Source organism: Anarhichas minor, unplaced genomic scaffold (assembly GCF_050575085.1).
Source record: "Anarhichas minor isolate MPS153535 unplaced genomic scaffold, ASM5057508v1 ptg000087l, whole genome shotgun sequence".
In the NCBI taxonomy this organism is placed as follows: domain Eukaryota; kingdom Metazoa; phylum Chordata; class Actinopteri; order Perciformes; family Anarhichadidae; genus Anarhichas; species Anarhichas minor.
Genome location: NW_027466533.1, coordinates 3424233 through 3952500, shown reverse-complemented (window position 1 = coordinate 3952500; position 528268 = coordinate 3424233). Strand labels below are relative to the sequence as shown.

Genomic DNA, 528268 nt, shown 5'->3' with positions numbered 1-528268 from the left:
TAGCTCCTGCAAACAGCCCATAGAGGATCAAAGACATGCTTGTTTGACATTTGGATGCATTCGGCTGATTTGTAATTCATCATCATGCTTCACACAAAGTAACCTTTCCATTCACAATTTATCTGCTTATTCATTGAATGCTTTCTAATTCAATAATCAGTGAAAAGTGGTTTAGGAAAATCATAATGCCAGTAATCACTTGTTGGGCCTTGAAATATAATAGCAACACAAGTGGATCTTTTTTTCTTTCTCATTAAATGAAAATAAACTGCGTGAAAGTGGTGACATAAAAAAAACAAAGCAACGCTGTCCATTTGCAGTTGACCACAGCATTCAACATTTCTGCAGGATTTGGAGATAAATTGATGGTTGGAAAGGAATTTGTGGTGACTCATACTAATGTACCACAGTAATTCAGCTGCAGAAACAATACTAGCTTTCTGGTGCATATTCAGGCTATGATGATGGGACTGTAATTATATTAACTTGCTCTTGGTGAGAGGGTCAACGACAGAAAGCTGTGACTGTACTCACACCCAGCCACTTCCTGTGTGCTTTTGAATGACAGTTGTCATACAAGTATTATTTATCTCAGTGGTGGTGAACTCTAAAGTGTGTTAACCCCTATTTGCCTTGTCATTCAATGTCATTTTTTAATTCACCAAAGGCAATGAACGATCACAAATTACATCAGATTGTCTTGACTAGAGCGTCCAGTGTTCAGAATGCGTCAGTAGAACATTGTGTTTTTTGTAAGAGACGGGCTCACATTGTTCACAAACAGAGAGGTGAGTGTGCTTTATGAGTTGGGTCCTTTCCCTTGGTTCAGAGTGAACCTTGACTGAACATGTCATGGTCATGATTGAGGCCTTATACTTCCCACATCCATGAATCTTATATAGTAATAATATATTCTATAATGTGGTGTCTGCTGCAGTGTCAGTACTTTTCTGTTAAAGCTACAATACTGAAACTCACACTCATCACACTCAAGTTTGATTATTAAACAGACTAACTTATGCCTAAAGGTACGGAAGAAGTTCACTTCCATCCTCATAGATAACGTGATTCTTGGCAATGACTAAAAATGAAATAAAGGACACAAACGGAAATAACTTACTGCATCATCAAATCTCATTCTGCCAATGATAACAGGGTTTCCCCTGGGTTTTCAGAGGGTGCTGTGCAACAACTGGGGTTAAAAGTTTTTGTCTTAAAACACATCATTACGCAGACTTTTCCGCAGAAAAACGCAAACCAAAAGGAATCCGGGAGAAAATGTGCTTCCCTCGGTACGTAATTGACAAGGTAGTTTAGTTGTCTAGGAGACCAGGATGGATAGACACTAGAGGCGGAAATCAAGAATCACTTGATGATTCAAATCACTTTGTTCAGTTGAGATAAGCGCTCACATCGCTGTTAAAATGCACTTCAGTACAAACAGTCCGTGAATTCATCTTTTACCAAGGAAGTAACGTACCTACATACTTAGCTGAGCTGAGAGCTCCACTGCTAAAAGCTGCTGAATGTGATTAAATGGTGATTCACTCTAGTCAGTTTGCTTTGAATGTTTGTTCAGAACACGTCTAGGGGACGCTCAATATAATGAACCTGCCATCAGCTTGAGGCACATAAGCTCCTGTAGACATCACACCCAACGTAGGACCAGTGTACCATGTTGACAGCTAGAAAATACAGAAATACATGGTGCCATGTCTTTAAGACCAACACTAGCAATTGCAATATTATCGTGTTCAGTATGGGATCTTTTAGTTGTATTTTTGGGATTTAAATTTCAGCTAACTAACATATAACTAACATATCACATAATATAAATTATTTTAGTGTTGTAAGCAAAATGCCTTTGTCATTAATGTCTGCCTGTTAGCTAAACTGCTCTTTACGGAAATTTCATCATCTATCTAGTCCTTGGTAATTGAAAAAAAGAGCGAGCTATCATGAGTTGAACCACTTGAATGCCAAATTAGCCTCCGGACATTGGAAACACAAGCATATACTGTCCAATTGCAATCTGTGTGATTTAATATGATGTGATTTTGTTTTTATAAAATATACACAAGAACAATGCAGTTTATATAGTTTAACAGGTGTAGCCCAGAGTAGCTAAATCAGCAGTTAAAAATAAATATCAGTATTGATATAGAGAGAATCATACAATTCCATTTGAAATTAATCAACTCGTATTACACGTTCATGTTCTAGATAGTTTAATGTATGGAAAGAGAACGTTTATATATAGAAGATTTGTTGGGCACCAAACCAAGGCTAAATATATTTGACTTTTGTGAAGGAATGGAAGACTTACTTTGGAGTAATCACACTTATTGGCCCTCACTGTTTGGTATGACTTAAAAGCTAGGGTTTGTAATCTTGAGAAACGCTAGATTTAAAAAATATTATTCCAGCTGAAAAAAAACAGTTTAGGGTCGGCAACTCTTCCAGTGAAAGTAGCAAGTAGCGCTAGCTCCAAAAGTTGCTACATTTAGCTAGAAAATTGCCAAATCGCCAACACTGACAGCCCGCCCCTTCAGTGCCTCCAACGTCACTCCCCCAAAAATGATCATTATGAACATAAACGTATAGATGGCAGTCGTTTGTACTCGCAGTTTGTGGAAGTAAATGATCGGACCCGTTTATTCCAGTCCTGCGACAGCCACAGATATCAAATTCAATTTTCAGAGCATTTGATTAATAGATATGTCAGGATTTACTGAAAAGTTCAACAAAAATATCAGGAATGTTTTTGATGCAGATTACCAACCCTGTCTTTGAATTTGGTGGTAATTTTAGGGGGGCTGAAGCCCCCCTAAAATGTTCTTCTGCCCCCCCAAATAATGTGGCATTATTGGATAAAAAAGAAGTTATTTATAACTCTAACATGCTACATATGTGCGTGCGTTCTGGTTTGTATGTTTTCTCCCCCTTCAAATTACAATCCAACAGCCTATCATCATACTTAACGATATAAAGTTGACACTGTCAGGTCCATTCTCCATCCATTGTGTGCGGTCCCTTTAAGAATTGGGATTTGGGAGTGACGCGGATATGAAAGCTAGTTTATCTGTCTTTCCTTTACAAGCAGGAAAATTATTTCTCTCTTTATTTGAGAAAAGTTCATATTTGTGTTGTCAAATTTCACTATGACCCTGAAATTCTGTCTCTTGTGTTATATACTGAATGCAAGCAAAACTACAGAGCAAAATCACACTCTTTCTGATTGAACCACTGCCACTCCCCTTGGGGCTAAGCCCCCCCTTTATTTGAATCCTAGAAACGCCCCTGGGTGCATCCGTCATCATACACTGACGGAAGTGCATATCTTGGCGAGCCAGCCCGGAGAAAGGGGTCTTCAAGCAGAATCTCCAGCCGTGAGAGGAAGATCTTTCTCCCAAAACGAACCTAGAACAACAGTTAGAGAACTGCAGTTTCATCATGGAACTTGAGGCGCTTCTGGACAGAGCCAGCTCAATTCTGACCAAACTACACTGGGATCAGGTAGTACAAGTCTGCACACACCTAAACTGTATCGAGGAAGATGACGAGACCATAAATGATAGGAGTCGACGAACACTTTTCAAACTAGTGGAGAAGAAACTGGATCCTATTGAACAGGATGAGGATGGGGATGAAGCATGTCAGATTATCCAAGATATCAAAGTTCAAAGTTCAAAGTTTGCTTTATTGTCAATTCCACAATGTACTGGACATACAGGGGAGTTGAAAAGACGTTTCTCTCTAGTCCAACATATAAACATATAAAGTGAATACAGTGCAATAGATTAAAAAAACATTTAGACAATATATATATAATAAGAGAAAAAAAACAAAAAAACTATCAATCTGTATTTAGCAGCAGTTGGACATGGGGATTTAGCAGCAGTTGGACATGGGGAGTCTTAAAAAAGAGGAGGGAGAGAGTTCAGATATTTTAGCCTTCATGGGAGCAATAGTTGACGGGAGTGGTGAGGAAACAGAGCAGGAACTTCTCCGATTACGAGAGATAAAGGGGAAGTACGTAGAGCTGCAGAGGTCCCAAGAACTGTCCCGTTAGCTCCTAGAGGAAGAAATAAGAGCTCTCAGTAATAAATTGCATATAACCGTCGCCACTGTGAATGAGTTTATCCAGTCCCCTCAACAATCCAAAATTCCTGAAGTAACCATTCGAAGAGAGATCCGTATCAGTGGGCAAATTGGCGAGGGAGGACAGCGCGAGAAATTGTCATATACCAACCTCGTACACCAAATAGACGGAGGACTTCGGAGAGATCATGGTGAATCAGATATCATTGAAGCAGTCATAAAAGCCATTAGCCCAGGGCTGAAACTGCGGGACATGCTTGAAATAAAAACTGACCTGACTCTCTCAAAGCTTAAGACTATTCTAAAGGGGCACCATAAGGAGGAAGATACATCAGACCTGTACCAGAGACTCATTAGCATAGTTCAGGAACCGAAGGAATCGGCTCAAAACCTCCTGTTCAGGGCGATAGAACTCAAAGACAGGCTGCTGTTTGCATCAAAAGAAAATGAGTAAGGGGAGCAATATAGCCCTGATTTGATAAGTAAGAAATTCTTGGTCCATGGGCACAGGGCTGTTGAGTGATAACATTAAATTCCAGATAAAGCCTTTCCTGGATGACCCAGCAGTCAGTGATGAGATGCTCATTGAAAGAGTAAATGAGGCAGCAAGTCTTGAGACAGAGAGACTCAACAAACTCAAGAAAGCCACTGTCAAGTCAGCCCGTGTAAATTACCTACATGCTAGTGTTTCAGGTGAGGCAGCGAGCAGCCAACATAGCTCTTCTCTAGACCCACCTGCACAGGCTGGGAGGAACAGTCGAGACCAGAAAGAAAAGCCTCCGACAACCAACCATGTTACGTCCCTTCTCTGTTGTCCAGGGGAAGGATTTAGGGACTAACACAAAATAACACAAATGAAAACCAACTAGCTCGTATACCATAAACAACATTTATTGTGCTCACTGACAGTGAAAGATGAGCGAGTCTCAACACAAGATTTGGGAGAGGATGGGACAGGCGTGGTCGTGCCAAACAATTGAAACAAAGATAACAGAACTTGGCTTAACTAACTAACCTCTGAAATCAACAAACAAAATGGCTTACTAACTCATCTAAATGTGCTTGACCAAAACCCAAATACAGATGAGGCACCGACCAATAAACCTAGTGTATCTAGACACAGAAAATCCTACGTGTGTGCCAATGTACAGGGTACCCCAGACTCACCTACTGTCCGCAACCTCTCACCACAAATACTAACACGTTCATTTCTCAGGATTGACATAAACAGTGTGAAATGAAGTCCCCCTGAACGCCGAGGCTTCCTGCCTTTTATCTGTGGCTCTCCCTCCACCGATTGGCCAGCCTGCCGCTGGTGCCAATCACCAATCAGGACAACTGGCCCCCACAGGTGGAATCCAATCACCCAATTGATCTGTTAGGAGAACTGAGAGAGAGAGAAAAAAAGGAGGGGCAGGAGGGGAGAAAACACAACACGTAACACCCCCACCCATATAAGCTCAAACATAATGTTTGATTCTACAGCGCACGCGACAAAGCATCCGCAAGAACATTTTCAGACCCCCTTTTATGAATGATTTCCAGATTGTAGTTTTGAATGATTATAGACCAACGCATAAGACGCTGGTTGTGGTTATACATTCTGGAGATGAACACAAGTGGGTTATGATCGGTGAAAACTTTAATAGGTTTAACACTTGACCCAATGTAAACCTCAAAATGTTGTAGGGCGAACAACATTGCTAGAGCTTCCTTCTCTATTGTGGAATATCTAAGTTGATGTGTGTTGAACTTCCGGGAGAAGTAACTCACAGGATGATTGATGCCCTGGTCATCTTCTTGCAGAAGAACTGCCCCAGCTCCAACTGCACTGGCATCAACTTCCAGTTTGAAAGGCGAGGAGAAATCTGGGGCGGCCAGGACAGGAGTGCAACACATTATACTCTTAAGACTTTCAAAAGACTGATTGCACTCACTAGACCACACAAAGGGCTTTGCGGGACTGGTTAAATCAGTCAGTGGAGCTGCTACAGAGGAGAAGTTTTTGCAGAACCGTCTATAATATCCTGCCATCCCAAGGAAACGGCGCAGCTCTCTCCTGGTGGTTGGTGCAGGAAATGTCGCAATGGCTGCGATCTTGGCCTCCGCAGGACGAACCTGTCCTTGACCAACCTGCTGACCAAGATAGAGAACAGTTCCTTTTCCAAACTCACATTTGGCAAGATTGAGTGTTAGGGATGCAGTAGAAAGACGCTTGAAAACCTCCCTCAATGTATCCATGTGACCAACCCAGTCATCAGAATAGACTACAATGTCGTCAAGATATGCTCGGCAGCGTGGAACGTCTCCCAGTACTGCATTTACTAGCCTTTGGAAAGTAGCAGGAGCATTACACATACCAAATGGCATGACGGTATACTGTAAGAAATGATCAGGTGTCACAAAAGCTGAAACTTCAGAAGCATGTGGGGTTAAAGGAACTTGCCAATACCCTTTCAACATGTCAAGTTTGCTCACATAGGTTGCAGGACCAATCTCATCAATGCAGTCATCAATTAGAGGTAATGGATGTGCATCAGGAACAGTTACAGCATTTACTTTGCGAAAGTCAGTACAAAATCTTGGACTACCATCAGACTTGGTATCCAGGAGACAGGGAGAACTCCATGGACTGGAACTGGGTACTGCAAATCCATTCTGTATTAGATAGTCAACCTCCCTCTTCATGACTTCCCTCTTAACCGGATTTACCCGATAGGCATGCTGCTTGATCGGCATAGGGCTAGTCAAGACAACGTCGTGAGTTATGACAGAAGTTTGGGAGGGAATGTCATTAAACAGACACGGAAAGTCATTAATAAGTTCCATGACATCTGCTCTCTGGTCATCAGGGAGATGAGACAAGTAGTGGGGCAAGTTGGACAATACCTCAGTATTACTTAGCCTTGCCCCCTGTGGTGTAGCATTACGCATCACCAACCCATCTTCATCACCATTATCAGGAGTGCTCACCTTTGAAATGGATGCCATAGGTGAGACTTCAGTCTTTAACTCATGGACTTTGGATGACCCTTGTTGACCTTCTCGGAGGTGGTACTGCTTCATCATATTCACGTGACACACTCTGGTGCGTCGCCTGCGGTCCGGAGTTTGGATTACGTAGTTTGTTTCACTTAGCTTCTTTTCTACAACATAAGGACCGGAAAACTTGGCAGAAAGTGCAGAACCAGGTACAGGCAAAAGAATCAATACTCTGTCACCTGGCTGAAACAAATGTGCGACTGCTCGCTGGTCATATCGCTTCTTCATCCCTGCCTGGGAAGAGGTCAGGGCATCTCTAGCCAATGAGCAGGCTAGTTGGAGGCGATCTTTGAGCTTGCTGACGTACTCTGGGATACTTCTGACCCTCTTCTCTGGTATGACCAGTTGCTCTTTAAGAACCTTCAAAGGACCCCTAACTTCATGTCCAAAGACCAGTTCAGCAGGACTGAAACCTAGGGACTCCTGTACAGCCTCACGGGCAGCAAACATAACTAGTGGGACACTGTCATCCCAATCCCGCTCTGACTCATGACAATGTTTGCGTAACATTGATTTCATGGTCTGGTGAAATCTCTCCAGCGCCCCCTGGCTTTCTGGATGGTAAGGACTAGATGTTACATGTTTAACATCCAATGTTCTAAGTGCTTGGGTAAAGACTCTTGACTTGAAATTGGTACCTTGATCTGTTTGAACCACTTTTGGCAGACCAAACAATGTAAAGAACTTTACCAGAGCCTTGGTGATAACTGGAGCTGTGATCCTTCGTAGCGGAATGGCTTCTGGGAACCTAGTGGAAGCACACATGACAGTTAGTAGGAACTGATTCCCAGATCTGGTCTTTGGCAATGGCCCAACACAATCGACAATCACCCTCTCAAATGGTTCACCCATTACTGGAATGGGACAGAGAGGAGCTGGAGGAATCACTTGATTCGTTTTTCCAACAACTTGACACACATGACAAGTACGACAATGACTAACAACATCAGTCTTGAGTCCTGGCCAAAAGAAATGCCGGAGGACTCTTTCATAAGTTTTAGTGATCCCCATGTGTCCTGACCATGGGTGGTCATGAGCTAATGACAGTACCTGAGAACGATAGACTGTAGGTACAACAACCTGGTAAATCTCACCCCAATCCATATCCTCTGAGATACCACTAGTCCAGCGACGCATTAACAGGCCATCATCAAGAAAGTAGGCCATTTTCTTTTTCTTGGCTTCTTCTGGGCTAAGAACGGATGAATGACATTTTTCAATAGTGAGGTCTGCTTTTTGTGCCGCTATGAACTCTTCCCTGGTGGCTGGCAGTTTTACCCTTTCTTGACTGGTGTGAGAAGACCCAGTGTCAGCATGTTGGACCTCAGGCTGATGTTTGGCCTTAGTCATAACTACCTCGGGTAACTGTTCTGTGACCAGAAAAGTGTCAGACAAGTCTAAGCCATATTTCTTTGTCTGGGCCCGTGTAGTCACACAAGCAGGAAAGACGTCAGGAAGCACTTGTGCCATCTTGTCAGAGTCAGAGCTTAAATCAGGGCTGTCTAGCACCACAGGGACTGGCATAACTTGGCCCCCTGCTAGGTCATTTCCTAGAATGAAATCGATACCTTTAATGGGCAAGGCAGGTAGAACTGCAACTTCATAGATTCCACTGACTAAGGGAGACTGAACATTAATATTGTGCAAAGGCACAGGTATGAAACTCATTCCAACACCTTGAACAACTGCACTTGAGTTACACGACGATTTAGACGACAGAGGTAAGATGCCTTCTCGAACAATAGATTGGGAGCCTCCTGTGTCTCTCAATATCTTTACTGGCTGCTGATCTTTAGGATCCCCACTAAACGAAACAAATCCCTCTGATATGAAGGGTTTGAAACAGTCATCAGGTTCATTCTCTTAAAACTGACAGTTCCAACTTTGGTAGTGTCACTCTTTTAATCAGTCCCATGCCTTTTGGATGTTGTAAGGTTGGCGGAAACTGTTGCTTACGCTTCAGAGAAAGGCAATCAGCAACGATGTGACCCTTCTTATGACAATAAAAGCATTCACGATCCCCTCGAGGTGGTGACGGTGGTCCCCTAGCCTTGTTAAAAGGAGGGTGGCCAAAACCAGGTCGCATGGGGTGTGGTACTGAAACTCTGTCTGGGCGGAAGGAAGACCCAAACACATTTTTATGAGTGAGGACAAACTCATCAGCCAAGACAGCTGCTTTCGACAGTGAAGTCACCTTTTGTTCATTCAAATATCTCACCAGTCTCTCTGGTAAAGCACCCTTGAAATCTTCCAACAGCATTAACTGACGAAGAGACTCAAAACTATTCTTTACCTCATTGGCGGCACACCACTTATCAAAGAGAACTCCCTTTTCCCTTGCAAACTCAACAAAAGTTTGTTCACCAGATTTTTTATGGTTTCTAAACTTCTGTCGATAGGCCTCTGGCACAAGCTCATAGGCACGCAATATTGATTCTTTGAGTAAATCATATTGCAAGCTTTCTTCTAAGGATAGAGAGGACACTACCTCCTGTGCTTTACCTACCAGCTTACATTGAAGTAGAATTGGCCACATGTCCTTAGGCCAAACTAGTGCAGTAGCAATTTTTTCGAATGCATTAAAGTAGGAGTCAACCTCTGACTCCCGAAAAGTTGGCACTAAGGCAATGTTCTTGCTAACATCAAACCCTGGTTTGTGAAGGACTGTCTGGGAAGGTGCAGAAGTTGCTGTTAATTTTTGTCCAGCAGAGATTCTCATGGCCTCTATGTCAAGCTTCCGTAACTTGACTTCTTTTTCAGCCTCTATTTCGAGCCTGCGTACCTGAAGATCATGGTCGGCCTTACGCACCATCTCCTTCTCCTGTGCCTCTAGCTGAAGGCGGGCTAGGCGTACCCTCAACTTGGCATTCTCGCTGGATCCACAGAATTCTGGGGAAAAAGGATCAAACCGAGGCAAAGTTGCAGGAGGAGCCTTAGGTTCAACCGTTTCCCCCGGAGGTGTAGCAGGTGCTACTTTATCTGGAACAGAAAATTCATCCTGTCCAGAAACACTACTTGTAGGACCCACTAGTACTTTTGACTCCATTAGTCCTTCCAATACCTTATTTCTGATTTCTCTCTTAACATGGTATTTTTTTACTGAAATTTCATAGTGGGCTGCGATACACAATAAATCATCCTTGCGGCATGATTTAATCTTTTCAAAGTTTGGACTTAATATAAAGTCCTGTAAATCAAAACTCATGGTTATTCTATTCTCTAACTACCATGACATCACTTCCAACTTAATTTAATAATTTTCCACGGAAAGATCCCGGACGAGCCCCCAATTATGTTACGTCCCTTCTCTGTTGTCCAGGGGAAGGATTTAGGGACTAACACAAAATAACACAAATGAAAACCAACTAGCTCGTATACCATAAACAACATTTATTGTGCTCACTGACAGTGAAAGATGAGCGAGTCTCAACACAAGATTTGGGAGAGGATGGGACAGGCGTGGTCGTGCCAAACAATTGAAACAAAGATAACAGAACTTGGCTTAACTAACTAACCTCTGAAATCAACAAACAAAATGGCTTACTAACTCATCTAAATGTGCTTGACCAAAACCCAAATACAGATGAGGCACCGACCAATAAACCTAGTGTATCTAGACACAGAAAATCCTACGTGTGTGCCAATGTACAGGGTACCCCAGACTCACCTACTGTCCGCAACCTCTCACCACAAATACTAACACGTTCATTTCTCAGGATTGACATAAACAGTGTGAAATGAAGTCCCCCTGAACGCCGAGGCTTCCTGCCTTTTATCTGTGGCTCTCCCTCCACCGATTGGCCAGCCTGCCGCTGGTGCTAATCACCAATCAGGACAACTGGCCCCCACAGGTGGAATCCAATCACCCAATTGATCTGTTAGGAGAACTGAGAGAGAGAGAAAAAAAGGAGGGGCAGGAGGGGAGAAAACACAACACGTAACAAGCCACATATCAGAGACTTATATCCATTCAATCGTGAGGGAACTGAAAACGGAAATGGCAGAGTCAAAAACCATTGAACAAACACAAGGGATCAGCACGAGAGACACGAAGAGCACAAGGGGATGAAGAATGACGATCTGACAACCAGAGGCTTAACCTTGGAGACATGGAAGGTAGGATGGACCTTCATTAACCCCGCCGCGGGGTTAATCACCTTGGAGATGAGGAAGGGGCCGATGAATCTAGGGGCCAGCTTGCGAGACTCCACACGGAGGGGACAGTCCTTGGTGGACAGCCAGACCCTCTGTCCCACCCGGTAGCGGGGGGCTGGGGTGCGGTGTTTGTCGGCTGTCCTCTTGTAACAGCCGGATGTCCGAAGTAGTGCCGCTCGCGCCCTTCTCCAGGTCAGGTGACATCGAAGCACCAGCGCCCGTGCAGATGGGACCGCAACCTCTCTCTCGAGGTCTGGAAACAGGGGGGGTAGGTACCCGTAGACACACTGGAAGGGGGAGAGACCTGTGGCAGAGATAGGAAGTGAATTATGGGAGCCCTGACGGCCCACCACTGTTATCAAGCAACATTAAACTGAACATAACCTGCCTTTCTCAATACCCAAGTTCACAAGTATGGACTTGTGAACTTTTGGAGTATGGACTTGAAGTCTCGACTCCAAGTCCAGACTTCAAGTACAATTACAATTATATAGATTCAGCCGATTTTTAACAAACCGACCACAGATTTGATGCTACAACTAACTTCTCGCCTAAAAACATCCTAAAATTACTTTCACAAGTCCACAAGTACAGAGAAGTACGCATATTGAGAAAGGCCCAATGTCTTGTTAATGTCACACTTGGCCCAGGCAGCCAATCAATTCAAGCAAGAGGCGGGCTTTACTACTTTACCACTGACTTCCTGTTTTGATGTGGGGTATCAGTGGCAGGGCTAGCTAGCTAATTGCTAGTTAGCCGTTGGAATGTGAGAGAGAGCTACGGAGTATGTGAGGGAACGGGGAATTCATATCACATCTTGTAATAGTTTCATGTAGGCTACAGTTAGCGAGGGAGCAAGCGAGCACAATATCCATTTTCATTAATCAGATATTATTGGTTGTGCGCGCAGACCTGCTCCACGGGCGCACCATGCTGTTTTGTCTGACCTGCTTTGCCAAGGCGTTTTTGTAGCGTCGTGTCTCGGTGTGGTCAGCAGCTTTGTGTAACTCCTTAACCACAAACACAGCAGAACTGCTGAGTGTGGAAAGTAATTATTGTGTTGCTTATTATTTAAACCGAGGCCCTGAAAGTCCATGTCAGAGTGAGAAGAGCAGTAGGCGAGCGGACTGTCAATCATAACTGCTGTTGATAGATAAAGAAAGCTTTCTATATGCCTTAAGTCTTATTATCGATACCAATAATTTCCAAAATGACCACCAGCACAGTTATTTGCCAATACCATTAACGCACATTACTGACTTTGCTTCTTCACCAGAGTCTCTGTGCTTTCTCGCCTCGCAGGTTTCCGTGGATCCTGGTGATACCTGGACCCTGGTCTTGCCTCCTGCCGTGGTTCTGTCATATGCATTGAATGTGTTGTAACTCTGTTATGTAGTTCAATCTGTACACATGACATCTATCACACTTCTGTCCATCCTTGGAGAGGGATCCCTCCTCTGTTGCTCTCCCACAGGTCTCTCCCTCTTTTCTCCCCGTTAAAGGGTTTTTTGGGGGAGTTTTTCCTGTTCCGATGTGAGGGTTCCGGGACAAGAGCATGTCGCTTGTGTACAGATAGTAAAGCCCTCTGAGGCAAATTTGTAATTTGTGATTTTGGGCTATACAAAAATAAAATGAATTATTAGAAGGCCTAAATTTAAGAATCGAAAACCATAATGTCTCAGTTGACACTTTTTGAATGAGAGACAATTGGAGCCAGGGATGCTTTGTAGCGTCTAGTTACCGTCAGTGACATTGCACTTCCTCAATGGCATCAGCCTTCAGTGGTAGCTGCTGCTTGTCTGTAACAGAAAATTGTGAAAACACAGGACCAAATGTCTTTCCACACAAACATTAGCATCTCTGTTTAAAGAGCATACAAGAGAAAGATGAATATAATACAAAACTGGATGATTAAAGAGCGTATGGGGTGTACATATGAATGCCCTAGCATGGATGGCTGCTACAAATTACAAGCCGACACAAATAAATCACACCTCGGTCACACACACCCACTTGTACAGAAAGGCGCTAACTCTTTAATTTCTACTTCACCCGTGCTGTTCTATTTTACCTGAGTGAGTAGGCTGATGCAGAAGAGATCTCACGTTCCTAATAATAACAGTTATACAGTGTATGTGTGAGAGGGAGGGATACCGTAGCAAGGAGAGATAAACAGGAACAGTATGTGTGTGTGTGTGTGTGTGTGAGAGTGAGAGACCCAGGGAGAGAAGGGGCATACCCTCTCTTAACTGACGTAACACTTGCCTCAGGGTAGAATGGGAGAAATACTTGGCCTCTACCATTTGTCAGATCGCCCATTCGCCTCCCATTAAAACGATTTCCCTCTCGGGCTCCTCGCATCCCCCCCACACACACATACATTCGCACTGCATATTATACGTGCATTCTCCAACAATGGCGCACATGCTTCAACGCCTTGAGTTGTCTCAAACGAAGGAGCCCTTAATGGGCTGAGGAGGAATCTCTAATAATTCTGAATATTAATGTATAAAGCTGATGCACATTTTCTATCCCGCTAATATCCACTTGGTAGATATTTGTTGTGGAAAGAAGCCTTGCTTAGAAAGGGATATTTCATAATTTACAGTATCATAGTTGGCCATAGAAATGAGTCTCTGCTGATATTCCACCACAGGAACCATCTTTTCCAGTGCCTCCATACTGGGAAGTAATTTGGACTTCAGGGTATACTTGTAGAGTTAGTTTACCTTTCTGCACTCTGCAAATAGATTTCTGTGATTCTGAAATAATATGTTGTGAAGGAAACTTCGCCCTGGGCAACAAAGTACATGTCCATACATGCTGTATGTGAAATATATAGCATCTATAATACTGACTCTCTTGAGTCTTCAAGGATGGTGTGATTATAAATCCTCGAATGTCTCTTGAGTGTGGCTCCTTGATCATTACTCTTGTACATTTTACTGCGTGACTTTACCATAATTCAATGCACAGCCACTTCTCATTGAATCACCATTATTGATCTGGCAACACAGAAGCATCAGTGATCCTCACCACACCCAGTGTCAGTACCTAGGATACAACTTCACCGACCTTTATTGAGCTCAATATGTCATGTCTGTCACAATACCACTGGCTTTATAGATGGTCAAAACATCGAAAACAGGTTTTAAGCACAAAGCAGCAATAACTCATGCCATAAAACAGCCAGCTCCATACTTCTGCTCTGACCTTTGCCAGATAATATTAAAGAGAGGTTAAATTATCTGGAAATTCTTATCAGTTAAAGCTAGGGTTGGAAATCTTGAGAAACCAACAAGAGTACGCTACAATTTAAAAATGATATGAAAGTAGCTAGCAGCACTAGCTCCAAAAGTCGCTAAATCTAATCAGAAAGGTGCCAAGTCGGCAAAACTAACAGTCCGTCCCTTCAGCCCTCCCTCCAAAGCCACTCCCCCAAAAACTCCATATCATCATTATGAACAAAAACATCGAACATGGCTATTGTTAGTACTCACAACTGTCAAGTTTGCGGCTTGTTGAATAATCTGGTGACGAGCAATGAGTACACAGGCAGAGTGCCATCAGGGAGGTAGCCCGTCTGATCATTTGGTTCTGACCCAAATGAAATGATCGGACGGGCTTATTACAGTCCTGTGACAGCCACAGATACTGGATTATCTTTCTGTCAGAGCATTTGATTTTTTGATTGCTGCTGGATGTTGTGACAATTTCAACAAATATAGCAAACACATTTTTTGAAGACGACATGAAAGTCGACATATACATTCCCTAAAAATGTACCTCAATGAGAAAACTGGTGGTCATACTTGCTTAGAAAATAGTTCTCAATGATGTGTTCACAGTGAAATCTGTCGATTATGCTGAGTAGATGAGACATTCATTTCTGGAATGTGATATTTGTCAGCAACACTTGAAGCCTTATAGCATTTATAAGCAGTATATAAACATGCAATACATGGTTAATAACACACTATAATGCTGTTGTAAGCAGATATGTTTTATCGTATCAACAGATAATGGCAATAGAGGAAATAAACTTTTTGTAATAATATAACAATTTGTTGACAAATAGATTGCTGTACATGGATTCACTTAAAACACTCAAAATGTCCTCGTGAATGTGTACATCTACATTACAGTGTCCATTTATTAAATGTGTATAAGGCTTGTAAATACTAAATTGGGGGACTTAAAGGATTCAAATGGCATCTTTCAATGTTTGGAGCAACATAGACTTGAATGGCTTCAATTTAATTAATTTACTTTATTATTCCTCTGTTCTTGGGGGTAACAGATTTTCAGAAAATAAAATAAAACGGATAAGCAACAATTCAAGACAAATTAAGGCAATTTATATGAAGCTACAGCTCCTTATGCACACAACCCAACAATGAAACTTGTCATTAAGTCCTTTGATGGCTGATGGGATTCACAAGTGTTTGTATCAGTTGAACCCCATCTTGGACAGGCAGCAGGAAGAGGGAGCAATTATTCATGGGTAGACGGTCACAGCACAAAATATGCTAAACCTTGTGCAGAGCCTGTCCGTCAGTATGCTCTGTCCATCAGTATGCCCTTATGGTCTCACTGACCTGGTCGCTCATAAGCAAGTACGTTTCTGTGTACTAAAACCAAGAAACCATGAAAAGACATCAAATTGACTGAGCAAGTAATTATTAACATCAAGACTTAATATTCATCAGCATTTTGGCAAGAAAAATTGTAATCATTACAAACAACTAGTAAACGTAGCATATTAAGCCTAAAACAATCCCCCCACGTTGGTTATAACTTTTGATGTCCTTGATGATATTAGCAAAAGCATAAAGCAGTGTTTAGTTGCTGGCCATGGATTCGTGAATAGAGCTAGATATGACGCTGCCACTCAGCTTTACCGCCATAATGTCCCCGTGGCCACTCGAGGTACTCCAAAAAAACAAAAAAAGCTTTTTCACAAATGCTGAAAATGATGATGTATTATTATAAACTACCCCAAAGTATATAAAGTAATTCACACAAGTAAACACATTAATGCATCAATGATTACAATCAAATATATTATATAAGTTATTCTACACATGCAGTACTTTTACTTTAATAATATATTGAATGCAGGATTTTTACTTATCGAGTATTTCACACCGTAGTATTACTACTTCGTAGAGATCTGAGCTTTTCTTCCACCTCTGTATGTTGACATTATTACTGAAATGTTCACTACACCTCGTGTAGTTTAATGTGTGCATCGCTGCTTGTTGATCTTCACAAGCTTACATTTAAACTTAAATTTGGGTCTAAACTGCCTAAACTCAGGGTTTAAGCCTCGGTGAAACGACCTGGCGCTGACGCTGCTGTCGAGGTGTCCTATATTTCCTCGCCCCTGCAATTTTTATGATAAGGCTTTGATCTGAGTTGGAGTTTGTCCATTAACTGCACTGTCTGTCTAGGCCTTAAATTATGACCGCGGCTGCATACCACACATTGTGTTTACTGACCGAGCTGAGGAGAAATAAGTGATTGTAGTAAGTGCAGCAGGCTGTAGCTCACCACAGATGGTGACAGGGAGCGCAGCACTGACACAAGATGTGGCCTTGAGGAAAGCAGAAGACTGCTCGGTGACTCATTGTTCAAGATCTGGACAAAGAGTGCAGTATTCTAGTCTCAGCTGATTTATCATGTTTGCTAGGAACCATTGACTTTTAACAATAAAATCAACCCTGTAACAAATCAGTCATGAAGTCGGCCTCATACAATCGATTTGTGGTGTTGTCATGAAAACATAACATTTGTATGGCTTTAATTAAGCTCTGTAATGGCTTCATTCTTTACTGGTAATTGTTTTTTGCTTTTATTAAACCTCACCAACTCACATGGTATTGTACTATGATGAAAACAACTGAAAAAGAAGGTGATGAAAAAAGACATGAATCCATTTCAGGGGATGCACCACTTTGTCTGGGCTCTTAAGAGTTACTGTAAGATTTTTTTCTCATCCAAAATTCAATTCAGGGCTGAGCCATCCAGGACAAAATCTAAATCAAGGAACACCAAAGGACTCAGTTTCACATGCCCGTCTCTGTGACGGCGCACGGCAGCGTGACGACGTGTCAGAGGCACTCGGGGAGGATATGAGAGCAGTACAGTGAGGGACGTTCAGGGAATGGTGACTAAGAACTGGAGCTCTGATCCTAGTAGGGCTTTTGAAATACCCACATTGATCCTGAAAGCTTTGGCGCTCTGTAGCTTAACAAAACACATGTAAATAGACAGAACACAAGCAAATGAAGAAGACACATTCATCAATTTGACAACACGAGCAGCATTTAGATACGCACTGCAAAGTGTGTTTCATCTTGAAAACTTCCATTCGTATCGCATTATGCATTTCAAAAGCACACACACTAAGCATTAAACTACAAATGGGGTCCAATGTGAGCAGTTTAAAGTATACCTATCGTTTTAAATGGCCAAAAGGCATTAAGAGACGCCCTTATTTCGACCATGTCTATATTTTAGAGCATTAAATGCCGTCCCAGTGACCAAAAAGGAGGAGTGACGTAGAGACAACGTATATTGCTCTGGCAGCGACCTGTCAATCACAGTAGCCCCGCCCAAAAGCATACTCCTCTTTATGGTCTATTTGACTCTAAATGGACCATAATTTACAAAATGAACATCATGCTGTATTGAAGCTAGAGATTGAGACCATAAACTCATGTTTACAATGTTTACTGAGGTAATAAATAGAGTGAGAAGTAGAGTCATTTTCTCATAGACTTCTATACAATCAGACTTCTTTTTGTGACCGCAGGGGTAGCCCCCTGCTGGCCAGTAGAGAGAATACAAGTTTTAAGACACTTCCGCATTGCCTTCACTTGGCAGTCTGTAATCAGCCAAAGATAGTTTATGAGGTAAGAGAAGCTTCACTCTGTAACACCATTCTGCAACTACAGGTGGACTGAGTGTATTTGTAGTCCCAACAACTCCAACAGAGATCGTATAGCGTCAATTTTACATTATCTGGTTAAACTTTAGTCTATTTCATTACAATAATTTATTCTTATCCACTTCATAGTTTTGGACTAGGACCTCCATGATGTAGATCAAGTTAAAACATTGAGGGATACCTGTTCCACACAAAAATATTTCCTAAATATGACCTCTTCATAAAATACTGTTTGTTCTGTGATGTTGGCACATCTGATGCCTGCAGTGCACTATAGTAACATCAATTGACGCTGGTCAAATGAGGCGAATCAAATATTGTTTGGGTCTTTAGAGCAGGAACATTACCTCATGGCTACTTCTTTCAAACAAGACACACACCTACACTTCTTAAACAGATACAAACTTTTTTCCATAATTTTTTATTTTATATATTTGCAACCCTTTTTATAAATATATCTCCAGACGATGAAAACAAATGAATTAACAATAGCGTCATTATAGTGGACATGTGTATGAAGAAGTTGTGATCTGCAATTCATACGAGCTACAGTTTGATCCCTATGCAGAGACGGCAAAGATAAATCAGAATCAGAAACCGTTTATTGCCAATGTATGTTGCACATACAAGGAATTTGTTATGGCGGGTGGTGCATAACATTAAACAATAACATTAAATAATCAACAACAATTAAGACTATTAAATTTACAATAGAATTTAAAAGAATATAAAATAAAGTGCACAACAAACAGATAACAGCACTATAAACAAGTATGATGAATTGTAATGTTAAAAGTGTCAAGTGTGTTTAAATAAAGAAACAGAGAAGGGATGTACAGGGGAGTCACCGGTAGGAAATTGTCCTGGGGATGACAGAGTCAGTGGGGGTCCCGGGCTTTGTTGATGAGCCTGACTGCCGATGGGAAAAAACTGTTCATGTGGCGTGAGGTCTTGGTCCTGACGCCACATGACCAAGATGTCGTGCCAGATGGAAGGGGCACGAACAGTTTATGTCCAGTGTGAGAGGGGTCAGCTACAATCTTTCTTGCTCGCTTCAGGGTCCTTGAAGCGAACAAGTCCTGGAGGGATGGCAGATTGCAGCCAATCACCCTCTCAGCAGAGCGAATGATGCGCTGCAGTCTGCCCTTGTCCTTGGCAGTGGCTGCAGCGTACCAGACCGTGATGGAGGAGCAGAGGATGGACTCAATGATGGCTGTGTAGAAGTGCGCCATCATTGTCTTTTCGCTGGGATCGGTGGTACAGAGGCATGAGCCCCTGCTGAGCTGGGGGATGGGGGCCTGGTGGTCTGGGGCTGGTTGATGGAGCCGTGGGGGGTGGGGTCAGGACTGTCATTGTCTTTCAAATCTACAGTAGAACTCGTTCAGCTTGTCTGCCAGGCATTGGTCATTCATGGAGTGGGGGAGGTTTTAGGTTTGTAGTTTGTTATCTGTCTGAGTCCTCTCCAGACAGAAGCAGAGTCACTTGCTGAGAGCTGGTGTTGCAGTTTCTCAGAGTACAGTCGTTTAGCGTCTCTCACCGCCTGACTAAACCTGTATTTTGACTCTTTATACAAGTCCTTGTACCCACTCCTAAATGCCTGTTCCTTGTGCAGCCTTAGCTGTCTGAGTTCCGCTGTAAACCAGGGTTTGTCGTTGTTATAACTCACCCTGGTGTTTGTTGGAACACAGCTGTCCTCATAGAAGCTGATGTACGACGTCACAGCCTCTGTGTACTCATCCAGATTGTTGGTAGCAGTCCTGAAAACATCCCAGTTTCTATAGTCTAAACACGCCTGAAGATCGTCCATGGCTTCACTGGTCCACTGCTTGAATTACCTCACCACAGGTTTGTCGAGCTTTAATTTCTGCCTGTATGGAGGAATCAGATGGACAATGACATGGTCAGAGAGTCCCAGTGCAACACGAGGGACGGCGTGATAGGCCCCGCTTATTGTGGTGTAACAGTGATCTAAAAGGTTCTCCTCTCTGGTTGAGCATCTAATAAACTGTCTGTATTTGGGGAGTTCATCGCTGAGGTTTTCTTTGTTAAAGTCATCAAGGACTATAACTAAAGAGTCCGGGTTGGTCCGTTCCACACACAGTATCTGTTCGGCGAGTGTCCGCTGTGCTTCCTGCACGTTGCCCTGCGGCGGCATGTAAACACCGACCAGTATGAATGAAGCGAACTCGCAGGGGGAGTAAAAGGGTTTACAGTTAATAATGAAAGATTCCAGATCAGGAGAACAGTGCTGTAGAATCACTGTCACATCTGTAGCCGGCAATGAAATGTTCCTCCTGGGCTACTGTAGGACTGGGTAGGCCTCAGCCCCTCCTACTTCCTGGTTCCCAATTTGTTTGTTCTAGCATAAATAGCCATACCATGTAAATCATTCGCTGCCACATGTACCCTTAAAGATAATCTGTGGGCTTTTTAGTGGTTTGAGCCGGTATTAAAGGTGCAGTGCACTGTAAATTCGAAACCCAATCCGGGCCTTGCCGTGGCCCGTGGTTACACACCGTTGCACCAGCTACTGTTGGAGTACAAACAGACTCCTCCACCCTTCGATTTGCCAGATAGCTCCGAGTCACGGTCAGCTCTGAACAGCTGGAAGCCATCCAGCTGGAACGCGGAGTCTGGTATTGATCCACAGAGCCAGGTCTCAGTGAAGCAGAAAACGGAGGATGAAGAAAAGTCTCTGTCTTTCCCCACTAGTAGCTGAAGTTCATCCAGTTTGTTGCACAGTGAGCGAACGTGGGAGAAAATTTGCTCGCCAGCGTTGTGTGAAATCGACGTGTGCGGAAACGCACAAGCGCACCGGAACGTTTCCCTCACCTACGGCGTCTCACTGCATGCGTTAAGGTGAGAGCACCTTTGGCTACAATGTCCAGTAATTCCACAGAAGTTAACAGAGAAGTTGGAAGTAAGTCCGCTGGAGTTGTTCCCCTGATGTTTATGAGCTCATCTCTGGTGAAAGAGCTCCGGGTATCGCAGCAGAAAACAGTATTTACAACACAAAACAGTGAGCACGAACACACCGTGGCGCCATCTTGAGTATCTCGGGGGGCATTGGGGTCTCCCATAGAGAATTGCAGAGGAATGGGCTACAGTGGGGGCTCACCTTGTGTCTTGATGGAAAACTGGATACGGTCTATTTATCAGCCAGGCTCAGTTAGAGATAGCCCTGCCAGCATTCGCACTGCTCACGGCGGGCTACCTTGAATAAATAATGGCAGATCTGTGTAATAGTGAGAGGGCACGCCTGCCGTTGACCACAGCTGAAATAGGATCCTCTGAGTCTGGACTGGAGTGTCAGCTGAATGATGAGTCGTTTTACTGGGCGTCTGCAGAGTTGACACAAGAGGGACAAAGATTTCCTGAGTAGCTTTCAGGTGTATTCTCTTCCATTTCCAAGTGAACTGTGTGAATTTGAAACAAACATTAGTTGACGTGTCTTACTCTCTGACTGATTCGCTGACAGCAAATTCTACACTTAATCATTTGACACGTTACACCTCCTAAATATGTACTTACTATTGCTCTTATAGCTCACACGAAAACCCATTTTCTGGACAAGTTTTCAGGAACCAGGTCCCTCTGTGTTTCCAGGGATTTGGATCTGTAAAAAAGCAACAGATGGAAAGACACCTGTGAAAGTTTTTACACTCTGCATTGAAGTTCAATGAGAATAACACATCAAAGTTAAGGAAACTGCTGGCTCAAATCAAATGCTGAAACAAAATGTGCAAAACAAGACAGATATCATCTCAGAGGACGCAGTGTTGGATTTAAAGCTTTTGAAAAAAGATGGAACCTGCTTTTTTATAAAATAAATCATGGATCTGGACATATGTCCAAATACTGCTCGTAGCAGATCCAATAAAATGAAAGAAATAAGAAAAAATTGCCCAGACTCTTAAAGTATTAGAGCTATTTATATCCCTTTGTCAGCAGTGTGTGCACATCTGTAAAATAACTACCACTAGCTAAATTAAATATCTAATCAAAAAATCTAACTGCTGCTAAAAATCGGTTCCCTCAAAACAAAAGGCCAGTTTATACAGAAGAAGTCTGAAGAAGAGAGAACCTGTGATCAAACTCTCTCCCCCTTGAGTTTTACCCATAGACTGTACATAAGAAGTGGACGTAGTCATCGTGACGTCACTCATTGGTTTGCGGACTGACGTTATTCAACCTGGATTTTGGCTGTCCCCAACTTGGCTTTTTGCAACCTGGGAGCAAAAGTGACCATATTTGGATTGCGGAGGATTGACATAGAGATGCCGTATACGGCTCTGGTGCTCTGTCAATCACAAGGTAGCCCCGTCCTAAAGCATACCCTGCTTTATGGTCTATTTTACGGTATATGGGACCATAATGTACTAAATAAACCAATGAACAGAAGTTACCATATTTGGACTCAAGTGAGAAGTAGATTCATTTTCCCATAGACGCAAATCCTTGCCGTCAAGAACAACACAAATGTTGCGCAAGTGTTTCTTAATCTGACGTCATGTTTCTTCCAGCTCAAGATAATTTCTAAAATTTTCTGTCATTTTTATCAATCGCTGCCCCACAGAAAGCTGTAACGCTGCTGTTCGTCTCATTGCTGTGACAAAGAGGCGTTATCACATCACCTCTGTGTTTGCCTCCCTACACTGTTTACCGGTTAGTTTTTCAAATCGATTCTAAGATTTTATTGCTCACTTTTAAGGCCTTAAAATCTCAGATTTATTGACCTGGTATGTGCCCTCTCAACTATGGAACACCTCCTGAACTCAGACTGAGTCTCTAGCTTGTTTTAAATCTCTTCTTAAAACGTTTCTACTTGTGAAAGCTTTTGCAAAGGTTTGATATATATACTTTTATTTATACTATTTTATTTCTAATGATCTGATCTTTTCTCATTTCCTTTGACCTTACGCTCATTTTATCTGCCTAGTTTGGAGTTATTTTCTTCTGTAAAGCCCTTTGTAACATTGTTAAGAAAAAGTTATGTTTGGAGGAATAGAGTAGTGCAGCAATGAGTCCTAAAACCAGGAAATGGTTCGGCATGTTTGCACTTCTGGTTCCCTCGTCTTAAGGTCGATGGGTTTTCAGGGCCCGAGCAACCGACAACGTCGGGCCTGCGAAGGCCCTATTTAGGGCCCGAGCAACCGACAATGTCGGGCCTGCAAAGGCCCTATTGAAACTGTAGGGGTTATTATTAGGGCCCGAGCAACCGACAACATCGGGCCAGCGAAGGCCCTATTGAAACTCTAGGCATCCGTTATTAGGGCCCGCGGTACCGACAACATTGGGCCGCGAAGGCCCTATTGATATTGTAAGGGGTATTATTAGGGCCTGAGCAACCGACAATGTCGGGCCTGCGAAGGCCCTATTGAAACTGTAAGGATTATTAGGGCCCGAGCAACCGACGTCGGGCCAGCGAAGGCCCTATTGATATTGTAAGGGGAATTTTTCATTATTTTTATTTTTGTGGGGATGGAGCTTGTAGGGGTACTTGCCATGCATGAAAACTCACCAATTTTGCACCCCTGTCAGGTCTGGTGTAGAAACTCTGCTGCCAAAATGTGCATATTTGTGTGTAAAAAAATGGCTCTCTAGCGCCCCTTACAAGTCAGACCGGCGACGCCCCTCGGACAGTATGTCCGATTTACTTGAAATTCTACACACATGTCCAAATCTGCTAGATCTAAAAAAAAGCCTCTCAGACCCCTAAGCTCCGCCTACTTAGATTTTCCGCCATATTGAATTTCGTGAAAAACACATTTCTGCAATCTCCTCCTACATGATGGGTCCGATTGCTACCAAATTTGATGTGGATCATTATTGGATCTACCTCATCAAAAGTTATCAAAAGCTTTTTGATACCTCTTAGCGTTTACAAGATATGGACCAATAAACTTCTTAGGTGCGTGGCTTATTATCAATACACATAACTTCTCAACCGTTTGTCCTAAAATTACAATATTTGCAGCATATACCACTAGGGGGCCCTACAGTAAACCCACAAAGTTGTGCTTTTTGTCACTTTTTGCAGATTTCAGCCTTCGTATTTTAACGAACTCCTCCTAGAGAATTAATGCGATCAACTTCTCCTTTGGTCAGGATGCTCTTAAGACCTTTGTGATTAAAAGTTATCAAAATCGAGAGTTTTCATCGAAGAACCTTGACGTGGCGTGGCGGCCATTTTGCCTCATTGTTTATCAAAAAATAAGTTCTTATAAGTTGTTATAACTCCAAGGTACATTATCCAATCCGCACAAAACTTCTTATGCACGATGCTACTTCAAGCCTAAACATATTTCAATTGAAAAAAATTCAATAACTCATAGCGCCGCCTACTGGCTAAAGGAAATGTCATATTCTATACTTTTATTTATACCTCCTAGCCAGATGACTTGATGAGTCTCAAATTTGGTAAGGATAGTCTTAAGACATTGATGATGCATCATCATGAATATTGTGAGTTTTCGTTGAACGCTGTTGCCGTGGCGACGCATCGTATCCATGAAAAAGGAAGCTGATGCTTTAGTGGGTTGGGATGCTCAAAAACTCATGGAACTTTGTACATGTGTCATAGGTCATAGGAAGACATAGTGTATATGGGGTTTTGGCTTGGCCGTTTTAAATTGCCTCTATAGCGCCCCCTACAATAATTCAAAAGAGCAGCCCCAGCGCTACGTTTCAGCTACATGTATGAAACTTAGTAGGCACATGTATCCTATGGCGACTTAAAAATAAGTCTCCTTGGACCATGCTCTAAACCCTACCGGAAGTCAGCAAATTTCATTTTTGTGTAATTTTTCCATAGAATTTGGCCTATTTCTAGTCGCCATACTTTAACGAACTCCTCCTAGGGAATTTGTCTGATCCTCTTCAAATTTGGTCAGTACAATCTCAAGACCATTGTGATTAAAAGCTATCAAAAGCTTTACGTTTGACGGAATGGCTTAGCCGTAGCGGGTGGCTACTTTATATGATTCCCCATGAAAAAAGCTGATGTAACTCAGCTGGACTTGTTCGAAACAGTCCCAAACTTCACATGCTTGATAACACTCATGGCCTGAGGATGTCTACAAGCTAATTTTCACTAGTACTCACAGCGCCACCTGCTGGCGAAAGGAAATCTGCGTTTTTTTGACAAACACCATCCGATTTATATGACTTTTACACCATGTGGTTTACATTTGACACAGAGCTACATGATGCATGTATGCACGCGTTCTGTAGCGCCAGGCAGCGGATACAGGGAGCATCTGACTATTTGCAAAGCATCATTTCCAGCATCAGGCGGTCCACGCAGGATTAAAAACGTCTCGACGCGCTGCAGATTGCGAGGGCCCGTTTATCGCTGCTCGCAGCTTTAATTTGAATGTGTTTTTGGTTAGATGCCTGAAATAAGGCCTGTGGTTAACACAATAACACTAGTCCTCCTTTTAGCTTAGTGGTGGTGATGTGAAGTCATGTGACTGTAGTGGAGTTCCTTTATAGCCAAATGTTAGATGTTAGTTATTTACTTCTGGTGATTGCATTCAGTCTTCAAAAATCATAAAAGTGGTGAACAAAATCTGCAAGTTTTATATACGTTTGTTTTGCAGCAGAATTTATTATCTGAAATAATCCCAAATCAAATGGAAATAACCCATCAGCATTTAGTGGAGGGAACCAGTGTGATGGGACTGTGGCTCAACGTTCCTTAAATCAGAAGATCAACAATTTGACCTCTGACTCCGCTAGTCCATCTCCATGTGTCCTTGGGCAAGACCCTTGCTCTCGGTGTATGAATGACTGAATGGTTGGTCAGGGTGCTAATGGACAGGTGGACCCTTGCATGGTAGCCCCTGCCATCAGTGTGTTGGGAATAACATAGCCTCAAAAAGGGGGGCACCAATATGTTGGGAACGTAAAGGAGCGTGTTTGGGTTATCAGCATCTAAGAAACTAAATTCTTGACATCAATAGAATTATTAATGTCAGTAACAATTATTAATGATTATTAATAATAACGGGGCACCACCCTGCGGACAGGGACCAATAACCAAACGATAAACTAAGTCTCATAATTAGTGTTCACTCACAATGTCAACAGTCTGAGTACTATTACACATTCAGAGTGAAAGTGAAGGTTTAAGTTCGAGCACAGACCACATATACAGCTATTATCACAATACACATGCACAAAGTAATCACAGACAGCTGCTCTTTAAAATATAACAGAGTTTATTACGTTCTAATACTAATGATCTAGTCAACTAATATCTAAACTAACAACAACTATACATTCATGAGCACGCTATCTAAAATCAACAGACTATTGAAAAGAGGAGGGGGGAGTGTGTGTGTGTGTGTGTGTGTGTGCGTAAGGGGGAGGAGCGAGGGAACAGCTCAGCGACGTATGACGTGGTTGGGACGTGGTGACGTCTCTCATGCGCGAGACTCAAAATGGTGGATAGCCAACAGGAGACCCGGCGTCTAGTGCCGGTAGCCGTTTAGCACGTAGCTACATTAGCTCAAAGATATATGTGTGTGTGTGTGGATTAGTAAAAGAGAAGGGAAAGGAACAAAACAAAATGAAATAAAACAAAAGATTAAGATCCTCTGCGCCGCGCGGGAGTACGGAATATTGCTCTCTCAGCCAGGGGAGCAAGAACCGCGACTCTTTGTCTCAGCCGGCGGTTCTGACCTCCTGAACTGATGAGAAGCAACTTCGACCTCACTAGGCGGCTAGCTCAACACAGATCACGGTAGCATGAAATACACTAGCTCAGTGGTTCTCAACCTAGGTTCGATCGAACCCCAGGGGTTCGATCGAACCCAGGTTGAGAACCCAGGTTGAGAACCGGCAGACACACACTGCGAGGTAGTTTACATGTAAAGTCAATGCACAGACGCGAATGGTTGCGAATGACGCGAATTTCCACCGGGCTGCGCGAATGACGCTGGAAGCGGCCTCATTCAGACGCAGTTGTGCGACTACGGAAAATATCGCTCTCAACGTTTTGGTGTCACCAAATCGTACCATACCCTCGTATTGCCAAGAAAGCCCTTGAGATACTCACACCGTTTGTTACAACGTATCTTTGTGAGCAATCCTTTTCGAGGATGGTGGACATGAAAACTAAGAAAAGGAACAGACTTTGCTGCGAAAATTATATGAGAGTGGCACTTGCCAAGGTGAAGCCGCGCATTTCTGAACTTGTATCTGAAAGGCAACAGCAAAAGTCACATTGATTTGCAGTAAATATTCACTGAGTTATGTTTTTGTGTGAAATTCATGTTTTGTTTGTCGACAAACCGATCCTCACAGCATCGTACGAAGTTGCGTACCTGATCGCAAATCATTCATTGAGTTATGTTTTTGTGTGAAATTCATGTTTTGTTGGTTTTGTTCTTTGCACACAGTGATTTTGTGTGCAACTGATGCATGGTTCATTTTGTGCACTAATAAAATATATACCTATGTTTTGAAGAAATCATATTTTATTTTTCCAATTACGAAGGGTTCGGTGAATGCACTGATGAAGCTCGCAGGGTTCAGTACCTCCAATAAGGTTAAGAACCACTGCACTAGCTTCTCCACCACCCCAACGATCTCAGCGACTGTTAGTGTCGGCGATTATTAAGCATACACCACGTTATAAAAATGAACAGTACTTTAAGCACACAAACAAGATAAAATAAACACAAATGAACTCTCTCTAACTCTGCCCAGACTCTATTTCGCCTTACGGTACGATGCAATCGTGGTGATTGAGGGGGGTTCTTCTGAGGGGTTCTTCTGAGCTTCGTTGGGCCCAGGCAGCGCGGCTGCGGGCCGCGGGAGGTGTTCTCTCGGTAGGAGAGAATCGCTGTCGTCTGGATAAGGGATTTTCGCGTCCTTATGGCCGGAGCAAATGAGGCGCTTGGTGGAGAGTGGAAGTTCTCTCTCTCTCTCTCTCTGAAGAAGTCTTGCTTCTTCACTTCTGCAGGACTAAAAAGGGGTTCGCTTCGTGGATACGAACAAAGATAAAATAGACAGTTTGGTGAATTCGGCCAACGAATACAAACTGTTAGACCCAGGAATTGGTTGAAAAGGGAAACAACGTTGGTGTGCTCCCTAGCTCGACGGAGGTCGAAGGGAAAAAGCATTGAGGTGGGGGTTGCAGGTAGTTTTGTAGAAAGGGTGGCTGAACCACAGGGGTCCTGGGTTGTCTTGGCTCTCGGCCAATTAGATTGCAGCGCTGCTTTCAGGTAACTTCAGGAACACAGTTTTTTGGGGGGAGGAAACTCACACCCTAATGTGAATTTCTTCAGAGCTGGGGGTTTGGTGCTCAAACTACAATCAGGATGAAACCTTTGCTTGCAAAAGGGAAGGCCTGACTCTCTTTGTTCCACAGCAGATGTCGAAGCCATATAGTCAGATCCCAACAAGTGTATGAATGGGTGTGAATGATGACGATGTTGAAGCACTTTGAGTCGTCAGAAGACTAGAAAAGCGCTATATAAGTACAAGTCCATTTACCATTTCCCATGATGCAAACTTCTGCGGTGGCATACACAAATACGTCTTTCCTGCAGCCCTCTATGCTGCTGTCTTGGTTTCTGTTTCTGTTTCTGATCACATTATTTTATCAGACCAGGGTGTAAGGGAATGTTGCTTGGTCTCCATTTCAAATCTAAAAAAAATTCGCAAAATGACTTATCCAGTCTGAAAGAACAAACTAATTGAGTTAGTGTGACTGCAACAGACCAAATCAATCCAGGATAAAGATGGACCCGTAGCTACCCATTGACTCTCTCTGAATGCTCAGCCAGCAGCCACTTTTTAATCCCTGCTCTAGCTTTCCTGTGGTTTGGACTGCACGTTGATTAATAATGCAGGGGCCTCCATATAAAGTGGCCAAATGATAGGAGGCAGCCTTTTTACATGAATACTGCTGAAAATGCATTAACACCACAGCGATGTGGGAGACGTGATCAGGTTGCCACAGGCTATCACAGGACAAATTCGGTTGTTAACACACAGCATGTGTGATCACGCTGCACTGAGCAGCAGATGCAGATAAAAACATGCCTCCATCCCCCAAGGAAGGAATATGTGAAAAAAAACAAGCTCGCCACCTGTTGTCGGTAAACCTGACCAAGACTTATTTATTTATCCGCCTAGAGTGATGCTGTTTTGAAGCCAGGCAGTAATCTTAGCCTCAAAAGTAAGGACACACTTAAAAGACTCCTCCAAATCAGAATCAGAATCAGAATCAGAATCAGAATCGGCTTTATTGGCCATGTATGCGTGCGCATACATGGAATTTGACTCCGGTTATACATTACTCTCATCGTACATAGACACATATGAAATATATACAATAAACAAGAGAAATATAAGAAAAACAAGGACATTTAACAGCTATATACAATATAAGTATAAATATATAATAATAATAATACATTTTATTTATATAGCGCTTTAAAAGGCACTCAAAGACACTTTACATGTTAAAAACAGAAACAATAGAAGCATTTATAATAAGAACAAAATATACGACATAACAGTAAGAAAAAAATAAATAAAATAAAATAAACATGAAAAGAAAGAAAGAAAACATACATGACTGACTTTAGAGGTTAAAAGCAGATTTGAATAGGTGAGTTTTAAGTGCAGTTTTGAAAGTGGCAAGTGACGAAGAATGTCTGAGGTGTTGGGGCAGGGAGTTCCAGAGGGAGGGGGCAGCAACGGAGAAGGCCCTGTCCCCCCAGGTCCGATGCTTGGACAGAGTAGGGGGGGTAAGGAGGTTGGCGTCAGCAGATCTGAGGTTGCGGTTGGGAATGTGATGGTACAGGAGGTCCGAAAGGTATGAAGGGGCAAGGTTGTGGAGGGCTTTGTAGGTGATGAGGAGGAGCTTGAACTGGATTCTTTGCTGTATGGGGAGCCAGTGGAGGTTTTGAAGGACTGGGGTGATGTGGTCTCTGGTGAGACCACATCATGGAGTGGGTGAGCAGACGGGCAGCTGAGTTCTGGATGTATTGTAGTTTATTGATGATTTTGGTGGGTGAGCCGTACAGGATGCTGTTGCAGTAGTCCAGTCGAGAGGTGATGAAGGCGTGGATGAGTGTTTCAGCGGCTGCAGAGGAGAGGGAGGGACGGAGACGGGCGATGTTTTTGAGATGAAAGAAGGCGGTTTTTGTGATGTGATTGACGTGGCGTTCATATGAGAGAGTTTGATCGAAGATGACCCCGAGGTTACGGACATGTGTGGAGGCAGGAACAGTGATGCCATCGATGCAGAGGGAGAAGTCGTGGTGGGAATTGTTTAATGATTTGGGGCCGATGATGAGGACTTCAGATTTGTCGGTGTTGAGTTTGAGGAAGTTTGCTTGCATCCAGGTTTTTATATCTGTGAGGCAGTTGGTGATGGTGGAGTGGATGGTGGGGGTGATGGATTTGGTGGAGATGTAGAGCTGGGTGTCGTCAGCATAGCAGTGGTACTGGAGACCATGGTGGCGTATGATGTCACCAAGGGGGAGCAGGTAGAGGATGAAGAGGAGGGGACCGAGTACTGAACCTTGGGGGACACCTTGAGAGACTGGGGCTGTGTCAGACTTGAATTTGTTGATGCTGATGAACTGTTCACGGTCGGAGAGGTATGATTTAAACCAGGAGAGGGCTGTGCCAGTGATGTGGAGGGAGGACTCGAGACGTGAAAGGAGGATGGAGTGGTTGATGGTGTCGAAGGCTGCGCTGAGGTCGAGCAGTATCAGGATGTTGAGGGAGTGTTCATCAGAGGAGAGGAGGAGATCGTTGGTGACTTTGATGAGGGCAGTTTCTGTGCTGTGATGAGATCTGAATCCGGATTGAAATGGTTCATATAGTTGGTTTGAGTCCAGGTGAGTTTTCAGTTGATGGGCAACAATGCGTTCCAGTATTTTAGACAGAAAAGGGAGATTGGAGATGGGTCTGTAATTGTTGTGAATGTCGGGGTCAAGGCCAGGTTTTTTGAGGATGGGTGTGACTGAGGCGAGTTTGAGGGCGGGAGGGACGGAGCCAGTAGACAGGGAGGAGTTGATGACAGAGAGGAGGTGCGGGCGGAGGGCCGGGAGACAGGCCATAACTAAAGTGGAAGGGATAGGGTCGAGGTCACAGGTCGGAGTCTTCATGCCAGAGAGTGATTTATTGAGATCCGAGGGGGAGATGAGAGAGAATCGGAAGAGTGACCGGTCAGTTAGTGGAGGATTTGCAGATACAGGGTTGGACAAAGCAGGGCTCGAAGTGGCCAGTTGGTTGTAGATGGTGTCGATTTTAGCTTTGTAGAACGTCAGAAAGGAGTTGCATTTCTCTGCTGTGGAGGAGTGGGAGAGATTGTCCATAGGTTTGAGGAGTTTGTTTATTGTGGAGAAGAGGACCTTGGGGTTGGTGGAACCAGAGCGGATGATGCCAGAGTAGTAGGTGGAGCGAGCAGAGTTTAAAGCCAGTTTGTATTGCTGTATGTGTTCCTTGTACGCCAGGGTGTGAACTGTGAGGCCGGTTTTTTTGGAGAGTCGCTCTAGTCTGCGTTTCCGGGATTTCATGAGGCGGAGTTCAGGGGTGAACCAGGGAGCAGTGTGGGTGAATGAGACAGTTCTGGTTTTGAGAGGGGCAAGCTGATCAAGGCAGGAGGATAGTGTGTTATTGTAGAGGTTGACCAGGTCTGAGGGGGAAGGGCTAAGGGAGGGGGAGAGTGTGGAGAATTTTTCAGTGAGACAGGCTGACAGTGATGAAGGGCAGACAGACTTGATATTTCGGAGAGTGATGGTGCGCGTGAGTTTGGGTTCTGGGATGGGGATGTCGATCTCCATGATGATGGCTAGATGGTCGGAGATGGTGAGGTCATAGCCGGAGAGGTGGTTGATGGTGATTTCAGTGGAGCAGACCAGGTCCAGGATGTGCCCGCGGTTGTGGGTGGGGAAGTCTATGTGTTGAGTGAAGTTGAAGCATTTAAGCAGGTCCAGAAATTCGGTGGCAGTTTTACAGTCTGAGGAGTCGATGTGGATGTTGAAATCACCAAGCAACAGGATGGAAGGTGAGACGGAGCAGAGCTGGGTGAGGAATTCTGATAGGTCAGAGAGGAAGGCAGGGTTGGCTTTGGGGGGGCGGTAGATAATTGCAATGACCAGGGGTTTAGGACCAGAGAGTTTGAATGTGAGCTGTTCAAAGGAGGGTGGACTGTCGATGTTAGTCAGTCTGGTCTTGATATGTTGGCGGTGAAGAGCGGCAATTCCTCCACCGCGGCCATCAGGGCGTGGTTTATCCAGGTAATGATATCCAGTTGGGGTGGTTTGATTGAGTGCGTAGTAATCCAGGTGTTTTTGCCAAGTTTCAGTGAGACAGAGGATATCAAGGTTGTTGTCGGTGATGAATTCATTGATGATTGGGCCTTTGTTGCTTAGTGACCGAGTGTTGAACAGAGCAAGCTTCATGGAGTGTTTTGTGGTTGGTTGTGAGGTTTTGGGGAGGGTTCTGAGGTTGGCTGCATTCACGTGCTGTTTGTTATGATGACGTAATGAGGGAGTGGTGGTACGCCAATGATGAGTCCACAGAGACGGGATGGAATTGACAGAAGTGGGGTTGTAGATGATGAACTTGTGCTGGGAGCCGATATAAACATCACTGGGAGGGATATAGCTGAGGTTGTTTTTGTTTATGGCTTTGTGAATGCGGTGTGGACGGGGCAGCCTCTCAGTCACAATAGTCTGAATGGGGAGAGCTGCAGCTGAAGGAGTTGATGACAGGGAAGGCCAGGAGGGGGAGCAGTCACGGGAAACTGTGCTCAGAGGTGGCAGCGTAGAAGAAGAAGGGGCGTGTGTGTGGAAAGTAAATAGTCAGTCATGTGGACATGTATCCCAAACAAAAGTGTGTATGTGTATATATATATAAAATACAATAGTGCAAACAGAGGTAGTGCAATATGACTTATTTATTGTTCATGAGAGTGATGGCCAGTGGAAAGAAGCTGTTCCTGTGTCTGGTGGTCTTGGCGTACAGAGCCCTGTAGCGCCTACCAGAGGGGAGGAGTTGAACAGCTTGTGTCCAGGGTGTGAAGGGTCTGCAGTGATCTTTCCTGCCCGTTTCCTGACTCTGGAGGTGAACAAGTCCAGGATGGAGGGCAGGCTGGAACCAATGATCCTCTCTGCAGACCTGACAATCCGTTGTAGTCTGTTTCTGTCCTGTTTGGTGGCTGATCCAAACCACACAGTGATAGAGGAGCAGAGAACAGACTGGATGATGGCTGAGTAGAACAGGATCAGCAGCTCCTGAGGTAGGTTGAACTTCCTGAACTGGCGCAGGAAGTACAACCTCTGCTGTGCCTTTTTCCGGATGGTGTCGATGTTGGGAGCCCACTTCAGGTCCCGGGAGATTGTGGATCCCAGAAACCTGAAGGTCTCCACAGCGGATACAGTGTTGTTGTGTATGGTGAGGGTGGGCAGTGTTGGGGGGCTCCTCCTGAAGTCCACTGTCATCTCCACAGTTTTGAGCTTGTTTAGCTCCAGGTTGTTCAGACCACACCAGAGGACGAGCTGTTCAACCTCCCGCCTGTACGCAGACTCATCATCCTCCCTGATGAGGCCGATGACCGTTGTGTCGTCTGCGAACTTGAGGAGCTTGACCGTTGGGTCCTCTGAGGTGCAGTTGTTGGTGTAGAGGGAGATGAGCAGTGGGGAGAGCACACATCCCTGGGGGGCGCCAGTGCTGATAGTCCGGGTGCTGGATGTGATTTGTCCCAGCCTCACCTGCTGCGTCCTGTCAGTCAGGAAGTTTGTGATCCACTGATGGGTGGAGGCTGGCACAGTGAGCTGGGAGAGTTTGGGTTGGAGTATCTCCGGGATGATGGTGTTGAACGCGGAGCTGAAGTCCACAAACAGAACCCTTGCATATGACCCTGGGGAGTCGAGGTGTTGCAGCATGTAATGCAGTCCCATGTTGACTGCATCATCCACCGACCTGTTTGCACGGTAGGCAAACTGCAGGGGGTCCAGCAGGGGTCCTGTGATGTTCTTCAGATGGGTCAACACCAGTCTTTCAAAGGATTTCATGACCACAGACGTCAGGGCGACGGGCCTGTAGTTATTTAATCCTGTGATGGAGGATTTCTTGGGGACCGGGATGATCGTGGAGCGTTTGAAGCATGAGGGGACTTCACATAGCTCCAGTGATCGGTTGAAGATCTGTGTGAAGATGGGGGCCAGCTGGTCAGCACAGACTTTCAGGCAGGAGGGTGACACACTGTCTGGGCCTGGTGCCTTCCTGATCTTCTTTCTGAGAAAGAGCCGACTCACATCCTCTTCGCAGATCCTCAGTGCCGGTGGGGGGTCGGTTGGGAGAGATGAGGAGGAGGCAGGGGGTGTAGATGGTTGTTTGATGGGGCAGGTGGGGGGTGTGAGGGTAGGCTTATCAAACCTGCAGTAGAAGGCATTCAGGTCGTCAGCCAGTTGGTGATTGGCCTCAGTGGGGGGGGGGGGGGATGATCTCCTGTAGTTCGTGAGTACTTGCAGGCGTTGGGGTCGTTGGCTGAGAACTTTTCCTCCAGCTTTTCAGTGTAGCTCCTCTTAGCTACCCTGATCTCCCTCGTCAGTGTGTTTCTGGCCTGGTTGTACAGGATCCTGTCCCCACTTCTGTAGGCCTCCTCCTTGGCCCGACGAAGCTGCCTGAGTTTCTCAGTAAACCAGGGTTTATTGTTATTGAATGTGCAGACGGTTTTATTCGGCACACACATGTCCTCACAAAAACTGATGTACGATGTCAGTGTCAGTGAGCCCATCCAGGTGTGTAGCAGCAGCCTCGAAAACACTCTAGTCAGTGCAGGCAAAGCAGGACTGTAGCTCCAGCTTTGCCACGTTGGTCCATCTCTTCACAGTCTTCACCACAGGCTTTGCAGATTTTAGTTTCTGCCTGTAGGTTGGGAGAAGATGAACCACACAATGATCAGAGAGTCCCAGAGCTGCACGGGGGAGTGAGCGGTATGCATCCTTTATGACAGTGTAGCAGTGGTCCAGTGTGTTTTTGTCCCTGGTGCTACACTTAATATGCTGTCTGTATTTAGGCAGTTCTTTGCTGAGGTTTGCTCTGTTGAAGTCCCCAAGAACAATGAGCAGGGAGTCTGGGTGTTTATGCTCCATGTTGTTGATCTGCTCAGCCAGGTGTTGGAGAGCCTCACTCACACAGGCCTGGGGTGGGATGTAGACACCGACCAGAATGAATGAGGAAAACTCCCGCGGTGAATAAAAAGGTTTGCAGTCTATGAAAAGTGTTTCTAGGTGAGGGCTGCATGATTCCTTTAACACTGTGACATCCGTACACCAACCTTCATTAATGTAGAAGCAGATTCCGCCTCCCCTCGTTTTCCCCGACAGCGCCGTTACGCGGTCCGCTCGGAGGAGTTGGAAGCCCGGCAGATGTAGTGCGCTGTCCGGGATGTGCTCACCGAGCCAGGTTTCAGTGAAGCACAGGGCGGCGGATCTGCTAAAGTCCGTGTTTGCTTTGTTGAGGAGCAGCAGTTCATCCATCTTGTTAGCCAGAGAGCGGACGTTCGCCAGGTGAATTGACGGGAGCGCAGTTCTGAGTCCCCGTCGGCACAGATTAACGAGCGCTCCTGCACGCTTCCCTCGTCGGCGTCTCCGATAAATTCCGAGTAGAGCAGCTGCTCCTCCAACTAAAATCTCTGAAAAACTCTCTGGTTCGATGAGATGCGGCGAAAAAGTTTGGCCAGAGAATAGACGGATGTTTAAGAGTTCCTCTCTGCTGAATGTGATCAGAGAGGGAGAGCTGGAAACAAGACAAACAGACAAAAACAGAAAAAGTACGAGAGAGAGCACTACCGAGGCTGCCATCTGCGGCGCCATCTTGATGTCTGTCTAACTTGATACATGTGGTAATTTACATATTCATGAAAGTAATTCATATTGACTAACTGAGATCAAGCTTCTAACCTTTATCAAACAGCTGCATTATGAAAAGAGTGCCACCAACTGGAGTTTGTGCACTTGTGCAGAACAGAAACAAACAATACTTATACTGTCTTCTTAGCTGCGACTTTGATGCCCCTGCGCTTGCAGCCCTGGCCGGAGGTATTATGTCTTCGGATAGTCCGTCTGTCCGTCCTTATGTTTGTCGGTCTGTTGGTCCAGTCCGTTCTTGTGCACAAATTTCTTCAAATTTGGCACAAACGTCCACCTGGACCCAAAGATGAAGTGATCAGATTTCGTTGGTCTAAGGTCACTGTGACCTCACGTCCGTCCCATTCATGTGAAAGCGATCTCAGGAATGCCTGGAAGACATTTGCGTTACATCTGGCACAAACATCCACCTAGACTCAAGGATGAAATTATTAGAATTTGGTGGTCAAAGGTCACTGTGACCTCACAAAAGACATTTCTGGCCATAACTCAAGAAATCGTGTGCTAATTGTGACAATTTCACTTAAATGTCTAATAGCTAAAATGATGAAGTGATGACATTGACAATTTGGAAGGACATGGATGTAAACTGCAACTGCAACTGCTCTGAAACAGTTATGCCAAGTGAGTGCACCTTCCTCTTCACCGATTCTTACACTAAAAATATTTAATAATAAATCTGTTGTTCTGTCTGTGGCCTCCCACGTTTTTGAAATCAGTTAAAATTTGCAAGTGTGGATCGGGCATTGTGTTAACAACTCATTTGTGACAAAGAAGTCAGATAGAACCATATAATTCTAAGGTCAAGATATGTGTAGCACTTATTTACAACTCAGGAATGTGGAATTATGACACAAATTGCATCTTCTTCTTGAAAATAAATTAGAACCCATATATGTATTATGTAAATTGTGGTTTTAAGATGAGGATACATCCCCACCTACGACAAAAATATTGACCTTGCCTCAAACAAACATCAGCACAGGTGCAAGGTCCTGGTTCATAGTTGTCCACTCTTTCTTCAAATAACCTGGGGTTGTCTGTAAATTATACCGTTCTCTTGCTTCCTTTACTACAGACAATAAAGCTGCCACAATGAGTGCTTAGTGCTTAGAATAAAGGCGAGGACTGCTCATGAAAAACACATTTCAAGTGGCTCCGTGGCTACGAAGGTGAAGCGAGTTGACGAGGCAATAAAGTTTCTTTCTGTGGGATGCTGACTAACAAGATGAAAACCAGATCAGCGCATGACGGCTCATCTTTCATTCTGTGACAATTAGAAGTTGGTGTTTAACCGTATGCAGGCCAAAGCAAAGACGTTACATGTTCCTCTCCCGCTCTCCAGGACGTGAATAAACAGGCCCAGTGAGATGTCCCTACTGTGAAAGACCAGGGTGAAGCAGGCAGCAACCTGCAGATCAATTTCCCAGCATTCACAGTGGCAGAGCCAAAACCCAGAGGCTCGACCAGCCCATCACCCCCATCCATCTTTAGATTAATAATCTATAACCTAATCCATCCTCTTACACAGATTAGATCTGGCTCAGAAGGAATCCCTGAAGAAATAAACACTCCAGTGCTCTAAGATGTGTGTGCTGCATTTACCATTCGTTACTTCAAAAATGAAACACAGAAATGGTTTTGAGCGGCAGTATAATGGAGCTATTAAGTTAAATTAAATATTTTTGCAATAATATTTTCTATTTTACTTCAAATACAAAAGAATGCCGACAGGAAAATGCTGTAAACTTGTCTTCAGGGCAGCAACAGCAGGAATGTAAATAAGAAATCAATACTTTTTAAAGGACTATTGTCATGATTTATGTTATCGTCTCAATATAAGGAAACAATAAATGCAAATGTTACTATTATCGTATGAAAAAAGCTGAGCTTTATAAAATAAATGGTAGTACATTGCCTCTAAAATAAATAGTTGGTGTTCCCATATACTGTTCAAGGCAGGTTCTGGACCAATAGTTGAAAACAATGAAAACATTAACACAGGTCCACACACGGTTGCTCCCTTGAGTGTAATTTATTGTCACATCCACAAGTGACCTTTCAAGCTAATGCTCGTCTTCAGAGTTTTGTACACAGAGACACCATCTTTAAATACACACAGTCACAAAACCCACAGATAACAACAAGTTATGTTGCATACAAATGCGTATTAAGTAAAGTATATCCAACTATAAAAGAAGGAATGTCTGTATGTTTGTGTCTGTGTTTCCTCATATCATCTCAAGAACCGTCCATCTAATCTACTTAACACTTGTATTGCTCGGGCCCCAAGGACATGCAGTTTCGAAGCAGGTGCAATTAGGCATGCGTCGCTGTAAATATGAATACACTTGATTAAACAAGTGATTGCGCAACGTGCAGCAGTGGGGGCGGGGCTTCGAAGCTCCGCGTACTGGGTCAAACATGATGTCCACAGCTGGCCTTTATAGGCTGCGGCTCAATGACTGCAGTTCACTTTTGCTGCTGGATGCTGGATTTACTAACGTACTCTCAATAAGCGATGGGTGGTTCTCCACAACGCTGCAATCTGCTCACTAATCTGCCCGCTCAGGCACATGCTCGTACACGGCACTTGTTCCAAATGACCACAAGCTCCGAATGGCCACGCCCCTTGACAACGCTGCAAGCAGTAATACCGGGAGCCAAGCAATCGGTCGATTCCAAACGGGCATGCCCCATAGGCCATGCCCCGAAAGAACCTCACAGCACAAAAGAAAATCATCAATCCAGCAGCTGTCATACCTTCTATATGGCTAGATCCAGATAGAGACACATCTATATTTCTTATAGGATGTCCCTAAATGCAGGATAACCACCGCTTCACCCGGCTTTATCTTAAAATGTGCTGGAAGTATCAAAAAAGTAGAATAGATAGATATCCGTACACTTAAATCTATTTTAACACTTTAGGTGTTAAAGCATTCTCTGCATCGATTTAAGTGTGCGGATATCTATTCTACCAGGTATAGGATGTCCCTAACACATATAGGAACAGAAATCTACAATAACCAGAGGGGAAGGAGTCCAACATCATCTCAATGATTTGATCAAATACATCGACTCCAACATCATCCTAATGATCTGATCAAGTCCATGAAGTCTCTTAAGTTGAAAATGTTTGACATTAAGGGCATCATATGTTGAAAAAAACAATATATATACTAAAATGTTCCTGTGGTCCCAGATACATTGGAAAAACAAGAATGACTGAACCCCAGGGTACTATTTGTTACTACAATGCATCAAGGCCAGTAGCTGTCCACTTTACTAAAGCCTAACACTCTCAGATACATCGAAATTGAGGCTATTAAATATCCTGGAAGATGGGGTGACATTGACTCTCTGCTCCTGATTTTGGGCACTCTCACACCAAGAGTCTGAATGAGGATTTTAGTGTCACACCGTTCCTGTGATGTGAACTGTAAAGGGCAACATAAGAGACTTCATGGACTTGATCCGATCATTAGGGTGATGTTAGACTACATGTACTTGACCAGATCCTGAGGATGATGTTGGACTCTGTACTTGATCAGTTCATTAGGGTGATGTTGGACTCTGTACTTGATCAGTTCATTAGGATGATGTTGGACTCTGTACTTGATCAGTTCATTAGGATGATGTTGGACTCTGTACTTGATCAGTTCATTCGGATGATGTTGGACTCTATGTACTTGATCAGTTCATTAGGGTGATGTTGGACTCTATACTTGATCAGTTCATTAGGATGATGTTGGACTCTGTACTTGATCAGTTCATTAGGGTGATGTTGGACTCTATACTTGATCAGTTCATTAGGATGATGTTGGACTCTGTACTTGATCAGTTCATTAGAATGATGTTGGACTCTGTACTTGATCAGTTCATTAAGATGATGTTGGACTCTACTTGATCAGTTCATTAGGGTGATGTTGGACTCTGTACTTGATCAGTTCATTAGGATGATGTTGGACTCTGTACTTGATCAGTTCATTAGGGTGATGTTAGACTCCATGTACTTGACCAGATCCTGAGGATGATGTTGGACTCTGTACTTGATCAGTTGATTAGGATGATGTTGGACTCTGTACTTGATCAGTTCATTCGGATGATGTTGGACTCTGTACTTGATCAGTTCATTAGGGTGATGTTAGACTCCATGCACTTGACCAGATCCTGAGGATGATGTTTGACTCTATGTACTTGATCAGTTCATTCGGATGATGTTGGACTCTGTACTTGATCAGTTCATTAGGATGATGTTGGACTCTGTACTTGATCAGTTCATTAGAATGATGTTGGACTCTGTACTTGATCAGTTCATTAGGATGATGTTGGACTCTGTACTTGATCAGTTCATTAGGATGATGTTGGACTCTGTACTTGATCAGTTCATTAGAATGATGTTGGACTCTGTACTTGATCAGTTCATTAGGATGATGTTGGACTCTGTACTTGATCAGTTAATTCGGATGATGTTGGACTCTGTACTTGATCAGTTCATTAGAATGATGTTGGACTCTGTACTTGATCAGTTCATTAGGATGATTTTGGACTCTACTTGATCAGTTCATTAGGATGATGTTGGACTCTACTTGATCAGTTCATTAGGATGATGTTGGACTCTACTTGATCAGTTCATTAGGATGATGTTGGACTCTGTACTTGATCAGTTCATTCGGATGATGTTGGACTCTGTACTTGATCAGTTCATTAGGGTGATGTTAGACTCCATGCACTTGACCAGATCCTGAGGATGATGTTTGACTCTATGTACTTGATCAGTTCATTAGGATGATGTTGGACTCTGTACTTGATCAGTTCATTAGGATGATGTTGGACTCTGTACTTGATCAGTTCATTAGGATGATGTTGGACTCTGTACTTGATCAGTTCATTCGGATGATGTTGGACTCTGTACTTGATCAGTTCATTAGGATGATTTTGGACTCTACTTGATCAGTTCATTAGGATGATGTTGGACTCTACTTGATCAGTTCATTAGGATGATGTTGGACTCTACTTGATCAGTTCATTAGGATGATGTTGGACTCTGTACTTGATCAGTTCATTAGGATGATGTTTGACTCTATGTACTTGATCAGATCCTTAAGTTGCTGTTGGACTCTAGTGTATATACCTAATGAGATCGTAATGTTATTAAGTTATGTTACATACAAATGATATGTACTTGACCATATCGTTAAGGTGATGTTGATGCTATCCTGGGGGTGTCTGGCCTACTCACTGTGATCCTTATTGTGGTCTTTTTCTCAACATGAAATTATTAGCATTCACTATGATTTGTGTACTTCGTTGACTCTAGATTTTTCAGTTCCAATCTTTTATGAACATCCATAGGATGGTTATTGTAGATTTTTGTTCCTATACGTTTTCACGACATCTAGCCATTTAGAAGGTATGACGGCTACTGGATTCCGATAAATCAAACTTAGCAGTGGCTTCGAAGGGAGGCCTCAAGGGGTGATGTCGGTGTTTCTCTATAGAGTTAGCAAGTTTAGGAGCTAGTCATGCTAGCTACTTTCATTGGAAAAACGTTGACAACAATGAGCTGGGTTTTTAGTTGGATTATTTTTTAAATCCAAGGCACCCTTGCTGGTTTCTCAAGATGACCAACCCTAGCTTCATTGGTTTACAGTGTGCAGACCTTTGTGTATGTTTTTATCTCAAACTATGTTCAGCCATAAGAATGTGTGCAGTCTGATACCATCTGCAGAAAACAGTTCTGACATGAATCAATCTTTTTCTTGAAATAAAATGGCCATTTTGTTTTTCCCCTACAAACCACATGCATCTAACACCAGGATAACATCTGTTCCATTTTGGAAAGCTTCTTTGAATTTGATTTGAGATAACTATTTGAAAATAATTAACCTTCATGTGTTGAACTATCACATTAAGGATTTATGAGCTCATCAAAGTGAAAAGTTGAAATGTTCAGACAGCAGTTGCTGGCGAACATCCCAACATTTACCAAATGAGTCTGAGTCAAGGTGATTCTTTCTTGAGTCACTGATATTTACGCCCACTGTGATTGCAGCACATGCATGAACAAACACTACAGCTAACACTGGCCACACTCTGCTCTCTGATTCGGGTTGACTTGATGCGTAAATATCAAAATCTGATACGACAAATACAGAGATCTGTTACTTTCACATTCCTAATTGGACCAGTACCTGTTGAGGGGAATACATTATACAATACATTATATTTAGATTCAATGTTTTCTGTTTTCAATGACTACTGACTTGCTACTTCTTACACAGCCCAACAAATTCTCTGTAAGAGATTAAAGACACACTAAATGAGTAAATCACTAAAACACTTCAAAAAAGATCATGTATTTTTGATGAAGTGGCCCTTTAAAGTTTAATTTCTGCCACCCTTAGAGACATGAGGCAGTTGATCAAAAGCACTGAATAATAAAATACCTTTCATGGAGATCATAAAGATTAGCCTAATCTGACTGCTCTGAAATAATTATATTTTTAAAAAAAAGACCAAATGCAGCCGAGTGCATATAAGCTGATCCCAGGGATACTGTCTGTTTCCTTCACGTCAAGATGACTTCAGTTTTGAACACTTCACAAAGACTTTGCTTTATTAAATTACACATCGGAATCTATGTTGGGAAGCAAAAGGTCGATTATATTCTTGTCTTCATCAAAGGTGAAGATTCATTCTCGCTGAACTACTTTTGATAATTTTACCCACAACTTCAGGTTCTATTTATATTGATACAGTCTTTGCACACATACAAAACAAATGAAAACATCTATTAATCCAACCAACATTACTCATCAACCTTGCCCACCAACATACAATTAGCTAATTGGTTAATTATTTAGGAAAGAAAAAACACTTTATATGTATATGTTTGTTTTCAATATCCTAAACATATAAATTGGTGCAAAGACCTGTTTCCATGAGGGAACGTTGTTATTAATTAAGATGCATAACATAGAAGAACTACTGACACATCAGTATATACCATGATTATGGAGGATACTCCAGTGGTTGTGAGTTATTTATTCAATACGTTAAAGATATAAACGGGTGCAAAATGTATCTGTATATTAAAGCTCATTGTGTACTATGGCCATGGAGAATACTCTTTTGTAATTGGCCAAAGTCAATGCATTATTTATAGAAAAACTGCACGGTTCTGACATAGCTTTATTAATGTTATTATCAGTAATAAATATTAGCCATTAAAGTTGCGTAATGTCCATTCCAGTGTTAACCCTAACCCAAAGATGGTGGGTTTCAATTTTCAAATACATTTTTGGGTTTCTTTCACATTTAATATTTGTACATAACTGCATGGTTTGTTGTGAATAATCCAACAAGCTCTCAAATACAAAGGCATTGGTTAGTGCTATATATGACTCATAGTATAAGCAATGTGATCTGCTACACCTCAAGTCTTTTGGGTCAGTGCTAGTTAGCATCGGAGATCGACACACGGCGGCCCCCTTTAATGACTTTAACCCCCCCCAGACAATAAGAGCACGTGGCAAAGTATAAAGTTCATGAGAGTCTGCTTTGGTTGGATGGGTCAAACAAACTCAGGACTTTGGTCCATGAGACTGCGGTTTGTGTCCTGTGCAAAACTTTTGTGTCGTTAGTCACGTGACTCGCAGGAGTCGCTAGTCATGGGAGTGAGAATGCGTTTAAACAGCTCATGCTAACGTTTGTTTGTTAATCAGGGATGTAAAGAGTACAGGTTGAGGACACTGAACCAACACAAGCACAAGACGAACGTAAAAATGACATGCGATGACGAGTCCAACACTGTAAATTGATGTATACATTGGCAATGTGTTCATTGTTTGGAAATTATAAACCAGCTCATGTGGAGTTTTTATAACTCTCTCAATGGCCTCCTCTGTGTTACCGCAGTGTGGGCAACTTCCTTGTGGGGCAAGCAGCTGGAGCTCTCTTCCCATCCGCCAGCAAAAGTCTGCCTGATGGCCCGACTTAATCATTGACAAATGAGCGGCTGGCTCCAGCTGATAGCGACACCCAGGGAGGGGGCGGGGCATAGTTCATCTGCCCACATTGCGATGACACAGAGCTGGTTGAAAATCAACAAAGTATCCCTACTAGTAGCCGTGTTAAATTAGTTAGTAGTAAAATTAGGGAACTCCATCTCTCAAATGCATCTCCGATATTTACCCGTATTTTACCACTACTCCGGTCAGGTAGCTGTATAGAAAGATACTGAGCCATTTTAGGTTGGGTAAAATCAAACGCTATCTCTGTCGATCCAGTTTGTTAGCTTGTTTTAATGGCTGCAGCTGTGCCAGTTTGTTTCATATGTGCTGTTCAAACGGGCAGTGGCGACAGGCCAAAACAAAAAACTGGTGTTCTGCTTTGAAATTTCAGGAGAAACTTACTGGAATGAAGCATTATTATTAGAGACGCCCATATTTCAATTTAACAAGTGTCCTTAATCTCTGGTGACATATAATGTTAATTTTACGATTTAATAGAAAAAATATAGAAGATATTGTTCCTGTAAATGTACTCTGAGTAAACATTACTGCAGCAGCTTCTTTCTTCTGTTCCATGGCAGTGTATCATGACTTTCTATGTGATTGTTTTCACTCTGTAACGGATGCAACTTAAAATGTAAAATTACACCCAACTTAAACATGTACACAAAATAGACTTGGTAGTGAAAGTAATTCAGTGCTTCCATCCCTGGCTTTAATCTTGCTAGTTTTTTCTTTTGCTAGTAGTTTTATGTGCTAACTGTACCATGAGTTTGTGTCCATTTATAACCTGTGTACTGCAGCAGACACAATGACAGTGACTCCACTCTGAGCTCTGACAGTCACGACCAGGCTGACGGCTTGTGCTCGTAAGAAAAGAAGACTTGGAAGTTAATTTGGGAGCAGAAAAGAGAGGGACAGTAACAGACTGTGCTCATTTCTCTGACCAATAGGAGCGAACTTTGCTGCGCAGCGGTTTTGCTATCCTGGATGTAAAACTCTCAAAACCACCAGAATTATTATCCAAGGTATAAGTGCAATATGTGATACATTTATCCAAATATGAAATCCTAGTTTATGCCAGAATATATTAGCATTATATTCTAATATTATGTATGGGCCGCTTGCTACTACTCAGAAGATTTTACTGGTCGGAATTTAGCAAATTTCAGCACCGTTGAATATCTGATCTCGTACTCAAGGCATGCTGAGCTAATGCTGCAGACCTACAGTGAGGGATTGCTGAGAGGATTAGTGCCAAATACAAACAAAATAACCACAAGCCTCCAACACAACACAGGTATTTGGTTCTCTGGCTTTCATCTTCTGCTGTATATTTGAAAGGATTTTATTCTCCAGTCTCTAACACTCGGGGAGAGAGTGTGCAGCTGTGCTTCATGATTGTCTTTATGGGTGTCTGGAATCCTCCAGTAATTATTCCCGCCTCTTCCCAAACATTGCTACACAAGTTTATAAGCTGACAGAGAGATAGAAGTATAATGAATGTGAGTTATTTTCCATTCATCTTTTATTGGGTAAGTTTATCATCATGTAGTTGTTGCTGTTTTGCACCTCAGCTTGTGTCTTATTTTCATACCAAACACTTATTGTTTGGTTTGTGTCTGTCCTCGCAGAAGATACCTAAAGCTTCATATTATGTGTTTATTTGTATAGTCTGCATGACCTACAGCAGTTGTGCATCTCATCAAAATCATTTCACTTCCCTTTATTATTTCATATCCACTCATACTAATTTTGTGTAATGATGTTTCTCTGATTGTGTTAATGTCAAGAGAGTTCTGTTGGCTCTTGGGCTAATTGCCAAACCTGATTGCTCATCTCTCCCATCAACCCTCATAGGCCCTACACCACATGGATTCATCATCAACTGCAAATATCTTATTTTGGAGAGACTGTCAGACCTTTGCAGCAAATGATGGGCTTTGTGAAATGACAGCACTGTGGGGTATTATTTTAATTTGGAGAATGAGGAGTGGGTCTCCATGTACTCGTTTACTGTCTTGTTTGAGTCACAGTGTTGATGACCTGCTGGATGAGCTGAAAAGGCAATTTATCTGTCAAAAATGGCATGGCTACAAGCGAGCTGCGAAGGGCCCAGACGCTATGGAGAGATGCAGTGTTGTGGGGTGATACAAAAGGTTGTGTCCGGATCTCCAAAAAATTACAAACAGCAATCACACGTGATAAATGTGCTTTGTCTGAGAGAAACGACTGTTTGCTTAGTTATTGTTGCTACACCTCAAAAGTAAAATGAAAAGCTTGACAGGCCTGTTGTTTGACTAGATACAGTTACTAAGCTACTGTTGAGCAATTGCAATTCCAGGGAGGGGTTTGTTCTGCAAAAGTTCTATACTCTGGCCTCAGCTGCCAAAGGTCCTTATAGATGCTACATCCGAAAGTCAGAGCATTTCTTTTGGCGGTCAACGGCTCTCAACATGGCGACAACCGAGCTGGCAGCTAGAAGCTAACGGTGCTAACAGTGCAAACGACAGCAACAGTGTTTACCTGAGGTGGAACCGGAGGGTGGGCGCTACGCAGAGCAGCAACTGGGAGCTAATGACGCTCACATGCACTAAAAGGCACATGCGGCCAGCCCGGCTAAGTCAACAAAGAACGGAAAACCCCGAATTACAGCAGACACAGAGGGAGAGTGACTTCATTTTGTAGCCTCCTCAGGCAGACATTACTCCACCATATCTTTACATATAGTTGTTTGCTGCTGTAGATGGATTATAGAGAACCTTTAACATTGTATTTCTTACATTGGCACATTTTGGCAAACAATGCTTTGATGAAGGCTTGTTTGCCTTCAATTCAATTCAATTTATTTTAGTATCGCCCAAAATCACAAATCACAAATTTGCCTCAGTGGGCTTCAGTGTGACAAATAAAATTGTAAACAGTAATGATGATAAAGTGCATTAAAAATTGTGTTATTATTACAATTGGTCATATTTTTATATATATATTTAAATATATTTTGACACAATACTTGTGCCTCTGGTCTTTGGAATTTCAAATGTTTGGAAGTTGCATTGGATTTTCAATCGACATGCCTTAAATGCTAAATGTTAGTGAAACGATCCATCAGAGCTGAAGGGATGGTGAATTAGTTCAGTTAGTAATTAGATAAAGGGTCGTGTTATGTTGGCTTATAAGTATTTTTGGAGACAGACCCAGGTTTTACTGTCAAGAATTGAAGCCCATATCTGTCATTCGTTTATTATGGACTAATGGTCACCTGTAGCAGTGAAAGCCATCAAGTCTGAAGAATGATGGTAATATAGCATGATAATAGTAATTCAGTTCTCTGCATGAGCTCTATTAATCTTGTGTGGGTGAGAGTCACTTCAAAGCCATTGGTGTGATTAAAACACACGACACTGACTAAATCATGATGAAAGCTAGTGGAGTCTGGTGCATTAGCACACAACAGGGGGGTTCTATAAGCGCAATTTATAGAACCCCAAAGTCTTCAATATTTGATTTTATTATTATATCAAATTATTCCTAATAGAGTGCTGCAGGAATGAGTCCTAAAACCAGGACATGAGTCCGCATTTTTGCACTATAGCGGTTCCCTGGAAGTCAATGGCCCAATCCCAATGTCCCCCCTAAGGCCTAAAACCCTGAACCCTCAGGGACCGACGTCACCTGGTGAGTGGTTGAGTGTGAGAGACTGTGAGGGCTTCAAATGATGTGAATACGAATGGGACAGCACTTTGCTGCAACATATCACGTTACCACGACAACGTCAAAAGATAGCATGTATAATTGTGGGTATTTATTTTAAACTTTTTACTCCCTGATATGAACGTCTTCCAGGAGATGAGAGGTAACTTCAAATAATCAATTTACTCGTTTTTGTCAAAACCGCTTCAATAAGAAACTGAAATGTTTGATGAATAAATCTGTTTAATATAATCTCTGCTTTCATTGCTCTGATTTCATGTGTTTCTATGTTCCATCTTTAATGTTTCTGAGTAAATGTAATTCTCCAGGCTGAACACACATGAGCCGTCCTCTTTGTTTACCTTGTTTACGTCTCCGTGCTTCCACTCGTAACCCCTAACGGCACATTGCTATGAATTGTGGGTAATTCCCTTCGGCAAAGTCTGCAGAAATATGGACTTACAGAAAGTGTTCATAAAGGGCTCAGAATGTGTGTGAGAGAGCCCTCAAACACTCGATGATTTGACAATGAGACAGAACTAAACCCTCACGGACTTTACAGGAGCACACCTCAAAGTCCTAGTCCGTAAGGGTGGAGATTGGGATTGGGGCTGTCGTATCTTGCATGCGACAGTTCTGTTGAAGTGATGAGGAAGGATGCTCCGTGGACACTGTTCTTGCTGGTATAATAAAGTTTATTACAAACAAGCAACACATGCCATTACGGACGTCTAGATCGTCCGGAGGTCTCAAGTCGAATCCGAAAAGTCCCTCCCTCTAGGGCTCTCGCTTCATCTTTATATAGGGTACATGTCATGCGGAACGTAAGAGAATGTATGTGGCCTCCTCATTCTACACATCCACCCTTCTGCCCCTGGTCTCCTGCACATCTGGTTTTCATCTAAGACAAATACACTTGGGGTCTTCGCTGTACTGTGTAAGACCTGAAAATATACCACAGGGCCCAGACGTTTTAAAGCACAAATCAACACACCCACATCTCTGCATTGTGAGTGTGTCTCACCCCCGCTCTGGATCAAACAGACACACAGACCTGCATCTCTTTATACATCCACGATACAGACACAGAACAGAGAGATGGAGCTGCTACCATTTTACAAAGTCGCGACCTCACCTGAGCGCTGTTATTGTTTTGGGGCTACAGATAAAAACAACGCCACACATTGTTTTGTTTTTTGAGAAAATTATGCAAAGTACAATTTTGATAAGTTAGCCTACTTCAACGAGAAACCACTTCTGAATGAAGGCTTGCCATTCCATAAAGTCGTATATTTTACAAATAAAGGCTAAATTAAATTGGGGAAAACAGCATTTTTACTTGACTATATTTGCCATTTATCCCTTTGTTACAATTAGTCCATTAGATATGTAATTTGCCTGCATCGACCGGATTGAGCTGTCATGTGTCATGAGAGCAGCAAACAGCTGTTTCAATCGTCCCCACCCAGCTGAATGATTTCAGTGAGTGCAGCCTTAAGTTGTTGTTATTAAGCCTTTCTGACGCTATGGTATATTCATCTCGGGGCCGGGCCTGCAGGCTAGTTGTCACGACTATGCGCCATGGGAGAACTATCTAGGGATCCATCCAGCACCTTGGAGAGCTGACCTGACAGAAGTGACGCTGTCAGAAAGCAGTGAGGATACATCCTCTGCATGAAGTGGAATTCATTTGCAGTTCCAGTGAGTGATGGGAATTCACTGAAATGGTTACCAGTTGGTTTTAAAGCCATTCCACACCAAGCACTGATCAGACATTTGCACGGTCGCCATGCAGATTGGGACAGGACGTCCAGTTTCCCCACCGCGCATTATATGCAGGCAACCCAACTGAGTGCCGGCAATGAAAGGATGAGAAGACCAAAACCTCATTTGGAATCCGTCGCACAGGCAAGGTGAGCAAACCTCAGAAACAATGACCCATGAAATCAGGGTGCGGACAACCGCCTGCACCGGGCGCCATCCTCATTGAGGTTGTCAGGGTCACGGAGGCTCCGAGGAGAACGGAAATGCAACCTTGACAATGTATCCTAGGACATGCAGGAAATGCACAACCTGGACAAGGTCAGGGGCTATCACCAATGCCAGTAATCACAGTGTGAAGTTAGATGAAAAGGGTTTCTGTGAACTTTTTTTTTCATTTAGTCTGTGCACGCACAAAAAAAGCCAGGTAATCAGACACAGAGCCGGCTTAAAAAATGCAAATTGCCAGCTTTTGGTTTCACAACAAAGAGTAAATAGGGACAAGTCTTTGTGTCCCGTTGAGCTGCAATGGACTCCGCGAGATGAGGATGCAATTTCCCCTTCAAAGCAAATTGAACAGAATTGATTCCGTCCCGTCCTCTGCGAGAGCGCAGCTTCAAAGAGAATGTTTCTCCAAGGCCTCAGAACCGGTATCATCCCACTGAAGCAAAGCAAATCCCCCCGTGTTGTGTGTGTAATCCAATGAACGTGTAGTTCACTCGCTCCTCTAAAAAGACAATTAGTCTGTTCAATCAAATCCTTTGGGCATGTTTGGATAAGTCCAATTTCCCGCTAAAGCTAATGATTAATCACATTGATTACCCCGTGTTCATAAATAGCATTTTTCATCCTTCTCCTTTATCCCACACTTCATCCCCATCCACAAACTGCATTTTGCTTTATTAATACGACTGACTCATTATGTAGGCTTACTGAACTTGAATGCCGATGCACAATGCATATGTATGACTTCACTCGCTGAAATATGACCATTTTAGCATTTTTATTTACATGTTAAATGGTCCATATCTGCACTGCAGGAGTGCTCATGTCAGGACAGACAAGCGTCCTCGCAAAGATCGACTTAAAGTTCAAGACATCTGACAAAAAGAAGAATACATATACTTACCTTTAGGCCGTTATGTATTCAGGGGTCTTTATGAGTCTTTATGCTACATACATTCATAGCCATGCAAACAAAAATTCATACTGGATATTTTCAAATAGAAAGATACAAAAAGCTAAGATATAAAAAGCCGGAGAATGAAAAGAATGGGACAAAAGCAAGTTCTTCAGGGACAACGGTTCCGTTTCCAGGAGCTAGGAAGATTGAGTTTTTCTTTATTTGTGTTACAGATCTAAGAAATCACTTCCAACTTATTAAAATCATTATCAAAGTATTATCATTGAATGAATTAAAATGTTCTCAAAATTGAATGCAATTACTTTTCTTTCATTTGAGATGAATAAAATTCACTTTCAATGCACACTGGAATAAAAGCTTAACATTGGCTCCAAAGTAGTGCAGTTTAATGGAATCAGTGGGTATGCTTTATGGATTTCTGATGTCAATAGCTTGAAGGACTTCAAAGGATAGAAGGAGAACTATCTTTGCTGAAAAATACGGGAAACTTTGCGTTCTAAAAGTTCTATAGGTCCATTAGCCGAAGCTTTTGCATGTTTCTTATTCATTTATTGAGAAGCTCTCAGGAATTGCTGTGATGCTCAGCTCTGTCAGCGTGAAGAGATGGCAGCCATTCATTTAGTTGGTTGGATCCAGTTTTGCCTGCAGGTACTAAGAATCCATTAGCCCCCTCCACCAGCCGCTGTGCGTCGAGTACTATGCATACAATGGTGCTTTGTGGTGATGGAACAAAACCTGCAGGTCATTGAAAGAACCTATTATACCGAGCATGCATGCTCAGTGAAGCGCATCACCTGTAGCGCTCCGCTTATGGCCCTCTGAGGGAGGCAATATTAGTTATTGACGAGTTAACAATGTATCTCAGTGTTGCATGTTTGATTTTATGCACAACTAACAACAACGGGAGCTTTTTATTGTTAAAATGTGCACATGTACACAATTCTGCACATCGAGTTGGATGCAAAACACTCTGCATCTTAAATTATGCATGTGTTAAAATATGAATGTAGTTGTTATTGGGCAAAACTTTTTAAAGGCACTAAGGAATAAAACTCTTGTTTTCAGCCTGATTGCAGCACATAGCTCAGGATATCCAATGTGTTCTCATGCGGCTTCAACGAGCACTGAAAATGTATCGAAACCTTTGAAAAGCACTACAAATCCTGGAGTTAAAATGTGACAATCACCAAAATAAAAGCATGGCAATCACTTCTTAAGGTTTTATATGCAGATACAAAGACAGAAAGTCTGATGGGACCACACCAGCTGTGACGCCAAATCGGGGTCGCCAGGAGCTTAAATGTGTGTGTGTGTGTGGGGGGCAACGGCCTTCCCCTCTTCCTAACTCGGCTGCATCTTGCACAGTTGAGGTATCGAGTTGACAAGACCTGTCCCCTGGCAAAGTACTCAAAGGTAGTTCCTGCTACAGTAGGTGTCTCCAGGACAACATTTTGCCACAATGACACACACACATACACACAGACACACACACACACACACACACATACACACACACACACGGTGAAAACAATACCAGCCTTGCTGTCTCGGCTGGTAGCAGGATACACACACATTTATGCTCCTGCATGCAGCTGTATACAAATTCACACACACTCTCATCACCTATTCAGGCATGAAGTAGTGAACCTGAAGCTGTTGACTCAGTCCCAGTACACGCACACGCACACGCACACGCACACGCGCACACACACACACACACACACACACACACACACACACACACACACAGAGCCTTTGCATGAAATCAACACATTTACACTGAGCCCACTGCAATTCATCTGTCAATACACATCTGCACGCGGGAAGTAATTACCAGAAAGTCTGAACGTGTACAAGCGACCACCTCCAGTAATTTGCACCTGCCTCTACACGATCACTTCTTTTAGCTGCATATCATTTGCTGACTTAAATTAGCAGTGTAGCCTGCTTCCAGGATTAGCAGCAACCCTTTTTTTAGTTTAAATCAAAGCTAAAAGGCTTAGATAGACTTGAATATCCGTTTGTTCAGAGATACCTGCATTATTACACTGCTGAGTGACACCACAGCACGCAACAAATGAACACGAACAAATAGCATTATCTTCCTCATACAGAGACATTGACATGCAGCCTCAGGCACGAGGCGAAAAAGCCAGTCAAGATGCAACGGGCAGGTTTGGTGTACAACATCCCTCTAATGAACCCCCCAGATAACAAGATAACAAAGCATGATGGGAAACAGATCAGCTGACAATTGTTCAATTAAGCACCTGTCCTTTGATATGGAGGGACCCTGAATATTTCCAACATGCTCAGCCATAACTATCTGCAGAGCAGGACCCAAGGAGACATGTGTACAACAGGACAAAAGGGGAAAACAAAAAAAGGATGAAATACAAAGAAGTAGAGCTGAAACGCTGTGACACCAGAGGGCTGCGCCGGTGTAATTTATCAGCGTCTGAAGGCCGCCGCAGACACATTTACTCACTGTGTCACGGAGAAACATAATTCTCCCCGGCCCGTGGAATCAGCTCATATCAGCGGCTTTCCGCTGTAACGGAGAGTTTCCCTCGGCAGCGTATTAAGATTGTGTCCCTGTATGCCAAACCATCCATGATTAGGGAATTTTGCAATGTTACATTCCATTTTTGATGCACGTAGTGTCGAGGATAGTGAATTTGGTGGGCTGGACGTGGGTAGACTGCTGTTGGATCATGCTATTCTAATGGGCTTTATGAAACAGGTGTACGTTTTTTACTATTTCTCAAGTCATACACATAAAGACCACATCACAGCTCTGAGATACAGAGATACACGAAAATGTTTAATGGGTAACTTACTGCTGGACATTGGAGATCTGGCAACAAGTACACTAATAAAGATTAATTTGACTTAAATTTGGCAATTTTAAAGAGATGAAAGAATGAAGATAACAGTTGGCAACATTATAGTCCTGCATAGCCAGACATATCTCAACAGCATTGTGTCAGAGCAAAAGAAAGGTCTGCCTCCACGCATTTATCATTCTGGTATAGAGGGAAAACTGCTCTGGCTTGTTTGACTTTCTTTAAACTAATCTCAATCGTCTTGGGCAGCGCTTAGCACAGGATGCAGCCACGGTGCCCTTGAGTGGAAGAGGAGGAGAATGCCGGCTGAAATCTTTGAATGTATGAAATATGGACGTAGTCTCCACAAAGTCACCCATAGGTTTCATCGTGGCAGTGACGACACAGCCTAAAGGTGCGTTCACACCAACCGCAGTGCGAATAATCGCGTCATTCGCGATTATTGAATTTGGCTGGTTTACTAGAGCTGTATGAACACAAAATAAAGATTTTGCTGTGATTTAATTGCGATAAATGGACAAAATAACTACATACTGATGCCGATTTGTAAAAAGTTTGAATTCATGTTTTGTTAATTCTCTCCGCAAGACGACAAGCAAATTACTTTTAAAATACTTGTTTTCTCAATGGAGCTCGGATCGATCGGTGCTATTCTAAGCTAACATTGTAGCAGCTCCACCAACACTCAAAAATAACGTCATCTCGGCGTAAATAAGGCAGCGTCTTTTTCAGTATTTGTACCATATGATTTATACACATACATTTATACATATAGTTTCGTCTGGTCTCTATTGATATGAGGTATCGTAGAGCTCTGGGTGAACACAGACGACTACAGTATTTGTTTCCTGACGGCAGGACGTCAGTGATGCCAGGAGGAGCATCTCAGCGCTGACAGGCTATCGCGCTGCAGCGGCACGCGTTTTTTTTGCTCGAGTTGAAAAATGTAAACTTGCGCAAATGGTGCGATTGACGCAAATTCTCCGCGCCCCAGCAAATACGCGGCACTCCAGTCTCATCGCGTCTGTGCATAGACTTTGTATGTAATCTACTCGCACGAATAATTCGCGTCGCGTTTGGTGTGAACACGGCATTACTTATTGGCAAGGAGGCGTACCGTCGGTGGAGCTGAGACGGGCTCCAATGACCCAGCAGGGCAGCAGGCTAGCAGCTAGAGACCTTAGACTACACCCACTTGTCACTTAGAGCAGCCGCGCCCTTAATTCTACTGTGTAATCCTTAAATGTATATATTCCCCCCTCCTTGCAGTCGTCATGAACAAGGGAAATAGTTATAGAGCCAAACAACTTTCTTGTACCAGGCTGTATACATGCTGCTGTAAAGTTGGGTCCATAGACTTTGACTTGCTTTTGGAGGCAGCCTCAAGTGGCCGTTTGAGGAACTCCTGCCTGTTTAAAACTCCTGCAGAACATTTGTACGGGAAAAATAAATATTCAGACGGATCCTGATTTCAGCGTATTTCCGCATGTGGAAATATATGTTTGACATATGAAATCCTTTGTTCAAGCTGATGCCATTAAACAAATCACTGTCATTCTGCAAACATCGTTGTGTTTGTTGAGCGTGTCTTTTCAGAACAATGGGCCTTGGAAACAATGAACAGTCCCCTAACAGTGTTAGGGGACTGTTCATTGTTGGGTGTTAGTTAACACCCAACAATGAACAACAAGCATCACGACAACTATCTCAACAACCAAATACAGGACAATATTTGGCTTGAGATCGACCAGCAGCTGAGATACGATGAAGATGGTAATGTACTTGATATGCAATTGCTAACATTAGGCTATATGTTGGTCACAGAACAGGACTAGCCACAACAGCTAACATTAGCGTTAGCATCACATTTGGGGTCTGATTAGTTTATGTATTGTAGTTCACTTTATCCCCTTAAACATTGTCTGTCTGGATATATTTTTGTTGTGTGGAGTGGACACAGGCTCAATTTAGGAGCCTCATTGATGAAAATGGAGCATGAATAATTCACCATGCTCATGGTGAGCATGGTTCCTCATCATATGCTGCCTAATTACTGCGGGCCCTCTGGTCAACATCTGGCGTGCGACGGGCTTCTCTGTCATGTCTGCCGTGATGATTATGAATATGAGCACATTGTCAAGATAATATCCATTTGTTTCCATTACCTGGCAACACAACATGTAGAAATGTAGAAAGCAAAATTTACAAGCAGAACTAACATTGCTCCTAAGGCTTGTAATTACTGTCCATTTTCAAGCACCACTATAACATTCTAGCCCTCTTAAGTGCCTCATTATTCATACTCTGTGTGTGTTATTGCACTTGTTGTGGAATCACTTCAAATTCACAAATGTACGTGGCCTTGCACTTGACTGCTGTTGTGACAGAAATTCTTAATCTACACCAAAGAATAGTAGGTTCTGGTGCAACAGATTCAAACATGCAGGAAGCAAGCTACGAATTCAAATAACGCTCTCCTATGATTCACAGGGGAAAGTGCTCCATAAACACAGGTATGTTTGCTGGTGTCACTGAATTAAAGAGATTGAACTGCATAAATTGTAGTTAGACACCCCAATATATAGATGGGGTGACTATATACTGATGTCTGTCTAACCATAGAATATCTATTTATTACACCAGGGGCCCGGAAGGTCCCAGGTTCAGTGTGTATCAATTTGTGTTTAGGGATTTGTTTAAAAATGGGTTTGGTAATCTGTGCCACTTAAGCTCCGTGTAAACTAAAATGATAAGAGCCTTAGGTGGCTCCTGCATTAATCCTGAGGCCCCATGTAGTCATATAATCTGATTTTATTATCTTAATTTTCCCCCTGATAGTACGCTCACATGGTGTATATACTGTACCTGATCAAATGAATTGCACAGCAAACTTGGTCATGTAGTAGGAGAACGAGCTGGTTTATATGACTGTGGGCAGAATATAATAATAAAGCTGCTAACTGCTAACTGGTAATGGAATTCTGAAATGTGATCACCATATCAGACTGGCATATATATTTGTTTCACCTCCCGTACCAGGGCTCGAGACTAACGGCGTCCCATCGTCCTGGGGGCAGGAGAACATTTCCCTGATAATGCTACATGGTGAACAGCAAATCTGTGTTGAGATCAACAGGAGGAGTGCTAGTAAACGTTAGCTGTTAGCACCCGGTGGGCAGCAACAACTTGCATTCAGTTACATTATGATTTAAGCTCAATTTAGTTAGCATGAGTAGTGGAGGAAGGTAAATTATAACTTTATGATGTGTTCAAATGTAATCTTTTTTTTAATGTAGTCTTGGACGAGAAACCTGAGGCAGATCATCAGTGACTAATAATCCCTTTTCAAAAACCAGTATGCAAACGGTAATGAAGGAATGTATGTTCAAGTACATGGGATTTATTGATTTGTTTAATTTTTTACTGTGGTATCAAACTGGGTATCAAGAATCGTTGAATTTCACTCGTATTGGTGGTATCGACTTCTAAATTTCTGGTATCGCGACATCCCTGTTCTATTTCAGCATGCAGACACGGAGCAACATCAGCATTCAAAAAGTCTTGAAGTCTTGTATGCAGGGACTTGACAAATGTAAGTCCAACAGACACTCTTTTCTTTCATTCTGTTCTGGTGTGGGCTGGAAAACCAAAACAATGAGCTTAAAGACGCTAAAAAGATCCGTACATGTGAGGAAAACTTCCATGTTCACAGGAAACGTACAGTTTCCGCATGTTACATGCATACAATGTCTTTTGAAGACAAACTACCAGTGGGTTTAAAGAAAACAAAAGTACATGGTTGGGCTTAGTAAAAGATCATGGTTCAGGTGGAAATGGTGTGCTTGAAGTATGCGCCGTTAGTTAAGTAGGTGAGTCAAGAAACAAAAGTACGGTTGAATAAGTCAATGTTGACTTGGTTTCACACAGGAAAGTCCTGTGAAATAGTCACAAAAAAATATCTACTGCTTTTGTGTACGAGAGAAAAGCGTTGTGTCGCTCAGAACAACTTCTTTTTTGTGACAACATTCAATTACAAAACAAAAGTTAGGTCAACGCCACTTTTTTAGCTTCAGGAAAAACAACAGTTCAGGTTTAGGCAACAAAACCACAACAACACTTTGGGACACATGGTATCGAACACTTGTTTGATTGAAAGTCCTGTGTTTGTTGAAAAAAAGAAAGAAAAATGAGGTGTCAGTCAGTGCTCATTTGTTGCATTACGTGTTTGTTTGGGACAATGTCACAGCAGGGGATTTCACTATCACGTGGGAAATGTCTGCGGTCGTCCCTGGTTACCAATCATCACCGGTCATTTAGTGCACACACACACACCTACCGCGCTGCGCTGCGCGAGGCACACACACGGCAGCTGTCAGACGCGGTCGCAGGCTTCTTCAGACGCGCACCGAGCAAAGAGCGAGAGCACCGATCCTCCGTCCCTCGCTGCAGAGTTGTAGAGGGGGCTCTCTTGGCGTCTCTCTCTCCGGCTGGTTTGTCTCACTTGGATAAGGAGGACTGTCTGTGTCTGCGTCTCAAGATGAACCAAACCGCCACCGTATCGCATCAAGTCAAATGCCAGTCCACGAAGACCATCAAGGTAAGCTGTACGAATGTTTATTCCGCGCTGGAGGGAACTTATCTGTGTTTCCATGTGACTCCGCATCAGCAGCGGCTCTGCTCTAAACTTGTGCGGGTCTGGTGAGCGGGTAATGCGCATTGAAGCGCAGCACTTTGGAGATGGTTTTGGGGGTATGCGTGTCATTGTCCCCCATTATAAACCCCTACGAGGTTTCAATTTGAAACTCTTTATTTATTTAGTTTGTAACCTGCGTCCTCTGGCCGTGGTTGGATGAGCGGGCTCAGTTCCTGGCGTCCAGCTTGAACGTGTTGGATGAGGAGCCACACACTTGGCGCAGTGGCGGGATTTCATTCACATCACGTCGCGCTCCTTATTATTATATTATCTGTAGGAGCTGAGAAGAGAGTAAAGAGGCTCTCCTCTGCACTGGCCGCTCTCTGGCTGCGGTTAAGACGAGGACACTCTGGAGACAATTGTGCTTCGATGGCGCATCAGTTGCTCAACTTTGCTATTCTCGGGAGATCACCCTGTGATTTCCGACCTGCTTTTAGAAATGAACAAATCTTGTTAAAGTGGCTGCAAGGAGGTGCGTGTTTTATTTGTATTTGTATTTACAGATGATGTGAGATAACAATGAGAGGACATCTTTTTGCTCCGAGTCACGATCGACGCAGCATCCGCATTGTCTCCACTTCATCTCGTGCACCCAAAGCTGGGACTGAAGGAGTGTGGAATTTGTGTCGGTGGCTTCGGATGCAGCGTGTGCGCGTGTGCCCGTGACTCAACAATCAGTCTCAGCAATTTTGGAACACAAGGCTGAATGTTTAGAATGTTCAACTAAGGATGAAAGATGTAAATGTTCAGTTGTTTAATAGGATCGTGTTGCCTTATTTATTTATTTTGATTGATTGATTTTTTTGGTGCTCTTTCACTATTCCGGGCAGTCAGAATCTGGAAAACGTGAGTGAGCAGGGCGCATGTGGTGTTCTCTGTGCTGAGCTGTGAGACATCATCAGCAGCCATCACTTGCTGCTGCACAGCCTTCTGTGCTGTGATGCCAGGTGCTCCTCCGTGACCCCCTGTGCTGAAGCCAACTCTTCATCCGTCACCTGTCTTTGTCGGGCTGATGTTCACCATCAGGACCAACAATGGGACAAAGCCACAAAGCAGGAGGCTCAGAAAATGAGGCCGCAGCTGTCACACTGCACGGGTTTTGGATGCAGGGCGTTATTGGGGGATGCCTGTTTCATAAATCACACCTTTTCTCCATGTTTTAAGATCAAACAAGCAAATTGATTCATTATGTATTGCCCTTTTAGATTCATATTCTGGTTTGTGAAATAATACAATCTATTGGTTTTGTGTTCAGGGACAAAAATTGCTCTTTTTTTTTTCGTGTCCCTCTGCACGACTTTCTTATCCGACGTTAAAATAAAACTCAGACTCAGGCAAGAAAACCACTTTGTCAAGTTAAGGAAAAACATCATGGTTGGGCTTAAAATAAGGCAAGAAAACCACAAACGGTTATATAAGGTTCAGGCAACAAATCCACTACCATTTGGTTGACAGTCCTGCTTGTTAGATCAAACAGAGTAAAGGCTGAACCTTACATGTCCTGTTAGTACCGAATTGTGTTGTGGAAAACAAGGCTTGTCTGTAATGACGTTATTTTTTCAGATGACAGAGAGAAGTGAGCCAAAGCGGTTTATCAGGAGAAATATTGACACATGGACAAATCAAAGAACAATTTATTCTGCACATAAACATTCTCAAAGATACATTTGCAGTTTCTGAGCACTGAAAAACAATATTCAACCGGAGCCGGCTTACGGAGACAAATTTGTCTTACAGTGACAATAAACACTCATATTCTGCTGCCTTGAGAGTTACTTTGTGCAAAAAGACATTTTCTGGATCCATGTGTGCTGCCCTTTTCTCTTTCACGGCCTGTCTTTGCACTTTTAAGGAAAAACAAACTGGCAGCTCGCTGCATTTGAAATCGGCATTGTGTAAGAACTCCCCAAATTTATAACAACGGCGAGCTGACACCGTGGCGTCTGCTGCAGCTCGGCCCGGTGCACTTTGCCTTCAGCTCACAGCGAACCTGTGTGGAAAATCAGTGAATCAAGCAGGGATCTTAGTCAGGATTAAGTACTTCAAAAGTCCTCTGTGTCAAATAAAAGCTCTAATCTCTCCATGTCTGACCCCCCCATCGTCTGGCGCTGCGGTCTTATACGGCTCACTGTTATCCTCCTAAATGCCCCCCCCCCCCTCTTCATATCATAGCTGTGTCCTTGTGCCACGAGTCAAGATAAGAAATCCAATTAGGACGTGGCAGCAGATTTTCTGTGGGCCTGAGCTCCGGGGGTCTCGCCTGAGTTTAACAAGGCCTGCGTGGACGCAGCCCGGAGTTCATGTCGTCGTCGGTCCTTGGACGTGTCAGGTCCACCCACATGCAGATCACAGCTATGGACTGGAAGAAGCTGTGTCAGTGTTATGGATGTCTTTATACTAGAAATGTAGTCGTTGGTACCAATATCAGAGAAATTTCAAGATTCTTGATACCCGGTCCAAACCGGGGTAAAAACGTTAAATAATAAATCCCATGTACTTCAACATAAACTGCTTTGTTACCTTTTTGCTTACTGGTATTTGTCAGGATGTTATATGAAAACAACTCCTTCAAACACTTGTATTTATTCAAGTTTCTCGCCAATAACTGCATTTTACAAGATCGCGTTACACCGATCGTACACAGCACAGATCTCGACAGGAAGTTTTTCTGAAGTGTGACTTGTGTGTGATTCATGTAAGTGCAAAGGACTGAACCTCTTTCTTATTTTATTTTTTGAAATACCAATTTTAGGATCCTGTTTCAAGATGACAAGAGAAAGTACATCTGCGCGTGCGGCTGTGTCTGACACCCGCTACCTTCAAGACATTTATAGTCACATCATTGCTTTTAAGGTTCTTGAGTGACAAAAAGCCTGCGGCTGAAAATTACAGTGACATGAAGTCTTTAAGCAGCGGGCACAACAGTGTCTATCATGAAGCCAGATGTTATGCTTGATCAAATCTCTACCCCAGCAGGGGAAAAAAGTACAGTTTCTGCACCGGGGGCGACAAACATACAACTCTGTGTCTAACAAACTGTGTGTGCATATTTCTGACTTTGTGCGTACAGAGGTACAGCCCTGTCCCACACTGCAACTAGATTGCAGACAGTTAGGTTGCTGTGTATTGATAATGATAATAACTTCATTTATGAAGCACAAAAAAGTGTTTTACAAAGATATGAAAGCAGAAAATATTCAATAAGATTAGAAATGATACAGTTAGGAATGTGGGTAAAACATGATTGCACTGATACATCGAATAAAAACACAAACAACAGTTCAAGAGAATGCATATCTGAAATAATGGTCATTTTTAAAGGAAGAATCCGAGCTGGCCTGCCTGATCTCTTCTGGTAGATTGTTTCGGAGTCGAGGGCGCCCTGTCCCGCTCTGGCCTGGTCCCCTCTAGCCTTGACTTAGGAACTACCAAGTACTAGACCGTGACCGGAGGATCTCAGGTGGCACTCAGCCTTGTATCGGGTTAGGATGTCAGATGTACACAAAATTCCCCTTGTGCAGACTTGAAGAATTATGGATTTGGACAACCTTAACTGACTCAGGGATTCCCCTGGAACATGCCGATTAATTCATACTTACAATTTATAATACTTATTCATAATATTTACCATTTATACTCTCATACATACATGTATGTTTATGGATGTTGACACACAACATATCTCCTCCTGCAAAGTTACAATGAGTTCATGATTCTGTGTATTCCATTCATGATTCAATTTACTTCTCACTATTGCGTGTCAGTTACACAGGAAGTAGTGAAGGAGGGAGGGATTTTGGACAGCCATTGGATCCGCATGTCCACTTCTAAAGAATGGAATCACACAGACCCTTAATCAGCTGTTTGCACATCAATACTTCCTGCTCCACCAGTTTTTACACCTTTCAGTGAATAAAATGACAAAGAGGAAACGATTACATTGATTGTCTAGTGACATCAACGAGGCTCTCCGACAAGGCCAGAGCACAGGTCATTACGCACGCCAGTGACTATTTATAACATTGTTATTATCCTTCATTCATGATTCATTCATGTACCTGCGTCATCGTTATTATCATTATCAAACTTCTGAGAAGTGATCAGTGATTTAGTTTATATCAATCAGCAGTCTTTAAAGGTTCTCTACTCAATATTCAGGTTACAGCTGAGGACTCTGGTAACCACTGTTAGCTCTGTCAGCACTCTTACTGTTGGTGGCACTGTTAGCTCTGTTAGCACCGCTAGCTGTTGAGAGCCGTGTGGAGGCGATAGATATGTTCTGAATCTCGAATTTAGCACCTTTAAATAGGGCTTAAAAATAAAGAATCACATTAAAGAGGCTTTTAATGTAGCCTACTTAAAAATAAATATGAAAATGAGCTCTCTAATTTGACAGACATGTTACAGATCGCTGTGTAATCTGTGAAATTAGCCATCAACCTAAATGAATGAGGTGAAAGATGGGAAGATGTGATAAATAATTATTCATCATTCCTACATACATGTAATTCATACTTCAAAGACGAGGACCTCATCAGTGGATTAGTTTCACGTCGTGCCATTTAGCTCTACGCCTTTTCTTGGCTAATCATCATTTTGAAGAGCAAATCCGGTTTGATAACTTGTGTGAGAGCTAATTGAATCCCGGTTGATCAATATTTGTAGGTTGATTAAATGGTGACTCTTATCTGAAAAATCGTATCTATAGAAAAAACTATAAATGACTACAAATGACTTACTCTGCATTGCATGGGCTTGTCTGTCATGTAGTCAGTCCATGAAAACCGCCTGTTCTCAAAATAGAGCTTTATTTATTTTTTTGGTCGCTGGAGATATATTCGGAGTCGGAACACTGACGTGCTTTGATCCAGCTCACAGTGAGAATACTTCAGATGGAGTACTTTGACAAGTTCTTATGTCGCGGTTGAAGTGGAAGCCACTCAGATTTTCAAAGACAAGTAATGAGGACGACGCAGATCTACAATCAAACTGTCCTGAGCCAGGGGGGGGAGACGAAAACCCCAAACAAGTCTTGGATTTAAATTTCTACTGTCACGTCTGCCTCTGAAGCATCAGTGAGGTTGCTAAACGGTTTAATGTGACACTTGTCCAGCTTTAAAAGTGTTCGTCTTCAATCTGGAAAATGCCAAATCCCAGTAGAAATGCCACGTACTCAACAGATCCAGCGACGTGGGCTAGATTACTGCTAGTTGCTCAGTATTGCGTGATGAGTGTGTGTGAAAGAAGACAGAGAAGTATTAAAAGATGAAGAATATTCATAAAGACAAACAGCGATAGAATATCTTGTCTGGATAAAGACAAATATTGAATTCCAAAACATCTCGACATTCATTTATGTTTCACATTGTATGTTCGTACACAACAGCTTGCTCAGAGGTTTTCTTTCTTCCTATCGCTGGCAGGGAGACCAGGATTGTTTGCAATCACTCTGCCAGCACGCAGCAGCGATTGCTCTCATCCCCGTAACTCAGCGCCCTAGATGCTGGACAACTCAGCCCCGGCAGGTTATTGAACCTGCGAGGCGTTCCCCTGCTCCCAAGATCTATCACATAAACAGTCTTTAAAAACTGCTCGGGACGGGTTGGCACTGCGAGTGATAGATTGGGGGAATCAGCCTCATAAGAATGATTGCATTGGCTCTCCGGTTGCTGAGTCTATAAATTATATGGCTATGCCAGCTGATCTCAATGCATCCGAGTACGTCGCTCGTTCCCGGGCCTCGCCAAGGAATATGTGATAGATGCTTCGCTAATTTGTTTTGTGCTTGAGACGTGTCTGCCACTCATTTGCATGAGCGCGCTTCCTCTGGAAAAGGCTTATTTGTCCCCTGTAAAGAACAATGCAATGCGATGTGACCTGTCATTTTCCAAGCCATGCATGTTAGACTTGCACTCTTGGGTCCTTTTAGACTTCCCACTTTTAAGATATAAAGACGAGACAAGACAAATTGGTGTTGGTGAGAGAAAAAGAAGCAATTAGACACTCACAAGGTAGAAGATAGTACATTTCTGCATTTTACCAATGGAGCTCAAAACACTTCACGATTAATGGTTAAAAAAAAAACTCTCTTTTGAAAACACAATCAGGGAGATTGATGAGTTCGTTCACATGCTGCTGAGTTCGTCTCGTCTTGTTTTTACTCTGACAGTGTGGTGGCGTCTGAGAGAGCCACGCAGGAGAAAACGCCATTTAGCTGCAATTTAGAAAGTTCATTAAAACACAATGGAGGAAAGTAAAGTCTTCATTCATCGCTGTTACAAACATTTTGTAAGAAGTCTGATGAAGTACAGCACGTGAAAGTCATGAGAGATTATGCGAGAACCAAATGGGCTTCAGAGCCCGCTGTTCAGTGAAGTGAATATGGGTGAATGGATCACGGAGTGCTGGTAGAATGCACTGAATCCTGAGGTGCAGAATAAGATAGGTAGTAGAGTCCTCACTGTGCTACAGATGATGAAAGGTCAGTAATCAGACTGACAGGAGGGATGTCATTCAACAGTTCAGCAATCAGGGTGCACTCAGTGTTTCAATTGACAAATCTGGGCATATCTAAACAAGAGTTCAATTCTTGTTTGATGCTTTATAAAATCCTTTTTGTCTTTCATGGTGTTTCCATATGGATATGCCATATGTCTTGTCTTATCCGGTTCTCTTGATTGTAGAACAAACGCTTAGAAATGCCTTGTCCTTAAAGGGATAGTTTGGGTGTTCTGAAGTGGGATTGTTTGAGGTACTTCTCCATAGTCAGTGTAGCAGCTACAGTAGACGGCGGTCAGCACGGACCCAGTTTGTAGAAACAGACAGGAGTACCAGCTGTAGAGCAGTAATGTACTGCTGTTAGACACCTAAAAAAAATTATATTACGTTTTTGCTATATTTACAATAATTTATCTGCTTTACCTTGCTGTCAAACTGACCTTTCCAATAGGGAACCAAAGCCGCTATCTACAGTATGCTCCCTTCAGACTCCATTGACAAAAAGCAGAGATTTTACCTCACAGAACACCGGAGTTACTGTTCTACTGCTCGATCAGGTTAGTTAGTATTATTGTGTGAGTTTTAAAGGGTTAGTTTGGTTTTTACCAAAGTCACACAATAACAGAAACAAACTAACTGATGGAGGCAGCGGTAGACCAGCAACTCCCGTGTTCTAACAGTTAAAAAAACATTTTTTTCTCTGACGGCAAGGTAGAGCTTAGAAAATATTCTAAATGTAGTGTACAAGTAGGTGAGCTTATTTTTTAGGTGTCTAAAATAGGTTTAGCTGCTGCCCCCGTCCACAGCAGTACATTGCTTTTCTCCAGTGCTGGTACTCCAGTCTGTTTCTCCAAACCGGGATCGTGCAGCAAAAGGTTTTTGTACAGGGATACATTGGGCAATTCATTCATGACAACGTCGTTGTCTGCTGTGAAAAAGGGCGTATTAGTTAATATTGAGTAGAAGTATTGTGTTAACTACCAGACAAACTCTCGGAGGAGGTAGAAGATGAGGACAGCTTGGATAATGTCTGCTCCATAGCAGCTGAGGAAGACTTTGCGTCAGCTCCTGGTCAGTTTAGCTCGACGTCACTGATGTTAGAGTTTTACTGTTTTGTTATCTTTGTGGAACAGCTGGCAGACTGGATTGGAGGAGAACTTGGTGAAGTGAGGGCATGGCCCTGTGAAGCCTCATGCAGAGAGGAAGGAGCGCAACCTGCAGCCTCAGCTCCACATATTTCATGTTGACACAAAGGATTTCAGTGAGATTTGACACTTTAGAGAATGTGCTGCTGCAACGCTGCCATCACTATTTTCCACAGCTAGAAATCTGTTATTTCAGTTCTGCATACAATCCTTTCTCAAGATAAACGTCAATATAGTGAGTAATATCAAGGGGTCTTTGTAGTAGATGTTAGGCATGCTAAAGAGCCATTCTTTGTTTCACTGTTTTGATGGAATTATATTAGAGGGAGAACATGGAAATAACCTGCATTATTATGAACACATTAGCTTGCCAGCCCTGCCTCGGTTTCCATAACAAAAACAGTGAACCCCCTGATGAGTGAGAACAGAATTTCAATGTTTTATTCTAATCAGCATCAGCAGACTAAAAACTAAGTGCATTTGGGCCGAACTATAACTACTGCAGGGCTCCACAGTAATGGTTGCCAGGTTTGAGATAACGGCAACCAATTCTTGGCCTTCAGTTGCCATCAGTGGCAAGCACTTTTTGACATGTTAAAGATAGGGAAGGCAAACAGCAAAACATGCAGGGGAGGGGAATCAGCTATCTAATGGGCCCCTTGGGGCCAATGGGTCTGTGGTGGGAATCAGCACAATGGGGGGCTGTGGCTCAGAGGCTCAGCAGGTCGTCCTTCAATCAGACGTTCGGCTGTTCGGTACCTGGCTCCTCCAGTCCATGTCGATGGGCAAGACACTTAACCACAAATTGCTCTACGATGTGTGTGAATGTTCTGTGATGGGCAGTTGGCACCTTGCATGGTCTGCAAGACTAGACTATAAAGGCGCTATACAAGTACAAGTTCATCCATCCACTACATGTACTTGTACATGCACTACTTGTAGTTTGTATAGCAGAAACTAAGGGTGGACACGTGAACTAATAACACTTACGATTCAAATTCTGTAAAGTATAGCAGATAAAACACAGTTACTGTAATTAAGCTGTTGTTCTATTATGTTTCATTTTCATTATTAAGCTGATTTATAACTGCATAGTATCTTAATTGCTCAAAATATAAAGTGACTGAAAATTGCAACCAGTTTCGGGAAGCAAAAACTGATGCCTGGTTGCCAGTGTGGCAGCCACTTTTAAAAGTTAGAGTGCAGCTCTGTACTGGGACCTCTTTTTGTATAAAAGTGGATGTCAAATGTCACATAAAGACAATGTCAGTGGAAACTGCACCAGCAGTAATTAACACAGGTGTCGATATGATTCCAGGTTTAGACAGGGTGGGGAGGGCTCAATTGTCTTTCCTTCTAAGGACGTCCAGTCACATGTTAGCTAGCTTATCTTAGCTCTGTGGAGTGTTTTAGCATCTTTTAGCTCGTTCTTTTGGTTTTAAGCACTCAACTTTTCTGTTTTGGTTCATTATTACCGCTCTTATCAGCCTTGTTTACAGCCACAGCAGGCAGCTGTTTTTAGTGAAAAAGCCACGATAAGTGCGCTGTATGCTACCACTACAGACAAAGTTAGCGACTAGCTAGTGAATGAACATTTAGCAATTAAAAGTGTAGATATTTTCCTCAGGACCAGCTAGAAGAAGAGTGAATATTGGACTCAAAAATGCATAAATTAAAATGAGTGAACATTTACTTTCAAGCACATTGATCTCCTGTGTAAAAGTCCTGTGTTTGTTTGACCTATCCACCACACCAACGTACTTTGTCTACTGACATTTTCAGAATATCATTAGATACGTATTTGGGATACGTCAAAAACAAACGAAATCTGCAACAAAATTTGTTTCCCTCAATACAGTTTTGTTGTATGGGAATGTCACTTTAGGGAGATACCTGAATGATGCACTACTTGTGCGCTGTGATAATGTTTTTATTACGGCTGAATCAACTGTTATGTACTTATGTAGGTGAGTTCATAGTGAAACAAACAAGTGAAATGTGGCCATTAGTGTTGTCTTTACACTAAAACTTTCCATCAGTGAACAGACCTCGGGACACTTTGGGACTTATAGCAGTAATATCATATATCATAATACAGCTAACACAATGCCACAGCAGCTTTAGACACTCTTTCCAGCTTTCATAGCCTGTATATGTCTATATTGGTGGCCTGGTTGTAGCCAAACCACAACTATAAAGCAGGAAACCATCTCTTCCACAGCCTGCCAGCAGTCCGTCCAGCGGCTCCCTGCCTCAACTGTGCCAAATGTTTTGAAGTTTAAAGCTTCGGCGGACATTTGCACAGTGAATACATAAACCATTATGCCCCTATTTGCCCCAAAGGTTTTTTTTAAAGAAAGAGAAGTGGAGTAATACTATAGCAAGTGTCCTCCGTCTCCCTCTCCTTTATCCAGTTGTCACAGTTTATCATCCGCGGCCCTTTAACCTTTTGTAAGTACTCCACTTTGAATGCTCATTAATATTCCAACAGGAGGTAGTAACCCTAAATATTCAGTTTGAGCGGCGGCATTATGTAAATATCACATCCTATTCACAATAGCCGGGTAAGCTCTCGCCTTCAAACACAGATGAAACACTTCACCGTACACCAACCTTCTATATCTTTCTCTTGTATGTCTCCTCCAGTACAGTACGCGCAAAGCTCCGCTTTAATCATAACATAAAATGTATACAATACACTCTTAGTATTCATGCGGGGACAAGATCCAGACTTCCATCACTATTAGCTAATAGCCGGAATACTGTTAGCATGTATATGGACTCTCTAAAGGGAGGCAGTGGAGAATGAGTTGAACCAGAGGAGAGAAACAGCCCTTAGCATGTGTTGAAATATCAGAGTTACTGCAGGTAACATGCCAGCGAAGCCACCGGGCCACCTTGGCTTTCAAATGACTGTCTCCTGGCGTTAAAAGACATTTGTGTTTAATTGAGAATGCTACTGTGGGCCTAAAAGGCATGCTTTGACATTTCAATTTGCCTTTGTACTTTACTGAGCTACGTGGGGTGGAACATGTTCTTTCTATCTTTTTTTCAATCCCTCTATCTAAAAACAGAAATGGGTTAAAATCCAATAGAAAGTGATTAAAAAAAGATAACACTGAGACCAATCTTAAATGTCAAGTTAGCCCTTTAGGATGCAGCCCCCTCACATTGATCACATCTGCCCCGCAGCTTGCTGCAGACGTTGTAGATCAGTAATTGCCTGGGACCATTTCAAACTTTTTATTGTTTTCTCTTTTCGTTCCGTTTCATTTTAGCAAATGTCTCCCTCTTTACAAGAACACACCGGGCTCTGTTTCCCTGAAAGTGGGCACATATGGGAGCACAGGCCCCTGGTGCGATGTCACATGGGTGTAACAAGCTAATATCTGCAGTTTGGTTGACCAGTGATGGTACTGCATTCCCTGCCCTACGTACAAACATACACACCAAACATACATCGCTGTTGTGTTGCTGCTGGCAGATTACATCTTTTTTTAGTCGTCTCAAGCTTCTTCATGTGTCAAGCCAAGTTTCTATCCGAATTCTTAACACTTTCAGAAAATTGGCAAAGGTGGACTTCCATCAACTACTTAAGAGCTGGTTCATCAAAATCAACCGCTGGTGGCGCCAATGCTACAGTAGGGGGACATTACAGCAATGCATTGCAGAAGACAAGTAAGCAAGGAGATGACATAATCAAAAAGAGAGGCAGTCAAACTTGAAGCAGCGTAACAAAGTGATGGACGTTTCTGTTTCATGTATTAATGTGAGGAACGTCTGAGTCTTCTTATCGCTGCACACACATCTGATGTCTTCGTCTGCCGTTATCTCTAGTCTGTCCAGTGGAGCGGGAGATTGAGTGGACGCCACATGCTTCTTCTCCGTCATCATTTATTCACTTAGTCTGTTTCCATTGCACTTTCGCTTTGATCGAAACGCCAATGTTTCCACCTCGGCCAGGTGTAAAACACTTTTTTATTTCTGTATTAAAAAAACATGGGTGGAAATTTGAAATGCAAAATCTGTGGATGGTATTGTATCTTCAGCAAATACTGAAACTCTTGTCCATGCTTACAATACAGGCCATCTTTCCTTTGAGCAAATATTACAGTAAGTTAACAAGCAAACCTCAACATAGTGTTTTGTGACTTTGGAGCGGTCTGGATCAGGGGTGGGCGATGTGTGCCTCCTCCAATGAAACGATGAAAACCCACACTCACAGAGGAGCTGACACACAAGTCCCAAACCTCAACAAGGCAAGCAAGCTGGTCGGAAGACTAGAAATGTGCTGTACAAGTACAGAGCATTTACCATTTAAGTAGAAGACACAGTAGTCAGTAGTAGCGAGTTTATCCTCTCATTGATCCTCCTGTCCTGTTTAAGGATGCATGATGCTGATATTTATTCTACAATCTTTCAACTGATTATTTTTAAGCTCCTTTCAAGCACATTACCAATATTTAATTATTCCATTGCATGGATCTGTTTTCCACCATTGACGACTACCCATCATCCTCTACTTTTAATGCTTGGTGCAGATTGAGGACATCTCAGTGATGTATTGATAACTGATTTCTGCAATCACCCATTGTGGCTATCCCCAACACCACGTGACTCACGTGAAGTGGGAAAAAAGAGCGTACAAAATGGCACAGACTATACCTGGCTCCTACATATATGTTCATTTTGTTTAAAAAAGTTATTAAAGCAATGTTTAAGTCAAGCCTGATTGCTTTACACATAAAAGATTGATCCCACCCACTTCCACACGGTGAGGCTTACAGCTTATTGATGTAACACTGGTACCTGATCGGTACTCGCCGATACACAAAGCTCAGGTGTTAGTTCTATCCCTAGTGAAAGCCCTGTGTGTTTCCATCCATCCACCTGTGCAGACCCATTTGAAACTTATTTTTGATACGTAAAAAAGCAAACAAAATCCACAACAAAATACGTTTCCCTTGAAATGTAATTCACAATGCAGTTTATCTGTATGGGAAGAGGAGGCTGGTTCATTACAATGTTCTATCTTTGTGTAACATTAATCAGATTTCATCCAAGCTTGTATGATGAAGTGAATCTGCAAAGTAAAATTTGTAAATGAGTAAATTATTAATTAATCTGTGTGTTTCCACTGCTGGTTAGAGATCATAGACTCCTGACCTCCCACAGTTTGACAGACCGAGAGCTGCTGGTCAAAGCAGAGCAGACGACCTGCAGCTGAAGCTGGTGTGATGCTCTCCTGCCTCTCTGAGGAGCTGTGTGGGAGGCTGTCTCGCTCCGCTCCGCTCTCCACTTCAAAACGACAGACCTGATCTGTCGACAATACCCAGCGTCTACTGGAAGGATGCTCTCTAAACAGAATAAAAAATGAATGCTGTCCCAAGCGGTTGTTGAAACAATGAGGCTTCCAGACATAGAAATCGTTCAGTACCAAGGACTGTTCCTCCTGCAAAGACATTCTGGCACATTCTCTGTATCGTGATGTTTATTATGATGTTTGAGAGAGAGAGAGAGAGGTGTTGATTGGTACTGCACCTTGAAATTAATGTGTGAAAACCTCGCCAATTAACAGTGGGTTTGAAATCTACTGCACTGCCTCAAGAGCCAAGTGAAACGGGTTTTTGATCAGTAGCACATAAAACCATGGCTAATATATAAACAGGTTTTTAAATGACTGTTTCAAATGTCATTTCTTTAAAAAAAACAATACTTTATTTATAGATTTTTTATCCATTTGAATTGAATTCCAAATTACAGAACCGGGACTCATTCAGAGGTTGTGTGATGGAATTAATATTAACACTTTTCAATCATTTGGCAAGAGTTTAATGGAAGCCTTTTGCCAACAGTTTTACCTTTTCTCATTTTTACAACCTGATAAGAGAGCTGGACTTCCAGTGCTCCGAGGCACCTGAATGTAGAATACATTTAGAGCATCTTGCAGGGCCCCCGACTGGATATTCACTGAACAGAATATAGCCTGGACTGTGAAATGAGCGTATTTCTCATTGCCTCCACTGTGGCCTGAAGCTTCCAAAAGAACTCTGGGGGAGAGAGAGGAGTTATTGCCTGAGTGTGCTATGTGCGTGTGCTCCTTGTATTTGTATGTGTAAAGGGTTGTGCCGATGTGCCTGAGGAGGAAGCCGAAGCTCATCCCGGTACCACGGCGGAGAGGGGAGGGGCAGAGGTGTCAAAACATTAATGAACGGTTGTGTGTTGCTCTCCTCGACGCTCCAATGTGGCGACAGAGCTGCAATAATGGGAGAGACGCACATAATGAGTCGCTGCAAGAGGAGAAGTACACACACAACCACACACACTGCAGAAAAGCTGCTGGAAAATAGAGTTAGGAAAGATGGCCACTGGCCGCTGGCCTCTGTTGGTTAGCAGAGGAAGTGACCGCGCTCTGGACTCCTTCAGTTGGACTAGATTTTGTTCCTCGGCTTTGAACCCTCAGTGTTTCCCTCCCTGTGTTGACAGACGTTTGGCTCAGTCACTATCTCTTCACTAGACATGCTATATGTTATTTTCAGTGGAAGTCAATGGGGCCACTGCCATCTATTTTCATGTAAGTGGTGCTTAAAGACTAGGTAACTTAAAATCTGTTTCACATTATATATGTTGGAAAAGATTTGCTGAAAAGATAAAAAAGGCTGAAATATGGTACTGAATTGTGAATTCAGACTGTTAAAACAGTTTTTCTCCTTTCTTGTGCTCAGGATTATTTGAAAATCACGGCTCAAAAGTGCACTGGAGCCACTTTATTACAACCCCTCTCCTAACATTAAACAATAACTAGAGCGCGTAGCGTCAGTGGTTCTGCTGCTCAATCACCACAGTTTAGACAGCTCGGCAGGTGGATGCCCCGCCCACAGTGCATGCTTGTTAACGTTCTGCAAATGTAGCTGGCAGCAGTGAGATGTGCCAACATGTTATGTATACTGTAATTGTAATGTACTGAGAATACTGCCTATTTTTACAAGATCTTGAAACCTAAATTTATGTACTTGTCAATATGTTGATCATTTAAATGATGGATGGTGTAACACACATTTTCTCGTGACTGTTCGCTTAACCTGGACTTGAACGTGTTTAGGTCAGTTTTATGCAGTTTAAAATGAACAAATATAATACTTTTGGCAGATCTTTGTCAACCACAGTTGGATTTATCATACAGATTTAATACAAATTAAAAAGATAAGTTTGTTGCATGTATTTCCACGTTTGGAACAATACCTGTGTATCACTGAACAGAGGAGAGCGTCAGTGTTGATTATACGAATCATGTTCAGAGGACATTCTGAGCCTTTGTAATATGAAAACAACATATTTCTCGGGCCACATGAAAAGAGGAATTTTTCTCTCCTAATATGTTTCTTGTTCTAATTCTATCTGGGATGAACATGTTCTGATTTTCGGCACTACAGTTCCCATGTTGCTTTGTTTGAAGCAAACAACAAGTATAATGTTGTTGAAAGCGCCATGATGCAACGGTGGGTGTTATTTGTGCCCGTATGGTGCGTAGCTTTAAGTGTTGCTGCCACAAGGAATTGTGGGACGGCATTATCTCCTTTTCGGCCATGTTTTTTTACACTGTGTTGAATCTGTATCTTAAAAGTCATGCTAAGTTAATGCTCGCAGTTCCTGTTTGCTCTGTAACCACTGACATACACACAACAATCAACTTGATCAATGTTTGGTGTACCGATCTGAATTAGTTATGGATCTGAGAGATGTTTATGATAACTCCCTTGATCAGGTTCAAAGGATTGACTCATATAATCTTCAAATATTTAATCAATTGAAGCTGTGCTATTTCCTGCTATTTTGGTGTCCTAAGCTAAACTTCCACTGGTGCCTCTGAGGAGGTTCATCTTTTCATTGCCAATTGATTTCATATTTTAATTACATTTTTTCCAAAACAAAACAGATTTCAAGAATTTGGCTGATCTTTGTGTTCAAGTGCAATTTACAGCAGACGTGAGGCAACATGGGGAGCTGATCGGTTGGCTTTGAAGTCAACTTGGTGTCTGAGGCGTCTAAAAATAGCAACACCTTCAGGGTGGTGTTTGTTCAGTCGGACACTTTGGTCTTGTCGTCACAAACAGCGGCCTGATTGGATGTTCACTGAGCTTTAGACCTCTCGGTTGACATTCTACTGTCTTCTCTATTTTTCTCTCTGTGGCTCTTTATATGTTTTCTCTATAAAACTGTTGTTTATCATCACTTGATACTGACATGACAAAGCCATTGAAACAGAGGAACTCACTCGCGTCCATCCCACACTAGATAATGTCCCTGCCACGTGCTCAAACAAGAAGATTCCTCTGAAAACGAGCCAGTTCACGGTGCAATAGGCTTTAATGGCGGTAATAATCTGTAGCAGCTCAAACCCGACAGGTGATGCAATTTCCTGGTTTTTTTTGCTTTTCTTCTAATCTGGTTTAATAGGATGTGAAGCTTCGGTTGTGTTAATCCCAGTGAACAGGCCACAATCCTGTAGCATGCTCAAAGCCCAACTTGATACGACAGGGTGCTCGGCAAATGATTTACTTGGAAAGAGATCATTCTGCGCGCTGAAAGGTGATGTAAGTTTAGCCGAGGATTGTTTTTGCTGGCGCTCTGCTCCGGGATGCTTTGGGGGTTTGACAGGGACACAACACCGGCTGTTCATTGGTATGCTGGAGCCGCTCTGCCTGTCTTGCTATACTATAGAATGCATAGACTTTGTGACAAAGTTGATGAAGCATGCATTTTCATCACAGTGCCGGGGCACAGCTCTGACAGTGTGCGATGGAGGCTTTGAGCAGGAGTGGGAAGAAAAGAGGTCTGAGTGAAAACATAAGTATTGCACACACACAAGTTTTTCAAACCGTGGGGAGCAGGAGAGGTGTATTTTGGGGGCGGAGGGAGAGAGATGAATCAAAGGGACGGTAATTGTTGTGATTTGGCCTGCTGATCAGGGTCCCGCTTACGCTAAACAGTTGCAGCAGTGGCTGTGACAAGCTGCTCGTGGAGACGATTAAGCTACTTTAAACCAATTAGCTCCAAATTGCCATAATGTGGGTAAAAAAATCCTACTCCTGACTAAATCGGAACACAGAAATGATACAAGTATTCGGATTCAGTATACGTCACCATCTCCAATGCCTGTTGTGGGAAAATCCATAAAATTCCATAATCCTGCTCAGAAATGACGCTCCTTATAAATAAAGAACTTGCCTTGAATCATCACGTTTTGAAGTTTTCTTCAGTGATAGCTGTCTGTACATCCATGGGCACATGTCAAATGGGAACTGCTAATAGATCATTCGGCGTGCTTTTAATGGTGCCACTTTGCCAAAATGTTTAAAAAAAAAATAGACTAAAAAAGAAATGTGTCTCCAGTTGGAGCCCACAGCGTAACTCACTGACCCACGGCATCCTGAATCCTCCTGTTTTACATCCGCCAAAGCATTACGGGGGGGGGGGGGGCATTGTGGGGCCACTGTTATCTGGATTTCCTTTGACGGTCCTCTAATAGTCTAATAATCTGTCATTTAGTCTTTAATCTGGAAGAATAATAAAGCAGCCTGGGACCTGTGCATATACACCACTCTGCGTGTGAAAATGACGGTTTTTTTATGACCTTTTATGTCCTCACGCTGTGTTTCAGTTGTCGCGGTTCAGAAGGATAGGATGCGTCTTTTGTGTTGTAAGCTCCTCAAGTGACCCTCTCCTCTAGCGTGGAGCTGCTACACATTTAACTCCGGCAGAGACACAGTGGGACTACTTAGGTGGAGGAATGATACTGTAATGATTAAACAGCTGACTGCTGAGTGGGGCTCAGTAGTGGTGACAAGCTGTGCCCCGTCTCCCACAACCAATAATTAAAGCATCTGAAGATAAGCAAAGGATAGTGATTATTCATGGCGGGTTTATGACGCTCTCTGCGAATGCTTTCTTTATCTCGTCATGTTTGCTTGTCTTCAAACCGTAAATTATCGGCTGTTAGCTACGTGAGTGTTTCACCTTGCAAGGAACCCGCTCGCACTGGAAAATGTTAACAGCGTTACAGTATTTTTCACTCCTTTTGGTACTGGCCTTAACAAGGACACAGAGCAGCTGGGAAGCACTGCTCAAATATAGAGGAAAATAAAAAGAACATCTGAGCATAGACCTTGGTTTATGAATTTAACTCTTGTCCATTGCAACATTCGTTCCTAGTCGGGGAGTATAAAGTGTAGAAAAGTGGGAAGCTATCATCGTCCCTTTCCTGCCTTTTGCAGTCGCAGGGCAGAACTGTTCATGCAGCAAACTCACATCAGTTTGAACGAGAGTGCAGAAATCAGGCTGTTGAATGGCAGGATACCAAAACGTTCAGAGAAAAGGCAGTTTGCTCCCTCCTCGGCAAGATCGGAGCCGAGCCTTTATAAAGCTTTATAGACGAAAAATAAGATTGCACACTGTTAGAATGATGTGATGATCAATCATCAGGGCATAATCATGGCTAAGCTTCATAGAAAATGAAAGGGCCACTGAAGATTATTATGTTGCTTACCTTATTGCAGTTTAGCCTAAGAGATCATTCGTTTATAATGTTGGGAACCAAATTTAGTTACAGACATCAAAGCTGCATTCCATGGATTTTACATATACATTTCAGCTAGTAATACTATGCATGTTGTGTGTGTTGTATGGCTCTCAGAGAGCTTTGCTTGGGTTGGTAATGTTTAAAATCTAGCAAGAGTGCACTAGATTTAGAAAATGATCCAATGTTTAAACCCAGCCCAGCGTTGCCAACTCTTTCCCAGTTAAAGCAGCATTAGATCCTAAAGTGGCTAAATCTAGTGAGGATCCCGTCCCTTCAGGCCTCCCTCCAAAGTCACTGTCAGGATGTAAAGATAATTACAATGAATTCAACAAAAAATATTTCTGAAGATTACCTACCCTAGTTTTAAGTCTTAGGAAATGGTGATATCGTCAGAGATTGGAGACTTCAAATTATAACATAAAGCCTGTGCGATAAAATAAAGATGTAGGCATTTCCTGTTGCAAGACAAAAGGGTCTAAAGCAGTGGTGGCTGGTGGAACATGGATCTATATCTATAGATATATATATATATATCTATAGATATATATATAGATATATATATATATATCTATAGATATATATATAGATATCTATAGATATATATATAGATATATATATATATATATATATCTATATATATATCTATATATCTATATATATATATATCTATATATATATATATATATATCTATATATATATATATATATATATATATATATCTATATATATATATATCTATATATATATATATATATATATATATATATCTATATATATATATATATATATATATATATATATATATATATCTATATTCATACTATTCATACTATTATGAATACTATTATGAATACTGGTGTTAAATTAAGCTATGATGAGTTTTCACTGTTAATTTAACATCTCAATTAAATGTTGATGCCTCCATGACCAAGTTAAGCAGATGAGACTGAGGACAACTATGTAGAAGAAGATGTTCACTTTGCCTAATATGTAGCTTGACAGAGTTCTCCATGTGTGCCCTGGTGTTCTCATGTCTCCTTACCTCCTCATCCCTCACTCCCTAACTGTCCGTGCTGGATCTGTCCCCGTTGTTTTAAAAAGCTAACTAAGTAATTAGCATGACTGCATCCAGCTAGCCAAACCTACAGCTACTAGAGAAGCTTCACATGTACTGCTTCCCTTTCCCGCTAGTCTGCTGTCTGATTGTGGGGTCAGGCTGATCTGGGATCGGCTCTTTGGCCTGCAGAATCTCTGCCAAAGTTCTCCTCTCAAACGGGTCTTGGAGGAGTAGAGCTCGCGCTGGCGCTCGCCTGTAGAGAATCCTCCTGACGAGAACGCGCAGCTTGGGGACTTTGGCCCCACGCTGAATCTATTTGAGGACGCTGATTGGCTAAATTGTATGTCACTCATTTATGTCTTTAATCAGCAATTGGCTAAACTGCTTCATAGACCCGCCTCTTGTGGGCCACTTCTCGATGGCCCCAGCGCTGCTGAGACATGCAGACAGGCGGAGAGGACGTGCAGCAAAAGCATATATTTTGCGCAGATATCATAATTTACAAATATTACTGGGTACATTCCATATTTCAAAAACACAAATATTGACAATTTGTAAAATGTATTATTATAATTTTTTTTTTTTGTGGCTCAAGGAGGGGCACCCAAGGTGGGGCCACGCCCCATGGCCCTCTATTGGCCAGCCGCCACTGGTCTAGAGGCTGTCTAACATGGACAGATGAAGTAAGGCGCACCATGTGGACCCTTGGAGCTAAGCTAACGAGAAAGGTATAACGTACAGTAAATGAAAAAGTTGAGGTTGCGTTATGGGAAGTGTACAATCAAGTGTCTTTGGAGCTTGACCCATATTAGGGACTAAAAAGTAGAATATTTCGGTATCCAATATCTGTCCCCAGGATCTTAATCATTGGAGCACCCCTTTAATATGAACAGCATGGGTTACTGTAGGTAAATGGAATTACCAGAGCGTGTCCTATGATAGCCCTGTGACTGGATGGTAACCTGCTGGTGTACGCTGCCTCTCTTCCACCGATTGCTCGACTGGGCTCCAGACCCCCTGCGCTCTGAACAGGATAAACTGGAGAATAGATTAATATTTCATATAGTCATTGCTGCGTCTGAATCCCGTTAGCTGAATCCCCGAATCCCTGAAACTTGAACATCTTATTTTATGTCTCCGGAGACCATATGTCCTACACGGAACTGCAAGGCAAGATAATGATATTTCTTCCCCTAAAGCAATGAAAATAAAGGTGGGTAGATGGAGAATCATGCAGTGTACTAAAAGATAAGTCACAATGTCAGGGAAGCATACAGAATATTGCATGTTTTAACTAAAACTTGTAAAAATGAAAATATATTTTACAGTTGTTGTTTTGTATGTCAACGTGATGGTAAACAGAAAGGGAAGCAACACCAATATTCATTTCCAGTCACTTTGAGCAGATTTGAAGTAAAGTTGAGCAGACTGGTCACTGTGGTTCAGTCTCATAACATCAACAATACAAACGTTTCCTCCCACGTCTCACACTCATTCACACTCACACTTTGTAACTTGAGCTAAAAGTCAAAGAGAAGCCTTCTGTCACCCCCCTGCAACTTTGTGATTTATAGTTGCCATGGCTTTGACTTATTTATTTATTCTCCGAGCTGCTGGTAAACCTGAAAGGTGACGGGGGAGGGAGGGACGGAGAAGCAGTTTGACAAATGGTCCGTGGGGAAAAAACAGACACCTGATAGGCAATTCCAACGGGTGAGAGACGGATATTGGCCAGAAAATAAAAACGCCTAACTCAGCTCAGATAACACCTCAATCTGTCTCTTAAAGGAGTGAGAAGAATGGAGCGATAGTTCCATTAAGGGGCACAACCGATTCTTTTCAATACCTCTCCAGAATAAGTAGGCCTCCGTGTCCCCTTTTCTGAAAGTCGGTTGTGTCTGTTGTCTCTGCCGCTTGGTTCAACAGTCAATACGGGGGACTGGGCAGAGACGGATTGGGCGCCAATAATCGCTTTCCTCCAGGATGTGCTGATTACCAAGCGCAGCAAATATAATGCAGAGATCACACAGAGGTGCTAATATGTGTTTCCAATGGCTCTACGGCTGCAGTGAGACAGAAAGCAGATACATGGTTGGGACCGTATACCTGCGTGTCCCCCGCTGTTCACATAAACAGAACTGCTGCTGACTGATATCATCTGTATCAAATGCAAACATTCCTCTCCTGAGTTGTGTGCTCAGAATAACGTACCACATCGTTCTTTCATTAATGGGCCCCTGTGCAATTTCCTCTTTGTGTTAGGACCTATTTATGTGAAAAGGTGAGATTCACACGCATAATGAGCAAGCCCTCGGTGACGGGGTTTCCTTTCAGAAAGGGTAAATGCAGTATGCGTTGGTAGGTGAGAACACCCTGCCGCACGTGTACAGTACCGTGTCACTTCACTCATCACCGGGTGCCAGAGGAGCTTTTGTTGCTTGTTCTGTTTGCGAGGAAGTCGTGCAGGGGGGGATTCTGCAGGCTCCTCAGTAAAAGCGATGGTGTTGTGTGTGCAAAGCACCCGGCTCATGCATTACCTTCTGCTGGCCAGCAGAAGTCAGCATCGTTCTACATAAAAGACCAGCGTGCAGGATCGACCTGCGCAGGCAGAGAGCAGTAACTACAGACTGACAGAATGTTACAGATGGAAAGACTGTATTCATTTCAAATCTTTGATTGTACTACCCATCATTATATATGCAGTCCCTTTTGTAAGTTGTCTGTTTAACTACCATTAATATTTTGCCTTCATTGAAATGTGTAAATTAAAATAATTATCAATTGAATGCATTTCAATGTGTGATTTAAAGCTAGCCTAGCCTCAACAAATGCACATCGTCAGATGCTAAAATAGCAGTTTGGCTAACTACTCCGCTGAAGAATGCTTTTGAAACTTATTCTTCCTTTCCTGACCAGTTCATGGCAGCTAATGTTAGCTAATGCATTCAAACCTTAAGATAAATATTGCTGTGTGACTAACATGATTGAGTCAGTTACGCAGCAATAGCAAGGCAGTTTGCTGACTTCTCTGCTTTTGTACTGGTAGCATTTAGCATTATCCCGCCGTTTTCGTCTAGCTAACAGTCCTGGCTCGTTTAGTTCTTCTTTTTCCCCCACGATGATTGATTCTATTTAGCTGTTGCCTCATTTATATGGAATCACAAATTAATAACAATTAATTGCTCATTCTCTTAGCCCTACAATTTCCCAACAATTAGCTATAAATTGAAATGTCCATAAAAATACAACTTGTTGTATGATTAAGATGGTCTTTGACAGGTTTTATTAATGAGCCCACCAACAATGTCTCAATGTGCCACTGATTGTAAAATGCTAAAATGTGACCAGTAGCGAAAGCTTTGTTTGTTGCTTACAGCTGTTTGGAGTCGTTCCTATAAGTTTATTAAATATGATATGATAGCTCCCTGTAGCTATCATACAGCAGCAGGAGCAATATATGTGTATTGGTGAGAGAAGTGGGCTACTGTGGGTATAAGCAGCACAGCAGTTCTCTTTTGTCTCAAGTCTTGCTGGAGTAAAAGATATCTAATTAAAAAAAAGCCGACATTATCAGCTACAGGGTGAAAAGGACACAATCCAACAGTTGGCATCAATGATGAGCAAGTTTAGTTTGAAATCACATTCACATAAAAAATTGGTTCGTTATCAAGCAGCAAACTACTTCATGATGTAATAATATGACCCTGTTATGACTTCACATGCTTTCACCTCACCAGAACGACCTTCATTAACACATTTATGCTCCATAACAACTTGTCCAAATATGTAATTATCACTCAATTTCTAAGATACCCTATAAATATTAAAGTCTGGGAGAAAAAAAAGCGTTGATTTGATAGTTTGTGTGCATAGATTGGTGCCTTTGCGAGAAAAAAAGAATCATGGCCAGAATGCACCAATGTAGCATACATGTAAGCTATTTGTTTGTCTATTGTTATAGAGCAGAGCATCTGTAAAGACTTCTACTCTTGACTGCCTTCCTGCCATGTCACTTACCTGGTTGTTCATTTTACATTTCAACAAAACACATTCTGAAGACACATGTATATACAGAGGATATAACATCCTTACAGGTGAATTGCAGACACAAGCTGAATATAAAATTCTGAAGACGTCTGAATGAAGGGCAATGTCACAGTTTTCTAAAATTGAGAAGAGGAAGGTGAAGGATGAGGTGTGATACTGCAGTTATGGAATCTGAGGGGATTCAGCTCTATACAGCAGGAGAGAATCAACTCCAGAACCAAACAGTGTCACATTGCACAATGAAAGTCAATAGGAAACCTCTCACGCAGTCATGGGATCACACTGCGGGGGTCACACCTTGAGTTCGGTGTTGCTTCCAGGCCTAGCTGGAGTCCACACACACACGCACACATACACGCACACACAAGTGTTTCTGCCGGTGTAACACTGTCAGCGTGCGGAGGATTCATCATCAGTGGGCAGGGCTAATGAGAGGCCACGCAGAGACCCCTCCTCCTGGCTTCATCATTAGTCCCACCACTCACTGCCGCAAAATCAATACCCGATGCTGTAACGCAACAAGATGGAGGACTTCCTCCCAGAATGTTTTCCCTCGACTTTTACACAATATAGGACACAGCAAGTGATCCGGCCTTTCAGTATCACCGAGGATGTTTGGAGTCGAGATGCAGGGCGGTGTGATGAATGGAAATAGTTTCACTCCCCTCTGGCGATCAAAGTGCAGGCATCGCTGCTTGTATATTCACACGGCCCCTCAGATTGCATCTCAAAGACGGGATGAAAAGGATCCATCTTCATTTACGGCTCCTCGTATCTGACTGGGTGGTTGTGTGCGTTCAATTGACCTGTTCATAATGTTATGAATTTATATAAGGCTATCTCTCAGAATGAATACCCATCTGCAGTCCCCCATGCTCAGGTCCGCCTCTCATCTTTCACATATCAGTGTAATCAGCGAGTACACCGCTGACATTCAGAGCCTTGACAGTGAGACAGCAGGGACTCCTTGGCATACTAAATTTCAGAGAATATGAATACAAAACAATGCTCCAAGGCTTGTGATGCATGGTTGTGCATAATTACACAACACATGGTTTTTCTCTCTGAGGCGCTCCTTATGTCTGGAAAATGTCCTTCCTTTTGACGTAGTTGTTTTATCCAGGGGGCTTTAGTAAGATGTCTCCACATATCTGTTTATTCAATGCAAAAAGCCTAAAGAATATGAATAAGGTCGGGGGTATTGTAACTTTTCTTATTGTCATCAGATCCCATGAAAAGACCCAAACCGAACATAAACAAGATTTATTTGTGTATCCAAAGTCTAATATATCTTCTTCCTTTGTGCCATAGAGCGCCATTGTTGTTCAAAAACTATTGAAAACACACCAATGAGCCACACTGTTGCCCTGGGTGACATGTTTCTTCATCACCATGAACATACACACTGTAGTTTATGTTGACTCAATCCCACATACACCCTCCTGCTGCCCAAAATACAAAATCATTGGCGTACCAAATGTGGATTAATCCGCCGCTTAAAATAGTCCCGAACAAATGCCCTATTTGCTTCTTTTTGAGTAAAGTTGAAGTGCTAAAAACTATAGTGTCCAGCCTTTAAAAAAATCTTTATATTTGTATCTCTCTTTCCAATATATACGTCTTCAGTAAGAACAAATTAAAAAAATCCAGAATTATTTATCTTTGAAAGGTACTTAGTATAGTTTTTCAACCATGCACCTACTGCGCTATGTACCTTTTCTTTAAGAATCGGTCCCTATTTTATTTGTATCTCACTCACATGTATGAGGATGCTCATGCGTGCGCCCGATACAAAACACATTCCTGCCGATGGTTTCACGCTGCTGCGCTGGTCGACGGGTGTCGGTAAAGACACTGCAGGGAAGAAGAAAACGACTGCTAGCTACTAAACATGGATGTAAACAATGCTAACTCCAATGTCTAAAAAATGAATCAGCTTTTCAAACGTTTTATGAGGAAGAAATGCGTTTGACCTCAAGGATAGGATACAGATAATGTTGCCGAGAAACATTGAATGTAAATGTAACGTTGTTGTTTCCAAGAAAACTCCATTGGGAACCTTTACTGCTGAGCGAATTCTGCCATCCAAACAATTTTTTTTATAAAGATGAAGTCACCTCACCAGTTTGGTATTCAATCAGGTATTAGTCTCTTACTCTTGTCTTTACGTTGTCTTGGTCTTGAACATTTTTCTATCTGTGGTTGCCATAGACCTACTAACATTTCCGCTATCATCACAACTGATGTGATAGCACCTGTAAACCACCAGTAAAGCCATTAGTTCCTGTGTCACGGTGCCTTTCACACATTGAGCAAACTGAAGTCTTTGTGTTGCTGTGATGAAACCTTGAGGCATCCAATGGGATGAAAAAGAAAATAGAGTGCAAAAAGTCAGATTTAAAAAGAAATCCAAAAACGTATTGACTTTCATCATTACAGTGATGTTGTGTGGGAGATTGGTGACATTATCCCCAGCATTGGATGTCACAAAGATAGGTATGTCGCTGTGCTGCTGGTATGCCTGTAGCTACCGATAACACTTCTGTTCAAGGCCAAATCTGCTCTCTGCCTATGTGTGGACCCAAGCTCAGTGCAATACATTTATTTAGGGAATTTCTATTCCATTCTCAGAATAGCTAATGGAGATTTAGAAAAAATCTCAAAATAAGATGATGGCACCATAAATTCCATTTGTTCCTTTCCCCAAAGACTTCTACACTAGCCTATATGAAAACAGTCTATTGATTGGTGCATGGTCAGAGCGAGCCAGCAGTGGTCAGAAGGGATATACTTTAAATAAAGTAGATACTGTATATGAGAATGACCAGCCAGTGTAAGGAGAGAGCCTTATTGATTTATTCATCAAAGAGCAGTTTTACTGATGTCTGGAGCTTGGCAGGGTTCAGATCAGACACCAGTGCCAAAGTTAGCTTGAAGCAGAGTGTTGATATGCCAGTGGGATGTTTATGTGTGTGTTGGACAGAAAGTCAGACTGCCCTGGGGATACAGTTTTATTCATGGTGCCTACAGGAAAAGCTGATCCACTGGTACAGTTCTTTTTATGGTGGGGATGGAGAGATGACGTATGTGTGGACAGCATTGGATGTCTTTGATTGCGTGCACGTGAGTGTAGTTTGAGTCTAAGTGAGAAGGTGTTACTACAGCGGTTTCCAGGACTCTCAACGGGAAGACTACAAGGGGCCATCTGGTGGATTTTGTGTAGTCTCCCATTGGCTGTAGCTGGTCTTCAGATGATGCAAAAAAGAGAGATGAAAGGCCAAGCTGTTGTCAGCTTGTATTGTTGACTGGAAGAAGAAGATGAAGCACAGATGCTGTCCTTCTTAAATGATCCTTGCTTTGTACATTTCCACTGTGTTCCACTGATTTTAGCTTGAAGTTCTCTGTTTTGGAAAGAAACAGTTTGACATATTGAGAAATACAGTTTCTCTTTCCCTCTGAGAGTTAGACAAGAAGATTGATACCACTCCCAGGTCTGTGTGGTAAATGTAGTGCTGCAGCCAGTTAGCTTAGCTTAGCAAAAAGACTCAAAACACAGGGAAATGCCTATTCTGGTGCGGTTATGCTGCATCGAATTGGGCAGCTGGTAAACATATATCACGTTAGTGAATGAGAGCAGGACGGTACAATTAAGCAAGGCTGGCAGAGAATACCGGTAACGGCAGACAGCATTGCTATCCAAATTTAAAATAATTTAACTTTGTGCCGTCCTCCGTGGCGGAATTTACTACCGGATATTGCTCCCTTACATGGGGAGAAAGTTCTTTACGTTTTCAATAACTTATCAAGCTGCCTTTCATAGCTACATAATTACATACAAAAGTAGACGCAAAATAAATTGACTTAATATAGTTTATTCCATCATATATCTGCATGTGTGTTTCGTTTTGACGTCCAGAAGGTGTTTTCCGTCCGTCTACCCTCTGTCTGTTTCCATGTGAATGCAGCATTAGACAATCAAATGTTACTCAGCGGGCTGGTAGGTTATTCTTTTTGTTTACATTCTTCATGCTATGCTAAGCTAACCGACTTTAGTTTAAGTATAATATAATACAGAAATAGGGGTAGTGCCAAGCCTATCTGTACAAGAAAGCCAATAATCAATTGTCTTGGAAATTAGAGACATACATAAGGAGTATGTTGTTTGTCTGTAAAGATTCATATTTTTGTTCCCTGTTATAGATCCAACCCAAAGAAGTATACAATGATGTATACATGCTTCATATACTGTAGTTGCTTCTCTCATTGCATCGGTTTGAAATTCTCTTCTTGTATTATAGTAACCATCATAGGACAGGCAGCTGAATTATTGCAGAAATGGTTACTCGTGCACAACAGAGTGAACCAGTCAGGGTTGATCCGTCCAGCATCTCTATCTGACCTGTGCAGCACACTGCCTCGACAGATGTGGACATTGTTATACGTTTCATTGATAGCCTGGTCAAAGAAACCGATAATTAAATCCACTTCCAGAAGGGGAAAAACAGAAGACCGTTGAGATAGGTCGTAATTCTTCTGGCTGTTCAAAGAAACAAAATTCCCCATAAAAGTTTTGATAGGTAAGAAGAATTGCTTTGAACTATCTCCACCGGCTTGCAGTAATGTGTTTCTTCTCATGGTCGGGGTGGCTGTAATCCACCATGTTGTTATTAGACGTGCATTGCAGCTTTTAGGGATAATTCCATCTTTTCATGATAAGATAGAGATGCTGCTTCTTTTGCATGAGAATACATTAGTTTGTTCCCATGGTACATAAATGCATCCGTTGGTTCTGCAGTGACCAACACAGAAACCTTGCAGTAGCCATTTGAGCTGCAGCTCATTTAATTGACAGTTCAATCATACGTACACGGAGTAGTCCTCATTGAATTCATGAAGAATAACCTTCTATGCTCAACTTAGAATTTTATTTAATCCTTGACGTGTATTGTATATACACATATATACTATTTGTAAATGTTATTGAGAGTTTTACAATGTGCTCAATTCGAAATTCAGAGCAGATCTATTGTCTCCACAAGGCTCTCAACATGGCGACGACTGAGCCGGCTGGCACCAGCTAATGGTGCAAGCAATGGCAACATTGCTGATAGAGCTAATGTAGCAGTTGTGTACTCTCTCTTTTGCCGTTTATTCACTGGACCGCATATAGTAAACACATCTGGTAAGAAACAGAAGCACATTAGGGTGTCTCACAGCCCACCTCGCGGTCACAAAGTCCGGGAACACGGAGACAGCGTGCAGCAGACTGGTCACGGAAAGCGGGGCACACCACTCAAGTCTGCAGGGGCACCAGCAGAGGGCGCTCATGTGACACAACACACTCTGTGGGAAACTAATGATAATAAGTTGTAAATGATATTTACAGAAATAGAGGAGGAAATAATATGAAAATGATATGGATTAGTAATAACTTAAATTCACAGTAAAATGAGCAAATAATGACCAGTGATGGCAGTGGAATCATTAACTCTGTTACACTAACAGTGTTTACCTAAAGGGGAACCAGAGGGTGGGTGCTACGACACTGTCAGTTAGGATGGTGTGTAACATCAGCGCATGAAAGCAGACGTGAGCTAACCAGCTCATAGAGAACCTTGAAACAATTGTATTAATCAATGTCATAATTATCTCATACTGCGATTCCGTTAGAAGCATAGTCAGGGAAATAATGCCACACGAAAAGTAAGCAGACATACTGTAACTACACGCACAGGAAAATAGAATTATGTATAATATGGGACGGTAGGTGACAAAAAAATTGCATCCCTTCACCAAACAACATTCCAGCCTCCATCGCATCACAACAGCAGTTAGACTAAACGCCTAAACCATGGAGAACCTTTTGAAACCAGCACTCTCTTCATTTAATCTTCCTGCTCTCTAACCTGATTCCCCTTCATCCTCTTTGCGGTCGGAGGCCGGGGGAATCTAATTCACGAGAGGTCGATGACAGAATGGGGCCCGAGGTCCTGTTAAAAGGCTCCCGTGCTTTTGCCAGTGTGGAGAGATTACTGTGTAGTTAAAGCTGAACATCAAAGGAAGAGTGTAACGGGATTTATTAGAGTGGAGTTACTGGAGTTGATGTGAGCTTAACAGAAAGCTATGAGTGAAGTCCGACAGCTTTTTGTCTGACCACTGATGAAATAAGAACTCATCAGAAAACAGGATTTTAACAAAACTAAAGGACTATTGCAAATATTGCAACATAGGTGATACATACAAAGTTACAAGCTTGCATGCCAATTGATCATTTACATTTTTTTCAACCCCAAATAGTCGACTATTCAACAAATTGATGGAAGGAGTCTGATTTGACTGTCAATCTCACAGTGGAATTGTCACAGCGACATTCACATTCTCTAAAATCAGTTGGAGGAGATGTCTACAAACAGCTGTTTACGACTTGCGTTGACTGTCATTGATATTACAAGGAAAATGGAATTTGGGCCTAAAGTTAAATTTACAACTAGGAAAATACAATTATTCTGAAACAACAGCTAAACCATAGTTACATGTATCTTGGCTAATAATGTTTGCTATTTTTCTATAAATACATAAAGTTTAAACAGAGGAAGATCAATGTGCAAGAAAGAAAACTACACGATTTGACGATCAGCCGAAGATGGGCAAGACTTGACCAATCAGATTTGACTATATCATTTCTTAGGGACATCCCTACTGTAAAACATATCCCTAATGTTAGATTTAGCTTGTGACCAATGTCAGGATTTTGGAGACTGTCCCCATTCATTAGAGGACATGCATGATTAGTTGCATCACGTTGCATTGAACACTGACATATAAAAGAGCAAAATGACAGACCCACTTTTGCAGCAAATTTGCATTTGAGCCAACCACTTTTGTAAAATGATTAATCAATTATTGATCATTTAAAAGGTCAGTTTACCCACATTAATTACATGAAAAACATATTCCTTATGCCCTAATCACACGGGACCGGTAATACCATTTGATTTAGAACCACGGGAAGATTAATTCATCATCACAAACTCAATATGATGGCAAGGCTCTGCGTAACATCCGCTTGTATTAATTAAAACCATTTTACTATGTGATATTTATATTTAATATCAAAAATGTTATTCCATTATATAGAGCTATGTTAATATAATATTCACAAAGACCTCTTGCTCCAGTGCGAATGGGTCTCCATGCTGTGTAGAGAGATAAGCCTCCTGAATATTGGGGGGGGGGGGGGGGGGGGGGGGGGGTATAACACTGGTGCAAACAGGCTAAAATTTGGAGAGAAAACACATTTCTTTGTCATTTTAGTAAACAGACCCGTTAAATTCCTAAAAAAAAAAAGCCTACCAGCTATTTAATATTGCGCTTTGATTGAAATCAAAGCAACAGAGGCAGGGACTTGTAGTCAAACACAGTTGATCCTACATTTCCCACAATGCAACCCAATAGCATCCTTTTGTTAGACCCCACCAGTGTGGTAAATGCCTGAATCTTTCAAACTTCACATGTCCAGGTTGTAATGCAGGCATGACATTTGCTGTAAATCTGTAGCCTCGGAGTCGAAGGTAAACCAAAACCGAATGAACCCAGATCTAATAATCAGGGTCTATTCAGATTTAAGAAAGCTCCCTTCGGAGCCACAAAATACATTGTGCAACTGTTTTCACAGTCTGAATAGTACTCTGAATAGTACTCCGAATAGTACTCTGAATAGAACTCTGAATAGAACTCTGAATAGAACTCTGAATAGTGCTCCCCGGCATCAGTAAACTGACCTTCATGTGTAAAATTGTTGGAGTGCCTCTGTAATCCAGGCTTTTGTCTACCTCCTGTATAAACACATGAAATGCCTCACAGGAAATGCGAGCTAATTTTGGTTACCATTGTAAGCGTGACACTGCAGCGTACAGCACAACAGAGCAGAACAGCCTCAGCAGCATCACTGTGCTGCACTATTTACTTTGTTCAATTTATGGTTCATATTTTCTTGCTATTGACCCGCTTCCAGAGAGAGGAGCGGCTGGGCTGCCCACAACAGCAACCCCCCCCCCCCCCCCACCCCCGCTGCCAGCATGAGCACCCCTTGCCCAGGCATGAAATTGACCTTGGCCTGCAGGCCCGGTGCTGAGATAAGCCCAAACAGGCGCGATAAAAACCTGATTCCCCTGAGCACCCGTGGACTGAGCGGTGAGAGAGCAACCTCAGGGCCATGACGTCAGAGAGGTGTTATTATCCCCTCGCTGCGGGGAAAGACACGCGGGGAGCGTGAACGCTGCTCGCCCGCCCCCACCTGCTTGCCCATGCTCTTGTGTGGCGTATTAAAATTCATGAGCGACGTTGGTTTGAATGCCAATGTTTATGGCAGCGTTTCCTCCCTCAGCAGAGGTCCTCAGGGATGAACACCGGGAGAGATTAGAGAAAGGCGGTGGAGAGAGATACGGGATCAAGAGGGGAAGAGAGTGAGAGACAGAGATATGGAGGATAGGAGGAGATAAGGGAAAGGAAAGGGGAAAAGGGGGGTTAAAGATAGTGGGGGGAAGCAGAAATATCATCCTTGTTGCGAGACAGAATGTTGATTTGGGACATTTCATCAAAAAACCCTGCATTCAATGTTTGTAAAATAGATTTTTCTTCTTAGGTGACTGAGCATAGTGAATATGGTATGTCTGAGGGAAAGATTGTGGTCATGGTTTGAAACAAGACTGATCGGCCTTTTCCATTGGCACTGCTGGCCATGTCAAGTCAAACCATTCTGCGCTGATTTGTGTTGGCATTGCCAGATTTAGCGAGTCGAGTTGTGCCGAGTTCTATCTCGGGAGTCAGGCCAAAGTGTGACAGATGTCTCCCAGACGTTCATCCACCTTTTTACAGCCGCTCCTTTGACCACCAGCCACAGCCATGGTTACACACACACACACACACACACACACACGCACCTTCAAGCTGGTAGCGCTGTTGTAATGGAGATGCAAATCCCTGCCATGCTGGGCTGACACCAAGCCAGCACATGTGCATGGGAAATGGGCTTCAAGCCAAGAGTCTACAGCCATGCTGGTGGAGACACAGCAGTGTTTTGAGCTCATTTCTAACATCAGCATACTAACAAGCTCACAATGTTAACCATCTTAGTTTGAATCCATCACCCTGACCTCCACGCTCTTACTGAAACATGAATGCTGAATCAGTCAATACAGCAGTAATTGTGAGAAATATTCCGAGCACGGAGCATGGGAAGCATTGAGACGGATAAAAGGAAAGGTGGCATTTAGCAAAGACGCAGTAGTGACGAGTTGGAGGAACTAAATGAAATGCTCAAGGCCGAGGAGAATAAAACCCAGAATAGGCCTGAAGTACAAGCAGCTCAGCCAAGGCTCTGCTGAACAAAAAAAAAAAAAACACGAGGGGCTTTCAGAGAATAAAACATTTCCCCGGCAGAGAAAGAGAGGCTGACCAAAGCCGGCTGCTGACAGTCGAAAAACCCTGCAACTAAGACGTGTACTGTGATGGATTGGGAGAAAGTGCAGGTGAGTGAGTGAGCAGGAAGTGAGGTGCGCAAATAAGGAGAGAGGGATGGAGAGACTGAGTGAGCAGGAGACTGACAGACTGAGGAGGCGAGGCACTGACTGAATAAGGGAATGGGACACGGCTGACTGACAGACAGAGAGACAAAGTGGACGAGAGAGAGATTGGGTGACAGTCTTACTTAGTGAGACGCTGGATGGAATAAGAATCGCAGGAATGTGGTGGAGCAACAGCAGAGCCTTGGAGAGACACAAGGGGGCAGTGTTGCATTGAGCACATGCTGTACTTAGCTCTGCAATGGTTTGTGTTTAAGGCATGGCAGGTCTTTATTGTTTACATGGTAACAGTTTGTTTCAACCCCCTCTTCTCCCTCCCCATTTATAAATAACACATACATAACACACTGTAGGCGTAAGCCAATATAAGACTATTTTAAAGTGTTATTTATCATCATTTAAAGCTTTTTCAGTGCAGTCTTCACGGCATATAAACTGTTTGTTTTGGCACAAGCACACGCGGCAGGTGGCGTTCGCATGGGATTCACGGGGTCATTTACCTCCAGAACTTCAGAGGTTACTGAGCAGTGGTTCATTGTGTTGGCTAGTAGGGGTGACTGTGGCTAAGTGGAGAGCAGGGTCGTCCTTCAATCAGAGAATCCCCGGCTCTGCTAGTCGCATGTCAATGTGTCCATGAGCAAGACACTTAACCCCAAAATTGCTCCCGTAGTTGTGCCTACGGTGTAGAAATGTGATAGAATCTGAATTGTAAGTCGCTTTGGATAAAAGCGTCTCCTAAATGACTGTAATGTAATGTAGTGTATTTTTCTCAGAAGGTTGATGCTCCTTTCTGACTAAATCTATGCACGTTGGTGAAAATAGTCTTTATGTAATCATAGACTTTACATATCAAGTGGCTGTAGTCACCATGACATCACCTATTGGTTTGTGGACTACGGTTTTGAAGCCTCAAGTTTGGTATTTTGGCCGTCGCCATCTTAGTTTCTTTGGAACCAGCAGTGACACGAGATGGTGGAGCTAAGTACAACCAAATGCTGAATAAGACCTTTTTAGTCGTCCCAGAATGTTACAATTACCTTTCATGAACTGAAAACAGAAGGTTAAAGTAAGACAAAAACAAGGACAACTCCCAGACCGGACAACGGATTGGTAGAGACCTGCCAATCACTGTGTAGCTCCGCCCTAAAGCATCCCCTGCTTTATGGTCTGTTTGACTCTAAATGTACCATCATTTACCAAATGAACATCATGCTGTATTGAAGAAGACTTGAAACTAGAGATTGAGACCATAAACTCATGTTTACAATGTTTACTGAGGTAATAAATCAAGAGAGAAGTAGAGTCATTTTCTCATAGACTTCTATACAACCAGAGGAGTCGCCCCCTGGTGGACAGTAGAGAGAATGCAAGTTCAAGGAACTTCCAAACTGACTCAACTTTTCAGACCTGTAGGCTAGAGCCTGAGCTTAATTTATAAAGTAATGTCACTCCCATCAGCCTCAGCTGTATTTCGTTAATTTGTGCTAATTTGCATATGATAAACTAAGTTTATAAAGATGGACATCAAACATTGAGCTGAAATCACCACAGTACAGCCTCACAATGCAGCTAGAATGGCTGTAGACCATTATTATACACCAGTAAAGCACATTTCATTTGACAATTATAATTGACGAAGACAATATCAAACACCTACAATGTCCTTATATTTGCTTCCAAAACATTGTGTTATAAACAGTTTATTAAGTGTTTACTTACTGCTTATGAATACTATATTGGTAGGGTTAAGGTTAATTGTTGATACATTAAAATTTTCCCTTCAATAGACTTCACCCTACTGCTACAGGAGAAAAACTTGGAAAGAGACGAGTACATTTTTCTCTCAGGAACCTCTCAAAAACATCCGAAGAGATTGCTTATCAACTCGAGCCTCCTTAACCACACCTGAGGAAGTGTAACATCTCATTTTAGCATGAAGAAAACAACCAGCTTTGGTGATACTCAACGTAATTTACCTTGAAAGACGACACCATTTGAAAGGGATTGAATAGAGTTACTGGAAGCTAAAGGGCTTTGTGGTGATTGTAACGCTGGTGGAGTTAGCAGAGTCTCTGTTCTGTTGACCAGCTGACGATGCTCTAAGTTGAATCCCTGAAGACAGTCATGTGTTTAGAATAGCTGTGCAGTATGTTAATGCCACAGACTTCATTTGTAAATGGTCTGTCACTTAAAATAAGTGAGAACGATAACAAAGATAGACGTCTAAATATAATTCAAGATCCCCAAACCCTAATTTTAAATGGCACTTCTATTTTTTGTGTGTGACATTTCCTGCAGTCCCAGTCATCTAAGAGTGAATTGTGGCTCAGGTGACAGGACCACTTAAATGAGCTTCATAGACTGCAGTGTCTGTCTCACTGAACTACACAGTGGTGGCCCTTAAAAGTGTCCCATCCCAATGTATAAAAGCCCCACCTGTGCCGCGGTTTCAGCGCACTTGTGCCGCAGCATAGCATGTGTTACGACATGACGTCTGTAGGGGGCGCTAGCCTTACACACAGCTTTGCTCAGGTAAACCCAGTACAGCACTGTGGCATATTGTGAGATCGTACAGTGCTTGTCTATGTCTGCTGACAGCCTGACACTGTGATTGTGTGTGTTGCAGTATTGGACTGTGCTCTCTCTGCACTCTGACAGCCACTGTTGCTGTTCTCTGATTGGTGCTCATGCTGACTGTGATTGACTGACACAATGTCCCTGAAATCTGATGCTTTTGCGTTTTCACAGTGGGGATCCAGCTTCCCTCTGATAAGTGCTGGTGATGCACACTAATAACTGCCCTGTGAACCTCTCTGCCACCACACAGCACACCGTCGTTGTCTGTCGGTGCGTCATCATGAACTATTGTAGCTAGTTTATTTGAACTGTTTTATGTGGAAAGCAGGCATCCACACATTTTATTCATAAAACAAATGACTGAGAATTAATCCCATTTTGAGTATAATATTGCCTGGAAAGAATTTATAAAGAAACTCCTGACAGAGCATTTTTGTGTTTTCACCTGTGTGTCCTCCTGCTCTGACCCGCCCGCTGGTAGAGGATCAGATCTCACCAAAATCCAGCGCAAGTTACACACACCAGCAGCGTGGATAGCTTCATTCATGAAGCAAATAACTCCACAGATACATGGATTTAGCTGTTACTGAACTTGTGTGTGTCTCCAAACCCCATTTGATATTAGTTTAAAGGTGCTCAATAGGAAAATTCATGGAATATCCAGTGCCTCCACACGGCTCTCAACATGGCAACGGCTGTGTTCTAGACTAGAAGCCAACTCTACTAACAGCGCAACGTGAAATATCAAAACACTTTCATTATGTTGGTATATGGTTAACCAACATTTTTAACATTGTAAACTGTACCCAATAGAAATGGTTTGCTTCTTGACTTCCCTGCCACACAGCTAGATCATTGGTTCTGTGTTTTAATGCTGGTGCTTTTAATTGCTAGAAATAGATAGTCATTGCAAGCTGCTGGCTGCTCAAATTTTAGATTTTTTTACGACTTCGCTTTACAGGGTTTCCACCCCAAAGGAAAATATCTGGTGCTCATTCTGATCTCTTGAGAAATGGAGCTTCTCATTTCTCATTTGATACAGTAAAGTTGTATTGAGATAATCAGCTTAGCAATATTTGGAAAAACAAAGGTGATCTCATCATCTCATCCTGATCTTTTGAAATACGATCCCTGTAAGACATTTATATTTAGTTAAGAAAGAGGAAGCAAAAATAATGAATTCTACCCTGAATGCGACTGTAGTCCTTCACCTAGAGAGGGAAAGTTGTACTAAAAAGACAGTAATTTTAAAAGATATCCATTTCATTGTCCTGATGTCCATTCTACACTGTGGGATTTTGGGCAGACCCTAAAGAAATTGACTGAAAGAAACGTTGGTCATCAAACAGAAACAGATTATACTTTACCCATCACTGACCAACATGCAGCGTCTGACATTAGGGACCAAAATCCCAGCATTCCACTGCAGCGCTATGATAAACAAAGATCTTATAGGATGAACTTGTTAGACTGCTGTAATTGCACAGTAAATGCGCCTCATGTTAGCCTCGGCTGAACTTTGCTTTTTATAGTACAGTGATGCAAGGAAGGGATCACATCATGGCCGGTATGGACGGGAGGAATGAAACTCTGTTCATCTGGCATATAAATGCATTGGATTGAGATGCATTAAAAACAAACAAACCCTAACTTTCAGACGTGTTCTTGTACTCAGGGTCAAAGCCAGCTCTGGTGCTGTACTGTTGGAGTAATTCAAGTTGTAGCACATAATATCTGGGTCATAAGTCACATATTGAGAAACTTTATGATGGTGGATGGTTCGGTGGCTGCGATTCTTCGCCACAGATTAGATGTCCTGTTTTACAGTAGTGATAATAGAAAAGGCTGACTTGGCACTTCTCCTCAGAACGTGGCTCTCGAGGCTGTTAAACACACAATTAATTGCCCTGATGACTGTTTGCTCCTCTCTCCTCTCTCCTGTACTTAACCTCGGTTTCTCCCCTACTCTCGTACGGCCTTCCCTCACTCTCTTGCTGTGCGATGAGGAAAAGAGTCTATTTTAAGACGGCTCACACCAGACTCAAACACCCCTGGGTGTCTTTTTTCTAAATCGGTTTCACTGTCGTCACCTCTGCGATTCCTGTGTTGATTATATGGCCTCATCACAAACTTTATGCAACACTGGGAAATGCTTATTCAGAACTTAACACTCAAATATGCGTTTTTTGGGGGTATTCACCAAATCCAAAGATTTCATATCGTGAAATATGGTCTACTGGTCGTGGGGAGGACGGCACGGATTTCTTGTTTCTGCCAAATCTGATCAATCCAATAAACGAACCATCGAATTGTACACAGACCGTACAGCCCCGGTTAGTGTCACAGTAACCAAAAAGATGGCTAACGCAAAATATGGGCTATCACTACACGTGAAGATTATAAGATAGCAGTGTTATTTTGACTGTCTCTCAGAGTTTCAGCAGCTTGGTTGCATTTTGCGTAATCATGCCCTGCTGTAAGCCAGTAGTTGGATTTTTTTGACCACAGTGAATTCAGAATGTATGGACCCAGTAGTAGAGGTGAAATGCTGACCCCTATTTGTTTGGAACAGGTGGCTGTTGACTTAATGTTTCAGACATCTGACATGTGGTAGTTTTCTCTGGAAATAGACGGCCGATGTAATGTGACAGCTCGTACCAACAGTTATGAGACCTGAGTTTCCCCACTGCACTGTAGGTCTGAGCCGATCAGGTGATGGAACGTTTCCGAAATCTGCTCCCCCAATGACAGACATGAATAAAAGAGAGGAGCACCCCAAAGGTGATGAGATTTAAATAACTCCTTTTAATAGGCAGCGGCTCGGAGGGGTACGCTGGCAATTATCACTTGTGACCCACAGCAATTATTACCTGCTCCCAGCAGACAAAAGGCAATTTTCAACTAATTGAGTGCTAAGCCACAAGAATTGTGAGAGCTTGACCTTTCGGTGGTGGTTTGGAGGAGGCACGGGGACATATTTGAGGACAAAACGTTGCTTTGAAACGGCAACAATCAGCCTTACCTCCCTGACCTTAACCTTAATGCTGTCCTGAAAGCCTGGGGACGGAGGTTCACTCATCATAGTACAGTGTATCACATCATTTGTTAAGCCAGTCAAATCTAATGGAAATTTAAATTGCCTATTGTTTTCATCGGCATTAGGTTGAGTGTTTGAATGTTGACTCAATCAATAGTTGACTCTCTCTGTCACTGGAGGCTCGTAATCACGACTCCCCCCAGAGAATAAAAACAATATGTTGCATTCATTTATCCTAGGGAGAGAACACATATTATGCATAAGAGTATTCTCTCCCATTAGGGATGCAGCGGATGCTATTGGAACCATCTGCTACAACAAAGGGTAATTAATATGTAGCCCTGATCCAGCCTCTAGTGCTAGCTGAGTCAATCAATGCGTTTCAGGCAGTCTGAGATCATCAATGTTTTTAAATGGAGAAATGTTAAGAAAAACAGAGATCAGAACAGTGTGCAGCTGTCAGTCTTTTCAATGACCTTTTCCAAAAACCTTGCACTTACATGTACTATGCATATCAGTTATGCTCCTTCGGTTGACAAAGACACAAAAACAACAAGTGTGTTCCAATACCTGGTGCTGCTTGGTGCTGTGTGGGCCTAGTTTTGATTTGGGACACAAAATGGCACACGCTGACCTTAATCTATTGATGGTCAAACAACCGTAGACCAATAAGCTTTCTTTTCACATCCGAATCCAAGTAGAAAAACTTGCTAGAATTTTTTAAAAGATTAAAATAATATATATTTTGCCTTTCCTGTTTACCAGTATCTAGTTTTACGTCAGTACGACTCAACTAATCTTAACTATAATGGAAGGAGTCTCTGATTCTCTCCACAACTGTTCATTCGATGGACTTCACACTTGACGTTGGTGTTGCTGAGAACCCAAAGAAGTGCAGTGTCAAGTGTGAGCTCTTGAGACAAAGGGGACTTTTTATTAGTAGTGTATATTGTACACACTGTGTAGAGTATAGAGGACCCCTATTAACAGTTACACAACCAAACTGAACGTTGGAGGCGGGCACCCGTTCATTCCAGCCCATGAGAGTTGTTCATGAAGCCAAAATGGTTCGACTGCCGAGTGATAAAATGACCCTGATCTTCCGGCGATCTTCTGAGTCCATTTGCCCACAGAGCAAGCGCGCTAGCATTTCATCTGCTGAGTTACAGACATCTCTTTCCCAATGTAAGTCTATGGGGAACTATATTTTTGGGCCCAATGGCATCACGTGACAGACCAGGAAGTTGTAATTCCACGGTTTGGCCACTACAACAATTGGCTTCCAAGCCCGGTGGTCCTTGGGGCTTGGGTACAGCTGGCTCTCCGTCGCTCACAGTGCATTCAAGAACAGCAGACGAAGATCGAGAGAGAGAACCAGAGATCTATAGGACATATTTATTAGTCATTTTCTTGACAGCCACTCAATCGACTTGACACTTGGCGGACCCAAGGAAATGTGGTGTTGAGTATAAGTTGTTTGGATGAAAGGTTCTGGAGCAACGATATCGGAGACCAAGCAATCGGCCCGTTCTGAACAGGGAGCACTACTCAACAATAAGTCTTACCTGCTATTTGATTAGCGCCGACAGGGCCTCTGCATCATACCCACTGCTTCATATGCTGCCTGCACATTCAAATGTTTGTTTTTTTTACAATGGAGACTGGCCACAACTTAACCACTGACCCTGTGAGTGCTGCTCAGTCACTGGAAGCATATTGCAACAGCACTGATATAGAATTATGGTTGATGCAAATAAAGTCTAAGTCCTAAGATTTGTTTACCCCTTCTCCCATATAGAAATTAGACCAGATCAAGTTTTCAATGTCTTTATTGTATTTTTCACATCCGCAATAAAGGAAGCCACCACAGACACGGTTTACATTACTTAAAAACACATAATGGAACAACACACTGTACACATTGTACTCCAATGTTCTTATCTAAAATAACAAACTAAGACTAATTAATCTATTGATGTCCTCCAAGCAGGCTTTCTTTAAACCCGCTGGCTCATATTGTATGATGGGCATGTCTGCCATCAGGTCAACCAGAACATAATACTCAAATAGAGTACATCTGGAGATTTCTCAAATGGAGTACTGTTCATTGTAAATGGCATATGACGTAATTTATTCTCCTTGCTAATGCGCTTCATGTTCCTCCATCTCCACTGTCCGCATGTCATTGTCTATTAATGCAACCTCAGGTGGTGGTTCAAGCCTCTCCATCATCCAAGTAACCTCCCCACACTAGGTTGCCTCCCCCCCTTTTTTACATTGCCTCTGACATCATTTGTTTTCATTAGATTGGACATTAACCTACTAATTGTATTCGTTTGTTCCATCCATCCATTATCTGTAACAGCTTATCCTACTCAGGAGCTGCTCCCGGCTGACATAGGGCAGAGACATTGTACACCATGGCCGGGTCGAGTGGCTATCACAGGGCTGACACATGGAGACAGAAAACCATTCACAATACGGGCAATTTAGAATCATCAATTAACCTAAGATGCATGTTTTTGGACTGTGCGAATCCGGAGAGAACCCATGCTGACACGGGGGGAACATGCAACACTACACAGAAAATGCCGCCCATTAGTTTGTTCCTTTTGGGAAAAATATTTCCTTAATGTATAAACGTTCCAAATAAACTCAGTCCTGAAACAAGGTTCCTCCTCATCCCGCAAATTCAAGTACTCTCTAGATGTTCTTCATGTAGGAAAGGCTCAAATACGTCAGCAGCTGTTTACTGTGGAAAATTACATAATTTTATAACCTGAATATTAATTTGATATAATCAAAAAATTATGAATCAAAAAGTATAATGCTTTGTAAGTCACTGAGTGTATGGTGTGCAGATGTCACATGTGGGACCATGCAGGACCATGACAAGTCCTGGATCTAGGCAAATTCATGTAGTATCCCACAGTAGACTTTGCTGTGATGAGAGGTACAGCTGCTCTATGCTCAGGAGCACCAAACGGTTATTAGGGTTAGTACGGATATACACTTTAAACACCGGCTACCAGTGCATGTACCAACAGGAAACTCATACATACTGTGTATGAAATAATCCGAGCCCTTCTGAAACGTCTCATGGTATGTAATTGAAAAGGGCATTCTCTGCTAGCCATGTCTTTCATTTGGCCCTCACTGAAGCCAGATGAAGGAGCTATTTTGGGCGAGCTGAGCGTGCTGAAGGTCAGCGGAGACCGTGTGCTTTGATCTTGGAAAGGGTTACGGCGTGGTTTATGAATGAGCTGGTGTGGGCTGCTTGAATCAAAGCCCCTGAAGAAAGCAGATTAAATGCAAACACGTCTGAAGCTGTCGTTCCTTACTCGTGATTATTCCTGAAACCTTGTCATACCATTAGACTGGTAGAATAAAATAAACACACCAATGCGTCTGTAAATTCTTTCAGTTATTTTTTTATTAATATTGTATTGTATGTATTAGGGCTGGACGATACGGAGTTGACATAGCATCACACGTCTACAGCTATTCACTGAGGAAATCAAATATGCATTTTAAATGTATTAAATTAAAATATATATTAATTATAAGTATTCTCCTTAGGACCCAACCCTAAAGAAACCAGAGTGTTAATTATGGTTTATGGTATATAATTAAATCTTATCAGAATGTGTCGAGTTGTTGAGGGTTGATCACATACAGTATACACAACATTTGTTGGACGTATCACTGCTGCGTGCTACTTCTGCTGCTTATCTTCCAGTTAGCCCGATGCTAACATGAAGGGTAAAATTGTTCAAACGTGCGCCTCCTCTAATGCTAATTGCAAGGATTACAGATACTAGAACCCAAAAGCACAACTCAGAGACAAGATTCAGGTATAGATTTCTTTACTTGGTAAAGGCAGGGTCAACACCGGGAGGTCAGTCCAAAAGGCAAACAAATCCAACAAGGGGCAGGCAAAAATCCAAGGTCTAGAAAACAGGCAGACAGGGTCGGAACAGGCAGATCAGAATAGTACGATATATACAGTATATATAACACTGGAGAGCTTGGCAGAGACACACAAGACAATCTGGCAGGGAACAAGTGCAAGTGAGGGGACCTAAATAGTGAGGGCTAATGAGGGAATGGGCTGCAGGTGAGATGGGTGTGGAGGACCAGGTGAGGGGAATGAGAGATGATCGGGTGTGAATGGTAGGATCTGAAATGACAGGAGAGTTAGTCAAATAAGCAGACAGGATGAAAACAAACTAATATGAAGGGGAATTCGTGACACTGATAGTGAAATTAATCATTTTGTGGTGGCTGTGATGGATCGAACTATTCATCCACTGTTTTATAGCTGCAACAGTAGCAATGGAGTAGACGACAGCGGAACCTACGACGTATTGGCTGTTTGACTAGTGGTTATGTAAAAAACATCAATCAAAAATGAATGTCATTGAAATTTCTTTTTTTGTAAGCATTTTGTGGTCTTTTACCCTGTTTAATAAATCTATTATCACATTCAGCCACCAGTCCAGTGTATGTGGAGATTGTTTGCCCTTAAATCTTAATCTGCGACAAAAAACAAAAAAATATATTACAGGGTAGAAACTGTCATGTATGGTTGTTGACTTTATTTTGATAATCTTTTATGCTCATTGTGCAAAGCAACTCCCTTAGGGGCAATACAGGTTTTATTCCTTCATTCATTTATCCACTTGCGTCTTTAGACGGGGGTGACAGTCCAACATGGGTCAACTTTGAGGGCCCAAGACAAAAAAATCTATCAAATAAAAATTGGTGAGGTCAGAAAGTGATTACTTTCTAACAGAATTCCCCTTTTGTTTTTTTGTCTGCTGGGGCTTTTGAGCTATCTGGTTGTTAGCAATTGTTACTCCAAGGGTCATGTTAGTGCTGGGCGGTATGGCCCAACATTTATACCACCCCATCATTTTGAAGCACGGACGGTATGACTGTATGTATCACAATTTATTTTCTTCCTAAAATGGTATATATATGCTTCTGAAGGGGCAGAGCACTGGTATGGCATCTGCATGACATCATTTCAACCATCCCTGCTGAGAGGACAATTAACAACAGCAAAATTATTAGAACACATTTAGAACAGGATAGATACATGATTGTTCAATATAATCTAAACATGCATTGTTGATTGAATAGAAGCATTTATTTTCAGTTACAATAGAAAGCTGTTTTTTTACTTACAGCTGATATCTTGGTTCTTGCCAAAAAAACAACCTTTCAAAACACACACATGCGAAGCGATGGTCATTCAGGTCAGAGCGCAGACGATTCTGGTCCATTGCTCACAGAGACAGCCAGCCCAATCATCTCGAGCTCGGCTCGTGTGGTCTGGCTCGACTGATCGGTGATTAGGTTGTCGATTGCTGACAGGACAGCGGTGCTCAGAAATATCAGACCATTTCACTGTAACGCCGGGTTTATTGTTGTGGATGAAAACAGAACCCCAACGCAATGGAGTATGTCGGCTTTCTAGGTTGGAATCTAATCTCGCAATACATGAAACGGCCTTCGCTGTGTTAGGATTGGAAAGGATGCAGCAAATTATTCCATTCCACCCATGTTTGACCTTTGCTTTCCACTCTGAGATCCACTAATTTGGTGAAGGCCATAGACGCAGCTGAAGTTGTCCTCCATAGACAACTTCTGTGAAGTGTGCGCCACACTTTCCTGCAGTAATCCTCGTCTTTTCATACATCTATCTACCTTCCACTTCACTTTTTCACACATAGATGGAAAAGTTTAATCAAATTCAACATGGAAAATGTGTGCTTTATTGGTGAGAATGTACGGCATTGTATGTATTGACAATACAACAGGCTGGAGGTGTATTTGGAGGCAGCACGTTGATCTGTTATTTGTCGGCTCTGCACCATCTCACTCTATGTATCTATTAGTCATAAGCTCCACTAAGCTTCTCAAGGTTATTGGGAATTTCCTGCATGGATGCTTTCCTGACATGGGCTTAATAATGGTGGCTCCAAATGAAATATTTAACCTCTCGGGTGCACTTGTTTCAGAATCCGTGAGCTACAAGGTTGCAAACCTGGAGTGGAGCTCTGCCTCCGGTATCACAGGCATCTCATTGATGTCAATCAGGGGCAGCTGACGGACAGTGCTGTATTTATTTCATTGATTAAAATCAGCGACCCCGTCTCAATACTGCCAGTGAGACAGGTGGAGGTAGGTAGAGATGCTGGTTTAGATCCTGCGTGTCTTGTGAGCAATACAGATGTCCTAATTTCATCACTGTAATGCAACTTTTATCGTTGTACTAAATTCTGTTTTTTTCTGACAATGCCTTGATTTCACCTGTGTTGCAGATAACAGTGAACTGTTTATCTTTTCCCTGTTGCCAACACATCCTCATACCTGAAGGACGGAACCTGTCGTTCAGCAATGACTCCTGAAACTACAGATGGACATTATGAAACGTAACAGTTTTAAACATGTGGTGAGCTACTTGTTTAGGTTTAGGGAAAGATTGTGATTGGAGTTTAAATAGGTACGTACGCCAGCCATCAGTCCTGATAGCGATACCTGAGCTTTGGGTATCGGCCGATCCAGAGTAGTGATCTGATACCAGTGTTGGATGAATAAACTGTCTGCCTCACTGTGTGGAAGTGACAGCGAACATTCTTTGTATGTGTGCAGCAGCAACAGGCTCGTCTTGAACATTGCTTTTCTAACTGAATAAAACTAAATGTAACAAATAAATAGGTATGAATTTACTGAATTGTTATCTATTATCAAAATAATTAAATTGCCGATCTCTGATAATGTTACATTGTAAACTACTAATCCGTGTTTAAATTGACCGGAGGAGAGCTAGTAACGTTAGCAGCACCGCTAACGGCCAACGAACAAAGGTTACATTCAGTTACATTTTGATGCGTTCAGGTCTATTCGGTGACAATTATAATTGGGCGAATTACAACATTATCATGTTGTGTTCACATGTAATCTTGTACAATGTAGTGTTGGTAAGTAACTTAAATAAATCCAGTTGTACCAGCAACATAAAATGATATTAGAGGGAATTCTGACCTGTTGACACAAGCTATAAACAGCTCATAATACATTATTAAATAAAAATACAATCTTTGTATATCTTATCATTTGAATTGTTTGTTTTAATGAAGATAAAAAACACTATAGATGACTATAACAAAGTTAAAGGTTTACTGACTTCAGAGTGGTTGAAATGATTTTTGGGGCTTTTGAGCTGATCCGATCTGTGATCCGATCCAAACAGTGAGTGTTATGATCCGTTGCAGCACGAGTAGTAATTAACTCTGTTTCTGGTCCACAACAGCTCTCTTATAAATGCAAAGTTTTTGCAGATGCAAAAGGTTGCCAATATGATCTTCTCCTCCAGGGAATTATTCTAAGGAGAGAAACCAAATAAATGCAAATTAGAGGTCAAAAGCTAGCGACTCAGTAATTAGGTAAATGTGGTTAATATGTTGACCATTAGCACTTAAAGCCAATTAGGTGTTTAAAACTCAACCATAATTGAAAATATGTGTCAAACATAATAAGTAAATACATTAGATAAAACATGAAATGAATTAAACAATAAATTAATAAAACGAAATCTTTTACCGCTCAATTGTTTTATACTACACGTACACACTTACGTATGCTCATTAAACAGGGGATAGATTTACAGAATGTATTATATACATCTATTTCTTTTACTACCATGTGTACCATGACAAATAACATATCCTGTAACGAATAAAACAAGCCCAGATTTCCCATGACACAGTGTGAATGTATTTACTGCTGTTTCTTTAGGACTGTATCACACAATCATTTCATCCAAGTCTCGCAGCAGGGAAATCATGCTTTGCTGTGAGTGTGTGTGTGTGTGTGTGTGTGTATATAGGAGGCGGGGTGGGGGTTACATTACATGTTAGTGTGGATAACATGAAATGGCTTATTGATTACACTGTTGTGAGGGTGATTCAAATTCATCGGAGAGGAAAGAGGCACGGAGGTTAAAACACTCGACCCGAACTTTCAGACGGCACACAAACTGTACATTGCAATCAATTGTCGTCCAGTGCTGCTCATCTGTCAGCCGCAACACGATGACATGTATAGAGCCTGACAATGACAAGGATCACTGCCGAGTATGTGTGTGTACTGTATATCCACTCCTGTGTGTGTGTGTGTGTGTCCTGCCATGCAGCGATAAGACCACTCCGCCTCAGCTCTGATAATGTCTAACTGATACCGATCTATTACTGCAGTCTATCACCAATGACTTTCCATCTTTATTCAGGTGTCAGACCCTGCCTGTGTGAATAGCGGATTCAATTGTAATATACTGTGGGCTGAGAAAGATGTTTTTAACAACCTTTTGTCTCTTATCATCTGTTTGTCCAACAAACGATTCTTCAAATTTGCCCAGGAATATTTTGAGTTTTCACTCACACTAGTGCACTGATTGATATTTGGTGATGTGGAGGGTGCCATGAAATATGAACACGAGTGGAGAAGGAGAGGACTGCTAGCTAGCGAACCTGAACATAAAATAACGCAGGTTACGAGAATAACAATAAAAAAATTGAAATAATAATAATAAATAGGCTCTGTTTTGACTATTTGGGGTCTTATGTGTGTGTATGGTAGCCTTGAACATCAACTAACTCCAATGGAAACCCATTCGCTCCATTATTATATGGTCAGATAAACTGAATTAGCATATAGAGTGTGAAAGTCCGCTTATGGAGGAGGTCGGGGTGGATGGTTGTGGCCAACAATCAGAGGACTTTCAGGGGACTCCTGTTTGTGTCCCATATGAAACCGAGTTGACTTATTTTACCTTACTTTATTTACTTAATGTGCGTACTTACCTAACGGCACTTACGTAAGTTAGGTGACAAGCATACTTATTTTACGTAACGAACCACACTCTTTCCTAAGCCGAACAAAATACTTGGTGTTAGTACTTGCTGATGTTTTGAGTTTTTTTTTAAAAGACAGGGTATGCCCTTAACGTGCGGAAAGTGTATGTTTCCTGTGAACATGGAAGTTCATTTTGAAAGGACACTATGCACGTAAGGACCGGAAACTGGCACGCCATCTCTGAAGACTGCTGCTTGAGGGCAACCTAGAGCATCATGGTTTAAAGTTTAGGGTCGCTGAACAAGTGTCAGCATTTAACAAGTCGGGAGTCAGATCGTGTTGTGGCAGACAGCTGCCGATTTACACCTTCAGCAGACACAGAGCAACATTAGCATTTTCATTTGTTCTGGTTTCTGGCTACATGACAATCGCTGAGAAAATAAACATGAACCACCTTGTTCTCCAGCTAACTCTAAAACAGCTGCCTCTGAAAATAACGGTCAAAATGAACCAAAGCAGTGATGTTGTGGGTAAAACCAAAACAATGAGCTGAAAGATGTACCTGCTGCAGAGTCAGGTAAATGGACTCAAAGCACTTTAAACCTACATGTCATTCATCCAATCATGGAGTGACGGTAGTGGCTAGCATGCAAGGTGCCATCTGCCCATGGACTCTAACTAACCATTCACACCCATTCATACACTATTTGCAAAGATACTATTTGGGGTTAAGTATCTTGCCCAAGGACACATCGCCATGGACTAGTGGAGACGGGGATCGAACCGCCGATCCTCTGATTGATGGACAACCCTGCTCTACCACTGAGCTTCAGTCGCCCTAGTGATAGCTCTCCATTGGTCTCGCTATGAGTAGCCCCTCTGGTGAGAATTCCTGCACACTGTCCTTTTACTTGCAAACAACTTTATTGAGAAACACATTGTTCGGGTCCTTAGACCTTCATCAGGAGCTGTGAGTCCAACAGACAGTGTAAGGCACCTCCCACCATCAAGGGTGGACATTTTACAATCTCTACATCAATTTAAATACACACATTGAATAATATCATCAAAGTGAAAATAATATCCAAAAATCATCTCTTCCATAATGACCACAATAATAGGTGGCTAATGGTAAATCTCAGGATAACATTATCATAATATCACAGTTTAGGCTACATACACCTCTAAATAGGCAATATGTAACCACAATTCAAAAATCAAACAACCATATTCAGTCCTACGAAATAGGAAAGATATGACTGAAGAAAAACACATTGAATCTTCATAATAAGTAGCAACTCATGAAGAGGTGTCATGCTTTGCTTTGCAACAGGGTAATCACAGTCATCTCTGTGTATTGCACTCTTGTGTTCACTGACGTGTGGCTACAATTTTCTGGTGGTTACACCGACATATGATAAACCACGGGGACACTGCAACATGTAAACCACAAGAGTGGAGGAGCAGGTTTCATAGGAGTGTGGATGACTGAAAGTGTCAACAAGTGTCTGAATGGGTTCTGTCTTTCAAGTCGCGGTCACGTTTCTTACTCCACATGCTGTCAAGTACTGCTTCTAAATATGTGCTTTTAAAAGAAGAATATTTTGTGATGCATGTGACTGAGAACTTTTTTATCTTGTTTATTGCTGGTACTCAAAGGTTCAGCGTGAGGTTTGTGGAGTGCTATTCTCATTGAACAAACCTTGATTTCATTTCACTAGCTTTTTCCATAAAAGTGTCAAAGTAGTGACACTTCCTTTTTAGTCTATAAAATCAGCTTTATGGGAGCTGGTGGCCCAATAAAAGAGTGTTTTCACCTGTCTCCCTATACAAGCTTGTGGATAACACACCAGCACTTCTCATAACCACGTCTAAAAATTATACCTTTTCTTTACTAGTCCAGTGTAAGAAAATCATTCAATTCAACAACATCATTAATATAACGGTACTATTCCTATATTTTATCCAAGTGGCTATTGTTGTCTGGATAGGACAAAGGCCTTCTCAGAGAAACGTATATATTTGAACAATTTCAGGGCAAAGATCCAACCTCTGCTGAAGATAGAAGTCTCGCTTAAAACAAAAGTAATTGTATTTCATTACAAAACCTTTAGCAATAGACGTATATTTGCTATGAATGTGATGTTAGTTCAGTAAGTTATCTAACGTTACATAATCTGCGTAAGTCAACGCTGCGTACGTTAACATGTGTACATGGCATAAAATAAATCAATGTTGACTTTTTCTTCCACGCAGGACATAAACACTGGTCTCCTGGCTGAAAGTCCTGTGTTTGTCCTTATACTACTACACCACCTGGCTTGTTTCTTTGCTCCAGCTAAAACTGCGCCCACGTAGAGGTTCAGAGTCTGACGCTTAGGGTCACTGACCAGCTGTCGTATGTGACGACTTAGGAGGGAGAACGGGCTGTAATAGAAGCATTAGAAACAAGGTTCAAAAGGGGAAGGAGGAGTTCTAAGTGCAGCCTCTATGTTATGGGAAAAGAAGCTTTAGCTGTCGAAAACATTTCAATAAGTCTACTTTTAAATGAAAAGCATCAAGAAAAAAGGTTGATTTAGTCTGTTCTGTAGAGGAAACGTGAATTACTGTGTCGCTGACATCCATTGTTTGTATGAAAATATCTATTAGCAGCTTTAAAGGAATACATCATCTGCAAAATGATCATTTGTGCATCAATTACTAACCTAGTTAGCTTGTATTCTTCAAGAAAACATTTTTCTCGCATGCCTCCACGGTGACAAAGAATCCCAAAAAGGAGAAAAGTCTTGATGAACTGAAGTAAAGGGTTGGGGTTAGGGTTAAAATATGTATTTCATTTCTGTCCTTGCTGAAGTAACTTTGGGCAAGTGAGGAAATCTGTGGGCCAGATGTTCTTTGGGCAGCTCTCTTCTGCATGTGCATACGTTTATTTATCATGCCCTCTGCAACTCCATCCCAGAAATATGATAAGCGCATTGATAACTAAGGGGTATCACACCCACACATATATAGACAAACAACACCCAATAGCAAGAACGCCATACATACATAATGCTATTACCAGATGAGACTTATGATAGCACTCATCTCTGTGCATCATGCTGCACGATGCACAGTTTTCCACAGCAGTAGGCGATGAAGTGATTCATCATTCAGCCCGCCCGTCTTTAATAAACAATGCCTGTGCTCACACGAAGCGAGACATATTCCATGTTCTTCTCTGCGGCTGCAGCTGTCCGCTCTGATTCCTCCCCAGTCAAACCCAAACACAGCCACTCAAGAGCAGCAGGGATTGATCAGTCTCCATTCAGTGTATTTACTGTGCTGCAATTTGATTGTCACAGATCAATCCGTCTGCACCTCAAGCCGAGGTCGCAGCATTTGGGCATGCGACTGTATTGTGGCCAAATGGATCTGAAATTGATATTGATCTCCTGGTTTGCTCAGGAGTAGACATTATTCATTCAATAAGAAAGTGGAAAATACAGCGAGGAGTGAGCAGAGGTGTGCTATGCTAGTTCAGTGTGTTTGCTTGATTGATGTTTTTTGTTTTCTATGCAAAGGGATATCTGACTGAAGTTTAATGATCAGTCAAAACGGTAGAGACACAGGAGGACAATGCACTGACTTCCAATCCATTCGTTGGAGACTGGAGCTTGATTTGTATTTGACACAAGGGGTTAATGTCTTAGGCACCAATAATGTAACTTTTCATTTATAGTTCAGTGTGGAATTTCCCCCTTTGATAACACTACTGTAATGCTCGATGGATGGGTGTAGATGGATGTAACTGTGGTCAGCAGAAGTGTGTTACTAAAGAGGAGACGATGAAGCGTCTTTCTTCAGCTTCCTTAATGCCACTAACTGTCCAATCCAATCCTTACCACATCCGTAACCATCACACACTGCTTTACACTTTGTTGTAATAGCTGCAACAGATCAGATTACCTTTACATGTGGCCACTTTTTACCATGACGCCAACTTTTATTGTCATGATCTCAAAAATGATTTCCCGATACAACGATACTGCCTTGTCAATAGCGTTTCCTGGGAATCACTGATTACGTTTGATTTTCATGCATGACGAATATGTTTCCAATCAAAGTCTGCATAGGGAGGAGGTCATGGTGGATGGATGGGTCAAAGAAACACAGACACACTTTCACCCAGGAGACCACGGTGTGTGTCCCATTTGAAACCAAACGTCAAGTAATTAACATACTTAGCTTTCGTACATAGAATCTGAACTCAAACCACGGTCCTTTACAGAACCTAACCAAGTCATTTTGTTTTAGTTCAGAACATTTTAATTGTGTTTAACCGTTTAAATTTTAACCGTAATCCCGGAGAAAATACGGTTCCTTCGAAATGTAATTGAAAATGTTTCGTTGCCTGGGAGCATCATTGTTTTAGGAGGTTGGAAGCAGTACTTGATTTGGTTTCGGAAACATCAGCTGTCTCCCGTGTCAGTTGACACATTTATTTCCCCGTCTTCGTCCTGACAGGACTTTGAGGCTCTACAGACAGACAGACAGAAGTCATCATTTACATGGCTGCTAGAGGTCTTAATCCGGTTAGGTCTCATTTTGTCCTCCAAATGACACTTGACAGGTTTTTGTGCCCAAAACATAAGTAATTAACATAATAAAAAGCGCCAGAGTAGACTTTGGTGTTTGGAAAGGTAGGCAACAAATAGATTACTATTTCTGTTGATATGCAGTAAAATATGTCATGTGGTCAACGTGTAGTGGAGTTTAAGTGAAGCAAGAACATCAAAACGGTACTCTTTTCAACATGAAATAATTCAGCAGCTCATGTCAGAGAAGCAGAAGAAAAACCAGGTGAGTGAACACCTCTGGCGTTCAGTAAACTCTGTAATACCAACAGCATTCTAAGTCGGAGAAAAGGTGAGGATCAGGCATGAGAGAGACAAATCCCGGGCCCCCAAATCAATACCTTCACCACTGCCAAGTTCCCCTTCTCCTCGCACACAGCCAAACAATCTCTCTCAAATTCATACAGAACACACACAAGTACAAGCTGGACACATGAGCCAGAGGTTCACATAAGATGCCAAAGACCCACAAACACTCCAAAACACACCCAAACACAGTTACACAGGTTGTCCCTTCAGGTGAAAGCTAAAAGCCACCTTGCAGTGTAAACATCGTGAGTTATGTCTTCTGTTGTGTCCATTGCGCAGAGTGCAAAAATATCTTTTACACTCCCACGGCAGGGTGCAGTGGTTTAGTGTACAGTGTACAGTAGTGTACAGTTCATGCAGTGCTTTAAGCTTTGGCCTTGTGGAAAGCAGCAGTCCTTAACCCGGTCTTTAGAAGCTGGAGTCAGACAGAGGTTGTAATTAAGGGATCCATTTTTAACACAAGTGCTCCACTGTGCAGCAAGAGGAGGCCATTGTCCCCTCAGCCTCATGCATTAACACTGAGAGCCATCTCACTGATAGGGGAGGAATGGGTGACATTGTGAGGAGGGAAATATCCGACCTATTTCTGTCGTAGTGAAGGTTTCCCTCTGTTCTTACAGACCGGCCAAAAAAACACCATACGATGTAAATGCAGCTTTTTAGGAGTGTGTTCTAGAGCTACCCGATTCTCACCATTAACTCACCATCAAACATTGATGATGTGGAACGTGTTTGTAACTCACACGATGTGCTGCATTGTTTCCTTTGTTTATGCGTTCCAGCATACCGATCCCCTGAACTGGGGAGCTGTCTGACTTCAAGCTGACTGCAGGTCCATCAGGCCGCCCGCTCTCCTCCCAAACGAGTTTCCTAGAAGCGGGTTAGGGTGCTAGCTAGCGAGCTAATTCTTGTTTCATTGGTGGTCTGATAAATCAGTAAATTCATCAAATTCAGTGCCCCATATTGCTACTACTGCCTGTCTTAATGAAAAAGTTTAGAGAAAGTTTTTTGGGGGGGAACACAAAGTATTCATCTTTTTTTCTACCCATCTTGTTTTTTCTTCTCCCTCATGTGCCCATCAGGGCTCTGTATTCTTCTGTATTCTTCTGTATTCTTTCAGGATTGTCATACTTATTTCTGAAACTTTATTGAAACAAATACTATTGGAAACAGTTGAAATCTCACTAGTCCAACTGTAATCTAACTGGCAGATTCAGGAATTCAAACTTACACGTGATCCATTCAATTTAATTCCAACACTTCGCATATAACATAATACTTGAGTCTGAGATACAGGGAGTGATTTCCATCTGTTGGTTGTCATGGAGAGTGTGCTACCCTTCAGTAGACAGGAGTATAGTTTCCCCTTTGGTGTCACTGCACTGTGTATACAGTATATTGTACATTTGTTACTGGTCAATGCACTTTAAATATGACATTTTTTGATGCATAGTGACAAACCCCATCCAGTACAAAGAAGCTAATTTATACTTATAATATACTTAATAAGATTGAGATTGTGTTGTTGCTCTAAATCCCACTATAAAGTAGTTATAGTAGAAGCTCCACCTTCACCAGCTAACATTAAAAGGCCACCTACATGTGAATTATTTGGTGATGATAATTCAATAATATGCTACTCTGCTTAATGAGTACTTTTACTTTTGATACTTTCATGGAACAATATACGGGATTAGTGAAGGATCTGGATACCTCTCCCACCAAACAAATGTTGCAAGAAAATTGACTTCTACTCTTCTCATTTCTTAGAGTCAGATTTTCAATTAACTTCCATCTGCTTTCCAATTATCTATTTAGTCATAATATTTGATGACATCACATTCTTAGGAAAATTGTATCCAATTAGTCTGTTTGTGAAGCACATGCATGAAACCTAAAGGAACAGTCGACTCATTACCGTGGTTGCAGCGTGCTGGTGTTTCTCCCGTCGCTCGGTAATTACACCGTGAGGAATAGTGTCTCCTTGGCACAATATGGAACATGTCCTTTGCTCTAATAGGGAGGTCTCCAGCCGTGAATGCCACCGGTGATGATGGACTGTCTCTGCTCCAAACCACTTGCCATCCGTCCGCATCCTGTAATGTGGTTCTGGCTAAGTGTCTCTCTGCATAGCTGTTATGCTGCCAAGTTACCGTGCAGCATAGACGATGAAGCAGATTAGTTATCTTTGTGTCTTCTAAATATGATACTGTAAAGAAAAGATGCTACGCACATGCTATAGGCATATTGGACAAATATATAGAGGACATGCAGCACAGAATCCCATCATAACGTTCACCCAGGCAGCATGATGCTCAATAACACTGTAGTTAGGGCATTGGGAGGTTCCGGCAGTGCAACGAACTAGAGCACCAATACTGCATCCACACAGCACAGCACATCCACTGACTGGATGCAATGACCAAAAACAGCCACAGGTGACCAATGGCGGTCCTACGGGGCTAATAATGGCTCTGGCCCTGCACCCCTCGGCTTAAAAATATAATGTCTGTGTCTGCGGGTGATGCCAGGGCTTGTATCGGCCAAACACCGGTGTGCCATTATCACTGCTTCCAGAGTGGCAGCGAGGCGGGGACATTTAGCAGGGTGTCAAACTCACTAGAGTCCTCCATCAAACAGCGGCGACCAGAATAAAGGCTCTGTCAGAAATACTGACAGCTGTAATATTTCAACTGGCCCTGGAAGCCATTCCATCAGCCAAACACAGACACAGAGAAATATTCCTTCTCTTCAGCACCCCCCCCTTGCCCTTCGTATGAATATATATGAATACTTTGGGGGGTTATTTCCTACACAGTTGTTGTCATTGTTATTGGGTAATGAGGAGAAAGTTAGGAGAGCAATCTTCTTTTATGCTGCCTTTGAGGACATTTGGAGCGGGGTCGATTTAGCAGCAGAATAGATATCCATTCTTATTCATCATAGCCGCTCTAATAAAGTATTTTCACATTTGTCCGTTCGTCTCGGTAGTGAAGTTTTGCAATTTGAGAAGCATCAACTTTCACATAATTTATATAGCATCTGCACAGAAGTACAAGGGCACACCTAAAGCTTTTAATCAGTGGAAGTAAATCATACGTTCACATCAGGCGGCAACCTCCGGTTCTGCCAAGTGAAGCCGATGTCCAGCAAAGAGTCTGATTGCATGGAAGTCTATGGGAAAATGACTCTACTTCTCACTTGATTTATTCCCTCAGTAAACATTATAAACATGAGTTTATGGTCTCAATCTCTAGTTTTACGTCTTCGTCAATACAGCATGATGTTCATTTAGTAAATGATGGTCCATTTAGAGTCAACTAGACCATAAAACAGGGTATGCTTTAGGGCGGGGCTATACAGTGATTGACAGGTCGCTACCAGAACCGTATACGGCATCTCTATGTCGCTCCTCCGCATTCCAAATACGGTAACTTCCGTTCATTTGTTGAGAAAAAAACAACATGGTGACGGCCGTAATCGAAGCTTCATAACAGCAGTCCACGAACCAATAGATGACATCACGATGACTACGTCCACTTCTCATATACTGTCTATGGTTCACATTAATATCACGTTTTTCAAATGAATACATGTACGGCTCAGCTGCAGTTAGTCTTTAGAGGACAGTTGCACCTAGGCATCACTTACTGTAATTTCTGGTGTGAATATCACCTTTCAACAGCCTTTAATTGTGCCGTTGCTGGTCTCCTTCCTGAGGAGCAGACAGAGGCAGAACGATGTCGTGGCAGGGGGCCGACGTCACCGTTAAGGTCACAGATCATTTTTAATTGAGCTCGCTCCTCTAGCCCCACCGCCTCAGATTGTAGCCAGAAGTTTTTCTGAATATCTATGGAATTGTTAATTTCTCATGTTTATATAGTTGCAGCACATCGATGACACCGGCTAAAAGCTGAAGACGCAAGTGCACATTATTGACTCTGTGTAAATCAATACTAATGCATGGAACATGCATGCTACCAATCTGTCAGTGTTCTGTCAGTAGAGCTTCATGGATCCATCCGCCATCAAAGTGCAATGAAGACTGAAACCACAATCTATCATTTAACACTGTCATTGTGAAGGCAGACTATTGAAGACCTGACACTGATTGAGGCGACCAGGGGAATACTGTAACTTATTCATATGCCACTTCTCTTTTGCATTTGTTTAGAGCAGGGGTCACCAACCTTTTTTAAACTGAGAGCTACTTCAAGGGTAGCCTACCGAGTAGCACGAAGGGCTACTTATTTGATACAAACTTCCTGAATAACAAAGTTGCACAGATCACCTTAATAATAATAATATATGTGAAGAGACTGTTTGATCACATGTCAGTTAATTATTCCTCACAATAATTATTAATAATGACTTCCACAACTATGATGGTATAGCTACACATACATATTTAAACATGCAACTTTTATTTCTGTTAATCTGTTTCAACATTTGAAAGTCAGAGGTATCACATCTCTGATATTTTTGTATCATCACGTGATTAAAGCCGGTTACTTTTGCACACAGCGCCTGCTGGTGAATGATCCAGTGGTAATGTAGACATTTTGCGAAGTCTGGGTCACCTTTGCATTGCGCAATGAAGCCTGCATGCCGGCCCGTCATCGCGGAAGCCCCGTCTGTTATCACCGACACCAGCTTTTCCAACGGTACCTTTGTCTCCACGAAGAAACTAGTAAAAAGTCTCGTCTATATCCGAGCGGGGGATCCAACCCTCCGAGGCGCGCGAGCGTCTTCGGGCGCCCGCGTTCAAACCTCTAGTCTGGGCCTTTTCGGTCGGATTGCCCCGCGGCCTGTTCCGAGGATTTACGGACCTGACAACGGGAAGCGCCCGCCATTCGGAACCTGAAAACCTAGTGCTGTGCGGCGGCCTCGTCCTGGCTGTCCGTCGTGCGCCTCCGGGTACCCAACTCTCTTATGACAAGAAATATTGTCATTTTAAAATCTACACTAATGCAAGCGTTTTTGATTAAAAAAGAACAGCAACTACAATTTTAGACGGACCTCCATGGTGACTAGTGCTATTTTTAGAACATGCGTTGCGGGCGACTCACGTGGTCCCTGCGGGCGACAGGGTGCCCGCGGGCACCGTGTTGGCTACCTCTGGTTTAGAGCCTATCAACAACAAGGCGATTCAAAAAGCATTGAAAAGATCATATTCATCAAGCTGAATGAAAAGCAACATTTAAAGGAAGCCTGTGGATTTATTTTGACTACCTGTAGTGCTATGAAGCAATGATTTAACAGGTTGGGCTCTCTCCGCCCACACAGGAACACATTCTCTTGCCCTCTGGTTTCACTATATTCTACTTAGTGACAGTTGGTGATGGTAAGGTGAAAAGAAAAGGCAGCGAAGAAGAAGAATGCTAGCAAGAAAAATAGATAGTAATCAATGCAGAATACAAATATTCAGTTAAATTGGCTTTACAAATGTCTCACAAGGAAGGAAATGCACTTTATGTATATTAGACCTCATGGATAGGAAAAATGTGTAAAGACTCAAGAACAACAGGTTGTTTAAGCTGAGGTTTAAGACAACAGGGGAGATGAGGGAAACTTATCCAACAGAGGATCAGGCCAGAGAGCAGGAGTCCAAAACTCAGGCAGGCAGAGAAAATGGCTGGAAAATGCTACGGCTGTAGACGTATTTCACAATGATTTCTTTTCCGAGCGTGTTCATGATCTTGACATTCCAAACTGCACTTGAGGGCAGTTTAGTTCTTTTCACAGCAGCGAAACAAGAACAGATGGAGAGACTGTGCCTTGTGTTGAAGCTTGTTTTAAAGCTTGTATTTGCTGCTTGTTTCCAGGAAACAAGCAGCAAATACCCAAAAGAGTTGCTCCAACCAGCATCTATGTACTCAGCTGTTACACCTGGACAGTTGGGGTACGTGTTTTCTGGCTATTTTCTCAGCGACTCGGTGGTCACGTGATCGGCAAGCGTGACGTCGAGCAACATTTCTCCAACAGTCAATTCTGTTTCACGCAGACCGTTTACGCCGCATTGCCAGATCTGGTTTTGAATGCAGCCTGAAGCACAATAGACGATCCGGTGGCAAATGAATGGAAGTGGGCCGGCATGCTACTGGGCTGATGGGGAGGTGGGATCAGGTTGGTGGGTATAGGGCAGGGGATGGGGAATGGTGGGAACACAGAGGTAACTGCAGGGCAGGAGGGAGTAGCAGGATAATGACAGGAGAGTTTGTACACGGCACAGGAGGAAAACCTGTGACCATGGATCGGCTGACATTGGTACAAAATGCAATTTGGCGATTAATGCTGAATGTAAACATCAGCTAAAGCCTTACGTTGCTTTGATGCATTTCTGCATCAAACATGGACTGTGAGTTTTTGTCCTCCTATGGAGTAGGTTCTCTGCAGATAGAGGACTTACAGCAACACATATTAACTCTTTAAACGTACATGTGGCCCAGCTGAAGATTACAAGCAATAGATTGCGCCTGTAGGAAATGTCTGCCATAGTAACATTGTGCAATGATCATGAACAGAGGAGTGGACTTGTCACTGTCATGACTTTTAACTGGGAGCTACACCTGTCCATTCCAATTTTTTCTTCCAATTCTTCCCACTGTTTTTTTGAGCACACAGAGTTTTATTTATTCATTCATTCATAATGCATCAGCTTGCATCACCCCGTCCATCAACAACCACATCTTTAGATGCATCCATTTTTAATATGCAATGAAAAGAGATACTGGTAGACGGTACAAAGACGGGCCAGGCTCAAATATGTGCTATGGTTGGTTGCATTTGTCTGCTGCAATGGTTTAAGTAACGTGTGATGATTCGATCCATCACCTGAGCACGTGTGCATGTGGTAGGTGTGTGTGTTTTGAATACCAGTGTTCGAACAGCCTTGCTGTACTAAAGCCAAACCTGCATAGATAAACAGATTAATAGTGGGAAGAAAATAATGTGAACTGTATTAATATCATCACATACAATCATACATAGCACAGTTTAGTGAAATTGAACCTCTGCATTTAAGGAGACAAGGACACAGCTGGGAATCAAACCATCAACCTTGAGATTAAAGGGCAACCTGCAAAGAACTAGACAATAAATCCCATGTACTCTAACATACACTCTATATCACCTTTTGAATTATGCTACCTGCTGTAGAAAAAACAGTTCATCACGTTTTCAGAATCTTTGGCATCGACTTGGTACCAAAGTATCGGTTCGAGGGACATTTACTTCTTCAGATTAAGATTTTCCAGACAAAACACATGATCACTTCATAAACTATGATGCATTGTTATAGATTATTAATATGATATAGAATATTTAAAACCAGGTACCAAAGCTACCAAGTACTGCTTTCATGTATTGCGTCAACAGCAATGATCCAATGATATAATAATATAACAGTGGCAGAGGCCTTTGTGTATATCGGGTACTTTAAGTAAATGAGCTGAAAACTTCTTCCACCTCTGTGGATCTGATGTGGTGATGAAACACTTGTTGTTTGGATTCGTGTTTGGACATTCTTCAGGGGAAAACATACTTGAAAGACGGTGAACGTATCCTTTAAAAGACACTCAGTGTAACACTCACGATGGACAGTTTAAAACATGGTGCAGTAGGACGAGAGATATCGCCCTGGTTATTCCACAGCTTCTCCTTCCTTTTCGAAACCTCGTGCCTGTATTACCCACAATGCAACTCAGCCGCTGACACTTTGGTCGCAGATTGTCACTTGAGGACATTAATCAGACTTTGCACAGCTCCCACCGGAGACACGGAACAGCCTACTTTTTACTGCTTCTTCCACCTATGCGGCAGTTGGCGCTCCCCTTTAAGATATCGAGCATTAGTGCGTACACTGGTCCTCGCCTGTTCCTACACACACTTTAGTGAATGTAATATTTCCCAGGGATACAAGGTGGTTGTATTGAACAAGGATGTTTATTTAAATAGTATCCAGGTAATTATGAGTCATAACTGACTTTATTTTAATCCTTATTAGAGGCTTTTTATCTCCCTCCCACCAACCCACAACCACACACACACATATTTAGGACTGCTGTTAATCAGCACCTTTCATCCATCAGACCAGAAGCCTGGCAGAGTATTACCGCTCTACCTCCGGCTGCCTGTACTAATTAAAGAGCCTCAGTAATTGAAGTTTCTATTTTCACCTGAGCTCTTCATACGTTGGCGCTGGCGTGAGTTAAAGGGTAAAGTAAGATGACACGGTTGTCACAGCTGCTACGCCGTTGTTTTAAAGAGTGTGTGACACAGTAATGAGGTCGGGAGGACTTCTGTGTACTGTTGGCTGATACACGAGGAGAAGCCGCGCTTATTAGCAGCTGTTGTCCTATTTCTCCGACACAATGAGAGAGGCGGAGTGGAGTGGCGTGCTGTGAATGTCCGTGTCTTACCTTGTCTGTAGACATCATGGAATGACATCTGCGGTTGTTTACTCACATTGGGCCTCATTTGGGCATACGCACAAAGATGTGCTGAAACCGTTGGCGCAAACGTTTCACGCACAAATCGGGGATTCATTCATATTTTTTTACCTGAAATTGTTCTAACACCTAAAAATACTTTATTACTGCCTCAGACCATGCATACGCACACATGATGACGGCCAGCTGTCTCAATGTTAACACACAACTTTTAAGTTATTCAAATTCATATTAAAAGCGCATTCATTAAAAAAGGCTATATTATAACTGTTACTTTAGCTATACAATATATAAAACCGTTTGTTTAATAATACTATATAATATATGATATTGATGCCCTTTTTATCCTCATCAATTATTGTCACAATAAAAACATATTATATATTCCAAGCTTCTATTTAGGTTTTTTGAATAAACAAAAACATGATTTGAAGTTATTGTGGTTATACTGTATAAATGCAATTCATGGTGCTTAGACTGCCTTTTGATCGCAGTGAAAATGATGTTTTTGAAAGGCTAAATGCCAACAAATATGAATTGAAGTCGAATATTTAGTTCGATAACAAACACATGTTGTGACCATTTCGGTCACATCTATCTTTTTTCAATACATTTTGACTTAACAACACTCTAGAGTTGTAGGAATATTTTTGGTCACACGATTCATAAACGACAACACTAGCTAGCTAGAGATATTAGCATAGTAGTGTTATTTTAGCGATGTTTTTAATACGCTTGTTTCAAAGAACAAGGATTGGGCCTTTGTCTGAGAAACGGCATGTTGTTCACCAGCAGAAGACGAACTCATCAACAAAATACACGGTTCATTAAATGTGTACAATCCTGCTTTTGACAAAAGCAACAATCCCACACTCTGCATGCCCAGTGTGGTAGCGTGTGGTCAGTGCGTGGGTGGGTGCTCATGTGTGAGAGAGCACATAACTGAGTCGCCCTTGTTTGTCTTTGTCTTTCCGTAAAGCCTCATTGGTTAAAATGTCAAGAGCATCAGTCTCCTGAGATAGCAAAGCCATGCTGCGATGTGTTGAGGGCAAGGGCACCTTTATCGGGATTTGTATTCTACATTCGAAGAGATTGACCCTGATCAAATGACATCATTGAGACATTCTTGTCCTCTCCTGGTTTTCTCTCAACATGGTCTCAGGCATGTCTGCAGCAGACCACCAGACAACAGTGCTGCACAGCTGCAGAGGAAATGCCACGACTGACAATGAAAACAAATCTGGTTTCAATCAGCCATTCAAATTCAGCTAATTGAGTCTTCACAAGACTTTTTGGTAAAGTGTAAGTTTAAAATTCAAAAAAGTTCAGTAAAAAATGTATGGAGGCTTATTCTGTAGTAGAGGGTTGGAAAAGTTTTCTCTCATATCAAATGAAAATGAACTGGAACGTTGCATTTTGCATGTTAATAATACCAGGGGGTGGTTTAATTAAGGCTTATTTTCTAAAATGAGTCAAAATGATCAATCTAATCCAGACACAGGTTTCTTTCATTTGATTCCGTCTGTATACAAATATTAACCTTAAAATCTAGCAGCTCTGAGACTTAACACCTCTAATGCGTGCATCTTGACCTTTAACATCAGCATCTTTACCATATTTTACTGTCTTTTCTAACTCTTTTTCTTTTGTACCTGTTTCTTTACTATGCACACCATAATGTAGCGCTGAAGGGACACAATCGACCTTCGAACTAGTACTGAATGTCCGCAGCTTAAGAGTGTCTCCGGTTGTGAATATCATTTTAAACTGCATCATAAACTCCACCTGTCAGATGCTGCACCGCTGTTCATAAGGTTGTAGGATATATAGCCCTGGTGGCTGGTTCAGGAGGCCTGGGAGATTAATTATTGTCATTTTCTGCTGAGAGATAGAGCAGCAAACGGTATTTTTACCATTAATAATGCCACGTTTCAATAGATAAACAAATAAAGCTGGCAATATAGCCTCAGCTAAATGATATTCAGAAATGAAATATGATGCTGGTAATGGGAACGGTCTCAACCTCGGCCTTCAGAGCATCGCACATATACAGATAAGAAAGGTGTTCTGTATTTCTTTACAGAACAACTGAATATGCAAGGAATAGAAGGAATCCCATGTAGCCAAAATTGTTTGGCAGAATAGAACAAATCCAGCTCCCCTCCTCTGCTCATCACAAATCAGCTGAAGCATAATATGACTTCTACACACAGTACATTGTCATAGCAACACTGTTTATCTACATGGGCAAAGTTTTAGCGCTGCTCTAGGGATGAATTTTAACCGCTGGTGCTTGCAGGTTAAAATCTGGTTTTATCTTGACAATTTGTACAATAAGTGGTGCTACATAATACAAATAGTAAAAGTCACTGACTGGGGAATTGAATATTTTATTGAATCAAAGTTAGATGATAAAAAAACAGCCACAGGTAAAATTGCCTGTTCTAGTGTTAGTTGATATTTCAAATATAAATTAATTCCAAGCCAAAACTCACCATGATTATTTCCAAATGTATCCAGCCCTGTGCTGTAGGGCCACTGGACTAAATCCCAAACACAGCATATGATGTGCATGAAGGCAGAGCCCTATTATTTTCTATATAAACCTGCATTCAGTGTTGGCAAAGTGAACAGAACATGCCAACTTCCTATTTTCCAGCGTTGATGGCCCCGGCGAGAATCACTGGCCCTCCCTTGTTTGGCACGTACCAACTATCACTTCCATGGCTTGTCATAGTACTCCTCTGTGGTCTCTGTGGTCCATTCTAAAAAGAGAAACCTGATGGTAAGGGAGACAAACACGTTGGCCTCTATGACCGCCAGTCTTGGCAGTCTAATGGAGTTGAGGTTGAATTTGTTAATGTGGGGAATTGAGTGAAATTACACACAAAGCAATTCTAAATCATTACTGGGATGAGTAATATGTCATTCGGGTAAAGTTTGTTTTGTCCTCGGTGTGTTTTTGTACATTGTATCACTCTTTATGTGGAGTAAGAGAAGTAATTGACTTCATTGAGCTAACGCTTTCAAAGCTAATACTTACAATACGAAGGCTGGTCAGCACCCCACGGTGTCTGATAAAGACGCACCGAGGCATATGAGACGCACCACGCTTCCAACTGACTCCAACCCATCCACATCATTATGAGATGGAAACCAAAACGATGCTAGAGGGGTACCTAGAGCGTCATCGTTTGATGTTCACGCATAGTTTGGAGTGAGAATGTGATGTCTGTCTCTACTCATCCTTCTCCCTTTAACCTCTGTTTGATGAAGGTCGAGCAGCTCGCTGTGTCACAGAGATGAATAATGGGTTATCACTAAACACTGTTACTGTGTTTCCCATTAATCCTCCTCTAACCCGGCTAATTTTATAATGCAATCATATATTGTCCTCTGCCTCTATGCGTGTGCCTTTACACACACACACACACGGTTTAAACACAGAGTCTGATCATAGTAGATAACCTTAATCAATAACACAGTGTAGCAGGTAAACACATAGCTGTGTCTCTTGTTCCTGTTCTGCACACAGTCGGTGTGAAGTGAGGACAGAGGAGCAGAGGGACAAACAGAGGTGGTTGAGTATTTCTAAGGTTTACCGAGGCACCACAGCTCTGACAGTCCATGCATGATGCCGTAACTCCGCTCAGTAACTGTGTGTCGTCTGACAGGCCGAACAGACAGAAGACACCGGCGATCACGCCAACGTGTACACTTTTCCTACCGAAGCTCTGCAATGATCAAGCATCTAACTAAACCAACACAAACAGAGGTATTGTGAACCTCAGCAGCACACTTTAACACAGCTTTAACTCTGCATTCTCAGTTCACCGCTGAGATGCATCAGACTGTAGACAAGCAAAGCAAATATTTACCTGCAGCCGCTGACAGACACCTGAGGACGACACTCGGTGGAATGTGTGTTCACTTAGCAAATAATTGTAAGCTGCTGTATATTTATTTAAATTATTTGCCAATGTAAATATATCTGGTAAGGTTTAGAGTCTTAACAATAACTGTGAGGGCAAAGAAAAGTATTTTGTCATGATTGATTAAAACAAGAAATGAGCTTAAAGGAAAAATACACTCTGCTGTAGGCTGCAGGAGGACATTTGCCCTTTCAGACCTGTTTTCTCTTGCGATTTTTCTGAATAGGGTTGAATGTCACCACAGACCACCAAACACAATATCGTTAGCGAGATGACTTGAGTTTCTGTAGCTGCTGCAGTATTTCATACATCTACTCACAGTTTCATTGTGCGCTGCGCCTCTCCACTCTGTGACTGCTGCTTGGCTGAAGTATTCAGTTGACTCGGATTAAAACATGCCAGGATGTCTTTTTGAGCCAGCAGTGTTGTCAGATTTCGTCTCAGGAGATGCAACAACAAGCAGCCATTATTGGTTGGTGATATACCAACCTGCCAAAACACACATTTATAAGTCACTGTAAATGTGAAATGTAATCCATCCTCAGTCTAATTTCCATGGTGGAGCAGCCCCATCTCCTAGAACCACGTTCTCATACAACGAAACTGCATTATGAATGATGTTTCGAGGGAAACACAAAATAAGAAAACCCACAGAAACCCACAGAAACATGAAACATGACTGAGGGGGAACCTCTGGTTACCTAAGGGGGGTTTGTACTGTTAGCGCTGTTAGCACCGTTAGCTGTGAGCTGCCGGCTCAGCCGTCACCATGTTGAGAGGCAATCGAAATACTCCCAATCTCGTATCTTGCACCTTTAAAGGCTGCAGAACTCTAGTCTGTCTCCTACAGTGCGTGATATGTCACAAAATCACTGTAATGGATTGTTGATTGTCACGAAACATGTTGCACATCTTGCTCCCCAGAGCATTACCTGCTGACTTCATGTACAGGTGAGGTCAGAGAGCAGATGATACATTCTGCGCTATTGCTTTGTCTTCACAGGTCATTCGATTCCAACACACACACACACACACACACGGCAGCCATTCGTTTCCCAGCCATGAATGAGGAATGAGCATTGAGCTTGAATGCATCCAAGCCTGACCCCACAAACCCAACCCCTCCAATTCTTTTCTTTACTGCCTCCAAAGTATTTATCAAATGTCATGCAGCCAAAATCGCTCTTTTCCTGCTGTAGAGAGCTCTCAGAACGAGACGTTGGGGTTGCAACGGTGGAGCAGGCAGCTCTAACCTGGATGGACGAGCAGCCACGACACGGCTAGCAATTTAGATCTCATTGCGATAGTGGCACAACTACAGCAGAAGAGGCAAGAGAGGCAGTTTGGTGAGGAGTAAGATGGTGGGGAGGCGTGATGGATCACCAAGGAAGGTGCTGCACGGTTGTGAGGTGGAGGGCTAGGAGGAGGAGATGGTTGTAGCAGATAATAATTGACAGGACAGGAATAAAAACGGTGTGAAAAAGAATACAGGTGAAAGGGTTCGTGGTATGTTTAAAGTAATGTCCGCTGAGTGCCAGAATGAAAAGTTAGAGGGTATCAATGGATGAAGGCTGATACAAATGGATGTGGAGGAGAGGGCGGGAGAGGATCCTGAAATGGGGTACTGGTGAAGATGACCAGTAGGGAGGAGACTGTGTGTATGTCCTTGTAAAACAAGAATTACATCCTCTTCTTTTTGTTATCTATGGCCTGTGAAGGAGCTTAAAAGCATTGCAGTGGGGTAAGAACATCATTTCCTTCATATAAAGCTGAAAACTGGTGAAAGCATGTTAATATTCCAAAATGGGTATTTCTTAAGATATGCAAAATAAGCCAAGCGAACAGTGAGCAGCATACATTGCAATCCTATTTAAAGTTTGCCACCTCTTAGCGCTCTCCTCTGATCTGTCAAGCTGCAAACCCTAAGCCTACTCCCCGATGCCTTTTCTCTCTTCAGATGCTAAAGGTCTGGATGTCATCTCCTGCAGCCAGCTGTTAATTAGATGTTTTTAAGCTGTCCACTCTTCTGCAGCCTTATCAGCTAATTAATGAGATTCAACTTTCTATATGATTTAGTCTTGACATTTCTAGGCCTTTTTCATGTTTTTTTTTCTGGAACTGTGGTGGGTTTCCAATCATGAATTTAGTTGCTTTTTGAAGAGCGCAGTGTGATAGAACAGCAATATTTTCCACAACAAGTTAAACTTAAATTCACTTAATTCCGGTTGGATTGTTTCAGGCAATAACTGAAGATTAAAATGAACTTTGGCTTTTGGAAATAGCTGACAACATTTTCTATCTCCAAAAACTTGATCAACATGCTTTTTGAATGTTTTAAAACTTTAGGTTTTAGGATACAATAAAAAAAAGAGACAAAATAAGCCTAAATATTGTTGCCTGTACTGTGATTGCTGGCTAAGTGAAAATGATTTGCAAGCAATTTTAATGTGCAATAAAAACATAAATATTTAAAGTTATAATCCCCAGGCCAGTTTTAATTTTGCTCTTAGATTAGTGTAATGAAAGTGAAAGAGTTGTCATAGTGTGGCGCTTTGCAGAGGACGAAACCTATACAAGATATAGAGGGTACGTATTGGATCTCCAGATTCTATGAATATAGCCCTGTAAACTGTAGACCACAGGTGTCAAACTCAAGGCCCGCGGGCCGAATCCGGCCCGCCACGTCATTTTATGTGGCCCGCGAATCCGCCAGCAAAAAATAAAAAGTTACAAATTATTATTTTTAATTTTTTATTTTTAATTTTGGAAAATAAATTTAAAGTTAGACTTGGAAATAAAAGTATCCCCATGGTCGAAATTCTGAGATAGAAAGTTGAAATTCTGAGATAGCATGTTGTCTGTGTACCGACATTAAAACTATCACAACAGGTGGACAGGAGAGGGAACAGCCCGTAAAGAGGTTTTCCAACAAGTGATTGAGTTGAAAAAGATCGACAAATAATCCCAAAATGTCCACGAAGAGAAAAATTGATGCAGAGGGAAGAAAATGTAATTTAAGATGGGAAAGAGAATACATGTTTGTGCTTGAAGGAGAAAAACGGTCTGTCTTCTGTGTTATGATGCGTGTCGGTGATGAAGGATACAATTCACGTCGGCATTTTGACACCAAACACGGAGCTAAATTTAGCCTCCAAGAAAAACATCAAATTGTCCAAGAATTAAAAGGCAGAGTGCAATCACAGCAGAATATATTTACAGAAGCTACAGCCCAGTGCTGCTAAAGGTATGTGAGCAGGTGAGCTCCGACCAGATACAGACTTTTACAAATGTCAGTTTGTGAAGAAACACCATCGCAGACCGAGTTCAGGAACTAGCAGCAATCTAACAACACAGCTAGCTAAGAGACGAGCAGGTACTCGTCTTCTTCATTAGCTGTTGATGAAAGCACAGACAACACGGACACAGAGCATCTATCCGTGTTCATAAGACCTGATCTCAGTGAGGAGCTCTTGGATGTAGCTGCCATGCCATGACGACGGGGACATTAGTGATGCAGAGAGGTGACAAAAATAGCTTTGAACAAAGTTAATGTAATAACTTGTGTTTGATGATATTTGTCTTTGTTATTTTCTTTAAAAGTTTGATCTTTGATAAAGTAATGTGGGTTTCTTAACCCTAAATTAAAATGATTTATGTTATAATAACAGAAATGTGCTTAAATATCATTTTACATTTATATAACTGCATGTACAATATTTTTACACTTGAATAAACAATAATCAAATGCAGAGAGAGTTATTTAACAATATGTTAGGGAGTAGTTACAGTTATACAGTCTTACAGTTACAACCGGCCCTTTGAGGGAAACCATGATGCTGATGTGGCCCGGAGTGAAAATGAGTTTGACACCCCTGCTGTAGACCCTCCGGCTCCACCTAGTCCATCTGAAGAAATGCTAGTGCTAATGTTACAATTGGAAGCAGAACTATGGTCACGCAAGTGCGGACGTAAGAGAGAGCCGTGCAGGGCACAAAGGTGAGAAAAACATCTTCACGACCATGCATTCGTGCACGGGATTAACAGAATAGCGACAGCTCTTAGAGGGCTTAGCCTTTACTTATAGAATCTGGCGTGACAATACATAACTAACACCTGCTGACCAGTGGCACCAAATGACAAAAAGAGAGACCCTGCTCATAATGGTTGGTGTGCTGACAATGTTGTTGAGTGTGGGATTTTGCAAGGAGAAGGAAAGAGTATCCAGAGAGTGTTCTGCTTGAAATATACAGAAGTGAGGAGCTGTGTGTGGATGTTGTATGAATGTTAGTTAGTCCTGATGCGCAGGTGGCACCTTGCATGGTAGCCCCTGCCATCAGTGTATAAATGTGTGTGAATGGGTGAATGATGACATGTAGTTTTAAAGGGCTTTCAGTGGTCAGAAGACTAGAAAAGTGCTGCATTTACCATTTGTTCAAGTAAACCTATCGAGAGCCTGACATGACATGTTAAGAAGCAGCAGCAGCTCAGCTCTGCTACATGTCTACACTGCACTGAAATGACATGCCACTGGCAGTTTTCTGTATAGTTTGTATTGATACACTCTTTTGTAAAAAGGTGTTGTTTACCTCCATGAAATGTTGGAAGTGTAGCCTGCTGCTACACCTCCTGCGATGTCCCTGACTCGCTGTCCCTGACTCGCTGTCCCTGACTCGCTGTCCCTGACTCACTCGCTGTCCCTGACTCGCTGTCCCTGACTCGTTGTCCCTGACTCGTTGTCTCTGACTCGCTGTCCCTGACTCACTCGTTGTCCCTGACTTGCTGTCCCTGACTCATTGTCCCTGACTCGCTGTCCCTGACTGGCTGTCCCTGACTCGTTGTCCCTGAGTCGCTGTCCCTGACTCGTTGTCCCTGAGTCGCTGTCCCTGACTCGTTATCCCTGAGTCGCTGTCCCTGACTAGTTGTAGTTGTCCCTGACTCGTTGTCCCTGACTCGCTGTCCCTGAGTCGCTGTCCCTGAGTCGCTGTCCCTGACTAGTTGTCCCCGAGTTGCTGTCCCTGACTCGTTGTCCCTGAGTTGCTGTCCCTGACTCGTTGTCCCTGAGTCGCTGTCCCTGACTAGTTGTACTTGTCCCTGACTCGTTGTCCCTGACTCGTTGTCCCTGACTCGTTGTCCCTGACTCGCTGTCCCTGAGTCGCTGTCCCTGAGTCGCTGTCCCTGACTAGTTGTCCCTGAGTTGCTGTCCCTGACTCGTTGTCCCTGACTCGTTGTCCCTGACTCGTTGTCCCTGAGTCGCTGTCCCTGACTCGTTGTCCCTGACTCGTTGTCCCTGACTCGCTGTCCCTGAGTCGCTGTCCCTGACTCGCTGTCCCTGACTCGCTGTCCCTGAGTCGCTGTCCCTGACTAGTTGTCCCTGAGTTGCTGTCCCTGACTCGTTGTCCCTGAGTTGCTGTCCCTGACTCGCTGTCCCTGACTCGCTGTCCCTGAGTCGCTGTCCCTGACTAGTTGTCCCTGAGTTGCTGTCCCTGACTCGTTGTCCCTGAGTTGCTGTCCCTGACTCGTTGTCCCTGAGTCGCTGTCCCTGACTAGTTGTCCCTGAGTTGCTGTCCCTGACTCGTTGTCCCTGACTCGCTGTCCCTGACTCGATGTCTCTGACTCACTGTCCCGTTTGAAAACAACAAAAACAAAATCACAGACATGCACTGAACCAACACACACACACACACTGTCCTGCGCTTTCTTCACCTGCTGCCTTCATCTTCAGCGAGGCACATCGGCCATGCAACCCCCAAACAAAACCAGAGAATGTAAAACTCTCAACTGAGGCTGAAATGCAACTGCAATGCACTCTTTCACATTTTTCCTCGACAATCTGGCAGTGTTATGACAATAAAAATGCTCCAAACGCTGAATCTCGCAGGCAAAACACGAGGCTTGGGAGGAACGATGCTTTCCTGTGAACTGAATTTGCGTGATTTGATGTAGTTTCCTCTCAAGCGGCAATTTGGCATTGGCGCTCTGATTGCCCAAACTTGCCAGTTTTGTGGGCTGGATGCCGTCAGGCTGTGTGCAAACAGCAACACTTTGCTACTGTAATTGTGAACCATAGAGTAGAGTGGTGATTTAGAAGTCATTTGTCACTTCAGGAGAGCAGTTACAATATGCCAATCACTTGGTTTAAGCTCTCAGGTATTTCACAAGCAAATATAAAAGCTCTTCTATCAGAAATGGCTGCCTGATTCACTGACTGGATCCCAACTTAAATTGTAATGTTTGACCTGAACATTAGTCAACATTTATTTCATACTTCTGCAGCGATGCTCAAAACGCAACAGCTGTCAGAATTTCAGATGCGTGCCAAAGTCTGCAGACCCTGCATGCATCCTTTCCTTCGGCGAGAGCCCTCATTGCTCTCGCCTGAGAACAACCTGATTGAAGGCGAATGGATCAATAGAAGAATCTTTCAGCACCTCCTCTGTGCATCCTGATAGACCTTTGTGAGGGGGAGGTGATAGCATCTTACATGTGGCTAACAATCCTGACTCTGGGAGAGACTGCAGCTCTGGCCAGCGGTCAACTGAATGGCCATCCATCAGGATGGGTTATTTTCTTCACATCAGCTCTGTTGTTTTCCTCCCACACAGCGCAGAGAGAGCGATTCGGCCGTGTAGCCTGCAGTCGCTCTGTCTTTTTCCCTCCCAGCTCATCATTTGTTCTTTCCGTCTCCCCTCCTGTCCCTTTGCTCTCCTTTTCCTGTCAAATCACTAAAAAGCTTGAAAGTGATTCCCCTCAGTTTAATCCTGTCATTTGCTGCATTTTATTTTTTGACATAAATTCCTGAATGCAGTGGCGTACAATGTGGATTTCACACTACAAATCTCTCTCCTCCTGCCAAAGCGATTTGAATATTTATTCAAAGACATATTTTATTGTATTTATTAGCAGATACACATCCCACCATGCTCTCAGGTGTCTCTGCAAAAAGGCATAAATAAATGGTCCCAAAGAGACCATTTATTAAGTTGCATGACGTTTACACACAAGTAGTATTCAACATGTGACCAAGAAGGTTCACTAGCCTTCATCTGATTTAACCCCAATGTGAATCCCAGTTCATCATGTTCATCAATATATATCAAGTTATTTACAGTAAAAAGCTAACAGATATTAACAGCTAACAGCTATCAAATGCTCAAAGGTGCAACGTGTAATGCTTGAATCAGATTGACTTTTGGATACTTTCAGGAAGTCATTTATTTTGACCTTTTACATGATTTATGCAGAAGTCGATGCATTTTAGAGCTTAGTCTTGTTTACAGTTCTTGTCGTTCTGTTGAGGCATACACGTGTGATTTGTATTTGTGTAGTATGTATTTTCCCCACACACACAGTCCTTTCCTTTTGCATTCAAGGTCTTTGAAATATATTTCTATCTGCAAATAAAATGAACAAAAATACATGTTCAACATTTTTGGAACAACATATATCTTTTACGTGCAAACTAATCAATAATGGGCTGAACGGTGAGCCACGAGGAACCCTACAAGTTACCTTGTTATTGATATTATTGATCTTAGCATATTTATACCTACTTTACAGTTAGAGGATGAACCTCTAGTGACAGATTCCTCTTATCTTTTAATCATCAAGCCATGGTCATTAGAATAAAATGCTTTTTGGGGGACAAATGGAAATACAGTAAATACCACCGTTTTAAATCCATCATGTCATATTGCAGTTTATTCCTCCACAAGCTTCATTGATGCCAGTAAAGCAACCTATCAGCTGATTCACCTTCAGTCTCATAGACTGCTCCTGACTCATTCAACTGGCTCAGGCTGAAATGCCAACTGAATTAGAGTCATTTTACCTGTAAGCTTTGTGACTGGGAGGGAGTGAGAAAAAATATGGAATTGAAGAAAGAGATGTGGTTTAAATTCATTGGAAAGAACCCTGTGACCTTGAATAAATGAGCTCATACTAGATTTCACATCACTGGGTGGACTGATATTCCCTCTGAAGGGTCTGGTGGAGGGCTGCTGCTCCTGCTGCTCCTGCTGCTCCTGCTGCTGCTGCTGCAGCAGTCTCTGGCCCACTTAAGGGCCACTGGTGATTTTCTATCTGGGCTATCATTGATCCCAAGGCAGTTGCAGACTAATGTTTGAGCTAGCTTGGGATAGTTTAAAGTTAGCTGTGTCTGGCAACTCAGACCCTCACTGATCTCATCTGCAGTTTCTCTCTCCAGTAATCCCCAAGTGGGAAAAGTTTTCTTTTTAATGCCTTCCATTGTGAGAAGAACATGCACACTATACTGTTAGCTCAAACTTCTACCTCCTCAGAGGATTGTGGAGTGTGTGGAGGATTGTCCCTATGACTGCGGTTGTAAAAGAGTAGACTTTTCTTGTGTGTTGAATGTTGTGTCAGCTGTGTGCACGTTTGTTTTTGCCCTTTGATTTCTATTCACATTGACTTACATTTAATCTTTACTGAAATTGTGGCTTTCCGAGCTTTTTTCTCATATTTTATGTCTGGTAGTGTATTAATGTCAAACCAGGTGATGGCACATCATTCGAATCATGACTCCACATTCCAACAAAATCATATCAGTGTTACTGTTGGCCAACTGTTTGACCTGTGAGCCTGATGGAGTCAACCAGGGGAAAACAGAAAATACCACGTTGGTATTCATCAGTTCTATGGGCTTCAATTGAAGTGCTTAGAAGATGGAGAGAATATTTGCAGGACGGGAGCATAACTTGACCCTACCTTATGATTTACATTTGGTATCACCCTGCAACCTGTCTAGGTATCTTTAAATGGGAAAATGCAAAGGAATGCAAGATGTAATTGCAGAATCAGCCAGACCACAACCTGTGATAGGATCTCAGCCAGGTGCAAATGCAACCTGTGCAGTCGACAGAAAGGTCACATAACTCTGTCTCTTCCTGTTATCTCAAAATGCAAAAAGCTAGAAAGACACATATGACATGTATAACAATAAAGTATGATTATCAGATAAAAATGCAAAGACATGTGACCAGATGTGATTATCTGGAAAATGGTACAGGGTGTAGGAGGTCTTCGCTATAAGTCAGGACTGCTCAGCTCCAGTTCCATGTGTTCTCACTGTTTTACAGCGAGGTTTGGGCTAAAGAGCTGGAGCCAGCAAAGTTAAGATGTTATCCACAGTTACCTGTCAATTATCCACCCAACAGTGGACCATCCACACCCCATGATTATTTCACATTTGAAAATCGACATCTTCCCACATTCACATCAACTTTTTATTTCTATGCTAAGTGGGTAAATATAAGAGGCTAGTTTAAAACTAATAATAATGTACTTCTATGCTGATGATGGGTGTATCTATAACCATACCAGACAAAACTCAAGGTCCACCAATGAACTGTTCATTTAAATCGATATTTTACTTTACTTACATCTTAATAAATGACCCATCAAGCTGCACCGTATTATTCAAAAGAAATATCTAATCAACCCAACCTAAGTGGTAACCGTGGGTGCCGACAAATGTATACCAAGAGTGAGAGTGTAATACAATGCAAGTGCTCAAAAACACTGATTGGACGTTGTCTGGAGCACAACCATTTCTATAGCCAGTTAAGTACAAGACTCACATTCTGCATGCAGTTTAATAAAGCTGTGTCATTTGACTGGGATAGGAAGTCAAATCAGGCCAATCTGCACACGTGTAAGTATTTTTATTACACTCTAGTTTGTTTTGCACTCAGAATGAACTCAGGAAGGGTAGTAGCCTCTGAAATATTCATATAATTCCTGTTTATACTTTGCTTCCATAGACAATATGCACCAAGTCACAAATGAGGGAAATTTCCATTGGTTTTCTATTTTGAAGTCACAGGAGTTATTTTCACCGTCAATGTTAAGATCCAAAAGGTGTCCCATCATGCCATGGCATTCAAATGAATCAGGTGGTACCTAATCAACTCGTAGCCGGCCGGAATGGCTTTAATGGAACATCCTTATGTTCTGCAGAGCTCGTGTCCGTGATTAGGATGGCTTCACACGGAGCATGACACGCTGCACCCAATGTCAGAGAAGGCCTGAAGGCTTTCACAGCCCTTTACTCTGCAGCCAAACTCCGCCTGCCTCTGTTAATCCACGATGCACAGAATGCAGAAACTAGCTTTTGAGACGCGAGAATACTGAGCTTCAGCCCTGCCTTTGATCAGAGAGGGAGGCCCCCCCACCCTCCCTGTGCAAAGACCCAGAGGCTGTATTGATTTTGAATAATGCTCTGTGTCTCCTCTAGCTGCATACATGCATAATTTGTCTTCATTATGTGTTGGGCAGAGGCACGTCTGCGTGATATTGCTTACATTCTGATGCAGGTTTGTTTTTAGTGGAGAAGGTTGGGAAGAAAGAGAGCAAATAGGGAAATGTACACCGTGAATGTCGTTCCATAATCTTTGTTTTGACTTCTTGTTTCGATTATCATTGCTGGCCTATGTGTTTAGATTGTTCAAGTAATATATTTCACAATCGGGAGGATGCATGTGAAATGATTTATTGAAAAACAGTCAGAAATGTAACGTGCTCCTGCTGGGTTCATATGGTTGCCTCACATTGAGAGCAATATATAGTTTATAGGTTTTATGTAACGTTTTATTGTTGACTGCATCATGCTGTACTTTCCTTCCTGTGCTGCTGTTCTTCAGCTCTACCCTGTGTGTGGCACTCAGCTCACAGCTCACTGGCTCCAAGTCTCTACAAATGCTCTATATGTTTTACGCATGTTTTTTAAAGCCCCTTAATGCTTTTAAGGCTCAGTCATTTCCTAAAACAGCCGGGCACTGTAGCTTTTACCAAAAGTTACTCAAACAGGAGGAACTGGTGTATTTGTCAGGGACTATTTTCAGCTCTGGGACCTCATTACGGAAACGTCGTGAGTCTGATCTTATCTCAGGAAAGGAATTGAACTATTTCAGGACAGTCCTCACTTTTTTTCCCCAGGTAGGAATCATAAATTAGGACGGCATACACCCTGTCCTGAATTCAAAATAACTACCAAATAACTGCCAAATATGGCAACAGCACTGTTGTAAGGTCTCTATGGTGACGATTTAAATTGTACTGTATATTAAGGCATATAAATCGACTGCCGAGACGGATCTTTTTGAATTTGACGGAAGTGCTATTATTGCCGCCGCCTCCTCATAGCTACATTTTAAAGCCTCTCTTTTTTGTCCATGATAGCGAGCTAGCTAGCCAGTTACAAGTGAGAGCCATACATATTATGGCTTGTCCATTTTGAGTAGTTTCAAATCAAAGACATAGGCAGTCTAGTGTACATTCTAAACACAGATACAGGCATGACCGGACGAGTGCCGATTGAAGAATCAAATTAAAGTTATGGGAGGAAACTCCTCCATTAGTTCAGGAATTTCTTCTGTAATGGAAAGATTTGTCCTATCTTTGAAACCTAAGTTCAGATGTAAGCGATTACGATGTCTTTCTGTAATGAGGCCCCTGGTGAGTAGTACAATGTATATGGGATTGAATGAGAATAAATGCAGTATGTGTGTTCATGGTAATGAGGGAACATGTAGTCCAGTGCAACAGTGTGGCTCATTGAAGTGTTCCGGACATCATGACACAGAGGAAGAAGATACATCAGGCATTGATTCACACATAGTACTCGTTAGTTGGATGCATCCGTAGATGCATTGTCATTGGATCGGTGACAAAAAGAAACAGACAACTTGTCTAAAATGTACTACAGCAGCTGAGAATGTGAGAGGAGGCTGAGCCTTCCTCCTCCTCAGCAACTCACGTTCTACTGAAGCGCTACAATTTGGTGCAACAGTGTATTGTTCTAATACTTTATTATTGTTCTAATAATGTTCCCTTATTGACTCTGTCGGCACTTCTATCTTTCCTGTTATGATTCTGATAGCACACAACAACTTTTGAATCTCAACTATCAGTTTGTGGACGATTTAGCTTCCTGTTTCGGGGGTTCCGGTGCCAGCCGGCGCGTAACAGATGGCGGACATCCGGGCCAAGACTTCCTCTTCATTTGTGCCCGTCATTCTTCACAGTCCGATTAGCTACTTGTGATGCGAGAGTGGAGTTGGAGTCGACCGGATTGATTCACAAGTAGCCAGTTTCCACTCAGTTAACCGTTTATTATTTAGCGAATAAAAAGCTAAATCGTTGTCAGATGATAGCTGATGGGTTGTGTGTTCAATCATATGAGAGTAGGGGCTCTTTGACCAGTGTCTGTCCTGTTTCTATGTATAATGTTGCTTGGAGATAATATGATTGCTGATAAATTAATAAATAAGCTCAATTTGCATAGCACCTTTCATACAAGAAATGGAGCACATAAGAGCTTTACAATGAAGGAGAATAGACAGAATGAAAGCAAAAAACTTTCATTTGAAACTTAAAAACTCAGAGATTGACAGTGACAGTAGAAGTACAGATGTTTAGTTCTCTATTCTGTCAAAACACTTGTTTGAAACTTAGTCCGGCTTTGAGAAAAACAACAGCTCTTGCTTTACTTCGACAGTGTGGAGGCGAAAGTGCTGTGGAAGAATTAAACCCCGAGCCTTAAATCATCACACTTTATCTGAAAGTGTAGCTTGAAAGCCTGGTGTGTGTCCGTCTGTAATGATGCACGTCAATACGAAAAAATACACAGTGAATTGGGGAAAACTCTGCTGTAAGTTACCCTCACATTTCTCTATAAAAACAGTATTTGAACTTGAAACTCGTCGTCTGTCACCTGTAGAGAACCAGCCTGTGCACATCAGCAGGCGTCTGACTGAACTGCACCCGTCACTCTCCTTCCTCTCACTCCCTCATTAGGACGTCACTCAGCTCGTCCCATACACTCCTCCGTGGTATCAACAAGCACAGTGGGACGACGCAACAGTATTAAATGAACTACAATGACTGCAAAATGAATGACGTTGCAATGTCAGGGGCAGGGCGCCTCACTGCTGTGCCATCTGAACACCTCTGCATCAGACTGAATCAGTGAATGGCTGTTTGCAGGAGGGAGCCGTCACGTTTCCCTGCAAAGCTTTAAGCTCGGGGCAGCTCTTTGTGATGCATTTAGCCCCCACCACGCATTTATCCTGTCTAGTGATATAATTACAGCTATTACTCTGATGCACAGGCAACGATTGGAACACATATTAGACAATTAAAGATATTAAAGATATTACAGGTTGTTGTACTTTGAGCTTATTACATTTCTCCTTTTCTCACAGCTCTAAATAACCCTGGAATATATTTTGCTTTTAGAATGCTAATGTCTATAATATATTACAAACATACTTAAAATGTGTTATTATCTGCTTATAGCACTGAGTAATTATAGTTATAAGCACTCATACGTATTTATAATGCGTTATAACAAAATAACACATTATCATTATAATATTATAATTCATAATTGTTGACTTTTTTGCAAGGGTCATTGCGTATTATAATTCCCATAGTTGTAATACATTATAATCCTTTTAAAATCATTATAATCAATGCCATAATGCGTTATAATCAGTGCTTTAATGCATTATAATGTGATAAGTTACTCTATGCCAGTGGTTCCCAAAGTGGGGGTCGCGACCCCTAGGGGGGGCGCGGTGGTACTACAGGGGGGTCGCGGCTTCATCACCAACCCACACACACAGACGCACACATACACCGGTAAAACAATATAAAATAACCGACGTGACATGCACTGTGTTCCAACCACGCCACCAGAGCGGCTCATGTCACAGACCGACTGTGGCAAAACCAGCGAGAGCGAGAGCGAGCGCGCGCCCGAGCGAGAGAGCGCGAACGAGCGAGGGAGAGAGAGAGTGAGGGAGCGCGAACGAGAGAGAGACACACAGCGACACAGAGCGAGAAAGATACGGAGCGACAGAGAAAGATAAAGATAAGAGAAGGAAGTATGTACAAAGATGGACAGATTTGTGACTGGTCTAAAGCGCAAAAATATTTTATACAGTTCATGCATTATAATGCAATTCATTAAAAACCAAGACAAATTTGGGGTCGGGTTGCGGGGGGGGGGGGGTCGTCCAATGTTCCTATATCATCAAAGGGGGTCTTGACAGAAAAAGTTTGGGAACCACTGCTCTATGCAGTCATTGTTTGCTTTAAGTAAAGTTAAAATACATTTTACAACATTGTGTGTGTTGGTGAATAGATTTGCAGATTTTTTTTCACTTTACTTAAAGCAAACAATGACCACTTAGAGTCCCTTATAATAACCTAACCATACATCATAGAAGCATTATACTGTATAACAATGATGGGAACTATAATACACTATGATCGTTGCAATAAAACAAAAATGTCAGTTATCAGCGTTTGTGAAGTATTATAATACTTGACCTTCTAAGTCACTATAAAATGCTTTATAATGCCTAAAGATTATTATAAGTGCTATAAGCCGATTACAATGCATTATATGGATGTTTATAATGCATTATAGACATGCATTGTACAAAGTGCTGCTCAAAGGGTAAATGTGCTGTTTTCTCCCATTGAGCAATATTTCACTTGCGAATGTGAGATATTTTGCAGAATTATCCCACTTTTTTTTATTACCGTCGCTCCCAGTCAGAAGTCACAATGCGATATGCTGAGTGTGGAGTAGCTCCGGCTAAGCCACATGATGTTGTGGTCATGAAACTTTCATGGCTGGCCCGGCGGAGTGGAGTTCCTGGATGTCTGCACTAAATTGCCCCAGGGTCATAAATACTTCATCAACAGCAGACACCTCAGCAGAACACCTCCCCGGGGCTCTCTCACTCCCACCCTGTCTCCCCAGCTCTCTCCTACCATCGTCCCCGTCTCTCCCCTGCCCTCCCATGTCTCCACCCACACATGCTCTGTCTCCACCACTGCGTTTTAAAGTGAAGTATTTCACCCTTGCAACTACTCACTGTCTCTACCTTATATTTCACACCTCACCTTAGCAATTATATTATATCACGCTCTCATGTAGAGTCAGTGCACAGCCAGAGGTGCAGCATGTTCATGTTCAGCTATTAACAATAAAAAGAGCCAGTGAAGATTCTTACTTGACTATTTATTGAAAATAAAAAAACACATCAAATGCACCAAAGCAAATCTCCAGTCCTCTATCTTTTAAAGCACTGTCTTTGATCTTGCCTGCTTAAATTTAATGCCGCCGTCTTTATTCTCACAGCGTCAGGCATGGCTTGTGTTTGAAGCGGGACACCGAGAGCGCTATTCGCTCAAAGATCCTCAGCAGACCTTAAACAAGCTGGAGAACGAGCACATCTCGAGGAGAGCCAGATATTTTCTCTGAGAAATAACAGATCCCGCAGCAATCCTCCTGCAATCACTGTGGCTGTAACTCAGCTGTATAAGTCGACATGGATCCAGCTGTGAATGTGCAGTAAGTCATCAGTGGGGAATCGTCTGAAAATACAGATTGTCCCAACTGACCTTCATGTCCTCTGCTATGAAAAGAAAACTATTCTTTTCTGTCTCGTTTTTTATCTTTTGTGCATTCTTAAGGTTGAAAACGCTTCAGATTACAGACCACAAGTTACTGTGCAACTAGGTGTAGACAGGGTGACAAGAACATACTTAATGTGTAGAATGAGTAAGAGCAAGGGAAGAAGAAAAGGTTCATCAACAGTGTTGATATTGAAGTGAAATGATTTCGGCTGCCACGACAACGCCCTTTCGGTTTATTCGATTTTCAAGAAACAAACGATAAATAATTACATTTGTATACAATCATATACAAGATATATATATTAAAATTAAATAAATAAAAACACAAAATAAATAAATATTGATGATACAAATACACCGTTTTTTTTACAAACTAACAAACAGACGAGGTCAACCTCAAGGTAAAGGAAAAGTGTGGGGTTCTTTCCATTGTCGAACACCTGTAATAACAATCAGAGTCAATCGGTGGCAACAACAAGCCCTTTCAGTGGACGGTGAGGAGTTGCCCCGAGCAATTACATAGCATCTCGTTTAGCAATGGCCGCCTGCAGCGTTCTCCATCAATACTGGACCAGTTTCAAATATTGTTGTCCCCATGAGTCACTTAGACACAATCACATGGGAAAATGGGAAAAATGGGAAATGGACTGTACTTGTATAGCGCTTTTCTAGTCTTCTGACCACTCAAAGCGCTTTAACACTAGATGTCACCATTCACCCATTCATACACTGATGACAGGGCTACCATGGAAGGAGCCACCTGCCCATCATATAAACAACATTCACACACCTTCGGCACAGCTACGGGACTCACTTGTGGTTAAGTGTCTTGCTCAAGGACACATCGACATGGACTAGTGGAGCCGGTGATCGAAACGCCGATCCTCTGACTGCAGGACGACCCTGCTCTACCACTGAACCACAGTCGCCCCAAAATAGGGTCCAGGTTGAAAAATACCAAATGTACCCTTTAATGTCATGACTCAATATCACCTGTAGAACACTTTGTCTTTATAGAACAGCTCCTCAAAACGAAATGATACCTTTATTTACAGCAGACACAACGAGCAACATGACACACAATGACATACTGTATCTCAATAGGTCCATACCAGTCCAACCATAACAGTGCATCGGCAGATAGAGCTCACCATTCTGAAGGTGCTTATGGAGGACTAACCAATGTAGAAACAACCTTTACCTCTATGAACACAATCCACTAAAGGTTATCAGATGGATTCATCATCCGAGCAGATCCAATGTGTGCAACACTCCCTCTTCCAAATAGGCCAACACCATTAGTCTCTCCGAAAGTGGTGCACACGAGCAAAGGTGAAGAGGAATTTATGCTAATGTCAGCTCTGCTAATGCACTCGACACACCCACAAAGAGTCAAACGGATTTTTTTTCTTTTCACCTCAACTTCAAACACTTTCTTTGACCTTCAAGGACAACCGCTGCGTGCTCTTTGCACATCTGTTACACACTATGTTTACTTTATAATAATTTCACGTCTTTGACATTCTGAAGGTACAGCAGGTCAAACACAACATGTCAATATTTGAGCGTCGGTGTTTTGGGAGAGAGGGATGTTCCGTGTGCCCTCAGTGCCAGGATGAAGGTCTTTCACTGGCAGTTCTCCCAATTCCTTGACATATTTGACGGGAGGTTTACTCTGTATTGTCACTCTGTGGTGGATCCAAGCTCTGCTTTCTGAAAAGCTAATGCCCACTTTCATGTTTTAAAATGGTTATCGACATAACGACCGGGCTACCGAGAAAGCAACTGCCCCAAGTTTTAGGTGATCGATTTTTACTCCACTAAAACCCAATATCGACTAAGGTAACTACTGCATCATCGGGTCAGTTTGAATCCCTGTTTTGCAGCTGTACCCAGTGTAAACATAGTTACTAGAATGAATCATTAAAGATTGAATGAATGATGAATTGAAACTACCAGCCTGGTGTCTTTCAAAGGGTGTCAAATAGTGACGTTTTGTCTTGGCCCTCTGCGTTTGGTTCCGACACACAAGGCATCTTTTAGCGTCTGTATGATACTTTTTCAAGTAACTGCAGTGTTAACCCGTCCGCCCATTATTATTAGGAGCTCAGAGCAACTGTGCCGGAACTTAATTAAGTCACTGTCAGCTCGTTGTGGGCCGTTTGAATGCATTTACCATCGGCTGATTTGACCCAAACATTGTAAGTAATGAGAGAAAAGGACCTTTTGCTTTCTCTTGATAACAAACTTTGTTTTCTTCAGTTAACAAAATAATTAACGGCATCAATTTATTTTTAAATCTTGTCCGTTTAGGGCTTCTGTATTCTTTCCAATGAGCCCACTGAGTGACCATGAATGTTTACAAGTTCACATTCATTCTTAAAACTCGGGATAACATAAATAAACTTTGTTAAACTCAACAGTATAGTTGGCAATATTGACCAGACATCAAATTGTCTCCCATGCCCGGTTGCAAGTTCATCCGGCCATGACCAACATTAAAACAAAAGTAACAATAGAATCTATACTATATATATATATATATATATATATATAGCCCATACCTAGCAACACAAGTAGAACAAAAACCTCTTCTAACAGAAATACTTGGACCGACTAACATCTCAAAGTGGGATTGATCACCCTTGTCTACAAAATGGAGCACACGGATCGATTTGTGTCTTTATTATAATACAAGCGGACTGGTTTTTTAACACCACTATGTTCTCCTCCGATGGTGCGATCTCATCTCTATAACTGAGCACGAGGGGAGGAACGGTGTTCATCTCATCTCTCCAGTAGAGTTTCAGACTTTATGTTGGTAGATGCAGTTTCATTTACACTGTCTACATTTCCAGGAGGATTAGAAAGACCACCACGACAGAGAAAACAAGTTATATATATTTGGTTTGTTTATTTATTCATCGGTCATGGTTTGTCATATAGGCTATGGTTTGAAGTGTCATCAGTCAAATTATTTCTACAGGTCTGAGTGGAAAGCTTAAAGTCACTTTTAACCAGTTTGGAGTTGTGTTCACCCTGAAAGTGCCGAAGTAAAGACAATCAAAAATCTGTTTGCTTACTGGTTGTTTTGAGTGCACTGTTGATAGGCACTGGTTTTCCCACAATGCAATGCACAAAGGAGAAAGGAGAGCTGCTCACAGCCAACTGTGTATGTTGGTGTTAAAGCTCAACGTATCCTTGTACAGCGGTCCTTACGATATCTTAGGTTGTCATTTTTCGTGCGTTCTCCTACAAATGTAAAGCAAAACTTCCACTCATTACATGCAATCAGTCTTTTCAAAATAAACATCCATCTTCACAGGAAACAGCTTGGTTAGGTTAAGGCAACACAATTCTTGGTTAAAATAAAAGCGGAAGTGACATCATAGAAGTTACCTGATGAATGCATCTTGGGCTGCCCCCTCTTGGTCTACTGAGACCAAAGCAACTGATTGTTCACTAATCGACTCAGGTTTAGTGGATTGGTCATTTATTTATTTAATGCTTTTTTCATACTGAATGACTTATTTCCAAGAAGCTCATCAACACATCTCTGGTAAACAAAAAAAGATTTGCAGTGGTACTTTGTGGAGAAACTCAGTTTTACAGATCTGTAGAATGAATCAACTAATCGATTAGTCATCAAAATCATATGAATGTCAATCGACTTCGAAGACTGGTCTTGTTTCTGGCCAACTGGTGAATGAAAGTCCAATATTCAGTTGAATGGAAGTATGAGGTAGCATACAAATAGGTATAGTTAAGTACAAGTACCTTTACAATTGTAATTGAGTAAATGTACTTTATTTTCCTCCACTGTGTTGTCATTTACGGCAACAGTCAGAGCGCGTGCGTGAGATATTATGCCTCACAATCCCTAATAAGCTTAGTGGTTCAGAGTCAAATGCAGATATAAGATATCGATCCTTGTCTGGCAGAGAGATGAAAGACACCAGACTTCAGATCGCAGCCTCCCGTTCTGTTGGTGAGTTGATAAAGCGGCTTCAAGCAGACAATAATGCCGTATCATAAGCCCGGTGGTGCGCTTGATACAGCGGGTTCACAGGTGTCACTTCACCGCTAAGTACTCCAAAGGCCCGACGCAATTGCGTATCTGGCCCGCACGTATTTAACAACCCAGTGAGCCGAGTCTCCTCTCATTTACCGTTTAAGCGCCCCGCTTTAGGCCAAGTAATGGATCCTGTATGATAAAACAACAGGATCTCCAGTTGGAGAAAACAGCAGCAGGCTTACTGAGAACACGGCCGGTCTTTATAGTGCGTGGTTGAAAAAGCAGAGGCGGCACGGCGTTGTGTGTTCGCGCGCCCACGCGAGGAATGAAGATGACTGTTTAGCGGGCTTTCAGCACCGCGGACAGCTCCGGGCTCCATGCTCCCGGGCTCCCGGCTCCCGGCTCCGGGCACGATGTCAGCATACATTAACAAAACTGTCACGCCGCGTCAGTAGGACAGTCTGCAAACACACGGCGACAACGGTGCACACTGCACTCTGCTCGTGAACGTTTTGTTTTATCCACCAACCCCCCCCCCCCAAACCACAAGACCACTCGAGTACCCCTCCTCCTCCTCTTCTTCTCTGTGTTATCCCCCCCATCCTCAAAAATCCTAGCATCACTAAGACTAAGACTTCCTCACCCAGCCGTGCAAAAGAAGTGGCGGGGGGGGGGGGGGGGGGCTTTCTCGGTTCCGTGGCGAGCGTGTCCGAAACTCTCCTCCCATTCCCCCCCCCCCCCCCCCCCCCCCCCCCTGCGCCGGGGGCTGATGTGAACGCACGGGCTGCGTTGGCTTCTCTCGTCAGACGCTCGCGTCCAAGACCTCGCAGATATTTAATCGTGACGGATCCGTCCTCCTCACTCGGTCACACTCCTGTTTAAGATTCCGCAGTTGACAAGACGGCGCTCTGCTCTCCGCCGCAGCATCCTCCCCTCTCCTGACTTTTAGTTTTTTTTGCGGTAAACCGGAAATCTGGAGGATTTTCTTCTGTCGGATTCAGCCAAGTTTTGAATCACACCAGGAGTTTACAATGACAGCCACCAAGGAGCAGCCGAATCAGAGGCAGAATCAGCCGCAGCAGGATGAGGTGGGCTATTGGCTTTTATCTGGACTCGGTTTGCAGGTTTTCCTCCACTTTGTCCATAACGCTAAACTCTGTAGCCTCTGCTCCGCAAGGTCAGTCCGTTCACCGACACGGAGCCTCGTCTGATGCACTCAAACGGCAGCTGACAGGCGGTTCCGGACACATGCATGAAGTGATACACAGCATCAGTTGCTCGGCTCTTTTTGCTTTCTTGTCTCCGGCGGCATCGGCTCTCTCTGTACGAGGGGGGTGGGGGTGGGGGGGGGGGGGGGGGGGGGGCGACGATAACAACGAGGCTGTGACTGAGGCTGATTCAAGTTGGGCTGCAAGTGCCGACGTTGAAACGATCAACCGTGCGCTGAGCTCATTGTCAGCTGTCAGCACCGGGGTCACAGACATGTTGAACGCCGCGGGCACTGTACTGCCAGTGAAGGGGGGGGGGGGGGGCGCAACTATCGACACCTTGAACGAGAACAGTGGATGAAAAATCACTTTATATCCAAAGAGGGGAATAGAAGGGCAATGTTTTTGCGCATTTCCCTCCCAGATAACACTCACCGGACTTCATAAATCTGTCCCCGATCCAGGCACCTTCAAACGCTCCCTGTAGGCTGTATGGTTACATATTCATGTTTTAAGCACCTTTACACAAATGTGCCGCAAGTTGCGCACTGCAATGCCCCCCCAGGTTTAAGGGGAATGAGATCAGAGTATTTGCCAGATCCGGCGGGCGCAACTTGACAATCGTGCGCTTGTCTTTTGCGCCAAACCGCTGAGCCATCATCACCATGACCATCAATTATTGATTTCCCTTCTCCAAATGTTGACCTATACTCGGTCACAATGCCTTTCTTTTTACACCTAATATTGATTCTGTGAATGTGTTTCTTTGGGACTCCCTTCTGACAGACTGCCAAATATATCCTTGGCGCTAATTGAATTCAGAACCTGTAGCCCGATTACTCCAAGAAATCAAAAAAAATCTTGGTCTCTTAATTGAGTTTCAGCATATCAGAGGGGCCTCGTGAGATGTGGGTTGAAATACGATAGCTCACGCAACTTTCAATAGTCCACCGCTCAGTGGCCCCGGGCCCTTTACAAGTCATGTTGATTCTTTGTGTGAGCAGAGTGAGCCCACTTAATTAGCATTGATACTGTGTATTGATACAGTGTAGAGGAGCTGTTAATGGAGCCTGCTGTTGCTGCACATCCTGATTGTTTTGATGCTGCTCTTCTTTGTGTGACTTTGGATTCAATAATCTAATGTGTTGAGTGCAAAACAGCTGCAGGACGCCAAGAAGACATCGTTTTTAATGTCTAAAGGGTCAATTTCATATATTTAAAGATGACAAAGAGGGACTAAAAATGGCTGCAGTAAATTGTTCGATCACTCCATGCTGGGCGGTCAGTCAAAGTTATTGCGTAAGCTTCGTGCAGCAGGCCGGCGTCAGGCCTGTGAGCATCAGGGGGTGAGAGCAGCTATACTGTCCCGGGGCTGTGTCAACCCACAGCCAGTATACAGCCTCTTGCTCTGAGGATTATGCTGAGGGGAATTACGAAAGAGGGAAACACTGAGGGATCTTTAAATAATAGGTGGAGGGGGAAACTGAGCCTTTAGTGTCTGCATGGACAGTTTGTTGTTGAAAGCTTTATTTTTTAGTTTGTGGTTCAGTCAGTGTAGCAAGAAAAAGGGATCTTGCTGAACATATAACATTGATGGTGAACTGCAAGGAACAGAATCCGTAACTCTGCTGCTCCACGGTTTCTAGTATTTCTGTCTGTTAGATATCTGACTTGTTCTTGGTTTTGTACAGACACCGGTGTTCATTGGAGCTACCAGTAAAACACAGGATGGGTCAACATGTTTTTAGAACCCTCTCAACATGACAACATTTAACAGATTATTGTGTTTGTGCTGCATTAATCTGGACATCCATTTTTACAGGGATCTTTAAATGGATTTATTAGATTTTTCTTTTTCAGGATAACCAATTTGAAAACTGGAGGATATTTTATGTTTGCATTCAAGATCTATGACTTGATTAGGTTAGCCAAGAAAGATTCTGTGACAAAATTCATCTTAATTCTGAGGGTGTCAAATATGACAGCTCATAAAAAAAGCGGTGGTCTGACATATTGGAGAAATGTGTGAGGTTTGTGGTAGAACTGGCAGCTATGCTCTTACTTCAGGGCCCGAGCTTCAGCTCCTTACTTGCGTAGTGTCTTTTTGAAATAAACTTGAAACGTAGGTTTACTTAATTTTTAGGTTGACTAACACAACAAATCTACAGGGTTAGTTTCGGATAACTAGAGTACTTGGGTAGGTTTAGATCCTGGTTTGGGTTAAGATAAGTACGTCTGTTAGGTGAAATAACTACACTTGTGCAACTGGTGTTAGTAAAGTTTGGAAGTTACGTAACAAAATAAGGTAAAATAAGTCAACATTGATTTGGTTTCACACAGGACATGAACAGCAGTCTCCTGGTGAGAGTTAGTGTTTGTTTGACCGTCCATCCTATTTGAAAATACATCACCTTCTCTGCTGGTCTAATAATGACGCGGATGGTTTACACTGGAGTCAGCTGAAAGCCGCGTCTCATACAGACAACTGGCATTTGACGAGTTGGGAATGAGAACGAGTTGGTTTGCAGGTGCTCGAGTAGTGCTACTGTGGGAAAGTGGTATTAAGACCAAACTGTTGGTGTTTGAGTTGCAATGTGGGTAATGGGTTGCCTCAACCACCTGTTGGACGGGGTCACAATCAAGCAGAAGAGCTCATAAGAACCAGAGCCATTGATATGTTGGCTGTTGGCTCGTGATACACCAAAGCACTGTAACGACTAAATCGTATGCAATTCATTAGGACTAATAGCATCTCGGTGGCGCAGCGGTTAGTAGCGCTGTCGGCTCACAGTCTGAAGGTTCTGAGTTTGAGTTCACCAAATGGAGCCTGACTGTGTTCAAAATGTCTCCTCATCTCTGCGTGGGTTGTCAGGTGTCCTCCCACGGTCCCAAGGCAAGGCCTGTCAGGTGGATTGGAAAGTCTAAATGGTTTTCTCTCTAGTGTTTATGTGTCAGTCCCGTGATAGACCTCTCCAGGCACACAGCATAAAGTGATGCTAGAAAATGAATGGAAGGCCTTTTTTATAGCGAACCCTGATAGTGATAAAAAGCCTTAGAAATAGGTGGAAGATTATTGTTGATGTGACACCACAGACCAGACTTTCCCTGTTCCCTTGTGATATACTTTAAGAGGCAACTCTGAGCCCCGGAGCACTCTTGACAGTGAAACTATACAGCGTGGCCGATCCCTCTTTACTTCCACTGGAAGAAAAACCTGAGAACAAACAGACTCGTTTGACATTGGCTGGTTTGAAGCTGTGTCCCCGCCCCCTGTAACGGCAGACATAATGCCAGCTGAGCCAGGGGTCGACCTCTCTGCGTGACCCCGTGGACCGGCCCCGGCTCCACGCAGTCAGCGAGGGTGGATACACTCACCGCCCGGTCAGCCGGAGTGTCCTGCCTCACTTTGGTAATGGAGCTGTTGTGTTGCCTGTGTGCTCGGGGACAAAAGGGAAAGCGTTAGGAGAAATGGATGCCTACCTTATTGTGAGTAAGAGGAGCGCTTTCACACGCTGTGATCCTCTGGCCCGCAAAGCTGTAATTCACCCTAATGGAGGAAATGTCCAGGACATTGCTGCTGCTCTTTTACAGTGGCATCAGAGATAGAGGGGGAGAAAGGGAGAAGCATGGGGATAGACAGAGAAGGAGTTGTGAATGATTAGAGATGGAGAAAGATGAGAAGAGAAACAGGAGGAGGAGAATTAACAGAAAGAAATACAGAGGAGAGAAGCTAAAGAGAGGACAGGTGGGAAAGCAGCAATGTACAAAGGTGTTAATGATCAGGTGGAAGGGGATGATGATGTGGAGGACAAAGTAAAGTGAGAAGAAGAGGTGCTACGGTGAAGATCGGTTAGAGTCGTACCGCTTTGAATGTTATCAGCCCTTTAAAATGGCCATTTTCAGTTGTTATCACTAACTTTATAATGCTTCAGACGGGGCAAAATGAGCAAACAGCAGCTACGTTCATGTTTAGAAACCTTATAGACGTTTCCTGAGTAAAGGTCCTGTGTTGGTGTTACCCATCCGTCCACCCTGACCTCACCCCTTCGCAGACTTTGTCAGTCTTTATCCTAGGCCACATGACTTCCTTTGCTTCCGTCATAGTCAGTGTGGCCCCTAGAGGCCACCGCATGACAATTGTTAACCTCCCTGTGTAACCCAGTCTCCCACACATTTACGTTATCTAACAACTTATCCATTATGTTTTAAACAGTTTTAAACCATGTCAATTGAAACAAAACAAAACTACTTGGTTAGTTTTAGTGAAACATCATGGTTTGGCTACGGACGTAAATATAAATCAGTGAATGTTGACTTTTAGTTTTATACGGGACACTAACAGTACTGTTGTTTTACCGATCCTCCACCCTGATCACCTTCCTGTGCACCATCATTATAAACGTATTTATGGTACGTCAAAAAACAAGGTAATCCGACACAAAATATGTTTCCCTTGAAATGTAATTCACAATGCAGTTTCATAGAAAGGGTACGTATATTTCAGGAGACAGGGCCAACTAGGAGGCAGAGTATAGGGCCATACCACCTCAAAGCTGTGCTCCGCATGACAACTTATAACTGACATTTAATCAGCTGGTCATATGGAGATGGGAGTGTGAAGCACTGAAAGACTTAGATACACACATATTCTTGTAGCTATATCAACACAAAGTTAATAATGTACCAAAAACAACTCATATGAACATTTTCTTAACTACTCTGCTATGCTTAAACTTGCAAAATAAAATGAGGGCAGCAGAAACACAATGTGAAAACTAAACGCATTGGTCTTGATGTACATAAATACATTGATTGACGCTTTAAGGTATTTTTAGTTAACAGTACAAAAATATGAGTTTGCACCTTGTCACAAACCTACTTTGTTTTTTTTTAACCATAATTACAATCTTTACCTTAACTAAGTTGTTTAGTTGCCGAACTGTAACCGTAGTTTATTTGCCGTTCCCATAATCTGTATCTCGCCAGATTATTTGTTTCTACAAAAATGTTACCTAGATATATTTCAAAAGAACATCTACAGTAGTCCTTGTCTACCATTGAACAATCCAGAATTCATGATTAAGAAAATACCTACTTCACAAAAAAAGGAAATCCATTCTCAGTGTACAGCATAAGCGTTGCAGGCTTGACGTTTCCACATCTCACGTGTATTAAACCACGATAGACTTCGAAGTCGGTTGTGATGTCACACACTGAGATCTAAGTTGAGTACGGAGAAACGTTCCTCCCTCAGCAGATCGATGTGGAAACAGCCTTCTTCAGTCAACGTCTGCACCGCGAAGGTCAAAACATGTAAGAGAAGCACAAGAGCAGTAACATCAAGCAAAACACATTTCTTTCAGGTAGAGGGAGACTGGTTGTGAGAAAGTAGTCAAAAATGAACATGTTGATGTTCTCCTGGTGAGGACAGCTTTCCATAACGGCATGTTAAATGCTGATAATAGTGTGTTTATTTTCTTTCTTTGTGTTCAGTTCTGTGCCACTTTGCAGGAAATTCCTTCAGGGAAGGGAAAGAAAGAGAGAAAGGGAAAAAGCTGCTGTAAATACTGTAGCAGTCGATTAGAATATTTAGTGTGAATGTGGTAAAAGGTCATCCAAATGAATGTTCAGCCCACGTCCGCGCTCACCTCTCTCTGAGGTATAGTTCACAGAGAAGCACATTTAGAAAATATCACAAATGTGCTTACACAATTCAGAGGTACAGGAAACATTTATTCCTGCTTACTAGACATATGAAATGAGTTTTGTGTTGACATTTCTCATCTGTGGTTTGGATTTAGATTGGCGTTCATTTCATTTTGGTTGACTTTCATACTTGCTTTTTCACTCTCAGATTTAATCCAGCGGTTAGAGCTCCTCCTGCCCCCTGATTAGGCTTTGTTTAGAGGCACCTGGCACACAGTTATTGGAGCAGGGGACAGTGCGCCTCTTACACATTGACGTTTCTGTCCAAAATGTCCCAGCCAGAGTGGCGATCCACACTTGTGACCTTCATGTCATAAGCTCTCTGTATCCTGAGGCGAGTGGTGCACCGAATTAACCGACGCTGACACGTGTTCTTTCCTCAAAAGGATTAAAAGGCAATTACAAAGTTTGAGTCACCAGCTGTGGCACAGACAGGGGACAGACTGCAGTCAAACCTGGGATAGCAGGAATTAGGAAGAAGGAACAGTCACAGTGTGTGTGTGTGTGTGTGTGTGTGTGTGTGTGTGTGTGTGGAACACACATGGGTACCTTATTAATCCACTCAGATGGGTTCAGGAGTAACCAACGTAGACTGTATAAGAAGTGGATGTAGTCACCGTGGGGTCAGCCATTGGTTTGTGGTCTGCGGTTTGGAGCCTCGGGTTTGACATTTTGTCAGTTGCCATCTTGTTTTTTGCAAAAAGAAGTTGTTAATTGTTGACTCTAAGGTGTGCATGGGAGCGTGAACTAGTCTGGCGACCTGTCCAGGGTTTACCCTTACCTTGCACTATGTCAGCTCGGATCGGCTGCCGTTAAAGTTCTAAGATGAAAACGTGTACAACACCCGGACTGGACAACGCTGTAGTAGTAACATGTCACCGTGTAGCCCCGCCCTAAAGCATCCCCTGCTTTATGGTCTATTTGACTCTAAATGGACCATAATTTACGAAATGATCATCATGCTGTATTGAAGAAGACTTGAAACTAGAGATTGAGATCATAAACTCATGTTTACAATGTTTACTGAGGTAATAAATCAAGAGAGAAGTAGTCATTTTCTCATAGACTTCTATACAATCTGACTTATTTTTGCAACCAGAGGGGTCGCCCCCTGATGGCCATTAGAAAGAATGCAAGCTTAAGGCACTTCCGCATTGGTTTCACTTTTCAGACCTGTAGGTTGCAGCCTGGTAACCACCTTTTTCTGTGGACATTTCTTTTGATATTTGGAGTGAACTAGTGGTGTCTGTTTGAGATATGCCGATTGCTTGGTCTCCGGTATTGCTGCTTGCAGCTTTCTCAAGAACCGCTCATCCAAATAACTCCACCCTCTATCCTACGTGTCCTTGAGTCCTGAGCGACACACCTGACTGGTGTGAAGTTGTTCGGCTAAACGGTTGTTGAGAAAATGAATGAAAAATATGTCCATAGATCTCTGGTCTCATGCACTACTAATACATACATCCTCTATGTCTCAAAAGCGCCCACTCAACATTGCACTTGCTTAGGTCCCCAGAAATACACCTACTCAGTGTAAAGACGTATGGATTAACAGTTCTCAAGAAAATGACTAATATTGAAAGACAACATGGACACAGAGAATCCTTCCACTCCAACTAGTTGTTGTCTCTGTGTTAATGTTCCCTCAGAATGTTCTTCCCAAACTGGCTTTAAAAATGTTTTTTGTTCATGTTGCTTCAGGCAACTTTCTACAGCAACATCATCAGCTCTTTGTAGGATTCCATACATTTGCCCTGGCTGCTCCATCTAAATTCTAATGCTGGGTATATGGACCATTCTCGGCTCACAGTAAACCACACAATTGTCTCTTGAACAACAATAGGAATGAAAAGAAGAATTACAACAACAAATGTTCAGAGACACACGCTCTGACGCAACATGTTCCTTCCTTGTTTATTCTGTGCTACAAAGCACACACAGCTTGGTAAACACGAGCTTTCTCTGTGCAGTTTCCCGTCCTTGTTGAGCTTTTCAAACATTTGCCTCATGATGCAATCTAGAGCCAGCGATATATGTTTCCTTTGGCAGATGTTTGTACAGTCGGACTAGGACTTTGGTGACCCTAAACAAGATTTCTATTGTTGCCCTCTCTTTTGTGCATTGACATGTGGTAACCATAAAGCTTATATGCATATTTATTGTCTCCATTGTCAGGTTTGATTCCAGAATAAATGCCTAAAATAAATGAACAAAGTAAAGTTAAGATTTCTATCCTCGCCTTCTGGATAATCTCAATTTGAAATGCGAGGTCATATTTTAACCAAGATATATGGATATGGATGCAACTGTGAGTGTTTTCTCCTCCCCTTCACTACAACTGGGACTGTTAACGTGATGAAAATGCTGTGATATACAACATTTATTCATTTGTAAAGTATACTAAGGCGGTCCTCATGTTTCATGACTGGTCACATGTTCAAAACCTTATATCCATATAGCATGTTACAAATAACATAAACCTCCCTAAAACATAGTAATACATAGTAATACAAATAATGAATATTGATCAATATTCATATGACTGAAGAGCTCCATATTATGGAGGAAGATGAATGGACACTGCCTCGGCTCACAGTGCTATATGAGGTATTCCCTGAATCGTCTCAGCAAGTTGAATAGAATTATAAAAGGATTGTTGGTGTTAGTGCTTCGATACAGTGACCAGGGGGCCACGAACAGTCAGAGCTCCCATCAATGCAAGTCAATCAGACTTGACTGAGATAGCTGTTGACTCCTCCCCTGAGGCTCACTGTGACCTCCCATTGGCCCAAAATTCACTGATGAATCATATGTAACTTAAATCTGCCAGTTTTGGTGAAAATAACATATGCCTCAGAGAAATATATATATTTTGGATATCTTTCAATTTTCTCCCCATTGTAAACAGAAGTTTCTAATATTGTTTCAATTTTTTTTAAACATTAATATGTATATGTTCAAACATGGCATCTATTTATATATACACATACATATACATACATATCACATACACACACATGTACATATAGAATTTGTCATTACACGAGCAGCACAGAAAGCCACACTATTGTTATTCATTTTACCTTCTGATCATGTTATTTCTTTCTTTCTTTGTAATTGAAATAATATGACTGATTGTTTGTACATTTCTATATCAAAAAACAAACAAGCAAACACAAAGTCATTCTGATCTGGTGACCCCATCATAGAGTGGAAAACAGCATGGACTATTTATGCCAGCGTGTACAGATGCACATTAAGTAAATCTGATCAACTTGTCAGTAAGATAGTTACATATTTAATACTACTTACTATATGCCATTGGCACAGTTTCTCCCCAATATTACAGAGATATATATTTTCAGTTCATTCCATTAATATTGCTCTCGTTAATATTGACATGGCGGCCCCTGCCAGGCCTTTACTCATCACTAGTTCATCAGCTCAGCTCAGATGAAGTGCAGGAGTGTTTCTGGCAAACACGGTTTTCTGCACTAGGACTTATAGTAAGCACTCAGAGCAGGCGGATCGATTCCTCTCCCCGGGGTAGATAATCAAAGGCTCATCGGGAAGGGCAGTGATATTGATAGCACTCTATAGATAGATAGACCACCACATTTATTTAGACTGGGGAAAAAAAGACGGTAAAAACACTGGCAGCAAAGTTTCCCGACAAATACCTTCAAGATTACAGCAAATAACCATTCCATAAACAGAGCAGGTTTACAGTTTAAATAATTCAAATGTGAATATAGTATGGTTAATAAATGTTCATTAAAGTATGGGGGAACTAAATGTACTAAAAATAATCAGCGAGATCTGGGATCATCAAAAAACAAGTAAGACAGGCTACAACCAAGTTTAGCTAGTCTAGGTTAGCCAAATGTATTTGGTAGAGAATGTAGCAAAATATAAAATTAAAGATGAACTGCATGGTTCAGCTTTGATAACTTACTTGCCCTAGTTGTGTGCACAAGTAGATAACTAATGGCACAATGAGAAGGACGACATAGAAGTCTGTATCGGCAGAGACCCTGCCCTCTGCCTGTATTTTGTTATTGTGTTTGGGACCTTTCTGGGCGTCACATTCAAGTGGAAGCTACAAAAATGCCGGAAACAGCCCGAAAAAAGGCAAATATAGTGAGGCAAAACATAAAGCAGAGAAAGCTTATTAACATTTCCAAAGAAAAATGAATCTGGGGTTGGCTTTCACTCGCTGGCAAACAGCCGAACCCTCATCGTGCCGAGGGAGGAGGGGCCAATTTTGTGGTTACAAACAGCAACAGACAAATCATACTCATTTTGCCTTTATACCCGTCTGATAGTCTGACTGCTGACGTTCTTTTTGCCAAATCAAGCTTTGTCGTTGCATCGTTGCTACATCTCAGCAGTTTCTGAGCAGGTAAGTATGCTGTCATAACCAACAAAAAAGATACAAACGAAGGGCCCTTCTACTTCATAAAAAATGGAATGTTAAGTTGATTAAAACTAATCGGGGCTATTAACCATCGGCACAATTTCTTACGACCCCTTCTCCCACAAAATTGTGTTCCCTTACGACTAATCTATACTTGAGCCATGATACATACAGTGTATAACTGTGTTTGCTTTAATTATAACGCATGACGCACTACATCTCAACCGTCAATCGCATGCATCACACAATTTCTATCACGTGCAAAGCTATATCTATGTCAGCAACTTAGTTAGATAAGAAATAGTTTGCAGTGTTCTAAATGTCCATTTTTATGCGTCAGATTTCCCTCCACAAAGTTGTGCTTCTGGCCCAGCTGTGTGTGTGTGTGTGTGTGTGTGTGTGTGTGTGTGTGTGTGTGTGGTATACTGCTGGACTTCGACTCTCACCATGGTACCAGCACAATTACTAAGTACAGGAATAATTCCATGTGAAAGTATTTAACTTGTTCTCTCTTGTCGGTCTCCTGTTAATATCTCACCTTGAGAGTCACATTCTGCTGCTGCTGGGCTGTCATTGTGTCAATACACTGTACCATGAATTCAAACAAGAAAGGCCCAAAGCACTCTTCCTTCACTACTAAAGAGCACCTTCAACACACTAGTCTTAACTTCCTAGCACTCTGGAGCTTTGCTTTTACAAAGAAACTGTACAATGAATTTGGTTTATTTCTACAGACCTTAGGACATATTATGTGTTATATAAAGTAAAATGCTGTCATATTTCGCTACCTTGACACGAGGCATTCTGCCTGTTGGTGTTTGTGCCGACTAACGGAGTGTTTTTACACTTCAAGTCTATTTCCTATTTTTTGATACAAATTACTGTGATTGTGTATTGGCTCTGAGTGCTGCCAAAAGGCCCTTGGAACTACATTCAATACAGTGCCTGAACACATCCTTTGTAGACACTGATGGAGGGCTGCAGCTGCTTGTGCAATGCAGACTATGTAGACAATCTGTAGTCGCCGTTACTGAACCAGACCTTAACCAAAGGCATGACAAATAACAAACTGCTGAAGAGGTCAAAACTCATCACAGTGAGACCGATGCCTTTCGGCTTGCACAGACTTATTTCCTTCTACTAGGATTTTGGCTTACAACGATTACGAAAACAAGATAATCAACATAAAATGATTATTCTGCCACAGTCCATTCAGCAATGACGCTCATTTGTCTTGTGCTATAAATCCAGTCCTTTACAGCGGTGTACGGTTGCCTAGCTCTGCGGGTCAGAGACGGCTGCTGTGGGAGGATCCTTTCATAGGAAGTCTCTATGTCACTGCTTGGCCATTGTGGTGCACAACGATCGGCTCTAGATCTGCTTGGAAAGGCCCGGGGTGAAGGTGGCGCTTTATATCTGATTTATACCCCTGCAGCTGTTTCGCCTATGCATTCTATACGAGCTGGTGCGGGCACCTCTTGTGCAGGCATCCATAGTACTGTGGAGAATTGCAAGCAGTAAGACATTTCTTTTTGATTTGGACCCGCGGTTTTCAAATCCTTTGTCAGGTGGTCTTTGAGTTGTTTGATTGATGTGATTCAAAAGTCCCATATATTGTCCCAACACAATTAGAATTGGATGAGTTGGATGATGATGAGGAACTCCTGTGCCTGGAGTTAATAAGGTGGTTGCATCTCTGCAGCTCTGTGCGAGCTCTGCAAACCACATCTGGGGCTCTGTGGGAAGAACTGCACAAGTTTTTACAGCAGAAGTATCCAAAACAGTGTATAGAGCACACATTTGTTTTCAAGAACACAATGTTCTTCATAAATCTCTTAATTTTGCTTTCAAAGTGCACTTGATTAATACATTTAACTTGAAAATGTTGCGACATCCTTTTATTTTTTAGGTGATGATGTTTTCAAAGTCAATGAGTCATCTTGTTAAATAATCTTGACCTCAATATTGACCAAAACAATCGTGATTATGATTTTTGCTATGATCTAGCAGCCCTGGTGGAAGCCAGAAATCCCAATATCTAAATCATAAACTGCTCACGAGTCATTTTAGGAAAGGCTATGATACTGATAAACACTGACATCTTGGCCATCAGATGAGAAAACGCTCAAATGGGTCTCTTTGGAAAGCAATGAAGAACAATCTATCTTGTTATTTAGTATATAGAATGTGTTGTCAAAACTCTACCCGGGTCGGGTCCACTCAAGAGTTCCCCCGTTAACCAGCCTCCTTCCCTCTCCACCTCTCCACCCCCACTAATGCCCTCTCAACTAGCAATTTTATAGCTCAGTGCCCGCCGAATCCTCCAATGTCACTCTATAGGTGTAAAAAAAAAAAACAGAGCTCCACTTTTCAACCACACACAGAGAGACAATTTCCTGTCTTCACACAGACACATTCAGCCCCATGTCGATGAGCCTCTGTTCCTAATGCTGTGCTGATGTCAGGTTCTCCTTTCAGTTTTTATTTCTCGAGATAAATGAGATTTGTTTTTGAATTGGGAGGAAATGGCTACAATCTTATCCAACGCCTGGAGTCTAATTTGCCAAGGAATGTAGTCAACTGTGTCTAATTGCGTTCAAATCAGAGATTCGACTGCAGGGGACGGACAAAGGCTATGGCGCCCACCATGTAAATGATATAATAAATAATAATAAAATAATAAATAATAATAAAAATTTAAATGTGCAGAGAAAATTCAAAGTAAAGGCTGATTAATGGAATTTCTTTTATTGCCCTATGCCCCTCACATGGTTTGAGCTTAAATGCATCCACTATAATGATCTAAAACACATGAATACATCTCATTAAACCCTCTTCGGGCCTTTGTTTGTCTTATAAAAGCAGGCATTACTCACTTTGTGAGCATCAGTGACTTCAATGAGGCTAGCATTAGAATTAGCAAACCTTAATACAAGAAAAAATATTAAAATGTCTTTAGGCGAAATTCAGAGGATGTAAAAATGTAATATAAATCTCAGAGCCTGTGCCCAATTCTGGACTAATCCTGTATTTAAAATACCACATTCAGAGTATATCTATGATGGAGGGATTGCCTCCACACAGCTCTCAAAATGGCGACGTCAGAGCTGGTGGCTTACAGCTAACGGTGCTTTGTTCAACTGTTCAAATAAACATGTCAAACTGATTACAGAATGACCTCTTTCATTTGCGTTACGTTTGCATCATTTCTGCCACATAATTATCCCAAACAGAATACATAATAGAAGTCAGCTCCCATCATGTAAACTGCTACGACAGACACTTCAACAACTGACATTTACATTAAGGCTCCACTGTGTCTTGTGTTGAACATGTAAAGTACCGACGGTCCTGTCACCTATCATGTAAATATCTACAGCATGGGGAAATGAAATGGAATATCCCTAACGTTTTTATTGGCATACACTACAGAGGTATTTTAATTATAAAGTAAAAGGCACAGCTGTACCTTATATTGTATACAGTATCGTCTACCTTATTGCTAAGTTATGAATCATCTTTCCACTAGAAAGCCACCAGATTTAATTATAATTTACATAATAATCTCAACAAGGTATAGTAAGTGAAAGTGTGAGCTAGTTAATTACACAGGCTATAAAGACAACTGTCACAGGTTCATTTACTCAGCTGTCGATTATCAACCTTAGTATGAGTTGGCCAAACAAATAAAAAGAAGAATCTGGCTCCGGTGACCTTAAAAAGAGCACTACATGTGTTAAAATGATGTGCCGCCACCGCAGGAAACAAATTAATGCAAAAAACCAACTTGGTTAAGTTTAGGCAACAAACGCTGTGCGAAACTATAAGTAAAGATGAAACGTTGTCACGTGAGTTGTTATTGTTGCCAGTCACATGAACCGTTTTGAGGATATGTTATTGATGTTAGAGGGCTACGTAGCTTTGTGCCACTGAACGAGCTGTACTACGTATTTGTACGCATTGATGTGAGAGACTGTTCTCTGTCACCGGTTCACACATTTCCTGTGAGTACAGGCTGCGAATTCTGGTCTACGCAGTCTCTCCAAGAGGCTAAAGCTAACGTTAGCATAAGCAGCTTTGGCAAACTAACAGGGTCAGAGGGTAGTCAGTGCCACTGACCAAGCTGTATTATTTGTACGCATTGGTGTGAGACTGCGTTGTGTCACGAGTTTGCATATTTCTGGGAGATCAGGTCAGTGAAAATACCGTTTAAAATCACAGCATGCTAGCTGTTATCAATTTAAATATGACACCTCTAAATGCCATGGTTATTTGAGTATTATTGAATAATGTCAAGTACACCAGTAATAACTAAATTTGACTATTCTCTGACTGACTGGTTTAAATAAAAAGGACCTCAACATCAAGCAACTGTAAATACAGATAAACCCAATTTAGGTTTACATCATTGGTAAAGAAAACACAACTAGGCACTTACCCGTATGAATGTTAGTTAGTCCTGATAGGCAGGTGGCAACTTGCATGGTAGCCCCTGCCATCAGTGTATGAATGTGTATGAATGGGTGAATGATGAGGGATTGTTGGCCTCGCACACTGAATGCTTGGCATCTCTTTTTCTGCCACAGCCCCGATAATCAGCACACCTTTCCAGACTATTGACGAGAATCAAATATCTAGACTTTTTTAAAGCTTTAGAAAAAAAACAATGGCGAGTTTGAATTGCCTGAGCTGAATAGGCTTAACTCTGCCTCGACCATTTCGCCCTCTGTATTTTTAACTCTGTTTGTTTGAAGGTCAGTTCTATTTCCACTGCTTCTCTCTCTTATTTCCCCGGCATCGGCTTAACACGGGCGAAGGCTGAGTCTGCTCGGGGTCACACTGACTGATGGTTCGGGAGCAATTGTTTAAAATGCAGAGACACCTCTTTGCATCACTTTTTAATATGACTGTTACATGCATGTCCCAGAGGAAGGCGTGCTGGGCTACAGTGTATCTAATAGAGCAAAGTGTATCTTTTCATCCTCTAATAACTTTACTGCATAAACAGTGATGCAGAGGTGTTTTTGTGCTGCACACAGAAATAGAATAAGAGTGCAACCAGAGACTGTATACAAGAAGTGGACTTGGTCATCGTGACGTCACCCATTTGGTTTGGGGACTGTGTCATGAAGCCTTGAGTTTGATACCACTTCACCTCTCCATTGAGAGTTCAATAATGTGCAGCAAAATACCTTTTCGGAGCACAGTCCCTGGTTTCCCAATGCTGTGTTTCCGTTGCTAATTCTAATGTCAGTGTTCATATTAATATACGGTGATACCATTGCCACGCTGTGTGAGTCAACAACCTAGTGTATCTGAAACCAATATGGCTGGGACAGTGACTAATTGAGAATTATCCCACATGGACCAAAGGCCAATGGCTGTGTCCTTCAGGGCAAGGCTGATAATGCTAAATACAATTCGCTGACAACATGTAGCTAAGCCTGCCGTTTCCTATTAGCCAGTGGATCAATTTCAGATGTTAAGCCTCACGACCCCAGCGTGGCTTTGGCTGTTGCTGTCAATGATTCACGAGGCATTGAGAAATGGTATTTCATGGGTAAACAAAAATAAGCCAGTACAGATGGCATTATTTATTTGTTTTCCCTCGGCGACCCACTGCCATTGTTTAAACGGCTTTGGCTTCTGCCGAAATGCTGCTTGTCATTTGTCACACTCTCTCCAAGGTCAGAGTCCAGGCGACGACTCTATAAATAGCCCGACACTTTCGACAGCGGGCCCGTTGCATGTACGTCTGCGCACTAAACACACACGCACAGAAAGCCAGTGGGGAATAAGCTTATTAGCTGGAGTTTGATGAAGATGGCAGGGGTCTTAATCAAACATCTGAAAGGCAGCATTAGCATTCTAATTTTACAAAAAGTCATCATTCTCAGTCTCTCCCTCTGAGGAAGCAATGAGCACAATAAGTACAGGGGAGTGTAGGGGATGAGTAGGCGCTGAGAGATATTAGAAATATGACGTATTTTTTACATTAAAATGACAAACGTCTACGTCTGCACATGCCTAATTGACTGTGTTCTAACAACCACCATTAATACATGGTTAATTGGTAGTTAATTCAACTTTAGTTAATAGCCATTTTACCGTTAACAAACAATGAAATGATAATGAATCATGTTTCATAATTAGTAGCATTATGTTATTAAATAGATTATGTTGCTCAACGACACATTGACTTGGACTGGAGGAGTCGGGGATCGAACCACCGATCTTGTGAGCCACAGTCGGCTCTAGTGAAATATTAACTATCAGTTTATCGTATGCGTTAATGATACACATTTGGAAACCTTAAGAAATGTAAACATAAACATGACAGATTGATGAACCAGAAACCAATTGATAACCAGTGACAACATAACTATCCATCTAATAATGTTTAAAGATGCTTTATTAACTATCTATCAACCATTCAACAAAGTATTACAATCAGCAGCTGCAACTTTATAACAGTCATCCTAATATTTAGTTTGCAAACAAAGTCAAGAACAAATACTTAATATATTTGATAAAGTGTCATGTGTGCAACAATAAACTGGTTAAACAACAATGCTTATGATTGCTAAAAACTTATTATTTATTGTTTAATTGGTTGTTGATAATAAAACTTTAGTGAATGGTTATTTTACTAACTATCAATTTACTATTAATAATGATTGTTATTATAAAGCGTTACCTTCATGGCTTTCAAATGGAAGAGAAGTCATGCAACAAAGATTCGATTTCACAAAAAGGCACCGTGAGACCTGTGATTTGTGACAAAGACCCTCTCCATTGCAGGCATTTGTGGACTGTTTGAGACAATAAGAGACTCACACAGAGTTGAATGTTTATTATACAGTTCTGATCTGGTCTCAGGAGTAATTATTGAAGGTCGGGCCTGTAGACACAAACATATTAGTGGTTTAGTTATCTTTAACTAAAATAGATTGAATATATTAATAGTGCTGTCAAAATAACCTGCATGTTCAAAGCACTTACCTCTGCTGTGTCTCCTCTCCAGGGTGTTCGTCCTAAAAGAGTCCCCAGGGTACAAGAGCACCATTTTATAGTTCCGGGAAGGTACCATGTGGTAATTACTAGAGGGGTTGTAGGCAAATTGAATCCTCTATTCGGGCCGGATATGATCTCTATGGTGATGTCTTACCACCATAGAGATCATATAGATAATTGACCTTAGAATGTTAGGCCTGTATTTTATTGTATTTGTTGTAGATTAGGGGACTGTGTTGTAGAGTAAGGGGCAGAGTCACCTATTTTACAGTGATGTGGAGGTCCTCGTTAGTGGCAGACTATATAAGGCTGCCATAATTACATCTAGTGCTGTCGCTGCCAGGACCACATGCTGCCTGTGGTCCCTGAAAGCGGTATGCCATGTATATGTTTGTGTTTGTCGGTGAAATAAACACCTGGTTGGTTTATACGTACTCTCTGTGTCCGTCCTCCTGCTTCCGAAGTCCGGCCGCTGCGTGCCAGCCTAACAAGACCCTAACCCCACCGAGAAGCGTCACTCGAAACATATCGTCAGATTTCATTTCAATCACTTTTGTAACCGTACACGGCTCCACTATTCCGTTTCACTGAAGAATACTCGCAGTACAGAAGATAAAGATGCTTTGAACCAGTTTCACTGGGCCTTTAAACACGCACTGTCTGACTAAGTCAAAAAAACACCTCTAACAAGTATCACAGTGCAATGCCAAATGCAGACTGATCATACAATGAATACAACACAGCATAGGTTCTATAAATATACTGTAAGGTACATTTTCAGTCAGTGTAATCAAGCAGGAATCAGCCTGTCTTTGGTGCTGCTTCCGCTCTGCTCTCGTTGTAGGCTTCCTGTGATAATGTGTTTTTTGGTATGGAGTTGTTTTCTCTCGGTTTTGAAGGCAATCCTTGCCATTTTAAAGACAGATGATGTGATTATAGAAAATGGCCTCCGATATCACAACTAAGCCATATGATTGCCGAGGGACTGCTTTGTGGCAATCTGGGGAGGTTTTCCTCAATCGCTTGCCTCATTTAAATGCCTTCCAGACATTGATTATTGAACAGAAACGGAAATTGTGGGAAAAAATTGCATGATTTGAATCATGCATATGATACTTACAGAAGAAGATTGTTTTACTAGTCATTGCAACTACCACTCACAGTGTGAAGACAGTTATAGCATGTCCTCTGACTAACCCTGATGGCACTATCATCACTGTTCACTCAGCTATGCCCCAAACAACAAATGTATCCCATTATTTTCTGCGGTCTATTTGACCTGATGAATAATAGATTGTATTGATTGAGTGTGATGGCATGTGTTCCAGAGAGTCAGGTAGAATTACAGTTTAATTAAATGAGGCTTCTAATTGTTGTCTGTGGTTGAACAATTAAATGCTGTATCATAGTGTTTTTTTTTATGCATACGATTTATGTTCATATGACGAGAGCCTTTTTACTAAATCATTTCGGTGGCATTAGTCATTACTTTCCGTTCATTCATTGTGTGTATCTGTAAACGTTTGAGCTCCAATCCCTGTAAATATGTCGCTTGTGTGTGTCGGTTGTCGCTGTATATTTCCCAAGGTTTGTGTGGGTGGGGCATTCGAATGTTTTGATCACCCACCTGCAGAAACATAAGTCTGAGCCTATGCCTCGGTGTGGTGAGAGTCAGTGCAGAGACCATAGGCAGGGACGGGGAAAAAAGTTCTACTGGGAATTCACATCCGAAGTGAGACCGTCAGTGGTGTAGAAGCGCTTCTCAAACTTCGACTTCCATAAAGTCAAAGCTGTCCTCTCAGCAGCACAGCTCCTGAGGAGCTTATAGCAGCCTGTTCACCAGGTGGACTAATATCAGAAATTCAATAGATAAAAAAGAAAAGTTTTTTTATTTATTGCTATATTTATTTTATTTGCCCAGACCACTGTAGCTCTACTCTATACACTTTGTGCGGAACCAGAAAGCTCATAAGTGAAACTGATCTTGATCAATAGGATGAAAACATATAGAAGGCTTGTTTTGCGCGATGTCTGCCTTTGGAGATTAACTTCATGAGAGGGCGAAAAATGACATTGACTCTGAGCATAAAAGCCACAGAAGTAGGTGTTTTGAAGACCACTTAGAGCAACAGTTGGAATACTTTTAGCCAATGGCAAATGGTCTGTACTTGTATAGCGCTTTTCTAGTTTTCCGACCACTCAAAGCGCTTTAACACTACATGTCATCATTCACCCATTCACACATTCACACCCATTCATACACTGATAGCAGGGGCTACCATGCAAGGTGCCACCTGCCCATCAGGACTAACTAACATTCATACCCATTCACACATTCACTCAGCCTACGGGAGCAATTTTGGGGTCAAGTATCTTGTCCAAGGGCACATCCACATGCACTAGCGGCGCCAGAGATCGAACCTCCAATCCTCTGATTGAAGGACGACCCTGCTCTACCACTGAGCCACAGTCTTCTGCCCTACTAACAAATCCCTCTGCTCTTCAAAGTGCCAACCAACTGTTGCAACCAAAGTGCAGCCTCCTGATTGTTTTATACCAACATGATAAAAAGCTAAAAAGGTGTTCTTTTAAATTGAGAAGTGATTGAATACTATACAATTAGAAATATACGCTACAGGCTTGTTTGCTGTCTTGAAGGAAGTTAGGTGAAGGCTGAAACCAATTTGTATCCCTGTCTTGACACTTTGATTCAGGGCCTGATTAGCGTAGCTTAGCACAAATAACATGCCATTGAACAACTCCTAAATTGTCACTATTGCATAAAAAGCTACTCGCTTCAAGGTACTGTGTTGACACGAGTCAGCTGGGTTTTGTTAAGAATTACAAAAAGTGGCCTAGCTGGACCAAGACAGTAAATAAACATAGCACAAAAAGTAATGAAATTTGTGTTTGGTAGATTATTTCTTTGTTGCAACAATGCTTCTTGGCAATACATCTTATACCGTTGGAAAGCCTGTTTATTTCCCTTTTAAATGGTGCCACATGTTGTTGTGTGCTATCGTGTACATTTAGAGTATGTCCGTTGATTGGTTGATGCCTTTATTCGCTGTATGAAAGCTGTCAAATCGTCCTTCTGAAAGAAATAGTTACTTTTCTCTACTCATGACAATAAACAACAGTTCTAAATATATATTGATGTGTGAATTGTACAGCAAACATTAGCTATGCACAGTTTTGGCTGACAGTTGATCATTCCTGCACACATGGTCATGGCATTTATAGATGGCTAAGCACGTAACCAGTCCAATAACTGTGAGACTCCTTGTATGGTATTAAATATGGTTACGAGTGGTAGAGGAGCGTTGGTGGATAAAGGAAAATGCCTTTGTCTACTTTTGCTTTCAGCCAAATAAAAAGGAAGGCACATGCTTTCTCGTCCTTACTGGCCAGACTTCGAGTGTCCCTCTGTAGCACATACTTGTGTAAATTAACACATTTAGAAAGCAAATGACATGCTGATAGATAATCAAATGGAAAAATGGCTAGAGGAGAAATGAAATGCTCTTAGATTTGAGTTATAGCGCATGACTCAGTTGTTTGCATTAGGTTGGGTATTGCCAAATGTGTAGTAGAGATGAAACCTATTGTGTTTTTCTTTCTTAAGAAATAACGATGTGCTTAATTAGAGCATGTGGAAGGTCTAGTGTGTAAAACTGCGGGGCATTTATTTGCAGAAATAGAATATCATTTTCATTATCATGTAGTATAATTACGCAAAACCGAGAATTTGTCTTTTCCTTATTGTAGAATGAGCAGTTAGATCTTCACACGGAGCGGGTCCTCTTCAAGGAGTCCACAGTGTTGCACCACCACGTCTCTACAGTAGCCCAGAACGGACAAACCGAACACTGGCTCTAGTGAGAGCTTTTCGCGGGTTGTTTTTTTTCGTTACCTGAAGGCCACCGTAGTATTATGGCCTAGGATGGCCTCTGAGCAAGGCGAATGGCTTTACCTTGGCGCTATCTTGGAAAAAAGAGGTGAACGGAAGGGGTATCCAGTTGGCTGCAACCTGCAACCACACCTCTGGATGCCACTAAATGTCACACACTTTATATAAGAGAGCAAAGGTCCTGGAAATACTCTGTAGCTATTTTAGTTTTGTTTGTTTGTCATGAGGATTTTGTCTGAAACTATGTCTGCAATGCTTACCAGTTCAATCATGTAGCGAGCTTCTTGGTAGCAGAATGATTACAGCACATGGCATATAACTGCGATGTTACGGGAACCTTTGCTGCATCTCTCTCCCTCTCCCGCCCCCTCTCCCCCTCTCTCCCTCCCTCTCTCCAAGAAATAATCTTTCCAAAAAAAATATAGCTCATCAAGGCCTCGCCTCGTCCTCTATAGTCTACATAGATTGAGGAAATTTAGACATGTATTTACTTATGATGAGGGTCCAATGATTTTGATAAAGGATTGCTGTCCCATTTCTTCGAATAGGTTTGTAAGATTTATAATAATGGTAATGGAGAGACTCAGCGGGTCAAAATTCTCTTAGTGGTTCTATCGTTGCTCATAATTGAGTTAATAAACTGAGGCTGATGATTCAAATGTGGCTAGATAGAAAATTTGGGGAGGAAAAATGAGAGAAAGTGAAAAAGAGAGGGAGTAAGAATCTCATGCATGGAGGCACAAAGGCAATTTAGAGTTGCTGTCAGTTTTCAAGGACACGTCAGTTGTTTGTGGTATTAATGAAATGAGCAGCGGCCCAAGACCTGATAATAGAGCGGTCTCATGAGTCCGGCGGGGGCTGTGAATAACGTAACACTGCATCCATGCACTGTGTGATTATGGTGACCGTACAAATGAAATGTACTCTAATGCTTCATGTCCCACTGTTAGCCAGTACAAGAAAGTTAGTAGAAAATTGTCACTAAACAGCCAAAGTTTTGTTACTATATGGTCTGTGAGAAAAACAACTGGATGTACTTCATTCATAATTGACTCATCAGTTGATGAAAAAGTGAGCTTCAATGTTTTTAAACCACCAAGTATTTAGAAAAAGGATTTCAGAGAAAGTGCGAGACGGATGCTGAACCCAACTCTAATTGGCAATCATTTTGTTCCGCCTCCCCTCCAGCCAATCAAGATGCAGTAGTGGGTTGGTGGTCAGTGATCACTGTATTTCACCGGCAGGGTTTTGTGAGTAATTGAGGGCAGGTGAAGCTGCGGTGAGGAGAAATGTATAGGCGGGAGGCTTAATGCATCTTATCAGAGGCAGCAGATGTGGTGGAAGACCCCGTTTAAGACTCTCCAATACCAGGACTCAGAGATGGAGTTGCAGGCGAAAGCTTTCACAAACTCTCCTGGATAGCTATTCCACTGTCGATAATATCACACTCAGTGTACTTTGCGGTCACTCAGATTGCTGGAGCCAAATCTTTCTGCAGCCAGTTTAGACAGATGGAGCCCTTGAATGCAAATGGCTGCTGTATTCCTAACCTGCCAAACATAATCCGTCTGAGGGTCACAACAGCATCAGTTCTATCAGAACTAGAGACTTTTTCTTCATTGAAAGAAGAGCAAAGAACAGCATGGAAGGCTTTTCTCCATGGAAAAGACGTTTTTCGCTCTCCTCCTGACCCGCTTTCGCAAGAGTTTGATTGACGGATGGTTCATCCAATCAACTGCCATGTATTTTTTGAAATCAGGTTAGTTGTTCTTCACATAGTCCGCAATGTTGCATCGCCGTGTTTCTACAGTAGCCCAGAACGGACAAACCAAACATGGGCTCTAGAGAACCTTTTCTCACTTTTACATAACTTGAAGACCACCATAATTCTCCAAGGCGTTTATGAAACTGCGGTTACGTTAGCCAGCCGCCGTCTTGACTTCCATTGCTCCTAAAGTTGCACCAACCAAGTCTTTTGACAGTCACTTTGACAGACTGAGCCCTTGAATGCAAATGGCTGCTGTGTTCCTTACCTGCCAAACTCGGAAAGTGTGACTCTTGGCCTCAGCAGAAAGTATGTGTGTTCCACAGGTCAGGATGTGTGACTCAAAGGATAGGTTGGCCGAGCAATGATAGAAACATGCAAATACTAAGCACTTCAGCACCGATACAGCGAGTTTCACATTTCCGGCTTACAGTGTGGCTCATGCAAAGCCCTTCATAGCAAATCCTTCACCGTGCAGGGGATGGAATTGAAAATACAAAGCCTCAATGTGACCCTTGTTAATAGGTATTGTGAGCAGCACCGCTGTGTGCTGCAGTTGTGTGCAATATGTGATCATCGGGATGGACCTGCGTTGCCAAGCCTCTCAGTGATTTAGCTTTCATATTGGCCTCTGAACAAATATCTAGCTTTTTACATTTCATTTTTGTGTCGACAAATCAAATTGGTAAACGTCAAAACTGTTAAACTTAAGCAATGTGAAAAAGACTCATTTGTATTCAAAGCCTAGTCAGCAGGGGAAGTCTTTGTCTTTGCTGTTCCACTCTCACCTCCATTTCTCCCGTTCTGCAGGACCTGGGTGGGGGGAGTCCTCCTCAAAGGAACTGGAAAGGGATTGCCATTGCTCTGCTGGTCATCTTGGTGGTCTGCTCCCTAATCACCATGTCTGTCATCCTCCTCACACCAGGTAACATCAGCTGTGATTGTGCCCTGCTGTCTCAGAGGTCCTGTGATTAGCTCTTGTCAAGAGTCCCTGTTTTACAGTGTTTTTACGTGCTCCAGTGGCCATTGTTGCTGCACCTTCAAAGACTTTCAAACCCTAAAAGTTCACAAGACATTACATGCAACGTTGTACCATGCAAAAATAACTAAACTGCTCTTTTCAAGATTTCTTAAGAGGTGCACTGTGTAATCCCTAGCCACATGCTTCAGAGAAATAGGAGGCAGCATTTCACTAAAGCATTTTTATAAATAAAAAAGCCAACTAATAACTAACAGCAGGGCAAGAATATGCGAAATTCAAGTAAACTGCTGAAACTCTGAGAATAATCTCTGGTTATGATCTCCATGTATGTCGTCGGCTTAAAGTTTACATGAGTTTTGATAGTTTATTTAATGGATTAAATCCAAAGCGGTAGAAACGAGAAACATGCCTTCGTCTCATGCTCCCCACTGGCAGGGGACTTCTCTGCTGGAAGGGCAGCGAGCCGCGACTCCGGGGAATGGAGCTTCAGTTGGTGGCTGTGGTGGCTCGGAAAACCCCAGCACAGCCGGCTGGTGGCGCACTGGGTCTAACCTGTGCGACGGTAACATCTGATCTGCTGGGGAGTCGGGGCAGTCCTCCAGGATCAGACCCAAGGTGCTGGGGTTTGCACTGGTTGAATTCAAGCTAACTGCTAACGGAAGGTCCGTCCATCTCCCGTACCTTCGGCTCGCTTTACTCTTGGCAATGTAGCCTACCGCCGACGGGGAGGACGAGGCATTTTCTCGTCCTCGGGGCAGCTCTACTTCTTTGTCCTCTCCCGTTGGACTCAGGACGGATGCAACAGTGACTCAGTGTCTCCTCTCTAGGTACAAGCGGTATTACAAGACAGGACGGGCCGGGGCTAGCTGGTTAGCATGCTCATTTCAGTAGATATCTCTGCAACCCAATACATAGATGTCTTTGACATAACATCCAACACTGTAAACTCCTCACATTCTGTTGACAATGTTAGTTATTTTCTGAGTGTTTCAAAATTAAATTCTGACCAGATCTAATAACTGAGATGCGAAAGCTGTTGCTGCACAGAAAATGATCACAAAACTCTTCTGTTCACTTCAGCTCTACCAAGCGTTTTTGCTTCCTTCAGTTTATTATTTGGTTTTAGGGTCAAAGTCTGTTCTCATCAACTTGTTCAGCTGCTATTTGACCCAAAAACATCTATGCAGATTTAAATATTTCATTATGCTCTAAAAGTCATGTTTCAAATTCTTGGTTGTTAAATGCGGATGGATCAACAGATTATCCTTCACCCGAAGAGAGTCAGTATGGTTCAGTCCTCCAAAAGGCTGCAGAGGACGACTTTGGTAGAATATCAGAAGATGACAGACTTGCTCAACACAGTAAAAGAAGAGTAGTGGATTTTCCACACCACCTCTCTGTCTGTCTGGTTTTATATGAACAATGGATCATTTGATCCATTGAACGCACAGATAATCATCATCTGTTCAAACATTTAACTTCTTTCAGCTCGTTGTTCGGGTTGTATGGACTCAGTTTTAATCTTGGGTACAGTCGCACTGCCCCATCAATGCTGTTTGTAGCTGTTTTGAGTGAAAAACCTTTGATCATCCCACTCTACCCGACCAGCACCACACGACACAAAGGAGAGTGAACATTGGACCTACATTTGTCAGGTTGCTGGAAACACAACTCCAAATGAATGCTAATGTTGCTCTGCGTCTGTGGGAAGTGTACAGTTTTCTAACATGTTAGCCATGTCGACTTGAAAAAGCAATAATATGTCAAATGTAAGTCATATGTTCTGCCACCAAAAAGCAAAAAAAGCCGAAAATAAAACAAAGCAACCCCCTCACAAAAAAAACCAACAACTGATTGATGCATCTTGAAATACATGTCGATGATGAATATTGATGAAAATATTATGTGTGCACTACTGAGGATGTTTGAACACCAGTGCCCACTGTTATGCCCATAGACTGTATGAAAGCAACTGAACGTCACAGTGACATCATCCCTGGGTTTGTGGATTACGGGTTTGAAGCCTCAAGTTCAGCATTTTGGCTGTTGCCATCTTGATTTCAAGTCGTCGCCATATTGTTTTTTGCAACTAGAAGTAACATGAGAGGATGAAGCCACTGCGAAAGATTCTTAAACAAGCATTCTTTCAAATGGCCATCAGGAGGTGACTCCTCTGGTTGCGATAGTATAATATAATAGTAAGTAAACATTGTGAACATGAGTTATTGATGTCAATCTCTAGTTTCAAGTCTTCTTCAATACAGCATGATGTTCATTTAGTAAATGATGGTCCATTTAGAGTCAAACAGACCATAAAGCAGGGGATGCTTTAGGGCGGGGCTACCTTGTGATTGACAGGTCTCTACCATTACCAGCGTTGTATACTGCGTCTCTACGTCACTCCTCCGCAGCCCAAATATGATCACTTCCCTTCACTGGTTGCTAAAAAAAATGCTATACTTTAAGCTTCAAAATGGCAGCCCACAAACCAATGGGTGACACCACGATGTCTACGTCCACTTCCTATACAGTCTATGAGTACAACTGAACTCTGACAAGACATTTTAAGGTGACCAAAATGTTACAATTAACTTTCATGAACTGGAAACACACTGTGAAAGGGTTAAAGTCGTAAGACCAAAACACGGACAACTCTCAACCAGAGGAGTCGCCCCCTGATGGCCGTTAGAAAGAATGCAAGTTCAATGCACTTCTGCATTGGCTTCACTTTTCAGACACGGAGGTTGCCGCCTGGTTGTGCTAGATGTCCTCCCACCACTCATAACTCACTGTGTTGTGACATGTGAGACCCCCTCAGACCTTGAACCTCTCTGTATCATTTATAGAGATGTGAGGGTCCTGGGACAGATTGTAAAGCCCTCTGAGGCAAATTTGTGATTTGTGATTTTGGGCTAGACAAAATAAACTGAATATCACACAGCGGCATAATCCTTATTATTCTTTGACTACTTTAATACTATTAATCACTGCTATGAAAGAAAAAGCTGAATGTTCCACAGATGAAAAACCATCACAATCCACTGCCCACGCAGTGCACTCTTCCCTGGTGTATTCCACGGTTGGTTAGACTTGCATTGCCTCCATAAACAAACATGCTGTGTGGAGTTATCAAGGAAAGCCAATGTGGCTGACATTCAAAATGACTTGGCCCTACTAGTCTGCTCACAATCGGCAGCTGTCCTATTCAGGAGGAGCTTTCAATTGGCACGTTCTCTTCCTGCTAAAGGAATAACATTTCATAATTAAAAATCAAACATTTCCAGGGGCAACATTTGAATAACTTAAGGAGTTTCTAGCCCAGTAATGGTCATATTAATGAACATGTGAAAAGCCATTCTGTGAAAACAACGTTTTTCTGTGTGCATCTTTTTCATTTAAATGGATTTCTGTGTGTGTGTGTGTGTGTGTGTGTGTGTGTACGTACCTTTATGTAAATCTGGATTAAAAGGACACTCAACACATCTGTCTGCCAAACAAATGTTTACAAATGTATGTTTATTAAGCATGAAAACCGTGTATCCACTGAGAATAGTTTATTTATATTTGTATCCATTTATCTGTCTGCTTGATTAAAAAACTGAACTGTATACATGCAGGAAGTCAAACCAAAACAAAAAGCTAAAAAGAAGTCAGTTGCTGTGTAGAAGTGCAGCGTTGGGGGATGTTTCTCTGTGGGTTTGTCACTGTAAGGGATCCCTGTCACAATATTTGATTCATTGTCGCTATAGAAATATTGATTAATGGAGCTTTAAGTGCCAAGCTGGTGAGCAAGGCAACAAGGGAAATTACCCGAATGCCGACGAACGGAGCACACGGGAACAGTTCAGTGATTTCTTGTAGAAGTGAAGATGCATGAGTTAACAAGCAAAGGCAGAAGGTCTGAACAGAGGTGGTTGATGATATACAGGTAAACAGGATGAAGGTGCAGTCAAGCAGGCAGCTATTGAAAAAGGTTCCAGGTCGTCTCTAACGACAAAGAAACAGGATGTCGCTGTTTGACTTGATTAGGGGGCCAGACTGTTGAGTTTTAAAAGTGTTTAAGTGTAATCTCAATTCCAAATTCAGTAAAACGAATACAACCATTGTTGACAGGGAGAAGAAAACCGGCTTTTTAAGGGTAAACACTTCCCTTGTTAGGGTCGTTTAACGTAAACAAGGCTCACATGATCTTCATGCCCGAGAGTTTGTGCCAGTGTTCTGATACATCGACTGATATTAGTTTTAAAATGTATGAATGATGTCAACAAACCTTTTTGATTACGATTGATTACAATTTGGCTATAAAATATGATATGAACTTAGTATATTTTAGAGTTGGTAATGCTCTCTCTAAACTACCTCAAACATGTCTTTGACATTTTGCATCCAACATACATGTATACATTAATACCAAATCTTAATTAGCCAAAGAATCAAACAATTATATATTGGACTGTTATTGATATTTCAAGGTAAAATATATTTTATATTTTTGCAGGATCAATGTCAAAATGTGTTTTACTTCGTCATTTTCTGCATCACTTGTCTCAGTAACTGCACCTGCACTACCTGTGTTTTAAAAGCTAAGTCTCTGACATAGAGTTGTGTTTCCCCAGGATGCTTTCTAACACCAGTGTTGTATGTTTTAAGATTTGACTTTATTTTTCGATGCCGGGAGAGCATAGAAATGATAGTGGTGGAAGTGAATCCCAAGGTCAGCTAATGCTGAAGACTGATTTCAAACTGTGTGCATGCTAGAAAAACAAAGTGACTTGCCAGATAGAACCGATGTTTGATAACTGGAGAGAACATCGCGTCTATGTGGCACCCACATCGTACATAAAATGTAAGGCAACTTAATAATTAATGGCTTGTTTTTGCAGCTGACAGCCAAGCTGGAAGCAACACCAAACTGGCCGTGGAGGATCTGTTTAAGCCCGAGTTCAAGGTCCATGACCCGGAGGCCAAATGGATCAATGGTGAGTAATCCACGACATTCACTGTAACCGGCTGGAATCCAGAGCTTTCCTGTTGATTGCTTCGGATGCCACAGATGGAAACGAGTGGGGCACTGGGACGGATGAAAACACACAATGTATTTTTATACATCGGTCTTTGGCCTGGAGGAGGTATGAAGGCATTTGGATTTGGCTCTAATGAGGCTTCATTGTTTTCTCGTGGCAGACAAAGCTGCCATCGGCATGTTCCATGGAGTGACAAGATCGGCACACATGTGGCATAGTCGTTATTACGGTTGAGTTACACAACGACTTGAGTGACAGTCTGATAAATTGACTACATCACCCGTCCCATTCTTCATATTGCTCTTCATACAAAACACACCTTGACATGTAGTTGACATGAACGAGATCTCGGGGAGTTCTGAGTGTTCTGTGCAAAGCAAACAACAGCAGAGGGATGACATGTCTCCCTCGCTACAACAGCAAGCCGACAGTTCAGCCTTAAACAAGGCTGGCATGTTTCATCCTGGCCTTACGTTGCATGTGGTTATGCAATTTCAGACGTTTGGATTCATTTCCCCTTGCCTTATTTACATTGCATTGATTCCCTTATTTGCCAGAAGGGGATCATATGTTAAGCCTGGAAGGCTTTGGGCTGAAAATAAACTGCATCAAGTGAAGTACAAGAGAATCTGATTATGGTTGGCTGAGGGGGAGGGAGAAGATAACGATACCTCTGAGGGAAAAGGCTGGACAGGATTGTGGCGTTCCCGCATCGCTCTCCGTCTGGCTCCTTTCCTCAGGATTAGTGTGTTTGTTTTGGCTTTCCTCTCTGTTGCCCATCGACTGCGTGCCTCTACCTCCACACCCGCGGGCAAGGGCAAGAGGCGAGGCCTTTCCGTCCGTCAATATTTCATTCCCGGGTGACATTTCTCCACTATCTTTTGCAGCTCCATCTCATTCCCCGAGCTGACCTCAGGCTAGACAGAGGGAGCGCCGATGTTGTGCGATGAGGCGGCCAGAAAAGTCAGCTTTATAGGGTGGTTTGTGGATGGATGGGGCAAAATAGACCCCAGACAAATGGGAGAAGATAACGGACAGACGGGCGAGAGAGGAAAGATTGATCACAAGGATTTGGAGCAAAAATGAGATTTTGTTTTTTTCTAAGTCAGAAGCTTTGGAGGTTTGAGCTTGAAAGTCTTTCATCTCTGTCTCCATTAGAGATAATCTGAATGGGTATATTGTGTGATCTAATGAGTAATCAAGTGCAAACAGGGTGCAGTAGCAGTGACTTAGTGAGCTACACAGAAACATTTTAACAAATCATACATAAGGTGAGTAAAATCAGACATGCAGCACTTCCATATAGATTGGCAATCGAATCCGGCTCCTAAGATCAAGTACCTATTATTTGTTTCCTTGGTCCACACCAAATGAACCAACTACTGGTATGAAAGCGACCACAGAACAGGTTTGAATATCTGGGACTAATTCATACCTCAGCTAAATGAGCGCCCATATAAAGTTTCAGATGGATGGGTCGCCACAATCTGACATCAGTCCAATGGGCTGCATCATTACATTTACTGCTAAGTGCACTGTGATCCATCAGGTACATTTCAATCTCTTTGGTAATTGCGCCACTTTTTCACAGAACATTGTCTCTTGGAAATGCTTCACTTCTTGAACACGGTGATGATGATGATGACTATAACCCCCCAATTACCTGTAGTTTGGACTGGTTAATTAGCATCTGCTGACTGGACCATGCACCATTAAATCAATCGCACCACAGATGCTGTTACATTATGAGAAGTACTGTGTTTCACGCAAATGTGCATGTTTACTATCATTCTGAAATGCATGCATTTACAGAGTGTCACTGCAGTGTTGTCTGACAGTTCTGCAGTGTTACATGAAGTTCATTGTCATTCTGATGTGGGTATGGCTTTTATTGATGAAGATCTGAGCGTAGATTATAGTGAGACATCTGGTTAGTGTCGGGAACATGTGCAAGAAATGACATGCAGTGTCTTCTCCAGCTGTTGTGAGTGCATATCTGTGTGTGTGTGTGTGTGTGTGTGTGTGTGTGTGTGTGTTTTGCACACCGATGCACGTGTTTGAGAAAGTGACATTTAGCCGCCGCCGCACGTGATTCAGTGAGCGTCACTTTCCATCAGTCATTGACAATCTGCAGGGAGAAGGGCATCATATTGTGTCCACATTGGCCCAGACAGCAGAAAATAACACACCAGTTGGCTCACTTAAGCTCTCTCGATAGACGGTTTTAATAGCCAATGAACCTAGTTGGAGCCTAGAGAAGTGAGTGTTATATGTTAGAACATGTGACATACCGACCCGTTCTCACTCCCAATGCTTCAAATACAGACTAGACTAGACTCTTGGTCAGTGGCACCGGGGGATTATAACTATCAATGTAAACCCATTCACATTGTTATCACACTCTCAGGGCAACTGCCGTGGTGTCAGACAAACACATGACTTTCACTCAGTAGGCCGCTTTCATGAAACTAAAAGTCAACGTTGACTTATTTTATTATTCACATGATTCGTTAGCCATGTGACTCGTTGATATTGTTATTCACGTCAACCACTGTCTTTTCCTACCCCTAACTAAGTAGTTTTGTTACCTAAACCTAACTTCCTTTGAGGATTGAAGTTTATTTTAAAATGAAACTCTGCATGCAATGAGTGGAGTCTGACACAACGTCCCAAACCTGAAAATGAAAGTGAAAATGAGTTGGACATACAACATTTCCTCCAACATACCTACTGTTGAAGCCTGGAGGTGCATTCACACTGAGCATGAATTGAATTTCAGAGGCAGTGCTTATAAAGTCCATGCAAAGGTGAGCGAATACAAATTCCATCGCGGAAAAGCAAAATATTTCAACTTGAGCTAAAGAAATGTTTTAATCCTCCTGTGGCTGCATGACTCAGCTTCATAAATGTATGGAGCGGAGATGAAAAAAATGAGAGAAACTTGGAGCACGAAAATGGTCAGAGGTGGAGTTCTAAGATCAGTCAGAGGTGAGCTGTTGAACAGGAACACTCCACACACACACAGTCAGTGCTGACATTGCTAGCTTGCTACAGCTAGCTGATGTACGGCTCCAGCAAACTGTAAAAGCACATATTCATGAACACTGTCAAGAACACAGTTCCACCCTCACAATGTCTCGCAAGAATAGAAACAATTGTCCAGACAAAACTGGACTCTATATGGAGGAATCCTCCGTTTGCTCTGGAGCAGTACACCTGTTCACTTTCTCCAAAGAGTGATTTCCAAGCTATATGCTTGTGAGTGCAGAAAGTCTTCTGGAAATATTGTAATATTTGAATGTGGACTTTAAACGAACTTTATATCTATCTCAAACCAGATATGGGGACTTGGGACTTGAACTCAAGTTGAACTAACAGCGCAGAAACAGTGACTTTTCATTGTGTGTTTGTTTTTTCATATCATATTACAATAGCTTGTGTAAAGTGATCGTAACACTAATAGCTTACCGATGCTGCTTCTTATGCTAATAGATAATGGAGTAATGATACAGTACATGCTTTGAATTATTCAGATACAACTATGCAGTGATCTACGCAGACCGCATGACATGCAACAGATCATAGAATTACAAAGACTTGAGATGTGATGTGGACTGTAGCTCAAAGACTTGAGACTTGATGTGGACTCTAGCTCAAAGACTTGAGACTTGATGTGGACTCTAGCTCAAAGACTTGAGACGTGATGTGGACTCTAGCTCAAAGATTTGAGACGTGATGTGGACTCTAGCTCAAAGACTTGAAACTTGATGTGGTCTCTAGCTCAAAGACTTGAGACTTGATGTGGTCTCTAGCTCAAAGACTTGAAACTTGATGTGGACTCTAGCTCAAAGACTTGAGACTTGACGTGGACTCTAGCTCAAAGACATGAGACTTGACGTGGACTCTAGCTCAAAGACTTGAGACTTGACGTGGACTCTAGCTCAAAGACTTGAGACTTGACGTGGACTCTAGCTCAAAGACATGAGACTTGACGTGGACTCTAGCTCAAAGACTTGAGACTTGACGTGGACTCTAGCTCAAAGACTTGAGACTTGACGTGGACTCTAGCTCAAAGACTTGAGACTTGACGTGGACTCTAGCTCAAAGACATGAGACTTGACGTGGACTCTAGCTCAAAGACTTGAGACTTGACGTGGACTCTAGCTCAAAGACTTGAGACTTGACGTGGACTCTAGCTCAAAGACATGAGACTTGACGTGGACTCTAGCTCAAAGACTTGAGACTTGACGTGGACTCTAGCTCAAAGACTTGAGACTTGACGTGGACTCTAGCTCAAAGACTTGAGACTTGACGTGGACTCTAGCTCAAAGACTTGAGACTTGACGTGGACTCTAGCTCGAAGACTTGAGACTTGACTTGGGAAATGACGTGTGAGCGTCTCTGTCTCAACAGACTGACTGGCCCATACATTACAGCTGAATGATTTTTTTCTCCAAAATGACTAACATTGTGCATTTCAACATGTGGACAAGAGAAGCTGCCGATCAAGCTACCAATCCCATAGTTATTGGGCAATCTGCCCAACCAGCTGAGCTTTGTCCACCTAAACTTTTCAATTTGATTTAAGGAGAATTTGTGATTGGTGAGTTGGACTTAGGATAAAGTCTGCCCTCCAAGACATTTGCGATTTGAATCCCATTTCCTAAATTTTTACATTGCCTTATTTGCCTTTTCTTTTACTGGGTTTTGAACAGTGGTGTAATGTAAATAAGTACATTTACTAGACCACTGTACTTACACATCCGAGGTACTACTTGTTCTTTACTCAAGTATTTCAATTTTAAACAACTTTTTATTTCTACTCTACATCTCAGAAGCAAATATTGTACATTTTACTCCAATGCGTTAGTCAGATGGCTTCAATTACCTTTCAGATTAGCCTGCATCTTTTCTTCCCCTTCTTGGTCGGTGAAAACCACGTGTCTTCAGATGTGTTGATTTTGAATGTTTGTGATAAATTGAAGTGTGAAGTGTTCCTTTATGTGTCCAGAAAATTCTCCAACTTCTCAAGCTGAATAAACTATTTTAAAAAGCTAAAATACACTTGCATTTATTAACGCCTTTCTAGTCTTCTGACTCAACACAAAGCGCTTTACTAGATGTCAACATTCACACAGTCTTAGGCTGGCAGAGGCCTCCATACGAGGTGCCACCTGCTCATCACATTCTAATCCATTCATTCACACACACACTCACACACTGATGGCTCAGTCTTCAGGAGTAATTTGGGGTTCAGTGTCTTGCCCAAGGACACTTTGACATGCAGACATGCAGGGATCGAACTGCCGCGCTTGCAATTAGTGGACGAACCGCTCTACCCCCCCCGCAGTCTCCCTCTTTTAATCAGCCAACTCCACCGTTTCATCCCCTCTCCAAAGAAAGTAAGAAACTTTAACTGCAGCTGTTGGCGTTTCATTTTTCTTAACTGCTTGGTCATTTCAAGGGTGCATGCGTAGAGCGTGTATGCGTCCACAGCTGGTCCACAGAACCAGACAGGTTTTCTGTTTCTCATCCATGGCAGTTCTTTGGAGTATATCACAGGGAAATCAGCAGCTCAATTCACATTCTCAGTCACAATCCGCCGGCTGGACAAACTGGGGTTAAGAGAAAGCCGCAGCCTCCCTCCGCTGCAAATTGTGTTTTGCTTATTCTTTCTTTGCATAGATTTTCAACCATCACCGTGCAGTGGCGTGTTTGACAGTAAATTCCTGTTTTCACATTCATCTGCTGCAGAGAGAAAGTTTCACCGTGCTCACATTAAATCTCAGTGTGACATCATGTAAGGACAAGCGTTATTTTGTGTAGTCACTGGACATTTGGAAGCCAATCACGGCCCAATATGCAGCTAACTAAAATGTGATGTGTAAAATGGAGACAGTTCTAAGAATGAATTACTTAGTGAAGCAGGAGAATATTTTCATATTTTCAGTTGTTTTGGTTGAAAATAAAAAACATATGAGACAAATTATTATTTAAAACAGTATTTTAATGCATCTGAAATCTCAATTGTAAATGGCGAATGGTAAATGGTCTGTCAAAGAGCTTGAGGACTACATGTCGTCATTCACCCATTCACACCCATTCATACACTGATAGCAGGCGCTACGATGCAAGATGCCACCTGCTCAGGACTCTATCTACTCATTCATACCCATTGATACACTGCAGGAACAGCCTGCGGGAGCAATTTTTGTGGTTAAGTGTCTTGCCCAAGGACACATCGGCATGGACTAGCCGATCCTCTGATTGAAGGACGACCTGCTCTACCACTGAGCCACAGTCGCCCTGTCCGTCCAGTTCACGTTGATCCTTATCTACCAGATCAATTTCTCAAATATTACTGACTTTAAGTTTGGTTTATGTTTTAGGATTTAATAATTAATATATGGCAGGAATCATCTGAAAGGAGATTCCAAAATGACTGGATGACGTCTTTAACCCTTGTCCTACTGTAGGCACAAATACAAGACAAAATGATGAAGAAAAAGAAAAAGATCTTATTTTAGAGGGTATATATACCTGTGCATATAAATGCCATTTCAGGACCAGGTTGAAACAAACCGTTTTAAGATATGAGGTCAGACTATACACATGAGTATTTAGCTGCACTTGTACCTCCCATCACTGCTCACCTCAATAATTAGTCCGTACGACAGTAATCTCTTTAAATCCATTATTGAGCTGTCAATACCGCTTCACCCAGTTATTGGTCAGCTGCACGGCCTGTCAGTTCTCTTTGTTCACTGCAGTCAAATTAGGTTTGTTTATGACCTGAAAAGCAGGCTTGTTGCTGACGGATTGATAAATCCCTGCTGAACTGTTTGGCTGTATAATTTAACTGAGCACTGAGCAGCTCCTGGAAATAAACACATGTAATTATGAGAAAATTTAACGAGGTGCTGCTGAAAAGCTCTGCTACGTAAATGAAGTGTTTGAGAGAATGCAGTGCATCAGTGTGGCAGATTACATTTTCTGTAGTTGATGGAATAAATACAGTATCTCCCTCGCACATTATCAGTCTCAATAACTCTTAATGAAATGTGCTCTGCATTGCTAATAATTGTAAAGTTATATACAGTTGAATATTTGTTTTGTACCAGTCTGCAAGTGCCTTAAACCTGCATTTTCTCTAGTGTCCACCAGGGGGCGACTCCTCTGGTTGTATAGAAGTCTATGAGAAAATGACTCTACTTCTCTCTTGATTTATTACCTCAGTAAACATTGTAAACATGAGTTTATGGTCTCAATCTCTAGTTTCAAGTCTTCTTCAATACAGCATGATGTTCATTTAGTAAATGATGGTCCATTTAGAGTCAAATAAACCATAAAGAGGAGTATGTTTTAGGACAGGGCTACCTTGTGATTGACAGGTCGCTACCACGGTGATGTCTGAAAGTTGTTCGTGTCTGAAAGTTGTTCGTGTTTTAAGTACATGAAGGACAATTGTTGGTCTCCTAAAAATGTGTTATTCAGGGTTATATTGTACTTGGCTGCACTGTATGGCGTCATTTCTGGCTGCAAAAAAACAAGATGGCGACGGCCAAAATGCAGAACTCAAGGCTTCAAAACGTAGTCCACAAACCAATGGATGATGTCACGGTGATAAAGACTTTTTTTTACTAATACTCTTTTCAAGCTAAGCTGTTGGCTAACCATGGGTACTTGCTTATTCTTCCCCCAGATATTACATTCATACATGTGAGTGGACACCACTCACATGTATAAATGTAATATCTGTCTGACAATACCTCAGAACAATTCAAGACACATTCATATATTTACATGTCAAGCTGAGCCGCAGTTCTCCTAATACGTGATGGCTTTACAAGCTACATTGTTAACAGGTGAAGTGTCAGAGTGGATAATGATGCTTGGAGGTGTATATGCAGTAATGGGAGGTGACACCTGCTGAAGGAGACTCATATCTTCGGTCAAGTGCCTTGTGTCCTTGCCGATGATGAATGCTTTCCTGCTCTGGCCTAATTAAAGACATAAGCCAACTAATGCTGGTTGAGCTAATAAAAAATACAGATTTTCATCCAACACATCATCTGCCTCACTCCCCAACTCATTGCATCATCCCTGCTCATATTCTATGTCATATCTGAATACACGGTACACGTTGTGAGAGAAAATGTCTTTTACAAAGACTGTGCCATGGAAACTGTTTTAATATGTGTGTATATCAACCAGTATGGGACTTTGATAATATCAATAAGAGTTAAAGAAGGCGTTTGGTTCCAGAAGTAGGAGTTCAGGGCCCGTTGTGGGCTGTGGGCTTTGGGCTTCAGCAAATTGTGATGGAAATTCATCAGTCTTTTAAACCAAAATGATAATTGGATTAATTTAGAAAACAATTGGCAGATGAATTAAAAACAATATGTCAATGGCAGCCTTAAAACCTGTGTAGGTTTTCCACAAAAACATGCAAAGAGTCCCAACCAGCCCCACCAGTCACAGGTGAAGGCAGCCTTCATTTGGCCTGACAGGCAAAACCCAGGGCACTCAGTCCAACAGCAACTGTACAGTTCAAAAAGCTTTTGCAGTGAAAACATGGTGATAACCAACTTGATGTCGCAGAAATACCGAAAATAACCACAGTCTCTTGGCAGTGCATTACATGGTGGTGGCACGTTTTTTAATTTACGTGTCTCTACCACGGATACAATTTATCATAACATCTAGGTAACAAAACTTCAGATCAAGGTTTGAGTGAAAAGTACTACATTTTTTACGGAACTTAGGTAACCTATTCAACATAATGTCTTGTTGTTTCACACGGGACCGGAACACTGGTCTCCTGAAAGTCCCGTGTTTGACCGATGCGTCCATCCCAAACTCCTCCATGGACTTTGATTTAAACCTATTTCTGTTGAACCTGGGAATTAAAAAAAATGCTCCTTTGGCATTGTTTCTATGGTGCCGGCACTGTTAGATAAGGCTGTAATAACTGAAGGCAATGTAGATACATATATCAACATTTTCATCAACCCAAACATTTTGTTATTAGGATTGTGGCAGCTGGACAGTAAGATCTTACAGGGTATATCAAACTGAAACTATGTGAAACTCTATGGGGTGCCAAAAATAGTATTTTGAGGGCGTTGTGAGGGAGACGTGTGTTCTCAACCCTTAGTGGAAAGTACACCCTTGAACTTGCCGGTGCAGGTCTGCTGCAGCACAGGAAATGAGAACCGTTCTCTCTGAAGCTCATCTGTATCGCAACGAGAGACGCAGCATATGACATCGTCATGATCTTTGCCACCGATGTTCCCCTCGGGTGAGCCACTTACCTTGGCACTGACACATCCCATTACTCTCACTGTGGGGCAGTATTCGGTGAGTCATTGTTTCTCTTCCACACCTTTTATTCTGAATCAAGGATTTGGCATGCGGTGTGAAGCTCTCGGCCGGATTGCCAATGAACGGGCTGTGACCCAAGCTGCAGTTCGATGGGGTGTGGATGCGCTGAAGCCGATATGTGAAGTGAAATATACAAAATGACCACAACCATTTAAACTAACTTAGCATCCACTTTTTTTAACAGAAACTGTGCTGATCGTTCATCTAAGTGGGCAAAACCTCACCCATACTATTGTTCATAGGCTCAATAAATTAATTGAATACATGATAGCCTTTCCACAGGAGCAGCATTTCATATTTATTGGACATTTCATTCTATTAGCACAAACATCCAACAGTGATGCAGTCTTGAATCAAAGGCAACTAAAACATAAAATATCAAATGTATTCATTGCAAGAAAGCAATGTGTTTGCAGATTCAAACTCATTGCTTTTTTGCAATGAACACATTGTTGTGAAATGTTGAGTTATTGTGAAGTTACATTTGCGAAGTGTTTACGTATTTTTATTAGTTTAGGTACCTATTTGTAGGCCAACCATGATGTTTACCAAAACCTAAAGGGGCTGATTTCACCACGGACAAAAGCGCCTTGGCAAAGCAGGTCAGGTAAAGCGGCGGTGTGCGCCCACGTGGACGGGTGCTGTGTGCGCACCTGATCGTATGTGATTAAAGGAAAAAGGAATAATGCACTCGCTCTGTCACTGTAGCCTACATGAAACTCTCACAACATGAGCTATGAGTTCCCACTTTCTTTCTTTTCACATACTCTGTAGCTCTCTCACAGCCCAACACATCTACCAGGCGTCCAAACAGGAAGTCAGTGGTAAAGTAGTAAAGCGTGCCTCTTGCTTGATTTTAATGGTTGCTTGGGGCAAGTGTGAAGAAAATTTAGAAGAGAATATTTAATCTTTTATGCGGTCGAAAACATAGGATACCATTGGACAAACAGTTTTTGGAGCGACGCGTTTCTAGTGACGCGTCTCGGATTAATTTGAACACATTACGTGCCACCACCTAGTAACGCGTTGTTATCGTTAAGAGGTTGTGGGTATTTCATGTATTTATGTGGGATCACGTCGTGCCAGATCAGGGTCTGGTTTTTAAACAGACTTGTTTTCTTCACCGGATGACCGATCACTCTGCCGTTCAGCTCGGTTGGTCTTCTCGTGTTGAGCCATCAACCCACCTTGATTTTCTTTCATTTTCTCTAATTGGCTACATGATTACGTCAATTAATCTCTATTCCCCTGCCACTTAATGTTAGTTGAACGAAAAGATCAGCCACGTTGCTGTCAGCTGCCAACGATCTGCAGAGCGCTTTGCTACATATGGATCGCTAGCAAGCAAAAGGGGTCTTGAAAAAAAGCAAATTGCATTCTTTTTTAGACTGCTTTTCCACTTGCATGCCTTTGCACCATCATTGTCAGGGGTTAATTAGGAATTGCATGCTCTGGTGCCTCCTATTAATTAGCATTAGAGACTTCCCAAGCTGTGCTGGGAACTGCCGCTAAAGCATCAGTGCAGGGAAGACTGCATTCAGATAATTTTAAGCACGTACACAGGACTGTTGGAGCGTGAAGGTTGTTAATGGCTGCATGCTACAGCTCCTGAGCTGAAAGCAGCCGGACAGCTGTGAGTACACAGACGGATAAACAGCTAACTGTACCTCCTCTGTCTGGTCGTCCTCTCATGGACAAAATATTCTGGTTGGGGGAAAACATCCTCATTTGTTGATAGGCCCTCCATTAAGCCTTCCGTTTCTCACACTCTTCTCCATCTTCCATTAAGCTCCTGTTAGCGCATCCTATTTGTGAGGCTCCTGACATGTCCATTAGCGTCGGTCAGAGCAGTGAGGGACGCTGATTAAGAGGGAGAGATTGTTCTTTCTGTGCCCTTGCTCATCGTGTGGGAATTTGAACAGAAACTGTGCTGATGGTCCATCTGAGTGGGCAAAACCTCACCCATACTATTGTTCATAGGGTCAATAAAATACATGATAGCCTTTCCACAGGAGTAGCACAGGAGTAGCATTTTATATTTATTGGACATTTTATTCCATTGATTTCCAAAAAGCACACAAACAGCCAATATCGTACCAACAGTGATGTAGTCTTCTAAGGCAAACTCAAATTTACTATAAAATGTAAAATTTGTTCATTGCAAAAAAGCAATGAAAGCATTGAATCTGCATACACATGTTGTTAAGATATGATAATAGCAAAAGTAAAATCTAATTAATACAGTTTGAAGTTACTTTGGCAACACAGAAACAATGGCAATGGAAAGTCAATTGGGCGAACAAATTAGCGCTTAGAGCTAGTGACGTGGTATAAACAGTGAGAAGGACTATGGTAGGTGGATGGGTCAAACAAGCACAGGAGTTGCATCTAGCTTTCTAACTAGCACTAGGTAGCTAGCCCGACCACATCTACTGGCGTCAAAACAGGAAGTCAGTGGTATAGTAGCAAAGCCCGCCTCTTGCTTGATTTGATTGACTGCCTGGGCCAAGTGTGACATGGACGAGCCTTCATGCCTGGTGCTGAAAAGTTGAGAAGATCTTGTAAACACATTCATAAGTTATTTCTTTTTTTACATTTCATCATGTATTTCTTAGGCTTTCTAAAACTCTGTAAATGTTCATAATCATGAAAACATATAATAACAAGGTCTATAAAGTATTATAAGTGCTGGACATAATGCATTATAAATTCCGGCTTTCATAATGCTTTCTACCTCCGTGCCAAAGTGACACAGTGTGTGAAAGCAGAATGTGGAGCCTGGGGTAGACAGCACATTATAACTACCATAACTTCAGCCAGTTATAAAGACACATAGAGAACTGCTCTAACGATCAGATTATACATTTTGAAAGTTTCTCAAATGGAATCATGTCTCATATTCCTCTATACTAGATAGTAGTTACTTCAAACTCTAGTTTGGATCTTAGACAAGTATCAGTGGGAGGCCAGTAGTGCAGACACTCCACAGGGAGAGGATATGATGAAAGAAAAGATGATTTCCAGGGAAGGTATTTCCCGTTCTTTTGAACAACAGCAGTTCATTACTTTAAGAAGTGACAACTAACAAGCTGCCAGTCAGCGAGGTCTCTCCTATAAAAACAATACCAATGGATGGACTATGAGGTCAGGCATGAACACAGCCATTATAGTGCATCCTATAAGCCTCATCATCTGCATCATAAGATATCATAAACCAACCATGAAAAAAAGTGGACAAATAGCTTCCAAAATAGAAAATTATAGGTAGACATAGTGTCGCAATGCATGACCTTAATGCTGGCAGAAAAGAGAGAGTGTAAAACACTGGTGCAATAAATGGTCTCTGGAGAGAGATCTTCTTGTCCTCTGTGTTTGTGCGTATGTGTGAGAAACAGTGAGAGCATGACAGCTAAAAAAGTAGTTCTCGTCCATTGATTTCCAACCAACAGAAAACGGTGGCATCAGTGTCAGTCAGCGACACCAATCCTAACGTCTCCCTTTAAAATATGTTGTTTTCTGTACTCTGTTGATCAGTGGCGGGCCGTGCATTTTATAGCTGGGCCTTCAGTGCTGTCCTACTACAGTTGAACCACCTCCCAATAACCTCATTACCACAGCTACGGTTATTATTTGTTAGGGGTGTAACAATACACGTATTCGTATTAAACCGTTTGGTACGAGGTTAATACGAGGTAATATGTTTGAATAATACTAGCGCATTTGGAAAATATATAATATAATAAAATATATAGTACAATATAATTATTTATTGTCCTAGTAATAGAACATTTCTGGACGGGTATTTCCTCTTGTAATTTTGGTATTTTCTTTCTCATATTTTCCATCAATTATGTTGATTTCTCTCTTTGATTTTTTAAAATCTTCAAATATATTGATGCAGCATCTTATTTCACTGTCTTATATTTATATTAAAGGCCCATATTGTCACTTGTGTCTCAGACCTCTGCTCATGTTGAAGGTGGGTGGTGGAATGATGTGACGTCCAATCAGCTAGGATCATAAGAGTAAGCTGTGTGGGTGTTCTCCGGGTGTGAAAGGCCTTTACTATTGAATCATTGTAAAGATACATATTTACAATAGGACATAGTTCTGACCCAAATACAATACGTTGCTGTCATAATAAGATAAGGTGTGTCTGCCCTGATGACGAGCCGTTGTAGTTGTTAAAGGCCATTCGGTGGGATTCTATCAAAGGAGGGTATTGATTGGCTCGCGCCTGCCTGCGGAGGGAAGACAGCGATATATTGGATGAAGAAGAAGAGCTGGCAGATCTCAGCAGCAGGCCTGCAGAGGGTTAAAAACATACATTTTATATGAAGAAAAGGGGTATTTATTGTACTGTTCTGCCTCACCGAGTCCATACCGTTCAAAATTAGTCATTTTAAGGTTGAATGGCTTTAAATTCCTCAGATTTTCTCAAAAGGCTATTTTTTTCATCTGACTGTGAAATGGCGTTGTCCCTCCAGTTATGCTATCTCGCAGGCTAGTTGAGGCTGAAAGCTTTTCATAGCATTTTGTTTGAGGGTGGAGACACATACTGGGCTTCTTTTTCCCTTTATTCTGAATCCCATCCCCCCCCCCAAAAAGGCAGAATGAGGCTTTAAAATTGCAGGTGCATCACAAATGAAAGTGAAATACAGTTTGCATTCTAAATGATTTAGACGGGAATAAATTACACTCGGATGAAGAAAACTGTCTCAAAAACACACGTACTCTTTTCCTTTCCAGGCACATTTAAAAAAAATACGACTGTCTGCTGAATAGATGATGAAGATCCAGGTAAAATAAAACAGTGAGCAGTGTTTGGTGAGGAAGACAGACGTTCCACAATTAAATTGAAATTCATCCAGTTATTAATGTAGAAATGTACTCAAATACATGTCAGAGCCATTAGTAGTAATGGCTCTGACATGTATTAGAGTATTAGTATACTACAGTACAATCGGGCATAATTCAGCATTTTGTGGTACATTCTCCAGTATAACACATGTATATCTTGTAAAGTATTATATGATGTTGGGAAGTACAGTTTACAGTAACATAGTACAGAGCTGAAATGATTAGCTTATTGTTAATGGGTTGTTACTAATACAACAAGATCAGTTTGTGTTGATTTTGGCGGTCCCTGTGGACAAAAGCAGTAGTGTCTCTGAGCGCCAGACTCTCTTTAGAAAACCTCTCTTTAACGCAGCAGGGTCTGACAATCTGCCCCGCTCAGTCCTGGTTCTGGTTCTCCTGTGCCTCCCTACCCTCCAGCGGGCCCAGCAATCACAGACTGTAAGTTACATAAGAAGTAGACGTAGTCATCGTGACATCACCCATTGGCGTGTGGACTGCCGTTTTGATTTCACCGTCTCCATCTTGGAATATGGCCGTCGCCATGTTGTTTTTTCGCAACCAATGAACGGAAGTTTCCATATTTGGAATTCGAAGTAGTGACGTAGAGATGGCGTATATGTCTCTGGTAGCGACAGCGACCTGTCAATCGCAGTAAGCCCGCCCTAAAGCATACGGAGTTTATATCCTGAGTTTCTCGTGAACCTGCGTGCTCTCCATCATTTAGTCAGATTTTGCAGGTAATCTCACATGACGACAGGCATTGAGAATACCTAGAAACAGCCAATCTCACGCATGGTGTCATTTACTGATGTTGTCGAGCCGAGGGGCAGATCCGGGACTCAATCGCAGACACAAGATACGATGTGAAGTTTAAACTTAGGGATCTTTACTGGAAAAAATGTCAAAAACAAACTTAAAGCGACTCCAACAGAGCGGGCAAAAATATCCAAAATAACAAAAGAAAGGCAAAGGTACAAATCAGGAGTAAACTCTGGAGCACTGAGCAAACACGAGGGAGACACAATAGAGGAACAGACAAGGAACGAACAAGGACGATCTGACAACCAGAACAGGGAAAGCAGGGGAGTATATGTGTGTGGGGTGATGAGGAGATTGAAGGCAGCTGGGTGGACTGGGCAGGTGAGTAGGATGAGTGTAATCAGGGGAAACACACACACACACACACACACACACACACACACACACACACACACACACACACAGACAGACAGACAGACAGACAGACAGACAGACAGACAGACAGACACAGGAACACACACACAGAGACACGAGGAAGCTAACGGGACGTTACAGATGTAGGTCGTATAGAGGCATCATTCGTTTATTGAAACTGTTTCAGAACTAGTTAAGAGTTTCTTGTAGTCATTTTAAGAACAAGCATTTTTTGATCAGTAAATAATAAAAAAATGAATGTAAGATAACATAATTTATAGTCTTTTAATAAACCAAAAATTACTTAAAGCTCTTATATTGTATCTTAGAAACAAGCAATTTGAAGACTTTAGTAATATTTGATGGACACTGATATTTTATAGACTAAACATATAATAAACAAGTATAAAGATCAATACGGAAATGTATTCTCTCTTGCAGCCCTTAATATTGTACAGTACAGGATATAAGAAAAGAGTTATTTCATGATATTTGACATACTTTTGCCTTTCATAGCCTTGAGCTGTATTGTTCTTGCAATTTATTGAAATGTTTATGATATTCACACAGCTTTTGTTACCATTCCTATTAGTAATAAAAACACAGCACTCAATGAGTCACCTGTTGAGATCTTGGAACGTGCTTTGCTAAAAACAATTTGGATAGAGGGGGTAAGAAGCACGAGCAGTCACATGCTCAGACAGGTTGTAAAGAAACCCCCGGTCTAGCTTCAGGCTAGTAAACCCCTGTTGGCTTGTTTACGCCCCATCTGATCATCCCATTGAATTTCCTGTCCCCTTCGGACTCTGTATGGGGATGTCTCTACATGTCTCTACATGTCTCTACTATGTCTGAAAAGTCCTGGTAAACCGATAAAAAGTGTCATTGAAAGACCTCAGAGAGGCCGGGTTAGAGTCCCGAGGCGGGGTTGGAGTCCCACGCTAAATAAGACCTCAGGGAGGCCGGGTTAGAGTGTTTCAATGTATGTTCTTAATTGTTTTTTAAAATCTCTTTTGCCTTATGTTTTGATGCTTTTAATGGTTTTATGTGAAGCACTTTGAATTACCTTGTTGTTGAAATGTGCTATACAAATAAACTTGCCTTGCCTTACATTCCCAGACCTCAGCAATTAACTCTCTGAGTGCAAGAAATGACGGCCAAAGCTACATGAACAAGAGCCAAGTTGAAGCAGTGCAGAACAATCCTTTAAAGCTTGTCAGAATAAACCTCAGAGCTGCAGGTGCTGTTCTGTCGCTGACATTCTGTGTCTGCTGTGGACTCGCTCTCTCATTCTGCGGTTGACAACCCGAGGTGGGAATAGTCCATAATGGCCGTCATCACAATGACAACAGCTCTTTAAACCTCTCAACCCACACTCGTTTTACACAAACTTGAGGTGTCTGTAAATGTACTTTTTTTATTTCTTCCTGCCCTAGCGTGTGAGCTGTGTGATGCACGACCATGGAGACTATTAATGTAACCTTTTGAGCTGTCACTTTTGATAAAGAGGAATATGTTTGTAAAAGGCAACCTTCGGCTTTGTTTTTGTTGGATTGTTTTTTTTGCCAGCAAGGACATAAACATGAAACATTGTAATTTTCCTGAGGGAGAAGCCGATGCCGGCTCATTCAGCAAATGATCTTCCTCCATTCAAAATGACAGTCCGAATGCAGCACTCACACGCTCCCAATGTAGTGCACGTATAGCTAAACATTCAAAGAGAGTATTTCATCTCCAAAACTAGGCAACTCACACCAAAACAATGTAGTTTGATAAATAGCAATGCAAGTAAGTAGAAGGATATGTGTTTTTGATTTTGGGGTGAACTGTCCCTTTAAGTAGCATAAACTATAATTCTTAACCTTGATAGAAGCACATCAGAACACGGCAAAATAGGAGTTGTTTTGGATTAGTCATCGGTCATCTAGGAAAGCAAACAGATTGAATTGAAATTTCCACCTGTACCATCTAACAAAAGTGTGATAAAGAAAGCAAAATTAAAGAAAGAAAAAAAATGGGGGTGTGTCAAAGTGAGCCAATATCATGTAATCCTCAGAGACTGAAGAGCAATGCGACATCCTACAGTGTGTTCATACAGTGGCATGCATGATCTGTGCTCTTGCTCATCCTCCGTGAAATCTTCCCAAAAACAAATCAAAAATCTGTGTACGGTATGTGTTGACTCAACTCAGTCACAGTAGAATGAATATAAGACAGAAGAACTTTGGCAACACCCAATTAAGGTTACATATTCATTCTTGAATATGAAAAGGTTTCATATTCATTTGTGAAACCATAATGAATTCATTATCCAGCTCGGGCAATTGTTTCAAATCTGCAGAAGTTCATTTAAAAACACAAACAGCTTATGCTTTGGTCTGAAGGAAAAAGGTGTTAAATGCGCAGCAAGCAGGATGTCCTCAACATTATTGCTGTGATTCAAATTGAAAAACAAGCAATGCCCTAAAACATGTCATTGGACAGGACAAAGTACCACTAAGCACGGCTGAAGCAGTTGTGTCTGCTTGCAGTGGGATCCTAGTCGAAATCCACTTTGCACACAAGTCTCGGTGCTGCTGTCCCCCCCCCCCCCCCGGGTCATAAGGGCCAATGCATTATGGAGTGACATTCATATCCCATCTATAACCTGCGGCACCCTGCCATAGGGCTGTGACATTTCACTTCATTAAGTCCTCTGTTCATTTGATGTTCTGGTCTCGGATACAGGGCCGGTGTGAAAGAACGACACTTGACGATGAATTAAACATGGTGGGTTTAAATATAGACTTTTTGGGACAAAAGAGGCAGTATAGTTTCTCATTCCCCAACCCTCTCACATCCTCTCACATCCTCGCGTGGCTGATGGCAACGCATTTGAAAAGGTATTCTCTTCGCTTATTGGCAACAAATCCCATGAAAAAGACCAAATCCGATAATATATTGATGCAACTAACAACTGTTGTGTGATGTGTGTACCTGCAATTTCAGCTGCTGTATCTCCATTGTATCTCCAGAAACACATCAGTGAGTCACACTGCTGCACCGGCTGACGTGTTCTTTCATTGCCATGAGCATTCGTACTGCAGTTTATTTTGACTCAATCCCACACATGCTGCTGTAAATACCACTGCACCCAACATGTGAATCCACAACTGAGAATAGTCCGCAACAAATGCACATATTACTCCTGATTTAGTACTGTTTGCCAATGTATGTCTGATGTATGTCTGCATAAGGAATCATTAGGAGCGGGGGTGATACTGAGTGCAACAGTCAGAATGACATATTATTGTTTTTGGTCTCTTCATGGGATTTGTTGACAATAACTACAGTTATAACCTAGCATCAGCCTTATTCTTTACACTGGTAATAACTGACTTTTTGGCCACTCAGCAGAAATACAACAAGCTTTAAAGACAATACTATCACCTTATAAAGCTGATATGGTCAAACAGTTGCCTCTTTAAACATGTGGCTGACAGGAAGCACCTTCACCATTCATTCATTCATTTGGAGTTGTTTCCCCCTACATGATGAATGCGAGCCCAGTACTGACTCTTATTTCTGCTCCACTATGTTCTCAAACTAGATGCTGATTGTATCTGTAGCTAGTTTGCTGCTGAGCATGTAGTGTACAGTGGGAGTTTATCTACGCTTGTTTGTTAATAACAGCGGCCTGCTGCCAATGGAAAAGATTGATGAGGCTGGCGAGACTGAGCCACAATAAGGTGTCTGGCTGTCGGAGCAAAACAAAGACCTGAGAGACACTAATACACTCTATAAGGGTTGTTAATGATTCTCTGTGAGTTCATCACTTTGAGCGAGCCCTTTCAGATTACACAGTTCCACCTGATTCATGTCCATTTTTAATATGGAAATATAGATCAGTGCAGCTATAACAATGTGAGTTATGAGACTTTTTTTCAAATGGGGGATTGAGTATTTGAGAATAGCAGCACCTTAAACAGCTGCAGTGATTCATCTTAGCATGGTGACATGAAGTGTAGATTTAGCGTTTAGCAACAGTTTGTGTCGTCAATCTTCCGGTGGTAACTATAGGGTTAACTGGCATATTGGACTGCAAAATAATGTGCGTCCGATATTACTAATGAAATGACTGGGGGACTCCTGCCCTTGATTAACACATTCAATAATGTGCACCGTGTCAGCGACACTTGCTTAGCAATACAAATCACATGTGGATGGTATCGGGCTTGCGTGTAGTGCAGTCGAGGAAGATAAATGAATAAGAGGAATCAATGAACAGCAGTTACTCAGCTCCATATTTCAGAAAGCATTAAAACACATTCTGAAGCCCCTTTCCCACTGGACAAAAAAACACCCACTAACATCAGAATTCTGTGTTCAGTGGCAAAGGTTACAACTGGCATTTATTCCTGGGACTAATGACTTCAGTAGAAAACATGACACCTGGGTGGACACGCCAAATTTCTCCCCTTTTCCAGCGTTTTCTTTGCCATCTCGGCCACAAATTCTGTCCGGGAAAAACAAAACAGGAAGGCTGGAAAAAGGGTACAAGTCATTATTTACCGTACGGCTCGTCTCAGAAACCTTTAAGCGCCTCTCAGCCACTTACGCAAAGAAAAGGTAGTGCTTGCTACAAGATACAGCGGATACCAATTAAAGGGAGTCTGTGAAGCGTGCCGGTGCCACCTGTCCATCTCCAGAAAGCAGTTGTTGCATTCCTTGGGTACAATTTAAGTAGAAAACACACATAACCAGCGCTCACACTGCCTCCAGTCATCCACTTTGCAGAACCTTGTTTTTTCCCTAATGCACTGAAATAGAAAAGTAGCTGCAGAGCTATGTGCAGGAAAGATGTGTGAGGTTACACACAGTACGTAGAGCCTTTCATATTTGTAGTACGGCTCAGTGAGAATTATTTTGATCTCAAGAAGGATGACTGGGTATCACGAAAATGAAAGAAATACCACATGTTGACATGATGTTAACAAAGAATACAGTAGAGAGACAGCTGGTTCTGAATTTAACTTAATCTGCGTCTGTCATTTGAAACAGACACGAGGCGCACTGAAGAGCAGTGCTGCTGTGCATTTAACAGTCTACAATGATTATTTTCATTTTTTTGCACTAAGATTGTTAATTGTTGAGTGTTGCACATTATTTGAATGGAATTAAGTTGGTAGCAGAGGATACGTATTAAACATTATCATTGGAATGAGTTTAAAATTAGTAGTTTTGAGTGAGTTTCTATGTAGGCGTGAAGTGAAACATCACAGGTTTCCAGGGTGGAAGACTCATGGACATACTTCTCATTGTATGCGTGGCCTTGCTTTGTTACTGGTATAATAATGTTTTGCATTGTGTTCTCCAACGATTTTCCAGTTTACACTATTCCAATGTCACACCGTTAGTAGTGAAAGCAAGAGGAGTGAAGCTCATGTGTCTTGTAGAGACGATGCCTACACATTTTCATCATCTGGTTAGAATGCGGCAATCCAATCCCATTCCAGTGACACTGTTGCTTATTTGGGAACAAGCCGCGTGAAGTGACGACTCATCCCTAACCTCTTTGGTTTGGTTAAAACCAACACTAGTGCAGTTTGTGAAAGCTGTCAAGTGGACCCTGGTAGGAACCAAACAGCTGGACTGAGACGGTGCTTGAGAAGCACCATCTCAGTCCTCTTCAAATATTTGTGCGTTTTTTTGTGGCGTGAGAGCTTCTACAGCATTTCTGCATAGTTGTTTAGTTTTAGCATGATTTCCAAAAACAAAACTACGTTCAGAACAGTTCAGAAAGTGGTTATATTCAGTCAGTATGATTGATGTTTATAGTTTTGTAATGATGTATTGTAAGCAGCTTAGAGAATTCATCTCTAATATCTATGTTATATGAATGTCAAAACATCTCCTTTAAACAACTGGATTTATTCAAGTTTCTTGTCAAAAACTACATTTTACATGATATCATTATATTATATAGACATATATTATATATTATTATAATTTACCTTCGCCAAATACAAAGTTGAACTGAACAGAGCTTGAACGCATTATAATGTAACTGAATGGAACCTCCGTACAATAGCACTCAGCTGCTATGCTACTAGCTCTCCTCCTGCTGATTTACAACACAGATGTGTTGTTCACAATATAACATTATCAAGGACCGGGGACTACAAAGCATTAATGCTCACGTCCCAATAGTATATTTCATTGTCCGATAACAATCAACAGTTAAACTTTATTTCCCACTATGACAATCATAGTGGGAAATAAAGACATTTATCTGCTTTTCCCCTACTTCTGCTAACATTGTTTCTGCAGCCCGTTATGTTGATTCAACCTGGAAATATTTTGTGTGACTCGTTACATAAAAGTGTAGTTTTAAATGTCATTACATTGAAATACTTTGTTGTTGTTATTTAGCACAAATCGCTTTTTCCGTACACATAATGTAACTGCATTTGGAGAGTTCCAGTGAGGTGACCTAGCTATGAAAGACCTTGAGGTAATGGAAATGTCCCCGTTGGAGCCACAGGGGAAAGTGCAGGTTCGAGGCAGAACTGCTGACTGCATGGAACAATGCAGGATCCAGGTGCAGGCCCCTCTGCTGCTTCCCTGAGGTGGAACAGTTACATTATTTTCAAGAGAAGTGTGTGTCATGTTCACCTGCTTTTGTTGCTGACAATGTTTTAGAGGATGGTGACAATGAGGAAGAGGAGAACAATGTGATCGGGAGGACAAAGCGCAAAGCACAAGGAGAGCTGATGATAGGGACGCTGCAGATATTGCAGTCGGGGGATTCTCCCTTTCTCACACAAAATAATTTCATATTTCATAAGCCTATACACACAGCAGTAGTGTGACCATTGCTAAATGGAAAGCGATTCCCACACTGCATCTCGTTCTCAGCTTGCATGTCCAGTGGCGTCACAAATGTGGTGGGACTGGAGTGCTCAGCACACAGAAGAGGAGGCCCTTGAAACCAGCGGTCCGCCTTCTTTGCACACACCCATAAATAATCTGTAGTCCTGATGAAGATGAAGCATGTCATCATTAGCGGCGCTGCGCGGGGTGGAGGAATTAAAACGAGCCAAGATGAAATGTATTAGCATATTAGCCATGATGGACAAGGCTAATGAATCCCTGCATACGGCGTCGTCATTTTCCCTGTTTATTTTTATTTTTCACGTGCACTGTAGGTGTTAATACTGGGGAATTTAAACCCACTGGCACATGGTGCACACAACCCCAACATGTCAATTAGAATGATTCAGGATAGCTTGTTTTAAATAAGGCTCAGTAATTAATTAAATCTCTTTATTGATGATGTCTAAAAGGTTCGTGTTGCAGAGTAGGTGTGGCGCTCATCTATCTCTTAATCTTCTAATCTAATCAGAGAATGTTACTCGTTTATCTCTCTGGTGGGGGAAAACATAGAGTCAGAGGCTAGAGGGTGTGCTCTAATGTTAGACACTTGTCTGCTCAGCGGGCGATGGGTAGAAGGTTATTGGACACAGCTTGTGCTGAGCCACTGTCGTGGATCCCTGCTGATACACACATGAGAGGTGTAAAAACTCAAAGGGTGGCATTGTACTGTGATGTAGTAGTACACACTTTATTGACGGATCAATCATAAAACAACGAAGCAGCAACTTAAATTGAACCTCTGAAGTTAACCACTGAGAATAGACTTTTTCAAGCAAATAGTTACACAAAGATACGAAGCAGTTTGTGTTGCCATTGCATCTGAGGACTCATGACGGTTGTCATAGAATTCTAAATGTTCAAATATTCACTCCTCTGAGCACGGTGTGCTAAAAATGAGATGGAGACGATTTCCGTTGCCTCTCAACGGCTCTCAAGATGGCTCCGGCCGAGCAAACAGTGCTGACGGCTGTCATGTGCCCACTGAAGAGCTCCCCCAAGAACTACATACCCTATACCAGGGGTATTCAATTAAAATTCCAAAAGGTCCAGATTGAGAAAATCTCCTCGGGCAAAGGTCCGGAACATTACAATAATATCTAACTTGCGCTATTTAGTGCCATATATATATATATATTCAAGAAGTCTAGTAGTAGTAACGTGTCTGTGTAGTCAACAACTGTCAAATCAAATAAAGAACGTGCACATCAATTATATTTTAACAAATATTATTCTCAGTTTTCAAATTTAACTGGATGGATTATATATAATACATAGAAATACAAACGCTCACGTGGGCAATGACGGAGAAACCTGGCGGGGGGTGATTGGGAGGAACGGCTTGCCCGATCTGAACCCGAATGGTGTTTTGTTATTGGACTTCTGTGCGTGCCACGGTTTGGCCATAACGAACACCATGTTCGAACATAAGGTGGCTCATAAGTGTACCTGGTACCAGAACACCTTAGGCCGGAGATCAATGATCGACTTTGTAATCGCATCATTTGATTTGCGGCCGTATGTCTTGGACACTCGGGTGAAGAGAGGAGCAGAGCTGTCAACTGATCACCACCTGGTGGTGAGTTGGATCAGATGGCAGGGGAACCGGTTGGAAAGACCCGGCAAGCCCAAACGTGTAGTGAGGGTGAACTGGGAACGTCTGGCGGAGGACCCTGTCCGGGAGGTCTTTAACTCCCACCTCCGGAAGAACTTCTCACACATCCTGAGGGAGGTTGGGGACATGGAATCCGAATGGACCATGTTCAAAGCCTCTATTGTGGACGCGGCCGCTAGGAGCTGTGGCCGGAAGGTCATCGGTGCCTGTCGTGGCGGCAACCCGAGAACCCGGTGGTGGACACCGGAGGTGAGGGAAGCCGTCAAGCTGAAGAAGGAGACCTTCAAGGCCTGGTTGGCCCAGGGGTCTCCCGAAGCAGCTGACAGGTACCGGCAGGCCAGAAGGGCTGCAGCTGCGGTGGTCGCGAATGCTAAAACTCGGGCATGGGAGGAGTTCGGGGAGGCCATGGAGAAGGACTTTCGGTTGGCCTCAAGGAGGTTCTGGCAAACCATCCGACGACTCAGGAAGGGAAAGCAAGGCTGTTCTCAGCAGGGGGGGGGGCTGCTGACCCGGACAGGGGACATTGTCGGGCGGTGGAAAGAGCACTTTGAGGAACTCCTAAACCCGACCAACATGTCCTCTGCAGAGGAGGCAGCGCCTGAAGATCTAGGGGGAGGCTCACCCATATCCCTGGCAGAGGCCGCTGAGGTAGTCAAAAAGCTCCTCGGTGGCAAGGCGCCGGGGGTGGATGAGATCTGCCCTGAGATGCTGAAAGCGCTGGACATAGTCGAGCTGTCCTGGCTGACACGCCTCTTCAATGTCGCATGGGGGTCGGGATCAGTGCCCATGGACTGGCAGACCGGGGTGGTGGTTCCCATTTTCAAAAAGGGGGACCGGAGAGTGTGCTCCAATTACCGGGGTATCACACTACTCAGCCTCCCGGGGAAGGCTTATGCCAGGGTGCTGGAAAGGAGGCTCCGACCATTTGTCGAACCTCAGATTCAAGAGGAGCAATGCGGATTCCGTCCCGGCCGTGGAACAGTGGACCAGCTATTTACCCTCGCAAGACTACTGGAGGGGTTCTGGGAGTTTGCCCAACCAGTCTACATGTGCTTTGTGGACTTGGAGAAGGCTTTCAACCGGGTCCCTCGGGGGTTCTTGTGGGGGGTGCTGCGGGAGTATGGGGTGCCGGACCCATTACAACAGGCGATCCGGTCTCTGTACGACTGCAGTAGGAGCTGTGTCCGCATTCTCGGCAATAAGTCAGACACGTTCCCGGTGGGTGTTGGCCTCTGCCAGGGCTGCCCTTTGTCTCCGGTCCTGTTCGTGACTTTCATGGACAGGATATCTAGGCGCAGCCGGGGGGTGGAGAACGTCAGGTTCGGGGGTCTCGGGATCGCCTCTCTGCTGTTTGCAGATGATGTGGTCCTGTTAGCCTCCTCGGATCGTGACCTCCAGCATTCACTGGGGCGGTTTGCAGCCAAGTGTGAAGCGGCGGGGATGAGAGTTAGCACCTCCAAATCTGAGGCCATGGTGCTCTGCCAGAAACCGGTGGATTGCTCCCTCCAGGTGGGGACGGAGTGCCTACCTCAAGCGAAGGAGTTCAAGTATCTCGGGGTCTTGTTCACGAGTGAGGGTAAGATGGAGCGGGAGATCGACAGACGGATCGGTGCAGCTGCAGCAGTAAAGCAGGCGCTGCACCGGACCGTCTTGGTGAAGAGGGAGCTGAGCCGGAAGGCAAAGCTCTCAATTTACCACTCGGTCTACATTCCTACCCTCACCTATGGTCACGAACTCTGGGTCGTGACCGAAAGGACAAGGTCGCGGCTACAAGCGGCCGAAATAAGCTTCCTCCGTGTTATAAGCTGTTGTTGGTGTTGTCTGTTGTTGTCTGTTGCTAACAGAGTTTTAAAAATGGCGGTTGCCGGAGCTACATCTGCTCATGTGTACGACCAATCACCGTACACTCACATCAGTCATGGTTCCTCTTGTGTGGAGAGAGTGCCTACTCTGAAAAAGGAGCTAAAAGAGTCCCTGAAAACGACGCTCTGGGGACAACGACCGTTGACGTTATGAGCTGTAACCGCTGTATAAGCGCCGTTCAGAGCAGTGGCCCTGAGCTGACAGTGGGGCCCACGTTTTTGTTGATCTTGTTGTTGATGTTGAAATAAGCTTAATATTCACCTGTGACGTTGAAAATCTTTAAGATAACACTGAGCTACACTTTCTGTACTCCAACACAGCAACATCTGGCAACAACAGCCCTCCTCTCTCCAACTCTCACTCACGTTTCCGCCGTTGTCTTCCGGTAACAAGTCACCTCACAAGATTTCAGAACGAGACTTCTCCTTGAGTGAGACACACATTAAAAAACAGACAGGATCAAGCAGAGGGTCAAGAACATTTTATTTCTCTGTAGAGTTCTTTCCATAATGTTGTCATTAACTTATATAATAATAATCTTAGCCTGTCAGTGACAACAACACGTTTAGTGGACGTACATTAATGGGGAGGAGTTGCCCCGAGCAATTGCATTGCAGCTCGTTAAGCATCTGCAGTCTGAAGCGTTCTCGCTCAATATTGGACCAATTAAAGAAATGATCGTCGCCTTTAGTCAAATACCAAAGAAATCTTTAAAGACTTCTCGCCCATGTTGTCTAAAAAATTGAGATGAAAAGTTAGAATTCTTGGTCTTGGAAACAGCAGGCGGCAAAACAATCTCACCAATTAGTAGTTGATCTGGAGCTTTCAAACATATCACACAAAATATATATGATTGAATGCTCCAGAACAGCTGCACGGACCACATGCTCATTACACACGCACGCTCTCTTTTCAACATTTTTTTGCTAAAGTCAATAAGTCATCCCTCATACCAATATAGATTCTAGAGCCAGCCAGTGCTTGCTTTCTATGTGTGTGAATACATGTTGCAGTCAAGTTGTAGCAGGTTTAAGCAGTGTCTCCACCCTGATAGTTCCTAGGCCTACTGGAAGTACTGGTCCAGAGCAGGGACTTTTTTAAGGTCAGGAACTAAATTTAGACACGGTTTTGTGCAGTGGAAACGCATGTTAAGTTTCTGAGCTCCTAAAGGGACCCTGGGCTCCTGGAAGAGTCCCTGTGGTAGAAATGGGCTATTTGAGAATCTTCAAACCAGGACAGTGAATATCAAGTACAATATTTTCTCTGGCCATTATCATCACGGAAATGCTCACCAGAGAACACTTTAAAGATGTACACATATAAATGTTTTACATTAATTATTCCCTTTCTCCCTCCGTCTACAAAATCGAAGGTAAAACATAAACTAGAAATTGAAGATATCCATGAAGGTACCTCAGTAGGGTTCTTGTTGGGCAGCCTGGTCTCACTCCATGGGCATCACATACCGATGGTTGGGCTCTGTATGTGACGCGCCAGGCTTTCAACTAGCTCCACTATAAACCCTCCTGTGACATTTGTTGATGGTAAGAGCAGCTGACTTATTATAAAGTGTGTGAGAGTATACTTAGAGCTGGGGGGAGGGGTGGTGGAACAAACACAGGACTTTCAACCAGGAGACCACTGTTTGTACAGTCATTTATTTTGTTACGTTTATGTTTGTCATGTTCGTCACCTCACCTGGCCCAGGTATAAAATGCACGGCCCGCCACTGGTATATTGACACGTCGGCCCGACACATTGAAAACAAATGCTAGATGGGCAGTGCGTTGATCTCTGGTGCAAACGGGCATCAGCGATTTGGGAGTGAGAATGTGTTGGTTACAACCGCAACTGTTTTCACGATGTTCACAACCTGTTCAAATGTTCACCACAGCCGCGACACGCCCCTTCATCAAATGTGAGGGTTGTCTCCACTCATTGGACCTCATTAACAGCTATTGCACTGAGTGGTTGTTGTATTTATAATGTTCGTGTCATGCAGCTCTGAATGTGTCATTAATCCGTTTTTGAGTCTTTCACCCAAAGGGTTTATTTATTCCACCAGTATTAGTACAAAAATCTCTCAAGATTATGAGTTATACTCCTACCAAGTGATGTGATAAGATTCATGTCGTTTGGAATTCATCTTTATTCCCCATGGTCTAATCCAGAGTAAATCTCTGGCTTTGATAATTGCTGTTCTTGATTGTATGATGTTTGTGTAAATGAATTATGAAGAAATAAATGAAGAATTCAATGTTTTCATGCTATAGTTAGACGTCTAATTGTGCTGATGGTTGAATGTCTGGTTTATGGTACAGCATGTGCCCAACAAAGGGTCAATATATCACTGTACATGTGCTGCAAGTGCTGACAAAAGTGTTTCTGCTTTTTTTTTTTTACCATCAACAACAAAACGAAAGTGTCCAAGCAGTAAACCACAGATGGCGTTTTTAATGAATCCCTTTAGCACCATCAGTGGCTGCCACTGAGTCCTTACACCCCAGCACATGCTACCATATTTTACTGTCAGCCTCTGCACAACCAAGCACTCGTGTTCTATCTTTAACAAGTTGGCTTTGAGCTTGACCAGCTGTGACATTTGGTGGAACTGTAGGGACTGCCGACACAGCATTCAAGCATTACGCAACCTTCTCTAAATAATTCAGCGTGTGCTATGCATATTACATTGTGCCCAGAGTTCCCACTTGTCCTCAGACTCTGCACTCCATTGGCTGTGAATCCTCATCTACCAGTGGAAGGGCTTTCAGTTAAGCTAAAATGCACTCCTCACTGTTTTTCAAACCCCCACTACCTCCCTCTAGACTGCAGCCAGTAGCTGTAGCTGTGTAGCAAAGTCTCTTTGTAATGAGTGTACATGCAAGGCATGCCATATTATGTTGAATGAAAACATGTGGTTTGAGTTGCAGCTGTCTCGTTTGGTATCAAATGGGAAGTGTATACGTTTATGTTATTTTCATGTGTCTAGGTCTAAGTGGACAAAGCAGGAGTAATAGTACAAAAGCAAATGTGCGCCACTATTAGGAAAGTAATATAAACAGGACTTTGTATAGAACTTTTTCCTGGGGCAAGGTTCAAAGGTTCAAGATAGACCTTGACCAAGGCTTAGGTCTTGTGCTGCACCAAATGTAATTTTTTGCACATTGGAAGCTTCCATTGTTATTTGTTATCATGGTTATATAAATGTAATGTATGATTCTGTTAGATTGCTGCTAAACCCTGCTATGTTACGGGCCCGTGCCTCCCTTTGTGTGCGAAAAGCGGGAGAACAAACGGTTTTCTGACCACAGTAAAAATGTTGTTTTTGAAATACTAAATGTAAAAAAATTACAGATTGAAGCAGAACATTCTATCAGATAAAAACAGGTTGTGATGCCAATCGAGGATGTAGCACGTCTGTTTGTGATGCAGGAGATCACAGTCTGTGTCTTGTCCCAGAGCTCTTTTTGTATGAACCAGAATCTGTAACCAAGTGCAATAGTTGTCTTACCTTCATCATACCTTAATTCAATTCAACCACACCATTGTTGCCATGCACAGATATTTTAAAAGGGGGGTATTTGATCACTGAACACTGAACGTAATATACTTTTCTTTTTATTGCAGCATCAATTTTTCAAAGTAATCACACAAAAAAACACCTCCTTTGTCTCAAGGCCTTGAGACAAGTGTATCACTCCGTGTACATTTGATATCCACTGTGCCATTATCATTTCCTCACATGATCATAAATAGGCCCATCATTAAGAAATGTGACACATAATTACCGACTGCTATAGTTAGTACTGAATGCTGTTTCTCCTTACTGCTGCCTCCAGTCAGTGGGCAGAATTCATCTTTTATTTCTTGACAGTTATGTCTGCAGAGTCTGGAGCTGGACAGTTAGAACCCAAATAAATCTCAAAGCTTTTCAAAGGAAAATGACAATGTGTGTTGTGAATGACTGAGTACAAATCCTGGAAGGGGGACATCATTACCCCAGCCTCATTTATATCTTCAAGGAGTCCTGTCTATTGCTATTTACCAATTGTACGGGAATATATACTCGCCTGCCAGAGAATTTCAAGGATTTTTAGTATGTGCGGTGGACAATCTGTGCGAAATGGCGTTTTATTTCTCAGACACACACATGCTTTTCTTGCCTTTTAGTATTCTGATACCATGCGGTGCGCTGCTGTGTTAGTAGAACTCATGCTGTGGAACTTCTGGGTGGAAAGCTTAGCAACCCTTTTTCTGGATGTGATAGCCGGCTGGACTTGGTGACATTTCTCCCTGATCTTCCATGAACACAGGGGCTGTCACTGTGCTCCGTGTGGTCGGCAGGGGGGATTGTGTTGGCGGCTGCATCTTCTAAGGTCGAGCAACTAAACTGTTCCCGCAGCTTTCTGCTGGCTCACTCACGGTGTGTTCAGACTGAAAGCGAAAGGATTTGTCACCTTGTTTCATACGTGCAAATTTTACAGCTGCAGCATTTGTGTTTAACTGCACAAACGTATTGTAAATTGCTCGTTTCAGCCTGATGAATACCACCTTTATGAGGAGGTGCAGGATCGTGAGATTATGCCTCTACAATTGCCATATCATGTAGAAAGAAAACTTTCACTCCAAAAAGCTTCTGTTAGCATGTGAGATATCAGCAGAGCATGCAACCAGCAGACCCTTAATGCATCATTACTCTTAACCCTCTAAACCTCCAGCAGTCTCAGGGCCTGTTTTGCTCTTGTGTTTCACTGCAATATAATAAGTTCTGCACCTCTCTTTTAAGACGCTGTGATGCTAAGCTATGGTTGAACTTGTGAAATTTTACAAAAAATTCAAAAATAATCCATACATATATATTAGTGCTGGGCAAGTTAACGCGTTAATTTCGCGTTACCGCATTCATTAATAATTTTTTTTTATTGAAAGACAAGAGACAATACATATACATAACAACAAGAGGATGACAAGAACAGTGGGATAAAAGCCAGCAAACATCCTATAGTCAGTCATGTTAGTGCACCTATATGCTGAAATTCACGGTAAACGCATTTAAACGGCACAGATCGGGAGCGAGCGAAGACTTTGAAAGTTAGCGGAAAGATTAACGTGAGACAACATCCGGTTTCTTCAGACGAACATCCGGTTTTCAGAATAAGATGCCAACAAAGTATGAATTATATTCACATTAAGTATAAAACATGCTACCTGCATCTCGTGAACCAAATGTAATTGCCCTTTTGTTCATATAGCAGTACTTTTAAAATAAAAGTGCGCAATACACTACTTTTGAATTCATTATTGAACTTTGCCATAACAATGCGATTAATCGCAAAAAATCCATGCGATTAATCGCGATTAAATATTTGAATCGTTGCCCAGCACTAATGTATGTAAACATGTATGTGTATGTGTGTGTATATATATATATATATATATATATACACATACACATACATGTTTGTCCACTTAACAACAAGTGTTACCAATATTGCAATTGCAATATATTGCAATATTGATTTATTACCTCAGTAAACGTTGTAAACATGAGTTTATGGTCTCAATCTCTAGTTTCAAGTCTTCTTCAATACAGCATGATGTTCATTTAGTAAATTGCAGAACGCGAGGATATAAAACCGTCGTCCACAAACCAATGTGTGACATCACCATGACTACATCCACCTCAGTCTATGGTTTCAGCTGACTCATTCATGGCTTCACAATTGCGTTGAGGAGAGCAGAAATGAATGTATTTTATTTGATCTGGTTACTGCAAACGATTTATTTTTTAAATAACTTGATGAGTTAACACTATTTTTAGCTTGGATTTAGTGGTTTTCCTGATGGTTGGTCACATATGTTGCTTTCAAGGACCATCAGAAATTTGAAAATATGACAATAAGTTCTGTTTTTAGAATGTCTGTTTATGATAACCGGTGTAATTGGGTGAATGCCAGAGACTTTCTGAAGTCATTCCTACTGGAAACTGTTTGTGTGAGTGTTTCCTGCACGGGGCCCAATGGCTAAATGGTGCTGCATATTAAATGGTTGTACACCACCTTCCCTTTTGCGGCTCACTGTTCTTTTCAACAGTAAAGCTGTCAGAGTATTGATACATGATGATTTCAATGGGCATGACTAAAGTTAGCCTCTACCACAAACACTTCATTGCTAAAGTTATTTCAAATGTAATCCTGTTTCAAGCTGAAACACAGAGACACTTAAAGTCAGAGAAGGACCCTTCAACGGATGAATTTCATCAAATACCGTCGAAGGACTATTCCAATTTCGAGGATCCTTGAAATTCTCAATGAAGTCTGTCAGCATAACGGCATCTACCTCGGTGAATGAAGGCTTTACTTCGACTGAACCATAGTGACTGATCGTCAGTGGAAACAACTAACCAGGATGCTTTTTGATGAGTTTCGTCTCGTTTCTGTCGAGTTTGAATGAAGTTTTCCTGCCATAAAATTAACACCGACAAAAGCAGCAATGGTAGCAAGTGACCGTTATTCCACCGAAGTTGCAGAGTTAGGCACGTCAGGAGAAAAAGCCGAGGCATTTCATTATTCATCAGGTTACAGACGTCAGACATTACTTATACATTAGAGTCTTAGCTTGTTCTTTTTCAGCTACACACATTTCATTATTTAGGGAGACAAGCGCAGAGCAGTGCAGAGACCTATGGTGATGTTTTAAAGATCACAGGAATGAGTTCCTTTTTATCAGTTCTAAATATTCATTTCTCTCTCATGCACTGATTTAAGTTTATCGCCACTGGGCATCAAAAGAAAATGATTTTGATGCTTTAAAAATCACTTTAACGGAGACTCATATATTTGGACACATATATTTGGACACTGTGGTAGTTTTCTATGTGATCTATTTATTTTATTTTATAAGTGGGCTGTGTCAAGCAATTGCAACACTGCACATAAGAGATTTGCTAAAAGCTCTATAGTACGTGAAATTCTGTTGGAATCCGGCCATTCAAAACAGCCAGTACAGTCCAGACTGCAGTTCAGACCGGTCTTAAAGGACGATATTGTTCCGTCTTCTGTTTTCTTATTTCATTGGTTTATTTTTTTGTGTGAAAATGAAAATGATAATTCAGCTGCCACATGTAATAATAGCAGGAGGAGGAACTTTGTGGACCATTGTGGAGGAGCGGGAAGCCTTTTCCTCTGGGTGCAGAGTGCCATCCAAACACAACGTCGGCAGCTGTTTGGGATTAACCAGAGGTTTTCAGTAAAGACAGCTGTGCTTACTTGTAAAGCTGTTCTTTACTATCTGAATCCCGGTGGCATTGGATAACCCCAAAGACCCAGACATGACCCTCACACAGACACACATACAGACATTCCTAGATTACCACCAGTGGTCCACCATTTTACTCCTTCTGGTTAATTTAGACATGATTTAAAGCATGACCCACAGGGACCTCCACAATGTCCCCTGTGGGTCAATGCGTAACGACACACACTGTTGGATTGGAATATAACTGCACACACACACACACACACACACTGCATTGTCTGTGTACATTGCCAGCCAGACCAGTAGACATTAACAGAGAGAAACAGTACATTTCTGTACAACTGCTTTCATGGACATTTTCAGAACATGTGATGAAGGCTGGTAGAAACAGATTTGTAAAGCACTCCTTGAGGTCGGGTTACCTGCATCTGTTTCTACCATATGGACAGAATATTCATGTATGGATTGGCTGCCACTGTTTGTAAATGCCTCGACTCCACCAGCAAGCCCAGAAGAAATATTAGAAACCAGGTGTTGGCCTCTATGTGGCCTCAGTTCCCCATCACGGCTGATAAATACACAACAGGGTACAGGGTAATAACAAAATGATTGTGATTCATGATATTATCCCAATAAATATCAAAATATTCTTAAGACTATGAAGTGAAAAACAAGTAAACAATTGTAAATGGATCAATCATAAATCATAATGTCCCCTGTACAAACAAAGGATGAATACATAACAAATGGCAACATTTTGAGTCTTCTCTTTTTTGATGATAATTCCTGTATTTTAAAAACAAGGCTCAGTTTTTCCCTTCTCTTCCATGATAGAGACAACTTCTTCTCGTCACTTGACACAAAGCTTTATTTGGTCATGAACTAAGATAGAAGACAAAGTAGGATTGTGACCATAAGGAGTCTGGGAACCAGTCATATCTGGAAGCAGATGTTTATAAGCCATGCTTATTTGTTTCTTGTTTAACTTGTGTACACGTGTATGTGTACGTCTGCATGCATACATTTCAGATGTTAGGTATTTGTGACTGCTATTTGCTTTGTTTTTCCTCAGTACTTTGTATTCATATTTGCCTCATTTTGCTCCCTCAGTTTTTGTTATCTGCCAGCTTTGTTGTTATTAAAGCTTCCTGTTTGGTCATTTTGTTCCCCTTACTGCCTGGTCACTTGCATTTGGGTCCACCGTCTGAACTGAAACCAGAACACAATTGTGTTGACATAAAGGTATTATCGTGATAATCCCTCAAACCATGACATTCGAGGCGGGCTGCGTGTCTGAACGTTTGGCTCAGACACAAAACCAACAATGCTGTCTTGTCCAAGCAGTGCAGCTCTGTAGGGAAGATGTTTCCCTGGCAGTGCCACACTGAGCTCTTTCCGTCAACTGATGAACAATGTAGGCCTTCCCTTTGTGTTCGCCTGGCAGTGACATCTCACTTTTGATTCTCAGAGTTAATCACGTCACATTACAGTTGCACAAACGTGAGCCTGTTGGGCTGTCTGCTGCATTCTTACTGTTCATTTCATTTGAGGTGAGGATGAGGCTTAGAAAGCATTTGTTTTCGGTGGCATCTTTGCAGTTCCGAATAGAGTCAGGACGGCTGCTGGTTTTCACTTTGACGTTTTTCTCTGTAATGTCTTTTTCGGGACAGCTTTCCAAATTAAATTTCCTTCATACAGATGTTTTTTTCTTCTTTGTTTCTATTCACAGACTCTGAAGTCATCTACAGGAACAGTGACGGCCACGTCATCAAGTTCAACATCCTTAAAAACGAAACAGAGATTGTCCTGACAAACACAACATTTGTAAGTAGATAAGTTTGTCATACTGTTTATTAAATTATGATGATGTGTCAAGATATAAATGATATGACGATGGTTGACATTGCAAACAGTAAAGCTATGTCTGTCTTTAATTCTAGATAAATTTCAACGTGGCCAAGTATTCCGTCTCCCCTGATCTGAAATATGTGCTCTTCGCTTACGATGTGAAACAGGTACGTTTCTTCAGCTTCATCTCTGTCATAGTGAGACTTTCCACTCATTCCTGCTCATCGTATATGGAATATGGAACAGATAGTGTACTCACTCAGGTGACGATGATACAGTGTAACCAGACGATTCACAAGGAATTTCTTCAGCAGTTGTTTTTGTCACGTAGTTTCTTTCTCATTCTGGGTTTGTGAACAGCATCACCATTGAGATGCACGAGGTTGGAGAAACAAACCAGAATGACAGCTTATGATGACATCACCATGATGAGGTTTCTCTTTTGAGTCTTAAACTGCAAATCACAAAAGTAATAATTATGAAAAATTCAATATGCTAGTCCAGTTAAATATTCCAAGATGGAAATGGTATCTGTTTGTTACCTGGTTTCACTCACCCTAACATGCACATTGTGTGATATGAAATGTGTATATGAAACTTATTTGTCATTAAGAAACATCCATGGGTTGCAGAAACATACAATGCCAAAATTCTTTTGAAACAGTTAATGTGTACAATTTCGCCTGTTGAACTGCCGTCGTCTCTAATATGATCTAATATAGTTTTTGCACTTACGTAACACATCTGGCATACATGCAGTATATGGAAACAGAAGGATTTTCACACAAGCTAACATTGATAGAAGGTAGAAGGTTTCTGTCCTTCTAACTTATGCGGTTTTTAGAATTACAGTTTCTTTCCATGAACTCAGTCTTTGATTTTCGTCAATGAACTGGATTCAATGCATTCAAGTATGCTCTTATTTTGAAAATGCCATTCTAAATTTTGGTACCAGCTGGAGTCTAAAGGGTTTCTAATGACCTATTATTAAAACATCGTGTCCATCAAAGTATTTACAAGTACATCATGTGTCAGCCCTCTACTCATCCAGGTTCTACTGTTCTAAAAAAGGAATTTAAAGCCACTTTTTGGACAAGCAGGGTGGATATTTGAGACCAAATGGACCATTTGTTTTTGAGGAGGTATACTGTACGGTCTTGACATGTCGAGATGTGGTATCAAAAGCAGCCCAGCTGACCTATCTCTCTTGTCACTCATTTATTTGACTCGGTTGTAAGAAATGACATCCCAGGGTTATAAAGACAAACCCATGCTGAACTAAATTGTCAGAGTTGAATAAATATCTGCACCTTAGTCCTGTAGTGCTTGATACATTTTGACGAGGGCGCAGCAGGACACGCTTGAACTATAATTACCAGCTTTCCAAAAGAGTGAATGCTAAATGAGATATGGAAATTGGACCCTCCACTCTGGAAAGGCTTAACTGTGAGGATTATTGACAAGGTGATTCATCAGGAGATATTTGCATAGTTGGCATGAAGGGTTAGACTTACAATTTGGAACACTGTGGCCACATTATAGCCACAAGCCCAATTTATTTTTAGCACAAGGTAATGTTGAAGGAAGAATATACATTGGTATATTTCCAATCTAGTTTCAAATCAGTTTAACTAAAAGATGAAAGGAGTGAGCGTCAACCAGAGAAGGAGATTTAAGACTCGACAGGTGAGACTTTCTTGTCGATTTGGTCTTAAATATGTGGACGTTAAGTTTTATTTATTTGAGACCTGTTTGCTTAAAGACTTGACTTGGTAATTCATAAATATAGGAACAAGACTCGGAGAGTCTACAGTCACGCATGGGGCTTAGTAAAGCCGTACGACCAACCCGTTCTCATCAACTTTTTAAGTGCTTGGTCAGTGCTCCTTAGGCTCTGAGAACGAGTCCCAGAGGCACCCTTTAGTGTCTGTATGAGACCTCGCGAGCTGTCAACTAATTCATATGTAAACCAATCTACGTCTTTATTAGATAGTCATACACCCGAACTCCAATATTTAAACCCCAATAATACAAGTTTATTTTGAAAAGAGGCTCTATGCATGTAACGAGTGGAAACTGACACGCCGTCCCTGACTCGTCCACAACCGACGCTACAGGGGTACCTAGAGCGTCATAGTTTACAGTGTTGGGCCACTGACCAAGTGTCGCTATTTGACAAGTTTGGAGTAAGAAAGTGTTTGTAGAGCAGTGTTTAGAGCTACACGTTAACATCGGCATCGAAACATGCTCACAATGACAATGTTAACATGCTGATGTCAAGCAGGGATAATTGTTCAACATGTTCACCAACTTAGTTTGACATTTTAGCATGCGAACAGTTGCTAATTAGCACAGCTTAGTATGGCTGAGGCGGGCTTTTGGACAAACATTTAGACCTGATGATGGTGCTGGAGAAAAAGTCAGGGATCACCAAAGTGATCATTCATCTATGTGTGTAGTACCAACTTCCATGTCAGTCCATCCAATTATTGTTGGCACATTGACCTCAAAACCATAAATGTCAACCTCATGGTGGCACCAAAGTCTTCAGGATTCATCCTCAGGTAACCATGAGTGTTGTTACCAAATGTTGAGCCAATTCATCCAGTAAATGTTAAGAGACTGGTCAGGGTACTAAACATGTGCCTGCTAGTGGAGTTAGAGGAAAAGTCAGGGGATCACCAAAGTCATCAGGGTGCATCCTCTTGGCAACACGAATATCTGAACAGAAATGTATGGAAAACCATCCAGCAGTGAAAACTCATTTCCTGTGTAGGGTGGACTTACTAACCAACAGACCGGCATGGCCATCCTTAGAGCCATGCCGCTAGCACGGCTAAATAGATGTAGAGTCAAACTGCCGCGAATATTTGATCTAATAAAGGGGATGCCAAATACACACTACTATATACGGCTGCTGGTGCCAGAATAACATGGAGAAAACAAGAATTGTGAGTGATTTAATAGTTTACTACTTTCATATCCAGCATAGACTATTTTCTAAATGATTCTAACACATGGATCCTTATTTATTACAAATGTCTGATTTTAGTTATTTGAGAGATTTCTTGTTATTGTAAAATATATAATAATAATACATTTTATTGTATAGCGTTTTTAGAGGTACTCAAAGGCACTTTACATAGTAAAGAAAGAAACAATAAAAGCAATAACGATACAAACAAGGCAGAGAGATGACATTATAACAGATATAAACAAAAACAAAACATAGCAGATTTAAATTTGACACTTCAAAAATATGTGGTGACATGCTGTCTGCCATAAAGTCTGATATAAATGTATCCTTCTATATAATGTATCATTCTGACATTTAAAACTGAAGCAATGTTTTTGAGTAATTGGTTTAGTTCAGTGTCTTCAGAACCACTGGTATCATGCACAGCTGTGCTGTAAAGCGTGAAGGTTTCTACATACGGAATGAGGCGGAGTGTGTAGTGTGCTTAGTTTAGTCATTAGTTGTGTTGATGTAAAACAAAGAGATGGAACTACATCAAACTCAATTTAATTAACCACACTGTTACGTTATTTCAGTTGTATAAGAGATTTTATTTGAAAGATGATTTTTCCACTTATAAACCATTTCATGTATAATGCATAATACAGTTATCAGGCACATTTAAAACAGGATCAGTGCGACAGTGATAAATAAGAAGTAGGAGAGTCGGGTCGGCTGGGAAAACTAACAACCCAAACTAAACAAAATGCCTTCCATCACTCACAGCCTACTGAACAGTCATGACAACAATCAGGTGTTTGCATTTTCCAAAAACGGCTGGGACAGTAGGGTCGGTCGAGAAAACCATTCAAATTAAATGAATGAAGTCTGAGTTGGAAGACCTTATTTTTTACAAAGTCAATTCTTTGATAAAAAACATTCTAAAATTATTATATTTTCATAAGTTACTGAAATATTAAATGTGTCTGTCTTCCTAATCTTCATTTCAGTGGCACCTATCAGCTCAAAGCGATTTGTTTAATTTAGCAAAAAAAAAAAAGTTGTCAATTACAACAACTTGTGCTGAAAATATTTTTTTTTCCATGTCTGCTTTTTGTTGATTTGTAACAAGCTATAAACAAGACTGTCCCGAATGTCCCAGGAAGACCAGACATGCTTTGGACCTCGTGTGCTAGTTACCAACAAAAAATCTGACAGCTAACATAAGCATCAACGAATGGGCCAGGATATAAACTTGTTAAGCTAATTTGTATTTTGTATTTAGCAAAACTAAAAGCAGTTTGTTCGACGAAAATGAACAAAAGCGCCACAAATTGACTTGGACGGCACGCTGCAGATTTCAAACTGAATAGAATGTGAGGAATTGTTGAGATTAAAACTCATGAAAGTAGGGGTTGTAAAGAAAAATGGCAGTTTAAACAGACAAACACCCATCATTGGGCTTTAATTCACCTCGTATGTTTCCATTATTGTATTATGATTTATTTTGGCCTTGTGCTATCATAATTTGCATGCCAATTGATAGCCGTGTCAAAGCCCTGACACCTGAGTTGATCCCAAAGACGTAAAACAACCTCCACTGTTCTTCCTGTATCTGTGACTATCTTTGTTTCCCACCTGGCAGCAAGCGGGTGTGAAACAAACCAACAACCCTGACTTCGACACCTGTGTGATGATAATAACAGCAGTTCTTCTCGGAAAAATAAATGACTTTTCTAATAGCTTCATCTACGGTGCACTGAATGAAATAAAACATTCATTAACATTTTAGCGCCTCGGTAGAGATGTCACAGCGTGTGAGTTTGATTCTTGTTTTTGTCCGCGGTTCTTACATTTAATTGTTTGTTCTGGATCAGACATCGCAGTATGTTTTATTATGAGGAAAGAACAGTGCATAATGTTCTGGATGCGTTGCCACAAAATGATCTGTTATCAGCAGAAATAATAGCATTGCCTTGTTCTTTACCTTTTTAAAGGTATAGCTTAATTGCTCTGATTCAAAGCCAAATTCTCACTCTATGTATGGCATTGCAATACAGTGTAGACAATGCTGTACAAGATGGAGAGACAAGCTCGGCTGATGGAGAGGTGAAGTTAGAATCTTCCGGAGCCATGATGAGTCTCAGGCCTCGGGTAGCGGGAACCACAGGCATTAGTTAGCAGGAGACGGAGACAGAAAGCAGATCATCGCCTCTTCTGTGGCTGCATCTTGATGTTACATCTGTTTTTGTCTACCATAATACATAAATATAGACGCAGGAAAACAATGTTTGTCAGTTGTTCTTCTGTTCATAGCATGCCTAATGACATTTCAAAGGAAAGCACATCAGATGTAAGAGAGAGAATAAAGCAGGTGTTATTTTATATCCTCAGTATTGTTAAGACATCATATAAAAATACCAACAACAACGTTTTGACAATACCCAACATGGCATTCAGGCCCAACCCTGTCAGTGTCTAGTGAAGACGTGGATCTTTAAAAACAAATACATAGTCTTATTTTTAGAAGTTTGGCCAGCAGTTTGTAGAAAACTTTACTCAAATGGGAGTAAATTGAATGCATTTATTGGGGACTATTTTCAGACACAGATTAATACACATTCGGAGCTCTACTAACAGCAGCAGGATGGTGTATCTGGGATAGGCCCGGTCCATAAGCAAATGTAATGTGTACAACGGAGGCTTCGTTTACTCAAACATTAATGATCAGGATACCAGCAGATGCATTTTCATATCCCCACTAATAGGCGGAATGTCCATTTATTTTATGAGCGGCAGCATCTTTTTTCTATTGTTCCCAAAGAGGTGAGGGAGTATGTGACCCTCCCAGAGTCTTTCTTTTAAAGGTCTTTGACTTTGTTATGCGGCCACTCTGAGCACTTCTGCCTGAAAATCCCTGAACTTTTTCAGAAAGGCGCTGGTGTCATCGCCATAGATGAAGCTGCCAGCGCTTTTCTGACAAAAAATGTATATTTACAGTGAGTAATGGAATATTGCCATATTACCATAGAAACTGAACTCATGCGGACTGCAAAACCCGACAGTAAACCAGATCCAAATCCCCATTGCCATTTCTCCAGAGCTTTGCAGGCTTGTTGATAGACCTACTATCACTAGCATGCTACAATGCATTGTGGGTTTTCCACTGGAGCAAAGACTGCAAGGTTGTGTTCTTAGAAAGAAATATCTAGAAGGGACTCAAAAAGTCAATCGGTCAAACACTTGCTCATAATGGGACAGCCCCATGGATGTATTAATGGAGGTGAATATGGTGCCGGCACCCAGCCTGGCCCAGCCATTAGAAGAGATAAAAACTGCTGATGGGACACATCGACCTGCAAACAAGGTCAGTTATTGCTCTCTGTTCTACGAATTAAGATCCATGAAGGTTTTATTTTTGTGTGATGTCCTGTTGTAAAGTTTATGGGCAGAGCAGGAACGGGGCCAGACAGGAAGACACTGGCTTATGTGCTTAGTGAGCTATTTTTATTGAAGTGAACGGCAGCTCTCTTTGAGTCCGGTATCCAGTTCCATGATGCTTCCATGGACAGCCCCGAGGCCCCGCTGACCCAACGGGTGCGTGTCAAAGTCTGTCAAAGTAATGGACCTGGAATGGTATTGGTGGGGGCACCAGGGGGGCCAATCATAGGTTTACCAGGCTTTCGGATACAAAGACATTCCTACTTTCTTAGGATACATCTACACTACTACATTTCCATTTTAAAACGCGTATCTGTTGCTACATCTACACTGAACGTCCACACTAGACGGGAGTTTTGGAGCACCAAAAACGAAGGAGTTTTCAAACGCATGTTTGAAAACTCCGGGGTTACCTCTTAGTGTGGACAAGCGGAAATGGAGAAGTTTGAAAATGATGACCAAGACACCAGCGTTCGCTGCTTGATTGGGTCTTAGCAGTAACGACGTGTCCCTCCCTGATTTGTCACGCCCCTATCACATGACCCTTTTCCGGAGGAAACAAACAGCCAGGTCTACCAGTGATTCATTTCAACATTGATAACGGATTACAGGCGTTGCTGGCCTTGTTGTCTATGCTAGCAGCTGTTGTGCAGTTAAATTCTGCATTTTATAATGCTACTACCGACATGCAGAGGAAGCAAGCTGTCATGGGAGCGATTAGCGTGCGGCGTGTCCAGTGGTGTTATCAGACCTGACAGCCCGGACGTCTGACATCCTGGTTTGCGATTTTGAGGAGGGCAAAGGCATTAACGCTCTCCAGTAAGACGAGGACTTCAGCCACCCGGCAGAGCGAACTCTGACAGACAGCAACGAGTAAGACACGTGTGTTGACCAAATGTATTGACCCATAATCTTTTTTGTAAGTGTTCATTTTAAAGTAGATGTGATGTGTGCGTGCGAGAGATAGAGTAAGACGTACAGCGTTGTAACTAAGTTTGAAAAATAAAACCCACTAACTTTTCTCACTAAACTTGTCTGAGTATTCAGAGGAAGATCCTAAGTATCAAGCACAACATTTTATTATTAACGAGTACTATAATATTCTGTCGAATTTTCTGTAACTAAGCAACCAATCTACTTCCTGTTTACACCGGCACCCACATGCCCAGTGTACGTGAAGAGTCACGTGAAATCTGCTTTGAGCTGTGTTATTATTGACGGAAGTAATTTTTGAAACAATGCTGAACCGCCGGGGTGGACAAACATCGTTTTCGTTTTAAAACCCTGGTTTTAAATGGAAACGTATTAGTGTCGATGTAAACTTAGTATTATTAATTAATTGTATGTTTTGCTCTATTTATAGAATGAATTTAAAAGAAGACAAATACAAAATACCGCCAGTCTAAGCCTTTACACAGCCATAACATTCTGGGAAACATCCTGATGACACCGGTGAGTAGCGAGATGTTCATGCTGTCTGTCTAATTGATGGAGCTTCAGTACAGCTTGTGTGGACGCTGCTGACAGTGTGTATCTCATTTATGACAAAGGATTAAGCCTTAGAGATACAAATGAAGGCAAAATGTGCTGAACATTTAATCCGTCCGGAGCCAAACAAGAGACTGACAAAAGCCGCCTGGCTGTCAACCATTTGGTGAAAACTGGCAGATGCAAAGACAGCGCACTCACAGCCTCGATGCTGTAATTTAATTAGTTCTGTTCATATAAAAACATAATTCAGCAGTAAATACGAATGTTCATCGCCTATATATTTCATCTCTTTCAAAACTGCCACCTTGATCAATGAGAAAAGACGTTTTCCTTGAAACGTATCTGAGAATATGCTTTAGTTGTGTGGGAACGTCATTTTGTAGGAGACATGGTTAGATGCAGGACCTGGACCCAGGTCTCTGTGCTTTGTCCATGCAACTTGTCCGCTTCCCTAAGACCTCTGTCATATGGATCTCACACTTTCTGGACTGGTGAAGATGTTACCATTGACAGTATCGTAGAGTGGTGTCGCTTTATACTGTAATGTTCTATAGCTATTCTTTAAAGCCGTTACTGCCTCTAATTGCTGTGCAAGTATGCAAATAAAATGTATTAAATCATCTATAACAGAGGTCCATATGCACCAGCCCTTGAGTATCACAACACACAACATTTAAAGAGCCTCTGCTTTACACCACACTCATGTAGTTTGATTAGAAATCTGCACATCATCTTTGCTATCGTGTATTGTGCTCGTAATGTGCATGAGGTCAGCTAAACGTTCAACATATTAATGTGAGTCCTTCTGCAAAGCCTGTTCCCACACCGTGTTTTCACAGTTGCAAAAGCATACTATGTGCATTTTTTTTGCCAAGAATGCTTTTTAGTGATTTGCCTTTTTTTCAGAGCTGAAACAGGGCTTTCATTTGGGTTCATTGTAACTCTAGGCTTTGATCTATGAATTCTACCACAGAGTCTGTGCTCGCAGTTAATGGCAACCTGTAATGAATGATGAAAGGAATAACAGAGGGACCTGGCTCTGCTCTCAAATAGGTAAACGAGTCTCCTGCTAATCACACACTCTGATCCCGTGAAGGCTTTGAACCGGTACGTTGCTCTTTATACCACAGTCTTTTAGAAGCGACTGTTCACTACCTGGTTATATTGATCTGCTCAGACGTAAGTGAAGGAGTCTCTTGTTACAAGTTGGAAGGAGAAAGCTCTTTTTTGCATCACCTATCTGTCAGATTACATACCGTTATCTGACCACATCTGCATCTGGGAAGTGATTAAGCTTGATACAAGCTCATAATCTCTGACAACAGGCCTGCGCTTTTTTTTTTTGCCTTGCCATCTTGTAATTGTTTTCTTGTCAGCGCAAATCCCGGCAGCCTCATGACTTTTTCAGTCGTTATCTGTCATCTTATTATGTGGACCAGTCGTTTCAGTCATATGTAACTGCATTGGAATCTGGTGGGAGACATTTGTTACATGTTCTCTCTCTCTCTCTCTCTCTCTCTCTTAATATGCATACGTTCTATTCCTTTTTCCACTGAAGCTAAAATGGGGGGGGTAGCTTATTAGCTTCAAGCTATGAAGGCACAGATGTGTGTGGGTTTGACGCTGACTGACTTCTTGCTGATTCAGAGTGACAGCTGCCATTGTTTTCATGTCAAGGGCGTAACTGGATTGTGTGTTTTGCATATTTTACAAGTTACAAGCATATTATAAGGTTTCTGCATTTTTTTTCTGGTTGTCAGTACGCAAGTTAAAAAGCCATTTCCCTGCAACTTTGTCTCGGGAGTCTTTGGAATAATGCCAATGGAGTCGTCTTTGAAATCATTCATTCTGCATTCGTAAGAGATGAGTTCATATTCCAGTACCCCACATCCAGCCTAAATTGCTGATGAAACAACAAATGGGCTAAATGGTGAATGCGAGTGGGGAGATGAATGGCAGAAAACAAAGGGAAAAGAGGAGGCAGAAGCTGTCTCGGCTGAGCCTGCCTGCTGTATTAGAGAAAGGAACAAATGTCCCACTGATGTATCATTTTATGGTGGAAGAACAGCACCTGCGTCTCTGCTTGTCTTCTGTTTGCCTGTAAGTACATGTGAAATTAGTCTGTTGAATGGTGGCCGCTGCAGTGATTGGTGACACCGACTATTATACATCAACATTTCTCCAATCATCGCAACACAAACCAAACACTACGCCTTTGTGATTTTGTTGTTAAAGCACAACAGCTGTGTACCGTTTCTAAAAGCCCCTGGATGCTGAAGGACATGTATAATGTACTCTGACTATAAATGCATGCAGAATTTTATGAAACATTGACTACAAAGCAAGGAATCTCTGTCGTCCTCTGTGTGTGTCCTCGCATATCTTGAGAACCGCTTATTCAATCTACTTCGCACTTGGTGGGTGTATTGCTGGGGACGCAAGGACATGCATTGTCGAAGTTGGTGCAATGTGGACATGTGACACTTTCAATATCAAGAAACTTTGAATCAACAAGTGATAGCGCTCTGTGCAGAAGTGGGGGTGGGGCATAAGGGCTCTGTGGTCTACAGCATGTCTTCAGTAGCTGGCCTTTACAGGCAGCGGCTCATTGACTGCACTTCACTTTTGCTGCTGGATGCTGGATACACTAACATCACAACTGAACTCTTCTTCACTTCCTTGGAGTCAATGAAAGATGTGCTGTTCTCCATCCCATTGTCAATAGCTGCATTGTCAATTAAGTTTAATAGGAAACCTATTTTCTCCCAGATTACGTCTGTTTTTGAAGAATCACAAATACGTCTCTAATCATAGTCCAAGAGACCGTTGTCTGTGTCCAAACAAAAAGTCGGGTTGGATACAGGACATAAACCCAAGTGCTTTGTCCATGCCACTGGACCACTTCCTTAGTACCTTTGGTATACGGATCTTACACTTCTGGACTGGTGAAGATGTTGCCATTGACAGTATGGTCAAGTGATCCATTTAGGCTGTGGTGTTGCATTATACTGTTGTGTCTTATAGACATTCTCCAAAGCCACTACTGCCTCTAATTGATTTCCAAGCTTGCAAATTAAGTTAAATCAATAATTTACAACACAGGTACAACATCCGGCAACAAGCACTTATGGGGGCCAAGCGATTGGACCGCTTCAAACGGGCACACCCTCTGAATGGTCTCTCGCTATTTGGCTATACACGCGTTTAGGCGGCAACATCTACTGGGCAACCTGGTTATGTAGGAAGCAAAGAAGGAGGATTTCAGGTGACGTAGTATATAGAGCAACAAAGTCTGAGAGGAGGCCTTTGGTGGATTGACCAAAAGGCCAGACGTTGAGTTATTTTAAGTGGTGGACACCTACTCTGTCATTTAGGTAAGAGGAGGTGGTAGAGACTGAAAGTGAGTCCACCGGTAAATTCAGTAATAGCCCCTCACTGCACATAAATACTACATTAAGTGCATTAGGTAAAGGTTAAACCAGGAAGTTGGTCTGTAGGGACTCTGAGGGATGTTTACAGCACACAGTTTGATTAATCATTGTATAGCTCGTCTTTGTTGCCTCTTCTTAACTGAACTTACAAGGTGTGTAAACGATGTGTCTGATGGTCTGAATGCTTGTGTTTCTTGTACTTTTGGACCTAATTGTATTGATGTCGCTGCATTCTGAGATCTCAGCAGTTATTCTATTGAGTACAGTTTTACCATAACCATCAGAACCGTAGACCAGAGCACAACTTAAAAGTAGTAATAATCTATAGTTTTCCATTCAGATCGCTGTAACCAATTGGTCAAATCTTTTGTGAAAACACAAGTGTATTTTATATATATATAAGTGTCTCAAATATCTTGTTTAATTAGACTCCATAGACCATGTTTGTTTTTGTTTGTCCCTTTGTTTAAGTCTTGACCAAATCAGAGCAGAGAGTGAAGCAGGTTCAGCATATTGAAGTGTGACATGTTGATCTTGGAGTGCAACTCTGGACGACGGAGTGAAGATGAAATAGTTCCTCAAGTTATGTCAGCAGCAGGCTAATGGTGTGTTTTCTGCAAAGTCTCTAAAGGGGCCGGTTACAGTGGGAAGCTAGTGCAGTGTCACAAATATAAAGATGCAAAAGTTCAAAGCCCAAAGCTTCATACCTGTAAATTTACCTGGAGGCAACATTGCCATGGCAACCTGATGGTTTCAGTGGGCTACCCAGTGTCAGCTGCACATATAGTCCACAGCTTCGTTATTCTCTGGTAGCCATTTGGCCCGACATGTCTCCCACTCTCCCATCCAGGGAGCTACTTCCACTAGGCTATTGATTTTCTCTTTCCTCATAAGTGGGCTGATGCCAAGCAGGGGAGGGGGGGCTCAGTTACGCTTCCTCCCAAGACACCCTTTAAGTGTCCGTGCTATTTTTTTCTTTGTGTTACTCAGATGTTGTAGTTTCATGTCATACAATGACATCTCTTGGGAGACTACGTACTGACAAGCTCTCGTCTGCAGTGAGCTGAAGTGAAACTAGAGATTGGGGTTCTTCTGAACTCGTCTTTTTAAACACAATCCCAAAGGAGAGAAAGAGGCAAATATGAAGATAGATGAAGAAGAAGTTGCAGTTATGTATGATGAACCTCATGGGATCGGTATGAATGCTAACTAACACATTAATCCATTTTTTTCTTTGTTAAAATCAACAATTGTTGAATGTATAATAGCAAGTATGGTACTGGTTCATCACAGAATATGGATTTTAAATCCCAGGAACATTGTTAACCTTTGGGAAAAGACCCTTAAAATTGAGACGAAATTTTAAAAAATGCACCTATTCAAATATATATATATAAAAAAAGGTCTTCTTCTGACATGTGCTTATATAAGCTGGTGCTAACCAATCTCAACCGATAATATCAATCAATCTGCAACTTTTAGCGACAAAGGTGGATGTGTGCGCTTCACGCCTATCATGTTACATTCATAAGCCCACCCACTTTTTAGTGGACCAATCAAATGCAAAGGATTTGATTTCACTCCACTCAAATGTTCCGTTTCACTGAGGAATATGTCACAGTAGATGCTCTACATTTCATCTCACTGGGACTTTAACGAGATACTAAGTCAGAGACTGAGCCTCGTTGTCATATTATGGTGGTCAATATGTGCTTGCAAAGATCAACTTTGTAATATCAATTTAAATAAACGATATCGGCGCCCATGCCTTTTGGTTTCGGGACATTATATCCATCCTCACAGCCACTGTTGTATTTGAGTGTTGAAAATGTCACAACCTTTTTTGTTTTATCCTCAAGGCCGGTGACAAAAGGTCACAGTGCCCAAGTGAGCCCTGCACCTCATATAATGGTGTATTGCCCAAAAGTTCATTTGAGGGCTCATTTGTGGCCCGTGGAGGGTTTTTTCCAATTTCATGGCGGAAAATTAGGAAGTTTCAACATGTCAAGGTTTGAGAAATGTGTGTGAGCACCTCGGGGAATCCCTTTTTACTCCCAGGCACAGTTCCCCACAACACAGAGAGATATTTGTAATAACAAGCACACTCAACCCCTGTGTCTACTGCAGTACGTTCAGTATGTGCTGAGATGTTACACTCTGCATAAAGTCAATATGAGTCACTTGGTGCTCAGTGAATCCTCTTCTCTCCAAACAATAATTTACTTTCACTATGCAAGAGTCTGTAATATTGATGTTCCAGCTTATTGTTATGGGCCGTTCATGGGTGCTTAGGCTGGAATCCACAGCCTCATTGTAGTCTTTGTTTAATGTCTTTATAACTGCCATAAGCCTCATTAACATCTCTTTGGTTTCTTAATCTAGTCATTTGGAGTAAAACATAATAATATACTCTGTTCTCTGTAGGGGGTAGATCACATTTACACCGCAGCATAAATGTTACGTAATATTTCACATGTAATGGGAGTGCAGCACACTGTACTTACTTTTATAACTCCTGACAAAAATATCAGTTTCATTAGCTTCTAAATGCTATACGATGTGTATGTTAGCTAGTCGCTAACTTCATCTGTTAGCAGCTTGGAGCTGCTTACCGGTAGCAAGCGGAAGTTCATCACTACGAACAAAACCTTTCGCATCACACAAAGGCATTTGCTCTATTGTTGTCAATAAAAAAATACTGTTCATAGCAGATTTAAATCATTTCTACATGCTGACGTTGCCAAACAAATGGCAAATTGAAGGGCGGGAGCAGTGCACCGACCCGTTACTGTTTACTGTGAATGGTGCCAGTTTCAGTCCTCTGACCCAACATGTCCTCATATCGGAACGATAGCATACAACGTTTGCCAATGATTCCCCAAAGGGGAAATTTAAAATTGCAAAGTACTTTGTAAGGTTTAGGAAAAAAGGACATGAACAGTGGTTTCCTGGGTGACAATCCTGTGTTTGTATTGCTCAAAATAACACGTGACCTGGCTTCTTCCTTTTCTCCCGTCATAATTACTATGGCCACGATTGGTTAAGGCCTAACAACAAGCGTAAATATGGGTCGTAATAAGCTCTTTGCAAAGATGACCTGTACAGCTTGTCAAATAAAGGGCTAATTCATTTGACTAAAGTGATTGCCTTGAATGAAATCATAAATATGAGGAGCCACTAATGATGTGTCTGCCTCTCAACGATATGAGTTCAGGTTCATCCCACACAGTGAGGGCCATCTGTTTCTTTATTAGCTTATGTGATGAACAATTAGCCTGCTGCAGGCTTCAGATGAGCATAAGATGGCTTAAGTGACAAAGACACCAGTCAAACGCACTCATATATGAACTATGATAGTAACTTCAGCAGTTGCCCGATATAAAAAATGTAAATGCAGCTACTCAAACATCATTATCATCATTAACACTACAAAGCCTTGTGAACTGACAAGTTTAACCACAACAATGGTCCTTCCTTTGCTGTTGTTATCTCCACCATGGTGCGTTTAATTACAGGTATCCATAACTCTCAGTGATGTATATTAAAATATAATATGCTGGAATTCTTGCCTTTGGGTTTGAACCTGCACATTTATCTGGCATTGTGGAAAATAAACACCACAAGGCATGTGATAAGCTCTGTCTGTAAGACGGCTGTCAGTAACCAAGTCTTACAAGTTATTGAGGAAGTCGAGTCATGTTCTTGCAGGTGTGTTCTGGGGAGGCAGCAGTGAGCTGCCAGCAGGCATAATACACAAAGAAAGAAATAAAAAGGCGTAGCTTCTGTTCGGCTGGAAAAGCCTGAGGGATTGGTCCTAAATGAACTCCACACCTTCCAAGATGATGCAGAACTCTTGTAGCCTGTGGCTGACCCCCCTCAAGGTGTACCGGGGAGCACTTAAAGCTCTCATTTGTGCCATTGGGGTGCGCAATACTTCTTGGCTTAACAGTCTCAGTAAACTGAAAAGGTGCTGATAGCTGTTTCCCCCAGACTGATCTCTGTTCCTGTTTGGTAGGCTACACATTTCTCACTGGGGCAGTTGAGTCTGAGAACGTGCTCGGAGGATGTGCGACCTCTTTCCTTCAATGGCTCCAAAGTTATCAGCTGTCAACGATTGTCATGGATAGTTTCAACCAAAACTTTCACACTAAAATGCAAGAAATCCCCAGGGCAAACGTCCTGCTCTGGAATAAATGTGCCTGCCTGCATTCATACCCAGTTGGTATACTCACTGTATGGAGAACAAGCATTTGCCAAATGCAGATCAACTGAGTCAGACCAACTTCTGCCTCAGCTCGCCTCATGTTTGCCTGTCATCGCTGTTTTAAGAAGGTCATTCATCAATCTGTGGCCCTATCATTGTTTATGTCTATGACTATTCCACAGATGTAATGTGTGCCCTAGTTGATTGAAAAGGGCAGCAGCAACACATATTTGAGACACCTTTTTCTTGTACTGTGGGTTTCTGGAAGCTTTATTGGTCGGATTGACAAAAAAACAAGTCAGATGTAAAAGAGAGTACTGTCATTGAATGTACACGTTGTACCCAAGGTACATCTTCAGCTACTTTGATGATAGACATATAATTGTGCAACAGCTTACGCCCATTGTCCGTCAAGTGTATCTCGGAGTTTTTACATTAGCGGTACAAAATCTTCTCGTGTAATATATTCCCCTGCTTTGTGTCAGGGCTGAACACATGAGTGTCATCCTCGTGATGAAATACAAAAATATGGCCTGTTTCTGTGTCCGATCACCAGCCCTGGTCAGAGGTCTATTATCATGTCAGCCACAGCTTCTCGGGGGGGGGGGGGGGGGCAGCTTTACATGCACCACGCTGTCAATCTGAATGCCCCTCTCTCTCTCGCTCTCTCTCCATCTCCATCTCTCTCTCTCCCCCGTCTCTCCCGGGTTTTCAGCACAGAGGCACTAGCCGATGATGGGTTTCTCAGATGGAATTAAAATGTCTCGTCCCACAGCTGTCACCCATGCAAATTGCATTGTCTACAGATTCTATCGCTGAGAAAAGCCAGCAGTCTGTTTTTGTCTGATGCCTTCTTCCTTCTCATTTCTTTTTTTTGTCATGATGTCATTATCAGTGACACCGCTGCTTCTCTCGTTAATGTTTTCAGACAGTCGTCTTTAAATCTCTCTCTGTGTCTTCGTTTTGCTGCAGGTTTACCGCCACTCCTACATGGCCTCCTACAGTATCTACAATATTCACACACGGTAAGTGTTGCTGTGAGGTAAAATAAAAACACTGTCATCAGCGAGATGACCAGGGTTGCAAACACAGATACAATCAGTAAAGGCTAAGTGCAATGGAAGTATATGCTGTTCACATGTGCATGAGAAAACGGTGTTTTCTTTTCACGTGGTCCACGCATTGGCTCGATTTTAAAAACATACAGTTGTGGGATAAATGTGTTTCTGAAGGGCACAGTATTGTCACATATCTATGCTCTATCGCAGGGTTTTAAAGTCTGACACCGTAGGTCCATCCTCAGACAAAATTGAGACGACTGTGACCTCCCCACCATATAATTTAGTAAATTGCCACCATTCTGTAACTCATGCTGAGTTAGCTATTTGCAGTTTCTGTTTGTAATGATAATGGATGTATGGACAACTTTACTGGATTGCTTGATTACTGAGCTACTGAAGAAAGCATGATGATTCTCAGTCAAGTGTTTTACTTACTATGATTTCTGAAGTGGATGTATGGACATTTATTTGCCATGTTTTCACAGTTTGAAAACCTCTTCTATTGGGAAGGACCCTCAGCTGTAAACCTTTTTTTTCACATAATGTGACTATAGTGTATGTGACTGCAGGGCTTTGGATCACACGGCTTGTGAACTTCAGCAATGTTAAATAAATGCATGCACAGTTATGACTACCAGTAGATGAGCCCACAGTCCGTAGCGTCCTGCTGATCCCAGACAAGCTGGCATTCAGACATCCTGTCGGTCCCGTCAATCACAGTGACGGGCAGGATTCCCACTACTAATCGGAGATTAGTTTGCCTTTACAAACACGAGTGTTATTTTACAAAGCTTTGTGATAGATTCATCAGATATTGTGCCATTCCCGGGCATCACTCTATCGTGTTCATTTTATCTTAGTCATCTGGCTGCTGGTATCAGACTCTGGGTCTGTTGCCAACTCGTTGCAGATTTGAATTTGCGCCTCGTTGTTTTTTTGGACAAAGAGAAACTGACACAGCGTGTGCAAAATCACAGGGAAAACTGGCCCAAAAAAAGATTTGAACTCTTTTTTTCCCCAATTTGTCCCTTAATATACTTAGTAGCTGCACCCAACTTTATTTTAATACAAGGTCTTAGCTATAGTATTAAAAGGCCTTGCTGTGTTTCTATTACAGGCCATAGTTTTATGTGTATTTCATGGCTGCAACTAACTATTTTCATTATTTATTAATCTGCCAATTATTAATTGATTAATCGTTTGGTCTATGAAACATGTGAAAACTGTTAAATATCAAATGTTGAGTTTTTTTCTGTCCAACAGTCAAAAACGTAAACATAACTTGGAACCATCAATGTTTTACCATGTTTACTTGGAAAAACCACTCGATGTTTGTGATGACATTGCTTGTTGTCTTTTCCTTTAGAGAGGTTTGGGAGCTGGACCCTCCTGAGGTGGTGAACTCGGTCCTGCAGTACGCCGCCTGGGGAGTGCAAGGCCAACAGCTGGTGAGAACACACAGAACAACATTCCCCAGCCTCACCCTGCCTTACTTTACCTGCATTAGCTGTATTGCATTTCAGGATTAGTCTCATACTTTTTTATAAATATACTTATTTGTGTCTCTTATTCACTGAAGCTTGCAGTAAGTAATTCATTGAAAAAGCACATTTATTTTTAAGTAGACAAGTTTAACAACCCTTCTGAACCGAAAATATTTGTCAGTAATACGTTTCATATAGGCTCCGTATCTCGCTTGCATAATAGCACAATGACACTGAAATGAAAGGAGGTCAATAGGAAAATCACGGCTCTCAGCACGGCTACGTGAAGAAAGCACAGAAAAGTTTTGAATACAAGACACAGAGAAAGACTTCATTCTCTGCTCGGGTAGACATTACTCCACTATATCTTTACATAGATAATGGTTGTTTGCTGCGATATTAATGCTCTGAATGTCATATAGAGGACCTTTAAGGTTAGAAAAAAAATCATGACATAATGATTCTTATTTAACATATCGGTTGTTTGCAGAAATGTATGAGGCCAACATTTATTCCTGGCCACTGGGCTGGCAATTACCAACCATATAATGACAACACATTGAATCAGCAGTAAGCACACATGCAGTTGCTTTCCTTTCATTATGTAATTAAATGGCCCAGCACAGAAAATCATTAGTTCATAATGTAGCCTTCAGCTTCAGCATATTTAATGCTGGCCTGATCTGACGTTAGAATTTCTACTGAAAAATACAAATAAAACCCACAATTTGAGGGCCATGTAACAGTGTCTGCTTTTAATGCATGTGCCATGCGCTTCTAATTCAGAGTTCCTCGCTATACTCGTAATATATGTAATTTACCTCAATTTTTGTAGGAACCTAATTACATGCAAATTTTCTCCCATCATACCTTTTTTTTTTTGTATTTATCTACACCGGACAGATCGGGAGGTTATTTCCTTGCCAGCTAAAAAAAAAGCGAAAGCACAGTAGAGCAGCTTTGTCCATATTTGCAAATTTCAGCATGTAATATTTGGGCATAAATCAAACACGACTCCATTAGGAAGTCATTATGGTGATAAGGAGGTGGAAGCTGTTAGACAGATGTGAAGGCTCAGCTCTCGAGTAGCATGCGCAGCATCATTAGCCAGAAGACTGTCTTTGGAAATAATGACATAACATGGGAGTTTTGCGAAAAATCTGCAAGTGAGCCTCCGAGCAATTCTTTGGTAATTTTGTTCATCCTCATTAGAATGGTGGAAAGTTTACGTTTTGGAATATGAATCAGGGGTGTCCATTCATCACGTCTTCAGCAATGCAATGGACACACGTTTTGTAATTAGGAGTTGTTTGAATGTCTTTGATCATTTGTGAATGCGAAAGGGGGGGTCTGAAACTGTGGAGACAAATACGCCGCCCAATCCAGCCAGGAGGTATAACGTTGGCATGGAGTCAGTGAGTAGCATTGTGTGCTATAGCTGAGCCCCCTTCTTTAGCCCATATTTACATTGGCAAATGAATTATCACTGAATGACTTTAACAATGATGAAAACAAGATGATTCTCAGGCAAGTTCTGGAGTTATAAGTTTTTCTACGATTTTAGAAGCAGATATATGGATATGGTTTAGTTGTTATGAGGTCACTAGTATCAGATATATCAGAGTGTAAGTCCCACTTAACCTAAAAGTATATGTTTCATGTATATATGTTCAAACTTGAATGAGTTATGACTCTGAGAAGGAGTGCCATTGTTTTACGGGTAAAGTGGCAATCATGTCCGGGCTGAATGTTTTAGGTAAGGGTTGACTGAACTGCCTTTCCTGGGGAAAGTGTGCGTCACTGTTTCAAAATCCTCTGATGTAAATTATAATTCTGGTCATGAAAAATGATCTGGCCATTTGCCAGAGTTAACTCCACCTTTACAGTAACCGCTTCCCAAAGATACGGCCGTTTAAGTGCCTACGAAGGTCTTTCTGTGGTTTACTGAGAGCCACAGGGGACATTGTTGGTATTTTCATATCACTCTCACTGTGCCAGCTCTATTTCTGTAGGTAAAGGTGCATGGTCAGAGCTATGAGGTGTATATGTTTAGGAGTGATGAGGGCTTCCCTCATGTTAACACAAATTCAAAAATCTTCAAATATATACTGGGAAACTGTATATTCACAAAACTTTTTTTTTCCAAAGCTACTAGATTTTATAACTGTTTTGACTTAAAGCAATGCCATCATTAATGTCACTGTCTTTGTGTGTCGGGATATAAAAACCAACAATAACTACATTTCTATCCCGGGCCCACTTCTATGATTTGATCAGACAACCTCAAATGGCTGATCATACTCGCTCCCCACTTGGAGTAATGATAGTAGTAATGAGCCCTTCCCATTTTACAATAGAACTCTACTGTTAGATAATCATCTCTCTGAACCTTTCAGCACATGCATAGACCGCCTTCTGGACTGATGGCTAATGCCATCCAGCAGGAGGCCCTGCTGTCTGTGAGGTTGTGTCAGTGCAGAGAGAGGCCCTGTGCTGATGAAATAATATGTAAGATCACATGTTGAGGCCACAGACTTCTGGCTCGTTGGAAAGCACCAACAACTATTTCCTGTCTCTTAGACGGACTGTGGTCCGTGTAACGCTGACAAATGTTTGTCTGACGAGTTGATCCACGGTGTCAGGCTTTTTAAAACCCCTCAGGTTGTGGGGTTTGGGATTTTAATTGACTTCTGAGGCCTCTGGAGGAGTATCAGGTTCACTTCCACAAATACAGCTTACTGACACTGCTGTGCATCTTTAATCCTAAAAGAATCGTCTGGATGCTTGAGCAGATACTGTGTGTGTTTAATACAATGAATGTTAATCCAGTGTTAAAGTTGTGAAGCCTGAAATCTGGCACCTATACTACAGGCTTTGGAAGCCATGCAACAGTGCTCCTGTTCCTCACCGGCTCGCCGTGTGTGCTTCCTTTCCACAGATCTACATATTTGAAAATAACATCTACTACCAATCAGATGTCAAGAGCAACTCCCTCCGGCTGACATCCTCAGGGAAGGAAGGGATCGTCTTCAATGGGATCGCTGACTGGCTCTATGAAGGTACATGTCACCTTTTCTTACAGTCTAAGGACAAAACTTGCCATAAAGTGCGGCTTAGACCTTTTTCCAGTTTGATGAAACTGACAGAATCTCAACGACAAACGTAAACGTGATGTCAGATAATGACGTGTTGAGAAACAGTGCACCTCTGATGATAATATCTGACTTCATTTTCAAAGTGTTAGCAGACTGTCTCATTAAACGTAAATGCCTGTGTTCAGAAACATTACCTTATAAAAGGCAGTGATTAAATATTCATAATGTTTGTTCTGGTGCAGATATCTTCCCACCTGGTGTAAAGGAGTCTCTTTATGTGCTTTAAGTAAAGACATGCTGCATGACCTCAGCCAGTCTCTCCGGAGAAAAGAATATTATGTAAATCAAATCTAACGGCAAGTGGCCGCAGTGAATGCACCGTTGTTTTCTTCTTCTTGTTTCCCTTTTATTGTTAAGTATATTTTTGAAGTATAATAATGATGATTGACACCGAAATATACCATTTTATTTTTCGTTTCCACATCATTGTGTCCGGTTTGAGTGTGTTTGTGCATCCCCATCAAGGGCTTTATAAGGATTTTCTGTCAAATGACAATTAGAATACATTTAAACATTTATGTTTACTTCAAATCAATGGGATATACAAACAGTAACCTACTTTGTACTTTACAGTGACAGATCATTCACACAAATAGTCAGTGTAATCACAACATTCAGAGTGTAAACACAGATGATGAATTATTAAATGAGGTATAATGCTTTTCATGCAATTCGTCGACTTTATTGTATAACATTTAACCTGACCTCATTTACATTTCAACCTCAGTGCTAAGGTTAGTTAATAATTAATTACAAATGTTTTGTTGGTTACAGATATATAAATGTCCACACAGAATAAAGTATTTGGTCCAAACTTCAACATCCAGTGTACACAGCTGAATCATGCTGTGATTTAAAGCTGCCAGAAGTAGAGGTTCCAACTTTGGCGCCCCCCCCCCCAGTGGTGTGGTCAAACAATGATAAAATCGTTTCAAAATTCTACACAGAGTTAAGCCAGTTTAATGGACCAGCAGAAATGGAAATATTCAGAACTACTGAAACTAAGAATCATTGTGTTTCCGTTAGCTCAGAATAAGCCCTTATATTCCAAATGTCCTCTTTATGGAGTCGGCCATCTTGCACCACCATGTTTCTACAGGAGCCCAGAAAGGACAAACCAAACACTGGCTCCAGAGAAAGCCTTTTATTACGTTTTTATGTTGATGTGGCAGCTTAAATTTGGTGGCGCGAAAGCACCCGAAGGCCACCGTAGGTTCTTCTAAACACTTGAGTTAAAGTTAAGGGTGAGGTATTCAATTAGTTGCAACCTCACGGCTGGATGCCACAAACATCCTAACACTGGTCCTTTGTTGACAGATCATATGTTGAGCCGTTTTGTGTTTTATGTCGATAATACTCTTTCTGAATCCTTCAATTTTAAGATTGATAAAACAATGCAGCTCATCCTGTGTCTCTTTACGAAACAGAGGAGATCCTTGAGACCCACGTGGCCCACTGGTGGTCACCTGACGGAGAGAGGTTGGCCTTCCTGGTCCTTAATGACAGCCTGGTGCCCAACATGGCTTTGCCTCGCTTCACTGGCATGACATACCCCAAAGGAAAGCAATACCCATACCCCAAGGTAAACATTATTCAGAGGACACACATGTCATAATGTCACTGCACAGTTACACGACCGTTAGCCATGCTTCCAGAAAAATGTCAATAACATATCTCTTGCTACCATTTTGGGACAGACTCTTGTTTGCTACATTTTGAATGTGATAAGAAGATGGAAATCATTCTACTTTAGACATACTTGGCACTCTAAAGGGTTTTCTCTGTTGGTTACCCCATCTTTGCACTGCCGGTCCAATAAGGAGGTAGCGACCACACACTAAATAGCACCAGCTTTTTCAAATATCGCACAAAACATGCACTTGGACTGAAGGATGAACTGATTAGAATTTGATGGTCAAAGCTCAAATGTCACTGTGACCTCACAAAACACATTTTTGACCATAAATCAAGAATATATGTGCAAATTATGACAATTTAACACAAGTGGTGCCATTTTGGACAGACATGCACGTATGGGTGTGAATGGGTGGCGGCAGGCGTCAACCTCGGCGTCTAAAAATTGAAGCCAATGTGGAAGTCCCTTAAACCTGCATTCCCTCTCATGGCCATCCGGGGGCGACTCCTCTGGTTGTAAAAATGACTCTACTTCTCTCTTGATTTATTACCTCAGTAAACATTGTAAACATGAGTTTATGGTCTCAATCTCTAGTTTCAAGTCTTCTTCAATACAGCATGATGTTCATTTACTGTGATTCAGATTTCAGTGATTGACAGGTCTCTACCACAATGTTGTCCAGTCTGGGAGTTTTCATGAGTGTTTTCATCTTAGAACTATAACCCTTTCAGGGTGTTTTATTTTGTAACCTTTGGTTGCTTTCTCGTCAAGGAAGTATTTCCCAAAATGTTGAGTTTAGTTTATTACATCTATTTGTCAGGAACCATGTACAAAAATGACTAATATCATACAAAAAAAGAGATGTTTAGCTCCTATTTCCATTTGCAGACCGGCCAGGTGAACAAACGCTAAGTTATTTTAAAGAAATTGTGCTGTTAATCCTCTCTAAGTTCACTATACAGGCTGGTTAAGTTTTTCTGTCCTCAGTTGTCTTCCTATAAAACATGTTCATAGAATAATTCAAAGGCAAATACCCCTGAACAAGGCGAGTTTGAAATATTATTTATGGAAACACAGGCTGTCGCACCAACTGCAATATTTGTGATTCAAGTGGATTCACTTTCTTATTCCCTCTATTGTGACACTTTCATATCAAAGCTTTACATTTTCAACGCAGTTTGAAATCAGCGAGCCAAAAGACAAACAGGTTGTGTGTCTTCGAGTCTGTGCTTCTATCCACCAGTGATCAGTCGTACGTGGAGACTGTCCACTGTCAAAGAGAAGGGGAACAATCTTCACCCACTGAGAGCAGCCTCGCTCGAACTGAAGCAACGCACCGCAGTGATCACACACAGATAATACACAAAGTAGTTGGCTAGCTACTATAGCTTTGCCCATCTTTGAAAGCCACACCGGTTGTTCTCTGAAGATCTTTCCATCGGGCTCTGTCTGTGCAAGTCTTCTTGGAAACACAGGAAATCAAAAGTGTGATTTGTTGCAGGTGGAGTGAAAAAGAATAATGCAAAAGCCCGTTCTTTACGATTGTAGCTTACTATTGCTCAGTGAAGCGTTTCTTCAATGCAATCATGTTTTATGTCTGCTATTAAGTTCGTCACACAAAACTAGTTCCTGCAACACTACACATGCATGGTTGTCTAACTGGATGTGCAATTAATAGAGTTTAAAGGGGCTCTTAAAGGTATGTTCTCATTGAATTATTCATTCCAAATCACTTCATCACGCAGCACTTTATAAGCCACGCTTGCCATGTTGGATGGTGCATGCATGGAGCGTTTGATGATGTGGGGCTTCTGTCTAAAGTCTGGACTGTTGGTTCTGCGTGCAGGCTGGCCAACCCAACCCGGCGGTGAAGCTCTACGTTGTCAACCTCTACGGGCCGACGCACACGCTGGAGCTCATGCCTCCAGAGACGCTCAAGCTACGGTGAGGGGAGCTGCTTTCTGTTTGTTGAAACCTCTGCATCGGCCGGAGGAGACATTAGACATTATTCAACTTCACGTGATCATTTTTGCTTACTAGACACTCGGCACCTTTAATAAGGGGGAACCGTGCGCACTGCAGCTTGCTGTGCCCCTGCATTGCAGTTACAGTAGTTGTAACTTATACTTTCAGTGGGGAAACAAAGTAAAGGACAAACTAAATGTATTGTTTCACAATGCATGCAGCTGCATTTGTCATTTCAACGTATTTTAAAAACCTCAGATTAACCATAAGGTTTTATGAGACCGCATCACTGAATGCCAAAACCTCCTTATGACTTCATGTCAACAGGACGTCTTGTTACTCCGTCTCCTTGCATCATATGTATCAATGTGTTTCATTGTGCCGGACTGAGTCCTGGACCGCCCTGCCTCAAAACAGACTCATCTTTTTGTGTCGTAGGGTTTTAAGGACCAGTGTGCTGGGAAATTAACCTGCACCCTTTGTTCAATTCACCCACCTCCAAAACTAACACTAGAGGGTCATAGTTTGAAATTGTGCTCATAAAATACAAAACAATAACCTTAAAATAAATGTACATGATGATAACCAGCGTTGTTTTCATGTTTTTCTTAGGGAACATTATGTTACCATGGTGAAGTGGATCAGCAAGACCAAGACATCGGTCAGGTGGTTGAACCGGGCCCAGAACATCTCCATCCTGACTGTGTGTGACACCACCACTGGAGCCTGCGTCACGGTGTGTATGTGTGTGTGTGTGTGTGTGTGTGTAAGAGAGAGAGAGAAATAGAAGTGTGTCCTTGGGTGGAAAAGGAGACTTTGTGTTCACGTTGGCAAAGTAATCATCTAATCAGGGAATGTATTACCTTAAAAAGGTTTAGAATGCAACGTCATGCTCTACATTTACTTCATAGCGCTCTGTGAAGGGTTGACACTTGTTAAAGCCTACTAACAGCTCTTGACTCATTATATCCGTGATCCATGATTTCCAAGGTAACGCTCTCGTTGTCGTGAGCAGAGAAGCAGAAATGTTTGTAAATCGGAGGAATGAGTCTAAGCTGGTGTAAATTAAATGTACATATACTTTGTGGTGCTTCTGCCTCCAATGAATAAAAATAAAAAAAGAACGATGCGCTGCTTTCTGATAGGACCAGAGCCATATGACCCCGCTCCCTTCAAGGACTCCACTGTTCGTTCCCCGGCACTTCTTTTAGTTTTTTAGTTTGACCTTTTGAGCGCTTGTCATTTCAAATCATTTTCCTCACTGAGTGGTTGCCATCTGCTGTGTTGCCATGAGTTCTAAGGAAGAGGAGCAGCATCTGTTACTCGTGTTGGACAGAAAGTACAAGTGTACCAGATACAAAGTCTTGTTTTGAGTATCGACGCTAGCATCAATAGTGTCCATCGCATCCTGGGAACATCAACACTCTCGTTAGTGCTGTAATATTTGCATCAACGCTGCTGGTATGATCGCCTCTTTTGGTTTGGACAAGTCACAACCACTGGTTACCACTGAAACTGTCTCGTGTTTAAACATGCAGATTAAGTAAATAACAGAGGAATTCAAAAGGAATGTCTTGTGCTTGAGAAAATGAGTTGGTGGTGATTAAAAAGTATTCAGAGGTAGACGAAGACAAATGCATTCACCTATCATGGCATGTTTCTCTGACCTTATAAAACGTTAGGTGCTGGTAACATTACAGGTGAAGTCAGTGATTCTAAAATTCAGCTCATATCTCCTCTTGGTCCTCTAAGCTGTCCATTATGCATTGGTTGGAAAAAAACCATATCCGGTGTTAATGCACAGCCCTGTCTCCGTAGAGGTCCGGAACATGATAATAACCGACTTCGTTATGATCCAGTGCCACATATATATTGAATTAACGGCTAAGATTGTTTCTTTTCTGTGCCCTTAGTTATTTCAGCGGCTGTGATGATCAAAAGATTTGTTTTGCGTTTTGTCTTTGTAGTGGCACTTCAAGTCGCTGCTTTTGGTAATCGCCACGGTCTCGGAACACATGAGTCATACTGGTTTTCGAACGTCCATTCTTGAATAAAAAGCTGTTTTTGTTGTCACCTTTTCTCTTGTCGGGAGCGTCGGGAATGTCTTTTCTCTGAGTCACTCGTTGCCTCTCGTCTTGCCGATGTTTGTGTCTATGTCACTCACTGACTCGAGTCACAATGCTTATCAGGATACTCAGATTTGGTTGGCCGAGTAGCATCGCGTGACACGATTTACAATGCATGCAACCAGCGACAAAATCTGCGCTCGTTAAAACAGAAATGCTGCGACAAAATGTAATAATTCTGAATGATTGATCAGTTATAGTGACCTCTGTTGTAGCCTGTGTAAATAAATCCCCGACACGCCTGCTGAACCTAGTTATGGTTGCTAAGCTATGATATGAATGGCGTTTGAGGGCAGGGTTTAGAGAACGGTCTGTGGTGTCCAGTCCTACAACACAATGCCAGGGAGGAGTAAACAGAACATTAGAGACAATAGAAACGACTTGAGAGTTATTGACATGTTCCCAAGCTCCAGTCGATCATCTATTAACCTCGCGAGTCGTCCCAAGTCACTAAATCTCTTGGTTACAAGGACATGTGGATGAACTCCTATGGTGCCACTTTGTGGAAAAACCTTAACTGATGATTATTTGAAGAAAACATCCGCTGCTGTAAACTCCTTCCACGTTCTCTCCACACTTAACCCGGCAGTTGAACTGTGGGACCCGCTCTCCAGTTCAGTTTTTTCCTGATTTGTTGTGATTTAACCAACAAACGTGCCTCCCAGCCAAGAGGCAGCTTAGCTCAGGCTTGGACCAAATGCCCCGGCCTCCTCTGCCAAAACTCTGGCTCTGGCTCATGCAGCATTAGTTTGAAAGGATGGCTCAGCCTGGGAATGGCGTCCCTGGTGGCGTGTTGAAATAAACCACGAAAAACATGAGGTCCATTATGTGACGGATGATTCTGTCTAGAAAATATGCCACTGAAGTGTTATTCCAAAAGAGAACACATTATCAAACATAAAACAAATGTCATTTTGTGATGAGGAATTTGATTAAACTGCATCTATTATCCGCTATTTGAAAACCTGTAACTCGGTGTACTCAAGTGTAACTTAGGACCCAGAGAGAAAGGCTGTAAAGACGGAGGGATTTTGATGATCTGTGTATTAAGTGCAGACTGACATTTTGCTCTTCCATCTTTTTTTCAGAGACATGAAGAAAGCTCCGAGCTGTGGCTTTCCAAGCAGGTAAAGTGCTCTCCGCTCCGTGTGTCACAGTCTGTACTCAATCATTTATGAAAGGATGCGCTCCACTGCTATAATTTCACTTCATGTCATTAATTTCCATTCTAGTATCTTTCAAATAATGCCACATAAAGGACAACTTTGCCAATTACCCACTTCATGTCTGGGTATTTCTATGCACACTAGTCATCCTCCAAAATCCCTCACCTGATGACGCAAACACAGGATGAGTGGTGGCAATGAAGCACTCAATGTCGACCCGCTCGAATTATTCTCTTCAGCAGGTAGAGACTCTGGAAGCAGGGACCTGCCACTTCATTATCACCTGTAGGATTTAGGAGCAAAGAATAGAGCCTTCCTTGGAGCTAATGAAGAGGCGACTGTGGCTAAGTGGAGAGCAGGGCCGTCCTTCAGTCAGAGGGTCGGCGGTACGATCCCCGGCTCCGGCTCTGCTAGTCGCATGTTGATGTGTCCTTGACAATGACTGTAATGCTTTGGGGGAATTAGGACAAGTTGAAAATCAAAGCAGCTGCAATTGAAATCAGTATTTCCATTCGGTCGGTATAGTTCATCCATGAAATGTGAAAAGTTGCAGCACACAGTGATTTCACTGTAAGAAAAAACAAACATTTGAATAACCTTTTCTAGTCAAAATAGACTTCTGGAAAGCATGGCTTCACTGTAGATGTAATGAATCATCAACGGAGCCACGGATATTCAATAACCTGGCGTCAAATAGAATCCAGCAAGGTTAAAACATGACACTGTACCATCAGGTCCATTTAGATATGGTTCTATGTATGTGAGAGTGCGGTCTACTGTCAGCTTTAGTTGTAGCTCTTTTCTTTAGACTTGCTCGGGAGGCAGAGAGACGGAGGCAGAGGAGAGAACATTCCCGGCAGGATGTGGATCACAGCCCTTCAGCCGTACATGTTTGGCTGTAGCGCTGGGTAATTTAACCGCTTGTCAATCTTGGCACGCAGAGCTGCTTGTCTTTGTTAAGGTGGTTAATCGGCGAGATGCTCATCTACTGACTGTGATGTTGTGTCAGTGCAGAGGGAGGGCCTTTGCCCAACAGATTTTTTCACGTCAGATTGTCTCAAATGCCAAATTCTCATTCTGGGTAAACTCTCTCCATCTGAGACAGAAGGTGTTTGTGTCTCTGAGTGAGATATTTATTCAGTGTGGGCGTCACAAATGTAAACTTGATGAACTTGATTGCCTCAGTGCACAGTATGGATATGTACTTATTCAAGTATTTAATAAGTTGAGCTAAAAATTTCCAGAACTATGATTTTCTGTTGGCCAGGACCACTATTGTTTTAAGTATTCATACGTTTACTTGAGGAAAGGTAGTAATACCACAAAGTATATACAAATCCTCAAGTAAAATCCTACATTCAAAATGTTACTGAAGTAAAAGTATGTGTCTTATCAATGGAACATAAAAAAAGCAAAAATACTGATTATGGCTGCAGGTTGACCCCTGTCATGTTATATATTAGTAGATTATTGTTATTGATGTATTATTGTGTAACCAGCTCGTATGTGCTTGAGGTGGAGCTGATCTAATTGTTTTGTTTGCTTTGAGATGTTCATTTAAAGCAGTGTATCATTTATATGCTCATTATAAGTTGTCGGTGGCTCTAACAGCACTAAAAGCTCAAAGTACGGGCAGCAGAGCTAACAGTGTACCTGAGAGTGCAGTGATATCAGCTGTAAGGGCCCAATGAGAGCAGTGCAGAGTGGCGGCGGTGAGCTAACCAGTGGAGCATGCTCACATGCTTGGCCGGCCCGACTGTGTTAACAAAGGGAAGAGAACTTGTAGCACAATCCTTCTGTTATAAACTGCAACTCCCCCAAACCCAATCCCCTGATGACATCACTATGACATCATTAGACAGTTGTTTCACAGGTAGAAGGCTCAATGGGTGTTTATGTGTAAAATCAGTGCAGAGTTTCAGGTAGTGGTAAATGGTGCACCTTTCTCTCTGCTGATCATGCTAACTACCTATTTCCCTTCCCGGAAAACTGTTCACCCTTTGTTAGAGCAATCTGGACAAAAGCAAAATAGACATTTATGCATATAATAATGTTGCAAATTACTACTTTCTGGCTGAAAAGGTGGTTTGACTGCAGAGCCCATTTGCACATCATGTCCTCATCATTTGAACTCACTTGCTTGTGCTGTTGATGTCAGTGGTATAGAAAGCAAGCCTCTGAAAACAGGATACTCATCACGATTCAAACCTTTTTAAAACAAAAATAGAAATCACACGTTTGGAAAATCTGGTTCCTGTCTAATGTTTACAGCCGGCCTTAAACAGGAATGTGTTGCTTTGTCGATCAAGGTGATCGATGCTGTGGAGTTTATCTACCTTTGCTTTACTGCAGAACCAAGAACCGGTGTTCTCCAAAGATGGCGGCAGATTCTTCCTGACTGTCCCGGTCAAACAGGGAGGACGTGGAGAGTTCCATCACATCGCCATGTTCACCACACAGGTGAAGGCCCAGTTTACAGTCACGTACCCTGAAGTTGATGCAGCGTATAGGCCACAGGTTTTACGACCACAGGATCTGGCTAAATCCTTTATTGTGACAGGATGGATGTTGTGTGTTTCCGCAGCTTTAATAGAGTTCTTTAATGTTACGTGCAGCCGAGTGTGTGCTTTCAAATAGTTTAACCAAAAAGTGAGGAAATGACTCACAGCAGCCTTTATTGGACATGCTGTTGTTGAGCTGTTAATTGAACTGTTGCCGTACTTGAGATACTTCTTGCAAGTGATTGATGATCCTCTCCTCTCCAACAGTATAGGCCCACTCATCAACACAGACACTAAAACCTCCCCATCCGTATCATAAGAAGAGTTGCATGTCGAATGTTAGTAGAGGTGAACAGAGGTATTTAAAAGAGTGTTCAGACCCGCCACCTCGATGGTCAAGGTTTGGGTTGAGTTTATGGTTTGGTAATGGTTAAAGGTTAAAGGTTAAGGTTAGATCATGGTCATGGTAAGACGTAGTGTCCAAAGTCACACCCAAAGTTTATCCATCCATTCAGTAAAGATTTTACAATAGCTCCATTGTGTATAACTTTGTTTAACCAGAAGAAGTACCTCACTTAGATTACGAATCAATACGAGGTACGTAGCATTCGCACATAGAACACAAAACATAGACCACGACCAATATTTACATTTTTGTTATTCTTAGTAGGTTGTACTTGAAGAAGTGTCTCGTTAGAACAGTTTTGCATGCCCTACCACCCACCAGCCTCTTTCCTGAAGGTGTGTGCAGACTGAACACAAACCAATTTTGGTTTGTTTGTCCGGTCTTTGGTGTGGAGTGTGTTTTGTAATCTTTTCTTGCTGCACATCTATTGAGTCACAAGGCTTTAAAATGTGTCTTGTATCCAGATTGTATCCTGGTCTGATTTTACCTGCTTACATTTACACCTGCTATTAATATGCGTCTCCAGTGAGATCAGATGCGATGATACATCCTGATCCCCGTTAACCGTGGTCGTTCTCCTCCACTTGCTCAGCCATTGCTAAATAGCTCAGCTACGATATGAATTGTTACAATTTGCTTGTAAACATTCGTCGGACCAAATTGCAGGTCACTTGGTCTCATATTGACTCCATCCACGAGTGTCTTGAACATTCATTTTGACGAGCATTCTTGCTGCTTTCTTGCGAGTAGCTTAGCTCACTCACTCGCTAATGGCCGCTTCCTTCATGTTTTGCTGCATTGGCGGCCTTTTTGCGTAGTATCGTGACACTGAAGGTTCTCGTGTGGTTATCCTTGTGAAACGGTCGTGGTTAACATTGGGACATATAGTTAATCTTGTGTAGTGTTGCAGATTAGGTTCAGGCAACTAAACCACTTAGGTTTAGGAAAAACATCATGATTTGGTTTGATATAAGTACAATTAGAACATATTATAAGCTAGGGACGCAATGTTAGGTCACTAAGTGACATAGCACCCCGTGACAGAACGACCCATGACATAACAAAAATCACTCAGGACATGAGTAAAAGTCCAGTGTTTGTTTGTCCCATTCACCATCCCTCCCACCTGACCTTAGGAGACTCTTAATACTATGTCCGTTGCTCTGAGCGTCTAATAATGACTCTGATGGGTTTTGAACACCCGGTGCATCTAAAGATATTATCATACAGGCGCTAAAGGCCTGTAAATGCCTTGGTGCATCAGTATCACAACAGTGAGGGCTTCCGCGCGAGCATCGGTATTTGAAACCCTTGCTCACTCCCAGTGTCAAATACCGGCGCCAGACCTTAAACACGTTGTTGTTGAATGTGGATTGAAAACGCATTTGCATTTAAACTTGCGTTCGATGTGGTCCCTGAACACCTCCGGAGGTGTTTTCGTCCGATCCGATCACCGTCTGTCCTCAATGCGTTTTGGGTGCATTTACACCTTTACGTACATGTGGTCGGGCACTATCCGATTGCAATCCCATTTCCCAAAACACATTCTAATACAAGGTGTGGAAGCGGTATATTGCTTGCTTCGCTTTCAGAATTCACTTTCTGAGCACACCTTGAGGATTCGTGCAGCGTTATAACACAGTAATGCTAATACCACCTCCGCCTGGGCCGGACAAATGGCATTATCCACACGACTACAAGAGGACGCTGACTGACACTGCTGTTTGTCTGCACAGTTTCAAATATACAGCACACAAATATTAGATGTTCATACAAATGACGTGTACTCATCTTCTTTTGCTTCTCTCAGTTCAGAGCAGATCAAAATGAAGTCCGACATCTAACATCAGGGAACTGGGAGGTGACCAAGATCATCGCCTACGATGAGAACACTGACAACCTGTAAGTCTGCATTCATTTCTGAAAAGAAAAACACCCCACACTTAATTAGCTAGGTTCTCTTATTATTCACCATCTGTCCACTGATGAGTCACATTTGAGACACTGAAAACTAAATTGCATTATTTTCTCTTTGATTCACCATGGATACCTCGCTCATGTTGTACACAGAAGAGTGGTTTGCTAATCACATACATTCTACTTAAAGAAAGAGATAATGAAGTTCCATGTTTCATTATTTATGTTTATGCTTCTTGTTTGTGTTTTCTATTTACAGTTATTTTCTCAGCACAGAGGGTTCACCACAAAGACGGCAACTCTTCAGGTTGGTTTGCACCGAGTGATTACACGGCACTTTCTTTCTGTTACAGCGGCACGACATTTGTCATAACAAGATCTTTGCAAGACTCCAACAAGACACTCGTATGAACCTGATATCACTAAGAGAGAACTCACTTTATGTCTCCTCTCTTTTTTCTGTTCTTGCTGGTAACAACCATTTTATTATTAATGAATAAACGCATATTAAAGTATAAGGCCGGTCTTATTTCATCTTTATAATTGCCTGCAATGAATGTGCGACCTGCTCTCATGAACACAATATCTCAGGAGCGCCTGGAGGGAATCTCTTCACATCTAGCACAAACGTCCACTTGGACCGAAGGATGAATTGATTTGAATTTGGAGGTCAAAGGTCACTGTGACCTCACAAAGCACTTCCTTTTTAACTTAGTGATTCATATGGTGATTATGAAAATTCAACACAAGTATGTAAAAGGATAAAATGATGAAGTGATGTCGTTTTGGACAGACATGGATGTAAACTGCAACATGACTGGTTGGCGGAGGCAGACCACTGCCAGGTGCCATTTGTAGTCTTTCACATTTCACTCATTTGAATAGTTATTGGACAACTCTGATAATGAAGTTATTTGCCATAGAGCAGTAATCTGCATCAGGCTGTGACTACACCGATAACACATTTAGCTGGATGTGTTTTATTGCTGGTTTTGGTCTCTTCGGGCCATTGTTTGACCACGATAAGAAGATAAAGTAATGTCAGCATTACCCTCTGTCTTTTACTCAAAATGTATTTGTGCCTCTTTGTCTTACTTTCTCCCCAGTGTTAAAACGGTGGGTCTGTTCCCACGACGGTGTCTGACATGCGAGCTGAATAAAGCTCACTGTCTGTACTTCGATGCCGACATCAGCCCAGCAAACCAGCACATTATCCTCCGCTGCAAAGGTAGGCCATCACGCACCCTGACATGGCTGCCCTCGAACCAGAGCATCTTCAGCTTCCACAACAACGGTTGTGGAAATGATTACCAGAATGATTTTTGTAAAATTGTTCAGGGACGTGATTGCACAAAAGGGGGACACGACAAAAAAAGCACAGCAGAATGGAGGAGGGCTACCAACCGCTATGCAACTGTGGAGGACTTCCCACATCACACACTGTGCAGCTGGATAAATATGCCTCTGAGTTTTACAGAAGGACTAATTCTCCTCAAGGCTCTGCTTGAAGTGACCTGTCTGAAGGCAGCCCACTGCATTATCTTTAAATCTCTCCCAAAACTCTTTTTGTCAACTCATTTTTAATCAATCATCTCTTTTGGCTTGTTTTTGGATCAAAGTAACCACAGTTAGACAACACAACTACAGATGGTTGCAGTTTAAATCTTTGAAATTTGGGGTTCTTTCTTCTTTTACGCTTCTAATTTAATCATCCATTTTAAGTCTGAGATCATCGAGCAGATGTCAGGCTTTGCTCGTTGCAAACTGTCATCCTCCAACTACTCGCTCTTAAATTAATCTCTCATCAGTTCCAAATGAGAGGCATAAAATGAAACAGCCGCTCTATTGTGTATAATTACTTTTAGGTAGCGTAATCGAGCCGCAGCTAGCTGGTTTAATAGAGGGTAACTCTTTATATTGTTTGTGGTTTCAATTTATTTTTCAGCAGATGAAAGTGCTTCGTGCTCAGAAGCATTTGGGTTTTGGCGTGGTGATTTATTGGATAATAATGGCGTTCCCTTTCCCCAAAAGCATTAAAAAAAATAATAGAGGAAGCTTGTTCTCTTCTGGGGGGGGGGGGGGCAAGTTCACATAACCCTGACAAATCTGTCCTGACACCTGTTTGCACCAGGAAACACAGCACAAGCCTTTTAATTCCCCTCCAAAAGAATGTGTCTGATTGGTTTAGTGTTGAAAGCAGGTACGTTCACATAATGAAACTATTTCTCTGCGTGACACAAGCGAGTGGTGGAAGGAATGCGAAGGTCAAAGCTGATGCAGCCTTCCGACGGTAAGTCCATGAGAGGAGATACAGGGAGAGCTGCGGTTTGTGTTTCAGGACTAAGAGAGCGCAGCAGGTGGAATGTGGTTGTTGTGTGTGCTTTGCAGCTGCCGAGGCAGTTTGCCTTTCAGAGAAACCTGCCATGCTATTAACCTCCGACTAAGTATTTCACAAAGGGACATTGAAGAGAACTCACAGAATTTGACAGTCTGAGGCTATTATGGAGGCGATGCGAGTCACCTTTAACCTCTAATTGATGCGGGTAAAGTATGGAGGGTTACCAGACAAATCGAGAAAAACAAAACGGCTGCCTGCATTTGACTTTTGCGTGGCTGCTTTACAGGACCAACCTTGTGACGCAGAACATATAAATACCATCCACAATGTTTGAAGAGTTTTCTTTTTAAATTGTTGTTCACTATCTGCATAGCACACGTAATCCTTCAGTGAGGATTAGAGTAACAGGATAATGATTGAATGACACTCACAGGCTTTTTTACTTCTCCTTTCAGGTCCTGGAGAACCTATTGTCATCCTACACAGCCTCAATAATTCAAGTAAGGAATCCATTTAGTCTGGTGAGAAATGACGGGCACATGACGACCATTACAAAGGATGAATACAGTTCATTTCAAAATGCTGTATTTCCCATAAATGTGGCTACTGTAGCTTTGTGGGGTCAACATCTCAGCTGTAGAGATTCAGGGAAATTAATTTGTGGTCCCGCGCAAAGCAACATATTAATCCGGGGGAAGCTGCATGAGCTCCTCCATTTTTTATATGATTGTATATGAATCTTTTCAAATGCTTGTCTCTCAGTCTGGCTGGAAGTAAACAGAACGAAGCTGATATGGCATCTCACAAACAGTAAAGGCCTGTGTCCACATAGCCTCTTTTTCTGGCAGAGGAGCCAGAATGTTTCTATGACAATAATCTCTTGACAGTGTCCGCCCGGCCGATCTGCTCCCGTAAATGGGCGTCATGATAGTGTCTGTCTGACATAAAAAAGTTCAGGACAAGCAGACACGGCAAAAACAAGCTTCTCCTCCATTTGCTACAGTGACGTCACCGGTGCTTTTCTGAGAAGTTCAGAGATTTTCAACTTGAAGCGCTCTGAGCGGCCGCACAAAAGAAGGCGGAGCGCTCAGCTGCATGCAGTCGCATACGCTCTCTCCTCATTGGGAACAACTGAATAAAGACGCTGGCACTCAGAAGAGGTCCCTATGTGGGTGCGATTTCCTACAAAAGTACAGCAAAAAGCGTCAATTTCTGCTCATTACATGCATACAGTCTTTTCAAAATCAACTTCTGGGGTCTCATTCATGATAACAATGAGAAACATTGATTTTGCTCGATATCTACGAATGGCGGCGCATTATTTTTCCTAGGTATAGCTACGAACGCTGGATGAGTGCAGCCTGTTATGGTCGCTGCTTCTTAGCGCTGCAGGTCAAGCAGCTAAAACAACTTCTGAAGAAGAGATGTTGTTGGGTAGGGCTCACTGTTCTTCATGCTGTTGAAAAAGGTTTTGAAACTAAGGTAAACTACATGTCGCCTTTGCTGCAAGTAAAACCTCTCATTTAGAGTAAACAGAGAGGATTTTGTGATTGCGTTGATGATGTTGAGTCTGAGTCGATTGAAATGTAGTCAAGGCACAACTTGAATGGCGGTTGATTGGTTTTAAACAGTGGCCTTGTTTCAGAGCCATCAACAGCGTTACATTGTGATCATCTCTTTTTGGGTCTGTTCTGGTCTCACATCTGGATTCCTTCCTCTCCCACAGGCATGAATTCATACATGCTGTACACATCCACACACGCTGTTGCGGTCAATCTCAGCACACACAGACACGTACAGTACACAAATGCTCCTTCATGTCTGTCAGTGGATTTTTTACCCCCCTCAAAAGTTAACAGCTGTGCCGCAGAAAAGCAAGCAATTTGCCCAGGGTTATTTGGATAGGCTCTCCATCCACAGCTGGGAACTCAGGGCCCCCAGCGGGTTTCATAATGAGGCGTCTATTGATTCTGGGTTTTCCATTAGACGTGCTGGATGAATTCCATTTCATTTAGGCTGCTCCTCAGATGGCTTGACTGGAAAAAATGGCCGAAACCATAGAGTCATTGTTTATTTACATGTGGAGAAGATATGGGCTCCCCTGTTGTCGAGGCCAGAGTGAGCAAGCTGCTGTGCGCCTTTTAGAAATGGAACTTTTTGACCGTATGTCATGACCATTATTGTCTAGGTTTGAATTAAAGTGGAACTATGCCCATTTTCAAAATGCATACAGGTCAGCTGCAAATGATTTTGTTTACAAACCATATCCATTTTTTTTGGGTCTTTTTTTGGTGAAAGAAAAGGCTGAAAGCACACGTTTTTGTTAAAAGAATGTGGTTTGCCATAGCCTTTGATTGCATATTTCATATGATAATCGTATAACTCGTTACAATTTGGAACCGTCTCTTTTATTTGCAACAGCTAAACCAAAAGGAGATTAAATCCAGGAATGTATTCAGCTTCCCGAACCTTTTATATTGACGACGAAATGAAACAATGTCAGGAACTATAAACGAGCCTGAGATCTCAGCCGTCTCCTCTACACCTTCCATCTCATCTCATTATATCACCGGCTCCAAAGACAAAGCCTCATCGTGTCATTATGGGTCATTCGAATGCAGCGACACTTTGATTATTGGAAGCAATTTTTGCACTCTTATCATCCTTAAAACCCATTCCCCTCATCTTTTTCAGATTACTACATCCTCGAGAACAACTCTTTGCTGAAGGCGGCTTTGATGCTCAAAAGGATCCAGCTGACTGACTTCAGAACTGTTCAGATGGAACATTTTGGTGAGAGTTGATTGGTTTCCATACTGTTACTGTGAATCACGATGAATTGGTGATACAATTGTTTATCTGTCGTTCTCCTAACAGATTTACCTTTGAAGATCTCGTATCCACCGGACTTCTCAGAGTCTCGTCAGTATGGACTACTGTTGCTGATGTACGTACCATTTGTAATGACACATACCGTGCAATATGCCAGAAATGCATACTAATAAACTATTTTTTATTTCCTAATACATTTTCGTTCTGACATAAAATGATATCTTGAACAATCCTTGGTCAGAACATTTATCCATGTAGCAATTCAGAAGGTAAAATGTATGTGTAGCATGTAGTCAAAGCCCGATATGTCTTCTTCTTCTGTACCATAGAGCTCCAACGTTGTCCAAAAACCAGTAGAACACATCAGTGAGCCAAACTGTTACCCTGGGTGACATGTTCCCTCATTACCATGATGAACACACTATAGTTCGTTTAGACTCAATCCCACATGCACCGCCGTGCTGCAGTGAAAACTCACTGTAGCCATAACAATGTATTAACACGAGTTACGTTATTTACAAAGACCAACTGTTAGCAGGCTAGCAAACAAATCTTCAAAAAATCGAACATAATCCTTCTCTGCACTTCTATAAATTCACTAAAATCCTATCGATTGATTGCTCTCTGCTCCAGCAGTTTGATTTCACTGGTTGGGATTCTCTGAGTTTGTCTTTATTCATCATGTCCTGTGTTCTGTTCAGTGACAGCGCCCCCGGTGGTCAGGCTGTGACGGACCGCTTCTCTCTCAGCTGGGACTCGGTGCTGGTCAGCTCAGACAGCGTCCTCGTGGCTCGTCTGGACGGCCGGGGCAGCGGCTTCCAGGGTCAGAGGGTCCTGCACGAGGTTCACCAGAGACTGGGAACTGTGGATGTTCAGGACCAGATCGCAGCAGTAGAGTACGTTATCAGATTCACTAGATTCTACTTTAAACTAAGGATGTCAGGGTGTCTGAAACTCAGTTGTCGATACCCAAATGACACAATAAAACAAAACTATGAACCCAATGTACTTCAGCATACACTCCATTATTAGTGTTACAAACATACTGTTTTGTGTGAATCTATTATTAATCCCTGATGATCCGCCTCTAGTTTCTCGTCCAAAACTACATTTTACAAGATTATATTTGAACGCATCACAATAACCGTATCATTGACAACAGTCATTTATGCTGAATCTATCTTGAACGCATCATAATGTAACAAACTGCAGGGTTGTGTTTGGCAAGCAGAACGACGCTGCCCTCCGGTTGCTAACAGCTGACGTTAGCTAGCTCTCCTCTTGCGGATTTCATCACAGATTTGTTGTTCACGATGTGGAGTTATCAGGGAAATGTTCTCTGGTACCCGGACGAGGGGCCTTGCGCCCTGATCCCTGGTACCTGCTCCACTATAAAAAAAACGAGTATCGTCAAGTTTTCTGAAATTTGGCATTGACCAGTTACAGAAGTATCGGTTCTCATGACGTCCCTATTTTAAAACCATGCTGTACTTTCAAAACACAAATGAAATGACATCCTCTTTAAAACAACATGCAAATCCCTTGAAGAGCAGCTTAGTAATTGTCACATATGATGAACTTTGAACGTGATTACACTGGTGGATAAATAACATGTTATGGGAAACATATAATTGAAAACATGGTGATTGTTAAGGCTTACCAGTTGCAGCTGCTGCTTTCTTCTCCAAACACACTTTTATTTGAAATATACACAGATTGTAATTTGTTTCATCCCTTGGAGGTGCAATAAAGCATGCATTGCTTTTGTAATCTCTTTTCATGCATCTTAATTGTCAGCACTTGTCAATGCAGTATTATATTCCACTTTGCGTGTTTTTTTCTCTGCTCTATTGTCCCTCGTCTACCAACAGGAAATGTTTCTCCGTGCTCCAGCTGAGCTTTTTTTTTAAATTTCCAGTCAATTTCCTTTTGTTTCAAAGACGTGTTAATTCAATTTGTTAATTGCTTCTATAGAGAAATTCAACATTTCACACAAATACAATGCTTAAAAGATATTACAATCATACCTGCTTTTGCAGAATACTGTATTACTGAGATGTGAGGAACTGTGGGGCCGATGTGAGTTAAACCTGGCGTGTGATTGGTTCACACACCATCCATGTGATCAATCACATGATCACTTGAGAGACGCTCTTAAAGCTTATTCAACACTGAAGTGTAAGTAGGAGTGAGCTATTTGATAAATGTGTCTTGTTTTTCACTTTTAGCAATGAGCTTTTCTTTGCCACAGAGGTTACAGCCTTATTTCAAAAAGCAAATCTCATCAAACTATATTTGCTCATTACTTTGCATAACTTCTCGAATTTAAGTGCAAATAAACAGTAAACTGTAAAAAATGATTTAACAAGTAATATAATGAAATAAAAGTAAACCAGGCCTTTACAGAGTTTCGTATGATATGAACATGTTGGAAACTGTAGCTGATATGGTTTGTGCTTTTTTCTTCCAGATTCATGATGAAGTTTCCATATATTGATCAGACACGGATAGCAGTGTTTGGAAAGGTGAGCCTGTGCTCTCAGCTACAGTTAGATGTCAAATGAATTCAATATCCAGTCTGTTTTTGCAAATAGCACGCTGCTGCTGAGCAAAAATCCATGTGCAGTATATACTGTAAATCAATGTTTTTCACAAAATATAAAATGATTGGTTGTGTAATGTTTTTTTTTTGAATGATTTAGCCATCAAAGTTCCATGTGTTTATGTGTTTATGTCCGTCTGCTCAGGGTTATGGAGCGTACATAACATTAATGATGCTCAAGTCCACTGATGGCCTCTTCAAATGTGCGTGTGCGATGTCACCAGTGACGGACTGGAAGCTCTATGGTGAGTTCAGAATCCCTCCAAGAGTCCTTCACCAAGTTGAATTTACTCTCCATTTATTCAACCCAGCTGTCAGAAGAAATGTTGGCTTTTCACGTTTCCGCAAACCTCGTGACTCGTTGAACGTCAACATTTCTGAACCAAAAACACGTTTCATATCAGCCTCGAAGGCAGAAATGCACAATACCACGTAGTTAAGATTCAATGATTGGTTAGGTTTAGGCAACAAAACTGTTTGGTTAAGGTGAGAAAAAAAACATGGTTTGCATTCGCATAGTAACAATATGTATCAAGCGTAACAATGTTACGTAACAAGTGTGAAGTCAACGTTTACTTTTGCTTTCAGACGGGACACAAACAGTGGTCTCCTGGGTGAAAGTCCTATTTGTTTGAAGTTCCCACCACTGTAACACTCATCCATGTGGACATTCTCTCTCTTTATACTCGTCATTAAACCACGTCACTTAAGTACCACTAACTTACAATAACGGTTGCTCCATACTGTATCACTTGCTCCTCCCGAAGGTAAAAAAACATCCACATTTAAATATAAATACAACGTCATATTCAACATACAGTATCTGTGGTTTGCAAAAAACGTAAAGCTTTTTTTTCCTGGGGACCAAGCAGAAATAGTTTTTTCATATTCGCCATCTGGCACGTCAAGTCTGAGTAAAACATTCAAGTATAAAGAATACCATGTTTGTGTGGAGAGTAAAAACTAAAGATGTGCTCGTTAAGAGTCTGTTTACCTCCGATACAACAGTGAGGTGAATCTCAGCTTTTAGCAGTACAGCTACAGTACACATCTATAGACCAGAGTAAAGAGCATTCTTGTTAGACCCTTACACCTACACTAAGGTGTTATTTCCTCCTCACCGGAAGCATTTCAGGATGACATGTCTATAGGTGCTTAGCTGCAGCTGAAGCACTGTCTACCTTAAGAATGTCTTACTTCTCATTTACACAGCATCGGCGTTCTCCGAGAGATACCTTGGCTTACCATTACGGGATGACAGCAGATATCAGGTGTGTGTTCACCACATCCTCCCCCCCCCCCCCCCCCACCCCACACACACACACGTGTTTGCTGTTGATCTTGGAAAGTGTCTTCCCGAGACATCGCTGACACACCCACACTTAATCTTCCACAGTTCCTGAATGCTGCTATCAAAGTCAGAGGCAGCAATGCTTCACATTTCCCTGTGTTTTTTATGCTCCATAGGATTTTGTCACTCATCTCTCTTTGGTAACTGTGTGCACCGGCGTGTCACATCACATGTTCTTTATAAGCTGCTGCAAAAGGGTTACCTGGCTCTCTCAGGACTCCCGCACAGACGAGATGTTTGGCTATCAGAGGTGTTTTCCACAGCGATAGGAACGAGCGCAGTGAGGGAGAACAAAAGGGGTTGTTTTTTCCGACCACATTGTAAACAACTACCCAACAAATCTGTCCGGAACAAGTAATTCACTGCTTTCAGTATGTTTTCCTGTCTGCAGACTTGATTTGACATCTTTTTCCTCACAATTTGTGCAAACAGTGATATTCCAAGCATAGAAAAGATATTGTCAATGGGAGATTCTTTCTCACTTGAAGATCTCTAATTGGATTAAATGGCCGTGTCTGTGTGTGCCATGCAATCAGGGTATGATGCAATTTACCACAATGTCTCTCATGTCATCATATTTCTGTATTTTTATTGTTTTCTTCAATGTAAGTTAGCATGTCTATCAATCAATTATCGCCCCTCCATTTCTGATTTCCTCGCAGGTTTCCAGTGTGCTGCAGAACGTTCAGGCGCTCCGGGAGCAGAAGCTGATGCTGGTGCACGGCACAGCAGATGGTGAGAGAAAATAGATTGCGATTGAATGAAAACACTATCTGTTGTGCATCGCTGCTGAGCACAAAGAAGCATGCAACCCTGGCACGCAATGAGGCAAATGGTTTTTAATCAAAAGATAAAAAGGGGAAGTGGGTTATCTTAATTGATGCTGGGATTTCCAGAGGAAAACATCCGCGGGTGAGCCATGCGTGTTGAATGCATGTTTGTTGAAGTATTTCCATCCTGCTGGAATCTGATTGTGTTGTCTTTTTTCCCAGCTAGGATTCAGTCTGAATCTTGCTGACATGTTTCATTTTTTTGTGTTCCCAGCCAATATCCACTTCCAGCATACTGCTGAGCTCGTCAAGAACCTTGTGAAAGTTGGAGCAAACTACTCCATGCAGGTGTGTATCGAGAAAACGCCACCAAGGCACAATCTTTATACTGCATTTGTTCAAACAGGGATAGACATGCATGTATTGTATAATCTCACATGTACAAGTTAATGTAAATAATACTTTTAGAAAGTGTCAAAATGTATTGAATCAGCTCAAACAACTGAATTATATGTGTTAACACTGCTGCTGGGGTGTCCGACAGGTGTCATTATCCTCACAGACAATCACTGTCAACTGTTTTTCTATAACAGGTTGAGTAATCACAGACTGTACAGAAACATAAGAGTTTGTAAGTTTTTAAGAGGATGGAATGGGGCTTATCATCATCAACAGTAGTTTGGACTTGATTATTTAAAATTGGGCAATGTGGTGGAGGAGAGATCCACTTTATAGCCTATATTAAAGGATCGTTCTGATTTATTCCAACCTGTCGTAATCTCCATAAATGTGACAGTTTGAAATGATTTCTATAGAAATGTGGTTTATTTGTGAAAGCTGTTGGAGGTTTGCACAGCTTACACCAACGCAATCAAACAGCAGAGAACTACAATGATTCACACTGAAAATTGAAATATTCTGGGACCGGACAGTAAAACCTTCCTTTGTACTCGGCAGATCTACCCAGATGAGGGCCACTTCCTATCTCAGCAGAGTCGCCAGCATCTCTACGCCACACTGATCAGCTTCTACAGGGATTGTCTTAAGGAGGAACTGCTACCGCTGCCGGACGAGGAAGAGGAGGAGGAGGAGTAGGTGGGAGGCTTTGAGGGTCAAACCTTTGGCAGAGCTTGAAGAATTTAACTAAAAATCCGTCAAGGCCTTTCACGTTTGGACCAAGTGTTTAGCTGGACATGGACACTGGGTTAGAGCTGCTAATGCTCTTAAAGTGTGTGTGTGTGTGTGTGTGTGTGTGTGTGTGTGTGTGTGTGTGTGTGTGTGTGTGTGTGTGTGTGTGTGTGTGTTTGTGTGTGTGAGTGAGAGAGAGAGAGAGAGAGCAATGTGTGTGACTGTGTATAAAAATGTGTTGAAAAGATAACTGAAGGACACAAACAGTGACACTTCATAGCCCGGGACTCAAGGCGGGAACTGCCCTCTGGCATAAAGTCATTTCAGTTTTGGGACGCTCCGTTTCCTGGCAAAGCGTACGGAAGACCGCCTCCATCTCTTGAAGGCTCTCTGGGCTGCAGTCATCCACAAGTGCATGGTTATTTCTTTCCCCTCGCAGCTTCACTCATTTTTGCCATGTTAGTCCCGTTTGTGGTCGCACTCGGGAAGCAAAAAAACAACACAGATGTACACTTTTGATCTCACCTCTCCTTTGGTTGTCGTATTGTCGCACAAGGAAATGCTAGTTCACTGCAAAAGCAGAGCCGATTCCTGAATAAGTGCTACTTCCTGCTGAAACACTCCGCCATCGCCCGCCCTGAATGAACAACAGTCTTTATAGGTCACACTTTATTGTACAGGGGTCTCGTGTAGACATGTACAATGCCTTATGGGGTTCAACATACTGTAATCTTACTAGCTGGCAGTGGTAGTCATACATTAGCAGTGTCATGTTAACCTATGTCAACTCAGGTCCTCGAGACGCAGCATTGGAGTCAGTATAGTATCAGTTACGACACATCATAAGCTGTATCATGACTAAGTTATTAATTCTATATGACGATAATGGATATTGGCCATAGAGTAATTTTAGTTTCAGGCCACACTTTTTCTTAAAATCTCTCATAGACTCATCTAAAATACAAGAGCTTTCTTGAAGTCGAGAGACGTTTTCCTTATTTCTGGATATTCTCTTATTTCAAGAAGATAATAAATAACTGCAGTGGTTATTAATGACGATGGGTGTACTAAGACAGACAATTTGACAGTGTCAGTAAGGTGTTTGCATGTCTACAGGGAACGTGTCAAGTGTTGTCACATTTTGTACAGTACAATACAGCAGAGTGTGTACATAAATATATTTTTGAGATGTCAGATCTCATAGATAGTTTAGTCTATGGGGATGGACTCATTTAACCCGGATGTCTTCATGTCTTTCAGCTGTTGATTTTTCTTCTTAGGATGGATTTTGTAATGCTTGTTCTTGTTCTTTTTGCTGTTTTAAAAAGGGAAAGGGCAGGGTTTGAGCTTTTGGGGGTTATTGTGATTGTCCTCTAGTGATGATTATAAATAAAAAAAGACTGAAAAACAATGAGTTGTGCTGATAAAGAGTAGAGAATTCAGATACCGTTTTTTGCAATATTAGTTGTTCTAAATGTCGATTTACTGTTACCATGAGTAACTTTCAATCAGTGTTGATATTGGAGCCCCGTCTGGTAGGTGTTTTCGAGCACCAGAGTCTCTTTAGAAAACCTCTCATTTTACTGCAGCATGGTCTAACAGTGTGCTCGGCGCAGTCCTGGTTCTGGTTCTGGTTCTCCCGTGTCTCCCTTCCCTCTAGCGGGCCCAGTAATGTTGCCTGGGCCTTCAGTAGCGTGGTGTCTCTGTTGACGGAGCAGGAAGGTGCGGAGCTCTCCTCCTGGCCGGAGGAGGAGCTATTACTGCCAACCGCCGAGCTCTGCTCCTCCCGCTGGAGCTCCGACTGCAGGTCGAAGGCGTCAGTAAAGCTGGATCTGGGTCTGTCCACGGTAGTGTGGTCGCTTGTGGAGGCCCCGCTGGAGTCTGAGCTGAAGGATTTTCTGGTGAACCTGCATTATTTCATCTGATTTCACCAGAATCCGACCCGGTATCACCTTTTCGCTGATGGTCTCGTTTACTCATCCAGGTCATATCAGATCATAATCAGTATTATATTGAGACTGTTTCATAACCAGTTAAAAGTTCCTCGCAGTAACTTTTATTGGTTTCTTCACCTTGGGAGGGTAGAGGCAGTCTGTCATGGCCTTGGGACTCATTTATGATCTGGCGGGAATGATCTACTTGTTCAGAGAGATCATGGCTGCTTCAACACTGCATGTGTGCGTGCATTAACCAGTGCACTCACTGGCCTCCATGTTTTATGTTTTATCCTTCATACATCTGTCGAATACGACCTGTATTAAAAAGCTCTTCAGTGTACTCCACTTATTACTATGCAAATAAATGCAACACACAACTTCTAGGCAAGAATTCGAGATAAGAATAGAAGTAGAATAAAATGTAAAGGAGCAAACTGAACAGACAATAAATACAGTAAGTAACATAATGGGCTTAGGTATTTACAATATTATCATAAAGATCAAGACAAGTGAGTGCTAATAATATCAAGTAGCCCAAAGGACCTTTGTAATGTAGATATGCAGGAAGCATCACTCCCATCACTTTCTGTCCCCGCTTCCAAATCAATCAGCTGACTGAGGGCGTTCACTCTTTCACATTTTTCTACGACCTCTGTGAGCCGATAATCTCGCTGCTGTCCAAGTTTAAAACTATTCTTTAATCTCCTGCTGTCAGCTGCCGTGTCAGAGCGATGCAACCCTCCCTTCACCCATTCGTTTTCTGGACTACGGTTTTGAAGCCTTGAGTTTGGCAATTTGGCCGTCGCCATCTTGTTTCTTGGAACCAGAAGTGATACGAGAGGATTAAGCTAAGTACAACCTAAAACTGAATGAGACGTTTTTAGGCGACCAAAATGTTACAATTAACTTTAATGAACTGAAAACACTGATGAAAGTGTGAAAGTTCTAAGATAAATGCACAGACAACTCCCAGAGCCGGACAACGCTGTGGTAGCAACCTGCTAATCACAAGGTAGCCCCGCCCTAAAGCATCCCCTGCTTTATGCTTTATGTTTGACTCTAAATGGAGCATAATTTACTAAATGAACATCATGCTGTATTGAGTTGAAGCTATAGATTGAGACCATAAACTAATGTTTACAATGTTTACTGAGGTAATAAATCAAGAGAGAAGTAGAGTCATTTTCTCATAGACTTCTATACAACCAGACTTATTTTTACAACCAGGAGTCGCCCCCTGATGGCCGTTAGAGAGAATGCAAGTTCATGGCACTTCCCGATTGTCTTCACTTTTCAGAACCAGCTGCTCCACATCTCATCCATACAGATCTTCAGCCATTGCTGACCACCATCAAACCAACAGTGTCTAGACTTCATTGGTTTGATATTCCTGCAAAACTAATGACATCACTACTTCAACACAATATGACTTCACGATATAATAGCCAAAGACACTTTATTTTTATTCAGCTTTCCTATTATGTCAATATTATTTTTATTATCCTTCAGGCATCTCTTTAATTAAGGCTATCCTGATTAAATTACTTTCAATAAACAACAGCCAGGTACTGTATATAGCTTTCTTAAGTCTTGTTTTCAGGGTTTGCTTTCACAGCTCCGAACCTGGACGTAAAGCTCTGGGGGCAATTTCCTTTTCTTTTTAATAGCCATACAATGCTCAGAGCAGACACTGTCATTAGAAGAAAAAGACGGCTTTGATTGTGGCTTTGACTTGAAAGCAATTGGAAGATAACGTCTGTCACTGCTGCTACCTCCAAACATTGCATGTCATCGGTGCACCATCAGCACCTTTAAATCAAGATTGGGCGCGTTGTTTCGGCTCTGAATTAACTTCTCATTTTATTGCTTCGTCCTCTGAGCACAAGAGCAAACAATGGAAGGCACAGATGCAACGCAGTCTTGTTTAACAATTTATTTCAGCATATACATTTTTCCCCAAGTATACAAATGTCAGTATATATGACAGAATTAGTTGCAGTTTGACAGAATCAAGCAAGTGCAGAAGTGTAAGCATCACAGGATCATGGTCAGAAAATCTTCTGGTTTGCTACAACCTACTCGAAGAAGGATATGATGATCTGGTCATACACACAGCACGCTGTACAGAATACACCAGTATTATTAAAACTTACGTGACTTGGTTTTCTGCCCATTTGTAACACTTCACATTCTGGGATGTTAGACGCTGCATATAACAGTGAAGAATCCAGTCGGTCATGAACATTCAAAAGAACATAGTGGGATTGAGAAAAAAGTATCCAGCTTTGATTGGACTTATTCATGAAAGGGCTACCAATCAGAGTTACTCCAGTGTAGTTTCTGATTTGATGCAAATATAAAAGAGTCATAACTTGGTGTCGGTTGGGAATAAACGTCCAGAAATCCGAGAAAAAAGCTGATTCAGAACAGTTTGTTAAACTTTTCCTCAGCATCAAAGTAATCCAGTGACAGCTGACTGTACATCTATGGGTACAGTCAGCTATCACTGTACATCCATGGGTACTTTGCAAAAGGGAAGTGGGAATCGCTAACGTGACTTAACTCTTTATAATAACCATCATTAAGAAATGGTAAATTGGTAGTCAACAACATTTTAGTTAATGGTTATTTGACTCACAATGAAAATTAACGATTTATTATCAATAATTGGTTTATAAACCATCTTTAAAAATGAATCCATAGTGGCTGTTACGATGTTGCAATTGATGATTATGAAATAATGTGAAATGGTCAATAAATACTTTAAAAATCATATATAATTTAGATAGCTAGTTAATACTTTAATGATGATTAATTAAGTGTATTAATATCATCAGAATGTAATTGTTATCGTCACTGACCAGCTATGATACAATATATTATTTATTAACTTATTCTTTCATTTTGCACAAACTTTTTTGAATACAACCCACGACTGGCGTCAAAAACAAGCGGTGATGAATACTGGCAATCGGCTCAAAGTCGTCATATAAGACACGTTATACAATCTTACCAAAAACAATATTAAACTCACCAAGCTGACTCCCCGCATTACAACGGCTGAGTGGTGGCGATGTACTCAGCAGTGTGCCTACTAGTAACTTAGCCAGTTAGCCAAACACACCGTCCCAAACAATTAAAGTGAGCAACTTGTACGTCTGGACACAGAGTAAGGGCTCGGAGTTGGAGATGTGCTCAGCTGTGTTATCACTAGCGGCCCCTGCTGTAAACTACTGATAGCGTAAAATAGCAGGCTCAAAAGAGGATAGCGGTAGGCTGCCTGTAGACGACCTTTACAGGGTCTTGCCCTCCTGATGGCTTCCAATCTTTGTGTCGTCATATTAGTTCCCAAATAGTCCTACAAATTGGTGTTAGCATGCGTCCATTTATCAGATGAGCTAAAACCTTTCTTTTCACACAAAAGTCAAATTTCACTCTGAGTTGATCAAACAATACATAAAGTAGAATTTGAAACAGCACATCCCATGGGAAATAAATGAGATGGTGGATTTGAAATACAGAAGGACCATTGAGTTCCCTGAAAAACTGCAGGTTAATGTGACTATAAAGCTCAGGTGTTGTTGGCTATAAGGTTGAGTAATAGTGACGACTGCAATGAGGTAAAGGCACCTGCAGAAGTTATTTTGTGATGTGATCTCCCAGGTTAAGTTATATAGTCTCCTTTGCAGTAAATATAAATATTCACAGCAGTCAGCAAAAACTATACTGTAAAATGAAAAAATACAAGTTTCTTTGATTCCCTGACATTTGTACTCCGTACATGATACAAAGAAGAAGTCTAATCTGAAGCATTGGAATACAGCGATAATACAACCATCTTTTCAATTCAACAATTAATAATCACAACCCTGGGATCCCCACGCTGGTCATAGCACATGTAATGCTACTTATCTTACATAGTGATGAGTACTTTTAGAGAGAGAGACGCCCTTCAGGAGAACACAACCTCTTTGTCGGCTCATGACAACAATTGCTACACTCTTCACTCTTCATTGTAGGAGCTTCTATGGGTTAGTCGTGGTCTTTAGATTTCTCCACGACGACAACCTGCTCCTCCTCAAAGCAGAGCTTGAAGAAGGTGAGCACTGAGCTTAGCATGTAGTGTTGGCTCTTGGTGGAGGCCATGTTGTGTCCTTCATCTGGGAAAATCTAGGCAGCAGGAAATAGAAAAGAAAGTGTCATTTATTTAAAGTTTTTTATTACCTAAATTATCTTTATACTGCAGTGTCAAAATCACTCAAAGTGTTCATTTTGGGGAATATGCTTGTTGACTTTCTTGCAGAGAGTTATGGTGTGATCACACCAAACGCAAAGTGAAGCTAATACGCGTAACGCTAAAATATTTTAGCTTTAGCGAGAAATGCACGCTGTGTCTCAAAAGCCTATCAGTGTTGAGATTCTCCTACTGTAGTCACTGATGTCCAAACGTTGAATCAGAAATGGGGGAGAAATACATTGTAGCTGTCTGTGGTCAGCGAGAGCTCTACAGTAGCAGACACAACTCTATGAATGAATGTGTGTATGGACCATAGACTAATTTCGCAAAATGTTATTTTGAATGTTGATGGAGCAGCTATAATGTTAACATCGCCTCGCATTGATGGATCCAAACCCGTCAGAAAACAAAGATTTTAAAAGTTCTTTGTTTGGTGTCTTGCATACAGACCCGACGAAGCATTCAGACTTTTATCAAATCAGCGTCATTACCTACTTATTTCGGCATCTTTTTTTATCTGTTTATTGCAATCAAATCACAGGAAAATGTTTTCATATAGTTAACCAGCGGACGTGTTGACAGATGCAGTGAATACAGCTTTTAACACAAATATTAACTTGTTCACGCATTATTTTAAGGAGCCACATATCTCATATGGTAAGTGCTGATTTAAATCAGAAACCATATAATCTAACAGTCAGATAAGTGCTCAGTTACAGAGTGATCAGAGTTCATGAGCTTCACCAGCAGTGATTGACAGCTGCCTTAGAGACTCCTCGGCTTTCCTTGTTTTTTTTCCTTTGGTGAGGTGGAATCGTGCGTTTGACATTAGCAGAGGAAGCATATTTTCTCATGGATTGACTCATGTACTAATGTCAGGATCAACACACTCCAAACTCCTCAAGTACCGCAGCTTGGTGAGTGACCTTATGCCTCAAACTATGACGCTCTAGGTTCCCCTTTATAGCGTCAGTCAGGGACAGCGTGTCAATATACACTTCTTACATGCAACAATGTATTTTCAAAGTACACTTCCATCTTGACAGGAAGTTAGGTTTACGTAACAAATTCTACTAAGTAAGGGTTAGGAAAAGATTGTGGTTAACTTTTATTATGCGAGTATCGACTGAGGTGACAAAATATGTCAACAGCTACTCTGACTCTCACGGGGGATGGGTTTACTCTGGAGCTGGTTTGAAACCCTGGTGCGTCTCATATAGACACCAAAGAGTACCTGTGTGTATCGGCTGTATGTTGAGGGACACTGACCACACTGCTCTTGGCGAGCTGGGAGTGAAAACGTTTAGTCAGGATATGAGCAAATATGACGAAGTCATTTTTTTTGAAGCTATCAGCTGTGTCTTTAAACCTTAAGAGAGAGAGGGTGGCTCGTTTGACAGATGAACACAACATCAAGGTCTCCTCTGGTCAGTAACATAACATAAACTCAGAGAAGAAACGGCAGTAGTCACCTGGAGAGTGTAGTTAACATTCGACGCAGACAGCAGTTTGACCAGCTCAGCAGACTGCTGGAAATGAACAGTGGCTGAAAAAAGAGCAGATAACTCGAATGAAAATTCATCCCAGCCGCAGTGTTCAGTCCATTACACTTCCACAGTCGGGTGTTTAATGAAAACTCAATTGTAGAGCCAAAACACGTGCTCAGCTAATCATATTATGCAGCAAGTCGATTCGTCACGAGGCCAGGTAGCATCAAGTCAAGAATGAGATTGAACCAATCAATGCACACAAAGAATATTACTGCACATCAACATGTTTCTGCATGTAAAATCCCTGAGCACACATTCTTAGCAGTGATACAAATGGAAGAGCAGCAAAAATAACTTTCACAACAAAATAGCACGTAGTATGTACGGTATACTTTTAAATTTGTTGCAAACAGTCAAGACAATTTCCAATACAGTGGCTAAGGTCAAGAAGAATCTCATTTTAAAACGGTGCCAGCCTGCCAATAAACCCTATAACATGTCCACACATCTGCTTTATTCTCCGTACCTGTACCCATACTCACCATCTGCTGTGCCATGGATAATACGGAAGTTCAGAGGACTCGGTGCTGTGATGTTTCTGAGCAGACTGGAAATCTGCCAGAGACAGTGAACAGTAAGGTGAGCCTCCACAGAAGGAAATAGCAAGAGGTGTAACATCAATTAAACAACATATTCAAAGTTAATCAACAATGGCCCAATCCCAATCTCCACCCTCACGGACTAGGACTTTGAGGTGTGCTCCTGTAAAGTCCATGAGGGTTTAGTTCTGTCTCAATTTCAAATCATCGAGTGTTTGAGGGCTCTCTCACACACATTCTGAGCCCTTTATGAACACTTTCTGTAAGTCCATATTTCTGCAGACTTTGCCGAAGGGAATTACCCACAATTCATAGCAATGTGCCGTTAGGGGTTACGAGTGGAAGCACGGAGACGTAAACAAGGTAAACAAAGAGGACGGCTCATGTGTGTTCAGCCTGGAGAATTACATTTACTCAGAAACATTAAAGATGGAACATAGAAACACATGAAATCAGAGCAATGAAAGCAAAGATTATATTAAACAGATTTATTCATCAAACATTTCAGTTTCTTTTTGAAGCGGTTTTGACAAAACTGAGTAAATAGATTATTTGAAGTTACCTCTCATCTCCTGGAAGACGTTCATATCAGGGAGTAAAACGTTTTAAATAAATACCCACAATTGGACATGATATTTTTTGACGTTGTCGTGGTAACGTGATATGTTGAAGCAAAGTGCTGTCCCATTCGTATTCACATCATTTGAAGCCCTCACAGTCTCTCACACTCAACCATTTAACAGGTGACGTCAGTAAGTCCCTGAGGGTTCAGGGTTCAGGGCCTTAGGGGGGACGTTGGGATTGGGCCAATCAGCAATGTTAACATCAGGAATTTGTGCTCTTATGTTTATAGGAATGAATAAAGTATATCAAGGTAGTGAAAAAGAGGGAAATCACATCTTTGAACAGGATCAGTATCCATAAGTGAAAGTAATGTGTACAGGAACCACCAGAGCAGGAAGATGACAGTTGACAGCTTTTCGAGACAAAAATACCATTAAAGTTTAGAAACGGCTTCAAGCACGTTTCTGGTGCTTGGACTTGTATTTTGATAATTACTGGTAATTACAATTATTGAAAAAAATATGGTAGCACACGCTATGAAGCATTAATTAAGTATGAGTAATGAGTAACTTAATTCATCATTTATATAGCATTGTTCCTACATTAACACTCATTAGTATGCAGTTCATAACAACAGTTATAACATGTTTTATTCTTGATTAATAATCTCATCTATTATATGTTTTCGTGATACATTTTATATCTATATATCTATTGTGTTTTCATACTATTATATATATGTGTATATATATATAAAATAGTATGAAAACGTATATATATATATATATATATATATATATATATATAATTGATGGATTCCCCATTTGTTCCCCAATGTCTTTGTTTGTTTCTTGTTTGTATTTAACAGTATATTGTTTGCATCTTGCAATAAATATTGACATGTTCTTGATAACTTGGTGTTGTGTCTATTTGCCTTTTCTGTTGAAAAACGATGTTATGAGGCACTGATGGCCTTTCAATGTAATTTATAAATGCTTTATAAGGCATAAATAGACCTCACTTTAGATGAGGTCACAACACACTTTACTAATGAGTAGTAACTACCTTAATAAATCATGAATTAATCATGAATTGCATTATTGATACGCATTTATATAGCATATATTAACATAGTCCCTAACCATTAGTGCATATTTAAATCATTATATATAAATGCATGAATAATGTACATCTAAATAAGTTATTAATCATTTACTAACACTTTATAAATGATGTTATTTAACAGGGGTCTTCAACATTTTTCAGGCCAAGGACCCCCAAACTGATAGAGAGATGGAGCAGGGACCCCCGACTATATATATTGTATACAATTGTGTTTTATATTAAACTGGGCCTAGTGCCATGTATAAACATACCTCTTTATTGTGCATTCAATACTAAGCTATTCAAATAATACACAGGTTCATATATTCATGTTTTTATTTTAAACATGTGCAAGGTACAGTGAGTAGGGTGGCCATGCCACTGCCATTTATAAACATACCTTGTCAGCTGATACCAATGCCAATATCAACATTGTCTGTCAATTGCATGATAATCATGCATACAAGCTATTCAAACTGATGTTTTCATTTTAAACATAAATGTGGAAACGAAAAATGAGTGATGGCCTATTAGTGCCACTGCCATGCATAAAGATACCTGTTATCTTGCATACAATACTGAACTATTAAAATAATGGACACATTCATGTTTAGAGAGAAAAAATATATAATTTATTATTATTATTTTTTTATTTTTATTTTGCGGACCCCCTGCAGTACCTCAGCGGACCCCCTAGGGGCCGCGGACCCCCTGTTGAAGACCTCTGATCTACAACTCCTTAATGAGTTTGTAATACATATAATACTTCATTTACAAATGGGGAATCCATCATTTATAAAGTATGAAAACACAATAATGAAACACATAATAGACGAGCTTATTAATCAAGAATAAAACATTTATAACTGTTATGAATTGCATACTAATGAGTGTTAATGTAGGAACAATGCTTTACAAATGATGAATTAAGTGTTTACTCATACTTAAGTAATGCTTCATACTGTGTAGTTTTTATAAAGTGTTAGCAAAAATAATTTTATAAATTCCCTTTTCCTGTTTATTTAATGATACATTCATATATGCTGTTTAATGATACATCCATATATGCTGTTTAATGATACATCCATATATGTTGTTTAATGATACATCCATATATGTTTTTTAATGATACATCCATATATGCTGTTTAATGATACATCCATATATGCTGTTTAATGATACATCCATATATGTTGTTTAATGATACATCCATATATGCTGTTTAATGATACATCCATATATGCTTTTTAATGATACATCCATATATGCTGTTTAATGATACATCCATATATGCTGTTTAATGATACATCCATATATGCTGTTTAATGATACATCCATATATGCTGTTTAATGATACATCCATATATGCTGTTTAATGATACATCCATATATGCTGTTTAATGATACATCCATATATGCTGTTTAATGATACATCCATATATGCTGTTTAATGATACATCCATATATGCTGTTTAATGATACATCCATATATGCTGTTTAATGATACATCCATATATGCTGTTTAATGATACATCCATATATGCTGTTTAATGATACATCCATATATGTTGTTTAATGATACATCCATATATGCTGTTTAATGATACATCCATATATGCTGTTTAATGATACATCCATATATGCTGTTTAATGATACATCCATATATGTTGTTTAATGATACATCCATATATGTTGTTTAATGATACATCCATATATGCTGTTTAATGATACATCCATATATGCTGTTTAATGATACATCCATATATGCTGTTTAATGATACATCCATATATGCTGTTTAATGATACATCCATATATGCTGTTTAATGATACATCCATATATGCTGTTTAATGATACATCCATATATGCTGTTTAATGATACATCCATATATGCTGTTTAATGATACATCCATATATGCTGTTTAGGGTCCAGGAGTATCTGGGATAATGTAATAATTCTATAGGTTTATGTTATGGCCATTAATTTCAACACCGTCTCTGAGAGATCATCTCTTTTCTTCCGGTTTCGGACAGCAGATGTCTCCGAATACTACAGTACCCATGAGCCTCAGCCGCTGTTGCTATGGAGATGAACGTAGTCAACGGTGCAAATCTGTGGAATCTGTGGAATTCAGCAGCCATTGTAGTAGACCTGTCTCACAGCAGACATATTGACTTGTGAAAGCAGAAAGAGCACAGGTGTAATGAATCACATCAACAGTGTCTCAGGTTCATTAAGCCGAGCCAGTGAGTCAGCGTGGGCTCAACCTGGGCCCCGAGGCCGGCAGGCAGCCATGATTAATGTCATCAGTTACACCTGCTTCTCCTGCTATGATGTGCAAATGTGAAAAAGGTCTGCTCGGGACGAAGCCAAACACCATACAAGTTTCCAAATTCATCTGTTGAGTCAGAAGCTGAAAGTGAACTGAGAGTTTTAAACTACGTCAATTAAAATATGCTATGACAGACAACGGGTCGGATTGATGCAGTTATATAATACGATTTAACCAACTATTGCTGCTTCTGTTACTCTTTTCAATCTTGTGATTTTTGTGATGCGTTTTCGCGATACAGTTAGCAACGTTGTGCAAACATTATAACGTCTTCAGATCACGTCCCGCGTCGTCCTGGATTTTCACGTAATGCGCAAACGTTTGTGTTGGTCTCAGAACGACATCAAACATGGCCAATAATAGCTGACATAAAAGAACTATTACAACTTGCCAAATTGAATCTAATTCCTGAAGACGTCGCTCAATCTTTCTTCTCGTAGACGGGCTTGATAGTCAAGCCGACTTTCTTATTTTTCTACTTTGTTTTTATTGTAGCCATGCAGAGCCTCTTGTTCCAACTTCTGATCAGTTCATTCACTACGAGCCAGTTGATGGAAACGTGCCTTTTCTGAGTTTCTTGTTATGTGACATTTCTAAAGTTTGCTTAACATTTGCGTGACAATGGAATGTCTGGAGGGACCTTCTCTCTCGTTGACACGTTTAACCTGTTTCAGAGGTATGAGACAACAAATGTGACGGGCTGAGAGGACAATGATCGCCACACACTCCAATTTTTTTGGGATTCCTCTTCACCCAGCCTCTCTACACAATACCCCTCATATGAATGAAAATGACAGGTGTGCTTGGAAAGCTCCCACTTTGTGCTGGTTGCAGAAGTAAAATCGACTCCTGCGTCTCTTTTTTTCACGTTGAATGCCAGAATAAAAGAGTGTAGTTTGCATTCAGGTGTGGGACAGCATTGTCTTTAATACTGTCAGTGAGATCTGAACACTTTCCTGTCAAACAGAGAGAAGAATGAGCATGCGTTCGAGCTGTATACTCTCTACATGAACAGCTACTGCCGTTGTGAAAATAAAAGCACGTTCCTACTTGGTATTTGTGATCCTCTTTTGCCGGGAAGCCAAAGTATTTCTCGGTGTAGGCCGACCCTTTAAAAGGATGACAAAGGGAAACAGAGACATTGTGACTGTTTTAATTCACTCACTATTCATTCACAACAACACTTCCAATGCCTTTCAGTTTTACTTCTTCACTAAACATTGGACACTGTGTTGCTCCGCTCGATTTATTAGCCTTATTAGGTTGGTTTGACATTCAGAATCGGTGGTCCAGTTGTTTAGTGTTGCTTTGTAAATCAAATGCCATCACCATGGAGTAGAGCTTAAATCTGATAATGTATACATGTCAACATTGATGACCAACTATGGAATAATTGGTTTTACTGGCTGTTTGAATGTCTTTGTCACGCTTTGGATTTATAGGCCACACATTCAGATCATTGTGCTACTGTAAGTATGTATGATATTCCATCGCTCTATGATACCATGGAGTCTCCAGTTTGTTATGGGGGCGACAGCGATGCCACACCGGAACATGGCGCTGTGGGACAGGAGCAGGAGAGCAGAAAGAAATCCTCCATACGCCTGGAACAAACAGAACATGGCTGCTTTAAGAGAATGTTGGACAAGAAACAGAAGTCATTTTCAGTGGTTATTGATTTATTAGATAGAGATGCTATGTTACCTTTCCATAAACTCCAACTCTGTTGCCATCGATGTAGGGTAGTCTGACCAGGTGCCTGGAAATGTAAAGAGTTAACTACACAGCAAAAATGAAGTGATGCCTTCCTAATGAGACTACACCGTAAAAGAGTATCCTTGGTTTACTAATTTAGCTTTAGCAGTCTGAGTTAGCCAGATGCAACCCAAAGCATCAAATACCACAGCTTGGTCTTATACCGAGGCATCCCTCGGCATCTGTATGAGACACACCGGGCTTTCAATTAACTCCAATGTAAACCCATCAGCATCAATTTGATATGGTCAGAGCAACTGACGTAGTATTACGAGTGAGAAAGTCTAGAGCAGTAGGGGAACCTTCACCCAGGAGACCAGCGCTCGTGTCCCGTGTAAAACCAAGTCACAGTAACAGTTGGTACAGTTTGGATGTGACCCATATGTCAGTCTACTTAAACATTATACGCAGTATTTATACAGTATTAGCCATCTTTTAAAATATTTAATCCCAACTGTTTTACCATTTATATGATATGATTATGAATATTCATCTTTCCACTATCAATTTACCTCGTCATTTTTAGTTTATTTTATACCTCTTGTTCTTTCTTTTCTACTTGCCCTATTTATCTTTTCTTCTTTATTTACTTGTGCTGCTGCAACAACAAACTTTTCTCTCCTGTGATTAATAAAGGCTTGTCCTATTTTAAATGAGCACAGCTACGGGGAAACAGCAGGAAGAAGTGTATTAAAATACATATCAACACATAAAGCACCTTCAATACAAAAACACAAACACCAATGTCAGCCATATTTGGAGAACCTACTGTATACAATCAACTGACTCATTTTCAGAAACAAAAGAGAAGCTTACTCCAGAGCTGTGATCTGGTCCTGAACATCCACAGTTCCCAGTCTCTGGTGAACCTCGTGCAGGACCCTCTGACCCTGGAAGCCGCTGCCCCGGCCGTCCAGACGAGCCACGAGGACGCTGTCTGAGCTGACCAGCACCGAGTCCCAGCTGAGAGAGAAGCGGTCTATGACAGCCTGACCACCGGGGGCGCTGTCCCTGTGAGAGGACGGTATGAGTTTCGTCCACAAAAATTCTTCAACACATCAAAATAAAGCCAGAATAAATAAACATGTTGGTTCATGTGTAAAACATGATTCAGATCGGTAGTTCCCAATATTTTAGGCTCGTGACCACTTCAAACAAAACCTTGTCTACTTGCAGCGCCTTCTCATTGGTTGCATGTATCTACCTAACAATGAGGTATGATGTACATCATCATCATCACACGACCCTTCAAATTTGATCTTTGTTGGAAGTTGTGAACTTGTGATTTAGGGCACACATTTCCAGCTTGTTTACTAAGCATTTGATTCTCAGCTTCTTTATTTAATACTTTATAGAATGAAAAATTTCTGCATTGTTTTTCAATATAATGGAAAATAAAATGACATACAGAATCAGTAACAGCGGGTGCTCCTTTGTTTCATCCAAACCTATTGGGATAATCAACTCCAGACGAAGTGCTGCAAAAAAACAACACAATTTCAAGATTTTAATTTATTGTCATATACATACAATATACAATTTCTGCTACATAACATAACATTCATTTGAACATTCAGGCCAGAGATTTTAAGGTAAATGCATAGTCAGCACGATGGAAGTCCATACTAGTCAGTCACAGTAAAAAAAAAATCAACGCGAGAACTTTAGCAAAAAATAGTTTTTCCTGAGTTAGTTGCTTCAACCCGTTCAACTATTCAAATACCGACGTTTGGTCAGTGCCCCTCGGCATACTAGTGTTTGTGTCCCGTTTGTCACTTGTCTATCACGTGATTTGTTTAGTCACAGGCGAGACGCTAGTAAGTCAAGTTATATTCAACCATGAGTTTTTCCTATACCTAAATTAGTGGTTTTGTTGCGTAAAACCAAACTTCTTGTGAAGATGGAAGTTTATTAAAAGTTTAATCTGAAAGGACACTATGCATGTAACAAGTGTATATTTAGGGACCTAGTGCGTCGATCTCCGATGCCAAAGGGCACTGACCAAGCATTGACGAGTCGTTGCGGTGGAGTTGAGAATGTTGTGGTATTTTGAACGATTTAGCTTGACTTAAGGTTTGACACAGTCTTTAAAGCGTAGCCGCTTGGAGTGCGTGTCCACTTGGATCGGGCCAATTGATTGGTTTCCGGAAGTGTTGCTTGCAGCGTTGTTGGTAGCTGCTGCACAGAGCACTGCTTGCTTGCATATTAAAAAGTGAATTAATATAGCACATGACGTGTCCAAATTGCAACAACTTTGACAAGGCAAGGCAAGTTTATTTGTATAGCACATTTCAACAACAAGGCAATTCAAAGTGCTTCACATAAAACCATTAAAAACATCAGAACATAAGGCAAAAGAAAAGGAGAGAAAGCCCTCCCTTGGGCCGCCAGCAATACAGCCAGCAAGCGTGAAGAAAATCGGATGTTTCTCGAGATATGCGAAGGACACACAGAGACAGACGGATGGAGGTTCCTTGCTTCATAGTCAGACTAGAAAGTCAAACTCAAAGATGTGTTCATGTTTCATGCCAGAAAACCTTAGAACCTTTATGTTCACACAGTGATGTGATGTGAGAGTGGTTGAAATGAAGAGGAATTGTTGTCAGAGATGTTAACTGGTGTGAACGAGCCGGGCAAAGATGGGAGGACGGCACTGTCACTGGAGGAAAAGTGAGAATATCGCTTATCAGACCTGTTAAAGGACCTGAGGACTGAAGATGAAGCGTATTAAATGAACGTTTTGTCTTTGGGGCTAAACTGCCTGAACTTACCTGAATGAATCAAAGGGTTCTATGAAAATCCTCAAACTCCCTAAATAAAGCTGAAACAAACGCGGTGGTTCATGTGAAAAACAAGTCTTTGTGCATGCAGCGTTTGAAGTCAGTGCTCCCATCTGACTTTGTTTTGTCTCGAAAGGCCTTTAATATGTTTCACATTGTCTCTAATGGTAAACACAGACTAGAAAAAGGCAGCCATATGGTGAGCCGTCGCCTCCAATTGAAACGATACAGGGCTTCGTTTCATAATCAGCTCAGAAAGCTGTGCACCTGTTTGCTCAAGTTGTGTTTATCCTGAATGTGCACGTGTGACATGCAGATGTGAGTGAGCCTGCCTGTCCAGCTGATGGGTACGTATTGGGCTGGAAACCATCACTACTGTCACCATTGAAGATGATTGTTACAGTATGTCCTACCAAAGTTGTTGATTTGTACGGTTCTTCTTTCCCACTTGGGTATCCCCCTGTTTATCAGCGCATGTCTTAACGCTGCGTTCCTTTCCACAGTCTTGTGCTCTGTGACAGGGCAAGAAAAAGAATGACTTTAGTTAGAAGGAAACTCATACCTGCAATAACTAAACAAAACCCTCCATAACTCCTTCACTTCAATGTCCTGCTGTTCTATAAAGTGTGCCGAGATGATCAAAACTCTGTTCACGTTCATTATCAAACAAACAACCAGTGGCAGCTGGCCAATAGGGCTGATCCCAGATCAGCCTGACCTCACAATCAGACAGCAGACTAGCGGGAAAGGGAAGCAGTAGCCTACATGCGAAGCTTCTCTAGTAGCTGTAGGCCTACACCAGACAGGTTTGGCTAGCTGGATGACGTCATGCTAATAACTGATTTAGCTTTTTAAAGCAACGGGGACAGATCCAGCACGGACAGTTTGTGAGTGAGGGACATGAAGCACCTGTCATGTGTATGTTTATATTATAGTGATTATTATTATGTGATATATATATATTATTATATAATACAGAATATCATTATATGATATATATATATTATTATATAATACAGAATATTATTATATGATATATATATATTATTATATAATACAGAATATTATTATATGATATATATATATTATTATATAATACAGAATACTATTATATGATATATATATTATTATATTATACTGAATTCCCTGTGAGGGAGACAAATATAAGATGTCCTGACGTGTTTGTCAAAGTGTTATTTACTGCTTTTTTTCATGTTGGAATACATGTTAAATATTTAACTGCAAAGTAGTAATACGTGTTTGATACCTACATTTTTTTTTGCATTAAATCATACTGGGAAGTTTGCTGAAATTGATTGGATGTGGCACAGCCCTAGAACATGTTCCATCAGCCGCCACAGCAAACAACTGTGACTTATAAAGTCCCACGAGTCAGGAAACTGACTAACTAACAAGGAATCAAGGTCAAACAGCATGGTAACTTAGTGTGATACAATAGGACTGGAATCATCAACACCCCTCAATCTGTGAGCCTGCAGGAGAGGACGAAGATGACCGATTTATTGATCTCAGTGACTTCATTTACATAAATGAGTTTGAGTAAATTCGATTGATTAATGCAGAAAATCGGCTTCCACCCAAACATAGTGAATAAATATACATGATGCAATTGATTGAAGAAGTGGTTGAGTCTGTTAGTGCCTACTTACTGTTCATATCACTCAGTCTGTGAAGAGTAGTTTGGGGTATTCCAGGACCTGTGGGGGGGGGGGGGGGGGGGGGGTCTATAGTTTAGATCGGGGAATGCAACTTTATCACACATTTTATCAGAACTGTAACACATTTGACCATAAAGTGACTGTCCACCCAAAAAAAATCAAAAATACATATCTTTCCTCTTACCTGTAGCGCTATGTATCAAACTAGATCAATCTGCTTTGAGTTCAACGTGACATTTTCTGCCACTTTGAGCACCACAAGCTCCATCAATACATGTCATCATTCACCCCCACATCAGGACTCTTAACTATCTAACATTCATACACATTCACACGCTGAAGGAGCAGCCTTCAGAAGCAATTTAGAGTTAAGTGTCTAGAGAAAGGGGGGGCAATTATTTTTCCCATGAGAAACAGGGACCGTTGTGGAGGGACGGACCAATAGACTGAACTCAATCCTGCTCTATATCATTCCACCTCTTTATAACAAGTACATTGTATGGTTTTCATAAGCTGTGAGTGGTAAGAGTAAATATTATGATCAGTGGTGGAACATAACTAAGTATATTTGCTATAAGTACTGTACTTATGTACAAATTCAAGGTACTTTACTGGAGTATATCTATTTTATTCAACTTTGTACTTCCACTCCACTACATCTCAGAGGGAAGTGTTGTACTTTTTACTCCACTACATTTGTCTGGCAGCTTTAGTTACTTTGCACATTATAACTTTTCAAACCTTTCCTAACTCCCCAAACTGAACAACAGAGTACAAAATAGTTAAAATAAGCTCCACCTAAAACATCTGCAGCAGGAAGAATGATCCAAACATTTGTAATATCCATATATAATAGTAAAACACTGACAGGGATCATGTTTCTGATGAATTGGTACTTTTCTTACTATTGTTTGTAGTCCAATGACCTAATTTTCTGTTTGTCAGTTCAGTGAAGGAGTGACTGAAGTCAGGTTGAATGTGTGAGGTGAGATGTGAAGGACAGCTGACAGGTGATGGTCAGTGAGAGAGGATCTGGATCTGGATTAATTAAACTTCATCACAGAGAATGTTTGTTCACATATGGAGGTCGATCCAAAGAGAACCAACATCTTCTGAGCATGTTGCTTTTGCAGCTTAGCTAGCAAAGCCTCAGCTGTCCGTGTCCGCTCTGCATCACCAACACATCTCAGGCAGCCAACATGACCCGGCCCAGCTCCGGCTTAAGCTCGGCATGCCGGAAGAAACACTTCGGGAGACTCGGAATGTTTCCATGTCATGATCCATTGAGTTACATACAGTAGTCTCTCTCGCATTTATTGTTAAGATAAATAGTGTGTAGCCGGCTTTGTTTTTCACTTTTTAGCTGTCATTAATGAACTAATGTGATACACTGACTCAATTTAGCGGAAATGGAAGATTACGATTGAGAGCTCTCAAAATGAACATAATCAAGATACAAAGTTTATTCAATGATTAATTAACTCTCTGAGAATAGTTTAGAGCCAAGTGAATATGTGATATGACGGTGAACCAGGTGCTAAACATTGCTGTGAATTCATTTCACACTCAGCTATGATGTCTCTGCTTTGGTCATAATGAGGCGTTACCTCTGCAGTGGAGGAGAACATGTTGATAGTCTGGGCTGAGGGTGGTGTCATAGTAGGTGCACTTTGGTTTGAAGAGGGAGCAGGTGAGGCATTCTTTATGAAATGGATCCAGTGTGGAGACTCTGTTAGAGGTGTGTGAGGACAAAAGAAGTTCAAAAGATTTACAACTTCTGAGATATAAGCAGCATGTTTCTTCAGGCAAAAGACAAATCAATGAAACATGTGCCATAATACGATGCAGTCATTTATACGTATTACACTGTAGTTTAACGCATAAAATGGGTTTCCATCTCCTTCTTTTTATAGATATATATTGTGCTTGAAAAAAAAGTTGAGATGTAAAAGTTTGTGTATCGTTTGAAAACATGCCTTAGTGCATGAAAAGAATCCACTGAAGCCGTAGATTAGCTGGAGTGATGAAAACTGTTGGTAACGTTGAGCAGACTAATATTCCTCTGACTAATACATGAAACAAACAGGAATGTCATATTTCCATCAGCTTTTCCACATATTTTTCGAACGTTTGAGATTTGGCTTCTGCTGATTTCTTGATGTAAACTCTCTTCTTCTGTAATGCTTTAATGGCAGAATGACTCACTTGAATGGACATGGCTATTAAATGTGATTATAGCCATTAATACATAATTAAAGTGTTTTTTAATAATAAAATAATTAAAGAGTGGTTTCTAACTCTCTTTGCAAGAAAGAAAATATCCGTATTTCCCAAAATGTCAAACTGTTCCTTAAAGCTACTATGAGGAACTTTCAGTTTATGTTGCTTTTGATACCCCTTGTGGACAAAAGCGGTAGAATTTCCAAGCACCAGAGTTCCTTTGGAGAACCTCTCATTTTACTGCAGCACGGTTTAAGAGTCTGCCCCACTCAGGTCTGGTTCTGTCTCCCTTCCCTCCAGATTCAGCTGAATCTGATCCATCTGATTTTGCACCAAATGCGCCTTGGTGGCACCGATGAAAAGCATTAACGATATAGAAATAGCCAATCTTCTCTCTGATGGTCTCGTTCACTTTTCTAGGTCATATAGAGGCATCAGTACTAAATTGAGACTGTTTCATAACCAGTTAAAAGTTCCTCACAGTAACTATAATGAACAAAGGTGCTCTCTCTACTTCTATAATAAAGACAAATCAACATGGTACCTGTAGAACTGCCGTTGTGTTGAGCCTTCCTCCGTACTTAGGAAATAACTGAAAAACACATTACCTGTTATTGGAGAGTTCATATTGTATTGTATGTCATGTCACATATTGTATGGTGTTAATATTGCATGCTTACAGTGAGTTTGTGCTCTCATCATAGGCCAGAATTCTAGAGACCTCCCAGCTTCCTGAGGTCAGGTGGCGGAGGTTGACCTCTTCACCCTCAGACTGAGAAGCACGAGAAAGAATACCGCAACACCAGAGCAGACAAAGCATGTCAGCATGACCTCACATAACCTACATGGTGTTAAAGGGATGCACTTGTGAGTTGTTTGTTTTTACCAGATCAACAATTGGATTTACGAGAATTTTCTTCAATTAAACAAAGACAAAACTGAGGTAGCTGTTTTTGGAGCCAAGCAGGTACGGATAAAAGTCAGCGCCCTGCTATCGGTAATGTTAACAACTACAGACCAAGCCAGTAATCTCAGTGGAGTCATGGACTCAGACATGAATTTCAACAGCCATATTAAGACAATTACAAAGTTGGCCTTATATCACCTTAATCTTGTCTCAGCAACATTTGGAAAACGTTGTCCATGCATTTATCTTCAGTAGACTCGACTACTGTAGCGGTGTCTTCAAAGGTCTACCTAAAAAATGTATTCAGCAGCCGCAGCTAATTCAGAACGCTGCTGCTCGAGCCCTCACAGAGTACAACAAAGTGGATCACGTAAGTCCAGTTCTGAGGTTTTTACACAAAGTTCCTCTCAAGGATTTGAATGGTTTAGTTCTGAGCTACATTATGAACCATCCAGATGTCTCAGGTGGTCTGGGACGGGTCTGCCCCCCTGAGTCAAAACTAAAAATGGAGAAGCAGCGTTCAGTTTCTATGCTCCATATATCTGGAACAAACTCCCAGAAAGCTAACTCTCACTTCTTTTAGATCTATGCCGTAGACTGTTCGGTTTGCCGTTGCCTTTTATTAAATCATTTCTTACGCAGCAGAGTAACTTTACTTCTTGAATTTTATACCGGTCTGTTCTATTTTAGCTTGTTTTTAGTTTCTATTCTTTTGGATTTTGAATGACTGTTTTAAATTGTATTGTATAATGTGTTTTATGTACAGCGCTTTGAATCGACTTGTTGCAGAACCGTGCCATATAAATAAACTTGCCTTGCCATTCAATCTTCTCAGAAATTATCTCCAGAAACTGACTTCATCTGGCACAGAACCAAGTGCCCCCGGTGCATCTACTGTACTCTCCTTAATTTATTCAACTGAATGTATTCTTAATTCTCTAGTGTTTAAGGAAATTTTGTTTTATAGTTTAAAATGATGAGACTTCAAAATGGAAACCGCATGAGCAGTGTGAATAATTGGAATAGCCTTAGGACAGATAATATGACTGCAAAAATAAATAGACCCAAGAAGTTTCATATTATACACAGTAAATTCACCTAACTCAATGTTGTTTATTTTATTAAAACGTAATAGTTTTACTTGGTTAGAGATCATGGTGATGTGGTTGAATGTCCCGCGACCACCGTGTCTTAAGGGCATAGTGATGAAGAACGTTGTGCAATCCTTGGAAAACACTGGCTCTTCATTCTGGGAAAACAGAAGAACAGCAGACATACACCCTCCCAGTATTAGGTAGTAGTGGTTAGTGGAAGAACCAGGTGCCTGGAACAGGACAAAAGCTGATAAAGTTATGTGCAATAACGGTATAGGTTAAATAAATCATGGCTTTTCTCATGAAACACTCAGACAGGTTTGTTCTTTAGCATTGGTGGTCTGCAAGAATTACCTTCCTGTCATTGTCAACGCATTTGAGATTGACTACTATATTTTACCATCATAGAAAAATGAACAGTGTTCCCTAAATAATGTATATATCGGGGCGGCAACATCCTCGTCTGAAAAGTGAAGCCGATGTGGATGCATTCTCTCTAGTGTCCACCAGGGGGCGACTCCTCTGGTTGTATAGAAGTCTATGAGAAAATGACTCTACTTCTCTCTTGATTTATTACCTCAGTAAACATTGTAAACATGAGTTTATGGTCTCAATCTCTAGTTTCAAGTCTTCTTCAATACAGCATGATGTTCATTTAGTACATTATGGTCCATTTAGATTATAATAGACCATAATGATTTAGGGCGGGGCAACATTGTGATTGACAGGTCTCTACCACAACATTCTCCGGTCTGGGAGTTGTCTTATGTCTCACAACTTAGTCTGTTTCACAGTGTGTTTTCAGTTCATGAACGTTTTTAACATTTTCATCCACTAAAAATGTCTTATTCAGCTTTGGGTGATACTTAGCTTCACCCTCTCATGTCACTTCTGGTTCCAAAAAAACATGATGGCGACGACCAAAACCCACGTTGATTACGTTCACATCTAACATACAGTCTATAATATTGATAGGCTTATAAATGATGATGGACTGACACACTCACCTGACGATCAAGCCACTTTTCTGACGTCTCCACATGCTTCTGAGTTGGAAAGATGAAGTCAGTACATAACACTTCTATAAATAAATTGTAGAAGACTAAAGAAGTCTCACCGATAATGTCCCTACCTTGGTGCAGTCACTTGTTGTGACATCGCACAGTGAAAGTATTGACATGTTTTGAGCTCGAGTCACCCAACGCACACTCAGCCTATCCTGTGTCACCCATTTCACCATGGTGATGTAGTACTCACTAAGTAAAAACGTACAAATGGTAATGGTTAGTAGTCAGCAAAAAATAACACACATTATTTTTTATTTAAAATGTGTTTTTATCATACCTCTTTTCAAAACTGTCAGGAGGTCTCAGCTCAGTTGTGAGGGAGCTGCCGTCCAGACTGACAACATAGAGTCTGGCGGTGGGATTGATTTGTCCCATCTGGGGTGAAAACAGTACAAATGTACAATTACATTCACAGGCGTAATCTAATTGGACGTAATATCCGTGATGCACACTGCATGCAGTCTAGCGATAAAAATAGGCACTGAGCAACACGCCGCACTTGCTTTCTATTTTTACATGCTGCCATACATTGCTAGTAGGACTTTAACAGAGAATATGATGAGAATATGAAAGAAGTTGGAAACAAACTGTGTTGCTGTATGCTGCACAGGCCCTGGGGCGAGTCAGTCATTTTCCTCATCTTAAACCTCACTCAGAAATGATGCTCATTAGTCTACATGACAAGGGAAATCTAGGATGACAGTATTTATTCCACATTCATGCCCGCTTATCTGTACTGTTTGTTATTCCTGTCTTCTCCAACCCTTCACTTTCTGCTCTTTTGGAGGCACAATAGCTTCTTGGAATGGATCCATTCTGTTCTACTGGTGTTATTAGCCACATATTACATGACAGGTAAGCAATCTGATGGATCAAACACATACTAAATGCAAAATACCAGGGCTTTGACCCACCTAAATGGAACGGGGCCGTAATTAATGTTATTTATTACACCTGTGTTTAATCTGCAATGGCATGTAAAAACGGCTGCTGTAAAAAGGGCTTATATATCAGTTAGTCAGTTGTTTGGTTGGTCGGTTGGTGGTCAGCTGACGTCAAAGGTTTGATGGATTGCTATGAAATCTGCTACAGACCTTGTGCCTTGTGAAAATAGATTGCAATAACTTTTGTTCTCTGAACCTCTTATCTGGCATCATCTTCAGGTCAAAATCTTTTGCATTTAACGCAAAGCTTTGTCTAAGTATAACCTCACTGCACTGCTGGCATGATATATAGTACTTAAACAAAGCAGAGCTTTGAGCTAAATGCTAACGGCAACATGCTTACATGCTGCTGTTCAAGAAGTCATGTCTACCATGTTTACCATCTTGGTTTAGGTGATAGCATGCTTAGATTAGCCCATTAGCGCTAAACCCAAAGTACAGCTGAGGCTGTTGGAAATGTCATTAGTTTTGCAGGTATTTGGCCATAAACCAGTTTATGGAGTTTTTGCAGGGCTCTAGAATGTGGATACTACAGTCATTCTAACAGTAATGAGGTATTTCTTTAAGTTCAGACACATTATACCCATGAAGAATACTCCCCCGGGTACTTTTACTTTTTATTGACTCACTGAGAGATACCCACACAAATGTATCCCCCAGTGACTGAAGCAGAAGTATGACCGTCAGACTGCTACACACCATCCGTGTTCTCATAGATAAAAGGAAGCAGAAGGCAATTAAATCTCTGCTTCATTTAATCCCATGATGTCATAACATTGACCCCACTCAAGGATTCAAGCAAAAGACTCACTGTGTGTGTGTGTGTGTGTGTGCACATACAAATTTTCACACTGCGTTGGGGAGGTGAACATTAAGTGCAGTGCTTCATTAATTAGATGACTTCCTATTCTAAGCCCCTCCTCCCATCAATTAATCCTAACCAACAGCTGAGGCTGTCCTTCCCCTTATGACTCTCATTCCACCCGTTTTCCACAACCTTCTACCGTCTGAGAGGCATTTGGTACGCTGAACGTGCGCTTCAAAGGAAGGTGTGTTAGCGTGCCTCACTGAAGTATATCACATTCCTATCCCTCCCAGTGCCACAGATCCCTGCAGACATCTCTCTTCAAAGGAAGCAAAGCCACTGTAACATGAATTAAACAAGAAGAGGATTCACTAACCTTTATGGGTAAGCTAAAGCGGCGATCCTGCAGCTGTATTATTCATAGAGCTGCTTTGTTACAATTGAGTTTCAGGTTATAGTGGACTCAAGTGTGCAGTATAAAGCATGGGTGGCCATATACAGAACACAATAGTGACTCTGTAGTTTTCCACAAGTTACTCTGTAAGAAGATCAGTATTTCTACACCAGAAAACTCCATGTGCCACAGAAAATGTATTTTCGATCAAAATAACTATGCAACACTATGAAACAGTATTATTGGTGTGCCCACAAATAACAAAAGAAAATGATATGTACTGCTTTTAAATTAAGTTAAATTAATTCAATACATTATTACTCTAATACAGTGCATATGATGTTATGTGTAAATATGTGCAAAAGTAAAGTTAAAACAGGCATAAAATTGCCAAAAAGAAATTCTGTTCATGGCCTCAGAGTCCACTTGAGGATTACGATGCAAATGTGAATGTGTGATGTATATATATATATATATATATATGTATATCTGTAGATCTAGTGTTGAGGTTAACAAACAGAAAAAGGAGAATGGTAAAATATTGGTTTCTGTGGCAAGAAGTTAAAATGATTTTACTTAATGAAGTCGAAATCTAGTTTTCAAACTAGGACATGCAATGTGTAATTTATTAGAAATATGCTCATGCCATATTCAAATTTACTTTTAAACATTCATGGCGGGCCATTGAAAAACGTGCACCAAAGGTATTAAGTGAGCTAAAGGATGTTCTGGTGCTGCTCTCCTGATACAGTGAACCTTTAACTGGAATAATCCGCATCAATTCTGTACTGACAACAAGTCAATACCCGAAATCAATGCAGCAATGTTATAACCCACTTAAATTGAAAGTTAATTTAAACTCTGGAAATAGATTAGACTTCTAGTACTCTAAGTGTTACCTTTGGATAAGGGTACTCCTTCCCCCTGGGGTACAGAGAGCCTGTCAGCCGGGGCAGGAGCATGTTGGGAACCAGGGAATCGTTGATGGTGAGATAGGCCAGTCTGGAGCTGTCAGGTGACCACCAGTGGGCCACTTGCGTGTGCAAGACCTCCTCTGGAACACCAAGAGAAGACAGATCAGACCCTATGAGCCAGGAGACAGGGGCTCGGTCCTCCTGCTTATTGATCGCAAAAGTTAGTCTGTGCTCCTCTTTTTAATCTCAAGTTATTCTGTATCAGTGTTTTTCAACCTTTTCTGACCCGCGGTACATTTTTTACATTAAAAAGATCCCGCGGCACACCAACAACCAAAAAAGATACAAAATGACACATTTTAGCATAATACAGCATATACTGACAATTGAATAACTCTAAATTTGTTGATCCTTACTAGGCTTTTCATCTGGGTTATTCTGTCCAGGGCCCAGTTCAGAGTAAAAAAGAAAACAGCTGAGTTACCGCACGTGTGTTCTGGGAAGCTACGCTAAACTAGCTTAACGGGAAAACAACAGCAGCAAACAAACTACGCAGAATTTAGCTGTTCCTACTGATTCAAACAGGGCTAAAGCAATCGCCACATAATCCACATTTCTCCAGACCATCATTCTTGCTTTGTAAAAGAAAACAAAACCCCAAGCAGATTCAATTGTCCGGATAATAACTCCACACATGACGGGATGCTTCGTAATTAACGGACAATGCATATAGTCCAAATCAATATAATTAACACAAAGACAAGAACAAACTCACAAGAACCAGTCACATATATTCATATGACAACAGAGCAACAAATCAATCCAGCAGACCTGCAGCAACATGCATTCTGCTACACACTCGAGGGCCATTCAGATATTAGATGTAAAAAAACAAACGCAGTTGACTTACCAAATGCTGTTCAATTAAAGACAAACTCCATCCTCCTTTCTTTGTTGACAAAGAGTTTAATCCCACTGGTTGGTGCATGTTTGGTTGTCAGAATCAATATTCCAACAGCCAACTTAAGTTCTACAGAGTCCAGACAGGATCACAACCGTTTCAGATCAACAGGTGTTTCAGTTTAGCGAGTGAGCGAGTTAACTGGTAACTTTCAGCCGAGTGCGCCTCGAGTTGCTCGTAGAAACCTACATAAATAGTTGGCATGGATAATAAACACAGATAAGTATGTATTTAAAACTGATACCTGCATGTTCTGTCATGGTTTTTTTAACAGCTGCCGTCACCACGAGTGACCACAGACACATTGGTCTGAGAGTCACCAGTGAACCTGCGGTGTCTATGGCTGCAAGCTATTCAACGTGTTGACTACCTCTGGACTGTTTGGAGCGTCCAGAAGTCTTGAAAGTCACTTTATTTAGGTTGCATTTGCATTATTTGCTAGTTAATGGCCTCACTTAGCTTGACAAGCTATTACACTCCGTCGTACTTCCGTTGCCAAACGGCGTGCACACACTTACATACATCATCATTGTTCTTTTCCTATTCTGAGTCCAAAGTGCCAGATTCTGGAGGTAGCATCGGAATTCTTCTATCTGTCCTTCAAGTTAGTTATTTCGGCAGGCTTTTATGACTCAGACCCCGAGATACTTAAACTCCTGCTCCAGCTGCAGCAGTAAAGCAGGCGCTGCACCGGACCGTCTTGGTGAAGAGGGAGCTGAGCCGGAAGGCAAAGCTCTCAATTTACCACTCGGTCTACGTTCCTACCCTCACCTATGGTCACGAACTCTGGGTCGTGACCGAAAGGACAAGGTCGCGGCTACAAGCGGCCGAAATGAGCTTCCTCCGTAGGGTGGCCGGGCTCAGCCTTAGAGATAGGGTAAGGAGCTCGGTCATCAGGAGGGAGCTTGGAGTCGAGCCGCTACTCCTTCGCGTCGAAAGGAGTCAGCTGAGGTGGCTCAGCATCTAATTAGGATGCCTCCTGGACGCCTCCCACTGGAGGTTTTCCAGGCACGTCCAACTGGGAAGAGACCCCGGGGAAGACCCAGAACACGCTGGAGAGATTACATCTCCCAGCTGGCCTGGGAACGCCTCGGGATCCCCCAGAATGAGCTGGAACATGTTGCCGGTGAGAGGGAGGTCTGGGTCAGCCTGCTTGGCCTGCTGCCACCACGACCCGACCCCGGATAAGCGGAGGAAAATGGATGGATGGATGGATTTATGACTCAGTGCTCTCTCTCTTACCCTCATACAGCCAGTCCGTGATGCCGTTGAAGATGACTCCCTCCTGTCCAGAAGACGTGAGCCTCCACGAGCTGCTCTGAACATCCGTTTGGTAGTAAATGTTGTTTTCAAATATATATATCTGTGGGACAAGGAGACAATTTATATATATTTTGAATTTGAAAACACAAGCTGTGATAAGTACTGCATTATAGTGTATGAAACTTATCCATGCGCCTTATCGTACATAATTGTATGGAAAAATGCTAAGCAGATGAAACTGCCGCTTTTAGGACCGAGGAGACAGAGCATCTCTGCAGAACGAAAATACAACCAAGTGAACCGATCCCACATTCGCTGAGCGTATCATCTCCAGTGATAACACAGACAAATATGCAGGAGAGCTGCTGAGTAATGAAACTTTGTCGTTAGCGGTGTGACGCACCGCTGCAGGGCTTCAGGTTCCAACCGAGGGCAGGTAGAAACACTGAGGAAACCAGATAAATATGCTATCAAATGGTTAATTACTTTCCCTGTCTGCTCTGGAGAGAATAATGGAGTGATTATTCTGTGCATAATGCCCTGCACGGTGGAGGCGTTTGGAGCTTTGGTGGCAAAACAAGATGTCTTCCAGCAATAGCTCGATTAGCCTAACTGTTACTGGTTGGGTTTTGAGGGCGTTTGTGTTTCCTCTCGAGTCAAAAATAGAATTTGACGAGTCTTTACCTCAGAGCAGGTAGGATTCTATGAGTGCAATGAATTATATGTCACACGGTATTAAATAAGACATCCTTTTCACCTTTATGCATGCAGCAAGGTTTTTTCAATCAGCTTATTATTTTCTCAATAATTGGATTCACTGGCTGGTCAATAAAACAACAAATTACACACACCTATTTAGATATTTGCTTGTTTGTCCAACAAACAGTCCAAAACACAAAGATATAAAATATAGAATATTGTAGGAGCGTGGACACAAACGATGAGGCGAGTATTCCCTTTGGCTGCACCTTGTGGCCGTTTATTTCCATCCATACACACATCACACTCATTCATTTCCTGCCACCCTTTAACCCCCCCTGTCACCAGGGTTACGCCCCTTGAGGGGCCCCGTGAATTCGGTCTTTTCTGTCCCCTACATGCGCCCCCCCAGAATTCACCAATTCCAGAGGTTAGTCCCAAAACCATTAATGTCTCGGGGCCCGAATCAACCGACCAGCCCGACTCCGTGTCTCTGGGGTGGGAGGCAGGACCGCCGTTGAAGGAACCTTCCGGGTCCTGTCGTGTTGCAGTGGGAGGGCCCGAGGCCGCCCCCGCCGTGGGGGTTCAGCCAACCTTACCGGTTGGTCCAGGTCCAGATGTGCTGGTTTATTTATTTATTTATTTAACCTTTATTTAACCAGGTAAAATCAATTGAGAACCAATTCTCATTTTCAATGATGACCTGGCCAAGAGGCAGTAGCACAGTCCACAGTTTAAGGCGGTCAACCGACACGTATTCCAGCCTGCCGCCCATGTCGACCTTGCAGGTTTTGTCTCCGGTCTCCAGCACCCGAAACCGCCCAACGTAGGGGGGTTGAAAGGGTCCACGGTGGCCGTCCTGGCGAACGAACACATACTTTGCTGACTTGAGGCTGGACGAGACTTATGACTGTGGGAGGCCGTGCTGCGACGTGGGCACCGGTTTGAACAGCCTGGCTTTTTCCAGGAGCGTTTCCCGCTGCTGGGTTGCAGACCAAGGGTCTGTGACTTTGGGGAAAAACTCCCCCGGGACCCGCAGTGGCTGTCCATAAACCAGCTCAGCCGATGAAGCCTGCAGATCGTCCCTGGGGGCTGTCCTAAGCCCCAACATGACCCACGGAAGTCTGTCCACCCAATTGCTGTCTTTGAGGCTGGCCCGGAGAGCAGCTTTCATCGACCGGTGGAACCGCACGCATGAACCATTAACCTGCGGGTGGTAGGTGGTAGTGCGATGGAGCTTCACCCCTAGGCTTCCTGCAACTGCATCCCACAGCTCTGATGTAAACTGTGGGCCTCGGTCTGAGGAAACGTCAGCTGGGGCTCCGAACCTGGCGACCCAAGCCTGAATAAATGCCTGAGCCACCTCATCCGACGTTGTCGATGACAACGGGACAGCTTCTGGCCAACGAGTGGTTCGGTCTACCATGGTGAGGAGATGTGTGAAACCACGAAATGGGGGCAACGGTCCTACCAAGTCCACATTCACGTGATCGAACCTCCTTTCTGGAACCGAGAACTGTGCTAAAGGGGTCTTTATGTGACGTGCACCTTGGAGCGCTGGCACACCACACAAGTCCCGGCCCACCTCCGTATATCCTTTTTCAGCCGGTGCCAGACGAACTTTGCTGACACCAACTTCTGAGAAGCCCTCTTGCCAGGGTGTGACAGTCCATGAATAGCATTGAAAACCTGTTGTCTCCATACGTCGGGAACAACCGGCCGTGGCTGGCCTGTGGAGATGTCACACAGGAGCGGGTCATCCAGGTAGACAAACAGGAAAGGCAGGTCCCTCAGCACCGTGTCCATTAGCCGCTGGAATGTCTGCGCTGCATTTTTTAGGCCAAACGACATCCTCAAGAACTCAAACAGGCCGAATGGAGTGATCAGCGCAGTCTTGGGAATGTCCAGCGGGTGAACGGGCACTTGATGGTAACCTCGTACCAGGTCCACTTTCGAAAACACCACGCTATCCGACAAGTGGGCAGAAAAGTCTTGAATATGTGGAACCGGATAGCGGTCCGGGATTGTTGCCTCGTTGAGCCGGCGATAATCTCCACACGGGCGCCACCCGCCCCCAGGCTTCGGGGCCATGTGCAGGGGTGAAGCCCACGGACTGTAGGAGCGGCGAATGATGCCTAGGTGCTCCATGTTTTCAAACTGTCTTGGCAATGGTGAGCTTTGCCGGATCTAGGCGCCGGGCCCGGGCATGTACCGGTGGACCGGTGGTAGAGATGTGATGCTCCACCCGATGCTTGACTGTGGAGGAGGAGAAGGTGGGCTGCGAGAGGTCTGGGAACTCGGCCAGCAGACGCAGAAACTCATCAGCCGCTGCAAGCATGCTAGTCAACCTGGTAGAGCCCGCTTCACTTAGTGTACATGGGTAAGAACAAAAAGTCACAGCATTTATCAGGCGGCGGCCCTTGACGTCCACCAATAGTCCATAAGCGCATAGGAAATCCGCGCCAAGCAGGAGAATGGCAATTTTGGCAGTAACAAAGTCCCAGCTGAAACGCTGCCCCATAAAACACAGCTCCAGGCACCGTGTCCCAAAAGTGCGTTCGCGGCTTCCAGAGGGGGGCCCTGCCCGTTTGTCAGCATGTCCATCCGCGTTGCAGGCACAACGCTCCTCTGCGCCCCCGTGTCGCAGAGAAAGCGCCGCCCGGAAACGTCGTCCCGGATGAACAGCAGCCTGCCTTCCCAACCGACGCTCATGGTAGTCACTGAGCGCCGGCCCTGGCATTTCCCGTTCTGCCGAAACTGCATGGTGAACGGCACCTTGTAGCCCGCGGCCCAAACCTTGCGTGGTAATAGCACAGGCCCGTAGATCCCTGCCGTTGGCCCGCTGCTGCTGCGGTGACGACCGTTGTCTCCCCCGGCCACACTGTGGCTTGGGCCGGCCTCAATGCGGCCGTGTAGCTTTGTTGGCCAGCCAGAAAGAACTTATCGGCCTCCTTGGCCAACTCCCGACAATCGGTAATCGTGGTGTTGGCCAAAGTGGCCCGCACCTGCAGCGGGAGCTGCTGCAGAAAAAGTTCCGTAAACATAAACTCCGGCTCGTGTTTTCTAGCAGAGCTAACATTTTGTCCATTAGCTCCGACGGCTTGCTGTCGCCGAGGCCGTTCAGAGAAAGCAACCGGCGAGCCCGCTCAGAGTCCGAAAGCCTGAAAATGTTCAACAGCCGGTCTTTCAATGTATCGTACTTGTCCCTCTCTGGAGGATTTTCAAGGATGCTTACCACTCTGCCTGCTGTCGAACTGCCGAGAGCTGCCACGACATAATAATATTTTGTCGCGTCCGCTGTAATGTCTCTGAGGGCGAACTGTGCCTCAGTTTGAGCAAACTACACCGCCGCTTGCGTCTCCCAAAACTCCGGCAGTTTCAGCGAAACTGCGTGCATCGTCATCTTCTCTTCTGGAAACGTCCAGGAGAGTCAGGGTCACCAATGTAGGAGTGTGGAAACAAACGATGAGGCGAGTATTCCCTTTGGCTGCACCTTTATTTCCATCCATACACACATCACACTCATTCATTTCCTGCCACCCTTTAACCCCCCCTGTCACCAGGGTTACGCCCCTTTCCTTAAAGGGGCCCGTGAATTTGGTCTTTTCTGTCCCCTACAATATTGACATTTTTGCTTGAAAATGACAAATGACATGAATCAAAATAGTTGCTGATTACATTTCTGCCCATCGTCTAATCAACGAGTCAGCTAATCGTTTCAGCTCCACAATGGTGCTGAGACTAAACACCCAAGTTCTCAAATGAATAATGGGGCTAAATATCCCTAAAGATCCTTAAACGCTTCAGCTATTAGTTCACATTTCATATTAGTCAAGCATTTTCCTGGATAATTTATGCATTCCCATTTAGACTGCAGCTGTATAATGCATGCTTACTGATATTTATCGCTGAGTGAGTTCTTATATGAATATGTCACACATTATACTTGTTGAGACAAGGAGGATTGTGGGTCAGTATGAACTGTACTTGCATCTGTTTGGGAAGAGACGCAGATCTGCACTTTGGATTTCCTTGTTGGAAATAAATTAGAACTCAGTAGGTGTTGAGATGCATTGAGGTTATTATGTTGTTGTTTGTGGACTTGCTTGGGTAATCAAGTGAAAATGTTTTATTACAAATATCCAATTGCTTTGAACTATCTTTGCTCCAGTATTAAATGTGTGATTAAGTGAATGATGGGAGCGTCATTGCTTTTAGACTGAGTTGCCGTTGTTCGGCCCGTAAACTCACCAGCTGCTGGCCGTGAACGCCCCATGAGGCAAACTGGAGGACTGAATCGGACACCTCCGGAGGGTTCAGCTCCCGCACCTCTCTGATGAAAGAACGGATCAAATGACACACGGAGTATTACACAGCAGACCAGCACAGATCCACATACGTTCTTAAAGTTCAGATACAAACACTGCAAATTTACAGATTCCAAAGGCTCAAATAATGTTGAGGCGAATGATGTGTGTCATCTTAAGTGATTAAAAACATGAACTGAAGTCTACACAGACTCATCAAAAGGGATTTATTTTTCTCGACTGTTATTGATCTCGTCAGAACACTTTGTCGTTATGTGATTTCAAATAAAAGATAATACGAAGACATGTTAACTGTAGCTTGTGTGTCACTGATGTATGACCGAGAAATGAAAAGGAAGTAATATTACCATGCCAGCTGTGTGTTGATAAGCTGTAACTCTCTGTTTGCTCACCTTGTATACAGGTTGTAGATCAGGTACGAGGCCAAGAAAGAGTGCTGGAAGATCTAAAACCCAATGACAAGAAAAACATGTTCAACATTCCCATGATCTGACCTTTGTACATCCTCATTAATAATGAGAGGAAATACTTTGGATAATGATGACTAATAAAGTAGATTAGTCACCAGAATAGATATTCTCTCAAAATAATACAAAAAAACATTCTGAGAGCATTTTGTGATCATGTTCTTTGTGATGATGTATTTTGGCACATCAGCTTTTCCTCAACCAGCTTTGTGTTCTTTTCACTTCTTTTTCCCACATCGCCACTCTGTTCTTGTGCAGAATGAGGCTCTCTGTATTTAATTGGACAGTTATAACAATAACACAGCACGGATTTTGATTTTAGAGGAAGTAAGAGTGAAGGGGGAACAATGCTCTACTGTGCCCTGGTGTTAAAATGACATAAAAGCTAAGAGTGAGAGTGCTGCATTTCACACAGTGATTGGATCTCATTATGGTTGACCTCTGCCCCTTGCATCTGCCACTAAAACCTGACATTTTGCCATACAATAATTGTCTATCATGGCTTTGAGTCACATATTGCTCATGTTTGTCCAATGATCTGAAGAAAATAGAAAAAATATTTGATCATGTTGACACTTTATTCCTTTTTCTTATATACTTCACACCTATGGGCAGTAATGATGAAAGAATGAAAATTCATGTTGAAAGAAAAACCAAACGTGACAAAATAAATGATGTGGAAAAAAATATATTCATATATATATTTCTGCAGTAAGTTCCATTTCAATATATTTTATATTTTAAAACAACTGACATTAGTTTGCATGATTTCTCACTGGTAAAATATACATTTTGAAGTGTGAGATGACAATGTTGCTGAGGCATAGCTACATTTTCCTCTTGTTACTTTGACAACATTGCCAGTTTTAGCGTGTGTTTGCAATGTGTCTGAGAGATGACAGTAAGGAGCACAATGTAAAGAAAGAGAATATATTTTGTTTGTTCATTCATTGGCCAGAGCTCACAGCAGTTTGGTATCGTGGGAGAGAGGAAGAGGAGAGCCATCCGCACTACCACTGAAGCGGCAGAGAGGGCCTCAAGATGGCCGTGGCTCAAAAGAGGAGAGCCAAGGAGCCAGAGTAGCTAGCCATCTGGACACAAGCTGGGGTCTAATCAGCCTCGGCTGGGTCACCTGGAGGAGGGTGTATGATGTTGAAACACCCGAAACACTCGATGATTCCAGGAACATCACTGAGGATGTGTCCAAATGCATCAGCAAATGTATGTGTGTATGTTCACAACTAGCTAATAAACGTCTGTGTGGTCTATATGGAAATGCAGAGCTATTTCCCGCGCAACCGTCAAGTTGCTGTCTTTTCTTAAGTAGACCGTCTAATGAGAAAGTCCCCTCATCAATCTTTAACTCTGCAGGATGCATCCTCTCAGACACGTTGACATGGAGCATGTGGTATGGACAGACGGACACGTGCAGACACGTTGACATGGAGCATGTGCTACGGACAGACGGACACGTGTCTCTATCATCATGCTCACATTGTTTTGAAACTAAGTATGGTTGTAAAATCTACAAAAATAGCAAATCGCAACCTGTTAATCAAAACAATTTAATTAGAATGAAAAATATCATGAAGTAGCCAGCTGGACTCAGGTAGTGCTGGGCGGTATACCGGTTTTAATTTCACGTATGATATAAAATTTTCACACACCGTCATACCGGTGCAGAGCCAAAACAAATGCTGTAACTCTTCAACAGGCAGCTAAATATATTGTTCGCCGCTAAGAGCGCTACGGTCGGAGCTAGTTGTGTTGAGTGTATTGAGAGGGCGCCCTAATCATGGTTATAACTTTATAACACAACAAATAATAACCCACAACTAACGCTCTGAAACAGGGCAAAACACCACGACACAACAGTTTGTGACACAAACAATTTGTAACACTAATAATTGTACATTTATAAAATTGTGAGACAGCGAACAAGCGTGAAAAGCATGTAGGGTATGACTGCTGTAACTCTAACTACATGTATTTATTTATTTCTCAGAAAATACATCTAATACCAAGAATACATACTGTAAATTATGAGGAGTCCAAATTGTGCCTTAAGCAAGTTCATTGAATAATTCATAGTTGAAGCAACAAAGCCCCAAGTGACCTCTCCCTATATTTATCACCATTAATTTACTAAAACTTGTCTGAAAAGTGAAGCTGGAATGAACCGGATAGCAACTTCATTTTGATTTGTTTAAAGTAAATAATTTCACATTATGGTTAATCCTAGATGATTCTATTGCAACGACCTGTAAATTCACATATTACTTGCTAAATTCCATCCTGCAGGGCTACATACATACACAATCATCTTCTCTCTTATACTATATACTTTCCCCTGCGTGTGCGATGAAATGACCAGAGAATATCCACCCAAAGCTGTTGTTTCAGAATTCATTCATTCATTCATTCATTCATTGTCCCTGACGGAGAATGGAATCTGCCTTGGACGATCAACCAGCCACCCGGCCTTCACTCCTAATTTGGTCTTCCAAATTAACAAAAATAATCCTCCCGGAAGGAAAATTGATATTTTATATTGTTACTTGACTGCTCTTCTTCTCCCTTCTCAAAAAAAAAAAAAGACGTCAACATCACTCAGCAGCCAGCCCTCGTAGGTGACAGCTCTGTGATGACTTCTCGATAAAGCTGTCAGCGACGGGTGACAAGCTAAGAGGCGCGGATGTTTGGAGACATCGGAGAGCGTAACAGGCAGCAGGCAGTTTGACTGTAGCGTGTGTCTGTGTTCTCGGACCACCGGAGTTATGCGGCACTTTTAAATATTTCCTACATGGGTGGTGCTTGCCACATTTCAATTAAGATACCACAGGCTGACCCGTACTTTGTGCTTTCCTCACATCTGAGTCATCCTCACGCTGGTGACGTTGTCTGACTGTTGAAACAAATGCTGAGAATCTGTGATGGAATCACAAAGCTTAGCGGTGTTGGAAAGTTGAAACTGTGGACTGGAGTGAAATGTTCACATATACAAGTGAGTGCATGGACATTTGTTTTAGATGGCAGTCTGTGCAGACTTTGGAGGGGTGCAGTGACATTTGGAACAAGCGCAATAAATGCAGACAGAAGAGCAGTGTGTTGTGTTTGACAAAAGCGGCAGCCCATTTTACACTGAAGATAATAACCACACAGCAACTCCCTGCTGTGGTATCAGGGAGGCAAGAGTATACATTTAAAATTATTTTATATTTTTTCAAGTTAAAGAAACAAAAGCTGCACTTCTAAACCATATTTTAAAATAAGTTCCCTGCTCTGTGTTGTAGTGTCAGTAATACCGTTTGAACAGCAGTAATAAAACCGACAGCAACCTCCAGGTCTGAAAAGTGAAGCCGATGCTGAAGTGCCTTGAACCAGCATTCTCTCTAATGGCCTGAAAGGGGCAACTCCTCTGGTTGCTAAAAAGAAGTCAGACTGTATAGAAGTCTGCGAGAAAATGATCCTCTTTCTCACTTTTTTTATCAAGGAATCTTAGCTAGCATCCTCTTTTATGCTGCGCTCTGCTGGGGAGGCTGCATCACTTCGGATGATAAAAACAGGATCAATAAGATGATCAGAAAGGCTGGCACAGTGATTGGCCTTACCCCAGACTGGAGGTCACTGTAGAAAAAGAGAACAAGGGCCGAGATTATAACGGTTGTGTATTTTGAAGGTCATTCATTACACTGTGATTTGAATGGACTCAGAGGCTCATTCAGTGAGCGACTAAGGATGCCTCAGTGTTCTACTAAACGACTCAGGTCTTTATTTCCAGCAGCGGTCCGGTTTCTGAATGAACACTTGTGGTTTTTAGATGTAGCATCTTTCTGCTGTTAATCAAAGGGCTTTTTATGGTGTTGTGTATTCATTGTACTGTGTTTTCTGTTTGTTGGGTGCTGTGAAAACTATGTCTGTTGTTTTTTTGTTTTCTGTATGAGTTGATTTGGTAGCAAATGAGTTTCCCCACTGGGGATTAATAAATCTTTCTAACCTGTGCTGAATTATGGTCTTATTTAGGCCATGTCCACACTACTACGTTTCCATTTGAAAACGCATACGTTTTGCTATGTTTACACTGAGCGTACACACTACGGCGGAGTTTTCGGTCACCGAAAACGGAGGAGTTTGAAAGCTCCGGGGTTGCGTCTTCGTGTGGACGACGTAAACGCATAAGTTTGGAAACAATGACGTAGACCCCCGCGTTCGCTACTTGATTGGTTCTTAGCAGTCACGACGTGTCCTTCCCTGATTTGTCACACTCCTATCACGTGACCCTTCCCGGAAATTCACAAACAACAGCCTTGATTACTGATCAACTACCAGGTCAATTCAACATGGACACCTGATTACAGGTGTTGCTGACCTTGTTGTCTTTACTAGCAGCTGTTCAGTTAAAGTCTGCATTTTTGCTGAGGAAGCAGCTGTTATTGGAGCGATTAGTGAGCGGCATTATCAGACCTATGGAGCGGCCGTCTGAAGTCACGGTTAGCGGCTTTGAGGAGGACGGACACAAAACGGAGGACTTTCCTTTTGTTATTAATGCTTATTTTATTCAGCACAACTATTGTGAAGTCCACATACACAAACTATAAAGGAACAAAACATGAATTTCTCTCCAGTATGCCAGAAACTTCAGCCACCAGCAGAGCTACGAGTGAGAACAGACAACAATGAAACCGAGAGGAAATGAGTAAGAGACATGTTGACCACATTTATAGACCCATATTCTAGTAAACCTTTATGTGTAAGTGTTGATTTTAAAGTAAATTTAATGTGTGAAAGAGAGAAATAGAGCAAGAGCTGCAGCATTGTAACTAAGTCTGAAAAATAAAACTTCTAACACTTTCCACGAAATTTGTCTGTTTGAGTTCATAGAGGAAGATTTTATAGTAAGATCTTAAGTATCAAACACGATCCAAGCAACCAATCTACTTCCTGTTTACAAAGGCACCCACCCGAATGCCCAGGGTACGTGAATAGTTAGGTGATATTCGTTTTCAGGCTTGCGAGTATGGACGTAGATCATTTAGAAAATGATACTGAAACTCCCGTGTGGTTTTTGTTTTAAAACGAAAACGTATTAGTGTGGATGTAGCCTTAGAGTCAAATACACCAAAAAGCAGGCCACGCTTTAGGGCGGGGCTACCTCATGATTTCACTACCAACTACCACGGCGTTGAAATGATTACAACTTTTAATAATTTCACTGTGTGTTTTCACTTCATTAAAGTTAAATGTAACATATTCGTTGCTTGTAAATGTCTTATTCAGAGTTTGGTAGTACTTAGCTCCACCCTCTCGTGTCGCATCTGGTTGCAAAAAAACAAGCTGGCGACGACCAGAATGCCAAACTCGAGGCTTCAAAACGGCGGTCCACAGACCAATGAGTGATGTCGCAGACTACGTCCACTTCTTATATACCTGGTCAACCTATCCTGCCCGTTTGCTCACTTCCCCTCCCCCTCATCGTGCGTCTCACCACCTGTGATCGGATCCCACATTCATATCTCTATATGCAAATAGACGCATACGTCATATCTGTATGCAAAGACCCAAACCTTGCTGTTTTTAACCTTTTTATGTTTTGAGTAAATGGATTCACTGTGGCGCTCAAAGGCTACCGGCAGCTACGGCAACTTTTAAGGTGTACGAGTGTACGAGCTGTGACACCTTAAATGTCACGATGACAACTTTGATTGTTTTTATTGGCTCTCTTGCATGACATATGCTTTAGTGATGATTGGATTGAGATGAATTTGATATACATATGCAAACTGGAAATATTCTTTTCTATTCTACTCTATTCTATTTGTCTTGGGTGCATTTACACCAGTGGTGGGCAGTCAGGGCCTGCAAGGCCTTCTCTGCTGGCCTAAACAGAATCACAAAGCTATATCTATTTTATCATTTTATCATTTTTCTTAAATACATTACATGTATTATAATTTCTAAAAATATGTTTCCCATTATCTTATTTTCTCATTGCACAGCTCCTGTCTTCCTCAGTTGCTCTGCTTCCAGTGCAGCTTGTTTTAAGTAGAGCTTTTATCCAATCAGATCTCACCTCTGTGTCTCTAGGTAAGAACAGAGGTCGAGGCCTGCAGACTCACAAGTGAATCCAGTGCAGTTTAAGTGAATGGGGACAATATTGTTGATTGTCATAGTGTGCAACCAATCCGATCTTTAGTTTGACATGTTGGGCGTATTCTTTGACGTGCCAGAGCCTTCTAGCTGGCCTACAAGTACGTGATTGGTCAGTGGGCTAGCGTGACATGTTGGGCGGTGACAATCCCAATATCTGCTGCCTCTGTCGAGCAGACATTTTCAGCCCTCAAACGCATTAAAACCTATTCAAGAAATACAACTGGGGAGGCTCGACTGTCTTCACTGGCGTCCATGAATCGAGAAGGACTTCTTACTGGAACAAAAATGCACGAATGTACTGAACAACCGTGAGATTAAACCTTTTATTAATAAAGAAAGGAGGATGGACTTTGTCTTTAAATAGTGAACAGCAGCTCTGGTAAGTTAACTGCGTTTGTTTTTATATCTGCAATAGCTTTAATATGCTTGTATATTATTATTTGTATAACTTGTTTTTATGAAGATGGATTTTTGTTTGGTTTTATATGTGATAGGAACTATTGTTACGTCCAATGTTACTCTGGGGACATATTTAGCTGGTGCCAGTGTTGCCAACTTTCTCGCTAAATCTGGCGACTTTCCAAACCCTCATGGCGACTTTTTTTGTCAAAAGCTACTAGCGACAAATCTAGCGACTTTTTCTGGTGTCGTTGGAGACTTTTCTGGTGTTCTGACTCTGACGTTAAAGCACGTACGTTCTGCACGGTGGTGAACAAGCAGCGGGTGCTGCCGTGAGCCCCTCCGCCGCCAAAAAGCACACACAGGCAGGTACTCTCACAGCAGTCCCAGCTGCAGTCAGAGCAAAGAGGAGACGCACTCTCGGCAGATAGTGTATCTATAGGTGTTGGCTTCATTTTTACACGAAACAAATAATAACCGTAGCTGTGTTTCAGCTGCAGGACAGCAGTGAAGGCCCAGGTATAAAATGCACGGCCCGCCACTGATTTACACCTTTACTTAGATCTGTCCACTTGTGATCAGATTACCAGCGTTGATGCCAGGTCTGAACGGAGTCCCTTCCTCCGTGGCCTTCATACATCAGGACTGGCCTGAATGAACGACTCCCTCGCCCTCCATGATCATCTGCTTCCTGACATCCATCCTCAACATTCTGTGGTACACTCCTCATTTTATTAAACTGTTGTGGCATGGTCCTTGCTGGTGAAGTCACTTATCAACACTACTCAGGTTTATTGCAGAGTGCTTTACAGACTAGCAAAGTACACAGATACAACACAATGCAGCTTTTAAACTGAGATCGGTCTGTAGGTAGTTCTGAGACGTGTTGTGACATCTTTAATTGGCAAAGCATGTGGTTCATTCTCGACTCTCCTGAATGCTTAATTAATATTGGTCTTTGCTTATTTACAAACCACAACTGCATTAACATGCTTTTCCAAATTAATAAAAAAGGAGACTTGTGTGCTCTTTATATTCTGCACGGAAGGCTGCTGAGCAGAAAAAAATAAAGCAGAATAAGTTGTATGGAAAGCTTTGACGCAGCAGTACAGTGCAGCGGAGATCTTTGCTTGATTATGATGAATTCATAAGACAACTGGAGACAGTGGTGCAGCAGCAGGCCATCACTCTCCATAGATTCAGTCTGTCACTATGATGATGAACACACCTGCTACGTCCATCTCAGGAGGAGACGGCACCTCAAAAGAGAGAGAGAGCTCATTATCAAGCCTGAATAGTTCGCCGACACCGAGATTGTTCCCGCGGCCAATCGAATTACACGTGCACGAAAGAGTGGAGGTAGAACAAGCAATTTCACCGGTATTAGACACGGGGACAACAATGCGTTTGTGGTGCGATAAATGACACGTTTCTGCAGCATAACAGCTGCCGGTCTCTTTACTAACAGAAACCAAGGGGAGGTATGAAGAAAAGGGCTTGTAGGGTGCAGTTAAACCCTGTGACCAACACTGAACTCTTTCTTAATCACACAATGTCCCCTTTTTCCCCCTCATTTGCTGTATTATGCACTTGTTTCTACCAGTCTGCAGTCAGCATGGAACATAGTCCTACAGAGGGGCAGAAGGAAGTGAGGGAACTTCAGCAGAGTGAATTCATGGATTGATACGAGTTGTATCAAGATAATAGACGGAAGCAAATTAAATGAAGTAGAAATGTTCCATTTCAATGTTGATTTCAAACTCTGCTAATCCCCTTTGTCAGCACATCAATGCATTCATCTGCATTAGTTTGAGGATCAATGAAGAGGATTATCACAGAATGTACTTCTGTTTATCATTATTACCATAAATCACTGCAATATGATCGCCACACTGCTCTAATGTATACATAAGTACTGTATGTAAACTCATTTTTCTGTATCTTCTACAGACATCGGTACAGTCAGAAGGGAGCCGGAGAGCCGTAATTACATTCAAATAAATCAATGATTAATTCGATTTACAGTACATGTCGTCACCGTGGGACTGTGCAGAATACAGAATTCAGAGTTGATTCAGAACTCTACTGATGCAAGAAGTTCTTCAATTATCAAGGTGCCGCCGGCTGAGTTTACAAGACTATCGTTAACCTCATTATTCAATAATTAGATGTGGGTTTTTAGTAGCCTGATGCAACAGTGGCAGTCATTCTCTTCATTCTACAGCGGGTCCTGGTTGGGTCTGTACTGTACGACTTAAATCTTTATGTACTGTGGTTTCGCACATTTCTGCAAGCCTGTCTCCTAGATGTTATCTTCATATACTACGAATTTGTTTTTGAATACATGTTTTCTGAGAAACAGCCTTACTGCCGGGACGACATGAGCTCACAGAACAAAAGTGAAATGCACGACCATGAACACAATGTGGTTTAGTTATCTAAACCACAATGTTTGGGTAAACATTATTAATTATAATTCCAGTGTTTGTTACCAGTAAAAACATAAAGTTGAATTAACTATCAATTTACCATCTATAAATAAGTCGAAGTGTTTTTTTCATTGTTTCACTTACATTAGTTGATCCGAGGAAGAGGCGATTCTGTTGATCACACTTCTTCACCATCAAGCCTCAAGATACCCAACAGAACCTGAGGCAGAATTTTGTCGCACTATATATACAGTAGGTGCAATGATATTTATGATAATCACGCAGAGCTGCAGCACCTCATCACATCTGATGATGCATTCCCACTCAGCTTGAGGGTCCATTTTATCTGATTTTAATGCTGAAACGAACAGTATCATAAGTATGTTTCTCTGTAATCACAACAAATCCCTTTGTGATCTTTTTATATAATTCCTCTTTCCTTCATAGGTGGTACCCTGGCTCTCCACACTGCAATGTTAATGAGTTTCCCAGGATTGTGTAGACAGACTTTCTATCTTTAGACCCACACCTTAGAGGCCAGAATCCCTTATCTCCCCTGCAGGATTGAATCACATATCTCAGCTCTATGAGATGAACACAAAGGACACAAAGAGTAACTGATGAATGGTGATTATTTTGTATGATATGTTGGAATACAACCGCAGTGCTGCAGTAAGCAATGTAAATATCCTAAAAAAAGGAAACAGCTGAAAGGAAAATATTGCAAAATTCCACAACAAAAATGCACATGTATCTTTTGTTGCCACACTTTTGAAGTAGCCATGAGCGACGACTTTTGAGTATCAGGAAGAAGAAGGAGATCACTGCACATCTTGCTCAGTCTGTGTCACATGAAACTCAACAGGAAGATGCTCATGTCAAGGAGATGCATGATTTCAAGAGCAAGCTCTATTGTGGTTATCTTTCATTGGGAGAGATCAGAGAAGCTGAAATACAAATAATCCGATTCTGTCAGAGGAGAAGGTTCTCAGAAGAGATCTCTTGCCTCAAAATGGGAGAAGGTGTAAAAAGAAACAGCCACACATATAAACTCAATCCAATACTGGAAGATGGTGTGTTGAGAGTTGGAGGACGACTTGGTATGGCAGCCATGCCCGAAGAGTCCAAACATCCTGCAATAATAGCTAAGGATCTTCACATCTCATCCTACATCATATTCATGAAGAGATTGGCCACGGTGGTAGGAATCATAAGTTGTCCAGACTATGCCAGATATACTGGATCCCTGGTGTAAGCGGTTCCATTAGGCGGATCTTGTCTAAATGTGTTGTGTGTCGGCGGCTACATGGAGCTGCAGGTCAACAGCAAATGGCAGATTTGCCTGAAGACAGAGTTTCTTCTGTACTCTCTCAATTTTGCTTGCCAGAGCCTTTTCAGTTAGAGATCTTGTCCGTTTCGCCATTTCCGATGTGCCAACCATCGAATCAGTCCTTGATGCACTCATTTCAAACAAACAAGGGAATGACCCTCGCAGTAGAAGCTAAATTTAAAGCCAGCAACCTCAACAGCTGTAACACTGGAATGAAGGCGCCATATTAACGTCAAACACGTCGAGTCCACACCACACCACAGTCTGTTTGAAGGCTCCACACACAACGTACGTAAACCCACGCAGCGGCAAAACCATGCCGAAAGGACAACACACCACTTCGACGCGCGGCAGTAACCAATTCAAAATGCATTCCAACCAAAAAATAAGGCTCCCTCTCTCACCCCCCCTTCCTTCCATTCATCGAACTAAACTACTGAACAGCTGATATCCCCATTGCTATCCCCAACACCACGTGACTCAATTACCGGAAGTGACAAAAAAGGGTGTACAAAATGGCACAGGCCATACCTAGCTCCTACAGTCACCACAGTAACTGCACAGTTACAACCCATTCCCACACCCAACTCATCAACTACTGCTGCTTGGTCAGTGCCCCTCTGCGTCTTGATACCAATGCACCAAAGCACCCTTCAGCGTCTGTATGAGATGCACCACACTTTTGACTTACTCCAATCAAAACCAACTTGGGTCAGTATAAGACGTTTAGAGCAACTGATGTAGTACAAAGTGCACTAGGCAGGGGTGGGAGGGGTGGCAGGTTGATCAAACAAACACAGGACTCTCACCAAGGCCTCTGTTTGTGTACCTTGTGAAACTAAAAGTCAACGTAGACTTATTTTGTCATTGAGATGTTAGTCAATCAAGTTAACGTCAACCACAATCTTTTTTTTAAAACTACTTAGTTATGTAGTTTTGTTGCCTGAATCTAACTTCCTGTGAAGAGAGAAGTTGATTTTGAAAAAACGATATGCAAGTAACAAGCGTATTTTGAAATGCCGTCCCAGACATGTCTAAAACTGGCACTGGAGGGGTACGTAGTTTAGTTTAAACATATATAGTTTAAAGCGTAGGGCCACTGACCATGCCTCTGTATTTGACGAGTTGACAATGAGAATATGTTGGTGGTAAATAACGCCGACGTGGTTTGGAGAATAAGTAACTGAGAATATTTCTTGAAATATATCCCCCGAAATGCTTTTACACTGTACCTTGAAGTAAAATATCCACCATTGTCCTTTGTAGACAAACATTGTTACATTCACAGAAACAAAAACATGTACTTGAATGTTTTCACATTAGCTTATGTAAATGTTAACTTTTCAACATAATAAATGAGTAGTTATAAGGCAAAGCAGTTTGTTCCCATTAGTAAATTACAAAATGTGCCATGTGTATGAATAATTGCTTCATAAGTATCTGGAATATTCCAATTTGTCTTCCAGCCAGGAAACACTAAGCTAATTCAATGTCAGATATGTGATATATGACGCAGCTAAGTAGTATCTATCCAAATACTGTCTCTATAAATACAGCGAAATAGCATTCTATGGCCTCTTGGAGATGGTTGTTTACATTTCAACAGGTTAAAGATTGAAACATTTACTAATTGTATTTGAGGAAGATGTCCAGATGTAAAATGTCTTTCTCTACTCCAGTCCACTCCACAAAAGTTGATTTATCATAGTATTAATTGGTTAGCAATGGCAAAGTCGATCTGTGCGTCAACCACTTTGGTCCAAACTGAAATATCCCAACATTGTATACAGGTATTCATGGTCCTTTAGTGCCACCAACAGGTTAACTTTTGTGGTTTTGAGTGAAATGTCTCAACAACTTTTAGACAGATTGTCATGAAATGTAGGCTGATTACTGATTAGTAATAACTTTTACACTTATTGCAAGAGAGCTGTTTTGTGCTTTTCTTAATTTGAAGCTCAAGAGCTCACAACTAATTTATGGTGCGATTGTAAGGGCCATCCTCTCAACATGATACGACATTGGAGGTATGGCAGAAACTACCTTTAATTTGACATCTAGACAGATGAAAAGAACCTCTACTCTGAATAAATGTATAAGGGGCCATCCTGTGTGTTGATAGTACAGGGTTTTTTTCTTTCAGTGAAATGGTTCAACTTTAAAACGAACACAAGGCAAGAGGCACACAATTTGGAAATTATAGGTAGGTGTATCATTTGTGCAGAGTAACATGATCTTTTAATACTACTGTTATTATTGTAATCATTTGCTACCTGTGCAGGGCCAGCTGGGAACAGGCCGATTGCTTGGCCTCCGGTGTTGCTGCTAAACATCTCCACACCCGACACTGCGCTCCCTTGGGTCCTGAGCACACCCGCCATCCAACCCAGTACAGCCAAAGCCTGGACTGGGGGGGTCTATTACACGCTTTGGCACAATACCGGGTTGACCATTGTTGCATCCCAGCAGTCCAGCAACACGTTTCAATTTCCACTTCTTAGTTAGGTTTAGGCAACAAAACTCAATCAAACTGTTTGAATACCTGCAGAAGTGCTGTTACTAAAGAACGAAATTTACATGACAAATAAATCAACGTGGCTTCTCGTTTCACATGGGGATCAAACACCAGTCTCCTGACTGAAAGATTGCTGGATGTTGGACCCATCCACCTCCTCTCTCATCCGTCTTGTGTGGGCTTTTGTGGTCTTTATACCTCCTGGTTCATGACTACGTGGATAATAAATAAATTACGTGGGATATATACAAATTTTTCATTTTAAATTTTACTATGAATAAATATATCCTCGCACTCTACTATGCACTTCCTTGGGTCCTGAGCAATTAATCTGCCAAGTGTGAAGTTGACCGAATAAACGGGTGTTGAGAAAATCAAAGGACAGACATATGGAACGAGACTCCTTCCATTACAGTTAGATAGGAGCTTGTATTGTACATTGAAAATTTTGAAATTGGCTCCCTCTCTTCAAAATGCTGCCTCATATTATTCATTGCAGTCATTTGAATTATATCTGCCTGAGTAACAGATAAAAAAACTATTCCACCTCTGTACCAGAATCTGCTAACAATAGAAAATGCTGAAATAGTGAAATGAAAAGTGCTGTGGATCAGCAGTTGAGCACCAGCCTATACAAAGCTGATCGGCCTGATTATCGTGTCTGAGCGCATTCCTTCAACACGCACAAACAATCCTCCATCCCATCGTCTACACTCTGTAAACATCATGTTAAATGGTGAAGCAAACCTGCAGTGGCTGGGCCACAAAGCTCAGTGTTTGTTTTGTGGTATTGCCATTTTAGAGGAAGACATGCTGGGACTGATGGGGGCTCAGAGTGCTGATCCTCAATGACGCCACCATTGAGGTGGGATTTATTTATTTTTTGCCAACCAATGAATCCCAATAAAGGGTATACATTAACTTTAATTGGTTTACTTTTTTTTATCACTGAGGGACGTATCAAACTTGTTATGGCTGATAAGAATGGGAAAACAAGTCTGCTGAATCAACAATGATTTGTACTGTATTCTAAAAGTCAGTAAAAGAAATGTAGCAGGAAATCTCTTGCCTTATTCTCTTCTCTGAACTGCGTTCGTCCAATCACGGTTTAGCAACCATAACTCAGTTGCTAAATCGTGATTGGCAGCAGTCCTCTTTACATTACATTACATTACATTACAGTCATTAAGCAGATGCTTTTATCCAAAGCGACTTATAATAAGTGTATTCAACAATTCAAATCTTAAGTTTGGGATTTATCCATACATCAAAGTGGGATACATGGGGCTACTCTGCTTCTCAGGGGTTTTGAAGGTTGGTGTCATTTTTATCCCCTTTGCAAACCAAAAACATAAGAGCAGTGTGTTCACACAAAACATGATGCAAATCTTTTGTGCGACTAGATTACATACAAAGTTGTTGCAAAGACGCGAACAGACGCAAGTAAACACAAAATCGGCGGTATTCAAACAAGTTTAAATTTTTCAATTCGGGCGAGAGATTTGCAGGCTTACTGTGATTGACAGGTCACTACCGCTACCAGCGCCGTAAACGGCGTGTCTACGTCACTCCTCTGCATTCCAAATATGGAAACTTCCATTGGCTACAAAAAGTCAAGATGGTAACGACCATAATCGACAATGGCGACGGCCAAAAGGCCGAACTCAAGGCTTCATAAAGGCAGTCCACAAACCAATGGGTGACGTCACGATGACTATGTCCACTTCTTATATAAAGTCTATGGTTCAGAGCTGTGTGAAGACAGGCCATCCCGGCTGTATGGGCTGTTGTGGGCCAATCGCACGTTGCATTAAATGGAAGAACCCTTGTGGTAATTGGCTGCGAGCAAAACAATTTAATTAGCACGTTTTTCTAGATCAGGGCACTAAAATGATCTATTGCAGGTATCCCTTGACTGGAGAAGTCTCGATATAACTTGGTACTGGGTTATTATCGCTATAGTCTACCAATAACCAGCCCTAGTAATGACCCTGCCAATGCACAGATTCTGATAGTAAATCTGGGATGACTAAATTGAATGTCTGTTGTCTAGTGGGCACTTGGCCTTACCGGCTGGGAGCCAAGAGTGGCCGCCAACCCCATCCAAGACACTCTGATGCAGTGATGCAGTTATTTTGTTTCTGTTGCCAGCTTGTCTCATAAGCCAGCTGAGCCTCACCCACGAGACTTGGCTAGGCTTGAGGGGCTAGTTTAAGAGTTGAGCAGCCTGGGAGTGCAGCTGTGTGTGACAGCAGGGGGAGAAAAGGTTTCTGCGAGGAGAAGCTGGAAGAAATAGCCACTGGTTTTTTTACACTGGTTTTTTTACACCTGAGCCTGGTTTGGTCCCAGCTATAAAGGCGGCCCCTCTTCTTTGGCTGGGTGCGCCTCTCCTCCCTGCCTCCTGTTTGGAGGACACGGCTGCTGCTTTGTTTTATTTGTTTAGTTTAGTTTAGTTAGTGGTACTTTAAATAAATATCTGTCTATTACTTTATACTCGTCTTGTCTCCCTCATGTTACGGCCTTTTGAGCCGGGTCGTGACATTAGTAAAACACCACAAATACACCAGAGCAATTGTACTTCATAAAACCCCTTGTAATTGGGTTCAGGAAAAACTTGAGGTGTGGGTCAAAGTAACAACATAAGTGGCTCTATTGAGCACAGAAGTTGAATCAACATTGACTTCTTGTTTCACACTGGGACAGCTGTCTCATGGGACGGATTGTTTTTTGTTTGACCCGTCCACCTCTCCTCCCACGAGCGTGGGTTTTTCAAGTCTTTATACTTCCCTGGTTCATGATTAGGCGGATTACATACACATAGTTTTCGTCGGATATCTGCAAAATTACAGAGCACATATTTTCGTAGGCCGCTACGAACACTGCTTGAGAAAAGACTGTAATGAGCCAACTGGTTCGAATGATATCTTATGACAAGTATTTTGTTACTTTTTGTGCACTCTAATTCAACAACTTCCGTGCATGTTGCCACATGTCCATTTCACTTCAGGAACTGTAAACCTCCAGCATAGCCCCAAGCCAAACACCAGTGCCAGAATATATGCAAGCAGAATATTAAGAGGTTCTTACCTGCTTGACATCATATCCCAGAAGAACATAGTTCAGATCTGGAGAAACTGCAAACTTTGACGCCTTAAAAGTTGCCTGTGTGATGAATAAGAGATGGATGAGACTTCTTATAATAAACTACGTTAAAACTTACAACAAGATACACACAAAATGACCATTGTCTCAATGCAACCCAAAAATCCCTCTCACAAACTGAGATGAGTGTAAAACATTTCAGTGAAAGGTGAGTTGACCTTAGCAGGGTCAATACCCGCCATAGTAACTATGAGACATGATGCTCAGAGTAGAAAGCAGAAAATACAACGTTTCATACTATAAAAAAAAGTCAGATAATTGTCATGTAATATTCTTTAAATTGTTTTTTTTAAACCTGGTGTCCTATTGTTGATGTTGGCTTTTACTCTATGCTTCATGAACCCCAGTGGGAATGAGTGAAACATTGTAAATGCACTGGAAACATTTCTCACCTTTTAAGAAACAAAGACAGAGTCAACACTTACAAATGTTGTGTTTTTCAGTAGGAGCTCTGTCTCGTTGCTGTTCGTGCTGACTTTCATAATGTCTCCATCCCAGCTCCGAAAGATGACCTCCTCATCTGAGAGGAAAAAAACAGCCATGCTGAAATTGTATTGCCTTCTTTCAATGTTTCTAAATTGTTTGCGTATTTACATCAGCTATGTTTGTGACAGAACGGCCCTGAACTAAGAAACAATTGATTTGTGGTTGACGAATCCTAAATGTGAGATATCACTATTATGTGATGATTGTTTTGTTAGAAAACTCAGAGAAAAGTTAAAGCTGATTTCAAATCCCAGAGTACATGAGGGGAATGTCATCTTGTTTGGATGTCGAGGCATGTTGGAATTAATAAATGGTCCTTCTCTTTTGAAATAATTCAGTTTGCCGGAAAAGCGGAGATTTCTTGACAAGAGAGGTCACAGTGAGGCCGTCTCCACAAACGATAAGCAGTCTTGCCGCATTCACCTCCATTAACTTTAAGCGATGCACAACAGTACATGTGTTGCTATGGCAACCTTAGCCACATGGATTTGCTGTCATGCGGTGCTCAAAAGTTTGCATTATTTACGAGGCCACTTGATGTGATTTGCATAAAATCTAAAAGCCCCATCCATTGCTAGCATCTGGACCTCTATGTGAAACCAAATAATTAACAATGATGTGTTTCAACTTAACAGCTCATGTTTTGAGTCAATTCAATGCATCGCATGTTTACTTAAGTATAGATTTTTAGAGCACGCTTTAGGCTGATTGTGGTTTGAAAGTTCAGCAGTGAGCAGAGCTCAAATTCAAATGAGAAATTTAACCTCCAAACACTGCACACTTGCCAGTTTTAGCCCTGGCTTCATGCGGCCCCATCACCAGACACAATGCTTTAAGATGTTTCTCCAAAACTGTGGATTGTGTTAAATGACATCATAATTCAATGGTTATAAACCCTCTGAACCCTAAAGCAGTTTCGGGTCGTTGTTTGCTCTTTTGTCACAACAAATTTTTGTCACGTAACTGTTAGTCTCAGTTGAGTCAATCATGGCGTACTAGTCGCGTGCTGAAGAGCTCCGAATTTAATGTTTTTTACAGCATCTGGTTAAAGCAAAAGGTTTATTTGGTGTGATTTTAAATAAGATATGTAGAATAAAATGTTTTTAATTAATTATCACAATTTAAAGCGTAGTTTTGGTTGGGTTTTCTGGTGGAAAGTACGTCACACATGGTGTGTTTAAGGACCGTCGGAAAGATCAAAATCTGACGATAATAATTTCTGCAGCTTCTGGCTATTATAAACGAGTAGTTTTGGTGATTGTTTAAAAAAAAACATGCTTTTCCATTCCGCCGGCAGGTTTTGTTGTTCAGAGGGTTAACAATGTTTCACAGCATGTTGTACATTCATGGTGGCTAGATGATGATCCTCTGTGACTTTGACGACCCCCTGACTTCCCTTGGCACCTCCAGCACGTTGACATTTGTATTTGTAAGTGACTCAACAGATATTGGATGGATTGACATCTGGTGCATACATTCAGGCCTCCCTCAGGATAGAGGGTAATCCTTTTCTTCATCCCTTGACTTTACATTGAGCGCCCTCATCGGGTCAAATGTTAACACACTAACACACTGCTAAACATCAATACGTTAATGTTGGTATTGTTAGCATACTGAGACTAGCATTTAGCTCAAAGCACTGTTTTACCTAAAATCCGCCTCATGGAACCGCCGGCATGGCTGTAGACTAGCCTAGTTCTGTAAATCTTTTCATAATATATTCTGTATTATTTCTGCATGGCAACTTTAGTATGGTTGAGTCTGGGATGGTAAAGATTGTTGTCATGGCAAACTATGGATAAGGGTAAAAGACTTAGCAGTTAAGAATAGCGAAATAGTTTATTAGTGTGATACCGTAGGAAAACGGTGGGACTCAAGTGGACAAAATGGAATTCCTTTGTTGATCATATCAACAGCCTACATCTAATATACTGTTCTTGGGAGGGGTTCAAATGGTCCAAATGACTCTGAAAACAACACGCAAGAAAATGATTAGAGTGATAGATGCCAGTGATGCCCCTGAGAGAAGAGTGTTAGACAAGAGAGAAGAAAACAACAATAATACAGACTCATTTAGGAGGATCTGTCTCAGACAGCTGGGCTCAGTGAGATTACACTTCAAGTTCCAACAGTGGAAACAATGACAGAACTGCCTGCAATAACTCCAGTGTAATCCCTAACCAACCCTACAGAGGCCAGAATTCCATTAATGCATTTGACAGGTCTGAATCATTTCAGGGTCCCTATCTCATGTAAATGTCAATGAATAAGCTCTGCGGCATCAATCTCAGACAAGAGGGCTATGGACTAGCCAACACTCAAAACACTTGAGTATAATGACAGGAAAATGAATACGATACACAGATGGATTGCTTGTTTTCAAAAAGGAAGGGGATCTTCAAAAGGGTTCTTGTCATTTAGAAACTGTACCTGCAGTGAAACAAACCCCAGTCCTCTCTGCATCTTGTATGCAGTTCATGTATCAAATCGATGGTTGTATAAAACATCTCACAGCAAATGTAATTGGAAAATGGGGCTACTGTCCTCCTAAGTTGACAACAGTTCCATCTATAAAGCCTCCGAGGATAAAGGTGACACGCAATCTCAGCTGTGATTAAAAGTGTCCCAGCTATCAGATGACTCGCCCCTGTTTTGTAATGCCAAGAATGAAAGGAAGATCGCCCGTTATAGCACTGGTGGTGCTCTTACCCAACTGATGGCGGGTGGTATGAAGAAAATAGTTTTAGACTACTGCTTTGAAGCCTCAAGTCAGCATTTTGGCTTGGCCATCGTCATTTCTTTTTTAGCAACCAGAAATAACAAAAAAAGTACAAAAATGTGACAAAAATGTTGCAATGTACTTTTATGAACGGAAAACACACCGTGAAAAGGTTAAAGGACAACTCCCAGACCGGACAACGCCATGGCAGCGACCTGTCAATCAAAGTAAGCCCGCCCTAAGGCATACTCTGCTTTATGGTCTGTTTGACTCTAAATGGACCATAATTTACTAAATGAACATCATGCTGTATTGAAGAAGACTTGAAAGAGATTGAGACCATAAACTCATGTTTACAATGTTTACTGAGGTAATAAATCAAGAGAGAAGTAGAGTCATTTTCTCATAGACTTCTATATAATCTCACTTCATTTTCCAACCAGAGGAGATGTCCCCTGATGGACATTAGAAAAAAATGCAAGTTCAAGGCCCTTCAATATTGGCTTCACTATTCAAAACCGGACGCTGCTGCCTCTATAGTAACAGCATTGTTGAATTGACATTATTGATTCAGGACGTATCAGGAATTTTAAGGTTAAAAGGCATTTAAGAAATGGGCATTTCACCTTCATGTTGGACATGAATATTTTACCCATGAGGATCATATTATTTACCAAAGAGAACATTACTCAGCATGTGAAATGTCTGCTGTGGCTCTGCAGGGCCATAACCTCTAATGATGTCATCTCAGTTTGGGTTTGATGACAACACATCTTAAAGGGAAAGCCTTTGTTACACACTGGGGCCATCAAGTTTGAAAGAAATGGGCATTTACTTGACAAGGAGAAGCTAACAAAAAGACGCTACCAAGTTGCATCGTGGGACTTGTAAGATCCAGTGTTTTTGGAGTTTATCCAACATGGACTATTTTTCTTGCGAGTCTCTATTGACATGTAATGTTTAAGAGTAGCTGTGGCCTACGTTTCTGTGATTCTTGTAGCTGATAGTGCCAGTCATTCCCTAACATCACTGTCCTCCATAGGTACGCTGTCAAATAAATATCAGTTGGCTTCAAAAACTGACTGCTGTGAGGTTTGGAGGCCAAGAATCTCTCAGCACCGACTGGAGGGTGCGTTCTGCTTCGGTTGGGACGATGTTATCAGCTATGAATGCTGTATCAGCACATAAAATGATTGACCAGACGTGTTACACTCCTGCAACAGCCACATATACCAATTTTTTCTTTTTTTGTCAAAACATTTGATTCATTGATTGCTGTCAGGATGTCATTTTTCAACAAAAATACACCAAATGTTTTTGAAGAAGATAACCAACCCTTCCTTTGAAGGAGCACGCCACCTGTTACCTTGAATTCTTAAATAAAACTCTCTCACTAGCCTCCACAATGAACGAAGAATCCCGAAAAAAAAGAACAGCAAAGCTATGTCAAAACATCTGTTTCCAAACTATCAACCAGCCGCCGGAAAAAATGTTGGCATTGTACGTTTCTACAAACCACGGGATAAATTAGATGTTGAGGTGATTACGTTTCACAATAGCCTCAAATCACGCCTGCATGAATGTACAATGTCCCGTGGTTAACGTTGTGAAATGATTGGTTAGATTAAGACAACAAAACGACTTTATTAAGATTTTAAAAAAAAGATGGTTTGGGTTCAAATAATAACGTAACAACCGTAATTGGCATAAATAAATAAATATCAAGCATCTTTAGCAAACTTTCTTACGTAATGTTACGTAACAAGCGTCACAACGTTTACATTTGGGACACGAACAGCGGTCTCCTGGGGGAAGCTTGATCCATCCACCTCTGCCCTCCGCAAAAACATCCACATTCAACAAAAAGAAAGTACATTCAATGTATCCGTGGTTTTCACAAATGTAAATGGTAAATGGTCTGTATGGTCTAGTCTTCCAACCACTCAAAGCACTTTAACACTACATGTCATCATTCGCCCATTCACACCCATTCATACACTGATGACAGCGGCTACCATGCATACTATACCCTACCTGCCATTCAGGACGAACTAACATTCATACCCATTCATTCACACACAGCGGGAACAATTTGGGGCTAAGTGTCTTTCCCAATCACATCGACATGGACTAGCGGAGTCTGGGGTCTGCTTGTGTTAGGGTAGTAGGGAGCATACGACTGGATGGCGAGGCATGCATTGTACTGCACAAGTGTTCAAGTTTGTAAACAGATATTTTGATGTAATTTGGTGTTGTGAAACGTGACCCCCATTTATTTCGATTCATCAAGACCTTTTTCCTTTTTTCCAGTTCTTGGTTCATTGTGGAGGCATGCGAGAAATACAGGGTGAGCAACTAATACACAGATGGACAATTTGTAGGTGAAGTATTCCTTTAGGGCGGGAACATAAAGAAGAATGGTGCAAAATAATGATAAGATATAATACTTTATTCTGGTGATTACATAGGTTTATACAAGTCAGTACATTACATTTTCTGATCTTAAAGTTGCATGAATCAATATTTCTAAATTAACAATGGAAAAAATGAATATGTGTTATAGATTACTCAATTCTGCAGCTCTATGAAGCATTTTAGCTTTTGGTCTGCCTGCTCTGGAACTCTGCTCTCTTCAAACAATGATTCCAGTCACAGCAGGAAGCTTTTGTTTAGCCGCTAGAGACGACTAAACAGGACTTAAATTCATCAGGTGTCAAACTGAATACATCTTCACTGCCAAGAATTGACAACCATTTGCCCACCCATTACTATGATGACAGAATCACAGCAAACTGCCAACCAGATGGGGACTGTAGTCTCTGTTGGGCTGAATGAATCACTGAGAGATTTCATTGCCACTCATTCCTTTCAAGAACTGCACAACAAAGGAGATGTATGTTTTGTTGTTGCCAACCTTTTTTCGGAGACTCGTGCAAAAACATGAAGAAAGCCTTTGTAAGGTTTCTCGAGGACTTGTGTTCTGGTCCTTGAGAGACATGCAAGACGTGTGAGAGCATTCGAGGGGAGTACATTTGCAACGTCGGGCATTTAGAAGTGGAACGCTGAGCGTGACTGAGCGGAGCCAGCCTCGGCACTCCTGTCAGTCCTGACAGCACCAATATTAAGAGCTGAACAAAGAAGAAGAGGAACATTCCATCTGGTGCCTTTGATTCATGGTGTCTGAAGGAAAAGAGTCTTGTGGATGAGTATTCTTATGAGAATCAGAGACAACAGACTCACACTGGGTTTAAATGCAGTCGTTGACTGTGACCCCAGCATGGAAACACGCTGATGATACGGCTCTCTGCACTCAGTGTTAAGATGGTCCATTGTGTTATAGAGGCAAATAAATGATATTGTTTTATTGGTTACATCCTGCAGAGTTCACTTTGATTTTTCTTCTCTAAATTAAATCTCTAACATTTGTGATTCACATCATGAACTTCATATCACATATTGTTGCATACAGTATCTCATGTGATGTTTGAGTGATCACATGAGATACTGAGCTTTGGCGTCGGAGGAAAGACAAGACGACCATTAAGTAATATATTAAAGAATCCACACAAAAGCCTATTTTGTTGTTTGACACAGTTGACTCAGCAGTTTGAAAAAAAAAGTACAATAAAAGACTAAAGCAACGTCTGAAGAGAGAGTTAAGCAGCACGTTTCATTTGTTTTCTTCCAAAATATTGGATCTCGCAATCGCAGCACTTGGTTAAGGTCAGAGAAACAATGTGGTCTCTATTCAACACTGAAACAGTCTGCAGTGACCTCGAGCATTAGACAAGACGTGATAACATTTGATCCAAACCGTGATCTTTCCCTAACCTTAGCTAAAGTGTTGTTGCCTAAGACTAACAGACAGACCTCAGGATGTGAAACCTGGTCTCTGGGATTAGGGTTTGTCAGAGTTTGTACAACACTCCAAACATATTCCCGGGACTCTGTTGCACATGACCCAAATCCTGAGACATTCAATTTGAAAGCTTTTGATGTTCATGAAATGATTTGTAAGTGCATCAGATGGGCTGTGTTTGTATGTTTGGACTCTTTGAAGGTTACTCATGTGCAACAGTGTTTTACTCCCTGGGCCTCTGGCTCAGGCCCCTGCTTAAGAATGACTACCGAAAATGAATAGTGAATATCTTGGTATCAGGAGAATATCATATGCATTCATATAATACAGCTATTAAATCCATCTTTTGGCAAAATCAATCAGACCTCTATACCTGTTCCCATTCAAAGAAACCACAAACCAAAGCTCTATGTTGACAACTCCTGACTGTATTCACGCATAATGCCTGTTGAATTAGTGTAGTAACACAATTTATCCACCAGATGGAGACATAAACTGTATTTCTACATGCAAAGCTGAGGACAGGTTTTTTGATGCTGGAGGAGTGCAGTGTGCAAATGTTCCTCCACGCCATGTAAATGAATAGAGAGCCATTAGCAGCATTGATAGGTCCTCCAACACAACTTTTGATCTCAAAACAGCAACGGTAAGACATGATTTATGATTATGGCTGTTTTATTCTCCTCTTCGGCTGCTAGTTTAGTGAGTTTTTGTCGTCGAGTGAAAAGGCTTACACATTTGTAATCTGCATCGTAGGCTTTGAAAGTGACTTTTTGTTTGTTTGGGTAGCATGAAGTAGCAAAACCGCTGACATTGATTTGTGCACATGCACCTTGCGCGTTTTTGCTTTGTCTCACTAGGAGAGACAAATGAGAGAGAAAACACAGTGACCACATGAAATCATTGTAGTATACAGTAAAGAATTAAATACCTTCTACCTATGACCAAACCTTAACAACCCAGTTGTCATGTAATAAGCCACATATGAAAACTTTTCATATAACGTCAGAATTATTTGCAGTGTCTGCGGCGATTCAAATTCAGCTTTGTGACAGACTTACCACTGATCCACTCTGCATCAGGATCATGTATCTGGAAGTTTCTTTGAAAGAGGTCATCCAGTGTCAACTGTGAACCGAAGGGTTTCCCACCATCTTCTACAGAAGGAAAAAAAAAAATCACATTTCTTTTACTGTCAATAATTATCCAACAATCATATAACAAAAAATAATAAAATGTATTTGAATGTGTTTTCTTTTCATTTGAAGTCTTAAAATAAAGCTACAAAGGTTTGAGACAAATTCCAGGGTGAATCAAATCAACCTTTTCAACAAACAAACAAAAGGAAACTGTAATGTAATGAACAAACAGGTCAACGATAAGGTGGTATTACACAATATAAGTGGCTCTACTGCCTCTGGACAAAGGTTCATGTCTCATAAATGACTGGAATATCAAGTTGAAGCACCGCTTAAATACGATCCTCCGTGACCCTGACAGTCTATCGGATCCCTAGGGAGCCTCACCTTTAGACAGCAGAACGATGGACAGACCAATGAGAGAGAGCACTGCCACAATAACCAGCAGGGAGATGCCGATGCCCTTCCAGTTTCTGTCTGGTCCAATAGGTCCTATGTCCTACACAGCAAGAGAGACAGATCGTATCAATCATATAAATAATGCCAAAATAGCAACACAAAGGAAATAGATTCCCCCAGTAACCTACTGCAACCTGCTGACGTGTCCTTGGTCAAGACACATTACGCCAATCGGTGCATTGGTTGACTGAGCCTGTGCATGAATCCGAGGGGACACAAAGGGCACAACTTCAACCTTTGGGCATCGATAAAGTACGTAAGACTAAAAGCACCCACTGCTAAAGCAAAAGAGTGTTTGTCCCTGGTGTCCCTAAACTCACAGTTCTGATACTATGGAAAAAAGGGCTTATACACAAGTATGTGAAGTATAAGTACCAAAATATTCAAGTCGACCTATAGCTATATCAAAAGAAAAACAACATATTGGTACTTCATACTATTCAGGTTGTGAGGTGATTATTGTTTGATGGCATCACACTGTGTGGAAACTGAGCAGCAACTGAAGAAACGTTACGTCAATCCTTTGAATAGTAATCCACTGCTCTCTAAATAAAAGCATTCAATGGCAGTGGTTTAAACACTTAAAGGTCTTTCTCTTCTACCTTCTATTGTCAAAATATTCAGCCTGGTATTGTTGAACATGATGAGGACGTAAGCAAAGTGCTGCATGGAAAATGAAAAGGAACCCCAAGGTTCTCTTTTCGACACCCTGTGAACTCGGTTGTTAAGTTGGTTGTCACAAATTAGCAGCTGCAAGGATAGCTTCAGGGATCAATACACATATTTACTGCTCCTTGGTCTCTCAAAGCTTATTTATGTCGATATACAGTAATCTATACGTTATTTCACCATTATTAACATTTCTAAAGTCTCCAAAACTCTCAAAAACCACACTTTGCATTTTACACACGAACGCAGGCAGCAGACTCGCGGTTACACAGTGACTTCCGGGTTCTGCCTCTAAATCTAACCCCTGAAGCTGTATATCGTTATTTTCGAAATGTCATTGGCTATACGAAGCGTCAGTCATCAGAACGATCGGTTGCAATTGGCTCGAGCGTTACACGAAAGAAGAGGGGCAGGCACTTTCCTTCAATGCGGACTGTCGTTGGCTATTGTAGGCTGTGGACAGGACATGGAAGCTCCTATTGGGTCAAGTGAGGTGTCAATCGAAAGGTCAGAGTGCAGCCGCCATTTTGAGACCGACAATATTTACATGCGAACCGGAGTCACGTCAAAAAATACATAAATAATTAGGCAGATTTGAAATGATGCAACAGCAGTCCGTGGGTATTTATGGACGTAATAATGTATTTTGGACTAAATATTTTACTGGATTGGATCGTCTGGACATTTGCCAATGTAACAAGACCATTTTTATTGGAATATTATCGAGGGGTGGAATACTATGAAGCTTTATCGGTGAGTTGCCTTGATTTAGTAATTGTTTGTTTGTGGGTTGGTGGTCTGACAGAGGCGTTGATTGTACCTGCTGTTGTGATTGTATCTTGAAATGGTTTACATAAATCGAATCACAAGAATCTTAGCTTTCCAAAGATACGTCGCATCAGTACCTACCTATACATAGCAGTTGTGTACATGACACAGATGTACAGTTAACACTCCAAAAGCCGTGGGCGGGCCGTCGGAGTGTTAACAGACTATTTGCTAATTAAAGTGGTCGCATGTTATCTTTGAGTAACTTGAACCGACTTGGATCTAATTAAATTGAATCGAACTGAGTTGATTTGTTTTTTATTTGTGTAGGAGCTGGATATTCAGAATGTGCTCACATTGTAGATAGAACTGCTTAATGGTTTTCTTTAGTGGCAATTTCAATTTTTTATTTAACAACCCTTCATGGCACATTTTCCCAGCAGGGGCTGACAATACTCACTGGATTACAGCACGCGGAAATGTACACCATCAGGAACATAACAGCCCGTCAGCTCAGTGTATCATTGGAGGCCTATGAATAATGATCTGATGAAGAAATCACAATGGCAAATAATGTTTCCTGAGGGTTGCCCTAGTTACTGAGGCTAAACGAGACAGAGAAAACAAAGACAACACAAACAACATGATGTTGAATCTGGACTGGAAGAAAAGTCTTCAGTGTGAAAAATGACTTTTCTCTTGTGAGCGATCCCGAGTGTTAATATGGAGAAGCTGCAAGGACTAGGTGTAAGCTGACTAGAGATGTAGAGTAGAACTAGGGGGGATATCCTGGAGTTGGCAAGGCTCCAGGATATTTATCTTCAAATCACACCCCCCAATGAAAAGACTTGGAAAGCAAATAGATCCATAAATACACAGACAGGTTTTCAGTAGCTTGGGGCTATGTAAGCGAGATGGATTTATTTATAACACTGCTCTGTCACTGCAAATGAAATAAGGCTGCATAATTGATGTCAGGAAGATAAAGAGCTTGAGATGCGTCCAGAAATGGGCCTGGTCTTCAGAGAGTTGTTCTGTCCCGTTCACACTGTGAAAGCTTTCATCAAGTTCTGCAGAGTGAGAACAGCAACGATTCTACAAGCCTCTGGGTTTGTTCCAAGTAGCAGGTTTACTGAGTTTCATGGAAAAAGAAGAAAAACGTTTCCTGTACTGTCTGTTAATAATGCTGTATGCTATTTTCCATATAATATTATCTTTATCAAATGTGCCAACCTCCCACCCAGCTCTACATCTCCACCAAATCCATCACCCACTCCACCAACTGCCTCACAGATATAAAAACCTGGATGCAAGCCAACTTTCTCAAACTCGACAAATCTGAAATGCTCATCATCGGCCCCAAATCACGAAACAAATCCCACCACAACTTCTCCCTCTGCATTGATGGCACCACTGTCCCTGCTTCCATACATGTCCGTAATCTTGGAATCATTGTTGATCAAACCCTCTCCTTTGAACGTCAATTACATCACAAAAAATTCCTTCTTTCATCTAAAAACATCGCCCGTCTCCGCCCCTCCCTCTCCTCCTCAGCCGCTGAAACACTCATCCACGCCTTCATCACCTCTCGACTGGACTACTGCAACAGCATCCTGTACGGCTCATCCACCAAATCTATCAACAAACTACAATACATCCAGATCTCAGCTGCCCGTCTGCTCGCCCACTCCCGCACCAGAGACCACATCACCCCAGTCCTTCAGAACCTCCACTGGCTCTCCATACACAAAGAATCCAGTTCAGAATTCTTCTCATCACACACAAAGCCCTTCAGAACCTCGCACCTTCATACCTTTGGACCTCCTGCATCGACACGCTCCCAACCGCAACCTCAGATCCGCCGATGCCAACCTCCTTACCCCCCCTACTCTGTCCAAGCTTCGGACCTGGGGGGAGAGGGCCTTCTCCATTGCTGCCCCCTCCCTCTAGAACTCCCTCCCCCAATACCTCAGACTTAAAACTCATCGATTAAAATCTGCTTTTAACCTGTGAAGTTAGTTAAGTATGTTTTTGTACTGTTATGTCATCTATTTTGTTTATATTATAATTACTTCCATTGTTTCTGCTTTTACCATGTAAAGCGTCTTTGAGTACCTTTTAAAGCGCTGTATTATTATTAATAACCTATTTGGGGTTATACTCTAGATAATGGAAATACTTTATTTAAATTACAAAAATTGCGAATTTTGCAATTACTGCCATTGATTTTACACACAGAGCATCAGGGTCTGCGGGACGTCAAACGATGAGGAAGTAAAGCCGATGTCAACAAAACACATCTGTCTAATGTCAGCCTACCTCGAGTGGGGCTTTAGGGATTTTCTATTGCTTACTCTAGAGGAGCTGGATGATCTGGCATCCAGCTCTCTTAGAGCTGGTTTGGACTGACCCAGGGTCTGTTGCCACCAGGGGCAGCCCCCAGTTCTGTGAAGACAATGCAGAAGTGCATTAAACTTGCATTCTTTTTAAAGAAGTGCACCATTTTGACCACAGAATATCATGACATTAATGTATTTGTAATGACATAACTTCTACTGACTTGACCAATTGTTAGTGAATAAAATGAAACTGTCCCACCCACGTTATTTTCAGTTGAGACAGTCTGCTGTAAGGAGCATTTCAAAACTCAATAAATTCATTTTTGACAACTTGGAACAAGCTGTAAACAAAATTGACACATAATCAATCTAATAAAATCAATGAGTTGAACTTGCTTTGGTTTGTTTTGCTTTCCACTAATTCATATTTCTCCTGCTCTTTAGCTGCTAAATGCTCCACTAGCTCGTCGCTTTCGTCTCAGTGCAGGCTTCAGCTGTCAGCAGTGAGACCGAGCCGAACAGTAAAGTTGTGGACTGCAAGACTGAAAACAAGGAGCTCAAAGACGGTACAGGGCGTGGGTTTCGCACAGTCGAGTGAAAACATTGAGCTCTAAAATGAACAATCTTGCTTGAAGAAATATGTCGCTCAAATAGTTATTTCTTTAAGTCGACTTACAACATTGTGTACACCAAAGTCTGTGGTGATGATGTCATGATTGCATTTGAGACATGGAAGAGGTCAACTTTATCAAGCTTGTCCACACCTGGTAAGCCAGTTTTCTCTCACCTTTGAACAGTCAAAAAAGTTTGCTTTTTTAAACAATCCCAAAGTCAATGTCTAACTGTTTGTCAGCAGCATGCTAGAAAGCTTCTTGGTTACGCAGCAACACGATGCAACAGATAGCAAATACAATGCTGCTGTATCCCGCCGGCTCACCTGTCAAGAGAGGCAAAGCATCTCCCTCTACACCTTCCAACAAACTGAAGTGCACATGCGATTCCTCACTCCGTCTTTGTGACGGCGAAATGTGATTTGACTTCTAGTGAAATGTTCTCAGCTATCTGTAGCACTGTGCCAGGTGCTGGATGGAAGATACACAGCTGCAGAAAAGGAACTGCACAGCAAACGGGCCATGAAGTGCACCGTGCTATAGAGTAGCTAATCTCAGTCATAATCTCTGTCTGAAATGAAGCCTCCATCTTTTTTTCTTCTACCAGAGATATCGTTCACTGTGTTTTGAGACCAGATAGCTTCGGAATCTGAAACAGGACGCTGGCACAATCAGAGCATATGCGATTCACAAAGTAAGATTTATCTCCATATAAAAATAAAAATTAAAAATGAAAAATAAAACTGACGTATGGATGGATTCATTATTATTTAAATATTATTCATATTCATTGGATTTTATGATGGTATTTTGAGTGGAACAACAATATTAAAAGCTATCTGCCGTATATTTGAGATGTAAAAAAAACATGACAACCACACAGAATTGTCATGTATATATCATATCCCTGCTATTATCCGCTATGTGGAGACAGTCCCAGATGGTGGCAAAGAGAAGCTTAGGGAAACAGCTGTGCACTGCTCTGTAATGAAGGTGGGGAAGTTCAGAAGGCATACATTTGCTGAAACAACGAGTAGTCTTTAAGTGAAAGTCTGTGAATGTTGTCTCGATATATCCGAGTTAGGAATCTCGTTTAAGATGTTCTGGCAGATGTTCTCTGTGTCTCCAGGGAGCAGCTGCAAAATCTGTTGTTCTTCCTGCATCCAGTGACGTGAAAGTGACGTAGGTAAGGAAGAACTACGGAGTGCTACTCTGGAGACAGGTCCTTGTTTTTTCTTTTGCTTGAATTGTAAGTAAGTTATGTTCCCAACAGTGAAAATATTAGTGCAGATGAAGTTATGGAAGAGGTTCTTTTTCAGTGGAGATTGTACCGTGTTTTGTCTGGCCCCATACAGCCAGACACTCCGGGCTGCAGGTGAATTGTCCTCCGATACCAACAGAAATGGAACCATTCTGATGACAACCCAAAAACAGTGAGTCGTGTCTGCGTTGTGCGACTGTCATTTTAGTGAGTTTTATTATTGTTTCTCTTTATTACGAGGCGTTAACATTAGTTCAATATAAAAGACAAACTGGAATAGGTGTACGGCTGTTTTTTTTTATGTTTAGGTGTAAGAATGTTTTCTTTCATCGACACTTTGTGAGTCTATTTTTTTTCATTATCAGACTAAAAAAAAGCTCAGACAGCTTGTGTAGCATAAACCTGGGGATTTGTTTTCTACAGTGGACTACATTTACCATCAGCTCTGATTGGACGTCCACAAAAAAGGTGGCAAATTGCCCTTTCTATGACGTACATTTGTCTAACAGGGCTACTGCTCAGAAAATCCTTCTCTAGTAGTAGCGGTACCAGAATGGATCCCTGTTTTGTTTGTATTAGTAGTAATAATATTAAAGATAATAATACATTTGTATAGTGCTTTAAAAGGTACTCAAAGGCACTTTACATGGTAAAAACACGACATGTATCGTGCAACATGATACACATTCCTGACCACACACACACACACACACACACACACTTCCTGGAAACCGGCGCAGATTTTGGCAAGAATCCCTTTGACATACCAGGATCCTAAATCCCAGCATTATAACAAGCTTAAACTCTTTCTTCTTATTGGCTTGGCAGTTGACCATCGTAATATGTCCGTTGGTAAGTTGCTAAATTTCAGACATCATACTGTGCGTCCAGTTGTCGCCATGTTTTTTCTAAATTCAACCAGTGGTACTTTTCTTTTTTGGTTGCAATTTCTTGCAACTTTCAGCTTCAACAAAGGTAAGTAACTGCATGATGCATTTTAAGTCATACTGCACTTGTGTTGTATTCCTCCTGCACACTTTGTGTTTTCAGTCACGGTTATCCTCAGATCTCTTTGCTAGTGTTAGTGGATAGTGCTCAGCCATGTTAGTGTTTACGAGTATTTATCCCCGTCATACTCCATCACCTAGAACACCAGTAAGAACCCTCTCTGCTTCAGCTCTTTATTCACCACATCTCAGGTGGAGAAATTGCTGAATTGCTTAATTTGATGTTCTGAGTTGATGATGAAAAGGGCAGTCAGAAAAAGCTCCACCTATTAGCAGCAGGAATAAAATGTATTTTTAGTGGTGGTGGGCAACTTAGAGATGAATGTAATTGTGGATTAATACATGGCATTGGTTGCTGCTGTCATTTGCTGACTGGATAGAACACTTTAGATTGGTGTTGTAGACGTGCTCGGCCTGTTGCCATTTGGTGGGATAGCCCCACATCCACAATGCCAAGTGTCTTGAGCCAAGCTTTCGGCGATGAAAGCGGATGGCACAACTATTATGCCGTGTGGGGCTGATTGGCTGTTGCCACTTTGCAAGTGCATTGGCTATTTGCCAAGTATTGTTGTCGCCATTTGCTTGTATTTGGCAGAAGTCTGTATTTCTCTCTAAAGCAGATAATAAATGTGATCACCGTGACCGACAAGCAATCCGAGGGATATTGCTGTGAACCAAAACAGCTGGTAAAAATAATGTGATTCAACGTGGAGTGGTTCATCTGGGAAAAAAATGGCAAACTGCTAGCCTGTCAGAGAAGTGATGTGACATGGCCCCCACCTGTCATGCAAAGCAGCCATGCCCTTAATTGTGCATCATTTTTTGTCTTAATATAATTTAAACAGTTGAGTTGTATACAAATGTACCCCCTGAACAGTTCAATCAGGAGAGACAAGTCGGATGAAGAAAAGATAATTGTTTATTATTAACAGATGACATGTGACAGAGTCTTTGGCGCTTGGACTCTACAGGGAGATTAGTAAAGGAGGAGCGACTGCCCTGAGCAGCAACAAGATAAATCCCCCCATGGAGTCCAGGCACTGGTGGTGGCTGATGAGGCTGATGAGATGATGAAGACTGGGCGGTGATGGGGAGGTGGAGGGGTCCGTAACAGCAGCATGAACGTACTGAAGGTAGAGAGACAATCATATTTAAAAGTCTTCGAATTTAAAAGTCTTTCGAAGTCTGACACTGTGGGACCCCCTCAGACTAAATGGAGACCACTGCGTCCCCACATCATCTTCGGTCACCCCTGATCCTGCTCTGTGATTTGGAACTACAGTTCCCAAATTGTTGTGGCTTTGAGGGACGTAAAAGAAGTATAATGTTGTCATGGAGTCGGTAGCTGTGGGCTAGAAATTGAGCCCCATTTTTAAGCCTATATGTGTTTACATTTTTGCAAAGTAGCACCATTAAAAGTATGCCGAATTAGCTATTAGCAGTTCCAGTTTGAAAAGTAACCATGAATGGGCAGACGAGTAATCACTTGATTACTTTGATACTGAAAAAAAACTTAAAAATGGAATGAATGTCAGGCCGGTTCAGGAGTTATAAGAGTTCAGGAGTTATGTATATAACGACATTCTCAGAAAGCGTAAGTCACACTGAATCTCAATTATTTGTGTTCATACTGGAATAAGAACGTTTTCAGAGCACTGAAGTGCAACTGTGTCTTTCACCCCTCGCAGTATCTTTGCCCCCCAGTGAAACGCATGTAATGTTTCCTGCCCGTTCTCTGACTCTGGAGGTGAATAAGTCCTGGATGGAGAGCAGGCTGGCTTCAATGATTTTCTCTTCGGCCCTGACTGTTGTAGTCTGTTCCTGCCCTGTTTGGTAGCTGATCCAACCACACAGCGATGGCTGAGCAGAGAACAGACTGGCTCATTGCAGTGCAAATACAAGTGGATCAGCAGCTCCGGAGGCATGTTGAACTTCGGCGCAGGATGTACATCCTTTGCTGGGCCTCTTTCTGATGGTGTGTATGTTCAAAATCGACTTGAGGTCTTGGGACATCGTGGATCCCAAAAAGCTGAAGGCTTCCAAAAAACAGGGTTACTCAGAATGGTGATGGACCATTGTCACCTCCACAGTTTTGAGCGAGTTCAGCTCCAGGTTGTTCTGACCACACCAACCTGAGGCTGACCACGTTCAAAACTATCTTGCAAAAAGACTACTTATTCATGAATCCTGCTCCTGGCGATGCAAACAGCATTGTCAGTGGTTGTAGTAGTGGAGTGGTGAATAGAGAATACAGACTGAGAAGTAAGTAGACGAGCTTATCACTCTGTGAAGTGCATACAATACAATTTATATCCCCCGACTTACTAATTATTCAATAATGTAAATTAAGGCAAATCTGATGTATCCTGCCAAAATCTGATCTGGTACCAACTCGGCTTGATTTCCAGCCTCATCTGGTCTTGAATGCTCTTTGTAGAGTGTTTTGGCCTCATGGATATGAAACGTTAGTATGCTTATCTGTCGACAACGGCAAGCTAAAGAAATGGAGCGCACGCTGCGCCTCCATTCAACATTTTACCGAGCTCTTTGGCGGACGGGAACAGTATTTACATTATGAATTAGCAGAGCGAAATATTCTAATAAATATCCCAAAGGCTGAATATGAGAGATAATATATCACCTTGCTTGGATTGTGGAGCTGGGACCACTTGACATTTTTGTCGCATAAAAGCAGGGAGGAATGCTCTGCTTCAGCGGTTATTCGGGACACTGAATATTAAGAGAAAGCAGGCGTGGGAGATGTCCTTTGGTTGCATAAAAAGGCTTGCGAGGTGAACTCTGTAATCTTTGCAAACAAACCGAGGGAGATAAAGCAGTCTGGTGCTGACGGAGCAACAACGCATTCATTACTCATCTTAGACAGAAACAGGGTCACCATATGCATACAGGTAGGGGACCGAGATGAAGTTGTAAATGGGAAGGTGCTGTATAATTGCACAGATGTAAATACACTGTATGATGTGCTGTGTGATGGGTCTTTTGGGAGGCTCATGGTTTGCCTGTTACTCCCTGCTGAGTTCAACCTTCTTGCACACACTAGCCCACCACATTTGAATCACAATTCTCCAGGTCGGCCGATGTTAGCCAATATGGCTACTGATTGCTACCCGCTAACTCATCATAGGCAGCAAGTATTTTTGTTTGGGTTCGAATAAAGTGTTGTTACGAAACTTTGTACGTGGCGATAAGTACCTCAGTTACTAATCAAAAGTGAGTAAAACTAAGCCAACTAGACTTCTGGATTCACACGGGACACAAACAGCGGTCTCCTGGGTGAAAGACCTGTGTTTGTTTGACCTATACATCCCCTGACCTCCTTAAGTTTGATTTATGCCATCTGTGTTATTCACATGGTATGACATCATTTCAGAGCCAGATGCCGTCCATAGCGGCCTAAAACCTAAAAGAGTGTGGCTCAGGACGAGCTTGAGTGGCAGATGCATGATAAGCAGTCACGAATAACACAAAACTTGTATGTATGTAGTTATCTATAGGAAATATATGAAAAAAACATGGTACAATGCTGATGCTGGGCCACTATGACACAATTAATTGATAAAAGAAAACCTTTAAGATGTTTCCACCTTTTTTTAATGATCGAAAATATTGTGTTCCAGTGTAAATAAATATTAAAGTAATGGAGGGATCCCTTTCTGTTCTTTTTTTTTCTTGTTTAGATAACAAGTACAAAGTCCCAGGGGTGTTTTTCAGTTTATGGTATATCTGAAACATTTCAGCACACAGTGGAGCCACAGAAGAAGGAGATACAAGAGGAATGCATAACATTAGCACTGGAGGCTCTGAGCGTGGTTGAAGTGCTGCTTGCTCTCCGTGTTTCTGAGTGCGTTATCGAGCAGGCGCAGCTTGCCTGTTTGGTAAAGTGGGTAGTGTGTGTGTGTGTGTGTGTGTGTGTACGTGGAGGACCATATGGGAAGTAGGGCAAGGAGTTAGTGCATGACCGTAATACAACTTTTAATGGTATTTGTCCACTCCTCATTGTACTGCTTCTTCCCTGTGATAGTGAGGAATGTTCTTAAATTTCAGTGAATCTAAATTTATGCGAGCTTAAAATAAAAATGCTGCAGAGATATAACATGGACTCAAGTCATTAAAGGGGAAATTTACCACCTTTGACATACGATTGTCCAATCAGTGTTGATGGTAACTGTAGTCGATTGAAGCAATAAATTCCTCAGTACATACTATTAGCCAGAAAGCTAAGATCTCCTGATTGCAGAGTCGTGCCGGCAGTGCCTACATGTACCAGGATGCATTGCGCTGGAGCTGCTGACGCCCAGCCAAAAACACTCTTACTCTTCTTGGTCTTTTCTGGTTTATCTTGGGGAGCCTGAGGAGGATCTCCAGCACACCTCTGACCAAGTGAGGAGTAAAACCTCCATGCATCGTAACACACAGTTCATGTGTGTCTGGGGGGTGGCACGGGCGACAGCATCCAACAAAAACTGCCCACACTGACATTCATAGCAGCAGAGTGATTGGTGGCATTGAAGGTTATTTGAGCAAAAGGCACCACAAGTTAGAGTATGCTCTCTGCAGCTCAGGTTGAGGAGGGTCCCCGCCGGCCCCCTCCGTTGCATTTATTAGGCCGTATACTCTGGCTCAAATAGTTATGGCTGAATGTCAGTACATATTCAGTATATCAATATCAGTCATTAAAAACACTGTAAAAATATATACTTGTCCATTACATCCTCTGCAATAACTGAGTCACTTCAAATGAAGGTGCTGGATGCAGAAAGAACAACAGCTGTGAACTCAGCTTTCTGGGTCAATATAGAAGCACTGAGGAATCTATTTGCTTCAAATTTACCTTCAAGACTGTTTGGACATCCACTTAAAAGTTGTCCCTTAAATGTGATGACTTTAGACTCAATATGACATAATCCAGAAATACTTCAACATCAATGACTTGGGTCCTGTCCTTGACTTAAGACTTGGAATGACTTGCTATCCTCCTCAAGCCATTTAGCACCTTTAATAGCCAAGATTTGAGTCTCATTTGTGGCCTATGATGGAATGTAACGAAGTACATTTACTTAAGCACTGTTTTTGAGTACAAAGTTGAGCTACTTGTCCTTTACATGAGAAGCCTATTCTAGGCTAATTTATACTTCTACTCCATTATGATTCACAGGGAACTATTACTTTTTTTCTGCACTCCATTCATTCAACAACTGTACTCGTCACATTTATAAGATTTTTTATACAAATAGTGAGAATACAATGTACTGTTACTTTGATGTAACGGCTTCACTTTTCCGTCGGAAAGGTCTGTCCGATTTTGTCCCACCTTTGCCATGCAGTAATCTGTTAATACTAATTAAACTGTCATGGGCCGTGTCTGATAGTCCACACTGACGGTGGACTCGCGGCTCCACTGTGAACAATCCAGAACATTAAGGAAAGAAAACTCTTGGCCAGATTTAATGAATAATCTGACGGGTTATAACAAAGTGAGTTTTCATGCGCAGACAGGTTCTCCAGACTCATTTGCAGAGGCGAGCAGAGCCAAATTGAGGTCAGAGAAAAGGTAGTGACGTTATCAGCCAATTCATCTCCTTCCAATGAGCTTTTTAATTAAAAGAAAGGAAAGTCAGTTAAAGGTAGTCTTCCCATCCTGGATACTTGCTGAAACCATCATTTCAGTGAAAAGCAATCAATTGATTTATCTGCAGAATTACAATTACTACAATTTGCCTTATGAAAATAAGGTCAGCCAGACATTTTATCAGACGGGCTGTTGGATTAATATATATTGCTTGCCGTTTAGTTTTCCTGCATCTGTATAGCCTTGTTACAGTCTGGTAGAATAGTGTAGGAAATATTCAGCCTGCAGCATAAATGTCTAAAATAAATCCAAAATATTTCGGTTGTTTCATTCAAAACTTTTCCAAAATTAGAAGTTCCCTGTAAGTTATGTTTACATTTGTGATTATTACCAAAACAGATTATATGAATTCCTTTGGCCTGACAAATATTTTTAAGGCATTTTCTTCTACATAAACCACTTTTGATATTTCTGTTGTTTACATGAATGTTCTCTAGCTCGCACTCTTCTTCTTCTTCTTAGCCTTTTGCTGGCAGATTGCTTAGTTTCTTGGTGTCACCGCCACCAAGAACAGTTTCCGCCAGTTATTCATTAGACTTATTTCACCTAAATTGTGTTATGTAATGTAAGTATGCAACGCTTCTACCCAAGTTCAAAACCAGTGTACTTATTTTAAACCAAACCACGATCTTTTACTAAACCTTCAGTACTTTTGTAAACCTACTGCGTTAGTTTATTTTTAAAAGACACTGTATGCATGTCGTGAGCGTAAACTCTACATTTCCTGTGAACACAGGCTTTTATTTTGAAAAGACACATTGCATGTAACTAGTGGAAACTGAAATGCTCCAAACTGACGCTAGAGGAGAACCTAAAGCATCTTAGTTTGAACCTTAGGGCCACTGACCAAGCTGTATTTGACGAGTTAAGAGTGAAGATGTGTTAATCCATCTCATTTTTACTGAAAAATAACGAACAAAAGTGTATACGGTAATTAAATACAAACAGAGCTGAATCAAATCAGTTGTAAATGTGTGGTCAAAACTTTACAAGTGCATAATAACTGATTATAGAACATTTTAAACTCTCTACTAAGCTACTCGCATGTCCCCCAACTGTTCAGACAACCTTCCTGTGGCGCTTGCTCACTATGAGGACATACTCTAGCTTTGGAATAATGTGTTAGGTTAATCTCCCTGCTCCAGATGTTAGAGGATCATTATTACATTACAGTCATTTAGCAGACGCTTTTATCCAAAGCGACTTGCATTAAGTGTATTCAACATCAGTTTTCAAGAGAACTACAAGTCACCAGAAGTCATGAGTGCATCTCCTTTCTTCAAACAAGCATCTAAGAGCATAAACCAGAGCCAACGTACAGTGCAGAAACAAACGAATGCAATAAGTGCCACAAACTAATATGAATACAATAAGTGCAATAAGCTAGTATGAATACAATAGATGCTAAGTAAGTGCTAAGTGGAAGGCTCAGGGTAGGCCTTCTTGAAGAGGTGAGTTTTCAGCCTGCGCCGAAAGATGGGCAGCGACTCTGCTGTCCTGACGTCAGTGGGGAGTTCATTCCACCACTGTGGGGCCAGGACAGAAAACAGCCGCGACCGGGTCGATCGGCCGCAGGGACCTCTGAGCGACGGGGCAACCAATCGCCCCGAGACAGCAGAGCGAAGTGGTCGGGCGGGGGTGTAGGGCTTGACCATGACCTGGAGATAGGAAGGAGCTGTTCCTTTCACTGCCCTGTAGGCTAGCACCAGAGTCTTAAACTGGATGCGAGCTCTTACAGGTAGCCAGTGTAGAGAACGGAGAAGGGAAGTTGTGTGGCAACCCCAGAAACATGTAGGTCTTAACTTTGAAAATATAACAGAGACGGACAATTTATCAAGCTTACCATCAACATCATAACCAGATAAACCAGCATGCAACCTTGTAGTCCTTGATATCACGTTGCAATCATATTTTGGGGTTTTTACCAATCAGATGAAAGCCTTAACAGTGTGATGAAGTAACCACATATCGCTGCCCTCAAACATATATCTTCTCTCAGCCAAAGGATTACGGAACAGTGACTCAGCTCATTTTGGAGGACCCATCAAGGGTTCCAAGAACACCGAGTCAAAAAGTCATTATGGGTCACGTTGGAAGGCAATGACAAACTGCATACTTTGTTGTACAAAAACCACGAGTTAAGATTGTGCTGTTAACTGCTCTTTGTTTTAAGGTGAAGAATAAACGGCCTGTAATGGCTACCTTCTTGAAGTCCATTAAGCCATATTTCTATTGTCAAGACGCGTGCAGAGCAAGGTGTGTGTTAAAGTTACATCCATTCAGGAGGTTATTCATGGTTTGGTGTCCAGTGTTAGTCCAGTAAATGAATAAATTATAAATTATAAATGAAGGGCAACATGCGTTTGTGTGCGTTAAACTACACTACAACAGGCAAAATAGGATATGCTGCAGAAACCCAAAGTAAAGACGGAAGATAACTTAAACTTTCACTTTGTTAAATGACCTATTTAAAACCCTTTGAAAAACCATTTCACCCTCAACAGTTGTTAATGTATCAGCAATGAATAGACATGAGGCACAGATACCAACCAGTCTGACAGCATACTTTATCATAATAAGGAATCTAACTTTCTGGCTCCTACACTGACATTTTTGCAAAACTAACATTGATGAAGTAATTGGGGAAATGGGCAAATATAATGCTGAAGTCAAGAACCCACTGTAATACAACGAGTCAATATCACATAAGCCATGGACTCCAATGAACACCACATTTTCTCAACTACTCCAATGTCTCCTCTCTTATCCAATGCAAGAAGGAGGTGGGAAACCTCTTCTTTGGTTGACGTTGTAGCGTAGGTTTCTCTCACAACTCTTCAAAATAGACGTTGGGCTCCAGACGGGAGAATAATACAATTCCACCCTATCAATTTAATAAAAGATTATGACTGCGAACAGTTGGAGAGATAATTAACCCGACTAGCCTGCTAACCCGGCTACAAAATGTAAAGTAAGCAAAAATCAACCAATTTCATTTAAGTCAATTATATTTTACTCAACAATCATAAATCAAATCAAAACAGATGATTTCTTTCTAAACACAGAATTATACACACAAAGGTTCATTAAATCAAATACACCACATGACCGAGTCCAGATATAGAAATCAAAATGTCCATTTAATAACAAAAATGTATGAGGACTCCAGGTAAATGTCAATAGTTTATGGGTAAGTGATGAGGTGTGAGTGGCATGCGTGTGAGTGTGTGTGTGTGTGTGGGTGTGTTCAGTTTAGTCCAGGGTGTGTAAGGGTGCTAGGAGAATAAGCAGGAGAAGCCTGGAGAGTTTCATGTAAAGGGACTTATCTTGATGAGGCCCCAAACTGGTCCAAGCTGTAGCAGAACACGATTCCTAGTTCCACCACCTGCTCCCGGGATCAGCACACCTCCAGTAAGGCCTGGTCCTCCAAGAAAGCTCCGTTTATTCAGTCGGTTCATGGATCCTTGCTGCTCCGGTTTAGTTTAGTCTTTGTCAACATTTTCTTAGTTTAAGCTTTCAGGTCCAGAAACTGAATCACTTTCAGTAACACCATTAAAATCTCACTCCTCTCTTTTTGCTCCTCCATGCAGTTGTGGTGAGTTGATTGGTTTTTCCCTTCCCCCAGCTCACAGGTGTCTCTCATTTATAGCCTCTCTTGCCCCACCTTCTTTTCCTGTCAGGTTGGAAAAGGGCGATTCTGTGCATTTCTGTTCTGCTACAACGTTGAGTTCGTTTATTAAGTTACCAGACGAATATATAAAAGGAATGGAAGTTAGATATGTAGGGTTTTCCCGATGGAAAGTTGAACTGCTACTTTAAAGGGAGACAATTTAGTTTATTTTATGATACCTGACAACCAGTCTCATCACATCTACTGAGTGAAATATTGGACTAAAGCAATTATCCAGTGATGTCCCACAATACAAAACTAAATAAAATGAAGAAGAAGAAGAATAAACTTGCAATTTCCACATTTACAACATGTCTATATTCATCACTGACCACAAAAGCATATTCTGTGCTATAAAAGGGTTTTTAAGAGCATTTTTTTTATAAAAGGAGGAAATGAGCAGTAAAACTGAATATAGCAAATAACCAAAAGAATAATACCACTATTACAGTAATGGTGGCAGCCGACAAATGTTCCGGGCTTCATTAAAGCGGATTTAGTATTAAAAAGGTTTTGCTATATTTTATGAGTCAGAGAAACATTAATAGGGTTCTCTTTCATCTCCTCACCAAATAACACTGAACTAACGAGCAAACACCTTCTTTTTACAGCCTTGATAATACCTTTCAACTGCGTGATGGCACTGAAACCCTGTCACAACCAAACCAGCGTTCCACATACATTATGATGAGGTTGTTACAATGTTGTCCGATGGTGTGTGCTTGCCGGCATATATCCTGTCTCTCCTCCCCATCTGCTGTCATGAGAGGCATTATGCGAGGGCGGACGTTTTGCAGAGCGGCATGGAGATAAGATAGGACATTGTATTTGACAGGGAGGAAAACGATGCACCGCCAACTCGCCATGCGGCACATCTCATTACCGCCGCCACCCTGTCAGCCACGGGATCATAATTAATCTTCATTGAGCCACTGGGCTGTCTGGCTGACAGGCTAAATGATTGGGGCGGCAGAGAGGGTGGATAACAATGTCCTCCAACGTGGTGTTAAAGTGGGATCCAATGGAGTTAATATAAGGTTAAAGAACTCGTGACTTTTGACACTTAAAGGAGATAACGAGCAAAGCAACAACAAGGGGCTTAGTGATTTGGGTCCCGAGGGCATTACAGAAGTATGAAAGTACTAACCATGCTGCAATGACAGGCAGTACATCAACATCATGGTAGAGCAATTTAATTCAAGTTTGAATCCACCTCCAGTGACTCGCCACTGTTGAGGTTCAATCTCAAGAGGAAAAGTGTAGCAACCCACTCATTTGATTTGAATATCAAATAACACTGGGATCGGTCTCCCCAGACTAAAAAGATTCAGGGATTTGTCTCCGCCCTGGCAGTAGCCAGAGGGCGATCAATTCGCCGAATCGATTGTAACTCCCTTTGAGCTCATCAGTTTATTGCATTGCAAAACAGCCGGGAGAAAACAACATTTGTTTTCCACCAGTAATGGCATGCATGCATGCATATAATGTGATTTCTGCACAACTCATATCCGCTGATGCTTTCATCCTGATTGACGGATAATCAAAAAGAGCTGCTGGATGAAATGTATGAACTACAATGTCCTTTAGCGTGCCAGATGCATGAAAGTCTGTCTAGACTGTGAAGTCAACAAACAGAAATAGTCTTTACCTCGAATGTAAACACTGTATGTGATGTTAACACATTGCTCCATTTCGTGTCATTGTTCACTCCCACTTTCAGCCATAAATGGATGCCATTGAATGCTATTTAACCTGGTTTTAATGTAATTGTCATGGGCCCAGAAAGTCAAAATTGTTACATGTTAACATCAAATATCTTTGATTTTGAGTTTTCTTGAGAGCCTTTCCATTCGCAATACTAACAATATGTGCAACCAAAATGATTTAGGATCAAAGGTCCACTTTTTGTTATTCAAGTGCATCTAAATTTGAACTGGAACCACAACTAAAACAGGAGATCAAGAACAGTGGTCATCTATCAGTGATGAGGAAGATAGAAACCTTCTGTGGGCCAATGGGTGGATGATAGGAATTATTTTGCTCAAACCTATTTTGTAACATATCTAGGTTCAAACCGAATCCGAATTTTGGACTCTCAGTTGAATCTGGTTCATCCCTTTTCCAGTGCCTCTTCCGTATTTTGATTTATCACGTGCCTGTGGTTCCTAAGATAAACATAGATAAGTCCGTTTTAATAAACACTCCTTTTCTTCAATTCACCTTACTTACAATTATGAGAAATATCACTCCTCCACCCAATGCCTTTGTTCATCATTTATGATGTGAAAATACAGTCACAATAAAGAAAGTGTGCGTCCTGGTCATAGTTGAGTTATAACATTGTAACGCACCAATCAGCTGCCTGATTGGCTGCGGACAACTGTCAGCCCACGAGTCAGACAGAGAGTTGTCAGATGCGAAATGTTAAGCTATAGTACCAGAGGCACAAAAGAATAGTATTTTGGGGTGAAATTATTGTATGCGCATAAGGGGGTATGTGTCCATAAGTCCATCCGTCTCATGTTTTTTGTAATAGCCTATCATTACAAAATTAAATATCTCGATGGCACGACTGGAAGTGTGTTCATATTCTGCATGAAAACAGACCATAAGCTACTTAAATATTTGTACAAACTCTCTTAAAATGAACGTAGAGCTATTGTGCTCATGAGTAACGTTTATCAACATCATAGCAGACACCAAGCATTGGCTGGAGAAGTCACGTGAGGAGAGATGTGTAAACATCCATAAATGAATTAAAATGAGATTGCACAGGTTGAGTAATGCTGGTCTTATTATTTGTCACTCGACTCTGCTTATCATAAGAGTGTGTCATGCCACAGAGTAAAGCATGCATTGAGCTCTACAATATGCACATCTTTGTCCTTTTTTCCTTTTCTCTTTCTTGTCATGTCAAAAAATATATATATATATACCGTATTTTCCGCACTATAAAGCGCACCGGATTATAAGGCGCACCTTCAATGAATGGCCTATTTTAGAACTGTTTTTATATATAGGGCGCACCGGATTATAAGGCGCATAGAATAGAATAGCGTCGTAAGCGTGTCTCTTGAAAGGTGCCATTTTGGGGTCTTTATACACACAAGTGGTGTTGGACTAGGAGTAAGCACAGTACCGGTGTTTACCGCGGTGCGGCTTTGTAGTTTACCAGTCGTACTGAAACATTTTGACAGAGCGCCGTGTACAACCAGTATGGATCAACCAATTAACCAATTGATCCATATATAAGGCGCTCCGGATTACAAGGCGCACTGTCGTTTTTTGAGAAAATTAAAGGCTTTTAAGTGCGCCTTATAGTGCGGAAAATACGGTATGTACTGTATATACATATTTAAATATACTGTATATATATATACAGTATATAGTGTCTAATGTGATGTGTGCAATCCTGATTTTTAATGAACAGCAATGGTTTGTTTCAGTCTGATCTCACAAAAATAATGTATGTGAAATGACCACAACCTCTTCACAGCACATTACATGGAGGTGACGCATAATCTGTTCAAATGATGTGCCGGCACCACAGAAACAATTCCAATGGAAAGGCAATACGTTCCTCTGTCATGGTGGCCACATGAATTCTCAGGTTCAACAGAAATACATATGAATTAAAGTCTGCAAAGGGAGGAGGCCGGGGTGGACTGATGGATCAAATGTAAGACTTTCACCCAGGTGGCCGGTGTCCGTGTCACATGTGAAACCAACATTGACATTATTTTAAATAACGTAGGCTATGTAAGTTAAGTTATGCAACGGAAGTATTCATTTCAACTCAAACGCTGATCTTTTCTTTCATTAACCAAACAAAGTAGTCTTGTTGCGTAACCCTAAATGACGGCGTGTAAATTGCCAAAATTGCGTGCCGCTGTGCTGTTAAGAGGTCGTGGTTGTTTCACGTATTTCATTGAGATCCTGTTGGTTTGTTTGCTCCTTGAAGAACTCATGGTAACCTTGTCTGTGTAACAAAAGGTAATTCACAGACTGACTGGGTCATGTTCATCAGGTTGCATTTGATGCATGATGATTACATTTCCTTTCATTTTAGTAACGCTTGAACAAACTGCTGTTGTTTAGAAGCCTTTGACAAGATGCAGCTTTGCAATCTGGTAATCTAGTTTGACTCAACTTGAAAAGTAAAAAAATGCCTGCTTCTTCAAACAGCAGCCAATGGAGTGGACACAATAAGAATTCTGCTGGTCACTGTGCCGTGCATCTAAATGAGTAATGAGAAAGCTTAAAAGGCTGTATGAGAATCCTTTTAAAAAGAACTGCATTCATAAACTGTCCATGGCTCAGACAACCAGTAACAAAGGTGATCTTGTTCAGGGTCCTTAACATGCAGAATACACAGATATTCCAGCCCGATCTCTTCTGTGTTCAGCAAGCATGTGGACAAACGGTTATAAGTCATTTCAATAACCCAAAGAGCTTTCCAAGAGAATTCAGCGATAATACCCAAAATAGTCATTCAATACAGAAGGTTTGTTTAAATACTGTGAACACCTGCGTATCTGCAATCAGTCTCACAGGGCGAGCTATGTATTGAAGTCGAATTAAGCTCAATGCCTATGTTAATTTATCCGTCACTTCTCCATGAATGCAGTGAGACATCATGAAGCTCAGACATAAACATTTCTCTCCTGAAATGACTCAACCTGTCAATCCATCACTCCAACACAATGGCTCTGCCTCTTTGCCTTCCCCGAGACCAAACGTCATGAATTAGCTGCATGCTTCTCATTTTGAATACTGTCAGCTGAATGGTGACAAGTGATCCTCTACCAATGCTTTCTATCAGGAACATATTGCATTTCTTTGAAAGAAAAGCTTGAGTTAATCACTGTAGTGGTGACTGACATAATCAAAGGTTAGGCTGATTCATCTTGTTAGTGTCAGTCATAAAGTAACTTTACAACATGTCCTCACATACCCAAGTGACGAAATAGGTCCCCTGTCATTGGATTCCAGAACAACTAACCTAACAATTCAAGGAACTTGGATTGACTGATGGCAGGAGATCGAATTCTTCATTTTTTGTTTTTTGATATTTTATGTCTTTATTATTTAGCTGACGGTAGAGAGATGACGGGAAATGATGTGAGAAAGAGATGTGGAATGACAATCAACAAAGGTTGTCTGGCTGGACTTGAACCAAGGACATTGCCTGGTCTGCACCTTGGCGGGAGAAGTACTCAGAGGATTTAAATTTTACAAGTAAAAAGTAACAATACCACAGTGTAGAAAATAATTACGTCTTGTCCTCTATGATGGCAGGCTGTCCGCCCGCTGTATAGGGTGGCCATCGGGAACAGATATAAACACTTTGTCTTCAGACTTGTTGGACGCCACTTTCTATGGATGCGTTGTTTCAAGCATTCAGATGAGTTTAAGACAAACCACAACCACTCCGGTTCCTGAAACAGGACAGTCATTGTTGCATGATTGCGCGTCAGGAACACCTTAACATCTGAACAAAGGAACCAGTGCTGTTTTCTGGTGTGGACAGTTACAAACCTCATCCACTTTGTAGCTACACAAAGAGACTCTAGCGTTCTGCTCTCTAGCTTGACGATTCCTAATAAGAGCAGTCACCTCTACTGTCTGTCAGTCACAACTGGTGCCTTTCCTGTGGCTCCTTTAGCTGTCTATTCCCTTACAGCAGTGCTGGCATATGGTACAGTACTCCCCAATTACTATTCCAAGAATCTCCATTAACACAATTGCTCGTGGAGCCACTGGGACCAGCTCTATTTCTTTCAAGGACATGAATGTTTTCACCTTTTATATGAACCATTTCCATGCATGTGCTGCAATTCATTTTGTGGCCATTGGCTCTAGGGCTAGTTATACAAAGGCTTTTTTTTTCTTGACCATATCCATCGTTTCTGCTGTGATTTACTGTGATTGATAAATTCCTCATCATATACCATTTCATTTCTTCAGTGTGACGCGAGCCTGCAAAGATAATGTACATTAATATGAACAAAAAAAACAATAATTAAGAACAATCATGTGACCTACATCCCATGAGTATATTAATGTTCTTTGGAGTCACAAAGAGTTCAACAGGGCTTAACGTTACGAATCCCGCAGGACCCTCAGCTAAGTACAAGAGAGGAGTCAAGAGGGGAGTCAAGAGGCCGGGGCTGGGACAAACCTTGCAGCAGACCATCAGCTCGATCCCAAGATCCAACTATGAGCTTTTAAACTGCTAAACCAATTATAACATCACTTCCTGAACAGAGTTCCCCATCAGCAGATGGGTAGTTTAGCTTATACAATCATGCTGAAATCATATCTGCTATCATAAAATCCTGTGGTTGGTTCGTTTCACACAACCAACAAACCACAACAGTCATTGGAAGTAGACCAAGACCCATAAGGCGGTCTTGGTTTTGTTTGATTTGTTCCCAGGTTAAATTGACAGCTTGGGTGCGAAAGCACACTGTCTTACCACTCTCATCACCCCTGTTTCCAGCAGCAATAGGCAGTTGTATGAAGCTAAAAAGCTCTGATAAACCCACTCTAAGCTTCTTATCCAACATCAAATAGTAGAAAGACAAAGTTAGTGTCGTTAGCAACTAATTAGCAAGTGACAAGTGCATGTAGAAATTAAAGAGCCAGATATGTTTATCAAGAGTTCTTGGAGAACAGGACGGAAAGAAGGTCTGAGGGAAGATTATTGGATTTACATTCATCACAAGTCTAAATGAATACTTATGTTGCTCCGTGTCTGCTGCCGACCCTGTGTCTACAAATGAGATTCATATTCTACTAATTTGCAACAACAGATGTGTTTTGAAAGTGAAATGTAAGTAAACATTCTTAATTACAATTGTTAGTCTGCTTTTATAGTCTATCTGTCTATCATATTTAATTTGCTCACAACACTCCCCCCCCCCCCCCCCCAAGCAACAAAAACATAATTAACATTTTTATGGTTCGGTTTAGGCAAGTGAAAGCATTCAGTTTCAGGCTCGTAACCAAGACATGGAAACATTCCTCCACCTACAAAGACTTGTTTTCAAGTCACAAGAAAACAGAAAAAAATTGGGCCGATAAGAAATATGTGTGTCCACTGCTATGTGTGGTCATGTCTGGTCCTGAGGAGATGGCACATCCAAACATAAACCCTGAGGGTGCTGCAGCAACCCCCACCCACAGGTGACTGAGGTGTATCTTTAGGCTGTTTTTTTATGTTGCACCCCATGTCTAGAGGTTTTACAGCGACATTTTAGTGACATTTTAACAGCCCATTCCATAACTTGGGATGTCTCGCTCTCTGAATATTCATCAATATGCATCAATCAGGTTAGCAAAATCCTCCTATGTCTTCAGTTGTCTAATGAAATTCAATAATGAGAAACGCAGCTCTGTCTGGTCAAAATCACAAATGAGCCTTTAAAATGCAAAGCTTCTCTCTGAGAACATTAAACTATGGAGGGACTAGCAAAAATCCACTGACCATGTAATATTTAATTAATTTGATGTCCCCGAGAGAAATAAATCACATCCAAATGGGGCTGTAGAGTGGTATAAAACAGCAAAGAATCACAGGCAAAATGGAAAAATACTTATATTACTAGACTTTTGCTTTAAATAGCCAGTTGATGATTAAGCATAATCATCTTTCATTTTTCACCGCTGTGTATAACATGTAACTCTTGGTTTTCCGGTGTATTCAAGCCAGTCAACAGCCTCTAATCCAAATTTTAAGGCTATGGAATTTGTGCCAGCTGTTGAAAGCTCTGAGCTGAACTGCAACTCAATATTCCATCAGCTGTACGTGTGATTTTAAAGAATTGCATCCTCAAAGTGGCGGAGGTGAGGAGAAATACTTCCACAGTGCAGCTGACTGTATTTCAAAATACTAAATCACAAAGAGGTTGACCTGACCTGTGAAAATCCGCTAGTGTCCTGTTACATGCTTGGTTATTTATGTGTAGACAGATTGAAAAAAACGTTAATCTTTGAGTGAAACGCGTTAAAAATCCCCTTTGATTTGCCTCAACAGAAGCACTTGTGATATGCAGCATGTCTGACTCTGTGAGCTGTAAAATGCATGATTTATAATTTATATACCTCTCTTTACTCAAAAGAAGCACTTTTATGGTGGCGAAAGATGATTGGAAACTATTTGTTTCTATAAAGATATTTATTCTGTGTGCGGCAATGACTCTTTGAAACTTTTCTCATCATTAACATCCACGCTAGTGGTGTCGCTCTACGGATGGCAATGCCATTTAAAAGCACCCAGATATTCACGGCCCCCAGAGGACGAATCCTACTTCCATACTTCGATGAACAAGAGCCACCATCAGGTCAACATTGTGATGTCCAATTTCTTGGTTTAAGATCAAAAACCTGAAAGACATTCATTCCCATAATCCTCGGTTATATTTTGTGTTTAGTGCTGTTCGGCAAATGTTAGCATGCTAAACTATGAGGGTGAAAATGGTTCACATTCCACCTGCATTGTCATTGTGAGCGTGTTAGCACGCTGGCATTAGTATTTAGCTTAAAGTACTGCCCAGTGTTGTGTTCATGTCTGGGATCATTTTCTCTTCAGTCAAATGTATCAAAGCATTTACACCAACAAGCATATATATATATTTATATTCAGCAGGCTGATAACTCATTAAGGACTGTGGGCCCTGGCATTGTCCATCCGTCTCATAATAAAAAGGCATTAAGGTGAAAAAATAGGGAGGGTGGCCACAAGCAAAATCATATTTAGGGCCTCCAAAATCCTAGTGCCGGCCCTGGTCCTGCCTAGCTACAGCCTCACTGCCTCTTTCGCACTTCATATATTTAAAGTCAGGGAGTAGATTTACAGTAATTACAGAAATCTGCATATTATCCTCGTGCCTTTCACTCATTCCAGAAAACATGTATCTCTGTGAATAATTACGTGATGTGGAAACGTCTGCTTCACTCTGTATTACTTTTATCAATTTTGCCACAGAATTCATCATTTTTTTCTCCTTTGTTGTTTAAATAGTGTCTCATGATTAACCTCTCTACAGGAACTATTCTATTAGAACAGATGAGGCTGCTGAGCAACACTACAGTGCTCCATGGAAACATTCTCATTTGCTTTGTTTTGCCTCAGAGTTTGAGATGGATTTAAATTAGTTTGGAGCGGCAGTTTACACAATATACCGTCACTTGCAAAATGCAGAACGTGTTTGATGATTTGAATGAGAAAATGTAATTTGACTGTTCGCACACCATTTGCACAACTGCATACTGGTTTGCACTGATAAAGCAGGAAGCTGTTCAAACCCTTTGGAGGTTTAGTGACGAGGCTATAAAATCCAATGAATATTGGACACGGTTGTATCAACAGCCGCACAAGGTATTTTTGATGCCTTAATAGCATGAACAATCTAGTTATGTTCCTGAGCGTTATACTTCGCTGTGTAATTCTGGTAAAATAGCATGGGGGCAATTTACGAGGTGCTTAGGACTGCATTACATTTCATGCCTTGATTTATCTCTGGGGATAGCACTCGGGTCTCTCTCAGGCTGGGTGATACAATTAAGTGTGTGGGAGGTAGTGTTTGGAGCACAGATTAGTGCCGAGACCTCCTTGTTATTCTTTCGAGACATTATTATACCCCAGAATTATCAGGAGAGTGTCTAGGAAAACTTAAAAGGAGGCAAGGCAGGGGGTAATAGCTGGTAATCAATCTGTGAATAGGGCCAAATGCATGAAGCAAAACAAACAAAAGCGTGTTTATAATGCTTAAAGCTAGAAACTTTTTGTATGCTATTGGGCTGGTGAACTGTGTGTCTAGATGGTAACCCTCAAACAGCGGAAACTTGCTAAAACTATCGCAAGACTCGCTGCCAGATGACCTATCCTAAACTTAACCATCCAAGGTCAATGCCTAAGCTTAACCATCTCGCCAGTGCCCGAAAAACACCAAAACAAGCTGAGAATTGTTTGGCCCTGATGGGATGTGACAATCCAATATTCATTCTCTTTTCGGCCTCCACCAACTTGGGCTGAACAATTCATAGTTTTTATATCGAAATTGTGATTTGAAAAAGCGTCATTTTGGGGTTTTATTGGACAGTTTATTAATTTTACCTAACCAAGTAGTTTTGTCACGTTTTTGTTTAGTTTTGTTTCAATTTACAATTTTAATCATGCGTTTCAAACCGTAACTGTAATGGTAAATGGAGAACGTCATTTTGTAGCAGACAGGGTTGGGAACATCTCTTCTATTTTAATGTGGCTTGGATAATGTCAAAGTGAAAAACGATTCATTCAGTTATTAAAGACAAAAAATGAAATAAATGTCATTAAACATGTTTCATCATGACACATTAAATACAGACAGAGAAGGGAGTATATATAACAAAGTGTATTGTATTCTTTCATTAGTGTGATTTCTTTCATTTAGACATTTAAAACCTTCCATATACCCTCTGTATACGTGTGTACCCTCTGTATACGTGTGTCTGTTTATTTGCACCCCACCAAAGATAGTTGCGTCGAAGAAGACACACCACCATGGATCATTTTTTTCAGTTTTCAAAACAAATGACTAAACTGCATTTCATTACAGACCAACAGAGTGGGAAGTCTTAAATAACTCATTTAGGTGATGTTTGACATTGCTTCATGTGAATGATAGTAGCTGGCAGGTAGCTTGGTAACAGGCGGTAAATGATCCGTTATTATCACCATTAAAAGCTTTCAGTGCGGACCTCCAGGATTCAGAGCTGTGAAGCAGGTTGTCCTGTCAGTCTGTGAAGCTAACGGCAGCTAGCCGCAGCAGCTGTCTCATAATTAGGGGTCATCTGCCATGTTCATAATCTGGTAGGGGGAGAGACAAGGGGTCAACTAGCACCGTTTTGTAATGTTTTTTTTTTTTGGCAATGTGGCTGTTACCATAGGAACAAACAATTCAAATTCACAAAGCACTCTTGCAGAAACAGCAGCACAGCCAGGCCGTGCAGTCTCTGCCACAAATGGTGCACATTACGAGCATTGCATGAATGACCTTTCATAGAAGGAAATGGTGAATAGCTGGCTGCTATTTTCTTTATACAAATGAACACTTTTATCACCACAGTTGCGAAAAGCACAAACTGCTCAATAGCAACTGACCTTAAAGGTTTCCATTGCTGTCGGAGTAGCGCCCGTGGTATCAGACTGATCCATCACAGACGCGCGTGAACAGATGGGCTCCGCTACATCGTTAGCATCCAATCCGCAGGGGCGTCCGTGGCCTCATCGGTTTCGGATTCGGTTCGTCGTGAATATTCATGATCTGTCTTTTCTCCCAGACAATGCGATGAAAGCGGAGGGCTAAAGTTCTGTTGAGCATATGGGGTTGGATATGGATCAAATTATCCCCCTCGCCCTCATTCATCACTGGATATTTTCGGGGGACATGACCACGAGGGTGTGACGCATGGCCATTTGCAATGTCACGCAGATGTAAATGTTTTGCGTAAAAATGACTCTTACTCCCACACAATCTCTCATTCTGAGAGGTCTTTCACTTTCTGTTATCTCAGCTGGTGAGACTGCGTCTACCAGCTAACTTGGAACTTGAGAATGGGACAAGGGGGTGATGGACTCCTCTATTAACTTGTCACTCAGCGTCTCTCTACCTGTCCTGGCAAACAGAGGTGGAACTTGGTGCCTCAACTGCTGCAGTAGTCTTTGCCTTCCTTATTTTGTTTGCTGTCGCACATTTTAATCTGCTCTGCTGATTGCTTTGAGCCCGCGTTGGCTGACAGCCCTACAGAGCCTAATCACAGGGGCCAGAGTTGTATGTCACCGCTGCCCAAACATAATCAACTGGACAGATTATGCTAATTCCCTCACAAACGAAGAGCAGTGTAAGCCTCGGTGCTCAGAATGGACCGCTCTCCCAATCTAAGACATGCATCTGCTCTTTAATTCATCATTTAAATGTACATTGTGAGTGGTTTAGCTAACCTCATTCTATTTCCCTTTCATTCAATACGTGTCTTGCAAAAAGGTCTAGGTCACAAGTTGGTTTGTAAATGCAATTGTTAATTATTTAGTGGCATTTCTTCTATTTAGTTTCTCTCCCTGTTTTACATAACAAACATTGACCTGTGATGGTGTTAAACATATATATTCTTTAGCTCTGGCAGCATTCATCTAGTCCAGGGGTCGGCAACCCGCGGCTCCGGAGCCGCATGCGGCTCTTCAGCCCCTCTGTTGCGGCTCCCTGAGGCTTTGACTAAAAATAACATGGAAATAAAAAATGTTATTTTATTTTTTGCACAGTGGACAATCTTTCAAAGGGAACACTTCTTATCTTGGAGTTTGAGGTGATACTGTGTCATTGAAAATAAAACAGATTTTTTCAACTAAAATGTGCGTCACATCCTATCCAAGCACCTTTCCCTGCAATCATGATTTGCAGACCCCCGCCCTCGGTAAACTCTCTCTCTGCCCTTTAATGCCTCCTGGCATGTAGGGCAGCAACAAAAGTCTTCCATTCCCGTCTGTCCTGGGAGAGTCGCTGGATGGTGCTCCACGAGTGGTTTAGGCTCCGCTTCTCCACAGTTCTTCTCCATGTCGACCTCTTTTTCTCTTCCCTTCTGGTGTCCAATGTAAGGCTGTTCTTGTAATATCAGCAGGGTATTTTCTTAACACATGTCCTATCCATCTCCATCTTCTTCTCATTAGGATGGTCTCCATGCATTCTTGTTGGCATTTGTCATAGTTCTTTATTTGAAATGGTGTTTGGTCGGAAAATGTGCAGTATTCGCCTTAAACTCTTGGTGTGGAAGGTTGATTGTTGAGATCTTCTTGTGTCATTCTCCAGCATTCAGAACCATACAATAGAGTGGATAAAACAGCTCTGATACAATTTAAGTTTGGTCTTGATGGTGTACTCCATATGTTATGTAGTAGTTTGAAAGCGTTCCTTGCCTTATTAATGTCTTCTTGATGTCTTTATCTGTGCCCCCATCGTGTCTGACAGTGCTGCCCAAATATGTGAACTTGTCAGTTTTGGGGAGATCTTCTCCATAAACCTGAATTGGTGAGGGATTTGGAATGTTCAGAGTCATCACTTCTGTTTTCTTTTTGCTGATCTTCAGGCCAATCTTCTGAGCAAAATCACTGAGGCGGGATGTTTTCTCCTGCATGTGCCAATGAGTATGTGAAAGAAGAGAGAGATCATCTGCATAGTCTAGATCTTCAAGTGATGAAAAGACTGTCCATCGAATGCCTTTATTTTGGTCTTCAGTTGTTTGTCTCATTACCCAGTCAATAGTAATATTGAAGAGCAAAGCTGACATCACACATCCTTGTCCTGTCTTCATTTGGAATTTTTGGAGACTGTTTCCAACCCTGCATCTGAAGTTGGTATAAAAACTTTGGATCACAAGAACCATATCTTCAGGGATCCCATACTGCCTCGCTAAACTATCAATGAATAAATCCCAAAAAAGAAAAGTCACGGAGGAAAATAGAGTTTCATTCTCCGTGGACGTATTCATTTGCTTTCACTGCCGACGATGCTGATCTTGAAGATGTCGCCCGTCAGAGAGAGCACAAATGGAGTGGTATTGAAAAACCTCCCCAAACCATGGAATGCCATTCCACACTTACATGAACATGAAGTATGCATTTGGAGTGCTGTCCATCTTTGGATCAACGCACTTATGCAAGCATGTTTTCTCAAGCATGAACTACATAAAATCGAAATATCGCTCCCACCTCACAGATGACAGCCTGCAGTCCTGTGAAGCTCAAAGTCACATCTACAGCCCTGATATAGAGAAACTCTGCAGCGTTGTTCAGAAACAAAAATCACATTAAACAGGTGCGAACACGATCATTTAATAGGCTAATGTTTTGGAAAAAAACATTTATTTTAGATCCTGAACTGTGTTGTGTTTTTATGTTCAGACGCAAGGTTGATGGCTGTAAGTGGCTGAGAAAAAAAAAAAAAAGAAGACAGCGCACTGAAATGGACTTAGTCTTAAACACAAACTGGCCTATTTTTGATGTTTACTCTTTAAGATATTAGGCTGCAGCTATGTTATATTTATTTCAAAGTACTACTTTTTTTATTTAATATATTTTACACAAACATGGGGAGGACCCAAATAGACCTGCATTGATCTGTGTTTAATTCACTTCTGCAGCTATATGTTATAAACATAGCACAAAAAGTAAGGAAATCTGTGTTTGGTAGATTATTTATTTGTTGTAACAATGCTTCTTGGCAATAAATCGTATACCGTTGGAAAGCCCGCTTATTTCCCTTTTAAATGGTGCCGCATTTGTGGGATGAGCAGCAGAGCTGAGTATGTGGGTTGCGCCCATGATAAATGTGCCAAATCTTCTCTGCCAATGCCAACAGAGCGGTTTATCAGAGACGACCTCCAGAATGTGGGAGTAGAGGGGATGGAATGGCCTACAGCAGTCCTGACCTCAACCCCATTGAACACTTGTGGGATCAGCTTGGGCGTGCTGTTCGTGCCAGAGTGACCAACACAACCACGTTGTCTGACTTGCGACAAATGCTTTTTGAAGAATGGATGCCATCCCACAGCAGTGTGTGAGCAGGCTGGTGACCAGCATGAGGAGGAAGTGCCAGGCTGTTGTGGCTGTGTTTGGTTCTTCCACATGCTACTGAGGCTCCTGTTTGTTAAATGAATAAATTGTTAAATTGCCAATATGTCTTGTTTCTTCAGACTTCAATCATACAATCCACCAAACAAGAGGCAAAATAAGCTGTTTGGCATTGGCAGATAAGATTTGGCAAATTTGTCATGGGCGCAACCCACATACTCAGCTGTGCTGCTCATCCAACAAATGCATGTTCCTTACAAATGTGGCACCATTTAAAAGGGAAATAAACAGGCTTTCCAACGGTATAAGATTTATTGCCAAGAAGCATTGTTACAACAAAGAAATAATCTACCAAACACATTTCCTTACTTTTTGTGATATGTTATTTTATTTATTTTCTACAAATATGGGGAGGACTCAAGGCCTGCGTAGTTATATCATAGTTATGTGTTTAATTGACCTCAATGTAGAACTACATATGCCAGTGTGTTTTTTCTCTCCTCTCCATAAAAGTTTGATATTATTATAAATAGCAATAAAATGTTCTATAATTTCATAAATACAACAAACTATAGTTCTTGTATATATAACTATATATAAATCTTTATAAGCTGTGATATAAAATAGCTTTTGCAGCTCCAGACGAATGTTATTTGCTGGAAAATAGGGCAAACTTGTCACGTTTGAGGGGCAGATCAGAGACAGACACTGGAGACGAGGTGGAAGGCAACGTTCTTTACTTTGACCCAAACAGACATACACAGGAACTCAAAACGACTCCAACAGGGAGCGAACAAAAATACAAAAACGAGAAAAAGCAAAGTCACAAACCGTAGAGACAACACGAGGGAAAACTCTGGAGACACGATGCATATACGGGGTGGAACGAGGGGTTAGCACTGGAAACACGATGAGCACACGGGGAGGACCAAAGCCAGAACATGAAGCACACAGGGGGACGAACAGAAACGATCTGACAACCAAAACAGGGAAAGCAGGGCAGTATATATGTGTGGGGTGATGAGTAGATTGCAGGCAGGTGAGTTGAATGAAAGCAATCAGGAGCCACAGAGACACAGGAGGGAGCCGGGAGGCGACCAGGGGCGGAGCCACAGGAACACGGGGGCGAAGCCTAAGCCGTGACAAAAATGGCTCTTTGGACAGTAAAGGTTGCCGACCCCTGATCTAGTCCGACCAACAAGCAGAGAACCTGGAAAGCATTAAAGTGTGATAACCACTGACAAGGACAAGGTAAATAAATGTTTTGGCTTCCCAGATGAATAATGTCTTTGGTACGATCAGAGCTTACATAACACTTGTCTATATGAAAATATCCCAAGACAAGCAACAAAGGGATTCCCTTTAAAATGTCCAAGCGTCACAGAGAGGGGTGTAAACTGTATTTGTTGGCAGCGTTGTAGTATGAGGTTTAGACTGAGCCAATGTGTCACTCCGTCTGATGGAAACACCAGCACAACAGGCAGTGATCATGGGGAAACAAACAGCTTTTTCATGGTAACCTGGCTGTTTTCAACCTTTTATAATATTTCACATGTCAACATGAGATTGTTTCGCTTTTAGAAAAATAAACACATTTCTACAGACTGTAAAACCACTTTGTGAATTGCTGTATAGATTGAATGCAATGTAGCAGTGTTGGGAGTTTATTCTTATTCTGATCTTTGCCACAGTCACCTTCATGTTTCCCTTTACATTGGTGATGCAGCTGTTGTACGAAGGGCAACAAGCCTGAACTAAAAGTGGTAGAGTCACTAAGGTTGGTGTGAAAGCTGTCAATTGAACGCCTGGTGTGGACCAAACATCCGAACTGAGACTTCCTTAAAAGGTGGAAGCAAACAAACCAACCACAGGATTGTTTTGACAGCAGATATGTGATTTCAGCTTGATTTCAAAAGCTGAACTCAAATAAATCCATCTGCTGATCGTGAAAACTGTTCAGGAAGCGATTTGCTGATTAATCTGTATAAGGCCATGTATGCAACCTAATAATGCAAATATGCACGTGTGCGTCAGTGCTGGTAAAACCTGATTAAAACCTGTTAAAGTGCTTGTATCCAACCCTGTGTACTTTGTCAGATCATTAAGTCCGTTAAAAAGTGTGTGACAGCGATCCCACAGCAATCAGCCCTGAATCATTACTGTACAGACGCCTCACACACGCTCCCTGTCGCTCACACCAGTCATCTGGGAACTTGTCTCCTGTTGGTCATTATTCATGACATTAGGTTGATTTGCAGTCTAATAATACTAATTATGCTCATCATCAGTTATTTCTTTGTGAGTTTTGTGACACCAAATAACAAGTATACTCATCAGAATCATTAAAGTGAATGCCCCATGTGGAGGACGTGAATGATGCAGGATGGCAATCACCAAATCAGCGAGTTACCTGTCAGTCTGTATGACTTCATGTTTACTCTCAGTTTGTTTGTAAAAAGTCAGTGTGAACAGGAACTGGACCAGAACTAAATTCCAACAATGAATCATTCTTCTCTTGATTCGAACCAAATGAACGAATGAATGAGAAGATAAAACAGGCCCAGCATACAGTAAGAAATCAGTCCTGTCTGACACCATCAGTGTCCTCACCAAGATGCTGTGAAATGCACCAGATGTGGCTGAGAGACCTTTACCACTGGAACATTTCCAAAGGGTTGTGCAAACATATATGTGCTGAATACTAAGACCAAGGGCAGCTCTCTGTGCAAGGTGAAAGGTGCGATTCAAATATGGAAGCATAATCAAAACCTCCACGCCGCTGAATCAGCAATGGGAACGTGTCACCTGCATGGAAGCTGACACAAAAATGTACATTTAGCTGCAGCTAAATTGACACTTTGACGAACCTTAGAGTAGACACTATGTGTATCTGACAAAGGCCTCTGGTGGAAGGGGACATTGTGACTACTGTTTGTCAGAAAGAAAGGTGGATATAGTGTGACGCTGTTCAGGGAGGAGGTGAGGTGGTGAAAGGGTCAACAGAGATCGGATGGACGGTTTTTGAGATGTGTGAAGAACACACTGACATACAGCGAGTCCTTGTTTTTTGTTAGATATGATGCATTGTTCAAGATTAAACTACCCAATAGTACAAACACTAAATAGTGGGGATAAAAATCACAAATGTCATCACGATGCAAAATTATATAAATTCTTTGGACAACAACACAACATTTGCTGATATCACAAAGTCTGATTCGATCACACACGTGCACTCTCTCTCTGTCTCGCTCTCTCTTTCTACCGCACGCTCGCTAACGTTACTCACACAACCCTCTGCAGTGAGTTATTCCTTTAAGTCGAGATTAATTAAAAATGCATTTTCTCAGTTTCTGCGTATTTTTACATCAAAATCTGATTATCTTTTCTGCCAGTAAACAAAATGACATCAATCTGTCAATCAACCTGCAACTTTCAGCGACATGAGAGGTGTGTGGGGAGCCACCGTCCTCTGTAGCTCCGTATCAGGCTGCATTCCAACTCTTTTTATAGTGGTCCAATCAAATGTGAAGGATTTGATTTAAATCCCTCTTGTAACTGTACACTGCTCAAATATTTCAAAATAAAGGCGCATCTTAAAGATGATAATATGTGACAATGTTTTCACTTTACATCGATTATATGAACCATTAGACACCTAGATTTGTGATATAGTCACCTCAGGCAGCTTAGAATGCTTCATACATGTTAATGGACAAATTATCACATAATAATAATATATTTGATGATGATTTGATGATTAATATAATATAGTAGCTACAGTATATCCCATAATAACACTCTTAAAGCAGCCATTCTGCATAATGAGTACAATTAGTACTTCTTCCACCACTGGCCACGTGTAACGGGTTGGAACAGGGCTGTCAGATCAGAAAGCTCTTTAGGTCGGCAGTGGCCGACGTTTTGTCACTTTGTTGGATTATTCTTTCTTTTGTTTAAGTCACTTAAAATTGAGGAGATTAGACAGAAACCAATTTTGCACTATAGCTAACAAGGCTTGCCAAGAAGTCTATACAGCTGAATATGTCCAACAGCCTTCTATATAATATCTACCTGGATGTGTCTACCTACAATTTCCCCCACAAACTTGAACAACTGATGCCAGTTGCCCACAGTGGCTGCATCCCAGTCTCAGTATTCATTAGATTTTTAGTTGAAAGTTACTGGGGCTCTGGGCTTGAGCATGCATTGAATTCTGCTCCTGTACTGACTGACTGGCTTTGATGTATGCTCACAATTTCATGGCTTGCACAGATCCATTTTATTCCCTCAAACTTTCTAATTGTGTTTTACTCCCTGTTCCTCCTCATGTAGCAAAGCTCAAACTAAAAGTGCAGTAACATGCTGACATTTTAACTAACTCGGGCCAACAAACTGTTATTGCCCAATGGTCCAATACGCCAGGTTGGAATTTCAAGCAATCCAAGGATACTGCATACGGTATTTACTATTTTCAATTTCCTTTTCTATGAAATTGATGCTGGCGTTGGATTTTAACCTTTTACAATCACAAAACATGAAAGTTTTTGTGTCATTGTGCCTGGTCTTCTGTGTCCTCATTACAGAAAAATTGGTTGTCTTAACTTGAGTTAAAAAAGAAAAACTGGCCATCATCATTGTTTTTTTTACATAAAATAAGTACCCTGGCGGCTGTCGAGTTGGGGGTGAGAATATACTTGGCTTGGGATGTTTTTTTTCTGTAGTGAGCCGTATGGCCTCAAGCCTTATTAAATTAGTATCCAGGCTAGGTACATGTAGAGGCAGAGACCTTGAGGAGGTAGAAGTGAGTCGCGAGGCCTTGCTACTCCTTGCTCATTAAGAAAAATGAAGGAAAGAGGCGGAACAATGCACTGCCAGCACTCGTGCCTCTCGCTCTCCCTCATACAGCGAATGCACACATACTTCTGTGGGCCCACTAATAGATCCCCACATCAAAGAAGGGAGTCTCTCTGCAGCTTTTCAATGCCCAGGGCTTGAGTACACCAGTCCTGCAAATTTTCCCCATCTCAGCTTTGACCGTCCAAGGCTCTCAGCCCCTTCTGGTCTATTTGCTGTCAGCACTGTCCATCCCAAGAGACGCTGTGTGTGTGTGTGTATGTGTGTGTGTGTGTGTGTGTGTGTGTCTGCATGAATGTTTCATAAGGCACAGACATATGATGCATGTAGATGAAGATTGGACTTCTGGCTGCCACATTCACATCTATGTGTTATATTTACCAGCCTGTCTACACGGACATGGGTCCATTTGCAGGAGCATGCACCATTTTGCACAATATACTCGACACTCTTTCTGCACAAGTTTAAGATTTACTAATTATATATTAGTGCCCTCAACAGAAACTCCTCAAAGGGCAGTGGAAATGTTTTCTCTTTCCTCCAGCTCACATTGGCCAGTATCTGAAGTGCAAAACTGACAATTCCAAGTGTCTGTGTCCCGAACTGAATCCACATTATGTCACATCACTCACAGGGACACACTTCAGAGTGACTGGAAATGAGTCACAGCTTTCTGGTTGCCAAAAAGTGCATGCCTGTGACCCTACTTAGATATCCCAGATGTCCCCAGTGATAGGAAAGCACTACTTGAAATTGAAGAAGATAAACCATTTTCAAAGCTGCTCTTATAATCGACATCAATCCTATTGTCAATGAAATGACTATGTATAATGTGAAAGGGGTCGCTTGTAGTGACAATCCCACAGATAATTATCACCTGAGCCTTTCACTTCCATTTCATTTGAGCAAAAAGGCAAATAAAACATTTGCAGTGTGTGGCAAAGCAAATTTGTAACTTTGCTTTGCGCAAAAAGTCCCACGTAAAGTCCCACCCTCAACCAGAAGCCAAGATGTGCGTGTGGTTGAACGCAGTGAGGGAACAAAAGACATTAATGGTCGTGCATTCGCTTGGTGTAAATCGCTTGGTAATAAGTGACACTGGCACAACATCGTACAACCCTGCGGCAATCGGCGCACCCCCTGATTTGGTGTGAATGCGGTTTAAACATTTTTCAGCTCATTGTTTGGGTTTTATGGACAGTAACTTCACTGGTTTGGCTCGTCAACCACATTACCAGATGCAGCTTTTTTCATTGAAAAGGCTCTGATAAACCCACTGATTGTTAACTGCCCAGAACCAAATTGCACTTACAAAGTGCCAGATGTTTCCTTCAGGCGTTGGTGGAGACCAAAGAAGAGCTAAAAAAGATATTGAATATTGAGTATTGGGTGATGATAAGTCAATGGTGTGTGCAGCTTGTTGTGCTGCACACACAATATAAGCTAAGGTGCTTCTTTAGAAAGACTAATGTTTTTGAGAAAAGACATTGAGCTCCTGATCATCATCTCCCCCTTAGCTTTGCTTGGTTAATGCAAGCATATTAACGATGATCATTTGCCTTGATTTTCATAGAATATATAGAATGAAGTGTCATTAAAGTTGCCTATTCCTGTTTAATCCAGTCTGTTGATAACAGCTAAGTATGAGCATGTACTGTTATTGTAGTAAGCTATGAAACTGGTTCCCAGAAAATGCTGCATTAGAAACTCGAGTTCATTTGGTTGCAAACTTAGAAAACTCAAAGGAGGTTTTAAAACTGCTTTGCAGTAGAAAGCAGACCAATTCACACCAATGAAATGGTCATTTTGTATGCAGTTTCCCTCTCTGTGCCATCAAGCACTGTGGCTCTATTTACAATGCCATGTACATAAAGACTGAACCCATAAGAACCACGTTAGCCAACATTTGCCTAAAGTTATATCTGGCACAAACTGAGCATTTTGGTAATCTCCTGGAATGCACCTGTCAAATGCAGTATTTGTTTTAGTGTTGGTTTGTCGACCAACTCCTGAGCAAAATATCCAAGTTGCTACATGTTTGACTCTTCATCACTCCGTACCATCGCTTGTTTACTCTGGCTCTCTGCTATTTCATACAGGCCATGGCAGAAAACAGAACAATTGGCTTATGCGAGCGTGTGTGCTGCTGTCCGCCGTTTTCGAGGAGTGTGTGAGTGGGCAGACGGAGTCAGTGAGAGCCTTTGGGACTTAATCATACCGAGCAGCAAACCAAAACAATGAGCAGAGAGCAGCTTAAAGCTGAAGAGAGCTGCAGAGTGCAGTGTTGATTCCCAGTGGGGCCGGCAGTACTTTCACTTTGCAGGGCATTATTTGACTCAATAATACCATGTTGCTTAATGAGGATTTAACAGTAACAGTTAATGTGATAGACGGTAGTTGACCCACAGGGAGCTATGACCACCGCTAAGGCCTGTGAGAAGTATGTCTAATTAGAACAGGAAGATGACAGATACACAGAGCAAAAGACAGTGAAAACAACTTCAGATTGGCGAGAAGAAAGATGGAACCAAGAGAGGAAAAACTACAAAGCATGGTGGCTGCTTTTAGTCTGAACTGTGGCGATAGAACTCATCGCTGACAATCAGGTCTGGCTGTTATTTTGCTGTGCAGTATGTTTCACTGCAACCACAACCCAGAGAGTGTTTTAGACAGGATTCACCCTCTACTGGTTGGCTATAGCCTGAACCCTAAATACTTAAACAAGATGAAAAATTGATGATATAGAGAAAAAACATCTATAACTGCAACTCAACTCTAGAAACATGAATGCGGATCTACAGCAAAGCATTCCCCAAAGTCCTTTGAGGAGAAGAATATGGAGTGTAACACAGGTGTGCAATCCGTAAGACTCCGGTCTGATGGTTTCAGACTATTGTTGGGATCTGGCCCTAGTCTAGAAGCACCCATGCTCCTTCCTGTCATACAACGTCTGATGGAAAACTCCAAGATGAATGACTACACCTCCCAGCACAGCAGAAACCTGATGCTGGTCCCTCATTGGCCAAGAAAGGGCCCCCCACTGGTTGTGCCACCTGGTTTATAAGCCTGAGCACAGCTAGAATTCTTTCTCTTCCGTCCAGACACCGCTGGTGTAAGGAGATCCACAAGGCTCTCTTCACCCCGGACTCGTCCAGGGGACAAGAAGATCCACGAGGAACCGCGGCCTCTCAAATCCTATCAGGTCACATGTAACATTCGCTGGTCGAACAGACTGTGTTTTATTTTGAGTTTTGGATCCTGTAGTGCGAGAACGGATAACTCCTATGCCCCGTTCTCCCACCCTTTTTTGTGTACACACCGCCGGCAGAAGGTAACAATCGTTCCTCGCCGAAGATTTCCGGGAAGGACGACCCAAACCTCGTCCCTCAGCCGAAGTTAAAAAGCCCCTCTCTGCAGCGAGGAGGCCGAGTCTGCGCCAGCCAGCCCCGAGGCCGCGCCACCGAGAGCCAGCGGCTACTCGAGGACCGAGTGATCCCCACCACGGGAAACGTACCCTACCGAACGAAGCTTCTACAAGTAAGAGTTACTGGTATCTGGGCCTAGCTTAGCTTAGCATAGCATTAGCTTAATTTAGCCTATTCGTTATGTCGTTGTTATTCCTGTATCTTGTTACGTTAAGTTACTGTCGTGTTATAACGTGTTATTGCGCAAGCATCGCGGACCACGGAGTCCCGTTATATTGTGTATTTCCTGCTGTAACTGTTTGCATTAGATCCGTCGCTGCTAGTGGATGTGGAGGTTGTGATTTTATCATTTCAAAGACCAAAACCACGGTGGCGGAGCCTCGTCTCGCCGACCGAGTTTCTGGGTGATAAGAGAGCAATACTCGCATCTCACCGCAGTGATAAAGATCTGTTTGTTTTGGGGATTCTTTTATTTTGTTTTTGGTTTTATTCTCTCTTCTTTAAATCGGCTCTGTGAGTGAGATCTAAAACCGCAACTATCACCGTACAAGCGTGACCGGTCGGTTCAGAATCCGACCGCAGAGTTTACGAGTGATCAGCTGTTCCTCACATTCTCACTGCAGCGCCGAGCACCGCGCTCGGAGCTCTCTCTCTCTCTCTCTCTCTCTCTCTCTCTCTCTCTCTCTCTCCTCTCTCTCTCTCTCGTCCCACTAACCCGCACACACATAGTTAGATTCACTAATTTTGGGTGAACCTCTCAGACACGTGGTCGCGTAATCTATTGTCCCAACCCACATTGTGCGCCGTCCCACGTGGTTACACGTAGCCACCTCTCAGCTATCTTGTCGCGGGTCAATAGACTCCGCCATCTTTGCTTGTAGGCTCACACGCCCCTTTGTAGGTTACGTACCATTACTGTTTGAGTAGCCCCCCCCCCCTCTGTTTCCACACACATACACACTCACACCTGTACATATATCTATATACATATCCTTACCCCACTTTATTCATTTGACTTTAGGTATTAGACATATAATCGTATGATAGTGTTTGTTGATTTTGATATTACTTGATTTGATCATTTATTATTTTATTTAATAAACTCTGTTATATTTTAAAGAGCAGTCGTCTGTGATTACTTGTGCATATGTGTGTAATAATAACTGGATGTAGTGGCCTGTGCTCGAACTTAAACCTTCACTTTCACTCTGAATGTGTAATAGTACTCAGACTATTGACATTATGAGTGAACGCTAATTATGAGACTTAGTTTTATTGTTTGGTTATTGGTCCCTGTTCGCAGGGTGGTGCCCCGTTATTATTAATAATCATTAATAATTGTTACTGACATTAATAATTCTATTGATGTCAAGAATTTAGTTTCTTAGATGCTGATAACCAAACACGCTCCTCTACGTTCCCAACACTATAATGACATATATATTGCTATGGCGGGATAATCTTCTTTCTTATAGTCTACAATATTGAACTCTTGTCGACAAGTGTTGCAAATGACACCATCCCCACCATGATTCTCATATTATGCATGACAGATGTATGCAAAGGTACCATTATATCTTGGATCACATCCATTCCTCGACAGCACACCTGTCCAACTTTCTTTCCCTCAAGTGATTAATGTCCCTTGCTCTTCTCTTCATAGACATGTTGGTGTTGGCACGTCAACACTATCTCCTACAAAATTGCGTTCCCATGCAAACTGAATTGTCAACTATGTTTCGACGGAAACACATTTTCTCCCGGATTACAGTTGCAGTCTTAAACATGTGAGTAATGCATTAAAACTACTTGGTTGTGTATTAAACTTAAGTTTGTTATGTCATTGCGGTTGCGGACATCATTTGAAGTGAGTGAGCCTTGACTTTTGGTTTCACTCAGTTTGTCTGGTCCAACCAGCCGACCCGACCGCCTTCCTTCTTCCGCCGACTATAAGAAATTTGTGGTACGTCACAAACGAACTTCTTCTGGGAGTTGTATGGGAACGTAATTTGTAGAGAAAACCACCTGGCTATGCACAGTCAACGTAAGCCAGCCAGCATGCAACCTACAGCGAGTGTTGAAGGTAACCCGTGGAGTTCAGCATGGTTTATCGCATTTCCGTCCTCATAAAACATTTGCCAAGCATATTTTCTGATTAATTTGATACCTTCATCGTTAACATTGACAGCAGCTTACCATTTGAAGAACATGCTGAAGGAGACCTGCTCTGTTGCCATGTGTCCCCTGTATTGTTCTTAAATAATATACGTTATTCTGAGCTGCTCCATAGCAGTAAAACGGCTCTGCAGCACGGCCCTGCTGTTAGAATAAGTAAACAGGCAGGAGACGGTCGTAGCTGTACACGTGAGTAACACTATTCCTATGAAGACAGAAAACAAGCTCAGACCGACTGAATGTTTGTCTTACATTAAATGTCTTGATCCTATGTGGTTTGAATAGAACCAAAAGGTTCCTGTCTTACTGACACTGTGGCTTTGCAGGTGAATAAGACAGAGGAGGAAGTGACTGCCAGGCAGAAACCTTGACTGCAGAAAACACACATTTCCATAGATATGAGACAAAGCCCCGGTGGTGCCTTTGATATTTGACAGAATATTTCTCTGGCCATTTGATTTTGATAAGGTTAGAGACAGTGTACCCGAAGGAGTAGCAGCCCCAGTAAATATGCTTCTTCCAGCCGAGGATTCAATTATAGGCAGCATATGACTGACCTCGTGGCTGGAAATAGGTATGCGGGGGATCATCCGGATGAGGTCGGAATAATAGACTGGTGAAATTAAAAAAAGGGCAAATAATCATCAGAGAGACGGATGGAAACAACTGGCCTCTGTGGCGCTCCTTTGAGGTGCTGTGTGCGCTGTATTGCTTTCCATCACCAGCTCAAGATCAAAGGGAGCAACTGCCTCAGTGGTCCACCTGAAGAAACTCCTGATTACAGTTTATTAAGCTCTGCTCCAAGTTAAAATAGGTACGAAGAAGACGTGCTGCCCAATGTGCTGAGATTTAGATAGCTTAATGACATCGGCAGGATCAGTGGGCAAACCTGTAGCATTTTATTTAGACCTTTTACTGGGTTTCTAATCAAGTAACTACTTAACCTCGCTCTACTGAGGTTAAGCAGAGGTACAACTGCATCTGATACAAGTGACTCATCTGATGGACTCACTGTCAGGAAAACAAGATGTTGCACTAAATATAAGGTTGCATGCCCAGGTGTGTTCCATGTCCCTTTTAACAGTATAAACTAGAATGCAATACATTATGTGAATGAATTCAATTGTAGCAGCTGAACATGTGCTGAGCCCCGTCCCCCTTGCTGTATAGCTCCCCATTGTTGCATGACTCACAGCAGGTTACAATGATAAGAGTGGCTAATGTAATGTATGAAAAGGTAAAGCGGATGTGGACGGGAGCAGCAGCCAAAAACAATTAATAATATGTTAATGTGTACGGTGTTATTACATCTTTTGCACTGCTTTTGAAATTTGAAATACTATGGCTCAGTGCTGGAGGAGCGTAAAACACACAGTCATCAGCCTGGCTTGGTGATAGGCCCCCACACTATAGACATGGATGGCCAAAGATGAGGAGCACAGTAAATAGATAAATAAATGGAGCATGGACGAGCTTCCAAGTGTCAGAGATGTGCTCAGAAACACGCCGGTCCGTGAAAGGCTAGACGGATGCAAAGACATTCCATGGTATTCCTCGGGAAAAGAGCAGTCAACTTTTTTCTAATAGTGAACTTTTCATAAAAGATGTCTGAGAGGGGTTTTATAAATCAATACCCCTCCTCCAGGATAGCATTAAGACCCTCAGAGAGTAGGGCAATGTCTGGGTTAGTTCATGGACGCTGCAGAGAGACAATGTTTTCTTTCAGTTAATAAAAAATAAGTATTTTCCAATGCTCTGCACATCTCTGTTTGTCTCATTAGTTGACCGTATCTTGATTTATTACCTCAGTAAACATTGTAAACATGAGTTTATGGGTTCAATTGCCAGTTTTAAGTCTTCTTCAATACGGCAAGATGTTCATTTAGTAAATGATGGTTAATTTAGGATCAAATAGACCATAAAGCAGGGTATGTGTTTTAAGTTTGCTACATTTTATTTCCTAAACTGACTTATTCAACGTTCGGTTGTACTTAGCTCCACCCTCTTGAGTCACTTCTAGTTGCCAAAAGAAACAAGATGACAACTTCCAAAAACTAAGATGGCGACGGCCAAAATACCAAACTCAAGGCTGCAAAACAGTAGTCCACAAATGAATTGGTGACGTCACGGTCCCTATGTCCACTTCTTCTATAAATACAGTCCATGGTTCTACAGAGCGTTTTAGTGTTTTGGTTCACTCTCACCACTTTCATCAACCACGATACCAGCTGCAGGTGTTTTCAGTGAGAAAGTTCTAATGAACCCACCGTGCACTAACCACTACCCTCCAAACATCAGACATACTAAGAGACTCAAGCAACTAGCTGGGAAACACAGTAGAGCATTTAGCAGCTAAAGATACAGATATCTTTTCCCAGGACTTGATGGAGACCAAACATCCACGCTCCTATTGCCACCACAACATCATTTTTGTTGTGCCTAACAAAACTGCACCATCATGGTTAAAATAATAACCACTTGGGTGGTTTTGGTCATGCTATTAAAAAATGTATGTGTATTTGTGGTTGGTCACAAACGGCGGTCTCTCGTGTTACAGTGTGATGTCATGTTCAACTTGAACATAAACATATTATTTTGGGGAACTAGCTGACACAACTTCCAATGACTGCTAACGTTGCATAGTGTCATCTGGGTGTGTGATTAAGGAAATGTCTCCTAACATGGTCAGCATATAAACTGTACATGGTTATGATATACCCATGTTATGTTTACAGCTTGTTTCTGCTGACCCCAAGCAGCCAAAAAAAATAAATCAATGCAAGCTCAAATACCAGCTCTTCGTGTACTTCATCTTCTTTATCGTTGCTTACTTACTGTACAGATTTAAAACAACCAGAGCAACATGAGCATCCCGTCAGAGTCTCTTTTCTCACCTCCTGACAGGTGAAAGTCCAACATGCACTTGTTTTCTTTCCCCACTTTTGTCCACGAACTCCTGAGACAAAATATTGAACCCCCCTTTGGCTTGTTATGAGTTCATATTTCTTCACCAGCCGCTGCCTGGCGATTTCTATTTATTCCTTTATTTGCAGTGGTGTATAATCGGTGTGTGAGCTTGAGAGCTGAGAAGTCAGTGACAGCTGCTTGGGACTCAACAACCACACAGGCCAGTGAAGCAAGACAATGGAGCTGAAAGCTGCAAAGAGCTGAAGTGATTGATGCTATTGATCCTGTCACAGTCGTTTGAGTCAACCTGTGCTGTTTGTGACATGTTATTGCATAAGGAGTTATATTACTCTAGTATATACAGTACAGAGAGATTTATAATAGACCATATATGTTTTCACTACACTTTAAGGACTAAGAACCTAATATGTAATTAAGCTTGCTTACGGCAAATCGACAATCCCCCATTATGACTATTATGACTATTAATCAGGATTTCCTAATTGCCGGGGCTGAGACTATTAACATAAATTAATGAGCACCATACCTAATGTTCTCCATCGAGGTCCTGTTCCCATTACGGATTTGATTCGACATAAAAGGGGAGGGAGAGACAAAAATAGAGGGATGTTCCTACAATTCCTGGATGTATTTTCACAGCCATGAACACCATTGGTGGACACATGTCTATTGTTATAGGCATAGTCCCTAATCCTGCCGCAGATAAAGAAGAAAAACACAAGCACAGCTGGGTCAACCTTTCCCTGCCTGTTAACACCGTCTTCCCTTTAGTTTTGTATTCAGTATCAGGATTTTCAGTAATATGCACGAAGCCAGTGTGATCGAGCGCCTCTTGGGGGGTGGGGGGGGGCAATCAGCTATCTATCTCCTGAATGCAGCCTTTGATATCTCTGCCAATTAATTGAAGCTCTCCAGGAAGAGATACGAGAGAGAGAGCAGTTGGAGCGAAGGGTAATCTAGACCCAAGCAACTCATTCTCCCCGACAAGATGCTGATATCCTTTTCTCAGCAAAACGTGCTTCATGTGGGAGCTCGTCGCTGTTTAAGTGCGGAAGTGTCCATCTCAGTCCCTTCTTCACAGCGTGTGATAACATCTCCGTCTCCAAACAGCTGATGCTTGTAAGGAGCAACAGTCGACTTCTTGACAAAGAAAGACACCACAACAGATGTGTCAGTCAGTGCTGTAATCAAGCAACAATGTGGTGGGACTTCTCACGGCTAAACCTGCATGTTAGTCACATTATGAGAATGAAAATAGCTCCATGTACCCAAGGGCACAGTCTAGATGGCATATGGAGAGGAGCTTGATCCATGATTATTTTTTCACAACCGATTCATTATAATGGTATGTGCCCATTTTGAAGATCTTTACTCCTGCTACAAATCTCACATGCACACTGGAACCACACAGTTCACATTGTCTTTTTTTCTTTATCTCCGTATTTATTGCACGGGTATTCACATCTCCATTGTACCAAGCAAGCTTTTGCTCAGTGCGAGACTGCTCCCCACTGGTTGTAACGAGACATTACATCAATTTCCCCTGCAGCTCTAAATCACAATGAGCAATGTCTGCCTCTGTTGCTGCCTACTGGACGCCGTGGTTCAAAAGGCTCGTCTGAGGGGATTACAGCTGCACACGTGGGATTAAAGTTCAACTATTTGAGCAGGGAGTGTAATTGTGTCATAAAGGGTGGGACGTTGAAGGGCAAGGTATATCTAATGATGGAGATCATGTGATGTGATCGAAAGCTCCAGAACAGCAGCGACAATGACCCTGTGAGATTGTTCTGTCTACTGCTGTTTCCAAGGTCAAGAATGAACATGTTACTTCAGATAAAGTAGAATAAATACAGACTGAGCGACCGCGACCTGACCATTGAGATTGGTGGACACGGACAAGCATGGCAACCCAGGGAAGACAGATGGTGTCAGTTCGGCCATCAACAGGTAGAGACAGCACTGCACTGTAACTGACAAAAAGACATAAGAAGAAGTTTCTTACCAAAACAAAAGTCATATACCCTAATCTTTTGGAAGAATTCTTTAAGGATTATTGAAAACATGGGTGTTCAAATATCCTCCCAGCTCACACCTTTTTAGCCGCATGAGGAAACCTCCATTGGGAACCCATAGAACATAAAAGGTTTCTTTGTAAACAGCTTCGTGGGTTCTTGTTAACACACTTAGAATGTGGAAAGGTTCTGGATAGAACCTCCAGAGACGGTTCTTGGCTGTAATCAAAAAGGGTTCTCCTATGGGGACAAGCCGGAGAACCCTATAACTCTTCTTAAGCCAATTTGAACACAGAAAGGGACAGTACTTCATGGTGTATTAATAAAACATGCCTTTGCATTTAATATATGTATGAAATAGACCAGCGTGTTTGTTTGCCATTGAACCTATCACTTTCAAGCCTATGTGGAAGTATTGGATTGCAGTGAGGCTTTTTGATTGATTTGATTGTTGGTGACTAACTGTCCGTCTGTCCTGCCGCAGAGCTCCCGTCGCACAAAGGTCCGGATCAATTAAGCAGCCTTGAGTGTATACGCCCCAAGGCACTGCTTTTATGTGACAGTCCACAAATGATATCATAGATCCTTCAGGTGTGTAATGACCCCTCATTAAGCCATGTGGGATTTATAAATATCCAAGAAACCGCTCACTCTAGTGGCTTTGTCCTGCACTTGTTTAAAGCAACATCACACTTCTCCTCTATGGTTTGTTGAAGGAGCTGTATATTTAACATGCTTGACCTCGACATCCCAGCAAACAACTATTAGCTATGTAAAGATATAGTGGAGTAATGTCCACCTGAGCAGAGAACGAAGTCTCTCTCTCTCTCTGTGTTATCAGAGCTCGAGTTTGTGCATGTAAGCGTGTATGTGTATGTGTGTGGGGGACACACACACAACCGTCCCAAACGACAGCGTTGTCGCGGAACAGCGCGACGGTTCCCCCTCAGGTAACCACTGTTAGGTCTGTCTGCACTTTCGCCGTTGTTAGCACACGTAGCCTGGCCACGGACGATGCATACAAATTGACTCTGCACTGTCTAGATCTTGACAGACATATAGTTGAAGGGCACATGAGGGACACTTCATGTGAAAGAGTTTCAGGTGAAAGTCAGCTAATTGAGATGCCGCAGGGAGAAAAACTGTCCAAACCTCTTCCTCCGGGCTTCATTCACCAGGGAAAGCTGATGTAGAGATGAGTGCAGTGCTTCAGCTGCTTTGCAGAGGCACCCCAGGGCAAGTGATACAAGGAATGTTGAAAAATGAAACCACCCGGAGGGTTTTCATAGCGCTCCTTTGTTTATCACTCATGGAAGTGTTGCTGGATGCCTGACAAACAGACATGTACAGTAGAGGAAACCTGTTTCCTTCTTCTAGCTCCAAGCCAGAGGAAGCCAAGGTGTTTAGATCTGCTTGTGCTCATTAGAATGCTTTTTTTCTTGCTTGTTAAATTAAACTTTAATTTTAAGTTGAAACTTTAAGCACTACTTCTGTCCAAAAGTAGGTTTCACAGTATATATATATATATATATATGTATACTCGTTAAATTGCAAGTATGTGTATGTGTGTGTGTGAGGGTGTGTGTTTAACTATGGAACGATCAGGTTCAGGCTGTTCCTAAACCCTGTTTGTAGCTATACTAACAAAAAGTAATGCCCAATAATTCGTATATAACCCACATAATCAATGTATATAATCCATGTAATCGATGAAGTCTTGGGTGAAGTCAGTTAGGGGGCTGGGTCTGCAAATTGAATGGACTTTCACCCAGGTGACCGCTGTTCATGTCTGTGTGAAACCAGGAGTCAACGTTTACTGTTTTTGTCACATAACTTACGTAGGCAAGTGACGTCACTTCTGTAGATCTTTTCCTAAACTTAACCAAGTTTTGCCATAAACACAGCAGGGGCACGAAGAAGTAACTTTCCATAAGACATCAAACAAACGTATGTATGAGGATACATTGCATGGTTACAGTTAGAAATACTTGGTTTGTATTCTGCTCTTACAATGTGAATTGCACAATAGTGTCAAGCAGCGTCGGAAATACACGAGGGCAAAGGGCAAAAATGCCCCTAAGAAATATAATTTTGCCCCTGATATCACTAGGAGGGGGGCAAAAAATGCCCCCATAATTTCCTCTAATACTAATGATAATTTAATGAACTTGTCAAAAACATCGTAGCCTATATGACCCGGTCCAGTTGCCATAGAATGGTTTTGATTTTCACCTTGACTGATGTTGCGTGTGCGTGAAGAACCGAACTTTCTAAACAAATAAATAAATGTGCGCTTCTTAATCAGACCTGTGACTGCGAGACTGCGGTCAACTCAGCACACACTCACATGTTAGTGCACCTATATCCTGAAATTCACGGTTAACGCATTCAAACGGCGCAGATCGGGAGCGAGCGAAGGACTTTGAAAGCTAGCGGAAAGATTAACGTGAGACAACATCCGGTTTCTTCAGACGAATATCCGGTTTTCAGAATAAGATGCCAACAAAGTACACATATTGCATAATGGGAATTAGATTAAATGAATTATATTCACATTAAGTATAAAACATGCTACCTCCATCTCTTAAAGGGAAAACACACCTAAATTGTGCGCAAAGTGTCTTTATTCTTTGATTTGAGGGTTGCTGGAAATGAATAATACCTGACTGACAGTCAATTAAGATATTTTACTAAGCAAAAACTCTGAACTGAATTTGTACCTTCAAATGGCACATTTTTAAAATTGTTAAGGTGCTATAAAAATGTTTTTCTCAAAAATTCCACACAATGACTAATGCATAAGTTCAGGACAAAAATGGGTAATATCACAATATTTGAGGTGCTACAAAAATATCTCTCAATAATTCCATACAATGACTGATGTATATGTAATCAAGGCATCGTTGACTTAATAATTGTTAATAGGTGTTTAAAAAATGTAATAATAATCAATAACCACAAAGAAATAAGAATACAATTTAATATGATTGTCTGATTTATGTTTGTTTTTTGTTTAAAAAATCTAAGAAAACACTTTGAATCTGTAGACTACTGCCTAATAGTCTTATTGCCATTTGATGTAAATTGCTCATATACTGTAAGCCTAAATAACTATATTTATTATTTTGAACAAAGGTTAAATTGTTATTTAAAAGTGCCCCCAATTTTTTTTTAAATGCCCCTGGATTTCAGTCAGTGGGGGCAAAATTGCCCCCTAAAAAATATGTAAATTTCCTACCCTGGTGTCAAGTAACAAAGACACATATATGCATACTTTGAATACTGTTCATTGTGTTGTCGAGATGCTGCAGCAAAGAGCATCGCAATGAGCCAAGTTATAAGGGATGATTGGATGTTATTAGTCAGCTGGTAACCAATCAGCTAGTAAGCCACTGATTTTGAAGCATGAGTGATACAACTGATGCCAATCAGCAACCCTGTCTCCTGATAAAATGCCTTCTCATACAACTAAACTGCATTCTCAATTACATTTGGGTTTCAGTTTTAAACATTTGGTTAACATTGTAAATTATAAAAACATGTTTAGGCAACAGAACTAATTGGTTAGGTTTATAAAACATCATGGTTTGGCTTAAAATAAGTATGTTTGTTATGCTATTTAAGTTACAAACTTCAATTTAAATACATGTTGACTTTTGGTTTCACCTGAGATACAAACTCCTGTCTCCCAGGTGACAGTCCAGTGTTTGTTTGACCCAGCTAGCCATCCCGACCTACTCCGCCTGCTGACTTCCCAGGACTTTGAATTTGTGATACGTCGGAAGAAAATACTTTTCCCTGGAAACGTAATTGACAATGCAGTTTTGTTGTATGGGAACATCATTCTTAAGGGGATCAGGCTACAATCAGCCAATACAAGTGAGACGCACTAGCACTAACATTTATATAGATGAAGATGACAGCTCTACCTCTGTCACAGTCCATCTTACTCCATCCATTATTCACTCTCCAATTGACTGGCCCAATGTGAGGTAGCCAGCCCTCTGCGACCCAGAAGAGCATAAGTCATTTGTGCCGGACTACCCATCTGTCTCGCAGATTCACTTCACTAACAACAACTTCACACTTTACTTTATTCCCCCCCAAAAGATAAATTCATTTTTTTAAATTGTATTACATTTTTAATTTTATTTTTCTCCGTAGAGCAGTTTGCTCGGCTTTGAAGAACGTTACTAACATGGCTGTGTGTTGCATGTTAACAGCAGGTATGGTCAGTTCATTTCAGTCACAATGGATCTCTATAATAACCAGTGCTACACTGCTAGAAAATATCAATCAAGTTTTATTCATGTCGCACCTTTCAAAGAAATCAAATGCAATCCGAAGTCCTTTACAAGTGATTGACAGGACAAAAACCAGATGGACAAGAAGCAAAGATAGGAGATTAAACATGTTCAAAAAATATTCATATCTACAACACTCACGCATATTTCTCTTGTGACATATAGCATGGAGGATGTGCCACATACAGTGCTTCTAAAGCATGTGCTGTCATGTCCAAGTTTCCTTAGTTTTGCTCTAGGGTTGCGCATTCTTCTACTTCAAAAGAGAGAGAGATAGTGAAAGAGGGGCACACTGCATGCATATACAGTACACTTCATTCCATGCACACCCATTTAGACAGAAGGGGAAACACAGCCTCCCTTGTGGTTTCCTTCCTTGAGCATGTTCTGTTTTTCAAAGCCAATTCAGACTCATGCATATCTGCATCTTATGGAGGCTGTCTTTAGTAGGATTAGCATAATGAGGCAGCACTGCGGCACATTGAACAGCTGCTTCTCCAGCCCTTTCTTCACATGCACCTCAGATCTTGTCTTTCACTCGCAGGCCGGATGACCGCCCTCCATCATCACACTCTGCGGGACATCCAACAGAAGATAACACGCAAGAGGTGCGGGGTTTTATTCTGACACAGCGAGCCTGTAAACCACAGTGTAATCAGATGTAGAGACAGAGAAGCTGCAAAGATTAAGGGTGTCTAAGTGGAGGTGCAATGAAGGACAAAATGGTAGATAGTAAAAGGAGAACACGGATGGTATGTGGAGCGGTGCAGAGCCGCAAACGGAGGCTTAGCGTAATCAATATTGTTTATGAGAGGGTGTGTGTGTGTGTAAGGAAGATAAGGAAAGTGTGCAGAACATGAGCACAACATAGGTCACTGAATATCTGCACTGCACCTGGAGGTGAAGAACATGGCAAAGGTAAGTTTTAAATCCATGTGGGGTTTTCATGCCTCTCCATAGATACAGATATGTTCAGAAATCTCACTCTGATTAGAGGCTTCAAGGCACAAGCTGCATTCTAAAAGTAATGTAGAAAGAGCACACACCTTCATTTATAGTTTACAGCTTATTTTTGATCAATTTGCATCAAAATATACAGTCAACTTCTCAAAAGGATGTATGCTGTTTGTTTTTAATTCTACAAGTCCAAATTTGCACTAAAATAATTCAGTTTTGTTTTTTTCCAGTTCTCATATTATATTTTTCAGTTAAAGAATCCTTCAGTTGTAACAGCATTGTCCGTGTTCTCTCCCAAGAGCTGCATCAAAAATACAAATTTTTATTTTTCACATTTTCTTTTCAAGTCATGCCCCCCCCTCCCCCCACTTTTTTCGTATGTTTTCAGGCATTGTTTGTTTGTTCAGCACACTTCACATGCATCTGCTCCAACAGCCCCTCCCATTTCCGAGTTGCTATGGAAGCCATCCACACATTTCCCCCGTCGGCTGAACACAACAGCCGCATTCTGGAAAATCTTTCATAGGTTGACAATTGCCATTAACAAGGGGGGAGGAGGCACCTCCGTTCCAGCGGCTGACTTATTCAAATCACTCCCTCTTGGAACAACTACAATGATAACAAAGCAGCCGTATCTTATTATGTGTAATTATAATTGACAGGTATCCAAAATCAGATTTTGTGCACATGGATTTATGTGCGCAACATTCACAGATATCGGTGTCTCTTCTGGTTTGTTGGGCTCAGCCAGCTGGAAAGGAAGTGTAAGTAAATATAATCTGAAGACAGAGGTGCAGTGCAGCTGTATGAGGCGTGTGTGCCTGACTATTTGTGAACCAGAAGAGAAAAATTCATTTGCAAGAAAAAAAAAAAAAAGGGAATATGCCATTTCTCATAACACACAACAGAAAGTTACAATCAAAACCTTTTAAAGTTGAACAGAAATTAAAGTTATCCTCCACTTTAATGTAAAAAACTAAAGATATATAATGACAGTGCAGCTAGTGCGCATATATTTCCATTTTTCAAAATAGGATGAAACAGTTCAGGGACATATTTGTGGAGACAACATCCAGGATTCAAGCATCCTGCAGACATGTGACATTCAATGAGTGACATTTGAGTGTTGTTAACGGATGCGCTGTCAACTTCCTTGGTGTGCTACTGACTGGAGCACATCATAGCCATGAAGCCTTCAAAACGTTTTTCTCCATTTTTCAGCAAGCCCACATTGTGTTAGTTATTTACTGTTAGCAGTCTAAGCCCCAAAAACAGGCTGTGAAAATATATTGCAACATCTTGTACTCTAATCTCAGCACTATACATTACCCTGTGAATCATGACACGGAGTAATGGAACAGTGTGGCCCCACAACTGACTGTGAGGTTGTTGGCATTGAAATGATATAGTGAACTATTTTTAGTACAATTTCTCCCAAGAGTGGATCCTAAGACAGAAGAGGGGCCCCGCAACATGTCCCCTGAACATCATCCTTGGCCCCTGTTAAAATCTGTCTCAAATATTTTGAGATACTTTACTCAAAATACCCCAAAACAGACCGACAGACAAAAGAACAAACAAACAGATAGAGAGAGGTGAAAACATTGCCTCATTGGCGGCAGAGGTACTGATATAGGGCTGAGGGAACATAGTTCTGAGGGACAATAGGGGTGAGGGAACCTGGGCCGAGGAAACATAGGGCCAAGAAAACATAGGGCAGAGGGAACATGGGTCCAGGAAACAGGGCAGAGGAAACATAGGGCGGAGAGAACACAGGGCAGTAAGAACATTGGGCCAAAAGAACATTGAGCAGTAAGAACATTGGGCCAAAAGAACATTTGGCCGAGGGAACATAGGGCCTAGAGAACATAGGGCAGAGGGAACATGGGTCCAGGAAACAGGTCAGAGGAAACATAGGGCAGAGAGAACATTGGGCCAAAATAACATAGAGTCAAAAGAACATTTGGCCGAGGGAACATAGGGCAGAGGAAGCATTGGGCAGAAAGAACATTGGGATGAGGGAACAGAGGGCTGAGGTAACATCATATTGGCCTGCTTTGTAACAATGTGTTAAATCATTTGGTGCAAATAAGGATTTTAAAGTGTCAGTTCTTCTGGTTTGAAGCTAAAATTACACAGTTGAAAAGTAATTTTCATTTCCTTCCAATCCAGCGATGTAGTCACCATCTGGTGCTTCTAATGAGTGCATGATGACTCATTACCTGCTGTATTTATTCTCTTAATGGTTTTGAGAAGACAGGGCTCCTCTAACAGTATTTGCAGTTTGCAAAAAGTCTGTAGGTCCTTGATATTACAAAACTGATTTTAACAATTAAAGTACTACTACTGTCTTCACAAAACACTGACTATATTGCGTAACTGTCATCACAATATAAAGTTGTGAAATACACAAAGACATCTAGTACATTATGTAATGGAATACAGTGAACACAAAGGCATTTATCTAAGTTTTTGTCTAACTTTAACTTTCTAATGTGAAATTCTGACCTCAATATTTCAGACTACAAACTCACGTTTATTTCAAAACGTTTATTTACTGTTTCAAATTCATAGCACATCATTTCTAGGAGACAGGGTTGAACATAACGTAACGTTGTGTGTTAACATGACGTGATACAATATAACATGACATGACATTGTGCGATATAACAATACATTACAGAATGTTGACAGAGAAGCTGGTCTTGTCTCTATTTCACTGACATTTTCCAAAATGCTCAAGGCTGGTAGAAAAACTACGATTGAACGTGATGTGTTTTGTACATGCTGGGGATGAAGCCTGGCTGAACTAAAACAGCTGGTCAACAGAGGGCATTATCCTACCATGGAAGAATGGATCCTTTCAAAATAAAAGATTGTAAAAAGTTATTTGAACTTCATCTGTGTGCTTTTGATGCCTCGCTTGCTATTTGCAGTGAATGAATTTGGAATATTGACTAAAATGTCTTTTATGTGGCACAGCCCCACTTTCACACAACACAAAATAAGCTGCACCTCATCTAAATGCTGCCCAACACTTTCTGCAACAACATCTAAGTTGTATAAACACTGGATTGGGACTTGTTTTGGATTTATTTGAATTAGGATAGAGTTTTTTTGAATGGGGGAACATTTTAGCTATATTTTAAATTACAGCTACAACTGGGAATCTAAAGGGTCTTAGTTAGAGGCTCCAGTTTATTGGAGGATGGGTCAAACTTATTCAAACTTCTTCAATTTTGTGACATATTTTCAGCACTTATGTTACGTTTTAATTAGTTTAATAAATTCTTACATTAAGCCCAACCATGATGTTTTTCCTAAACCTAACTAAGTGGTTTTATTGGAATTCACAATGTTAACCACGTGTTTTTCCAGTGTGCTAGGAAGTGACACCAAGGAATCTGACAAAGCGTCAATAAGTTGGAATGAGATCATGTTGGTATTTCCTAACCTGAATATGATTCCTTGATCAAGATTCAATGGAGGTGCGAGGCGGGTTTGTCAGCTCATTACACAGTCCGCACTCCTTCCATAACAAATCATTCTGCTGCTGCCACCACTCTTCCTGACCCAGATTCACACCAATTAATAGGTGATATTTCTGGCAGCTAAGAACTGTAAAACTAATAATGCAGTTTTTCCTTTCAGAGCGAGGGAAGTGCCTCTACATAAGGATTGAGATATATGGCTCTGGAGCTCTGGAGCTCAGCTCCCCCGATTCTGATCCCATCCCCCGGGTGAAAACTGGATTCGGCCCACTCTCTGCCTCCGAGAGCCTCTGGAGCTCCGTTCCCTCCCCGCATAAGCTAACGCTCGAAGTTCGGATGAAATTGAGTGCTTGCAGTCACAGCTTTGTTCTATTTTGATGCCCTCCATTTCTACATTTGAAGAGTTTCCTTAATGTGTCTCTAGTGTTGTTGTTTTTCTCTTTCTCACCACCCTCGAAAAGCTCAGTACTTTTTTTGTCACTTTTTAAATATGAACTTTGTCCTCCTGCTTTATTAGCTCGTTAGTAGCAACTATTTATGGGATGGTAGAAGACAAGTAAAAAAACAATAAATGTACCTCTGTTATTCCTCACTCCTCACAAATACTTTCAACTTTGTTTTCTATGTACAGTGTATTAAATGCCATCGATACACTGTTATCCAGTACACAGAAGATATAAATACAGTACTAAGCATTGCCGTAAACATCAGAGCTGCAAGTATGATATTCTCACTCGCATAAACTCAATCAGGAATTATACTTTCTTTAGAAGTGCAAATATATTGTTGTATTGAGCCCACGACTTGTATAAATACCTGACATTATCATAGTTGCATTTTGAATCTGCAGAGCACGAAATTTAATGACAGCTGAGAATAATTAATTTGTTTTGGGGAAACTGTTAGTGACCCAGTTTTGAAAGTTGTCTGGTTTCTCAAGGATGTAGTTTGTGCGAACAATGCGCCACTTCTGAAAAATTCATTCCAAGGGGCTTTCAATGAATGCCTGTGCTTCACAGAGTGAATCAGTTTTCACCAATTTCAACGGGGAGTGAGAAAGGTCAATTACTTGCTCATAAAGAAAGACTCAAGAGATCTCATCCTTTTCCCTCCGACAGATGTAAGAGTCTGTATTAGCAAGGACGCATGCTTGTATTGTGGTCTCTAATGCTGCTTATGTTTTGAATTACGTTCTCTAAACTTCCGTCTTCACAGGAAACAACTTCTTTAGCCAACAACAAAAGTACTTATAGGTTTTGGAAAAGATCATGGTTTGGGTTAACAAAACTGATGGAAGTGGGGTTACCTAAGTTTGGAGGTTAGGTGACAAATAAAACAACCAGTTCGAGACTACCTTTTGCAGGCAGTTTCAGACCGGTTGTTTTAGGTCCTCACCAGAGCGAGTGTCCAAGCGAACCCCAGTGTGGTTAGATCGCAGTAAGAACATAAGCTGACCCAATTGCAGGAGCTGAACCAAAACGCGGGGGTTTATGGCAAGCCTGCTCGGTCATTTGTTGAGATGGTCACAGGCAAACGAAAGGTTTGAACCTGAACTTCTGCTGACAAAAAGTAAAGTTGACACTTTGTCACGTCAGTCGCTAGTCTTGTGACTCCTTTTTCATTCACTAGTCACATGTGCCGTTAGTCACTCGAAAGGACAGCGATTCGTTAGTCAGTCAAGTTATCGTCAACCACGCTCTTCTCCAAAACCTGATTGGTTTTGTTGCCTAAAAGACACTATGCATGTATCCAGTCAACGTACCCTCATATAACGGTTTGTAATATATCGAACAAAAAGTTACTTCTCATTTTTTCGTGCATTTTCCAACAGAAGCCAGCAACACGTGTCCATTTCCGCTCATTACAGTAGATAGCTGTCCCTTAAGCACTTCTGTAGGCTGGAAGCGTCAGCTTTCAAGCGTCTGGCAAACGAAGGCTAGGGCGAACAAAGGCAACAAGGTGACTTTTTCAAGCCCGACTTCGTCAAGCTAAGACTTCTCGAACGTGTAGTTACCTCATTTTTATTGTTCAAACCATGTGTTTGCATCCGATCTCGGTCCTCTCTTCTGCTCGGTGGTCATGTAGACATTGGGCCACTCCCAGGTGCCGTGACCCCGCTAACCTCATTTATCCTACTCTCTCAGCTCATGTTGAGCAAGTGGTATCGGGAGGGCTCTGGAATTGCCAGTCGGCAGTGCCGAAAGCTGAGTTTATCTCGGGCTACGCTTCCTTGCTCTCTCTCAGCTTTCTTGCTCTAACTGAGACCTGGATCACGCCAGAAAATACCACCACACCTGCAGCTCTGTCAGAAGTGTACTCTTTCTCTCACACTCCCAGAGCTGCGAGGCGGGGTGGTGGTACTGGCTTGCTAATTTCCCCAAAATGGAAATACACTCTTGTCTCGGTTCCTCAGTTCTCCCCGTCCTCTTTCGAATTTCATGCGGTTACTGTCACTTATCCAGTCAAGCTCACCATTGCTGTTGTGTATCGCCCACCAGGCCCTCTTGGTGAGTTCTTGGAAGATCTCGACACATTAGTCTCACACTTCCATGATGATGGCTCCGCACTCATCCTGCTCGGAGACTTTAACATCCAGACTGATAAATTAGAACCGCTTCTTTCCTTCCTCTCCTCATTTGACCTTTACCCCGCCTCTTCTCCTCCTACCCACAAGGCCGGCAACCAGCTGGATCTTATCTTCACTAGACACTGTTCTACTGCTAACCTCTCCGTCACTCCCCTCCAGCTCTCTGACCACTATTTCATGTCTTACTCCCTCTCCCTCTCCTCTCCCCCCGTACTTCCACCACCTACCCACATGGTTTCTACCCGTAGTCATCTCCGCTCCCTCTCCCCGGCTGATCTTTCATCTTCTGTTACCTCTGCTCTCCCTGACCCTGAAGCCTTCTCTCTCTTATCCCCTGATATTGCTACTGATCTTCTCCTCTCCACCCTTTCCTCTTCTTTGGACAACCTCTGTCCCTTCACCTCCAGGCCTGCACGGCCAACCCCACCTGCCCCGTGGCTGTCGGACTCAGTGCGTAATGACAGACGGAGCCTAAGAGAGGCTGAGCGTAAATGGAGAAAAGGCAAACTCCCGGGGGACCTTCTTAACTTCCAAGCTCCTCTTTCCACTTTTTCCATCACTCTATCTACTGCTAAAGCTGCTTTCTTTCGCTCCAAAATCCTAACCTCTGCTTCCAATCCTAAAAAACTCTTCGAAACTTTCTCTTCACTCCTCCAACCCCCACCCCCTCCTCCTACTTCCTCCCTTCTCCCTGACGATTTCGCCAACTTCTTTGACAAGAAGGTAAACGATATCAGATCCTCCTTCTCTCAGCCCCCCTGTCCACTCTCTCCCTGTCCACCCTCTCCCTCTCTACCATCTCCAGCTCTTCCCCCACAGCTCTCCCTCCCCTCTCCATGCCCCATCTTACCCTATCTTGCTCCCCTCTCCCCCAACGAGGTCCTCAACCTTGTTACATCTAACCGCCCCACCACGTGCTCCCTTGACCCGATCCCCTCCCCTCTTCTTCAGTCTATTGTGACTGAACTCCTTCCTTTTCTCACCCACCTCATGAACACATCTCTTGTTTCAGGATACTTTCCCACGGCTTTCAAGACTGCTAGAGTCACCCCCCTTCTGAAGAAACCATCACTTGACCCCTCTGATGTCAAGAACTTCAGACCGGTGTCTCTTCTACCCTTTCTTTCCAAAACACTTGAACGTGCTGTCTTTACTCAACTATCCTCCTATCTCCACCAAAACAACCTCTTGGACCCTCACCAGTCCGGGTTCAAAGTGGGTCACTCGACTGAGACAGCCCTCGTTGCAGTGACGGAGTCGCTTCATGCAGCGAGATCTAACTCTCTCTCCTCTGTCCTGATTCTCCTGGACCTGTCTGCGGCGTTTGACACTGTTAACCACCAGATCCTCCTATCCACCCTCGAGGGGATGGGCGTTTCAGGCTCTGCACTCTCCCTGTTTGCATCCTACCTGACAGGTCGATCCTACCAGGTGTCATGGAGGGGCTCTGTGTCGGAACCACGCATACTGACTACGGGGGTTCCGCAAGGCTCAGTCCTGGGCCCCCTTCTCTTCTCGCTCTACACAACATCTCTGGGTTCTGTTATTCGCTCGCATGACTTCTCCTACCATTGTTATGCCGATGACACCCAGCTGGTCTTGTCATTTCCCCCCGGGGACACTCAAGTGGAGGCACGCATCGCTGCGTGCTTGGCTGACATCTCGAAGTGGATGACGACACACCACCTCAAGCTCAACCTGGACAAAACCGAGCTACTGTTCCTCCCGGGGAAGGGTTGCCCGCACCGAGACCTGTCCATCACCATTGATGATACCGTGGTGATGCCAACTCAGACTGCGAGAAACCTGGGTGTGACCCTGGATGACCAACTGTCGTTCTCAGCAAACATTGCATTGGTTACACGCTCCTGCAGATTCCTGCTCTACAACATCAGGAGGATTCGCCCCTTCCTCACTGATGAGACGGCGCAGGTGCTAATCCAGGCTCTTGTCATCTCCCGCCTGGACTACTGCAACTCACTACTTGCCGGAGCCCCGGCGCTGGCCATCAGACCTCTGGAGCTTGTCCAGAAAGCTGCAGCTCGCCTGGTGTTCAATCGCCCCAAGTTCTCCCACACAACTTGCCTTCTCCGTTCTCTACACTGGCTACCTGTAAGAGCCCGCATCCAGTTTAAGACTCTGGTGCTAGCCTACAGGGCAGTGAAAGGAACAGCTCCTTCCTATCTCCAGGCCATGGTCAAGCCCTACACCCCGGCCCGACCACTTCGCTCTGCTACCTCGGGGCGACTGGTTGCCCCGTCGCTCAGAGGTCCCTGCGGCCGATCGACCCGGTCGCGGCTGTTTTCTGTCCTGGCCCCACAGTGGTGGAATGAACTCCCCACTGACGTCAGGACGGCAGAGTCGCTGCCCATCTTTCGGCGCAGGCTGAAAACTCACCTCTTCAAGAAGGCCTACCCTTCCGCTTAGCACTTACCTAGCATCTACTGTATTCATACTAGCTTATTGCACTTATTGTTTTTATATTAGCTTGTGGCACTTATTGCATTCCTTTGTTTCTGCACTGTACGTTGGCTCTGGTTTATGCTCTTAGATGCTTGTTTGAGGTAGGGACATGCACTTATTACTTCTGGTGACTAGTTGTTCTCTCGAAAACCGATGTTGAATACACTTATTGTAAGTCGCTTTGGATAAAAGCGTCTGCTAAATGACTGTAATGTAATGTAATGTAATATACATGTACATACATACATTCAAAAATAAACCTCCGTCTTCACAGGAAACAACTTGCATGTTTGGGTAAAAAAATGACTTGGTTAGGTTTAGGAAAAGATTGTCGTTAAAATAACTACGAAAGTGCCGTAAGTACGCAAGTTACTTGACAAATAAATCAACGTTGACCTCTCGTTTAACATGGAGATGATTACGTGGATAACGTATAAAATGATTTTGTGGCATATATCTACGAATTACAGTTCATTATTGTTTTGTAGGTATTGCTACGAATGCTGGATGAGCCCAGCCTGAACCAGTGAAAACTGACACACCATCTCTGACACGTCCAAAATTGACGCTAGAGGTGAAACAAGAGCGTCATAGTTTGAAGCTTAGGGCCACTGACCAAGCGTCAGTGTGACGATGTGTTGTCAGTTCCTATGCTTGGCAGTAATGCTGTTACCCGAACAAGCCCCATGTGACCGAGCAATTGAGCATTATTTTTAAACTCATGAAACCATTCCGTGACCCCTTGTGCCCTACGTATATGGAAACATATATTTGTAATGTTTCCCCCAAATGTGTCTCCCTTAATCACCTCTTTGTATGGTATATCAATGTCGCCTCAATATGGATAAACTACATTTGAGGTGCATTTACTCTCCATATCACACAACTGGTTGTTTTTTGCTGCTGAAAGGAAACCTGGAATTATAATTGAAACCATATATTCCAAGCTGCCATAGACAGATGTGAGAGGTTGAACAATTCAATTTCAATTCAATATCCCAAGACCAGAAGGCTCATTGTATCCCTGCTTTCTTTCCTGTGATGCATGTATGTCAGGGCCTGCCAGCAATCCCGATTGACATGAAAGTGTTCCACGTCAGTGTGAGTTCACTACATATTAACACCATCTCACACCTGCAGAAGGCCTGGGGGACAAAGTTCAGTGAAGATTTCAAGATAATCCCATGTCAGTGGATATGCCGCATTAAATATGGCAGAAATATGGATACAAATACAAACAGGGTGAGATCTCTGTTTGTAAAGTAAGAAGTTACAGAGAGCCTGTCTATGTGGGAAAATTTTTTGTCGGTTTGACACGACTTTCCTTCTGCTGTGTTTAAACGCTCTGAATATTTGCCTATATGCACCAATTGAATGTACTCTTTGTCTAATTACTATTTATGAATGTTAGTTTCTTCACATTTTCCTCTACTCTTCCCTTCCCTACTAGTTCCCACTCTGTTTCAACATAATCTCCTCCATCACCATTCATCAGAGACTCTTCCTAAACTGCGTCTCCGTAGCATGAAGAGAAGCACACCCTGTGATTGACAGTAAGAGGTGCTGTCCTTTGTTGAATGCTTGCATGATTGCTGAGTTTGGCTCACAGGATTTCCAGAGGGGGCAACTGCAAAGCGCTCAATTATGTTTGCGCGCCTCACTGACTGCTTTAAAAGAGCAGAAAGTACTGATGGATATGGGGGATTGGCAGTTTTAAGCTTTTCTTTATTTAATTCAATCACGTTTGAGAAAAAAAAGCAAAGAATTTTGAGAAAGCAAAAGGATCCAACAGACTTAACGATAACCAGTGTAAATAAAAGCTATGGGTTTATGGTCAAATCCGGTGGCTGATTATGTGTTGCACTCAGTTATGTGTTGCATCACTGTAGGAGCTGAGCAGATCTGAACACATTTACACTGATAGTAGAGACCGATAGAGATCTTTGTGTTAAAGACGGTAGCACAGGAAGGTGGTCGGTGTGAATCTGGAAGTCTTGAATTAGTTATGATCTGGTTTTGGGAAAACCTAACAGTAATATACCGCTTCTGTCTGACCGCCACAGCGTGGATGTCAAAGTGCTGTGTGTAGCTAACTTAGATATAACATTCTGTGAAACAGAATTGTTCGGTCAGGAAATATGGTGCCAAGCTAGGAAGAGATATTGGGATGGATCAGCACAGTGGAGGCAAATAACTCAGCTTTCACTGATCCGTTGATGTCATTTCTTGAAAAGCCGCTTAGAATGCGGTCAAAACATGATGGTTTAATCATAATGGAGATTTTATGAAGCAAGGACTTGTGGCTTTTACTTTTCTTTTTTTTTTTATCGTTTATCGTTGGAGCAGCAATTTCATTGAAAGAAGATATTTCCCTCAGGGTATTTCATCAGGCTCCTTCAAGCTAGGGTTGGTCATCTGGAGAAACTAACAATGGACAAACAAGACCTTTATTGAAAAGTACAAAAAATCTATCTATCTATCTATCGACCCCACCCCAGAGCTGCCAACTCTTTTCCAAAGAAAGTAGCTAGCAGCACTATAGCTACTAAAAGTCAATTCATCTAGCAAGAAAGACGGCAAGTCAGCAACACTCACAGCCCGTCCTGTCAGACCTCCCTCCAAAGCCACTCCCCCAAAATGATCATTATGAACATAAACAACAAACATGGATATCGTTAGTACTCACAACTATGGATCTATCAGCTTGTGGAATACTGGTGACTGGAGAATTTCAACTTTCAACCATATTCCGTATATAAGAAGTGGACATAGTCATCGTGACGTCACCCATTGTTTTGTAGACGACGGCCATTTTGAGGCCTTGTGTTCGGCAATTCACCATCTTGGATTACAACCGTCCCTATGTTGTTGTTTTTTTTGCAAACAATGAACAGTAGTGACCATATTTGGAATGTGGAGTGACGTAGAGACGCTGTATATGGCTCTGGTAACGGCAGTGACCTGTCAGTCACAGTAAGCCCGCCCTAAAGCATCCCCTGCTTTATGGTCTGTTTGACTCTAAATGGACCATCATTTACTAAATGAACATCATGCTGTATTGAAGAAGACTTGAAACGAGAGATTGAGACCATAAACTCATGTTTACAATGTTTACTGAGGTAATAAATCAAGAGAGAAGTAGAGTCATTTTCTCATAGACTTCTATACAATAGGACTTATTTTTGCAAGGTTGCCGCCTGCTGATAAAAAATACATTTATGAAGAAGATTACCAGTCCTAGCTTTAACTGCTGGATTTGTAAACAGGCAACTGTTGCTAACAACGTTACCATATCAGCTTAAATGGTGATGATATGTCAATGCTGTGCCGACAGCTGGTTTCCACTGCCTCCAATTGACCAAAAGAAAGTATTGTAGGCTAAGAGCCAAATTGATGTTTTTAACCCCATTTTAATGCTGTTTATGGCAGGCAACATGTACAGTATGTACATATGTAGTAATTTTGGGACCACATAAACAGGCTTGTAATTCTAAGAACCATAACTTTGGTACTTATAGACTGATTAGTCCCATTACACAGCTCTGCTAAAACATGTAATCATCAAAACATACCACAGTCAAGCCAACAGTATGCATTTAAATCCTGTGGACAACATGTAATCAACATGCAATGAGGTGAACACTCCACACTTGCACTCTTGGCAATGATGCAATCAATCAGCATTGCATGTCTGTCTTTCAACTGTCTGCTATATGCACTCCATACACCTCAGAGCCAAGCAGGTGCAGCTGCTGGGAAACTGCAATGACAATCATCTCTTTTTAGACCGGATTGGCTCTCCAGCTGTTTCACACTCATTACAACTCTTTCATCGGGCACCGACACCAAAAGACCCGAGCAATATTAAAACGAACGCTGATATAATTTGCTTTGACGCTTCATTCAAAAGCGCTCCATGAACGTCATCAGAGTAGAAATATGAAAAGGTATTTTTATAAGTACTCCTCTGTTTCTCTGGTAATGGCAAAGGATAAAAAATGATGTAAAGTCACTGTTCAGATTCATCTGATGACAAGAACTGCACTCATATCCTGTCTTTGTTGGTTGTTGTCCAATTACAATGGCTCCATGGAATCTAAGAAGCTTATATATGCAACAAACCAATGGTACAGCTGGCAGGGGTTAAGTCAGAGTTGAACCAATTTCAAGGATTTTACTCATTACGTCATCATGTGGAGGACAGCGAACATCATGAAAGAAAGCTAACAGCTGGATTCGTCCTGCTGTCTGTAAGCAGTAGTCTTACAATGGCAATTAAATTCCATTGTGGACTTTCTGGCATCTGTCTAGAACCATAGATATATTTAAAATGAAGAAGCACCACCACTCGTCAAAAACTATAAAGCACGAGCAAAATGATAGACCTTCGGTGTCTCTAAATGTGAACGATAAGATAAAATAAGATAATCCTTTATTAGTCACGCAGTGGGGAAATTTACAGGATTACAGCAGCATAGTGTATAGTACAAACAAGATCACAACAAGTATTATAAATAAGTAAATACGTAATAATAAAGAATATTAAATAAGTAAAAAAGTAAAAAATCATCAATAACTAAAATATTATATATACAGACAGAATAGTTGTTGTGTTGCACAGTGTATTTGTACTGCACATATTTGTAGTGTTGTGTTGTGTGATCTACTGGGAGCACAGCTGCACAGAGCTGCCAGGGCGTCCTGCATGGGGTGGGAGGTGTTGTCCATCAGGGATAGCTCAGCCATCATCCTCCCACCACCTCCACCGTATCCAGTGGATAGCACTTCGGTTTCAAACAGTCTTGCTCTCTTGTCATTTATATGCAAAAAGACAGAAAGTTCCCAGTTCGCTACAGCCATAAAGTAACTGATGCTCAACATGGAGCTATTTAACAAGACTGTCATGTGTTAGTTTTCTATTTAGCAATGTCTTACATTTTCCAGAATACCTTCAAGAATGATCTCTTGCTTGATTAATGCTTGTTAGATGCATCTGTGGGTTTTGCTTGCTGTTAAAGCAACATTAATAAAGCTGCAAGAGTTTTCACACTCGATTGAGTGTCTGAGCGCCCTCTGGAGAACTTGGAACGGTGTCACAGATTTCTTTCCGTATGTTGCTTTTGGTTCTTGTTTAGTCTTAAAAGACTCTGCAGGGAGTTAGGCGACAAGAGGCCCGACTGTTCTCCCATCTGTCCCGCAGTGGGAGCTCCCTCTGGTGAGCCCTTATGTGCCAAGTGAATATCCCTTAAATTACACAATGAGCTGTCCCTCCCTGTGTGCTTTGTCCTTCCTGATGTTCCATTTGCACAGCAAAACATGAGATGTTCTTTGAAGTCCGTGATACGTTCATCTGTCCCACGCCGGAGAAAGGGAGTGCCATGTGCATGTTATGGCATTACCTTGCATAGCAGCTGTGAGTCTCGCAATGTTACAAGATCACGGGATCACACATCGCATGAATCCATCTTGTCAGGCTTTAAGTAATGCATTTCTCTCAGGCAAGACAACATACGGACCGGTCGGCATCCTTTAAGGAGCTACTGGCAGAGACAGGTGTGCCTTAGGTGTAGATGCTGCAACAGCATCAGTTCTGTCAGAACTAGGGAGTATGTTTTCATTGAAAGAAGAGCAAAGTACGGCACTGAAGGCTTTTCTTGATACAAAAATGTTTTCGCTCTTCTCCCGACATGGCTTTGGCAGGAATTTTACGAACAGATGTTTCATCCAACCACCTGCCAAGTATTTTTTTGAAATTGGCCTGCCCTTCACCAAAGAGTTTCCAATGACACTTTCTGTGTCTATGTAGAAAAGCACCTGGCGGGTCAGGTTAGTTTTGGCACGCTATCTCTGAACAAACACCGACATTGAGATGCTTAGAGCACCTGTTTGTCTGCTGTTATCCCACCGTAAGCACAGGCACAGCCCAGTACCAAGGTTTGTCAACCTGCTACTCCTAAAGTTGCTAACTTTAAGGATTCTAGGTTTGGGTAGAACCGGTCTGGGTTTTGGTGGGTTCCTCTTAACTGGCCAAAACAGTCCATGCAAGCCGTACTGCACTGCTTTGGATACGGATGCACAGGAACATGCCCTGTAGAGGCTTCTCTCACAGACACTCACAGATGTAGTTACAGTTGGGAGGTGTTAAGATGTTGCATGTAACCACCATCGGGAAGTGATTTCTTGAATGCTTTTGGGTTTTTTTTGGTATGTGATAGCAATACCATCGTCCTAAGACACCTGAAGTGACTGAGTGTAACAGGCTTTAAGTGTTTTAGAGTGGACACTCCTTCACTGTCTAACCTGGACAGTGCAGAGCAATAGGACAGACAAAGAGCAGGTGACAAAACATAACAAAAGCACCAAGCCAAACCTTTACCAACCCTGCTGTGAGCACAACGCGAACCCACTGTGGTAAAACACCACGTGTGCCTTTTATCTGTACTGTTCCGCACAAGCAGATGCATTCCAGCCCCGAAGCACTTTTATATCCTGGTGACATATTGCTTTTGACAACAACATTCCTGCTGGGGAAACCGAGCAAAGTGGGATAATGGCAATCTACCAATCAGTAAAGCTGTGTGACCATAACTGTGGTTAGCAGTGCAGGGTCACATGTTTAAGAATCTCATTCTTAGCCCACTGTGAGGATAGCACTCTCTAAACCAGTGACCCACTGATTTTCTTTGTCTCTTCTTACACCAAAGGTTCATGACTCTCGAGTAACTAAATCCTTTCAGTTTTAGCTTCTCTGTAGAGATAAACAATATCATGACTGGTAAACAAAACTAACCAATTTAGTTTCATACGCAATTGAAAGATCACTTTTCCTTGAGCACTGCAAAAAAAGATGGTGCCCATTTATTCTACAGATGTCCTTATTAAATAAAATCATAGTTTGGTAAATCGAACTCCACGCATATGCAGAATATTAGAAACCCCTTTCAGTAGAATCTAGTCGAGAACAATAATTGGAACTGAATGAAAGTGTACCAATTGAACAAATTTTTCCTAATTAGTAACAATGACACTGTACTTACACAAACCCATATATATATATATATATATTATATATATATATATATATTAGTGCTAAACCGTTGCACCACTGTATCGTATTGAATTTTGTGAACCGTTACACCCCTAATATATATATATATATTTATGTACAGCAGTATATCATATCAGTTCTTTTGAAGAAGTTAATCTTGAAACGATAGCAATTGTGAAATAAAGGGTCACCAAAACATCGTTAGTGTGACTCAGGTTGGGGATCTGTGTTCCACTCAACTCTGTGTTCTCTCTCTTTCTCCTCCTTTCCTGTACGGTCTCTAACACCTTCTTTTCAATAATGGCATGAAATATGCCAAACTGTATTTTTAAAGATTCCAATACCAGCAAATAATTGTATTGATTTCTCATTGATCTTTGATTTTTAAAAGCACTGGAGGAAAAAAAAAACTCTTATTATTCTACTTTTTTCTAAAACAATTGCAAAGGCCTATGGACATTGGATGCATTACAAATCTGAAAGGTAAGAATGAAAGGAGTGGATCTGGGCCCCTCTGCCTTTGTCAAGGTTCCTTCAATCTTGCAGGGTAATCCTGAGACAAAATGAGTGCTTCAGACAGATGGCAGTGAGGAAGTAAGAAACTCATAAACTGTGTTTGTAGCATTCAGATTGTTCAGAATGTGTCGTTAGAAAAACCGTTCTGTCTAAAAAGAAAAATTGTGCCGCTCACAATCTCAGTTTAATGGATTAACTGGAGGAGGCATGACAATGAACAACTGGGTAGCCCCCAGCAAAGCATACACATTTATTTCTCTCTCAAAGCCCATGGGGGCAATGTCATAGTTCTCCTCATTTTCCATTTTCTGCAGCTGGTTTTAATGGATACACAATGCTGGATGGAATGACACACGCATGGAGTCTAGCATATAGCCAAGATGATTGAAATGAATTATGTTCCTCAGAGAGAACCTATCATTTCACACTATTAGCGTGTCTCTAGAAATAGCAATGTCAGTCCATTGGTCCATTAGTCTGTCAATCCAACACGTCCAGTGACTTCTCAGTCCTAGACTTATTACCATTATATGTAGAACATATAGAGGGGATTGATGACATTGATCCACTGACTTGCCATCTACTGCCACAAACACACCTACTTCACCTCTTGTTCAGCATCATATGGCTCACCAAACTCCAAGAAGCCTCAGCTGTACTTTGACTTGAAGGTTATGCAACATGCTGACATGGTGTTGAGACTTTGAGCCAGCCACAATGGACTTCACTGTTTGTGGATTGTAGAAGATAAAAGATCAATATGGAGAAAGACGGGAAAAGATGCGTGTTTGGATTTCAGTGAGCAACAACGTTTGGTAGGCTGTGTGGTTTAATTAATTTACGAGAAACTTTGCAGATCTTCAACCGGCTCTGTGTTACTGCAGCACGGGTAGAACAAGCAAAGTTCGGGAAAGTTGTAGGCTCGTCCTCCTCCTGATCCAAAAACAGGGGATGGAGGTGTTTGTGTTGCGTCAACAGTCCTTTGTAGATCTGTATCGTAAGCCTGCCCACTTTTTAGTGGTCCAATCAAAAGCAAAAGATTTGATTTAAATCCCTCCTGTAACCGTACATCGCTTCTTTATTCCGCTTCACTGTGAAATACGTCACAGTACAGAAGCTAAAGACACTCTGACCTCCGTTTCACTGGGACTTTAACACAGATCATATAGTTTTATTTTCCTATTCATGCTACCATGTAGTGCTCGTAGTTCAGGAAAGTAAAACATCAGTTGGGTTAAGATGCTACTGTTGGATTACAAAGCTGTGAATGGTCAGTATCCACCCTTCAGTTCCTTTCAAATCAAGCTTTATGTTTGCCACTGCTTTATGTTAAATCACATTTGAGAGTCTTGTCATATCTACAGCTGCACTGTGATTTTTCATTCTTTTGTTTATTCTGGTTTGTTCCATTTGAGCTCATTTTCCTTGTATTGTCTATCATTTTTTTTGTCTCTATTTTCTCCTGTCTATTGCCTTGGGTTTATTTGATATCTTCTTTTATAGCTTTTGTTATGCCTTATGTAAAGAGCTTTGAGTTGCTTTGTTGTTGAAAGGTGTCACATAAATAAACTTGTCTTGCACTAATGCTCGTTTCTGTTTATTTGTTCCTTCTATTACGTTACATAGTAACCAAGTATGATATATATTGATACAGAAAGGTGTCTGCACCGTTTAATAGTTATTTTTAATCATTATCACCCACTTTATTTCACTTTGTAGCTTATTTTTCTATGTATGTTGGGTAGTAACTGATTTTATGTAATCAGGATTATGTAATCAAATTACAAAAAACGTATTAACCCAGTGAGCCACGGGGGGCAAGAGGGTTAAGAGGGTTGTCTGGGAACCGGAAGGTCAACGGTTCTATCCTCGGCTGCACCGTGTCCTGTGTCGAAGTGTCCCTGAGCAAGACACTGTACCCCTAACTGCTCCCCGGGCGCCTGTCATTGGCAGCCCACTGCTCCCTATATATACAGGGATGGGTCAAATGCAGAGAATAATTTCCCCACTGTGGGACTAATAAAGGAATCTTTCTTACTATAATAAACCCACATTACATTTTTAAAAAGTGTAATCAGATTATAGTTACATTGCTGAGGATTACATGATTGCAATCTTTAAAATGAATGTTTATGACAGCATGTTTTTGTGAGGGTATGGATTTGATTCAGTTCTGAATGCCAGATATATTCTTCTGTATGTTAAAGTAAGTTTGTTCTTTCCGGTTGCCATTTTTGTTAATGATTTAAATAATATTTTTGTTTTGTAATGATTAATAAAACTTCCATTATCCATAATAATGGAGGTTTTATTAATTCTCATTTCCATTGAGAGAGAGAGAGAGAGAGAGAGAGAGAGAGAGAGAGAGAGAGAGAGAGAGATAATCCTCCAACGGGAACACCGTTTGTCCTTCCTGCGTGTTAAATCTTTAATCCAACATCGTGCCTTCTAAAATAAACACACCAACAGATCAAATGTTCACACTCCGTCCGCAAGTATCGTATGACATTTCACAACTTCCTCCGCGTGGTTTAGTTTTGCTTCCACCGCAACTTATCCGAGCTGCCGCCAACTTTATGCCCCACTGAGAGTTCTGTGTCTCACACAAGACGAGACTTTTCTGGAAGTTAAGCCACGGCCACGCAAACAGCTCCACTCAGTTGCATGAGACACAATCCAGCCGACGGGTTACGTGATGATGCATGCAGGGTTGACATTCCGCGACAAAAGCACCACTCTTCTTACCTTTTCTTCACTTGAGAACCGCCGGGTGTGCTGCGCTGCTCCCGCGCTTTGGTTCATGTTTCAGCACCGCGGACAGCTCCGGTCGGGAGAAAGGGGGAAAAAAAAGCTGCTGCCGAGAGCGATCACAGGGAGCCGAACCGGCAGAAATACTGGTGTTCGTTATAAGCTGTTTACTGGTTCGTCTGTCTTCTCGGTGACACGCACGCGTTCTCAGCCAATGATGCCTCGCGCGTAAAGACTGGTGCTGCGCCAGCTGTGAGCGCGAGCTGGCGGTTCATTCATCTGACAGTAATGCTCCAGCCAAGTTAGACCTCTCCAATAGACAGCATTACAGGCTGTGAACAATGCGGCAATGAAAATAAAACTGTAAAGGTTTATAATCCATCTCCCCCCCCCCCCCCCCCCCCCCCCCCCACGAATCCTAGAATCATCACTAGTCTCGTGGGGACAGTTGCTGGCAGAGGAATTAAGCTTTTTTTTTTTTTTCCTACTGAAGTAAAAGCTATTATTCCCAGTAGACCAGGTTGCATAACATGATACAACTGATGACAACAGCTCGCTGCACGTTTACAGAGCTACATTTCTTACACTGTTAGCATTAACATCGCCCTTGTTTCCATTTGTTTCTATCTCAATGAAGTTATTTTTCCGTGATTGCAAATAGTGAGGGATGTGCTATATTATGTGATTTTATTATACAGAAAGCATTTTACTGTGGCACAGCAAGGTATATATATATATATATATATATATATATATATATATATATGTATATGTATATATGTGTGTGTATATATATATATATATATATATATATATATATATATATATATATATATACATTAAATACGTGAAGAATGTAGCATATTTAAATGACCTCTGGAAAAGCAGTAGCATAAAACTGAAAGCTTCTTCTTCTGTTTGGTTCTGACCCTGGGGACAGTGAGCAAGGCTGTCTTAGCTTTATGGGTCAATGATAATATTTTTGAAATCAATAATTTGACACATAGGAGGTCAGGAAAATTTCTGACAACCGGGGAGATGTGGTCCACTTTCTTGGATTGAGGAGCAGGGCAGCAGCGTTCTGAAGAAACATGCAGTTTTTTTTATGACGACCTTTAAAGACACTGTTACAATAATCAAGTCTACTAAAAACAAAGACATGAACAATTTGCTCTAAGTCCTGCAGATAAACGAGTCCTTTAAATCCAGCTAGAGAGCTGGAACTTTTTTGTAAGACATCATGGATTTTAACGAGTTTCTTATGTCTTGATCACATATTCACTGCAGTGTTATGACTCAAAATCACAGAACACTTTCACAGTGACTTTGTCAGTCCAAAGTAGATTCAACTATCCAATAACCTAGGTGTTGTTCTCGCATGTTAATTCATTATAAGCGTGGATCTTTTCAATCAGGAAACAGGTACAAATCAGGTTTACAACAATGAGTCCGGTAGTATAGCCAAGCAGACAGGTCTTGCTGATTAGACTGAATGTAAAGCGTCTTCATTAAATGTATGCCCACGGACATGGGAGATAGAACAGGATCCCTCTGGAGCCTATTACTGGTGGTGGAGTAAAGCCAGCAGAGGGGACGACATCTTGAAAGTCATGGTGGTGATGCCGTTTTAGTGGGTCACTTTGAGCAGAAAATATCATCCATTTGTTAAGGAAATGTGGGCACAAAGATGATTATGCATTCATATGATGTTGGTCAGATATGATGACGTAAGAATTTGTGACTGAGAGGAACTCTCCTTTCTGGGAAAGCATAAGTGATAAAGAGGATAAGAGTAGGGGAAATAGAGAACATTTTTCCATTAGAGGAATAAAGGAAGAAAAAACAATGTATTACTAAACTGACTCTGAGTGTCCAAAAAAAATCACTTGGATAATTCATATATGGTCATATTTGAAATTCCAGGTAAGAAAAACAGGAGCTGTTTTGTTCCTTTCAGTTAGAACTGCTTATTACTACAGCCCTTGTATATAAACTCAATCATGAGGGTCAACCATGTAATCTATGAGTTCAACCCAAGGGGCAACCTCCTGAAAGCCAATGCAGAAGTTCCTTAAACCTGGATCTGTCTAATAGCCAGCAGGGGGCGACTCCTCTGGTTGCTAGATGAGGTCCAGTTGTAGTATTACTTCTCACTTGATTTATTACCTCAGTAAAGTAAAATTCTCAGTAAAGTTACCCGTTATTGACAAGTCGCTACCATGACGTTGCTACCAGGATGTGGTTCAGAGTTCAGTTGTACTAACAGACACTCTGAGGAGTTATTATTATTTTTTTGGTAAGTACATTTTGTTTTAAGCATGTCTTCCGCTAACCAAAATTAGCATCCGATTAGCTACCTTGCTAACCAAGCTAGCTAGCTAGCACTAGCGTTTACGCGTAACTTAGCATTTGCTTTGCTGATAGTAGCTGCTCCACCCTCTCATCCAAATATGATGACTTTTAGCTAAAAAACTAAATCGCAACTGTCATAATGCCGAACTCAGGATACAAGGCGAGACGGTAGTTAAACAAACCAATGTGTGTCGTCACAATGGCTACATACTCTTCAGTCTATGCTTCCCATACAAATGGTGAACGCAGCTCCTTCACTGTCTGACATGTGACTGATGCAAAAATACCACAGGTTCATATTTCATTACTTCATTTGGTTTTTTGGAAGACATTTTGCTTGTTTGCTCTTTCTGAGACTTACAGTTAGCTAACAGGCAACGGTGTGCATTTATCCTCTGAACCTTTGTAGAGTTTTGTTGAACAGTGCTATTTTTTATCCTTGCGAACCATCAGCCGCAGTTAATGCCGTGCACTTATAGCAATGTAGCTATCAATTGGCACCATTTGTGTTTTCCAAATTGCCGTGGGCAGTTTAAGAAAACAACAAACAAACACCGTAACCAACGGCCAGATGTGTCCCTTTAAGAATCACTACTACTCTGCAGTGCTCCATCCAGGTCACAAGCAATTTTCTGGTTGTGTGCTGCTCAGATGAGAAGTCTCTGCACTTGGCATTTATAGTAAAGGTCTTGGTACTGTACTCACCTTATTACTCAAGGCAATCTTGTGGTGTTATTTTACGAAGAAAAATCGTCCAAATGCATTTTCACGACACGGTTTGCTGTCAGTCAAAGCATCAATGGTGGTGCTATGTGCAGGAAGCCAGCTCGAACCACTGACGAACTGGAATTACCTGCAAGCCGCGTTGGACTGTAGTGACATTTTAAGATAAGCTTAAAACATGCTTGGAAGAGATCCTGCACTGTTGTAGTTCGAAGGAAATGTGTCTCTGTGATTGTGTCAGTTGTGGCTTGTTTCTGTTACATAGTGATGGTGCAGTGGCCGTCAGCTGTAAACAATCCAACAGCTTGCAGCCGGAGTCCATCCATGCTGCCCCGTCAATCTCTACATCAATAAGTAAAAGCCTGCTCTTCTGTTGGCTTAGCACGGACCACTTTGAAGGCCTCTGCTTGCCTACACTTGAAAGCGTGTGTCCAGTTTTACAGAGTGGGAGACGCAACCTTTTGATGCATGAAAGGTGCATCGCAAATGTGTCACAGTCCAACAGCCGAGCACCGAAATGTCACCAGGAAGTATGGGTCTGTACGGCCGCACACAGCAACAACTGTGCATTTAGAATTCCGTGCTTTTAGCCACAGAATGTCAACAGGGTGTACAAAATACTGAAGCAGTTTAATTGTTTTATGGTGCACACTGAATGGGCAATGAAGAAGAAGATTGCAAGCTAGTTAGCGAAGGTGCAGATAAGGCAGGTTTCAAAGTGCAATCAATGTTTTATGAGGAAGAAAATGCATTCAACACATTTGTTAGACGTCAAAGATACACGCCATGTGTTTGGGTAAGTAACACTGAATGTAAACTTTTGTCTTATTGTTGTGTCTTTCTCCCCCATCTATATGTCTGCCAAGTTACTCACTCTGCTGCCTTTATCCATCCAACAGTCAGCAGCCTTCAGTGAGCCACAAACAGCTCCAGATTACGTTCCCATACAACTAAACTGCATTCTCAATTACATTTCCAACAAACAAGACACATTTTCTCTGGCTGCAGTTGTAAACAGTTTGAAACACGTGGTTGGCGTAAATTGAAAGGCAACATAAGTACTTGGTTAGGTTTAGAGTCTCGCCAGACAGTCAGCAGACAGTTCCCCGTAGAGACACCCATCAGGGTCGGGTAGGGAACCTGCTCCTGACCACCTCACTGGGACTGTGGATCACAAGTTAGAGCAAGTAGTCCCTCAGGAGAGCGGAGGTTCAATCCCCGGCTCAATGTGTCCTTGGGCAAGACACTTAACCCCAAATTGCTCAAATTATTCTATTGATTTAAAAATAGTTTCATTGCTTCCACTAAAAAAATAGTCTTATATAGTTGTGTATAAAGATCAGATCTGCATTGTTGTTCATAGAAGCGGTCTGCTATAAAGAAATAACAGATGGTAGAATGCTGTAACTGACCAATCAGAGTTTACACAAAGTGTAATTCAATTATTTAACATCATATGCACGTACAAGTGCAGGCTAGGCTCTTAGTGTCTTTGCCATGTAACTACCGAGCATCCTCATTGAACACATTTGGTCTTATGCCCAAACGTGTGCAAACGTTCATTGTTAGCTTGTAACAGCGGATCATAACCTGCACACTGTCCACACTGTTTCATGAGTCAAATGTGATGCTTTACTACAGGCAGGCAGACTTTTAGCAATCATCTTTTGCTTGTATCCACCCACATTTTCCATAAACTGTCGTGTTTTTCTTGAATATGCTTCCCTTTGAGGAAAATTTAATGTGCCTTCTCCACCACACTATTACATTGAATCTGTTAAAAGAGATCCCCTGATAGAGCAGATAATGAACTGATTCTGTGTGTTCAGCCCTGCCACACTGCCCTTGCCCTAATGGGTGCCAAGTGCACTAATCCCCCTGACTCTTTTATAATCTGTGGCCCGCGGATAATGTGCCTGACGTTACGTAACTGTTTTTTTCTTCTTTTTTAATTCACTTGTAGCCACTCTATTTTTGCTTCTTTTGACTGAGGTATATTAATACACTTGTTTTTTTGTATGACTTGCATTTGATCATTTTTAGACACCAAGTGAAGTCTAAATTTGTATTCAAAAAGCAACACATAAATTACTGCCCTGATGACGTTCTACTACAGTGCAGCACAACTCTACTCAGAAATTCCTTTAAATCCGTCTCATCTCTTCTCCAGTGCTATTCTGCGTGTGCATTTTATTTTTTATTTCTTTCACGGTTATGATGATGGATTCCTCTTTGATCCGCATGACTGAATCGTTCCCTGCTGATGCAGCCATGAGCTTGAGCATGAGGGGGGAGGAAGAGCGCGAGGGCCTCGGTCAGCGAGCAGTGCTGTGTCAGTAAAAACCCGACCTCCTGAAGTCACAATCTGTCCATCAGTCCGCTGGACCAGATGGGTTGTCTCTACATTCCTTCAACCAGGAAAAAAAACAGGGATGTGCAGCTCTCCTTTAATTCTTCCTTCCATCATCGACTCATCTTTCCATCCATTCCCAGAGAGTCTGCAGGTTTATTTGTACGTAACAACTTTCACAAATTATTTTTTTTCCCCTTTCTTTTAATTCTCTTTTAATTTCATCCCCTAGCTGCGGAAATGCACACACACACACACACACACACACACACACACACACACGTCTGACGTGTTACACTTGAGCCAGCCAGCTTGACAGCTGTGCACAATCATTAAATAAATCTCCACATCCACTCCCCACAATGCCAGACGACGTTATTTTTGTGTCCAACGCTTTCATTAGCAGTAAACACAACGGCTGATGTGTTTTCTTGTTAGCTCCCATACAGAGGAGGACTATTAGCGTGAGACGGATGCAACTGTTTCCCCAGACCGATGAGACGAACGCAGTGCTCGTCTCCTATCTTTGATTGACTCCCACAATTGTCAGTGCTCCTAGAGCTTCGCTGGTGGAAGTTAATCATTGGACTTGTATTTGTTGTAATAGAATATTACGTATATTCTGATGTTATTTTCATGAATAGAAATGTACTGCAAAGTGTCCTTGTTTGAAATGATGTCCAGTTGTCCGTGTTTTCGTCTTAGAACTTTAACCCTTTCACTCATGAAAGTTAATTGTTACGTTTTTGGTCGCCAAAAAATGTCTAATTCAGCATTTGGTTGTATTTAGCTCCACCCTCTCGATGCAACGGCTAAAATGGCAAACTTGCCGACACGCCATCCCTGACTATTAAAACAACGATGCTAGAGGGGTGCGTAGAGGCATCATAGTTTGAAGCTGAGGAGCACTCACCAAGCCTCGGTATTCTACGAGTTGGGAGTGAGAACGTGTTGAAGATGGCATGCTGGCAATTCAACATTGTCAAGTGATAAGTTTAAGAAGAATGGATAAAAAGGTCTGTTGCTTCTGTGAATTTGCTGAACAAAAACAACATAACAGTTGACTTTCATTCTGTTACCATTGTGACACCGGTAGATTGATCCGTTGATTCCCGGCCATCCCAGAATGCAATGTGCTATTTACACCATGAGGTAGTTATGGTGGGACTTTGACACCAGTAGTCAGGGTTCTCATCCTGAGTTCAGTGTGTGGTTACAACTAGTCTTTCCCTAACAATAACCGAGTGATGCGAGTGTCTAAACATAACCATAAAAAGAGTAAATAATGGCAGATATTACATTGCAAAAAGCAAATCGTGTAGTAAAAAAAAATACAATTTCAGTGAACATTTTACCGAATCGTTCCGTATTATGATTTTGCGACTTGCCAGACAGATGTTTCCCCTTTAAACAGATTTGCTGCTGTTGCACATTTCGTAGTATGAACAGTTTGGCCATTGAGAAAAATACGCAACCATCGCTGCTCTTAGCCTCCGTAACCAACAGGCATGAGCCGAGAAAAAAGATTCCACAAACAAGGCCATTCCTCCGTCCTCTCTGCACTTAAACAGCATTATACATCGCCCACTTGTGAGCATTTACTTTGATGGAAGAGGACGCGTGGGACCACTCACTCTCTGTTCACAGTGAATTAGGTGGGTTGACCTGACTGCCTCCATTGTGATTACCTTTCCAGCTTCTCTTCAAGTCGAAGCTGATCTAATCAGAACCAAGTCCATGCAGCACCACGCTCTAATTCTCTTTTTACACCTTTCTCTCATTACCATTCTGTTTCAACAAGCCTGTTTTAAGCTTGCTCTCTGGGGGTGCTTCCCCTCACCTTTTTATATGTGGCCCATTAATTATGAATGAGACAGAGGTCTCTGAAGAGAGTCAGAGGAGGAGTGATGCTGCAGGGCCAAGAGTAGGGGGATACACTGGGGATTGCGCACCTTCTTGAAGCTAAAATGGAGAGGAGGTCGAGCAGCGCTGCATATCCAAGTGTCCTCCTCCTCCTCCCAAACCAGAGATGACTCACACACAGCAATGTGATAAACCCATAAAATCAGGAAATCCTCCCGGAGCCAATTACTAATGCAACTATACTTTGTTGTGGAGCTTGAACTGCATTGAGTAATAAATGCAATCACCCAGTTTACATTGACAGTGTGTGACAGTAGGTACAGATTCAACCTTGAACTGAGACTTGCAGTGAGAAACAGGATCACATTTACACATTAATGTGGATCTTTCGCTGCATTCGGGGGTAGCGCTGTGACACACCGCACTGTACAGTATGGGTGCATGGCTGACAGAAAATGATTAATGCACGACTCTAGTTAAGACTTTTTTGTAATTACGGAAAGAATAGAGGGAGAGAACCTAAATCCATGAAGGGGAGAGCCCTCGCAGCGAGACATCTGTAATGAATTGAGAACTGAGCCTGCAACATGTACCGCAGAGAAATGTTATAATATTTAAATGATGTTTGACCTAGTCTTTGAGAAAGCTCTGTATTGTAAGTGCAGCTATGGATAACCATAGGGATTATATGAAAATAAAAGAATACCACAGTGGGAGTTGTTTGAATTTCATATTGATAAAACTTATTAAACCACAATGCCTCCTCTTAAGATCCCATTGTTATGACTATGAAATGACTTTCATAACTGTCAACTTGTAAGAGCATCCTTTGGTTTAAGTTCATAAATGTATTATTTTATTGAAGCCAGCCTTTTAGAGAAGACAAGACCCATTTTAGGCAATTACAGATCTTCTCCTAAAACATACAGATGTGTGCCATCCACAAATCCTCCCCTCGATAATGTTCTCTATCTGATGAGATATTCTGTCAAATAAACTGGTAACTACATCCATCTCAATGTGTGTAGCTTAGTTCAAAGTAAAGTAACTCAATGATGGATGAGACCACAGCCAACATGACTAACAAGGTTTGGATAAAAGAGGAAAAAAGCACATCACGTCGGTTCTGTTTTTGCTCCAATTTATACAGCTCGTGCATTCATTTTATGATATGATGATTGCTTTCTCTGCCATAACCTTTCTGTGTGTGTGCACACATTTGTAACCAGAATCCCTCTGCATGTCTTCTGATCATTAATTGTTGAGTGGCCTTTTTTTAATTTGTATTAGTTGCTTTGGGGTGAGCTGTGTAATAGACCAATAATGCACCTTGTAAACTCTTTTACCTTAAGTGCTATGACATTTATTATCATCATTATCATCACCATCATCATAAATTGCGGAAATAATTTTACAATACCAACAATCATTTTGCAACAAAGACACACATGAAGATGCATCTTAAGGCAAGCATAACAAAATGTTCCAGTTAGTTTGTATTTGAAACACAAACCGCAAAGCTTCTCAGAAAACCACGGCTTCCGAATCCAGTGTGAACCCGGCGTCACAGGACTAACAAGACTAATGACTCAGGTGACAAAAATGTACTTTTAGTTTCGCATGGGACACGAACACCAGTCTCCTGGAAGTAAGTCCTGTTTTTCTTTGACCCATCCACCATGCCAGCCGTAACTGTACTCTCACACCATAAATGCTACATTACGTGTTCTTACTGTAGACTAATGCTGCAGGATGGTTGACATTAAATGTCAAAGCCAACGTGGAAGTGCCTTACACTTGCACTCTTTCTAGTAGCCTTCAGGGGGCGACTCTTCTGGTCGTAAAAGAAGACAGGTTGTATAAAAGTCTATGAGAAAATTACCCAATTTCTCACTTGATTTATTACCTCAGTAAACACATGAGTTAATGATCTCAATCGCTAGTTTCGAGTCTTCAATACAGAATTATGGTCCCTTCAACCCCTTAACAGTTTGTTTTCAGTTCATGAATTTTAATTGTCTTTTTGGTTTTCTAAAAAAAGTCTTTGGATTGTACTTTGGTCCAACTTCTCGTGTCATTTCTGGTTGCAAAAAAAACAAATGGCGACTTTCAAAAATCAAGATGGCGACACCCAAAATGCAGAACTTAATGCTTCAGAAAGGCAGTACACAATTCAATGGGTGGGCGTCAAGGTGACTATGTCCACTTCGTATACAGTCTAATCTTAAAACATAAGAGACATTTCACTATACATTTGACGCCGGCAACACAGCAGCTTAAAGAAGAGCAAAAATGCTAAAAATGCTTGTGTATTTATTGCACATTGTTCTATTGTACTAAGATTTAGCATAGGAGTTCAGCAGCGTGATGAAGGCTGAACAAAAATGATAGCTTCAAGCATTTGTTTTTGCGCTTTAACACATAAAGTCGTCTTCCTGATGGCAGAGGTTCATAATCAGAGAAGAGAGGATGTTGAAAATCTGCAATCATTTTTTCTTTCTTCCCTATTACTTTAGCTGTTTTGTGCATGCTGGCAAGCCTGCTTTACAGTTGCACTGTTAGGTTGCCAAACCGTGCTGTAAAGAGAAAACCCATGTCAAAATGTGACAGCAACCTGAATACTGAATACTGAATACAATTAAATAGCAGAAGAGAAATTATTGTCACTTGCTTTCTTACATACTGTACCATATTTATATCCAGTCTGCAGTTGCACATGAACACAATTCTAATTTTCACTCCTAATTTACATTTTAACCATGTTGTAGAATGTAGCACAGTTGATAACATAATTGTGTGTAGTCATTCTGCTCCAGAAATGTGATGTATACTCCTTTAGGGGAGCCACACAATAAGCCTCTCTGGCTATGCTTTGTGGCTTTGTCTGCATATCTGTTGTTGCTGTATGATTCACTCTTCTTGTGCTTGAAGCCCAAACTGAAACTGCCCTGTGTTGATTTTGTACTACCTGTTTCATTTAGAATTAATGAACTTGTTCGACTCTCATGGTGGCTTTACCAGTCTCCCGTACCAGGGATGGGTCTTTGCATGTGATACCATTGTAAAGTTTGACTTGTACATAGATTAGCCAGCACTACTTCCTGGTGTGATCTCTTGCTAAATGGCAATATACGGCTCTGACAAATGAAGCCTGCTTGCTGAAATGGCCATTTCAGGCTGACTCCAAAGGTGAGTCAATCCTTAGACCCCCATCTTAAAATGCCTAACTTTCCAGCAGAAATAAAAGCTTACAACCTGGTACAAAGAAGCCCATCTTTACAGCAGAAACTAGAAGGGTGCACTCAGTAGAGTGCAGATCTCTGCCAAGTGTGTCTGCAATGACCACTGCTGTATTGTGTGATTGAATGAACCAGTGCTGTAAAGCAGCAGACTTCATTCAAACTCAAAAACAGTTGGCAATGTTATGTTATATAAGCATTGCGCTTTAAGTCGTCTTATAATTGACTTACAACTGTGCCAAAACACAGATTCGCTAAGCTGTTTGGCCTCTTGCAGTGGTTTGATGTTTGGTGTTGAGGTACAGCATTGTGTGTCCTGGTAGTTCTGTTAGCAGTTAGCGGTTAGCCAAACACACTGTCCAAAAGAAACAATATGAGTAAGCCACAAAGCAGCGACTGAGAAGTAGTCAGCAGTGTGTATACTGGTAGTTCCGTTAGCTGTTAGCCGTTAGCAGTTAGCCAAATACATCGTTAAGACACAACGTTAAAAAACAAAAAAGGAGAAACACTGGTAGTTCTGTTAGCCGTTAGCCAAACACAAAAAAACAATAAGAGTATGCCACAAAGCAGCGACTGAGAAGTAGTCAGCAGTGTGTATACTGTTAGCCGTTAGCCAACTAGTTAAATAACAGTGTATTTATAGGCGACTTTTATTGTTTAAAATAATGTTAGCAGGGACTGTTCTTGGGCATTTTCACGTCATCAAATCTGGCCCTCTTTGAAAAAGGTTTGACCACCCCTGGTCTAGATCGTCTAACAAGACTGATGAGGAAGTATTTATTTTGTGTGTGTTTGTGTGGAACCTTGGGGCTCGTCAAAAACTCCCGGGGCGCAGCAGCCGCTGGAACCAAAGCCATCTGTTTTAAACATTGTATTTCATGTTTCCATCATCACTTCACTTTCATGTCTGTGCAAATTCACTAATCAAAACTTAAAATTAATTGTAATGATTGCTTCCGGTTTAGACAGGATCTTGAAAAGTCCAACATGTTGGTGAGGTCTGCAGCGCTAACAGCAGGAGTTCACTGACTGATCTCCCGACCAGGGGCGATTTTAAATCCACATTTAATTATAAACCACGATGAGTGAATGCTGGAAGATTAAACAAAACTACACACTTAATAAATGCTGCAACGGTGAGCACTATTTATCGGTGAATGAAATGCATAATCAGAATAGCAACCTAACAATGCCGTGGGCAGACTTCAAAATGATCAATTGCCCATGCAGTCAAACACTAACTTTGAGTAAAAGCAAAGCTAATGGAAGTGGAGTCTTGCTTTATGTTTATCCGATACCCTTACAATATATTGTGCTATTTAGCTGGGTGAAGAGCACATATATAAAGGTATTGACCAACAGCTCAGTTTTCCCCGGGTACTTTACATAGACCCACTTCTGCTAATTGCTTAGCACCCTGTCTGCCAGGGGATTGTGTGTAATGACGTCTGCTGCCTGGTTTGACACACTCCAATACTCAGTAGTTGTCCTACAGCACAATATGCTGAGTGGGAGCAGTTCACTGTGCAGCTCATGAACTTTTAAAAAATCATTGAATTAGAGATAATTTACACAGGCGACATGATGTGTGGCTCGGTTTATAAAAATAAGAAACTGTTTTTTAACCCTGGGACTGAAGCTGATGCGGTCCAACTGGTGCACAGGCCATATCTTTCTCCACCCTGAGGGGCTCATTCAAGCACAGTTTTGTGTTTTGCCCCAAAACAGGTGTCTTTATGCATGTTGTTCACTCTCGATACTGATTTTAGAGAATTCATGTAGACAAAAGCACGCATTCATAGAAACAAAAGAATATATATTCTGTGACTGTGCAGTGTGACATGATCGGTTGAACTAGTTGAATTCTCCACACACTTGTTTACAACCAGTTCTCGTTGTAATATAAAGCATGTTCACTTCCTTGTCCCTTTGTCGACACATTTGAAATGAATCAGGCTCAGCTTTCAGCACCTGTTAAAGGATATCTGCACCTTACTTACGGATCAAATTCATTCTACAGCTTCAAATTCCCAACGTTCTCAATCTGCCCCGCAGCCACCGTTGTTGTGTTCAGTTCTTGTCGCTATTTCTGTTTTCCGTTCACCCACATCCCACAGGCGTGGTGTGTAAATAAATTAGCAAATGTGCACCTGCAGTGAGTAAATGTATTCAGTGCAGGTATTCAACTGAGTTGCTATTTTGGGCAAGTTCATCTTCAATGTTAGTCAGACTGTTTGCCTCCTCCTTTGAAGACAAACTCGGCACTGTAAAAATAGCAAGTGTTTTTAAGATGTGACACACTTCAGGTTCAAAGGAGTTTCTTTAAGAGATCCCAGAAATAACAATGAATATTAGTGTATTAGTTTCTGTCTGTCAGTTTGAATAGTTCATATGGGGACAATTCCACTCAAGGTCCAACTTTACCATTTTAGTCAAATTGTCACCAATTTAGGAAAGGCACAGCTTAAGAAATGACTGTTGCCAAACATAGACTGTATATAAGAAGTAGACATAGTCATCGTGACGTCACCCATTGGTTTGTGGACTGCCTCTATATGAAGCCTCGAGTTTGACAATTTTGCCGTCGCCATCTTGGCTTTTTGGCAACCGATGAATGGAAGTTACCATATTTGGAATACGGAGAAGCGACGTATGCCTCTGGTAGCGGCAGCAACTTGTCAATCACAGTAAGCCCGCTCAAAAGCCTATTCTGCTTTATGGTCTGTTTGACTCTAAAAGGCACCATACCTTACTAAATGAACATCATGCTGTATTGAAGAAGACTTGAAACTAGAGATTGAGACCATAAACTCATGTTCACAATGTTTACTGAGGGAATAAATCAAGAGAGAAGTAGAGTCATTTTCTCATTGACTTCTATACATTGAGAAGTCAATGTAGAGAGGTCAGAGGTCAGAGCTGGTCAGTAGAGAGAATGCAAGTTTTAAGACACTTCCGCATTGACTTCACTCGGCAGAACCGAAGGTTGTTGCCTGTTGCCAAGGTGCTTATTTGAAGGGAAGTCTACAACTAACGCCACTGAATTCCACTGACCAGCACCCCTTTCACAAAGAACAAGAAAACTCAGGATAAGTGGCCTTAGTGTTGCAGCCTGAGATGCAGCTGCCGTTAGCTCCCTTGAACTTTGCTACATTTTTTGTTTTAATTCTTTGTCTTTTCGTGTTTGTGAATGTATCACTTGTGGCATATGATAGAGATACAATTATCAACAATGGAGAAGGAAACATGGGGACTGGATAAAGTGCAGTGGAGCCTTAAGACGATCGCCGCCCACGGCGTCCTCCGACCACCCAGCCAAGCCAGAGGGACCTCCGAAAGCAGACCACCCCGGGAGAGGAGCCAAATGGAAGCTAAGCTAACCCAGCTAGGATTTGAGGCTATTCCACTATCTTGGCTAGTAGAAGGGAAATTAAATGGATGAAATAAGACTTCAGGCTAACCCAGCACGTTGGTGACTGTTGTGTCCACATCTTTATAAAATGTAGAAAGCTAGCTCCATCGTGGCATCCCGCATCGAGCTGCACTTGACAGGTGGACCACAGGACAGAATGCAGGACTCTGATGGGACGAGAGGACGTAGACTCTGTATTTACATCAATGATGCCTGGTGCTCAAAAAAAGTCAAGTTGATGAAAAATGTTTCCCTAATGTAGAATGTTTAATGTAAGATACTAGCCATATAATCTGCCCAAATAGTTGTTTTGTTGCTGTTGTTTACATTCCTTCTGGTGTAAATTTAAAAAAGCACTACAGGAATGCACAGCTATTTTTGGTTTGATGTTTGTCATGTTTAACTTGTGTAGCAAATGGGCTACAACTGCATTTCATTGTGCAACCCTGTGTTGCACAATGACAATAAACTATCCGTGTATCCCTTGACTCCTTGAAATGCAGGATATATGCAGGTATCTTAGTACTTTACTTCAAATAACTTTAGGAAGACATGAGGCAGACCTACATTATTTGTATTATCTAATTAACAAACAGGAAGCAGGAGCACATGTCTGATGGTCTAGCAAGGGCATGAGAAGTTGTGCAAATCCTGTCATTAAATCCACATCCATAACAGCCTGTTGGAAGCTGAAGTAATGCAGAGGTACTCAGATTAAGGATAAACTAATAAACAGGAATATTTCAATTCAAGGGTTTCAATCAATCGAACGCAGAAGGAGGGAGAATAACAAACTACTATCGGCAACAGCGCAACAGCCCATGGGAGACAAACCTGTCAACTTCAATATCTTATGAATAACTGCATTCTGTCTGCGCTACCAATAGTTGAAAGTCCATCTGTGCAGTTAGTTACCTTCAGAGACAATTTTCAATTCCCAATAGGGCCCTCATGTTGCTCTGTTTATCTCCAGACAGGTCAAGAAGACTTTGCATTATTGATGCGCTCTGCTAGATTGTCATCAATGGCCATGGCCATCATCTGGATCGAATGGCCAATTTACTGTAATGTGCAGAATTGAAGCAAAGAGACTTTGATTTCAATTGACACACGCAGAGCTGCAGTGCCCACTGGCCAGCATCCAAAGAGCTTCTGTCTGGAAAATGAAACAGCTGGAGCAGAAGCTGTTGTGACTCACTGTAATCCACAAAGACATTTAAGTATGTATGCAGTGAGTGATGCCCTCACAGCATCACCACATATTTTTGTAAAAGTACACTGGTAATTTGTCAGTTTGGCTCGTAGGGAAAACTATTTTAGCAAAAATAAAATGTCCCATGTCATGACCTTTGTTCAATGTTTTGTTGTCATGAAGCATCTGCATTACTGCCACTTAGCTCGGAGGTCATTCCTGCATCTGCAGTCTCCAGAGCCCTCGCTATAGGTCAAATATGTTGGTACATCCAGCAAGTTGTATATTGTCAAGTCATATTTCAACAGCTGCAATTAACGAGCTGAAATACAAACTGTACAAAAATAGCCTGAATGATATGCGCTCTCCTTTCATTAGCACCATTGTCTGCATATTTAATGGTTTATCTACTGTATGTCCTCATTTATTTATCTGGTATGAGCCAAGATAAACTCCAACATTCCAGGACTCCAGCAGCACTCATACAAACTAGAGCAAAGCTGCTATTTACATTTTCAGCACTAGACAAAATTGGGGTTAGTTGCAAATCCTTCCTAAGCTAAAGATGATCTGTCGGATTGTTGAGGGTGGTGTTGTCCTAAAATCCAGGCAGTGAATCCAGCTGCCACAGCCAGACCGTTGGTACGCGCTAAAATGTGAATGCATGCACACAGTGATACCACATATGGCACATATTATAGGCTGCCAGATTCTGTCACAACTAAAAGCAGCTCAGAATGAATGAGGAAGCTTTTCTTCAATATTAATGATTGCGCAGAGAGAGATTCACAATTATTTTTGTGATTTATTCACAAAAGTATGTTCTAATGCACACAACAATAGCTATCATAATATTTAAATGAACAGAATCCAAATATATATAAAAATAAGATTCATGAATATATTTCTGATGCACGTGTAGTGGGGAACGCTCCTCAGAGAAGGAAGTGTAGGGTTGTGAACGCATGCCCTCAGGCTAGGCTCCTCCCCCCAATTAGTGCCAGCATTTATAAGGCACCTGTGGTCCAAAGTCGATGCACAGACGCAATGAGACTGGAGTGACGCAAATTTGCGTCAATCGCCAAAACGCCCCAAACGCGTGAGTTGCGCTGTTGTCAGGACTCCATGGCTGCAGCCACTCCAGCTGATTACCTCCTGCAGCCTGACACACCAGACTCAGGTCCAACTAACGATTCCCCTGGCAATATATAAACTCTGGTCCTGCAGTCTGGGGTTGTCAGGTCGTACCGTCTTTCACCCGATTCAACCCCGTTGCATCTTCTCCCTCGAGCGCTTGCCTCCGGTGTCCGTCGGTCCGGGAATCCCCCGTGCCCTCTGTGTTTACGGACTACTCACCGCCGCTCTGCCCTCCGTTGTGTTAGCGGACTACACACGCCGTCAAGCTGCCAGCTCTCCAGTGTCGAGCCACGGGACATCTCGCCGTCAAGCTACCAGCCCTCCGGTGTCGAGCCACGGGACATCACACCGTCGAGCAACCAGCCCTCCGGTGTCGAGCCACGGGACTCACACCGTCGATCTGCCTCCCCTCCGGTGTCGAGCCACGGGACATCACACCGTCGAGCTACCAGCCCTCCGGTGTCGAGCCAGGGGACTCACACCGAACCGCAGCGACCTCCAGTCCCGTCCGCCGCCGTCTCCGAACCGCAGCGTCCTCCAGTCCCGGCCGCCGCCGTCTCCGAACCGCAGCGTCCTCCAGTCCCGGCCGCCGCCGTCTCCGAACCGCAGCGTCCTCCAGTTGTCGCCTCGGAGCAGCAGCGTCCTCCAGTTGCCGCCTCGGAGCAGCAGCGTCCTCCAGTTGCCGCCTCGGAGCAGCAGCGTCCTCCAGGGCCTGCCGCCTCGGAGCAGCAGCGACCTCCAGGGCCTCCAGCATCCTATTCCCCGGAGCCCCGACTCAGAGAGGCTGAGTCCAGGCCGCCGGAGCACCCGTGTCCGGAGCCCTTCTGCCCGCCCGGCCGTCCGCCGGAGCACCCGTGTCCGGAGCCCTTCTGCCCGCCCGGCCGTCCGCCGGAGCACCCGTGTCCGGAGCCCTTCTGCCCGCCCGGCCGTCCGCCGGAGCACCCGTGTCCGGAGCCCTTCTGCCCGCCCGGCCGTCCGCCGGAGCACCCGTGTCCGGAGCCCTTCTGCCCGCCCGGCCGTCCGCCGGAGCACCCGTGTCCGGAGCCCTTCTGCCCGCCCGGCCGTCCGCCGGAGCACCCGTGTCCGGAGCCCTTCTGCCCGCCCGGCCGTCCGCCGGAGCACCCGTGTCCGGAGCCCTTCTGCCCGCCCGGCCGTCCGCCGGAGCACCCGTGTCCGGAGCACCCGTGGCCGAAGCTCTTCTGCAGCCCCGTGGCCAGTCAGATCCAGTCACCCACCCTCCGGACCCCCTCCGCCCACCCTGGTTGGCTTGGTATCTGCTGGGACGTCCCTCCTCCGGACCCCCTCCGCCCACCCTTGTTTGTTGTTCTGGACGGTGTAGCTACGTCTGGAATCCGTTCCTTGAGGGGGGGGGGTACTGTCAGGATCCCTGTCAGACCCTACACCTCCCATGGCCACACAGCTGCAGCCACTCCAGCTGATTACCTCCTGCAGCCTGACACACCAGACTCAGGTCCAACTAACGATTCCCCTGGCAATATATAAACTCTGGTCCTGCAGTCTGGGGTTGTCAGGTCGTACCGTCTTTCACCCGATTCAACCCCGTTGCATCTTCTCCCTCGAGCGCTTGCCTCCGGTGTCCGTCGGTCCGGGAATCCCCCGTGCCCTCTGTGTTTACGGACTACTCACCGCCGCTCTGCCCTCCGTTGTGTTAGCAGACTACACACGCCGTCAAGCTGCCAGCTCTCCAGTGTCGAGCCACGGGACATCTCGCCGTCAAGCTACCAGCCCTCCGGTGTCGAGCCACGGGACATCACACCGACGAGCTACCAGCCCTCTGGTGTTGAGCCACGGGACTCACACCGTCGATCTGCCTACTCTCTGGTGTCGGACCTCGGGCTCCACACCTTCACACACCTTCACAATAAAACCTGTTTTACCGTACTCTGTCTCCTGTGGTCTTGCGTTTGGGTCCTATCCGTGAAATCCCGTGACAGCTGTGGCGCGATGGCCTATCAGAGTTGAGATGTTTCTCCTGTCATCACCGACGTCCTGCCGTTGTTGAATCAGGAAACAAATACTGTAGCCGTCTGTGTTCACCCAGAGCTCTACGATACCTCATATCAATAGAGACCGGACCAAACTGTGTGTGTGTGTGTGTGTGTAAACCATGCAGAGAGAACTAACCAAACATGAATTCAGACTTTTTACAAATCGGCATCATTACGTAGTTATTTTGGCGTCCCTTTTTGGCGTTTTTTTGCCGTTAAATCACAGCCAGTTCATCAGTTTATTTTGTGTTCATGCAGCTGTAGTAAACAGCCGATGTGTGGCTTGCTAGACACACTGAATACACCTCGATAAAATCCACGGAGCTCCTCTGGACAATGTTATGAACCAGCATTCCAATTTTTGCTCATTACAGAATATTTCAGGTTTATGACGATCCATTTCACGGGAAATTTACCTTAAATGATCATTTCTAAAGTACAAAAGAAAAAAGGACTCGCTTTCCACTTCACACAGCTCACACAAACTGCTTTCCTCCTGAATATTAACTGTGCAACTGAAGACCTTTGGCTTCTAGATAAATGAGAAATAACATATGATTCAGTGCCAATCTTTTTTGGTTTGCACCTTATTTCCTTATACCAAAATAAGTCTGAGCTGCAGCAGGATGCTCCATCCACGGATGTGGCATCTGCTCAGTCTTTTGTCTTGCATACAAAGTCTCTTGCATGCTTGCAGTCAGTCACCTGTATTCAATTCATGCTCATTCACATCACCCTATCCCTGTTAACAAAAGGGACTCGTTCACGAGTCACTATGGTGACTTACAATAATCTTTTGACCAGACAGGAGGTGTGCACCGGACGTCGACTTTCAGCTTTCAACTTTCAACTAACTCTTTTGGAGGATGGTCTCCCTGTTGCTCCGGACAGGATACAATCATATCCTCGGAGGGAAGGGCTGATTTTATGGCCTATGGGTCTCCCGGTGGGGCCCCCTCAGTTCTTCCAGCATCTTCCGAGGCAGGATTCCATTCTTCCCGACTTGTTGATGGGGTCCTGCCCTCCCTTCTGATGGAGAGTCCCAGTTTGGTTGGCGACCAACACCAACTACTACACACACTGTTGAGGTAATCCTGTCTGTAATTCCCTGAGAAATATTCTCACCAGATTGCTAATTGTTTTGCAGAAAAGTTGCTAGCCCTGTAGACGGCATTGGCATTGCTGTGTGGTTGTTGAATAATCTTGAATTTGGAATTTGCAAGCAACAACCCAGCGAGCCAACTGCCCCTCCAAGCCCTGAAAATGGTGCAACTAACGAATTAAGGCCAGTTCTCAAAACAAACTCTACTGAACAAATCGCGTTTGAAGTGTTTTGTGAAGGTCGTTATACTCAAATTGGGGTTTTAGCATTATTTGCGTTCTTGCATAAGACCCCTACGGCATACGCAACCACACGCTCCAGTCCTCCCTCCTCCTAAGACAAGGATGCGAACAAACTAACTCCCTACTTTGTTGCCCTCAAAAACTGCGAAGGCCACCCTCCCTCCAGTGTGTCAGCTGTCTGTCACTTGAAAGACATTGTACAACTAAGAAGTGGAGAGAAATTTTCAGTAAAAGACGTCTTACAGTAAAGGAGCTCTCCACCAATATGTGAAGTTCAGTTTACTTGTCATGAGAAATACTACTCGGCTTGTAAAAGCTGATGTGACACGTCTTGTGTTGCTTGAGAGGAGCTTTCCAAACTTTGATAGTTTAGGCGATTACTGTTATGAAAGACGTAATGAGCTGCATTATAGGAAATGTAGGTTCCAGTGTTTTTGGAGCTTCACTCCTTCTAGAAAATAAAAGTCAGAATATCTTGGCCTCTGCTGCTTCAAATTTGATCATTCATTTTGTTTAGTCACTTGTGATTCCCCCTTTTTTACACAAATGCAATGCTAATTAAATGGAGTGCCCTTTTAACAGATGGGTAAAGCTTTGCATTTGCTGTGTTGTACAATGTTTCCCATCCTGTCAGCCTCTGGTGCCTTGAGAAAGTCTTCACTGCATCATATGTCATATGACTGAAATAGCCTGCGGTCAATATACATTACCATTTTAAAATATGCTGTATTATTTATTTCACAATGTAAATAATACAGCATGGAATGGAAATAAGTCGAGCGTGTTTGTATCTCACTACATCTAAACACTTTTTAGGAGCTCCCTCTTTATGAGCCTTTTCTTTATTTCCAATATACTGGTTGTTATTGTAATGAGTGTCCTAAGTGAGGTTGGCTTTGGGCATACAATATGTTTATCATATCAGTTTATCGCACGTTGTAGTACCTTTATGAAAAGAGACATCAACTAAGGTGTGAGCTACCTCTCTTTTCTGTCTCTTCTACTTTATGACCGCATCAGTGAATAATGTTGACTCTATCAGGACACCATAACCCGACTTTATCTGATAATGTAATGTCACAATGCTGCCTTTTACTCACGGCATTGTACAGAGGGAATGAGTGCAAGTCCCTTCAACACAACCCCACCCTCCTCAGAAAATAATGCACCAGACGCCAAAAGAAAGTCTTTGAAATCATATAAAAACCTGGACTTCTTTACATTTAGTGTCCAGTTATCTGTTGCATTACATTTTCTGTAAATTTTAATTCCTGACATGAAGATCTAAATATTGCTTCAAAGCCTCATCTACACTACCAGGAATACTATTTAATAATGGGCCAACACTGAATCCCTTCTTTTTGTGTTGGCCTTAAGATCGTAACATTATAATGAGTCAGTAAATACTGAAATCAGTCTGACAATCCAAGGTACATAACCAGCAGCTGCTTTTATTAAGTGTGCAGTACTTACTTATTGTATTACAGTATGTGTGTAAAAACTGTACCAAACCTTAATTGAGTTCTAGTCGTAGCGTAGACCCGGAAGGCAGTTTTATAGTCTCGGCTCTTTTATTTTTAGAATAAATAAATACACACACACACTTGCAGTTGCCACCGTGTGTTTTTCTGCGTCTGTGCATGTCTCCTCTGTGCAATTTTCAGGTCACTATCACATTTTATCAGGAAACGCATGACCAGTCTCCTGTGAGATCTGAAAGCTTCACAAATTATTTGTTTGTGTGTGTCAGAGGAACAGGGAGGGAGGGACACGATACGCACAGATACATCACTGTAAACATGTTAATGCATCTTTTAGTATGCAAAATAAATATATATATACATGTGTGTTCTGTCTAATGCTAAGACTAAGCGTGTTTCCATGTCATTTATGTCCCTGTATGATAACAATGTATTCTAGATTTTGAACCACACTCAACTGCCTGTACTGGAATGACTTTGACTCTTCGGCCCAATTCCAATCCGGCCCATACACCCTCCCACTCCATGACGGAGTGAACTCAGCCTGTTTTTACACTCACAGCTGAATCAATTCAATTCATATTGTATAGCCCAAAATCACAAATCACAGATATGCCTCAGAGGCCTTTACTATCTGTACACAAGCGACATCCTCTGACCCAGGACCCTCACATCAGAACAGGAAAAACTCCCCAAAAAAACCTTTAACGGGGAGAAAAGAGGAAGAGACCTTAGACAGAGCAACAGAGGAGGATCCTCTATCAGGATGGACAGAAGTGTGACAGATGTCATGTGTACAGAATGAACAACATAACAGAGTTACAACGCATTTAATGCATATGACATAAATGATTCATATGAGAGTAGTGAGCAGAACAATGATGGAAACATTACAACTACGAATAAGTTTAATGATGCGCCCTTCTTTAATGCCTAGTTCACACTACACCACTTTAGCCCTGTTTTTCCGCTCGCTGGACAGTTGTTGGAGCTCCCTGACAAAATCCCCAGTTCAGAGGCAAATCCACGTTGGCTCGGCGCTCACACATCAGCGAGCGCTCGAGAGGCATCACAAACGCATTACCAGATATCTGGCATGCTAAGTATCTGGATCTGTATGTCTGTCGGGGAGCTTCAGCCATTGAGAGGGCAAGGGTTGAGGGGAAACCTGGAGGAGAAGTGCTCTCGCCTGTAGCCTACCTGTGTGTGCTATAGGTCAGTGATTCTGAACCATGGGGCCCACGAGTGGGCCGCGAGCGCCACCTAGAGGGCCGCAAAAAACTTTCAGTTTTGCACCTGTGGGCCGCGAGGGCCGCATAGGTTATCAATTGAAGACACCAGAGATATTACTGTTATCCATGAGACGCTCAGTTACAATATAGCTTCCCACCACCTGGTGGCGGTAATGCGTCAGTCAGTTGTTTAACAAGCTCCAATAAGCAGAAGACGACACTCAGCTAGCCGCTAGCCTGTAGCGAAAGTTATGGATAAGTTTTTGCAAAGAAAAAATGAAGACGACAGTGGTGCCATACCCCCCCAAAAAAGTCTAAATGTGTGCGCAAGTACAATCCTGACTTTCTTAAGTACGGCTTTGTGAACGGAGGCAACGAGGCAGAGCCGAGGGCTCAGTGTGTGGAATGTGGGCTAATGCTATCAAACGAAGCACTGAAGCCTTCAAAAATAAAGCGACACCCAGCGACGAAACATCCAACGCTCGTGGGAAAGCCTGTTGGGCTTCTTGTTGTGTATGCAGGTTTACATACACATGATAAATAAATGTCTTTGTGATCATCACATTGTATCATCTCATTTATTTGACGAGGGTTTTGCCTGTTCAACTCCGCGAGGACGCCGGCGTCCGCGATCCCCTCCCCTTCCGTTCCTACGGCTTGCTTGCGCAAACTACGTCACAAAACATGGCCGTGTTTGGTATCTCAGCATGCCCAAAATCCTCATCTTTGCAAAGAAATCATCGATTTTCTTTCATTTCTTATGGATTTTTCACAAAAGGAGCCCAAACACACACTGTGTAAAGTCGCCATAACCGCTGCAAGTTGGATCTTGCAGCATTTCGACGGAAAAGACACATTACAGACCCGACAATATGCTAGCGGATGTTACCATGGAGCTAGTGGCTTCAGAAAACGCTAGTACTTAAAGTACAAACCTTATCTTGTTCTTCTATAAGCCGTCAACCAACGTATAACCTTGTGTAACTGAGCTACCCACATACTCGATCGTGCGCTCGGTCGCAGCCATTACGCACAGCAAGTCCGCTACTCACACACCACGTCTTAGACCATATATACTTAGTTTTTGCAATTTGCAAAGGCTAAAAATAAAAGGAAAATAATATAATATCAAAATATAAAGGGAGAAACACATTTAGTGTGTCAGAATATCATTTGGTTACCATGTGTCCATTTGGGTCTCCAAATATCCTTTTAGAGCTCCGCCTGGATCTCTTCATGGAAGAAACACTGTAGAATGGTCAAACTTTGTCCAATCTTCTTCAAATCTGAGGCAGTTGTTCACTGATAGTGTAGTTACAGCCCTATACTGTCCTCTACCTGTACAGATACAGCCACAGACAGTTATTTATACTGAAAGATACTTTTATATTTTATGCGGACAAACATCTTCAATTGTTACTGACTCCAAAGGCCCACTGCTCTGTTTCTGTATGACCTACAGGTTTTCTGACACTTTTGATGCATATAGTCAGAGTGGTTCAGAAGCTACAGCCATTTTAATTTGGGTATGTCATTTTAGGCGGTTTTGCTCCAAATAGGGGTGGAGTTGAACAGGTAACAATATAGTTATTGAATACAAATCAAACCAAGAGTGAGATCAATTAGTTAAACTAATAGTGTTAACATTTGAATGGGCCCCGGGACACTTTGTACTTGAAAAGTTGGGCCCCGAGGTCAAAAAGGTTAAGAACCCCTGCTATAGGTTGCATTTGCAACCAGAGTTGTTGTTGTAGTACTATTGATGGATGATTGCATAAATAAACGTAAGACATAACACAGTGACTGATCTCCATAGGATAAACAGTAAAGACATGTGGAAACAGAACTGTTAACGAATAAGTTTATTACATTTTGTTGAGTAAATATTTCAATAAAATATATATTCAGTTAGCTCCATTTGTTAATTTAAAAAATAGTTTTATTTCTTCTTTTTTTTATCTGCACATTCAATTAATTCAATGAACACTGACTGATCCTGAGCTCAATCTATTTAATTGTGCACAACTTATAGCCCAGGCCACTCTGTGAACATAATTTACCATATAGGCAGCAGGATGGTGATGTAGACAGGTGTATTGTTGTCTATTGACATGGTCGGTACTGTCATCAGAAGCCACTTACAAATGGAGGTCACCAAAGAATGCATCAGCTCCGATTCTGTAATAAGAAACAACGGGAAATTCAAGAACAATAAATAAGACAAATCAATGCAGCATAGTTTGCAGAGGTGTCTTTCTTCAGTGTGGTCGTTGCTGGCTGATGATGGGGCTGGATCGGTCTAACAGGAAGCACAGCAGGGTGCTGGGCCACAGGCTAAGGGGGTGAAGTACAGGTGCATTACCTCCCCACAGAGAGGGCATCATCATCTTATCTCTGCTGCTGTGCAGGCCACAGGATGCCCATGACAACACATTTAACCTTTAGGACATGACTGGTTGATATTTTTCTATATTTTTGTCAAATATCTTGAAAAGACTAAAACCAACAATGAATGTAAGATACTAACAAGTATTGTGTCTGCATCCCAGGCCTGGTGTTATCACGGGACATATGAAGCTGGAACCGAAGAGTTACCTAATGGTCTCAACTTCACGGTCATACCGACAGAAATCCAGATGAATCAAATCATAACACAGTTCTGCTGCCAAGAATACATACTGAAAGTAAGCCCCAACAAATGAATTATCACCACCTGTTACATTTGATAAAATACAACACTCATCTGTTTTAGCAAATAACTGACATGAACATTTTAGCAAAGAGCTAATGGGCTTGGGTCTGGGAAGTAAGTCTTGGGAGACAGACTAACACATCTGGTCTGTCATTGGATTTGTTTTCAGTGAGAAAAACGCCACATACTCAGTTTTAACTTAAAATATATGTTCCCTTATATAGATTACTGTAAAAATACTCATGCCTTCATGTTACTAGTCATCTCTTATCCTTGATGTCGTATCAGTTAGGGCCGAACAGTTCAAAGCTGCATTCATAACATTGACATTTGAATTATTAGTAAATATGACAGTGTAATATTTATTTGAAAACTTAAATAAAAGCTTCAGATGTAAAAAAAACATTCAGCCCAGCCCTAAAATCAATACACTTTAATATTGCTATCAGCATTAGTGAATAACACCCATCCCTTTTGTCCTCGTTACCCCCAGCATACATTCATCATACATTCAATTTGTCAGATGTTTTGCATGTAGGTGTGTTTGTCTAACAACTGGAGCAATTCAAGGGGCAAATACATATCAAACGTGCTTAATTTTGTCAGCCTAGCACACAGCATTCACCACACACACACACACAGTAGAAGAAAAAAATATATATATATATTGCATGTATCCATCCCTTATGGGAATATCAGAACAATCTTGACATGCGCACGCCTACCATCTGAATTTCACCCCTGTAGAAAGAGCTTGAATATTATGAACTGTGTCGGTCTTGGCGAGAGAACATGACAAACTGGAGGATCAAAGGGGTTTGGGATTGTGCCAAGATGAAATATGATATGTGGTTGTGCTGACGTGAGCGTCATGTTGGATCTAATTCGTGGCAGAGCCAGGAAAACTCTGCATAGTTATTGAGCAGTAAGAATGAAGGGGAAAGAAAATGTTTCCAGCTTAACGCTAACTTCAAGACTAACGCATCCTTCAAGTTGGGAAAAGGTTGCTGCCCTAAATTAAAGTATTTTAGAGCTCCTGTAAGGGTAATATTTTGTGTTAGATTGGAAGTTTTTTTATCAGTGTAACAAATAATTTTTTTCAACTTACATATTTAGTTGCAAATTTTAATTCTGAACATATCAGCAAAACGAAAGATGGTTTGTTTCACAGAACCATCTGAGGAGCCGTTGTTGGAAACTGTTAACGAGTTCAAATGTATTTTAAATCCAGAAAAGCCTTCAGTTTTGTTCTTTGCTCTTCTTCCCATGAAGATATACTCTCCAGTTATGATGTAATTGATGCTATTGCAGCATCTAATCTCTTAAAGCCAAGTGTTTACTTAATATTGGACTGTAATCACAGTGTTTCCCAAACCTTTATCTCAAGGTGCTTTTGTTGCCTAAAGCTAACCACACCTGGAGGGCAGGATGCATACGAAGTACTGGACTCTGACACTGCCGGCCATCCACTGCAGCCTCCTCCCCACAACATCTGTGCGGTTCAACAAGGTACCATTTCCATGAATGAAAAAGAACAGTGCAGCCTAAAATGCGTCTGGGGAGGAGGATATCTGAGGTCCCTGCTAAAGCTGCAGCCACCACAATCCAGACCTGGATAAATGGTGGAATAGGTACAACTGTCAACATCTTAAAAAGGACATTTTAAGAAAATTAAATTTGTTTTAAGCAACCAGTATTATCTCCAGTGTTATCATCACAGCTTTAAACATGTGGTTAACATTGTAAATTGAAACACAAATGTAATAAAAATATTTTGAGAGAATAAGTCAACGATGACTTCCTCATACAATGATTAGAATTGTATTTGTGAGATGTAAAAAAACAAATGTAATCCAGGAGAAAATAAGTTTTCCTCAAAACTTAATTGACGATGCAATTTTGTTGTTTGGCGACATCATTTTCAGGAGACCAGCCTGCCGAGAAATAGAAACCAATGTAATATACCATAAGGCAAAAGTAGGTGACGGCATTGATAAAGAGATGACAGATGATATTCTTTTTTTTATATATATAAATACAATATTAACCTATTTATAAAAGCACCCTTGCGCCTGTTTTTGTTGAAATTATGACTCAACATATATATGAGATAATTTGTAAAAACTCAGCTTTGCCTCAAGACCTGATATCACTAAAGACGATGTGGAGTTGTGGTAATGATAGCAGTAGTAATGCATGCAAACTAAGGAAGAACAAAACGTTTTTTTTCCCATTGTAATGAACAACAAAAATTATTTAAAAAAAATCATGTTCATCAGGTGGTGGATCTGTACTTCTGTTTATCCTCCCTCCCTTCTCTATTGTCTCTATCCTTTCATTCTGCAAACCCACCAGGTATTGTCTGAGAAATCACCTTCTAACAGAAAAGGGGAACAGATGGAGTGGAAACCTTAAACCATCCACAGGGAGCACCAGCTACATATAAGCTAATACAAGTATGATTGAGACGACCCCGGTGGTGTACACAAACACTGTTTGAACTGATTTTACACAAACAACTGTCTGGCTTTGTTTTAAACATGGAGCAGGGTCCTTCTCTGCTGGGACCTTCAGTCTGATTTATACAGCTGTAGAAATTTTACAGTTGAATGAGTTAAAGGGAGCAGAAGTAGTTCCAACGCAATTGGATGAATAAATAAAATCTGTTTACACAGCTTCCAAACCTAAGCTTCCCCAGCTACAGTGCCCTCCAGAATTATTGGCACCCTTTAGTAAAAATGAGCAAAACAGGCTGTGAAAAAACGTCTTTATTGTTTATCCTCATGATCTTTCATTCAAAATATTCACAAAAATCTAACCTTTAACTGAAGTAACATAATTGAAAGAAACATTAAATTCTTATCCTGAAACAAATAGTTTTCTCAAAAATATATGTGCCACAATTATTGGCACCCCTTCATTTAATATTTTGTGCAGCCTCCCTTTGCCAAGATAACAGCTCTGAGTCTTCTCCAATAATGCGTGATGAGGTTGGTGAACACATGGCACTGGATCTGAGACCATTCCTCCATGCAGAATCTCTCCAGATCCTTCAGATTCCAAGGTTGACGCTTGTGGACTCTCGTCTTCAGCTCATCCCACAGATCTTCTATGGGTTTAGGTCGGGGGACTGTGATGGCCATGGCAAAACCTTTATTCTGTGGTCGGTGAACCATTTTTGTGTCGATTTTGAGGTGTGCTTCGGATCATTGTCCTGCTGGAAGTCTGGCAGAGGCTGTTAGGTTTTCATTCAATATCTGCTGGTATTTGATGGAGTCCATGATACCATGTATCCTAACAAGATGTCCAGGGCCTTTGGAAGAAAAACAGCCCCACAACATCAAAGATCCACCACCATACTTCACAGTGGGTATGAGGTGCTTCTCTGTATGGCTATCTTCTGTCTACGCCAAACCCACCTTTGATGTTTGTTGCCAAAAAGCTCTATTTTGGTCTCATCTGACCATATAACCCGGTCCCATTGAAAGTCCAAGTGACGTTTGGCAAACTGTAGGCGCTTTAGTTTGTTGTTGATTGACAGCAGAGGCTTTTTTCTGGCAACCCTCCCAAACAACTTGTGGTGATGTAGGTGGCGTCTGATGGTCGTTTTGGAGACTTTCTGACCCCAAGACTCAACTAACCTCTGCAGTTCTCCAGCTGTGATCCTTGGAGATTCTTTTGCCAGTCGAACCATCCTCCTCACGGTGCGTGGGATCAATGTACACACACGTCCTCTTCCAGCTGATTCTTAACATCTCCCGTCGCTTTATACTTCTTAATTATTGCCCTGGTAGTGGAAATGGGTATTTTCAACTGTTTAGAGATTTTCTTATATCCTTTTCCTGATTTGTGCAGCTCAACAACTTTTCGTCGCACATCGTCACTGTGTTCTCGGGTCTTTCCCTCAGTGATGAATGACTAAGGGAATTTGGCCTGTGTCACCTCATATGTATACCCCAGTGAAACAGGAAGTCATGGTTGTCATGGTCAAACAAGTGAACTTAAAAATGTAAAATACGACTGGAATTATACTTCAGTTAGATTTTAATCATGAGATTTTCTAGGGGTGCCAAGAATTGTGGCACACATGTTTTGGAGAAAAAATATTTATTTAATGTCAACATTTTTTTTTTTCTTTCAATAATTTTACTTCAATGAAAAGGTAAGATTTTTGTGAATATTTTGAGTGAAAGACCAAGAGGACAAACAGCAAAGAATTTTTTTCACAGCCTGTTTTGCTCAAATTCACTAAGGGTACCAATAATTCTGGAAGGCACAGTATTTGGTTGGAAAGTCAATGGATGGACATAAACGTTCACACTCTACTGTGTGGGAGAGAGAGTGAAAATGAGGTGGTCTGTTTCTGGTTTAAGTGATGATAGATGGATTACATGGAAAAGTGTCCTTGCTGTGTTCTGTCTCAATTTGTCCTAAATGAATTGGCGAGGTCAATAGAAATAAGGGGAGACACAATCACCAGCTGCTGTTTTTATGTAACTGGGTGGTAAATCTGTTCAGATGTAATTTTAGGTTGTATTGAATGGTAGTGGTGAAACGGATCTCACCTTTCGGATCATGGATCGGATCACAGATCAGATCAGCACAAAAGTTGTTTTGCCTCCAATACTAATCACCGATCGTTAATGATCCATATTGGCAGATATAGATTAATTTGTTGTTTTATTGTAGCGGCTGGTCTACAAGGCTCAAGACTATTTCTTTTCTTTTTTTGCCACCGTCCCAAAAACATTTGAACCGCTCTGAAGTCACTTTAAACCATAAACAATTCTAAATGTTATTATTTTACTTTATAATAAACTGCTTAGAGTGTAACCAGGTCATAGTTAATCTCAAATATCCATTGATGTTGTTGTGAAAACATTTCCTTCAACTGGATTTATTCAAGTTACACTATATTTTATAGGATTACAAGTTAACACATGATGATAACGTTATAATTTACCTTCACCCTATAATCATTTTCACTGAACAGAGCCTGAACGCATCATAATGTAACTGAACATTCCTTCGTTAGCCGTTAGCGGTGCTGCTAACGTTATTAGTTTATAATTTAACATTATCAGAGATCGGCAACTAATAAAGCATAAATGATGTCCTGATTGCATATTTGACTGAATATTGGCAAATAACGATCATCAATAAAACTTTTTTTCACACTGTGATGGTTAATGTTAAACTGTTTAATTAATTCATGAGGGGGGATCCGTACGGATTAGGGATCGACAGTGGTCAGTGAACACTATTGAATGGTAATGCATGTGTTCTTTGTTGTTTTTGTTTGTGTGTAACATTGTTTAAGTCAAAGTAAAATATAAGGCAGATTGTAAGTGTGTTGTCAGGTGTCGCATGCTATTGCGGACTTTGGCCACAGGTGGCAGCATTGAGTAATGTTTTTGTTACTCTGATAAGTGCATTATTGTATTCTTCCTCTTTATGTGCGAACAACTTGGAGATTTGCATTGTAGGCGATACTGTGACTAAGTATGTAAATACTCACACATCCTGTGAAATATCGCTGTACAAATATGGAAAAGAGGATCTGTCAACATTGTAATGGGACGGTCTGATTTAGGCAACACTGGAGTTTTTGGAGTATGTCGGATCTGCTTTTTTTTTTTGCTTCTTCCCCGGAGTCTTTGTGCTTTCTCTCCTCAGAGGTTTCCATGGATCCTGGTTATACCTGGACCATGGTTCTTCCTCCCGCCATGGCCCTGCTGACTCCCACTGCTAATATCATTTTTATTATTACTCACATTACTATTCTATATTACCGATACCATTATAACATTACTGACTTTACTTCTTCACCAGAGTCTCTGTGCTTTCTCACCTCGCAGATTCCCGTGGATCCTGGTGATACCTGGACCCTGGTGATGCCTCCTGCCGTGGTTCTGCCATATGCATTGAATGTGTTGTAACTCTGTTATTTATGATTTTTAATTTTGGGCTATACAAAATAAATTGAATTGAATTGAATCTGATGAACTCGGTGGTGTCACTGAAGTAATCACTCACTTTGACAGATTTCGTCATCCAGCAATGAGTTCATGTCTTCTAAAGAGTAGAGATCTGTGGTCCTACCTCGTGCTTCCTTGACCCGATCCCCTCCCCTCTTCTTCAGTCTATTGCGATTGAACTCCTTCCTTTCCTCACCCACCTCATCAACACATCTCTCATTTCAGGATGCTTTCCCACGGCTTTCAAGACTGCCAGAGTCACCCCCCTTCTGAAAAAAACATCACTTGACCCCTCTGATGTCAAGAACTTCAGACCGGTTTCTCTTCTACCCTTTCTATCCAAAACACTTGAACGTGTGTCTTTAATCAACTGTCTTCCTATCTCCACCAGAACAGCCTCTCCACCAGTCCGGGTTCAAAGTGGGTCACTCGACTGAGACAGCCCTCCCTGCGGTGACGGAGTCGCTTCATGCCGCGAGAGCTAACTCTCTCTCCTCTGTCCTGATTCTCCTGGACCTGTCTGCAGCATTTGACACCACATCCTCCTCTCCACCCTCGACGGGATGGGCGTCTCAGGCTCTGCACTCTCCCTGTTTGCATCCTACCTGACAGGTCGATCCTACCAGGTGACATGGAGGGGGGCCGTGTCGGAACCACGCATGCTGACTACGGGGGTTCCATAAGGTGCAGTCCTTCTCTTCTTGCTCTACACAACATCTCTGGGTTCTGTTATTCGCTCGCATGACTTCTCTTACCATTGTTATGCCGATGACACCCAGCTGGTCTTGTCATTTCCCCCCGGTGACACTCAAGTGGAGGCACGCATCGCTGCGTGCTTGGCTGACATCTTGAAGTGGATGGCGACATACCACCTCAAGCTCAGCCTGGACAAAACCAAGCTATTGTTCCTCCTGGGGAAGGGTTGCCCGCACCGAGACCTGTCCATCACCATCGATGATACCGTGGTGACGACCAACTCGGACTGCGAGGAATCTGGGTGTGACCCTGGATGACCAACTGTCGTTCTCAGCAAATATTGCATCGGTTACACTCTCCTGCAGATTCCTGCTCTACAACATCAGGAGGATTCGCCCCTTCCTCACTGACGAGACGCCACAGGTGCTAATCCAAGCTCTTGTCATCTCCCGCCTGGACAACTGCAACTCACTACTTGCCGGAGCCCCAGCATCGGCCATTAGACCTCTGGAGCTTGTCCAGAAAGCTGCAGCTCGTCTGGTGTTCAATCGCCCCAAGTTCTCCCACACCACTTCCCTTCTTCGTTCTCTACACTGGCTACCTGTAAGAGCTCGCATCCAGTTTAAGACTCTGGTGCTAGCCTACAGGGCAGTGAAAGGAACAGCTCCTTCCTATCTCCAGGCCATGGTCAAGCCCTACACCCCCGCCCGACCACTTCGCTCTGCTGCCTCGGGGTGATTGGTTTCCCCGTCGCTCAGAGGTCCCTGCGGCCGATCGACCCGGTCACGGCTTTTTTCTGTCCTGGCCCCACAGTGGTGGAATGAACTCCCCACTGACGTCAGGACAGCAGAGTTGCTGCCCATCTTTCGGCGCAGGCTGAAAACTCACCTCTTCAAGAAGTACTACCCTGAGCACTTACTGTATTCATATTAGTTTGTTGAACTTATTGTATTCGTATTAGTTTGTTGAACTTATTGTATTCGTATTAGTTTGTTTCTGCACTGTACTTTTGCTCTGGTTTATGCTCTTAGATGCTTGTTTAACAAAGGAGATGCACTTATGACTTCTGGTGACTAGTTGACTGGTTTTCTTGAATACCTATGTTGAATACACTTATTGTAAGTCGCTTTGGATGAAAGCGTCTGCTAAATGACTGTAATGTATCTCTGTTTGCAGTTAGAAGAAATGCAGTCATTTCAAATTGTGCTTTTCCCAAGCCTTGATTCCAATTAGCTTTCATGAACCAATTTTGAAATGGAGTAAAACCTGTGTTAAGAGGCAATAATGACTGTCATTGTAGTTTGCATTTAACCTGTGATGATGGGGACTACAGGGGGTGCCGGGAAAAAACAAACAGTTGAAATATAATCAAAGCCACGCTGCTTTGGCCAATCACGTAACTGGCGATTCAGAGCTTTACAACCCAGCTATGAGGGGATCAAAATACATTAAAAAAGCATTAATAATGCTTGCCCTAAACACAACTGTGGTGAAGCCTGACCTGAGTGGCTTCTGAAGTGGTAGGAAGCAGACACGAGAGACTTTGTTCAGATATCAAAAAGGTGTTTTATTTATAAAAGTGCCCTGCTACACGTGTAACCAAATATATATACAAACAAAACAAAAGTTTATCTTAGCTTAACTAAATAAAACTCAACTCATCTTAAAGTAACATAATCACATGCACACAGCTACACACTGATCTTCCTTTTCTCCCCCTGTTCAGTCAAAGTCATCTCCTTATATAGAGCCTCCTATCAGCAGGATTTAGTTCCTACCATGAGTGCAGGTGACACCAATTACTGACTCACTATAGTTAACAGACAAAACCCATAACTTACAGCACCCCTTTAGGTAGCCAACAATTGTATATGGTTTACACTTTGCTATATACTAATAACAATGTAAAACAGATCATAACCAACCTACAAATCTACCTGTACATACTCTACTCCCCCCCAATCTTGGTCTGACCCAATGACATCACGGATGACATCATCCAGTGTATAAATAGAGGATTGATTGGTTGAGAATGGTTGGGGGCCTCCCCCTTTAGCCTCTGGAACACATGGTGGGTATGATAAACAAACAATTGACAAGCATGGTCAGATTTATAGATGAATGTAATATGGGACAAATGGTGTGTTCACACCCACTTTGTCACAACAACCCTGCGCTGAACGTCGCAACGCCTCACTTAATGTGATAACATACTTCGCACCTCATCAAGATCCACCCTGAAACTGTTGGAGCTACATTGCAACCTTGAAGTATTGTTTTTAAAAGTGGTATAACTGGATCAACTATTCAGCTATTAGTTTATTCCAATTACTTTTAATGCTAAAATGACCCGCCTTGTGGTAGGATATTGTTTAGAATAAGTGTGGATGAAGTAAAATCTCTTAACACGAACTATGCCGGCAGTTCAACAAGTGTCTTGATAAAGTAAACTTACCTCAGTCCCCAAATTAGAGTGCAGAGTGGCATTCACCAAGTGGGTGCAGGTAATCGCCCCAACATTACAACCAAACATCCAAGAACAATCCTCCTGATCTTCATACCACAGAAACAGCATGCTGAAATGGCTGCATTGACCCTTTTTTGTCACTTCACCTGAGGTCAGCACTAAGACGACAATCAAATACAGTACTAGATCACAATCACTGGTACATATCAACACTGGTAAAGCTAAGAGAGTGATGAGGAACACATGAATCCATTAACACATGTAAACTAGAGTATGTACAGTCAATACGACTCAAAAGTCGAGGTCAAATACTACAGACTGGTCAGTGTCCCTAACTTCAAACTATGCTGCTCTATGTAGCGCTAAATTGTCAGTTTTGTCGTTTCAGTGATTGTGTGTTAATATACACTAGCAACATATCCTCATACAACGGTTTGTATGATATCTTAGAAAGGTTACTCCTATAAACTTCCTATAAAACCCCAGCAACACGTGTCAATTTACGCTCATTACATCATACAAACTTTTGTCTTCACTGGAAACTCAGATAGGTTAAGGCAACAAAACGACCTAGTTAGGTTTAGGACAACATTGTGAAATACTGAGATAGGTTAAGGCAACAAAACTACTTAGTTATAGGTTTAGGAAAAGATCGTTGTTTGGGTTAAAATAACTACGGAAGTGCTTTCAACGAAGTACTCAAATTACGAGCCAAAAACATCAACATCTCCTGGCTGAAAGATCGCTGGTTGTTGGACCCATCCACCTCCCGCCTGCCCGGTGTGTGCTTCAGCGGTCTTTATAGTTCCTTCTTCATGATAACGTGGATAACATAAAAATAAAAAATGGGGAAGATCTACGAATTACAGTTCATTATTTTTCATACCTTTTGCTACGAATGCTAGATGAGAGCAACCTAACACTCGTTACATGCATTGTGCCTTCTCAAAATGAACTTCCTTCTTCACAGGAGGTACGGTTTAGGCAACTAAACAGGGATAAGAGTGTAAGTTGATGGTAAATTGACTAACGACTAATGTGACGAACGACTATGTTTGTTTGACTCATCTATCCACAACAGAGGAGCAATAAAATAAATTTGGGATCTATACATCATCAAAAATCATTTGAGTCAATGTTTTGTGTCAAATAATTGCTCTCTTTAGTTAGTAGCTGTGTAATAAGCGGACAAATGTACAACCAGTGGAATTAACCCAGACACAGACACGGGGTCGCTCACGCAACATTATTTCTTATTTAGTGCCTCAGTGTCTTTTCTCATGAAAATCAACAGTGGTAACTTCTATGTTAGGCACCTCTCTCTTTTTAAACTGCTCTTCATTTGAAAGTTTGGTTGGTTGCTAACGAACAGTTTTGAGAATATAAGGCTCATTTTCTCTCATTCTTCCTCTCTGAAGCACACACAGATGTAAAGTGAACTGTGCTCTAATCTCCCAGTGGGGAGAGACTGGAGAGAAGCATTTTATGTAAAGAATTGGGAACACCTAGAGTCATTACGAATTCCATTGATCCCGCAGACTGAGGTTTATTCACAAAGCTACACACATTTACATTTACAGCAAAGAAGCTGAGTAAATAAAATCTCTGTATCAGAAATGTTCTTTGTTATTATTATTTACCAATGACTCTATTCTGTCATCTCTACCTTGAGAGCAGCACTTAAACCAAACATCCGCACATCCAAGGCTGTCTCCTGTAGGAAATTTGGGTTTAGAACTATGATTCATAATTAAGAAATTATAATTAGAAGTGTTTTGGAATACATAATTAGAAGATTCATAATTGTAGGAGTGTTTTAGAATTTGTAGTTAGAAGTGATTTGTAGTTAGTGTATCTTAGTAGCACCTTTATATCTATGCTTGTGAAGCTTTTGCCAAAAGTTGCAAATCCTTATCTTTATATAGAATGTTTACCATAGAAGTGTTAAGCCATAAAATACAGTCATTGAATGTATTAAACTGTGAAGAATAGCCAAGGGAAAGTCAGACTTCTAGACAGACATTTGCAGGTTGTACCCGCGCGAGGGTTTTCAGAAGCCTGATGCCAGGAGGAGGCAACCGAAATTAGCCAATAGGAATTAAGATGGACAAAAGGGAGGGGATTTCAAACTGTAAGAGGAAGTGCTGGAAAGGAATTCACTCTCTTTCTTCTCGGCTCTGAGCCTGGAAACATCTGTGTTTCCAGGCTGAGTCGCGAGTGAATAGCTTTTCCGCGCGGATCATATATTATATATTCTGTTAGTAGTGTACTTCATTCTGTAATTGTATTAGCTTCAGTAGGATTAAATACTTTTTAATTGTAAACCAGTTTATGGTAGATTTATTAAGTAGCGACTCTACTGTAGAACAACAGTGGAGCGTGCTCTCCGGCCTTCTCTCTGTGGGGAAGATTTCAGCTTCCACACTCCCATGAAAGGCTGTTCATAAAATTATGATTAGCCCATCTATTGTAAACATATTTTCAGCAGCTGGCCGTGACTAGTTTGCCATTTTGAAAACTCACTCTTCAGAGACGGAAGACGTTTTTTCTTGTGGTAATGTTTGATTCATTCATGCATCTATCGGGATTCTGTTTCAGGGTTTTTCAATTGTTACACCACTACTTTGCATTCCTCTGATCTCCTCCATTAGCCTATATCACAACAGGGACTCGAGGTGCTTGAATTATTGAGGATGTAACAAGAGCATCAAGGTGGTGACTTGGATAACAATTGTCTGGGTTTGTCGTACATGGACGGGTCCATCTTTTAGACAGCTGACATTTTTCAAAGAAAAGACGGATAAGGAAACGTAGGACTCAATTGCTTTATTGTCAATATAGCAGACAATATTGGAAGATATTCAATATATTCAGCACCTTTCAACATCAAGGCATTTCAAAATGAGACAAAATGTCATTAAGACAAGATATAAAAGAAAACTGAAATCTGCACCTGGTACATTTTATAAAAATAAGTGTTTGTCATATCCTGACACTAGTACATGAGACAGGTACCCTGAGGTAAAAAGCTGGTTCCTCTGCCTCCTTTTAGTGCTCATTCTGGCATTTGCAAGAGTCCACTGTGCCGAAGGAAAACAACCAAATAAATAGGATTTAAAAAGGATAAAATAAAAAGATTAAAATGATCTAAAAATGTATTAAACTGAATAAGCAGAATACAAATAACAGAAGGAAAAGACAAGATATGAAAATGTCAAGACTGAAAGATCTGAATGGTTTATAACATGGCAGCAGATCAGAAATAGATTTTGTCCCAAAACATGCGCCTTCATTGCTGCATATTGTAAACCTAAAGAGGCATCAGTCAGATCTCTCACACACAGGAAGATCTAGGAACTTGTGAAAAACACAAAACTGAGCAATGCTGCTCACAAGTGGTCATTTTAGTCATTGCAGAATTATGCACTACTCTCCAATTTCATTTACAATGGAGTCCCTCCTTCACCAGCGAGGATTTATGATAGAACATGTGTATGCATGAGGGGCCAGGGTTTATTCTAAATACCAGCAGTTTGCAAAGATGCCTTGTAACCTAAATCTGTCAGCTTTAGGTTCCTCAAGTCTAAATATTGGAGCTTTGCAGTGCCAAAGCTTTGTTGTCGTGGAAATAGCCAGGCAGTAGTTTTCAGTCATTTGGATTGAGGAAAGGTTGGAGAGAACTACTTGGAATTTTAGGGCCCAGGTTGCGTTTCACAGCAGGAGTGGAGACTGAACTCTCGGTTTACACATGCACAATCTAACACCTGACCAGCATGCATCTGGAGTTGTCATGTTGGAGCTCTGATTCGTATACGCTACAATACACATACCTTTAAATTAAATCTAAATAAATTATAGGCTATTTATCTTTGCATGTCAAACACTACATATGTCTGTGTATCACTGACAGTACTAATACGGTACAGTAGTTCTAAAGTCTACATGGACATGGAGAGGGACGCAGTGTTCTTTGGATGATATATATGAGACCAAGAGAAGACTGAAACTTCATTTAATGAGATTTGTTATACCTGAATTTGCACAAAAGTATTTTGACAAAGTATTGTTTGGTCTCGGTTTGTTTTGTTAAAGCAGAATGGTTATTAATGTATACATACTTCATATAATAAGCGGTGCTTATGAAAAGGCTGCCTGAGGAACTGATCCCAGAAAGAAAATCTGACAGCACAATACTTCACTATGTGGCCACTTTGAAAGATTAAAATAGCTGCAATGCTTCAGTCTGAGTATTGGGTTCATTATCAACGTGTTCTTATAGTTAAATTATTCATATTTTTGTACAATAAAGTGACAATTTATGTTATCTGTATATATATATATATATATATATATATATTTATTATGTACACATTGTTATTCTACTTCTGAGCTGTTGAGAATGTACCTTGAAGGCAATTCGCTGTCTGCTGATGTTTAGTCCTCACTTATCGACGTGTCGTTTCTCATGAAAATCAGCGAGGTTACTTTCATATTAGGTGATGAGATACTTGAGCATTAGCCAGCGTTTTTGCTCACAGCATCCTGGGAAAGTGACTGCAATGTTGAGTGAATGTGAACAACAATCGTTCGTGTCCTTTTGAAATCTTCGTCATTGTTTGTTTCTCTATCTGGGACAAAAAGATGAGGTAATGGGGGTCACGTCAGTTTGGCCAGCATGTCTACATTAGGCTGTAAAACTTAGAAAACATTTGATACTCCCACATTACCAAGTCAACAAAGTAAGCATTCTGCTGGTAACATAATGTGCATTATAATACAGTTACACAAGATGAATTTAAAGCCATTTTAACTGGGACCTTGCAAATCATTTGTATGTATTGCTTTTACTCCGACTGCGGAAATCTATTGTTCATCTTATTTGGTTAGAACATTTGCTAATTGAACATCTTTTCTATTGCTGCCCTTGGGGTTTAAATAAATTGTGAATCAAAACAATGGCTGACTGCGTGCACTGACTCCATCAAAGACAAAAACAAACATCTTAGTTGTGACCTGGGGGAAACAGTGTGGCACAAGTCTTTGAATTGAAGCGTCGTAAAAGACATGTGAATATCAAAGACGTCTCAAACAGCAGAACATTATTGTTGTATGTCTGAAGGTTTGTTTAATGGGCTGCTGCTGTCTTGGCCAGGAGACTCTTCTAAAGGAGACTTTTCATCTCAATGAAGCATTTCCTGGTTAAATATATTTTAAATACAAAGAAAATAGAAAATTGGAAGAGACGTTTGAAGTGAGTCTGCAGCGGACTTCAAAGTTTTGAAAAGTGAAATAAAACTCCCACATTTTCTTCCTTTAAAACGAAAGAAAACGGAAGAAATGTATAGAAAATCTCGCTCCTAAAGCTGTCTATACCCAAAGCTTAAGAACAGCAGGAAAGATGAATGCACCCTCCGACAACAACAACAACAACAACAACAACAACAACAACAACAACAACAACAAGAAACGGCAGAATAGTGGAAGTGCATTATAGTTCTGCCTGTGATCCCAAGACATTTTTTCTGAAGTGGAGGAAGAAATGTATGCAGTCAACAGCATCAAACGAAATGGAGATCAAAAAGGATTGGAATACAGAAATCCCCGGCAAAGAGGATCATTAGTGAATTTAAGGAGAAAGGCGGTCTGTCTCAGCACTGTGGAGTTCACTGAGACCAGACTGAATTCTTCAAAAATTGTAATTTATTCAAATAAAACAATTAGCTACACAACATTTTCTCTAAATAATCCCTGGTTAGAAATGACAAAAAATAAATCTAAATCTACAGTTTACTCTGAGAGGGACTGGACCCTCTCGGAGTCCACAACATGATTTTCATTTAAGGTCCAGATCATTTCCTTTCTATCTTTTTTTCTCATTTTGACTTATGGTTAATCAGTCTCGTTGTGGGTATGATTTCATTGGAGAGGTTTGATAAAATGCAGTTGTGGTGATTTTCATATTTGTGGTAAAAGAAAAGGAGGGTTGTCACTGTTGTGGTGGGGTTTATAGTAAGCACAGTTAGTGTCATCAACAAGGACCTTGGAGTTAAAAGACTCTTTATATGGAAATGTTTTGATTACGTCCAGTCAGATGTTTTTTTCTGCTCTACTGAAACATGTAGGGAAGCATTGTGCAATAAATAGATTTGATGAATGCAGGCTTTATTTTATACAAAACATCTAAATCAATTTCTGTACGAGGATTTCTTTTTTCCTTCTACCTACATGTCTTTCTTCCTTTCCTCCTTTTTTTCCTATTTGTTTATTTGGTGGACATCCACGTCTGCTTGTTTAATTTCATTTAATTTTCATGGGATGTCACTGCAGTTGTGTTGCGTTGCACTGTGGTACAATTGAGTCCTGGATTGATTTGAAATGCTGTTAGAGGAGATGTGTGACGAGGATTGTGTGGTTTGTGTTTCCTCCAGCTGAGGGCAGCAGCACCGCCGACGTGCTACTAATCTACTACAGTTCTACAGCAGAAGAAGTTCCCGATGCAGCAGCTCGGCATCAACATGCCTACTGCTGTGATTATGGAGGAGAATTATGATAAATTATTAGAGCAGTGTGAAGCTCAAGAGCTCGAGGTAAGCACTGGATCGCAAAATTCATTCTGAGTTGTGCCAACGAGGCTTTCTTGGAGGCTTGGTAGTAGTGATACGACAGTTAGCGTTAGCTCATGACCAGCTTTGGCTAACGTTATGGCTAAGAAGCTAGTCTGTTGTCACTAACGTTACTTTAACGCGTATTATACTTTCAGGCACTGGTGCATTAAAACGTACGCTACGAGTTAGCTCATAATTGTAAATAACAAATCAAAATTGAACAGTAACTGTTAGACTTAGCGATACTCTCTGCTTTAACCGCTGCTACTAGCAGGTTGTAGGTAACGTTAGCTCGGTAGCTAGCCTCAGATAGCGAGACGTTGTTGTGTTGGTAAACTAGAGCTAATACTGCAGCACTGCTTTATTTAGGTTCTCATAACGTAAAAGCCATCGCTTGTTTCACTGTGTGGCGTCAGGTAACTTGGGACTGACCAATTACTTTGATACATTTAGCTAGAAACATTGTAAGTTAAGAGACCAATGCTACAACGTTAGCACAAAGTAATAACAACTGACTGGACGGTAAGTGATGGTGCAGTCTGAAGCTAACGGTACGTAGCTAATGTCTGTTAGGGAGTCATCTTTGCCATATAGCTTACATCACGGATTGTTTACAGTGTACAGCTTGTTTGCTGATATGTAGCGTCGATCTTTAATATCATACCTGCATTTCTCGTTAACAGGCTCCAGGGGGCATTGCAACACCTCAAGTGTACGCTCAGCTGCTGTCGCTCTATTTACTGCATAATGACATGTAAGTCAACTCTGTCTTCAGGAGCTGGTGGTTCTCTCTCTCTTTCTTCACAGGTTGTTTATTAGGGGTGGGGGCATGGACTCATTTACTTTCAAATTGTTGATACACATATTTTGCCTATTTTTTGTTCTTCTTCATAGAAATACAAAGCATCTTTAATGTCAAAAAGACTTGGTAAACCATTAGGATTCCCGTTTTCCTCCACAGCTTTCTGTGATCTGACTTTTTGTAGCACATGAAGAGCACGTACGGCTTTACAAATAAATGAAAAAAGAATGGATCTGTGTGTGGCAAACTGCAGTAGGTAGCTGAAGGGTGTTACGTTATCCCACCGCTAACTCTATTGTAGCATTACTGCCTGCAGCTTGAGTCTGTGCATGGTCTAACTTGTTGCTGTGGCTCCAACAGGAATAACGGCAGGTATCTCTGGAAACGGATCCCCCAAGCAATAAAATCGGTGAGCACGATAGAACATACGGAGACATTGCTGATCACAACTCCTTGTCAGATGCTCAGCTGCCTCATCTTGCATATGCACCATATGACAACAGAAGTATTTGGGTGTGACTGCACTTGACTGTAGCATGACAACCACTGCCTTGTCAAGTGGAGCATACTAATGCCTTTTCCATTTGTTGCATACAGGCAAACCCAGAATTGACATCTATTTGGGCCGTTGGCCAACACATTTGGCAGCGAGACTTTCCAGGCGTCTACACAACCATCGCAGCCTACCAATGGTCAGAGAATATCCTGCCGGTCATGGAGGCTCTTCGAGGTAAGATTTAATTTTGCTTTTAAGATGACTGAAACACTTCTAAGTTATATTTATATGCTTTACGCATTTGGCTCTGGGTAAACAGTAGGGAAATACCCTGTAGAGCAACTGGAGTGAATCAAATATGCATGATTTAGAATTAAAATCAACAGGGTTCACCAGCTGAAAACTGTTTTAGCTGTGATGCAACCCAGGGGAAATAACATGTTGTCAAGTAAGGGACTGAATTTGACTTGTTTATAACACATTTTCATGTCCAGCAGTATGGCACATCGGCATTATGAAGGCTAGTTCAGGTTACAGAACAATACTCTGAGTAAGTTAATCTGTTTACGTCCGATAATCTCTCTTGATAACGCAGTTATTTCACACGTCAAATGCCCAATTTTGTCAAACATCCCCATCTGTAGCATGTGACGGTCCCCTTGTGCAAGAGTTTAAGAATAGCCTCTCCCTCATGTTTACGCTACTCCTTGTTGATCTGCCATGTATGCTGACGTGCGGTATGTCATAAAACACTTGGGTAACCATTGATAATAACTGCATGGTGAGGGGGGGATTAAGAGTGTTTGAGTCTACTTGCACACATTTTACACTTTTGGAGAGTTTTTGATGTTGCAGTTTTAAACAAGGCAGCGAATCCTATAGAGAAATGATTTATGTGATAACGCAAGTACATTGCTGCTAACTGTAAACCCTTTCTGTTGACTATGTTTGTGTAAAAGTAACATTTAGCAGTATATCTAAACAGCCACTGTATCACAAGCAACTGGTCCCAAGAGCTTATTGGTCATAAACATTAGGCTTTAAAATATCACCAAATAACTCGAGCTGAAGGGATGTCTTACACACTAGAAAACCTCAACATACATTAAACAAAACAAAGAAAAACAAGTAAATATTAATATTAACCAGCAAATCTGTGATTTAATTAAGACATAATTAATCATCTAAGCCGTCAACTTTCTTTTTATTGACATCATTGGTTAATTTAAATGTAGACAATTATGTCAAATGTACATGCAAAACTGATAGAGATTTCCAGTTGCAGACAAACCCCTTTTATATAGACAGCATGCTATGTAATGTCCAACAACTCAAAGGAGTTGAAATGGTCAAAACAACACGGGAGTCGGAGGCTGTTGACATCGACTTGTTTACCTATTAGACCGAGCTCCCTCTCTCGGCCGGGGCTCCTCTGAGCCGGTCACGTGGAACCCGGTGGCCTCCGCTCAGTCCACCACTCTTGTCGCTGTTAGAAGGGAGACACTGCTTACCAGGACAAGTGACACCTGCAGCACTGAGTTGGAGGGGGCCATTTCTGTGAAAAGATCCCGAGACAGCAAGCAGGCAGGAATGTGCGCCCCGGTTGGTGGGAAGGGATCGGGTGTCACCAGCTGTGAGTGGCCGGTATAAAGGCCGGCGCTGCCAGCTCTCAGTCAGAATAGATATCAGCATTTCACACGTTAGAGCACACACTAAGGACAAGTGCGCAGTCTGCCATTTATTTTGGTAACTTTTTGAAACAAACGGTTTGGTTTTCTCCTGTTAAAATAACAAAACTTGCCGGTGTAAGTGTAGTTGGAGACTTCTCCCATTATGGACGTTCAGAGGACAGGGTCTATGGTTCGGCCCCCGAGCCCCATGGATAGCCTGGAGAAGCAGCTGAGCTGCCCCATCTGCCTGGACATGTTCACCAAACCCGTGGTCATCCTGCCCTGCCAGCACAACCTGTGCCGCAGCTGTGCCAGCGACCTGTACGACTCCCGCAACCCGTACCGCTTCTCCGGTGGTGTCTTTCGCTGTCCTACCTGCCGCTTTGAGGTCGTGCTTGACCGCCATGGCGTGCACGGGCTCCAGCGAAACCTGCTGGTAGAAAACATTATCGACCTCTACAAGCAGCAGCAAGAAGGCAGCGGCGGAGGCACAGAAACCACCCTGAAGCCTAAGGAATCCAAAGAGCCGATGTGCCAAGAGCACGAGGAGGAGAAAATCAACATCTACTGCATGACGTGTCAGGTACCCACCTGCTCCATGTGCAAAGTGTTCGGCCAGCACAAGGACTGTGAGGTGTCACCGTTAGCAAATGTTTACCAGGCCCAGAAGGGGGAACTGAGCAACGCCATTGACACCCTTGTGGCCGGCAACGGCCGCCTGCAGTCCCTGCTCAACCAGATGGAAGATGCCTGCCGCGCCGTCCAGGACAACGGTCAGCGCGCCAAGCAGGGGCTGGCCGAGCGCTTCGACCTGCTGTACGCCGTCCTGGAAGAGCGCAAGACCGTTCTCCTGGATCAGATCGGCAAAGAGCAAGACGAGAAGGTGGCGGCTCTGCGGGCACTGGCCCAGCGTTACGGCGAGCGGCTGCAGACCAGTTCGGAGCTCACAGACACGGCCGTGAGGGCCCTGGAGCAGGGCGGCGCCGCTCAGTTTCTGCTGGCCTCCAAGGGCCTCATCACGCAGACCAAGGACGCAGCGAAAGGCTCGCTGGGGGAAGAGAGGCCGGAGCCAGGCTTCGAGAAAATGGACCACTTCACTTTGTCGACAGAGCACGTCGAGGCAGTCCTGGCAAAAATGGACTTCGGAGCTTGTGATGATGATGAGTTTGAGGACGCGGAAGAGGAGGAGGAGGAGGAGGAGGAAGAGGAATAATGAATATGGAAGTGGTTATGGACTATAATGTAATATGTGCTTTCGAAGGTTTTTCTGTGTTGATGGCAGGGACTGCGTTTGATGTTGAAAGAAATACAAGGTTACAGTGGATGTTGGCTATAATGGCTTGCCCATACTTTCAGTGCAATATTTAATTTCAATGTCATATTCATACCTTTTCTTAACTTGTTTTTATACTTTTGTACTTCTAAGCCAGTTCAATGGAGAAAATGACTTTGATAAATGTAACAATAGAACGTTTGAAGATTGATTATTTCCCTCATATGTAGCTCAAGCAAATAGCTGTTTGTGTTTCTCTCACTTTGTCCAAGTTTTGTTGAATTGGTGATCAGCTGATCCGCCTGTAATCACCAAACCTATCTCGAATGGAATGTGAAATAAAGCTGCATGAAGTTAAGCTCCCATTTGCTTTATTGGCCAACTAAAACATGAAGCTCAAGTTAAGGGAACATACAAAGGAAGACTCAGTATTATTTTGGTCCTATAGAGTTTCGTTGGAGTGCTTCCATCCAAAATGTTTCCCAGACTGCTGCTGCTCTTACTTGGCAGTAGGCTGCATTTAAAAATAAAAGCCCTTGCCACGTCCTGTCTGCTTTGCCTTTGCTGGTGAAAAGTGGGGGGCTATTTTTAAGAGGTGAGAAACGATAGCGGCCCTGGAATAGACTCTGGGACGGACAGGACAGGTCCTGTTTCTGCTCCATAAAGCTCCCATCCTCCCACTCATGGACGTCTTGCTCAGCAGCAAAGGCCGGTCCAGTTGCCACGTGAGTCATCGGCCAACGGTCAAGAGGCCGCAGTAAAAATACACGCGTGCCCGGGCGAACGGGTTACAAAAAGCCCCCGGAGGTGACCCGCTTGTCCTCCGTTCCTCTTCTAACACAAAGCCAGTCGAGTGAAAGAAAGTTGTTCCAACACCAGGAACAGTTTTATGATGTTTGACATGTGGTTCACTTTTAACAGATGGGAGTTTTATTCTGAGTGTGGGGGGGGTGGGGGCAGCTGGGTCAGTTCCCTTTGTAGTCAGTCATCATGACGAGACACCGCAATGACAAAACAATAGCATTTTATCCACATTTCTCTGGAGCCCCATCATTAAAATAGTCACCAAAGTGTCTAAATAAAGACTGCACATATTACTCTACAACCATATCTATGATTTAAAAACGTGACAAAATCAAACTAAAGTACCGTCAAACACAATTGATATACAAGCACTGCCCTTTTTTTTTTTTGGATAAGCACAATAACAGGGAGTACAGGAAGCCCCTTGGACAGCAGAATGGGGAAAGTGCTCCTCACAAAATCTCTGGCCTTCGACCCCCAGCTGTCTTTTCTCATCCCGCTTGTTATCGTTACTGCTGCTAGCTGCTGCAACAGACTGTTGGTACACACACACACACACACACACACACCGTTGCTAGGCTATAAAACACGAAAGGCCACAACCCTGAGGCATTTACGTGATAGCTCGTGACCGTGTGCTTGTTTGGGGTGAGCAGGAGGCGGGAGTGGTGAGAGGAAGCCACGACATCAACTCAGACACACAGGATTACCAGAAGCAAACTTTAAGATGGGGAACATTTGCAAGAACGGGGAAAGTAGTAAAAACTGCAGCTCTGTAGCATTCACTTGAGATCTGCACAAAACATCCTCGCCTCTGACTGCTAATGGTCCTAACAGAGTACTGCCCCCGGCTTCAATCCCCCTTTGTGTCACTCTTGATTGTAATTCATGGTGTTTAACCCCCTTGTGTTGTTGCTTCACGAGAAACATGGCTCTTTTGAATACCATGTTAAACTTGTGTGCGCAAGTTCACAGCTAAGTTGTTGCACTGTAACACACAGCCAGAGCAGTTTTGGCATGTATGCAGTCCGTATGTACCCGTCTGATATTAACGTCTCCGTGATTCACGCATTCCTTCACAGAGAGCACGCGGCAACGGGCGTACAGTCTAGTGGCCCAGGCGTACACCTCCATCGCAGCAGAAGATTTCGCCGCCTTCGTGGGATACTCTGTGGAAGAGGCAGTGAAGGGTAGGATGCAGTTTACACAACCTCCTCACAGGAAATGCTATTGTGTAAACATAATTCAAGAGATGTTACAGTAATAAAAGAAGACATTCACTGATCGTTTCTTCTTTCCCATCCTCGTCTTTAGGTGTGGTGACCCAGGGCTGGCAGGCAGACCCCGCTACCAGGATGGTGATGCCCAAAAAGCCAGGTAGGTGGCAGCATTGCTCTTTTCATCTGTACCTCGTCATCTGCACACTGTTATGTTACCCACACGTTTTGCTTCTCTTCTCCTATATTTTATCAGACACTCATAAAACTGTTGAGAGCAGGAATTTAAGAGACATTTTAATCTCAATGAAGAACGAGGGTGACGTTTTTCCCCTTTTCCGAGAATCTCTTTGAAATGTTTGATTTGCTGAGTCTCCTCTGTCTAATGTCTGAAGGGTTCCCCCATCCCATCCCCCATCCAGTCCCTTTCTCTTCTCCTCCTCCGCTCACTTATTTTGTCAAGTGATATATTTTTTCCACCACATCATCGCCTGTCCTCGAGCTCAGACAGTCATGGATCTATCTCGCAAGATAAACCTGCTGATTTACGCAAACGGTCGAGCCGCCGAAGCATCTGCCGCGCACATGTACGGCTCAACGCGCTTACCTCACTCACCATTAATCCTCACATGTCTGCCCCCCCACGCACGCTCCACAGCGCCATTGGGGCTAAATAGCACCTGGTAATTCTAGTTTGTAGAGTGGATCTCACACTCAGGAAGTCTTTCTGGTCGAGATAGATGTAAAGTCTTGTAATGATCTGCAGGCTGGAAGCCTCTCGGGCTCACGTAGGTGGTGTTGTTAAACAGCGGTGGCAGAGCGGTTAACTGGAGACCTGTGACCTGACGTCTGAGTTAGAACGCGTTGTAGATGTAAGAAGATGGATAGCACTTGGCTCAACGAGCAATCCCCTCTGACTCAACCTCTCCTCCCCTCTCTCAACAGATCCTCCTCCCGTCTCACTGGTTCCAAACGAGCAGCAGTTGGCCAGACTCACCGACTACGTGGCTTTTCTTGAAAACTGATAACTCGCCATTCTTTTTTTTATTTTCCGCTGGCCTGGTACGGGGGGAGAGTACAGGTTTGGATAGACCTCCGGTCCCACTCCCTGATAGAGACGTACAAAAAAACACACCCATCATCTCGCACGACTGCTGCACGCTCTTCTCCAAGACCTGTTTATTTATGACTCCCCCTGTTAATTCATACGTTGAAAATGTCAGAACACAATGTTGTATTATATCCCAGAACTTTACAATAGAAATACACAAGCTCGTCTGTTTTAGCACTTGGAGGTTGCAAACAAATTTTGTCAGGAAGTCTTCAGACCTCATATTTTGAAGTTTATGTTTTGACTGGTGAATAAATATTTAGCTGTTTCTAATTTAGTGTTTTTCATTTTGTATCTATTCGTTCTGTATCAGGTTGGTCTTTACGGAGAGCAGACTGGGCTCAATCAAGGATGTGGAACATTTAATCACATCTGCCGTTTGGTGCTTACCGCCGCCACGTGAAAATACGTTTTCCGTGGCCTGGCATCAACTATTCACGTACATAAGGAAGAACATTAATGCTGTGGTCGTCGCCACATTAGACCAGCAGTTAACTCGACATGCCAATAATCTGATCAAAGCTGTTTTGGTTTGTCCATATGTGTTCCTCAAGTGGTATGAATTACAAAAACCTCTCAGTCCTCCAACTGTCAAATCTGTTGCCTGGCTGAACCCACCAGGCTGCATCACTGTGACATGCAAAGCAGCTTTACTGTCAGTGCGGAGATTTCAAATCATCACTTCTTCAGAGTAGGCCAATTATTACAAGTTATTGTTAAATAGTACCATTAAAATGAATGCTCCCTTCGTCTACTAAAGCTTACATTACCATGCAGTGAAGGACGCTTTACTTTGTTGAAGCACATCTGGCTGCCGTCTGTTCATCAATGCTACGAAATGAATATCTGCTGGTGTTTTTTTAATGTTTTTTAGTACTTTTTTACTTTATCCTTAATGGACCTACACTAGCTTGAAGTGGCAGACATTTGACGTGATTTAGTGTGAAATTGTGTACATCAGAGCCATTCCTCCCATGTTTGTGGTGGCGAGGAACTTGCTGGCTCTTGGTTTCTTCCTCGCTGGAGTTGTTTAAGTCTGTTTTAGTAACAGCCGGGGCTTTAACTTCCTATTGCTGTTGTTGCTGTTTTTGAATGATCATTGAACGTGGCCTATTGGCAATTTCAGTGATGAAGTGGAGGCTTCTTACTGGTTCAGACTGACCTCGCCTATATATAGAAAGGTTTGTGTATTTGCTGTGGAAACGCGTGTCGACTTGTCCACGTCCAGGCATGTGATGAAGCAGCGTTGGCCTCATGACAGCTCAGCGTGCCAGAGTCAGTCAGCACAAGTCTGAGCGAGAGACGCTATCTGACCCTCGTCATCCTCCTGAGTCCGTCACGACGGTACTAAATCTGCACACCGATGCTCATGCAGCCACACGCATGTGTTGGACCGGCGATACGGTGTGAAGCTCAATGTTACATGTGTTGAGATGGATAACCTCAATGCGTTTTCACAGTAGTAATTACAAGAACATATGTTGTAATCCTATTACTCCAAACATGCTGCCTTCTCTGGGTTAATGTGGCCGGTTAGAACGTGGTGCTAATAATGCCAAGGTCGTGGGTTCGATCCCCGTACTGGCCATCGTTACCTTATGGTCATGCAGGGAGGGTATCCTCTCTCCAGTTCTCCCAAATGTCTCTATTGATTTCCGTTATGCAATTTCAGATTTGCACAACTAGTAATAATATAATTGCAGATCTTCATAAATTGTGGGCATTTGTTCAGAATATGCAAAAAGATATTGAAATGCCAAAATGGCTCACATCACAGCTGACGTTATGAATAGTAACAATGAGATTGTAGATATCTGAAATAGTTTTTAGTCCTTAGCAAGAATTCATGCATCCATCCAGAGATGTAATTGTGTATATCTGAAATTGAAAGGCCAATACACGTCCATGTACACATCCATGATAAAAGTGCCGTTACTGCTCTTAGGGAGAACGACATTGTGGATATCTGAAATGTTGTTTTTGACCAGGAGAATTAAATTACAGTCATCTGAAATATCAAGAGTCCAGCTTTTAAATATCAAAACAGACACTTGTACTTTGTAATGACTTAAAGATATCTGAAGTACAAACAAAGTTGCAGATATCTTGAAATATAGTGAGAATACGTTTTTTACTAGGAGAAAGGCTCTTATTGATTTCTAAATACAGATGGGTGTGTGGTTCAATGAAAGGTCAAAATGGCTTGCCATTGTGTGTGTGTGTGCGTGTGCATGGCTGGGTGAATGTGTATTAATAGTACTGTGCTTTCATTCCTCAGCACTTTAAATGCTGTGAATTAAATGTTTTGTTCAAACTTTTATTGACACTGACAGGTTTCGACTAGTAAAGTCAGAGAACACGGGACATCTTTGAGGCAACCAATGAGCTAATTAGAAGAACCTGAGATTAAGTCCTGCATTTGGATCCTAAATCAGTCTTTACTATCAGTCTACACAGCTGTGGTGCTCTTTCAAACCCTTTCAGACCTTTAATACTGAGCAAGTTGATGCGTGCGGGTGAAACAGTTTTACAGGTTCATATGATACATAAAAATGTCAAGACAACCAGGCTTTGAAGCGAGGACACACGGTCGTACCGTACGTTGAGAATAGGCTCTGAGCACTTTTACTGCTGTCCAACATTAGACTCATGCTGGTTGAATGAAGAAGGTCTGTGAGGCTTTAGATGATCCTTTCTGTTTGTCCCGTGCATGCATGACCCTGTATTTCATCATGTGTGTCCCACAGAGGCAAACAGCTGTAACTACTTGCTTCAGTAAAGGTTAAAGGTCATGTACTCGGACAAGAGGCTGAACTTTGGTTTCTATTTCCACTGGTCACTGCTGGTTTTTCACCATGAAATACCGAGACTAGAATCAGAACAAGTGTTAACTGTCATGAACTACAGCAGCTGTTCCATAAATAGTTGTTGCACTTAAAAACAGCCTTTGACTTCTCACAGTGGCTGCACATTTCTATTGAAGTGGCTGAGATCACTATTTTGTACAATCATCCAATTTGTGTTTGCAGACAGACAGCAGATTTTACAAACAATTGATGTGAAAACAAAAAAAGCATTCAACATCATGTTTTTTTTATGTTGTTGGTATGTTTGAGTTGTGGGATCTTAACTGAGTCAGTGACCTAGCGTGTTTTGCACAGATGCCCTCAAAGAGCCGGGTGGCTTTGGTGAGGTCATTCTTTCCAGGGGTCAAAGGTGACTTCTGTCTTGCATCATATAACATGCCACTGACATGACGTTATACAGGACTGCAAGGGTGCTATACAAACACGGGGGGGTTTTCTGCTTGCATGGAGTAAAGGGTTGCCATTGAGTCAGTTAGCTGTGGGCTACATCTTGAACTTGTTTATTTGCGTTTCTTTTCTTCTTCTTTATTCACATTTCATAGGTTCCTGTACAATGTACCTATGATGTACAGACAACCACCACTTGATTACTGTGATACTGTAGAAAACTTAAATAACTGACGATTGTCAGGCAACGTAAAGCTAGGGCTGGTAATCTTCCATCCAGCCACTTTTTAAAATCTAGCGTACTCGTGCTAGTTTCTTGACATTACCAACCCTAGTTTAAATGAGGAGTTTTTTTTCTTTCCTTCTAAGCAGACTGATGGTGTCATTTCTGAGGTATGATTCAGAGAAGGAGTACACGTTTTGGCCTAAATTGTGGCAATCGGGCACTAACGGTTAAAGAATCTTTATTGGCCTCAGTGAGCTGTGTGCCACAGCCATCGCACATCAAGCTGTGACCTCGTGTAACTTTCTGTTGGCATGCACCTGTCCCTTTCACCTCACGCCTCACAGTTTGAAAAACTCAGTGCTAAAAAAGGCTCCAAATGTTTGGGTTCTTTTCAGAAATCTTTTTATTTTAAAATTTCAACGTTTTTTTTGTTTTTTTTTTACGAACTTATGGCAATAGGATATAAACATTATGTACATGTCATTGTGTTAATTACATTGATTTTGACTATATGCATTGTCCGTTAATGACGAAGCATCCCGTCATGCGCGTATTCATGTATCTGTTTTCTTTAACAAAGCAAGAATGATGGTCTGGAGAAATGTGGATTGTGTGGCGATTGCTTTAGCCCTGTTTGAATCAGTAGAGAACAGCTAAACGCTGCGGGGAGAGTTTGTAGCGTGTGTGCTGCTGTTGTTTTCCTGCTAAGCTAGTTTAGCATAGCCTCCCAGAACACACGTGGCTCACCAGAGTACAATGTTTTTCTTCTGTGGTGGGCGTGTCAGACAGCATGTTGCCAGGTTGAGCGCAGTGGCTCCACCGAAAGAACATTATATTTCCCACAATTTAAGCTTCTGCGTTTTCCAAAATTAAAAAAAATAATAATAACCGTAGCTGTGGCGCCATCATAAGGTTATTAGGAGGTGGTTCAACTGTGACAGCACAGCAGTGAAGGCCCAGGTATAAAATGCACGGCCCGCCACTGATGTATACCTACTGTATACCTACTGTTTATTTATATATAAAGAAAGTAAAAACAAAACACACTTTGTGGTCGATTGCAAATCATTATTGTTAGTGCTACAGATTAGTATTATTGGGTAATGAATGGAGCAGGATTAAACAGATAATAAAAACAAAGAACAGCCACTTATAATATATTTAGCTATGCTCTGTTCATTTAGCACATGCTCATGAAGCATGGGCACATTACAGCATATATACACATTACATATCCACAGTCTATTATTATGGAGCTCCATGGATGCAGCTCAAGTGTGGAAATTACATGCAAGTGTCCTCACATATTTTGATGACCTGGCTCAGCGGTTGTGGCAGTGTCTTTATCAGATGGAGATGATCTGTTCAGCAGCCTCATGATAGCTGGAGGGCCTTGGATGGAGGAAGAGGTCACACAAGAGAGGAGATGAACCAGCAGGGGGCAGTCTTCACTAACAGTTGGTGTGATTTCATCCGACGCGCCACATACTGCTCGCTATTATCAGATACTAAAGTGCATCATAGACAAGTTTACAAAGCCGTCATCTAAAGAAGCAATATTTGGATTAGAGCAGAAAAATTACTTTTTTTCACATTTTGCTTTTGCTTCAACTTGGAAGAGGGGAGGGGGGGGGGGGGCTTTGTTTAAATGTTCATTCAAAGCAGTAAAAGCTCTCTCACATCCACAGAGAAAATGTTTCCATGTGGGACGATGAGTCATGAGTATGAGACCAAGAGAAGAGTCCAAGAGGATGTGGGAGACTGAGCAGAGGTCGTGATGAGAAAAAAGAGGGATCAGAGAGGAGGAGGAGGAGGAGGAGGAGGAGGAGAGAGATGGTGCGAGGGGCCGGTATAGGCGCCAAAGTGAGAGAAGTGGTGGGAGGAAGAGTGAGGAGAAGGAGAGCGAGGGAAAGTTCAGGCATTGCAGCAAGATTGCCAAGTGGACAAATGTCTGCTGCAACGAGACAAAGATAGAGACTGGTGTTTGGATTTGAACAGATTGCGGCAGGGCTACATTAAAATGATCTGTGTTCCAAATCGTGTAAACAAACTGGAAATGCATGGATCTGTGGCAGCTTTTCAACATTTAGTTTGTGTCATGACAAGCCACATCCACATTCTGCATCCTTGTGGATTCATAAATCAGTTATGTTTACCCTGGTCTAGCATGGAAATTGAAAAAACAAATGTGCTTACATTTGTCATATATACAGACAATAAAGCCCCTGAAGACTCTAAATTCCTGCAGTAGTCAGACCAACAAGTCCTGCATCCTCGAACCAGCTCATGAGAACCAACGGAACGTTAAAATCCATTCTCACGGACTCGTGCAGCTTCTCGATGCAGCTGTTTTCCAAGCCATGTGACCTCAGCCAGAGTTCACAGCTAATGTGCACAGGTCCTCACATCTCTCATCCAGGAGATTTCCTAATCCACTATTAAAAGTCAAGATATCCAGCAGGACTTGACTTGGCTTAAACTGTCCCGCTGCCAGACAGAACTGAATGGGTCTTTTTGTGAGTCCACCATGTGCCTTTCATTCATGTGGTGCTCCTGGGGCCGCCACCTTCAGACTTGGTGTAATTGCAGAGGAAATTACGTGAAGAAAATGAACACAGATCACTGGGAGAGGACAAACACAACTATGTTTTCATTTTACTCAGCTTCAAAGTCTGCTCTCATTTGAAAAAGACTCCAAGTTAAATATAAATTTCCTCTTGATGCCAGAAGAAATCTTTTTTTTAAATGTTTTGTTAAATATGTCTGCTTTAGTGTTGTTGGAAAGCATCAGGCTGAGAGAAGGACATGGTTAAGAGGACACAACAGGAATGGCTCTAGCAGCATATACATCTAAGCCAGCTGGAATATACACATTGCTCTTCTCCAACAACTTCTTTCAGTCTTTCAGCCATGATTCCTTAAATGAAAGACATTTGTCTTTTTGTTTTGGTTCGCTTTCAGAAACATTTTATTTCTCATACATAATGTTTGCTCTTATACTGGGACAAAGATTAGACATTACAAAAAACTAGGGGAAAAGTCTGGCAATATCTGTGTGTGTGTTATTGTCAACAGAGCCCATTAAAACACTAACTCCCCACGGACCCCTCCCTCTAGAAAGTATTGTAGATCTTATTCCTCTGAGCTCCGTGCCCAGCCCAATATCATGGGAGTTCGTGAAATGGTCACAAAATGCATTCTGCGTGCATTGACACAAATTGCCCATTGCCCTGTGTTGCTCAGGACAAAAACAATGACAATTGAAAGTTAAATAAGGATCCTTTTTTCTGTTGGACAAATAAATGAAACGCATCCACAAGATGATGTAATAGTCAGACCAAGTGACGTAGTATAATATATCGACGGGCGGGAGGAGAGGTGGATGGGTCCATTAAATACGGGACTTGTTGTGGTTTTGTTGCCAAACCCTATCGTTCATTTTTGTTGCCCAAAACCTTTGTTCTGTAACGTAATGTCGTACCGACAGAAGTAGGTCCGAGCAACACGAAATAGCACAAAACCAAGAGATTGCATTTGGTGACTATTTCACAAATTGCCGGGAGACTGTGCTGCTGCACCATAAAGCTCCACTTTTGTCCAAAAGCTGTTAAACGCACAGTGACTCCCATTGTTGCACTGGGTGACATGTTCCTTCATTACCATGAACTGTAGTTTATTTTGACTCAATCCATACATACTTTCTCTGAATGCCACAAATACTCACTAGAACACAGAATGTGTAAATAAAATAAAATAAAACAAAATAACTTTCTTACCCTCGCTGATTGCGTGGCTGTAAGGTTGGTAATGTCGGTCATTTGATCAGTTTGGTCCAGACTGAAATATCTAAAGTATTGGATGGATTGCTAGATCAATTTCATGCAATCCTCAGATACATTTGCGATACTTTGGTTAATGACCAAAAATCTGCAAACATTACAACCCGTTCTCACTTCCAATGACTCCAATATGAACACACCCATGTGCTTTTAATGTGAGATAGTCTGCTGCAGGCAGGTGGGAGCCGTGGTGGATGGGACAAACAAACACAGGACTTTTGTTCAGGAGACCGCTGTTCGTGTCCCGATGCAAAATTAAGCGTTAGACTCGTTAGTCAGTCAAGTTAACGGCAACAATGCTTTTTTCCTAAACCTAACGAAGTAGTTTTGTTGCCTGAATGTAACTTCCTGTGATGACGGAAGTTCATTTTGATAAGACACTATACATGGAAGGAGTGTATATTGACATTGATTGCTAGGGGTGTGTAGTGGGTCTAGTTTGAAGCTAACCTGTGGTATTTGACGCATGATTGTGAGAAAGTTTTGGATATTCCCATCAGCTGTACTTTATGTTCAGTGCTGATTAGCAAAATGTAGCTAGCATGTTAGCATTATCATTGTGGGCATGAAAGTGTCGCCTTACAGAAACAATATTAATATAGAATAACACCAGCCTTATTCGACTATCAGAAGAAGCAGCCTTTTTAAAGGCTCATCACTACATATAACACGGTATGTCTGTACACTATTTAAGTCACCATCGAGCACAGTGAGCTTGTCTTCCCAAAGGATCAACCCAAACATCTCATTGTGGTTTGCAGCGAGCCACGGACTCTCTGTCCCATGTTATTATATGACCTCTGAATTCTCTGGATATTTGAAGGTATGAGTCACATACCAACCAAATTAACCCTTTGCATTGTTGTCACACAGGAACGTATCTTTGATGGAAGAGCATCTTCTTCCCAAGGTCTTTCTACTCTATCTCCCTCCTCCTCTTTGTTGGAAAACATGGAACCTTCGAGGTTGTGCCAGTTCCTTAATTCTGGGGTTAAAGAGCTTTTTTTTGCTTTTCCTGCTCAACAGAATCCAACATGAGGTGCACAAATCCAGCTTCCCCCTGCAGGAAGTGGACTCCATTGCAATTATCCTAATCTGTGTGCGACTTCAGTATGTTATTTGCTTCTGGGCATGTGGAGAGAAAATGTTCTTTCACTGTAAAATGGGAACGGGCACTACACTGATTTTTCACATGACATTCAGTTTGCTCAATGAGAAAATGACTCTACTTCTAACTTGATTTATTACCTCAGTAAACATTGTAAACATGAGTTTATGGTCTCAATCTCTAGTTGTCTCAACTATTATGCACCCAAGTTTGAGTCAACAATCTGCATTATGAGCTTTGGTTAATAGAACCTGGATGAAGACGGCAGGGATCATGTGGATCACTCAATCTTAGAATTATATGCCTATATTCCCATGTCTGAGTCTAAGAGGCACAGCTGCGTGTATAATAATGTTAAACTCTACAGCTTAGAGAATGTGCTTTGGTGACAGTTTGTTTGAATCACATCTACAAACATTCTGCTGGAACAGATTTTAGGAATATGTGACGGGATGAAAAAGATAAAGTGAACAAAGTGGTCTGGGAAGGCGATGAGCTGGTATGTGTGTAGACTGTGACTTTACACAACAAAAGAGATTGGTTGATTCCCCCGCTCTTCAGAAGAAAGCAAAGCTAAATGCTGCAGTTAAGAGAAGATGCAACTAAATAGATTTTTTTTCCTTTTAATCAAGTTGTGGTTAGTATTGGCTTCATTGGTAAAAATGTCGATGCTGTATTTAAGATCCATCACAAGCTAATTACAGTACAAGTCTTTCAAAAACGCATTGCTTAATTGGTTAATCTAATACAAACTTCTTCCGCCACATTAAAGCAAGTCAGATGTTCATGAAAATATTCTGAAATATTGTATTTATCATGTATTTACATTATGACAATTGATCAGCAGTTTCAAACCCCCATTGACACGTCCAGTCATCCCCTTCCTCTTCTGAGCCTTGTCACGCAAAGACATGTGTCCTCTATTACCCTTGCTTATCTCTGGGACACACCTAAACATTTGGTTAAGCACACTCCCATCCAGTTACTTCCTCTTATGGAAGCAAAGGCAGCGATACCCAATATGGTCTTGTTACCATTTAGCCAGGTACACAATCATATGACACATATATGGTTTTGTTAGTGAGTAAGGCACATAAGCTGAGTCACAGCAGGAATGTACTAGCATCACACTATGTACATAGGTCTGACATCACTTGAGGATATTTATCAGACTTTGCACACTTTTCACATAATGGAGTATTACGCCCCAACACCTGTAAACAGAGTGAGGAGTGTTAATTCGATGGAGTTCCCCTTTAAACTTCTGCCACTTTTTGTCCTGGCTACTCAGTAAAGTCAGTTACAGACAAAGGAGAAACTCACCGGCGATGAATACAGGGTACACCAAGCATGAAGTAAATAAACACTAAACACACACAACATAGGTAAGCCTCCTGTTTCATTTGCTTTAGGAAATTAAATATAGACAAAAATCTGGACTGCATTAGAAAACAAGTCAATAAAAGAACTTCCAGAAGATCTGTGGACATGTGACTTTGCACCGGTTGGCAAATCTGGCATTAATATTGTTAACACAGACGGATCTGCTGAAAAGAAAGCTGTTATTGTTCTCTGTTCTGTCTGTGCCAAACATGATTGTTTCTATTTGTGAATAATACAACACGGGGTAAGTGAGCAACTTGTCATTGCAGTCTAATTTGAAGCCAATAGCAGAGGCACAAGCATCATAGCTGCACTGTACCTTTAAATGAAATGGTGATTAGCTGGCCTCTCAGCTCTACTGCTGAAAGTATTGCTAGTATAATAGGCTATGCAGACTGGGACAATATCACAGACGGCAATGATGTGACTTGTTATCAGCATTCCCTCCAGTTTTCTTTATCGTGAATTCATCTTTTGACCGAATTCTAATCTAACTAACTTGTCTGAGAACACTTCACTCCGCTGACTCAGGATGGAAAGAATGTTTTCCTGTCAGACTACAACTAAGGAGTGGGTAGTTTTACTAGGCTCTCATCTGACTGCCACAGCATGCAATGGAAAACGGGAAAATAGGTTTTGAATAGGTTTTCAATTTGATTGTTTTGTTTTTTTAATTATTAATTATTATTATACCAAATTAGGGTGTCAAAATCCACCATGTTCATTTGTATTCATAAGGTACAAGTGTCCGTTATGAACCTCTCTATAGGTACTCAGGAACCAGTGTAAAGGAAATATGACCTCATGTGAACACCAGTATGTGATTGCTTAACTTCTCATTCTAAAACCATTAATATGCATAATGCAGTTATGACAGGTGTGTCCACATGCTTTTTAACAGGAGAGACTGCAAGATAAATTCGTATTACTGTTTTTGATATGATTTTTAAATAAAGGAACAAATTAAAATCTCCACAATATTTATCATTATATTTTTTAAATGTGACATATTGTGGAAGATGCATTGTAATTTCTGGTAACCCTGGTTTGTTTGATTTTTTGTAAAATCTGATCTAGTGTTCAGAAACTATAATGATGATAATAATGTTGACACAAATAAGACCCAAGTTGTAATAAATTAGAATTATCCTTAAAAAAAGGAAACACTTCAGATGTGCAAAAAAAAGAAGCTTTTAAGTATCTACACAGATGTATGAGGTCACCGTCACAATGCTAACACTGGATCACACAAACATGCTCTACCCAAATAAGCAGTAAAAGACTAGATTGGCAAACACTGCTGAGTCTGCTCATAAACAGCATAATGTGGTGCTTTGTTGCAATAGTCCATCTAGCAAGCTCACATACAGTATGAAGGATGCCGGAGGGAAAACGTCGGCCTCGAGAGAATCTGAAGAATGCGGTCAGGAAAGACTCCTCTCATCCGCATGAGGTTTTAATCTCACCCTCACCCTCTCAGGATCCAGATGAATTCTTCCTGTGATGCTGCTGTTACCTTAACTGGAGGTCAAGGGCCTCGAGGAGTCACACAGTCTCAGTGAATAAGCTGGAATCTGTTGTCTGTGCTGAGTGGTTTTCAGACCTGTTAGTGGGTTGTGAGCGGTTTTGGAATTGTCAATTGATTGATTTTGCTGTTAACATCAACGGGCCAATTGTGTGTTTAGGGTTTTAATATACATGTATGTGTTTGCTTTAAAACCACTCACTAAGAACAGAGCTGCGTACAGACAAGACGACATGTAATCAGTGAGCTCTGCTCTGTGTTTAATGTTGGAAACCTCAATGGAAACTAAACTACATGCAGATAATTTAACCAAACTAATAGAATGTGAATGTAGAACTCATTTGTGGAAAGAGAATGGTACTTCATAAAAGTTGAGTTAATGTCTAAAACTGTTTCATGGAGCATAAACACAATGCAGTTTGCAATAGTGCTCACCATAAACCAACATCAATAACTACAATCAGTAACAATAATCAGTAAAACGCATTATATCAAAATTCTCCCATTTTCCTTTAGCTGAGAACGAACAGCTGAGCTATTTATCAGAGCTTCCCAAAACGGATGTCAGTACCATATGAAAGTCCTGTTCAGCTCCCAGCCCGTCCTCGCTTCATTAACAAGCGAATGGGCCCGTAGGGTATTGTGTTACATCTGATGAGCAGCTAACCTTTTGCAGCACTGCTTTGTATTCTAAAGTTTGAGTTACTACTGCTGCTGCTTGAAGAGTCCATCACAACTATGAGTCGATGTTTGGGTGGCGCGCGAACTGAAGATTTTCTGTGGAATGCTCCGAGTGTGGACCTTGGTGTCAAGCTTGCTGGTGTGAAAGTTTTGAACATGAAAAATCTTCAACGGGTCGTCCTTATTTTCGTTTCATTTTTACAGTTCCTCCCTGGTGTGTAAAGGCTTCTGTATGAGTGTTTGCTAAGGCAACGTAAAGCATAACTGTTCCATTCATTTTCCTATTCTTTGAAAGGAAACAGGCAAATACTTTAATCGTATGAGATTACCTATAGTCCTATACTTACCTATACAGTACGTCCGCTCTGGTTCACAAGATCATTTTAAATGTCAACTGATGGATATACACTTCTTTGGTTTATGGTTGGTTTTGTGATCTATGAGAACCATGCAGATCCTGCTGTCCCTGCTTTCACCACAAAATCAGAACATTTTTGAGGAAAAAAAAGAGTTCAGTGACTTTTGCTCCTTCTGTTCTCTCAGATCTCTCTGCCCTTTTGTGTTAGACGTTTAACTTGGCAACATTCCCCGGTCCAGGGAAATTTGCAGACTGTATGCTCAGCATCCAGCCTGACCATGAATGGGCAATAGCTGACCAGCACATGTGGGATGCCACTGCAAAGAGAGTCAAGGGAGACAACGGGAGAGGGAAGAGATGCTGGTGGTTTCTGCTGTGACTCAGGAGCTGCAGATAGCGGGAGCGCCTTTTACAGCTCTGCTGCTCAATGTGAAAGTCATTACAGGCCCCGGACTTTTATGGCTGTTGTGGAAAGATGCAGAGCCAGCAGTGTGAGTCATCGATGGGACGGCTGCATGTGTGCTGCTACAGCAGTAAAAACCTCTTCTTGTTCTTTTGGCCACATGGAGCATAAAACCACCAGGGATATAACAGAGCTCCCACGCTCGTTGTTTAAACTTGCCAAGTCATCATTTGGAAAGTAGTCGACCAAACCGCAGCTACATGAGCTTTCCCGGGAGGAGGGCTTTGGCTTCAAGGCCCCATTAAATGATCTTTTCCTTGGGTTTCCTATCATCAAAACACAGTGGAGATCGCACTTATCATTTCACTCATCTTCAAAAACAAGTCGTGCACAAGAAACCAATGCAGTTTGGTTTTTCTCCAAATTGTTCAGAAAAAACATGCTTTTCAATGATTTCTTTGAACAGTTTAAGTCTGTGGCACAACTTTCCTTCAGCAACGTTTATACTGGCACACTCCCATGGCCCCGGATGAATTATCGGCCTGCGGAGGAAATTCCCACACAACCACTGGTTTGGTAAAGGCATCTATGGTGAAACCAAAGGAGCCTGTTCAGCGCACTGGAAGCGATGAGAGCCCCCCCCCCCCCCCCCCCCGCCCCCCATTTTATCTGTTAGGCTCCTGATAACACAATGCTGTGACAGAGGGAATAAGAGGATGCTGCACATGAATACATGAGGTTGATATTGTTCCTGTTTGTGAGTTAGATTGAAAGAAACAAAATGGCAGGGGAATAAAATGTTGAGTTTATCGAGCTCTACAGTCACAGATTCAAATGCAAGTTATGGTGAAAAAAATATAGATCGAATTTTCAACAAAAAGTGTGCATATCATCAGTCTTTGTTTACAATCAGGGCATGTTTCTTTATCTATCAAAGACCCAAATCAAAATATCCACTGGGAAATCTACAGTGAGAACTCAGAGCGGAGTTCACATCTAGAAAAATGTACATAATCACTAGACTACCCCCAGGGGCTTATTATGTGAGACCATGCATACTAATCTAATGGTCCAGATTATCCTGAACTGCCCAGACAGTGGATCCGATACATTCCTGTAACATCAGAATGTCTTACATGTTGAGAAAAAGAGAAAATCACCCAGAGAGGAATGCTGCCTTTTTAAAATAATATAATAAAGTCTCAAACAGAGGAAGAAAGCACTGAAAGGGCAGCATACATGAGCTGGGATAGAAAAGAGAGGAGAGAAGGACTGCTCTCATTTCACATGCTCTTTATGACCCATTCATCACCTTACGGAAACAAAAATACGGCTTTGCTCTGTTTGACGGTGTTGAGGTTATTTGTTTGAATTCATGTGCTGCTGGGTGGTTGCATGTTGGGAGAGAGAGAGGGTGGTGTGGCATGTGCTGAATGCCTCGGCAGTGTTCCACAGTGAGCTGCTGTTAGTCACTCTCTGCTCATTGTGGAAACTATGACACTGAACTGCCAGTTGCTGGGGCCTCTGTTTTTCTGTTAAACGTGGAAGACTGGCAGAATCTTTTTTTAATGCTTTTAAATCCTAGCCCCGTGTGCATGTGAGTGCACGTGAGTGCATGTTAGTGCATGTGAGTGTGAGTGTCCCGCTGACTAGCTAATGGCTGCCACTCTGCCCTGCGCTCATACTGCGGTTACCGCCAATGACGCGGTCCCGACCGACGGGGTTGTCGTGGAAACAACACTCACCCTTCGGTATATGACATTATTGTCATATACATGACAGATGTTAATACTGATGCTGTGTCAGCAGCATTCTACTGTTGTAGCGGCTCAAGGTGGAACTACTTTATATTCAACGTGTTATACCTCTCAACAGCGCATTACGTGGTGTTGACAGTCAATTAGGATCCTTTATCGTGGTGGACAAATAAATTCCCATGTTCAGTTGAAATATGTTTTAATAAAAATGAATATGTAATTTATTCTAATCTCATAAAAAAAAAGTCCCTCTTTGCTTTTTCTGAAAACAATAGGATCTTATTATTACTTTGGGCCAGAAACACTCATTTATATGAAATGTCTATTTGGTGAAACTGCTAACAACATCTGACGCTGCTTTTTTTGTAAGGAGCTTTGTTATGTATTTCCTAATCTGATAATGTGTTTTTATGTAAAATCTTAATTTAAAAAGAATCAAGTCACTTTATTTGTCAGATAAATGTAGTGGAGTAAAGAGAACAATATTTGAAATGTAGTGCAGTAGAACCATAAAGTAGCAAAATGGAAGTGAATCAAGTAAAGTATCTTGTACCATATGTATACTGGAGCCCAAAAAGCTATTAGAATCTTTAACACATCTGTCATAAAGTACAACTTCCCACCCACAGAGAAAGAGACAGCACGTGGAGTCTCACCACTAATTGTGAGCAGTTGCTTTCAGTTTGGGTTTTAGATTTGGTGATATGTTATAATCATGCTTACAAGATTTTAATCTTTGCGATGTGGTACATGGAAACAGCAAATTATACAAAGCCAAAATGCCCGAATCAGAGCGTGAGATTCTTCACCGACCACAACCACTAATGCACAGTGATTGGAGATCTGTGTGTGGTAGTCAACAAGATATTTCATCCACTTGTCACAGTTGATAATACAGATATTACATGGCCGTAAGTATGTGGACCCCTGAACATCTCATCTTAAGACCGTGCTGAAATGTCTCAGCTGTGGCTCAGGAGGTGGAGAGGTTTGAAAAATGGCTTCAAATGCAAAAGAGAATGTATATAGCTTAAGCCTTAGAGTCATCACAACATTATTTAAAAGGTTTGAACTCCTCTTTCCAAATGTCAGACTGTTCCATGTTTGGAAAAAGTGGTGGGCCGTGGTGTGATATGACGCGATGAGAGAATACTGAGGTGAAGTGGTGAGTATGAGAGGAAATCAGGGGACTTTATTCAAACAATGAGCTATTAGACATCTGGACGCTTTGCTGGGGTTCACGAGAGAACACATGCCCAGGCCTTTCATATCCACTGACCACATGTTTAATCATCTCCTCTCCAGACGGTGACAAAGCCTGCAGTTCTCACTTCTTTACTTTGTTTGCTGGTAAATGATTTAGGTCTCTCAAGGGACATCTATATCCTTCCATATATGGTGTTACATGGTCATTTTTGCAGTGCCTAAATACAGTGTATTGTCTTCAGCCTGTAAAACTGCTGAGGGTTTATGTTTAAGAATGTTAAGCTTGTCAGAATCACAAAGACCTCAACACATACTCTGTCTCATTTTATCACATTTTTTTCCAGAGCCGTACTCAGGATTGTAGGAGTACTAAGGTCATGTGAAAGTATAGGTTGAATGTCTGCATACTGTCAGCACTGCATTTATTATGGACAAAAGATTTTGTTCATGGACCCTTCAACAGGCATCCTCACAAACACTGAAGTCCACATTTCCCAGTCGCAACCTCCCCTCCCTGATGATATAGTATAATAAATTAAAATATAAAAATAAAAAATGTTAGCGCAGTCTAACCAGTGCTGCCTGTTAGAAATGTCTAATTGTATGTCTTAATGTTTGGGAACATTAAGCACGAAACAAACATTGGCCTTGTGTTACTCGTGCCAGTTAGACTGCAGAATCATTTCTGTTTGATAATTTTTTTGCTCGAGTTGAAATATTTCAATGTTTCTTTGCATTGACTTTGTAATTAATTGCGATGTGCAAAGAGTTTGATTTGTGTTTGGTGTAAACAAACCGTAAGAAATGTTTGACTGGGAACCTACTTTATATTTATTTCAACTGTTAAGGTGGAGAAACACCAAATGATATGCCTGAAGGTATTTCCATTCCTTTCCTTTTTTGAATTCAACTTTAATTTCAAGATATTGATGCAAAAACCCACTTGATGCAATTTTTCTGTAATCTCAGAACAAGACTCCTCTCTTGGTTGTTAACGTCTCCAAATTCTTAACCAATCATGTGAACACAGTTCCCTTAGTGGGAGTTTTAAAAAAAAACGTGTGCTTCGCCCCTTTAACGTTGCTTCTGTTGTCTAAATATTGGTCATCTGTGAATGGTCCGGCCTGAATTCTATTTGAAACTCTAAGTGAAGTCTATTGCACAACAGCTCTTTACTATTTAATAAGTGAGATCCAGTTTAAAGCTGGAACTTGGACTTTCTCAGTCATTTGGCAGCAGCATTATGGGTAATAAACTTAGAGATGTTTCACTTTACAAGTTAAATATTGACCAAACACATCATTAGTATTGTTTTCTGCAGCTAGACCGTTTAGTGAGGGAGGAGGTACAGGTGCTGCCTGGCCCTGGAGGACCCACATTCCTGGGCCATGAAGTTCAGGGGATCCAGCCAGCATGTACGACGGGGCCAGTGTCACCAAGTCACAGGTGGCAGCAATAAACACTTGGAGTGACAAACGGGGTCATAATGGAACAATATAAAACATTCTAAATCATGACAATACGTTTTTTTCCACTGCAGACATTTTGACATAATACATGAAGGATGGTTGACTTCCACTTCGCTCCTCCAGTATCAGGTTCCTGGTATTGTGCATGCTGACTGACTGTCGCAATGTCATGGTTTACAGGGACACTTGAAGAGCATCATTAATGTTAATGGTGACACCTGACCTTTTCCTATGATGACAAATCAAAATGTCTTCTGTGAAAAAAAACATTTCATATAATAAAGATAAATGGAATCACATTCAGCGGCTTGTGAAGTGTCTCTTTCTATCACATGGAAAATGTTAGCTTGGAATACTCTGCTCACAGGGAAATGTGACTTTATCAGATAGTCTCGTCAATCAGGAAATGGTTTGTGAATAAAATCTCAGAGGAGTATGAAAAGAATGACCCATGAGGATCACTACTGCTCTCATCTTTTGACCAAATGGCTGATACCCCCTTGAGTAAAGCCTATCTGCCGTGAGAAACCCTTTCATTTTACTGCAGCGTCGTCTGACAGTCTGCTCTGCACAGTCCTGGTTCTCCAGTGCCTCCCTTCCCTCCAGCGGGCCCAGCAATACGGCCGGGGCTTCCAACAGCGTGGTGTCGGCTCCCAGCGGAGCAGTGAGGGCGAGGGCCTCTGCTCCTGGCCAGAGGAGGAACCGCTGCTGCCGGTGCTCTGACTGCAGGTCGGTGGCAGCAGCGAAGCGAGATCTGGATCTGTACGTGGGGGCCGGAGGCCGCACTGGAGTCTGAGCTAAAAGAGCTTCTGGTGAAATCGCTTCGTCCGATGTCACTGGGAATTGAACCTGACAACAGGCGTTAAGAATAACTATTTAGAAATAGCCAATCTTCTCGCTGACGGTCTCATTTGCTTATGTAAGTTATACAGAGGCATCAGTATTAAACTGAGATTGTTTCATAAAGGTTTAAATATTGATAAGGGGATTCATCTACAAAAGTAAGTTTGGTAACATTGGACCAACATTCAACTGTCAATATTTAACTCACTTAACAGACACTTGCATATATGTGAGCACTAATATGTCAGCCGCTCCTCTTTTCAAGCTAATCATAAATAAGCTGGAGACTAAAGGCAGTAAAATAATCCTATAAAATAATGAACAAAAAAATGAATGACAGATGACCTTTATAGAATGTTATTAGCTTCTGGTTTTAGTCAAGCTTCAGCTCATCTTTAACCCCCCCCCCCCCCCCACACACACACACACACACACCCACCCCACCCACACACACACACACACACACACACCTTTTAAGGATGTCAAATATTGTTTGTTCTCCTCTGTAACTGTTTCTTGTGTTTAGGTCTTCATTCAAAACAAGGAAGAAAAGAATGAGTTGCTGATGTATATTAGAAAGTCTAAACTGTTTATTTACCCCGGTACCCATGAAACACATTCAGTAAAAACAAATGAAATAAAAAATGTAAAAGCCTGACAAGTACATTCCATTTCTCAACAGCTGGAACTTTAATGTTTGAGTCAGTGGATCCAGAAGTGCACTTAACATTACATTAATGTTTGGTCATTGTCATTATAAAACCATAAACCACCATACAAGACTTGTGTAAACATTGCTGTGGATTCTGTGACTGTAAAATAGTGAAGTAATGATTCCACAGGGATCAAGTGTGTTTTAAAACAATATGAATCAATAAAAGTCAATGTTGCTATGTGAATGTGAAACGTAAAATACCCAATATAAAAGAAAGATGACTGCATTGAATAATGCCAGTCCTGCTTGTACTGATGTGTTGCTTATCTCTGTCCAAGATATTCATATATGTTTCTTACTTAATTACAAAACTGTATGCACTGAACAACTGCCTTGGTAAAACAAACATACTATGTAGCACCAGAAGGTTTAAACTAATCATGCAGCAAATCGTCTTGCCTTCCTTCTTGTTGTAAAAAAGGACTACTTCAAGAATTTGGGGGATAAAGTCCATTTTTTGTGGAATCCAGTGCAGCCACCATTGCTTTGGTATTACATCCTTACAGTATGGCCATTTTGGATGATTCTCCTCAGAATCCCCTAAACAGAGGGGCTAGCCGGCCATGCTTTGTCCTATGTTCTTATTGCAGCGATGCCTCCTTGTTTGAGGGGTGCTGGTGATGAATGGAAAAGAAACACATGGTTAGCCATTTAACAAAGAGACTTCTTTACATGTTAACATTATATCTCTAACACATTTTCACTTTTGAATGACTCAAACTATCTTTTTATTTTTCATTGGACTGAGTTGCTATGGAGACTTAAACTTGGTGTAGTCTTTGATGCATGTTATCTCATTGCTTTTTTAAAAGTCTTTATTTTTAAGTATTCACATCCTTTGCTAATGTAGTACACTGTAAATGATTCTTGTTGTCTTCACAGTAATGTAACTGTATTCTCTAGTTTCTCACTGTAGAAGCTAAAGGTCACTGTACGTTTTTAATGCTGACTGACAACCACAAACCTCCATCTTCAGATGAAAGGCTGCCCTTCATTTCAGAGCAATATTTTGTATTTTTGTAAGTTTTGACATCAGAGTTCAGAAACGTTTCCTTGCGACAGACTGAAGGAGGTTTAATGGATACGGCTAGGGTAGGAACGTAGCTTTGGTTTCATCAAATCACTCGCTAGTGTCTGCTTACCAGGAACCTGCTCGATCATTAATATCTGGTGAGTGGTGAATCTTGATATTTGTTTTCAAACAAAAATTGGACATTACATAACGTTAGCCTAGAAGAACTACCTGTGACTCTGATGTTCTGTAACGTTACCAATAAATAACTGTTAAGGCACAGCTAAAGTAGCTGGCTTATGTTAGCGTAGCATAGCATGTCATAACATGACACAGTTGATTTTAAAACGTTTGATAGTATATTTAGTCTGAAGACCAAAGTTAACTAAATGTTCTCTGTTATTTAATGGAGCCTTGAGTTTAGCTTTGAATGTTTGCATGTAACCTTAATCTTAGCAGGCAGTCTTTTTGATTTGATTTTGACTGGTTTTGCTGTTTTCTTTCGTCCACCAGGTGGCATCAGAATAACCATTATCACCATAGCCTGGCCAAGTAAGGCCCACATAAACTAATGGCATACAAGCCTATTTATACATTACCTGTTATTTACTTGTGTTTTGATCTACAACCTTAATCTGAGAAGTAACTAAAGCTGTCAAATGAATGTAATGAAGTATATAGTAGCAGGAAACAGAAATAATCAAGTCAAGTAAAAGTACCTCAACTTTGAGTAACTGTATTCAGTTATTTCCCAGCAGTGTGAACCCACAAACCGACTAATGGGAGACTCTGTGTCACAACTTAATCTTCCTGATGGAATGTGTAGAACTATTTAATTTGAGAATAACTGATCAGTGATAATGAGAGGTTACTATAATCCAAACATGTACCTGATTTTCCGCAAGCCTTAACACACTGCTGATGCGTGTCAAAGCGGTTCTGGTTCCCACCGCAGCCTCCATACCAGAAGCGCGTGCAGCTCTTGCTGAAGGCATCGAAGTGCCACTTGAGGACAAATTTGGCACAAGTACCTTCCTCTTTGGGAAGCTGGCAAATGTCCACGGCTGTAGAGTCCGCTGTGAGAGAAGTGACAAATAACAATCAATGAAAGGATGAGAACACGAACTAATTGTTCACTGAATTGTTAAAAACTGAATTGTTAAAGCTGGACCCCATATATTTCAATTCCTTAAGGATTTATTCTTTTCCCCGTGAAGGCTTGCCAGAAAAGCTATGTTTTCTTTATGACCTTCAGGTAATATGACCTTCAGGTAACACAGGCTGAGTAATGGCAAATGGTCACGTTATGGGTGAAGTATTCCTTTAAATATAAACAACACTATGTGGTGCAATCAGCGGTAAATATACTATTACCATTATACGAAATAACTTGTAATGAAGAGATGATGGCAGCATTTTGCCAGTGAGCTGTTTGTGTTGTGGAATGGAAATCGATATAATGCTTGTAAATGTTTCTCAAGAAGGAACAAAGCACTTCCATCAAAGCTGACGTTTGTTCTTTCATAATCACGAACAACAGTGTATTTGGTTTGGAATCAACTTTGTATTACTGTCATTATCTTGTGCCAATTAACTCCAACGCTTAAGCAGTACCAAGAACTTGAAACAGCTCTGAATGAGGACTGCTGCCAAAAAAAAAACAGCGAAGAAGGCTTTCCATTTATTTTCTCTAGCGCGCTCCTGTGACAAAAGCATAACCTTCTCAGTTTCAAGGCTTGGCTTTGCGATTGTTCTGTCAGTCATTTATACCCTCTGACGGTCAGTGGAGGAAGTTGGTGGGTTTCCAGTTGCATACAAAGGATTTATTGTTTAGTGAATTGAGCACAGTTTGTGAATCAAAGTCAGTTATGCCTTCAAAACGGGGAAGGAACAGTCATATAATACTCTTGGCCGACAGAAAGCTAGTCATGTTATTCAATGAGTGTAGATGAGATCTCACCAGGAGCCGGGAGGATCTCCACCTGTTCAACCTGCTGCACCTTTGGCTGAGGCTCTGGCACTGGAAACATGAAAGCATAAATGTGGTTTAATTAAGAAACAGACTTTTCACCAGCAGGAAAACTATCAAGAGGATTTTCAACACACTGCAATGTGGATTTAAATGACCAAAGATTACTCAGATGTAATCCTCATCTGTAACGAATTATGCACCGATTTATGCATCGATTATGCATCGGTAGTTTGCTTTTCTTTTCCTACTTTAATTTCCCAGCATACTTATACTTCAGTATGAAGATGCAATCCACATTTTCCCAATACCTGATGTGATAAGTGAAGATTTTTAGGAAAATTAAGGAGTAAAATTCCTTAATCTTACATGCTAAACCTTGCTCCCTTAATCATTTAACGTTGGAAATGTGCAGTCATTTTTGAAACAATGGGTCTTTGATTTAGCGCAAAAGCAAACAAAGCACGTGTCTCAATTTAGCCAACACACATGGATTTGTTTCGCTTGAAAGGCCAACTGTTGCTAGTAGATTTGATCAACTATAGCTAGCCAGCAGAAGCTAATGCCAAAGCTGCAGCTTTGTAAGTTGGTTGAAAACACACAAAGAGTCTTAAATATGCATGTGTTAGCTACAGACATGATAACGTGCTAAAAGACGTGTGAGCATCCGCACCAACTGGTGAGCCATGTGGGAGGCACGGAAACAAAGGAACAGAACTGTTTGTCTACTTACGAGTACAGACAGTTATAGTCGATATAAATAAATTGAAAATTGAAATGCTATTTTTGTCTTACATAATCGTTGGATGGTTAAACAGCTTACTGTAGAAAAACACGCCTTAACAAGCTAGGTAGTGGCTTGCTTTGAGGTTTCCATTGTTAAAACAGTATGCTTCACTTTTACAAGAGAAAAGGTTTCGAGAATGCGGAAGAACTGATGAGTTTGGCAAATTTGACAGTTTATTCTTTCCTCCTTTGTTTTTCTTTTTTCTTTTAGCGAACAGTCTTTGTAGGTTTTGAATCTGGACTTGAATTTCATACTATGCTGCGTTATATCACGCCATCACACCAGGCGGCGGCACATTCCCCTCAGAGGGCCTGGCACTGATGACAACTTACCTGACCTCGTGCAGTTTTTCAAGCAGAGGGCCTCAGTGTCGAACCTATTGTCATTGCCTCCACAACCTCCATACCAGAACCGGGTACAGATCTCGTTCTTTCTGTCAAAGAACCACTTAGCCTGATAGTCTTTGCACGGCATTCCAGGGTCATAGTCAAGTGAGCATGGGTCTGCAAATTCATTGACTAGAACATGCAAAAAGAAAAAGAACAACAGCAGTGATGGACGACAGACAGAGAGAGAGAAGATAAGTTTGTGTTAAGATTAAATGAACAACTATATGAAGCATACAGCTGCTACTGAAACAGGTCTAATGGAGTCAAACGAGTCTTAGAGCTGAAATAGTTCATTCTCATAATGCAAAGAGAACAGCATTCAAAATGGCACAACATCCTTCAGAGGGATTAGGCTACTGGCGTTATTAGGAGTTTGGACGTTCAGAAATGAGGCAGTCAGTAGAAAGAAAGAGGTTGGAGTGTAGGTTTTCATTGGTGAATTAGAAAGTTAGTTATAACTACAGCTACTGTTATGTTAGTTCATTTCAGTTATAAGATCTACATGGCTGTGTTGTCCATGCATGTGACCAATCCCAGAAATCGACCCAGAAATATGTCATCACAGCTATTTATGATAAAAACAATCCACCAGCTGAATTGTCTGTTAATTTCTTTCTGGGACAGTATTGTGTGAACTGCAGGGTGCAAATGAAAGCAGCTCACACTGGGTTATCAAAGTGGAGCACTCCCTGACAACTTTTAAAAAATGAAGACAGCATTGCCGCCCTTATAATCACAAATTAATGATACTCGGGAAGGTGATGAAGCTGGCCTCCTCAAAGACCCTCCTGGATTTTCGGCCTGTATATGTTCTCATATCCCAGTTATGCCTCAAGTGTACTGTCTTCTAAGAAACAGCAGCTGTAAGGCTTCACTCCTAAAATATACACACACTCTGTAAATCTTCTTCATTGCTTCTATTTTCCCCACTAACAAGAGGCATTTTTCTCCAAAGTGACGCGGAGAGTGCAACCTCGACCCTTTTGTTCGTCCCAACACTTTAAGAGAAAGATTAAATCAAACCAAGACCCTGTGAATTTGAGCAGTAGATTTGGCACGTTTTCTTGAATGACTCACACGATATCTTGGCATGTAGGCCTACCAGGGAGTTGATTAAAAGGCCCCTTGTGGAGTGTTTGAGTTGAAATATTGCTGCATTACAGCATCTCACTTTTTTGCATTTATGTTCTTTCAGTTAAAACATCAGGGATTATTTATATGACTGACACTCTGCCTAGGAAACATTGCCAAATACAAACATACCTGCATCAGGCACATATAGAGTAAATATTGAATGGATTTGTGCTGAAAGTTCAAAGACTGCTAAATAACAAGTTATGCAGGTTAAAAATTACAGAATAAAGGTCAGAGCAGAAGAAAAAAAAACATTATGTACACTCCAACACGCACGCATATGTATGTGCGATCACTCACCAGTTTGTGGTTTGTCCAGCGGTTTGGTATTTACAGTCCTGGGGCTGTGGTTGGCTGGCTTATGCTCTGGCTTGTGATCTGCTGCTTCTGTGAAACCATCAGTGAAACCATCAGTCATGGAACAGTTTTAGCTTCACTTAGCTTTCGTTTATTTATTTGCATCTAACCCCCCCCCCCCCCAAAACAAACAAACTAAATAGAACGCAGTAAAGGAGTAAAAAAAGGATCACGGTGTTTTCAAAGAAGAGAGAAAATACACACTTTTGTAGATGCGTTTATGGACTTACTGGTAGTCATGATGCCTTTGCGGGTGGAGACAGTTTGACCCTCTGCAGTGTGGGCGGTGACCACAGCATGGTATGTTTGGGCACTCTCTAAGTTGTCCACGGAAAGCTCTGTGCTCGACACGTTGGTCTTCAGCACCAGAGCGTGGTCATGCAACCGCGTCACCACAACCTCAAAGTAGACGAAGAGCTTGAGGTCTGGGCTGGTCCAACGCAATTGCAAGCTGCTGGATGTGACGTTAGAGACATGCAGCTCATCTGCATCTGGGGAGGGGGGGTAAAGCAGTGTCAAGGCAGGACGATGCACAGTAAATTCACTTGTTGACACTTTGCAGAAAACAACAGTTGGATAGTAGCTGTTGTGGATAAATATCAGTGTGACTACGATAATGTAATTTTTCGTGTCAAGTCCTGATTTTAGAGGTGATTTTTCAACACGGTTAGCATTTAGCTATGCATGACTCACAGTGAAGAAAAACAGTAACAACCCGTCCACATCCTACTTTAGTACATCCGCACTTACCTTTGTGCTTTCTTTGATGAACTGCTTGGTGGTTTTCATGATGTTTCTGATGTTTCCTATAAATGTACCAATAAATAGCAAATTAAACCATCAATGTTTCCAACAAATTTACAGAAACCAGTGACTTGGCTTAAAATATTAATAATAACTTACTCCTGTCGTTGTGATGATGTAAAGGGGTTTTTAAGTGGTTGGTCACTCTGGAACCACTTGCAGTTTTTGGAGACTTCAGGAGACATGTAGAAAGCATTTTCAACTGAAAAGAAAAATAACATAGAACACAGGATGTCAGGTTTAGCTAATGCAATAACTGGCATCAAGCCTAAACTAGTAAGTATAAAAGTGTTTGCAAAAAGGCAATCCAACCGATTGATTGAAAGGTATCCAGCTTGGACTTACTGCTGATATACTTTGGCAAAAGCTGGCCGAAGGTCTGAATGTGTTTGTCGTAAAATTGTGAGACGCTGTCCAGCCGCTTGAAGAAGACATCTGACGGCTCACTGGCCATGCGTGACAAGACACGGGCGTCTCCAGCACTCAATTTCTGACCCACACCCACGATGACCAGGAAGTAGCCTCTGCACTTGATCTCAGTGGCAATATGCACCAGCTGCTCCTCTTCTTTTTCCACACTCCCTGTCACAAAGAGCATCAGCACTTTCCTGTCACGGTGGAGAGGCGCCTTCTCAAACACCTGCTCCACTGTCGATTCGATAGCCGCTGCCAGTGCCCGGCCACCCTCTAACTGCGGTGTCTTCTCCAGCAGAAATTTGACAAAGTCCTGAGCTGAGTGGTGCTCGGTCAAACCAATATCCACATGGATGGGGGAGCCAGTTTTGTTGTGGATGAACCCGTAAGGTGCTTGCTGGATCACGGACACCCTGGCGTGGTTAACGGATGATGTGGGATTTGACGACACTTGGAGCTGCTCCACTATGTGCGCGATGTAACGCTTAATCTCGGTAAAGACTGTTGGGTAGGTAGACTCAGAGCTGTCGATGACGAAAGCCATGTCGATGTCCACGTCTGTGGTGGAAGACCTCCGATCTCGACTGGCCAATGGGGGAACATAGTCACACATTTGGTCCGGAGAGCAGATGTCTGAAAAAGGAAAACACATAATGCATCCTTACTGTCATTGCTACAAGAAGGTAATGCATTTCTAACTATTAAAAAATATATTGGGATTCTGTTTAAGCGAGTGTAGTACCCTGGGATGTCCCACAAGGTTAAAATATACTATGATTGGAGATAACCTTTCAGCATTGTATCTGTGTTTACTGTGTTTTTAATATTTACATGGGATAAAATAACGAATAATGCAAAAAAAGGAAATAAAACAACTATTGCTTGTGTGAAACAACACAACTGGTTTAAAATCTGATCAAGACTATCTTTAAAAAAGGGTGTTTTTCAGTGAAAATGTGAAAGAAATTGTACATTATAAGAATGATAATATTAATAAAAACAATAAGACATAACTGTGGTGATATTATTAGTGCATAAACATAGAACTCTTACCTAGGCAGACATGGCAGTTCATCACCTTCTGAATGACTGAGTTGTACTGTGCACTTCCAGCGTTGGGAAGGACAATCACTTGGGCCAGTGCTGTGTTGTTGACCTGGTACATGAAAAATATTTAAATACAATACACACTGTCATTTTCTTCTCTGGAAACAGACACTGTGCATATGCCTTACAAACAGATGTACTTCAAAGTTCCCCTATGAGTTATAGGTTTGTGGGTTTACCTGCAGTGCTCTGCTGAGAGCTCTGTCCTCGCGAGGAACCAGGAACAGAGTGGCGATTCCAGCGTCATGGAGGCGAAGAGCTGCATTGGTAACTGCTCGTGCCTGACCGACTGTTCCGCCGACAAGGAAGATGGCCACCTTCCTCATCAGAAAGCCGCTGCGCACTCTCTTAAAGGTGTTCTGGGCCACAAAGCTCATGGCCGTCTCCAAGCTGCGCTGCTTGCGGGTTTGCAGGGTCTGCAGGCCCTCGATGCGCTGCAGCAGGGCACGTTTCTTCATTGCATCAGCGAACCGGACTTCAGTGGTCACTTCGTTGTTGTACAGGGTTAAAGCAACACGGGCTCCTCTTGGACAGTTACTCTCGGAGATGGTGATGTCTCGGACTAGGCGCAGCACTGTGTCACGCATATTGTTGAAGGCCGGGCGACCGACACCTTCAGAGGCATCCAGGGCAAAGGCCAGCTCAGTGGGGTAGAGCGGGCATTCCTGCTGACCTAATGGTGTACACATAGAGCATTTTGTTCTCTGTAGAGTAGTGCATACAGTACAAAATCATCTGTTATTATCTGAATAATACGATTTTTTGCACTTACCATAACAGCAAGCTGGTAGAAAGAAAGGAGAAAAACACGGTGAGACATTATTGTGTTACTGTACACAACACATGAATATCATTGCTTATTTTTGTTGTCGCAGAACAGCATTATTGGTACTTGTTGTCATACTTATTATTATACTTACGACAGTTTTCTCTGATCTTCTTAACGAGGTCACATTGCTGAGGACAAGCAGACATTTGGAGAAAAATGTTGAAAGATTTTGATCACAGGCACCAGCGATGACTTTTGCTCTGATCATTCAATACAATTTAAAACAATTTGATATACAAGCACATACCACAACTCCTGGTCCTCTCGGTCCTTTCTGACCCTATGGGGACAAAATCAGTTGTGTTGTAACAGCTGGACTTCACGAGAATAAAAATCTATTTCTTTTTTATACTTGTTTACACAACACCATTATTTCAGAGAAATAACACTAAGAACTTAACAAAATTACATTGTGTAGTATAAACAGTGTGTTATAAGTCTCTTTTTTGGGGTATTTTGTACTTTTATTTGACAGTGTGGAGAGAGACAGGAAATGTGGGGTGGGAGAGTAGAGGAATGACATCCAGCTATTGATCTGGCCAGCCGGGAATCGACCAGGGTTCTTGCTGCTCAGGGCAGCCTAACCATCAGGCCACCCACATCATGAGTTTGAGTGATGAGACTCCATGAGAAAACTCAATCTAAAGCAGACCACTATAGATAGTGTATATTGTAAATCAAAACTACAAATATTCTGCATCGGTGGCGTGTCATCTGAGTTTACTCAGCTTATAAGCGAAGGGTAGAATTTTATGTTGCTTACATATGGCCCAGGATATCCAAACTCTCCATTCTGTCCGGGTGTGCCAATATTCCCTGAGACACCCTGTAAAGAAAAAAGAGAAAAATAATTCACTTTAGTTCAAAAAGGAGCTTGACTTCAAAATATTTATGCTTGTAGACCGCATACTAAAAATCTGAAACAAAACTTCCAAACCAGTCCTCTACCGTATCACACAAAACATATGTGTCCAGTGAGGCTTAGTGTTGGAGGATTTTGCCAAGTGATACCCTAAAGGTGTGTTACATTTACATTATATGCTCATTTTGGCCAAATCTAAGGAGGGTCTGAAAACGTACCCTCTGTCCAGGATTCCCTCTGCGTCCAGGTCCGCCCTTGGTGCCGGAGTCGCCACCTGCTCCCTGAAATGATGGAAGGACAGAGAATGCAAATAACCGGAATGTACTATAATTTCAGACTTCTGATGAAAGTTCACTTCCGGTATCAAAATGTTCTATTACCTTTGGTCCTTGGAATCCTGGGAAGCCCTCATCACCCTGAAGAGGAAAATGCATTAACACTATTATAATACATGGCATTCATTAAACAGTATTATTTGTGTCATTATTGTCCCATTGAATAAGTGTATAACTGCATTTATCTTGACATTTGTAATAGTGGTTCACTGAGAATGGCATCTTTACATGGGCCAGAGCCATGGAATTATTTTGTGCTGTTCAGCCCCACAAAAGGAATGTACTGTAGGCGTGTATAGGTAAAGACTTTATACGTCTTAATCGACAATAGGAGTTGGTCTAACAGCTATACAACTCCCTCTTATCATCATTCTTTTTACTTCTGTTTGTGATTTTAACATTCTCTTAATTCAATTTCTAAAATATCCCTGGATATTTGAGGCTAAATCAGATTTTAAGGTTTACTTAAATCAAACTGAAGACACATCTTCTGATTACCATGCGCGCTACTAGAGGTCAGAATTCACTTGCCTTTCTTCCTGGAGGCCCTTCGATGCCAAACCCATCTCTACCATCTTCACCCTAGAGAGCGAACAAGAACAAAAACATGCAAAAACAATTGGTTCTCTTTGTAAAGTGCACTGAAATCAACTGCATACATGCTTGGTAGTTAAAAGGACCCCCCCTCCTCTCCCCTTTATCCTAACAGAGCAGCATTGTTACGTGATACTATGTAATGTTATGGTACATTCAAGACAAGGAATAAAATCCTTCTCAGCAAAAACCCAAATTCCTTAATTAAAAACACAGTGCATACACTTTCAGATATAAAGGTCACAGCGGCTTTAAATCACACATTTGATGATTATCTAACCATCTACTGTATTTAAAATATAGACCATTGGTTCCATAAGCAACACTACCAACCATGTGAGTCTGATATCTTTTGAGGATGGAAATTTCTTATTTTGCTCCTTTTCACCAGTTTTACTTTATGGTACATGCAAAGTATATGTGGTTTCATTCTTACAGACTCTCCACGGGGACCAAGAGGTCCAATAACACCCTTGGGTCCTGGCTCTCCTGGTTCACCCTGCAAAGGCAAAGAGATAACCAGATACAGAGAATGAGACAGAGACTGAAAGATAAATAAAAAGAGAATGTCAAGTCATCAAATTAAGAGTGAGATATTTCTTTAGGGCACTTTCTATTGATTTAATTAAGCAACTATGCTTTTCATGCAGTAGATCCAAAGCACAGCCTTCATGTTTTCTTATCCTCATTTGTTTGCTCAAATAGACTACACATGTGTGTCCAGTATTGTGAGAGAGCTAGGCTTAGGCCAGTGTGTTTATTAATATAACAAGTCTGTTATGGAAGAACATAAGCCACGCCAGATCATTTTCCCACTCAATACCTTGCGACCAAGAGCTCCTCTTCTACCCTTATCTCCACCGAGACCTGGACTACCTCCGGGACCCTAGGAAACAAAACATTAGGATGTTAGTCACATGATTTTCAGTCAGTTCAGAGAGTGTCCCATTGCAGTTGCGAAGTGTGGTAGACACAAGTTATTGCTTATTTGTGAAATTATATTTTAATATGTCTGCTCTGCGTGCTCTATTAGGCATTTTACCATTTAAAACTGATGCTGGTTGTAAATGTGAGCCATAAATATATGTGACTTGACATAGCAAAATATTTTCTTTAATAAAATAAACAGGTACACTCACTCTGGGTCCAGGGTTTCCATCTTCTCCTCTGGGTCCTGGTGCACCGTTTGGTCCCTGTGGACCCTTAAAAACGACAAACCAAACATCGATGATGCACCAGTTTCTTGCATATCAGAGTTGGACTTCCAACCCTCAAGTAAAGAATGAACACACATCTCTAGATATAAACATCAGTCAAAGTCCAGTCAAAACTATTTGTTATATTGCTGATGCTGCCATGAAAAGTATTAATGGTAATGACAACAACCACTATAAAACATGCTTTGGCAAGTGCATTTGTAGATTGAATCATCTGCCAATTGCCGTGAAAAGAATGACAAACTTACTCTTGATCCTCCTATACCAGCTTCTCCCTGAACACCATCAGCTCCTGGCTTTCCGGGATCACCCTTAAATGTCATGAGCGCAGCAAAATGTTATTACCATTACAAGAGTTACTGCAATACGAATTAAACAATGTATGTTATCACCAAAAAGGGACTTACAGCCTTTCCAGGCGGGCCTCTTCTGCCACCAGCTCCCTAATGAAGTGGGAGCAGAAATCTTGATTAACAAAAAACAGTGGCAAGTCAGTATTTAGCAAAGACAATGAAGATGTGGTAAGATTGTTTACCCCTCTTCCGAGTTCACCGGGGCCTCCCTTCTGTCCATCCTCACCAGACTCTCCCTGTCATGTCAGAGCAGATATCACAATAAAACAAACGCATACAAACACAACCAACCATGTCATGTTGAAAAATGCATTGGCAGGATTGTTTTTCTATAACAATACAATGTGTGAAGAGGGACATTACCGCTGGACCAGCATCACCGGGGTCTCCTTTAGGTCCTTCGCGGTCGTTATCTTTTCCACTTGTACCCTATTAGACAGATATTCCTTTTTCAATTTTCAACTACATTCAAACACTCTAAAACACAGACCAAGAACGTGTTCCTATGTCTACAAACTACCTGGGACAACAACGGCATGCTGAGGGAGGGATGCACATACTAAATTATCAGACACCACAATCTGTTACTGGTGGCCACTGTTGGGAGCCCAGCTCAACGGCATAAAGATAGTGGCCAATAAGGAATGGATGAATATAACTTCATGACTCAATCCAAGCTGGTCTGGAAATTCTTAACAGGTTATTAGTCATTTTGACTCTATGTTCATGTACTGTGTGTGCATGCAAACACATTTACAAACAATCGAGTAATGCACATAATATTCCTCAATAATCTGCCCAAATCAGTTCAATAATAATGTTTTTATTGTTTAACACAATATGTTGTTTGATTGATTCAGACATAACAATGTAAATGGCACTATACCCAGTTTCCATAATACTCACAGGGTCTCCTCTGATTCCCATTTCTCCTCTGACTCCTCCTTGTCCTTTGGTACCTTTGGGACCCTAAAAGCAGTAAATATGCTTAGCGAGCATTTATCAGCACTAACCATTTGAGATTTTTAAAGAACAAAAGCTTTTCTAAAGCTAAAATTGCATCGAGTCACTCACTCTCCAGCCAGGGTTTCCGCTCTCTCCCGAGGGTCCAGCCACTCCACTTTTACCCTGAAAACATACAGCAGATGCCAATTAAACCCCTTATGTTCCACCAGTTCACACTCACATGTGTTTGCCACATGAACTCATTGGTGCCACACAGCTTAAGACGAGAAGCAACCATATATGATTCTGTTTGATTTATTACATATTAAAGAAATGGACTTAAAATCTAATACAACAGACACTTACGTCTTCTCCATTGATTCCATCAAGCCCAATTTCTCCAAAGTCTCCCTGCAACACAGGGATTAGCCATAGGTTAATCAGTAGTCTTTTTTATTTGATCAACTAATGGAGACTTTGAAGAAAGTAAGAAAAAATACTCACCTTTTCTCCTGAGTACCCACGAGAACCCTGAACAAAAGAAAAAGATAGTGTCACACCACTGTATTAAATAAATCAAAAAAATAAAATGAGTTGAACGTTACAGTTCATATCAAAGCCTTTACCTTTACACCTCTTTGTCCAGGACATCCCTGGAAGCCCTGAGTTCCATTCACACCAGGAGGACCTCTCTCTCCCTGTCATTACAGGACAATAAAAAAGACAATGAAATACTGTGACAAAATATAGGAGGGATGCAATATGAAGGAACATAAAGTGATGGGGAAAAAACCCCATTGAAAGTACATCTTGAAACCAGAAAATATGATTAAACAGCAGTTATAGATCATGACAGTTTACAGCAGGTGTCTGAAAGTTTCTCATGGAAAAAATGTCAGACTGTTACTACATATGTAAGAAAGATCTTCAAACTTACAGGTCCACCCTCATCTCCAGGATGTCCTTGGCTTCCTGGAGATCCTGGAGCACCCTGAAAGACAAAACAATAAAGTATTAGCCTCTGATAAACAATTATTGTCCGGCGTAATTAAAGGCAAGATCTCAAAAAATATATATTTTCTATTCTTTTTGACATTGACTACCTTAGTCGCTGAGAGTCCAACTGCTCCTCGGTCTCCTCTGGTGCCACTGCATTTGCATGGCACTGCACAGCACTCCCTCTCTGCAATATTGTCCTGCGCAGCAAAATAAAACAAATATTGAGTGATTCAAGAGGAAAACAAAAGCTCATGAAAGTCTTTCGTCTAACTGATTAGTACTCACCAGTTCTTCCATTAGCTCATAGTCCAAGTCCATGATATTGAGTCGTAAAGGTCTGGTGTACCTGAATCCCCGACCAAATTCCAGCAGCAAAGCTTCCTCAAAGTTGGGCACCCGCTCCAGCCCAACCAGGATGAAACTGTTCACTCCTGTTTTACAGATATTCAGGAAAATGAATTACTTCTGAATATAATATTGTTATAATTTCCCAGAGGTTTAAGGATAAATAGCCATGAAGGGCCATTTGTACGATATCATCTTTTTACCTGACAAATGAAGCTCGTCAACTCGCTTTTTCAATTCATCGAATGGGCCGTCAATACCATCAGTAAGATGAACGATAACCTTAAGGGGAAAAACACATTTCAGTTCCTGTTTTTCTGGTCATGATCCTGATCCAAGTACTTTAATATTAGGTATGTGCGGATACAGATTCAAACCTACACTTTTATGCATCTAAATGTCGATTAAATATTCATCTGACAATTAGAAATAACAGCTGTGGATTTCTAAAGTTGGATCAATGTATTTTTCATGAGGAAATTTATCTAAATACTAAAGGTTCTAGTTCAAAACTATTAAATTGATTATCTTAAATTGATATGATATGAATGAAGAGTAACTCGGGGAATACGAACTGACTTGACACAATCCGCTAAAGAGGAGAAATATTACTCTGTTGTTGGAACCAAAGAAACACTCAGTCTGCTCTGATTGTACAGTGTGAAAGAAGAACCTCCACTCTGTAACAACAAACTATCTTTGACAAGTACAGAGACAGCCTTACAGAGAATAATTTCAGCAGAGAATGGGCAAGTTTCACTTTGGCCAGCCATCATGTTACTCACAGAATTAATGTTAATTAACAGCTGATATGACCAGCCATCGACAATAGCAACAGCCAGTGCTGGCTAAAAATGAATACTGCTACTTGGATGTTTTGTACACTGCCCTTTGCTAATGAGAAAGAGATAGTTAAGGTTGGATATTAGAAATATTATGTTTTTTTTGCAATGTCATTTTGGCTTGGGACATTTCTAAATTAAACGGATTATGTAACCAACCTTGACAACGTCGTCCTGTCTGGTTTTGAACCTATTGGTGTAAGCTGAGATGGTCTTGCCATTGAGGACAAAGGGGCCACGACTCTGTAGGGCTTTGAACTCCTCAAAGAGCGCATCAGCCTTGTCTGTGAAGTCCAGCTGGACGGGCTCAGAGGCTGAGTCTAGGGCCAGCATGCCCATTTGCACAGAGGGAATCTGCCCAGATGAGCAACTGATAGCTGCCATTTTGGAAATTCTTTTCAGAATGGCATCAACCTTCATCCGGAGGTTGGTCTGAGCACTGAAGATGTCCTGGGCAGAAACATCAAAGCCCACCAACACCTCTATGCTGCAGGCTGTAAAACAAATCATGGCATTTTTGTGTAAACCACAGAAAACATAGGGAAACTGAAATGTAATTACAAGTTGCAAATTAAATGTGTACAAGGTCCATTTGCAAGTAAACAGTAATACCATGTCTCTTACTTTTAGAAGGTTCCTGCACACCAACACACAGACTCCCTTTCACTTCATCATCCAAAGTCTCCAGGATTTGCTCATTGAGCTCTGAGAGTTCCAGAAAGGTGCGTGCTCTAGCCACAGTGGAAGACTCACTTGCTAAGTCTTCTAACTCATTCTCAATGTCGCCCACTCCTACAGCAAATACTCTCACACCTTTTTTCTTCAGACCAAGGGCTGCTGATTTGCCATCATCAGCTGAGCGTCCTCCAGTGAGAACCATTAGGATCTGAGGAGTGCCCTCATCCGTCCTGCTGCCTTTTTCTTTGGTAAAGTGAACATCTTGAACGTGGCGAATGGCTGCACCAGTGTTGATTCTACGTCCACCTTTGTACTCTGCTCGGCCAATGGCACTTAAAATGTCCTGCCTGTTCTGGTATGTGTTGAGATAGAAGACATCAGTCACATCTGTGGCATAATGTGCCAGGCCGATCCGCAGGTTGTCTCTCTCGTTGAAGAACAGATCAATTAGGTTGTTAATAAACACCATCACTTCATTGAAGTGTTCCCTGCCTAAGTTAATGGAGCCATCTACCAAAAACACAATATCAGCTTTTTTGGGTGGAGGCAGGCCGGATGCTATGAGAAGGAAGATAAGATATTGATGAGGACAGGGTGAAAACAAAAGAAGAACTTGAGAAAAATGTATTCAATAGATTTTAGCATTATTAGACCATATTTAGGTAAACTGTGTTATCTAAATATCTGTTATATGTATAAACGTTTTTTACAAACCTGTGGGTGGTTCCTCTGTAATGGTCCCACTCAACCTGTCAATAACCCCCGGCTTGATTGCTGGCAAGCCAGGGAAGTCAGCAACCTGGAAGACATCAGCTGAGGTGGTGGCTATTTGGGTTAGCTGCCTTGTGTCGGCATTACCAGCTCCAACACCAATGCAGTTGACTCGGGCGCCCTTAAGCAGAGGTCCATAGATGGAAACATCTTGGGGGGAATGTCCACCTGTGAGAACCACAAGATGCTGGGAGGCCTCTTGACGAACCCCTGCAGCAGGTTTTAACTCCCTCTGTATAACATACTCAATGGCATCAGCCAGATCTGAAGACCGGCCACCAATCTGACGAAGTCTTTTGATAGCAGAGACAACAGCTGGCTTGTTGTTGTGAGTGTTGAGTGAGAACTCTGTTTTAACTCTATCTGCATACTGGACAATCCCAACGCGCACTTGATCAGGCTGCATGTCGAGTTGTTGGACAATGTTGAGGATGAAGTCACGGATATGCACAATGCCTTCAGAACCTGTAGTGTCTGAGCCATCAATAAGGAAAATGATGTCCTTTCTCCCAAGATTTAAATTGTCTGCAAAATAAGCACAAAAAAGAGAAAGGGAGGTATAGTTTATTTTGAAATTTATTAGAAAAGGAATTATGCATTTAAAAAAAAAACTCTACCACTATAACTCTTTTTTAATTATATGAGCAATGTAAAACAAATAATGCATATTTCAGTTACTGTTTTGAACATTTACATGTTGAAGTTAACTTTAACTGAATACATACAAAAGTATTTCTTACCTAAGTCCACTGACGGACGAACATAATTCCTAATGATGTCATCGGTGGATATTGTTTGGACTGAATTAATGAGCTGCGACTCCACTCTTGGAAGCTGCTGGAAACTGTCAACTGTATATACCAGTTCAGGCTTCAGGGAAATCTGTCTCAGTTCATCAGGGTCGGCATTCCTTGAACCAATGGCAAGAGGTGCAACCTGGTTTCTCTTAAGTTGTTCAGCTGCAGCGGATACATCATCTGTAGACTTGCCACCTGTAACTAGAATGAGGAACTGGGGCACACCATCCTCAATGCGGCTTCCCGCTGACCTCTGGTAGATGTTTCTATAGACCCACTCAAGAGCACGACCTGTGTTTAGACGGTCCCCACCTTTGCTTCGAAGTTTCGTCACAGCCTGGCGTACCTCATCTTTGGTGGAGAATTCATTCAGAAGAAATTCTAGCTTCGGTGCATCACTGTACTGTACCACTGAAATTCGGACCTTATCCAATCCTACATCCAGCTTCTCCACAACTCTTCTTATCATTTCACGGATGGAAAGGAACTCACTACGCACCGCTGTGGTGCCATCTATCAGAAATACAACGTCCCTCTTTTCTCCTCCTGTGGGTGCTGCTGTGATTACTGCTCAAAAAGAATGCAAGCACAGCAATAATTTATGATTATTAACTTCAGAGTTTCTATTATATATAGAGAACATGCAGTATGACTGAAAGAGTCAAATATTGTTTCAGAGTAAGTCACAACAAGACCAACATATACTGTAGTAAGGTATGTAGGGTGGGGTGTGTGAAAATGAATTTAAACTGAAAATCTGAATTTAAACAATTTAATTGAGTAAAATTACCATCAATGGTTGGGAATACTGGACGCATCCTGGTGATGTCATCATCTGACAGCTCGGTGAGAGTGGTGATTAAGTTTTCTTGGACTGTGTACAGGCCAGGAAGGTCATCGATAGTGAAGGCAAAGTTAGGCACGTATGATACCACCTGAAGCTCTCTAGGGTTAACATCCCTGGTCCCGATGCTGAAGGGAAGAACTCTAGATTGTTTGAGGGAAGATGCTGCACTACTGATGTCATCTGTTGAAGATCCACTGGAGACGACAATTACAAACTGCGGTACACCCTCTTGCTTCCTGCTACCGCGTGTCGCTGTCAGAACATCCTGACTGACGAACTGCAAGGCCTGACCCAGGTTACGTTGTCTTCCTCCTCGCTGCCTCATTCCCCTGACGGCTTGCAAAACACCTTCTTTAGTTGTATGTGTGTTCAGAAACATGTCAGCTTGAGCAAAGTCACCATACTGGACGACACCAATCTGTATCTTATTCTCGCCCACATTGAGACTCTCTACAACCCTGCGGATAAACTCCTGGATGATAGGAAATTCCCGTCCAACACCATCAGATCCATCAACAAGGAAAACAACATCCTTCCGGGGGCCTTGCATCGCAGCTGAAAGACAGAAAAGGTAATATTGTTATAACCTAATTGAGAAATGATCAAAATATGGAAGAAAAGGTCGATAGAATATTACAGCAGCAATTATACACCCATGTTTGATAGCCTCTTAACAGATTGTTGGACTCCTTCTTGACTTGATAACATAGTGAAAAGTTTAGCCCATAATTTGTTCCCAAACAATTTGTGGTAATCTGATGCATATTCAGGAGGCCATTTATATTTTCTCCAAACTTTTTCTCTTTCTCTTTCTCTTCCTCATTAAATGGGGACCTTGTAGACTGTGGGAAAGAATGTCTTCTTACGGCATGAAATTTGGATAAAAATGAATGAAAGTTAAATTAGTTGAAAATAGCAATGAGTCATAGAGAATGTAATGGATGGCAGAAGAAGCTTGTCACATCCAGCCTACATCTCACAACTTCAATTTTCGTCACTGTATACTGTAAATCATCCACACAGAGAAGTCTGAGCCAGCCAGCAGGTAGCCAGATCAATTTTCTCACACTAACAAATCCTAAAACTTGTGAACCCACTCAAAATGTAAGTGCTGTAGTTATAAACTGAAGGACTCAGCAAGTACAATATGCTGCTGCTGTGATCTTAGCAGGAACTGATGATAACATCAATACAAAACTTACATTTTACCTACTTTGCAATAGCTGCTTGTGTGCATTAAGAATAATCTTATGTTAATGCAAGATCTATTATATCAGGTATTCCATCTTCTGTATCTATGAGCTAGAGCTAATTCTTTGTAAACAACAACCATATCCATAGTCTAAACTGGCTCCAAAAGTATATGGAGGTCCCAGATCTTAAATGCTTTACTTTATTTTTATTGTATTGTATCCGCATTATACTTGCTATTTTCCGCTGTTGTATATTTTTCATTTACCATGACAAGGGAAAATTTCTGCTGAATGAAAACTTTCTAAACCATGACAAAAAAAACACAATATTTTTCTCGTATACATTAACACTTGTAAACATTATAATGTTCCTTTAATTTGAATAGGGGAAGAACTTTGTGTTGTTACTTTTCTGGACTTCAGTCCCTATTATCAGTGCAAGGAAACATGTTTATCTTGTCTATATCCCATTGTGCAGTGCATCAATTAAAAACAAAATTAGCAAATAGAAATGAAAATAATTTTGGAAGGTCATTTCAAAGATCTGCTTAAATGTGGAAGTACAGGCTTCTTGATGATTTGACGAGAAATTGAAATAATATTAAAATTGTTCTTTTCTCGACAGAAAATAATTTTACTAAGAGATTGACACAAATGGTGGATGTGAGTACCAATATAAAAAATCTAAAAGGGAGAATAGGAATATGATTAAAAAGAACATTATGAATATAAATAAGATAAGAAGAAAAGAAGAGAAAGGAAAGAATGCCACCAAAGATATCCTAGTGTGAGTTTGTGAAAATACTCATTGTTTTCTTTGTTTGAGACTCAGACTCAAGAACGTCTTTAGATCAAGTATAGATTAATGGATGAAGAGCACAGACTTTTTGAATGTAAACTTTACTTGACCAAAAGGAAGTCCTTTTTTCTAAGCCAAACACAATTGGGGCGAGTTCTCTCTTTAAAAAGACAGATTATAATACATTAAAAACAAATCATTACAATATACTAAAACATCAGCAGCAGTATGTGCAAAAGGACTGGGTGAAGTGTAAAGTACACAAATAATAATGAAACTACAAATGATACTGTAATTGTTGATGCGACACAACATCATAATGCACTTGAAGAACACGACATACGACATAAGTCAGAATAGGTTGGAAGGAATGCCATCAATGCTAGAATACAGTAATATGAATACATCTAACATGAACTATCGTAATACCGAGTGATATTTGACCGGTCTTGTGACGTTTAAGTACGGTTTGCTTGCTCAGTTGTTCGCATGTGATTAAATCAAGATAAGACGATTGAAGTCTACGGCAAAGTTGAAAAGCACTTAACTAAAATTCAAGTCAAGTCACTTTTAATTATCTAGCCTAATATCACAAATGTGTCACAGGTTCTTTACAATATGAACAGCATATGAAGCCCTCTGTACTCTTAGACCATTGCTTCGGGTATAAGTAAAAACTCCCCAAACAAAACCCCTTTAACGGTGAAAAAAATAAAGACACCTGAGGAAGAGCGAGCAAGGAAGGATCCCTTTCCCAGGACTGAAAAGACGTGGCAAAATGGATGTTAGCAAACTGCTGATGAAAACAGATATTTTAAGACTCAGTCACTTTCTCACCAGTTACTGTTGGAGTCACGGGCGTGGCCCTCAGTAGCGCTGTGCTTATTAGAGAGAGGAGCTGTTCTTGGACATTCTGGAGGTCAGTGAACTCAGACACTGAGAGAGTGTAATTAGGGTCATATGATATTTTCTGCAGCTCTCCACTGTCAGAGCTCCTTGTTCCAATGCCAATCACAAAGATGCCCTGCTGTTTAAGAGCAGAGGCTGGAGTATCTATATCGTCAAAAGACCTTCCACCCTTTAGCAAGATCAACATCTGTGGAACACCTTGCAGGCGCCTACTCCCGGAGGAGTTTGTAAATACATTATCGCTGACGTATTGTAGGGCAGAACCGGTGTTGAGGGGACCGCCTCCTCTGGGTCTCAGCCCTCTTATGGAATCCACAATATCCTCTGTTGTTGTGTATGTTTTCAGATAGAAATGGACCTCTGCATCTCTGCTGTACTGGACTACAGAGACACGGTCTTTGTTTTCTCCCACATTGAGTTTCTCAACCAGTTTCTCTACGAAATCACGCATGGCGGGGAAGCCATTCCTTGTGCTATTAGAACCATCCAGAAGGAATACGATATCTTTTTTGCCAGTTTCAACTAAGTAAAGACAGGAAGACAAAAAATAAAAACATTTGTAAAAAGTAAGCTCCTGGACCAATGTTAAAGTGGTGAGGTATTTTTTTTAAAGCACCTTCACTGCCTACACCAATGTTAAACAGTGTGAAAGACCAGCACTACCTCTATTTTAAACCACACATGAAGCTAAACAGGTTTTCCACTTCATTTATTTCCCTCTCTGTAGGCGAAACAAGTCAGGTAGCTTTTCTGGCCAGCATTAGGAAGTGCTTGTCAACATATCGAGTACAGTTGGGGATTCTGGGGTGATGTCAATAACCACAGCCTCCAAGGAGGACTGGAGTTGCTCTAGGATATGGGGAAGGTCAGTGAACTCAGACACTGAGAGAGCAGAATTGGCATGGTGGGATATCTTCTGCAGTTCTCTGCTATCAGAGCTTCTGGTTCCAATTGTAAAGGTCAAGACACCCAGCTGTTTGAGAGCAGAGGCTGCTGCATCAACACTGTTAGAAGACCGTCCACCACTTAGCAATATTAGGACCTGTGGAACTCCTTCCAGGCGCCTGCTTCCGGCAGAGGGAGTGAAGACAGTATCCCTCACGTACTGGAGAGCTGCTCCAGTGTTGAGGGGTCTTCCACCTATGTGCCTCAAACCTCTGACAATGTCAAGGATCTCACTTTTTGTTGTGTCCCTGTTCAGATAGAACTGGACAGCTGGATCTTTGCTGTACTGAACCACTGAGACACGGTCTGTGTTATCATCCACACTCAGTCGTTCTATTACTCTTTGGACAAAGTCTTGGATAGCTGGGAATCCAGTCCTAGTACCATTAGATCCATCCAACAAGAAAACAACATCCCTTCCTTTTGGCTGTCTCTCCACTAGGGAACATATAATTTGAAACATATATGTATTTATTTCATGCGTCAAAAGTTGTCCGTGAAAAAAGTCTTATGATGAAAGTTCCCCTTAAGGTTTACAAGATTAGCTGTATTAATACTGGCATGACTATTTTGGCAGAAGGAGACTGGCTGAACTTGACTTTCCGTAATATACACTAATACAGTTCATATTGTGTCACACCATGATCTTGGAATGTAAAATTCAGTCACTTTCTCACCAGTTACTGTTGGAGTCAAGGGCGTGGCCCTCAGTAGCACTGTGCTTATTAGAGAGAGGAGCTGTTCTTGGACATTCTGGAGGTCAGTGAACTCAGACACTGAGAGAGTGTAATTAGGGTCATATGATATTTTCTGCAGCTCTCCACTGTCAGAGCTCCTTGTTCCAATGCCAATCACAAAGATGCCCTGCTGTTTAAGAGCAGAGGCTGGAATATCTATATCGTCAAAAGACCTTCCACCCTTTAGCAAGATCAACATCTGTGGAACACCTTGCAGGCGCCTACTCCCGGAGGAGTTTGTAAATACATTATCGCTGACGTATTGTAGGGCGGAACCGGTGTTGAGGGGACCGCCTCCTCTGGGTCTCAGCCCTCTTATGGAATCCACAATATCCTCTGTTGTTGTGTATGTTTTCAGATAGAAATGGACCTCTGCATCTCTGCTGTACTGGACTACAGAGACACGGTCTTTGTTTTCTCCCACATTGAGTTTCTCAACCAGTTTCTCTACGAAATCACGCATGGCGGGGAAGCCATTCCTTGTGCTATTAGAACCATCCAGAAGGAATACAATATCTTTTTTGCCAGTTTCAACTAAGTAAAGACAGGAAGACAAAAAATAAAAACATTTGTAAAAAGTAAGCTCCTGGACCAATCTTAAAGTGGTGAGGTATTTTTTTAAAGCACCTAGCACTGCCTACGCTGAGGTTAAACAGTGGGAAAGACCAGCACTGCCTCTATTTTAAACCACACATACAGCTAAACAGGAATTGCACTTGATTTATTTCCCTCTGTGTAGGCGAAACAAGTCAGGTAGCTTTTCTGGCCAGCATTAGGAAGTGCTTGTCAACATACCGAGTACAGTTGGGGATTCTGGGGTGATGTCAATAACCACAGCCTCCAAGGAGGACTGAAGTTGCTGTTGGATGCGTTGAAGGTCAGTGAAATCAGACACAGAGAGAGCAGAATTGTCATCGTGGGATATCTTCTGCAGTTCTCTGCTATCAGACCCCTTGGTTCCAATTGCAAAGGTCAATACACCCAGCTGTTTGAGAGCAGAGGCTGGTGCATCAACACTGTCAGAAGACCGTCCACCACTTAGCAATATTAGGACCTGTGGAACTCCTTCCAGGCGCCTGCTTCCAGCAGAGGCCGTGAAGACATTATTCCTCAAGTACTGGAGAGCTGCTCCAGTGTTGAGGGGTCTTCCGCCTTTGTGCCTCAAACCTCTGACAATGTCAAGGATCTCGACTTTTGTCGCGTATGTGTTCAAATAGAACTGGACAGCTGGATCTCTGCTGTACTGAACCACTGAGACACGGTCTTTGTTATCATCCACACTGAGTCTCTCTACTACTCTTTGGACAAAGTCTTGCATAGCTGGGAATCCAGTTCTAGTACCATCAGATCCATCCAACAAGAATACAACGTCTCTTCCTGTTGGATGTGTCACCACTGGGAAACATAGAATATAAGACATATTTAGGTTGATGTTTCAAACATTTAGCGTACAAAAGTCAGATGATAAAAGTTAACCCCAAGGTTTTCAAATTTACTCTATAAATCCAAGCTCAACTGTTTTGTCAAAGTTGCACTGGCAGACCTGAACTTGAAGAAATTCACTTTAGTACAGTTCAAGTTGCGTACTACCATCATCTTGAAATGTAAATTCAGTCACGTTCTTACCAGTTACTGTTGGTGTCATGGGTGTGGCCATCACTAGCCCTGTGCTCATTAGAGAGGTGAGCTGTTCTTGAACACTGGGGAGATCAGTGAACTCAGACACGGATAGAGTGTAATTAGGGTCATGTGATATTTTCCGCAGCTCTCCACTGTCAGAGCTCCTTGTTCCAATGACAATGACAATGATGCCCTGCTGTTTGAGAACAGAGGCTGGAGTATCTACATTGTCAAAAGACTTTCCACCATTTAGTAGGATCAATATCTGTGGAACACCTTGCAGGCGCCTACTCCCGGCAGAGTTTGTAAAGACGTTGTCCCTGACGTATTGGAGGGCGGCCCCGGTGTTGAGGGGTCTGCCTCCTCTGTGTCTCAGCCCTCTTACTGAATCCACAATATCTTCTTTTGTGGTGTATGTATTCAAATCGAAATGGACCTCTGCATCTCTGCTGTATTGGACTACAGAGACACGGTCTTTGCTTTCTCCAACATTGAGTTTCTCTACCACTTTCTCAACAAAATCACGCATAGCAGGGAAGCCATTCCTTGTGCCATCAGAACCATCCAGAAGGAAAACAATATCATTCTGGGTAGGTTCAACTGAGAGAAGACAGGAAGACAAAAAATAAAAACTTTTGCAAAAGCTACATTTTGTATACTAATCATAAAGTTAGAAACTATTTTTTGAAAAGCACAAGCCCTGCGTTCTCTAATTTCTTATAGGAAGGAAGTACACCATAACCTCTTTTAACAAAATAACATCGAGCTAAACAGGTATTTCACTGCATTCATATCCCTCAGTGTAGGTGAAACAAGTCAAGTAGCCTTTCAGGACAGTAAGAGGCTGTGCCTGTTTACATACCAAGTACAGTTGGTGATTCTGGTGTGACGTCAATAACCAAAGCCTCCAAGGAGGACTGAAGTTGCTGTTGGATGCGTTGAAGGTCAGTGAAATCAGACACAGAGAGAGCAGAATTGTCATCGTGGGATATCTTCTGCAGTTCTCTGCTATCAGACCCCTTGGTTCCAATTGTAAAGGTCAATACACCCAGCTGTTTGAGAGCAGAGGCTGGTGCATCAACACTGTCAGAAGACCGTCCACCACTTAGCAATATTAGGACCTGTGGAACTCCTTCCAGGCGCCTGCTTCCAGCAGAGGCCGTGAAGACATTATTCCTCAAGTACTGGAGAGCTGCTCCAGTGTTGAGGGGTCTTCCGCCTTTGTGCCTCAAACCTCTGACAATGTCAAGGATCTCGACTTTTGTCGCGTATGTGTTCAAATAGAACTGGACAGCCGGATCTCTGCTGTACTGAACCACTGAGACACGGTCTTTGTTATCATCCACACTGAGTCTCTCTACTACTCTTTGGACAAAGTCTTGCATAGCTGGGAATCCAGTTCTAGTACCATCAGATCCATCCAACAAGAATACAACGTCTCTTCCTGTTGGATGTGTCACCACTGGGAAACATAGAATATAAGACATATTTAGGTTGATGTTTCAAACATTTAGCGTACAAAAGTCAGATGATAAAAGTTAACCCCAAGGTTTTCAAATTTACTCTATAAATCCAAGCTCAACTGTTTTGTCAAAGTTGCACTGGCAGACCTGAACTTGAAGAAATTCACTTTAGTACAGTTCAAGTTGCGTACTACCATCATCTTGAAATGTAAATTCAGTCACGTTCTTACCAGTTACTGTTGGTGTCATGGGTGTGGCCATCACTAGCCCTGTGCTCATTAGAGAGGTGAGCTGTTCTTGAACACTGGGGAGATCAGTGAACTCAGACACGGATAGAGTGTAATTAGGGTCATGTGATATTTTCCGCAGCTCTCCACTGTCAGAGCTCCTTGTTCCAATGACAATGACAATGATGCCCTGCTGTTTGAGAACAGAGGCTGGAGTATCTACATTGTCAAAAGACTTTCCACCATTTAGTAGGATCAATATCTGTGGAACACCTTGCAGGCGCCTACTCCCGGCGGAGTTTGTAAAGACGTTGTCCCTGACGTATTGGAGGGCGGCCCCGGTGTTGAGGGGTCTGCCTCCTCTGTGTCTCAGCCCTCTTACTGAATCCACAATATCTTCTTTTGTGGTGTATGTATTCAAATCGAAATGGACCTCTGCATCTCTGCTGTATTGGACTACAGAGACACGGTCTTTGCTTTCTCCAACATTGAGTTTCTCTACCACTTTCTCAACAAAATCACGCATAGCAGGGAAGCCATTCCTTGTGCCATCAGAACCATCCAGAAGGAAAACAATATCATTCTGGGTAGGTTCAACTGAGAGAAGACAGGAAGACAAAAAATAAAAACTTTTGCAAAAGCTACATTTTGTATACTAATCATAAAGTTAGAAACTATTTTTTGAAAAGCACAAGCCCTGCGTTCTCTAATTTCTTATAGGAAGGAAGCACACCATAACCTCTTTTAACAAAATAACATCGAGCTAAACAGGTATTTCACTGCATTCATATCCCTCAGTGTAGGTGAAACAAGTCAAGTAGCCTTTCAGGACAGTAAGAGGCTGTGCCTGTTTACATACCAAGTACAGTTGGTGATTCTGGTGTGACGTCAATAACCAAAGCCTCCAAGGAGGACTGAAGTTGCTGTTGGATGCGTTGAAGGTCAGTGAAATCAGACACAGAGAGAGCAGAATTGTCATCGTGGGATATCTTCTGCAGTTCTCTGCTATCAGACCCCTTGGTTCCAATTGCAAAGGTCAATACACCCAGCTGTTTGAGAGCAGAGGCTGGTGCATCAACACTGTCAGAAGACCGTCCACCACTTAGCAATATTAGGACCTGTGGAACTCCTTCCAGGCGCCTGCTTCCAGCAGAGGCCGTGAAGACATTATTCCTCAAGTACTGGAGAGCTGCTCCAGTGTTGAGGGGTCTTCCGCCTTTGTGCCTCAAACCTCTGACAATGTCAAGGATCTCGACTTTTGTCGCGTATGTGTTCAAATAGAACTGGACAGCTGGATCTCTGCTGTACTGAACCACTGAGACACGGTCTTTGTTATCATCCACACTGAGTCTCTCTACTACTCTTTGGACAAAGTCTTGCATAGCTGGGAATCCAGTTCTAGTACCATCAGATCCATCCAACAAGAATACAACGTCTCTTCCTGTTGGATGTGTCACCACTGGGAAACATAGAATATAAGACATATTTAGGTTGATGTTTCAAACATTTAGCGTACAAAAGTCAGATGATAAAAGTTAACCCCAAGGTTTTCAAATTTACTCTATAAATCCAAGCTCAACTGTTTTGTCAAAGTTGCACTGGCAGACCTGAACTTGAAGAAATTCACTTTAGTACAGTTCAAGTTGCGTACTACCATCATCTTGAAATGTAAATTCAGTCACGTTCTTACCAGTTACTGTTGGTGTCATGGGTGTGGCCATCACTAGCCCTGTGCTCATTAGAGAGGTGAGCTGTTCTTGAACACTGGGGAGGTCAGTGAACTCAGACACGGATAGAGTGTAATTAGGGTCATGTGATATTTTCCGCAGCTCTCCACTGTCAGAGCTCCTTGTTCCAATGCCAATGACAATGATGCCCTGCTGTTTGAGAACAGAGGCTGGCGTATCTACATTGTCAAAAGACTTTCCACCATTTAGTAGGATCAATATCTGTGGAACACCTTGCAGGCGCCTACTCCCGGCGGAGTTTGTAAAGACGTTGTCCCTGACGTATTGGAGGGCGGCCCCGGTGTTGAGGGGTCTGCCTCCTCTGTGTCTCAGCCCTCTTACTGAATCCACAATATCTTCTTTTGTGGTGTATGTATTCAAATCGAAATGGACCTCTGCATCTCTGCTGTATTGGACTACAGAGACACGGTCTTTGCTTTCTCCAACATTGAGTTTCTCTACCACTTTCTCAACAAAATCACGCATAGCAGGGAAGCCATTCCTTGTGCCATCAGAACCATCCAGAAGGAAAACAATATCCTTCTGGGTAGGTTCAACTGAGAGAAGACAGGAAGACAAAAAATAAAAACTTTTGCAAAAGCTACGTTTTGTATACTAATCATAAAGTTAGAAACTATTTTTTGAAAAGCACAAGCCCTGCATTCTCTAATTTCTTATAGTAAGGAAGCACACCATAACCTCTTTTAACAAAATAACATCGAGCTAAACAGGTATTTCACTGCATTCATATCACTCAGTGTAGGTGAAACAAGTCAAGTAGCCTTTCAGGACAGTAAGAGGCTGTGCCTGTTTACATACCAAGTACAGTTGGTGATTCTGGTGTGACGTCAATAACCAAAGCCTCCAAGGAGGACTGAAGTTGCTGTTGGATGCGTTGAAGGTCAGTGAAATCAGACACAGAGAGAGCAGAATTGTCATCGTGGGATATCTTCTGCAGTTCTCTGCTATCAGACCCCTTGGTTCCAATTGCAAAGGTCAATACACCCAGCTGTTTGAGAGCAGATGCTGGTGCATCAACACTGTCAGAAGACCGTCCACCACTTAGCAATATTAGGACCTGTGGAACTCCTTCCAGGCGCCTGCTTCCAGCAGAGGCCGTGAAGACATTATTCCTCAAGTACTGGAGAGCTGCTCCAGTGTTGAGGGGTCTTCCGCCTTTGTGCCTCAAACCTCTGATAATGTCAAGGATCTCGACTTTTGTCGCGTATGTGTTCAAATAGAACTGGACAGCTGGATCTCTGCTGTACTGAACCACTGAGACACGGTCTTTGTTATCATCCACACTGAGTCTCTCTACTACTCTTTGGACAAAGTCTTGCATAGCTGGGAATCCAGTTCTAGTACCATCAGATCCATCCAACAAGAATACAACGTCTCTTCCTGTTGGATGTGTCACCACTGGGAAACATAGAATATAAGACATATTTAGGTTGATGTTTCAAACATTTAGCGTACAAAAGTCAGATGATAAAAGTTAACCCCAAGGTTTTCAAATTTACTCTATAAATCCAAGCTCAACTGTTTTGTCAAAGTTGCACTGGCAGACCTGAACTTGAAGAAATTCACTTTAGTACAGTTCAAGTTGCGTACTACCATCATCTTGAAATGTAAATTCAGTCACGTTCTTACCAGTTACTGTTGGTGTCATGGGTGTGGCCATCACTAGCCCTGTGCTCATGAGAGAGGTGAGCTGTTCTTGAACACTGGGGAGGTCAGTGAACTCAGACACGGATAGAGTGTAATTAGGGTCATGTGATATTTTCCGCAGCTCTCCACTGTCAGAGCTCCTTGTTCCAATGCCAATGACAATGATGCCCTGCTGTTTGAGAACAGAGGCTGGCGTATCTACATTGTCAAAAGACTTTCCACCATTTAGTAGGATCAATATCTGTGGAACACCTTGCAGGCGCCTACTCCCGGCGGAGTTTGTAAAGACGTTGTCCCTGACGTATTGGAGGGCGGCCCCGGTGTTGAGGGGTCTGCCTCCTCTGTGTCTCAGCCCTCTTACTGAATCCACAATATCTTCTTTTGTGGTGTATGTATTCAAATCGAAATGGACCTCTGCATCTCTGCTGTATTGGACTACAGAGACACGGTCTTTGCTTTCTCCAACATTGAGTTTCTCTACCACTTTCTCAACAAAATCACGCATAGCAGGGAAGCCATTCCTTGTGCCATCAGAACCATCCAGAAGGAAAACAATATCCTTCTGGGTAGGTTCAACTGAGAGAAGACAGGAAGACAAAAAATAAAAACTTTTGCAAAAGCTACGTTTTGTATACTAATCATAAAGTTAGAAACTATTTTTTGAAAAGCACAAGCCCTGCATTCTCTAATTTCTTATAGTAAGGAAGCACACCATAACCTCTTTTAACAAAATAACATCGAGCTAAACAGGTATTTCACTGCATTCATATCACTCAGTGTAGGTGAAACAAGTCAAGTAGCCTTTCAGGACAGTAAGAGGCTGTGCCTGTTTACATACCAAGTACAGTTGGTGATTCTGGTGTGACGTCAATAACCAAAGCCTCCAAGGAGGACTGAAGTTGCTGTTGGATGCGTTGAAGGTCAGTGAAATCAGACACAGAGAGAGCAGAATTGTCATCGTGGGATATCTTCTGCAGTTCTCTGCTATCAGACCCCTTGGTTCCAATTGCAAAGGTCAATACACCCAGCTGTTTGAGAGCAGATGCTGGTGCATCAACACTGTCAGAAGACCGTCCACCACTTAGCAATATTAGGACCTGTGGAACTCCTTCCAGGCGCCTGCTTCCAGCAGAGGCCGTGAAGACATTATTCCTCAAGTACTGGAGAGCTGCTCCAGTGTTGAGGGGTCTTCCGCCTTTGTGCCTCAAACCTCTGATAATGTCAAGGATCTCGACTTTTGTCGCGTATGTGTTCAAATAGAACTGGACAGCTGGATCTCTGCTGTACTGAACCACTGAGACACGGTCTTTGTTATCATCCACACTGAGTCTCTCTACTACTCTTTGGACAAAGTCTTGCATAGCTGGGAATCCAGTTCTAGTACCATCAGATCCATCCAACAAGAATACAACGTCTCTTCCTGTTGGATGTGTCACCACTGGGAAACATAGAATATAAGACATATTTAGGTTGATGTTTCAAACATTTAGCGTACAAAAGTCAGATGATAAAAGTTAACCCCAAGGTTTTCAAATTTACTCTATAAATCCAAGCTCAACTGTTTTGTCAAAGTTGCACTGGCAGACCTGAACTTGAAGAAATTCACTTTAGTACAGTTCAAGTTGCGTACTACCATCATCTTGAAATGTAAATTCAGTCACGTTCTTACCAGTTACTGTTGGTGTCATGGGTGTGGCCATCACTAGCCCTGTGCTCATGAGAGAGGTGAGCTGTTCTTGAACACTGGGGAGGTCAGTGAACTCAGACACGGATAGAGTGTAATTAGGGTCATGTGATATTTTCCGCAGCTCTCCACTGTCAGAGCTCCTTGTTCCAATGCCAATGACAATGATGCCCTGCTGTTTGAGAACAGAGGCTGGCGTATCTACATTGTCAAAAGACTTTCCACCATTTAGTAGGATCAATATCTGTGGAACACCTTGCAGGCGCCTACTCCCGGCGGAGTTTGTAAAGACGTTGTCCCTGACGTATTGGAGGGCGGCCCCGGTGTTGAGGGGTCTGCCTCCTCTGTGTCTCAGCCCTCTTACTGAATCCACAATATCTTCTTTTGTGGTGTATGTATTCAAATCGAAATGGACCTCTGCATCTCTGCTGTATTGGACTACAGAGACACGGTCTTTGCTTTCTCCAACATTGAGTTTCTCTACCACTTTCTCAACAAAATCACGCATAGCAGGGAAGCCATTCCTTGTGCCATCAGAACCATCCAGAAGGAAAACAATATCCTTCTGGGTAGGTTCAACTGAGAGAAGACAGGAAGACAAAAAATAAAAACTTTTGCAAAAGCTACGTTTTGTATACTAATCATAAAGTTAGAAACTATTTTTTGAAAAGCACAAGCCCTGCATTCTCTAATTTCTTATAGTAAGGAAGCACACCATAACCTCTTTTAACAAAATAACATCGAGCTAAACAGGTATTTCACTGCATTCATATCACTCAGTGTAGGTGAAACAAGTCAAGTAGCCTTTCAGGACAGTAAGAGGCTGTGCCTGTTTACATACCAAGTACAGTTGGTGATTCTGGTGTGACGTCAATAACCAAAGCCTCCAAGGAGGACTGAAGTTGCTGTTGGATGCGTTGAAGGTCAGTGAAATCAGACACAGAGAGAGCAGAATTGTCATCGTGGGATATCTTCTGCAGTTCTCTGCTATCAGACCCCTTGGTTCCAATTGCAAAGGTCAATACACCCAGCTGTTTGAGAGCAGATGCTGGTGCATCAACACTGTCAGAAGACCGTCCACCACTTAGCAATATTAGGACCTGTGGAACTCCTTCCAGGCGCCTGCTTCCAGCAGAGGCCGTGAAGACATTATTCCTCAAGTACTGGAGAGCTGCTCCAGTGTTGAGGGGTCTTCCGCCTTTGTGCCTCAAACCTCTGATAATGTCAAGGATCTCGACTTTTGTCGCGTATGTGTTCAAATAGAACTGGACAGCTGGATCTCTGCTGTACTGAACCACTGAGACACGGTCTTTGTTATCATCCACACTGAGTCTCTCTACTACTCTTTGGACAAAGTCTTGCATAGCTGGGAATCCAGTTCTAGTACCATCAGATCCATCCAACAAGAATACAACGTCTCTTCCTGTTGGATGTGTCACCACTGGGAAACATAGAATATAAGACATATTTAGGTTGATGTTTCAAACATTTAGCGTACAAAAGTCAGATGATAAAAGTTAACCCCAAGGTTTTCAAATTTACTCTATAAATCCAAGCTCAACTGTTTTGTCAAAGTTGCACTGGCAGACCTGAACTTGAAGAAATTCACTTTAGTACAGTTCAAGTTGCGTACTACCATCATCTTGAAATGTAAATTCAGTCACGTTCTTACCAGTTACTGTTGGTGTCATGGGTGTGGCCATCACTAGCCCTGTGCTCATGAGAGAGGTGAGCTGTTCTTGAACACTGGGGAGGTCAGTGAACTCAGACACGGATAGAGTGTAATTAGGGTCATGTGATATTTTCCGCAGCTCTCCACTGTCAGAGCTCCTTGTTCCAATGCCAATGACAATGATGCCCTGCTGTTTGAGAACAGAGGCTGGCGTATCTACATTGTCAAAAGACTTTCCACCATTTAGTAGGATCAATATCTGTGGAACACCTTGCAGGCGCCTACTCCCGGCGGAGTTTGTAAAGACGTTGTCCCTGACGTATTGGAGGGCGGCCCCGGTGTTGAGGGGTCTGCCTCCTCTGTGTCTCAGCCCTCTTACTGAATCCACAATATCTTCTTTTGTGGTGTATGTATTCAAATCGAAATGGACCTCTGCATCTCTGCTGTATTGGACTACAGAGACACGGTCTTTGCTTTCTCCAACATTGAGTTTCTCTACCACTTTCTCAACAAAATCACGCATAGCAGGGAAGCCATTCCTTGTGCCATCAGAACCATCCAGAAGGAAAACAATATCCTTCTGGGTAGGTTCAACTGAGAGAAGACAGGAAGACAAAAAATAAAAACTTTTGCAAAAGCTACGTTTTGTATACTAATCATAAAGTTAGAAACTATTTTTTGAAAAGCACAAGCCCTGCATTCTCTAATTTCTTATAGTAAGGAAGCACACCATAACCTCTTTTAACAAAATAACATCGAGCTAAACAGGTATTTCACTGCATTCATATCACTCAGTGTAGGTGAAACAAGTCAAGTAGCCTTTCAGGACAGTAAGAGGCTGTGCCTGTTTACATACCAAGTACAGTTGGTGATTCTGGTGTGACGTCAATAACCAAAGCCTCCAAGGAGGACTGAAGTTGCTGTTGGATGCGTTGAAGGTCAGTGAAATCAGACACAGAGAGAGCAGAATTGTCATCGTGGGATATCTTCTGCAGTTCTCTGCTATCAGACCCCTTGGTTCCAATTGCAAAGGTCAATACACCCAGCTGTTTGAGAGCAGATGCTGGTGCATCAACACTGTCAGAAGACCGTCCACCACTTAGCAATATTAGGACCTGTGGAACTCCTTCCAGGCGCCTGCTTCCAGCAGAGGCCGTGAAGACATTATTCCTCAAGTACTGGAGAGCTGCTCCAGTGTTGAGGGGTCTTCCGCCTTTGTGCCTCAAACCTCTGATAATGTCAAGGATCTCGACTTTTGTCGCGTATGTGTTCAAATAGAACTGGACAGCTGGATCTCTGCTGTACTGAACCACTGAGACACGGTCTTTGTTATCATCCACACTGAGTCTCTCTACTACTCTTTGGACAAAGTCTTGCATAGCTGGGAATCCAGTTCTAGTACCATCAGATCCATCCAACAAGAATACAACGTCTCTTCCTGTTGGATGTGTCACCACTGGGAAACATAGAATATAAGACATATTTAGGTTGATGTTTCAAACATTTAGCGTACAAAAGTCAGATGATAAAAGTTAACCCCAAGGTTTTCAAATTTACTCTATAAATCCAAGCTCAACTGTTTTGTCAAAGTTTCACTGGCAGACCTGAACTTGAAGAAATTCACTTTAGTACAGTTCAAGTTGCGTACTACCATCATCTTGAAATGTAAATTCAGTCACGTTCTTACCAGTTACTGTTGGTGTCATGGGTGTGGCCATCACTAGCCCTGTGCTCATGAGAGAGGTGAGCTGTTCTTGAACACTGGGGAGGTCAGTGAACTCAGACACGGATAGAGTGTAATTAAGGTCATGTGATATTTTCCGCAGCTCTCCACTGTCAGAGCTCCTTGTTCCAATGCCAATGACAATGATGCCCTGCTGTTTGAGAACAGAGGCTGGCGTATCTACATTGTCAAAAGACTTTCCACCATTTAGTAGGATCAATATCTGTGGAACACCTTGCAGGCGCCTACTCCCGGCGGAGTTTGTAAAGACGTTGTCCCTGACGTATTGGAGGGCGGCCCCGGTGTTGAGGGGTCTGCCTCCTCTGTGTCTCAGCCCTCTTACTGAATCCACAATATCTTCTTTTGTGGTGTATGTATTCAAATCGAAATGGACCTCTGCATCTCTGCTGTATTGGACTACAGAGACACGGTCTTTGCTTTCTCCAACATTGAGTTTCTCTACCACTTTCTCAACAAAATCACGCATAGCAGGGAAGCCATTCCTTGTGCCATCAGAACCATCCAGAAGGAAAACAATATCCTTCTGGGTAGGTTCAACTGAGAGAAGACAGGAAGACAAAAAATAAAAACTTTTGCAAAAGCTACGTTTTGTATACTAATCATAAAGTTAGAAACTATTTTTTGAAAAGCACAAGCCCTGCATTCTCTAATTTCTTATAGTAAGGAAGCACACCATAACCTCTTTTAACAAAATAACATCGAGCTAAACAGGTATTTCACTGCATTCATATCACTCAGTGTAGGTGAAACAAGTCAAGTAGCCTTTCAGGACAGTAAGAGGCTGTGCCTGTTTACATACCAAGTACAGTTGGTGATTCTGGTGTGACGTCAATAACCAAAGCCTCCAAGGAGGACTGAAGTTGCTGTTGGATGCGTTGAAGGTCAGTGAAATCAGACACAGAGAGAGCAGAATTGTCATCGTGGGATATCTTCTGCAGTTCTCTGCTATCAGACCCCTTGGTTCCAATTGCAAAGGTCAATACACCCAGCTGTTTGAGAGCAGATGCTGGTGCATCAACACTGTCAGAAGACCGTCCACCACTTAGCAATATTAGGACCTGTGGAACTCCTTCCAGGCGCCTGCTTCCAGCAGAGGCCGTGAAGACATTATTCCTCAAGTACTGGAGAGCTGCTCCAGTGTTGAGGGGTCTTCCGCCTTTGTGCCTCAAACCTCTGATAATGTCAAGGATCTCGACTTTTGTCGCGTATGTGTTCAAATAGAACTGGACAGCTGGATCTCTGCTGTACTGAACCACTGAGACACGGTCTTTGTTATCATCCACACTGAGTCTCTCTACTACTCTTTGGACAAAGTCTTGCATAGCTGGGAATCCAGTTCTAGTACCATCAGATCCATCCAACAAGAATACAACGTCTCTTCCTGTTGGATGTGTCACCACTGGGAAACATAGAATATAAGACATATTTAGGTTGATGTTTCAAACATTTAGCGTACAAAAGTCAGATGATAAAAGTTAACCCCAAGGTTTTCAAATTTACTCTATAAATCCAAGCTCAACTGTTTTGTCAAAGTTGCACTGGCAGACCTGAACTTGAAGAAATTCACTTTAGTACAGTTCAAGTTGCGTACTACCATCATCTTGAAATGTAAATTCAGTCACGTTCTTACCAGTTACTGTTGGTGTCATGGGTGTGGCCATCACTAGCCCTGTGCTCATGAGAGAGGTGAGCTGTTCTTGAACACTGGGGAGGTCAGTGAACTCAGACACGGATAGAGTGTAATTAGGGTCATGTGATATTTTCCGCAGCTCTCCACTGTCAGAGCTCCTTGTTCCAATGCCAATGACAATGATGCCCTGCTGTTTGAGAACAGAGGCTGGAGTATCTACATTGTCAAAAGACTTTCCACCATTTAGTAGGATCAATATCTGTGGAACACCTTGCAGGCGCCTACTCCCGGCGGAGTTTGTAAAGACGTTGTCCCTGACGTATTGGAGGGCGGCCCCGGTGTTGAGGGGTCTGCCTCCTCTGTGTCTCAGCCCTCTTACTGAATCCACAATATCTTCTTTTGTGGTGTATGTATTCAAATCGAAATGGACCTCTGCATCTCTGCTGTATTGGACTACAGAGACACGGTCTTTGCTTTCTCCAACATTGAGTTTCTCTACCACTTTCTCAACAAAATCACGCATAGCAGGGAAGCCATTCCTTGTGCCATCAGAACCATCCAGAAGGAAAACAATATCCTTCTGGGTAGGTTCAACTGAGAGAAGACAGGAAGACAAAAAATAAAAACTTTTGCAAAAGCTACGTTTTGTATACTAATCATAAAGTTAGAAACTATTTTTTGAAAAGCACAAGCCCTGCATTCTCTAATTTCTTATAGTAAGGAAGCACACCATAACCTCTTTTAACAAAATAACATCGAGCTAAACAGGTATTTCACTGCATTCATATCACTCAGTGTAGGTGAAACAAGTCAAGTAGCCTTTCAGGACAGTAAGAGGCTGTGCCTGTTTACATACCAAGTACAGTTGGTGATTCTGGTGTGACGTCAATAACCAAAGCCTCCAAGGAGGACTGAAGTTGCTGTTGGATGCGTTGAAGGTCAGTGAAATCAGACACAGAGAGAGCAGAATTGTCATCGTGGGATATCTTCTGCAGTTCTCTGCTATCAGACCCCTTGGTTCCAATTGCAAAGGTCAATACACCCAGCTGTTTGAGAGCAGATGCTGGTGCATCAACACTGTCAGAAGACCGTCCACCACTTAGCAATATTAGGACCTGTGGAACTCCTTCCAGGCGCCTGCTTCCAGCAGAGGCCGTGAAGACATTATTCCTCAAGTACTGGAGAGCTGCTCCAGTGTTGAGGGGTCTTCCGCCTTTGTGCCTCAAACCTCTGATAATGTCAAGGATCTCGACTTTTGTCGCGTATGTGTTCAAATAGAACTGGACAGCTGGATCTCTGCTGTACTGAACCACTGAGACACGGTCTTTGTTATCATCCACACTGAGTCTCTCTACTACTCTTTGGACAAAGTCTTGCATAGCTGGGAATCCAGTTCTAGTACCATCAGATCCATCCAACAAGAATACAACGTCTCTTCCTGTTGGATGTGTCACCACTGGGAAACATAGAATATAAGACATATTTAGGTTGATGTTTCAAACATTTAGCGTACAAAAGTCAGATGATAAAAGTTAACCCCAAGGTTTTCAAATTTACTCTATAAATCCAAGCTCAACTGTTTTGTCAAAGTTGCACTGGCAGACCTGAACTTGAAGAAATTCACTTTAGTACAGTTCAAGTTGCGTACTACCATCATCTTGAAATGTAAATTCAGTCACGTTCTTACCAGTTACTGTTGGTGTCATGGGTGTGGCCATCACTAGCCCTGTGCTCATGAGAGAGGTGAGCTGTTCTTGAACACTGGGGAGGTCAGTGAACTCAGACACGGATAGAGTGTAATTAGGGTCATGTGATATTTTCCGCAGCTCTCCACTGTCAGAGCTCCTTGTTCCAATGCCAATGACAATGATGCCCTGCTGTTTGAGAACAGAGGCTGGCGTATCTACATTGTCAAAAGACTTTCCACCATTTAGTAGGATCAATATCTGTGGAACACCTTGCAGGCGCCTACTCCCGGCGGAGTTTGTAAAGACGTTGTCCCTGACGTATTGGAGGGCGGCCCCGGTGTTGAGGGGTCTGCCTCCTCTGTGTCTCAGCCCTCTTACTGAATCCACAATATCTTCTTTTGTGGTGTATGTATTCAAATCGAAATGGACCTCTGCATCTCTGCTGTATTGGACTACAGAGACACGGTCTTTGCTTTCTCCAACATTGAGTTTCTCTACCACTTTCTCAACAAAATCACGCATAGCAGGGAAGCCATTCCTTGTGCCATCAGAACCATCCAGAAGGAAAACAATATCCTTCTGGGTAGGTTCAACTGAGAGAAGACAGGAAGACAAAAAATAAAAACTTTTGCAAAAGCTACGTTTTGTATACTAATCATAAAGTTAGAAACTATTTTTTGAAAAGCACAAGCCCTGCATTCTCTAATTTCTTATAGTAAGGAAGCACACCATAACCTCTTTTAACAAAATAACATCGAGCTAAACAGGTATTTCACTGCATTCATATCACTCAGTGTAGGTGAAACAAGTCAAGTAGCCTTTCAGGACAGTAAGAGGCTGTGCCTGTTTACATACCAAGTACAGTTGGTGATTCTGGTGTGACGTCAATAACCAAAGCCTCCAAGGAGGACTGAAGTTGCTGTTGGATGCGTTGAAGGTCAGTGAAATCAGACACAGAGAGAGCAGAATTGTCATCGTGGGATATCTTCTGCAGTTCTCTGCTATCAGACCCCTTGGTTCCAATTGCAAAGGTCAATACACCCAGCTGTTTGAGAGCAGATACTGGTGCATCAACACTGTCAGAAGACCGTCCACCACTTAGCAATATTAGGACCTGTGGAACTCCTTCCAGGCGCCTGCTTCCAGCAGAGGCCGTGAAGACATTATTCCTCAAGTACTGGAGAGCTGCTCCAGTGTTGAGGGGTCTTCCGCCTTTGTGCCTCAAACCTCTGACAATGTCAAGGATCTCGACTTTTGTCGCGTATGTGTTCAAATAGAACTGGACAGCTGGATCTCTGCTGTACTGAACCACTGAGACACGGTCTTTGTTATCATCCACACTGAGTCTCTCTACTACTCTTTGGACAAAGTCTTGCATAGCTGGGAATCCAGTTCTAGTACCATCAGATCCATCCAACAAGAATACAACGTCTCTTCCTGTTGGATGTGTCACCACTGGGAAACATAGAATATAAGACATATTTAGGTTGATGTTTCAAACATTTAGCGTACAAAAGTCAGATGATAAAAGTTAACCCCAAGGTTTTCAAATTTACTCTATAAATCCAAGCTCAACTGTTTTGTCAAAGTTGCACTGGCAGACCTAAACTTGAAGAAATTCACTTTAGTACAGTTCAAGTTGCGTACTACCATCATCTTGAAATGTAAATGCAGTCACGTTCTTACCAGTTACTGTTGGTGTCATGGGTGTGGCCATCACTAGCCCTGTGCTCATGAGAGAGGTGAGCTGTTCTTGAACACTGGGGAGGTCAGTGAACTCAGACACGGATAGAGTGTAATTAGGGTCATGTGATATTTTCCGCAGCTCTCCACTGTCAGAGCTCCTTGTTCCAATGCCAATGACAATGATGCCCTGCTGTTTGAGAACAGAGGCTGGAGTATCTACATTGTCAAAAGACTTTCCACCATTTAGTAGGATCAATATCTGTGGAACACCTTGCAGGCGCCTACTCCCGGCGGAGTTTGTAAAGACGTTGTCCCTGACGTATTGGAGGGCGGCCCCGGTGTTGAGGGGTCTGCCTCCTCTGTGTCTCAGCCCTCTTACTGAATCCACAATATCTTCTTTTGTGGTGTATGTATTCAAATCGAAATGGACCTCTGCATCTCTGCTGTATTGTACAACAGAGACACGGTCTTTGCTTTCTCCAACATTGAGTTTCTCTACCACTTTCTCAACAAAATCACGCATAGCAAGGAAGCCATTCCTTGTGCCATCAGAACCATCCAGAAGGAAAACAATATCCTTCTGGGTAGGTTCAACTGAGAGAAGACAGGAAGACAAAAAATAAAAACTTTTGCAAAAGCTACGTTTTGTATACTAATCATAAAGTTAGAAACTATTTTTTGAAAAGCACAAGCCCTGCGTTCTCTAATTTCTTATAGGAAGGAAGCACACCATAACCTCTTTTAACAAAATAACATCAAGCTAAACAGGTATTTCACTGCATTCATATCCCTCAGTGTAGGTGAAACAAGTCAAGTAGCCTTTCAGGACAGTAAGAGGCTGTGCCTGTTTACATACCAAGTACAGTTGGTGATTCTGATGTGAAGTCAATAACCAAAGCCTCCAAGGAGGACTGAAGTTGCTGTTGGATGCGTTGAAGGTCAGTGAAATCAGACACAGAGAGAGCAGAATTGTCATCGTGGGATATCTTCTGCAGTTCTCTGCTATCAGACCCCTTGGTTCCAATTGCAAAGGTCAATACACCCAGCTGTTTGAGAGCAGATGCTGGTGCATCAACACTGTCAGAAGACCGTCCACCACTTAGCAATATTAGGACCTGTGGAACTCCTTCCAGGCGCCTGCTTCCAGCAGAGGCCGTGAAGACATTATTCCTCAAGTACTGGAGAGCTGCTCCAGTGTTGAGGGGTCTTCCGCCTTTGTGCCTCAAACCTCTGACAATGTCAAGGATCTCGACTTTTGTTGCGTATGTGTTCAAATAGAACTGGACAGCTGGATCTCTGCTGTACTGAACCACTGAGACACGGTCTTTGTTATCATCCACACTGAGTCTCTCTACTACTCTTTGGACAAAGTCTTGCATAGCTGGGAATCCAGTTCTAGTACCATCAGATCCATCCAACAAGAATACAACATCTCTTCCTGTTGGATGTGTCACCACTGGGAAACATAGAATATAAGACATATTTAGGTTGATGTTTCAAACATTTAGCGTACAAAAGTCAGATGATAAAAGTTAACCCCAAGGTTTTCAAATTTACTCTATAAATCCAAGCTCAACTGTTTTGTCAAAGTTGCACTGGCAGACCTGAACTTGAAGAAATTCACTTTAGTACAGTTCAAGTTGCGTACTACCATCATCTTGAAATGTAAATTCAGTCACGTTCTTACCAGTTACTGTTGGTGTCATGGGTGTGGCCATCACTAGCCCTGTGCTCATTAGAGAGGTGAGCTGTTCTTGAACACTGGGGAGGTCAGTGAACTCAGACACGGATAGAGTGTAATTAGGGTCATGTGATATTTTCCGCAGCTCTCCACTGTCAGAGCTACTTGTTCCAATGCCAATGACAATGATGCCCTGCTGTTTGAGAACAGAGGCTGGAGTATCTACATTGTCAAAAGACTTTCCACCATTTAGTAGGATCAATATCTGTGGAACACCTTGCAGGCGCCTACTCCCGGCGGAGTTTGTAAAGACGTTGTCCCTGACGTATTGGAGGGCGGCCCCGGTGTTGAGGGGTCTGCCTCCTCTGTGTCTCAGCCCTCTTACTGAATCCACAATATCTTCTTTTGTGGTGTATGTATTCAAATCGAAATGGACCTCTGCATCTCTGCTGTATTGGACTACAGAGACACGGTCTTTGCTTTCTCCAACATTGAGTTTCTCTACCACTTTCTCAACAAAATCACGCATAGCAGGGAAGCCATTCCTTGTGCCATCAGAACCATCCAGAAGGAAAACAATATCCTTCTGGGTAGGTTCAACTGAGAGAAGACAGGAAGACAAAAAATAAAAACTTTTGCAAAAGCTACGTTTTGTATACTAATCATAAAGTTAGAAACTATTTTTTGAAAAGCACAAGCCCTGCGTTCTCTAATTTCTTATAGGAAGGAAGCACACCATAAACTTTTAACAAAATAACATCGAGCTAAACAGGTATTTCACTGCATTCATATCCCTCAGTGTAGGTGAAACAAGTCAAGTAGCCTTTCAGGACAGTAAGAGGCTGTGCCTGTTTACATACCAAGTACAGTTGGTGATTCTGGTGTGAAGTCAATAACCAAAGCCTCCAAGGAGGACTGAAGTTGCTGTTGGATGCGTTGAAGGTCAGTGAAATCAGACACAGAGAGAGCAGAATTGTCATCGTGGGATATCTTCTGCAGTTCTCTGCTATCAGACCCCTTGGTTCCAATTGCAAAGGTCAATACACCCAGCTGTTTGAGAGCAGATGCTGGTGCATCAACACTGTCAGAAGACCGTCCACCACTTAGCAATATTAGGACCTGTGGAACTCCTTCCAGGCGCCTGCTTCCAGCAGAGGCCGTGAAGACATTATTCCTCAAGTACTGGAGAGCTGCTCCAGTGTTGAGGGGTCTTCCGCCTTTGTGCCTCAAACCTCTGACAATGTCAAGGATCTCGACTTTTGTCGCGTATGTGTTCAAATAGAACTGGACAGCTGGATCTCTGCTGTACTGAACCACTGAGACACGGTCTTTGTTATCATCCACACTGAGTCTCTCTACTACTCTTTGGACAAAGTCTTGCATAGCTGGGAATCCAGTTCTAGTACCATCAGATCCATCCAACAAGAATACAACATCTCTTCCTGTTGGATGTGTCACCACTGGGAAACATAGAATATAAGACATATTTAGGTTGATGTTTCAAACATTTAGCGTACAAAAGTCAGATGATAAAAGTTAACCCCAAGGTTTTCAAATTTACTCTATAAATCCAAGCTCAACTGTTTTGTCAAAGTTGCACTGGCAGACCTGAACTTGAAGAAATTCACTTTAGTACAGTTCAAGTTGCGTACTACCATCATCTTGAAATGTAAATTCAGTCACGTTCTTACCAGTTACTGTTGGTGTCATGGGTGTGGCCATCACTAGCCCTGTGCTCATTAGAGAGGTGAGCTGTTCTTGAACACTGGGGAGGTCAGTGAACTCAGACACGGATAGAGTGTAATTAGGGTCATGTGATATTTTCCGCAGCTCTCCACTGTCAAAGCTACTTGTTCCAATGCCAATGACAATGATGCCCTGCTGTTTGAGAACAGAGGCTGGAGTATCTACATTGTCAAAAGACTTTCCACCATTTAGTAGGATCAATATCTGTGGAACACCTTGCAGGCGCCTACTCCCGGCGGAGTTTGTAAAGACGTTGTCCCTGACGTATTGGAGGGCGGCCCCGGTGTTGAGGGGTCTGCCTCCTCTGTGTCTCAGCCCTCTTACTGAATCCACAATATCTTCTTTTGTGGTGTATGTATTCAAATCGAAATGGACCTCTGCATCTCTGCTGTATTGGACTACAGAGACACGGTCTTTGCTTTCTCCAACATTGAGTTTCTCTACCACTTTCTCAACAAAATCACGCATAGCAGGGAAGCCATTCCTTGTGCCATCAGAACCATCCAGAAGGAAAACAATATCCTTCTGGGTAGGTTCAACTGAGAGAAGACAGGAAGACAAAAAATAAAAACTTTTGCAAAAGCTACGTTTTGTATACTAATCATAAAGTTAGAAACTATTTTTTGAAAAGCACAAGCCCTGCGTTCTCTAATTTCTTATAGTAAGGAAGCACACCATAAACTTTTAACAAAATAACATCTAGCTAAACAGGTATTTCACTGCATTCATATCCCTCAGTGTAGGTGAAACAAGTCAAGTAGCCTTTCAGGACAGTAAGAGGCTGTGCCTGTTTACATACCAATTACAGTTGGTGATTCTGGTGTGACGTCAATAACCAAAGCCTCCAGGGAGGACTGCAGTTGCTGTTGGATGCGTTGAAGGTCAGTGAAATCAGACACAGAGAGAGCAGAATTGTCATCGTGGGATATCTTCTGCAGTTCTCTGCTATCAGACCCCTTGGTTCCAATTGCAAAGGTCAATACACCCAGCTGTTTGAGAGCAGAGGCTGGTGCATCAACACTGTCAGAAGACCGTCCACCACTTAGCAATATTAGGACCTGTGGAACTCCTTCCAGGCGCCTGCTTCCAGCAGAGGCCGTGAAGACATTATTGCTCAAGTACTGGAGAGCTGCTCCAGTGTTGAGGGGTCTTCCGCCTGTGTGCCTCAAACCTCTGACAATGTCAAGGATCTCGACTTTTGTCGCGTATGTGTTCAAATAGAACTGGACAGCTGGATCTCTGCTGTACTGAACCACTGAGACACGGTCTTTGTTATCATCCACACTGAGTCTCTCTACTACTCTTTGGACAAAGTCTTGCATAGCTGGGAATCCAGTTCTAGTACCATCAGATCCATCCAACAAGAATACAACGTCTCTTCCTGTTGGATGTGTCACCACTGGGAAACATAGAATATAAGACATATTTAGGTTGATGTTTCAAACATTTAGCGTACAAAAGTCAGATGATAAAAGTTAACCCCAAGGTTTTCAAATTTACTCTATAAATCCAAGCTCAACTGTTTTGTCAAAGTTGCACTGGCAGACCTGAACTTGAAGAAATTCACTTTAGTACAGTTCAAGTTACGTACTACCATCATCTTGAAATGTAAATTCAGTCACGTTCTTACCAGTTACTGTTGGTGTCATGGGTGTGGCCATCACTAGCCCTGTGCTCATTAGAGAGGTGAGCTGTTCTTGAACACTGGGGAGGTCAGTGAACTCAGACACGGATAGAGTGTAATTAGGGTCATGTGATATTTTCTGCAGCTCTCCTCTGTCAGAGCTCCTTGTTCCAATGCCAATGACAATGATGCCCTGCTGTTTGAGAACAGAGGCTGGAGTATCTACATTGTCAAAAGACTTTCCACCATTTAGTAGGATCAATATCTGTGGAACACCTTGCAGGCGCCTACTCCCGGCGGAGTTTGTAAAGACGTTGTCCCTGACGTATTGGAGGGCGGCCCCGGTGTTGAGGGGTCTGCCTCCTCTGTGTCTCAGCCCTCTTACTGAATCCACAATATCTTCTTTTGTGGTGTATGTTTTCAAATCGAAATGGACCTCTGCATCTCTGCTGTATTGGACTACAGAGACACGGTCTTTGCTTTCTCCAACATTGAGTTTCTCTACCACTTTCTCAACAAAATCACGCATAGCAGGGAAGCCATTCCTTGTGCCATTAGAACCATCCAGAAGGAAAACAATATCCTTCTGGGTAGGTTCAACTGAGAGAAGACAGGAAGACAAAAAATAAAAAGTTTTGCAAAAGCTACGTTTTGTATACTAATCATAAAGTTAGAAACTATTTTTTGAAAAGGACAAGCCCTGCGTTCTCTAATTTCTTATAGTAAGGAAGCACACCATAACCTCTTTTAACAAAATAGCATCGAGCTAAACAGGTATTTTACTGCATTCATATCTCTCAGTGTAGGTGAAACAAGTCAAGTAGCCTTTCAGGATAGTAAGAGGCTGTGCCTGTTTACATACCAAGTACAGTTGGTGATTCTGGTGTGACGTCAATAACCAAAGCCTCCAAGGAGGACTGAAGTTGCTGTTGGATGCGTTGAAGGTCAGTGAAATCAGACACAGAGAGAGCAGAATTGTCATCGTGAGATATCTTCTGCAGTTCTCTGCTATCAGACCCCTTGGTTCCAATTGCAAAGGTCAATACACCCAGCTGTTTGAGAGCAGAGGCTGGTGCATCAACACTGTCAGAAGACCGTCCACCACTTAGCAATATTAGGACCTGTGGAACTCCTTCCAGGCGCCTGCTTCCAGCAGAGGCCGTGAAGACATTATTCCTCAAGTACTGGAGAGCTGCTCCAGTGTTGAGGGGTCTTCCGCCTGTGTGCCTCAAACCTCTGACAATGTCAAGGATCTCGACTTTTGTCGCGTATGTGTTCAAATAGAACTGGACAGCTGGATCTCTGCTGTACTGAACCACTGAGACACGGTCTTTGTTATCATCCACACTGAGTCTCTCTACTACTCTTTGGACAAAGTCTTGCATAGCTGGGAATCCAGTTCTAGTACCATCAGATCCATCCAACAAGAATACAACGTCTCTTCCTGTTGGATGTGTCACCACTGGGAAACATAGAATATAAGACATATTTAGGTTGATGTTTCAAACATTTAGCGTACAAAAGTCAGATGATAAAAGTTAACCCCAAGGTTTTCAAATTTACTCTATAAATCCAAGCTCAACTGTTTTGTCAAAGTTGCACTGGCAGACCTGAACTTGAAGAAATTCACTTTAGTACAGTTCAAGTTGCGTACTACCATCATCTTGAAATGTAAATTCAGTCACGTTCTTACCAGTTACTGTTGGTGTCATGGGTGTGGCCATCACTAGCCCTGTGCTCATTAGAGAGGTGAGCTGTTCTTGAACACTGGGGAGGTCAGTGAACTCAGACACGGATAGAGTGTAATTAGGGTCATGTGATATTTTCCGCAGCTCTCCACTGTCAGAGCTCCTTGTTCCAATGCCAATGACAATGATGCCCTGCTGTTTGAGAACAGAGGCTGGAGTATCTACATTGTCAAAAGACTTTCCACCATTTAGTAGGATCAATATCTGTGGAACACCTTGCAGGCGCCTACTCCCGGCGGAGTTTGTAAAGACGTTGTCCCTGACGTATTGGAGGGCGGCCCCGGTGTTGAGGGGTCTGCCTCCTCTGTGTCTCAGCCCTCTTACTGAATCCACAATATCTTCTTTTGTGGTGTATGTTTTCAAATCGAAATGGACCTCTGCATCTCTGCTGTATTGGACTACAGAGACACGGTCTTTGCTTTCTCCAACATTGAGTTTCTCTACCACTTTCTCAACAAAATCACGCATAGCAGGGAAGCCATACCTTGTGCCATTAGAACCATCCAGAAGGAAAACAATATCCTTCTGGGTAGGTTCAACTGAGAGAAGACAGGAAGACAAAAAATAAAAACTTTTGCAAAAGCTACGTTTTGTATACTAATCATAAAGTTAGAAACTATTTTTTGAAAAGGACAAGCCCTGCGTTCTCTAATTTCTTATAGTAAGGAAGCACACCATAACCTCTTTTAACAAAATAGCATCGAGCTAAACAGGTATTTCACTGCATTCATATCTCTCAGTGTAGGTGAAACAAGTCAAGTAGCCTTTCAGGACAGTAAGAGGCTGTGCCTGTTTACATACCAAGTACAGTTGGTGATTCTGGTGTGACGTCAATAACCAAAGCCTCCAAGGAGGACTGAAGTTGCTGTTGGATGCGTTGAAGGTCAGTGAAATCAGACACAGAGAGAGCAGAATTGTCATCGTGGGATATCTTCTGCAGTTCTCTGCTATCAGACCCCTTGGTTCCAATTGCAAAGGTCAATACACCCAGCTGTTTGAGAGCAGAGGCTGGTGCATCAACACTGTCAGAAGACCGTCCACCACTTAGCAATATTAGGACCTGTGGAACTCCTTCCAGGCGCCTGCTTCCAGCAGAGGCCGTGAAGACATTATTCCTCAAGTACTGGAGAGCTGCTCCAGTGTTGAGGGGTCTTCCGCCTTTGTGCCTCAAACCTCTGACAATGTCAAGGATCTCGACTTTTGTCGCGTATGTGTTCAAATAGAACTGGACAGCTGGATCTCTGCTGTACTGAACCACTGAGACACGGTCTTTGTTATCATCCACACTGAGTCTCTCTACTACTCTTTGGACAAAGTCTTGCATAGCTGGGAATCCAGTTCTAGTACCATCAGATCCATCCAACAAGAATACAACGTCTCTTCCTGTTGGATGTGTCACCACTGGGAAACATAGAATATAAGACATATTTAGGTTGATGTTTCAAACATTTAGCATACAAAAGTCAGATGGTAAAAGTTAACCCCAAGGTTTTCAAATTTACTCTATAAATCCAAGCTCAACTGTTTTGTTAAAGTTGCACTGGCAGACCTGAACTTGAAGAAATTCACTTTAGTACAGTTCAAGATGCGTACTACCATCATCTTGAAATGTAAATTCAGTCACGTTCTTACCAGTTACTGTTGGTGTCATGGGTGTGGCCATCACTAGCCCTGTGCTCATTAGAGAGGTGAGCTGTTCTTGAACACTGGGGAGGTCAGTGAACTCAGACACGGATAGAGTGTAATTAGGGTCATGTGATATTTTCCGCAGCTCTCCACTGTCAGAGCTCCTTGTTCCAATGCCAATGACAATGATGCCCTGCTGTTTGAGAACAGAGGCTGGAGTATCTACATTGTCAAAAGACTTTCCACCATTTAGTAGGATCAATATCTGTGGAACACCTTGCAGGCGCCTACTCCCGGCGGAGTTTGTAAAGACGTTGTCCCTGACGTATTGGAGGGCGGCCCCGGTGTTGAGGGGTCTGCCTCCTCTGTGTCTCAGCCCTCTTACTGAATCCACAATATCTTCTTTTGTGGTGTATGTTTTCAAATCGAAATGGACCTCTGCATCTCTGCTGTATTGGACTACAGAGACACGGTCTTTGCTTTCTCCAACATTGAGTTTCTCTACCACTTTCTCAACAAAATCACGCATAGCAGGGAAGCCATTCCTTGTGCCATCAGAACCATCCAGAAGGAAAACAATATCCTTCTGGGTAGGTTCAACTGAGAGAAGACAGGAAGACAAAAAATAAAAACTTTTGCAAAAGCTACGTTTTGTATACTAATCATAAAGTTAGAAACTATTTTTTGAAAAGCACAAGCCCTGCGTTCTCTAATTTCTTATAGGAAGGAAGCACACCATGAACTCTTTTAACAGAATAACATCGAGCTAAACAGGTATTTCACTGCATTCATATCCCTCAGTGTAGGTGAAACAAGTCAAGTAGCCTTTCAGGACAGTAAGAGGCTGTGCCTGTTTACATACCAAGTACAGTTGGTGATTCTGGTGTGACGTCAATAACCAAAGCCTCCAAGGAGGACTGAAGTTGCTGTTGGATGCGTTGAAGGTCAGTGAAATCAGACACAGAGAGAGCAGAATTGTCATCGTGGGATATCTTCTGCAGTTCTCTGCTATCAGACCCCTTGGTTCCAATTGCAAAGGTCAATACACCCAGCTGTTTGAGAGCAGAGGCTGGTGCATCAACACTGTCAGAAGACCGTCCACCACTTAGCAATATTAGGACCTGTGGAACTCCTTCCAGGCGCCTGCTTCCAGCAGAGGCCGTGAAGACATTATTCCTCAAGTACTGGAGAGCTGCTCCAGTGTTGAGGGGTCTTCCGCCTGTGTGCCTCAAACCTCTGACAATGTCAAGGATCTCGACTTTTGTCGCGTATGTGTTCAAATAGAACTGGACAGCTGGATCTCTGCTGTACTGAACCACTGAGACACGGTCTTTGTTATCATCCACACTGAGTCTCTCTACTACTCTTTGGACAAAGTCTTGCATAGCTGGGAATCCAGTTCTAGTACCATCAGATCCATCCAACAAGAATACAACGTCTCTTCCTGTTGGATGTGTCACCACTGGGAAACATAGAATATAAGACATATTTAGGTTGATGTTTCAAACATTTAGCATACAAAAGTCAGATGATAAAAGTTAACCCCAAGGTTTTCAAATTTACTCTATAAATCCAAGCTCAACTGTTTTGTCAAAGTTGCACTGGCAGACCTGAACTTGAAGAAATTCACTTTAGTACAGTTCAAGTTGCGTACTACCATCATCTTGAAATGTAAATTCAGTCACGTTCTTACCAGTTACTGTTGGTGTCATGGGTGTGGCCATCACTAGCCCTGTGCTCATGAGAGAGGTGAGCTGTTCTTGAACACTGGGGAGGTCAGTGAACTCAGACACGGATAGAGTGTAATTAGGGTCATGTGATATTTTCCGCAGCTCTCCACTGTCAGAGCTCCTTGTTCCAATGCCAATGACAATGATGCCCTGCTGTTTGAGAACAGAGGCTGGAGTATCTACATTGTCAAAAGACTTTCCACCATTTAGTAGGATCAATATCTGTGGAACACCTTGCAGGCGCCTACTCCCGGCGGAGTTTGTAAAGACGTTGTCCCTGACGTATTGGAGGGCGGCCCCGGTGTTGAGGGGTCTGCCTCCTCTGTGTCTCAGCCCTCTTACTGAATCCACAATATCTTCTTTTGTGGTGTATGTATTCAAATCGAAATGGACCTCTGCATCTCTGCTGTATTGGACTACAGAGACACGGTCTTTGCTTTCTCCAACATTGAGTTTCTCTACCACTTTCTCAACAAAATCACGCATAGCAGGGAAGCCATTCCTTGTGCCATCAGAACCATCCAGAAGGAAAACAATATCCTTCTGGGTAGGTTCAACTGAGAGAAGACAGGAAGACAAAAAATAAAAACTTTTGCAAAAGCTACGTTTTGTATACTAATCATAAAGTTAGAAACTATTTTTTGAAAAGCACAAGCCCTGCGTTCTCTAATTTCTTATAGGAAGGAAGCACACCATAAACTTTTAACAAAATAACATCGAGCTAAACAGGTATTTCACTGCATTCATATCTCTCAGTGTAGGTGAAACAAGTCAAGTAGCCTTTCAGGACAGTAAGAGGCTGTGCCTGTTTACATACCAAGTACAGTTGGTGATTCTGGTGTGACGTCAATAACCAAAGCCTCCAAGGAGGACTGAAGTTGCTGTTGGATGCGTTGAAGGTCAGTGAAATCAGACACAGAGAGAGCAGAATTGTCATCGTGGGATATCTTCTGCAGTTCTCTGCTATCAGACCCCTTGGTTCCAATTGCAAAGGTCAATACACCCAGCTGTTTGAGAGCAGAGGCTGGTGCATCAACACTGTCAGAAGACCGTCCACCACTTAGCAATATTAGGACCTGTGGAACTCCTTCCAGGCGCCTGCTTCCAGCAGAGGCCGTGAAGACATTATTCCTCAAGTACTGGAGAGCTGCTCCAGTGTTGAGGGGTCTTCCGCCTTTGTGCCTCAAACCTCTGACAATGTCAAGGATCTCGACTTTTGTCGCGTATGTGTTCAAATAGAACTGGACAGCTGGATCTCTGCTGTACTGAACCACTGAGACACGGTCTGTGTCGTCATCCACACTGAGTCTCTCTACTACTCTTTGGACAAAGTCCTGCATAGCTGGGAATCCAGTTCTAGTACCATCAGATCCATCCAACAAGAACACAACATCCCTTCCTTTTGGCTGTCTCTTCACTGGGGAAAATATAATTTGAGACATATTTAGATCAATGTGTCATATATCTTCCATGCAAAAGTCAGATGATGAACGCTAACATCCAGTTTTGTAATATTTACTCTATTAATGCTGCCACAACTATTTTGTCAAAGCGGCACTTCCTGACCTGAACTTATTGAAATACACTTTGATACGGTTCAATTAAGTCTTTCCGTGATAAATAATGAAGAGTAACTGTTTCTTTTTTTTTTTGTTCATAATTTTATTTTAGAAATAAATAGCCTGGTCTTACTTGCAGTGCATCAAATACCTACACTCGGGCAGTGGCAGTGTCTTTATTACAGATGCACACGGCACCTTTTAGTTACTGTATGAGACGCACTAGGCTTTTAACTACTTTCAATGTCAACCCTTCGGCGTTCCTATTAGATGCTCATAGCAACTGACTTTTATTTAGTGAAAGAAGTCTTTTATGCAAGGGCAGTAGGGGCGGTTAATTGGTCAAACAAACACAATCTTTTAATCAGGATTTATTTACATGTCCCAAGTGAAACCAAAATTTGACTGGTTTTTACTGAAGATATGTCACGTGATGCTGCGCTATTGAGTCACATGATGTTGCGTCCGTATCTCATGTTACGTTTCAACCATACTCATTTCAAGCCGAACCATGATATTTTTTCTAAGCCTTACTCAGTGGTTTTGTTGCCGTAACCTAACTACAACTGTTACAAGGTTAACAAGGTTAACCATGTGTAACAATGTTAACGCCGAATGTTTATTCATGTTAACCACGCGCAAACCATCAACTTCAGAATACTACAGAAAAGGCTTGGCTTTTGCCCATGTGGCAAAATGTGATGAGTAGAAATGTGATCACGTTGAAATAAAGTTAGAAATTATTATTTTGACCCATCACAAGTAGCCGATTTATAGGTGAATACTAACCAAAGTGGCTCTGACTGTTCACATCCAGCACCTCTAGCTTCAGCTCTGTCTATCACCAGTGTTCCTGCAGTAGGTAGGCTGTCCACAGTACAGTCCACAGCAGCCTACGCCTCTTTCATTTTCTCAGCAGCTTCAACTTTATATTATTATTTTTATTATATTATATATTATTATTAAAAATAATTGTCTGCTGTTATAGCAACTAAATTTTGCTACAGTAGCATTGCTGTTCAACTGTTGAGGAATATTTGACTCGTCTGTTGTTTTTAAACTTTTGTGTATTGTAATGGCACATGAAATACTGCCTCAGGTAAGGAGAAATGTTTTCTCTGAGATATAGACATAGATATTAGAGTCACGAAAAAGTTGTATCCACACTCTTAATATCTATGAAAAAATAGAGCATTCAGAGAAGCTTGTAGAGCATACAGATGTGATCACCTAATTAGTTCAGATTATTCACACATTAAACAGTTTTTTTTACAGTTTTCCATTACAAAAACAGCTGTGTGTTTAATTAGGTTTGACAAAGGGTAGTAGAACGAAATGCTCATTTTTCAGAAAATCGTTTGGCAGCATTGGTCTCTGTATGGATATTGATGCTTCTGGTCCTTCTGTTAATGTGGACAAGTGAACTGAGATCATAGTAAGAATGGCAAATTGAACACATATTAGAAAAAGCTGTGCACTTGTGTATGTACTGAATCATGCACAAAGTAAATACACATAATGTGTATGATGTTAATTACAATCATTATATGCTAACACCTAAAGGTGACTAATTTAAATACTTATTTAAATAATCTAAATTCTTACCTGCTTTAATTTCCTCAACCCCCATTTGAGAAAGATGATTAATCAAACTTTGTTGAATATGAGTAAGATTTACAAAGTCAGGGACGGAGTAAGCATAATTTGGGTCAGAGGACATGACTTGCATCTCAGCTAGATTAGATCCAATTGCAAATGTGTCAACCCCTGCAGCCTTAAGCATACTTGCTGGGCCACGTGGCGAATCTCTAGATCTTCCACCAGCCAATATGACAAGTATCTGCTTGGCATCGTCCTGTTGTTGACCTCCAGCATTTGAAACAAAGACATTATCCCTCACAAATTTCAGTGCTGCTCCAATATACCGAGTTTTTCCACCTTTTGGTTTTAAGCTTGTGATGTGCTTAAGAACATCAACTTTTGTATTGTAAGTGTTTAGATTGAAATTGAGTTCAGCATTGTTGCTGTACTGTACAACAGCGATTTTATCTTTCCCTTGGTTCAGGTCAAAGCTGTTCACAATTTTTGCAACAAATTTCCGTATAGCAGGGAATCTGCTCCTGACATGATCAGATCCATCAATTACAAAGACAATATCTCGATCCATACTGGAGCTTGAACCTAGAAATGTTCACAATCATGCAAATTTGTGTTGGTTAACAATTCAAATGAAATCTGATTACTGTTGATGTAACTGATAAGTAAGTACGATTTTCACTCACCTACACCAGTGCTGACAGTGCCTTTGTAAGATACAATGTCTGAGAGCAGTCGTTTGCTCACAAGAGGAAAGTCAGAAATCTCCTTGATAAAATACTCTGCTTTAGGACTGTGGGCTAATTGTTTCATCTCCAGCCTCTCAGCATCATTCACTCCAACACTGAAAAGGACAATTCCAACATTTCTCAGTTTGTCCACAGGACCTAAAACATCATCTTCTGACTTTCTTCCACTCAAATGAATGAGTATCTGTGGGACTCCCTGCTGAGCTCTGCTTCCAGATGAAGCAGTGAACACATTGTTCTTCACATAATCAAGGGCAACACCTGTGTTCACGGTGGACCCTCCTTTCAGTTTTACATTGCTCAAATGACTCAAGACATCGTCTTTCAGTGAGTGCGTTTTCAAGAGAAAATCAGTAGTGGGCTCTGTGCTGTACTGAATCAATGCAACTTGCACTTTGCTTGGCCCAATTTCCATTTGCTTGACAAGCTCTATGACAAAATCCAAAATGTGTCTTTCACTTGCTCGCATGTCATCAGATCCATCAATTAGAAAAACAACATCGGCACTCTGGAGTATTATTTTTCCAATAGTGTCTGAAATTAATACAAACAAACAGTTTACAAAACCAACATCTTTGCTGTAGACAGAAACATCTGATTTACACACCTGGTATACAATCATACAACTTCTAAGTCCATGTAGAAAACATGTCTAAAATGCTACTTATTTTTTGACGTCTTACCAATAACAGTTGGAAATTCAGTTGTGTCTTCAGTACCCCTCAATGTGGCCTCCACAGATGGATGTATGCTTTGCAGATTGTTAAATTCTGTGACATGAAAATAATGTGCAGGCGTGAAAGAGATGGTTTGCATTTCCAAAGTATCAGCATTCTGTGTTCCAATAGTAAAAGTCTTTATCCCATTTTCTTTGAGAGACTGTGCTGGTCCTCTGACATCATCCCCGGATCTCCCACCACTAAATACATACAGATATTGAGGGACTGAGTCTGCATTTCTACCTCCAACTGAAGCAGCAAAGACATTTTGTCTGACAAACTCAAGTGCTTTGCCAATGTTGAGGGGTCTCCCCGATTTATGCCTTATTGTTCCAATGGAATTGAGCACATCGCTCTTGGATGAATAGGAATTCAGGTAGAAATTGACTGTGGCGACACGGTTGTATTGAACAACAGCCACTTGGTCTCTGTTCTCGTCTATGTTTAAACTTTCTACCATTTGTTTAACAAAGCCTCGTATCTCTTCAAAGCCGTTTCGTGAGTCATATGATCCATCAATAAGAAATACTACATCATGTTTCTCAGTATCTGCAAGAAAGACAAAGATGTAGAAAAAAGTCCATGTGATTTTTTGCAGGTAACAGGTAAGCAACTAGAGTGACATTCCCCCATGATCATAGACAATATATCATCAGATTGAATTATTGCCCAGCCCTACAACAGAGCAGCAGAGCTCTTTGCTTAACATAATCAGACGTAACTGTCAAAACAGCATAAAGGAAAGCCTACAATAGTTATTGTGAGCAACAGGACACTAGTCTGTTACCGTCCATCATTCACCCTCAGTTAGAATGAATGCTTTGAGGTCTATGTTGTGCACATGGTGTATAACATGAATTCATTACAGTCATTAGTCTTACCATTTATTACTGCTTTGATAGAAGTGGTTACACCCTTCTTAATGACAGAAAATACATGTTGTTCAATGTCTGACAGATCACTGGATTCTGCTGCAAAGAAAGCATGACTGGCTTCCTGTGAAATAGACTGAATCTCAAGGGTATCGGCATTCTTTGTTCCCACCACATATAACATCACACCAATTCCTCTCAAGTTCTCCACGGCATGTCTGACATCATCATTTGACCGTCCGCCAGTTAAGAGAACCAAAATCTGAGGGACGCCCTGGTGGTGCCTACTTCCAGAAGAGGCATTGAAAACATTATCCTTGACGTACTGAAGGGCTGCACCGGTATTGAGGGTTCTGCCTCCTTTATGCTTCAGAATTCGCACATTGTCAGCAACCTTCTGCTGTGTTTTGTACGTGTTCAGAAAAAATTCAACAGAGGGTTGTCTGCTGTACTGCACCACTGAAACACGATCTTTGTTCTCCTCCACATTGAATTTGTCCACCATTCTCCCAACAAAGCCAAGGATTGCCTTAAAAAAGATTTGCATTTCGTCCGAGGAATCCAGTAAAAATACAATATCATGTTGAATGGATTCAGTTTGATCTACAGAAACTGTCAGACACAAGGATAATGCTTAGTTAGTTACACATAAATGTATCCATAATGGAAAAAAAAGATAGATGGATAGATGGATAGATAGATAGATAGATAGATAGATAGATAGATAGATAGATAGATAGATAGATAGACAGACAGACAGACAGACAGACAGACAGCTGGACAGATAGATAGTCTTACCTAATACATTGTGTGGTTTTAGTCTTGGCTGCTGTCGAGGCACCCTTTTTACAAATGACACAAGTTGTTGATGGATGCTCTCAATATCATCAAACCGAAGCACAGAGAACGCATAGGAAGGATTATGTGCAATCATTTGAAGCTCAAGTATGTCTGCATTTCTTGTTCCTACACAGAATGGAACAACTTTGTCCTGTTTTAGAGCCGCAATGGCACTTGCAACATCATCTTGAGATCTTCCCCCATTCAGCAGAATCAATATCTGAGGGACACCGTCTTGATGCCGACTCCCAGAGTTTTCAGCGAAAGCATTTTTCCTCACATAGTCAAGAGCTGCCCCAGTGTTGAGGGGTCTGCCTCCTTTATGGTTCAACTGCTGGACAGCAGCTAGAACATTTTGTTTTTCTTTGTAGGTGTTCAAACTGAAATGTGTCTGTTGTTCTCTGCTATACTGGACCACAGAGACACGGTCTTTGTTCTCACCAACACTGAGGCTTTCTACCACTCTTTGGACAAAATGTTTCATTGCTTGGAAGCCACTCCGTGTGTCATCAGACCCATCCAATAGAAACACTATGTCTCTTTGAGGGGACTCTAATTCAACTAGAAAATAATAGAAAAACCTTTTTTAAGAATCACAGATATAGTACATAAGCTAGGTGCAATCATTACACAATAGATGGGTGGTAAAGCCATAAGAGCTGGTAATCGGAATTGGAAATAATTACTGCGATAACCAAGGTGTTAGATGCAAGATCATTTCAGAAAACAGTCATTATTAAGAAACTTAGAAATAACTGCAAGATAAGGAGCATAGTCTTCTTTCAAAAATGAAAGATGGAGATAGCTGAAAAACATATTTCAATATTCTTCAGCTCTGTATATTTGGTCAATGATGCGATTATCATTGGCTCAAGGAAGAGCTTAGGAACAGAAAGAAAGGGCATATGCTGATGCAAGGCTGTCAAGACAAGACTCTCCAGGGTACAAGAAGGAAAAGAATGTGAGCCAATGAGACAGTTTGAGAAACATGAAACTGTTCGACTGATATTCTTCAGAAGGTGTTTCATTGCAATTCAAACTATGAAAGACCAAATTTATTAAACTATAAGCGGGGAGTCAGTTTGATTCTCAAATACTAATCTGTACTTCTTACCTACAACAGTGGGAGGCTCAATTTGTATTTTAGCCTGGAGAAATGCAGCTATCTCTGTCTGAATGGACAAAAGTTCACCAAAGACAGGAAAGTTGAAAAGAAATCTTGGGGAGACAGCAATTTTTTCAAGCTCCTCCTGTGTAGCATTTTTCATTCCAATGGCGAAAGACAGAATACCAATTTGTTTTAGGGCTAATGCCGCCCCTGAAACATTGTCATTGGATATGCCACCAGTCAGTAAAAACAGAATCTGAGGGACTCCCTCCAAGCGTCTACTCCCAGATGAAGCCGTGAAAATACGGTCTCGTACAAACTGGAGTGCAGCTCCAGTGTTCCGAGGTCTTCCTCCTTTATGGCGCATATTTCTTACAGCATAGATGATAGCCTTTTTGGATCTGTGAGTTTTTAGGTTGAAGTATACTGTGGTGTCATCACTATACTGTACTACAGCCACTCGAACCTTATCTTCGCCAATGTCGAGCTCTTCCGCCATTCTTCTGATGAACTCACGTATAGCTGGTAGTCCATTTCTGGAGTCATCCGAACCATCAAGCAGAAACACTATGTCCCTCTTTTTACTTGCTGTGGCAACAAGGTGATACATGAATAGACAGAAAAAGTGTTCAAGACTTTTCTACACCCATGCGTATTATCAGCATGAGCAAGTTAGAAGTGTAGAAATAAACTCGGTATGGAAAGAAAGATAAGCCACTTCTCTGAAAGGGTTATTTCAAGCAGAACTGCTAAAGAACCATATTTTTATCAGAAAGATGTATGAAAGAATTTGTTGACTCCAAAGTAACATTGATGTGGACGATTTGAAAGAGGTATAAAAGAGGGATAGATTCTTAAAAGCTTAAGGGTTACAGAACAGTTGCTTTTTCAAACAGAACACATATTGGAGCAAGGGGCATCATAAATGTATGTGCAACAGGAATGGGCCAAAACATTGTATTATCGTTAATCATTAGACTAAAAACCTTATGTTAAATATTCTTGAGTGAAAGAATTTTATAGAGACATGAAAGAATGTTATTCAGAAGATAAAAATGAATACTTTACTCCAATTTTAAGCATATAAATGTGGAATTCTTACCTACTAAATCAGAGATTCCAGTCATGGTTTCCCCTGTTTCTTTGTTTATGTTCAGTGTAACAACAAGTTGCGATTGGATTGAGGGCAACTTGGAGAAATCAGTGACCTTGTATGTGAAACCAGGTTTGTAGGCAATCATTTCCAACTGCTTTGTATTGGCTTCTCCCACTCCAATCCCCACTGACACAATTCCATGCTCTTTAAGAGCAAAGGCTGGGCTTCTCACATTATCGGTGGATGGTTTACTACTGATGAGAATTAAAATCTGGGGCACACCTTCTAGTCTTCTACTGCCCGTTGAGGAAGTGAAGACACTGTGCCTCACAAACTGGAGAGCTCTCCCGATATTATGGTGCCTCCCACCCTTGTGCCGTAAATTATCTATGGCATTTGTGGTGTCATTCTTTGTCTTGTGAGCATTCAGATAAAAGTTGATCTCAGGATTATCAGCAAACTGAACCACAGACACTCTGTCTTGGCTCTTACTGACAGAGAGGCTCTCAACTATGCTCTGAACAAATAGTTTTAACTCTGGGAATCCATTTCTTGTGTTATCAGAGCCATCCAGTAGGAACACAATATCTCTTTTTGCAGCATTGCTTTGTGCTAAGACACAACAAATGAGAGTCAGTTATTCTGATAAACAAAAACGTGTTTTTTTTTCATATAGCAAGTTTAACACACCAATAAGAAAAGAGATTTAGCTTACCTTGTTGTAGAACTTGGGTCAGCTCTTCCCTTGGAAGTCCCACATAGTTATTGAGCCTTTGTGGTATGCTGCTAAGCTCACTGAATTCCCTCACATTAAAGGCAAAGGAAGGGTTGTGTGAAATGGCCTCAATCTGCTTTGGGTCTGCATCCTTAACACCAACACCAAATGGTACAACTCCCTGTGTTTTCAGCGCACTAGCAGAATCCTTCACGTTATCCTTGGACCTGCCTCCAGTCAAAACGATTAGAAACTGAGGGACACTTCGCGCAGACCGGCTACCATGCCTTTCGGACAATATGGTGTCCTTCATGAATCTTAGAGCAGCTCCTGTGTTTAGGCTACGTCCACCAGCCAGTGTCAGTCCGTTGACAGCTCTTATTACATCATCTTTGGTTTGATAAGTGTCAAGGTAGAAATTTGGAGTTGGCCTCTCGCTGTGTTGAACCACTGAAACTCGCACCCTGTCAGTCCCAATGTCAAGTGGTTCAAGGACTTTAATGATAAAATCCCGGATGTAGGCAAAATCTGCTCGAACATTTTCTGTGCCATCAATGAGAAAGGCAACATCCCTTTCAGCTCCAGCAACAACTGAGGGAAAACAACAACAACAATTTTAGTTTTAGGGATACCATTATTTACATCACATTTCTTTCATTGATAGAAACAGAAAGATGCAAAACTCACCAGTTTCCTCTAGGATTGTTGTCACATCTGTATCGCCAACTACTGTTATCAACTTTGGCATGATTAGTTCTGCCATAGCTGGCAAACTAGAGAAGCTTGTTTCATGGTAAGCCAAATCTGGAACAAATGCAACTGTTTTCATTAGGGCTTCATCTGCTTGTCCAGAAGTGACGGTGAAAGTCAAAACTCCAGACAGAGCCAATTTATCGGCTACCGCTTTAACTTGGTCCTGGGCTGGACCACCTGTAATCAGAACTAACACTTGCTGAACTCCCTGCCTCCTGCGTGAGCCAGGTGATGATGCCTTGAACATGTTGAGAAGGGCATAGTCCAATGCAGCTCCTGTATTCAAAACTGAGCCTCCAGTCAGCCTGAGTTGAGAGATTTTGTTCACAACATCTTGCCTGCTGCTGTAGCTGTTTAGGTAAAATTCAATTTTTTGACGATCAGCAAACTGCAGGAGACCAATCTGAACCCTTTCAGGACGTACATCCAGCTGGTTGACCACGTTGATCATGAAGTCTCGCACATAGGGCAAGTTACTGCTGCCAATGTAGTTTGAGCCATCCACAAGGAAGACAATGTCTCGGACCACTTTTTGAGTCTGCACTGTAGTTATCTCCATCACTAGGGAAAAGCACAAAAAGAAAACCAATTTTACAAATTACACTGTGTCATACCACATACATATACTTTCAGGCTCTGAAAGACTCACTTTATTAGACACACATTAAAAGGTCAAATAATGTCCATGGAAATTGTTATCTGTATAGGCTGCGAAGTTGATTCTTTGTTTTGAGCACTTGCGGACAAGTACCCGCTACTGCAGGCAAAAAGTTGGGGAAGAGGTCATGTGACCAAAGTCGTGCTGTCCAATTCTACAGTTAACCTCATGCTCAGTTAAAATATATTGCCTCTGTCATAACTTTCAAAACTTGCAATACTGTCTCTTACTCGTATTCTGTATGCAGTGTTTTGGCACCTACAAAACCAAGCTTTCAAAACGACCAGATCTAGTACTTAAACTGGACTTTCTTGATTATATTTATTGTCTCATGTTTCATGGGACACAATTATTCCAAAAGACGTTTCCATGGGTTCAGTTGGGAATGTCACACAACAAAGAGCATGTAGGATTTAATGGCTTAATTTGATCATGCAGCACACTTGTTCGGAAGCATCTCCATTAGTTGTTTTTCCATTTATTTATTCAAGGTTTTCCTTAATATGTCACTTTAGTTATTTCATTCATTAAATTATTATTACAAACGTTATTACAATGAATTGAATGTACATAGAAGACAAAGCATTACCTGGCTCAGTGGGTACCTCAGTCACCACCACCCCAGCTAAAGTGGAGAGAGCATTAACGATTGCCTTTGGGTTGCGAACCAGTGAGCGGAAGTCCTTCATATGGAATACAAAGCTGTCCGCAAAGGCAATCTTTCGCAGCTCCTGCTCGTCAGCCGATTTGGAGCCTGCAGCTAGAGTCAATACACCCAGTCGCTGCAGGGCCATAGCAGGTGCCTCCACACTGTCACTGGACGTTTTGCTGGTCATCAACAGTAAAACCTGGGGTACCCCCTGTTGAATACGACTTCCCTTCTCAGACCGCAGCATATTCGTCCGCACAAAGTCCAAGGCTGCTCCAATGTTGATTGTCTGGCCGGACCTTGGTTTGATAGAGCCCAGAGCAGCAGTTAATGCCTCCCTGGATCCATGGGAGTTGAGATCCATCTCAAGTCGAGGGATATTGCTGAACTGGGCCACACCCACTTGTACTTGGTCTGGGCCAATTGGCATGATTTCGACAAACCGCCTGATGAATTCGCGCACAGAGTTGATGATCGTTGGACCCATTGTACTGTCAATTAGGAAGATGATGTCTCGTTGTCCCACAGCCAGAACTGAAAAGTTAAAAAAGCATTAATATGTGAATAAAAGCTAAATTTAAGTGATGTTATGATGATAAATCTGTAAGTACTAAAGGCTGCCAAAGCCCACCAATGATATTCTATGATTAGATATAAATTTTAACTAATATTGGCACTTTTTTAAAATTGGTATTGACAGCTGCATATGGACAATATATATGGTATAGATTAAGCTGAGAGTATCAATGATAATGCTCAATAACATTAATGATTAATCAACAAAATGTGAAATGAAAATACATAGCCTGTAAGTCACGTTGGCTCTTTATGAACTGCCGTTTCTATTGCTGATAGCTGATTTGTATGTAGTGGTCTTTCAAACAGTTTGTAAAATATAATTTAATGCCATCATTGCTAATATAGGTGGGCCACGTACTTCTGAGTATTGCTATATTTGTTGGAACTTTCTTTTTCTCAAAGTTTGACTACAATAAAAACAGTATTCAAAGTAAAGTGCATGCATTTTGCATTATTTACATGAATGGAAGAATGTTTACCTACAAAGCAATGGAAGCTCTATCAAGGGCATGTGTGATATGATATGAGCAAAACCCATTCTAAAATTCTATGCCGCTTTTCAGAACATTGACTTGGGTCTCTTTGCAACGGATTAAAGGTTTTCACTTTGTGGATTTATACAGTATATTGTATTGTATTGCATGTATCAGAACACTTAAAAGAGTTAATATTTCTCACTTTGTATGTATCATTACCACATCTGTTAAAAGTCCTTAATATGACTGAGAATATAACAATTTCAAGTTTAGCATATCTTACCTTGCACACTACATTCAATATGAGCTCTTTAGAGCTTTTGATTTCCCACAATGCCTTGCCAACTTGTACAGAGAAGTTACATACCTTCTGTGAACTCGTTATGAACTATAATGGTGCGCTGGACCACCCCGTTAATGTATGGGAGCAGCCGGTCACCCATGCTCGCCACTGCTCTGAAATCAGGGGTCGACAGGACAAAACTTTTATCTGTAGCAATTGCTTCCAGATCAGCAGTGGCAGTGTCACCAATCGTAATGCCGAATGTGATAACACTGGCCCTCTTAAGGGCCCGGTCACCGGCACCAGTATCATCAGTGGATGGCCCAGCACTGACAACCACCAACATCTGGGGCACACCCTCATCTGCCCTGCCCCCAGCTGTTTGGCTCAACAGGCTCTCTGCCACTTCCTCCAAGGCGAGCCCCAGGTTAGACTCGTCACCCCCTGAGTAGGCAAGGCCCTTCATCGCTTCCAGGACTGATGACTTGTTGTCATAGCTATTTAGATAGAACTTTATCTGCGGGTTGCCGTTGTACAGAGCCAAGGCCACCCGAACAGTGTCCCTGCCCACATCAAGGCGCTCAATGATTCTGAAAGCCAAATCGTGCACAAAGGGGAAGTTTGCTGCTCCAACGTTCTGTGATCCATCAATTAAGAGTACTAGGTCAGCTGATTCTTGTGCTTTAAGGAGAGAGAGAGAAAACAAAACAAAATGGAACTTGTGAAAGCGTTAACATGGTGAGATAGAAACAAAGAATCCACTCAAAGAACTTGTGCTTGCATATCATTGCATGTGTCAAGTTACATTGAAAGTGAACAAATGAATCAAACATTACAAAACACATCATGCTGCATGTAGGCTGAACCAAGGAGATTTCATAAAAGTCATGTAATTTGTTCATTCTTTTTCCATAAATGTAGCTTAGCACTCTTTAGTCAAGATCGTTGTAATATTTAGTGTGATTTCTCTCCTAGTAACATAACATAAGGAAACATAAGGGTGATTGTCAATATGAATGATAATAGTCAGTATTAATACTCATCATTTATATAAGATTCATGTCGTTGATTCTCCCCATATTGTATGGTCAACAATAACAGCATATTTAGGCCAGAAAATTCTAAATTCCATGAAAACTATTGCTTTCAAACATCAGGGACGGTTTAGAAAAACAATTTGGCATCATTTTGATTTTTACAGAAAACTAATTCTGGGAAATATACATTATTTTTTATGTGGCTGGGTGACCTGATCTGAAACGTGAACATATTTTGTAGAAACGAATGTAACATTTTGAGCGGGGAAGAGGGGAGAAGTTGGAAAATATTTAAAATGTGTAAAAAACGAATTGTTTAATTGTTATAATCAATATAATTAAAAGCAACCACAAGTGGTCAGGTAATATTAGGAATTGTCAGAATAAAATTAATTTAAAACCAAGGGTACTCCATCATGAGACCACACTATTTTAAAAAATGCAAGTCAAAAAGAAAAACAATGCTTAAAAAAACATTAAGCTGTTTTATCTTTGTTAAAGTAGTCTCATGTGTCCCTTGTATAAGCTCCATTGGTTCAGCCATCCCATGCAGACTCTTGTTACGGACCTCAGATAAAGTGACCAGTCATGGCCCTGTGGCATATCCTTGGGGCCTAGCTTACAGTACTTGACAATGTTTTACATGTGATTCAATGTAAAATGAGTACAGATTTGTATATTTGTGATGTTTACAATTAATTTCAATTTGAATATTGTATGCTGGCAAAGGTAATGTTGTCTTTGGATATTTGACATTTTATGTATGTAGTTTCATAGGAATGTGTTCTCTCTTTCCAGTCACTTCTAGTAACTTATTTTAACTTATTATATATAATTTCTGTACATCAACATGTAAAAATATTCTCAAAGTACTGCTGCAGGTCAAGGATGAGTCCAAGCAGGTTCATCTCTGTTTCAAATACAGAATATTGCACATATTTAACACAGATGGACATTGTGACTGACAAAAACAAATGCAAGACACAAAAGCAGTGGTGCATGGTTAGCTATTGTTAAAAGCTCATTGATTGATCTTGAGATGTGATGTTTTAAAGGGTAAGGTTTCCTCAAGTCCTTTTCTTCTCCAAGGATTTTCTGAACAAATTTTAGTCTGAGGTGTCAACATTTGGATTTTACAATGTTATTATGTTGCAGTCTGTATTGTGTCATCACAAACAGAAAATGGTGTCTTAAATGATTACTGAGGTTATTGCTGTTTGCAAACACAGAACTCATATCCCTACCAGTTGTAAATGCGCCTGGGACAGAATGTTCTCATCACTTCAACAGCTTTCCCTCAATCCATACTCATTGTTTTTCTTCTGGCTTTGCACCCAATCTAAGATGCTGTAGGGATGTCTATTACATGCAGATCTTACTGTGATGTTTAAAGCGTTATGGGAGTATTAAGTGGGGTAAGACAAAACAAGTGATGTTAATTTTGCAGGTGGATAGTGAAAGGTTATTGTGGTTAAAATAAATACTTGATTGTGTTAATGATCAAATCCAGTCACGGCCACAAAGGCAGCAGCTTTGACTGCACATGTAGACATTAGTAATGGTAGTGAAACTGGTCCCATTTCATTACCTGTCCCTCCTCCAGCCACGGGGGCCTCGTTTGCCACAGGACCACCCCCTGACCGGGTCACTGCGTCACAAAGCCCCACTACTAAATCTTGGATTATATCCCTCAAAGTCAGGAAAGAGTCTACACTGAATACATGAATGTCATGGGGCTTGCTAGCCATCTCCCTGAGCTCCGAGTCAACCGCATCCTGAACTCCGACCGCAAACACCTCCACGCCTGCCAGCCACAGCACCTGAGCCGGCTCGGCCACGTCATCCTGGGAGCGCCCATCCGTTAGCACCACCACCGCCTGGGCCACACCTTCAACAGCGCGGCTGCCCGAAGCAGTGGTCAAGTGTGTACGAATCAGGAAATCCAGGCCCAGGCCAGTCCGGGTGCCTCCGCCACGGTACGGCATAGCCTTGATGTGTGCCAGGACTCCCTGTGTTGTTGGGTAGCTGTTCAGCTGGAACTCAGTTCGAGGCTTATTACTGTACTGCACGAGGGCAAATTTAAACCTGTCCCCTCCAGCCTGGTGAAGTGATTGTATCAAGCTGTACAGAAATTGTCTGACATGTTCAAAGTTCTCCTCGCCCATACTCCAAGATGAATCCACTAGAAAGTATATATCAGCTTCCAACCCTTGTGCACAATCTTTGAAAGAGAGTGTTTGGAGGACAAAAGTGAAGACCAGGGAAGAGATGCTTGATGTTTAATACCAAAATATTGTATTGGTGCTTAACACTGACTGTTGCACAATGCAACTAAAACGTTTCGGTGATTCTAAGTTTGACAGCATCATTCTGCTCGCTTTATTGAAAGCATCTGACTGGACTTAGTACTCTAACACTCCTGAGGCCTCTATTCCATTTTTTTTGTCCACTGTTGTGCACATTTTTTAATTCAGATTCAAAGAAATAATAATAATTTATAATTGAAGAATAGCCAGTTTACCAACAATGCTCACAAGAGGTGAAATATCGCTCCATGAATATGTTTTGTTTTTCTTAGGATGTCATACACACTTTTATAAATCCTACTTTTCTTTACAATATATGAAAAGGTGCATCAGACTATATCACACTGTGCATTGCTGAAAACTGGAAAAGAACATTACTGTGCAAGCAGAACGATCATCTGCATAATTAGCACACCCTGCTGACCGCGGCTGAGATGAACTAAGTTCGACTTACCTTCCTGAGCCTCAAGGTTAGGGAGGAGCCCTGCAAACAGGACGCCCAGGAGGGCACATAGCGGTAACAACCGATGCCTCCTCATCTTCTCTCACCAAAACAGCCAAGGGGACACCTGTGAAACCAGAAGCAAATATCACATGAATATAAGCCAGCAGCCCACGAACATGCCAATACATGCCAAACACGCTTAAGTACAAACTACAGGTTTCAGTGTTTTGAATGTCCTTTTGAATGGTTTGGTGAAAACGTTTGGGAGAGGGATTTGAAACGTTGTTGCAATCCCTACTTTTTGCTGCACTGCTTCTCCAAATATAACAAACAACATTGCATTTTTTTTTTTACCAAGAGTGCATCATCTAATCTTTGATGCAGCACATGTCTCCTGCCAGCCCTTTTTGTCAGTATGTGCAAGAATATGAGATTTCCTACTGCTACCACTGCTGAAGTGTCACTATGTCCTAGTTTCTTAAGTACTGGGCTGAGCATTGTTCACATGAGGCAGCCCAAGCTAACAGGCATGGTATCTGACATTAAATGCTGCTATGTTTGAATACAACAAAATGATTGAATCAGCAGTACAGACATTCCTAACCTTTTGGTTTGTAAGTGCGGGAGATGCAGTATACAGACCTGTAGCAGTGAGAGTGGTAATGATCAAAACCGCCTGTTAGAATTACCAGCCAATGTGCTTAACCAATGAACTCTATTTGGCAAGGACCTGAATGTTCCAACTCACAAAATAAAGAGGGGTATTGGGCAGTAAGATACCCTTTCACAGCAAGGGTGTGTGTTTTCTATTTAGTCAGATTTCCCCCCTATTGTGATTTTAAGTAATGTCACAGGAAATTAAGGGAGGTCACATGTGGCTCACTACTGAGTGGTTAAGCGTGCATCTACCTTACAGTAAGCATCAAATTGCAAAAAGAGGAACCTCCATTGCCACAGACAAAATCTAATTTTCTTCAAGCAGGTTACAAACACATTTGTTTATCAGTCTTTTGCTGTCAATAAAAAAACAGCGAGAGCCTAACACGTCCTCATTAGACCAAGATGTCCTCATTATCAAACGAGCTCTCACAAAGATAGAAATACAGATTCACACACAAAATCCTCAATTTGAATAAAGAAATGCAACGTATTAAATGAGCTTGTTAATTAGATCAACTTTCTTTAATGAATATAACTCGTCAGTTTCGTCAACATAAATGAACTGATGGCGTCTTGAAAGATTTGACTTTTGGACTTGACAACACTCTGGAGTTATTGGAAATGTTCTGATCACACGAGTCGGAAACCATCCTACGGAGCCACCACCGGAATCTAATTCTACATACTGTATAATACTTATACTGATCTTTATCTGACACTGTGAACAAATACCAGGTTTACACAGAATGTGGACTGCTATTTTTGACTTAGGAAAAATAAAATACATTGTTTTAAACAGCTTAGAAAAAGACTTGTATACATTATCCAGTAAGTGTGTTTTTAGAATTTTACTTGACATTTGCAAACCTAATCTTGACAATCTCAAAGCAGACAAATCCTGGCACACGCTTTGTAATCTCTGGCGCCCCCTGAGGGGAGCCCGGACCCCAGTTTGGGAACCACTGGCTTAAATTAACCACCACAGCCAAATGACAAACCCCAGCCTTTTCTCGAGCTGTAGCCTAGAGATACCTGAACCACCAAACAGCCCTTTGAGAAGTAAGGATTTCCCTTCTCACTCTCCAGGTCTCAAACTCACAATGGCCCTCTCAAATATGGACAACCGAGAGCACAAAAACACACGTAGGCTATTAAATTTCAGACCACCCTGAGGTGATAATGTGGGTCTAGGTCCAGGAGCAGCCCGAGTAATTAGATTTTAATCACACTGAAGCAAGACGTTCGCACGGGAATATTAGGATTAGAATACAACAAAAAGGGTCCTTAAAAATGAAATGGCTTTAGATGGCACAGGGCCAATGACCAATGAAGTCTTTACCATTAGACTAATGATGGGGAAGTGGAGGTAGTCTCTTTAAAAGTCTGTGAGCCTGCTGGCAGTCACACAATAAAAGCTCAGCACTAATGGCATCTCTGCTGAGTGCACTGGAAAAAAAGAAAAAAAGAAAGTGGTGTTTGGGTAATTAGAGATGTACTGTATGTCTACTTTAATGGAAATAAATGAGTGCATTTATGCTGATGGAGGAGGGTTTCATGGATACTGAGGCACAACTGGGGCTACACTGAAAACTACCAATGCCCTCTAGTGGAAGATGCAGGTATAACACAGTATAAGAGACCATTTTCTAGAATGAAGTGGCACATAAAACGTCTCTGCTTTTCATCTGTGTTTTATCATAAGCTGATATAATGGAATATGACTCACAGGGCTTATGTAATGAAGAAAATATGCCAATGTCTTTGTGTGCAAATAACTTGGGAGACTGTAAAACGCAAAATTTACAGTATGATTTTTCTTTTTTTTTATTCTGTCCCTCCTGTTTTTTCATTCTCTGATTAACCCCCACACACAATTATTTTCAGTGGTGTTGAATTTGAAATGAAATACAACAAAATCGATTCTTGCACAAAGATTGCTACCAGTGAAGTGCAAATTGAGCTTTTTATTGAGGCAATTTAAGACGAAAACTAAGAGAGAGGAAACTCCTCAACTCACCAACACAGACTGACATTATTACCTCTCAGTTGTGGAAAATGTTCCTGTCTACAGTGGATTCTGTCGCCTTCTGATCTTTCTAAATGTGGACGTCAATCCTATTTGAATTAAAATTTAATTCTTTGTTTTTTTTGCTGTGGAGTAAAAGAGACTCTTTCACGAGGATAGGAAAACCTGGGTCAGCTAGGCTTGAATCAAAGCCATCCACAATACACAGCAGTAATGAATTACAAACACATGCTGACGTATTGAATGCAACACTGCAGGCGTTGAGTTGGTTGGAGTCACAGTGTTTATACTTTGCTGTGTGTGCCGTTTGTGCAGACCGCACTTTAAAGGTGACAATTAAACTCTGAACTGTTTAGGGAAAAAAGCAGTAATAGTAACATTAGTGCTGGCTCTTCAGACAGGCCCGTCAGTGCGTCAAAATGCACTGACCTAAAACAACTCTGGGAATGTTCGGTTGAATACAAGAAAGTTACTAAACTAAAAATATTAGAGGTATCAGTGTTTGCCTACTGGGAAATGAAATGATCATGATCTCTTAACAGCACATTAACTCGGCGGTGGCACGCAACACATTAAAACTACGCGCTGCCGCCACGGAAACAATTTCACATTATGTTTAGGCAACAAAACCTCTTAGGTTTAGGAAAAACATCATGGTTGGGCTTAAAATAAGTAAGTAAACTAAGTCAAATACATAAACACGCAACAAACGTCACTAAAGTAACTTCCCAGTGGTCTGCTGGTTGAGATTCCTGTGATGTTTGACCCACCCCCCTCCTGTCTTTCTCACTGTTTAAGGTGTGAAAGCTCAGAGCTAGGGACGTGGATGTGTCTAATTCGTGTGTCCACCATGCCAGAGGACTCTAGTTGACTTTCCATTGGCATCGCTTCTGTGGTGTCGACACGTCATTTTAACACATGATGCACCACCACCCCTTAATGTGCTGTTAAGAGGTCGGGGTAGTTGCATATATTTCCGGGTGGGGTCCTTTTATATTGCCCTACAAGATTATGATGATTGCACATAAACATTTTCTGTGATAATCTTTGCATTATAAATCAATCATGTAAAGCACTTGGACAATATGTTTCAAGTAGAGTGAGTTTTTTTTAAAGTATCCTTTGAACAGGATTCACACTTGAGTGAGAAAAAATGTCTCCCTGCAGCCCCCCAACGCCGTCACTATCCAGAAGAAGGACACATCAAGTTCCTTTCTTTATTATTATTTCAAGATATAGTATTTCAAGGAAATCTAAAAGCCCTCCTGGACACTGCAACAGATGTGTTTTCCACTCATGCTCCTGTGATTTCAGGCCACTGCAGAGTTTGCCAGGCCTGGCCAATGTGTCAACACTATGGCTTCCCCTCGCCGCCACAGAGGACAACACAGCAGCACAGTGGAGTCCTGTTTCCTCTGATACGAGCAAATGCTCAACTATGTTCACCAGCTAGTTGTTATCTGTCCGTCGGCCGTGTTGGTGCTGTGCAGGTTGTGTACATTGAGTTTATCAGAGGTTTTAACATTTGAATTTGAATCTCAATCCCTGCCAGCATCCCAAAATGATTATCAGGTCTCAGCCCAAATAATTTGCACCTAACATGCTTCTGGCATTATAGGGAACTCAATAACTCCATTGTTAAGCTCTTCTTCTTACGGAAAAACTTGAGTCACTTTTACTCTCACTCACTCACACACTGCATGCACCACATACTGTATAAACTGCGGATCACAGCTTCAAAACTGCCATCCCTGCCAACTTAAACCCCCTGTGTACTAATGAGTAGTCTTTGTGTTACTTTCATCCCATTTAATGTCAGTGTCCCACAGTGAAACTGAGTTTGAGACATATCAGCATGCATTGAACTCTAATAGTGTCTTTTTTTTTTGCTGCTATGAACGCTAGGGTGAACATTTACAAATCTTACACACAGTCGCTTTGAGAAGCTGAAGATATGTGGTACAGCCAACATCTATCATGTTGCATGCCTGGGCCTGTAAGCAAAGCAGAGACGGCCATATATGGCTGACATCGTGACGGTCTAAACATAAGAAGATGGGGAGTTATGATCTGTTAGCATGTTTTTGTGTTTTTCTCCTCTTGTGTGCGCCTCTGGTATATGCTGAGGCTTCAATTAATCTTCATGTGTAATCCAGTAACCCCCATGAAGTGGCAGGGCTAATGGAGAGCAGAGTAGGGAGCAGTTTATGTTATGCAGAAAGCAGAACATGCTGCCCCTTATGCTGTATATAACAGAATATCCTGCTCAGTGGTATTATTTATCGTTAACAGTGTCAGTGTGCATTTGCAGAGATGCAGCAATGTGCCTGTGGGCATTCTGAAGTGCGATTGCATCTGGACCTCACACACTCATTTACAGCAAAGACCACACACGCACACATAAACATGCACATGCATAAACACACTCACAAGCTCAGAATGCAGCACGGCACAAAAATTCCATCAGCACCGGTGACTATCAGTGTAAATAATTGCATGTATCACCAGCTACACCAAGCGGACCTCCTAGGATAGGACATGGTCCCCCCACAAAAATAAAGGTCCTTGTGCACACAAAGGGTTGCTGTGATTGGTACATTTTCACACTGGTTGAAGTACTTTAAATACAGACTTTTAATAGGCGTTCCCTCGAAGACACTGAGCAAAAGACAAGAACATCGAAATGCTTGGCTTCACACTCAAATTTCAAAATGCATTTTCAACTCAACAGGTTTGACTGAAATAGCGCTAAAAACTGAACTGTGAGCAGACTGACAAAGCATTTCTCAGCTACAGAGACAGATAATTCTCTCAGGAGGTAGTGGAGATCAAACCAGAGCCAAGAGAAGAGTGAATATGATGCAGCTCTGAATGTGTAAAATTGTTTGCTAACAAGTTCAACTAACCAACCTATCTTATTTCATCCATTTTCGTTTTACACAATATGAAAATTAACTTTAAAAAATAATCTGTTTGTTTGTTTTTCTTCAGATGTCATTAAATACATAACTATGCATAATTATGTTTTGAGAAGAAAAAAGTCTGCCTATATTTGTTTCTTACAGTAGTTTATACTTTGGATCCCAGTGAGTGGGTATTCCCTGTTTTTATTTAGTTATGTTGGTAGGATGAGGATTAAAGGCACTGCTCACCGCTAATATTGGAGCTAGTGTGACGTGTCTAGTGCATTAAATGTTTTGACAATACCTTCAATGGGGGGCTGTTATATTTACCATGATAAATATTTTCCTACACCGAAAAAGTTGCATGTGACACTACTGGAGATCCTGCCACAGTGGCAAAGCTGCGTTTCTTTTGGCAAATAACTGTGTAGCAGACATGTCCTCATTAAAGATGTCAAATATGATTTCTCCCATTTGTAGATGCTGCTTATTATCTCCCTATTGTGTCATCAATTATAAGATGATGATGTGCATCACATTAGACACTGTAATGTGCTCTGGGCTTAAATGTTCATGTAATCAAACTGGCTCAACTGTAGCAGCTCCTTGAACACTTGATTACAGACTGAAACCTTGTACATATCAATTATACTGTCAACAACAGTTGTTGATGCCAATTAGCACAAAGCAACTCTGTTTTCTTTTCTATGCACGACATCTCCTTGCAAATCGTTGACAAACTTGAAGCTACAGGTAAAATAAGTGAAGTCACGAGGGTCGTGAGTCATTTCTTCCCTGTAATGCAGCTGCTGAGTTTGAGACAACTCTACACTGCCGCTCACTGGCATCATGGGAGAAAATATCACTCGCACATACAGAGTGTGTGGCTTAGCGCAGGTTAGCCTCTACCATATGAATCAATCGCGAGGGCGGTGTGGACCCGCATGCTGGAAAGATGCAACGTGACATGTGTGTCACAGATGAGAGGAGGATCAATGATAGTTAAAACGGGGGGGGGGGGGGGCAGGAAGGGCGGGCAGTTCCACACAGCTGGTGTGTATTAGGACGTCTGACACCTAGCAGATGTGTGTTCAAGCGTCGCGGCCAAACTAATTCAGGAGAGAAGCACACGGAGATAGCTTGAAGCAAAGACTGAATTCACCTTTTAGCTCATAGAAGGGGGGGGGGGGGTCCTGTGATCTTCACTAACCAACACCTCAAAATGACCACAAAAAAAAGTCAAACAAACATGACAAAAACGTAATGCCATCGTCACCCACAGAGCTTGTTCCCTTGGAGCGATAGTTCTAAGTTGAGACTGGACCTTTCTGAAAAATGCTCCAACCTTCCAGACATCTGTGCTGCATCATGGTAAGAAGACCAAAAGCTGGAGGGAGTGCAGTAGTCATAAACCACTCTAATGCTGATTTATACTGTATATCCAAAGATCCTTTGTTGAGAATCCTCCTGATGCAGCTCTGCCAACAACAGTTTCAACACTAGCTTCCAATGGGAGCTGTTCATTGTCCAATGGGAGCTGTTCATTGTCGTAAGGCTGCCAGTAAATTACGTGTAAAATATTTCAAACACATGAAGTGAGATCTGAAACGCACACCAAAAGTTTCATATCGCTTATGAACGATGACTCTCCGTAGCAAAGGGGTTAAGTGCAAACATAAAACGACATGAAAGTGGTAGCTCATGAGAATTATTTCCAATCTAATTTGATTATGTTGAGACTTGGAAGGATAGAATAACTTAATTTGCACATCAAATCCCACGCGCACAAAATGAAACATTGCAATGAAGACATTCCTCAATCCCTACTTGGACAGTGTTGAGGGAGAAGTGGGAGATTGATGACTCACACCTGGTTCAGTAAACTGCAGCCCACTGCCATCACCACCATCCAACACCCACCCACCCCACCTCTTTTGTCCAATGGAAGAAAAAAGCCCTCTTGGGTCTCTTGGTTCTTCTGGCCAGTAGTGTGGAAAACGCTCTCTTCACAATTTTCCACTCCTGCGCTCGTTTCAGAGAGGGTGTGGTTTGGGGCTACTGCTGCAGTGGAAACATCCAACTGCTCCTCTTTAGATCGTGCATGTGGGTGTGGAGATGCAACTGTAGAATTACCATTTAGATTTAACTTAATGACTAACAGATCAATCCGGAATACTAACAAAGTGCACAAAAATGAGCTATTGACAGGTGATCAATGACACTTTTTTATCTCTTGACTTAACATACAGCATATAGCAGGTTTTGATAGGGGACTTAGATAATCTGTTGCATTATGTGATGCATTAATTACACAAAATAGGCATTCTACCACAGAAAGAATATCACAGATTGATATTGAAATGACTCATTGCAACGCGACTCCTAACAGGTTCACAAGGCTAACACTGATCTGGGATCACAGCATTGGACTTAAGATATAGCATGCCAACATTCTTTTTTTATATCACCACAATTATTCGACACCTATGCAGTAAATCAAACTTTGCACAATGCAGGAATGTCAAATGGAAGTTTAAGGTTTTCGAAGACAAAAAGAAGGCTTACACGCCCCTCCACACTCACACACACATCGTACACAACATTGCTGAGGTCCTCTCTTCCACCCTAACTGTGGCTCACCTCTTGCCCTTCAAGCACTCTCACCACTTAAGTACAGGTTTCAGCCATGCTGCTAAACGCATGCTGTCTGATATTTATGACCTGTGAGCCAAAAACTCTGTGCAACCCTATGATTATGACACCCATCATACACTTACAAGTTGTGACTTTAAACTGTGCTTCGGCCAATGCACTATTTATAATCAACATACAGTGCAATCAAGGTCAATCCTTACAGAACTCAAAAAGGAAGCATGCATGTGTAAAAAGCAGAAACCTTTTTTTCTGCAAGATCAATCACCTTAAGAACAAAGCAGATTTAAAACTTACCCTGAGCTGAAGTAGCCGTACTCCACTCTATTTGTTTTCGAAGAAAAAAATCGGTATATTATCAGTTATTTAAAATGCCTGCAAGCGTGACTTTTGGGCATTATCCTCCTGACAAATTCCCCCTGCTGGCTTTTTTCAGCTCCTCCCAGAGGAAGGCGGCTGAGCAAAGCTGTGATAAGGTCACTGATAGGAAATGTGCAGAAACAGGGGTCCTGAGTGAAGGAAGGAAATGGTTGAGACTGAAAGAGACGGACACCCTCCCGGTCTTGAACCAGAGGAGATGTGGTGCACAATTCAAGGCTGGGATGGGACAAACTTCTAAACTTCTGGAGACCTGCCACCTCTCTCTTCCTCCTCCCACTTTCTTTAAAGAGAGGGGAAAAAGAAAAGAGGAGGGAGAAGAGAGTGGGGGGTGAAGTAAATGAAAACCAGACACATAGCCCTGTTTGGTCTGGATGTGAAGAGAGGATGATGTCACAAATCTGGAGAGGGATTTTCTCCTTACCTTTTCCTACATTTCTCCCTCCACCTCTTTGGGGCCCTTTCTTGCATTTAAGCTATTTAGAAATTCGTTGTTACATTAAAATGACTTGTCCTGCAACAATAAAATTAGCCTATCGCATTGCTTATGAGTTGATTTTTTTTATTACAAACATCCTCACACAGACACACACACATTACGAACTACATGGACCTTGTTAGGTGTAGCTAAAGCAAAAACACATTACTAGTTCATGAGAAATTGTAGCTGTGTCCCAACTGCATAATTTACACTAACCTTGTTTTTACAATATTCATTGTGATGCATTGATTCAGCATCCCACATGTATGTAAGTAGGCTGTGTAAGCTCAATACAATGTTACAAAAATGTATAAGTCATTTGTGCTGCATTTATGTGGTGTAGGAATAATCGGAAAAATGAGTTCCCGATCATATTTCATGGCTCACCTGATCAGTTTCCTTTGCTCTTCATTATCACACAGATACTGGAAACAGCTATCAACATGTTGTTTAAATGCTCAGAGCAAAATAATACAGTACGTGTTCTATGGAGTGTCCTTGTTGTTTCCACATTATGACTTAAAAGCTTATGAACACACCGAAGTCAGAAGAACGACCTCCCAACTCTGCACCATTAACCTGCCGTGCCATCTGTCTTGACTTGAGTCCGATTCGATTGGTCCTTGCTCAGTGTGCGTGAGCAATACCCTATGATAACAGCAAGTTGGGGAGAGGGAAGGTCAGGGACTCTTCATGAGCACTCGGTTCGTTCGACCTGCTACATTGCGGACACTAAAAAGAGTCCTTCAAAAAGATGTTTTTGAGCATTTAGCAGCTAAGGAGACATTTATTTCTCGTTGGTGGAGACCAAACCAGATTTAAAACTGAACACACATTACATGTGGATAACATGAAAGCTCATTTTGCTCCACCTCTGCCGGATGTTTAAATAGGGAACTGTTTGCTAACACATTTACCATAACAGCTTTAGAAGAGGATGATATGACCTGTTCAAAATACTGTGTAATGTGAGCGGTTGCCTGTAGTGATGAACCCAAAGAGAATTATCATCCAACTTCTGGACAAAGTCTTTTAGCCTCTTTGAGCCCATTGTTTTCTTTTCCTGGCCTGCAGCTTTGTTCTCATCAACCTTGTGTCCAGAAACCAAACGGCAGACAGATAAAGTTAGCAACTAAGCTGGTGAACCTAGTGGAGCATTTAGCAGCAAAAGAAACAGACATTTCAGTCCAACATCTCAGTTGCCAATTATAGCAAAAGATGAATGAATATTTTACTTAAGTTTTTCAAGTGTACTGTAACACAACCCAAAATGAATGCTAATGGTGCGCTGTGTCTGCTGCTAAGATGTTTGCTAACTTTATAAATTGATAATGTGTAGATGTTGTGTTCTGAGCATGTTCTGCTGCATGGTCAAAAAGGAACTCGGTGAATTCCCCTTTAAACATTTCAGCTCATTATTTTGTAAATTCTTCATTTTCAAAATTGGCAGTGTTCCATTGTCACAACTTGACTGCTGTATTCATGTGCCTATCTTGTGCATATAATATCCTCCACTATCATAACACGTACAGTACATTACTGTATACTTCACAGCATTAGTACAGAATGTACAAATGGTATGTAATACTTTATAATTATAAACAGTGGGCTACACAATATACTAGATGTCAACAGGAAAGAACCCTCAGCAGCACTTTGCTGTGGGAGTCCAGGCCAACTAAAGGGAGGACTGCTGCAGCAGTTAGCTCAAACAGACTTTGTTCCCAGAGGTCAACATGCTGTGAAATGAATTCCCCTCACATCTGTGTGAATAAAAGTTGAGCTCTAACAGCAGTTGATTATCAGGCAAGGTAACTTCTCTTCAGCCACAGAACCATCTCTGCATTAATAGAATATTTCTTAAAAGCACCGTATGGAAGTGTAAGTCATCACTCACACCACCAATATTTCCTTCAAAGCATTGCACTGTTGTGGCGGAGCTATGGCAACCACTGCTGTAATATTCATTGAGTTACAAGCTGCTAAATGTTCTGAGATAAGCAGCTAGATTGTCCCATTTGAATAATTGGCTCTTTAACGATAATTGCTGACTAAATTTGTCCCTTTGCATCAACACTGAGGCTCAGTTCTTATATAACGTATTAATCTGTGTAGCTAGTAAAGATGAAAGCAAGAAGCGGGCAGATCAACTGTATCTAAGTACTTCATTGAGGAAACATGTCTTGCATGTATTGCCATGAGAGTGAGTACTAACTCAACAGAGAGCCTTCAAAATCTGAAACAGTCACAGTGTGACAAGGACTGAAAACGATGTCAATGTTCACGCTCCCAGCTTTTAACAATCGCCTGAGATGTCAAGTCAAGGTGGAGCTGAGATCTGGGGCAAAGGGTTTCTTTGATGCATGCCACTGAGGTGACTTCGTGTGTGTGGATGAAAGTGCTAATTGTTTCCAGTGATGCTCTTATAAGCTGCCCTAACTCTTGTTTCAATCATTAAAAATTGCCAGCTTCCATAACACAGGTATCCATCAAAGGAGAGGTGAGAATCACTCAACTTTGATTTTTCATTTAAAGATTAACTAACTCGAGCATTTGGACATTTTTATTCAGCATTTTGGGTGCGGCTGTAATGTTACCGGATTCCTACAGTATGTGGAAATTATGAAAAGCATACAGAATGTGTCCTTAAGCCCTATAAAACCGTGAAAACACACTCTTGTTTACTCTGTTCTCAAATAAAAGCATGAGACTCCCCTCCACATAACTGGAGTATTCAATCCGGTCTCTGGAAGTTGCTTTTTTTTGCCTGGGAAGACGTTACCATTCGGAACAAATTGTTCACTGGCCAGTTTGAGGGAAATGGGTGTGTTGATTCCACCAACACACTTATTTCCATCGCAACATAAGCAAATAAATGGGTGGAGATGGAATGGTCTTGCGTCACTCCGACCGTGTCTGATGAGGAAAGTATTAATACACACAGTACCGGTGGATGCTCAACAGAAGGAGGTACAAACACGGGAGGAAAACACTGAGCAGTTTTACCTTTTTAATGCTGCCTCCCTTCAGCCATAACCAAACACAAGCATACATGTGTATGATGACGATAGAAAGGTACTGTGCATATAAGGTGATCAGTGTAGGATCATTACACTAGCAACTCTATTTTCTACTTTGCTCCTCTGCTTTAAAGTCATTGATTTCTTTATTATAAGTAGTTAGTTCCAGTTCTAGCTCTTCCTAGATTCCTTCATGAACAGTTCAGGGTATCAGATGGCTTTATTTGTAGTGTATCTTTTAATTTAATAGTCCTTATCATAGCGGACCAGGTTTGAATCCGACCCACAGCCCTTTGCAGCATGTCGTCCCCTCTCTCTGCCCCTACTGTCATTAAATCTGGTCTGTCCGGTTTGCTTTCACACCACAAACAAATTGCACCACAGTCTACTTGTAACTCTGAGTCCCCTTTGTATGTGGTCTTGGCCCGGTTGTTTAGTCCTACCAGAGTTCGACTTGACAGCTTTCACGCCAGCTGCACCAGAGTTCCACTGAATCGAACCAAACAGGTTAGGTGTCGAACACAAATGAATACCAGGCCAATAGACTATTATTCTAAACACTTTCTTAGATGTAGGATATAAAAAGTAAAAATGAACAATTTTTGGGATTTAAGGTAGCCAAGGAAGATGGCAAAAGAATGAATAAGCAAAGTCACAAAGTTATGACACTCTCAACAAGCAGTTTATGGAAAACAACACAGGCAAATACTGTAAATTGTAACGGTGTTATTAGTCTAGTTGTGTCCAGCAGGTACAAAGCACACTGTACTAATGATGCACACTGTAATACTTGACACACTAAATGGTAAAGGCCTCACATTCACTGCATATCAATTCAGTTCAGAAGGAAAAGTACGATTCTTCAAATCCCCCAGTATTCTGAGATGCTCTGGACAGCATGACTGAATTAAAGTCAGCATGTGATGCAAACGTGAGTAATGTGTGCATACTGACCTACAGCAGGGACATCTTAACGGAGGAGGCCAGGTTCAATACCAGAGGTCTGCAGAGACTTTAAATCAAAGCCAGCCACATGCCTTGTGAGGTGATCTGCCATTTCTTTAGAGCTGGATCACTCAAGCATTTCTGTTCAGTCTCTCATAACAGTGACTAGTATGAGGGGCATCAGCCACTGCACAGCCCCAAGTCAGCTTCAATCAAACAAAAAGTCCATATTGCTTCTAATAACATTAATCATATTGGTCTGACCAGTAACATGGATGGCTGGAACACAAACCCAGAGTCATGTCTTCTCTGTGGTTTAATGTTGAGTATAATGTTGAGTGGCACATGTGCTGTACTTTCCACATTCTGAATGACTTTGATTCAGAACCACCCGATGACTCATGAAAATATGAAACAAGCATTTATTTTGTTTTATTCAAGGATTTATGGAATCTTCTAAACTGTAGAGATACTACTAGCACTGCATTAGTACATACAGTAAGCAACAATGAAGACAATGTAAGTGTACAAAGATGAATGTGAGATCCAGTGTTTTAGATGTTACTTAATAGTAGAATTTGCACTGTAAGCAAACAAAGAGGACTTTAAGAGACTTTAAGTTCTCTTTTGTTCTTCCAACAGGTGGCCATATCCAAAATCCAAGCTACTGTTCATTTCCTGAAGCGGGATGCAGCAATCACATCTGGACATGGAAGCCGAGGAATCAGTCTGAATGTGGAACTTATCTAAAGGCTTCTGTTGAGCCCTGATTTGAATAAGTGGTTAGATTATAGGCTCCATTCGTCCAAAGAAAAATGCTGAGTAATTGCTTGGCGAGGTGATGGAGGCCAAACTCGTGCTTCGGAAGCTTTTTGTTGTCTAAGGGGGAATATGATTGTGGTGTTGAAGCAGTAATTCCCTCTCACAGACCTTACGGATGTTATTTCTATAAATATCAACGCAGTATAGGTTTATACACTGAAAGGTCTTTCACAAGGGTAGAGTTGAGAGTACCACAAAAAGCTGATAGAGTTGTAGCCGCAGAGACAGAGAGAAGGAGAGATCTGTGAATGAATGAGTGTAAAGATAGTCACACTGGCAGAACTTCCGCTAAGCTTAATTTCTGCAATAAGGGGATCATAAAGAAATAAATGAGACAACAAAAGACCATATACATAACAAAACTAAAAAATACACATTTTTCACACTGGTGGTGGAACAAGACTGATGCAACAGGTCATTGATGTCTCCTTCAACTCA

At 41.9% G+C, this 528268-nt stretch overlaps 6 protein-coding genes and 1 pseudogene across 9 annotated transcripts; 3 read left to right on the top strand and 4 right to left on the bottom strand.

Annotated features, from left to right (window-relative positions):
* The first annotated feature begins 58158 nt into the window (after positions 1 to 58158).
* On the top strand, positions 58159 to 251339 carry dpp10 (dipeptidyl peptidase like 10). 4 transcript variants are annotated; one of them, XM_076081848.1, is made up of 27 exons: positions 162049 to 162080; positions 163323 to 163350; positions 167304 to 167430; positions 172371 to 172454; positions 207293 to 207387; positions 207504 to 207578; positions 223907 to 223959; positions 225362 to 225443; positions 228418 to 228538; positions 230062 to 230216; positions 232117 to 232214; positions 232848 to 232971; positions 235450 to 235488; positions 237880 to 237987; positions 240245 to 240336; positions 240611 to 240658; positions 241458 to 241579; positions 243145 to 243189; positions 245384 to 245482; positions 245567 to 245636; positions 246223 to 246417; positions 247992 to 248046; positions 248269 to 248368; positions 249336 to 249394; positions 250137 to 250209; positions 250519 to 250592; positions 251202 to 251339. In XM_076081848.1, exons 1-27 carry the CDS (start codon positions 162049 to 162051, stop codon positions 251337 to 251339), a joined length of 2391 nt encoding a protein of 796 aa, XP_075937963.1. The 4 variants fall into 4 exon arrangements, with proteins under 4 accessions (XP_075937965.1, XP_075937963.1, XP_075937966.1 ...); XM_076081850.1 differs by lacking the exons at positions 162049 to 162080; positions 163323 to 163350 and adding an exon at positions 58159 to 58218 and having other exon boundaries at positions 167304 to 167418; positions 172359 to 172454; XM_076081851.1 differs by lacking the exon at positions 235450 to 235488.
* A 6002-nt stretch (positions 251340 to 257341) lies between these two features.
* On the bottom strand, positions 257342 to 310612 carry LOC142938547 (inactive dipeptidyl peptidase 10-like; annotated as a pseudogene).
* Positions 310613 to 421265: 110653 nt separating this feature from the next.
* On the top strand, positions 421266 to 429070 carry cops8 (COP9 signalosome subunit 8). Its single transcript, XM_076081865.1, has 7 exons — positions 421266 to 421411; positions 422113 to 422183; positions 422592 to 422640; positions 422829 to 422961; positions 427557 to 427664; positions 427789 to 427851; positions 428637 to 429070. Exons 1-7 carry the CDS (start codon positions 421319 to 421321, stop codon positions 428714 to 428716), a joined length of 597 nt encoding a protein of 198 aa, XP_075937980.1. The 5' UTR covers positions 421266 to 421318; the 3' UTR covers positions 428717 to 429070.
* On the top strand, positions 422968 to 426028 carry trim63b (tripartite motif containing 63b). Its single transcript, XM_076081864.1, has one exon. The coding sequence runs from the start codon at positions 424561 to 424563 to the stop codon at positions 425608 to 425610; it is 1050 nt and encodes a 349-aa protein (XP_075937979.1). The 5' UTR covers positions 422968 to 424560; the 3' UTR covers positions 425611 to 426028.
* An 18326-nt stretch (positions 429071 to 447396) lies between the features above and the next one.
* Positions 447397 to 475231, bottom strand: LOC142938546 (collagen alpha-3(VI) chain-like). Its single transcript, XM_076081803.1, has 46 exons — positions 474709 to 475231; positions 473853 to 474446; positions 473022 to 473621; positions 472166 to 472759; positions 471335 to 471934; positions 470480 to 471073; positions 469647 to 470240; positions 468786 to 469385; positions 465900 to 466511; positions 465053 to 465676; positions 464256 to 464837; positions 463488 to 464099; positions 463023 to 463357; positions 462225 to 462303; positions 461962 to 462107; positions 461781 to 461873; positions 461615 to 461668; positions 461304 to 461375; positions 461182 to 461208; positions 461044 to 461088; positions 460807 to 460860; positions 460639 to 460701; positions 460096 to 460161; positions 459915 to 459968; positions 459787 to 459822; positions 459628 to 459690; positions 459302 to 459364; positions 458986 to 459048; positions 458599 to 458661; positions 458100 to 458150; positions 457614 to 457649; positions 457452 to 457514; positions 457135 to 457197; positions 456619 to 456651; positions 456463 to 456499; positions 456315 to 456326; positions 455722 to 456215; positions 455489 to 455591; positions 454367 to 455068; positions 454121 to 454223; positions 453968 to 454023; positions 453448 to 453708; positions 453161 to 453247; positions 450542 to 450601; positions 449472 to 449657; positions 447397 to 448183 (listed from the first exon to the last, which is right to left on the bottom strand). The coding sequence occupies exons 1-46, from the start codon at positions 475229 to 475231 to the stop codon at positions 448143 to 448145; spliced, it is 10893 nt and encodes a 3630-aa protein (XP_075937918.1). The 3' UTR covers positions 447397 to 448142.
* A 1156-nt stretch (positions 475232 to 476387) lies between these two features.
* LOC142938545 (collagen alpha-3(VI) chain-like) lies at positions 476388 to 485353 on the bottom strand. Its single transcript, XM_076081802.1, has 10 exons — positions 484831 to 485353; positions 483975 to 484568; positions 483144 to 483743; positions 482288 to 482881; positions 481457 to 482056; positions 480601 to 481194; positions 479770 to 480369; positions 478914 to 479507; positions 477227 to 477820; positions 476388 to 476995 (listed from the first exon to the last, which is right to left on the bottom strand). The coding sequence occupies exons 1-10, from the start codon at positions 485351 to 485353 to the stop codon at positions 476388 to 476390; spliced, it is 5901 nt and encodes a 1966-aa protein (XP_075937917.1).
* Positions 485354 to 486509: 1156 nt separating this feature from the next.
* Positions 486510 to 498945, bottom strand: LOC142938544 (collagen alpha-3(VI) chain-like). Its single transcript, XM_076081801.1, has 14 exons — positions 498321 to 498945; positions 497467 to 498060; positions 496636 to 497235; positions 495780 to 496373; positions 494949 to 495548; positions 494093 to 494686; positions 493262 to 493861; positions 492406 to 492999; positions 491575 to 492174; positions 490721 to 491314; positions 489890 to 490489; positions 489036 to 489629; positions 487349 to 487942; positions 486510 to 487117 (listed from the first exon to the last, which is right to left on the bottom strand). The coding sequence occupies exons 1-14, from the start codon at positions 498943 to 498945 to the stop codon at positions 486510 to 486512; spliced, it is 8391 nt and encodes a 2796-aa protein (XP_075937916.1).
* Positions 498946 to 528268: the final 29323 nt, after the last annotated feature.

Bases quoted from the DNA above. Each gene is read 5' to 3' on its own strand.
- dpp10 (XM_076081850.1), top strand. From the start codon at position 58,159: ATGAACCAAACCGCCACCGTATCGCATCAAGTCAAATGCCAGTCCACG. The intron at 167,419-172,358 runs GTAACATCAGCT...TTGTTTTTGCAG, and splicing joins TGTCATCCTCCTCACACCAG to CTGACAGCCAAGCTGGAAGC. The intron at 245,637-246,222 runs GTACGTACCATT...TGTTCTGTTCAG, and splicing joins TATGGACTACTGTTGCTGAT to TGACAGCGCCCCCGGTGGTC.
- cops8 (XM_076081865.1), top strand. From the start codon at position 421,319: ATGCAGCAGCTCGGCATCAACATGCCTACTGCTGTGATTATGGAGGAG. The intron at 422,184-422,591 runs GTAAGTCAACTC...TGGCTCCAACAG, and splicing joins TATTTACTGCATAATGACAT to GAATAACGGCAGGTATCTCT. The intron at 422,962-427,556 runs GTAAGATTTAAT...ATTCCTTCACAG, and splicing joins GGTCATGGAGGCTCTTCGAG to AGAGCACGCGGCAACGGGCG.
- trim63b (XM_076081864.1), top strand. From the start codon at position 424,561: ATGGACGTTCAGAGGACAGGGTCTATGGTTCGGCCCCCGAGCCCCATG.
- LOC142938544 (XM_076081801.1), bottom strand. From the start codon at position 498,945: ATGTCTCAAATTATATTTTCCCCAGTGAAGAGACAGCCAAAAGGAAGG. The intron at 491,315-491,574 runs GTATGTAAACAG...GTCTTCTCTCAG, and splicing joins AGAATCACCAACTGTAATTG to TTGAACCTACCCAGAAGGAT. The intron at 489,630-489,889 runs GTATGTAAACAG...GTCTTCTCTCAG, and splicing joins AGAATCACCAACTGTACTTG to TTGAACCTACCCAGAAGGAT.
- LOC142938546 (XM_076081803.1), bottom strand. From the start codon at position 475,231: ATGCAAGACTTTGTCCAAAGAGTAGTAGAGAGACTCAGTGTGGATGAT. The intron at 469,386-469,646 runs TACTCGATATGT...CTTCCTGTCTTT, and splicing joins CACCCCAGAATCCCCAACTG to ACTTAGTTGAAACTGGCAAA. The intron at 454,024-454,120 runs GTAAGTTATTAT...GTACATTTATAG, and splicing joins ACATCATCACAACGACAGGA to GAAACATCAGAAACATCATG.
- LOC142938545 (XM_076081802.1), bottom strand. From the start codon at position 485,353: ATGCAAGACTTTGTCCAAAGAGTAGTAGAGAGACTCAGTGTGGATGAT. The intron at 480,370-480,600 runs GTAAGAACGTGA...TATGTTTCCCAG, and splicing joins CATGACACCAACAGTAACTG to TGGTGACACATCCAACAGGA. The intron at 477,821-478,913 runs GTAAGAACGTGA...GTCTTCTCTCAG, and splicing joins CATGACACCAACAGTAACTG to TTGAACCTACCCAGAAGGAT.